General features: G+C 42.3%; 11 protein-coding genes and 1 long non-coding RNA gene across 20 annotated transcripts in view; 6 read left to right on the top strand and 6 right to left on the bottom strand.

Annotated features, from left to right (window-relative positions):
- The first annotated feature begins 26,815 nt into the window (after nt 1–26,815).
- trib2 (tribbles pseudokinase 2) lies at nt 26,816–34,617 on the top strand. Its single transcript, XM_010882177.3, has 3 exons — nt 26,816–28,146; nt 29,871–30,163; nt 32,298–34,617. Exons 1-3 carry the CDS (start codon nt 27,877–27,879, stop codon nt 32,767–32,769), a joined length of 1,035 nt encoding a protein of 344 aa, XP_010880479.1. The 5' UTR covers nt 26,816–27,876; the 3' UTR covers nt 32,770–34,617.
- A 26,697-nt stretch (nt 34,618–61,314) lies between these two features.
- On the top strand, nt 61,315–320,735 carry LOC105017509 (kelch-like protein 29). Of its 2 annotated transcripts, none has more exons than XM_010882176.5 (15): nt 61,315–61,753; nt 75,978–76,051; nt 148,833–149,156; nt 196,354–196,516; nt 206,663–207,217; nt 239,323–239,461; nt 247,709–247,905; nt 250,200–250,312; nt 250,488–250,634; nt 263,235–263,433; nt 280,577–280,759; nt 282,714–282,894; nt 307,611–307,804; nt 317,499–317,643; nt 319,302–320,735. In XM_010882176.5, exons 3-15 carry the CDS (start codon nt 148,875–148,877, stop codon nt 319,483–319,485), a joined length of 2,682 nt encoding a protein of 893 aa, XP_010880478.1. In that variant the 5' UTR covers nt 61,315–61,753; nt 75,978–76,051; nt 148,833–148,874; the 3' UTR covers nt 319,486–320,735. The 2 variants fall into 2 exon arrangements, with proteins under 2 accessions (XP_010880478.1, XP_010880477.1); XM_010882175.5 differs by having other exon boundaries at nt 61,316–61,753; nt 75,978–76,046.
- On the bottom strand, nt 240,664–243,330 carry LOC109616885. The gene is made up of 3 exons (XR_002198189.2): nt 243,263–243,330; nt 240,877–240,993; nt 240,664–240,752 (listed from the first exon to the last, which is right to left on the bottom strand). It is a non-coding gene; the product is annotated as an uncharacterized LOC109616885 (long non-coding RNA).
- Nucleotides 320,736–321,763: 1,028 nt separating the features above from the next.
- Nucleotides 321,764–392,734, bottom strand: atad2b (ATPase family AAA domain containing 2B). 2 transcript variants are annotated; one of them, XM_010882174.4, is made up of 28 exons: nt 392,418–392,734; nt 386,378–386,520; nt 386,184–386,215; nt 385,927–386,059; nt 385,680–385,776; nt 385,428–385,554; nt 385,134–385,286; nt 384,455–384,530; nt 384,250–384,351; nt 383,902–384,129; nt 383,583–383,757; nt 380,971–381,059; nt 380,687–380,846; nt 380,110–380,200; nt 379,748–379,859; nt 379,366–379,565; nt 378,736–378,880; nt 378,214–378,400; nt 377,865–378,050; nt 367,810–367,945; nt 366,145–366,341; nt 365,331–365,490; nt 362,338–362,460; nt 360,345–360,473; nt 341,567–342,418; nt 336,387–336,508; nt 327,537–327,665; nt 321,764–325,590 (listed from the first exon to the last, which is right to left on the bottom strand). In XM_010882174.4, exons 1-28 carry the CDS (start codon nt 392,517–392,519, stop codon nt 325,549–325,551), a joined length of 4,428 nt encoding a protein of 1,475 aa, XP_010880476.2. In that variant the 5' UTR covers nt 392,520–392,734; the 3' UTR covers nt 321,764–325,548. The 2 variants fall into 2 exon arrangements, with proteins under 2 accessions (XP_010880476.2, XP_010880475.2); XM_010882173.3 differs by having other exon boundaries at nt 386,378–386,523.
- A 210-nt stretch (nt 392,735–392,944) lies between these two features.
- ubxn2a (UBX domain protein 2A) lies at nt 392,945–404,104 on the top strand. Of its 2 annotated transcripts, none has more exons than XM_010882172.4 (7): nt 392,945–393,136; nt 393,933–394,001; nt 394,084–394,198; nt 394,344–394,453; nt 394,633–394,770; nt 402,000–402,161; nt 402,963–404,104. In XM_010882172.4, exons 2-7 carry the CDS (start codon nt 393,958–393,960, stop codon nt 403,144–403,146), a joined length of 753 nt encoding a protein of 250 aa, XP_010880474.1. In that variant the 5' UTR covers nt 392,945–393,136; nt 393,933–393,957; the 3' UTR covers nt 403,147–404,104. The 2 variants fall into 2 exon arrangements, with proteins under 2 accessions (XP_010880474.1, XP_010880473.1); XM_010882171.3 differs by having other exon boundaries at nt 392,950–393,224.
- Nucleotides 404,105–407,980: 3,876 nt separating this feature from the next.
- Nucleotides 407,981–431,548, top strand: mfsd2b (major facilitator superfamily domain containing 2B). 2 transcript variants are annotated; one of them, XM_010882167.4, is made up of 15 exons: nt 407,981–408,144; nt 408,651–409,223; nt 414,693–414,818; nt 415,325–415,449; nt 418,192–418,315; nt 419,757–419,835; nt 419,932–420,125; nt 421,760–421,850; nt 422,409–422,530; nt 424,408–424,491; nt 428,058–428,141; nt 428,263–428,372; nt 429,129–429,272; nt 429,442–429,618; nt 430,619–431,548. In XM_010882167.4, the coding sequence occupies exons 2-15, from the start codon at nt 409,137–409,139 to the stop codon at nt 430,668–430,670; spliced, it is 1,599 nt and encodes a 532-aa protein (XP_010880469.1). In that variant the 5' UTR covers nt 407,981–408,144; nt 408,651–409,136; the 3' UTR covers nt 430,671–431,548. The 2 variants fall into 2 exon arrangements, with proteins under 2 accessions (XP_010880469.1, XP_019911828.1); XM_020056269.3 differs by lacking the exon at nt 407,981–408,144 and having other exon boundaries at nt 408,200–409,223.
- wdcp (WD repeat and coiled coil containing) lies at nt 431,257–439,217 on the bottom strand. Of its 2 annotated transcripts, none has more exons than XM_010882168.4 (4): nt 439,077–439,217; nt 433,804–435,770; nt 433,255–433,375; nt 431,257–432,048 (listed from the first exon to the last, which is right to left on the bottom strand). In XM_010882168.4, exons 2-4 carry the CDS (start codon nt 435,745–435,747, stop codon nt 431,843–431,845), a joined length of 2,271 nt encoding a protein of 756 aa, XP_010880470.2. In that variant the 5' UTR covers nt 435,748–435,770; nt 439,077–439,217; the 3' UTR covers nt 431,257–431,842. The 2 variants fall into 2 exon arrangements, with proteins under 2 accessions (XP_010880470.2, XP_010880471.2); XM_010882169.3 differs by lacking the exon at nt 439,077–439,217 and adding an exon at nt 435,888–436,013.
- A 182-nt stretch (nt 439,218–439,399) lies between these two features.
- On the top strand, nt 439,400–455,216 carry fkbp1b (FKBP prolyl isomerase 1B). 3 transcript variants are annotated; one of them, XM_010882166.5, is made up of 4 exons: nt 439,401–439,649; nt 440,487–440,534; nt 453,045–453,157; nt 453,268–455,216. In XM_010882166.5, exons 1-4 carry the CDS (start codon nt 439,613–439,615, stop codon nt 453,394–453,396), a joined length of 327 nt encoding a protein of 108 aa, XP_010880468.1. In that variant the 5' UTR covers nt 439,401–439,612; the 3' UTR covers nt 453,397–455,216. The 3 variants fall into 3 exon arrangements, with proteins under 3 accessions (XP_034143617.1, XP_010880468.1, XP_019911829.1); XM_034287726.1 differs by lacking the exon at nt 440,487–440,534 and having other exon boundaries at nt 439,400–439,649; XM_020056270.3 differs by lacking the exons at nt 439,401–439,649; nt 440,487–440,534 and adding an exon at nt 450,936–451,825.
- Nucleotides 455,217–456,042: 826 nt separating this feature from the next.
- Nucleotides 456,043–486,737, top strand: mut (methylmalonyl CoA mutase). 2 transcript variants are annotated; one of them, XM_010882165.4, is made up of 13 exons: nt 456,043–456,146; nt 456,718–457,119; nt 457,751–458,118; nt 458,899–459,056; nt 462,652–462,823; nt 463,273–463,521; nt 465,639–465,750; nt 467,244–467,359; nt 471,191–471,306; nt 471,714–471,845; nt 475,019–475,166; nt 481,007–481,174; nt 485,347–485,475. In XM_010882165.4, exons 2-13 carry the CDS (start codon nt 456,726–456,728, stop codon nt 485,473–485,475), a joined length of 2,262 nt encoding a protein of 753 aa, XP_010880467.2. In that variant the 5' UTR covers nt 456,043–456,146; nt 456,718–456,725. The 2 variants fall into 2 exon arrangements, with proteins under 2 accessions (XP_010880467.2, XP_034143689.1); XM_034287798.1 differs by lacking the exon at nt 456,043–456,146 and having other exon boundaries at nt 456,726–457,119; nt 485,347–486,737.
- A 10,028-nt stretch (nt 486,738–496,765) lies between these two features.
- opn8b (opsin 8, group member b) lies at nt 496,766–516,125 on the bottom strand. Its single transcript, XM_010882164.3, has 4 exons — nt 515,830–516,125; nt 503,932–504,225; nt 500,042–500,367; nt 496,766–498,204 (listed from the first exon to the last, which is right to left on the bottom strand). Exons 1-4 carry the CDS (start codon nt 515,897–515,899, stop codon nt 497,845–497,847), a joined length of 1,050 nt encoding a protein of 349 aa, XP_010880466.2. The 5' UTR covers nt 515,900–516,125; the 3' UTR covers nt 496,766–497,844.
- Nucleotides 516,126–535,291: 19,166 nt separating this feature from the next.
- On the bottom strand, nt 535,292–555,202 carry opn8a (opsin 8, group member a). Its single transcript, XM_010882163.3, has 5 exons — nt 554,913–555,202; nt 554,551–554,681; nt 544,281–544,574; nt 541,199–541,524; nt 535,292–536,031 (listed from the first exon to the last, which is right to left on the bottom strand). The coding sequence occupies exons 2-5, from the start codon at nt 554,642–554,644 to the stop codon at nt 535,651–535,653; spliced, it is 1,095 nt and encodes a 364-aa protein (XP_010880465.2). The 5' UTR covers nt 554,645–554,681; nt 554,913–555,202; the 3' UTR covers nt 535,292–535,650.
- Nucleotides 555,203–571,468: 16,266 nt separating this feature from the next.
- LOC105017524 (potassium channel subfamily K member 13) overlaps nt 571,469–576,716 on the bottom strand; it is a 25,013-nt gene continuing 19,765 nt past the window's right edge. Inside the window, exons 2-7 of the mRNA XM_034287972.1 lie at nt 574,412–574,893; nt 573,509–573,736; nt 572,729–573,396; nt 572,382–572,604; nt 572,108–572,264; nt 571,469–571,944 (exon numbers count right to left, since the gene is read on the bottom strand). Coding sequence (XP_034143863.1) covers nt 573,349–573,396; nt 573,509–573,736; nt 574,412–574,893 — 758 coding nt within the window. The 3' untranslated portion in view covers nt 571,469–571,944; nt 572,108–572,264; nt 572,382–572,604; nt 572,729–573,348. The remainder of the gene's footprint in view (nt 571,945–572,107; nt 572,265–572,381; nt 572,605–572,728; nt 573,397–573,508; nt 573,737–574,411; nt 574,894–576,716) is intronic.

The following is a 576,716-nucleotide window of genomic DNA, read 5'->3' on the forward strand; positions in this document are numbered from 1 at the left end:
AGCAGTCTTCCCCATGATTGTTTAGCCCACAGAACTAGACTGGGAGACCATTTAAAGGCCTTTGCAGGTATTTTGAGTTAATTAGATTATTAGAGTGTGGCACCAGGTGTCTTCAATATTGAACCTTTTCACAATATTCAAATTTTCTGAGATACTGAATTTGGGGTTTTCATTAGTTGTCAGTTATAATCATCAAAATTAAAAGAAATAAACACTTGAAATATATCAGTCTGTGTGGAATGAATGAATACATTATACAAGTTTCACTCTTTGAATGGAATTACTGAAATAAATCAACTTTTTGATGATATTCAAATTTTATGACCAGCACCTGTACTGTACCAGTCGAAAGTTTGGGCACACTGCCATTCACTTGAATGGGAACGGATGTCCAAACATTTGACTGGTACAGTACATAACATACATGAACATACATGTGTACATAAGAAACAATATTTACAAATCTCCACATAGATTTGTCATTGTTGTTCAAACATATGAAAAAAAAAACATCTCTAAATTTACACATCTACTTTAAATGTGTGTTTTCCTATCCAAAGTGTGTTGTCAATCTTCTACTAATGCTAGCATTTTAATCAGATCCACATCTTCCATGTATTGGGGAGAATAACTGTATGCTATACAAATATTTGACGACATATGGTATCTAGTAATTCAATGGTCAAACAATGTGAAAAGACAAAGCCGTAACGTTAATATCCACTGCGGTTAATATGCAATGTTTCTTTTCATTTCACCTGCTTTTATCTTTGGTTTGTTTCTCTGCATTGAGATTATATCACTGCGATATTGGTTCTGCGAGCATCTCTCAATCCCCTCACTGTTATTACATCAGTAGTCAGGGGGTTAGCTCAGACAGATATTGCACAAATGGAGTGTTCTAGAAACCATCTGTTAGGCTCCTCATTTTGGACGTTGCGCTGCTGCAATCGCAAAGTCAAAACACATAACAAATATCCTCCACAGAGAAGAATCATTGTGGTTGACCACACACAGCTACTCTCTCATACATAACAGTTTAGAATATCTCACCTATAGCAAATACCATTGGTGTATTCCATTACAAGGTAAAAAACCTGCAAAATGTTTTTTAAAAAGTGGACCAAAATGGACCCAGCATCATCTTTGACATCATAAACTCTGTCCTTTGGGTGAGAAATTCAGTCAAATCCAGACTTGGTTGAATTGTTATTCGATCCCATGCGGTACTTAAGTATAAGTGGTTGCTGTAGTTGCCAACGTATGCTGCGTATTGTACCGTGCTCCCTCAGTAGTCCACTTGCCAGGTGAGGTGAAGAGCAGCTGTGGAATGTGCACGGGTCATGTTCGTTTAGTCTACTCCTGACCACTGTGAAGGAGATACTATGTTATTTTCCTGGCAGAGACTGAGGTTACTTTTGGACCATTGACAGATGTGTGTGTCTGTGTGTCAGCATGTATGGTTGTGTGGCTGTGTTTATGTTTATCCGCAGTGGCAGTGCTGGAACTAAATAGAAATAGAATATTGTGTGAATCTATTTCTCTGGGCAGTTGGTGTCTATTTGAACACCATATAACATTACACAAAAGGCATGTAAACCTGAGCACAATTACAAGTAACAAGAATGTTTTCTGTTATCCAAAATGTTGTTGCTATCTTGTGAGAAGTATATATCCTAAAGAAATTCAACAAACTGTGCAGGTCACAAACAGAAAACACACTGGACACTCCAAAATTCTGTCTACATCTGATGATCAGTACCTAATGGTCACTTTCTTGAGGGACACAAGGACATTTTGTCAAGTACTTGCTCAGCACCTGGCAGAGTAATTTGACACTGAAGTACACTCTTTGACAGTGAGAAGTCTTACAAGTTGCCATCTTTGATTGACAGTCGAACATGTTTTCTTTCACACTCAGTAACCATGATGAAGACCTCCGGGTATTTTGAAGCAGAATTCTGCCGAAGGAACACAATGTTAGATTGGCCTCCTCAGCACTCAGACTAGCCAAAAGAAAATGCATGGTAAATCCTGCAAGAAGCTTGGAAGACTGCTACAGGACTACTTAAAATACACAACTGCCTTAATTCTACATGGCATTGATTCAACAAGGTGCTGAAAGTATTCTTTAGAAATGTTGGCCCATATTGATAGAATAGTATCTTGCAGTTGATGGAGATTTGTGGGATGCACATCCAGGGCACAAAGCTCCCGTTCCACCACATCCCAAAATGCTCTATTGGGTTGAGATCTGGTGACTGTGGGGGCCATTTCAGTACAGTGAACTCATTGTCATGTTCAAGAAACCAATTTGAAATGATTCGAGCTTTGTGACATGGTGCATTATCCTGCTGGAAGTAGCCATCAGAGGATGGGTACATGGTGGTCATAAAGGGGTGGACATGGTCAGAAACAATGTTCAGGTAGGCCATGGCATTTAAACGATGCCCAATTGGCACTAAGGGGCCTAAAGTGTGCCAAGAAAACATCCCCCACACAATTACACCACCACCACCAGCCTGCACAGTGGTAACAAGGCATGATGGATCCATGTTCTCATTCTGTTTACGCCAAATTCTGACTCTACCATCTGAATGGTGAGCTTGTGCAAATTGTAGCCTCTTTTTCCTATTTGTAGTGGAGATGAGTGGTACCTGGTGGGGTCTTCTGCTGTTGTAGCCCATCCGCCTCAAGGTTGTGCGTGTTGTGGCTTCACAAATGCTTTGCTGCATACCTCGGTTGTAACGAGTGGTTTTTTCAGTCAAAGTTGCTCTTCTTTTAGCTTGAATCACTCGGCCCATTCTCCTCTGACCTCTAGCATCAACAAGGCATTTTCGCCCACAGGACTGCCGCATACTGGATGTTTTTCCCTTTTCACACCATTCTTTGTAAACCCTAGAAATGGTTGTGCGTGAAAATCCCAGTAACTGAGCAGATTGTGAAATACTCACCCGTCTGGCACCAACAACCATGCCACGCTCAAAATTGCTTAAATCACCTTTCTTTCCCATTCTGACATTCAGTTTGGAGTTCAGGAGATTGTCTTGACCAGGACCACACCCCTAAATGCATTGAAGCAACAGCCATGTGATTGGTTGATTAGATAATTGCATTAATGAGAAATTGAACAGGTGTTCCTAATAATCCTTTAGGTGAGTATATGTACCAAAGCAAATGGTTTTAGTTTTGCATTCTAAGGAAGGACACACGAACTACTGACTTATTTGAAAACACAATGTTTTTGTTACTTTTCATTCTATTACTATTCATTTCAGGGCCCTGCATACAGTTTACATTTTTCTAAGGGGCCCAGCATATAGTATGCATTTTTCTAGGGGGCCCGGCACAGGCTGTATTTTTCTAGGGGGCCTGAGCAAATCTTGACTTTTAGTCCCTATTGGCTTTAAGTCAAGGTGGTGAACTCCAGTGTACTTGTACTTCCTGGACCGTCTGGCTGTACATTTCTGCCTCTACATCCTTAACGCCTCAATGTTGACTTTGTATGTGTCAAAGGGCCCGTTACAGGGTATGAGAACACAAGGAGAATTGTTCCCTAGACAGACAGAAGTGATTCGTCTCTGCTACTCTCTGTAAACTACTGCTGTTAATCCCATCACAACGAGCTCATTAAGCTGCTCCTCTGCCTCCCAAAGTAACCGCATTAGTCCCAGTCTGATTTTATTCAGTTTTCTTTTAAAGGGATTGCGTCTCCAGAGAAGTTGAAGGATACGTTTTGAATAAATGATGAATCCATTGACAACAATGTACCAGATCACTGTGTAATTTTGTGGCAGTGTAATTAGGTTGAAACTGAGAAAGGTGGACATGGCGAGCAGACAACAATGGAGGCCGTGTGACCTTATCTGACTGCAACACCGATGACAGTTTTGTTTATGTTGACAGATTCTCAGTGGCATAAAGTGAGTTGTCACTTCCAGAGCTCCAAGCTATGGCTTATGTTACTGCTAGCTGACACAGTACACAGGTGACACACACATACACACAGCATCTTTGTTGACTATACACACAAAAGTTCAGCCACGGTGTGACAGGGCAACGACTTCAGCTGTCCCTCAACCACAAAGGATGTTGTTCAAGTCAGCAGAAATGGTCGGTTTGAGTCCATGAGAATGTACAGTGGTGTTTGTTCTCAGCCATCCCGACCTAACTGTGCGACGACTCTTCTGTAGACGGAACAAAAGATGAAAGATACAATTCCTGAGATCGTATCAAAGAGCAAGAATCTTACTGACATCTGATGAATAGCATGCAGGGGAGAGTAGTTAAGTAGATCTTATCATGAGGCGAAAATCATTCAAATCTCTCTACCGACAGTAAAATGCATGAGGCACACTCAGCGAGCTGTTCCTTGCTGATCTAGTGACAAACACCCAATGTCAAATTTGTTCTCACCTCTAAGAGATCTTACAGAGTGATTGGCATGTTACAGCCATGCCATTCTAAACTCAGTTCTTTTAAACACAAACACGCACGTGTATACACATACACTTTCAAACACGCACACACACGAGCACACACGCACACACACGAGCACGCACACTCTGCTCTGTGACCGACCCTTCAGGCAGAATACGGCAGTGTTCTCCACCCCGGCCGCGAATCCATTTCTATGAACCGTAATGTCCTAGTCGTAGAAAAACAGAGACAAAGAGACATTCTTTTGTAATGGTTTTCCATTCGTGTCGGTATGCCTGCGGTAGCTAGCGTTCCAGTCATTTGTGCTGTAATGGAATGCTAACTGCTGGGGCCTCATGACCTGTACTGTACACCGGAGGCATGTTCAGTTTAACATGTTGTCTTCTGTTAGCTGGGTGTCGCGGCAATATATTATTACTCTCAATGGAGATACAGTGCACTCCTACGGTGACTGAGATGAGACTGTAATTGTAGATGCTGACATATGCTCCTTCCTTCCTTCCTTCCACACTTTTCCCCTTTCCTTCCTCCTCCCAATTTTTTCCTTTGCTATCCTCAACTTTCTGAGGTAAGCAGAGTTTTAAAATGCTTCTAAAAGGCTTCTAGTGTGTTTGATTTTCTGAAAAAAAGTCTCACCCCATACAAAATAACATAATTTCATTATAAGAAATAGAGTGTAACAATTCACATTTCCTGTTACTGGAGCATAATTTTCATACCGTGTGAAACTGACATCAATTAAAATATTGAATTTGTAGTGCAAAGCAGGTCAGTGGAAGAGAGAGATCTAGGATTCCCACCTGCTGAAGCAGATTGTGTCGTTTGCCTGCCAACAACAGATCAAGCTTTTGTATCCAAAAGCACTTAATCTGACTGCTGGACTTATAATACTGTAAATCCTGTCCCCCTTGAATCTCTGGGGGTGCAGTAGGGTTAGGGGTTACTAGGGCTAATCCCAGAACTGGGGTTGTAAACAAGATTTTGTGAATGAGTTCTCATGAGCAATTCTCAGCAAGGGGTGAAGTCAATAAGGTATGCAAAGGCTGTTTGGCATGGTCCAGGCAATTCCACAAAAGACTACTGGCAGTCGCTACAAGCTGCCAAATGACAAACTGACAGATAACCTTGAATTGAGGACACAGGGCGATACCACCTAGATCCTAGAGTTGGGCAGGGTTGTCTGTTTTGTTACAAGTCTGAAACTAATCGAAGTGTCCAAGACTAGATTTTTTTTTGCCAAACAGCTAGTTGATGTGGGAGGTGTTTTTTCCAGGCTACTCATTCTAGTACAACCCCATTTCCAAAAAAGTTGGGATGGTGTGTAAAATGTAAATAAAAACACAATGCAATGATGTGCAAATCATTTAAACCCCATATTCAATAGAAAATAGTACAAAGACAACATATCCAATGCTGAAACTGAAATTATATTGTTTCTTTAAAAATATATGCCCACATTGACTTTAATGCCAGTAACACATTTCAAAAAAGTTGGGACAGAGGCAACAAAAGACTGGAAAAGGTGTGTAATGCTAAAAAACTAAACCTGGTGGAATATCACACCGCTAATTAGGTCAATTTGCAACAGGTTAGTAACAAGATTAGGATATTAAACGATCATTCCAGAGAGGATGGGTCTGTCAGATGTGAGGATGGGGAGTGGTTCACCACTCTGTTAAAGCCCGCGCAGGCAGTTTCTCAGCGTAACATTTCGAATAGTTTGGAACATATTATCATAACAGATTCAGAGAAATCTCTGTACGTCAGGGACAAGGCCAAAAACCAATATTGGATGGCCGTGATCTTTTTGGCCCTCAGGCGGCACTGCATTAAAAACAGATATGATTCTGTAGGAAATCACAGCATGGGCTCAGGAACACTTCCGAAAACCATTGTCTGTGAACAAAACAGCCCTGACCCATCGAGGCATGGACTCCACTAGACCTCTGAAGGTGTGCTGTGGTATCTCACACCAAGACATTAGCAGCAGATCCTTAAAGTCCTGTAAATTCCTGGGGAATTTGATGGCCAACTCAACACCTTGAACTCATTGTTGTGTTCCTCAAACCAGTCGTGGACCATTTTTGCTTTATGGCCGGGTGCATGATCCTGCTGAAAGAGGCCAATGCCATCAGGGAATACCGTTTCCATGAAAGACTGCACATGTTCTGCAACAATGCTCAGGTAGGTGGTACTTATCAAAGTAACATCCACATGAATGGCAGGACCCAAGGTTTCCCAGCAGAACATTGCCCAAAGCATCATACTGCCTCTGCCGGCTTGCCTTCTTCCCATAGTGCATCCTGGTGCCATGTGTTCTCCAGGTAAGTGACGCACACGCACCTGGCCATCCATGTGATGTAAAAGAAAATGTGATTTATCAGACCAGGCCACCTTCTTCCATTGCTCCGTGGTCCAGTTCTGATTCTCACATGCCCATTGTAGGTGCTTTCGGTAGTGGACAGGTGTCAGCATGGGCACCCTGACTGGTCTGCGGCTATGCAGCCCCATATGCAACAAACTATGATGCACTGTGTGTTCTGACACCTTTCTATAATACTAGCATTAACTTTTTCAGCAATGTGAGCTACAGTAGCTCATCTGTTGGATCGGACCACACGGGCCAGCCTTCGCTCCCCACGTGCATCAGTGAGCCTTGGCCGCCCATGACCCTGTCACTGGTTCACCACTTTTCCTTCCTTGGACCACTTTTGATAGGTATTGACCACGGCAGACCGGAACACCCCACAAGGGCTGCAGTTTTAGAGATGCTCTGACCCAATCATCTAGCCATCACAATTTGCGAGATAATCAGTGTTACACATTTCACCTGTCAGTGGTCATAATGTTATGGCTCATCCGTGTATACAGGGGCAACATATGCTGCCATCCAGATGATGTCTTTTTCAGGGAAAGCCTTGCTTATTTCAGCAAGACAATGCCAAACCACATTCTGCATGTATTACAACAGTATGGCTCCATAGTAAAAGAGTCAGTGCGTTAAACTGGGCTGCTTGCAGTCCAGACCTGTCACCCACTGAAAACATTCGGCACCTTATGAAATGAAAAATCTGACTCAGTTCCCAAATGCTTATTGAGTATTGTTAAAAGAAGAGGTGATCCAACACTCTGGTAAACATGCCCCTGTCCCAACCTTTTTGAAACGAGTTAATGGCATCAAATTATAAATGGACATGTATTTTTCCAAAAAACAATAACATTTCTCTGTTTCAACATTTGATATGTAGTCTTTTCAATTAAATACCAGGATACATTATTTGCACATCATTGCATTCTGTTTTTATTTGCATTTTACACAGTGTCCCAACGTTTTTGGAAAAAGCGTTGTATATTAAACACATGACTGTCTTCAAAATATTTCATCTAAACATTGGAACTTTTCCTATACACGACAGTGGAATAAAATCTAGGACAATGTTTACAGGAGTGTGCAGTTCCTGAGATATCCAGCCCTGAAAGTCATGAGAGGAGGACCTGATGGTTCACAGTGTCGAATACATTGGATAGTAGGACAGTGTCAGAGGATGAAGTCAGCTGTTGCCGTGCGGTGAGCCTGTATGACACAGGAGAACACTCTGTGAGAGATATACACAGTCTGTCAGTGACAGATGTTTTGGAAGAAAAGACTGTGGCTACTGCTTGTCAGGTGGTACTTCCTTTGCCTGCCTCAATATCCTGTCCACAGTGGGTTTGTGTGTGTGTCCTTGTTTTACTGTTTGTGAGTTAAATAAGATTAGTTTTTTATTAACCTAAAACAGGATTTTGTTTTTGGGAGGTTTCCTCATCGACACCTACAAAAAGTCAACAGAGATAAAAATTGCCTTGTTTCTTAACCTTTATGGGGACATTTTGGTTTTCACCTAGCTGCTAAATGTGAACAAACACACACACATAAAAGCCTTTGAAGTCTCACCACAGTGTCAACATTGTTGGTTATGACATTGCAGGTGGCAAGCAGTCTCATCATGATTGGAGAGCAGAAGCACAGTTCAAAGAAATCAAACTACCCACCCCTGTTTGGATGTTGGTTTTAAACATGCATCAAACAACTAGAAGTACTCCATTTTCACGAGATGTTCATAAAATAAGTAGGTGTCTTGTTTGGGTTTTCTAGCTTACTGATCTTGTTCTTCAGAAGAGAAATCAGGGTCACGTCTTGTCTAGTGTAGTCCAAATGATTTCAGAACTGAAGTGGGTGGACTCCACATTTAAATGGGTTCCCCAGTCCTCAAGGTCAGATAAAGGGCATGGAACAATTGCATGTTTGGGTAGATGATTTCTTCCTTTTGAAAAAAAACGATGGGGGAAAGTTAGCCATGTGGATTGAACCACAGGTTGTGTTGGTATACTGGTACAATAAAAAAGCCCACATCAGAGAGATACAGAGATTAAATGGGGTGAAGGAAGGAGAGAATTTCGAAATCCCTTTCATTTGGTCAAGACCACAGTAAGACTCAAGAACATCAACATTCAACCCTCAGACTGCCCTTGAGAGTATCAGCCTGGAAGAGAAAAAAACTTTAAGAGGGTTTAAAAAGACAAAATCAGATTTTATCGTGAACCATGCCCCTCCTGAAAGCCCTGTGTGTGGATTAAGAGCCTAAATGTAGGCAGCATATTTCACTTTCAGCCCAGCAGCCATTTAGCCCTGAAGCATGCCCACCACATCCACAGACCCCAGTCCCTGTATACAGGTCTTCCAGGAGTCTAGCTTGGCTAGCTGTTACAGCAACTGTCCCTGTAGTGTCACAGCCTGTGAAGGTCAGGGGCCTGAACACGAGTCAGAATAGTAAGACAAGTAAGAATTCAATGATAAGAATAAAAAAAAATGTATTTACCATTTTAGTGTTGTCAAAATATAAATGTGGAAGGAGAGCAGGAGGCAGTCAACATGCTGAAATTTAGACTTGTTCATCCACCAAAGCATGGAAGAATAGAAGTCAATGATCAAATGAGTAAGCTATTCCAATTTTGCGGTTGCTGTGCCATCAATTAAATTAAATTGGTGTTATTGTCGTACGACTGCTGAGACAACAGTGATTCAATTTTAGAACGATTTTGGATTGTCAATATTCTGTTGATTTTGCTATAGAGCTCTACGTCAGCTATTGTGGAAAAACGTATCTCAATTTGTATTTTGCTTCGTACCAATGCATGTCATGAGCTTGTCTATGCTCCCCTGTGATTAGATGCTGTGTTTCTGCTTGGTGGTCCTGATAAGGATTTATCTGGTTAATCACTGTGTGGGAAGACTGATCGCCACGCTTCTGAATGGATGGCAACGGGCATTCAGATTGGCTGCTACTGTCGGTTCTCCCTTTTTTACACTCACCAACAAAACAGCTTACATTTCAGTTATGGAAATGTAGTTAGGCGAGCTATAAGGTGTAGAATACGTTTTAGATTTGTATTCTACACTGTTTGTGTAACGATTTCCATTGTGAGGCATGCTGCCGAAACAGGTGCGCTTGTGATCCTGAAACAAGCGTGATGTGCTACTCAGATATCTGTACATAAGTTCAGCAGGACCATCCCTCAAAACTGTCCCTGAATACACTTTTTCGCGGTCTTCAAGAATCAGTGATATCCTTGAAGTACACCCTTGTGGGCATTTTTTTCTTAGTACCCCTGATTGGGAATCACGGTTCTAGGTGTCTAGCTGTGACTGAAAGTTATGGATGACTACTGTCCAGGGCAAGTTAATACTGTATGTATGTTACTTGCCTTTCATTGCCACAGAAGTTAAATGTCCTGATTTGATACATAAATGTGCATCAAAATACACTAAATGGACAAGAAATATCTGTTGAAATTTATCTTTTTGGCTTGTCATATTGGCATCAACAAATTAGTTAAACCATGACTTTTATATAAGACATACATGTTTTTGGATTTAAATGATTTTTTAAGGTATCATCTTAGTATACAGCTGAAAGATAATACTTAAATTTACCGTTTCCAAAGTTGGGACGCTGTGTGAAATGCAATGATGTGCAAATCATTTATCCCTGCATTTAATTGCAAATAGTACAAAGACAACATTAAATGAAACCAAAAAAATTGGTTTTTGGAAAAATAAATGCCCATTTCTGATTTGATGCCAACAACCCATTTCAAAAAAGTTGGGAAAGGACTGTGTTGCATCACCTCTTCTTTTAACAATACTCTGTAAGTGTTTGGAAACTGAGCAGACCAATAGCTGTAGATTTGAAAGTGAAATGTTTTCCTATTCTTGCTTGGTTTAGGATTGCAGCAGCTCAACATTTCAGGGTCTCCTTTGTTGTATTTTTTGTTTCATAATGTGCCAAATGTTTTCAATAGGGGACAGGTCTGGACTGCAAGCAGGCCAGTTTAGCACCTGGACTCTTTTACTACTATTCTGTTGTGATACATGCATAATGTGGTTTGGCATTGTCTTGTCGAAATAAGCGAGGCCTTCCCTGAAAAGATGTCATCTGGATGGCAGCATATGTTGCTCCAAACCTGTATATTGTTCAGCATTAATGGTGCCTTCACAGATTTTAAGTCACCCATGCCATGTGCACTAATGCAACCCTATACCATAACGGATGCTGGCTTTCAAACTGTGAGCTGATAACAAGCAGGATGGTCCCTCTCCTCTTTAGTCCAGAGGACGTGGCACCCATGACTCTCAAAAATGATTTCCTATTTTGATTCGTCAGACCACAGGACAGTATTCCATTTTGCCTCAGTCCATCTTAAATGAGCTTGGGCCCAGAGAAGGCAGTGGCGGTTCTGTATCTTGTTCGTATATGGTTTCTTCTTTGCATGATAGAGTTTTAATTAACATTTGTGAATGCAGTGACAAACTGTGTTCACAGAAAATGGTTTCCGGAAGGGTTCCTGAGCCCAAGCAACTATTTCCACTACAGAATCGTGTCTGTTTTTAATGCAGTGCTGCCTGAGGGCCCGAAGATCACAGCCATCCAATTTTGGTTTTCGGCCTTATCCCTTGCACAAAGAAATTTCTCCGGACTCTCTGAATCTTGATATTTTGATATTTTGTATTTATGCAATTTTACGTTGAGAAACGTTATTCTTAAATTGTTGCACTATTTGCCTGCGCAGTCATTCATAGAGTGGTGAACCCCTCCCCATCCTCACTTCTGACAGACCCATCCTCTCTGGAATAATATTTTTATACCCTATCATGTTGCTGACCTGTTGCCAATTGACATAATTAGTTGTGGGTTATTCCACTGGGTTTAGTTTTTTTAGAATTGCACAACTTCTGTCTTCTGGCCAAGAAACATGTTATTGACATCAAATTAAATTTTTTCAAGAAACAATAAAATGTCTCAGTTTCAACATTTGATATGTTGTCTTTGTACTATTCTCCAGTGAATATAGGATTTAAATGATTTGCACATCATTGCATTCTGTGCCACCTTAACGTGGTGGAGGGGTTTGAGTACCCGAGTGACCCTAAGAGCTATGTTGTCTGGGGCTATATGCCCCTGGTAGGGTCTCCCAAGGCAAACAGGTCCTGGGCAACGGGTCAGACTAAGAGCGGTTCAAAAACCCTTTAATGATGGAAACCATTTTGAGGACGGTGACATCGCCCGGTATGGCGCAGCCAGGGCCCCACTCTGGAGCCAGGCCTGGGGTTGGGGCTCGTATGCAAGCGCCTGGTGGCCGGGCCTTTCCCCACGAAGGAGCCCGAAGGAGCCCGAAGGAGCTACGTGGGGCCACCTTCCCGCGGGCTCACCACCTGCAGGAGGGACCATAAGGGGTCGGTGCGTAGAGGATTGGGCGGCAGTCGAAGGCGGGGGCCTCGACAACCCGATCCCTGGACACGGAAACTAGTTCTAGGGACATGGAACGTCACCTCGCTGGCGGGGAAGGAGCCTGAGATTGTGCGTGAAGTTGAAAGGTTTCGACTAGAGATAGTCGGGATCACCTCTATGCACGGCTTGGGCTCTGGAACCACATTCCTTGAGAGAAGATGGACTCTTCACCACTCTGGAGTTGCCCATGGTGAGAGGCGGCGGGCTGGTGTGGGTTTGCTTATAGCCCCCCAGCTCTGCCGCCATGTGTTGGAGTTTACCCCGGTGAATGAGAGGGTCGTTTCCCTGCACCTACGGGTCGGGGAAAGGTCTCTCACTGTTGTTTGTGCCTACGGGCCGAACGGCAGTGCAGAGTACCCGACTTTCTTGGAGTCTCTGGGAGGGGTGCTGGAAAGTTCTTCGACTGGGGACTCCATCGTTCTACTGGGGGACTTTAACGTCCACGTGGGCAACAACAGTGACACCTGGAGGGCCGTGATTGGGAGGAACGGCCCCCCTGATCTGAACCCGAGCGGTGTTCAGTTATTGGACTTCTGTGCTAGTCACAGTTTGTCCATAACGAACACCATGTTCAAGCATAAGGGTGTCCATCAGTGCACGTTGCACCAGGACACCCTAGGCCGCAGGTTGATGATCGACTTTGTTGTCGTTTCATCTGACCTGCGGCCGTATGTCTTGCACACTCGGGTAAAGAGAGGGGCGGAGCTGTCAACTGATCACTACCTGGTGGTGAGTTGGATCCGATGGCGGGGGAGGAAGCTGGACAGACTCGGCAGACCCAAGCGTACTGTAAGGGTCTGCTGGGAACGTCTGGCCGAGTCTCCTGTCAGAGAGATCTTTAACTCCTACCTCCGGCAGAGCTTCGACTGGATCACGAGGGAGGCTGGAGATATTGAGTCCGAGTGGACCATGTTCTCCACCTCCATTGTCGAAGCGGCCACTCTGAGCTGTGGCCGTAAGGTCTCCGGTGCCTGTCGAGGTGGCAATCCCCGAACCCGGTGGTGGACACCGGAAGTAAGGGATGCCGTCAAGCTGAAGAAGGAGTCCTATCAGGCCTGTGGGACTCCTGAGGCAGCTGACGGGTACCGGCAGGCCAAGCGGACTGCAGCCCGGGTGGTTGTGGAGGCAAAAACCCGGGCCCGGGAGGAGTTCGGTGAGGCCATGGAGAAGGACTATCGGCTGGCCTCGAAGAGATTCTGGCAAACCGTCCGGCGCCTCAGGAGAGGGAAACAGTGCCCTACCAATGCTCTTTACAGTGGAGGTGGGCAGCTGTTGACCTCAACTGGGGATGTCGTCGGGCGGTGGAAAGAGTACTTCAAGGATCTCCTCAATCCCGCCGTCACCTCTTCCATTGAGGAAGCAGAGACTGAGGGCTCAGAGGTGGACTCGTCCATCACCCGGGCTGAAGTCACTGAGGGAGTCAAGAAACTCATCGGTGGCAAGGCACCGGGGGTGGATGAGATCCGCCCTGAGTACCTCAAGTCTCTGGATGTTGTGGGGCTGTCTTGGTTGACATGCCTCTGCAGCATCGCATGGCGGTCGGGGACAGTGCCCCTGGGATGGCAGACCGGGGTGGTGGTCCCTCTTTTTAAGAAGGGGTACCGGAGGGTGTTTTCCAACTACAGGGGGATCACACTTCTCAGCCTCCCTGAAAAGTCTATGCCAGGGTACTGGAGAGGAGAATACGGCCGATAGTAGAACCTCGGATTCAGGAGGAACAGTGTGGTTTTCGTCCGGGCCGTGGAACACTGGACCAGCTCTATACCCTCTACAGGGTGATGGAGGGTTCATGGGAGTTTGCCCAACCAATCCACATGTGTTTTGTGGATTTGGAGAAGGCATTCGACTGTGTCCCTCGCGGCATCCTGTGGAGGGTGCTATGGGAGTATGGGTTCCTGGGTCCTTTGCTAAGGGCTGTCAGGTCCCTGCACGACCGAAGCAGGAGCTTGGTTCGCATTGCCGGCAGTAAGTCAGATATGTTCCCAGTGCATGTTGGACTCTGGCAGGGCTGCCCTTTGTCGCCGGTTCTGTTCGTAATTTTTATGGACAGAATTTCTAGGCGCAGCCAGGGGCCGGAGGGTGTCAGGTTTGGGGACCACAATTTCGTCTCTGCTCTTTGTGGATGATGTTGTCGTGTTGGCCCCTTCAAATCAGGACCTTCAGCATGCACTGGGATGGTTTGCAGCCGAGTGTGAAGCGGTTGGGATGAAAATCAGTACCTCCAAATCCAAGGCCATGGTCCTCAGTCGGAAAAGGGTGGCTTGCCCACTTCAGGTTGGTGGAGAGTTCTTGCCTCAAGTGGAGGAGGGGTCTTGTTCACGAGTGAGGGAAGGATGGAACGGGAGATTGACAGGCGGATCGGTGCAGCTTCTGCAGTAATGCGGTCGATGTATCGGTCTGTTGTGGTGAAGAAAGAGCTGAGTCGCAAGGCGAAGCTCTCGATTAACCAGTCAATCTACGTTCCTACTCTCACTTATGGTCATGAGCTTTGGGTCATGACCGAAAGGACAAGATCCCGGATACAGGCGGCTGAAATGAGCTTTCTCCACAGGGTGGCTGGGCGATCCCTTAGAGATAGGGTGAGAAGCTCGGTCACCCGGGAGGAGCTCAGAGTAGAGGGCTGCTCCTCCACATTGAGAGGGGTCAGCTGAGGTGGCTTGGGCATCTGTTCCGGATGCCTCCTGAACGCTTTCCCGGGAAGGTGTTCCGGGCCCGTCCCACCGGGAGGAGACCCCGGGGAAGACCTAGGACATGCTGGAGGGACTATGTCTCCCGGCTGGCCTGGGAACGCCTCGATGTCCCCCTGGAAGAGCTAGAGGAAATGTCTAGGGATAGGGAAGTCTGGGCATCTCTGCTTAGACTGCTGCCCCCGCGACCAGGCCCCGGATAAGCGGAAGACGATGAATGAATGAATGCATTCTGTTTTATTTACATATTAGGCACCATCCCTTTTTGGAAACAGGGTTGTATTTAGTGCACCACCCGGAGTATTTAGCACACCACCCCAACATTTCCGTGTAGGTATAGTTGTCTTTTGTAATTTACATTTGAGCACACAGATATTATCCAATTTAACAAATCACACACATTTTCCTTTTACTTTGAAACCATTTATGCAATTAAAATGCACAGGATGCCTTTTCCCTATGCAGAAAATTTTGAATGCCCCAAATTTCACATCAAATTTGAAACATTTGAATCAGGTGTAAATGATTATTAAATCACTAGCGAGTAACTTGGGAGGGTCCAGCTTTCGGTTTGGTTTTAACACATCATTCCAAGATCAGAAGACCTATCCAAAGGCTCTGAAGGTGCTCTAAAATGTGCCTGGGAGGCACTGCTGCCTTGCATGCAGATGTCCAAGAAAATCCACCCAGGTTAAGCAACCCCGCCCATTCTTCTGATTCAGCCAATCAAATTCAAATATGAAATAAACATACAACCTTCTTTACTGGTTAATTATCAGGTGACTAACCAGTAAGGTAGCAGACAAGCAGCAGGTAGCGTTATGGTCATGGCCTCTGACTTTTAACCACCCTCTGCTCTCCAAAAAAAAATATGAACACACATAATTTGCCAGACAACACCTGGGTAAGACCAAAAGTACTGGAACAATGTTCTCTGGACAGACGAGTCAAAGGTGGAGTTGTTTGGTCGCAATGCCAGACGCAATGTTGGGCAAAAATGAAATACTGCCTTGGAACAGAAGAACCTCATACCAGCCATAAAGCATCCACATTGTACCAGAGAATTCTTTAAGAGAATTTGAGGCCATCTGTTAAAAAGCAAAAGCTGAACCAAACATGGATCTTACTATAAGACAATGATCCATAATACACAACATTTTACCGTTTAAACACTCCAAGGCACCAAAACTCTTGCTGGTCATTATATCAAATTGCTTCTTTTTTACTAACCAGACTAAGGTCCTGTTAGTATTCCCAGTTTATGGTTCATTCCTTTATCTGTTTCAATTCATCATTCAACATTTACTTTCAACAATGTTTATTGACAAATGTCAAAACACAGACGGGAGACTGTGATGAAAGATTGTCCAACATCTCATTTTTAAGATGGACACACTCACTGTAAGTGGCTCTGGATTTCTGCTAAATGATTCAAATGTCAAATGTAAATACACTAGCTATTCGTGCAGTGGGATCTCGCATTCTTTTTCACTGACTTAATGTTGTCATCAGACAGTTACAATATGGAGACCATTTCACTTAATGGTTTAAAGTAGTTCATGATAATGGATAACTGATGGGTACACTAACCTGCATCTAAAAATGCTGTCATGACATCTCATAAATGTTCCCAAAGGCATGGCTAAGAAAGCGGTGATAATGCAGAATGCTGTTGTTTAGCACTGATCAGTGTTACCAGTCATCTCTCCCCTGTGTTAGTGAAGTGCGCGTTTCATTGCAAAACCATGCCACACATAGATGGTGGATGTGCTGTGCACGTTCAGACCCATGGAATTTGAATTGGGCATCATAAATGCACTCGGTTAACTTGCTCGTTGTTGTCTGAAAGCCCAAGGCACAAACACACAGACACCTTTTAGACACGTTACAGCATTTATACATGGAGCGAAGAGAGTTGTTTTCAGTTTGTGCATTTGTTTTTGTGTATGTGTCTCTGTGTGTTTATGGTCCTGCATGTTATGTTCCCTGGGGGATGGGGACAGGGTTGCCATGGTAGCAGCTTGAATGTTCACAGCAGTACGTGCGTGCGTGCGTGCGTGTGTGTGTGTGTGCATGTATGCGATAGTGTTTGATGGAGGGGCCAGACAGGGACAGTGTGTCTGCCATCATTTCACAGCCTTTCATACTCGCTACAGAACATAGAGGTCAACCAGCAATTGGAACTGGACAGAATGCCTATAAAACACAATGTGTTATATAACATAACCATAGTTACAGTAAACTGATAATCCTATACTATCATATACTAATAATCATAATTACATGGCATAATAATCATAATTACATAATATACTAATAATCGTAATTACATTACATATATAATAAGTAGCCTATAATTAATGACATGTGTAGTACAAAACCATCATAACATTAAATGTATATTACTTAACCTTAATTGCATATAGGCCTTTAGTTTATTACATAAACATAAAGTATTGGTAACCCTGGTTAACCCTTGGGAATTCCAAAAGATAGACGGACAGTGATTTTGGATAAAAATGACAATTCCTTAGCCTTGTGGAACCAACTTGATCTCCTGTCTGCTTGATCAGGCTAATGTTCATTGGGCAAGACTAGCAATGTAGGGAAAATATTACTCATGCCAAACTGCAAGTTCTCGTAGCCCTCCAGAGCATTTCGGCTGGTCTTTCTCTTAGTTAATGCCATTTAGACCATCTACCAAAAGACAGTGGACTTTCCTTGTCACCTCCAGTCAAGCCTTGTCATACAGTAGACAAACCAGTCCCTGTGGATCAACTCAAATCACTCGGTTTGAACCGGCTGGTTCAATATGGCATGTTGGATCATATGAATTTGTCTCTGAGTGTTGAATACCTAATTACTGCCCTACAGTCCTGTTGCTAAATTCAAATGTACATGTTAGCAGGATAATCCACTTGGTGATGTTCTGGGATTTGAACCAACCACAGCTCTCTGCTGAGCCATGATATCTATTGGAAGTGATTTTGACCCAAGATAGAGAATAACAATTAATGAAACGCCTGTAGAGTAATGGCAAAAGCAATCTAGACCTATTGCACTTACTGAACACTGCAGTGTATTCTAAACACTATGCTCTCAGGCTTTTATGGTAAGTTATTATATGACACAGTTATTTCACTCATACTTAATTAAATACACTGGCAGAACAGGGCACAAGTGTATCTTTTCTTTGTAGCCGGCCCATGTACAAGGCTTAAGCCTCCAGCCACTGTTGAATATTTTCATTTGTTTGGCTTTTCTGCGTTATTATCGTTAATCTCTCTTGACTTATGAGTGAGTCATTCAGTGAGCTGACAGAGCCCCCACAAGGCCTGTTTCTGCTGTCTGGCTCGATGAGACGAGGGAGAGATCCAAGCCACTGACGCCCATGATGATGGCTCCTCCAAGCTAAGAGCGATTACTTTCTACGCAGAACCGCTCCTCTGTGGTACCCACTGCTGTACATTGTCACAATTACTAAGACACACAGTCACACGCATGCATGCGTACACATACACACACAATCTCACACACACACACACACACACACAGAGTAGATTCACTGCACAGGCCGCAACCAATTCAAAAAGACTACTCAAAACACTGTGACGTACTGTACCAAAACAACATTTCTATTTTGACTCACCTTCTGTCTTGAAGGGACTTTGGGCTGAGGCCAACACGTCACATTAGGTTCAGTGGAGATGCCATTGTTTATTTGATTGGAGATGTTGTCCTGCGGAGTTTCATTGCCCCTATGCTGACTTGTGAGTTTCCCTCAGAATTTGGCAAAGTTGTCATCATTTTCAACCTCCAACATTTGGCGGCAGAGTTCTAAGTAAATAAGATGCTTAGGATGTTATAAAGTTGCAATGTGCTGAGATAGGATGAAAACTTGCACATAGTTGTGTTAGATGCTCCGAAGCAGTATTTATGGTCGATATCTTGCTATAATAAACTCTGAGATCATCCTAAAAGTGTGCAGTTTCCTAATAAATTTCTCTCTTAAAATTCTGCTCTTTGGCTTGTATTGTATTGTCTAGGGGACAGCATATGGTACACAAACCATTCATAACACCCATACAGGCACTGAAGAAAATGTGCTGCATCCATAATACATTGTTTTTGCCTTGATATGGCCGGACACTGTGATTACAATTGGTCTGTGGTGTTCCTCTTTGCACTGTTGAACCCTTATAACCTCAATACTATGCTGTGAGTCAAACGCTCAGTGTCATGTTAAGCTTACAGACATGGAGTCATTAGCATTGGTCTGTGGGATGCTGTCAGATGGTTGATTTGTTTTAAAATCTTGCGCCATCTGCCGAAGGGCGAAAGACAGGAAGTAAGACGCCTCATACTAAATTTAAGATCTAAGGAGAAGTCTGTATGCACGTCTACAGTGGTTGTTGCGGACCTAGTCTTCCAGAAGTCATAGTCACAATGTGGTTTAAAGTGGAGCTTCAAACTGGAAGGATGTTAGTGTGACATATGGAGTCATGTCACAGTGGAGGGGTGCTTCGGGGCCACCAGATGGAGGCAAAGCTGCTGGCCACCGGATCTGCTGGCCTCTGAAGGAGAGTAATGTGGCCGTCCACCTGAAATGTTAACCAGGGAGCAGTTCCACAGACGCTAGCCCCCACAGGATCTCCTACACATCGAGAGGCGAGGCTGTTTCCGCTGCCATGAGCCAGGCCCCCTGTCAGGACAATGTCCCAAACTAGATGAGCCCATGGCGACTGAGGGATCGCATGCTTGGGGAAAGAAACCTAGCAACCTGCTGACCAGCTGCTTAGGAGAACAGGTCAACCCAGCCATAATGGTAACAGCCCAGGTTGATGGGAAACTAATCAAGGCTAAGCTAAACACAGGTAGCATGGTCACGCTAGCCTGCCCAAAGAAAAATTGGGGTCTACACCAAAGAATACCCCAGCACCACGATGATGATCTCTACCGAGAATGGACAGTGTTAAATGCAAGTGATACTACACTGCAAAATGTCTTAATTAATTTTATTTACTATATTTTAGCAGGTATTTGCTTGAAATTTGTTAAATAATCTGCCAGTTGATTATTCATGGCATATTTTCTAAAACCAAGAGATATTACCAAGCGATAATACAATGTTAACTTGTAAAGAAAAATTTACCTTATTTTAAGGATGGTTATATATTTAACCTGAATACAAGATAGATATACTTGATAAGATACTAAATTAGATTGAACCTGCCACCCCGCTGCAGAAGACCTATAACAGGAGTGCCCATCCCTATGATTTTCAACCAGGGACAGAGTCCTGGTACTGGTACTTTCCGCCTAGAATAAGTTCCTGGCCTCCTTGCAAGATCCCTACAAGTTGATGAAGAAGGTTGGACTACTAAATTATAAAGTCAATCAGCTGGGGTGGAAGAAACCAACCAATGTAAACCTGTTGAAGACATGGCATGAAAGGGAAGCCCTGGGTAGTTTTCTACCCCGACTAACAGAAAACGAGGAAGCCCTCCAAGACATTGTCCTGCAGGGACCAAAACTCCAGGGTTGACACGGGCTACAGGATCAACTGCAATGCAGGTGTGTTCTCCATGAGAACGAGATACACACTGTTCCAGATTGTTGGTTGTCAACCAGAAACCCTGATCCTTGAGGCTCAAAACCAAGCTGTAGATGACAAGCCAAGTCAAATATGAGGACTAGACATTGTTGAACAATCCCACAGTGCCTTGTCGAGTCAAAGTATTGGTACCAAATCCAGATGGCTTGGTAAGCTTCTGTTATGACTTCTGAAACTAAAATGCCAAATGTGCTGCCTATCCCATGTCATGAATTGATGAAATTACTGACCAAATTCGGAAAGTGTGAATAATGGTCAGAGTGCTCCACCCACACTGCCTAACCCCACTGCCAACCTGGATGATATGGTGATACATAGAGATCCATCTGAACCAGGTACAGGCAGTGTTGGATGTGCCCCGAGAAGCATAGTTAACTGCAAACCCAAAGAAATGTAAACTGGGTTGGACCGAGACTGAGTACTTTGGGTATACGGTTTGGGCAGGAAAATGTTAAATCCCAACTCAAGAAAATCCAGAAGACGATCCAGCCACAATAGCCTGTCCCCTTGCAGATTTAACCAGAAAACCCTACCCGTTCATGGGCTTGATAGCCCCCCTCCGTTCCCAACTGGTGCAGGTCACCCTGGACTTCTTCAAGGAGATGCTAGTCCAGACAGACGGCTCAGAAACAGGTTTGGGGTGCGTCCTATCCCAGGTTGTAGCATAGGAGAAACACCCAGTCTTAAGCCACAAACTGAAGCCACAGGAACAACAATATTCAACTGTGGAAAAGAAGTGTTTAGATATAAAATGGGCATTTGAGAGCCTGGATGGCCCGCAACAAAAACAGGAAGAGCTGGATTACTAGGTGGCTTTTGACACTGCAATCATTATGTTTTTCTGTTGTTCACAGACCTTGCGCCCATCACCAGAATTCTGACACCCTCTCGCAATGACAGGACCTCTGGGCTGCCTGCGCCCCAAACTAGAAGTCATGGCTGAGTGGGGAGATATGTCACATATGGAAACAGGTCACAGTGAAGGGGCACTACGTGCCCTGGATCTGCTGGCCATCTTTCCCCCTCCCCAGGCAAACACACCTGTGACTGATCAGCCGCCGTACACCTGCAGGTTGTTGCCTACTTGGCCAGGGCCCTAGATCAGCAACTTGGAAGCACTCAAAGGGGAGAGAAGGACGTTAGCGGAATGCTAAGCATGTCAGCGTTGCTGATGAAGTGTTGACTTACATTTGGACTTTTGTTATGCACCCTATGCAGAGGTTTTCTGTTACATCTTAAAGGCTTGATTTGTTTTATCCCAGAAAAAGGATCCCATTTGTTCTTTCCAATAAAACGTTGTGCTTCAGCATATCCCGGATATTTGACTGAGGTTTCTAACTGCACTGTAACAAACACCTACATTCCCATGGTGATATTGTTAAAACAGTCATGTGGAAAAGTAAGTACACCCCCTGGAAAGTATTTGGACAAATCAATATATAATCTTCACTTCAACACAGATAAACGTAAGTTATTTAAAAATAAATAACATTATACTGTGCAATCATTTCTTAATGAGAAATACACAGAAGTAGCAGTTTCTTGTAACTGTCTATGAGTCTCTTACATTGACTGGATGTTTCTGCCCCATCTCCTTTACAATACTGCTTCCACTGTGTCATGTTGAAGGGCTTTCTTGCATTTATGGCCCACTTCAAGTTCCCCCATTGGATTTCTATAGGACTGAGACCTGGGCTTGGACTCAACCATTCCACAACCCTCTATTTCTTCTTTTGGAGCTGTTTTGTTGTAGCTTTGATTGTATGTTTTGGATCACTGTCCTGTTGCAAGAACCATGTTCACTTTAGTCTCAGCTTTTTGACAGATGGCCTCACATTCTTCATAAGAATGCTGTGGTACAATATTGAATTTATGGTTGACTCAATGATGGGAAGTGGTCAGGACCTGAGGCAGTGAAGGAGCCCCAAACCAAATTGCCACAGCATCCATGCTTTACTGTTAGTAGGTTCTTCTGTTGAAAGGCACTGTTTTGTTTTCACCAAACTTTTTCACATGGCTTTAGCTAGTCTATTGCTACTATAGTTGTGCTCATAAGTTTGCAACCCTGGCAGACATAGTGACATTTTGGCATTGATTTTGAAAATATGATTGATCATGCAAAAGAACTGTCTTTTATTTAAGGATAGTGATCATATGAAGCCATTTATTATCACATAGTTGTTTGGCTCCTTTTTAAATCATAATAAAGACAGAAATCACCCAAATGGCCCTGATCAAAAGTTTAGCCTTGAATATTTGGCCTTGTTACAGACACACAAGGAGACATACACAGGTGATAATGGAAATTAAAGGTGAATTCCCCACACCTGTTGCTTTTTAAATTGCAATTAATGTCTGTGTATGAATAGTCAATCAGTTTGTTAGCTCTCACGTAGATGCACTGGGCAGGATAGATACTGACCCATAGGGAGCCGAAAAGAGGGGTGACCAGTCCTTTTCTGGCTGTGCCGGGTGAGATATTAAGTCCAATTGGAATAATTAATAAATGCATGTGGGCTAAATCCAGAGTCTATTTAAAATTAGACCAGGTCAGAAGCATGACCAGATGGACAAGGACAGGGACAACACAGGGGAGGGAGGAGGTGTCAGCACAGTGGCAGCTGAAAAGACAGTGTGGTTGTTTCAAGGAGCACAATACGACGATACTTGAACAAAAATGAGCTGCATGGTTCAGTTGCCAGAAAGAAGCCTTTACTGCGCCAATGCCACAAAAAAGCCTGATTACAATTTGCCTGACAACGCCAGCTTCTGGCACACATTTGGAGTGACGAGACCAAAATAGGGCTTTATGGTCACAACCATAAGTGCTATGTTTGGAGAGGGGTCAACAAGGCCTATAGTGAATAGAATACCATCCCCACGGTGAACCATGTTGGTGGCTCATTGATGTTTTGGGGGTGTGTGAGCTATAAAGTCACAGGGAATCTTGTGAAAATTGATAGGATGATGAATGCAGCATGTTATCAGAAAATACTGGCATTCAATTTGCATTCTTCTGCAAGAAAGCTACGCATGGGACGCTCTTGGACTTTCCAGCACAGCAATTACCCTAAGCAAAAGGCGAGGTTGACCCTCCCATGGTTACAGCAGAAAAAGGTGAATGTTCTGGATTGGTCATCACAGTCCCCTGACCTTAATATCATCAAGCCACTCAGGGGAGATCGCAAACGTGCGGTTCATGCAAGACAACCGAAGACTTTGCATGACCTGGAGGCATTTTGCCAAGACGAATGGGCAGCTATACCACCTGCATGATTTCGGGGCCCCATAGACAACTATTACAAAAGGAGTGTGAGAGCGATAACACCAAATTTAACACACCTACTGCCCATTCACACCTGAGACCTTGTTATACTAACGAGTCACATGACACCGGGGAGGGAAAATGGCTAATTGGGCCCAATTTGGATATTTTCACTTAGGGGTGTACTCACTTTTATTGCCAGCGGTTTAGACATTAATGGCTGTGTGTTGTGTTAGTTTGAGGGAACAGGAAATGTGCACTATTATACAAGCTGTACACTCACTACTTTAAATTGTAGCAAAGTGTCATTTCTTCAGTGTTGTCACATGAAAAGATATAATCAAATAATTACATAAATGCGAGGGGTGTACTGCCTTTTGTGAGATACTGTATGACAATAACTAAGTGCACAAGAGCACACCAGGACGATGGGTTCAGAAACAGGATAATCACTCTCTGCGTTCTCAATTAGCAGATTGTTATTGACATGTGAAAGACAGTGTCTGTGGGCAACAGGCACATATCTGATTACACACCAATATCCTATGGCCTAACAGAGCATGTGACATGTCAGTGTTTGAGTCTGTCAGTGTTGTAATTCAATGTGACCGACCTCGGTCATTAGCAGGCCACAGAAGAGAGAAAGGAAGGGAAATATGAGCAGCTTCATATCATTGAGGTAACATCATCCACACCTCTCTACCCTCCCCTCCGAACCTTGTCCTCTCAGGTGAAAGCTTGCTGTCCTTCAGTGGTGGTATGTTATGAAGCTTGGGCCAGAATGTGGCACACATACACACCGATCCCTAAAATAACCTATTTTCCACTGTGTTAAAAAGGAGAGCTGTCGCTGCCTGCTCTGCCTAATAGACTGGTTTACTTCTGGGAAACGTCAGCTAAAACATATGGGTTACAGCAAGGTCTGAATCATCAGTGTTCTAGATTTCAAAATAAACCATGGATGACTTCTGAGGGTTGATTTGATACAATTGGAGTTGTGCAAGGGATAAAAAAGTGGATGGGGGAGTGAGGAAGTATATTTCTTTTCAAAACGACAACAGAGAATGCTTTTGTTGGAATTCAGAAAAATGTGATAAAAGCACCCAATGTAGCTTGCTGTATGTTTGTGAAAAGCTTTAGTGTCATTTTTTACTGGACGGTTTTATAGTTCAAACCATCTGCTCTTTCACAGACTGATGAAACATGTTGAATGTCTCATTGCCCTCCTTAATGACAAGAATGTGACACCTTGAATGATAAACACCTCCATGTCTTTTTAGATGGAGGCTGGCTGACTGACATACAGCTTTTGTCTTTTTCCTCCCTAGAGATAAAGTAAATTAGTTTGGTCTCACTGGCAGCATTGGGACAGATCTAGGGTCAGTTTACTATCACACTTAATCCTTGTGTTAACCATTATGGTAGAAAACTGGTCCAGGGGCTAGGGGCAACTTCCCATTATTCCCAGTGTGGTGACAGAGTAGTGAATAAAAGCCCTCCCGGGATTTGATTCAGAATCGACTCATTCTCACTGACCTTTGTGATCTTTGAGGACAGGTTTCACACACAAACTCACACACACACATATAGACAGGCTCTGAGGTGCTGTGTAGACCTGCAATTTCCCCTCAGTACAAACGTGTTGATAGAACTAATGTGCTTTAATGTTGTTTTCCCCCACCCTACCCAATTCTCTTCTCTGGAAGAGTAGATCAAACCGCAGAGGAACTGGTCAAAGTATTTGGGGATTTTGTTTTCTATTTCACACACAGCTGCTCAGTTTTTATGGCTTAACAGAACTTAGGGTGGAATCCTGCCGGCCGTGTGGAGGTTTGGTCATTGCACGGATGTTTGACGTCGGAGTAGGTGGTATATTCCAAGACAATTAGTTTAGTGATAACATAAACTCCCATGATATTTAAAACCAAAACGTGCACAGTATGATCTACACGCATCAGACATTAATGTGGTCTCTTTGATGTCTGTAAAGGACAAACAAAGCCTTTGATTGTGACAGAAGCGGGTGGGTAGAAGTACTGGTTAGCAGTGGATATTGGAGAACACACACAGAAAGAGACCATATGATATGATAGCATGTGGGTGCCTTGCATTCAGCAGCTGTGACCCACCACCACTAATAGAAGAAGCCTGTCTCTGTGTGAAAAATACCTAACTTTGTGGCGTGGGTTAAGGCAGGCATGGCTGATGCAAACCAATAAGAAATGGACAATATCCCTCCTCAGAATAATGTGTGGCATCCTACTGCAGTTCAACTGCCAACGGGCACTGAAAGATAGGAAGAAAATTAGCACTTTTTTGTCTCCTTCCCATGCAGCTGCAGGAATTCCTTCAGACACCCCACATTCCTACATGGAATTGCTCAATCTTGTTAAAACCTTTCCTGATAGTTCTATCAGTATAGGGAGCTTAGGTAATGCATGTAGGCTTATGTCAAGCTCAGACCATAACCCCCATAGGCTAGTTTGGACTGATAATCAGTAATGCTATTGTTATAGCCATCAAATGATGTATTACCATAGCTTTACTAATGCATTATTATTAATTGTATGCATTACCTGACAATCAGCCTATATCTCAAATGATCAAATAGGCTACCATTGTTGTATTCCAAAGCCTTGATTATACAAAAATGTTTCCACATAGTTCTATTAAAGGCAAATCAACAGTCAAATGTATATGCAGCATTTAGTACAGTAGCTTGCATGTCCACACTCCCATTTCCCTTCCAGACGATATACATTAAAGCCATACCAGCCCCTGGTAGTTTACATTTAAATTTCTAGGGTGGAGGCTATACATGCAGCTCACAAGAATGCTGCATATTAGTAATTTTGTCAGCATCGGAAGGAAAACCAATGGGGTTCCTTTCAGTATGTGTGTGTGTGTGTGTGTGTGACGTAAGGGAGGCGGGTCGGAGGCAGGTCTGAGTTTATGTGTGTGAGCGAATGTGTGTGTGTGGAAGCCTATCCGCCAAGCAGTCGGCACTGAGGCACGGTGTGTGTTGCACGGCTGACCTCGCACTGAATGGACTACATTTTTTCCCAGCCACGTAAGTACACAACACCGCCGGAGAGGATGTCTTGCTGATTCAAGGGAAAGGCCTGGGAAAGTCGGCCATCCCTTAATTCCAGCAGTTGAAACAGTCGACGACAGTTCTTTAGGATTGAAAACGCATTAGTTGCAAAGGACATCCACTTCCGAAAACAACAAAGGGATCCGAATTCTGGATAGTTTTATCTCCATGTTTTGATCGATGGTAATCCCCGAAGCTCGATGCATGGACATGATTTTTGGAACGAACAAGGCCCGTATGACACTGACCTGGTAGCTGTAATGCAATAGCATTGCTTTTGCTATCAAGAATTCATGTTGATTTAAAAATACTGTAGCTTGCAACCTCGGTGCGATTCAAAGCGGTTACTTTGGATCGTCTAAGTTTAAGCTATTAGACAAATACATTGTTTCTATTTTCCGAAACGTGTCAATTTAATGAATCTGCAAGGTTAGCTGGCTTTATCTAGCAGTCAATCGTCATTACAAAGCTGACATTCGATGGGATTTGAGTGTTTCCTTTGTAACAAATCGGCATAGCTCTCTTGCACTCTGGAAAAGCGTTTATGCTCAAATTCGGCACAGTTTCTTCTGCATAGTGCTGCCGTGCGTCACGGTGCAGTGAACAATGCTTTTGTTTTAGTCATACAGCAGGGTAGATGAAGGACATAAATTGCCAACATTGTCTTATAATTGCCTCTGTCTTTGCATGTAGCCTATAGCATATGAGCCCTCCAGCAGTACCTTCAGATATAGCTAGCCTGGGCCTTATTACCGTGTAATAGGTGTACTTTCAATATAGCACAAATTATAATATAGCTTTATATTTCTAAACTGCATCTACAAAGTATAGGACTATTAAAAACATTATATCAGTCCAAGTTTACAACCCAAAGAAGTGCTGCTACACCTCCCTGCCGTCGAAGTGAAGAAGACCCGGATAGTTTGGAAGTATTTCAGGAAATCCTGATGAACATACAGAGATCAAATCCCATCAACATCTCGCGGTATGGGAGATCACGACACAAAGCGACCGAATTTGAGGAGTTAACTTGCCTGAGGACTACAGAATCCATCCAGAGTTTCAGCCCTAACCTAGGATCCCCTAGCCCCCCTGAAACACCAGATTCCTCCCACTGTATATCCTGCATCGGGAACTACCTGCTCCTTGAGCCTTTGGAAGGGGACCACGTTTTCAGGGCCGCCCACCTGCACACAGGGGAAGAGCTCGTATGTAAGGTGGGTCTTTGAGCTATAGGTTTTATGGGCACTATAGTTCATTATCAGACGCATTAGTCATAAGAGTGCTGCAGATATATGCTTACATTGTAGCGAACGTTACATCATGCAAAGTCTCTTCACACTAGTGTAATCATAAAACACCATATTTGGTCAATCCACCAGTCCACCAGGTCGTACGAAAGAGGAATGTGGAATAGAAGCCCTTCAGTAAACACAAACTTGCTCATAATGCAACCGCCTTGGTTGAGTAGTTATGTCTAAAGGTTTAGGCCTATATGGTTGCAAATTGCGGACAGGTCTGACAAACAGAGCTTAAATAACAAATACACTGAACTAAATAATTCAGTGTATGGAATTACCTCGTGTTTCCTCAAAATGTGTGTTATGCATAAATTGGAAATAGAGACATGTCAAAGAGTAATGGAAAAAGTAAATGGAGTGCAAAGCACGCAGCCTAGCACGCGCGTGTCTCCGGAGCTGTGTAGGTCGGATTGCATGATGTAACGTCGACAAAGGAGTGAGTATCCACGCACCATGCCCGTTTTCTGCTCCCAAAGTCATAGCCCCTAAGGCACTAGCTAAAGCCTTTGTTCCTCGCTGTAGAAAAATAAATAATAATATGACGTGTCCCTCGTTCTCCTGCGCATAGCACATGACCCACTATTTCACCCTGTAAATGGATATATCATATTGTTTAAGATTTTCTAGTGCTGTATGAATATGAATGTTCTGCCTATCATTGTGTAGTTAAACATGCAACTTTGCATGTTGTTTTTCACCAAGCACACACGTCCCCTTGGGGTCCGAAAGATTTATTAGACATCTGGTTTATTGGATAGGACCTCAATATATGCATAGGACACACATTGAGGTCAACATTTTGGCCTTTGTTTCCACCCTACTAAGGCCTGAGCCATACAGTATTGACTAAACTGTATACACTGATTATTGGAGCATTGGATACATGTACCCTTTGATACATTCAAACGTTATGAACCCTAAACAGGGTCGTAAACCTGGTCTGGTATAAAAAACCAAGCTAGGCTGAAAGCACGCCAGCCCTGTAGGAGCACAGTCATAGAGTATGACACTAATCTGTTACAGTGATAAGAGTATGGCCTTTGGCACTGCTACTGCCAGCAAGCTATATTTATACACCTGACTCCCATTTTACTGCATGTTACCAAGCAACATCAAAGACCAATTTGTAATCTCAGAATTTACGGTTTAGCGCTACAGTGTATTAGTAGGTCTCCAGTACAACTAGGTGTCGAGAAGCACTCGTGCGAAAACACAAACACTGCAGAGTTAGCCAGAGATGGCTGCTTTTGAACCGTTTATCGACTTGGAGCTGAGAGGCTGGCTCACCTGAGCTGCCCTAGCTGAAAGTCATTCAGCAGAACTGAGGGAAAGAGGTTACTATGGAAACTGGGGAGACTGCAGCCCAGTGGCCTGCGCAGGGGACAGCCACGACGTTACAGAATGTTCACATTCGGATAGAAACGTACGAATGCCGAACGCGGAGCAGCCTCGTGGCACGTCTACGTTTCGTACCTTTCCGATCCGCAGCAAAACGTCACAAACGTTTCACGGAACTGAGAGCTTACGAGACTTCTCGTTTTATCCGGCAACAGGCTGCCTGTCTTTTCTAGTCCGCAAAAAATATGCCGAATGAAGACTGTCCTGTCAGTTCCACCGCTAACCTCCCCTCCCCCCACCAGGAGTTTGACATCGGCCGGTACCAGGAGGCCCTGGCGGCCTATTTCGCTCTTGGCAGACATGACCACATCAATCAGGTGGTGGAGATACTGCTGGGAGAGCAGAGGGCCTACGTCTTCTTCGAGAGGAGCCACGGGGACATGCACTCCTTCGTGCGCACCTGCAAGAAGCTGCGCGAGGATGAGGCCGCCCGGCTCTTCCGGCAGATAGCCTCGGCAGTGGCACACTGCCACGACAATGGCGTGGTCCTCCGGGACCTCAAGCTTAGGAAGTTTGTCTTCAGGAATGAGGACAGGTGAGTGAGAGGAACGGGTGGTCGCTTTCAGCTCTTTTATGAAAACGTGTTTGTGTGAATACCCCTACTTCAAATCTTTAAATAAAGTGACATTTCGTGGTAACCCGTAACAATATTTTTAAGACCTAAGTGTCTAAAACACATCGTATCAGTTTTTATTTAGATCAAAGGTCACTGTATTGGAGGCACCCAATATAAATACGACCACACACACACACACACACACACACACACACACACACACACACACACACACACACACACACACACACACACACATATGTGCTGGTTTAGGGCCCTTGCCAGCTAGTTGCCTACTAGAAAAGATGCCAGGAGTATCTTTGTCTGTCAGATGTTTCAATTACGTCGGGATTTACCATGTAAGACTCGGGCAGAGTAATGAATCGATTCTAGTGTTATCAGCTAGAGCAAGACTGTAGTATGTAGTGACCCCTGGTGGTCGTATGTATTTATTGCAGCCTTCAAATGCAAACAAATCAATATAATTGTTTAAGATATTAGGCTATTTGGAGATAAAAGTGAATGTCTCAAACCAAATGGTTTGATCCACATTTATTGTTATTGTGATGCAAATATACAGGTATCATTACCTGACACTGCTTTTGTAATTGAACCTGTCAAAGCACATTTTAACATCCTGGCCATGACCAAATACCCCAGCCTAAATACCACTGATCTTGAGTCAGTTTCAAGTTTTCTCCTCCAATGGATACAGTTAAAGCTGGACAAAGTGTGCACTGGTTGTAGATCAGTTCTGGACCTTCAGTGGCAGTTTTCCAACCTGGCCACAGAGTAGATACCTTCTATGTTTTTAAATGTGGCTACGTCACCCCCTGGCTCCACTGGTGGAAAATGAAAGCTGAGACTGGCTGGCTCATCTAATAGCAGCCTAACGACCTTGTCTGCCACCGACGTGACCATCCAGGGTGGTATGTCTAACCCCTCCACTGAATGATTCATAGGGGCAGAGTTCAGGGGGAGTGCATCTACATTCAAGTTTCCTGTCCTTGAATAAAAACATTTTCAGAAATTAAAAAATCCACATAGTCCAGTCAGTGTAAACAAAGGAAACGAGGAGGCTTCAAATGAAGCCACGGCTGAGAGTCCCCTCGCCAAAACCCGAGCCCCAAAGCGTTAACGAGTGTCAGGCCAGACAGGGAACAGATAGACAGAGAGAGAGATAGCTGACATGGTAAGGTGATATGGAAGTTATCTGCACTGTGTGGCGACAGACTGCTTACGTAATCATGGCTGAATTGACCAATCACGGTAAAGGTTTTAGGTCACAGATCCTACTTGTTGGGAATCCACTGCAGCGAACGCCATGGGAGAGCTACAGCCCCGGTGACCACGATCGGCCTCCCTACTTCCAGACAGTGTTCTAACCCTACGATGTGTCCACGTGCATTTGGGAGGAGGGTAGATTTAGTTCATATGTAACCCGAGGTGCTTTGTAAGCAAAAGTAATACATGTTTATGTGTTTGATGATATGTGTAGTATGTTGCAGGTGGCGACGTTCACGCAATTTTGTAACAAGTCTGCTTATTATGGTAGTGTATTGATTGCGTCCCCTCATCTGTCTGGACGAAAACCTAAAACAAGAGATCTGAAGAGGTAAAGCGCACGGCGCAAAATCATCTTAGCGCACGTGGGCTCCAGGGCCGTTGGGCTGAAGTCATCCGTTACGGTGGTTCTTTGTTGTGCGGGAGAGACCTATTGAATCATCTGAGCTATAAATAGGCTGATGCATACCGGCTGACTGGGTTTGCTACTCTTATCTCTGTGAATGGAAATGTCAGACGTAAGCTGCAAGCATTATGTGCTAGACTTCATTGAATGTCCAACACTATGGACCCAGAAAATATAGATGCTATCCATTACAGGAAATGAAACCACGCTCCCATTAGTAGAGGCCAACTGCTTACAGTGATCAAGAACATTGCTGCAGAGGCCTTTGCCATACCTGCAGTGTTCTTTTGATTTGGAGGACTGACTCAATTAAAATGTGAGCGTACATTACCAGATTGTTTTCATTAATAGATTTTGTATTTATCCTCCTATGGAGAACAAGTATTCATATCTGTTTGTTTTCGGGTTCTTGTCTTTTTCCAGGAGCCTTGTGAAGCTCGAGAGCCTTGAAGATACCTACATCCTGGACGGCCTAGACGACTCCCTGTCAGACAAACATGGATGCCCCGCCTACGTCAGCCCCGAGATACTCAACGCCAGCGGCAGCTACTCAGGCAAGGCGGCCGACGTGTGGTCCCTGGGGGTCATGCTGTACACCATCCTGGTGGGCCGCTACCCGTTCCACGACGTAGAACCTGGCTCCCTGTTCAGTAAGATTCGCCGGGGACACTTCAGCATCCCGGAGACCCTGACACCCAAGGCCAAGTGTTTGATCCGGAGCATCCTTCGTCGGGAGCCCGCAGAGCGCCTCACGTCCCGGGAGATCCTGGATCACCCCTGGTTTTCCTCCGGGGCAGCAGGTGGCGCTGTGGTCCAGGGGAGGGCAGAGCGGGAGCTGGAGCAGACTGTGCCTGAGGTGAACATGGAGGAGGAGCTGGATCAGTTCTTCAGCTGAGCTGACAGGAAACAGGAAGCACAAAGGGAGGACTACACCATAACGCGGGGAAAACCAACCGCGATGCGCTCGCTATGAGCCTAACGGTAGATTAGTTGTTTAGCAGGTGAAACATTGTCACTCACAGAAAAAGGTGTTTCCATCTTTATTTCTTTCCATTCCATGGAAAATAGACCTAGTGGTGGAGCCAGGTGGCAAATGGCGTAGAAACATCACCGAGGCGGCGATTCTGCTAAGAGGAGTTTTCGCCACTTGACATACGATTCGCAAACGATGTAGCAAAACGTTCCGTTTTTTTCTCTTGTTGTTGGTGCTTTTAAAAGTAGAGACAGACATTTACCACGTTGTTACGCTACGGAAAGCACTAAGGGACACGAGACCTCAGCCAAGGAGAACAAGACACATGTCAAACTGCGACAACACTCCTCTATCGTTTTTCACACGACCAGGTATAATTTGCCCCTAACCGCCGTGCTATGATCAGATTAACCAACCCTCAATCCTAGACTGAACTGTTTGGAGGATAACAACATCTGATGCTAGACCAGTGATTGGGGACAACTTCTGCCTACTCTGTTCTAACAATCATCAGGACAGTTGACCTCATATTTGTTTTGTCACTTAGTGTTTTGTTTTGTCACCTGTCTCACATTTCCCCACATGACCTTTGACCCTAGGTTATAAAGCTCTTTCACTGACATAGAAGACAGATTCTCACTAAGTTATTGTATGTACCCATCGTCAGAATTTTGTGTGCTTTATCTTTTTCTATGTAGCCTTATTCCTCCCCCCTCACCATTGTGTATGTTTCTTGAAAAACCCAATGTTCCACCACCACTTATTTATCATTTAGTAATAAGGCTGTGTTTTAAGTCTGACATCACCTTGTTGTATTAAGCTATTACATTAAATTGTTACTGCTGCTTTGATATCTTCTCCTAACCTTAATTTGTAATCTTGCTTTCTCACTCTCGTTAAGCCCCCACCAGTGGCATGATGCACTTGATTAGTTTAGGTTAGGTGAAAGATCAATTTCACCTCTCTAGACTCGCTTTCTCTATTTAAGTTTAGCTTTTCATTTGGAGGAACGGAAAACTTTACATTTTATTTAAATTGTAACAACTATATAAATATATATATATTTAAAAAAAAAAAAACATTGCAGGGTTTTTCTTTTCTTTTTCAGAGATTCCTTCATGTATATTGTAGGCAATATTTTGGACACAGGACAGGTATGACGGGAAAAAGAAAGGCTGTCCGAAGACGATAACATTTTTGTGCCAGTATTTCTGTGCCCCCACCACCATGCGGACATTAGTCACCCTTAATATCTTTTGAACTTGACACCAGTAATTAAACAATACTATTACAGTAACATGGTTAGCAGTAACCCATGTTGATTTTCTACTGCCTGCGTAGGTCCTGTGAAACAAGCCTGTTCTGAATAGGTTAACAGTGGTTCTGTCGTATCTCAATGTTACTTGAATTTGTGTTTTTCTTAACTAGTCCTAGGCATGTGCCCTATGAATGCTATCGCCTGCCTAGCAGGGTGAAACAAAACAAGTTTGTTTTATAATAAAAGTAAAAACACAAGTGAACATTTTCTCAAAAATTTGCTATTTTAAGTTGCTTTTAAAACTGACTATTGCTTTCATTTAGTTTTGTAGAATGAGCTGCCCATTTTTTTTTTGCGTTGGTGCTGATTTGGTGCTAATGTAAGGAGTCCTTATGTTTTGTTTTGGAGGGGAGTGGTGCATGGTGGGAATTCTGCCTCGGATGTTCTGATTGTAAAATGTAACAGATTTTGGTGTTGTCCAAATTTATTCAGTAAATAAATTGTGAACTGCACTTTGGGGTTGATTCTTCTCTTAGCACATCCTGGGTATTGTGTTTTATAATATCAAGCAAGCCCTCTGTTGGTTATTGATTTATATAAGGAATTGCATCATGTCTACAATTTTGTTCAGGCCACAGTGATGTAACAGTTACATTTTTCTGGTGTACATTACAATGTAACCACTTAGGACCTCTTTGGCTGAGATGCTCTTCTAAACACACTTTAGAATATCTCAGTGGTGACATGCTGAGCTTACAGTGCTGAAGAAACAGATCTAAGACTATCGCAATTTAGAGTAGTGTATTTGACCACACAATATTGAGGTTTTCCTCCAGTAAGACAGTCATCTAGTTTATAATGCTGATCTATTACTGACAGACTTGTACCATTTCAGGAAGATTTCATACCAAAGAACATATATTACATTGACAAAATATTCAGGCAACTGCTTTCACTCTAAATAAAAAAAAAATCCTCAAAGTTGCCAGGAGAGCCATGTGTGTACACTTAGGTGCATTTTTGGTACTACTAAGTACCAAAACCATATAAAAACTCAATTTTGAGTTCAAGTTCAAATAAGCTTTATGTCATTTGATACTGTCAGACGTCTGCTTATCTTGCAAAGACAGATTTTGGCCAGAGTTAATCCTCTCAATTTGTATCCTTCCTGTCGTATAGAACAACCAGTGTCCTCTACTGACAGAGTGTAGTGAATTCTCTCAGGCTGTCATTGAAGAAGACAAACAAAATACTATCAATAAAATGTCCTATTTTCCTATAAGTCCTACAGCACAGACAGAAGGAATAATTACAGAGGCGGCTACATTTGGCTGAAGCCTGTCGTTGGTTAATCCAACAGATATAGATTTAAAAGCTTATCGTGCTGGGCTCATTTTGTTGAGTTCTCAAAGTAGAAAATACAGATAGGACAGGAACAATTTATCCTAGAATAACATTACAGCTGTAGTTTCAAGTGTAAGGATCTGAGCGGCTTTGACAAGGGCCTCATTTTGATGGGTCAGAGCATCTCTAAAACTGTAGCCCTTGTGGGGTGTTCCCGGTCTGCAGTGGTCAGTACCTATCAAAAGTGGTCCAAGGAAGGAAAAGTGGTGAACCGTCGACAATGTAATGGGCAGTCAAGGCTCACTGATGCACGTGGGGATCGAAGGCTGGCCCGTGTGGTCCGATCCAACAGATGAGCTACAGTAGCTCAAATTGCTGAAAAAGTAAATGCTGGTACTTATAGAAAGGTGTCAGAACACACAGAGCATCACAGTTTGTTGCGTATGAGGCTGCATAGCCGCAGACCAGTCAGGGTGCCCATGCTGACCCCTGTCCAGTGCCGAAAGCGCCTACAATGGGCATGTGAGCATCAGAACTGGACCATGGAGCAATGGAAGAAGGTTGCCTGGTCTGATGAATCACGTTTCCTTTTACATCACCTGGAGAACACATGGCGACCAGGATGCACTATGGGAAGGAGGCAAGCCGGCAGAGGATGTCTGATGCTTTGGGCAATGTTCTGCTGGGAAACCTTGGGTCCTGCCATTCATGTGGATGTTACTTTGACAGGTACCACCTACCTAGGCATTGTTGCAGACCATGTGCACTCTTTCAACAGTATTTCCTGATGCCACTGGCCTCTTTCCACAGAATAATACACCCTGCCACAAAGCAAATATGGTTCAGGAATGGTTTGAGGAACACAACAACATGTTCAAGGAGTTGACTTGGCCTCCAAATTACCCAGGTCTTAGTCCAATTGAGCATCTGTGGGATGTGCTGGACAAACAAGTCAAATATATAGAGGCCCTACCTCGCAACTTACAGAACTTAAAGGATCTGCTGCTAACGTCTTGGTGCCAGATACCACAGCACACCTTTAGAGGTCTAGTGGAGTCCATGCCTCGACAGGTTTTAGCTGTATAAGGGAGACCTGCACAATATTAGGCAAGTGGGCATTATGTTATGGCACCTAATTTCAAAGTCAGGAAATACATATTTTTTAAATATTCTGAATCAAAAACAAATCTAACTATTACCTCTAAAATATGCATTTTCTGAAGTATTTTGCTTATCGAGCTGCTTCTGCCAGGCAGCAGCATTAGAAAGGCCCTTGAGGAAAGTATGCTTTTGACATTGTCACTTCAACAAACGATCCATTTGAGCTGTGCTATCAGGTATGCATGAAATATAAAAAGGTCACAACTCTCTTGTGTGTGGAAAAAGACAGAAAGGATTTTCATTTTCATCTCTTAACCTTTCCTCAACCTTTGAGAAAATAGAAAACCAATCACACAATCATGTGAAAAGCTCTTCACAATTTTCTGGGCTTACTATTCTCTCACAAGAGATTCTAAAATACAGTACTGTGCCAAAGTTTTAGGCAGGTGTGAAAAAATGCTATAAAGGAAGTATGCTTTAAAAAATATTTGTTAATAGTTTATATTTATCAGTTAACAAAATGCAAAGTGAATGAACAGAAGAAAAATCTAAATCAAATTGATATTTGGTGTGACCACCCTTTGCTTTCAAAACAGCATCAATTCTTGTAAGTACACTTGCATACAGTTTTTCAAGGAACTTGGCATGTAGGGTGGCCCAAACATCTTAGAGAGCTAACCAAAGTTCTTCTCTGGATTTAGGCCTCATTTGCTTCTCTCTCTTCATGTAATCCCAGACAGATTCAATAATGTTGAGATCAGGGCTCTGTGGGGGCCATAGCATCACTTCCAGGACTCCTTGTTCTTCTTTATGCTGAAGATAGTTCTTAATATTTTTGCTGTATGTTGTCATGCTGCAGAATACATTTTGGGCCAATCAGATGCCTCCCTGATGGTATTGCACAATAGATAAGTATCTGCTTGTACTTCTCAGCACTGAGGAAACCATTAATTCTGACCAAAACCCAAATTCCATTTGCAGAAATGCAGCCCCAAACTTGCAAGGTACCTCCACCATGCTTCACTGCTGCCAACAGACACCACCTCTTTCCAGCCCTTTGGCGAAAACCAACTTCCTTCTGCTAAAGACAAATATTTCAAATTTTGACTCATCATTCCAGAGCACCTGCTGCCATCTTTCTGCACCCCATTCCCTGTGTTTTCATGAACAGTTGAATCGCTTGGCCTTGTTTCCACATTGGAGGTATGGCTTTTTGGCCACAAGTCTTCCATGAAGGCCACTTCTGACCAGACCTCTCTGGAGAGTAGATTGGGTGTACCAGGGTCCCACTGTTTTCTGCCAGTTCTGAGCTGATGACACTGCTGGACATCTTCCGATTGTGAAGGAAGTGCCTAGAAATGTGCCTTCACAAAATCCTCAACTTTGTGAAGGGTGCCTAGAAATGATTCCAAAGGGTGGTCACACCAAATATTGGTTTAGATTTTTCTTCTGCTCATTGACTTTGCATTTTGTTAATTGAAGACTATAATCTATTAACATGTCTATATTTGAACGCATTCTCACTTAACAGCATTTTTTTCACACCTGCATTAAACCTTTGCACATTACTGCATGTGTTTTGTCATTTTTGCCATGGCAATGTTTTTTTCAGTGTTTACGCAATGCCTCTCCCCACTCATTCGACTGACCTCCCTCCTGTTACTGAAACCCACTGCAGGAAGGCGGTTCACATCTCATTCGTTCATTCTAGTACACATCATCTTCTATTGGCGGTGCACCTGTTATGTTCGTGCCGTATAATCCTGATTAATGTTATGTCCATCGGATAAGAGAAAAGCTTGGCAGCTGCCATAGTGAATGTGCTGATACAGGATGCCTAACCAGATTAAATGCTCACAGAAAAATGACTGATTGGGAATACTGACAGCCTCTCAATCACACTTCCTCACCATCTTTCTTTATCCTGAATATATATTTTTTTCTTCCCTTTTTCCATTGTCAACATGGAAAACATAGAGACGTCCGTAACCTTTTCAGTTGTGCGCTGTATGGTGGGTTGCAGACGTATCTGTCTCTTATAATTGATCACCGGGCAAGGTTGGAATCCTGTTTCTGCAAATGCAGGTACTGATTACCCGTAAGGATGTGCCTCTCCTTCATCCCTCCATCCCATGTTTGTCCATAGGTGTTTTAGCCAATGACAAGTGTCAGTATACATTTACACCTATTTAACATTTTGGAATTCTGACTGGTAATAGAGGCACAAACTTCCAAACACAGAAGCGCTTTCCAATATGGCAGCCAAACAACAAAATGGGTTCTACCTGTGGATCTAAGCTCTTCAGTGATAAAGTGGGCTATAATTTGTTATGTATTGACAATGTTTTCATAGCGTAAAATCCCTTCGGGAAAAAGAATCGGGTATCAGAGTTTAAATGAGTAAATGACAACCGACAGAGAACTGTGTTTGCTGCACTGCTATCCAACTCTTGCCACATCAACCTACAAAAAAGACACTATCATACCAAGCATGACGGCCCATATTGGAGGGTCTGACTCATAGCCAATAGCACATTAATAAAGGTCAACATATGCTACTCTGCTCCCTGGTGGTGACTATAGAAATAAAAAAAGATATAATCCATGTGTTAAATGTTGCCCACAGAACCAGAAGCCTGATATGAATTTCTGAGAAAGCTGCAGCAAGACTCGCCTCCATGTCAAATTGTCAACCGTAGCCAACACGTTGTGGGGTGGACTCTATATTCAGATGATGCAACAAAATAAGTAATTGACTCAGGGTTTTAGAGTAAGAAGAATTACACAAACGCACATTGCCATGGCAACAACCCAAGATCAATCAATCAAATGTATTTAATAAGTATTTTATATATTCTGCCAGTGTAGATTATAAGAGCATATTTGCTTTAAAGTCACATCAATACTTTTGCATGTTTAGGTGACCGGGCCAATAAATGCAGGAGGGCTGTGGCCTTAGGCAGAATCAAGATTAGCCCCACAACCAGATGGTCAAGGGTGTGTGTAACACTTATCAATTCATAGATCCAATTAATATCAGTCAAGGACAAGGATGACCGGGTGCATTTTTGTTCATTTTAATTGCATAAATGGTTTCAAAGTTGAATTTATTTTCTGAGTAAAATTGGGTTACTTGTATCAGTGAACATGGATATCCATGTGTCCAAAAATGTAAAAACAAAGACAGCTTTACTGTATAGGGAAAATAAAAATGGTCCCAAAACAGAGCCTTGTGCAATACCAAAGAGTACATTTGATTTCTCTGAGAACCGACCGTCTACAGGTGATATTTTGCTAATAGATAAGATCTGAACCATGAGAAAAACGTGTGTGTGTAGACCAATATTGCTTTCCAAGCTCTCCAAAACATGGGAGTGATCAGTGGTGTTGAAGGCAGCCCTAAGGTCAACAAGCATGAGGACTCTAGGTCTGACGCAAATAAAAGGTAATGTTACACATTCACAGGGTTGGGTAGGTGACATTTTAAATGTAATGCGTTACAGTTACAAGAGACCTGTCCACATTTGTAATCAGTAACGTAACTTTTTGATTACTCAAACTTAGTAACGTAATCCGATTACTTTGAATACTTTTAGATTACTTTAATATTAAGAGGCATTAGACAACAAATAGGAATAGCCTGTCCAATTGAACACCCTTTGCGGGATCAATCAATGTTAGTTTACATAGCTGACCCAAAACGGAATTTGCATACACTTGCGTACACTAAATATGAGGTACTATGATGTTTTGCTGCACAACCACAAACGTTGTCAAAACGTTGCCCGTGCACGCGAATGCACGTTTGCAATCGTGAACACCCGCACACAAATACATTTTACACGCGTGAACGTAATCTGATTATTAGGGCCACCAGCGATGGATTTTGAAATAAACAAACTGTGATACACCTGCCCTCTTAGCTTAAATTATATGCGGTCAGCAGCCAATGATAACCACAATTTTCTGAGATGCAAAGCAAAAGCAGGATCACATGGCCTACCTGTATGGACGAAGTTGAGGTGGCTGTGTCAAACGCAAATCATCATCCTTCGGCAAAGTGCTTCACAACACATTTTCTCCTCAAATGTCGTGATCAATTCCTTATCATGTTTTACCTTGAAGGTAGCGCATGTTACAGCTAACGAATAATTGCCTAATCTTCGAAACTCTTCCTGGCTGTGTTGTTCGGTGCGTTTGACAAACACCCTTGAAGTGGATAACTAAATCACATTTTAAATGCGTAGGCTTATATTATCGTAGATACACTCTGATTTTACCAATAAAACTAACGCTTTATCGGTCACTAAACTGGTTATGTGCGTTCACATTTACGCGCATGATGATCACACACAACGAGGTGCTCAATTATTATTTTGGTTCAAATAATGATGTTTTTAAAACATATACAAAATCAAACATGCAACGTGTCATAATAAGTTCGCGCAACTAATCATTTTTCAATTGATGTAATCCAAAAGTAATCATATATATTTTTTAAAGTCTGTAATTCAATTACAGTATTTTAGTTGGTAACGTAAGGGATTACAGTTACTGTTTTCTTGTAATCTTTTACATGTAATGGATTACTTGTAATCCGTTACTCCCCAACTCTGATTATTCTGTATTAACCATTTCAGAAAACAAAATGTAGCTTGGCAGATAGTCTAGCCAGCTATAGCATCTAAACTTCCAATATAGGCAAATCTTACCCATCACTCTGGATTTAGCCCAGAGAAATGTATTTATTATTCCAATTGGACTCTTAATATCTCACCCGGCACAGCCAGAAGAGGACTGGTCACCCCTCTGAGCCTGGGTCCTCTCTAGGTTTCTTCCTAAAATTCGACCTTCTTAGGGAGTTTTTCCTAGCCACTGAAATTCAACACTACTGTTGTTTGCTCCTTGGGGTTTAAGGCCGGGTGTCTCTGTAAAGCACTTTGTGACAACTGCTGTTGTAAAAAGGGCTTTATAAATAAATTTGATTGATTGATTGACTTTTACCTTTTTACATTCACCCAAACACCCAAACAGACACACATTCACACACACCCATCCCAATAGCCATAATAACATCAATGATTTCTCTGCTCTTTATGTAGCCTAGCCTTCTCAATTAAAAAAACTCACATTAAGGCATTATCGTGCTGTCACACAGATGTTATATAATGATATACAGACATTCTGAAAGCCTGTTTGAAGTCATTGTACAAAACAGAGAGAAAAACATTTTAAAGTTGTGACTCAATTGATGGCACAGGATATAGGGTTCTTTGCTAGGTGGTCTCCAGTCTACTGCAAGAGAACACGTTCTTCCATTCATCCCAGATGATTATTCTATTTAGGGGCTGCAGGTTAACCCCTTTTGCTCACAGTGGACTTTTCATACTGACTTACATGTTAGTTGAACCAACAAACCTTTCCCTACCCCTAGCTTGACTTCTGTGACTTCAGATGCTAATACTTAATAAAATGCTAATAACACCTATAAAGAACACATCCGATATTTCAGTTATCATTACTAAAGTGTTGTTAATCATTCTTTAGCATCAGTGTACTCAAGTGTACTGTATACTGTTAGTGATGTTGGCAAATCAAACATTATCTACAGCTTAGGCAAACTGCTACTTAATGTGTAAATACATGCTCCAACTAAAATAATCTGTTATTCTACAGTATAATTGAATTGGTGGTTATCTGAAGACGTTTTCCAAAAGGTTTTCAGAGGTTGTTTCTCTTGGATGAAGCACAGCACTTACTGAGCATTCTGCAACATCTGGGCTCACGGTCAGGTCTCCTCACTATAAACCTGCCATTATGGTTGACAGATCTGGCCTCCTGTCTATTTTCATTTCTTTACTTGTAATTCCTGAAAAAGAAGTGACCATAACCGGCTTAGAATACAGCCCAACAATAACAGTATTTTTTTAAATCCCTAGTTTTACAGCACTCTCTGTGCTCATTCTATCTCAATCTCTTGCTCTCCTTCTCTCTCTACCCCTGTATTCTCCTTACATTCTACTTCTCAATTCAATTAACTTGTGGAGTTTAAGTTCAATTTTGCTTGGCACAGGGGAACAACTATGAATTTCTTTACAATAGATTTCATTTTTTTATTCTAGTTAACTCTTCAAAGCTATTCTAATTAACGTCAGTATCTCTGAATTGGTGTTGCTCCATTCACACAATGAGATTCTTTCCCAACACAGCTTAATAATTGCTGTTGCTGGTTGGTAGAACACTGACATTTCTCGGATGAGCAATAGTGTGCTTCTGTGTGTGGGTCCCCTGGCGCAGCTCCATGTGTAGGCCCCCATGGCTCCTCTGGCCAAGGTCCTTGTGGCAGGGCACCAAGGCAAACACACAGGCAACAGATGGGCTCTGTTGAGCTCCTCCCATCCATAGAGCAGAGGCTGGCTCTGAGCTGAGGCCCAGAGGGAGAGAGAAAGGGGGGGGCTCACAAACTCATAGGTGAAGTGGTTTGCTGACATACAGCCCAGTAGAGTATTCTTTCTTTTTTTTTGTTTATGTACTTTTTATGATTGATGTTTATATATAAACACATTAGCATATAGTGCAGGATACTGAACATTTCCACAATATTTTTAGCCTCTCCAATTCATGACTTCACTCTCAAAATTATAACAAATCCCTCTTGCACTTCTAAGACAACATAACAAATTAAAGGTTAAACATGAAACACAACTGTTAGTAATAGACAATGATTCCTGGTATTCCTGGTAAATAGCATTAATGGAAAATCTGTTGAGGTTTCCTGCTGTAGTACACAAATCACACATTAGATGGCGCTCACTAATAGAAATTGAATGGAGAGGACAGCATCTGTTTCCGTGACTGTAAAAATTCCATCTTGACCAGAATCATGTCATTTGGAACATTTTGAGGAGTTAGCCAATAATATTTAGCCAGCTGATTTCAAATAGTAGAAATGTGGTATTTTCTTTATTTGCGAACGTTAAACTAAATATGCCTGCCATTTGGGTATGGTTACAAAGTAGGTTACAAAGCAATGAAAAGTTATGTATTCACATTCAAAGTTGTTGTTTGTTAAATATGGAATAGGATTAGACTGGTGCCGCAAAAAGAATATCAAATACAGTTCAAGCTGGATATAAAAATTATAAATACCTTATTCTGACTGACATTTATTGGTATTCTTGGGGGGATTGGAACCATAAATCGGCCCTGGCATTTTTAATACACGGGCCATTTGTTTCCCATGATGCTACCACAGCTGTAAATGTTTTACTCAAAGACTGTGTGGCAGCAAACATTTCAACCTTAGAGTCACCAATTATTGTTCAGATAATAAAAATGTTGAGCAAAAAAGAAATAAAACCTACATTTGGGCCAGTCTATCTTGCATTTCAGGGCATAGTCCGCCAAAGCTGGTATTTATTGCTAAAACAGCCTTTGAGTATTGTTTTACAGGCCAAAGAGAGGTGTTATAGATTGTGTTAAAACCACATTGTATCACAACATGGCAGTACTCAAGGCCAACATTTAACAACTGCATCCACCCACCCGGGGCTGTTCTTATATGCTCTAACAAAAACCACTTACAAATGGAGATGCATGAAAATTGATGTTTCATTATGTTATGCAATGCACGCTACGTTTGACGCTCCATCGAAGAGTGTAAGCGTTATTTTTGTTAAGGATTGGCCAATTATCTGGTCAGTACGCTGCACAGTATAATCAGAGCCTCAAGATGACAAAGCAAATTGGAAAGAGGTAGACCTTGTTTTCCGTTTCTCTCTTCTTTCCTCGCACCCTTTTCGTCAATACCCAATTATTCTCTCTGTTGCACTTCCCTGATAGCGGCGCCCCTAAAATAGCTTTCTGAGGCATTGTTTTCTAATTGTAGCAATCTGGAGTCACTTGAAGTATTGATCAAACATTAGAGGCTTTATACGGTAGGGTGCGTGGGCAAGGTGGTGTGGAAAAGAAGAGAGAGGCAAAGAGGATTGCAGCTTGCCTGACTACTAGGTGTTTTGAAATGGTGTTTGAGCAATTTCAGAGGGTGGTGCACTATTGTCTCGCTTTTCTTGTTGATTTCCTCAAATGCGTGTCAGTTGATTATAGTGCAGTATTGTCAAACGTATTTTACCCCAGGGTCCGTGTTAAGTCTTCAGTGAGGTCTGAGAACAGAAAAATCACAGAGAATCTTTTCTGTTTTTACAACACCAACCCAATTCAGATATTTCTTCCTTCACTAATCATTTGACCGATTAATTTAGCTTGGATTAATCTCTGAAGCGATTGGTCAAAAGACACATTTGTGAAAAGAATATCAACATTGGTGTCACTGTGTAAAAGTAATTAATTAGTATTTCATAAATGGAAAACAATATATACCCTGCAAAAAAAAATTAAGGGAACACAATCATTACAGTAAATCACCAAGTCAATAAAATTTCTGGGATATCAATCTGTTCAGTTAGGAAGCATAAGTGATTGTGAATACATTTCACCTGGTTTAGAGCAAATGAACAGAAAACAGGGCACTGGAGAGGCAATAGCAAGACAACCCCCAAAAAGGGAATGGTTTTGCAGGTGGTAGCCACAGTCAATTTCTCTCTCCTTATTCTACTGATTCTTCTCTAGTTTAGCATTTTGCTAGTGTCCTTGTCACTACTGGTTGCATGAGGCGGTACCTGCAGCCTATTCAATTTGCAGAGGTAGTCCAGCTCCTCCAAGATGGCGCATCCATACGTGCTGTCACAAGAAGGTTTGCTGTGTCTCCAAGTAAATGAGATGAGAGCAGGTTCACACTGAGTATGTGTGACAAATGTGAAAGAGTCTGGATACGCCGTGGTGAACGTTATGCTGCCTGCAACATCATCCAGCATGACCGGTTTGGCAGTGGGTCAGTGATGGTCTGTGGAGGCATTTACTTGGAGGGTCACACAGACCTCCATGTGCTAGCCAACGGTACCCTGACTGCTGTTAGATACCCAGAAGAAATCCTCAGACCCATCATCAGACCGTACGCTGGTGCAGTGGGACCTGGGTTCCTCCTGGTGCAGGACAATGCCTGGCCTCATGTGGCCAGAGTGTGTGGGCAGTTGCTGGATGACAAAGACATTGATGCCATTGACTGGCCCTCATGTTTCCCACACCTGAATACAATTGAGAAACTGTGGGACGTTATCTATCAGTGCATCCGACAACGCCAAGACTGTCCAGGAGCTCACTGATACCCTGATGTCTTCAGAAGTCGACATGTGAATATGAAGTCATCATGTGAACACTGCAGGAGTGCCGTGCCTGTGAGATCCAACACCCTCACTCCCTCATTTTGCCTAATCAACACTTGACCCAATTCAGATATTTTCCTCTTTTGACCAATGACATTTAACATCTATTTTACATCAGAGATGTTCTAATTAGTCAAAAGTAAATCAAATCTACATTAACTCAGCCTTTTCAACCTATTTATGTAAATGTCAGTCTTAAGATACTGTATTTTGGCCTATAATTAAAGTGTAGAGAACAAGTATTTGATACACTGACGACTTTGCAGGTTTTCCCACTTACAAAGCATGTCGAATTCTCTAATTTTTATTATAGGTACTCTTCAACTGTGAGTGACGGAATCTAAAACAAAAATCCAGAAAATCACAATGTATGATTTTCAAGTAATGAATTTGCATTTTATTGCATGACATACGTACAGTGGGGAAAACGTTTTTTTAGTCATCCACCAATTGTGCACGTACTCCCACTTAAAAAGATAAGAGAGACCTGTAATTTTCATCATAGATACACTTCAACTATGAGAGACAAAATGGTGGACAATAAGTGATCAATAACAAAAGTTAATCTCAATACTTTGTTATATACCCTTTGTTGGCAATGACAGAGGTCAAACGTTTTCTGTAAGTCTTCACAAGGTTTTCACACACTGTTGCTGGTATTTTGGCCCATTCCTCCATGCAGATCTCCTCTAGAGCAGTGATGTTTTGGGGCTGTCGCTGGGCAACACAGACTTTCAACTCCTTCCCAAGATTTTCTATGGGGTTGAGATCTGGTGACTGGCTAGGCCACTCCAGGACCTTGAAATGCTTCTTATGAAGCCACTCCTTCGATGCCCAGGCGGTGTGTTTGGGATCATTGTCATGCTGAAAGACCCAGCCACGTTTCATCTTCAGTGCCCTTGCTGATGGAAGGAGGTTTTCACTCAAAACCTCACGATACATGGCCCCATTCATTCTTTCCTTTACACGTATCAGTCGTCCTGGTCCCTTTGCAGAAAAACAGCCCTAAAGCATGATGCTTCCACCCCCATGCTTCACAGTAGGTATGGTGTTCTTTTGATGCAATTCAGCATTCTTTCTCCTCCAAACACGACGTGTTTTTACCAAAAGTTCTATTTTGGTTTCATCTGACCATATGACATTCTCCCAATCCTTATCTGGACCATCCAAATGCTCTCTAGCAAACCTCAGACGGGCCTAGACATGGCTTAAGCAGGGGGACACGTCTGGCACTGCAGGATTTGTGTCCCTGGCGGCGTAGTGTGTTACTGATGGTAGCCTTTGTTACTTTGGTCCCAGCTCTCTGCAGGTCATTCACTAGGTCCCCCCGTGTGGTTCTGGGATTTTTGCTCACCGTTCTTGTGATCATTTTGACCCCACTGGGTGAGATCTTGTGTGGAGTCCCGGATCAAGGGAGATTATCAGTGGTCTTGTATGTCTTCCATTTTCTTATAATTGCTCCCACAGTTGATTCCATCACACCAAGCTGCTTACCTATTGCAGATTCAGTCTTCCCAGCCTGGTGCAGGTCTACAATTTTGTTTCTGGTGTCGTTTGACAGCTCTTTGGTCTTGGCCATAGTGGAGTTTGGAGTGTGACTGTTTGAGGTTGTGGACAGGTGTCTTTTATACTGATAACAAGTTCAAACAGGTGCCATTAATACAGGTAACGAGTGGAGGACAGAGGAGCCTCTTAAAGAAGAAGTTACAGGTCTGTGAGAGCCAGAAATCTTGCCTGTTTGTAGGTGACAAAATACTTATTTTACTGAGGAATTTACCAATAAAGTCATAAAAAATCCTACAATGTGATTTTCTGGAATTTTTTTTCTTATTTTGTCTCTCATAGTTGAATTGTACATATGATGAAAATTATAGGCCTCTCTCATCTTTTTAAGTGGGAGAACTTGCACAATTGGTGGCTGACTAAATACTTTTTTGCCCCACTATATTTGATACATCAGAAAAGCAGAACATAATATTTGGTACAGGAACCTTTGTTTGCAATTACAGAGATCATACGTTTCCTGTAGTTCTTGACCAGGTTTGCAGACACTGCAGCAGGGATTTTGGGCCACTCCTCCATACAGACCTTCTCCAGATCCTTCAGGTTTCTGGGCTGTCACTGGGCAATATGGACTTTCAGATTTCTCCAAAGATTTTCTATTGGGTTCAGGTCTGGAGACTGGCTAGGCCACTCCAGGACCTTGAGATGCTTCTCACGGAGCCACTCCTTAGTTGCCCTGGCTGTGTGTTTTGGGTCGTTGTCATGCTGGAAGACCCAGCCACGACCCATCTTCAATGCTCTTACTGAGGGAAAGAGGTTGTTGGCCAAGATCTCGCGATACATGGCCCCATCCATCCTCCCCTCAACACGGTGCAGTCATTCTGTCCCCTTTGCAGAAAAGCATCCCCAAAGAAAGATGTTTCCACCTCCATGCTTCATGGTTGGGATGGTGTTCTTGGGGTTGTACTGATCCTTCTTCTTCCTCCAAATACGGCGAGTGGAGTTTAGACCAAAAAGCTCTATTTTTGTCTCTTCAGACCACATGACCTTCTCCCATTCCTCCTTTGGATCATCCATATGGTCATTGGCAAACTTCAGACGGGCCTGGACATGCGCTGGCTTGAGCAGGGGGACCTTGCGTGCGCTGCAGGATTTTAATCCATGATGGCATAGTGTGTTACTAATGGTTTTCTTTGAGACTGTGGTCCCAGCTCTCTTCAGGTCATTGACCAGGTCCTGCCGTTTAGTTCTGGGCTGATTCCTCACCTTCCTCATGATTATTGATGCCCCACAAGGTGAGATCTTGCATGGAGCCCCAGACCGAGGGAGATTGACCGTCATCTTGAACTTCCATTTTCTAATAATTGCGCAAACAGTTATTGCCTTCTCACCAAGCTGCTTGCCTATTGTCCTGTGGCCCATCCCATCCTTGTGCAGGTCTACAATTGTATCCCTGATGTCCTTACACAGCTCTTTGGTCTTGGCCATTGTGTAGAGGTTGGAGTCTGTTTGATTGAGTGAGTGGACAGGTGTCTTTTATACAGGTAACAAGTTCAAACAGGTGCAGTTAATACAGGTAATGAGTGGAGAACCGAAGGGCTTCTTAAAGAAAAATGTACTGGTCTGTGAGAGCCGGAATTCTTACTGGTTGGTAGGTGATCAAATACTTATGTCATGCAATAAAATGCAAATTAATTATAGAAAAATCATACAATGTGATTTTATGGATTTTTGTTTTAGATTCCGTTTCTCACAGTTGAAGTGTACCTATAATAAAAATTACAGACCTCTACATGCTTTGTAAGTAGGAATACCTGCAAAATCAGCAGTGTTTCAAATACTTGTTCTCCCCACGTTTCACTACAGTAGAAATATCAGGTTACTATCTAAAATCCATTTGTCATTTATTACCATAGGGAAAGACAAATTAATAAAGATAACATTTGTTTTTACTTTTCTACAATAAAGTGATGATATCCAATTCTAATCCAAGTGGCCTGGGAGGGACGATGTCAAGTTATGTGTCTTCTGATGCACATCCAATGCTTATCTGGTTCCTATCTCATACTCACCAGACTTCTACCTTGATGCCAAGGTAGAAGTCTTACAGGTGCCAAGGCTGCCACAAAGAGTCATTAGAGTGTGACAAGGAACACCCCTTGTTGCCTTACACTTTTGCAATTAATATTTTATATTCAATATTCATAATTATTTTAGAACCATTTCTAGATAAAATTTTTGACTTTGACATTATTGACATTTTGTGTGGATCCAAGGCAAAACATTTTTTTTTTTACAGCATTATCCAAAACGATAATACAATATTTTTTATTCAGGATGTCACACAATGAAATGTGTCCATGGGGGATGAATACTTCGGAAAAGTACTGAGTTGACAATGAGTATTAAGTTTGGAAAGCAAATAGATTACATTTTCGTTTGCCCTTTAAATTTTGTTCAGGAGAAAAACCATTGTGTCCTGATAAAACAGACAATTCTGATAATGTCAAGTATCTCACCTTCCACCCTCATTCGCCCTCCCTGTTGCTCACTCAAATCATACTCTCATACAAAACGCAGAGACGGGGAAGAGATTTCCCAATTACACTCATTCAGCCTAGGTGTCATGCCTGCGTGCATGCCAGACATTAATGCCTGTTTAGTCACGACTCATTTTGAATGCAGTATTATAATGTCCTACCAAGCGGATTTGGTAAAAAAATGTTTTTACTGACATTACTTAGATCATTGAAAGTAACTGCCTAATGTTTCCTGATTTCTGTTAAGTGTGAACGGAAATTATTTACAATGTATGTAAAATAATTCTCCCACATTTGTTTTATTAAGTATGTTAAAAAGGAGCTATTCTGTGTAGGAATAGTGTATAGGAACACCTGATATACTGATCATAAAAAAGTATGAATTTGAATAGACAGCTGATTGGCCAACTTAAGCTCCTAATATTATTCTCCATATTGTCTATTTAGGTTGGTGGTTGGGATTTTGAAGTGTTTTACCTAAAATGTCAACTTTGGCCACAAACACAAGCATTGGACAGGTCAAAAATATTAAGTATGACTCAACAGAATATCCATTTTAAATGGTTCAATGTTTACTGGGCAGCTAATTCAAATACAGACAGAAACCAATATACAGACAAATACCAATATACAGACAGAAACCAATATACAGACACTGCTCAAATGCACCCATTAACTTTTAACTGTCAATGGTCATGTCAGCGGCCAGGGGCCAAAGGCCATGTCAGTGGCCGGGGGCCAAAGGCCATGTCAGTGGCCAGGGGCCAAAGGTAATGTCAGCCGCCAGGGGCCAAAGGTCATGTCAGCGACCAAGGGCCAAAGGCAATTTCAGTGGCCGGGGGCCAAAGGTCATTTCAATGGCCGGTTTCAATGTGAATAGAAAATAATATAGAACGACAACATTTCTGGAGGTCTGCCCATATCTCATTTGCATGAATAATAAGATAATGTGCAGTTTTATTGCAGTACTAATCAAACTTTTTTTAAAGGAGGATGTGTCCCTATGCAAATTCTGTAACGGAAGTCCAGCACTAATATTAGGGGATTGGTTCACATAAAATGTATATAAGAAAATCCCATTAAAAAAATCCAATGTGATTAGTTTCTAGAAAAATCCTATATGTAAAGCCCAGTGAGAAACCTGCTGGTTGGTTCTAAATTATTATACAAAATCCTGAAGATTTGTGCTATTGGAATTCTAAAGGATTCTTTGATTATTAGGGGCAGCAAACCATCCAAACCACTGTAGACAGCTGGATGTTAGACACCTCGGCCTAGTTCCAGGACTCCATGTGGTGATCCTGGAAGAATGGACTGTGGCATTTGTTGCAAAGCGAATTCAGTACTGCCACTACCTTGTTCTCAAACAAAACCATGGAGCCAATTGAAGTAGAAAAGACTCAAGAACTCTTTTCTTAGCCACTGCCTCAAACGCTTTGTCACTGTAGCCAGTCATTTGAATCCTGGTTGTGGCATGTCGTGTGAATGGAGATCCCGCAGAGTGCGTTCCAAACTGGCTCAGAGACTGGGGTGTAAAGGTGGAGGTAGGGCACCTGCAAGCTCATTGACGGCTGGTGCCCAAGGAATGTGTTCTCCTCCAGCATATATGCACCGCCGAATACCTCCCGGTTAAACAATTTTCGTCTCTCCCAAACATGAAGGGGAGGCCTCCAAATTCGAGACAACAGAAATGGCATGGGAGAAAAACAGGGTTAAAGAAACAAACAAAAAACACGTCTTTATTGACTATGCTTGTTTAAGAGCACTGGGAATGCTGGCCTTGTTGTTTGTAATGTTTCACTTTGGAGGGATGTATCTGGCGCAGATCAACATAGGCTCAACCACCTGCAGTAATTATAATACATATACACAGCTCTCTGAAAAGCCCTTAAGGAAGAGTGTAGGCGTTGAATCTTGCAGAGAGGGAGATGTTTGTGTTAATTACCCCCTAGAGTTATTTTAGTCTTTTTTCCCCCTCATACTTGTTGCATAGCTAATAACCCCCTATTCATCTAACTAGTTGTTGTTCTGAATGGGCTTCCATACAATTTTGCTACCCCTCAAAGATATTCACTTCATCTTCATTTGTCGCCTTTAGTGTCTTTGATATATGAGGCACACATACCAGATAAAACCTTTTCTTATATGGCACTTATGGAAAGAGCAGTACCATGCATTCCAGAAAGCTCTTAACAGCTATTTTTCAAATCCATTATCCTCCAAAGCTAATGGCGTAAAAGGAAAGTTCTTACTAGATGGCATGTTGGTAGTTATTTTTCTTTCCTCTGTTGTCTATGGTGAATTGTCAGACACAGAAAGCTGCATTTACAACATAGCATGTTTTAGGTTTTGGTTTATTCAAATATATCAGTACATTTACAGAAACATAAACAGAATGTAATACAATATAAAAGTGAAAAATTTAATCAGCCCATGGACAAGATGTGAAAAATAAAGGCATCCTTTTTACATCTGGACCACAGATATTTCTGACAACTACAGGTAATGTTAATCCTTGAGATTCTGGACCGTTTCTTTACTTTTCTTCATGGACTTATTTTCCTCTTTCACAAACATTCATACATTAGTTTGTTGTCTTATTGCTTGAGTCCATTGTTGTGGTTCCCTTGGCATGAAGTTCCCGGGCTGTTCTTTTCTCTGAGCTGGAGTCTCCTGTACTTCTTTTCTATTTCTCTAGGAGAAAGTGAAGACACTCTTGAGGCTCCTCTTCACTTTTTGGCCACCATCACTCATCTATGCTTCCAACACATTTAACAAGATGGAAGACGATTAACAAATGATGAACAAGATGGAGCACCATTAGCCCATATGAAAACCAGATGGAGGAAAATGTGTCTGTTTTCATATGACCAGCAAGCCTTATGAAAACAAGATGGAATATCACAAGCTCAGGATAAAAAAGCCATTATCCTAAAAAAAATACCATTATCCTATGTTCAACAAGATTGAGGACTAGCCAATATAAAAACAACATGGAGGACCATTATCCCATATGAAACTAGACCATAGGAAAACAACATGTAGGAATATTAGCCCATACAAACAACATGGAGGACCAACTGGGCATGTAAAAACAACATGGAGGACCATTAACCCAAGACGTATGACAAAGATGAATGGCCATATAGCCAATATGAAACAAGATGTAGGATCATTAGCTAGTACTTGCTGAAATAATGGGGTAGAGCACAATTACCAGCTAACAACTGGAGGCTAACCGGAAAATGGATTCAGCAGAAAGTATTATCAGTGTCTTTACATATTCACTGAACTCAGCACCTGATCAATGGTGACTCAGTACAGTGACAACTTCCTGTATATTTCTACAACTTGGAAACAACAGCAAATGTTAGACAGCCATCGCTACGTAGATAGCCTTCATAATCAACAACACCTTAAGTAGCCACAATGATGCTGTCCCTGTTGTAATTATAAAGTTAAAATGTGTGCATGTACTTTCTGGTCCAGTGCATTGATTGAGATGTTCATTGACTGAGAGGCTGAGGAATCTGTGTGTGTGTGATAATAAGCTGTGTTTAAATAATCTGACCATTTTTTTCTGAGCAGTTCTGATCGGTCAAAAGACCAATTAGTAAAATAAAAATGGGTTTGCTCATCTGAAAAAGGATTTCAATGTCACAACTGTATAAGGAATGTGCTTTAATAACCACCTGTGTGGATGCCAGGTCTGGAAAAGAGCGCGGCAATAACCTGGGTTTGAAAACCAAGCATTTACCACCAGAACAACAATGTCTGGTAATACAAGGGGTAAGTAAAATCAGCAACCACTTTTCCATCGAGTTCTTATATAATGTCATGTAATATAAAAGAAAACTTCAACAGGTGTAATGGAAGCAACTAGATGTTGGTTCGATATTGTTCACGACAGACAATTTGGCACCATGTTGGGAAACACTAACTCCTATTCATTGTCAATGATAGGAAAGCACTGAGAGACAGGAAGGGCAGAGGAGTGTTGGGCAAGCAAGAGGGTGAGACGAAAATTAAGCTTTGCTCAATTTATGCAAATGCTAAGCGAAAGTCACATTGCGAGTCACCAGTCGAAGATTGGCATAGCTCAGCACCTCTATTGGAATTACATACATGCAAAGGGAAAACATTAAACTAGATAAGTCTATTTTGCTCTCCTTGTTACCCTTTGTAATTAATGGATCCAACTGTATTTTGGCCTCATGCACAGTGGGGAAAATGGTTGGAGGGGTACAAGAACTATATGGTTTGAGAATTGCACAAGTTGATTGAATCTTATGTTCAAAAGTCTCCAAAACTACAATTAAACAGCATCTACATACCAACAAGGTATTTGGATGTCTTGTCCGAAAAAAATCCTTTACTTTCATCACAACATTAAAGTCAGAACCTATAGTGTTTGAGAGATGTTTTTGTTAGCACAAATGTGATCAGAAATAGATATGCTTTAAAACTGCTTCACAAGCGATGATTACTGGTATTTTAAACATCATCATGATTGTAGTTCTAGCCAATGCAGAAACAGATATTTCTGCCTCCCTCTGCAACAACAGAAAGCATACAGATTACTTGAGTACAGATGGAAGCCACAGGATAAATAAAATATTATGAACCCTGCTTAAAAGCGCGCAGGGATGGTCTTGAAGCTCCTTTCTAATAAATATGTAGATATGTGCCCCCTTAAAACTGAGGTTTTATATATCCAACAGAGTTTTCAGCTGTGTCTAAATGCTTCTACTTCCTGTTTTATATTGCCATTGATATTTTGATTTAGATTAAACTCTTTCTCTCGTGCTCTCTCTCTCCCTCTATCTTTCTGGCTGTCTCAAGAGTTCTCCGCCCTGAATGATTGCAAACCAGTAGAACTCACACGTTGCCATAGAAAAGTTGAAGTGCCTGGTCCCGTCCCTTCTCAAAACCATCAATGACCCCTCCCTCAGCGCACATTAGTTTGCCGACAGTCACACTGACAATCAAAGTATGGAAAAGTATTTTCAGGTAAAAGAAAAAACAGAAAGAAACTTCTTAAAATGCAGGATCGCCGTTGATCATTTCTGTTTTACTCAGCACGGAGAACCAGTCAAAAACTATATCATCATGGAAGTTCTGAAGTCACATTGTTGCTTTTACCTAGTCTAACACTCCATTTATTACACTGGATTTTGAATTGCATTTCTAGAAGATTTCTAATCATTAAACAGAATGCAATTCTTACATGAAAGGTCATTACTGGTCACATTACAATGTATACACAAGTCATAAAGAAGGCAGTCAAAGTTATACATGGGTATAATCTGTTTTTTACTCCATGTCCATCTGGATGTGTCTGTTACTTCCTGCTGCAGGGGTTAACTGAAAACGCACGTTTTACAGAAAGGGTCAACTGCTGTCTGCTGCACTCCATCGAGGTCCTACATCACTTCGGGGTTAGGACGTATGCAGGCAAGATCATTCATGACCCCTACCACCCTAGTCAACCACCATTAAAAAATACATCCTCTGGCAGGAGGAAGGAAAGCAGGCAGTAGAGATCTATATTATTTCTCTTACTCTCATATGTCCTTCCACTGATATGATTAAGACAGCCTGTCTCTATCTCTTTGCCTCCATGTCTTTCTGTTTGCCTATTTTTGTCTTTCTGTCTCTCTTTCCTTCTTGATTTCCTTCCAAAATGGTTAATTCGACACTCACTCTTGTCGCTGTTTTATGATTTTCTCTCATTTAGAAGATTACCATAACTGAATACAGAACAGTGCATTAACTGTTAATGATGTCGAGTGTGGGGTTTTGGCTTCTGGTGGCGATTTTTAACATGTGGTAGCCCTTTAGGTTCTTATATAAAGATGGTAATGACTAACGGTGAAACAAGAGTGAAAATAATATCTTCCTCTAGTATTCTATGTTGTCTTTATAGAAAAAAGACTTAAAGCTGCACAAGACTAACTATATGGACACAGGATAAGACACATTCAGGGAGTCCTTAAACATACAAACATCTATCATGTCGTTTTTTGTTTCTCCCAGTGATCCTGATGGGGAGTTCATTCAAATGCACTACGACATACTTTTCCTCATGTAGGAGATACTTTAAATTTTCTCTGATTGTTTATTTGGGGATATTTCTTTGTCTTGATTTTTGTTGTTTATTATCTTACCTTCATGTAGAAAGGTAGGTCATTGAGGACATATCCTCTCTTTTAGTTATTTGAAATACAGTACCTCAGAGGATATTTGGAGGCGCTAATGGATCAGCTACAAGAGGATAAACAAAGATGGCTACAGAAGAGGTGGTGGTGGGTTACTTCACTACCCCCATGGGCCCAATTACTTCTGTTTATCGCCTGGAGATTCTGTTTCCTATGTGGAATGCAAAAGGTCAGCAATTCTATCTCGATACACACTGTGCATGTCCTCTTTTTTAGTTACACTAAAGTAAAAAAAAGTTTTTATATGGTTCATCTTCAGTTCTTAAATGAGAATTTTACTATATGATGTTTGATGCTTTCTCACTGCAGAGGTAATCTATTGACTGAGAGAAACTGTAGTATATTGTTCCAGTTCTTTAAACAGCCCTTATTCAGTTGGGTTTAGGCACTGCTAGATAAACATTTATGGAAATAATTATGGCTTTTGTTTCTAAAAACTAATTCACCTAAAATGTATTCCACATTTGGTACATAGACCTATATAGACAATACGTCAAATTATTTACATTTTTTTTCTATCTGTATTATCTGGAGACCCGATCATTCAGTAAATGTCATTCAAGCAATCATCGTGAAGACTTCACTAACGTCATAAATGAACAATCCGGTTTCAGAGATGAGGTGGTATAATTTGGATGATGGACGGTTTATCTCCACACTTTACTCTTTGCAAAACAGAAAATAATTGATTGTATAAGTATTCCCCCCCTTAGCTATGACACACACAGAAGTCACGTAAATGGTAATGTGAAGAGTCCACCTGTGAGCAGTTGAGGTGTTTCACATGATCTCAGGTTAAATATACCAGTCTCTGGGACGACATCATGAAGACAAGTGGACATTCAAAACAAAACCGGAATAAAGTTCTTCAAAATTACCAATCGGATTGGATATAAAAGCATTCGCAAGGTATTGAATATCCCTCATATACAGTATCCTTTATAACAAACTGAGAGAATATGGAGCAACTGTGAATTTGACTAGAACATGATGCCCTCAAAAATGGAGTTTCCTGGTGAGAATTGCACTAGTCAGGGGGACCTCCAAGAGACCTATGGCATCTCTAAAAAAGCTACAGTCTTCCATGGCTGAGTTAGGAGTGCATAGTGTGATAATCAAAGTGGACTTTATTGGACAGTGGGAAAAAGAAAGCCAGTGTTGAAGAAAAAAAACATGCTAAACAAAAAACATCTTGTCTGCAGTTTGACAGAAGTTATATTGGAGACTCTAAGAACAAGAGGAAGAAGATTCTTTGGTCTGCTCTTTGACACATCCTTGCCTATGTCCAGTTGGACTAAGGAGTTTTATTTTGATCATCCACTATGTTGGTCTTGGTCTAATGTTTTTTGGCATGGCTGAACTCACCAGTGCTTCCTTTCATCATCTCAATGTACAGTTACATCATCTTAAAGACATGCCTTACATTATTGCTACATCTCTGATCGATTAATAAAAAATACATGGCTCATGATGGCCAGCTTGACTGGGATTGATACTTATTTGGTTCCAATGTTGTCAGACATCAGCATCAGACTCCAAATGCAAATGCAAAGCCTAGAATCAAGATTAGATGTAAGCTTTTTGGGCATGCACTAACGATTCAATGAAACACCTGCCTAATCAGAAACAGCTGTGAAGCAAATTGCCCAAATACTTTCGATAAACTGAATGGGGGCACGAAGTACAAAACATGGTGTAATTTTTAAATAGTTAATCCGTTGCAAATGGAAATACTCTAAATTGAAGCTGACAGTCTGTACTTTAAGCCAAAATGAAGCCCATTGGTTCAATTCACAAATGGGACCAGTATACAGCTCCATTTGAAAAGTAAGGTCTGAGTGAGGTACAGAAGGGTTAAAATTTTTAGACCACTGCAAATTGAACGCTTCTGTTCCTTACTCAAAACTTTCCATTTCTGGAAAGAAAAGAAAAAGATGCAGTGGTCTCTTAAATTTTTCCGGAGCTGTATAATAGAGTCTGGTAAATGTATAAGGCGCAAGTTTTCCCAACATATGGATGAAACACTCTCCAAGCTCTTGAGTACAGTGAGTCTCTAAGAAGAAAACACATGTACACCTATGGGGATTTATTAAGGCAGTCTAGTCTTAAATCTTAGTCTTTCAAACATTGGCTGTCATTTTGAATGCAGGTTGCAGGTGAAGAACATTTTGGATATACCAGCTTTGGCTGCATTCCAATGAGAAATACACATCACTGCAAGCTAGCATAATGTGACCTGCATGACAGATGTGGCCTTTAAACTACAATTATTTGGGTGAAACAAGGCAGACAAAATAAGGCCTTATGAAATATGTCTTTTCTTGAAATTGTTTATTTTAATGACCAAATTCATTTATAATGAATCGGATTTACTATACCGTGTCTTTCTACCAATGGTGATGCAAAAGGGCACTTATCCCCCGCCAATGTGTAGATCCCACCTGTGGGATTCCATCGACCAATTAGTGCCAGAAAGCTCACCACACATCAGCAAAAAATGTGGATTAAGACTCTTTTTAGGCTTGGTTTTATTTCAATGAAATAAGTATTGGACTGTTTACTTTTTCATAGCGTAATTGTTCCCTGCCACCTTCCAAACTGGCATGGGCTACTTCCCCCACAACGCCTCCCTTTGGTTACTGAGGTCTACACTGGAATGTATTGCTCATTTACATTTTTTACAATTGAGTGGTGATGCTGGAGGTAAAAAGATGTTTCTCGTGGAAGCAGATGAAGGACACCCTGATGAAGGTGAAAGATGAAACGCATGGCATATTTTAATTATGATCAAGCCAACACAATAAAGGTGTATTAACTTGAAAAATCCACATGACCACCTGGGTACATTTTTTATACTATTCAGTCTATTTTTTCTTTGCTTCTGTATGATTATCTCCCTTCCAAGAGTGCCTATGGTAGTTTGACAACTTTGGACATCCTGAAGCGCTCCTGCTACCACATATTCTGCAAAGGATGTTCCCTGTTGTTGGTGAAGTAGCATATATAATAATTAAGAGGAGGCTAACTCTCTGTGACACAAACAAATTGCTTTATTAAGTTGTAATAATACTCCCCCCAAATTATTGAATATCAGTCTGCTTGCCTCTCAGCATGACTCCTCAACAGTAGCTCCTTTTGATCAGCTGTGTACATTGTAGCCACTGGTGGTAGGAGAATTTGCAAAAACAAATGTTAACTAACTGAGCAACTGCTCATTAACTAACTAGCTTTTGGCGTAACATATTCAATGTCATGTGCTGCAGTGGTTTTCCCCAAACCTGTTGCCTTTTGTTTCATGTTAGGTTGGCCTGGCTGGCTCAGCTACATTGTTAGCATGCTACTATCCATGACTGAAAAATTCTGACGGTTGGTGCGTAAAAAAACTATGTTTTTTTTCTTTAGGTCTTTGTTAACACTACTTGACATATCAAATTTAACCAATTGTGTGTGAATATTAAGTGAGATTATTTTTGCTTGGTACCAGCCTGAAAACCATCAAACTGCAGTAATTTTGTATATTCTTAGGATTTATTTGAATCCATGTGACTGTATTCTCTTGATGTTCTCTTGAGATCAAAATTCAGTTCATGAAAATAACAAATGGAACAAGCAAACTAGCCAACTATCTAACCATGTTGCCCTAAAGCAACAGCTAATATTTTGTCAGTGCAAGGCCCTGCGTGCTTGTGTTTTTAAATTATTGCCAAGCTTTGTGTGTGCCACATGTTTTCATTGAACACAGACAGTCCGAGCCCTCAGGGGTTGCTTAACCTGTTTGGAGGTTTTACCTACTAACCTACAAACAGCCCATGGACAGCCACAGCACCAAACGGCACAAATTTGGATAATGAATATCCTACCCATTACAAGTTTTTTCTTGTCCTTCCACCTGAGAAGTCCTTGATTATTCTACTATACGATGATACAATGGAGGACAGCTGTTTCTTTCAAGGGGCCTCAGCATTAAATTATTTAGTCTTTGTGTTACTGATCCCAGCTTATTTTAACAAAAGCTTTTAAAAAGACTGCTCCTTACTTGATCGGTCAATTGCAAGCAAAGAATACCCATAATGCAATGTTAACTGTAAATTCATTGACGTTCTTAGGCGGAAATGTGAGTGTTTCTGTTTTGACAAGATTCTTGTCCCTTTTAAGCCAATTGTGTTCTGTGTCATCAATTTAACCCAACAGCACAGAGTGGTCCTTCTCACTTACAGCAGCCGACACAACAGTTTTGTCGCTGCAAAAATAGCTACAAGTACCAATCACTTATTAGAATTCCAAATAACTGACAGTGAGTTGCTGTGAGGATTGATTAGTGATTTTTTTCTATATACATTATATTCTACTTAAATTAATGAAATATACACTACAGTAATTCATTCAAATAGATTATAATATTATGAATTGTGTAAAGGTCAAAAATGTGTATCAAAGTTTAGTTATAGAGTGGAGAAAGAACACTGCAATATAACACTGCCATGGTATTTTCAAATTTGATTGGGATTTTCATTAATTTAACATTTTAGAACAAAGAATTATGATCAAACGAATTTAAGTATGTAATGTATGATAACTTGGTACAGAACATTACGGACTGATACATGACGGCTAACTGAAATAGCCTATCAATCGAATATGCAAAAACAGCTACGTATTTTCGTCTGCAATGGGCCCTATAATGTTTGCAGGCAGCAGAAGCTTTAAGCATACATTAGTAGATATGAGGCACATAAACTCCATTGTGGGTCAGATGTAGAAACACGTTCTGGTCAGTTGAAACAGCGACCGAACATATGCCATTGCGCATACATATACATACCATAGACCACCTTTTGTTGACACACACAATCCTGGAAATGAAACATAATTTCTAAAATGTTTCACGGGGCTATGTCTTTGCAACACACGTGTTCTTTAATTATTGATTTTTGCTAAAAGAAAATTAAGATGTTTTAGACTTTTCACAAAATATTACACATATATATTACACATATATATTTTAATAATATGATATGTGTCATTATTACTGTATTACAACAACATTATTGGGACTTTGTTAAATCTTCCGTGTTGCGCATTGTTTTCTGACCATATACGGACTTTGAGGTGACGCTCAACCCCACACCCTTTCAGGCAACGAATGTTTCTCTTTTTACTGAACATCACTGATACCTAACAGCAGATAATCGTCTACTGTACAGCTCTTTCCAAGATGTAGGCCTAAGTTTATGCAGTTCCATACACAGACAAGTGAGAGGCGCTGCAGGGCTCCGTAGAAAGCCAAAGTAAAAGGGGAGGAGCGGTATCGGGAAGTAGCCACACGGTGTGTCTGTGTGACCAGGCATTCGTTCATATCTGAGAACCAACCGACGCTGAGCAGGGAGCGGATAAAGACGCGTTCTGTGGCATCTGCCAACTCCCGAGTCCCGACCACTCCGCTCCCAATTGGCAACGGAGAGACAGTAGCCAACAGTACAACGCAAACAGCGGACACCTGACAGGGAGAAACAGAAGGGTTTAGACAAGAGGCAACTAACACATTTAGCCGTAAAATGCAACAACGGTCTTTGCTGGATTAAAACAGCATTCACACATAAGCGTAATAGACAGCGAAACAAGGACGAACGCCGGTGCTGAAGCTCAGCCGCGACTAGGGAGGTAAGGAGAAACTGCGTGTCAGTGCATGAAAGACTACTACTTTATGCATTTTTTATGTTCTGTGTGTCAGGGTAAGTTTACGCTTTACGTCCGGGCCTGTCTCATGAAGAGAAAATACCGTGCTTTGCCCCAATGTGTGTCAGAAGCAGGAGACAGGTTCATCTGTGCCACCCCTTACAGAGCACCATCATAACCAAATGGGGTGTGCGGTTCTCATGTTGTGCGCAAGCGCCTCTGCCAGGACCAGAGAAAAAACTTCCTGCTAAGGTTTATAGCTGGTGTCAGTTTGACATTTCTGGTAACAGTGACAGTACCTGGATGTCAATAAATAAAATGTTCTCTCCTAGGTTTTTCAGGATAACACAAACCTCAAGATGCATTTATGTCGCAGTGGTAGATCATGTTCTGATCCCTATTCTGGTTCTGTGAATGGACGCACAAGTCTTTTGTTCTATACTGTATATTGTTTATTTTTGCCATGCTCGTGCGCTCTTTTGTTAGTTGCAGTCACACAAGTATGCTTCCTATGTAGCAAAGCCATGCACTACAATACGGACTGAGATACTGAATATATATATATAAGCCACAAACATTATGTAAGCAATGCTAATCTTTCTTTTCAATATGCAGTGAGTCAATGTGTATAATTCCGTATGTTAAGTGGATAAATTGATATACGTTTTACGTCGTCAGCATCATTGTGGATATTGATGTTTGACAGCAATGGTTGTAGGCTAATGCGTACACAATCTCTGCACCGCACACCGTGCCAGCCGCCTAATTTAGTAGCCTGAATGTCACATGGAACTTAAAAAAAACATGTGACACAATATGACGGAGGGACATTTTGGACTGCCATTTGTGTTTGTAAAATTGACGAGAAAATTATGTACCGTAAAATGATGTACAGTGTTTGCTGTTAACGTGTGTAGTTTGCGTGACACTGACTCTTGCAACTCAACTTTACTGTATTAGTTTATATTTCACTCAATAAGCTATCACATTGGTGACATAAATACTCGAGGAACACTAATGCATATTGGCAACATAATAATCTAAAAAATAACATAGTTTAGTGGTTGGAGGTTTGGCAAGGCTGTATCATAAAATACATTAGTTTTAAAGGGATAGTTCACCCAAATAACAAAACTATATTGGTGTCCCTAACCTGACAGCAATCCATGCTTTTGCTTTATTTCCCATACATAGTTTCCAAATGCTAATGTTTTTGTACATGGGGCACATCCTATTCAAGACCTGGTAGTCATGTAAAACATTTCCCCAAATTATGTCAAAATCCTTATCAGTTTGACTGTGAACTGTAACAATGTCACCTATAAATAATATGAACATTACAGTGTGAAAAATGGTAATATTGGTACCAAGATTTGAATACTATTTGTTCCCCAAATGCTGAAGTCTTTGTAGTTTTGTTCATATCATGTGCTTTTGAGCTTCACAATACATTTTAGATACTCCAGAGGAATTGAATATGATGTGTGAAAAATACTTATGCCAAAACATTAGCATTTTGAAACAGTGCCTCAGGAATAAAACTAAAGTATAGATTACTTTCAGCTATTGTCTCTTGATAGGCAAAAAATCAGGTAAGGACTCAACTATGTTCTTATTTTTTACTCAGGGGGAAATATCCCTTTAATGACTTAAAGATATACAAATAAATATGTCCACCTGGTGTTTATTACTTTACAGTATGCTGGGTATTACGGTACAATACCCAACATTGCATTGATATAGCTAGCAGGTAGTGTGAATCAAGCATGGGATTAAGGGCTTTGGTAGCAGTCATACCAGAACAGGCAGGAGGATCTACAGTTGATGAGGTGAGACAATACGTTTTTCTCCAAGCTGGGTTCATTGAACCAAGGCATCTCATCTCAGCTTTATATGTGTGCAGAGTTGACATTGCATATTTGCAATTAGGCTACTAGTATTTCTGAAGGGTTAGGGCTGTGGGTTAGTGGCTGTGATGAAAGGTGTCTGTCTGTATTGGAGTCCTTTAAGGTTTTTTTCAGTATTAAGGGCATCGTGGATGCTATCTTTCCCTCTGTAGGGATAAACATGCAGACCATGCCTCCCCATAAGGGAATTATTAAAGTGTGTTGAGGGCAGAAGGGAAGGCTTAGTTTAGATGTATGATATCCCATTCGGAGAGGCTTTGCACGCCTCTGTTTGTTAACTGGGTGAACTTCTGTAGGACGTTCGCCCAGACTAGTTTATGCAGGCAAGTGGGCAATGTGTTTGTTTTTGTAATTCGTTACGGCCCTGTACACTTGGAGTTGCACTAGGTCAAATTTTTTAAGTCTAGTGTTTGTAGTTCTGGCCGGTGCTAAGACAGCAATGGTGTCAAACTTGCATTAGTCGATTTCAGATTGCAAAGACAGGTGGTCAGACACTTTCAACCCTCTGGGCCAGGTTTGGTATTTCATGTGCTTACTGTAACATCAGCTCTCTTGAGCTGAGGTGGAGTGGGTGTGTTTGAGGTACTTGAAAACAAGTGCAAAAGTGAAGAGTTCATATCAGAAGACTGAAGACCAAGTAAAAGCAGGCCTTAGTGTTGAGGCGGTAGGTTATGGCATGAATTTTGTGAGTGGAAGCTTAACCTATCTAGCAACGATGCACAGAGCCCTTGGAGTAAGAGACAATATGTTTCTGGTTCTGTTAACTTAAAAAAAAAGGTTTAATTTGATTTTAAACCAGTTTAGCGTAGCATAACCTAGCCAAAGTAACCTCCATTGCATTGAGTTGTTTTTGTATTGTAACATCGTTCCGCATAGTATGTTTGTCCAGTGTGAAGTTATGCACCTTCATAATACAATCATTTGAAATACAATCACAAGCATTTCCTTATTTTTCTGTTGAACAAAAACATTGGTCATTTCTCAATTTCATACTCATGTCCAAACCCAAGAGGGAAAAAAGGAATGTTTGCCGTATTACTTCACAGAACTATAAAAAAAAGGAGGTTCAGTAAACAGACCGGGGCAAACACAGGTACAACCTATAATGGTTATAACAAAACATTTATAAATAGTAAACTGAAGAGGTTTTGATGTGTTTGTTAGTTTGTCCTGTAGGCATCCCCCTAACACATGAACTGTAGTTGGGGTGGAAGTCCCCTTGGCTGGGAAACAAGGGTCAACTACATTGGTGCTTAAAGCAAGGAACTGTTACAGGAAGGTAATTTATAAGTTAAGAATAACTTCTCAAGGGTCGCTAGCATGATCTTTCCTCTCATTTAATGATGTGCACATGGACCGGGGCTTTTGTGATTGTCCATTTACCGTTTTTCCACCGCCAAACTTGATCTTTTAATTAATAAAGCTCTGAGATTTAAGATTTCTTTCCAAGCGGTTTTCTGAGCCAAACCCTTTGTTGATTGGCTTGGCTGTTTGGCAAACTCATTGAGCAGGGCGTTGAAGGGAGGGGTAACCAGGGGACTACAACCCCCACTACACTACATGGAGCCAAGGGCCTGTAGGCGAGATAGAGATCTAACAACGCAGTCGTTACCAGTCCATATTTTTAAATACACATGAAATTTCTCAGTCGCTAAAAGAAATGGACCTACTCATTCCCTACTGATTCCCCAAGAATTGGGACATGGCTATTTGAGCATTGATCATTTTATTATCATGCTTCTGGACCCTAACCCAAACCATTTTTTTTATTCACTGTCCTGGCTTGGTAATGGAATTCAATTTTGCTCATTGAATGAAAGATGGCCATCACTGTAAACCTTAGAAACACCTTTTATTTTAAGAAGACACATCTTATGGTGTGCAAAGTATCAAACTATCAAGCTCAGGTTAAATAATACATCTTTCTGTTTTTGGACCAAGAATCATGGGATTTCTTGTTGCTGTATGTATTGCTTCATCCACACTGCAGATGTGGTGTGCCTGTTTGTTAAGCCTGAGCAGATCTTCACTTTGCAAAGTCACTATGAGAACCATATTAATAACGAAAGTAGGCTAATCTTATTATAACATTTGGTAGCATGTCCATGGCATTTTGAAATGCAAATGCAGTGTAGGATAGTATTTCTCAGTTGAAGCCGATGGCTATGTTCAAGAGGAGCAAAACCACAATATATAATCTGTAAATTGTGACTGAATGTCTGGTCTACAAATAATATTGAGTTATTATTTCTGATTCAAGGTGATTTGTAGATCAGTCAGTCAGCAGTTGCCTGCAGTCTTGTTGGTCCTCGCAAACACGGCCAATTACTTTTTGTAAAAACTGAATAATCCTACATGTTTATTATAGCCTAGGGTAATTGTATATCCTACTATTTAATGAATAAACTATCTTCAGTTGATAGGATTAACAGCCATGTCCTCCTGCAGTATTGGTGCTGATGACAATGCAATGCATAAAAGACCCTAAACACACAATTTGAAGAAACTGAAAATATCAGGACATGTATTGGATATTCCTCAGAACCGATATTGATACCGCCATGAGCCATCACATGCTATTGCCGCCCGTTTTGTATGACGTATTACTTTCAAACTGTTTCTCCATTCGTCATTTGGACCCCAGGAAGAGTAGCTGCTGCCTAGGTAACATCTGTGGGTATCCTTAACAAAACAGGTATTCAAATACACCTGGTATTAGGCGTGTCAGAGACATAAGACGGGAAGGATTTGAGCCGGCTTGTTGGATTTGCTTATTGATTTGCAGGTGTAAGAGCTATGTTGAGATGGATGTAGAGGGAAGTGACACGAAAGGTCGGTGGCATCCTTGTGCCTGGTTCTCAATTATAACTCACTCTCTTTTTGAAAATGTCTTGAAGGAACTACCTCCACACATTGATGCATTTAGATCAGTTTTAGACGACGTCTCCAGTTTATTGCTTGCTAGTGAGCAAGTGAAATGTCAGTACTGGAAGAATCCCTTTCCTTGACATTGTCCTAATCCCCTCTGCCTTTTTTTTATTAAAAAAATAAAGGATCCTCTTGTCTTTGCCCCGCGGCAGTGAGAAGCACTGCTGTTTTTCGGACTGGGTAGTCCAGCAACCATGCCAGGCTTAGGCTGTACATGGTCTTACAAAGCAAGAGGATTTCTACTGCTGTAACAACACAGTCAGATAAACATGTTGGGAAAGCTCTGAGGCTTTATATGACTGCCAGTGTTTAAACGAGATTGTACGGACAGGCGTTAGAACAACAGGCTACAAAAGGCCAAATTGCACAGAGAAGATCTCTCTCCAGAAATAAAATTGGTAATGTGTATTTAATTTAAAGGCTTACTTTCGCTATGTCTTGATCCCCAGATATCTCACATTGATTCTTCAACTCCCTCATTTCAGCTGTGATGATTATTCACTTTGGATCAGTACATTTAATATTTACCTAGCAGTGGAGGCTATTGCAAAAGTTAGTATAATAGCTAATGTAGACAGGGTGAAAGGCCACAAGCGAGCTGCACGGTTTCCCGAGCCTCTTTAGAGGCCAGTGAACTATGAAAGGCAGTCTCTTTCTGTTCAGCTGCCCTCTCCTACACATGAGCTCTGGGGGCTGTGGCTCTGGTATCATAGCACTAAAAGCTTGCTGTTAGACTGCACAGAGACTGGAATGGTCTCGGAGCGACACAAAACCCGGAATGCTCAACAATCACAGATTGAAGCAGAGGCGCTCGCTCTCCTGCAAGGAGGCAGTCCCTGCAGTTTCTTTTTGTTTTCATTGTTTTCCTCTATTAAAAAACTGTGTCTTTAGGAAGTCGTGAATCATATAGATTCAAGGCAATAAAAAAAAAAAAATATATATATATATTTTTTAATTATGTATTGTTTTTATACATGGTGTAAAAAATATTTATGACAATTTGCATTTAGTTGTGGTATTGCTGAGCAGGTGATTCGTTTTTATGAAGCTAAATCAAGCCCAACACTTTCCAGTGATATGACATGACAGAGAAAATACCAAACCCTATTTCGAACTTGAGCCCTTTAAACCATAATATTATACTCTGTTTATTAACGATGGCTTGGAAAATATCCATGTGTATCATTTATGATTATTTTATAAACTTGTAAGGGTTGATACTTCTATTTGGGCTTAGACCTCCAGGTCATTGGGCTTGTACAGCTTGGAATTGTATTATATGATTTATATGTTAGGAACAATGCAATGGACACAAAGCAAAACCTGTTTCATTCTTTGGGCCATAAAGGCTGTCGACAGCCTCTAGATATTATTTTTGCACTGCCTCACTCTTGTGTGCTATTGTCAAACTCACTGTCACTGTGAGGTTTTTCAGATTGCCAGGGTGTTTTGTAGGCCTTCCAGTAAATGGCACCATATCTACCCGTTCCCCACTACACGCCTTGGTTTCATTTACCTCTGAGCAAACAAGGCCTACACTGTTTATCAACCAATTCCAAACCAACCTCTGGCTGCATCCCCCTACGCTCTTCACTTCATGTAGATTTGATGTGATGGGTGGAATCTGGCGAACATGGCAGAAATTCTGTGTAGCTACTCCGTTCTAAACCTTTTTATTCATTTACTTCCACACATGGTCTGGCTGCTATAGTCAGAGGAGCAAACTCAAGCACTTGAGGATACATATATGGGACCAGACTCATGCAGTAAATGGCTTATTCCTAACCAAACCTTCCAAACCCATATATGAAGCCTAGAGGGAAGGGGGAGAAACTAAGGATTTGGTTTGGAACTGGGCCTGTAAGCCATCCCCTCCGGTCCCCTGGAGGGCTTGAACCCTACTGTGCGGTTAGTGGTCTCAGCAGGGGGCAGGCTAAACCCATTAGCTTCACTTGATGACACACAGCAGACCAGGTCCACACAGGAGGGAAGCAAGCTGAGGACATGGGTACGCTGCCCGGTGTCGCCGTCAAATTCTGAAATCTGCTGCTACCTTCTGGCTCGTCCTGGCTAGATTTTGTTGATTTATAGACCCCCATTAAGGCACGCAGACATTGGTAGCGTTTGGCGGCAGAGGGTACTTAGCACCTCTGAACAGAGTGCTGGCCATAATTACAGTGCAAAGCAGCCGTATCTCGCCAAACGAGTACATGTAGAAATCGATGAAAATGTCTTCAGTCAGTCAAAATACAACCTTACCAAAACAACAGCACACCTGTTTTCTCCCCTTTTAGACCACAGTCTGTAATAATTCCACAGTAATTGACTCATTAGCTGGAGGAGATTTCTTTCTAAATACTTTTTTAGATCATAAAATGTGTATGTACATAGAAAATTAGAATTGGATGCACTGACTCATGTTGTTGCTGACTCTGAGGTGTTTCAGAATGTCTTTCAGCTGGGCTACGTGGATAGCTGCTAGCCTGTGACTGCGACTGTGCTGCCCCCCTGGGATCTCTTTAATAGACCACACCGTCTCTTTAATGAGGTGCCTTTTTATTAGGTTGTTGCTGCTTCAGAATAAACATTGTCCATAATGAAATATAAAATGCAGTATGTTCAGGGATGGTATCTGCTGTGTTGGGGCTTTCAGATGGAGCAGAATAAGTCAGACCTTGTTTTAGAGGAGAGGCAGAGAGTGACTGCTGGTTAGCCCTTCAGGGTGCTAGCTGGCCCTACAGTGTTTTATGTAATAATTTATCAAAAATTGAATAATTTAATCTGCCTTCAGGAGTTGCTGTGTGGGAGCTAGGCAAGAGGGAGAGAGATGACAGGGGCCTGGCGAATCAATCCTGAGGTGGGATGAAGTGTCATTCTCATCCAGCCTCTACTACTTCCTGCAGCCGGCCCTGACCCGATATTAGCCCAATCGAAACCATCACACATCCTTTACCAGTCTCCGGAAAGTCACTCATTTCAATCAAACAAATCCCATTTCCCTGACTAATGAATCTTCTCCCCATGAATATACAGTGTGTGAGGCTAGTGTTTTGATGACTAGACAGTACTTGAGGCTAGACAGAGCCATGGCCTACTTGTGCGATCATGACCGTCCAATTTCACTGTGATTTCCTTTAGTAGAAGAACAACCAATTCGGTTTATCCGGAAAAACAGTTCAGTGTTTTCCCTGGGACTTTGTTCAGCAGGGGTGGCAAAGTCTATTTTAAAAAAATCTTTGGTGGTTATTTCCTGCACATTCTGCAAGGGCATGTGCCATGTTCTAATATTATTTAAAAACTTGTACCTATGAGTAGTGCATGAAGTTAGGATGCCAACCAATACATTCTAAGGGGTTTGACTAGGGCTTTGTTTTACACTGTTTAATAATTCTACTGTTTAATAATTCTACTAATTATATGTGTTAGCATTCTCTTGTGTTATTTGTCATTTACACACTAACAATCTTTTTTTCACTTTGTATGCCTTGATATTGTGAAAATGTAACTTTTCCCTTTTTTTTAATAATGTATTCAATTTGTTTGTCTCAAGGGAAATGGTGCAGATTTCTAGGTTGTTTTTGGCACCAGGTCTGCCTCAAAGGCAAAGTTCATGACAAAACATTACACATGCACACAACGCCCCTTGCTAGCAAATTGCTAGTTCAATTAAAAATGCATAGAAAGTAACTCCAGTAGTAACTTCATAATGTGATTTTAGTATTTTCAATTTAAATGTGCCTACTTAATTAATATAGGGGAAGCACTGCAGTTGATTGGTTGGATTAAATAGTCAACAAAAACATTGAATATGATGTTTGCTGCTGTTTCTGATACAAGACTATCTTGATCCTTAATCCTTGCATCAAGGCTTCAACCAGTACTACTGCTAAGTATTATTGTACCGCTACTACTACTGCTACTACTGCTTCTACTGCTAAGTATTATTGTACCACTACTACTACTACTGCTACTACTTCTACCACTACTACTGCTAAGTATTATTATACCGCTACTACTACTACTACTACTACTGCTAAGTATTATTGTACTGCTACTACTACTACTACTGCTACTACTGCTACTACTGCTACTACTGCTAAGTATTATTGTACCAATACGACTACTACTAGTACTACTGCTTCTACTACTGCTAAGTATTATTGTACCGCTACTACTACTACTACTGCTACTACTGCTACTACTGCTAAGTATTATTGTACCACTACTAATAATACTAGTACTGCTACTACTTCTACTACTACTACTACTGCTAAGTATTATTGTACTCCTACTACTACTTCTACTACTACTACTGCTAAGTATTATTGTACTGCTACTACTACTTCTACTACTACTACTTTTACTACTACTACTAAGTATTATTGTACCGCTACTACTACTACTACTACTACTACTACTACTACTACTACTACTGCTGCTAAGTATTATTGTACCGCTACTACTACTACTACTCAAAGCAAGGATATCCTTGTTAAATTCTACTATTTGCAGGTTTTTTATAATCTTTGCTTTTGTTCTGGTGGACAGGTGAAAATTCATATGTTTTAAATAACAGGCAAAGAAAAATGCTTGGCTCAGTCTTCCATGTTAATACTGACAGAATCATGTAAATTAAAGGAGAAACCCTTTGAAGAATGTGAGGCAAATCTGTTCAGTACAGATGGAGAGTGAAAGTCCAACCACCATCGATCCTTATGGGAGTAAGGTCAAACTGAGACAAAGGCTGATATTCAAGCTTCCAATGGAAGGACATGCATATATTGTTTCTATGCCATCTTTTCGATAATTGTGTCATCGATGTTCCTTTCAAAATTTATGTCCCTCTCATTTACCTATTCCTAACCACATTGAAATGTGTTCATTATGACGCTTCCATATTTTACCTAATTACAGTATATCTACATGTATGCGTTATCATTCTTAAAGTATTTAGTTAATGTAAAATTGCATGCATTATCATGCTTAACACATAATGCACATCACATAGTGTTTGAATGTGTGTTTTATCATTCTTCAATTTAACCAGGGGCATTGTGTACATTTGTATAGATAAATGCATTTGTAAGTAGTTTACGTTTATTGGAAGTATATTTAACATTGACTTGCAGCAACGTATTTCCATACCCATGCAGGGTAGGAGTTGAAAGGTGACTCTTGAGTTAAGAGGATACATAAATCATGGATCCATGGATGTGTGTGATTAGAATCTCTAATACTACGTATGTGTGTACTGTTTGTATTGTACTGCGCATCTTTTAGCAACGGATTAAAATATCAAATTGGCCATAACAGCACAGGCGACTAGTGTTGTGATGCATGCGTTTATTCATTTGGAATTTGTCCAACGAGCGCTGTGCTGCCAATGCTGGATAGTCAACATATCTAGACAACAACAATGCTCTTCATTAATTGTTTTGACTAACGACAGTGTGTACTAAATAAATGGAAAATGTGAGACAAGATGGTTTACTGAAATATTTTATTCTGGACTTAAATGCACTGTGACTGCCCATGTGAAAGTCTCTCTCGAGCGGCTCTGTGACATTGAATCACTATAACAACAGTGCTGTGGAGAAAATGACATGTTGCCACATTAGTTTAAAACATGTAGCCGGCAGGCTGCACAATTATTTATGTGAAAATGGAAGAAATGTCTATTGATATTAGTCGCTGTGCGTTGTGGTGATGGATTATTTTTGTGTTGGAGTGGCGATATTGCAGTTTCTGAAAATAACACGCACAAGCATGCACTCGCGCTAATATTCACCAACCTTCAGAAGCGGCTGGTTAACACGGTGTAGCGACTCGAAAGGCAGATAATTTGGTGCTTGCATGTAAACTAAAACAATTTAACGCTAGAAGTCCTAGCTAGGAGATTATTCTGCGGAATCCCTGTGAATTGCTAGGTTTGTGGTCCACTGTATATTCAAAGCCCTGTATGTGTAACCCTTGTGAACAGAAATACTGCAGTCATAGAAATGACCCTGGTTTTAATTGAAGTCAGCTGAGCATAGCCACCGCTATCTCTGGTCATTTCTCTGATGCCGGTTGGTCTTTGGTGTGTAATTTTATAGCCCTCCTAAGTAAGGCATTTCTATTTCCACCACATAACTAGGGTATTGATTCCTCTATCTACACAAATTCATTGGCTTTTGCAAGAGTATCCTTTTGATGTGAGTAGGAAAATATTCTCTGCTGTCCCTAAGGTTTCAATGCAAGACACTTTTGGTTCAGAGGGGTTAATGCAGAGCATTTACTGTCCTTTCGCAGTCTGTTGTTATGCATAAGAATCAATATTAATGACACCCGTGTAGAAATGGTTCCACTACAGCTTTAAGTTCTTTGTTTTAATATGAGTGAGAAGGTTCAGCAGACCTAAAACCTTTGGTAGATTAATATCATCTGAAGCACTTGAAAGTCAACCTCAGCAGCTTTTCTGAAATGGAGTCAATGTTGTGCTAGCCAAGTTGGATTATTAATGGTGAGTTTCTATCTTTTAATCCCTAATTGGTCTCCTGTGATCACAGAGCTTTCTGATTAAGAAAGGCCATTAAAGTTGATGTATTATGCCTGTCAGTCAGATAGCCATTTTAATCAACTGACAATTACGTGCATACAAGATTCATAGCTTGAGTTCCTGTTGACAACCCTGTAATTGGTTACGTGGAGAGTGTTGGGCTGTACTGTTTGAATGACATGGATGTGACTTGACATCTTGCAAAATCAAGTTCAGACAATTGGTAGAACGATTTTAATTTGACCTCTTTTTATTTAAAAAGCAGAAGGCACGGGTAGTTTTTGTCAACCCCAAAAGAAGACTTGCTCTGTATAGTTTCTCAGTTAAATTTAGGCCTAAATCATATCCATGGATCAAGGATAGACTGTGGTCTGTTTTTGTCTTAATTTAAATGTTTTTGTAATTTCCCCTCGCAATCTGAGTTACGTTTTTTGTCTTTATTACTGTCATCCACGGGTGACTTTTGACACAAAGTGTGTCTTATCCATTAAGGAAATGCTAATGTATGCTCGGAGCAAGAGGAGCCTCTATGTAAATCTATAAGGAGAAGTCAATGAGCTAGTTAATGATCTTGTGACGAGTAATGGAAAAACATCCCTAATTTCATGGCAAAGTAAACATCTTTCCTACAGGCTTTTTCTAATAAAAGAGAATTTATGAATAGAGGCAAAATAGTGTCAGTTACATTAGGTATTTATTATTTTAGTTAAACTACTAATTTTGACTTAACTTTTTGTAGTTATAGTTAACTTTTTGTCTTAAGCATTACAGCATAAAGAACATTGAACAAATGTTTTACCCTTTTGGATGCACAATGTTAAGACATGGACAAATGCATGTTTAAAAACCGAAGATACACATACTAGCAATAGCAAGATAAATATTATAACTGCAAGAAATTATTTTAGCCTTATTATAAACTGCTTAATAATGTCATCAGTAACATGACATTGATATTTTACTGAAATACTGTTAGACAGCTAAACAGCAATATGCATCTGCAGAAATACCCCAATGAAATATGACTACCGTGAATCTCTTCACACTACCAATCAAATCCCTGTTCTTCAATATTCACTCAAGCAAAATGTGCAGCATTTTGATAGGTGTTTCAAATCTTGCACAATCATCATAATGTAAATCAGCCCGCCAGGGTTTTCTGTGAGGCAAATGAAATGTTCTCTGTTTCATTTTCTAACAGTTGGATGAATAATAAAAAAGCCCTTTAGAAAAGAATTGGATAATTTCTCTGTTGAGCTGGGGGTCATTTCTTCCTATGCTTTGCTTGCCAGATCTCCAACATCAACACCTTCAGTTTGGCTGAGCCTTCTCTAACCTCTCCAACTGGGCTTTGAACGGCAGATGGGGACATAAGACACCCCGTTAGTACAATGATGTCCTTGTGTTTGGACAAATGGCCATTTAGAAAGTCAGACTGTCCACTGTTCCCATAGAATATCAGTTAGCATTTTTGGAAAATACTATTCCTAACAAACCTTGCTTACTGAGTTTTTGTAAGCATTTCCGTAATGCTTACACTAACAAGTTAGGATTGCAGGTTGGTGTGTTTGTAATTGTTAGCCAGCCATAAGATGTCCAACTTACCACACTGCTTGCCATCACCGTGTCTCTGGAATGAATAGCATCATGAGATCATAAGATCATGGATCACGTTGTGGTGTCACTGTAGTCCAGTCAGACACTCTTAGTTACCAAACAACAGAAGCCTTGTTGACGTTCGTTCCACGACCGAGACCTTTGAAGTGCCATCACCCATACAGAATGGTAGCTTTGTTATCAGCTGATTCAAAGACAAGCTTTGAGTCAGTTCTGAATGGAATATCAAAGACCTGTCCTTCACTCCTAAATGCAATATAAAACACTGGTCATTTAGTTCTGACTTTAATATAAAAAACAAGTGTTAATCTCTCGTGGATAAGAATTCGTAGCTTAGAGCTGTTGTAAAACAACAAGTTTGCGTAAAATAATGAACAGAGTTAATTCCGGGGGCCTTGGACAAATTCAGAATTTCCAGGTGTTATCGTTCTTCGATTACTGAAGGGGAGGAGAGACTTGACCCATGGACTTGTTAATATTTAAAGGTCTCCTCCTGTTTACCTAGCTTTCTAAATTGGGACACCAAAGTTCACTGGCTTTTAGAGAGTCCTAATGTTATTAGTGCTAACACTAAATCTTACACTTTAACCATAATCAGCAATACCTAACCCTAACACTGACCCTGATTGTAACCATAAATTTAAGTGTAACCTTTTTCATAATGTGATCAGGAATGTCCTCATTAATTAACTTTCTGATTTAACCACTGTTTGGGGACGTATCATATTTCTTGCCCGTTAATTACTTTAGTGAGAAAAATGAACACAGACACACACACTAACAAACATACGGTACATACATATTTACCTAAAAGTAACCCCAATTCTAACACCTAAGCCGCAAATTGCATTTACCCTCGTGGGGACCTTCCAAAAACGACCAGTTAAATTCACATGTACACACAAACATGAAGCACGAACAAACAAGGACAGAACCAAAGACAGACTGAGAGAGTGAGATGCTCCGACAGTTAATAGGCATCAGGTTTAACTGTAATACTGTGTATCACACATTGGACAGAATTTTGTCTCCACTGCACAATAGACATTACCACAGAAATGTGTTTCTGATGGAATTTTCCACTCAGTTTGAGTGAACGGTCATATTTGACACAAAGCCTGCTGCTTTGGATGGATGCTAGGGGGCCTGAGAAGGATGCTAATGATCAGTGTGTGTGCTTTATCCTTCTCTTGCCAATGCTGTGTCGTTCTTTTCGCAGGTGTAGACCGCAATACTCAAAAGATCCAATTTGCCTGTAATGAGAATCGCCATCCACAAGAGACCCAAGGTATGGTAAGATATCCAACACTCATTATATGTACCAATAAACAATTCATCTCGCCATGAGAAAAAACAATCCATGCAAGGTTAGCCAGTACGAGATGACTGGGTAATCTGATGCACACTGTTTTCTAAGCAAACATCAAAACACTCATGTTGATTTCTCTGTAACTGTTTCAAAGACTGATTGTAATTTCTTAGCTCTTACTCAGTGTTTGAGGATACTTTGAAAAACTGGGATACTTATTACTGTTTATTACGTATTTATACCCCTTTTGTGAGCATCTGAAGTTGTGCTTTGAAGGTTTGAAGTAGTTTGTTCACGGTCAGATCCATTTGAAATGACAAACTAATTTCCAATGCTATATCTAACACCAGTGTTGTTGGAGCAGAATTTATGCCTCTTGGAATTGGAACAGCAAGAAGCAGCGTAATGATTTCGGCTGTAAATATTAGTTCAGTTTACGCCTAAAGTAACTGCCTAGTAAAACCCTCACTTTTAAAAGTTGATAATGTTGTTGACACATTCTAAATTTGTTTGTAGCCAAAACCCAATTTGGAGAAAAATAAATTAACAACTTCAACCAGAGTTTGCATCTCCTACAAACCAGTTAAAGAAAATTGTGAAGTAGGATGTAACACCCCTGAGGTGGATGAGCTAGCCAATTAGAGGTTTAGAGAAGAATGAGCTGGCCAATCAGCCATCTACTTGCATTCATAATCATTATGAATCATACACACCATTGTATTGCTGGTGTACACCCACATCATTCCAACACAGAAAAGCTGCTTTTTAAACAATTGTTATGGAAAGAAACTATTTTACACATATTTTTTGTAATGTTGTAAAATAATTTCGCCTTTGATCTTGATCTTTCGCCTTTGCCTTTACAAGTGGTTGGGGTTTAGTGGTAGTGTAAGGAGGGGCTCACCTAGGTTGGTCTCTGTCTACTCTCAGACCAGACCTCGCAATTCTGTCCAAAAGCAAAAAAAACAAACTGCATCCTGGCACCAAGCAATTATGGGTTTAGTGTCCGGTCTCAGGTCATTAAGAGATAGGATTACTGCTGGGCCGAAGGACCCCGGGAATCTGTCCTTCCCTCTGGTGGCCCGACTCACCGCTGATGAAATGGAATTGAATTAATGGGGCTGCCCACTGTGCTGCCTGATTAAAACGACACACGCGTCTTTGATCCCAGAGCGAGGTGACCAGGCTGGCCCCCCTGAGGGGCATAGGTATGGTGAAGGGGGAAAGGGGGTGGGTTTGTGTGTATGTGTGTGTGTAGGGGGGGGGTGTGGGTGTGTGTGTAACACTGCGGTTCATTGGTTCGGGTCAGGCCAGCCCTGATTTAACACTTCTCATTATGTGTGCTGGGATCTACCGCATGAACCTCTCTCGTGCAGAACTGCTTGTCTGGTTTCAAGGGTGGATGGGTTGAAAAAGCCTGCCAAGATAGCAGCCGTAGATACAAGATGGCCGCCTCAAGATGTCAAGTAGAAATACAACCAAACACTATAAAATTCAGTCATTGTTTTGACTTGGCCATGCTCCTTTGACCATAAGTTTTACATCATCTCTCTATATTTTATTCTCTGAGACTGCACTGTAGAGAAGAGCCGAACAAGTGAAACCACCTGTTTTTCTCTGTTTGTGGGGTGGTTGGGTTGCGGCATGTGTGTTTCTCATGTCGTTGCATAGCCACATGTTAACATTGTCGCCTGCTTTCCACACACTCCAGCTAGTCACCGCTGGTCCCGTCATAGTCTTCAATTGTAAAGGTCTGCGTAGACTTGGGACCATTTGTTTCTGTACGCAGCCCACACCGGGCAGAAGAAGTTGAAAAGGTCTGCTGTCCTCTAAAAAGACTTTTGCTTGATTAAGGTTAGTGAGGGAACTGGCATGGACAGAGAAACCACAAGGGCGGTCTGTTGCAAAGTTGTCTGCTAAGCAGAAACTCTAACGATCCTAATGATATGACCTCTGACATGGATGACATGCACTGCATGTGGGATATGGTATGCCTGTAACAGCATGGTGTGTGTGCGTGCGTGCATGCGCAAGGTCATGTTTTCCATCAGCCCTTTGGAGATATGAATAAAACTGCCTCTCTTTCCCTGTCTGCACATCCATTGTCATAATAAAAAGGGAGCTTTGCACTAATTTGAAGCCGGAGCTCAGCCTCACACTGTCCGCGGGCTGCAGTGCGAGCGTGTGCACAGACACACACGCACAGACACACACACACAGACACACACACACAGACACACATGCACTGCCGATTCCCTAACATAAACATTCGCTCTCATCTGAGCGGTAAAGACATCAGGCTCAGTGGGGGGTTCGGGCAGGGGGGGGGGGGGGTAGCGCTATGGGGTGCGGAGGCCCCTGGGGGACAGCGCCCACAGCAGGGGGCCCAGCGTGACCCTTACCACACACACACAGCCTCACAAACGCACTCACACACCCCAGACCTCTGAGGTTGCCTCACAGCAGGGGTCACAACATGACATCTCGTCCTGGAACGTTGAGCTTAATATCTGTGAAGGCTTTGCTGGAAGAGAAAGACACACACACACACACACAAGCACTCCCGCAAACAATCGTGTAATCACCCTCCGCCATCCGCCTCTTCACCATTAATTCGCGGCCGGGCTTTAGCATTAGCACCATGCAGAAGTAATTTTAAGTGAACTCAATACACTGTTCAGTAATATTACTCTATATGTTGTGGCATAACAATGTTGCCTGGGGTGTTTCGTCATCTTCTTAAGTGTACTTCAGTGGGTGGCTGAGGTAAAAAAGAGAATGTGTATTATTGCAGCGGGGGGAAGAACTGACATAGAGAAACCTCAATTCACTTGACACCTAGATGTGTGAATGTATTGCTGTGTAGTGTTAAGAGCTGGATTGCTGAGTGGCTATTGTCTCTCTCTCTGTTTCTCTCTGTCTCTCTCTTGGTCTCCCTCAGTTTACTTCAACACCCTTCGTATTTTAAAAAGAGTTATTACTGTTCTGGGATTAAATATTAGTATAACACCATATTGTTCTTTGTAATAGCAATCAAATGAATGTTCCCACATCTTCTGAGGCCATTGCAGGTGTACTGTACTGTTTGTTTCAGTGAATACCTAGCCTTGGTACTGTTGCTGGAGGGAGTCCTCTTGACTAGTCTGATTCTGTGTGTAGTTGCAGTTGTGAGGAGGGGGATATGCTGCAAGTCCTCTGCTCCAAAATGGCGGTGGCGCAAGTGCAAGCGGCTGTACTGTATGCTTAACAGACCAGAGCGAAGTAGCTTGTGTGGTTGCCTGCTTTGTGCATGAGTACTACTCATCAATGATAATGGGCTTGATTTATTTAGCGCTTTTCCAAGTGCTCTAAGTGCTATATATCAGCAGTGTAGTCGTTTAATTGAGCACTTAAATCACCGACCACCGCGCTATTGAGCACTACCGCTGGTTTCTGTTGTTTTGTGGTGACTCTGCTGTGGTTGGTTTCCGATGGAAGAGACATTTTTCCAAAAGGTGATGCTACATTTTCATAAACCTCAGGATCAATTAGGAGCGAAGACAGATGGTGAAAGTACAGGCTGTGTCCTGAAATTGAACTCTTTTCCCTACAAGTGCATGACTTGAGAGCTGCTATGTAATCCAGGCCCAGGTTGTCCCCTGGTTTTAGGGTGGAGATCTTGTAAAAATGATTGCACTTATAAGGAAATATTGTGGCACTTCATATTCAACTACCCAAACGTTTTGGTGTGGCCAAAACTCGTGCCCGCAGACTTTTGTTCTCTGTGCTCTTAGTCTGGATCATATTGATTCTCTGATTGCTGGAGACAACTTAACAAACTTTTTTTTTTTCATCAGACCCATCATATTTGGCCCAAACAACATTAACGGTGGGGCGATCTCAGACTGAAGTGTGTCATGAATGAAATAGCTTCTCAAGAATTCTGTTTGAGCGGTCAGGCAAGTTTCAAATGAAACCATAGTATCTCTCTCAACAGTGATAACAGGTTGCCCTGTCATCACAGTGCTATTGGCCCAGAGCCTTGTGCCACTCAGCATCTCCTGTGAGGACTAGCTTTCCTGGCTGTCGTTGACAGGTAGCATTACGCTCAAACACTCTCACACGCGCGCGCACATCAGAAAACCCTTGGCTGCCAGTCAGCCTGTCGGAGACCACATCCGCCCATCCTTCCATTCCTCCTGTCATCCAGTGTTCTCTCTATAGACAAGTCTCCCTCTGTGGAGATGTAATCCTTAATATCCAGTGGTGTGCCTTTCAAAAAGGATCGTATGTCTCCCTTCTGAAAACTTGATCTTCTCCCTATGCGTCCGGAGGGAAGTCTTTGCGCTTTTGGGATTCGCATCTGGCTTGTGTCTGTGGGAAAGCATTATGATTTTCATATATGATTGGTGTATGATTTGTCCAACCATATGCTTATTGCGCTAGTGGTCCTGGGTCAATCCCTGACATTGGTAGATGCCTATCAAAGTAGATAATGCGTATTGTTTACTTTAGGCAACACAACATTGGGCCATGGAAATTGTCTCCTGAGAGCACTGTACAATATTTTATTCTATTAGGTTCTATTATATATTTTTCTTGGAACACAGAGCCTACCTGATTCTATTCTGTGACAAATACGTTGGCATCAATTCATTGCTATGGTACAGTGGATATAAAAAGTCTACACACCCCTGTTAAAATGCCAGGTTTGTGTGATGTAAAAGAATGAGACAAAGATAAATCATGTCAGAACTTTTTTGTGGCTGTGTTCAGAATTAACCAATCACATTCAAACTCATGTTAAATAGAAATCATTACACACCTGCCATCATTTAAAGTGACTCTGATTAATCGTAAATAATGTTCAGCTGTTTTAGTAGGATTTTCCTGACATTTTCTTAATTGCATCTCAGAGCAAAAGCCATGGTCCGCAGAGAGCTTCCAAAGCATCAGAGGGATCTCATTGTTGAAAGATATCAGTCTGGAGAAGGGTACAAAATTATTTCCAAAGCATTATATATACCATGGAACACAGTGAAGACAGTCATCATCAAGTGGAGAAAATATGGCACAACAGAGACATTACCAGGAACTGGACGTCCCTCCAAAATGGATGAAAAGACAAGAAGAAAACTGGTCAGGGAGATTTCCAAGAGGCTTACAACAACAATAAACTGCAGGAATTTCTGGCTGTGTGCTACATGTGACAAAAATGTCCTGTATTCTTCATATGAATGGGCTATGGGGTAGGGTGGCAAGACGGAAGCCTTTTCTTACAAAAAAACATCCAAGCCCGGCTGAAGTTTGCAAAAAAAAACATCAAGTCCCCTAAAAGCATGTGGGAAAATGTGTTATGGTCTGATGAAACCAAGGTTAAACATTTTGGCCATAATTCCAAAAGGTATTTTTGGTGCAAAAACAACACTGCACATCACCCAAAGAACACCATACCCACAGTGAAGCAAGGTGGTGGCAGCATCATGCTTTGAGGGCTGTTTTTCTTTAGCTGGAACCGGGGCCTAGTCAGGGTGGAAGGAAATTATGAATAGTTCCAAATACCAGGCAATTTTTACACAAAACCTTCAGGTGTCCGTTAGAAAGCTGAAGATGAAGTTTACCTTTCAGCACAACAACGACCCAAAGCACACATCCAAATCCACGTTTTGGAATGGCCCAGCCAGAGCCCAGACCTGAATCCAATTGAACATCTGTGGGGTGATCTGAAGAGGGTGGTGCACAGGAAATGTCCTTGCAATCTGACAGATTTGGAGCGCTTTTGCAAAGAAGAGTGGGCAAATATTGCCCTGTCAAGATGTGCCATGCTAATAGAGTCCTACCCAAAAAGACTGAGTGCTGTAATAAAATCAGAAGGTGCTTCAACCAAGTATTAGTTTAAGGGTGTGCACACTTATGCAACCAGGTTATTTTAAGGTGGGTTTTTTTCCTCAAAGAATTAAGTTTGTTTTTCAATTGAGTTGTTCACGTTATAGGTCACATTAAATGTGGAAAAAGTTCTGACATGATTTATCTTTGTCTCATTCTTTTACATCACAAGAATCTGGCATTTTAACAGGGGTGTGTAAACCTTTTATATCCACTGTACCTCTGAATAAGGCGGTGTCATTAGGGGTGTGTGTCTAAGCAGTACATTGCAGATATCAGTAAGAAAAAAAAAAGAATAATGTCCCCTGCTCTGGACGGTCTTGCCTCTAAATGTTCATTACATGTCTCGTCTATGTCCATGAGTTAAATGAATGCCCGTTACAGAGGAACCTCTAATCTAAAAATAATACAAATATTCTGTTTTATCATTCACGGTCAACTGGCCAAGTGGGTGAAATCGGACTCTGAAACAATCCAATATGAGCTGGCTCGGTGTGCCGAATGATAGGCAAGGGTTTTTTCTTGGATCTCCTTATGTAGACAGATTTTAAAGGCCAGCTGCAGAGTGCAACTCATTAAGGCGCACATATCACTATCCTGCATATAAGGTGGAACAATTGTGATGTTTTATGGTATTTTTCCGCTGCTGTTGGGCAAGGCGAGTCTGTAAGTGAAGTTGAAACGGGGAGGCAGGCTGTTTAGGGCCCCTGCACGAGGCGTGAATGGAAAACAACTCTCCAGCTTCCTCACAAACCAGAGAAAGCTCTGCCAATAATTTGTTCAGACATATATGGCAATACTGTGGCTTTCTATCTTCATTTAGTTTTTTTGTTTTTGCCTGGTGCCTGACACTCCAGTGGACAAAATGCTTATTTGAATGAGGTTTGGGTGAAGCTGACAGAGGGCCTGTATGTATCATAAGGTTAGATCTTACCCCCCTAGGAAATTATTTTCAAATTTAATATGCTGAAACAAAATCAGAATTATTATTTCAATAGCGATACGCAGGCAATCACTATGGGCCACAGATCCATGAATTGCAGACGGAATTAATTGAATTCCATCCATCAGACCCTCCATAAATACCTTCTATTTATTATGTTCCTACTGATACAGTAGATGGGTAAAGGCAATACCCCAGACTCTGTAATCATTCTTCTGGATCCACGGGCTGTCCATGTGCTGCCCGTGTAGAACCATTTAAACAGATCCGCGCGCAGATTTATGGATGGGACACATGTGTCGTACAGATGTCAAGACAATGTTTTATGGGGAAAAAGGAGTTGCCTCAATGCAGACAATCTGGCAGACTGGCATGCCTACCACAATATGGCGTTCAGACACACTAGTTGGGATTTCAGAGCAGTGCTACAAATTCTTGGTCCGTTTTAACCCCTTCCTCCCCTGGCACGAGATCATTTTTATATGCGGGCACAGCTGCCGGAACGTCTCCCCCAGCCATGTCTCTTTCTCTCCGAGCTGTAAACTGAGGAATGACAGCGCGGGTTGTAAAGTTGTTTTTGAAAGGGATGAAAATTGTCAGCCGTTTTCAGTTTTTCCAGAAGGCTGATTTTAAATGGAACCATGGAACTTATAGACTTGGCTGTTGTTTTGTTGGAACATTTTAATGGGGAAAACGCCGCTTGTGGTTTTGAGATTGAGACAAAGCTTATTCTTTTCTTTTTCTTTTTAAAACATTACAATGGATTAGTGTGACTTGTTTAGAGAAATGTGCAATGTTGAGTATTGGTACTGGTAAACCGGAAACGTGGGCGGTGATGTTGTTTTTCAGATTGAAGCCTAGCTTTTTCAAATGGAGACTTTAAAACATAGGATCTTTTTCTTTCCAGCAGCCATTCAATAAGCCAGCGAGCAGTCGGATATCTAGAACCGTCCATGTGTGCCGAGAAGAGACAAGAGTTCATGTTACCTGGAGTACCCCTCAGATATCGGCAGGCAGGTATAGCAGGTGCACTCAGCTTTTCAGGGAAGACAGACTGCAGTTATAAAAAGGAACACTTAAATCGGCAGATACCCCGGCCTTCAGCTGTCAGGAGGGTAAAAAGAAAACAATAAGGATCACAGAGCAAGAATGGACGAATACACGATACCTGAAATACCACAAGCTCCCTTGATGTTTGTTGTGCTGGCTTTTATGTATATATTTAGAATTAAGGGTCATGCTGACAGTGCTCTTCAAATACTGTTCACATTTCCACAATACTAATGAACGCAGCATCGAAAGTTTCCATTTTTAGCTCATGGTTGCGTTCGATTTCCTTATGCACACATACAACCCTGTTTCCAAAAAAGTTGTGAAGCTGCTTAAAATGCAAATGAAAACAGTATGCAATGTTGTGCAAATCATTTAATCCCTATATTTCATTGAAAATAGTACAAAGACAGTATATCAAATGTTGAACCAGAGAAATGTTATTGTTTTTTGGAAAATATATGACCATTTTGAATGTGATGCCAGCAACACATTTCAAAAAAGCTGGGACAGGGGCATGTTTATTACTGTGTTGCATCTCCTCTTCTTTTAACAACACTCAGGAAGCATTTGAGAACTGAGGAAACCAAGTGCTGTAGTTTTGAAAGTGAATTTCTTTCCCATTTTTGCTTGATAGTGGATTTCAATTGCCTAACATTTTGGGGTCTCAACAGTTCATAATGCAACAAATATTTTCATTGGGTGTCAGGTTTGGCCTGCAGGCAGGACAGTTTAGCACATGGACTCTTTTACTACGGAGACATGCTGGTCTAATACATACAGAATGCGGTTTAGCATTATCTTGCTGAAATAAGCAAGGTCTTCCCTGAAAAAGTTCCAGAGAATGCGGTGGTGTTTTTGGATTTTATTTATAAACCGATCAGCCATAACATTATGACCACTGACAGGTGAAGTGAATAACATTGATAATTTCGTTATCATGGCACCTGTCAGTGGGTGGGATATATTAGGAAGCAAGTGAAAATTCTCTCCTCAAAGTTGGTGTGTTAGAAGCAGGAAAAAGGGGCAAGTGTAAGGATCTGAGCGACTTTGATAAGGGCCAAATTGTGATGGCTAAACGACTGGGTCAGAGCATCTCCAAAACTGCTGCCCTTATGGAGTTTTCCCGGTCTGCAGTGGTCAGTATCTATCAAAAGTGGTCCAATGAAGGAAAAGCGGTGAACTGGCGACAAGGTCATGGGCGGCCAAGACTCATTGGTGAGTGAAGGCTGGCCCATGTTGTTCGATCCAACAGACGAGCTACTGTAGCTCAAATTGCAGAAAAAGTTAATGATGGTACTGAAAAAAGTGTCAGAACACACAGTGCATTGCCAGTTTGTTGCATCGCTTACCTGGAGAACACAAGGCACCAGGATGCACTATGTGAAGAAGGCAAGCCGGTGGAGGTAGGGTGATGCTTTGGGCAATGTTCTGCTGGGAAACCTTGGGTCCTGTCATTCATGTGGATGTTACTTTGACATGTACCACCTACCTAAACATTGTTGTAGACCATGTGCACCGTTTCATGTCAACTGTATTCCCTGATGGCATTGGCCTCTTTCAGCAGGATAATGCGCCCTGCCACAAAGCAAAAATGATACAGGAATGGTTTGAGAAACACAATGAGTTCAAGAATTTGCCTCCAAATTTCCCAGATCTCAATCTAATCGAGCATCTGTGGGATGTGCTGGACAAACAGGTCCGATCCATGGAGGCCCCACATCACAACTTACAGGGCTTAAAGGATCTGCTGCTAACGTCTTGGTGCCAGATAACACAGCACACCTTCAGAGGTCTAATGGAGTCCATGCCTCGATCGGTCAGGGCTGTTTTGGCGGCAAAAGGGGGACCTATACAATATTAGGCAGGTGGTCATGATGTTATGGCTGATCGGTGCATCTTGGTTCTTCTTTGCATGGTCCATGGCTTTTTAATTTGCATTTGCAGATGCAGTGACAAACTGTGTTCACAGACAATGGTTTTCTGAAGTTTCCCCATGAAGTGATGTCCACTACAGAATTGTGTCTGTTTTTAATACAGTGCCATCTCAGGCCCTAATGATCATGGCCTTTAATTTTATTATGTACCGTAGACGATGAGATTTGCAATTTTATGTTGACAAACGTTATTCTTAAATTGTTGCACTATTTGCCTACACAGTCTTTCACAGAGTGGTGAACCTTTCCACATATTTACTTCTGAAAGACTCACCCTCTTTGGGATGCTCTTTTTATACACCCAATCATGTTACTGACCGGTTCCTCAAGGTTTTTTTTTTTTTTGCATTACACAGCTTTTCCAGTCTTTTGTTGCCTCTGTTCCAGCTTTAGAGTTCTCCCCAACCTGTATTTCAGTGCCAAATTCTTCCTCCTGTTTAACTTTGAAAGATTCTGTGCGGGAAGTGTTGACTGACTTAAATATGTCATATTGATGAGGTATACTGTATGTTCTCAAGATTTTTGGCAAATTGTGAAACTTCCTTTTAACATGGAGGGTCTTGCAGTTTTAGAAATGACAGGTGTTTATTCTTCACTTTCAGTGTCTTAGTATTTGCCCCGTCAAATTGTAATCAATGGAATAATTAGATCTTCACCAACACCTTATTCTAGATAAAAGGGAAGGTTCCTGTGTGTACCTGAGTGCAAGCAACTTCAGTCTGATGGCAAGGCAAGTGTATCGAGCAGGGCTGGCCAAAATCAGGCCTGATTATTTACCAATGTATTGAAACACCTGATGCTAATAATCCCTTTCATTGTATTGAGTCAACTGGGGGAGGAAGGTGGGCAATACATTTTTCAAACCTGATTGGATGATTGGATTTTACCTAGATTACCTAGAGACCCAAACAATTTAAAAAAGCATCTTGCTTGGTTGTATGTTTTTTCAAAAACAACATATTTGGTAAGAATATGAGTCATTCTGCATTGGTTAATTTGCAAAGAGTTCTCACGTGGATGCACTGAGCTGACTAGATACTGAGCCATGAGGAGCAGAAAATAACTGTCAAAAGACCTGCGTAACAAGGTAATGGAACTTTATAAAGGAAAAGGATATAAAAAGATATCCAAAGCCTTGTACATGCCTTGTACAAGTGGAACATTCTGGGATCTCTTGATACCAAGCCAAGGTCAGGTAGACCAAGAAAGATTTCAGCCAAAACTGCCAGAAGAACTGTTTGGGATACAAAGAAAAAGCCACAGGCAACCTCAGGAGACATACAGAATGCTCTGGAAAAAGACGGTGTGGTTGTTTCAAGAGGAACAATACGACAATACTTGAACAAAAATGAGCTGCATGGTTGAGTTGCCAGAAAGAAGCCTTTACTGTGCCAATGCCACAAAAAAGCCCTGTTACTATATGCCCGACAACACCTTGACACGCCTCACAGCTTCTGGCACACTGTAATTTGGAGTGAAAAGACCAAAATAGATCTTTATGGTCACAACCATAAGCGCTATGTTTGGAGAGGGGTCAACAAGACTTATAGTGAACAGAATACCATCCCCACTGTGATGCATGGTGGTGGCTCACTGATGTTTTGATGGTGTGTGAGCTCTAAAGGCATTGGCAGTCTTGTGAAAATTGATGGCAAGATAAATGCAGCATGTTATCAGAAAATACGGGCAGTCAATTTGCATTCTTCTGCACGAAAGCTGCGCATGGGACGCTCTTGGACTTTCCAGCACGACAATTACCCTAAGCACAAGGCCAAGGTGACCCTCCATTGGTTACAGCAGAAAAAGGTGAAGGTTCTGGAGTGGCCATCACAGTCTCCTGACCTTAATATCATCGAGCCACTCTGGGGAGATCTCAACTATGTGGTTCATGCAAGACGACCAAAGATGTTGCATGACCTGGAGGCATTTTGCCAAGATGAATGGGCAGCTATAACACCTGCAAGAACCTGCTCACTCATGTTTTCTTTACAAATGGTACATATATTACCAATTCTCCAAGGGTATGCAAACCTTTGTGCACAAATGTATTACTCAACCATGGCTCTGTACAGTTTCTTCTAACTTTTTTCAACAGAAAAATATAAAGACTTTTCTTTTAAATGAATAGCAAGGAAGGTTAGCTTTGTCTTCAGTCCACTGATACTTGATTTTTTCTGAGTAAACCTTAAGTGGGAGATTCTCTAACCAAGAATAGTCCTTTATCTCCAAAGGAATTAGTTCATTCTAATTCCTATTGATTCTATAGTCAAAGAAAGTACTACAAATATTGATCAAGTTCAGAATTGATAAGACCTGATTGAGAGTAAATTACATCGAGAGAATGTCTTCTGCCATTTTATTTAGGGTGTCTTCTGCATTATAATCATGTGTTTATACATTTGATCTATGGTTTGAGTAGAGTATCTACAACGATATGGAACTCTTTCTTGTTCCTCTATGGAGGTTAAATCGAGGCAAGAGTGATTGGTTGGTAAGTAACCTTGGGCTGGGCTCTCACATTTGGTTCCATTTAATTAACCTATATAGAGACGCCTAACATTGAAGAGCAAGTTTAGGTTCCTGGGTGAAGCCGGTCTGATCTGAATGTAATCGTTTTTCCACCAACGAGCTGAGCCTGTTGACCAGTTTCCTTTTTTTAAATCTCCAGTTTCTGTCATCTGTGCATCACTCCACTCACATCTTATCAGGAAGGCTTCAGACAGGTCAAATGGTGGCAACAACAGCAATCAGCCGGACCTCCTTGTGACCCCGGGATGCAAAATGCTTATTGGTTTGAATCCGAACGGTACACGCCCTGGTTGTGCAGTGTGGCTGGTGGGATGATTGAAGCGATGCTGTCTCTTTTATAATTACCACATCTGATTCGGCCCTACTATTCATGGTCTGCTAGAACTCAGACAAGCTGTAATATGATTTTGAGATTTGGCCCATAATCTTTTTTTCTTTTTTTGCCTTCTGATTGTTGTTGCACATCTGTCATTCCATCTCTGGTCTGTTTCATTTCATTTGCGTGTCTTGGTGGTTGTCATGTCTTTACAGAGAGGATTATTACCAGATCGAATGACGCAGTCCTGCACTTCTCAGCCCTGTCACTTTTACTCCCTCTTCCAGTGCCAAATAATCCAAATACATTTAAAAGAAACAACTAATGAACAAATAATAGCTATTATAATTTGGTTGGGGTGGTAATAGACTTGATTTGTTTTTAATACATTCATTCCTTAATTTATGTGCTGTTTGCACAGATGAGTTTGGCCAGGAATATGACGTTGAGCTCATTTGAATTCAGCTAATTAGCAAAGCGAAGTCTGAAACCGTATAAATACACCGCAGTTCAAGTTTCATCCTTTTCGAATTGTTGTTTTAATCCTTTATACTACCCACACATTTTGGTTCTGACAGCAAACCACCGCAGCAAAAATGAAATGAATTCTGCCATATAGAGCCTTTCACCCCTGTCCTTCTGACTGTGTTGATCCCCTGCTCTGAGTGTATCAGAAACATTATCCCTCCGAGTGATGCAGCAAGGTTAGTAACAGCCCAACCCTTGGACCATGGCAGATCTCCGGCGCACATGAAACCATTCTTTCTATCTATCACTTTTTTTTCTTCTTTCTTCAAGATTTATTTAAGAGAGCTTTTTTCGGACCCAGGGCGCAGAGATGTGGAAGGCTCAGCTTGAAAGGTGGAGTTGAGGATTGAAAACCAGGCTCCTTTAGGAAGCTGTTTTTAGACATAGAGACCAAGGCACATTAACCATAGAAAACAGTCTCTGCGCCTTCTGTATATCATTCTTTAATTTTCAGTGTCACACCCAGCTGAAGGCGGGTGTAAGTCGCTGCGGATTAGAGCGCCCACTAAATGACTGAAATGTAAACATTTAATATAAAAATCGTTTCTCCTTTTACTAATTTGGTGGCGGCCACTTCTGAGTCGGCGAGAAGAGCTCTTGTTTTGGCAGTTTAAATCAATAACCATTACTGCGCTATCTCTGTCAGGTCTGGCCCTGCGCCTAACGGCCTGCCCAGCCTGACGGCTGTCATCTCACTTAATTGCTTCGCTAATGTCATCCGCTACTCTGACTGGAACTGGGTCAGCAAAGCCCGTTTGGAGCGGGCCTGTATATAGGACCGTCACTCTATTTATTTTATTATGGGACCCCGTTTCTTACTTTACCCCATTCCCTACTCATTATGCTCGGCTTTGCTCAAGTGAAACAGAAACCTTCAAATCTTAAACGAGTCATTATTCCTATGTCACAGAGACACTTGGCTTTGAATCCGTGAATTAAGGATTTCTGTGAGAAACAAGATTTCTTTAAAGGTTTATTTACAGTGGTCTTAACTATTTCAGCTTGAAACATTTTTGGGGGAGCTGGAGCGTATTTTAAAACGATTAATGTAAATTCAGGTGCATCTCGCGGTTGTTGTTGGTCCAAGACTGAAGACAGAACTTTGTGGTCTGTAGAAACAAAGTAATGGGTTTTTACCAGCCTGTCCTTATCTATCTTCTTGTGTTGTTAAATGGTTTGTTAGAATGTCCTTTTCAGCAATGTCAAAAAATATTAAGATCTTCACTTTTTCAATCCAGGTGCATTTGATTTGCACAATCGTCAAGTCCACTTATTGCAAACAACATTGCAATCTGACATGTTGGATTTACAGTAATTGAGAAAAAACATTGGTGTTCCACTTTAAAACTTTTGTCATCCATTTGTCTGAAGCCCAAGATCTTTCCTCTGCAGCGTTGCTCCCTGTTGGTTTTCATTCTCAGCATTGGCTACAGGCGGCCATTTTCCTAGTTACAGTGTCGACAGGAGACAGGGTTAGTATTCCTGTCGTTCTTAAAGCCAATGGCAAAGAACTGTCTTGGCTGCACTCCGGGAGAACACAAAAATACCTCCGCAGGCTTCAGACCGGAGAAGACCCCTTGTGGTCAAGACAATGCTATTGAACTATTAGTGAATCTAAACAATATGCTGGTGTTTTTCCACCCTATGGTGTTTTGTTGGACATGTGTACACGGTTATCGTTCTGAAGGGACATTAACTATATAGCCACAGGCCAACAGTTGAACCAGCCTAGTGTAGGCCTAGACGTGGACAAGGGGTTAATAGTCCTGTCGAAGGCAGTGGGTGGCGGGGCTCCGGGGCCAGGAACCATCACATCTTCAAACCTTCCCTAGCTCCTTGTTTAACGGACCGTGCGGAGAGCCAAAGTGTACTTGCTGCGGTTTGATACCCTGGTTGTTGAGTCAAAATGGCCTCTTTTCTTCCTCCCCGCGATAGGCACTGTGGAACAATAAGGTGGAGCAGCTGGACAAGCAATTAGAGTAGAAAGGGCTTCCTGCGGGTTACACCGCTGTTCCAAACTCTCCGCCACTCTGTCCAGCACATGCTCTCCCCCTCACCGCCCAAAGTGTCTTCGTGAAGTACACACCAACCCAGCTCAGGTGTGTGTGTGTGTGTGGGGGGGTGTAATAGTGTGTTAATCAGACCATACCGTAAGCTTTTAGGGTATTTGGCTTCATCCCAGACATGCCAAAGAGACCAGATCAGAAGATTTTCCCCATTCTCCCAGCACCCCCCCCCCACCCAAACCGGCCTAATCTTGTGTATTTTGGCCTGCGCCACTCGTGGATTCCAAAGAAAATCTGAGTGAAGCTCCTCTCAGTGGTGGAAAGTGAAGGCCCAGCTGTCGCCTCCACAGTGTGTTCCCTCTGGAAGGCTCTGGGGGCTGAACAGAAGCCGTTGTGGGTTAAAAGCTGCCACCAGGCTGGGTTGTTTTTGAACAATTTGTCACGGGAACCCAGCCCAGATCCATACTCTGTATCTTAGTTAAGAATTATGGATAATGTAAAATAAGTCTTCTATGTTCTCTGGTGTCTGTTACTCGGAATGAGTCATTTAGTAATTTGCTGTATTTCCCTCTTTCTTAAGCAACCATAAAATGTAGTATTTCTAAAGCTTTTATCCTTAACCCTTTCTCTCCCAGAATTGTATAGTTTTGGTGAACTGCAACAAGAAGCCAACAAAAGATTTCTTATTGGTCTCTCCATATATACACACACTCACATACGTGGGCAGGCACACACACACCCCTGCGCCTCTTTATTTGGGTCTCTTATGCTGATTACCCACAGCCTTTCTGGTGGCTGAACTCTCTATACACTTCAGCATTGGTCGAAGCACCATCTGCACAGCGCTGCTCTCTTTGTAACACTGTTTGCGTTGCTTTCCAGATCCTATTCAGACTCGAATGCCAAAGCAATCAGATGGGGACATAGACATGTGCACCCGGAGGTTGCATTTGCGGTTTAACCCCCCCTGCCTTTCTGGCTTGCCGGTAAACAGATTTTTGAAGATGAATTTGTCAAGTGGTTCCTTTTCACCCTGTGACAAGGGCCGCGCTCTCGTTCCTGTTCGGGAACGGAGGAGGAAGAAAGATGTATTGGACGGCGGTGGAGATGGTGACAACTCTTCCATTAGGATGATCTTTTCACCGCCTTCCGGAATAGCTTCATTTATTTTTGTGTCGGTTGGTATTTTATATTCATGTGTGTACTGCTGTATGCCTTTGTTCGCCCATGTCCTCTCTTGACAATGGCAATTGACTCCATCAGTTACACCGTAGGCTGGTCAGTGGCAGTTGGTTCTACTTAGAAACTGGAAGGAAATAAATGAAAAAGGACAAACCATTCCGAGGAAAGTCAACGAGGCGTGGCATCTCAGGGATTTGTACCTCCTTTGAGGCAATTTTGAAAGTTCCCCCAGATTATATCAAACTAGCATTTCCCACTGTGATGGCCTTGCAGATCCTTGATGGGAGGCGCAATGGAATTGATCCAATCTATCTTTAATCATTCTGGGATGTCGGCCTGCGGGGAGGAAAAGAACAGCCAGAAAAGCAGTCCACAAACACGTAATAACCTCATATAAACATCAGCGCTTTACTTTTCTGTCCCGGCTCTTTATTGTTATCAAAGAATACATTGAGGTTATTAAGCCACAGTCTTCCTACAATGATAACATCCATGGGATTGTTTTAGAGTCCTAAATGGCACTTCCTCATACAGTGCAGTGCATTGCGTTCAGCTTTTCAACTATGCCTATGCCTGTACGTAATAGGGTGCCAGAACAAGGCAACATGAAACCTATCTGAGGTAAGACAGTATGATACCAGATTATATTGTACCAATTGGATATATTTCATCGAGAAGCTTCAAAACTGTATTGGAGTCAGGATCAACTCTCTTCAATTATTCTGATGACCTGTCTGTCCTACACTATTGGATTGTTAGAATTACATCAAACTACACAAAATAGGATATTTACTATCACTAAATGGTTATGGAGACCATTGAAATGGTTATTATTTGCTCAATAGAATACTGACAGAATTGTATGGGTTCATATTATTGCCAAACAAAATTCAAGCAAGCTGTTCCTTTTAGTGTATTTGTAACTATGCATGAATGTAGGTTTACTTCCCGACTCACTTGTAATGTTGTCTGGAGTTTAATCTGGGTCAACAAATGATTGACATTGATTAGTTTTATCCATGTCTGTCAGCCGTAATATTCAGGGTTCTATAGCTACTGGTCCAGATAAATGTTAGTTAAATGTTAGTTAAAGGCCCAATGTGTATTGTATTTTACAAAGGGGTGGCAGGTGGCCTAGTGGTTAGAGCATCTGACCAATAACCAGAATGTTGCTTGATCAAATCCCTCAGCTGGCAAGGTGAAAAACAATCTGTTATTTTGCCCCTGAGCAATGCAGTTAACCTTAATTGCTTCCCGGGCGCTCATTGTGGCAACCCCCGGCACCTCTCCAAATCACAGGGGTTGGGTTAAATGTGAATGCCAAATCTCTGCTGGACCTTGGGTGGAAACGGACAAATATCCTTTTTCTCTTCACAACAGCTGGTGAGAAAATGCAATCCGTATTATTTCCACTGGACCTTCTGACCAGCCGGTTTTCTATGGGTGTTTTGGCTTGTACGCCAATATCACCAGGCGCTTGTTGTTTTAATGGTCAAATAACAGATATTTCAAAACGGCTCTGCCAATAATAGCTAGTTTTCAGATTTTCCCACCCCACTCAGTACACGCTAACACACCTATCAATGGTAAATTATTGCTGTAAGGTACAAAATTGTTACCTAGAAAGGATTTTACATTTAGCTGCATTAGGCCTACAAGTGAATACCCTCAGTGTTTATTTCAAGTTGTAGCACTGGAGTTTCAGAACGTTCAAGTCCTCAAATCTGAGGTCAAGTTTGATAGTGAGTGTCCTAAACTGTGTTTTATGATTGGTCTAATTGGAGTGACCAGTCATTTACCTTGTTTTATGACTCAAGCAGTCTAACAGTAGACCCGTTTACGATTGCCTCGGAGCCAGGACATCCACATCGGGTAGAAGGACATGACAAGGTGAGACAGCGTTATAAGGATACAAGGTTTCAGCTACATCCGTCCTTCATTACTGTGGGGCCCCAGACATTTTCTCCATAACTTAATTTCCCCTCTTATCCACGGACAAAACAAGCTCCAAATTACGTTTTCAATGTCTTTGTTGTGTGCTTTATGAAGATGCCTGGAGTTTTAGATGGATTACATTTCCGCCTTCTGACAATGAAGTCTTGAGGTTACCTTTTCAGTCACAAGTCAGCATGTGAGGACGTAATTGACTTACATTTCGGTTTGTAAAGACTTTGTTGGGACTGTGGAATACAGTGTGTCCGAGGTGCAGTATTATAGGCCTACTCATGCAGTACTTCAACAGGTATATCAGCTCTAAATGTTATTAGACATCAAATAGAGTCTCCCGGTGAAGATATTATTCACTAACCAATTTAGTGTTTATTACTGCGGTGTCCAGTCTGTCCCTGATATGATTAAGACAGAGGCAATGGTCAGATGTAATGCCCTAAACCATCCCTCTCCCTCTCTGTCTCTCTCTGTCTCTCTCTGTCTCTCTCTGTACCCATTGCAACCCATTGCAACCCACTCTCTGTACCCATTGTAATGATAACCATTGCAACCCAGCACTGCAGGAATTACGTTCAAATACAACTCATTTGTAAACTGCGAATGAGCATATATTGGTGGAACTACGTTCGCTATCAACATATCCCCAGTGCTTCTGGTCCTTAATGGCTCACGCTTACACTCAGTGTCAACACAATAGAGGTGCCATTTACCTACCATTGGACATGGGCTGTCAGAGGTAGTTATAAACATACTCATAGTTAAATAGGGTGGCTGTGTGCTAGGATGTTGTGTTTGGAGATGGTGGGTGTAACTTACTTTTAGTCGGATGGTAGTGAGTTCCAGTCCAGCAAGAGGCGAAGAAAAAGTTTTGTTGGGGATTTGTGTTGTTCAGGCAGACATTTTCTTTGTCAGTCACTCACTCAGTTAACCTTCGTCCTAACCTTAGTTCTCTGATGCCTAACCTTAACCGTAACCTAACCCTAACCATGTTCCTAACCCTAACATCAGTTCTGTAATGACTAACCTTAACCCTAAGTTAACCTTAACCGTTAACAATAAAGGTTTTTCGTAACAAGGCGTATTTCAATTTCAATCCATCATGTTAAGGACCAGTATAATAGCGACATTTTAATGAGCAACGTAATAGCGAGTTGTTCGGAAAACAATAGCACTCGGGATGTGTTGATAGCGAATGTAATTCAACAGATTTATGTTCATACTGAATGTAATTGAGGTTTTTAAATTAGTTGTATATGAGATACAGTTGAACCATTGTCGTGGCACCATGTGAGGCCTACTTTACTGTTAACAAAATGTCATAGGAGTAGCCAATTGTCCACAATAATTAAAAATATTATATTTCAGAAAAATCCTGTACCCCAGCAGGGTGCTCAAATCGTTTACTACAATATGTCATATACTTGACCACTTTGCCTAATGTTGGCATCGCTATCACAGGCCTCGAAGGTGTGCTAATCAAAATTATTTATAAACCAGAAAAGGCAAGTCTAGTTCAGCTGGCCCGCAATTAAAAGTGATAATTGTTGGTGCTCTCACAGGATTCGAACCCAGATCTCCCATGTGAGTTGCTGTGTCTTTAACGAATAGACCACAGTAATATATGTTTGCCCAGTGTTGGTATAGTTTCTCAACGTTACATAATTTTGTCACACATTAACATCACGCCAAGTTGGAATATTTCACTAAATACCATTAAGCATTGTGTGAAACTGACTAACATTTCTTATTAAGTTTACCTTTACCACAAGTAGCATCTGTGAAATGTATGGCTTTTGCCACTGGCCGTTTTTACGGCATATTAGCCAGAAATAGGCTTACTAGTATCTAACTTACTACATGGAATAGTCATAAGAATTGAGAAATTTCTAGCGATTCTGAATATGAACTTAACACAGTCAAAGCTATTTCATGGCCCAAATGTTTTAGTTTTTCTTTCATTTGTGAGTGACATTAATACAGTAACTATCAATATTGCTGACGATAACTGACTTTTTCGTCTAGTGAAAAGACTGCCCAAAGGGTTTTACTCCTCAAAGGGGTTTTGATCTAGCCTATATTACCCCAAAAATCATGTATGGATGTGTACTTCAGAAATCCACCAGAAATAGTGGCAATATAAACAGTTTTATTTTAGGCTTACTATAATGCATCTACTGAAGGTTGTAGCCAGGAAAGTTTTTGTCTATCCGGAACAAATCCTAATGCATAATTTGCTTTGACTAGATTCGAACACGGGACCTATTGGTTGTAGGTCTGTGTCTCTAACCACAACACTATTTAACAAGGGGCACTCAGTCACTCACTCAGTCACTCAGTAAGAGACATTAGCTCTTCTTAGCCGTCTCCGCTTACGCGGTCTGGTAAAAATATGAGCGTTATGAACTATTTGACAATGGAAACCTAAATACAAAGGTGTGTATCATTATATATTTTATTTGAATCCTCCACACTGCGTTCCTGCACACAACAAAAATATTATGGGACTATTAGCTTGTGACTGTGACAACCCGGTTCAGTTTGGATCTTGAGGTAAAACCAATTGGTTACCACAGTTTGTAAAGTATCCCTGGTGGCACCAGCTGGCTGGAGTTTGCGGCAAACATGTGGCGGCGCTATAAAGGGAAATCATCTGCACCGATACCATCGGACATTCTCTATTACCCCCTAAGCCACTTATACACAGTCATATATTTTTCATTTCTCCTAACAGTCAAGGTTACGGATGGGGGTTTGGGTAATCTGATGCTAGATTTGTGGTGAAGGGAACTGTGTGTGGGTGTGTATGTGCGTGTGTGAGAGAGGAAAGCTAGGGGTCAGCCTGTGAGGTCCAAACCCAATTTCCCCTGAAAGATTGAGGCTGGCTGATGTAGGTCTTTCGGGCTAAATCGCTCTGGGCAACGAGTTGAACTTCCTTAGAATTGCATCAATTTTTCAAAAAAAAAATTCATGAACCTAACTCAGGCCTTTTAACCTTTAATGAAAGTACTGGTGGTGGGAGTGGTGGTGGTGGTAGGGTGGAGGTAGGGTTGACTTTGACAGATTGAGCTACGGTGACCCCACCCCCCTCTCCAGTCGGGGCAATAAGCCTACTATACACAGTACCTGAATAATCAATGTATTCACTGTCAATTGATCTATGTCAGTTCTTATGTTCACCTTGACCAGTCAGGCTATTTCTAATAAAGACAATTACTCATTTTCATTAGATGGAAAATAATCAAGTATCTCTTGTTTACACAGTGCCATAGCAACAGTATAGGATGAACAGTAGCTGTACAGCCAGTGTGTTCAACCTGTGTGTTCGGGGAGGTTTTTGAAGCATTAATCCTGACAGGTGGAAGTGTAATACCCCATGTCTGTCTGTGACACAGATAAAACGTCTGGAATCAATAAGGATTCACCAAACCTCTCGGACCACACACACACAGATGCACATAAGGTCAGACACCGCCACCCAGTCTATAAACTTCCTTCGATTGACCCATCTAACTTCTCGGGCTGCCGTGTGTCTAAAGCTCTACTGATTGACGCTCTCCATTTCTCTCTGCGTTGCTCTGTCTCCTCCTATCTGTGTTTGTCTTTGATGACCTCAGAGATATTTAGCCTGTGGTAAGATGAATGGCACAGCTGTCCTTGATAGACAGACTATAGACTTTAAATCGTTGCTTGACGTTTGATGCTGAGTCATTTTTATGGGAGATTTTTTTGGGGTCCTTTGTTGTTGAGCTGGAAATTCTTCTTTAAAGGACTGTTATGTCAAGTATTCTTATTTTGACTTGAGAGATGGTGACTGCATTGTTACTTTGATGTGTATTGATGTGTTCAAAGGACTGATATGTCCAATTCGCACCGCAACAGTCCACAAGTCCAGAACAGAGGCCGAAACCACAAGGTGGGACCACGTCAATGGTTTTGAAATTGTATACATGTGTCATTTCAAAAATAGTATATATATATATATATACATATACACATACAGTGGGGAGAACAAGTATTTGATACACTGCCGATGTTGCAGGTTTTCCCACTCACAAAGCATGTAGAAATCTGTAATTTTGTAATCATATCACATTGTATGATTTTTAAGTAATTTATTAGCATTTTATTGCATGACATAAGTATTTGATACATCATCAAGCATAACTTAATATTTGGTACAGAAACCTTTGTTTGCAATTACAGTGATCAAACTTTTCCTGTTGTTCTTGACCAGGTTTGCACACACTGCAGCAGGGATTTTGGCCCACTCCTCCATACAGACCTTCTCCAGATCCTTCAGGTTTCGGGGCTGCCGCTGGGCAATACGGACTTTCAGCTCCCTCCAAAGATTTTCTATTGGGTTCAGGTCTGGAGACTGGCTAGGCCACTCCAGGACCGTGAGATGCTTCTTACGGAGCCACTCCTTAGTTGCCCTGGCTGTGTGATTCGGGTCGTTGTCATGCTGGAAGACCCAGCCACGACCCATCTTCAATGCTCTTACTGAGGGAAGGTCTCGCGATACATGGCTCCATCCTCCCCTCAATACGGTGCAGTCATCCTGTCCCCTTTGCAGAAAAGCATCCCCAAAGAATGATGTTTCCACCTCCATGCTTAACATGTTGGGATGGTGTTCGTGGGGTTGAACTCATCTTTCTTCTTCCTCCAAACACGGCGAGTTTAGACCTAAAAGCTCTGGGCTGATAGTTCTGGGCTGATCCCTCACCTTCCTCATGATCATTGATGCCCAACGAGCCCCAGACCGAGCCTCCTGAACCTCTTCCATTTTCTAATAATTGCGCCAATAATTGTTGCCTTCTCACCCTTGCTGCTTGCCCATTGTCCTGTGGCCCATCCCAGCCTTGTGCAGGTCTACAATTTTATCCCTGATGTCCTTACACAGCTCTCTGGTCTTGGCCATTGTGGAGAGGTTGGAGTCTGTTTGATTGAGTGTGTGGACAGGTGCCTTTTATACAGGAGTTCAAACAGGTGCAGTTAATACAGGTAATGAGTGGAGAACAGGAGGGCTTCTTAAAGAAAGGTCTGTGAGAGCCGGAATTCTTACTGGTTGGTAGGTAATCAAATACTTATGTCATGCAATAAAATGCAAATTAATTATAAAAAATCATACAATGTGATTTTATGGATTTTTGCTTTAGATTCCGTGTTTCACAGTTGATGTGTACTTATGATAAGAATTACAGACCTCTATATACTTTGTAAGTAAGAAAACCTGCAAAATCAGCAGTGTATCAAATACTTGTTCTCATCCCTTTATATATATGTACATATACACTCACCTAAAGGATTATTAGGAACACCTGTTCAATTTCTCATTAATGCAATTATCTAATCAACCAATCACATGGCAGTTGCTTCAATGCAATTTAGGGGTGTGGTCCTGGTCAAGACAATCTCCTGAACTCCAAACTGAATGTCAGAATGGGAAAGAAAGGTGATTTAAGCAATTTTGAGCGTGGCATGGTTGTTGGTGCCAGACGGGTCGGTCTGAGTATTTCACAATCTGCTCAGTTACTGGGATTTTCACGCACAACCATTTCTAGGGTTTACAAAGAATGGTGTGAAAAGGGAAAAACATCCAGTATGCGGCAGTCCTGTGGGTGAAAATGCCTTGTTGATGCTAGAGGTCAGAGGAGAATGGGCCGACTGATTCAAGCTGATAGAAGAGCAACTTTGACTGAAATAACCACTCGTTACAACCGAGGTATGCAGCAAAGCATTTGTGAAGCAACAACACGGGCAACTTTGAGGTGGATGGGCTACAACAGCAGAAGACCCCACCGGGTACCACTCATCTCCACTACAAATAGGAAAAAAAGGCTACAATTTGCACGAGCTCACCAAAATTGGACAGTTGAAGACTGGAAGAATGTTGCCTGGTCTAATGAGTCTCGATTTCTGTTGAGACATTCAGATGGTAGAGTCAGAATTTGGCGTGAACAGAATGAGAACATGGATCCATCATGCCTTGTTACCACTGTGCAGGCTGGTGGTGGTGGTGTAATGGTGTGGGGGATATTTTCTTGGCACACTTTAGGCCCCTTAGTGCCAATTGGGCATTGTTTAAATGCCACAGCCTACCTGAGCATTGTTTCTGACCATGTTTCCTCCCTTTATGACCACCATGTACACATCTTCTGATGGCTTCTTCCAGCAGGATAATGTACCATGTCACAAAGCTCGAATCATTTCAAATTGGTTTCTTGAACATGACAATGAGTTCACTGTACTGAAATGGCCCCAACAGTCACCAGATCTCAACCCAATAGAGCATCTTTGGGATGTGGTGGAACAAGAGCTTCGTGCCCTGGATGTGCATCCCACAGATCTCCATCAACTGCAAGATGCTATCCTATCAATATGGGCCAACATTTCTAAAGAATGCTTTCAGCACCTTGTTGAATCAATGCCACGTAGAATTAAGGCAGTTCTGAAGGCGAAAGGGGGTCAAACATAGTATTAGTATGGTGTTCCTAATAATCCTTTAGGTGAGTGTATATATATTAAAAAAATGTATAGATATTGACTGCTTAGCATATTCCAATGATTTAAGAACAATATAAACAGTTATGTTTTATGTTTGCAACTGGATGTTGCGGTTCTCACACGCATGGGAAGGGCAGTTATGCTTTGTGTCAGCTTCCCTCGTCTACTTTTCCGTTCATCTTTGCTTACAGAAACCAAACGTACGGTGCATATGTTTATGTTCAAATAGAAAAGGAAATACCCACCGTGTTTTTACTAGCGTATTATAGTATCTCTTCCTGATTTAGGGTCTTGTGGACACAACATTTTTGACTCTACGTAGCGCTTTACAAATTTCATGATCTAGCTAGCCTACTGTGGCACGTGTTACTGGGCAAATCCATTCCAGGGCACATATTTCTTCCGGTGTGCTCTTTTACTGTCCATTCCGCCCACCTAGATTGTTTCAGTTTATAGTAGGAATTTCAGTTTGTTTCAGGAATAGTAAGCTAATGAACCTAATAAATAAAATACACTTATACAATTGTTTATGATTTAGAAAGCTATGTTCTGTGGTAACTGGTAGCACAATAGCATTCTTATTGTCCTGTTATTGGCAACAAGAAAGGCCCAGGCTTGGTATTTGTGTAAATTCAATATTCTAATGTTCGAGTCTAAATATCCCCATATGCACAGATGCTGTAATCCACCTCTACACGAACCGTAGACTTCTGCCTTTGCCAAATCTCCAAGACATTGATATAAGCTTTTGACTCGCCGAATAAATAGTGGCCGGCAGACAGACATGGTAGAGTGCTTCCATGGTTATTGAACGATTAGAGGAAAGAATGGAAGAATAGACATCCCATGGACATTGACCTTGGACTTGTGAGGGCCATTGTACTGTATGTGAAGAGCACAGCTCTGGAAACAATCCTGCCTGCCTGCTTTCCCATCAAACACACACACACACTTACACTACATCCCACTAATGACTGCCGAAGCTAGGAGAAAGCGGGACAGAGGGAGACTAGACAGAAGTGTTAGACATGTTATTATTCAATGAAAATGGAAGAGGGAGAGAGACAATGAGGACGAGAGATAGTCAGAAAGAGACAGTGAGAGAGCGAGAGAGAGACGAATAGTATGAATGACAGAGAAGTATGTGCTAGTAAGGGCAATCAATCTTTTTGTTGTTTTCCCTTTTTTTCTGAACACATCGAATATCATTTTCTCAACACATCTGAGAGCCCTAGAGAGTTCACCAGATGCTTGAAGGGTTCACACATCAAAATGGCCGCCATATGATGGTTCAATAATCTCCCCATCTACATCACCATACAACTCCCACTAAAATGGTTGTTTGTTTACAATAACAAGCTGCAACTCAAACCCGTACAGAAGTGTCTACACACACACACACACACACACACACACACACACACACACACACACAAACACACACAGCCTAATGTGATCAGTGATTGGTTCTAAGGGGGGAAAATGAATGTGAATGACAGCAAATCTACAGAAAAGCCTCTTGTTGGTTGAAAAAGAGCCTTTTTCACTGCTCAGCTGCCTTATGAAACACTCCTGTTAATGCCATTGTGAACGAGAGAGAATCACCGATCAGTGTCTAGTCAGCAATCATCAGCAGTCACCTTCTACGATCCCAGTCTTTATCAGGGAAGCTTATCGATGTTCATTTCACTGAGTCGTGCCCATCAGTGAAGCACCGAAAGGCTCCTCAGTGTCTTGGGATTAGGGCCTGTTGGGTGGGAATATAGATGTCATAGAGATTTGTGGAAGTAAACACACATGTCTATGCACCCACGTACACACACACACACACACACACAGTTACTGTGGAATCTCGCGGGACATTCAGCACCCAGAAAGTGTTTGAGACCTATTCAGTCACTCACTTGTGCACCCACATATTCAATTAACTGGCTCCTCTAGATATCCCTGACATAGACAGCTGCCATGAAGGATATTTCCCCAAATATTCTTGTGTCATCACAGCTATCTGTATCACTATGTGATTCTATCATATTACAATGTCCCCTGTAGCTCTGCTGGTCGAGCTTCGTGCTTGCAATTCAAGGTGTGGGTCTGATTTATTAGCATACTTGCTAAAGGCTAATATTATGTAGAAAACAACATTGCAATCATCATATAATCAATTGTGCTTCGACAGATTGCAGTGTTGTCATTAGCTAACCAAGTCTGTTAAAAATACCTAGCAATCCTAACATTAGCAAGCTAAAATTCGGTGGACTCCCCTCAATCTTATATAGTTAGTTAACATACTGTACCCTATCTCAAATCAATTTGGGCACATCCAATTATTTGATTCCTTTGGGGATGTTGTTATGTTTTTTGCCTTTGTAATGCACTCTTGACCAAATTTTCTTAAACTTCCATTAAGAAGGCATTTAATAGTATGCATAGTTTGACATTAACCCCAAAACAAACTACAATACTGTTGTGAATGTCCTTTTTGGGCTGTCCAAGTGAGAATTCTGCTCAGAATTCTACTTAATGGTAGCTGATGATGATTTGGCCTAAAGTGCAATACTAAAACTTGAAAACACAATACAATCTAGTAGCTAAACATTTTACCATATTAATATCACCAAATTGATTTTAGATTCAGTGAAACATTATTAGCTAGTTAATATTCAGGGGAGTCTACTAAATTGTAGCTAGCCAATGTTAGCATTGCTAGCTATCTTGACAGACTTTGACTGATGGCAATGTTATCATTGGTTAACAAAGTAGTTCATATTTGATACTTGATGATTGCAATGTTGTTTGCTAATAAAAATGTGCCTACTTTAGCAATGTATTTTTTTCAAAATATCAAAAAGCCAAATTGCAACTAATATTAACCCTACTTCTTTTTTTCTTATAATTTGAACTATCCTTTTAGAGATTTCTGGTCCTCACAAGTATGGTAAATGCACACACACGCACTCTGCCCAGCCTTTCATCCCCTTGGCGCCATACCTTGCTCTGCTTATCCCTGCTAATTAGCCCATGGTCTCTCTAATCACGATGATGATGTCTATGGAGAATCGGACCGACTGACAGACCTGATGATGGGCAAGCTACAGAGGTAGATAGATGTGCCGGCCCTGTCCTAGTGCTCCCAGGCTCATTTAGAGCTAAATGAAAACCTGTCAGCATGTCTCCGTAGAGAGCGAGAGTGTGTGTGGGTGTGTAAATTGTTTGGTGAAAGGTGTGTGTGTGTGTGTGTGTGTTTGTGTGTGTGGGCTCTGACCGCTAGGGGAATATCTTATGTGCTGGGGTGTACTAGCGTCAGTACGCGTGAGAGTCCAGGGAAGGTTCTTTACAAACCGTGCGGTGGACGCCTCTAAATGCAATCATCTCCTGCTTCCTCTCCCTCTCTCTCCGTTCGCCCCCATGCTCTCCTCTCCCCCGACGGCTTCCAGGACAGCCGAGTCAGCTCTGTGCATGGAGAGCGACTCCCTCAAGCGAGACTTTATTGATTTGCTCTGTTTGTAACGGGGAAATGTTTCCAAACCTCTCCAGCACGTTCTCGACACCGCATGCGCCTGTGCAGCACAGATTCCAATGGAACGGTGTGAACTGATGATCTGGCTCTCGCTCTACGGGGCACTGGTCATGGTGAACTCATCCGCGGAGTGCTTTTCAATATCAGCGATCAGTTGCTTGATTAAAAATGGAACAGGTGTGCCTGCCGTCTAAATAACCCTTGTCCTGTTTTCTCTAATAGAGTAACATCCGCTTTGTTGACACGTGTGTGTGTGTGTGTGTGTGTGTGTGAAAAGACATCATTACAGGCCGCGGTTCAGTGTCTCCGGAGTCATCATTTAAGAATTTCCAGGGGAAAAAAATGACTCAATTAATAGTCGCTGTTCATGACACGCTTCATATTTCCTCTGCCGATCGAAGTTCATTAGGAGTGTTTTGTTCTGTAATTGCGGGACGGGCTACCGCTGTGCAACAAAGAGATGAACTTACCATTACCAGGCGGGTTTGCTACCATGGTTACAGAGAAACATGTATGCGCACACAAACAACACACACACACACGCGCACACACATACACACAAATAGGCAAAAGGCATGTGTGCGCACACAGCAGTCCACACAAATGGATACACACACAAACACACACACAGCGGATCAGTGAGCTACATCATTGCTGCATTTCGATCTCCAGCACTGTGAAGTCATTTGTCTACATCTACAGAGTTTGTGTGTGTGTGTGTGTGTGTGTCTCTGTGTGTGTCTGTCTGGGTGTCTGTCTAAACTCAGGGCAGGAGTCACACACAGAGGACAGAGTAAATTCTGAACGCTATTTCGGTTTGTACACTTGGAAAACATTTAGCATCCGTGATGTTCAAAAAATGGAGTCCCTTTGTCTGACCTTATGTTGAACTAGAGGTGTTTTATAAAGACCTGCAGTCCAACCCTCTCCCTGTCGTTGGGTTCACCTACTCTGCAGCGTTTTTATCAGGCTGAACGGGGGACATGCCACACCATGCCAGAAGGCAGACCATGTTTGCATGGAAATGTCAAGCAGATTTAAGCAACTGCAAAATTCATGACTTGGCATTTCTCCGCTATCTCCTGCTCCATGTGCTCCTATAAGGTCCACAGGTTCTTCAAAACTTAGCCGAAAAGCAACTGTCCCTGTGTGTGCTTGGTGCCTGGTAGAATAACTGATGATATCTCAATAGACCTGAAGCCTGGCTTGGACTCAGCAAAGTGCACACACACACACATACACACACTCAGACACACACACACACACACCTCTGTGTTCTCATCTCCTATCTGTCGGTTGTCCGTGGATGAGTGACTGCTTTCTGTGTCTGTGTATCCGTGGTTACGCCCGGGGGGCTGAGTCCTAGGACTCCGACCTGTCAGCACTCTTGGAATCCTGAAATCAGAGATGGGAGGGTGGACGCGCGCACACACACACACACACACACACACACACACACACACTCACAGACAGACAGATAGACACACAGACAGACAGAAACAGGACAGACACACACCCACACACACAGACAGAAACAGACAGACACACACACGCCCACACAGACAGACACAGAGAGAGAGACACCAGGCTAGCCTTTAGCCCCACATCCCTGTCAGCACTAGCAAAACACAAGCATAATCAAATACACTATCACAAGATTTCTGAATTGCTGGTTTGCTTGTGTTTATGTGTGTGTGTGTAAGAAAGAGAGAGATGTTGATGGGGCAATTGGTTCTGAGATGTTTCTGACAGCAACACATAATTCTCAGGTGTCGCCTGGACCCAGGAGGAGGGATGGAGTTGGTTTAAAATGTGTGTGGGTGCCTGTGCACGTGTTTGTCTTTCTTCACGGGACTAAGAATTCCCTCCAAGATAAAAAATAAATCTGTGGATTTGTCTCAATAAGGGATAGTTCAAATAAAAGTTACAGTTAGGGACATTTTAGATGAGAATAATGTTGGCAGTCCACACAAGGAAATTCATGCTGTGTGTGATTCTAAACTATATTCTGAGTGCAAACATTTCCACAAACTCTGGGCGAAATGTTTGGCACGTGTTAGGTTTGGGGCAAAACTTACAATTAGGGGTGGAGTTAGAATTATTGTTAGAAATTCCTGGGTAAATAATTGAGTTAAAGGGCGGCGGACAGCTGGTCAACTATCAGGTATCCCGTCTGCTGTGACAGCCTTGTGTGACAGCTCACTGTCCAGCTTGCCGTCACCTCTCACATCCCTCCATTCCTCTTCCCCTCAGTGTGCCGATGGAGCGGTGGTAGAATAAAGCAAAAAGGGGAGTGGTCCGCCTTTGCTTTTTGGGCTCAGATGAGTGTTTGCGCGTGTGTGCGTGTCTGTGATCCCTCAACCGCCTAATGAGAGCATTTAACTTTCGCTGAGTCCATGTTGTGTTCAACTCATTCATCACTCCGCTGATTTAGTCTTCTAGGGGGGGCCGGACTATGTGTTGACTGTGCAAGTTGCCTCCCTGCCTCCCTGCCTGGAGGACGGGCCATGCAGTTTGTCGGTGCAGAAAGCAGTTCTGGGTAATGGGGATCATGAGGTGTGGAACGGAAATGTTGGCACTGCAAAAAGGGAATTGTGGAGGTTTCTGAGGATTGGACTTTTTAAATACAGGAAGTATTAGATAGAAAACTTCATGGGCAAAGTACTACGGGTAATGTTACTGTATCTCTGTATCAATTAATAATAATAATAATAATAATAATACCTTTCATTGTGTTAAACTGTCAACTTATTCCACAGACCCCATGACTCTCTGCAGTAATCAATTAATACTTTTTTATGGAATCTCTTTATTTACCACTGGCTTGGGCCACTAGGCTTTGCTGATTCCACTGTTCAATAAAGTGACTGGATGTTTGTTTGCTTGCTTTATATGACAAGCCCTGTCATGTGACTCATTATAGGAATAACCCATTAACTTATCACTATAAACCTGCTGGGGAACCTAATAAACTGGTCGCTGGCTGAATGTTATTGTACGGATTAGAAGTAGTTGTACTTGCTGCTTTTCATGGAATTCAGCTGCGTCTTTAAGTGGGCTGTGTCTTTTGATTGTTCACTTACAGTAAGCCTAATAACAATAGATTGCTTTTTAGTTCAGGTGTCCTTATTTAATTGGCTATGGATCACAATTACACCTGCCTTGAACAAACTGCACATACAATCAGTCCAAAGAAAATGACGCAGTAGTTACTATTAATTATAAGTACACTTTTGTTAACAATCTATTTTGATATCAGCCTATTGTGTTATGGTTTGCATATATCCCCAAGTACTAGTGCAGTGAGATGTTAGTTTCAGGCGTATTAGCAAAGCACGGCACCTAAGCAGAAGACGGAAGCTTATGAATCTTCAATTTTAAGTGTACTGTACAGACATTGTTTGCTAACATTAATTAACAAGTTCAAAATTTCTTCATGTTGTGTTGAGTTATTCAAAAGCTGCGGCCTGAGTTGGAGCTCATGTGAAGCGGCCCGGCCTCTCGGTGCCAGGGTGTGTCCTATAATGAGGAAGTGGAAGAGGCGAATGGCAATGTCTCTGGGGGCGTGATCTGGGCTCAGCCTATCACTGACAACACGTGAGACGCATTTGACACAAGTACTCAAATGGCTTCAAATCTTGTGCCAATAAGTTTTATTCTTTATTATCAAAAGAAGTACTGTATTCCGGTTATATTCTGCAGCCCTGCATTCACCAGCCAGACATTTTAAACCAGTCCTCCATGAAGGTGTTGATTGGCGGCATTTTTTTGTTTTCTGGAGTTTTTTATGACCTATTCTTCACATTCGTAGCACAGTTTTGTGTTAAAGAGTTTGCGGAAATGTATTTGTAAAAACTACCACGGCAATAAGGCACTTTGATTAAATAGAACAAACTAATCTGGGAAAACCCAGTGGGTAGCTTCATCATATCAGGTTATCCACAGCCACTAGTCAGGTTATCCCATAAAGAACATCCTCCCTCGTCCTGCCTCTACTCCGTCGTCCTTCCTCTACTCCATCGTCCTCCCTCTACTCCTGCTGTCCTTCCTCTACCCTGTCCCTTTTCCCCCGGCCGGGAATATACTGTGACCGTCACACGCTTCAACCCCTTAAAGGGCCAAACCCTCTGCAGGGGTTTTGCTTTTAGGGAGCATAAAACAGGAACACCCCACCATGAGGTCAGCACTCAGAGAGAGGGGTCGTCCCTTTCATGTCCCAACGGTTACTGACCTTCACGCTGCTTGTCACACACAAACACACATGCTTGCATGCACACATACAGGTCCCTACACAGAAACAGCAGTCGGCTTGCTCATAAGAGGCCGTTTGTGTTTTTGATTTTGTCTTTGAACCGCTCAGTGACCGTGATTTGACCGTGGTGCTCAGAGGACGGTGGTCTGGCCAGTATAGCTGAAATATCATGGCTTATTATCCTCGTTTTGTTCTTTTTTTTTTACTGTACTTCTGTTGACAGTATTTTGTGTTTTATGGTAATTAGTCACGGGTGTTTTTATAAAATTTATATATTTACAATCAAACTGTTTGATTAAAACCGAGGAGGGGAAAATTTCAACAATATAAATAATAATAACCCTTCCCATTTAATACATTTGTCCAGTACAAGGTCAAAACACATGCTGTGTGCTCGCAGATACCTTTGTTGTTAATTAAGTTTTAAATGTTTTAGAAGAAAAACCAAGCAAAGGAGCTCAGCAAATGTGGTAGAAAAAGCTTTTCGACTGTATAATCATTCAGAAAATGTGGTTTGTTATTTGCATTAACTTCTTTGTTGTTGCAATAATCCTAAAGAATGTGTTTGTTCCACCAGAAATTCAGTTTTAAATGTCAATGTAGTGTATTTCAAACAGTCAGCAATTAATATAATTATAATCTAACTAATTCACGGCGTATGACATTATACCTAGGCTAAGTATATGTTTTCCAAAATCAAAAGACTCACTAATAATTAAAAGTATTTGATGAAAATGGTTTAACCTAACCTTTTTGCAATAATAACATCTTCCTTTCAAGTCTTTATATGGAAATGCCTCAAATGTAAGCAGAATTACAATCCACTTATAATGACCAATCCTTTGTAGCAGCCTAGCGGGCAAATGAATGATGGAAACAAATGCAGGTCTTATAAACAATCCTTCAAACATAAACCCACATGCTAGGAGCCTGCTAATGTTTGCATTTAAAGTTTAGCTAACTTCATAACAAGGTCAATTATTTGATCCATTATGAACCAACTCAAGTGGCCAAATCCACCATTCTGAACAGAATACTAACATACTCATTTTGTTTGAATCAAATCAAGTGGCCTAATTAAATTAGAGGAGGCAAATTTTTCACAATTAGAACATGTTGCAAATTTCCTTTTTAAGTGTTGGGTAGGATCACTGCAAATTATGCTAGCTTTGAGCTGTGCGTGGACATTAACTGAGCATTAACTTGTTCAGACTGGAACTCATATTTTTAGCAGGGCATACTCCGTGTTGAATCTGGTGGGTGCGTGTGTTTATGAATTTGTCTGGGCTGAGGTGGATGTGCATTGACAGTGAACTTGCCCAGTAACCAAGGGGTACCCTGCCCTTTCACTGAACCCCCTTACAGTACACACACACACACACACACACACACACACGTGCACAGAGACAGACACGTTGCACTTTCCTTGACCCTGTACGTTATGAGCACAGGGCATCCACTGAGCCGTATTCATCCACATCTCTGCAGCCCACCAGTAGAGTACAGTAGAGGAGGGGCTTTACTATTTAATGACCTCGAGCAGTGGGCCACAGGGGTCCTCTTCAGCCACTTTCCCCGGATAGAGAGAGGAGTTTAATATAGCTCCGAGTGGGTGCATCTAAGGCCCTAAAACAAACAGACGGACGGATGATGGTGAGTGTGGAAGACCTCTACAAAGGCTGCCCCCCTAAATCCGTTTGTTGTGGGCTTTCTGTTAAACGGGAGCTCGGTGTCACACGGTGGGTTTCCTTCCTGCTTGGAAACTCTGGTTTTTCATCTAACTGATGTTAGAGGCGAGCGTAGGAGCAAACCCCCGTTGCTCAGAAAAGAAACGGCAACTCCAGATGACCTAAGCTGGCTTCCATTTTTAATGAATTGTAACAGTGAAAACAGATCCATTTTTAAAAAGGTCCGCATGATTAACGAACAGCCTTTCTATTTTTACGTGAGTGTCCGTGCCTCATGGGGGATTTGTCAGTCTGTCTGTAATGATGTGACTTATAAAGGTCCTTCTACGCCATGCACTCACCGCTGCTCGCCGTCTCAGACCTATTCTGCTCAAATCTGACAAGTCTGTCTTTTTCTAAGACACTGTAATTCATCAGCACTTGAGGCAGCTTTGGCTGATTGCATTTTCGACAGAGCAATCTCCAGACTGTCTTAGAGGCTTTGGCTCTTGTGCAAAGGCATAACTGTCGTTTCTAAAATGAGAGGGCGAGATTATTCACCTATGGGAAATTTATGTGGTACAGATTGGATACAGATCTGTATTGTCAGATACTGTTGGTTATTTGTATTTACAATTAGAACAAAAGACATCAGATAACATAACGGTTAGATTATCGACCAAGTAACCAAAAGATTGCTGGATTGAATCCCTGAAAATATGTAATTGAAAAACAGTTATCACAATTGCTCCTTTAATTGTCTCTGGATAAGAGAGTTTGCAAAATTACTAAAATGTAATTCATACAACACAATGGCCACCCTTCCCTGACGTCTATTTTTAAAGCCTTTTAGCATTTCTGTTACCAGTCGTGTGTCCATTACATACAGCCTCTGGCTCACAACACCTGATATGTCTGAAAACTAAACTGCAGGTTACAAACTAAACCTGCCACGTCACACAAAGTGGACCTGGAACATTCAAATGCAGATTTGTTAAGTCGATTAAATAATTTAATTGAAATGTTTTTCTGAAGGTGGGATAACATCCCAATAAGCCACAAAAAAGTGTTTTACACAAATGTAAAAGGGATGTTAATATGAGAAAACATGGAAATATGCTAGTATTCTTTTCTTTGGCATGTTGATAAGATGCATGCAAGTTCAACCATGTTACATTTTTGAGCGTCTCAATTTGTCTGAGTCTTTACACATAATGTGTCAGATCATTATACACTTCAACGTGTAATGACATGCTTTATTAGATTGTGTGTCAAGACCTTGTTGTTCTTCAGATTGGGCTATTTGCTATGTATTTGAAACTGCGGGGTCGTGTTTGCATATTACTCTCCTTGATAAAGTAATTTCCTCGTGTGTATGTCCATGCGTTACATCCATTTGAACAGTTATTTGTGTGACAGGCGTTTGTAGTGATCGTTTCAGTTAACCTGTCCCCTGCAAACAGGAGTCAATAGGACGCCCTCTGTTTGCTTGATAACTGCTTCAGTGAAATTTTCCCTACTCAAAAACCGAAGCCAGCCCTCGCCATTGTACTATCAAGTGTCATATTCAGCCCTATCAAACACAACAATGACAACTGACGAGGATCAACTAGCTTGAGAGGCTTCAACAACACTGCACAGTTGGCTGTTTAACCAGTTCAGTCCAGCCTACCATTTCCACAACAATACCTTCTATTGAAAAGAACTGGAGGATGATGTGGTTAGCCTGAAAGGCTATGTTGACCAGTCCCAATGGTAAAACAATCACGCCGACTTTGTGCTCGATGTTTGTGGTATTTGTTTTGACGGCCCCCTCTCACAAGGAGCTTCATCGTTAAGTTACAGAATGCTACTATGAGATGGATTTGGAGGCTTGAGACTTTGCGTGTAAGCCATTAAACCCTCATCTGGCATCTGAAAACCGGTATTAATGTGTTGTGTTCTGTTTCAAGTGGAAAATCCCTTGACGTCGTGAGTATCTCAGCTCATCTGCTATCCAGTGTAGCCCATGTGTGCAGCCCGCGCCCGCCCGCTTGAAATTAGGATCTGCGCCACGTAATGATAGAGAACTCTGGGTCCACTGTCGAAGACGAGGTTCAAACACATGGTCACAGCACGGTCAGGATCAACGCATTCCAACAGTCATTATGACAGCTGGTTCTGGTTGACACAACTGTCAGTCCACGGTGGAAAACGCTAACAGATGGTTTGTCAATGCCAGGAGAATCAGCCAGTAGGTTTCATGTAGCTTTTTTTTCTTTGTCACACTTGATTTATTCGAAGGTACAGATTTAAGCATAATATTGACAAATTTAAAATGTTGTCCTTCTACCCCATGGATTTTTACCCAGCATGTGTTTATTAAGTATGCCTTCTCTACTGTAGCATCAATGGACGTTGGGTGTGCATGCTGTGGCTTTGATTCCAGGTACAGCGGGACCACATTAAAGCTCCACAGAGTCTCATGGCAGATTGTGTGGCAGTGATGCTGGGCAAATGAGCAATACAGAAGTTTGCTAGGGAGGAATTACAGTGCGTTGTACAGTATTAACCCCCCAAGGACTTCAATAAGGGTGGTACAGTCTAGAATTTAATTGGGATTCTCTTCATGTGATTAACAGTATGTCAACAATACTTTGAAGGTGCAAATGGTGTCTTAATGTGGTAAATATTGTAATTGGACATACAACCCTGTTTCCAGAATAGTTGGGACACTGCATAAAATTCACAAAAAAACTGAATGCAGTGATGTGTAAATAATTTATCCCTATATTTAATTGAAAATAGTACACACAACATATTAAATGTTGAAACTTTGAAATGTTCTTGTTTTTGGAAAAATACATGCCCATTTTGAATTTTATGCCAGCAGCATGTGTCAAAAATAGTTGGGACAGGGGCATGTTTATTACTGTGTTGCATCACCTTTTCTTTTAACAACACTCTGTAAGCATTTGGGAACTGAGGAGACCAGTTGCTGTAGTTTTGAAAGTGGAATGCAGATTGCAGCTGCTCAACAGTTCAGGGTCTCTTTTGCTGTATTTGTCATTTTATAATGAGCCAAATATTTTCAATAGTGGACAGGTCTGGATTGCAGGCAGGCCAGTTTAACAGCCAGACTCTTACTACGGAAACATACTGTTGTGATACATGCAGAATGTTGTTTGGCATTGTCTATATTTTGTGCTGTAGCTTTATTACTTAATTTGAATAAACTGTATTTCTTTGGAATTTAGATTACTATGGAACCTCTCGTTCATCTTCACACTCGAGCTCGTTAGGCTACTGATAATCACACACATACATAAGTCCAAGTGACCAGACATGACATCCTTAAGTTCTGGGTCTCTGAACAGTCTGGGAGGTCTCAGGGACACATGCCATTGTGGGCATCCCTGAGTTCTGGGTCTCTGACCAGGCTGGATAGATCCAGAAACACGTAATTTTAATATTAGGCTTGTGTCGAGAGGTGTAGCTAACCTTTACTTAGGACTTCCAACATATGGTCATTTATGATAACATTTATCTACTTACAATATGAAGCCAGATTATATATTTATTTATCACTAAGGTTACATTCCATTGCACTAATTTCCCTAGCTGTCCCCTGGTAACCTTCTAAGTTGAAAACCTTTCGAACCACTCTCTCTCACCCCTCACTACACCTTCACCGAAGTGCAAGTCACCCATGCCATATGCACTATTGCACCTCCATACCATCACAGATTGTGCACTGTGCACTGATAAGACGCCGGGGGATCCCGCTCCTCTTTATCCTGGACGATGCAGTGTCCATGATTCCCGGAAATCATTTTTCATTTTAGCTCATCAGACCGAAGGACAGATTTCCACTTTGCCTCTGCCCTTTTTAAATGAGCTCAGGCCCAGAGAAGGCGGTGGTGTTTCTGGATGTTGTTTATGTATGGTTTCTTCTTTTCATAGTAGATTTTTAACTTGCATTTGTGAATGCAGCCACATACTGTGTTCACCAACAATAGTTTTCAGAAGTGTTCCTGAGCCCATGCAGTGATTTCCACTAAAGAATAGTGTCTGTTTTTAATGCAGGGAGTACCCGATGATCATGGCCATCCAATATTGTTTTTTGTCCTTGTCCTTTGCATACAGAGATTTCTCCAGCTTCTCAGAATCTTTTAATGATATTATGCACCCTAGATGATGACATCCCTAGACGCTATTTTATGTTGTGATCAATTATTCTTGAATTGTGGCACTATTTCCCGTACAGTCTTTCACAGAGCAATGAGCCCCTCCCCATCCTCACTTCTGATAAAACCATCCTCTCTGGAATGATCTTTTAATATCCAATCATGTAACTGACCTCTTGCCAACTGACCTGATGAGTTTTGTGATATTCCACCAGGTTTAGTTTTTTTAACATTGCACAACTTTTCCAGTCTTTTGTGGCCCTATCCCAGCTTTTTTTTTTTAATATTTTGCTGGCATCAAAATGAAAGTGAGCATGTATTTTCCAAGAAACAATAACATTTCTCACTTTCAACATTTGATATGTTGTTTTGGTACTATTTTCTATTGAACACAGTGTTTAAATGATTTGCGCGTCATTGCATTCTGTTTTTCTTCACATTTTACACAGCGTCCCAACGTTTTTGGAAACAGGGTTGTACATTGTGCAGAGATATAAATGGAACATCGGTCATGCTCTCTGCCACCTGGGCAGTGCAGTCGTATTTCTGCAGTGTGCCGATGGCCATCACTGAGATGCTTTTGGACAGAGAGGGAAAGAAATGACTACAGTTCCAGCCTGTTTAGGTGGAGCTATTGGGTGTGGTTGGCTTCGTCATTAGACCTGTCACTTCATCTGGGTAAGAAGATGGGCTCTGGACCTTTCCATTAACGGTTGTGGCTATATATGAAAATATCTACGCATTTTCCTCACCGGCATAATCGGGCAGTTTAAATACCCTATAAGGATTGTATTCATTAAATATGCACACACAGTGATTTATTAGACATGGTGATGATTTAAAAATTAAATTAAAAAGACTGCAAGTAAGCTTTCAAGGGGTAAAGTCATAAAAAAGTATCTCTGTTCATTAAAACACCTCGACCATAGAGACAAAGCTGACCTTTAGAGCTTTCACCCAGAAGCCATCACATTTATAGACAAAAAGGTACTGAACCATCTTAAATGATAGGAAATGAATTGCAGCCATATAGAGAGTTAGTCAACGTTTTTACATTTACATTAAATGTATTTAGCTGATGCTCTTATCCAGAGCAGCTTACAGTAATGAATACATACATTTCAATAGTTTTGTACTGGCCTTCGAAAAGGAATCAAACCAACAACCCTCATGTAACCATCCCCACACTACTAACAACAGGGAACAGATGGACATATAATAATTTTCAGAAGAAAAAAACAGTCTGATCCTGTCTCCTGTTTACTCATTGAGGATGGCTCATGGGCAAAACTTTGTCATTCCCATCTCCGCCTCACTTTTGATGGGAGAGTTTATGTGGCGCATATTTTAATATTTTAACACAGTTCCGTGATTGTACCGGGCGTTTATACAAATATACTGAATAAGACTGAAAAGATAACGCTTTCAATGTCTTTATGTAAATTAATGTTCATTTTTTTGTGGCGTGAGGTGAAAGCTGCTGCTTCTTTTGGAATTATTCAGACAATCTCTGACCATTTGGATTGCTTCCTATTGGTAAAAGGAAGCCCAAAATGCTGAATCCCACCTTTTCTTAGAAGCACACTCAGTTGAGATTTCCAAATTTACAGGGCCAACAGTTTTAGTCCCTTGGCAGTGAACTGCTTTAACTCACAGAAAGATAAAAACAACAACTTCTGCTTTCATTGGAGAATCATACCTTTTTATACTTACATTCTTAAGGAACGGCCTTACCTTGAACTGTAAAGCCATGACTGGAACCACTGCATAGCGTGCCGCCACTTTCCCTGGAAAATCAATAAAAGTGTGAGGGAGATGGAGACTGGGGAAGAGACGAGAGAGGAGGAGGGAGGAGGATGAGGGAGGAGGATGAGGGAGATTCCTGGCATATCTAGTTATTGGCCGGGGACTGGTCAATCAGTGGTCTGGTTCGTAGTTTCACCTGAGAGGAAAGGGATGAGCCTGGATCACAAGGACACTGCCTCACAGGGATGCAGGCCGGGCCTGGTGCGGAACCGGGTGACACGCAGTCACACACACTAGAAAGGCTTTGCGCGCCAGATCGCCTCGTTACATAGCATGACGACGTACCGGGCAGGGGCTGTGCAGACTTCCAAGTGTGCCGTCCTGCATTCTGTGTGCAGGCTTGTCTTTCTACAGGGGGGAGTGACACCCCCTAGTGCAGAGGACAGGTGGAGCCAAAAGGGGGTCGCTACAGAAATACCTCCATCACCAACCAATGCTACTAGTTTACAGTAGCAAGGACTGGCTGCTTGCCAAAACAGATAGAAACACTTGGTGGGTGTGTGTGTGTGTGTGTGTGAGGTCAGGTAGAGTGCAACACAAACACTCTGTCAATGAGTTACCCAGCGGTCTCCTCTGGTATCCTCGCCAGGCAGCGCTGGAGACACCGATGCAGGTGACAAACGAACCCAGCCAAAACCCCAATAACACACGCGCCCCAGCGTCTTTTACAATACACACAGTACTATTGTTTAATTTATAGAGCTTATTTTCCATGCTCAGGTTGCACAAGGTACTCGAAAAGCCAACGACAACGATGCATTAAATAAAAATATGGACAGGCATAACACGCTAGTGTAAATACTGCCTTAGTAAAACAAAGCTCAAATGGCACCCTGTGTCATTACAGAAGTAGATAATATGCTTTTTGAAAATATGTCAGTGTTGTTTGTGTACTGCAGTGACATAGAGCAAACACACACACACACACACATCGCAGACGGAGAGGAAAGATGAGAGAGAGAACTTCATCCCCAACTGATCTGTCTGACTGAGAGTTTTGGGCCATGTTTCTGACAGGCGCCCACGCTGAGACACACACACTGTATGTGTTTGTGTGTCTGTGGGCTGGGCCAGTGTGTGTGTGTGTGTGTGTGTGGGTGTGTGTGCGTGTGTCTGTGGGCTGGGCCGGTGTGTGTGTGTGTGTCTCTGTGGGCTGTGCCGGTGTGTGTGTGTCTGTGGGCTGGCCCGGTGAGTGTGTGTGTGTGTGTGTCTGTGGGCTGTGCCGGTGTGTGTGTGTCTGTGGGCTGGCCCGGTGAGTGTGTGTGTGTGTGTGTGTGTGTCTGTGGGCTGGGCCGGTGTTTGTGTGTGTGTGTGGACTGGGGCAATGCGTGTGTTTGTTTTCATTTCCCGGACCGAAATTTTCACTAAACATCCTCACAAAAATATACCCTCGTTAGGACCTTTTGTCCTTCCTCACAAGAAAAAGCCTGTTCACATCTTTAGGGTCAACTTTACAAATAGGGTTAGTGTTAGGATTGGAATTTAGTTAATTTACGTTTAATTTAGGTTTTTATTACATTTTAGGTTAAGGATTAGGTTATTACATTAGGATTAGGTTCTGTTTAGGCAGGAATGGGTTATGGAGCTTAAGGATAGGTTATTGAGCTTAAGGTTATGTTTCAGGTTAAGGTTAGTGAAAAAAAATTCTACTCCCCAGAAAGATAGAAAAACAGGTGTGTTTGTATGTTTGTGTGTGTTTGTGTGTGTGTATGGACTCTGCTCTATATGTTGTATTGTTTACAAGTGCTCTTGCTCTCCTTGGCGCCTTTAAATGGCTTGTTATAAAGAGAGAATTGATTTCTTGGTTTCAGCCAAGGAGGCCCTTCATGTGGTGCAAAAAGCTTTGCATTTGTATTTCCTGTCTGTGTGTTGGTCTGTCTGTCAGTGTGTGTTGGTCTGTCTGTCAGTGTGTGTGTGTGTGTGTTGGTCTGTGACTGTGTGTGTTTGTTTGTTCTCTCTGGATCCATAAAGGCTCTGACAGCATTTCTGCCTAGTTGGAAGAGGAGTCAGATCTCACCAGGTTGACGTATATATTAGATGTTTGTCTAGGTGGGTAAACATATGAATAGTCTGGTGGTTTTGTGGAAATGCGTTAAACTTTAAGTTAACCAGGTAGCCCGGGTTGGTCCAGTGGGCTGTTGCAGGTTCAAATCCCTGAGTCGTGGTTATCTTCTCATCCTATGTAGAGGCCATACTGTGAACATTTGCTTTTAATTCACCCAGAGACATTTGTATATTCCTCTTAACTATTCTTCCTAGGAGTTTGTTTTCAACTCAACTATAGGTTCTTATCTCTCCTTGGGCAAATATTGAATGCTGCTGTTAGGCTAAGATATTTTTTGCAAAAAGTGGTCCAGAAAACTTTATGTTTACAAATGACAAAGAATCATTGCACACACACACACGTAGTGTAATGAGAAATGTATTTTGAGAAAGAGTGGAAATGTATTCGCCGAAGAGCAGCATCTGGCCCCACCGAGTCTCCAACCGGTGATGTTAATCAAGGGTGCTTCTCTAAAGATCTGGAACACCAGGTGTGGGCCATCAGCCCCACCCTCCTGAACTCACCTGGAGAGGTGTGAAACTCTGAGCAAACTGGAATGTAATTACATGCATGGTATTGTGGACATGTATCTGTAGTATTTCCCCTGTTTCCCATAAAGGGCCGAATAGTCTGATTTGCTTTATTGTACTGTACGGGTTATGAATCAAACTTTACAAGAACATTGTAGAATGTCTGCATGACTGACAACAACTGGCAGCAACGCCTTGTCTATTCTGTAATTTTGCATCAGTTATGTGGGACTGTTCCTGTCCTTTGTGTTGTATTCCTTTGAAATACAGTATAGATTACGACGGCATTCCTTGTTCATCTTCATACTTGTGTTCGTAAGGCTTCTGATAATTACACACACACAAATAAGTCAATGCGACCAGACTTGGCATCCGTGAGTCCTGGATTTCGAAGCAGTCTGGTTAGGCACAGGAATGCATACCACTGACTTGTCATCCCTGAGTCATGGGTTTCATAACATTCTGTTTAGCCCCAGGAACACATGCCATTTTACCATGGAGTTTGTGTTAAACTACCTACACTTCGAGTGCTTATAACAACTGTTATAAGCACACACACGTAAGTTGCAGGTAGCAGACTGGTCATCCCTGAGTTCCTGGGTTGCTACACAATCAATGGACTTCTGTACTTGACTAATGAGAAGCATTGGGGATTTGCGTAGGCCTTGAAACACATGACCTTTTGGCTTGTGACGAAAGAGTAGCTACCTTTACTAAGAACTGCCGGAATATTATGGTAATTTAAGATTACGTATATTTACAGACAATGTGGAGTCACATTATATATACAGGTGCATCTCAAACATCGTGGAAAAGTTAACTTTTTTTTTCAAATTAAAAGTGACACTTTCATATATCCCTGATTCATTACGCATAGAGTTAAAAATGTCAAGGCTTTTTTGTTGATTGCTGATTACGGCTTACAGCTCATAGAAATCAAAAATGCAGTATCACAAAATATAAAAAAATTTACAATACAGAAATGTCGACCTGAGAAGAGCTCTAATCAGCTAATTAACTCACTGAGCCTTCAGTACACACAACCACAATCATGGGGAAGACTGCTGACTTGACAGTTGTCCAGAAGACCCTCATTGACACCCTCCACGAGGAGGGTAAGCCATAGAATGTTACTGCTGAAATGCCTGGCTGTTCGCCGAGTGCTGTGTCAAAGCATATTCATGGAAAGTTGACTGGAAGGGAAAAGTGTGGTAGGAAACAGAGATGACTGCAGCCTTGAGAGGATTGTCAAGCAAAGCCGATTCAAGAACTTGGGGGAGCTTCACAAGGAGTGGACTGAGGCTGGATTCAATGTATCAAGCGCCACCACGCACAGACGTGTCCAGGAAATGGGCAACAAGTGTCGCAGTCCTAGTGTCAAGCCACTTCTGAACCAGAGACAACATCAGAAGAGTCTTACCTGGGCGAAGAGGAAACATAACTATACCGTCACTCAGTGGTTCAAAGTCCACTCTTCAGATGAAAGTACATTTTGCATTTCATTTGGAAATCAAGGTCCCAGAGTCTGGAGGATGAGTGGAGAGGCACAGAATCCATGTTGCTTGAAGTCCACTGTGAAGTTTCCACAGTCAGTGATGATTTGAGGTGCCATGTCATCTGCTGGTGCTGGTCCACTGTGGTTTTTCAAGTTCAGAGTTAATGCGGTTGTCTACCAGTAGATCACTTCATGCTTCCATCTGCTGATAACCTTTATGGAGATGCTGATTTCCTTTTCCAGCAGGATTTGGCACCTGCCCACAATGCCAAAACAACTGTTAACTGGTTTGCTGCCCATGGTATTACTGTGTTTGATTGGCCAGCCAACTCACCTGACCTAAACTCCATAGAGAATACATGGGGTAATCTCAAGAGGAAAATTAGATACACCAGACACAACAACACAGATGAGCTGAAGGCCGCTATCAAAGCAATCTGGGCTTCCATAACACCTCAGTAGTACCACAGGCTGATTGCCTGCTTGCCACGCCGCATTGATGCAGTAATTCATGCAAAAGGAGACCTGATCAAATTTAATGCATACAAATTAACATACTTAAGAAACCTTTGCAGTAGTTTGGAGTTAATTAGCTGATTAGAGCTCTTCTGAGGTCAACATTTCTGTATTATAATTTTTTTATTCTAATATTTTGAGATACTGGATTTTTGATTTCCATAAGCTGTAAGCCGTAATCATCAAGATTGAAACCAAATAGGCTTGAAATATTTGAGTTTGTGTAATCAATCTAGAATATAGGAAGGTGTAACTTTTTGATTTGAATTATGGGAAAAAAAATACTTTTCCACGATATTCAAATTTTTTAATATATGTATACATATATATAAAATAATATCTTTGTGATAATTAAATATATATATATATATATATATATATATATATATATTTATCACAAAGATATTGTTTCCTTTCAATAATGTTCCATGCTGTCCGCCCACATCAGTGGTAGACATTCAACCACCACTACCACACACACACATATTAATGTTTGTGATGACCAACAATTGATTACATTATGTATCACAAATTTAGTTCCTCTGTAGTAAGTGTTATTTTGTAATTGCTTATGCCTAAAAAGTATAGAAAATGGAAAATTTTTCCAGGACAGTGATATTTTGAAATGTACCTATTCCCAATGAAAAAATTGGTAAATCCAAATTAGCGTGTATTTATACAAAGTAGTACAAAATTAGTTATTTTTTATGATTATACCAATTTTATACCAATTTATGAGATTTATGATTATACTGTAAATCACTTTCACAAATCAGCCCCCAAATGTAGTCCCCCATCATGTTCTTGTTATACTGTGTTTGGTAGCGGCTTTCAAAGTCCAGTATATCCAGGTGGAAGCGCTCGACTTGCTCATCCGAGTACACTCCCATGTTCTTTTTGAATTTATCAAGATGAGCATCAAGGATGTGGACTTTGAGGGACATCCTACAGCCCATTGTGCCATAGTTCTTCACCAGAGTCTCAAACAGATCCACATAGTTTTCTGCCTTGTGATTGCCCATGAAGCCCCGAACCACTGTGACAAAGCCGTTCCAAGCCACGTTCTCCTTACTAGTGAGCTTCTTGGGGAATTCATTGCACTCCAGGATCTTCTTTATCTGTGGTCTGATGAAGACACCGGCTTTGACCTTTGTCTCAGACAGCTTAGGGAAGAAGTCTTGAAGGTAATTGAAGGCTGCCGACTCCTTATCTAAAGCTCTGACAAATTGTTTCATAAGACCCAATTTGATGTGCAGTGCTGGCATCAGTACCTTCTGAGGGTCCAGCAGTGGCTCCCACTTGACATGGTTCCTCCCCACAGAGAACTCGGTCCACTGTGGCCAGTCCCACCTGTGGTAGTACACCTTGGTGTCCCTGCTGTCCCAAAGGTGAAGTTAGCAGGGAAACGTGATAAAACCACCTTGGAGACCACCATTTTTAAGTCTCCTATGACCTCCCAGCCGTACTCATTATATCAATCCACGTATGCAGCTGGATCTAAATTGAACGGGTGGGCTTAAGGCCCCTTGTATTTATATTTCTGGAAAATTCTAGAAGTTACTCTAGGTATACTCAGCACTGAATCTATCTGGAATGGTCTGGAAAATAGGTACATTTCCAAATATCACTGTCCTGGTCACAAAAGCAAAGTTTGTGGAGAATATTAGCCATGTTCTATACTTTTGAGGCATAAGCAATTAGGAAATAACACTTACTACTGAGGAACAAACAAAAATTGTTAACAAACATAATGTTTTCCTCAACTAAACCCCAAAACCCTATTCCATACATTAAATCTAAACTTTACCTTAACTCCTTACTCTAACCGTAATTCTGCTTCTGATTCTAACATTAACCGTCACTCCAAGCCTGAAATAGCCTCCTCTGTTTTATAGCAGCCAAATATCATCAGTTCAAGTTTACTCTAGGTTCTTTCTGGTCCCCACAATAATATATGGTAATATGTACATACACATACTCAAATTATAATTTCACCACAGATTTACTTTTACTTTTCCCTTTAAATTAGGGGCCAAATTGAACAAGGTTATCTTAGTCACAACCTAACTATTGACATCACAATTTGTTTTGGGACAAAATCCTATATAGAATTTTTTTTATGCTAAGTTGATGTTAAATGCAGAATTTATATTAGAAAAAGTAACAACGTTCCCCACCATCATTGTAAAAAATATCATATTCCAGAAATAATGTTGGCAAGACCACTCAGTTGTCAACACAACATCTGCTAAATGAGTTTCTCAAACTTTTGTGCCAGGGATAGGCAAAACATGGCCTTTTTTTTTTTTTTTTTTACAATTTCAAAATCTGATATCTACTTCTCTAACACAATTGTTTTAACATATTCATATTGGTCCATCAAGCAATCGATATTTTAGGACACATTGGGGCTATTTAAAAAATGTTGATTACATAAAAAAGTTTATTTAGCCTTTAAAGTAGGCTACTCCCATAATAATTAACCAATTAAATCAAATGTATTTTATGAAGCCTTTTTTTTTATATCAGCAGTCGCAAAATATTTATACTGATATCCAGCCTAAAACCCCAAGAGCAAGCAACAACAAGATTGAGGCACAGTGGCTAGGATAAACTCCCTAGTGGGGTCAGAACCTGGGGCTTAATAATAAACACACCTAAATAACACCCCTTTTGTAAAGGTTTGTAAACCAAATTGAAATCTGAAGATTTTAGGTCTACGGTTTGTAGTTACTGAGATTCATCAAAATGGTGTTACGAGGATAATAAAAATGTTAGGGAAGATTACCAAGCTATCATACAGTGTAGAACAGAATACATGAATTGCTTTCAGTTGCGATTTTGTACTTAAGAGTCACACTTCTAATTTAAGGGTGATAATAGCTGATATCTCAAATCATTCAAAGGCTAGAGATACATTTGTAAAAGTGATGTTGAAAGCCAACATCCAAATAGTGGACATTGCGGTGGATACACGCATAACTCCAGTTTCATGAAGGAAGTGCCAATGGGCCTTTTGTGCTGGAAAGGCACAGACCAGCAGGCATTCCTTCATTGTCCTGTGCCGGGCTGTGGACCGGGGTTTGTTTAATACTGCTAAATAGAACTGCTAAATATTGTTTTCAGGTAATTAAATTATATAAACATTTATGTTTTATCACTTTGTACGAGGATGTTGTTCAGACTGGAGTATTTTTTTAATGAACACGACATCAGTGAACCAGATCTCCTTTCGGATTGCTACCCACCTGTTGAGAACTACTACCTATCCCATTACCTGTTGAGAACCACTGCCTATCCCATTACCTGTTGAGAACCACTGCCTATCCCATTATCTGTTGAGAACCACTGCCTATCCCATTATCTGTTGAGAACCACTGCCTATCCCATTATCTGTTGAGAACCACTGCCTATCCCATTATCTGTTTGAGAACCACTGCCTATCCCATTACATGTTGAGAACCACTGCCTATCCCATTATATGTTTGAGAACCACTGCCTATCCCATTATCTGTTGAGAACCACTGCCTATCCCATTATCTGTTGAGAACCACTGCCTATCCCATTATCTGTTGAGAACCACTGCCTATCCCATTATCTGTTGAGAACCACTGCCTATCCCATTATCTGTTTGAGAACCACTGCCTATCCCATTACATGTTGAGAACCACTGCCTATCCCATCATCTGTTTGAGAACCACTGCCTATCCCATTACATGTTTGAGAACCACTGCCTATCCCATTATCTGTTGAGAACCACTGCCTATCCCATTATCTGTTGAGAACCACTGCCTATCCCATTATCTGTTGAGAACCACTGCCTATCCCATTATCTGTTTGAGAACCACTGCCTATCCCATTACATGTTGAGAACCACTGCCTATCCCATTATATGTTTGAGAACCACTGCCTATCCCATTATCTGTTGAGAACCACTGCCTATCCCATTATCTGTTGAGAACCACTGCCTATCCCATTATCTGTTGAGAACCACTGCCTATCCCATTATCTGTTGAGAACCACTGCCTATCCCATTATCTGTTTGAGAACCACTGCCTATCCCATTACATGTTGAGAACCACTGCCTATCCCATTATATGTTTGAGAACCACTGCCTATCCCATTATCTGTTGAGAACCACTGCCTATCCCATTATCTGTTGAGAACCACTGCCTATCCCATTATCTGTTGAGAACCACTGCCTATCCCATTACATGTTGAGAACCACTGCCTATCCCATTATATGTTTGAGAACCACTGCCTATCCCATTATCTGTTGAGAACCACTGCCTATCCCATTATCTGTTGAGAACCACTGCCTATCCCATTATCTGTTGAGAACCACTGCCTATCCCATTATCTGTTGAGAACCACTGCCTATCCCATTACATGTTGAGAACCACTGCCTATCCCATTATCTGTTGAGAACCACTGCCTATCCCATTATCTGTTGAGAACCACTGCCTATCCCATTATCTGTTGAGAACCACTGCCTATCCCATTATCTGTTGAGAACCACTGCCTATCCCATTATCTGTTTGAGAACCACTGCCTATCCCATTACATGTTGAGAACCACTGCCTATCCCATTATATGTTTGAGAACCACTGCCTATCCCATTATCTGTTGAGAACCACTGCCAATCCCATTATCTGTTGAGAACCACTGCCTATCCCATTATCTGTTGAGAACCACTGCATATCCCATTATCTGTTGAGAACCACTGCCTATCCCATTATCTGTTAAGAACCACTGCCTATCCCATTATCTGTTGAGAACCACTGCCTATCCCATTACATGTTGAGAACCACTGCCTATCCCATTATATGTTTGAGAACCACTGCCTATCCCATTATCTGTTGAGAACCACTGCCTATCCCATTATATGTTGAGAACCACTGCCTATCCCATTATCTGTTGAGAACCACTGCCTATCCCATTATCTGTTGAGAACCACTGCCTATCCCATTATCTGCATTATATCCTGGTTTCCTTTTTACTTTCTGCTCTAGTCTGTATTGAATCTCCCTTGAAACACACTGAAATTGTTATTACACTCCCCTCCTTTCACTCAATCTTTTCACTCTGTCCCTAATGACGTTGACATTTCTTCATTTAGGCTTTATCTCATTCTCTTCATTTTCCGAATTTTGTGGTTGGAGCTGATCATTTCAAATACTGGGATGTTGTCATGAGTTTCTTCACTCCATTTCTCTCTCTCTCTCTACCTCTGTTGCTACACTCTTCTCTCTCTACTGCTCTCCTTAAGTCTCTCGTTCTTCCTTTCAGAAGAGATAATGAAATCAGAACTCAGCTCCTTCATTTGCATTAGCTCAGCCGGATGAGCAACAGCCTGATGGTTCGGCGTGTGGGTGTGTGTTTGGCATGGCCGGCCTTGTGTCTGTGTGTGTGTGTGTGGAGGACAGATGTGAGCTCTAGCAGGCTAGTTGAGCTCTGAGGTACCTCATTGACAGCTTGTACAGGATGAACTATTGAAACACACAGTCACAGTGCTCCAGAGCCCATCATGATCCGCCCTCCCGAGCCGCCATGACTGCGCCCATACAGGTGTTGCATTAACCTTGTCCTGATACACAGACTCTCCCGGCATCTCCGGCGCCGTCGCCGTGATTAGCTCTAAACTAGACAGCCTCCACTACGGGTCTCCAGGCAATCGACGCTAGCAGCCGCTACACCTTCTCTCCCTCTCCCCGGCCCGTTTCCCATTATAATGTAGGTTAAGCTCTTTTGTTGAGGAGCACAGAGGACTTGGCCATGCCTTTCACTGCGGATAAGCAGCCATGTAAAGGGCCGGCGTAGGGCAGAGTGACACGTTGTCTTACTGCCTACTCTTCTAATGAAGAGACGCGATCCAGGTGTCCGGGGAGGGGGGGGGGGGGGGGGCGACACAAGTGCATGTGCGCACAGTCAGAAGGAGAGCGATGGAAAGGGGGGGGGGGGGTGTCGTTGGGGGGGGACTCCTGATTCAGGGTGTAAGCACCACCGGTGCTCGTAATGTCGGCCCTGTCTCCACGGGGTTAGTCATCCGCAACGGCGTGTCACGCTCCATAAAGCGGGAGCGCCGGAGGGAGGGTCATCTGGAGAGTGACAGGGTTGCCAGATTGTCTGGAGAGAAAGGGAAAGGTGGGAAGAAATGCCTGGTGGGAGGGAGAAGGTGAAAGGGAGGGGATACAGCGGGATGGGGAGGGAGAACGTGGGAGGGTGGGGCGAGTGAGAGTTGGGAGAGCATGTGGGAAGGGAGGCGAGGGCCTGGGGAGAGAGAGTGGGAGAGGGGGAAAGGTTGAGTGGGGGGTGGGGGGGCATAAGGGAGGTGGGGAAAAGTTCCAGGCGAGACAGAAAGGTGGAAGAAAGCCTGGAGGTATGCAACCTTATCAAAGTGACGTGGCCCTGAGGGGAAGCATTAATGACAACCATTGTTGGGCCTTCTAGCTCTGGGACACGCTTGGCTTGGGGCACACCAGGGCTGCAGGAGAACGTGGGTCTAAAAACCACAGAAGATGGTGTGTAAAACAGGAAAACGTTTTAGTTAAGAGATTGACACGTAAATGTTTGATTAGCCTATTGTTTCAAAAGGAATAGTTGAGGATTTTCACTCTCTCAGTCATACGGACTCCCTGGAGTGGACTTTAGTTTTTTTTCTTTGTGTTTGAATTTTAAATTTTTACAGTTTTCTCTCCTGCTCATTTTTTACTTGCTTGTAATTTATCCTTTTGTTATCAAACCCCCGCACAAGAGCTCTCCTTCCACACAGAGCTCTATCTATCTCTCTCTGTCCACCGCTGCCTCTGCATCCTCTATCATCTCTCTCTGTCCACCGCTGCCTCTCCATCCTCTATCATCTCTCCCTCTCTCCTCCTTCATTTAGTGATGTGGTTTTCCTATTAGCCCTGTAAGGTTTCCAGCCTCCCCTGCAATGTATTTTTTACCTTGTTTTTTATCTTTACTGTTTGTCTTTCAATTGCCTTTTTTGTGCAATACATCAAACTAAAACAAAATGCAAATCTCTCTGTATCCATCCCCCTCCCCATTTCTCTCATTCACTCCACCTCTCGCTACCACTGTCCCTCTTCATCTCTCCCTCTACCTCTCCCTCTTTCTCTCATTCACTCCACCTCTCGCTACCACTGTCCCTCTTCATCTCTCCCTCTACCTCTCCCTCTTTCTCTCCTTCACTCCACCTCTCGCTACCACTGTCCCTCTTCATCTCTCCCTCTACCTCTCCCTCTTTCTCTCTTTCCGCCCCTGACTGCATTTGCCAACTGCTTGACAGCCTGGAGGCTAGGGTGATTAGTACTGTTTCTCACAAACTGCAGCAGCAACCCTGAAAATTAGTTGTTCTTGAGTTCAAGTGTTGAGGCGAGGCTGGCCTGTATTTTAGATCTAGAAAGATATTTCTGTCTAACATTCAATAATCAATGAATGGCATTCCATTTTTACACCATGCGATCACTTATCAGTTCAACACTTTCTTTCTGTTGCCTTATGAACAGTTGCTGCCATTGAGACAGCATTCCCTGCTGTTGAACTAATTGCGGCAAGCGGGTCAAAACTAACGACTGAAACGAATGAGTCACTCTGGAAAAACTAGTAATAAGAAGATAAGAATCACCTTCATTCTCCCATCAAAAATTACACATACACAAAGTTGTACTAGGTGCAATGGTGCTGTTAGTTGAAATAAAACGTATATTTTATGGCACGGAATGCATAAAATATACGCAAATGTGACACAGATTTAAATGTAATAGGTGGTGAGCATGCTGTATAAGATCTGTTGTACAGTTCCAACACTCTAGATGTAGGCAGATGAGCTTTGGCTGCAGTATATTGCGGCTACAGTATATTGTTAAAAGTTGGATGTGGTGAGCATAGTCTTGTTAGTTTCTAGGGGGCAGATAGCCAATTGCAGAGGGCCACGGCAATGTGAAAGACTGGAAAACTGTTCAGATGGCTGGATTTGTGTGGGTCGTGATGACTCTCAAGTCAGTAAAAATAGTTGTTTGAAAATAAGTATTCTTTTGCGAACAGAGTCACTGTTCTGTTCAGAGTGTTGGAACAAGCCTGGCGTGTTCTCTGGGCAAGGGAGTGCACAGTCAGTGCGGTGGCTTTTTGGAAGTGATTTATTGGACAATCAATTGAAAACATCGACTGGTTGTGCTTGTGTCTGTGCCAAATAAAAGGTTATTTATTTTTTCAATAAAAAAAAATAAAGTTTTTGCTATTATTTAAGCCCATACCAACATAGTAATGGAGACTAACCCTCCTCCTCCCCACCCGCCTGGCAAATGTCATGGTTTAATCTGCTTTCTCTATGCATCTCTCTTCATTCCTGGCTCTGAACTTAGCACATCAAGCCATATTAAACTATGAACACCAATGGACAAAGTCTGCACAACCTGTTTTTTTTGTGTGATCAAACAGTTTTGAACAGTCTCATACAGTTCTCATATGTATGACAACTCCTTGCAATAACCGCAGGGCACAATTGTAAAAGCTGGTGTGTTATTTGCAACACACCTTCTCTAATTTACTATTCAGTCCATTATCCTGGCGACGTGCCGCCATGCCTGTCTTTGTGTGAATACATCCCTGACCCATAAATCCTATCCATTTCTCCCTTTTCATAACTTTTACACCAGCTCTGCTGAGTGGGATGAATATTATATACCTATGTGTTATAGCTATCCCTCTGTAGCGAACACACGTAAACTCACAGAGGTCAGAATGTCATAGTAGCGTCCTGGCTGACTGTCTTCGTTCCGTTGGCATTGATTTCAAATTCTGTCCAGGAACATTTTAGTAGTTGACCCACACTTGCGCTGTTTGGACGCATTTAGGCTTTAGTTACCTCAAACAGTTACGATTCAACCACATTTGTCCTTTTGATTTTGGTTGTGGCTCTTTGGAGAAGCAGTGTATCATCACACAACATAGTTAACATATATTACGCGAATGCCTGGTCCACACTTCAGGCGTGTTTTTGGAGAGTCATTGTTACTACAATGTACAGTGGATATAAAAAGTCTACACACCCCTGTTAATATGCCAGGTTCTTTTGATGTAAAAGAATGAGACAAAGATAAATCATGTCAGAACTTTTTCCACCTTTAATGTGACCTATAACATGAACAACTCAATTGAAAAACAAACTGAAATCTTTGAGGGGGAAAATAAAAAATAAAAAACTCACAATAACCTGGTTGCATAAGTGTGCACACCCTTAAACTAATACTTTGTTGAAGCACCTTTTGATATTATTACAGCACTCAGTCTTTTTGGGTAGGAGTCTATTAGCATGGAACATCTTGACGTGGCAATATTTGCCCACTCTTCTTTCACCCCACAGATGTTCAACTGGATTCAGGTCTGGGCTCTGGCTGGGCCATTCCAAAACGTTAATATTCTCCTGGTGAAGCCATGCTTTTGTGGATTTGGTTGTGTGCTTTGGGTCGTTGTTGTGCTGAAAGGTGAACTTCTTCATCTTCAGCTTTCTAACGGACGCCTGAAGGTTTTGTGCCAAAATTGCCTGGTATTTGGAACTGTTCACAATTCCCTTCACCCTGACTAAGGCTGAAGAAAAAACAGCCTCAAAGCATGATGCTGCCACCACCATGCTTCATGGTGGGTATGGTGTTCTTTGGGTGATGTGCAGTGTTGTTTTTGCGCCAAACATACCTTTTGGAATGATGGCCAAAAAGTTAAACCTTGGTTTCATCAGATAATAACACATTTTCCCACGTGCTTTTGGGGGACTTGATGTTTTTGCAAACTTCTGCCGGGCTTGGATGTTTTTCTTTGTAAGAAAAGGCTTCCATCTTGCCACCCTACCCCATATGAAGAATACGGGAGATTGTTGTCACATGTAGCACACAGAAATGTTTGCAGTTCTTTTAATGTTGCTGTAGGCCTCTTGGAAACCTCCCTGAACAGTTTTCCTCTCGTCTTTTCATCAATTTTGGAGGGACGTCCAGTTCTTGGTAATGTCTCTGTTGTGCCATATTTTCTCCACTGTGTTCCATGGTATATCTAATACTTTGGAAATTATTTTGTATCCTTCTCCTGACTGATATCTTTCAACAATGAGATCCCTCTGATTCTTTGGAAGCTCTCAGCGGACAATGGCTTTTGCTCTGAGATGCAACTAAGAAAATCCTACTAGCTGAACTTTATTTGTGATTAATCAGAGTCACTTTAAATGATGGCAGGTGTGTAAGTATAAGGTTAAGGTTAGTGTTAGTAGCTAGTTAATTGAAATATTATTGATAGTCTGTAGAACTGTAGGGTTATGGTTAGTAGGTACTTAATTGAACAATTTTTGATAGTCTGTAGGATTGTAAAGCATCTACAGATTTTAACAGAACAGTGATTATACTGCTGAAGTCCCCACAAAGCCTCTTTAGACAGTCATTTGCGTCAAGATGAAATTCCAGTGATAAAAGCTTCTCTAATGTGACATTGACAGAATGTAGTCATGACTGATTAATTCCTTGGAGAAAAGTGTTCGGTCCGTTTTAAAACACTCTATATTACAAACACGTCCACGTGGAAATGAAGGACGTCCCCAGAAGAGCCATGCCAGAGATCAGGGTGTTGGTAACATGGTCGAGATTTTGTGTTTGTGAGTGTGTGACAGAGAGAGAGTATGAGGGACAGAGTGTTACTGATTTAATGTGTGTGATCGAGAGAGGTAGAAAAGGAAAGTGGAAGTGCATGTGTGGAAGTGTTCTATTGTTGAGTAATTAAGGCCAAGCGAGTATAGTGTGCGTGCGAATACGTTCGCTCGCTCACGTGTGTGTGTGTGTGTGTCAGAGGTTAAGATGCGTTCAAAGGCTCAAAGAGAACAGAAGAGAACATAGAAGACATTAGAGCCCTTCTCTGTCACTGTTAACGAGCGACTTGTCAAGTCTCTGCCGTGACTCTGTTAGTCTGAAGACAGATTAGACACATTTTACCGATATGCTACACTATACCTGGGATCAAATGCTAGTCGAGTCATTTTAAGAAGCCAATCTACACTTGATTGAACTGGCCCGGTGCAATGGAACCAACCTAAAATTATTGAAAGTAAAACTGCCACCCACTTCGCCTTCTGCACGTTCTAAAACAAATATTATGTATTTAAGAGATTTCATTGAGGATTTGAACCCGGATGTTAAATCTGCTGTGAAGCGCACAGAAAACCATTCCCTCCACAGCCCACATAGATTACAGAGTTGACACATTATGGGCACTCCTGATGATTCTGTGTGTCCTTGTGCAGTTCTATGTCGTGACGGCCGGGGCTTTGATTTCTCTCTTAAAAATTCAAGCCAAACCAAAATCAATTACTGCAAAATGAATACAGCTTTATGCGCAAGAACATGTTTTAGCCATTTCCATAGCTGTTTTTCTTTTATAATGAAGACATAAAAACACATGAAAAGTGATTCTGATACTAAACTGCCTCTGCCCTGTTAAAGTGCATAGAATTTTGTAATGTTTTTGTTGCATGGTAATCGTCAAGTAGTCTTTGTGCTTTGCTTTTATTCCAGTGATAATCAATGTTTAGGAAAATGCACAAAAATACAAAAGATATTACATTTTCTGTGTTGTGATATGTCATGCTTTTTCCATGGAATGTTCTCCTACAGCAGCAATATGTCACAACATTGCCCCTAGTGGTATGTTCTCAAATAGACATTTTCACTACCGGGACAAACGTCGCCTCTTTTAGTCAATCTGAGGTGATGTCTCTTCTCCCTGTGCCCTTTTTAAGTGTCTCATCAGGTATGTGTTATGACACGAACAATGTGCCAAAATACATTATACATCAGAGCAGGCTTATGTATAATACAAGATGTTCCATGTAACTCTGTTGGGAGAGAATTGCTTCTGCGACGCCAGCGTTCCGGGTTCAATTCCCACCTGTACAAAAAAATAGGGAATTGTATGCCCTCGCTAAAAGTAAGGTGTTCTGGATAGGGGCGTCTTCTAAATGACTTAAACATAAATGCTGGTGAGCGGATGGATCATATGAATGGTAAAAATTGTAGTGAAAGAATTACGCCTTACCTAATTTGTCACTGGTGAGAACAAGTGTAAATTGTGATCTCAGCGTTCCCAGTTGTGTTTCTAGTATCCTAACTGAAGTCTTCTGCTATGCTGATCCCTTAAAACTACAGATCTTTAAATGGACGCTATTTAGAATCCTGCCTCTAAAAAATAACACGACTAGTCTCCTCCCGTCTTCCCTTACCCATTGAAATTGGTTAAGTACTCGTTAGTCCAGTGTGGTTTATTTTGGGAAGGATTGTACTGCGGGTATATGGAGAAAATGGAGATTACAATTCATTGTAAACTGATAGACTGACCGGAGAGAAATGTTAATGGGGAATTAATCAGTCACTCTGACAAATTTTGTAGAAAACAAGTTTTGAAACAAGAACTTAAAGCATTAACTGCAGATGTCTACTGGTAATTTTTGCTAGTTTTTATGCTAGTAGAACAGTAAAAATCTTACATATTCCCCCATACACATAACAAAAACTCTTAGACAATCTGTCGGAGGTTTCTTACAAAGAAAAACATCCAAGGAAGTTTGCAAAAACAAGTCTCCCAAAAGCACATGGGAAAATGTTAAACTTTTTGGCCATAATTCCAAAAGGTATGTTTGCCGCAAAAACAACACTGCACATCACCCAAAGAACACCATACCCACAGTGAAGCATGGTGGTGGAAGCATCATGCTTTTTCTTCAGCTGGAACCAGGGCTTTTGTCAGGGTGGAGGGAATTATGAACAGTTCCAAATACCAGGAAATGTTGACACAAACCCTTCAAGCGTCCGTTAGAAAGCTGAAGATGAAGTTCACCTTCCAAATTCAAAAATACTTTTGTTTTGCGGAGCCTGGTACATTATTATTTTTGCAGTGTACTGCAAAATCTCAGTCGTTAAACACAATCCCATCCTGCCCATTTAGGCCTTTCCGGCTCAACAAACAGTGAACATCTTCTGGATGTTCACAGGATCAGGTCATAATCTTAAAAACTTCCAGGAAATTACCAAGTCCTCTGATTTGATCAATTATTTTAAATGTATACTTTAATTTCATTTCAGGAATAAAATGGCACGTATATCTATACATTGCCAAGTGGACAGTCGTTAGAACAACGTTTCAACTGCTTGGGGCTCGGTGAGGTCAGAACCTCCGGCATTCCGTTTGATTCATCTACCCTCAACCATATGTTCCGGTGGGTTCCAGCCTGACGTGGTGATTACCTGAGTTGACCTCCAGCCAGCATATCTGAAGGGCAGGGAAGTACGGTTGCAGTTTAATCTGCTGGCCCCACTCTTCTCCCCTCCTGTCTTCAGATACCGTGACTAATCATTCACCTCCCTCACCTTCAGTGTACTTAAAATCACTGTGGTGACTAGACAACACATATATATGTATATATATATATATATATATATATATATATATATATATATATATATATATAATATATACACACGCACGCGTATACACACCCACGTGCACACACAGAACAGAGTTTTTTTTTACCCTGGAATGAGTTTTCTCCTGTGCAAAAGCCAATCTGTTTTGAGGAAAGGTAGCAAAGGCAGGTTTTGATACATTGAGTGGACATGAGAGTAGACACAACACCAACCCTAATCCTCCTTAGGAATCAGCTCTTCCTACTGCAGTCCAGCTGTAGAACTTCACAGCCCACACACATACACACACAGTCCGTCTCAAAAAAACGATGTGTAACTCCCTTAATTCTAGCCAACTGCAACTCTGCTCTTACTCACCCACTGTCTCGCTCTCTCTATTTCCCGCTTGCCCTCTGTCACGACGGGTCTCTCTTGCGCTGTCTTTCTCCTCCCCTACTGGTATCTCATTCTGTCTTTGTCTCTCGTCTCACTGTCCGCCTTTACGATGTGTCTTGGTCATTCAGGCCGTTGTATTTCAGTGGGAGAGGATGGCTGCATTTGTTAGAGCCAGGGGAAGTGATCTACCCCTACAGCAGACACACACAGCCGGCATGATTAAAGAGGCCCGGTCTTTCTCGCCTTCGCTCGCTGTCTCCTGGCTCCGCTCTGCTCTTTCACGTTTACACTGCCTGACTGGCACTGCACTTATCTCGCTCTCAATTTCCATTCAATTTAAAGGCTTTATTGGCATGGGAAACATTTTGTTTGCATTGCCAAATCAAGTGGAAAATAAGGAAGATAATAAAAATAAAAATAACAAATAACCAAAGTGGGAGAAACAAAAGCAATTTGAAATTCTAAGTAAACATTATGCACAAAAGTGCAGTGCTGTCTCTCTTTCTCTGTCTATTTATCCCATTCTGTCTCTTTCTCCCTCTCTCGTTGCCTCTCTCTCAGTTTCTTTCTCTCTGAGTCTTTCTCTGTCTCAGTCTTACTCTTTCTCTGTCTCTCAATCGCTCCTACGGTCACTCATGCATTGACTTATGTGACCTCATCCCTCACATACACAAAAACACACAGACACACTCAGACCCATGTCTGCCTGGCTTTTCTCCTAGTATGACATCTCTGATTCTACCAGTCTAGACTTTTCCTTGAGCCAGATTACAATCGGTGTCTTTTCTCCGGCCTGTCTTTTTCACGTCAGAGGTTTCTCTAGTGTACAGTCTCTAGCCAGAGTTCTCCTGCTTCACCATTTTCTCTATGTTATCCAGGTTTATGTATGTTCCCACACTTTCCCACACATAGATATTTCAGATAAATGTGAATAGGTTTGCCAGTTTAACAAACAACACAAAAACAGCAACTTTGATATAATTTATGCAATTAAAATAATAATAATATATGTAATTTCCTCATGCAGACAAAGTTGCCCTGCCTTTTACCATAACATAATATTTCTAAAATTTTAACCCATCAAAATGGGTGCAAATTATTAAAATATCTACAAAACTTGATTTGGGACAACCCAGTTTTCCATAAAACATTGTTTGGATTTAACCATCTCAGTTTGTGGGAACACATCATGCGGTAACACATTGTCAAGATCAAAATTCCTCTCAGAGGCCCTCAGATGCCCATGAGTCTGGGAAAGTTTACAAAGACATTTCCAAGACAGAGCATAGGACAGGTCATCTCACCAAACTGAGCCCAAGAGCTGACGGAAAGATGCTAATCAAAGTCTCTAAGAACCACATGGTAACAAAGGATCTACAGGCCTCTCTTACCACAATCAGTGTCAAAGTCGTCCATGAGTCAACTGTCAGAAAGAGACTGCACAAACTTGGCCTACATGGGAAGTCGTGAAGGAAGTAGCCTCTGCTCTCAAAAATGGGAAAGAATTATTAAAGTTCATGTTAGGGTTAGGTGTAAGGGTTAATGGATAAGGAACATGGACTCCTTGGGTTTCGGATCCCACGAGGATAGCAAAACAAACTGTGTGTTTGGCATTCATAGAGCATGACCAGAAAAGCTGGTGTTGGGAAATGATCATCTGGGGGAAGGGAAGGGTCAAAGCAGATTTACTTTGTAATCAGAGAGATAACCTTGTTGTCAAGTGCGTGTGAGCGTACCGTTTTGGACTTCTCTATTAAAGTGTGTTATGTGAGAGAGTTCCTGGTGTAGCTAATATCCTACTATACTCAGAGCAGGTGGGAGTGTTTCTTCTTAAAGACTGAGTGCAAATACACTTTAAAACACACACACACACAAAGGGAATCTCCATGGTAATGATGATCTCATGGCACCGGCTTTGGACTCTCCTCTCCTCATCTAGGTATGCAAACATTAAACTGGAAAGGCCACTCAGCAGGGTAACATCTCTCATGTGTCTCTTTACCCCTTTTATTCTCACTCCCCTTGTCTATCTCCTGCCACCCTCCCTCTCTCTATCCCTCTCTCTCGCTTCCTCTGACCTTCTCTCGCATCTCTCTTCTCTGTCAAACTCTCACTGACCCCCCCCCCTTTTTTTTATTCTCTCTCCCCAACAGTTGCGACTGTGACAAAAGACCCTTTCAGAGCTATTATTTCAGTGTACCTTTTAGATAATGGAGTAACTGGACGTGTTTTTTTTTTTTTTTTTCCAAGTCCTCGCGTTTTTTGAAGGTTTAACGCGGGGTGCTGCCGCTCTCCCCTGTGATCAGCGTCTGGAAATATGCTGCTGTCTCAAAAACAGATAGCAGGCGGAAGTTGTCTGCATGAGGACGATAGCTACGGTAGCTGTAGCCCGCGGGGCCTCCACATTGTACCGTCTCGGTCTTTTGATTATGCAGCGTTTTGTGGAAACCGTGTTTTAATTAACACTGAAGCTGGGGTGGGAATCATCCCCTGCCTCTGTTCTCATCCCTCTTCATCCCCCCCCATCCAACCCCTACTGTTCCTCCCTCTCTCGCTTGGTTTCTTCCTCTCTTCCTCTCGTCTCTAGCTCATGACACGGTCTAACAATACAGTTTTCTCTCTCTTTCCCCTCTCAGTTGACTGTATGAACTTGGAGAGCGGGGTTTCCTGGATTATCAAAGTAAACATGAAATAGGTTGTCAGACACATGGTTGTGAGGAAATTGTAATTACATTAATGGTTTTCATAATATTATCAGCTGCCACATTAAGAAAAGTAAAAAAAAAAAGTACATCGGAGTATGCCATATTGGATATAACAAACTTATAAGGACAACATCATAAACTAAACAAAATGCCATTTTGGCCTTCGACTGAAATCTTTACATTTTCATCGGCTGTCTCTCCAGTTGTGGCAGGAGACCACATATTTGCTGCCAGAACAACACAGGGTTTTCTTTTCATCCAAGACACTTTTGACCTTTCCTTTATGGTTTCAAATTCTTTGTACTAGTGACTGATACTTTTTGAAATGAAAGCATCTCTCTTGGTATTAGTCACAGTGTAATAGGAAAAGCAACTCTATCTCCATCTCTCACTAGGAGCAGAGTGAGCACAGCCTGTCCTCTCTGGAAACTAGCATGGCCTGTTATGACCAGTCTGTATGGACAGGCTGTGCTCACTGAGTCAGTACACTGTCAATTTCTTACTCTGTTTTCTGTCAGTCACATTGACCAGATAGTCTTTCACTGTCTACTGTATATTTTGAGACAAATATCATTCAAAGTTTACTTTGAGATGTCAGTGTTTTTCCAATATTTTTGTTTGAACTTTTATCCCTTTTTCCTCCCCAATTTTGTGTTATCCAATATATTCCCTGCTAACCGAAACAGTTGATGATGAGATGCGTGTCCTCCGAAAGAAATCCAGCGCTGTTCTGGTTCTTATTATGTTGCTCGCTGGAGTCTGGACCTGAATACTGACTTTCATGCGTTCTACCTTGATTGAGGTCATGAGGCAAGGCGCTGCAAGGCGCTGCAAGGCGATCGCATGAGATCATTAACCCACCAAACCCAAACGGTGCAGGCCAGTTGCCTTTGTGGAACCCCTGGGATAATTAACAAGGAGCGTTTTTCCTATTAGTTAACACCATTTTCTATTTTGTTTAGTTATAATTTTTCTGGTCCACATTGTCTGTTTTGAGTTGGGTTGGCTGGATGAGGGGACTTTTCTTTATAATCATTTATTTGCTTTGCATTGGTTGAAGTGGGAGCGTTTTGTTCCGCATAGAGGATTTCAACCAGATATTTTTGAAAAATCATGATTGGTTACTGGACCCCACACTTCAATTCCATATAGAGCAATAGGTTCAGTTGTAGATCTTAATATTTTCAGCCATGTTTAAATTGGTATGTCAATTTGGATTTGCCTTTGAAGGAGTAAAATGCCTCCCACCCCTCTCTCTTCGCATACACTCTCACACACACAGTCACTAACACTTTCACACACTCTCTAACACCATCACACACTCTCTCAAACACTCTTTATTTTGAGTTTACTCATGTGGCCTTGTTCTCCTTATCTCTGTAAAAGATCAGGAAGTGGGACTGTCTGTCTGTCTGTCTGGCTTTATGCCATTGACTAGTGTCACATCCATCATGATGTCATCATTGTGTCAGTGTAATAATGTTTTCACTATCCAACCTGTCACCAGACATCCCCCTTTCCTCCCTTTATGGATCTCCCCATGGACAGGATAGATAGGGGTGTGTCCCAAATCACATTAGGTCAAAAGTAGTGCACTCCATTGGAAAAGTTGCCATTTGGGATTTCTAAAAGGGATGAATAGGATCAACTCTACAATGAAGACAGGACACCCATATCATTTTATACAAATTGTTTTTTCTGCAGACAAGAATACAGATTATGAAGTCCGAAAAAAGGAAGTCTGTGGTCCGTGACCGCATTTGAATCGTAAATAAATTAGTGGATGCTAAGTCTTACGCCAGACCAGATCCGCCAATTGTGTTGTGAATGCTGATTTTGTACGTTTTCCCACTGACAAAGAAATGATCCGTCTATAATTTTAATGGTATGTTAAATTTTAACTGTGAGAGACAGAATAATAAAAACAAAAATCCAGAAAAATGCATGGCAGAAATGTCATATATTGATTTGCATTTTGATGAGTGAAATAAGTATTTGACCCCTCTGCAAAACATGACTTAGTACTTGGTGGCAAAACCCTTGTTGGGAATCACAGCGGTCAGACGTTTCTTGTAGTTGGCCACCAGGTTTGCACACATCTCAGGAGGATTAGGATTTCGAGGCTGGCGTTTGGCAACTCGACCCTTCACCTCCCTCCACAGATTTTCTATGGGATTAAGGTCTGGCGACTGGCTAGGCCATTCCAGGACCTTAATGTGCTTCTTCTTGAGCTACTCCTTTGTTGCCTTGGCCGTGTGTTTTGGGTCATTGTCATCCTGGAATACCCATCCACGACCCATTTTCAATGCCCTAGCTGAGGGAAGGAGGTTCTCACTCAAGATTTGACAGTACATCGTCCCTTTGATGCAGTGAAGTTGTCCTGTCCCCTTAGCGGAAAAACACCCCCAAAGCATAATGTTTCCACCTCCATGTTTGATGGTGGGAATGGTGTTCTTGGGGTCATAGGCAGCATTCCTCTTCCTCCAAACACAGCGAGTTGAGTTGATGACAAAGAGCTCGATTTTGGTATAATCTGACCACAACACTTTCACCCAGTTCCCCTCTGAATCATTCAGATGTTCATTGGCAAACTTCAGACGGGCCTGTACATGTGCTTTCTTGAGCAGGGGGACATTGTGGGCGCTGCAGGATTTCAGTCCTTCAATGTGTAGTGTGTTACCAATTGTTTTCTTGGTGACTATGGTCCAAGCTGCCTTGAGATTATTGACAGGATCCTCCCGTGTAGTTCTGGGCTGTTCTCATGATCATTGCAACTCCACAAGATGAGATCTTGCAGAGGGAGATTGACAGTTATTTTGTGTTTCTTCCATTTGCGAATAATCGCACCAACTGCTGTCACCTTCTAACCAAGCTGCTTGGCGATGGTCTCGTAGCCCATTCCAGCCTTGTGTAGGTCTACAATCTTGTCCCTGACATCCTTGGACAGCTCTTTGGTTTTGGCCATGGTGGAGAGTTTGGAATCTGATTGACTTCTTCTGTGGACAGGTGTCTTTCATACATGTAACAAACTGAGATTAGGAGCACTCCCTCTAAAAGTGTGCTCCTAATCTCAACTCGTTACCTGTATAAAAGACACCTGGGAGCCAGAAATCTTTCTGATTAAGGGGGATCAAATACATATTTCACTCATTAAAATGCAAATCAATTGATTACATTTTGACATGCACTTTTCTGGATTTTTTTGTTGTTATTCTGTCTCTCACTGTTCAAATAAACTTACGATATAATTATAATTTCTTTGTCAGTGGGCAAACGTACAAAATCAGCAGGGGATAAAATAATTTTCCCTCACTGAATATTCATCATATATTCTACATACATTTTGCATTGAAAAAATACATGTATTTTCCATATGGGATGCAACACCCCGAACGCAATGCATCTGCAAAGGCTATGCATAGTGCTGCATGTCTTTGCATCATAACGTACATGTTAATTGCAATTGACTGAACTTACATTGTTATGGATATGCATGATGGATTTAGTCTGGCCAAGGCGTTAGCCTTGCAGGTATTGCGTTGCATTCTCGTCGTCACTGTGTCCAATGCAGTAGAACGGGTTACAACACTGAGAAGAGCAAGAGCTTTCCCTTCTATCCCTGCCTATTTGATCAGGGACATTTGTGTCTAGTGTTGGATGATACCTGGTCATTTAATGTGAAATAATTGAATGGAAAGTGGAAGCTATGTGTTCTATTTTTGAGATTGTTACATTTTTGCAGTTGGCTAGCTATCTGGCTTGACTTAGACAATTCGTTTTCGAGTTATTACTTAAAATATGGAGCAGATAATCAAATGTATGTTGTTAACATAGCGGTAGTGGTTCTGGAGATGCTGCAGACTCCCCGTCCTAACCCTCGGTACCCCGTGACGAGATTCTCAAATTCACTTGTAGTTTTAGTCCGCCCCCATTATGTCCGATGCTTAAAACGCAACAACATCGCCGATTGGCATGCATCCATTTATTATTACTTCTCGTCAACCATTATCAGCACAGCTTTTCAACTAGCTATAGCTGTAGCCTGTGTTCTATCGGTCGAAGCTAGCTGTAGCCTGTCTTATATAGGTCAACTAGCTAGCTGTAGCCTGGTTCTGTCGGTTAACTAGCTTGCTGTGGCCTGTCTTCAACTTTCGATTGTACTGTATCATCACAAGGTAGAACTACAAATAAGTTGAAAATATTAAATGCAGGGGTACTGCCAATGCACAGCAGCCTAGCTCAGCAACGCAAACATACCTTTGCGTACTGATCCGCTGACAACGAATTACTTTCGCCGTAACGCATGTGACATTTGGTAGACATCAAGCGTTAAAACGATTCTAAGTTGTCTTGTTGTGACGTCGTGCGCCAGTGACTTATTGTTTATGTGAACCCCAGGGAAACGCTAATATGTCGTTTGAATCCCGGCGACTCACTAATTCACACAAGGATATCCGATTAACCAACCCACTCTATTCCCTTTGCGTACATATAAGACAGGTTTACACTTCACAATTTCGTGCTATGCATACGCCTAAGTACTTTTTTGCGTGCAGTTCAGACGCGATCTCCTCCAATAGCACGACATTGTGTAAACCTGTGTTATATGTACGCAAAGGGAAGAGAGTGGGTTGGATTAACAGGTCCGTGGGTGTGGCAGACGCTTAGAACCGTTGTAGAGTGATCTGCTTGTCCATACGGTCACATGAGGCCTCCCATCAGGGTGTACCGCTGACGACTAGAGGCCCTGTCCTCTCTCTACTTCGACTGTCTCTTCTCTCTTCTTTTTCATCTTCCATCTGTCCATGCGTCCTTCGCTCCATCTCTCTGTTCTTTCGCGGTGCAGCGCCAGCCGTCCCTCTGCTGTCTTGTCTTTTTGTGTTTTAGATTTCTTCTGGCACAATTCAGTTTCTTCTGTCTTCTGGCCTTTAGAGGGATCACTAAATATAGCTCACTAGCCTCAGTCCTGTGTGACTTGGCAGCTGTACAGCGCGCGTGTGTGTGTGTGTGTGCGTGCGCGCGCGGCTGTTCTATCAGCCTTCCAACCAATATATTTTATCAATACATCTTTCTGTGTGTGTAGGCAAGATGGGTGAGGACAAATTAAAACGGATATTTCTTAACGTGTGTGTGTGTGTCTGGCTGTGCACGTGCATGCGTCTGTATGTGCGTGTGTTTGTATCCCTGGGCTATTTTCTGTATGAACAGTTTCCACCGTTATTTAAATCTCAGTCTGAATACCTCCTGGTTGTCCTGGAGGAACTGTCAGCACATTTACCACTGTGTGTCGCGCACAAGCTTAACTGTGTCCCACATGGGCCCCACTTCCAGGAAAGTCTTGTCTTTTTAATGTTGCTGGACTAATATCCGCTCCCTCCAAATCACATTCGCTTAAATGAAGAAATCCCCAAGATCTGCGGGAACCAGTTATCTTTATGCATTTGGACTGATCATTGAATCCTAGCTTCAGACTCAGGGTTGCTGCCTGTCTGTACTTGTTCTGTACCAGCGGGTCAGGTGGAGGGAAGGGTATTGCCAGAACTCTGAAGTGGACTGGTCCCTCTGGATCAATAGCAGGCAACACACAACCTGCCACACATTGGAAATTGAGCCTATTCTCAGGGGAAACGTCTTCAGACTGTGTGTGTGTGTGCCTAATGCCTATACGATGTCTCGTCGTGCTGAGATGGTAAATATCACACCCCAGAACAGCAGTATCACAGTCCTGCATGTCTTCCTAGTTCGGCCTTGGCCATGTTCTGTCCATCTGTCATGCTTCGTCTTTCAGCGCGTCTTTTCGTGGTTCTGTATTCCCTAATGGCTTTGTTAACTGTAGCCAAGTGCATACCTTGCGCGCACACAAACACACACATCCTTGTGGGGACCTGAAAGTCAGAAATTCATGTTCCTTATCCCCTCCCCTTCAACCTAACCTTAACTTAACCTAACCTTAACCTCAATAACCATTATGCCTAAACCTATACCTCGCCCTAAATTTTAATCTAACCCTTAATGCATAAAAAAGTGTCCCCAGTTCTAACACAATGACCAACTGAGTTTGAACCTGAACCTGAACCTAAACCTAACCCGCTGGCTAGAAATCAAATTTTCACTAGCAGGGATCGCTTTGTCAGCTGTGGGGTACTTTCGTTGCTGTCATTTACACAGACCACGGATCACGCAACATAGTCGGTATTCAGTATTGTGGCAGATTATAGTTGGTTTATTGGTCTGTCTTGCATCTGCCCCTGCGAGAGACCTTTTGTTTAAACCTATCACAGTCCTGCCACTCAATTCTCACTCCAGTTGTCTCCACACACACACACACACACACACACACCATCCTCGCTCGCTCTCTCGCAACTGCAGACGTAGGCTACACGGGTACAATTAAGATTGTGTCAAATCAGCAGCGTGAGAAAGCCTTTCCAAACCAAACAGAGTCAGAAACGCCCAACAGACTGCTTTACTTCTTCCGACTCTGTTTGAAATCACCACTACTTGCCACAGTCAGTCAAATCAGTCATTTTGTGCCTTGTACTATCTCTCTGTCTCTGCGAAGAATTAGCGAAGCAGAATTCCAGTTGGTCAGACTGTTGTAGATCTGTGGGCTAGATTCCCACATTATCGGCTACCTTTAAATTCCCTTTTGGTGATATGTATTTTTCAAAAACATTGATCTCTCAAGCTCAGGTAAGGTAAATGTTACTCAAATGTGTATGTTCAGTGGATGAAACAAGTTGTCCTCCGTATCGGGATATAAATGGCTTTGCTTTGCTCATTTCAGTTAGCGTAACATGCATCCTTGGCTGAAACTGCAAGACTCACTTTAAAATGGAAATGCTAATACTTTTATTTGGCTTGCGTCGGACTTGTTTCAGCGAAGAGTTATCTGAAGCTGCGCACAAAACTAATAACTAATAGATGTTCTTTTCAGTAGCCTACAGCAGTTTTGGCCAATAGTGAAGGCGAAAGCAATATTTGGAAAAGGTATTTACACAGTTCTACAATTTCCATCCCGAGCGACGTACAGTATGAGTGCATGTACTTTCCAAAACCTTTCGTACTGGTCCTTCATGGGAAATGAACCCACAGCCTTGAGTCGCATTCTCTCAATCGAACTACACAAGTCTCCATTTCATCTCACCCATGTACTTATTTTGGAGGGCTGCGTGAATGTACCCAATTTGAGTTGTGTGTTTTTGTGTAACTGCAGTGTTGTGATTCGGCGGCACACGCACTATCTGTGACCAGCACCTCATTGATTTGTGTGTTAGCTAGCGGTTTTTTCCGGTCCACAGGTGCGTTTCCTTTTCAGCACCGTTAGGCTCGAGGCAGGAACATCTAATGTCTCTGCACTAATCTTTTTCCCACATCAGATGTCACAAACATGGCTCTGTGGATCAAGTCATGCTGTCATAGAGCTGCCACACACAAACACACACGCGCGCGCACACACACTATCGGTGTTGTGATCGAGACTGAGTATGATAGGATCAGACTGCTGCCGTGACATTAGCTGAGACTTTATGGGAGTAGCAGCAGACTTACTGGAAGATTAGCTTTTAGCCCAGCCACCTACCTTAGACAATGAGGGGCCCTTTGATATCACCATTGAGTTCACAGGTTGAAAATCTTATTGGTAAGAACAATGTATTTTCCAATACATATTTCTATGTGTGATGGATCAAGAAATTTAAAAATGAAATGAAAATAACATAGAATGGTTCATTGGAGGAACGATTGTTGACATATATTTGACATTTGGATCCAAAATAAAATTATTGAGAAATAATGTATCCCAAAATATTGTCTGGCTTTAAGACTTTGCATGCTTCAAAGCAACACTTGAAGCAACACTTGTCATATGAAGCTCTGTAGTTAAGAAAATTATTTTTATTTCAATACGCTATTTTACATAAACACGTTAATATTTGAAAATACAAGTGTGGATATTGCAAAAAAATGCTTTTGGATTTGGCGCATTTTGGTATGTATTGTTTACTGTAATATACTCCGCGCCTACAGGCATATCAATATTCCAGAGTGGGATCTCTTCTACTTTTCGAAATCCGTTGGCTATTAGTCAACTGAAGTGCTGTGTGGAACCGACAGAGAATATTACAAGTGCCATTACTCAGACACACCAGTGGGCCGCTGGAATAACTGCTTATGTTTGGGAGATAATATGCTATGCTTATGTTGACATTGTGAAAGAGCTAACTGCAGGAAAATGGTGTCCTACTGCTCCTTCTGTACTTCACACTTGATTGTTCTATCTGCGGTGTGTTTGTACAGGTGTGTGTGTGTGGGTATGCGTGGGTGTGTGTGTATGTTTGGCTGATTGTGCAGTTGTCCCCCAGTGGCCGTGTTTACGTCTCTCACACACACACATACCCCCACCCACCACATTCACGCACACACAGACACACACCGCTTCCGTGTATCTGACACTCCGATCTCAGGCCGGCCGTGTCACTGGCTCTATATGCGGTATGTATGTTTGGCAGCCACACTGAGTGGACCTAATCTCACTGGCAGCCATTGACTGATGACAATAGCCATGCTGGGAGACGGCGGCCACTGAGAGCTCTGTTCTGGAATATATGGAATTATTCAGCAGACAAAAAGAGAGTGTTTGGCTGCCGGAGGAGATTGAACATTTCTGTGGTCAGGGAGTTCATTCTGCCACCTAATGATGCTTAGTTAGCGGCTACGTTACTGTAGCGTTGTTTAGGCTTAGTGGGGGGTGGGGGGTTGGGGGAGTGGTCCTTTTAAAACTGTATAATGTTTATTTCTGAGTGTTTATTTAAATTTAGTCAATTATAAATTGTATTCATTCTCCTTTTTTCACTTTTCTTTGGCAATTTGAAGAAATGTTTCCCCTGCCAGTAAAGCCCCTTCGTATTGAATTGAGACAGTGGGTGAGAGGAGGAAGCAGAGGTGAGGCAGGGGGAGAGGAAAAAGACCAACAGAAATGTGATGGTAAAAGGGCGAGGTGGGGGTGAGAGGTGAGGAGAGCTGATGAGAAGGCCAGTGGGGTCAAATGAAAAAGAACTGATTTGAAATTGTGAAGTGTTTGAGGAAAATGAGCGTTGGTCAAACTGCCTGGCTAGTGTCTACCCAAACATTTTGCTCACGCTTAATGCTACACCAATCCCACACACGTTGGTTTCAATGAGACGGAATGGGATTTAAGTTACCTCCAGATGAATTGAGGAACGCAGGGACAATCAAACCTTTATCCTTGGTTTCACACGGCGATATATCGGTTGAGCTAGAGTAAGCAGCATTAAACTTTACTTTGATTGGATAGAGATCCAATCGCTGATGGTTTGGTCACTTTAATGATATAATTCTCAGACTGAAGTATGTGTTAAATTTAGTTATCCTATACGGTATATCAGCAAAATAAAAGTTAGTCATCATCTCAACCTAGTGTTTTTCTATCTTCTTTATGTGAAAATTATTTTTTACAGAGTTTGATTGAAAACATTGAGCTATAGGAGAGAATAAGTCAATGTAAGACTGCACTAAACCTTTTCAGATAACCAGTTCTGAGTTAGGGCAAAGATCGGAGAGATTGAAGTCGTATTAAGAGCTTATTGGTTACGTTGTCAATGAGCCACGCTGTGCTTTATGTTACAGTACTTTAAGGTGTGAATGTGAGAAACCCTAATTTTAATTTTCTAAATCCAACTCAACCTTAAACCTGATTCGGAACATAACCTCACAAGGCCATACCTCCCAATCTCATCACACTTCCTGTACTAAGAGGCTACCCAAATCACAACCCGTAAGCCTAGAAAACCTCTTGTGTCCTAGCTTCACCAAATTTCCTGTGGTTGACTAATACTTTACTGTTCTCACATGTATAGTAAAACAAGCACACTCACACCTCATGGCATTCCTTCCTCTGAGAGGTTTGACAGACCAGTGTGCAGAATATTCTAATTTGAAGACCGGGGATTTCATGGAGTTTTCTTGACTGTTTGTTTCTGTGTATTGTTTGTTTACTGTATATTTAATCGGAAACCGAAGACCTGAGGCCGGGGCGACAGCTAGTTCTCCTGGCGTCCGACACACTGTGGAAAATACTTTACAGGCAAACCAAACTTTTCGGGTTTACACACATTCAATAAAACCACATACATGTACACATTACAGATATGAGTGTGAGAGAGCCGGCGAGAGCGAGAGATGGAGAGATTGATTTAACTGTTCTTATCAAGGTCCTGAAAGGCACATCATTCCTTTGGTGGGGAGTAGAATCCACCGCAGACCCCTTGGCGATGCCTTTTACTTCACAGGCCAGATACGACTTTGATTTACGATCTCATATAGAAAGACACACCAGCCTATGCTGGAGAATAGTGTTTTACTCCCTCGCCAATGTCATTGCAGCCTACAGCAGACTCGGCCTATCCATCACGCTCTGTCATCAACATAAAAGAGGAAACTAGTTCTGTTATTCAAAGGTATTACTGTTGAGTTAGCGAGCTTACAGCGGCTTGGCATTGCGGAGAGCACTGTGAGCCGTGGTGCGCTTTAAAGGCGCAGGACTATTCGCTGTCGATCTGGGGGTCAAGCTGGAGCCGTATCTCCAGACGATACAGAAATTATAATGGATTGTCCTGCTCTGGCCGACCTCCGTATTGTTTTAATTTTTATATTAAATATCCCATGATAACCAAAGCCAATGACTCCATTAGGATTGTGTTCTATTGCTGCTCTTGCTAGGTCCTGTTCTAGTGACACCCTCTTGAATAAATCCTGTAGGATACTGTAGTAGCAGCAGCAGTTAAAGTACCTGGCATATTATAGTATCACAAGATTTTTTTACGGTAGTTTACTGTAGTATTTACTTTAGTAATTATGCAGTACACTGTTGTATTCATAGTAAAAAAAATGGGCAGACATTAAACTGGTAATGTATAATTTACTCTAGTCATTTTGTCTAAATCTTCAGTTTGGTGTTCTTTTTATTGTCTTTTGGGCTTTATAATTTACTGGATCTACAAGTACCAGTACTAAATGAAGTAAGACTGCAGACTGAAGGGATAGTTCCCAGCTTTGGCTGTCTTCTATAACCTGAATTGAATGTGACAGTATGCTCATAATAATAATGTGCAGTGTATTATTATGGTCTATGCTTTGCATTGCCTCACACAGTAGGAGAACATGGAGGAGGGTAATGGGCTGGGCACAGTAAATATGACCTGTTCCCCAGAATGTGCAGTATAGTCTTCTAAAGTATACTAATAAACTCCATATTGAGCACTGAGTGCTACTATGGTATGTATAATATTCAATGGTATGAGGATATTGGCAACTGACTGATCATCCAAATTGCCATATTATTATTTGTTGAAATTAATAGTACTAATAGTACTGTTCTAACAATTCTTCTTTTTCTCTCCAGGCGTGCCCCCATCATTGTCTCCTCTGAGAGGAAGAGGAAGTGATGTCACGTCACCATAACCGCTTCGAGAGGGAGTACCGGGTGACTCCATGGGAGAGGCGGGACATCCTCCGCCCGGCTGGCCTCCTCAACGGGACCGTGGCCAATAACAGCTGCTCCGCTGCCGTAGTCAATGGAAACAACCGACCGGGACTCCTCCCACTGCCCGTCATCCCTTCTCTCCTACCCACCCCGGTTACGGTCACCGTGACAACGGCGAGTGGCGGTGACATGGTGGTAAAGCGCCAAAGCGGGGTCACAGTCACGGCAGCCAGTTCTGCCAAGGTAGGAACACACCACTGCTCTCACTCTTTCCATCTACGCCAAATAATTTACTCTCTCTTGATCGCAGTCTCTGTCTTCTCTCTCCAACTTCTAACGTTCTCTCCACGCAAATCTCTCTCTTCCCCTCCTTTTCCCCCTCCACTTTCAAACGCTTGTCATCTTCGTTCTGCCAATAACCTGTCTTCTCTCCTTCCTCCCTCTCATCCCTCTTTCATCCAGCTCTCTCTCTCAGCCAAATGGCCGGCTCGTCCCCTCTTTCCTCCTCTTCTCAAATGTTCTCCTCTCATTATGTAAATTACCTGAGGCAGAAGTTGAGATGTGTCCAGGATGTAGGTGCTTACCAAGCTCTCGGCTTGGATGGCGATGACAGGCAGGTGCTTTCCCGTGTATGGAATGCTTATTATAAATCTACATGATGATTAACGTCTTTGGATAAACAAACAGGAACTTTTTAGTTTGTTTATTGTGTTTTTTTTCCGCTAATGGGGTTTTTGCTGCTAGCTCTTTCTCACTGTTTTTCTGAACTCCCTACTCAGAACTGTGGAATCTCTGAAAGTTTTATGAATTAACTGTATGCAAACTTTTAACATGTGAGTTTCTGGGAGCTTCTCCTTCAGTCAACTTTTTTTTCTGGCTAGCTGCGAGGGAGGAGTTTCAACCAAACCAAATTAGAAAACCCAGTGAATTCACCCATTCCTTTTCCTGGCTGCGCTAGTTCATCATCATCTTTCAACACTTCTCCTCAATATCACATCAATTTTCTTTCATTTAATTCCACCGTGCTTCTCCTCACCTCTGTCACCCCGACAACGCCCCGTGACTATCAGATTGCCTTTCTGCCTTTCTCCTCCGCTTCTCCTACCCATTCTGTTTCTCTCTCCCTCCTCTATCAAACAGTATCGGTAAACAAGGCTGCAGTAATGTAGCCGCTAAGTAAGCATCATTAGGTGGCTGAATGAACTCCCTGACCACAGAAATGTTCAATCTCCTCCGGCAGCCAAGCGCTCTCTTTTTGTCTGCTGAATAATTCCATATATTCCAGAACAGAGCTCTCAGTGGCCGCCGTCTCCCAGCATGGCTATTGTCATCAGTCAATGGCTGCCAGTGAGATTAGGTCCACTCAGTGTGGCTGCCAAACATACATACCGCATATAGAGCCAGTGACACGGCCGGCCTGAGATCGGAGTGTCAGATACACGGAAGCGGTGTGTGTGTGTGGGTGTGTGTGCGCGTCCACCAGATGCCCGCCTGTCTGCTAGTGTTAGTCAGGGTTTTATCTCTCTCTTGTGTTCTGGAAACACCTGGAGGCTTAAACTGTTGTTTTAATAGTGGCCTAATGGAAAAACCACACACCACATACACACTCTCTCAGACACACAGCACATACATACTCTCCCGGACGCATAGCACATACGTACTCTCCCGGGCGCACAGCACATACGTACTCTCCCGGACGCACAGCACATAAGTACTCTCCCGGACGCACAGCACATACGTACTCTCCCGGACGCACAGCACATACACACAGCACATACGCACTCTCCCGGACGCACAGCACATATGCATTCTCCCGGACGCACACCACATAAACACTCTCCTAGGGACTCACCACACACCACATACACACTCCCAGGGACTCACAACACACACCACATACACACTCCCAGGGACTCAACAGACACACCACATACACACTCCCTTTAGAGCCTCCTGATGCAAAAGGAGCCTCTCTCGCTGTCATCTGCCTTGTGAGCGTGAGTGTGTGTGAATATGTGTTTGTGTGTGTGAGTGTGTGTGTTTGTATAGGTGTCAGACAGTGGGATGGGGTTGGTTTTCTTTGCCAGTGCAAGTCCATCTCTCCGGCTGACAGGCTGTATTCATGTTTTCTGTGAGGACTCATCTTATCTGCTGCGTGCGTGTGCGTGCGTGTGCGTGCGTGTGCGTGCGTGTGCGTGCGCGTGCGTGTGCGTGCGTGTGCGTGCGTGTGCGTGCGTGTGCGTGCGTGCGTGCGAGTGCGTGTGCGTGCGTGTGCGTGCGTGCGAGTGCGTGTTCTTGTTTGCAGGTGTGTGTGTGGGCGTGTGTGCGCATGTGTGTGTGTGTGTGTCAATTGATGTGCTCTGTGAGGACACATCTTGGCTGCTCTGGGTATGTATTTGTGTGTGTTCTGTGTCTCGGCAACTAATAACTGACCTGCAACTCTTTTTGAATCCCTGACATTGTCGACAGCTACTTCACTGAATACTGTACACTTGCAGTTACAAAGTTTAATGTCTGTCTCACTCTGAGCGTCTGCTAAATGACTGAAATGTGTCCTGTTAGTATGTTACAGTGACTCCTCCGAGGCAACATCAGGATGTCTACACGGGCCTGCGTGTCTGGAGTGTGTGTGTGTGTGTGGCCCGACGGGCTTTGCTCTTGTGTTATTTGTGACCGTGCAGTTTGCTGCGAGGGCTTTCATGTGTGTTTGGTATTTCCCGGCTTGTTGGAACGGTCTCTCGTCAGCTATGAGAAAGCGCCCGGCGTGTCGACTTCCCGCGTCGATGTGCACGTTAGTGAGGCGTGATGGAGCGCTGTGCGCTTAGACTGGAAGAGGACCATCTGGCCGTGACTTCCGTTATGATGTACAGCTAGCCACATGCCACATCGCACCACGCTTCATTTAGATGTGCTTCCCCATCCTATCCGCCTTATTTATCAAACTTGTTCTTTTTTTATTTTCTTTTACGTACATTTTTATGTGTTATCACTTGTTTCCAGCGCCTGCTTCTGTTTATACAGATAAATCTTTGTCTGTTCACGCCACCACACTGCTATTTCTGTTTTCAGGTGATGAATAGTAAGTGGAGGCACTTGCTTGGTATTTGTGGTTTCAGTCAAAGAGAAAACAGCATGGCAATCAGGGTTTATTTGGGTCAGGGAACTGACTAATACAGGACATTTGCTTACATATATTCATCAAGTAATTATAGCCACAACAGGAGAGGACGATTTAACCTGCTTTGTAGAAGAGGTATTGGCCTGTGGCTAGATAGAATATTTATGGACTAGATATCTGCCTTTTTATTTATATTTTCTTCATAAAATGTTATTGGGTTGGTTATTTTGGTAACCTATTTCATTTTGGTAACCTATTTCATTTTGGTATTTGGTTTCAGAATGTAGTTTGGTATTTTTTTCCAAATGTTATTTCATGTCATAATGTGTTATAAGGTTTATGGCCATGCTTGATGGATCCTTTTTATCCGCCAGTGCAAAAATTAATATTCCAGAGAAATGTTCCCATGGTTGGTTGATCTCACATTATGTTGTTTATTTCAGGATTTAGAGCTCTCTGCCCCTAGATTCACAGGCCAAATCCCTGTCCCTTGATTAATATGTTTAACCTCTTCAGCGCCACAATAGAAAATAGTTTGCTGTTTTAACGCAACTATAAGGCCTACCGAGTTCACCCCGTATAAATAAATGTAGAACTGTGTGCGATAAACAAATTAAAATCACCTTTTGTGTCCTTCCAGTTTACACTACAGTACACTCTTCATGAAATGGACTGTCAAATCGGTGTTGGTAACGTTGACATCCAGGGAAGTGTTGCTCTACAAACAAGGGTTAAGGTTAGGGGAAATATTAGACAAGGTTAGGCGACACTCCAGTGTTTACGGTTAGGGGTAATGTTAGACAAGGTTAGGCGACACTCCAGTGTTTACGGTTAGGGGTAATGTTAGACAAGGTTAGGCGACACTCCAGTGTTTACGGTTAGGGGTAATGTTAGACAAGGTTAGGCGACACTCCAGTGTTTACAGTTAGGGGTAATGTTAGACAAGGTTAGGTGACACTAGTGTTTACGGTTAGGGGTAATGTTAGACAAGGTTAGGCGACACTCTAGTGTTTACGGTTAGGGGTAATGTTAGACAAGGTTAGGCGACACTCTAGTGTTTACGGTTAGGGGTAATGTTAGACAAGGTTAGGCGACACTCCAGTGTGGTTAAGTTTGATAGTCTAAAATACAGTTCCTACCCACAAGAAAATTATTTCTCTCTTTCAAATATACAGTATGCAATTATTGGAAGTTTGTGAACAAATGTTTTCACATAGAAAATTATTATGAATCAGTCCCATCAGTATTAGACCTCTTATATCATAATTTTACCAGTTATACCATCAGTATTAGACCTCCTGTATCATAATTTTAGAAGTTATACCATCAGTATTAGACCTCCTGTATCATAATTTTACCAGTTATAGCATCAGTATTAGACCTCCTGTATCATAATTTTACCAGTTATACCATCAGTATTAGATCTCCTGAATCATAATTGTTGTAGTTATACCCTCGGTATTAGACCTCCTGTATCATAATTTTAGAAGTTATACCATCAGTATTAGACCTCCTGTATCATAATTTTACCAGTTATAGCATCAGTATTAGACTTCCTGTATCATAATTTTAGTAGTTATACCATCAGTATTAGATCTCCTGAATCATAATTTTAGTAGTTATACCATCAGAATTCGACCTAAAGTTATACCAAGTGTCTGCACATTTTCATGCGGCTTACATTTGAGGCTTAAAGAAATTGTGTAATCACCTAATGTTTTCTTGACCTTTAATTATCTCATCTTTTACCACTATAGCATAACCCCACAATTTATTTTCTTAAATGTTCTGGGTTCATTTCACCCCTGTTTTTCAGTAAAAGAAACATGACCACTTTAGAATGCCGTACAGCTACTGACAATGTGAGTCCCCTAATTGGCCTCGCGTCCTTGGTTCCTCCACACGCACCGCTAGAATAGGGAAAGCTGCTCTTGTCTGTCATTGATTGGCGGTAACCGTGCAGGTTGGGTACTTTAGCGCTGCCGGGAGCACCAGGCCCTCTCCTGTTTATGACGCTACATGCTATCTGCAACTCAGCAGGAGGCTAGCTTCTGCCTCACCCTGACAGCGCTCGTCAACAAGGAGAGAAAGTCGGTTCTCCTCCGTAATGACTTGCCGGCTGCACTAATACATTTCCACATATCTGTTGGAGCAGGCCTTAAATAGGCTTCCGCCCTGGAAGAGATGTCTGTTTAAAAAGCATCAGAGCATGAGGTGCGTTAGCGACAGTGAACTCCACAGGGAACAGGGTCCGAATTCAGTCTATTGCAGAATGGACATGTGGATTAGGTCGGAAGAAGAAAGTAAATACACAGTATAACACAATATGTTTAAAAGCTGTGCTACTCTGCCAACATGGGATGTCCTGAGGACCCTGAACTCATTTGAGCTTGCAGGGTGGTTTCTCTGAGTAAAATCAAAACAGGACCGTGTTCCACCTTTCGACGTGAACACATCAGGGGTCAATCTATTCTCTGGCATCTTGATGTAGCCACGCGTCCTCAACTGTGCCCGGCAGGGGCGTTATAATAGAAACCATGCCTGTGTCGCTATACAATGGTAAGAAAACACACTGAGGAGATTCGGCCAATAAAAAATATATGAATGATGAAATCACAGTGTCTTTATTAAGATTATAGCAAGAGCAGGACCAAAAAAAAAGTGTGATATCCTTGCTGCAAGGTTGCAGTGAAATGTATTGAAAGTGAGATGATTAAAGTTTAAAAAGACGCCCACCAGGGAAGCTGGCGGAATGAGGGTGAGGGAGACGTATAGACACAGAGAGAGGGGGGGGGAGAAGGGGGAGAGAGACTAGGGTGACGGGTGAGAATAGCTTCTAAATTAGGCTGGGATATATTAAAAAAAAAAGGAACCCTCTAGAATATTTCTATCATGAGATGGAAGATTTTGCACTGATAAGATGAAACTTTTACGTTTCCAAAGCAGACAGGCTCAACATGAAATGGTTAAAGAGAATGGAAACTGCCAACAGCTGAACAACCATTCCACAGAGGAAGATGTATTGATTCACCGCATGCATAAATATGATTATACAGCTCCTGCCTCTCTCACACGCAGCTTTGATAAAACATCATTTAGTATCACACTGTTTCTCATTGGGTTGGATGTTTGAGCTGTAATTAGTGATTCGTTTGTGGTCATATTATGATATTCTGTTGATTTATCACTGTCTTCATTATTAGTCTTGACACATCGTTATTTATGTCCTTAAAGGTAGCCAAATGACGACGCCATGAACAGCACTGCAGATATAAACATGAGCCAAAAGTCTCACACAGCATATATGCATGCGCAAGGGTTTGCTTCAGGCCATTGCCACGTGGTAGCCACTCAACCAAAACAGAGGTGAAGTTCTGGTTGGCGGTTTCGGAATGCCTAGTTGCTGCCGGAGTTAACCCACAATGCTGTTTACTTTTTTGGATCTTCAACATTTTGCCGGATCCCCTTTAAAAAGAGCATTTTATATTAAAAAAGACCATTCTATTGGAGAATATTGGAATATTCCATCCCTCTTGCAAAAGCCGTGCTTTTCCAGAACCAAGCAGTTTACAGATGTGTTCACACTAACCTCATACCTTTTACATTTGTAAATACCTATAAATAATTAATTTGTAATCTGGGGCAATGCTTTTCCCGGCCTGAAATAAATAAACACACACAAAAAAACATGTTGAAAGCATAATGTATCAGGTAGGTCTGAGGGCTTTGACTACAAAGCTAAATGTGCAGCGTGCCAATACAACAGTCTTCATATTCCCTGAGGTGTTATCTTATCCCTGCTCCTGTCGCAGATCGTCTTTGGCAATAGATATTCTCACACTTTTCATACTTGTCTTGAATTTAATTGTGCTGTTTTTGACAGGACACAGCATGACCATTTTCTGAAATGTAGCCTAGGGCCGCTTATTCTCTGCAGTAAAATACACTTTGCCCTCTGGAGTACAGTACTGCATGGATGTTTGATTAAGCAGGCCCTGAACCTTGTCAGCTCATCAGCCCCGTCGCTGACATTTAGATCTGCAACGTGCGAAAGACAGGGAAATCCAAGGGTTCTCTTTCTGTCTGTGTTTTTCGCTTTCTCTCTCATGCATCGGAAGTGCTCGGGATCAAATATTAATGGTTGGAGAAGAACACTATTAGCGTTTTAATGTTGGACGCCTTAAAGCTTTACGGTGTTTACTATTCATGTGTTGGTCGCGTGGATCCTGAAGGTATTTCAGAAGGTCAGAGTCTGGGCTTGGTTGTTATCCCTCCCTTGCTTTTCTTTCGCGGGTTTACAACTAATTGTTTTCTCTAATGGAGGCAAAATCCATGTGATGGAGCTTCTAGCCGTTGCTTTGTTTGTGGGAATGGCCAATCAGATCCGTTATGGTACGGAGCTGAACGTCCTCTCTTCTATGCTGTCCATATTATCAATATGAGTGTTGTGAATGATGACCTCTTCCAGAGCAGGACGACTTCAAATCCCAATGTGCAATATTTATATCGCAAGAGGATACAGTGTTCAGAAACACATCTCAGCCATGTGTAATGTCTTTTTTTGTAGTTTACTACATTTTTCTTCTCTTGCGCCTGCTTCCCTCACACACCAAGCTCTGCCCCCTGTCACTTGGGCAGTGCAGTTCCTTCTCACTCTTCGATTCACTATCATATCTGTATATGGTTCTGTTAGGGCAAAGACGTTGAGCTGATTGTTAGAAAACAACAATGATGCTGTTTGCCACTTTGATTTTCAATCAGTCATTCCATTTATATTTCTTATCCAACATTTCTCCCCCGCTATATCTCCACCCTGATCTATCTCACACCATGAATCACAATATTTGGCCTAACAATTGCAGTTTGATTTTTTTTTTTTTTATCGTGCAGCCCTACTCCAGAGGACTGAACGTGCGGGGAATCGTATCCCTCGATGAATAGCTTAGCAACACACTTGTTATAGAGGTTTTGCATCTATCATTCAAAGCCAACCCCCCCCCCCCCCCCCCCCCCATTAACAAACATGTTAATGTAATTAAAATGTAAGTAATTTGAATGTCTTTTCAAGGTCCTCGTGACTGACTTAATATCAGGGCAACATCTTTAAATAACTGTACATTAAAAAATCGTTAACAGAGCTACTTTTTTGATTGCATGGCTTTTAAGTGACACCATTTTTTTTTTTTAAGTGTCTTTTGAGTTGTGCAGGTTATCGTGAAACCATATGTTTTTTCCTGCTAATGATGAATCTTTTGTTTCTTTGGGGAACTCGCTTATGAATTTGATAGGGATTGGACCTGACCGTAACATTTCATTATGAAACCCAGACAATTCCTCTCCATTTGCGGTGCAGTGGAGCCGCCGTAATCTTTCATGAACACAAACATCATCATAAGCGCGCTGTTTATCCTCAGATATCCTCTCTGATGCTCTCCCAGGCATCCAGAACAGGAAAATAACAGCCCTAGGAAATCCCGGGTCTTTAGTTGGTTGAATGAAGACGTTGGTTTGGAGGAATCAGGGAAAGGGTTGAATCAGAGTATTGGAACGGACCAGCGATAGCTGTGTTTACACTGCAATGCTGTCTGTGTAAAACGACAGAAGCTGCACTTTAGTTTGAAGGAGGTTATTCAGGATAGGGCAGCAGATGGCCTAGTGCTTTGAGTGTCAGGCCAGTAACTGAGAGGGTGCTGGTTTGAATCCCCATGCAGAGAAAGTGAAAATCTGTTGTTGTACCCTTGAACAAGACACCTAAGAGAAATGGCTCCTGAAAGACTCACTGGATAAGATCCTTTGCCAAATTACTGAAATATAAATGTTATAGTATAATATGTGCTTCTATTCAAATCTTTAGACAATTACAGATTTGAAGAATGGGATTACATTTGGTTATCTAATGTGTGTTTAATCCAACTTGCTGACCTTGGTGGTGGGAATAGATTAGGGGAAAAAGGAGAAAGAAAATACTCTGATTAAATGCAGAGCAAGGTCAAGATGAAGAAATCTTCGTTTCATTACTGTGTTCTCTGTTCCTTGGATGTACACTGTTCCTGTCTTCCTGCCTGTGAATATGGACTTATCCAAATTAACTTTCTGTGCCTAGGACAAACGTCTGTCTGTCTGGTTTAGTATCTTTATGACTGTTCGTTTGTTTGCTGGCCTGCCTGTCTGTCTGCTTGTCTGTCTGCCTGTCTGTCTGCTGGCCTGCCTATCTGTCTGCCTGTCTGTCTGCTGGCCTGTCTGCCTGTCTTTCTGCTGGCCTGTCTGTCTGCCTGTCTGTCTGTCTGCCTGTCTATCTGGATGTGTTTCGATTCCCACAGTAAGCAGTCTGATTTTAATCTGCCCTGAAGTAGAGCTCCTCCTTCTCTTTCCAGAAACATCTTTTCTCCTGTAATGAAACGCAGCCAGGGTTCTAAGGGCTGGGTGTTATGGTGCTGGCAGAAGAGAGGAGGGGAGTGGAGGGAAGAGGAGGAAAGGAGGGTTGACACGAGAAGAAAGGAGAGGAGAGAGGTGGGTTAAGATGAGGAGAACAATTAGAGGGTAGAGGAGGGTTGGGGAACGAGGAGAGGGTAGAGGAGAGTTGAGACTGGTATAAGGAGGAGAGGGAAGTGGAGGGTAGAGACGATGAGAAAGACGAGGGGAGAGGAGGGTTCAGACAAGGAGAAAGAGGAGAGCAGCAGAGAAGGGTTGAGATTAAGAGAAGGAGAGTGGTGAGTGCAAAGAATAGTTTAGACGAGTAGAGGGGTGTCTGAAATGTGAGGGTCTAGATGGGGACCAGACCTTGTAACTCACCGTCTATGCCCAGCGGGACTGGCTTCTAAAAGGGCTTTAGTGGTCAGCTCTAATTACCAGTCATATGATATGACATTGCAGTATCTCTTAGGAAAAATAATAGGGCTTGGTTTTAATGGCCACAAAAGCTGGGCATTTTCAGTTGGCGGCATGGAAAGGGCAGAGTAAATGTTGTCATTCAATACTGTACACGTTGTGTTCCCTGTACAAGTGAAGGGCCTTTGTTGCCTTGGGGACCCGGTTGAATGGAGACCAACGCATGGGATATGTCGCTAGATAAACAAAAGGTGTATTTACAAGGCACGGACAACATCAGACACATGCTCTCTCTCGCTTTCCCTCGCTCTCTCGCCTTCCCCTCACTCGCTCGTTGGCTCTGCGGTGCACTTCAATCAAACGGCCTGTACAGACGGTCTTGAGAAGCAGAACTCGAGAGGTCCGGTGTGATGAAGGATGTGTCTGTGGGCTCCCCTCCATCGTTGCAGAGGTACAGCTCACAGCACTCCACTGTAATGCAGTGATAGAAACCACTTCTCCTCTTTTTCTGGCTCTCCTTAAAACATGTTTTCTGTTGTAGTCTACATCCACGTCGGCGTTGTCCTCGTGGCAACCCCCCCCCCCCCTCCCTTTCCCGAGTGTGTGTGTGAAATAGGATTGCTGATGGGTTGTTGCTGAGTGGCAGAGATGTAATATGGGATAGCGTGGTTGGCGAGCGGCGACTGCGACGGCGGAAAGACAGCCGCTGAGTTTGGGACGCTCTCGTCGGGGGATCGCGGACGCCGACGCCCGAGTTCCTCGAGTCATTTCCTCCAAAGCCAGGGACGCGTTGGGCTCAGATCTCAAATGAGGATCGACAAAGTGCCGGGGCGAATCTGAAATGTAGGATGAAAGGATTGCCTCCTGATATTCCCTGGATACCCGAGCACACACACGTACACACACACACACAAACATACGTGCATGCGCACAAACACACAACTTATCCTCAATATAACATGCCGCTTTGTGTTGAAGCCCCTGTGAGTTGCTGAATAGGACTATGGGGAGTGTAGTCAGTAAAGACTGTCAATACTACAAAACCTTATCCTCTGTGTTTCTGGCTGTCATTGTTAATGACAGAGCTCAGCTTTACTTTACAATTAGAGGAGTACCCTTCTCTGTACCACAGAACCTGAATCTGATGAATACCTTTAATCCTAACCTTATCAATTACACACTAAGTTAACAACATATCCATGATCAGTTTTCCCTGGCTTTAACCATTGGGAGGATGAAGAAATAACTAACCCTGAATCAGTGGCCACTTATCATGTGTCTCTAAATTGAATTAGGTAGGGTGATGATTAAGGTTGAGGCCAGACATTATTTTAACTCTACTTCTGAAAATAGTTATGTTCTCAAGTTTTTGCCAGAAGTACATTTTGTTATTTGATTCCTTGATCCATTTTTTTTTCTAATTATTGGAGGCCAGGTTTTCTCTGCAGTATAAACATGATGTACTGCCTCTACAGCCAGAAATATTGGCACTGTTGTTCATTCAAATAATGCTCCATTACTTTCAGAAAACTGTTAAAATTTTTATAAAAATGGTTGATCTACAAAACTACTTATTTGGTGTGCAGTTGAATAGAACCAACATATCTAAATCTTTGCTTGTTCCACAAAGAAATCCTAAAATGACCCAGTCAATATCTTTGACACCTTCTAGAGGCGGTTAGAAGTTATTACATTTCAAGCAGGTGATTGTTCTTTACTTTGGAATTTAAGTTGAATAGAGAAAATGACTCATTCTCCTGTTTTGTGTCAGTTTGTACACTGCAATGAGCTTGAAGAAAATCTTGAAAAACCAGTGAATGGCCTGAGGTCAGACGTAAAACCGTATCCAAGCACAGACAAGCTCAAGGCTACAAGTCTATCTCCAGAGACCTTGATGTTCCAGTTCCTACTGTACATACTGTTGCCAAGACATTTATGGCCGATGCTGCTGCAGACTTCCTTCCTAGACGTGGCTGCGAGTGAAAAATGTATGGAATATTGCAGCAAGGGATTGTTTGAATGGTAAAGAAATCAACTCGGTCAACTGCCCTAAAGATTTAAGCAGAACTTTAGACACAAGTTGTGACAGTTTCAACTTGTACTGCAGAGAGAGAGAGAGAGAGAGAGAGAGAGAGAGAGAGAGACAAAATAATGCTTGTCTGCAATTTGTTAAAACACACCCAAACATGCCATAAATCTTCTGGGAGAATGTCCTTTGGACAGATGATACACATTAGAGCTTTTTGGTAAAGCACATCATATATTTACAGAAAACTGAAAAGAAAAGATTATCTACACCACATTCAAGCATGTGTGAGGTTTTGGAGTTGCTATCCTGCATCTGGCAGTGTGTCTCTTGAAAGTGTGCATGACATCAGAAGAATACCAAGGCATTCTGGAGAGCAGTGTTGAACCTGTGTCAGAAAGCTGGGTTTCTGTTGAATGTTATGGGGTTCCAGGAAGAAAACACTCCTGGAAGACCTGAGTTTTTTTTTCAAGAACAAACATTGGACATTTCTGAAGTGGCCAGCAATGAGTCCAAATCTAAATCCCATTGAAAACCTGTGGAGATCTGTTGGAAGAAGGCACATTTTAAAATCTAGGAGAACCAGAGCAGTTTGGGCAAGACGAGTGGGAAAAACTGCCAGTTCAGAGATACAGTACATGCCTATAGGTTGCAACCGGACAATGAAAGTACAGAAAAGCTACAACAAAACGTCTCAAAAATAAAAAATGTTTAGGGTAATGGAATTGCAGAGTTAAAGCCCAGACCTCAATCCTATTGAAATGCTGTGGGGGGGACTTGAAGAGCATGCACGAAAGCCCTCAAACATGACACTGTTGAAGCAGTACTGTAAGGAATATTCATCAGAAATTCCTCCCAGTCAATGTAAGAGACTGATAGATAGTTACAAGAAACTGCTACAATAAGTTATTTCAGGCAAAGGGGCCAAAACCAGCTATTGAACCTAGGGGTGTATTTACTTGAGAGCACAATGAAATTGCATTTCTGTAGATTGATTGGGTGGGGTGAAATGCTATCTACAGGTGTCCCCACAGATTTTCAATAGGGTTCTAGCCTGATCGATGGGGTGCTGCAAAAATGGTTGTCCTCCTGACAGGTTCGGCATATCTTGCAGACAGTTTTTTCCAGCTCTTTATCAGATTTTGTAAAACCAGAACCAGTTCCATATTACAGAAGTGGTAGATCCCCTCTTGGTGACAATTTCTTGGTCTGTAGAAACTTCTCCAATATTTGCCATAGCGGACTCCTTCACTAGTAGCCCTGGTCCGAACCACATTACATAGCTCTGTCTAAAAAATATTAGATGAGCCACAAATGGGTGTGAATCTGGTCAGATTGGATCTGGTCAAATGCAATATCCCAATATAAAAGATAACATTATCTTCATTATTGAATTATATCATATAATATAAATAAATAACTATATCAACTTATCTCCCACCCCTACTGCGTCTACATCAATATTACCATGGTATACTGCATCTACATCAATATTACCATGGTATACTGCATCTACATCAATATTACCATGGTATACTGCATCTATATCAGTACAACCCTCACTAACCAACCTCTCCTCTTCTCCCCTCCCATCCATTGCCATTCATTCATCGATGTAACTGAGCGAATGCATTGCAAATATGTGGATCGGCTTCTGGGCCCTTTAAGGCCCGCATTTACACCTGATATTGACCCCCCCGGCAAGTGTAAAAGGAACCCCTGCGGGGCTGAGCTCCGTCCAGCTGACTTCATGTCATATGGTTCTCAGTCTGGAAAAAACCTCTCTGACCTCTTATCTCTGCCCCCCTTCTCCCCTAACCGCCCCCCCCCCCCCCCAATCCAGCCCCACTGTCTTCCCTCTCTCTTTGTCTCTCCGGTTTCATGGGGGTATACAGGAGACCGTTGGCATTTCTAAAAGGTCTGTGTGGAAAAGGTTGACATTCAGAGCACCTCCTCCTCTTTAAGGTTAAGTCCGGCCGAAAGCTGATTGCGAATTCACCGATTAAAAAAACAAAACAAATATCAGTCATGTTGCTCGAAAATAGCTTTTCAGATACAATTCCTCAGACGCTCAGTTTGATGACAGACTTAAAAGTCTGAATGAAAGCTGTGTCGTACATATTGATTATGGAAGTGTCTCTTTGATTTTATATAACCGCCAAGACCTTGTGTTCCTTTGAAAAATATTTGGGTTGACTTGGCCGCGTTTCCGTGCGAGCGCCCAAAAACCGACTTCACCCAAAGCTTCAGAGAAGTTTCTTTGTGAACATTCGGCGAGACAGAATCAATATCCAATTGACAGTGCGCATTATTCCCCCTGAGCTGGTATCTGTTGTCTGTGATGGACCTGGGCCTGTTGTTTGATCAGCTCGCCCCAGTGTGCTCCAATGCGGAACGGAACACAGAACCCACACAACACGGAACACATGACATGTTTGTACAGAACAGTTGAACACTAGATGTTCTGCGGTTAAGGGCTGGGGAATGTTGGATTCGATCGTCCTGTTATTCCAAAAGCCATTAAACCAGTGTTAATGAAAGAGCTGTGTGGTTATCTGTGCGTGGAATGGGGAGAAACCATTTCCACGTGGTAATGAATGCTTGGTTTACAATCCCCACGGTGGACGGAATGGAACGGCGATTTATGAAATGCAGTGCTGGGTCATTAGACAGGCTCTTGTTATTGGATTTACAGCGGGATGCAAATGGGCTGTTTATTTGTGTTTACCTTCCCATAAGGTTACACGGTCTGTCACTGCCCTCCGAATGGGATTATGAGGAATGTAGTGTGTCAGGGAAGAATAGGATTATGGGGAATGTAGTGTTTCAGGGTAGAATGGGATTATGGGGATTGTAGTGTTCTGGAGTAGAATGGGATTATAGGAAATGTAGGCTGCAGTCCAAATGCTAAGCAGGCTACTCTTGGCCCTACACCCTCAGGCCTTGAATGACGTTTCACATCTCTTCTGAAGTGTGGCTTACTCGGGAGTGTTGCCCAAGCAAGGGAGAGTAATGATCAGGTCTTGTCTACACTCTAAAAAGTTTCTTCATTTAAACTTCGTTAGAAAACCAAAAAGTATTTTTAATGGGGAAGTGTAAACAGATATTTCAAATAACTCCTTTTAATGGTTCCTCAAACAACGTTTTAATGAAGAACTCTCCTCAAAAGTCAACCCTAAAGGGTTCTTCAAACGTTTCTTTGAAGAACCATTATAAAGGGGTTCTTTAACTATTCTGAAGTTGTGTTGATCAGGTATGACACTTCCCAGCCACTGGCGCCGCACACATGACTGCTGTTTGTATTGAAATGCAGTCATTGAGTGATATCAACCCTGCAAGTGAGAAAAGTTGTTCTCTCGTCCCCTCAAGCTATATCTAGGGCAGAGGGTGAGGCTTCTGTGAATTGGACCAGCACTTCAGCTGCTTCTGAATTCAACAGGGATTCCCCTGAATGAAAATTAGTATGGCGATCACTTAAAGGATAAAGATAGGTGATTGGACTGCAGCCATAGTGTTACTGTGGAGAAGGAACTGCTATTACAAAAGGATAGTTAGGAGCTGATACTTATAGTCATCCTTCTTCTTCCTCCAAACCCGGTGAGTGGAGTTTAGACCAAAAAGCTCTATTTTTGTCTCATCAGACCACATGACCTTCTCCCATTCCTCCTCTGGATCATCCAGATGGTCATTGGCAAACTTCAGACGGGCCTGGACATGCACTGCAGGATTTTAATCCATGACGGCTTAGTGTGTTACTAATGGTTCTTAGAGACTGTGATCCCAGCTGTTTTCAGGTCGTTGACCAGGTCCTGCCGTGTAGTTCTGGGCTGATCCCTCATCTTCCTCATGATCATTGATGCCCCACGAGGTGAGATCTTGCATGGAGCCCCAGACCGAGGGAGATTGAACTTCTTCCATTTTCTAATAATTGCGCCAACAGTTGTTGTCTTCTCACCAAGCTGCTTGCCTTTTGTCCTGTAGCCCATCCCAGACTTGTGCAGGTCTACAATTTTATCCCTGATGTCCTTACACAGCTCTCTGGTCTTGGCCATTGTGGAGAGGTTGGAGTCTTTTTGATTGAGTGTGTGGACAGGTGTCTTTTATACAGGTAACAAGTTCAAACAGGTGCAGTTAATACAGGTAATGAGTGGAAAATAGGAGGGCTTCTTAAAGAAAAACTAACAGGTCTCTGAGAGCTGGAATTCTTACTGGTTGGTAGGTGATCAAATACTTATGTCATGCAATAAAAAGCAAATTTAGTATTTAAAAATCATACAATGAGATTTTCTGGATTTTAGTTTTAGATTCCGTCACTCACAGTTGAAGTGTACCTATGATAAAAATGACTGACCTCTACATGCTTTGTAAGTAGGAAAACCTGCAAAATCGGCAGTGTATCAAATACTTGTTCTCAACACTGTACGAGGCAACCACACAAGGAGATTCTTTCTTCCAGGTTCCTGCTCATAAACACTATAGAAATGTTCATGGCTGTCAAATTAGTTTTGACAAGCGCTTTTTGTCTTTTTTTCTTTCAAAATCTTAGCTCTCTTGCTCTCTGTCCATCTCCCTTCTTTCTCTGTCCTTCTCTCTGTCCTTATGTTTCTTTCTCTAACTGTGTTTCTCTCTCTCAGTCTCCCTCTCTCTGCCAACCCCTCTCTGTCCTTCTCTCGCTATGTCCCCTCTTCCTCCCTCTGTGTTAGTTCTGCCCGCTCCATTCTGCCCCTATGTTGTGCTCAGGGGAATCTTTCCACCCGTCTGCCATTTGAATAATATGCACATAAATAAATAATAGATATTTTAAAATGCTAATTCAAATGGGCACATTGGGGGTGACTCAATCATCCTGTGGTTTAGGATTTGACCTTAACTCCTGCTTACAAATGACTGACCGCTCAGTGTTTCTCATTATGAACACTAAAGGGGCATCACAAACCAACTGCTGTATAGCCCAGCTCAGCCCAGCACCCCGCTGCCTAAGCCACTGTATACGCCATAAATAAATGTTACTGTGACATGTTTTACCATATATTAATAATAATGGAACTAATGGGATTTCTGTGCTTTAGATTTATATTCTTAGAACAGGTCTTACTGTTGAATAGTAAGTGTGATTGCTCCAATTAGTTCTGTTTAAAACATTTTTTTTCATGCAGTCCCATCTTTTTAGGCATTATCTCATTTTAACCGTTTACTGACCGTAATGATTAGTATGTGAGTTGACTGCAGTAGCCTAAGGTATACAATTCATCAACAGCTACCAATAGCAGCACGTACACCATTAGGGCACAAAAGTAATTTGTGAGGTTGTCAGGCCTGTTTGATTCCCTTCTGGGTGATAGTTATGTCTGCCTCTGTTTTTCGCATAGCCCAGAAGACTGTCTTTCTGCTCTGCTCCATCTCCACATACCAGCAGGTAACAGCTGTCTGAGACAGGAAGGCAGGCAGTGAGAGGCAGGGAGAGGCAGGCAGGGAGAGTGAGAGGTAGGCAGGGAGAGAGAGGAAGAAGGAGGCAGGGAGATGGAGAGTCAGGCAGAGGGAGAGGGAGGGAGGAAAAAGGAGTGAGAGGGATAAGAAGGGAAGGATTTGGAGAAAGGGAGGAAAGAGAGGGAATGGGAGAAAGGGAGGGAGAGAGAGAGAGGGAGGAATTGATGGAAGAGCTGGTAGGTGAAAAGGCAGGGTTTTAGAGCATGATGAGTCCGCCACATCCACCTCAACCCAAACATCCACTTGTGCTCATTTGATCAATCACTGCTGGTGTGGTATTACTGGCAGCCATAAATGTCAGCCAAGTTTGTGAGTCATAATTCAGTTGTGCTCTAAAAACAACAAACACCCTGCAGTCAGTGGTTCATGCAACACACACACACACACACACACACGACTGTGCAGTAGGTGGGTGTCACAACAAAGCAGGCCAGTTGTGTGTATGTGTGTTTTATTTTTTGGGTGTGTTGTGCCATGCTCAACATATCAGCCACGGCTTTTAAGAAGACAGACAACGTTGATTTGTGGCGACATTATCCGCTGTTTGCCATCTCGCTTGTCTCGTTATGAGGTGTTGTCGTCGGGACAGAGAGCCTAAAGAGAACACTTTCAAGGTCAGAGTAAAATTGGATCCATTTCATCATGACGAGACAGTCATGACGGAGAGTGCATGAGTTAGACCAAGAGAGGAAGATGGGGTGGGTGGGGTATGGTGGGGTGGGTGGGGTATGGTGGGGTGGGTGTGGTATGGTGGGGTGGGTGTGGTGGGTGGGGTGGCTGGGGTACGGTGGGGTGGGTGGGGTGGGTGGGGTACGGTGGGGTGGGTGAGGTGGGTGGGGTACGGTGAGGTGGGTGGGGTACGGTGGGGTGGGTGAGGTGGGTGGGGTACGGTGGGGTGGGTGGGGTACGGTGGGGGAAAGAGTGTAATAGAAGACGGGGAGGGAGTAGAAGAGGGACAGATGGAGAAGACAAAGCGGGAAGAAGATGGAGGGAGGTGAGGGAGGAAGGGCTAGCGGAAGAGGTCTAGCAGGGTGGGGGGGGTGGAAGGGGGGAAGGGGGAGGGAGAAAGAGAGAAAGTTACAGAGAGAAAGAGGAGTGGAGGAACAGAGAGGGAGGAGGAGTGGGGGGACCTAGGGGCTGGACGTATAATCAAACACAACCGGAGCACAATCAGTATTCACTTGCCCACATGTGTTATTTTTAGGTGCACGATTTCTTGGCAACGGTGGGCTTTAAATGGTAACAGTCGCGGATCTACCGCCTGGGCCTCTACGGTGAGCTGTGTATTTCATCTAGTACACTGGGACTGCCTGGCCGGGCTCTGGCATTTGAATTGTCGCAAGAACGGTATGCGTTGGGGGAAACGTGTTTGCGTGGCATTTGTTAAGGGTTAAAATGGTCAATTACGAGGCAATGGGATGGCCTTAATTGAAAATCGAATTTCTTGTTCAAACGGAGGAAACTGCTCTCTGCAGTTCTGAGCCACATTATGTTAAAGGCGTCTTTAGTGGAGATGACACACAGGGTAGGTTGTTTTTTCTTTGGTTGCTACATTGCTCCGGTGGAGGTAAACACAAAGGGATATTTTTTATTGTTATTATGTGTATGTATAGATAGATAGAGAGATAGATATATAGATAGAGAGAGAGACAGTGAATGAGTGAGCAAGAGATAATTACAAACATGATTTCAACCTAGAGCTATTGTATGCCAGAAAGTAGGCATTGTCAGAAGGAGCACAAAGACCTATCACTTTGACAGAGACGCACAGTGCTCATTAAATTGGTTGGTAAAAGGTCTTTACAGCATCTAGATGGAAGCCTCGCTACTGTGGTTCTTCGTCGTGGCCAAGTACAGGCTGTACAACATCAAATCCTAAAAAAAATAAAAGTGGAACAATAAGATTGTGAATGTCACCCTCGTCCTTTGTGAAATACAATGAACAACACTTTCTTCAGCATTTATTTACTGTCATTTAGAGACAGGAAATTCCGTCATGCCTGTGTTGTCTGGCTCTTTTGTCGGGTGAAGAAATGCAGGCCCATGGAGCGTGGAACAGGAGAAAGTGAGAGCGCGGATACTGACGGAGGAAAGAAAGACACAGAGAAAGAGATTGTGTGGGAGTTTGTGGATTTTTTGAACATGATGAGATTGTCAAGGTTAAGGAGGGACGTGTTTAAAACCTGTTTAGATTCTCCACTCAGTCTGAATTAGATGGGGAAAGACTAGAACGTTAGATCTTGGGGTAAATTTGACGACAGCTGTCAAGGCCATCAAGTTAACTTAAAAGCTTGTTCCCTAAACATTACCCCCACACATGCAAAGAAGTGCTTAGAAAATCTGTTGATTTACAGTATCTCACAAAAGTGAGTACACCCCTGACATTTCTGCAAATATTTGATTATATCTGTTCATGTGACAGCACGTAAGACACTTTGCTACAATGTAAAGTAGTGAGTGTACAGCTTGTATAAAAGTGTAAATTGGCTGTCCCCTCAAAATAACTCAACACACACCCATTAATGTCTAAACCGCTGGCAACAAAAGTGAGTACACCCCTAAGTGAAAATGTCCAAATTGGGCCCAATTAGCCATTTTCCCTCCCCGGTGTCATGTGACTTGTTAGTGTTACAAGGTCTCAGGTGTGAATGGGGAGAAGGTGTTAAATTTGGTGTCATCACTCTCACACTCCCTCATACTGGTCACTGGAAGTTCAACATAGCACCTCATGGCAAAGAACTCTCTGAGGATCTGAAAAAAAGAATTGTTGCTCTACATAAAGATAGCCTAGGCAATTAGAAGATTGCCAAGACCATGAAACTGAGCTGCAGCACGGTGGCCAAGATCATACATCGGTTTAACGGGACAGGTTCCACTCAGAACAGGCCTCGCCATGGTAGACCAAATAAGTTGAGTGCATGTGCTCAGCGTCATATCCAGAGGTTGTCTTTGGGAAATAGACAAATGAGTGCTGCCAGCATTGTTGCAGAGGTTGAAGGGGTGGGGGGTCAGCCTGTCAGTGCTCAGACCATACACTGCACCCTGCATCAAATTGGTCTGCATGGCTGTCCTCCCAGAAGGAAGCCTCTTCTAATGATGATGCACAAGAAAACCCACAAATAGTTTGCTGAAGACAAGCAGACTAAGGACATGGATTACTGGAACCATGTCCTGTGGTGGGAGTGTCATGGTCTGGGGCTGCATGAGTGTTGTGGCAACCTTTGAAGCTTTGGTGAACTCCATGCCCAAAAGGGTTAAGACAGTGCTGGAAAATGATGATGGCCACACAAAATATTGACACTTTGGGCTCAATTTGGACATTTTCACTTAGGGGTGTGCTCACTTTTATTGCCAGCGGTTTAGACATTAATGGCTGTGTTTTGTGTTAGTTTGAGGGGACAGCAAATTTACACTGTTATACAAGCTGAATGGCTTTACATTGTAGCAAAGTGTCATTTCTTCTGTGTTGTCACATTAACAGATATAATCAAGTATTTACAAAAACGTGAGGGGTGTACTCCCTTTTGTGAGATACTGTATCTCTTTGTTGGAAGGACACATGGGAAGAAAGAAATTACATTATTCATCAGTGAAAAATGTTTCTTTTAAGTAACTGCCCAGTGTTTCCAGATTTATATTAAATATGACGTATACTCACTTAGAATATTAATTTAATTGTCTGACTTGCAAAAGGTTGTAAGTTATCTGCTATATGCTGTGTTTCCTGTGTAGAAATGGTGTGTGTAAGTAGACTCCTGATTGGCTAGCTCATCCTTCTCAAAAATGCTGATTGAATTTAAAAATAATCAGACATTTTTGTTGTCCTTTTTTTTTTACTTTAGCCGCCTGGGACTATAGGACAACTCAATGCCATTATTTGTAGAAGTTAAAACAACATGAACTTTTGGGAGTGGTTTTTGACTGGGCATTTCCAATCAGTAGCAGTGATCCCCTGTGGAAGAAGTGTACTGTAGGACAGGAGAATGGTATCGAGCTCTGAATCCTCTTAACATTACATTTGAGTTATTTCACAAACACATATTCAGAGCAACCTTTTTTCACACTGCGACTAAGGAACCTCTGTACTCGCCCAACACTCTTAACCACAATCGGCTGTAGTATATCGATACGCAGACCAGGGTCTGACAGAAATGTTGGTTATTAAAGCCATGATGAACCTTGTGGTCTGTGACCAATATACCCCATGTAAGGCTATATCCAGGCACGCTGTCTTATGGTGGTCATATACCACACCCGCCTGTGCCTTCGTAACTATTGAAAATTATACTTTTGAAGAAATGTTCACTATGACAACCGTACTTTCCTTTCATTGTAAATCCTACTCTGTGCTGTCCCTTTGCAGTTTCTTGTAGCTATGCCACTAACTATATTCGCTCTGTTATTTTGGTTTCAAGACCCAGGTGCCCTTCATACACAAGTTCCGATATCATTAGTGGATAATGTTTTTATATCTCCTCGCTTTAAGGGAGCTGACTTTTGATTTATTCCAAAGAAAATGCATTCATATGTATTCCATGGAAACCGAAAGGGCTAAGAAAAAAGGCATTTAGCAGTTTTTATTCGAATCATTTAAATTTGTATTAACGTGCGGTACAGAAATGTGACCAGAAATTTGTATATGTGACCTGCATATTTTCCCATTCAATGAGACATGGTAAATGACTTGCCGTGGGTGAGAATGGATCTGTTCAGACACACACACACACCCGCGCACACATACAGACATACCCGCACACACATACAGACAGAGACGGATACAAATACAAAAAGATCTACACACACACACACATACACACAGTCAGACACACAGACAGATACACATGCACAGAACCACACACACTGTTACGATCATCACAGATAACCTAGCCTGAGGGCCAGGGACCTAATTTAAGGGCCTATTTACCATTTGTCTCCCAGACATTCTGTTGGACCGGTTCTCCACTACTTGTCTTCTGCAAAAAATCAGGTTCAACTGTAAATCTTTTACACAAAAAAATCACAACTCCCCAACGAACGCCGTACATATTTATGCACTAAGGTTGAGATGATACTATGATTTTATTAATAATTCATCATTTCTACTTTATATCCACCACATTCAAATTTTTCATATTTTTTTCCAGGCCAGTTTTTACATCTCTATCTACAGCAATGAAAATCGACAGGCAGCACACAAAGCACTGAGAACTTACAGAATGAGTAATATTCAGAATGTTGTGCAGTAACATAAACACACACTACCTTGCCAGATCAGTCCTGGTGAAGTGGTCTCTAATCAAACCATAATACGGAAAGATGTTTTAACATTTATTCTCTGGGACCTACTAGTCATTATAAAAAATATTTTTTTAATTGTTTTGTAGTTGTTACAATATCAATTGTTACTACTACTATTTTGTCAGTTTTACTAGTATAATTTGATTAGATGATAGTAATTATTCTTACTAGTATTGAAATTGTTACTAGTTGTGATTTCATTTTTACTTGTAAAAATTGCATTCCAAATGAAGATATGTAATATGTACTAGCAACCAGGACAAGTTTTGATATCTATCACTACATAGGGTACTAATCATCTACTAATTATTTAATATGTTCTGCTACTGGTTGGATAGTCTGTAGTGCATCGAGGAGACCCTGTCTCTCATCAGAGATCGCATACATTTTTTAATATAGCAAAGTACGATTTGCATTCAACCGAGGAGACATATACTTTATCTGAACATAGTAATGCATGTTACTTGCCTACTTTTTTGATAAACTTGAATCTGTAACTGTGTTGAAAGTAAAGCTAGCATTGAAAGAAGCTAGACTGCTAACTTCTGGTTGTATTAATGGACTTAACTAGAAATTAAGGTCCACAGAATAAATGTTATACCGGCTTTCCAAATGACCTATTATTTAGTTACTATTCCAATTGCTACAAGTAACGTTTTCATTTTACTAGTAAAAGTTGATGCTAGTACTTATTCTTTAGTTGCTATTACAGTTACAGTTATTTCTAGTCAGTACTTACAGTAATAGGGTCTAATGACATTTAATGATTTACTTGTTTCTGTTGTATTTGAATTGAATCAAAATTGTATTCAGACTAGGCTAGACCTTAAATGGCATTTTTTACAAGTTATTTTTCCGAAGAATAATTGTTAAAACAAGTAAGTGCCAACGAAAGAATGTTAAAACAGCTTAAATCATAATCCTTGGGGAGAGTGTGGGATCGAGAGGAGGAGAGGGAGAGGGAGAGAAGTTGAGGGACGAAGGGAGAGAGGGGAAGGAGGGAGGGAGGGGATCACCCAGCTTCCAGTAGCCGTCACAATGTGCTTAACAGTGAGCTCCCTCTCTCCCTTAGTTGCTTCCTCTCACTATCTTTTTTCCAAACTTTCTTTAACTGTCTCCACCGCTGATATGTACGTATACACTCCCAACAAAATGGTACCCCACACACAAGTGTTTGTTTAGTAACACACTGCAGGAAGGTTTGCTCGCTCTATCTCTCTCTCTCCCTCTTTCTTCTTCTGTCTCCTTCTTTCTCTAAAAGCCTTGTCAAGTAAAATGACAGTTTATTTTGCACTGTGCCTGAGGAGGATTGCACGGTGTTGTGATTGGCCTTGTATTTTTGTAGACCGCTCTTCTTTCTCCCTCTTATCACATCTCAAGTCACACTCGACTCCTTCTCTGCTTTTCTGACAATGGTTATCCATACATTTTCCTCCTTCGGTAAACTCCAGAAGTTTTTGAAAAGGAACACATTTTATTTGCAGTGTGTTCCAGCATGTTTTATTCAAAATAGGGGTGACTACTGGGTAAAGGTGCAATCAGTCAGCCTTAATTTGAATGTATTTCCATCCGTGTCGGATGAGCCATCGGGACTTTAGGCTATCATTGCAAGGATATGCGGCAAAGTACTAAACATGAGCATTTTATTGTACGTAATACATTTGGCACCCTGAAATAGGGGAAATATGTTCAAAACATGCTGTAATTTCTAAATGGTTAGTCCAGAAGGAATGTAATACAGACTGTCACTTTCCAATTACCTTTGGAGTTCAGTGACAAATTAGTAATACCTTTTTGCTGTTTGTGTGGTAGCAGGAATGTGGTGATCTTTATCAATCTAAACATGGATGACGAATTTAAGGAAAACACTTTTTAATGAGGGGCTTATGAACTGCAACTCTACAATAATATCCCTCTCTGTGTTGTTCTCCACAAACTGGCCTTGCTGACACTGCCTGATCACGTCCTGCATTGACATTCTCTGTCATCTGGGAAAGAGTTGCTCTTCTGTTTTTATGGCGCAGAAATGCACAAGCATCACCGTCATCAAATGTGGGCTTTTGACCATCATTTCCGACCCCATTTACTGATGACCTAAATGCACATTTTACTGTTATTATTGAAATACTATCCAGTTGAGCATTCTTTGTAACTTAAGCTCCTGCGTCCGTGCCCCATAATGAACCCTCTTTCAAAGTCACATAGATCCTTTCCTCGTGCCATCTTGATCAAAGTCGAGGTCAACTGGGCCCGCTCAGTATTTTATACATGCCACAGAGCATGATAGGATGTTAGTTGCTGAATTGTATCATTCAGTACACCTGTATGGAAGCATCTGCATCCATTGTGTTGCTCCACTCCTTTATTCAGTTGTTTCCTTTAATTTCTTACCGTCTAAGTGTTAATTACCAGCATTGTACGAGGGGTCGTTTTTAAACCACAGTTTGTTAAAGGGATAGTTGGGATTTTCGATTTTCGATCTTTGTTGACATAATGTTTATGTCTCTGTGTTCTGTATGTAGGAAGTCAGATCGTTTTGTGAGTCAATGTTAACTTTGTAACTAGGCCATTAGACAGAACTGACAATGTGGTGGGTATAGATTCTGACCTAAAAATTATGAAATAATCAAACCCAATTGACATAAATGCCAAGCCTAATTTCAAGTAAGGGCAACATATTACATTGTTACACTTTTATTTATACAAATAATAACAGGATTAGAACTCCCATCCAGATGCCTTAAAGTGTATTGGTTTTTGTGTACTAGTTACCAGTCAACTCCATAATTCTCAAAAGTTACTTCTAAACCAGTGAATGCTAGCATTGGCTTGGTGAGCTAACTATTCTATCTGTCGAAATGCAAGTTAGCATGCTAATAGCGCACCTTGCTTACTAAAATATATTTTAGTGGTTTGTAGTAGGTTGATAATGATATTGCCAAAATATATAAAACATATCTTGGCATAGGTCCCACCAATATTTTCAGCTAATTAGAAAACTGTCATGGGATGTAACTTAATTGAATTAACAAGATTTAACAAAGCATTTTTGTGGATCATTTGAAAAGGTGCCATGAGAAATGTCTACGTCCATACCTTAGTAGAGGGGTGTGGCAGTTATCCTGTGAGGATTTATGGTTTTATAAAACTTCTCTAATTGGTGAAGAGCTGTAGCCTTTGGTGTCACAGACTTTCACTGCTCACCTCCAGATTAACTTCACTTCAAGTTAAATTACTTCAGCTTAAAGCAGACAACAACTGCAGCCCGATTACTGTGTTCTTCAGGCTTTATATGATTAACATCAGCATGCAATGACTTTGTAATGGTGACTATTGCAACTTTTAACCTTTGATGTGACAGGGATGTACGTGGCTGTGAACTATTTCACATGGTAGACTTTACCCCCACCCAAATGCCTCTCTTGGGCTCCTACACTCCTCAGCCAGAGTTACGACACACTTGACTCTCTCACTCACACACTGTTAACAATGAGGAATAGAGTTGACTCCTGCCTTTGTTTCTGCACTCCAATATACAGCCTCGTTTCATCAGCTTAACGACCTAATTTTAACAGGCCTAATGACTCTTCCTAATGTCCGGACGTAGAGAGCGAGATTGGGGCTATTCTCACTAGTAATGTCTTCTACATGCTTATTGTACATCTCCATTATGAGAGCTAGTTTCCCAGGAGAGAACAAACCTATTTACAGTACTGTACTCCAGCAACACTGCAGATTACCAACAATTACGTGTGGCGCTTCTGTGTCACCAACTAGACCTAGCCTTTCGGTGGCGGTGGCTGTATTACATTTTGAGTTGTGGAAATATATTTTTTAAGGTGTCATGAGGTGTCTATACAAGGTAATATAGTACAAATTAAATGCAAGGATGTTTGAACAAGGAGGCACTCCGATTTTCTTATTTTTTTTCAGGACAATAAGGCCACCATTTTATTTTCAGCCAGGCAGGCTAATGTGTTTCGACAGTTGTGCCTTCATCAGAGCGGGCGTAAGCGGCAAGGCACCCTGCTATCAAATTGGGACAGCGCACCTGTGTTGCCAATTTAAACTACTGAACATCCTCTCAGCGTGCTATTTTGTATCCTTTTCAAAAGCAGAGATATGACTGACTGTGCGTTCTAACATAATTGCCATTGATCATTGTCCTCATGTTTCATCATTATTCCTCAGCTTGTCTCTGGTCAAATCAATGCTTTCCTGCTACTCTTGTCTGTGTGTTAATGCTATAGACCTCAGACCTGACGACTAAAATGTTATAGAAAGGCAAAAATCCATTTGACAATCGGGTTTAAGAAAGAGAACATATACAGTTCATCTGCGTTTTGGAAAGGCTGTGCTTCTATAAACACTCACACAAAGAGATAATGTAGGACCATTAATGGTCTAGAAACCAGCTCCCTCACTCACCCCATGATGCCTCATACTGGTGCCAATGTGTCTCCTTCCACTGTTGAGTGTGAAAGTAGTTCCCTTTTACAAGATGGTGCTATGAAAATGAAACCCCATCCCGTTTGTCTCCTTCAACCAAGAGGACTAAGCAAAGGATCTATTTAAATGCAGAACAATTCCCTGCCGCATCAAAACAAATCAATATTTGGACACTGGTCTTCCTGGTGTTGTTACTAACTTTTATGGTTGGCGTGCCGTTACGGGAAGCGTGGCATGTTAAACGTAGAATGTAAGCAGCACATCCGCAGTCGGTTTATGTGACAGGAAATCAATGAGCTCTGATAGGGACTCAAAGTTGACAGCTCAATAAGCTTTGGTGGCAGGATATTCCCTCCTCTCTGTAACATCACATTTCTACAAGGGACTTAGCGGCTATACTGGACCTTCTTCAGATTACAGTTGTGGCAAAGTGTATACAGGCGGGGAAATGTACTGGATGTGTGTGTCGGTGTGTCTTTGAATTGCAGCGTGTCTGTTTTACTGGCAGGACGTAACATAGCGATCTCTGTTTAATGGCTTTAGTTCTTCAAATAGTCTCCTATGTGGTATAATAATATTTGAATCATATGTGCTAGGAATGTCACTGCATCATGTGCTATTGGTGTCACCCCTTTGTCACATTGTGTGTGTGTGTGTGTGTGTGGGGGGGGGGGGGGGGGGCAGTGAGTGTCATGGAAAAGAGCACAGGGTGAATGAGAGAGGAAGGGAAGATGCTCAAGGCCTTAGAAAACTGAGTGTTTGGTAAAGGGATGGTTGGGAGAGATTGTACAGGGAGGGAGATATCGGAGTGCAAAATGTCACTGTAACCTCTCAATTTTTCTGTTCTATTTTTGATAAGCCAAACATTATTTATGAGGGGCAGCCCTTTCAAAGCACTAACGTTTTAGCTATAATGCTCTGGGCTCCCAAACTACTACTACAGATTTTAAGGTGGTAATCAGTTATCTCCGTGAAGGGACCAATGCGGGTACCAATATAAATTAATTATCCCGCATTTGATTTTGATTCATATTTCTTTTTTGAAAGGGGAAATTAATGTATTTCTCTTTGACGAAGATTTGAACCCATTTAGGCAGTTTTCAAAGAAGTTTAGATTTAGAATGCTTTTGTTGCCTCTCAATTATATCTTCAACTGATTGCTTCCTCTTAATTTCAACTCCGATAATTGAAATCTAATTGGTAGAGCTCTGGAAACAGTTAGCGGTCGAGTGTGTTTTTCAGGTATACCAGAACAAAGGAAAAACACTGAATCATCAATCGGAAGCACCTTTCCCAGTGTTCCAATGTGAAAAAAAAAGATCCTATGTATCTGCACAAGAGCCACGACTCTGTCAGCGAACATGATGTTCAGGCAGAGAGTTGACTGCTGGCACAGGGCATGCTGGGAGGGACACCGTTACCAGAGAGATCTGTGATTGCCAGTTTGTAGATGAATGGGAAACCGAAAAGATGCCAGTAAACTGACGTTTGATTCCCTTGCCATTGCCTCCATCTAGACCTTAATAACTGAGTGACGATATTAAGTGAGTTGCCAGGACAATGAAAGTTTATTTAAATAAACTTTTAGGTGGCCTGGGGGGTTCCAGCGATCTAAACCCCTCCCTCTGCACTGATGCAGCGTGGGTTTGGGTCTGACGACAGTGCTTTCAGGTAAAACTCTTTCACAACTGTCTGTGTCAAATATGACCTAAAATGCAAATAAAGATGGTTGAACTGTGTCTTCTTCAGAGTAATTCATACTTCACCTGTTAGCAGTTGCTCTGGAGCCTAATCACAGCAGACAGATGACAGGGCTAGGTTGCAAGATGGCCGACAAGCAAAGGCAGAGTGAGCATGTGGAAAAACTCACAGGCTTTTATTTTACAGACACATCACATTGATTTTAACGCTTTTATATTACCTGTATTCAAAGTCTAGTAACAATAATGTTTCAGGGTTCCTTCATGTTCATTTTCATGGTGTTGACCCTGTGAATTTTCTGTCTTTTGCACGTCTTGATAATTGATATTTATGGATTTCCTTTCAATGGCAGGATTCCCGTATTATGTTCTGCTGACATTAGGCTATTTTGCTCAAGGAATAAGTTGCAAAGGCAGCAAAATGGCGACCATCAAAAAAGCAGATTACGAATATAAAGGATATTAGCTTTGTCAAGCATAGCGTAATGTAATTTGCAAAATGAGAAAATAAGCGGTGAGCTAAGAAAAATAGATGGTGTCTGCAAGTTTGTCTTTACATTTTCCTGAGGCCCTTTCAGCAGAAGATAAAGCCTACCCTCATTCAGCTGGCTTTTCCACAGACCTGCGCACACAAATGTGTTTTTTAGGTCAAGGTAAATGGGGCCAATTACATTATTATAAAGCTGTGTATGAACGTCTTTATTTTACCTGTACGTCAATAGCCTCTCCGTACAGTATGTGAAGCCTGAAATGAGTTCTGCCATCTGGATAAGACTGAATTAGCATTTGAAAAAGCAAAACGCTGGGCCTAAGTAGCAGAAACCAAATTCAGGGGCAAATGAAAGACACACACACACACACACCACACACACAGACTAAACACTCTTCCTTAGTTGTCAGTTAGAATATCTCCCCAAATAAACCCGTGGTCTGTTTTACCACTTGAGAACCTCCAAACCAAGCACTGAGTTTCCGTTTGAGTAGAAATTGTTTAATGATGTGATTTGTTCCTTCAGTATACTCGTGTGTGTGTGTGTGTGTGTGTAACGTCCGTCAATGTGCTAGCAGGCCAGGCTACGGAGATGTACTGTTGTTCCACAGCCCTACAATGAAAGGCTGCGTAGCTCTGACTACGATGCGGTCCCTAAAGTGTTTGGTTTGACGCTGCCAAGACGATTATTTTTAGATGTCGTCTGAGGATTTCGCATGAGTCCTCCTTATATTTGGGCGGTAATTTTATCTGTGGGGAATGGGCTTGGTGGACGCAGTGAGATGCTGCAGAATTCTGTCTGGCATACTCAAACAGTATTGACAAATGTCTGACATAAGATATCAGGGCTTCTTATTTTCCCGTTTGAATTCCCAGCTAATTTCACCTTTTTCATTGACCTGTTTTACCGGGAATATGACATCACCATTCTAAACATTAGACGGTTTGCCTACTGCTTCCGGCTCCTAGTTCCTACTGGTCATTAATGGTCAAAGACCACCTTCTCATTCTCTAGTACTTTCTCTTTCTCATACTATCATACTTCCTAGTTTTTCTTTCTTTATCTTTCTTACAGACTATCTTTCACACTCTTTCTCTCAGTCCTTCCGCTCCACCTTTTCTCACCTCCCCTCCTCTTGCTTTCTCTTGCTCTCTCGCTCTCTCTGACAGTAAAATGGATCACAGTTTGAACAAGGTTACTGAGGCTTGTACCCAAGTAATCTGCATGCTCTTTTCAAACACTGATTCATAATCTGTGACTCAGTCACGACTCCCCCAAAATTAATTTGCTTGATTAAACCCTCCTTTGTAGTTTCCTTAATGAATTGTCTGTAGTCAGTGGCTGTGGGGCTGTGTATTGTCATCCCCAGCTGTGCCCAGCATTCTGAACAGGGGTAAGGAGTGTTCAGAATGGTTTGAAATGGCATGCAGATTGAATGCCATATAAACCTGCCACGTCACCCACTGGAAATGAATTTCAACCCCCCCCACTGTTTTTAATGCCCTCAAATTATTGATCGAAATGAACATAATGCGACTGATAAAATGCCGTTTGGCTAATGACTCAATTAAGATAATGCTTAGCCAACCATCTGTGAGGAATGTGCGCTCGAAAGCTGATTCCAACGTTTGCCATTTTTGGTGGTCAGTGGTCCAGATATTGGAGAAAGTTCGACGTGCGCATGCTTCAACACTAGCTAGATGGGCCCGGACTCACCTTGTCTCTTACGCCCACCATTTCAAGGGAGTGCCTGGCCCCCCTCTTAGTGTAAATGATGTGCGGTTGAAACAAACGCGCTCTCTGGCCTGGACTTACCCTTTCGTAGTGAAGCAGGAACACAATAGCCCGGCCCATGACAGGCAACCATTCCCGAAAACGCTCGCCGCACTTCAGCTGAGGTGGTTGGTAGCCGGTCGTGGGTTGGCCACGGTTTCTATCTGGGCCGCACAAGGAGGAACAAAACAGAACTACCCCCCCCCCCCCTGCTTTCCTCAAGGACGTGTTGTCACAACATCGGGACGTCCCCCCAGCCCCTCCGGTCAATGCTAATGTTCCTGGGACTCACGGCCAACGCCCGCCGTACAGTAGCTGCTTCTGTCATCGTCTCCATCAGTCAAAAGCAACCGCTGCGATTTTTACTGCGAGCTAGCTCAGCTGGCGTAGTCACAGTGGTTGGTCACATTTGGCCTGTCAGAGACGTCACTGTGAGCTGTTTACCGTCTCTGTACTTATCGAGGTTAATTTGTTTCCTGACTTTGTGCGAACTCGGTTGTTCCCGATACCAAGCCAATCTGTCGGACATGAGATCCAAGGTGTTTTTTTCTTCCCTTGAATGCGAGGATGTTGTGAAGGCTCATTCTGGTTTCTAACATGGCTGGTTTTGAAGCAGTGGCTGAGGTAAAGATAGCTGGGGAGGAGGTTGGCGAAAAAATGAAGGGTCATAGGTGCGACGAGCATGAAGGACGAGCTCCAGTTCCTCCGGGCACTCATGGGATATTAACCAGGGTTTGATTTCTGGGCTCGCATCCTTTCTCGCTGAACCCTGACGGCCTTGCCCCGGTGTCCACACCCCCTGTTTTTTCCTGAACCTGTGCACCGAGCCGGGAGCGCCAAGCTGTCGGAATGTCTTAGCCTTCCAGGAATCTCAATGGAAACCGAGTTGGTTTTCCTTCAGCTGTTAGCCTGGGGCTGAGAATTAAGAGCGTAAGTTCGGAGCCCCCTGGACGCATGGTACCCCTAGTGTGAAATAATACCCCATGCCCCCCTCCAACAGAGTTTTTATATTTATTGTGTCTGTCAAGTCTTCTCCAGGTTGGCAGCTGGAGGGTTGGGGGTTATTAGTTGGTTTACAGAGGTTATCTGTGCTGGGGCCAATGGGTTTGGCCTTTGGTACCGTTCCCGTTTTTTGATAGAGGCTTGAAACACAAACACACCACCATGTCTCCGTAACATGGACGTCTGACCCCTTTCATTAGCTGTTAGGTCCAACCGTAAACTCCTCTGGTTACGTTCAGATGTGGGTAAACCTGACACTACTGTAGGTTACATCGGCATAGTACAATTACAATTAGTAATTGGGAGTGCATTCTCATGAATCTGTTAACACTACCACCAGAGAGGTGATTAGCAAGTCATTGAATTTCCAGGGCTCCTAATGAGATTACCGCATAAACACACTGTTGATATGGTAACTGATTTCCACCATTGAGAGCCTTATCGGGAGACATTATCAACATCTCTCTTCATATAGTTAGAGTATATTCACCTGTTTCTCTTGTCTCTGTGTAACCCTTTAGAAAATGCTTCTGTGCGCAGACCTTAATCGTAATCTGCGTTCAAATTTAATCGGCGGTGAAACAGAAGCTGATAAGAAAACAACCGCTCAGATTTCGTTCACCATCCACCATTTACAGTGGCTGTGATACAGAGTACTGTCTCTCTGAAATGCACTGTGCTACATCGTCGTACCAGACACCCCTGCATTTAAAATGGCTTCCAAGATGGCGGAATGCGGTCTTTGTTTACCGGTGAGTCATTGCGATTTGCTACATTGTAATAGGAGATTAGACACAGCGTCGGGCCAAGGCTTCGCCCATTCACTGGCCGTGGCGGCGTGATGAATACAGAACCAAACCACCATACATTCAGGTGTCACACCGTCCTCGGGATATTCTTGTTCCCACTGACAGGCGACGGCTGTGTAGGTGAACGGCGCCAAGCAGGCAGTGGGTGAGACGGGCTAAAAAGACGGGGCAGGCTCGTCCTTCTCTACTGGGTTTTTTCCCTCACCGTCGCGAGTCCAACTTCTCTAAGGGCGTCGAGGATAACGCGTGTGGCTCTTCTCTGTGACCGGCGGAAAATGATGTGTCAGAGGGAATGATACGAGCTGGCGTGATCGATGGGTCTCGCCCCCTCTGTCGCTCAGTCTCTCTCCCCCTCAGACGTTCTCTCCTTCTCCCCCTACGCAAAGACTTACCTCCATCACTCTCCGCACAGCAGTCGTCTTCTGTCTTTCTCCCTTCTGGCCATAGGGTATGGTAGAAAAAGCCATTTCTGTGTCCGTGCATGTGTTGCGCGTGCACGTGGGGTTCAGCTGCTTTTGAATAGCCTTTTCCTGTCTGGGCCAAAGAAAAGTGGCCTGATTAGGTGGGTACCACATGAACCTCCACACACACACACACACACACACAGAAAGGAAACTTCCTCAAATGCAACAATAATGGCCGCTACAAATCAGTGCACCTCCACAAGGTTTCAACATTTTGCCCGTCTGCCTGGCCATTCGTTAATTAATAAACCTGTCGCAATGAAGAAAAAGATAAGGACGCCAGATCAACGCTGCGGTTCCATTACCATACAGCCAAAGGACATTACCCTGAGATCAGCCTGGCTTCCGCTTCCCGCCTGCAGACACTTCTTTTATTTCTATGAAGTGTCACACGCACACACGCACACTCCTATCTCATTGTGTCTGTCAGCCCTCTAATAACATTCCCTCAGATTAGCCTCTCACAATGTCATTGTTGCTGAGGGTGTATGTGTGTGTGTGTGTGTGTGTGTGCGTGCGTGCGTGCGTGTGTGTGTGTGTGAGTGCATGTGCAAGGGTACGCATGTGCTCGTGGGGGTGGCATACATCCTCTTTCTCTTGGTCTTCTCTCTCGTTCTTTCTATATTCCATCTGACCTGTTATTAAATCTCCCAGCAGTTTGTTGATTTGATCAGTGGGTGCTGTAAAGTTGATGCATCGTGGACCACTGTCTCCTCCTCCTCATCATGCTTTCTCTCTCTCTCTATCTCTCTTTCTCTCTCTCACGCAGCCTTTCTCTGTCTCTCAACTCTACTCTCTCGATCCCTTTGACTTCAGATTTTCTTCTCTCTCTTCATCGCTGCTCCTCTTCCTCCTCCCTGCCTCTCCATCTCTCTCTCCTCCTGCACTCTCTGTCTAGTTATAAACTAATTTCTCAAGGGAGGCCAGAACCCATCTCATGATACTAAGGCTTTGTACTCCGGGCCTTAAGTTATATGCCAGCCCTCTATTTTAGCCTGTGTGTGTGTGGGGTGGGGGTGGTTGAAGACAAAGACATTGGGAAAGAATGAAGCCTGTACAAAATGAAAAACAAAACCATGACAAAACCAAAACATGTGGTGTGTGTGCCTGAGAGGTGCATGTGTATGAGGCACGTGTGTGTGTGTGTGTGTGTGTGCGTGTGTGTCTGAGAGGTGCATGTGTATGAGTATGAGGCGTGTGTGTGTGTGTGAAGTGTGTGTGTGTGTGTATGCCGGTGAGCTAGCAGAGTCAAAGAGATGCACAACAGCCTGGCTCCGAGGGAGATGGGTAACCATAGCGACATGTATTTTATTTTCCATAGCCCCACTGTGGACAGTATTAGGTTTTCACTGCTCTGTGTGTGTGTGTGTGGATTCAGCCTGAACGTATTCAAGAAATAACAATTACCTAACCTAAGTGACCACCCTCACTGGGTTTTACTCTGCTTTTCCTTTAACTGTAAACCTGTGGTTCCTCTTCCTCGTAGTCGACGTCAGTGGTGGTTTTATTCAGTTGCACGCCGACACAGCAGGTGATTTAAATAGAACTGTTGTAGGCTTATAGAACCGTTGATAAACGGTGACAGATTCAGCCACTTGATTCTGCATGATCACAGACGATGACTGGCTGTTTCGCCGAGCTGGCCTGAGGGTGTGTCCGGTGGTTTGGTCCGAAATTACCTCATGTTCTGCATGCGCATATCAGCGCCTCAGTTTGTGCAGATGACGCTAAACCGAACAGACTTTTTTGGTTTTTTGAGTCTGTGTGTGTGTGTGTGTGTGTGTGTGTGTGTGTGTGCATGTGTGAGCGTGTGTGCGTGCGTGTGTGTGCGTTTGCCTGGTCTGTGATGTTTGCTGAGGCCTTCAGTGTACTGGAGAAAAGTCCCCAGCCAGCCAAACAACAAACACAATTTCATCGCATAGTCAGCAGCTTGCCACCAAAAAGAAACCAAAACTTTTTTTTGCCCTCACCATTCATCTCCTCCATCTCTCCTTCCTCTCATCCCGCTTTTCTCAGCCTGCCTGTCGACCGAAGCTCTGTTTGTGTTGAGTCCAACAAACATCTCTTTCCTTTCGTTTTTCTCTTTCTCTTTTATTCTCCTTACTTTTTCTGTGTCGCTTTCTTTCTCCCTCTATTTCTGTTACTTTCTCTGTATTTTTCTACTCTCTCTCTCTCTCTCTCTCTCTCTCTCTCTCCTTTTCGCTTGTTTTCTAAATCAGACTAGAACCATCTGGCACGCAATGACAATGGGTCGCTAGGGAGTAGAAAACCAGCAAACCGATGACAAACAGAAAAAGAGAGAGAGAGCGCTGAATGCTTCGCTACCCTACCTGTCTGTCCGTCTGCCAGCCACATTCTGCCATCTTAATAAACCGTGTGTGTGTGTGTGTGTGTGTGTGTGTGTGTGTGTGTGTGTGTGCGTGTGTTGCATCACGCCCTTCACATCATGTTGTTGTTTGTCATCTTAGACCGTCTGCGTACAATTGATATGTGGGCTTGCTTTTGTCGTGAATTGTGTTTTCAATGCATTTCTGCCTGTACAAATCACATATTTCGAGTCCGCACTCTGACATTGCTCGTTCTGATGTTAGACGTTCTGATGTTTCCCATTTTCGCAGTTTTCACTTTTTGTGTTTCGATCCACCTACTATAACTGCCAATCTCTGTACACCACCAATAAACATTGATTCATTGTTACGTAATGACGACAAAAAGCAAAGTGACAGTAGCCTTTCTCTCCGTCTCTCTCTCTACCTGTCTTTTCTCTATGAGAAATTATCTCTTCTTTGCCTGTCTTTGCTACTCAAAAGGCATGAAGCTCTACTGATTCATCGCTTCTAAACTCTTTCTAAAATGTCACATTCTTCTGCCTGAACTGGACAGGCTCTGAGTTTGTCTGACTGTCGCCATCAATCCGTGGGCCCTTGGTGTCCTTCTTGCTTTGGACTTCTTTACCAACGACCTCTTTGTGTTAAACCCACAGACGTCTGATAGCAGTCTGACATCTCATTGCCTTCTATCTGCCTCAGATCAGGCTTGTCAGATTACTATGAAGACTATGAATAAATCAAGCGTTTAGATTCTTTATTGCGGTTGTCTGCTCTTAATGTACATTTAGTACAGACGCATCGATACTATCAGCAGTGATTTGGCAGTGTCTAGCATCTCCAACCCCCCGCCCCAACACACACACACACACTGTGCACACACACTCTGCACACACAGCACTCTGACACCTCTTGTGAAGCGCGGTGGGTGATAAAGCCGTCTTTAAGCAGGGAGGAAATTTGCAAGAGATCGATCAGATACGTAAATCCACACATGAATTCCTGTCAAAGTCGGTTCTTGCGGTTGTGCACGGCGGCAGGCGTGGCTGGAGTCCTTCTTGGAATGAAAGGCCTGTCTGTGGGAGAGCTGGGAGTGTCACCAGTGCATGGTGGAAGAGTTGAAAAAGTGCGTCTGGGGTCGTTGTGGTGGGGGGGGGGGGTAAGGGGAAGGGATGTAGAGTTCGGTCAAGGATGAGGTCGAGAAGCTGCCCTGTGGTAGATTTCATTCTGGACAGCTGACAAAGTGAGCGTCGCGGGTGCGTGCGTGTCACAGAGGGGTGTCGAGCAGGTCTTTTCCATTAACTCAGGAGTCAGGCAGTGGTGAGCTGGAAAATCAGGGTATACTCTTGCCTATCCAGCCTAGCTCTTAAACCTCCATGCCCAGCTGGAGATAGCGAGGGGCCAATACTTATTCGGGGGGCGCGTGTTGACCCAGAGTTTCAATCAGGCTGTGTTGTTCTGATAACGTTTCTCACTGTGGTAGAACGAAATGTACACGGAAGCAGGAGGTTGTCGCTTCGATTTATTGTTTGTTGGAAGTGGTACATAATTCTTTACTTGCCGAAGAGATGCTGCTATTGGTGGACAGCATATAGGGACGGTTCACACAACAGAGGCAGATTACATGACCTCAAGTTGACAGGGTTTTAGTACATTGCCTCCGTTTCATTTGCAGTTAGCGTTTCTGCTGTTAGCGTCTTGATGTGAGTGCCACGGCCATTTTTGTGAGGCAGCTGGCTGGTTACTGAGGGCTCGATTTATAGGTTCCGATGGTCCCATACCAACAACCTGCCAGAGAGTCTAGAACAGACCTGGGCAAGATAAGGCCGGATCCAGCCCGTTGAGTCATTCTATCCGACCCACTATACATCCACGCGCGGAAGTTATCATTTGTACGTACTATACGCAATTGATGGCTAGTGATCTCTGGAAATGAGCCTAAGAAAAGCTGATAACGAAAGCAGGGTATTTAAAAAACTACTGACAGGAAAATATTTATTTGCAGATGTCGCTGGTAAAGCAACTTGCTTAATATGTTTAAGCTAACGTCACAGTTTTTAAAGAGTACAATTTGCAGAGGCACTTCCAGAGCAAGCATGCAGCGAAATACAAAAACTGTCACCCGATGCTACAATTCAATTCAAAAGTCCAAGCGCAGATGCAGCCTCACTGATGAACATCTTGCAGAAGTACCGCACATTGCTTCAACAGAACCACACACTACTTCAACAGTACCGCACACTGCTTCACCAGAACCGCACACTGCTTCAACAGTACCGCACACTGCTTCAATAGAAATGACTCCTGACTTCACCTCACTTGTCAACGCCCATACGAGGCTCCCCTGTTCATATTGAGTGAATAGCCCTAAAAGTTGATTTCTTGGGTCTGGGCTGCTGAAATCGCTGTCGTTAAAAGCACGTAATACAAAAATATACTATATGAAGTTAGATGACAGCAATTATACCAATATTTGCTTTGAGTGAAAATCTTCAGAAGTGATTTCATAGACTTATGTCTGCCCTAATAACTATTATACCTATATAACAGTTATACACTATACCAAATGTAATGTAGCTTACTCTGTTGAGTTGAAAGTAATAACCCTAAAAAGGGATTTTTTTAGGCCTTTGCCTGCCATAATAACAGTTAACAGAAAATAATAAATAAAAAAAACATTGTTAAAGTAAATTAAGTTCAATTATGAAAATGGTGTTGCATGGAAAATAAATATGCATAAATATAATATGCAAATTAACAGAGTTAGCTATGTTGTGTGTTTTTTAGGCATGTTGGTTAAAAAAGTAATCTGGCCCACGATGCTCTCTGGCATTTTCAATGTGGCCCCCCAGTGAAAAATATTGCCCACCCCTGGTCTAGAAGGGTCTCACTTGCGTGCTTTCAGTTTATAATTTTCTCAAAGATTTTCAAAAAACACTCTACAGCCTTTCATGAACAAACATATGTTTTTATTAATTTATTCATATTTTTAGCACTGATTTTGCTGATGGCTGCTTTATTGAGCAAAATGCACTGACCTTTTACTGTGATTTTATTCTACCCAGTTATCTTAAGATGGATGTGGTTAAGGGTCTGCTATATGACTGTGCTTTAATGCTCGGTGTGGTGACACCAATAAAAAAATAGAAAAAGTGTTGTCTTGGACAAAATGTAAAAATAATTGGTAAAGCACGAAGCAGGTAACATTTGTGTGAAGTAAAGTTCTTTTTATCTACGTTTATTGAATTGGTAGTAAAACAAATGGTATAATATGACCAACTCAAACGCACAACTGCAAGAAATATATTCATAAATGTTTGATTGTCCATTTGGAGTTAATTCACTTTCTTTATAATGTCACACCCTTTAGACAGATTCAAGGCACTAATGCATGAAATGGGTTCAATAAATTGAACATAAACATTCTAGTTTAATGTGGCTATATAAACTTTTGAGTTGTTTAGAGATAATTTATTAACCACTAAGTTTTTCTTTACATTTGTTTTTTTTCTGGCCAAATTGCAACTACCAGTATAGTCAGCAACCTAGATTTATTTTACTCTGAAAACTCAGATGCAAGTACCCCGCTCCAGCATTTAGTTTGTGCCTGCGACGTTGGCTTACATTCTGCTTTACCATTTTTTACAGTCAATTATGCTCCGTGATTAATAACAGCTCGACACAATTTTAATGTGCTCCCGTGTCTTGACCCGGAAAAATGTGAAACCATACAAACTTTAATTGCCTTTAATTGCATACTGAAAGCTATAATTGAGTGGAATAGTTGACTGAATAGTGGAATAGGTGTGTGGGCTCGTGCAGTGTTGGTGAAGAAAGTGATGAGGCTGTGCATTTTGATCTCCTCCATTATGAGGCTGTGAGCAGCGTGGCTCACCAGCTGGCACAGCTACTCCTCGTAACTCCTTCACACTATACCCCAGTTCAGTGTTTCCAAATGATAGTAGTTTCTTCTTTTTAAAATATGATGTTATTTCACGTTTAGTTTTTTGAGACTTTTGGTCATGGTCAAACTATTTATTTAACATGTCGCCGGCTGCACTTGCAAACGTCTCGACTGGCCGGAGGCAAGTGTGATTAATCAGATATTGATCAAGAAATACATCAACTGCTCGGAATGATTTGTTGAAGTTTCTGGTTATCCAGAAAATCACATGGTATGATTTTTAAGTAATTCATTTGCATTTTATTGCATGACACAGTATTTGATACATCAGAAAAGCAGATCATATGTTTCCTGTAGTTCTTAACCAGGTTTGCACACACTGCAGCAGGGATTTTGGCCCACTCCTCCATATAGACCTTCTCCAGATCCTTCAGGTTTTGGGGCTGTCGCTGGGCAATACAGACTTTCAGCTCCCTCCAAAGATTTTCTATTGGGTTCAGGTCTGGAAACTGGCTAGGCCACTCCAGGACCTTGAGATGCTTGTTACGGAGCCACTCCTTAGTTGCCCTGGATGTGTGTTTTTGTCATGCTGGAAGACTCAGCCAAGACCCATCTTCAATGCTTTTACTGAGGGAAGGAGGTTGTTGGCCAAGATCTCGCGATACATGGCCCCATCCATCCTCCCCTCAATACGGTGCCGTCGTCCTGTCCCCTTTGCAGAAAAGCATCCCCAAAGAATGATGTTTCCACCTTCATGCTTCATGGTTGGGATGGTGTTCTTGGGGTTGTACTCATCCTTCTTCTTCCTCCAAACACGGCGAGTGGAGTTTAGACCAAAAAGCTCTATTTTTGCCTCATCAGACCACATGACCTTCTCCCATTCCTCCTCTGGATCATCGAGATGGTCATTGGTAAACTTCAGATGGGCCTGGACATGCGCTGGCTTGAGCAGGGGGACCTTGCGTGCGCTGCAGGATTTTAATCCATGATGGCATAGTGTGTTACTAATGGTTTTCTTTGAGAATGTGGTCCCAGCTTTCTTCTGGTCATTGACCAGGTCCTGCCGTGGGCTGATCCCTCACCTTCTTCATGATCATTGATGCCCCACGAGGTGAGATCTTGCATGGAGCCCCAGACCGAGGGAGATTGAGTGTCATTTTGAACTTCTTCCATTTTGTAATAATTGCGCCAACAGTTGTTGCCTTCTCACCAAGCTGCTTGCCTATTGTCCTGTAGCCCATCCCAACCTTGTGCAGGTTTCAGTTTTATCCCTGATGTCCTTACACAGCTCTCTGTCTTGGCCATTGTGGAGAGGTTGGAGTCTGTTAGATTGAGTTTGTGCACAGGTGTCTTTTATACAGGTAACAAGTTCAAACAGGTGCAGTTAATACAGGTAATAAAGTGGAGAACAGGAGGGCTTCTTAAAGAAAAACTAACAGGTCTGTGAGAGCCAGAATTCTTACTGGTTGGTAGGTGATCAAATACTTATGTCATGCAATAAAATGCAAATTATTTATTGAAAAATCATACAATGTGATTTTCTGGATTTTGTTTTAGAATTCCGTCTCTTACAGTTGAAGTGTACCTATGATAAAAATTACAGACCTGTACATGCTGTCGATTTTTCAGTTTATCAATATTTGTTCTCCCCACTGTAGGTTGGTTTTGCTGCCTATGTTTTGGTTCTAAAAGCTGTGTCCGTCGGGATAATTCAACCATTAATAATTGGATTCATTCTTGCACAATATGGGATCAGTTACCAGTTGTCAACGTATTTGTCTTCTATATGCCGGTGTTGGCTCTAAAACGCTGGTGGTGGTGTGCAAATGAATCCGGTTTCAGTGATAATTGCGGCCAGTGGGTCAAAAGTATGACTGAAATGAACACGCTTGTAAAAAACGACTAGGAGTCGAAAATCATTACAAAGAGTTGTTCTAAAGGAATGAGTTGTTCTCGAAATGTAACTGTTGAGGTTTGAAGTCTGGGAATGACCACAATGGGCGGACCGTGTAAATGCTGACATGTTTTTAGGAGTGGACATCCATAGGTAGAGTGGATATCAAAAGTCTTCACATCTTTATTCAAAATGCAGCTTTTGTCGATGTAAAGGCTGCAATAAAGAAAATCACATCTCACCTATTTCATTTAACTATCGTATGTCTGACCAGAGGCACTGTCCCCAACAGATAAGCAGCCCCATAACACAATGCCCCCATGCTTGATGGTAGGTGCTATGTATCTTCTGGAATTAAGACCAAAAACCTCTGCCATGGTCTCATCTGCCCTCTTGGTAGCCACTATGAACAGCTTTTTTTAAGGTGAGAAAAGGTCTGGCCTTTACGTCAAAAAAAGCGGCTTTTCAGTAAGGATGTGTAAACTTCTGTTGTCCACTGAAACAGGCCTTCTAATGTGTTTTGTTTGACAATCAGACTAATATTTAATGACTGCGTGTGTTCATGACACAGTGAAATATCTACAGACGTAACTGTTAAAAGGCCTTTTCCCCACCCCCTGTGTGGTAAAGTGGTTTTAGTTACTGTCTCACAGTACAGCGGCATCATCATCACACAAGTTTGAATCCTGGTCGTGGCCCACCAACAGTGCTCGGAAGATCTCCTGAGGCCAGTGCAAATTGGCTTACATTCTGGGGTGAATGTTGGACAGGGTTGCCTTGTCACGTCACCCACTAGCAAATCCTTGTAGGTAGGTTGGGATTTAGCTTTTAAATAGGTTCAAATACAAGAAATGAATAAAAATTACAATAAAAGAGACACTTTCCACACACCATACACTTTAGGTGACAAATGCGTGCTGGCAGATGATCACAAAAAATTTGGGGAAAAGGGTTACTTGTGTCAAAATATTCTGAAAATGTATTCAACCCACCTGCCCTTCTCCCATACATTACTTCATGACCCTGAAACCGACCAGCCCTCGGACATAACGTCAGAGACAGTGTTATGAGTCAACCTGTGCATCACTACCGCCCCTGTGTGTGTGTGTGTGTGTGTGTGTGTGTGCATGTCTGTGTGTGTGTGCATGCACGTGTGATGTAGAACAATCTCAAAAAATCAGCCTTGACCACACTTTCAGACTTAGACTAGTTGATGTGCCATTTATTTGAAGGAAAATTAATCCATGTTGTTTCATCTAAAGCTGCCTGACAAAAAAGTAAAGTGAGCGTTTTCAGCACAGTTTGGTAAGCACAGTCATAGAGGAGAAAAAGCTATTTCTGTACCTATGAATTTATATGTGGGCCACATCTGTCCCACCAAAATAAATCTTATTTAATGTATATTTGTGGAAATGCCAATTCCTTAAACTTAAAAAAAACAAAAAAGAATGATATTGAAAGGGAATTGTTTTGTATTTTTTTTACCTTTTAGTGAAAGTTGGTGATTAAGCCATTTCAAAGGTGTTACCGGTCTACTTACAGTTGTGCTCATAAGTTTGCATATCCTGGCAGAAATTGTGAAATGTTGGCATTGATTTTTTAAATATGACTGATCATGCAAAACAAATGTATTTTATTTAAGGTTAGTGATAATATGAAGCCATTTATTATCACAGTTGTTTGGCTCTTTTTTAAATCATATTGATAACAGAAATGACCCAAATTACCCTGATCAAAAGTTTACATACCCTTGAATGTTTGGCCTTGTTACAGACACACAAGATGACACAGTCAGGTGAAATTAAAGGTGAATTTCCCAAACCTGTGGCTTTTTAAATTGCAATTAGTGTCTGTGTATAAATAGTCTGAGTTTGTTAAGCTCTCACGTAGATGCACTGAGCAGGCTAGATACTGAGCCATGGGGTGCAGAAAAGAACTGTCACAAAGACCTGCGTAACAAAGTCATGGAACTTTATAAAGATGGAAAAGGATATAAAAAAATATCCAAAGCCTTGAAAATGCCAGTCAGTACTGTTCAATCACTTATTAAGAAGTGGACAATTCAGGGATCACTTGATACCAAGCCAAGGTCAGGTAGACCAAGAAAGGTTTTAGCCAAAACTGCCTGAAAAATATATGTGATACAAAGAAAAACCCACAGGCAACCTCAGGAGAAATGCATGCTCTCCACCAGTCTGTCACACGCTGTTGGGTGACTATGCCTCTCCTGGCACAAACATTTAAGTAGCTTGGCTTTGTTTGATGGCTTGTGACCATCTTCCTTTTGATCAAATTCCAGAGGTTTTCATTGGGGTTCAGACACCTTGATTGAACTGGCTGTGTGGCATGGAGCGTTGTCCTGCTTGAAAAACCAGTTCTCAGAGTTTGGGAACATTGTCAGAGCAGAAGGATGCAGGTATTTTTCCTGGATAACATTGTACTTGGCTTGATTAATGCGTCCTTCACAAAGATAAATCTGCCCGATTCCAGTCTTGCTGAAGCATCCCCAGATCATCACCTATCCTTCACCAAATTTCACAGTGGCTGTGAGACACTGAGGCTTAGGCCTCTCCAGGTCTGTCTAACCAATAGATGACCAGGTGCTTGGCAAAGCTGAACATTTTACTCGTCAGAGAAGATGACCTTACTCCATTCCTCTATGGTCCGATCCTTATGGTCTTCAGCCTGGCAAACTTCAGCCTGGCTTTTATTTGGTTAATTGATAAAAGGCTTTTTTTGCACGACCTCAGCCCTGCCCCTAGAAGCCTGTTTCGAACTGTCCTCGCCGTGCACTTCACCCCAGCTGCTGTTTGCCATTCTTTTTGTAGGTCACTTGATGTCATCCTATGGTTGTTGAGTGACATTCGAAAGAGTGTCCGTCAGTGGACAGTGGTTTTTACCCTCTGTCAGTCTGTAGCTTTGTTGTCCCCAATGTCTGTTGCTTGACCTTGTTCTTATGAACTGTTCTTATGGAAGCAACCTGCCAGTAAAGCCAGAATTGAACCCTTCTTTTCCTCACTCAAAACTTTTCTTTTCAACTCTTTTGTCATTCTGAATAGTTATTTCTTTTATTCAAATTTCCTTTGAGATACTACTTGTACTGTTTTTGCCATCCAGCTGGTCCTATTGCAAGAGGGTAATGATGACCACAGCAGCAGTTTTTATACTTTTCCTCGTTAAATTCGATTTGGTTCAGGTCATCACCTAATCAGTACCTCATTAAGTAAAATTATGTGTGCCTGTGTTGGAATTTAACAGACACTGGAATGGAATGGCTGCATACATGTAGAGATGCTGATTTAAGAAAAAATTTTGTGTTGTGTCTTTATTTTTTCCAGAGCTGTATACTACCAATTCTCCAAGGGTATGCAAACTTTTGAGCACTGCATATGGGAAATGGAAGGCGTTCAATTATGAAATATAATTTTAATTAACATTTCTTTTATCAAAAATGTATTTCTCATTAATATTATATTTCAATTAACAATTGTTGCACCCCTGAAATAACTTTCTACCCTGTTTTTAATAATTCGTCTTTCATTTCAGCAACTGAAATTACGCCATGACATTACATTCTGGGAATTTACTCATTTTCTAGGTGGGAAAACAACAGGTTATAGCTAAGTAACTAGTTCATCTTGGTTAAATATATTTTTGAGTGATTCATGGTGGTAGTCTCTGTCTCACTCATACATTACCAGTCTGTTCGGCTATATTATGCATAACATTTCTCAGCTTTCATATTTCATAAATATGTTTGATAGAAAATTCAAATTTTGGTCCAGTGTTCATCATACTTTTTGACACAGTACTGCTCACTCGCAGAGCTATTGTTAAATTAGCTTTTGTGCTTCCATCCTGTTAGGAATATGCACTTACTGAGCGGATCATGGCCCTAAATTGTTGGCTGCCAGTTTATGGGTCTCGATATAATTGGCTTTTATCTAAGTCTACCTGATGTTCCACCACTAAAGGTTAGGTTGAAATCTAGCTCCTTTAGTTGCAGTCGAAGCTACTGCTTGCCCATTACTCACCGAGCAAGACGGCTGTAGCTGAGCTGTCACACAAGTTAACATTATACTGCATTTAAAATCCGTTTGGGGACATGAAAATGATGGAAAAACGTACTTAGCCTTCTTTAGAGATTGTTGCATGTTTTCAAGACATTGCACTTTAAACCATATCTTCATCAGCTCCTTTTGAGGATGCTGTTATATAAAATGCCCAGTACATCAGCTTAACAGTGTTGTGACAAAATATGCAATCCATTAATTGTTATTCAGCCTTATAAAAACAATAGAGTGCAAATATTATTGGTTCTGAAAATAACACACATTTCATTAAATCATTCGTTTTTTCATTATTTGGAAAAAAAAAAAGGTGATGGAATAACATTGATGTCTTTGTGGAACTAGATAAATATATGTATTGTTAACAGTTTCAGGTACTTATGTTTATGTACCTAATCGGATGGAATTATCTCATGATATCATTTGAAAAATCTGCCTACATATATTAGGATATAAGTGCCTGAGTTTTACCATTTCTGACAGTCAGACATGAACTTTTTCTAATTGCATATAAGAAGAACATTTAACATATTTTTCCAAAAAACATTTCAAGATGCTCAAATGGCAGAGTAGGAAGTGCAAGGTTGTTTATCTCTAGCTCTCCCCCAGCCCCACCCCGATCTCTACCTCTCCCCCAGCCACACCCTGATCTCTACCTCTCCCCCAGCCCCACCCCATCTCTACCTCTCCCCCAGCCACACCCCGATATCTACCTCTCCCCAGCCCCACCCCGATCTCTACCTCTCCCCCAGCCCCACCCCGATCTCTACCTCTCCCCCAGCCACACCCTGATCTCTACCTCTCCCCCAGCCCCACCCCATCTCTACCTCTCCCCCAGCCCCACCCCGATCTCTACCTCTCCCCCAGCCACACCCTGATCTCTACCTCTCCCCCAGCCCCACCCTGATCTCTACCTCTCCCCCAGCCCCACCCCGATCTCTACCTCTCCCCCAGCCACACCCTGATCTCTACCTCTCCCCCAGCCCCACCCCCATCTCTAGCTCTCCCCCATTCCCACCCCCATCTCTAGCTCTCCCTCTTTCTCTCCCTCTTGTCTATCCTCACTGAGTCTGTACATACAATAGTCCTCTCTCGTCCCCGTCCCCCATCCCCATCTCTCTTTCACATTTAAATTCTAAATGCTCTATTGGCATGGAATTCAATTTGTATATATTGCCGAAGCAGTATAGTTCTAAAGCATTTCAGTCAATACAGTCCAATTCAATCTGGATGATGAAATAAAGTACATTTTTGCTGTAATCGTAGTCGTAATTATGGTAACAAGCACAAAACTATTGCTCTTCTATTGTGTAATCTTCACTAAACTAATCGAATTACCTAAAAATAAAGCACGTTGTTTTTTCTTTAAGACAAAAATGTACATACATTTTGGCTACACTACATAAAACTACAAAATTACATACACTGAATGTTCTTCATGTCATGAGATCATGAAATCTCCCTCAGGCTATGACAATCAGACATCTCCAGCAGAAATATCTGCCATTTCTCCCTCACCCGGAATAATTCCCAGCTTTATGCCATCACTGAATCTACACTTCCCCCACTTCGAGTCTGGCACATCCTCTCCTCCTACCACCATCTTCTCTCTCTTTCTCTCGCTGCCTCACTGTCTGTCTCTCACCTGTCGCCCTCCCTCTCATTTTCATTCTCCGTCTCTCTCCCTGTCTCTCTCTCCCTCTGCGTGTCTCACGTGTTACCCCAGGTGTCAGAGCTGGTTTGTTCCTAGCTTGTTGTTTCTAATGTGTTGTCGTGTCTCCTCCCCTCGCTCTGTCCCAGGCGTCGGGTGCCTCTCCTGGGGAGAGGGAGCTTCAGAGCCAGGCTCCGGGTCTGCTTCTAGCTCCGGGGGTGAGGTGGGGACAGACGCCCATCAATCAGCTCACACCCTGGGAGACTGACGAGCCCCCTGCCAAGCAGCAGCACAGAGACACGGAACCGACAGGTACTAACACACTTTCACACACACGGACGCACGCGGGCAAACACATCCACACACCGATAACATGTGCCCAACTCAAAGCAGCACTAGTTACAGCTATAAAAGCCTGCGCAGTTGAAATACATCCCGTTCTAAGTGGCTGTTTCCTGAATACGAACGAGAACTTCAAACATTAAAAGGGAAGTGCAAATAATGGGTTAAGTTTAGCAGCTGTAGAAGTCGAGCTGCCGTAGTAATGAAGTGAACCCAGAACGGCTGTGCCCTGGAGCAGTCAATTTCGCTTCCGATACGTCGCTCCCCTGGCCTCTGCCTCACGCTCAGGGAGAATGGGTCTAATTTAAGAACAATTCACCATCATATAGCTACTACTCTTGCTCCATTGGAACCTCTCATAAGATGTATGCATACACTGAGGCATGTATACAATAGCTAATGCCAAATACCTCCATAGAAAACATTTCATTTCTACACTTCTTAGTATTGTAGCTTTGAATGCTGTCAGCAATCCTCATTATTTGCCACACTTTTAAATGCATCTAGAAAAAGGACCATAATTGTATGTTATTACAGTAATGCCATTAAAATTGTATACTTACTGAGCCGTTAGTATTCCAGGTCTGTCCTATGGTAGCTCTACGTGACTAACTTGAATAATGATCTGCTAAATGTAATTGACACAGTCTCAATAAAGACTTAATTAGATTAGTTGATTGATAATTAACCTGTCACAGCTAGGACACTGATTACATAGACGCAGTCAGAAGCAGAGAAGTAATACATTTTCTATGGAGAAGAAGTCAGCCTAGACTAGCAGTGGATGTGTCGACCCCGCTAAATACCTCATTTCTCAGAAACATAACAAACACTTTGCAAAGGGAAATATGTTTTCAGCTCTCGTCTAATTGGGATACGCCTCCGCCACTTCAAAATGTCTTGTTATTAAAACGCACTCCGTTTCGATGCAGATACTGTTTCTTCTCTCAGCTCTTGCTTGTTTCAGAGTCATTGACCAAAGCTTGTGCGCTACGCAAAGTCTATTATGCTCGACTCATTTCTGAGGACGCGGTTCCTTTTATGTTCCTCTCATGGAGGTGGGCTCGTGGGGAGCTTGCGCTCTCCGCCGCTGTGGACCCTGCGTGCTGCAGGGTAGGATTGGAGAGCGACACACACACAGGGACCGTGCTGTATGTGGTATAGAGGTGGCTGAATGGTCCATAACACTGTGTTACAGGGGTGTGACCTTACCCACAAGCCCCCAACCCAAAGAACAAAATAGCACACACACAATCTTGAGGTGGACAAAGACGCGCTCCAGCCCCAACCACAGAGAGAGTTTTCACCCATCCGAATTGCTGTTGAGAATTACCTCGAGTGATATGTCAAAGTGTGTGTATGCGCGTGCACGCGCGTGCATTTCTAAAGAGCGTGTGTGCCTACGGCTGGTATCAGTAATGAAACCAGCGCCACAACACTTCACTGAACTGACACGTGAGAAACTTCCCTGCCAATTCTGCCATAATTAATCAATGCTTTGAATTAGAATGTCTCTGCAGTAGGTGGTTTGAAGCAAGTTTGTCTGGAAAAGTTCACTTTTGGCTCATGAGAAAGAATAAGGGGGCATGATTTCTTAAGTTTTGATACTGATTTAACGTATTTGCAATTGAATCAAAATGAGACCTCACCTGGTGACAATTAGGGGTTGATTGAGCAATTCAAAAAATTAAAATAGAATTTGTATAAAAGGACAAAAGAGCTCTAACGAAACAACCAACATTTCATCCTCGCTTATTTTAATTGTGGGGTATGGGGTTAGCAATCAAGAGAAGCGATCCATTTAATTATGATGCGATTACTTTTTCCTTCTTGAAGTCCCGCTTTAAATGAAGTTTAGATTTTAAATGCTAAATAATGCGTATTATAAATAGTACATACATTTGTTTAAAATAATCTTTAATTGTGTCATGTGCTTTATAAAGGGTTTATAAATATGACAAATGTGACAGATTACTATATCATTAGCCCACTGTTTCAAATATAAGCACTCCTTGCTTAGTAAAGGCTTTATAGATCATCCTCAGCTAAGACTTAGGCATGAGGCATGCATATGTTAGCCAGTACTTAGGCATGAGGCATGCATATGTTGGCCTCTCCTTAGGCATGAGGCATGCATATGTTGGCCTCTCATTAGGCATGAGGCATGCATACGTTAGCCAGTACTTAGGCATGAGGCATACATACTTGTCCTTAGGCATGAGGCATGCATACTTGTCCTTAGGCATGAGGCATGCATATGTTAGCCTGTCCTTAGGCATGAGGCATGCATATGTTGTACTGCAGGAGGGATCGCTGGTGTTAGAACATTGTAAGCCAATTATAATGGCCCTCAATGTATTTCTGCTGGCTTTCTACTGGAACCAAATGTTCCTCGATACAAAAAACATGAGCATTATATAATAGAACTTGAAAACGTAACGGTAACCTTAAATATAAATATAAATAGGACAAATGTGACAGATTACTATATCATTAGACCACTGTTTCAAATATAAGCACTCCTTGCTTAGTAAAGGCTTTATAGATCATCCTCAGCTAAGACTTAGGCATGAGGCATGCATATGTTGGCCTCTCATTAGGCATGAGGCATGCATACGTTAGCCAGTACTTAGGCATGAGGCATGCATATGTTGGCCTCTCCTTAGGCATGATGCATGCATATGTTGGCCTCTCATTAGGCATGAGGCATGCATACTTGTCCTTAGGCATGAGGCATGCATACTTGTCCTTAGGCATGAGGCATGCATATGTTAGCCTGTCCTTAGGCATGAGGCATGCATATGTTGTACTGCAGGAAGGATCGCTGGTGTTAGAACATTGTAAACCAATTATAATGGCCCTCAATGTATTTCTGCTGGCTTTCTACTGGAACCAAATGTTCCTCGATACAAAAAACATGAGCATTATATAATAGAACTTGAAAACGTAACGGTAACCTTTAACCTTGAAACAACAGCCTGTATGGACACTTTCAGTAGATTCTTGGGATAATTTATTACGCATTCGTAAAGACTAAATGAAATGATGGGGCACTTACTCTACTACTGTATGTGACCCCACTGGGCATTAATAAAGCATACATAAATATATTATGTCAGTTGACGCTATACTTAATCTAAAGTGTCGCCCCTTCGTCATCAATCATTAAACATACATTCCCTATGACACTGTACATACTATAAACTCAGGGAAAAAAGGTAATTCAACACATACCTAAGGATGTAACCACAAATAAACACACATTTATCACTTAATGTAACAACCAAGTTAAATAAATAATGTATTAACTATGTCCTTTTATTTATATTTTGTATTAGAATCCACATGAAATAAGTTTCAGGAAATTCAGCTATGTGATTATTTTGAACATTACACAGGGTTTTGCATGGTTCTGCAATTTTGCTTGTCCCTGATATCAAAGAGGAATGATTCTTGCCATTTTGAGAAAGTGCATGTTGGTTTTCAAACAAAAGCTTAACCGGCTAACTACTGTAACTAATTTGCTATATTTCATATTGGCTAAATAGCTAGTGCTTCTTTAGGAAGCTATCCAGGGTAAACAGCTTCAGCTCGCTCGCTAACTTGCTTAATCAGTACAATGGGTTGAGATACAATGCGTACACAATTATTAGTATTCTGATCGTATTATTATTTCAATGCAAATTTTCCAACTCCAAACCATATAAACTTGAATGCTCATTGGATTGAATCATTTTCAGGTGATATGTATTGGTGTAATGAGGGAGGGTGTGGCAACAGTGAATAACACCTTATATCAAGGTGTGCATAATTATTAGGCAGTTTCATGACCTCAGGTAAAATGGGCCAAAAGAGTGATTTAATTGACACTGAAAAATACCCTTCAGACAGATGCAACACTTTTGAAATAGCTAAACTATTGAGGCGTGACCATCGGACACTCAAACGTTTTGTTGCGAATAGTTAACTGGGGTGCAAAAAATTTATGGAGAAGAAAAGACGCAAATAAACTGCAAAAGACTTGAGAAGAATTAAATGTGAAGCAACCAGGAACCCATTATCCTCCAGTGCCACCATATTCCAGGACTGCAACCTACCTGGAGTGTCCAGAAGTGCAAGGTGTCAAGTGCTCAGAGATATGGCCAAGGTCAAGAAGGCTGAAAGAAGACCACCACTGAATAAGATTCACATGTTGAAGCGTATAAATTGGGCAAAGAAATACCCGAATACAGATTTTACAAAGATTTTATGAACAGATGGAATGAGAGTGACTCTTGATGGAGCCGGATGGGCCTGTGGTAATCACTGATGGACACAGGGCACCACTTCAAGTCAGGCGCCAGTTAGGTGGAGGAGGGGTACTGGAATGGGCTGCAATCATTAAGGATGAGGTAGTTGGACCTTTTCGCGTTGAAAAGGTCCAAAAAAGGTTCAACTCAACTCCCATACTTGCCAGTTTCTGGAAGATACTTTCTTCAAGCAGGCCATGAGGAAGTCCTCAGCATTCAAGAAGGCCATGTTCTTCATGCAGGACAATGCTGCATCACATGCATCCAAGTACTCCACTGCTTGGCTAGCAAGCAAGGGCCTGGAGATGCCCGAATAATGACCTGGCCCCTTCCTTACCTGACTTAAATCCTATTGAGAACTTGTGGACCCTTCTCAAACGTGAGATTTACAGTCAGGGAAGTCAAAACACCTCTTTGAACAGCATTTGGGAGACGTTGCTGCTTCAGCGAAAGTTGATCATGAACAGATCAAGAAACTGACAGACTCCATAGATGGAAGGCTCATGGCAGTTATTGAAAAGAAGGGAGGCTATATTGGTCACTGAATATTTTTGAAAGGCCATAAATGTTTTGTGTCACTTATTTGTTGCACTTACTCTAAATATTTAGAATAAACAAGTGATTTGGAGAAATTATTTTTGTAAATTAGTTACCTAATAATTCTGCATACTAATTGTTGCCTAATAATCGTGCACACTTATGTATTCCCCTGAGAAAGATCAAAACAAATGTTTCCTTTGTTAAACATTCAGGTTTGAGGTTCAATTATATTTTGGATTGACTGAGAGCATTGTAAAATTAATCTGGAGGAATATAATATGGCTAATTGTGCACGCAGTGTATATTAAACAGCATCCCTTCCACAATCAATATTTTCAATACTTTCATGACTAAAGCAGTTGCTAATTGTCTAATTCTGTTTATCTAAGCTTGTTAGCTACCTAATGTTAACTAGTTGAAAGGGCAGGGAAATTATTGCACAATAGAAACAACATATTAAGTAATGAATATGTTATGATTGCCAGCTTGTGTACATTCAGCATTTTTAAAGGGATAGTTCATCAAAAATTCATATTTTTCTTAAAGTCCACTTAGCAAGAGATAATCCTGAAGGCACACTGACAGGTGAAGTGAATAACACTGATAATCTCGTTATCATGGCAGTGGTTGAGATATATTAGGCAGCAAGTGAACTTTCTGTCCTCAAAGTTGATGTATTAGAAGCAGGAAAAATGGGTAAGCGTCAGGATCTGAGCAACTTTGACAAGGATAAAATTGTGATGACTAGATGTCTGGGTCAGAGCATCTCCAAAACTGCAGCCCTTGTGGGGTGTTCCCAGTCTGCAGTGGTCAGTACCTATCAAAAGTGGTCCAAGGAAGGAAAAGCGGTGAACCGGCGACATGGTCATGGGCAGCCAAGGCTCATTGATGCATGTGGGGTGCGAAGGCTGGCCTGTGTGTTGCAATCTGATAGACAGCTCAAACTGCTGTAAAAGTTCATGCTTGTACTTATAGAAAGCTGTCAGAACACACATTGCATTGTAGTTTGTTGTGTATGGGGCTGCGTAGCCGCAGAACAGTCAAAGTGCCCATGCTGACCCCTGTCCACTGACAAAAGCGCCTACAATGGGCACGTGAGCATCAGAACTGGACCATGGAGAAATGAAGGTGGCCTGGTCTGATTAATCACATTTTCTTTTACATTATTGGATGGCCATGTGCGTTTGTGTCACTTAAAGGATCTGCTGCTAATGTCTTGGTGCCAGATACCAAAGCACACCTTCAGAGGTCTAGTGGAGTCCATGCCTCGACGGGTCAGGGCTGTTTTGGCGGCAAATGGAAAACCTACAAAATATTATGGAGGTTTTAATAATGTTATGGCTGATCAGTGTATAAAGCAAAAATATTGAAAAAATCCAAAATACAAGGGTGCATGTCAAAAAAGCTCAAATGAAGGTACAGACTAGGATAATCAAAATCGTAAACACGGAAGGCAGGCTAGAATCAAAGAGTGTTATGATGTATAAACTTTCTCTTCCCAAAAGAACGTGTGGATTGATACAATTGTGAACAAAACTGACTGGGGAACACAGGAAGTACCCATTTATTGGAAAATGAGAATTATATTGCGAAAATTTTAACTATATTTAGAGGAATACAACATTGTCATTTTCTTTGAGTTAACAACACCACTAGTCTTAGTTTTCTGCTTGCAATGCAGCTTTGTGATTGCAGTACAAACTGTTTCTATTACAGTAATCCATAACAGCAATGGCAGACTGGGACAGAGCTGAATAATGGATTGTTTGAAAAAATTACTCTCTGTGCCTTCAGGAATACCTCTTGGTAATTGGGCTTTTAGATAAATATGAATTTTGGACAAACTATCCCTTTAAGTATTTAAGGTTGGGATAGCTAAACATTGGTTTGGCCCCTCTAACTTGGACAGTTTTGAATATACTGATTTAAGGTTAAATAAAAATTAGTTAAGTTAATCAATATAGTCATAGTCATTGAAGAGTTTTTTAGTTGGGTTAGACACAAATTATGTAAATGTAGCTAATGCTGTTATAGTTGATAAGCATTTTCAGCTGGTAGAGCCTAAACATGTGAGACAAGTTGGTTTCAGCTTACAAGTTTGACTGTTTCAAAATGTACTGTTTTAGACTTAATGACCACTAATAATGCTAAGAATGTTTAGGAATTTTATGTGGGGATAGTCTAAAATTGTGAATCAAAATTGGATTAGTCTCTCCTGCTAAAGAGTTCAAGGGATTCTGTTTTACGATTTGCTAAACCTGATTATAAAAATGTGTCCAATTAACATAGACATCGTCCTTTGAACATTTTGGAATTTCAAGTTGGGCTAACCTTAGTCTCTCGAGGCCACACAGTCTCGTCTGGCCTCCTTGGAGGTCTGGAAACCTGCCTGTTAAAAAAAGTTACGATTTCTATTGGAAATCCACTCAAAGGCTTGTTGAAGGCGGGCTTTGCGTGGTTTCACTATTTCTTCAAACTGGATAGTTTGGAGGCGTTAGCCTAAGCGATGAATTTGATTGCGTTAATGTGTTTTGAGATGTAACTGACAAAAACCTTTTTCCCACCCCTTTGCAACAAGAATCCTATAGGTATTCCTCAGGCCTAATGGCATTCTAGGCCTGGTTTAAGAGGCTAGGGTAACCTAAACATGTGAAACACATTTGGTTTAATCTCTAGCTTGGAACAGAGATACTCTTCCAGGGTTAATTAAGGCTAATAACCCAAATTAGGCTAATTAATACAGCCATAGTAGATAAGAGTTTGAGTATTTTGAGTTGGGATAGCATAAACATTAAAACTTGGTTTGGCCTTCTTGATTAAACGGTTCAAGAGATAAAGTTTTAGGGTTAATTACCACTATGCAAGTTATACTAATTAAATTAGTCTGTCGCTTATAAACATTCACTAGAAAGGTAGTACAGCCTTAAAGCTTTGAAGTTTGTATTTTAGCTTGAATAAACCATTTTGGGCTTGATGTGTTGTTTATATGTGCATAATTTATAAGTCAAATCACTATTATAAGTGCTGTATTCCAAGTTTGAAAGGAAATGGTTTTGATTATGCAGGGAACATATGGGCATATACAGCTCCGGAAAACATTAAGAGACCACTGCACCTTTTTCCTTCTCTTCCAAAAAATTCTAAAAGGAAGGTTTTGTGTGTGGAACAGAAGGGTTAAAATTAAGAGACCACTGCAAATTGAACGCTTCTGTTCCTCACTCAAAACTTCCTTTTCAACCTTTTTGGAAAGGAAAGATAAAGGTGCAGTGGTCTCTTCCATTTTTCCAGAGCTAAATGTGACATAGTACATACAGTAGTACTGACATAGTATTGTTATGTACAGGCTTTATAGCAATAGTGTTATAACCTGTTTCCAAACAATCCTAGAATTCAAAATAATGATTTTTCAACATCACTATTAAGTGCTCAACTTGTAGGGGCTGACTACCAACAGAAAGTGACCTCAAAATCATAGCTAACAGGCTGCATCAGGCCTGAAAGTCGATTTCCAACACTTACTGGTAATTTCCCCAGACTTCCTGGTAGAAGGTTTCCAGATTTTCTGTTATTTCCTCCATTTTCTAGTTGTCTCCCACCTGGGATATCTGGAAATCCTGGGAAGGTTTGCAGTGTTTCCATTCAGCAACCTTATTGCAAGTCACATCATGCTGGTTTATATTTAAATTCAAACTAGTTAGAATATGCAACCGTTGGAATTTTCACTTCCCCAATCTGCAATCAGAATCATCGACATGGATAGAAAACATAGACATCAAATACCAAAACCAGTTAGACTCAGTACAATAAATATAACTAGCTGAATGGATTACTATAAAATGTGTGTTACTGATCCTTGTGTGGCGTAATCTTAAATATGCTAATAATTTAGTTTACTGAATAACTTTTTTTTAAATCCACGGACCGTAGTTATTTGGACACTATTGAGTGTTATTTGTACACATGAATCAACACTTGAAATGATACATGAAATATCCACCCGTTTTGTTTTTACGTCATGATAGATTCTAACCAAAAGGTGGAGAGCAGTCCAAAAAAAACTATGTAATAAGTCCAGATGACAGAAGAGAGATGTTTATGTAGCTGTAATCAGTTATGTCGCCTCATTGAAATTGTGGTAATCAGGGGAGAATGATATGAATATAATAAGACAATCAGATTTTTCGTACTCTGAGTGGTTTGAGCGTCGTTGAGAAGTGCAGTGATGAGTTAGTTAGCCTGAGAATGGATGGTCGTGATGCACCAGAAAGCCCTCGGCTTCCAGTCTGGAAAATTCTCTTCTCACACCATCCTTTTCTCTCTCTGTCCGTCTCCTTCTCTCCTTCTCTCTTTCCCCAGACTATGCTGCATGGAGGTTGAGGCAAATGTCATAAATAATGTGTTTTAATCTTTGTCTTTTCTGCAGTGTGGTGTGATTCAGACTTATTGTGGGGCAGGCTATTTCGGTTGATGGGTTAGTGTTGGAGGGAGGGAAGATGGTGGGGGGGGGGGGGGGGGGGGAGGGGGGGGGGGGAAGGAAAGCGAGGCAAGAAACGAGACCAGGAGCCTGATTTAGTTTCCCTCTTTTATAATGCCAATATGTCCACTTATTCACTCTTCCTAGAGATTTTAAAAAGTTTTAAATAATTGTCAGGTAGGAAAGAATAATGGGGGTTCCATCCTGTCTGTCCCTTTTAAATCTGTATTGGGGAGTGTACTGATGCATACAGGGAGGAGTGGAAACAGAATTTATTAGGGAGCGAGGGGAAGAGATAGGAAAGCAGGGAAAGATTGAATGAGAGGGCCAAGGTGACGTATGCCGGTTTGGAGCAGTTTGTGAGCAAAAGCGATGGAGGCAGGGCTATATGTTGATGAATTTAATCACTGTGATGAGGCTGGTCTCTGCTCTGCCGGTTCTCACACTTCCCTCCATCTCTCGCCTCGGGGTAGAAACCACTGACGGGTTCACGGTGAATACATACACTTAGCCAAGCACATGGTAAACAGCTCTCATCATTGATACCACAGTCTGAAAGCATTCCCTGTGGGCTGCACGGTCAGTATGTTTACTGTATTGACTCAGTCAATATGAGAAGTCATTTGTCGTGCAGTTTGTTTCGCCTAGCTAAAAAAAACAACATTATTTGACGAGCTAATGTAATAATGTTAAAACAGTTTCTCTCTCGCTTTCTCTGTCTCTCTCTCTCCCCCTTGTTGTCTCTTTCTTTTTTATGGTTTCTGCTGTTCTTCCTTTCTTTCTTTAAAAAAAAAATGTCCTCTCTCTCCCCAGGTCCTCCATGGGTCCCTCCTGTAGCACCAGTCACTCAGTCCAGCCTCCTCCCCCACTCCTATTCCCTCCAGCCCCCCTCCTTCAGCCACAGTGTCACAGTCCAGTCCCCTATCATCGGTGTGACCCCCTCCATCCAGTCGCCCATGCCCCCTCACCCGCACCCGCTTTTGACTGCTCACTTCCAGCTGCCCCCGCACTCCACCGCCCACCAACCCCCCTCCATGGTGCTGAACATGCCCTCCCAACCCCCCTACCCGTCGGCCCAGCCGCCTGTCGCCTCCTCACCCCTCTCCACGCCTTCTGGGCGTCCCGTGGGGGCACACCCAAGCCAACACAACCACAGTGTGATCGGGAACGGTCACCTGACACCTCACCCGACTCACCCTATCATACAGCCCCCCGCCTTGCCTCTGACCAACGGGCAGTCGGCCCGGCCGGTCCCGCCCATTCCGGTGGTGTCCAATCAGGATGGTCCTAGAGGTCCCAACGGGCTGCAGATGCTGAGGACGGTGGGGATGGGGAAATACGAGTTCACCGACCCGGGTCATCCTAAAGGTACGACTGACTCACTCCCTGTCATGTTACACAACACACTCAAAAACATACACATTCTCAGACACACTGTGTACACGGAACAGTTTAACTCTGGGTAATGTGCGGTTTATGCACAGATGTTTTTTTACTTTGTTAAATCTGTTTTGCACAGGGAACATTTCATCTCTGGGTAGGTAAAGTGTGGTTTGTACAGGGAAGAGTTTTTTCTGTAGGTTAAGTGTGTTTTTCACAGGGAACGGCCTTTCTCTGGTTAAAGTATGGTTTGTCTTGGAAACGTTTTTTCTGTTAGTAAAGTGGGTAGTTTTTTTAACAGGGAACTTGTTTTTATCCAAGTAAAGTCTGGTTCATACAGGGTACAGTTCTTTCGTTTTTATCTGGGTAGCTTGTGTTGCCAGTAGTCCATAAACAACACTACAAACTCGTTCTAACAGGAGGCAGTTAAAACACTATCTGAAACCCATGCCAAATCTCTACAAAGCTGCACCAAGGTCACAGATTGCACCCACGCTAGCGCTCACATACACACAGACACACAGACACACACACACAGTCATAAGCACTTTATTCTGTTGTTACAATTCTCCTGCCACGCCTACAGTCATACCTATAGGTAAGCTTCTTTAAAGCTTGGCAAACTCTTGTGTTGTCTGTGAGTGGCAGAGGGTGGCAATCCTTGCTGCCTCTGTCGTGTCACAAATTGCTGTTTGTTAACCTTGGAGTTTGTGATTCAGTGCCAGAGACAGATGTTTTATATTCCCTAACCAATTTTCACATTTAATGAAGCTTTTAATCTGGAGTTTAGATTGGCTCCTTTTTCCAACTCATTTGATTTTTTTTTTTTTTATCAGTAGATCAATAGAACGTGTGCAAATGAGTTTCCAGATTGATGTAGAAAGCAATTGTGGCGGTCGGAGCAGGGGCTACCTGAGAATCATTTGAATGAGACCACAAGTGGAATGGAGAGACGAATAGTGATGGTGAGCTTGAGTCCAGCAGCTGAGGTTCCTCTTCTGTTTTGTCTCCTGTCTGCTTAGATACCATCTGAGGATTGTGTCAGTTACATTGTAGTTACTTCAGGTCTTACGCTAATATTGTTTTGTTATATATAAAATGTTTCATAATGGGCTGTATATACTTTAATATTGTTTTTAGGCCAATAGCCAAAGCTAATCACAACCTGAGTTTTCCATCCTGAAGTACTAATGAATATTCTACTTTGTAAACAAATGGGTAGGTGGTTGCATATAACAATAAGACGTGATAGGAGTGAAAAGTAGTCTATGAAATATTCATCAGTTGAAATCAGCATTGCATACGCCACAGTGGTAAATGTCCCGGAGTAGAGGTGTGTCATTCAAAGCTGGGCCAGGAGCAGGTGTCAAAACACAGCAGAGTGTTTTTGAAAAGCCTTGTTAGCGCACTGGGTCGAGTGAACGCTTTTGGCGCACGTGTGACTCCGCGGTTCTTACCTGTTTCCTATTAGCTTTTTTGTGTGTGTATAGTCCACTGTTTTGAGCATTTCGGCGTAGTGCTTGAGCTGTCGATAAGGACACACCGTCTGAGTCACTGACTGTCCCCGAAAGCGTTTTGCAGTAAGAGCTAGCCAGCCGTTGTGTTCGCGCGCTACTGTAGTCTTGACAACCTCCTCTCGCCCTCAGAGTGGAGGAGTGAGGGCCCCCCCCCCCCCCCCCCCCCCCCCCCCCCCCCCGCCCCATTTGATTGCTGCACTGATAGACAGCCAGCAGAGCACCGCGAATAAGTCTCATGTGCAGTTCCTGAGTTCCTTATCGCCCCGCCCTGCGCTCTCGTTCTCATCGTAATGATTTCTTTCTGTCCTTTTCAGTGTGTCTGTCTGAAGGTGATAGAGGCAGCACCATAGGCCCAGTATGTGTGTAGTGCATGTGTATCTGTTGGGTTTTGATGAGCCTGGTCTTTGTGCTGCTGTTTGTCAAACCTTCTCTGTACTATCGATGCCACATTTGTTTGGTGGGTTTTGGCAGCCCTCCGTTGACTACATTGTGCTCCCTCTCTTTGCCAAGAATTACACCACCGTCTTTTCCTGTAATGTTTGATGCGTTGGGAGAACATGGCGAGGGATCTGAGACCATTCATCCAGGCAGAGTCTCTCTAAATCCTTCAGAGTCCTCGATCCTCGCTTGAGGACTCTCCTCTTCTGCTCAACCTTCAGGTTTTCTGTGGGGTTTGGGTCGAGGCGTGTAATGGTTATTGTAAAATTTGCTCAGTGAGAAATGTTTGTATTGATCTGGAGGAAAACTTCGGATTATTGTCCTTTTTTTGTTGTTTTACCTAATTTTAAGATTAGTTTAGTCTCATATTTTGAGTGTAATTTCAAGCTGATTAACAAGAAAGACATTATTTTGAATATTTATCCGCACATTTTTACCAACTGGGCCAGTAATTCTGGAGGGCCCTGTATATTGTTGCACAGCTACCAGACACACACACACACACACATAGTGTGTCACTTCACTAACAGGTATGGATGTTCTTGCTTCAAAAACTGAATGAATTATCTACTTGGCCCTGTGACTACTAAATCAGCTAAGTGAGGTTTAAGCAGCAACTTTGGCACTGGTCTCTTGGTTTCAGCAGCGCTCACCAACGTGCACATCCTTTGTGTTCATTCAGGGTTACAGGGATATTGACAGACAGTGTTTCTGGCAGGACTCCTTTATGATGGTTTTCCTCCAGCTCTGAGGAAAGATTTATTTCGGTTTTGAATTCACAGTAAAAAGAGTAGGCTGATTTGGCTCACGGAAGCATCTAGAAAGAGGTGTTATGCCCTGTGTGCGCCTTGTGTAAGCGAGCAGAAATTCCTTCTATATTACAACTGTGTGTGTGTGGTAGAGATACCTCAGCCCAGTCCATACCTAATATCATGGTGTTATACTGTCACTGATCTGACCCACGACTCATCTAACTGAACAACCATTTCAGACCATATGGCCTTTCACTGGCCTTCTCCACAACTGGCTCACTCAGCCGTCTTTATTCCCCCCATCTTTCTCAGTAGGAGAGATAGAGAAAGTGAAATAAAGAAAACAAGGGAACGAGCGTGATAAAGACAACCTGGGAAAGAGAGGGAAGGGGGGGTTGAGTTAGAACGAGAGACCCATGCGAGGTGAGACCGTGACAGACGGAGAAGGACGCCGAAAAAGGAGCGTCCTCATCCAAATCCTCCAGGTGCGTCCCTTCAGGATGAGTGATGGCTGTGCGTGGCTAAGCTGATGACTGGGGCGTTACCTGGCTGTCACCTTCCTGTGTTTGTTGTAACCCGGCCGACATGGGTCTGAATGGCAAGCAGAGATGAGCGCCTGTCCCCTGACGGACGCAGCTATTCAGACAGCCATGGATTTCAGATAAACAGCTGAGCACGCACACTTAGGAGGCTAAAACTGAGCATATCCTTCTGGCACGCGGACACGCTTGCTCGCTCACACACATACAGACGTACAGACACTGAGGAAAGTATAATCCCCTTCATGGTTTGGTTTGAGTGTGCTTTATGAAAACATAACAAGGCCAAGTCGACGTTTGATTGGACGGCGCTATTTAGCAGTCAGTCCAGCTGTCACATGCAATGAGCAATCTGCCCTTATGTTCCCCTCTTCCACACACTTGGTGTCTCGCTTTCGCTGTCTCTCTCGTTCGCGCTCACTCTCACACGTTCTCACACGTTCTCTCTCTCCCCGACTAATCCGATCTTCCTCCAGATTTCCCCTGCCCATCTAATCGCGGTGTTTGCGGCTGAGAACAGGTCCTTAAAAGACTGACTTACAGCGCTGGCCCTGGCGGAGAGCATAGAGGAGGAGTGGGAGAGGAGGTGACAGGTGCAGTGACGGAGGAGTAGCAAAAGAAGGAGAACACCAGAGGGCGGGTGACAGACGGACAGAAAAGAATAGCACCCGGTGGAGTGGGAGAACGGGTGAGGAGAGGAGTGTAAACGGTGGGGGGCGGAGGAAGAGGGAAGAATGTGAAGAAAGAGTGGAGGATGGAGTGGGTGGGAGGCATGGTACAGTGTAGGAGGACCGGAGTGATGGAGAGGAGAGTGAGGAGAATGAGAGCGAGGACGACATCTGGCAGGTAGCCAGGCAGGGAGGTAGGGAGTCTAGCTGCATCTCTAGCCGGCGGGTGTTATCAGTGCCCTATCGCCTGTCAGTCTAGGCCTCTCTGCCCCCCTCCCTATCTCTTCCTCCTCCTCTCTCTCTCTTTGTCATGACGGCTTCTCTGTCTCTCTTCCTAGATCTCTCCTCTCTGTATCTCTCTCACCTTCTCTCTTTACCGTGACGGCTTCTTTGTCTGTCTTCCTCCATCACCCTCTCTCTCTCTCCCTCCCTCTTTACCATGTGACTGCTTGTGTCTGTCTCTCCCTCCCTCCTGCTCTCCCTCCATACCTCTCCCCCCATTCCTCCCTCCGCATTCTGCACTCTAAGACTGGCCGTTGTGACTGCTCCTGCTGAGCGTTATCTTGAAAGCTGTGCGTGTGATTAATGAACGCTGCGCAGCGTCGCTGTGCGAGGTGAAAGATGGCGAGGGCCATGGTAACTGCGGAACGGGATAATGTATGGAACTCACGGTGAGGTGTCTCCCATTTAAAACACCCTAACGAGGGAGAAAAGAGCATGGGGCGGGCGGTGAATGGAGAGACAGAAGAGTTGCATACGTTACCCTGGTACTCTCCAGAGACAGGAGAGTTGGAGTTGAACCTCAGGCACCTGTCGGTCGCTAGCTCGGTCTGGTTGGGGGTGGTGGGGCTCAGCCCTGACACGGGGTTGGCGTTTCCTGCAAGGGATCCTAAATGAGCCGCTCGATTCGATATCATGAATATCTGCCCGCTGCGTGGATTTGTGTGCCAAGGTTGCTCAAGAGAACTCTACCTTATTATCGCCCAGGCTTATTTTTCACTTGGCAGAGGCAGTTTGTGAACATAATTGGGTTTTCTAGTACATGGGTTGTGCATGATTAGCTGCCTGTACAGGCCATTACACTGGTCTAACTAGCTGGCTGGCTACATCCCGCATGGCCCCGGTCCATGAATAGCGGCTGAGGGGCGGGCTAGCAATTGTTCTTCAAAATAGTTTGTGTTTTTGTCAACCTTTAACATCGTCAACCTTTAACGTTACCAGAAAACTCCAGCAAAACTTTCTGCTGAGGTCATGGAAGGGATTTTTGAAGACGCTCGCAAGGCATGGCTGAGGTGACAAGAACCTGTGGGGGAACCAAGAACCTGGTACTTAGAAACTTAGCACTGAAATGTGTTGGTGATGAACTGGACAGGAAATCAGATGTTAAATCAGGAAGAAAGAATGTCATCAACAATGATTTTACATTCAACACAGATGATCAGGTAAAACGTTTGCCCGATAGTCGTCTTCCTTTATGTTTCTCAAACTTTCCAAAGTTCAGATTTATTCAACAATTTTGTCAGACTGTAATAGCTCGAAATAAGTGAGAAAACATTAGCGTTGAATATATTGTTGAAGAGAATGAAAATGAATGTCTTCTCAGTCCTACTTAACTGGTAAAATGTTGAAAGTAAATGTAATACAGTGGGGTTTTATATTTTGAAAAAGTATGTTTGGTAACCACTGTAATAGATTAATTACTGTTTATCTGGGTTAGTGGGTGAGCCATAAACCATTCTATCTGTGACAGATACTGTATGTTAATATCTTCAAATTTGTTTGTTAATGCCCCCATGATAAGATTATGTTTTAAAACTCTATTTATGGGAGAATTTTTATGATATAGTATTTGGCCTTGAAGTGGCAAAAAGTATCCGAAAGTGTCCCTTTCAGATTTCTCAGGGAAGATACTGTACCTTTTCCTCTGAGTTGATGTGACAATTATTTTCAGATTACTTGGCCTGAGTTTTATTAAAATGTCACCAGCTACCAGACTGGCAATGCCTTGTTAAAATGTTACCACTTCCATCTGAGTCCTAAGTAACAGCTGAACAGCTTTTTACCTACTTGTCAAAATTAAATAGGAAGCAAGTTATCCTAATCTATAGGATTATTTGTAAAGTTTTTGTAAGTAAGTTTTGGTGGTATTTTTATTATTTTAATGTCATATTTTAATGACAGGACGGTAGGAAGTAGCGGCATGGAAGACAGGTATTTCTCCCAAGGGTACAAACGTCTGAGTCATGGCACAAAGCCCCTCGTTGTGTGTGTGATCTATAGCCTGGAGGTCAGACCGCTTCATCAGACCCCAGCAAATTATTTGTACAGTTTAATGTATTTATGAGCTTGTCTGCATGTACTTTTTGAATATATGTTCTGTCAAATTCTGTGACATGATGAACAAAACCCCTGTTTTGTCCCAAAATGAATGGTTCATCCACTAATGTAAAATGCTAATTACACTGAACAAAATTATAAACACAACACTTTTGTTTTTGCCACCATTTATCATGAGCTGAACTCAAAGATCTAAGACTTTGCTCTGTGTACACAAAATGACTATTTCTCTCAAATATTGTTTTTTCTTATAGAGAAAGTCTTTGATCTTTGAGTTAAGCTCATGATAAATGGTGGCAAAAACAAAAGTGTTGCGTTTATAATTTTGTTCAGTGTAGTTTTACATGTCCGTGTTACAAAAATGTACTCCAAATGTCTTAATACAACTTTCCGTTACTTTACATTTCTGTTGTGTGTTCGCATCTGTGATTAGGCACTATATTATGCATTAATATAGCTAGCTCTCTGAAATGACAACATAGAGAAAGAGACTCCTCTCAATGTGGACATAAAACGCTACACAAATGTTTTGAGACACTTTAGCATTCAAGGAAGGAATCATATCAGAACAGGGCTGGGATAGTCAACTTTAAATAAGCACACACAGTGATTTATCTTCTACACGGTGGTGATGTAAAAATGTCTTACCCCCCCCCCCCAAATTAATCCTGAAATGGCTATCTTAAAATAATCTCCCATTTCTGTACAACCCACAAGCATTTTAATTAATTTTCCCGTTTCCGCTACTGCTTATTTCACAGATGTTGATCAACTCAGCCAGTAAAAGAAAAGAACCCAGGCCACTGCCAAATGCTCCCAGTACTTCAATATAAGCTAGAGATGCATAATTTGTTATGTAGGATACAGCACTCTGCCTCAGCTCTACACTCAGTCAACTGAGACAGAGTGAGAGAAACTCTAATGAATCTGCTTTGCATGATTAATCGTTTGAGCGTGGCGATCCCAGATAGGGTGTTTGTGTGTGTCTGTGTGTGTGTGTGTGTGTGTTCGTTCGTTCGTGAGCTTTCACGCGTAAGCGACAAGGACAGTCTGTCATTCCGCGCGCCAGTAGAACTGCTGTGGTGAAATCGCAAACTATTGTTGTCTCATCTGAGAGCTCAGGAAGGGAACTTGTTCGAATAGGTGGCCTTAACAGAGACAGTGCACCACACTTGTTCTGCCGTTTCCACACGGCCTGTTCTGTAGCATCTGTGGAACTGGCTGGTCAGTCTTTATCCCGAATCAATGGATAGTAAACCTCAGAAAATGAATCTATATATTTGAACATGCATACATTTTCTGAAGCAAATAAGGTCTTATAAGCCCATGTGGGCGGGGCATATTTAAAATGCATTCAAATAGAGTAAAAATATTGAAAGCAGCTGTAAATCATATTACCTACAATACATACCGTCTGTGCTTCTGTATTTTGAATGTATCATAACATTTTGGGACTTCAGGGATGGATCTGTAACAAATACCAGTGATTGTTTTTATTGTAAACAAACACTTATAGGGCATTCGTCTTAAGATGGTCAGGTGAGACAACCAAAAATCAGGCTAGGGAGGAACTAGTAAATACATGTTTCCTCAGTAAACAAAACACACACTTTTTTCTTGGATGGCTTCTCAGTTCAAGCACTATGGTCTTGTAGCGGATGGGAGCTTTGATTGGAAGCCAGCGGAGTGTGTGGTGGAGTGAGGTGACATGGGAGAACTTGGGAAGGTTGAATGCCAGGCGGGCTGTGGCGTTCTGGATAAACTGCAGCGGTTTGATTTCACAAATTGGGAGCCCAGCCAACAGACCTTTCCATTTTTTACATTTCAGTCATTTAGCAGATGCATTTATCCAGAGCAATTGCCTCAGCAATTCGGATTTAGCACTGTGCTCAAAGTGTGCAAGGACAGGCTTTTTTAACTTGTCGGATCAGGGATTGCAACTAGCTACCTTTTTGTTACTTACCCTAATCTCTAACAACTCAGCTATCTGTTTGTCAAGCAGTTCATGCAACAGAGGGATCTATTCGTGTTTGCTACAGACATAGAATCTGCTATCTTGGGATCTTAATATAATCTTTAAAGTACCTCGATTAGGACCTGCATCACTTCCTGCGTTTGGTAAGGTGGTTCTCCACAGATGTTGTAGAGCAAGAACCTGCAAGAGCAAGTCCCGCTTTGATGTGTGCAGGAATCACAAATACCAAACTACTCCTTTTAACTTCGAAGTGTTTCTAGGTGAGCCTTTCCTTTAAATAAACAACATTAGCAAACACGACTTGTTCATGTAAACATTGACCTTCTCTGACATCCAGAGATAATAAGTAAACTCAAAAAATGAATACAGAATTCAAGTCAAACAACATTACTGCAAAGTCAATATGTCTGTCTCACGCAGATAAATATGCAATTAGGTTTTTATTAACACGTTATATGAACACTGTTTGAATAACGATGATAGCTCTGATTAAATCAGCAGAGGTTGGAGTGAGACGGTCTCATTTAAGGGGGGTCAGACCTGAGCCGAGCCCTGTCAGAACCGGGTTCTGTCAGATCGGAGCAGGGCGAGAGGAGAGATGAGGAAATAAGAGGGGGATGGAGGAGGATGAGAAGATTCGTGAAGAGCTGTATTGGAGGTCTCTGTCTCATGGCTGGCTGTGGTGGAGCCCAGTCAAACCGGGGCTAACTTGGCTGGGCATCTTGATTGTCTCAGTGTCTCCCCGAACGAGAACTGATGTGCGTTGACTGGAAGATGACCTTCCTAGACATGGTGGGATAACAGGGTGGTGGGGTGGTGTGTGTGTGTGTGGGGGGGGTATTGAAGTGTGTGTCTGTTTGTGTTGAATTGCTTGCTTAGGGCGAGTGAAGCGGACAGAAGCGTTAAGCCGGTGTTTGACATGAGAGGATACGAGACCGGATCGTCGTCTGGGGAGGCAGGTGGAGGAATACGGCTCTGTGGGTCTGTGTGTGTCAGTCTGTGTGTGTCCTTTGTGGGGAGACTTAATTTCATGACTGTTACAACACTTCTACAGGATTTTGCAGATCCTCTCTCCTCTCCCCACTGTATTCTGTATTCCTCCCAATTCCTCCCGAACGATAAGCCTGAAGAACAATATCACAAAACCATTTCTAAACCATCAGACTTGTCTTTCAGTGGAACGGCTAAGATTTCCCTGCAAGAAATTGGCCCGCATGTGAGAATCTACGGTTTAGGAAGCCGCCTATTGATTCTGCATTTTGACTAGCAGAATCTTTTTGAAATATCACCTCGCCTCTTGTCGGAAAGTGTCGGAAAAGGGTTTCAGCGTCCTAAGTTGGGCAGTATTCATCAAGGTATCCACTTCGCTGACTCGAAATGCAGTGATCAGGATCGTGTCTGGAGCATCTTGGTCCTGTTTCAGCTGCGTTCGTTCAACAGGAGCCAATTGTGGAGTCGGTGTGTTCCCATGACCTTGACCGTACCCTTCCCCTGAAGTCCTGTCATGGCTTATTGTGGATAGAGACTCGCATATGCAAACAAACATCTGTTGTTACAGGATCCTGTCAGTCATTCTGAATCATCCGATCCAAGCCTTGGGACAGCCAGGCCTGTCTCCGGACAGGAGAGGAGGGATGGAGCTGAGGAGACGGGGGATGTTTATTTCAGGGCTCGTCAAATGTCGGCGGAGCTCCCGTTGTGTGAAACTGTCCCCTAGCTGGCATCTGTCCCTGACGCAGGCCCGGGGTGAATTCATCCCGTTGAAGCCGTCGGCCAAAAAGTGGAACGTGTTGTGCCCAGGATTTCCGTTAGCGCCTCGGCTCTGCGTTCTGAGCTGCGAGGCATGCACGCCCAGTCATACCCGGTGAGAGCTCACCTCCCGCCAGCTGCCCGGCGAGGTGCGACGACACGGTCGGAGGGAAATAAAGCGCAGCCTTATCCCCGTTCACTCAGCTGTGAACCTCAAGTGCTCAGAGGGGAACCGCCTGGAGTGTCACGCCGGCATTTACCCACGTGAAATGTCCTCTCATTGAAAATACTCACCACACGCCCACCCCCCTCAACCCCCGATGGGTTTCTAGAACAGCCGTCGCTGTTGCCAGAGAGGCCATTTGATAGGACGAGATGACTTGGCAGGAGTCAGATGTTGATGTGTTCTATTGCTCATCAGACATGAAATAGGTAGTCATGGGTTATCTATAAAGGATAGGTTTACCAGTGTTAAACGTAGAGAGGAGCTGCGGTAGGCATGCAGTCAATAGCTGACGACAAGTCAGGCTAATTCAAGTTGAGAGGGAACTAGGCTGGACTTAACAGCATGCAGATGTAAGAACAGCAGAAATCGTGAGAAGACCGAAGGGAAAAAACAATTGCTTGTTATTAACTTTTAACAAAATGGAAAACATCTTTGACAAGTCCAAAAGCTCACTAATCAGTGTTATTAGATGGAAAATAGGTTAGAAATAAACTTTTCCCAGAACTTTTTCACAAGTCTGATAATGCATTGAGGGTGTCTCATAAATGCTAATAATGAAACTAGACTGTAGACTTTAATTGGACTGGACATTAATTGGATTAGATCAACTTCTCTCTCTGCGCTCTGAATTCTCAATTTTTTCCCTCTAGATAGGAACAGTCTACCTTATTTTTTCTTAATGAATCCTTGGGCCACATTTTTATTCTTCGCAATTTCATTTATAATTTTCACTGCCCTCATTTATTAGCTTCACATTAATGTGTTTTACCCTTTCCTTTCAGGACAACCAGGGCTACAAATTGCCGTAAGCAGTTTCATTTGATGAGTTTATCGACAAATGTCAAAATCAACTAAATTGGTCCGCATGACCTGATAATGAATTTTAAAAACACATTTTAAAAAAGTACACAAATTGTTTGCTCAGCCTCAAATTAATCTCCAGCTAGTCAGTGACAACTGTTTGGAGTTTTTAACAGCAACTGTTTGAGCTGGTGTCCGCAGATGCAAAATAAATAGGTTTATCCAATGCTACCAGAGGTCTGTAGCATGAACATGATGTGTGAACAGGCTTTTAAGTCCAGGACACGCCACACGTCGACCGTGACAAACGCGTACAAGGTGGGGATCAAACATATTTGAACAATGATCGATGAAAATGCATGAGATAAGATGGGTTTACTATCCCTGTGGAGACACAGACAGAACAACATAAACAAGTAGATATAGATGAGCTCAGTTATTCATATTTAAGCTGGACTATGTTCATCTGCACAGTCAGGACAGTCCTTACTGTGTTGTCTGTAGGCCAACCAGCTGGTCCTACCGGTGGTGGGTTTAAAACATTTCGAACCTGTACTGCCTCTGGGACAAAGAACAACACGGCTCTATCTTTGTACCTTGCTAACCTATGGCAGATTCAAACTACTGATGAAACAAGCTGTCTGGTGTCCATCTGTATTTTGTGGGCCTTCAAAGTGGGCTATATTCCTGTCAATTGTCTACAGACTCCTTCTGCATGATCCCCCAGGAGATTAAAAGATGACAATATTTTTATGCGTATTTCTCAGAGAGACATTAGCATTTCCATACCAACATGCCGGACGTTAAGATGCTTACGATGGAGGACTTCATTAGAACAGTGCCATTAAAATGCCATTAATAAAAGAGCGTAGCTTCCTCAGAGCCTTTGTTTTCTTCTGTTCTAGATCTATTCAGCTTTTCCTCCTCACCCTGGTGTAGACTGACCAGTGCTGTGTCATCAACAAAATAAATCATGTGCCTGCCTGTGTTGGAGCATTTACAGTCACTAGGATGTTCTGCAGAGAAGTCACACAGCCTTGGGAGGAACCAGTCGTAGTGGTCCCACCTTGCACTGCTGGGTCCTGTTGCTCGAGAAATCCTGGAACCTCGGCGCCGGTTCTTATCCAACGCGAAATTTTAAAGTCTTGGGAGCCAAGGTGGTGGGCTGATTCTTTTGAACGATGAAGAAAAATTGACAAATAAGACCTTGGAATGGCATTTGGCTTCCTCAAGGTGTTTGTAGATAAGGTCCAGTAACAGGAGGGCATCACCACCCCCCCACCCACATAGGTAAATAGACAGATGGCATCATCACCCCTTAAGCCAGCCTCATAGGTAAACAGAAAGAGGGAATCATCACCCCCCAAGCCAGCCTCATAGGTAAACAGAAAGAGGGAATCATCACCCCCCAAGCCAGCCTCATAGGTAAACAGAAAGAGGGCATCATCTCCCCCCAAGCCAGCCTCATAGGTAAACAGAAAGAGGGCATCATCACCCCCCAAGCCAGCCTCATAGGTAAACAGAAAGAGGGAATCATCACCCCCCAAGCCAGCCTCATAGGTAAACAGAAAGAGGGCATCATCACCCCCCAAGCCAGCCTCATAGGTAAACAGAAAGAGGGCATCATCTCCCCCCAAGCCAGCCTCATAGGTAAACAGAAAGAGGGCATCATCACCCCCCAAGCCAGCCTCATAGGTAAACAGAAAGAGGGCATCATTACCCCCCAAGCCAGCCTCATAGGTCAACAGAAAGGGGATCAAGACGCTTCTAGGTAGATTGTTTTTGACAATCTTTTCAAAGCATTTAATAACCAGGAGCATTAAAAGCCCAGTGCATTGAAAAAAAAATAAAAAATGGTTTCATATTTCCAGACTAAGAGGTTGAATTAATACTCATACAGTTTGGAAATGAGGATAACGCCCTTAAGGGATGTGGGAAAATAATTTCTGAAATGTCAGTCTGTTCAGGTGGAAGGAACTTTTGGCCTATTCGCTGATATGATCTTATTATATCAGTTCAGCTGGGTAATGGTAGGTCTAGCCATCCTACCAGCCAATCAGGACTATACATGGAAATATCTTAATTGTTTCTAACGTCTATACAATTGGAATGAGCATTTCAAAGACCATACGAGGGTGAAGGAAATAAATTAGTAAACGTATCAGACTTTTGTTTTTATTACATGAATACAAAATTTTTGGCAATTTCTAAGTAGAATTTAGAAATTCAAAGACCGCTTTAGAGCTTTAATGATACCTGTGTATAATTACTTAGTACAGATGGGTTTGTTCATTTGTGGTTCACCAACTATAGTAGAGCTTTTCCATCACACTGGTACGTGTTGCTGATCCAAAGAGGACAGAAAAATAAGGGGAAAATGACAGCCAGCTGCTCTTCAGTGTTTTACAACAGGACCACAGATGTTGTCAGCATCTGGGCTTTTGTATGCGTTGCAACTTTTTTAATGGTTTTCATGATACCTGGTGACTGACAGCGATCCTGTGTGTCACTTCCTGTGGAGCTTTAAGCTGGTGGGTCTCAGACCATAAGGAAACAAAGCTGTGAGCAAACACCATTAAGTAAATTGGCAATTTTAATTCCATCTGCTCCCCACAGAGTAGTCCTTGTGGAGGCCATGGTCTTCTCCACTTTGAGTGTGTAAGCGTCTTTATCCATCTGAATCTTATTTAGCACCACTTTCAGTATCTCAGACACACATTGTTTATGGTCATTGAGCACTACTAAATCGATGCAATAGTAGTAAAAGCCTGACACATAGACATTGGCTATGATGTTGAAGTGCAGACTGTCAGCTTTAATTTCAGTGTATTTTCATCCATTTAGGACAGTTTAGAAATGACAGGACTTTTAGCACTAGTTTTCCCCTAGTTTTATGGAACGCAAAGTGTTTTACAGTTTTCTACAATTTGTGTGTTAAAGTAGTAAAATGTATTTGGTGCAGTATTCCTCACGTAGAATGACCACTTCAAGTTTGTGATAAGACAAACAGCATTTGCCATTGAATTTGGTTGACAGATAGAGAATACTATCTGAAATAAATTCTGGGAACCCACATTTTTTAGGTTGAATTTCTTGCATTCCCAATCCAAATGTAATGTTAGTCAGTCTAATTATTAATTATATTTTCATATTGTTTAAAAAAAACTAAGCAATGATTAAATGTGCCCTGTATTTTTATTATTTTTATTTTAAAAACCATTGTGTATTGTCCCATACAACAATTACATTTTAATAATTTAGCTGACTATAATACTGTACATTATTGACCGAAAAATTATAGCATTTTCTGCAGGTGGGAGGAGAGGGAATGAATAAGCGAATTGGAAGATGGTAATGATTAAGTGGCAAGGATGACATGAGGGCCAGATTGGAAATGATCACTCTTCATTTTAAACTCAACTTTTTTGGCCCCATTGGAGTTCTGCTGTAGCAACCTTAACTTTGAGTATCAAGTAATTTGAACATATAATCTTTCTCTGCCATTCAAATCTGCTGATACTTCTCTTTGAGGAACCGTGGCGATGGCTTTCTTCCTAACATTTTAACTTTTTAAAAGCGATTATCATTTCTGACCATAAGTTAGAAAAATAAAGAAGTCTTCCTATATTTACTTACCATTCAAATGTAAAACCAGAATGTTTCTTCCACTACCGTAAAAAGTCCTACAACTATTTACTAAATAAAGCAAGTCCCACAACTATTTGTTGAATTTCTGTTGTCCGCAGTACACCTTTTTGCTCTTGCCTCAGATAAGTACACCTAATTCAAGTACATCTATTCCACTAAGCATATTTCCCTTGACTCTTAGATGTACTTTACTTCTCAGTTCTTACTTGAGCTATACTACTCCAATGTTTCATAGTCAGACCACGTCTCACAATTTGCATGTGGCTGATCAACCTTGCTTCAAGTTTCCAATAAAGTATTTTATTGATTAGTGGATTATCTGCAATCATTTTTACTGCATGAGGACACCATCCTATACTGTTAGAACTGTTAGATTGTCTCAATGAAAATGTTGGAGTTTTATTCAAGACTGACTTTTCATATGTTTATGGCTGTAATATTCCATTATCCTCTACTAAAAGCTTTCAGAATGCTTTTAATTGCTGCGAGGCAAAGAGATTTGTATGCATTAATGATGATTATAATGATTATTATATTCCATTCCCCAAAACCCCAAAAATACAGGCAAATTCTCACCGCGAGTGAGTTTATAATGCCACTGTTATTTCAGATTATTATTGATGAGACACAGTGCTAGGTGATCAGATGCTATCTATAGGAACCACAGTAAGTGACAGACCTCTTACAATTTCCACAGAGACGGTTCCTCCTCATGCCTTGGGCTGTAAATGTAGTAGTCTACGCTTTCACTCATGGAACATTCATTGCTAGAGGCATACTAAGGACCTTGGGTTGAATTGGGCAATCACTTACTGCCGTCGGAGGAACAAACAGACCCACGGTTCCAGTTGAGTACACTCTTAAAGTGTATTTAAAAGTCTCTCAGACAGCCGGTACATTTCAGAAACAGTTCAGTCACCTTCATAATCCTTCTTTAATGCCCGCTGAAAGTGTGCCGGATCCGTGGTTGTTGGAACGGCAGGCTAACCAGTCAGATGTGTATTGGCTCGGAGACGTTTAATCTACAACTTTGTACGCTCCACTGAGAGAGCGGCCAGACAAACCCGTACCACCTCACCCCAATATTGACCTTCCTGCCAGTACACACATAAACACACGCTTAAAGAACACGAACACGCTAGCCTTTTTGCTTGGACATTGGCTGTTCTTTCACCCTCTCAAACACACATACGCCCCTGTTGCATCACCTTCCACACCTTCATCCTCCAGTCACCTGGGGGCCTCGGCTGTTACGGCACGCTCCTCAGCGCTGGGCGGCAAACACTAGGAGGGGTGAAGGTGGGAGTGGGCGTGGGTGACAGGAAGGCTGTTGCCTCGGTCCCCGTTAAGGTCTTACAGTCTGTTTGATGCTGTTAGTGTCCTGTTTCAGTACGCTTGCTTAAAAAAAAAAATATGATTTTGGTGTAGCACTGCTGGTGTGTTGCTGCTAGCCTGGAATCAACTAGTTAACAGTGTTAGTTCCATGGTTGGAGGTGTCTACATTTCACATGTTGGGCTTTTTACCTGTCACTGTCATTGTAGTGTTTGCTGCTCCTAACAGAGACAGAGACTGACAGAGAGACAGAGTGATAAATACAGGAATAGAAAGAAAGAGAGAGACCGGTGGAGAGGGAGACAGACAGAGAGGTTGACTGACAGGGAGACAGAGTGATAAATACAGGAATAGAAAGAAAGAGAGAGACCGGTGGAGAGGGAGACAGACAGAGAGGTTGACTGATAGGGAGACAGACAGAATGGGGGAGAGAGAGAGAGACAGAAGGGGGGAGGGAGAGACTGTCAGGGAGGAAGAGAGAGAGGTGGGAGAACGACAAAAGGGGGAGAGAGAGACAGAAGGGGGAGAGAGAGACAGACAGGGGGAGAGAGAGACACAAAGATTACTAAACTATACCTTTACCATCCACTCAAATGGTAATACTCAGTGTTTGATGTAAAATGCCAGTACAGAGAAGGTTATAATCGTGACTCCAATCCCAATTTCTATGCCATGATGTTATAGTGTTACTAAATAACATGATCCCCACACTTTGAAAGTATGAACATTCTAGCTTCCGCCAGGCTTCAAGCTATTTCCTAAGAATAGGTCTAATTAAAGAAGCATTATTCAGTATTATGAATAAAGGAGTTCATCTATGACAAATCTATCTTTGTCTACATTATGTATTAATCTGTGTATTAATGGTGGCCAGTGTTTTTAATTGAAAGTTCATACAATTTTCTATGTGCTAACAGCTTCTAAATTGAAATGGTCAAGCCAAGTCTTTTTTATTGAATGTGTTCTGCCATTTTATTCTTCTTATTATTATTTGTGTATGTGTGTGTGTGTGTGTATGTGTGTGTGTATGTGTGTGTGTGTGTGTGTGTGAGACACGGTAAGTTAATGTTTTAATTGAACCAGAGAATTATAGTGTTTCAGACCCTGTACTCTAATCGCTGTCTCCCCAAACATGGTTATCTGCATTAGGCTGCACTCATTGTTGTCCTATTGTTAGGGATTCTGTGCGTGTCTGTGCACGTTTCGAGCGCGCACTCGCATGTGCATGTCTGACAATGACATTGCAGAGTGCGAACCATTCGCCCTCCAGAGTGGTGGACAACACCAGATCCTTCAATAACACTTAATAATCTGTAGCAGGCGTAGTTCATTCCCGCCTAGGAGTTGTCCTTGGTTTCAGCCATGTTGCTCTGTTGTTACGGAGGGGAGAGGACACCAGGCCTTTTTGGATATTCTCTCTCTCTCTCACTGTCTTTGATGTTACTCGGAAGGGATGGCAGCTCCTGTTCCCTTCCTGGCCCTTACTGTCCCTCAGACCTGCTAATGAGCGGTGGAATACTGTGACACATTGACCTGTTGGGCAGATCGTACATCGGTCATCCAGATTGCCGGTCACGATACCCTCAGCTCTCTATTCCACTCTCCCTAGCACAAAAACAAGGCTAATGATATCTTGCCCTGCTGTCTCTGTACAGCTCCCTATAACGTCCTGCACCACCTTAAAGTTCCTCACCCTGTCCTGAAGTTCCTTCCACCATCCTGAACCTCCCTATACCTCCTTAAATCCTGCACATTCCCAATGCTCCATAACATCCCACCAACCATAGACCTCCGAGAAGCTCCCTTTCACCTCCCTACACCTTCCCACACACCTCCTGCTTCCTACAGATCCCTAGACCTCCTTACACCTTCCCACACACCTCCTGCTCCTTACAAATCCCTAGACCTCCCTACAGCTCCCTATGCCTCTCTACACCTTACAGCTTCCTACAGCTCCCTGAAGCTCTGTTTGTTTGTGTTGTTGGGTTTATTATATAGTTTGTCTGACTGCTTTACTGCTGCCCTGTTCACTCTGCAGTATATCTGTCTCTGGTCCCCCAAGGGTATGATATAAGACAGATAGGGAAGTGGCTGACGGTCTGACGTAGTTGACTAGTGGAAGCCGTTGTGCCCCACCTGGACAGCGACATAAATGTACACTTTTGGGGGCTTCTCAATTGAGAAACGCGGGGCAGTTGCGTGTGGTGCCGCATAATGTACACAAAGCCCACTCAGTCTCTGTCTGTCGGTTGGGCAAGGGAACAATGGCCCCACAGCGAGTCCCATTTCACAGCACCCGGGAGACATGGCCCTCTGTCTGTTTCTCTCTCTCTCTCTCTCTCGCTTCTCCCTCTCGCTTCTTTCTTTTCGTCCCCTACTCAGTCCGGGGACAAGACCGCTGAGGATTAGCCGTTAGCCCCGGCAGAGCTGAGGAGAATAAAATGTCCTCATCATGGACTATTCTGTAAGGCAATATTGCCACTGGAACCAGCACTACCATGAATTCCTGGACTTTCAAGGATCTCCGCACTGGCGCCGGATTATTGGCCTTGAGTAGGTATGAGTCCAATGACAAGATGTCTACGAACGAATGCACTAAAGATAATGAAAGGGTTTTATACTAGTAGCAACACTGACTTGAATTGACAACGTTCCCGCCACCATGAAGTGGACGTAACTTTCTAAAAGAAATAGAATTTGTCACCCGTACGGTTGTGTTATGTCTTGTCGATCAGCCTTAATGTATGTGGACATGCACTCTAATCTGAATGAATACATATTAACTTTCATTCGCCAGTAGAATGGAACACCTGGGCCATTGTGTTTAGTTAGATTTAGGATGCGAATGCTGTAGGCTCTCAAGAACCTAACTCATGTTTTTCCTCCAAGGGGCTTTTTCACTTATTCCTTGCATTCGTAGTTGTGCCGGAAACACACCAACTGCCTGATATGATGGATGTTGTTTTACTGGGATTGGCTATAGGTCTGTCATCTATATTTGACAAGATGGGCAAGGGCTTTTCCCAGGATGGTTGGTTAGAGTCTGTTCAGGGCTGCTGTGAGCCCTGTGGGTGCCATCTGGGTGTTGTTGTGAGTCACCTTCAAACCAGGGTCGATTGAACCCGTCTTTTTGAATGAAGAACATTAATTCATTCAAGAACATCCTATCCACTCTCTCTGAACAGCCAGCCAGTAGAGATGTTTGAGTGTTTTAAATATTTGGGGACACAAATTGACAACAAGCTGAAATTTATAGGGAATACAGGCTGTATTTTTTTAAAAGCAAGCCAGCGACTGTTTTTAATCAGGAAACAAAATGCTGTCTGGTATGGAAACCTGGGCATCAAAGTCAAAATCAAACTGAACATAGTAGTCAACACAGCCAGAAAAATAATTGGACGACCACAACCTACCTTGAGTAGCCTTTTTCAAAAGAAAAGCATTAGCTGACTTTAACGACCCCACCCATCCACAATACCCCTAGTTTGAAGAGCTATACCTTTTGTTGTGGGACTACTGAACACATCTCAACTATTTAAATGTATATTCCTAGCTTCTATTTATTTATCAATGTAGGATAGGGTTGTGGTTGGCTCTGAATGAATATATTTATGTCCTTTAGGGCTTAGATAGTTTTTTTCTAATATATTTATAGTCTTATGTTTTAACTGAATTATATGGTTTTGTTTAATGAGGAACTGATAGTTTTAATGTGTGAGAATTTTTGGGATGTGCTTGTGATGTCAATGTGTGGTGGTGCCAAAGAAAAATGTCCATCCTGGATGTTGTATTCAATTCTCTATTCTGAACTATGGTTCTTCATTCCCCAGCTTGCAATGAGCTTTATAGTAGTCCATTGGACACGGCGTATCACACTTTGAAACACTGGCGTCTACATTGCAGTACTGGCGATGTCTAAACAGCCATTGTGAGCATTTCTTCAAAACCCTCTGTTTTAATTCCTTATTGATCGCTACACTAACTGTCACAAGGTGACGGCGTGGGTTGTCAAGTCAAATCGCAAGTGTTGTTGGTTAATCTGGTGTTTTCGGTTGTTGGGCTGAATTCGTAAGTTATTCTTCTGTTAGCTAGCTAAATCCTTATAGTATTTATAGCTTATCTGTTTTTGAAATTTAGTTCAATACCCAATGCCTTTTTTCAAATGTCCACATTTCCCCCAGATATTGGCCATTGTGCTTCCCGTTAAATCCCCCTCACTCTACGCCAGAGCCTTTTTATCCATATTTTCTGCATGCACAAAGAGCTTTTGGGTGAGGTCCAGATTGGGAAAGCTTTGTGTTGTGTAAAAAGGTCTTTGTGTGCATTTACAGTGACCTCTCTCCCTTCTTTCTGCCTGCCCTGCTGAGAATTTGTCTTTGAGAACTTATTTGAGATTGCCCTGTCTATTGATGCATTTTCTGGCCTTTTGTGCCAGAAAAGAGCCATTTTGACAAGTCTTTTGTTCGGCCCTTGCCTTGTCAGTTTTTCTAAATATATTGGAAATGCAATTGTTATTGAGGTTGTTTTTTCTCCCCATTTGGCTGGAAGATGTGTTGGTGTTGTTGTTTAAGAGTCCTCATTTGACCGGAAATGCAAACCTTTCCATAATTCTATACTGATTAATATTAATATTTTTCTGTAATAAAAATTATTATCATTATTAATGTTGTTGTTTTTTTTGTTGTAAAATACAGTTTTTGTATCGTTGGCCAAGTAATTACATGTTGAAAATATTGCTGCTGAATAACATGTCTGTCAACAAAGTTTCACAGAATTTAAAGTTGCTAGCTTTTGCTAATTTGTCTGGAAAGGATCTTTGCTGGTAGAATTGGAGCAAAATGGATAGCTGGAATTAAGAGTTAACACACTGGTCGAAAAACATTGAGTTGTACCCAGCCTAATTTGCCAACTTAGCCTACAAGCTGGAAGTCCAGCAAGCAGTACTCCAGCCTAGTATTTCACTCAATACTAGTAATATATATATATAATTGTTGCAATTATGTTTTAGACTTGTTTCTACTTTAACAAAACAAATGTATCAAACGGTGTTGCTGTTGATCATTTTTTACATATTTCTCTCATTCATTTAAAATGTAAAATGTCTATATTACTTTATGTAAGGGGGCACATTTGTCCTTTGTATTATATAAAAATTGCAATATACAATTAATGTGCTATTTGACCATCCATTCTATTTATTATATTTATGTATTTTAAATGTTAAAGTGCTGCTGGACCTTTTATGAGTTTAAAATAATGTATAGGTATCCTTCTATGATTATTCATGTGCCTTCCATATTTTACACATATATATTTATAGAAGAAACAAGATTTCTATGAAAAATGTAATGTAAAAATAATGAGGGGATAGATTTGTGAAATGTAATTTTATGAATGGATTTGGAAATGTATGAAGCATACCTGCTAACTAACAGCCAATTTTCTTTATTTCCACATTTTTTAAATACATTTTATTTAATAAAACCTATTCTATAAAGTTCTGTATTTTGATATCTAATTGGTATCATTGGACATTTTAAGGGAGTTAAATTCTTTGAAAATATATTGTAATCAAACAAATATTATTAAATCTATTAATCACATTAGTAGTATCACAATTTTGTTACTGACAAACATTCTCATTTCCATTTTAACAAGCAGCGCGTTGAGGTGATAGCATATGTGCTGAGATAGAAACTGAACATGTTCTATATCAGAATGTTGTTAATGGCATTTTCACCATCAAAAAACACAAAAGTTCCCAATGTTAAAGTAGGCCTGCTCCCTCTTATGAATGTCAATATGAAAAAGAACTGCCTCTTTGGATGCAAAGAACAAGGACCTTTTAAACTTTTCCAAGAATGTTGTGGAAACACCAATCATCTTTACTGTTCTTCACAGACATAGGCCTTCCTCCCACACCCTCTCTGTTTCACTCCCTTATCTAACTCAGATGTCTTTCATTATCTTATTTGAGATCTTTCTGTGCCGTCCGCATACGCATAAAACGGTCATTGTTCCAATGATCAACTTCTTAACTAACTAGTTATAACTAGCTAAATATTGTTGTTTGTTTTTCTAAACATTTAGGCATCTGAGCAACTAAAACTGCCCGCAACATTAAAACTAACAAACACTCAAAATATTATTACCGAATAATAAGTCATAGCTCAAGGGGGTATGAGCGATGTAAAGGCACAACCATTGACTGTCAGTAGCCGTTTGTGTAAAAAAGCAATGGTCAAACAAGGGGTGCTTATTTTATTAAATAGTTGTACAACTGTGTTTATGTGAAATTGAAGTTTTTTTAATTTGTTGTAATTCTCCCTGCAATCATACACTGGGCTCAAACCAGTGATCGTCTGATCGCAAACACACCACCCTCCTTAAAAGAAGTGCTGATATTTGATGGTATTAAAATAGACGCAAACAAGACATTGTTATAGAATTACATTTGTAAACCTTCTCTAACATTCTCTCACTTTGGAATTGGGTTGTACAGATATTTTTTCAACATTCTGCAGAACATGCTCATTCAAATTATAGGATAAACGCTCCATAGTTTAAGAAACATTATTGAAAAATTAAACACTTGCATAACAAGAATTCACAGTTTCACACCAATACATATTAAAAACTTCTTTAGCAATGATTATAGCTTTAATTCCATATGTGTATTTTTCTCTGAAAGCTTTGCCAACCTGGATTCACCAGTTTTTGGATGATGGCTAGTCGGCAATTTTCAAGTCCAGATCTTATATCACCTATCAGGATGCAGCCACCGCCATATTTGAAAAGGAGGCAATTACTCTGTGATGTGTTATTTTGGACTTTACTTCAGGACAAACATTTCTTCTTTTCACTGTGCATTTAAGAGTTTTGTGAAGAGTCACTACAATATTTTTGATAATCAGATTTTTGCCATCACAGCATTTGAAGTCAAGGGCAATTTTAGCCAATGGAAGCCTCATGGAAGGTGTTTCCTTCCTATCCTGCAGCTTATATAGTGCAGTGTGTTAATATTAACTTAATACATAAAGATAATTGTATTTTTGGATTTACCTTCACTCCCATTTTTCGCAAGGCTTTTAAAACGCTCCATGGTCTTTGTAGTTGGATCTGTGCTTTTAGGTAAATACCTTACAGTTGTTGTAGGCACGGGGGACAGATGAAGGTGTAGTCAGTTAAAAATAAGTGTGAATCCATGTAACTTATTTCATACAGAAACAAAAATAAATATATTTCAGTTAATCCTTTATTTTATTATTTTGCAATAACATGTATAATTTTGTTTTCACCTTAATATTATGAACTATTGTTTGGATCAGTCACAGAAAAATTTGATTGTGAGCTACCGAATAGCTACAGAAAACAGACAGGAACCAAGCAGCCATGCTGTGTATATCAATATAACAACAGCAACACTTAAATGCATTAGATTGCTTGACTTGCTACGTGAAAGTTCATCATTTTGCTCCTGAGACATTAGCCAGGGGTTTAATAGCCTAAAATTGGTAAAGACTCTGGGATATTCCAAATACTAAAATCTTTATTAATACAGTCTTACAAAAGGTATGGAGATAAATAGTTAGTGTGGTAGATCATATGAAGTTACATTTACTTTATGGATAACATGCTTTCCAAATGCTACAGTGTTTTTCCAAAATTGTCATCATTCATATTATTTAAAACGATCTGCTGGTATCTTACCATGTTGTGTACGATAAATTCACTAGACTTACTTATTTTAATTTATTTTACATTTATTCCCAGGAAGGCTATTTTGTAGTTCCTTTCGTCGCATGCTTTCTTTATTCATATGATTCCTATAGATATAATTTCTGAACTAGAGACTGTTTGCAGGCCATAGAGCTTTGTTAAACCTTACATATCTGCTGGGCACAGGTGTTAGTTATCAGGTTCAATTACCTCTGTCTGTAGTAAGCATTTTTCAGATTGTTACATTCAACCGCATGCTGCCATTCATTTGGTTTTGACCTACTTTATCTACTATAAATGTAATTGTCATCTGTGCATTTGTATTGATTACTCTACACTTGTTTGACTACTATGCATTTGTTTGGCTGTTACAGTCTGGATTTCGGTGTGCATTAGTAAAGCTTGAATGAAATGTTTTCACTCCAGATGTAGAAAGTATGTCAAATTTCAGTACAAAATGGCAGATGTTCAGAGACCCATAGAATAAAACGATACAACCCTAAAATGGCTCCTGGTTTTGGCAGCCAGTGGCATGCTCCACCATCTCTTCCCACTAGCCAATCACAGACGAGATGTATAATGAGGCCTAGTCTACAGTGCAGAGTACACAGAGCACTACTGTGAAGGTACGTGTGCACAGCATTGGCTGGTTTACCCGTGGCAATGTTATGGTAGTGTAGGGTAACTAGGGTGAGCAGCAGAACTGGCACATTGTTTATGTATTTCCAAGTAGCTCCTAGAAATATAATGAGCCATCTTTTAGTATCGTCGGGACAACAAACAGCCACTGTGGTTGGTAAAACTCTGGGAGGATCTGAAGTGTGCGTGGGTAGTCTCCTTTCCTCTCACGTCATATCGTAGGGTTACAGCATTGAGATCTGTTCGATCTGTCTGTGAGAGCTCTTTGTTACCGTATCCGTGCTCTTATAGAGTAATTCTCAGGGCATTTCTTCCTTATCTGATATCCTAACCAGGTAAAACTCTGGACCTGCTGTTGACGTGACTGGACAAGGTTTACACAGGCTATGGGTCTTTTTTAATACTCAGCTTACATGATATTTTGGAAGTGCATTAACCTCCTTAATAAAAATAACATTTGAAAGAGAGACTAACAGGGGAGCTTTTCTGTATACAGAGAAGCATGATTGGACAATATGTGCAGTAACTGTAATACAATGTTCATTTGGCTAGTTCTGTTTAGGCCTAGTCAGTTTTGCCTATTGATTCATTCCAGTCAATAATTTTGCAAGGAAAATGTCTAGCAAGAATAGTCGGTCTAAATTAGAATGTAAACAACTTTTATCCTGTTTTCTCTCAAAATATAAAATGTCTCTAAAGTATGCAGCTCTTCATCCTAATAGCTTTATGTTGATCAGACTGAAAAAAAAGGTTTAGCTTCTCTGAAATACATTAGTCAGCTCACCAGTGTTTATGTGTATGCGACAACATTTCTAAAGAAATAATTGTTTGCTTGTGTCTCTCAGGAGCAGTGAGGAACTGTCTGGGCCTTCCATGTATTATGTATTATTTAATAACTTTTTTTATTGATTTCATTTTTAATTTTAAAGGTCTTCCTATTAAAAATAATTAGTTAATGTTGGAAAGAATTTGGATTTGGTTGTTTCTGAGTAGACAAAATTTAGATAGGCATTCAGGATTTAGATAAGTGATTAAATGATTACTATTGTACTTGCAATGGTTGGGACTGTGTTAAAGGAGGCAAATGAGGCCTTATGCCTTCTCAGATGTTCAGAGACACATTGACTGAGAGCGAATAGTTAGCATTTGCCTTGTTTGTGCAAGGGGCTGCTCCAGCAGGTGTTTACATTTTTTTTTTTTACTAATTGCTCCTGCAGGTTTTTTGAAAAATAATGTTGGCTAAACCTCTGTCTTTTAGAAGATTAAAAAGATTATGATTAGGTTTGTGATTGGGCCTTTCTGGCCTATAACATCCTGTGAATAGAACAGAATGCTTTTTTTATTTTACTGTTTATTTACTCATTCTTTTTATTGGCACGGCAGAGCTGTTTTAGAAAATGTCCCTAGGTGATATGTGGAATGTTTTCACTGTGTTTGTGGGACTCTAGCTGTCACGTCTTTGTGTCCTAGACTCTTGTGGTTGTCAACGTTAGAGCAGGTGTACCGATGGTTGTGGGTCACAATATTCAGTGCTGGTTGGCTACCGTCGCCTTGCTGCCCAAAGCACAGGCCACAGTGAGAGAAGGTAAACTGTCTCCCTCTCAACACTCACTGAGCGGCCCTGTCCTGCAGGCAGTCAACGTACATTTCCGTGCTCTGCTGACAATCTTTCAGGGCTTGCTCCATATTTGATCCATGCGTAAAAATATGAAACTAAAATAAATGAACAAACACCGCAACTTTGGTCATTTTTCCTCTCTTACCAAATCATGCCGGCCCCACTCCAGATCCACTGCACTCATACTCTAGCTCAAGCATTGATTATTTTGCTTCAGACATTTGATGCAGTGCGCATAAAATAAACGAGTGATTCTGTCATTTGTGATTTCTGTTGATTATTCAGTTCAGTACAATGCTTTCAAGGACCCCCCCCCCCCCACCCACACACACACACACGGCCTGTGTCCAATAGCTCTGGTTTGCCACTGATCAGGAGTGATGTGTTATCGCTCTTACTAAATAAATACCTGGGAAAAGTGGATCACCTCGACCTTGCCTGCACCATGCCTGGATGACCCAGCCAATGGTTGAGACCAAGCCTGTAGCATAACACACTTCATTGGAAAACAGCGAAACTGGGAAGGAGCTGACAAACCACAAGGCAACTTCCTAGTACTTTTCACCTCTTTTTTTCCCACATCAATCCCATAGATTTTTGTGAACTAAATCAAACTACCAAACCTAATTTAGAAAGGGCCGGGGCAATTGCCGTCATGTTTTCCGGTGGCCCTGGAAAAAGGAATGTCTCGATATGGCGTGCACAAATGTATTCGGGTCTGTGGGTGATGGCGGATCAGAACCACAGGCACCTAAGCAGCTCTGTTCTCCACTAGCGTCCTGAAACAGCGTGACGGCCTCCTTTGCGGACCTCTGGGGTCGCATGGCGTCTGGCTCCCCTCCCCCCTGCACTCCCCGGGTCCACCGAGGAGAGAGGAGATGCTGTGTAGTGTTTCACGCTCCCCCATGTGATGGGTTGTTCTTGGGGGCACGCGGGGCGCCCGTCCACCCACACAAATGCACTGTAATTAGCTTTTCCATCAGCCATTCAGGTGCGTCCGTCGTGCAACTCACAGGGGGCAGCCATTGTTTGCTGACAACCGTAGTTATCTCATTCGTTCTCTCTCCCCTTCCCTTTTTCTCGTCCAAGTCTGAGTGCCGTGGGTTAATGGGTGCCCGTACGCTCTGCTAGATTGAAGGTGAGAGGCATATCGGTCACTGGAGACACAATGCAAACTCCAATTACCATGTATTTACTATTCACAGTGGCCGCGCGCGGGCAGCACAGTAATCAGATAGCTGCCCAACTGCCAAAGGGCCAAGCGGCGCCGGAGCGCCATGCGGAGTAGGAGAGCGCCGGAGAACGTTGAAGGGCACGGCTAATGTTAAGCATCAGCAGTGTGTAGCGTGTGCGTGCCTACCGTAGGTGCTGAAATCATCTCAAGTGTCTATTTGCGGCTGTTGAAGGTGATAACTGTAACATTGCTCTTATCAGCCCTACACTCCCCCCCCTTCTTTTTCAATTGGTCTCTATCTTTCCGTCTCTGTCTCACTGACTCATTACGTGAGCCTGGAAGTAATGTAGAGTCGACTGTCTCCAAAGATTAAATGAAAACTGTGGATCCGTCTCGATTCATACTTGCAAAATGTTTAATGCTGCATCTCCTGTGTGATCTGAGACCACACTGGCCTAATTTTGACTGTATTTAGGTGAGTAATGGGTCTTGGCAAACTGATCGGTTTCGATACAAAATGGATCTCGATTTGCGCCGTTGGGCAGATATTGTCACTATTCAAGATAGTAATGTCCCCGTTACTCTAGAAACCGTCCCTTGACCCAGACATACTTTCAAACTACAGGCCTATTTCCAAACTCCATTCTTATCTAAAGTACTAGAGAAGATTTTGGCAAATCAACTTTACTGACATCTCAGTGCTAATCAGCTTTATGAGGTTTTCCAATCTGGCTTCATGTCAATGCATAGTGCTGAGACTGCATTTGTGGCGGTTGTTAATGATCTGCTCATGGCTGCAGATACAGGATCCCCCTGCATTTTGATTATTCTGGACCTCAGCGCTGCTTTTGATAAAGTAGATCACACCTTTCTACTCCAGAGAACACACTACCATCTCTGGGACTGCCTTAAACTGGTTCATCTCTTACCTCTCTAACATCTCTCGGTGAGGCAAGATCAGAAGAGTTCACATTAACATGTGGGGTCCCACAAGGGTCGGTGCCAGGACCTATTCTCTTTCTGCTATACATGCTCCCACAGATCTTCAGACATCACAGTGTTCAATACACACAGGTGTACATTAAAGCCAAACCGGACACATCATCTGCCATGTCAACCCCATCCAAGGGTAGAACTTTAGATGCAGAACAACTTGCTCCAACTCAATACCAGCCAGACAGTGGCAATACTTATAGGCACCCCACAGGAAATCACCAACTCCTACAGCATCTGCCCTGCCTTTGACAGCCACATCATTTTAATAAATCTGCCCACATCACACCTATCCTGGCTGACCTTCATTGGCTACCTCAAATAATTGACTTAATTGAATTATCCGTTTAGTCTATAAAGGTATCAATGGCATCTGACCTGCTTTCCCCCTATGAACCTCCACGTTCCCTACAGACCAGCTATGCCAGTCTGCTCAATGAACCATGAACTTGGCTCTGGAAAAATGGGAGACTGCTCCTTTTCTTTCATTGGACCTGACCTGTGGAACTCCGTTTCTGACAGCCTCAGGTCTTCAACTCACTGCAATCTCATCAGGCATTTTTTTTGCACTTCCCCAATATTGAACCGTGACCCTCAAACCACAATATTTAACATATTGCGCATTCTTTGCACTCTTACATTTTTCACAACATAAAAACTAAATTTAGTCTCAAAATGTTTATTGATAACATATTTGCACATTGGCCTCTTGTTGTCCTTCAAATACATTGTTTTTGGTATTGGTTAGCTAGCTATTGAATGTCATTGTCGTTGTTGCCATAGCTATGTGAGCATTCAGAATCACATGTCGTCATAAGGCCAGTGGCTGTGTGTCAATCGCAAAGAACACCTTGCTTATTGTCATATTGTTTCTTACAATAACAACCCAAAGGCGGTTCATATCCCCTGTCTTTGTCCAATAACAGGCTCTAGCATTGCATTCAGTGTGGTTAATGGTCAGGAACAAGCCATTTCAGTCAGTTTATTCCTTGATGTGATAAATCTGACAGGGAGCCTCTGCTTAAATAGGGTTTTCCACATGCAGCCACCCAATGGCTCCGTCTTGAATCGTTCTTATTTGTCATACGGCTTAATGCTGTATAATTTAGTCTGCTGAATTAATTTGCCAGTGCGCTGCTTGTGTCAGTCAAGAGAAAGGAGAAGCTAAATGAGGGAATATTTCCAGCCTAACAGTGGGGCTAATGTCACAGCAGGTTAATTGAATCCTGGGTGTTTAAGTCTGAGGTGAGCTTACACTAGAGACTGGCTGAGCGCTATACGCCAACAAACTTTGTTACGTTTATATTATGTCTACGTTGCGATTGCTTATCTGACCAGTCACAGATAAATTAGTTATGAGACATTCCTACAAACATGCCCCCCTTACGCACACACACAAAACATTTTGAAGCACATTTGAGACCTGTCACAAGCGTGTATTGGGTGGTAGCAGACATCTGGTCCATGACTAAGCCGTGAGTGTTTGGATGTTAGCTGGTACTGTAGTATCAGGGCCAAGTTCACTTTAACTCTTATTACGTGTCTCCAGATCGCGGTGAGAGGTCATCGGCCCATTACAGAATCACGGCTGTCCACGGCTGACAGTTTGGCAGCTTTTGCAGATACCACATTGTGAATTTGAATGCAGCAATCAAGAAGAGTTGTCGCCCTGAGCAACGCCGCCAGTTGAAGTTTGAAAAGCTCTTTTGAAATCCGTATACAGTCAGCCGAAGAGTGGATCAGTGTAGGCTAGATGTTGCCCACCTATCGCGTCTAGGATCCACTCAACCCAACTGCACATAACCTTTACAATCCTTCTTGTAAAGGTTGTGTGCTTGTGTGGTTGATGGTTTCTTGCTGTGTAGACTATTAAAGGTACAGTGTGGTTGATGGTTTCTTGCTGTGTAGACTATTAAAGGTACAGTGTGGTTGATGGTTTCTTGCTGTGTAGACTATTAAAGGTACAGTGTGGTTGATGGTTTCTTGCTGTGTAGACTATTAAAGGTACAGTGTGGTTGATGGTTTCTTGCTGTGTAGACTATTAAAAGTACAGTGTGGTTGATGGTTTCTTGCTGTGTAGACTATTAAAGGTACAGTGTGGTTGATGGTTTCTTGCTGTGTAGACTATTAAAGGTAAAGTGTGGTTGATGGTTTCTTGCTGTGTAGACTATTAAAGGTACAGTGTGGTTGATGGTTTCTTGCTGTGTAGACTATTAAAAGTACAGTGTGGTTGATGGTTTCTTGCTGTGTAGACTATTAAAGGTACAGTGTGGTTGATGGTTTCTTGCTGTGTAGACTATTAAAGGTAAAGTGTGGTTGATGGTTTCTTGCTGTGTAGACTATTAAAGGTACAGTGTGTTTGATGGTTTCTTGCTGTGTAGACTATTAAAGGTAAAGTGTGGTTGATGGTTTCTTGCTGTGTAGACTATTAAAGGTACAGTGTGGTTGATGGTTTCTTGCTGTGTAGACTGTTAAAGGTACAGTGTGGTTGATGGTTTCTTGCTGTGTAGACTGTTAAAGGTACAGTGTGGTTGATGGTTTCTTGCTGTGTAGACTATTAAAGGTACAGTGTGGTTGATGGTTTCTTGCTGTGTAGACTATTAAAAGTACAGTGTGGTTGATGGTTTCTTGCTGTGTAGACTATTCAAGGTACAGTGTGGTTGATGGTTTCTTGCTGTGTAGACTATTAAAGGTACAGTGTGGTTGATGGTTTCTTGCTGTGTAGACTATTAAAGGTACAGTGTGGTTTATGGTTTCTTGCTGTGTAGACTATTAATGGTAAAGTGTGGTTGATGGTTTCTTGCTGTGTAGACTATTAAAGGTACAGTGTGGTTGATTTTTTCTTGCTGTGTAGACTATTAAAGGTACAGTGTGGTTGATGGTTTCTTGCTGTGTAGACCAGTGTTTCCCAATCCTGGTCCTCGGGTCCCAAAGGGGTGCACGTTTTTGTTTTTGCCTTAGCACTCACACCAGTTTGAAATGTTACCAAACTCCTTACACACTTGATTGATGTAATCAATCTATCATCAAGTCTTTCATTTGAATCTGGTATATGAGTGTTAAGGCAAAAACAAAAACTTGCACCCCTTTTGCGTCCCCAGGACCAGGATTGCGAGACACTGGTGTAGACTATTAAAGTTACAGTGTGGTTGAAGCGTCTTTGGTGTGTCTTCAAAGCAATACAGAATCCTGCCCCTCTGACTCCCGTTTTCATACATACATTTTCACACCGGCTTCACCAAACAGCTCAACAGTAGGCCTGGTTTGCTACGTGCATATATTACTAGATTTCCTGTTGCCAAGAGATATTTATGAGATTTGTTTTTCTTTAGAGAGGCTGAGAAATGTGTAGATGTTGTTTCTTCTTTTGTTTTTCTGTCTTGGACATTGTTGTTTTACTCTGGGAGGTTCTGTGGGTTAACTTGTACCCTGGGTAGAATGTACAGCAGGATGCGGCTGGGAAAATGCCAAAGAATTCTGACTACTGATGAATAATGCATTAATTCAAGTATCTCATGTTTTGAACGCCAGTCTCATTTAGTTGGTTATCCATTTTATTTAGTTCTTCTAGTTGAATTCATAGTGATGTAAATTTACCCGAGCCAAATGTAGTCAAACAAGTGTCTTGTCTTTCATGTTAATCCTAACCTTTGATATGAGCTGCATTCACTATTATTATTTGTGTACTATTTAGACTGTTCTGCTTAAAAACACACCACTTCAATAAATACACACATTTACTGCCTATAATAATGACATAATTATGAAACTGTGTTTTTTCTGTTGAACATAATGAAAGCTATTGTATTATTACGTTTGGCCAGTATTATGTTTTCATAATGTGCAAATTTCTATTCTTGTTTCTCTGCTTTTCTGTTCTGCTGCCATAATAAATATCTGTGATCATGTTTGCATAAAGCGAGAGAATTCTAATTCTAAAGCGGAATGTTTCTTCTTTATTCTACAGAAATGTTGAAGGAGTTGAACCAACAGCGCAGGGCGAAAGAGTTTACAGACCTGAAAATAATTGTTGAAGGCAAAGAGTTTGAAGTCCACCAAAATGTTCTAGCTTCCTGCAGCCTTTATTTCAAGGACCTGGTGAAAAGGTTTGCCTTCCCTTCCCTCCCTCACCGGCCGTTGATCCAGTCTGTTCTTTTCGTAGGGCGCATTTGTGTCGCTTTTTTTTCCCTCCCCACCCTTTTTTCTCTCTTGCAGGTGTGTGAAGACTTTGGTTCCTATCACAGGGCCAGCAGCCTCCTACTCCTTTGCTCCTTTTCCTCTGGCTCCAAATGAATGTACCTCTAAAATTCTGCCACAGAAAAGGTCACCCTATGTTAAGTCTGTACCTTTTCCTCCCCCATGTAGAGACAATTAACCACATTTACATTTTGATGAGCAGAGAAAAGGTTCCATGACTGGGGGGGTGGGTTGTCTTTTAAAGACTCACTCCTATTGGGGCTTTTAACTAACTGAACTGTAACACTGTGCACTTTGGAGATGAAGTAATTACACAAAAAAACAACAACTGATGTATCATATGGAATAGCAGGCATACATTTTTTCTTCTAAACTACCTTATTTCTGTGTCTGTATCTGGGACGTTTGAGGAGAAAACATCCTTTCAAATGTAAATGCTAATGGTGGAGGTTACCGGTAGTGCCTTGAAAGGATGTGGGAGCTTTAGTGTTACAAACAAAGGACAGAACAGACTGAGGCGCATCTCTCTCCACCACGCTGTGCTTTACCCCACCACTACTTTCACAGGTTAATGCCACTCTCCATTAATGTAATCTTTTGAAGTGGATCTGAGTATTTCACCATTAATCTATCCCTCATACGTCTTTGAGCCATTTTGATAATGTGTGTGTGTGTGTGTGTGCGCGCGTGCGTTTGCCAGTTTAACTGCAGTGGCTAGTGTGCATTGCTTGGTTTTTGTTGTGTGTGTGTGTGTGTGAAAGAGAGAGAGAGTAGTGGGATGTGATTATTTCCTTTTCGCCAAAGTAAAGCCGTTTTCTAGCACCCTCAACCTGACTTGAGATCGTCGCAGGTGTTGGTCGACTTAATATAAAGAATCCCAGAACCAAAGTGCCCTCCGCCCATTTCCGTGTGTTTTCCCTTCTAGACACACGATCAGACAGGCATGCAGACACACTTTAGACTGGAAAGAGACAGACAGACTTATGGAGACTGCACAGGGCGCGAAGAAGCTGTGTTATAAAACCAGAGGGAGGTTGCCAGCTAGTTGCCCTGCAGTCATGTTGGATGTGGCCTGAGATCATTAGAGGGCGCCGCACTGCTTATCAGATGTGGAGGGGAGCCATGCAGCTAGAGCCTCAGCTACCACGTGCGTCCTTTATCAGTCATACCAGTCTGCATGATGCTCAGGCCAGAAGAGCACTAAAACACACACAGACACACACCAGCATTGCTGAATATGATAATATAATAACAAAATGTTCAGCTTCTGTAGACTGTGGATTTGTGCTGTGCGTATCAACCCCAGCCCACTCATCTACTTTACCTTCACTTTACGTCGTGTTCGCACAAAGCCTCACAATCTTCACTTTTCCACAGACAGACGTTTTGTTGGTGGAGCTGTCCATGTCCTTTTTCTCTTTCTCCCTGGCAGAGTTAGATTCTGCATAGGTAATGAAGGGAGTGGGGGATTTGTACAGAGATAATGCATTAAGTTAGATTCTGAATAAAAATACTGGACTGAGTTAGGTTCTACATGACATACTGATGCGAGTTGGGTTCTTTGTAGTGATACTGTACTGAGACTACACAGTTTAATATAAATTACAATAACTTAACATGTAAATACAATTTCTGATACACACTAGCAACGAGATCTCTGGCTGCGCAGTCAGGTGAAATAAATACTTTTGCCAGACCTCTGACCTGAAAGGCAAATTAACTCACTGAGAGTGTTGTTTAACTGATAACTATCTAGGCAGTCTCCTTAGCACAAGATTGACCAGATTTTTTGAGCAGGAAATTCGAAAATGTAAATAAACAGTGTTAAGAAGTTAAGAAATATTTTTAAACCTCAAATGAATAATGTCAAATACAAAGTTAGCATTTATTGTTTTTTAGGAACTCTTCTGCAACAACAAGTTGATCAGATTAACATCTCACATCTGCTTGGACCTGGTTAGGAACATGTCCCACAAAGACAACAGCTGCCCGTCTATTCTGATATTGAGCATGTTTAATTTAGCTGCTTGATACAGCAAATTCTCATTAAGTGTATAATTAATTGTAAAACCAACTTAATTTGTCATCCTAACGCAGGCCTTTCTCATCTTGATTAAATCAAAAATAGAATTTCTCATTTAACAGTAGTCAGTGGAATATTTTATGAATATGTTATGCTAATTGTTTAAATTGTGCCTAATTATTAATCATATACATTGTCAACCTTTTGACATGATAAAGTTGTAGCAATTTATCATGGCAAATACGGACCAGTACAAATAGAGCATGAAATAACTGCCACTGAATTTTTAAGGCTTGTGGCACCTTTCCGTTTTATTGGCTTCTTAACTGCCGATCATAAAACCAAGTTGGAGGTAGTGAGAAAATAAAAAATGTGTTAATTATTATTTACATTTTAACTTTCTTCTTTTCCACTGTTTTGGTAGTGTAAACAAATGTTTCCCATGCCAATAAAGATTGAGTCTGAGGGGGAGAGGGGGAGGGAGAACCATGCAGGTTTAGCCCTGGCCCTCTTAACTGGAGTGTGGGGCCGTCAGGGAAAGATTCACTGGGTTCTTTAAAAGACAAGAGAGGGAGGGAGTGAGGGAGGGAGGGAGGAGGAGAGAGAGAGAGAGAGGGAGGGAGGACTAGAGAGAGGGGAGAGGACGAGAGATGGAGAAAAAGCCCGACCCAGCTGATGGTCCTGTCTTTGAGTTACTGCCTCGGTGCCATTCAGGTCACTCTCCCAGCGCCTGTGGAATTCTGCTGATGCCACACAGCATCCAGATTTTTAGGAGGTTGAACGGGAGAGAAATGCCCCCCTAGCTCTGCCCACTGCCCCCACACCACAGGGGTAGTCACTGCTGTCCAGTCTCCCTGTCAGCTCCTCATAAACTACTACTGCTGCACGTGTGTGTGTGTGTGTGTGTCTGTGAGACATATACTGTACTTGTGTGTATGTGTGTGAGGGTAGTTCTAGACCTATAACTCTGCTGTTTTACTGGCAGCCTTCAAGACCGAAGCAGGGAGGGGAGGGATGTAATATCAGAGGGTTACACTGCTTATTCGCGCTGACCCACACACAAACACACACACACACACACATGCGCGTCCTTAAGAAATTCTAAATTGACACAAATATCCCAGCTAGTGCGTGAAGTGTCAAAGTAATGATGCAGATTCTGGTTTACACCGAGGAAAGTCATTTTCATTTAGTAGGTTATGGTGTTTACTTTTAAGCAGTGGATTAGTAAATTGCAGAGCAATATGGGACCACTCTTCAGAAAATGGTTTGGAAATGTTTATTTAATTTTATATTGGTATCATTAAAGTAACATCGTGTAAGTTTGACTTAGATTCGGATCATTTTCTGGATTTAGGGGCTAGATATTTTCTGTTAACAGTGTTTTAAAATATTCATAGTATTTAGAATGTTTATTTATTTATGTTAAAAAAAGCTAATTTATAGTCAGTTCCCTGACAGGATCAGTGAAATTACATGATGATAGATGAACAGCAATAAATGATTATGCAGAATAGCAGCTAATGCCAGGAAAGATTAAACCACGACAGATGTTAAATATGTCCATACTGTTTAACTGCTGATATCCGCATCTCATACATTTTATGCAAATGAACCCCCCCTTTTTTAATGTTACATTTCCGTCTCTTGTAGACTAGAATATTGTATTTCGATAAAATCTCCTCACCTGTTTTTCTCTCTCCCCATCTCCTCTCTGTAGTAGAAGCCTGCAGAGTTAATGTATCTTCCTCCTGCTATTTTTACATTAAACTTGTCAAAATTGGCTATTGTTGGGACCCTGCTACCTGAAGGGTGTAATAATGCTCCAAAATGTTCCAGACCCACCACTCGCTACACCAAAACAATTACCTCCCTGCCCATCCCAGAAAGACACACACACACTTATGATCACCACCCCCAGTAATTCAGTTTTCCCCCTCTTCATTTATGTGCACAGCGCATCTGCTGCTGTTCAATGTAAAAGCCTCTCTGAACAGGCTTGACACACCAGGGCTTTGTTCCATTTGTTGCCTTGTCTCTCTCTCTCTCTCTCTCTCTCTCAGTGTGTGTGTTTATATGATTCTGACTCACCCAGGGAAGAGTCTGTTATGAGTAGGAGAGGAGACAAGGGGAGAGGGTGGTACCACAGCGTTTTCCTGCTTCCTTGTCAACATGCGCTCGGAGGGAGGCAGAAACCTCCAGCAGAGATTCTAGTGACCTCCCACTGTTTCCTTAAAGCTCTCCTGTCCCGGGCCCTATGTGTCGCCGAGCAGACGGCCGGTGAAATCCGTCGAAACAACGTCCCGGTAGTGCGTTCCCGAGCTCGAAGCAGTCACATCTACCAGCTGGGTGTGGTGCTGCGTGTTGCATGTCAGGCCGTATGGTCACAGCAGTGGTGAACTCTGTCACACCCACGCTTCGCTCCCATAGAACCTCAGGTGGAGAGCTCCTTTGTGTGTAGACCGATCTGAACACAAACTCTACTCTCGACATCTATCTCCCTATAGAAAGATAACACACCTGGGCCTCAAAAGATTGAAGTGGGCTCGTTTTTCTCTCATCATCTGCTGTAATGTAAAAACTTACAAGGCAGGGGAGAGAAATATAGTGGATGGCTGAATGCTGGGTTAACTTCCAGGAAAATAGACGTGGAGAGGAAGACACTTTAGATAATCGACAGTAGACAACAACGTTTCTTTAGACTATTGAGTTGAAGGACAGTAGACATCGAGATGAAGTTTCTTTAGACTATTGAGATGAAGGAAAGGGGACATGGAGATAAAGCTTCTTTAGACTATTGAGATGAAAGAAAGGGGACATGGAGAGAAAGATGCAGTAGCAGTAGTCTATAGAGATGTGGTGCTAGGCCCATTAATGTCACAGTGCATTTCCATTTAAGGAATTGAGACGCTCTTAACAAGAGCAACTTACTGTTGAGGTTGCATCCATTTTTATTCTTTGTTGTACTGGCTCCCTTGGGAATCGAACCCCCAACAATAGCTTTACAAGCATCATTCTCTAACAGCTGAGCTACCGGACAGTGTGCAGACCTGGGTGGGTTTGAAAAAAGACAGTAGCTAACCCATCTCTGCCTTGGTTATGTAAGTAGCCTCAAATGCTTCATTACAAGCAAACAGGAACAGACTTAACTGGTAACATTGAAACAATTTGATTTATGTGTGGTAGGACAGAATAAGTAAACAAGCAACCTTTAGTTTTCTTCCAAAAAAGTGGTTCTTTTGGATAAGCTAGGATTCCTTTGAGCCCACAGAGTAAGATGGCTGCGGGAATCAGGGCACATCTCATGCTAAAATTGCATTTTTCGAAAACATGGCGAATGTGGTCTCGCAAGATAGTCATTTTACAGAAGGACACATTAGAAACCCATTTATGACGCATCCGCACTTTCTGCTCCTCTTTTCTGACGGTCCATGCTGAATTTAAAGAGTCTTTCCCTAAAAAAGAGAGTGCTGTGTTTTTCGTAAACAAATTCCTCTCTCAATTTCTTCCCCTGTCTGACTCTCTTTTTTGACTCTCCCTTCTCTCTCCCTTTCTCTACGTATTTTACACCCCCCCCCCCACCCCCCAAATAAAAAGTCTGCAATCAGATGCAGCCACATAAACAGCCACCTCTGTGAGATGAGGCGAAAAGAACATTCCATAACAAAAACCCTCGGACCAAACAAATTGCCACTCGAGCTGATTCCCATTGCACTAATTGACCTGGTTGATGAGCATGCTCTTGTTTTATTTCAATTTTTTTAATCTATTCTATTTTTGTTTCATTTCCTTTTTTTCTTCTTCCTCTTCTCTTCCCCACCATGGCTTAACCCTGGACAACACCGCCCACCCTCCATCCTCCACCCACTTTTTGTATCTACCTTTAGTACTGCCCCTGCGTTGGGCAGGAGGGCGACCAGATAACAACTCCATGGCTCTTTGCTTTGCAGGAGGAAAAGAGGAGCGTTTTCATACCCGCCTTGGTCTTTCCAGCCTCTCTTCGTCCGCCCATGCCGAGACAGCTCCTCGTTGTCTTATTATGACTCTTTTTGTTTTTTTTGGCGTTCTCCTTCTCTCCTCTTCTCACCTCCCGAGACGGTTCAGTGACCACTAATGTCTACAACATTCACATGCAGGCAAACAGGCTACTGGTGAAAATGGCAGCAAGCGGGTGGTGGGGGCGAGCAGGTGGTGGAGGCTTTGGGATTTTGGGTTTAGGTGTGCGTGTGGGCGTGGGGGGGAGGGATCTCTTATTTAAAAGACCCAGGAACAGTCATGGAACACGGAACCCCCCCCCCCACAAGACCCCCAACCCCCCCCCCCCCCACTCCCCCCTCTGAAGGATGGCTGCTGGTCCCTGTGGAAGACCCAACCCTCTTCCTCCCCTCTCTCCCTCTCTCTCTCTCTCCCTCTCTCCCTCTCTCTTCCTCTCTCTCCTGCCCCTGTCTTCACTAACCATTCTGTCCATATGTCTGTCTCTCTGTATCCGTCTGTCTTGCGTCTCGCATCACAAACTGTGACTGACTGTGTGCGCTGTAAAAACGTCTTATTGATTCTCACACTAACCCAGCAGGGGACAGTAACACTTGAAACAGACAGACTCAGAGCATTATGCAGTGCAGCCAGTCGCTGTGAAAAGCAGAAGGACAACACACCCCATCCATCTCAATCCCTGGTCGTTTTCATATTGTTTATGTCCACAGCCCTCAGGGGAAGGACACAGTATCTCACACCGCATTCTGGGACATTGATTCTGTTTATTTTGCCCTTGACTAGATTATGTTGTGTCACATGGGATGTTAAATGCACTCGCCAAGGCGCTGTGCTTCTAGGACCTCCCCGGAGAGTCGGAACCCATCAACTAATTGCTGGTCCCGATGATGTCACAATACAGGCAGGGGCAAGGCCAATCTCCATGAGGCGGCGGCAGACTAGATATCCCACCAGTGTAGTACCATGGCTACATGAGTAATATTTGTACCATACAGCATGCAGGATATCATGCAATAATAAGAATTATACATATTTGAATTGTACTATTCAAATTCATATTTACTTTATATGATGCTTTTCATTACAAAACAGAACCTCGCTTTAAAATCTCCAAAAAGTTAACGCATTTAAGGGCCAGGCAGATTCATGGCAGATTTGCTTTAAGATTGCATTGGGCACTTCAGTACACTCTACAAAGAAATGGGTCTTGGAGGATCCTTTCAGGGTTCTTCGTTGAAAATGTGTGGGAACCCCTAGAAGTTCTTTAAAGGGTAAATGTAAACCAATATTTCAAAACGACTTTTAATGGTTCTTCAAATATCATTTTGATGAAGCATCCCCCTCAAGGGTAAACCCCAAAGGGTTCTTCAAAAGTTTTTTGAGAAACCATTAAGAAGGGGTGATTTAAAGAATCCTTAAATGTATTCCTCTGAGAACTTTTAGTGGTGCCCCCATAGTTTCAATTTGAAAACCCCCAAAAGGTCCTCCAGGAACTTTTTCTTTTTATAGTGTAGGCTACCAGTCGTACATATAACGGCAAAACTAGCATTGCATTGAAACATTGCTGGCATCATGGTGAACCAAAGCTAGCACTGCAATTTAGCTAGCATAGGATTGATACAAAGCTAGCATTGAAACAGATAGCTTGGATATATACAGGTCCATATAAATCCGTTTATCAGTGCATGCATGTTTTTTCACCGGTCCCCTCTCCCACTATCACATATGCATCTCCTATACATACATAAGAACGCACACATCAAAGAATGCATTTGGCAATGCTTTTTCTCTTTTAATTTGCAATGATAAAGACCACCCAATTACCTGTGCATTCCTAATCCTTGTTTGGAAAGAAACCGTTTTGTTTCAGATGGAGCCCAAACAAACACACCATTGCACTGTCACAACCCTTTAGCTGCTTAAAGGCCCAACTCTCTTCTTTCTACTATGTATTTTTTTGTATTGATTCTGTTATTTATCCTTTCTTTTGTTATGACCCAGGTTGTGTGCGTGCGTGTGCGTGTGTGTGTGTGTGTGTGCGTGCATCTGTTCAGGTGTGTGTGCCTGTGCACACTTGTCATAGCCCTGGTCCTCTTTCTGCTGTCTAACTGCCGTCTCCCCACCGCGATTGGTTGGTCAGGTCGTCTGGGGAGACAAGGAGCGGGGAGAAGCTGGAGCTTCAGATGAGCAACATCGGAGCTGAGGTGCTGGAGCAGCTGCTGGAGTTCGTCTACACGGGCTCCCTGGTCATAGACTCAGCCAACGCCAAGACGCTGCTGGAGGCCGCCAACAAGTTCCAGTTCAACACCTTCTGCAAAGTCTGTGTGTCCTTCCTAGGTATGTGTGGGGGCGTGAATAAGGCACGGGCGGAGGTCTCGTCATGCTAAGCCCGACTTCCGTCTTTGGGGGGGGGATGTTGCTAACACACCCAGTGTTTGGCTCTACATCTCTCTCTCCCCCTTTCTCTTTTTTGTTCTCTCCTTCTACCTCTCCTTTTCTCTCTCTCTCTTTCTCTCTCCTCTTGGCCCTTCAGGGAGGCGCCAAGACAGATTCATAAAAAGGTCAGGGAACAATTGTCAGCTAAATGTCAAATCTTCTAGCACAAGCTAAGATAGAGCCCACAGATATTCAGGGCTATCGATTGCCAGACAGCGAGAGTGAGAGAGGGAGGGGATATGGGTTTTGGGAGAGAAGATTCATGAGGGGGGTTACTGGGGGAGGTAGTGGGGGGGTGGTGGGTGTTGGGGGGGTGAGCCCGGAGGTCAACCGAGGAGCAAACACGTCGTCACGGGTTTAGGAGGTCAAGGGACTTGGAGCCGGTAAATGTCAGCCTATACCTGTCGTTTAATAGACTGTTGGAGATACAGAGCGAGAGACCGGAAGGAGTGTGATGTCTGGCAATGAGATGGAAAAGGTCAAAGCCATGGACAGGAGGGAGAAGAAATAGAACCATTTAATATCGATTTGTTTTTCCCGTTATGTCCAACGATATGTATTTGGGAAAAATGGGGAACCCATTAGTAGTGCAGTCATCTCCATCAGAATGTCAGTCTGTTCCACAGGAACATGATTCATGGCATGTGATCGTGTTAGTAGGGAGAAATTGCACTATTACAGTTCATAAACAAAGAAATTGATGTCATGCCAGATATATAGATATTTCCGGCAAATGTACTGAAAAGTTTAAGATATTCACTTGACCATCATGTTTTGTGGGTCACAAAAATACATAAGACACTTAAATAAAAACAATTCTAAATCATATTATTTGGTCCTACATGGTAGAACTTCATTAAGTCAGTCAGGCAGTTATACAACATGTCTTCAAAGTAAATACACATGGATAGAGTGCTTTATTGATAATGCTTTATTTTCATGGGGGAGTCATTCAAAATTAACTGTAAGCCATACAACTGAAATGACTCTAATTGTCTTTCTAAGAGTCTGACCTTCAACGTTAGTGCAAAGTTGTGTGTTTCAACCACCAGTTATGGAACCTTCCAGAGGCTGGTATAAAAGTCCTTATTCATTCTGCTAACTGCTTCACTGAGTTTTTGAAATATGACACACCATGCAAGACACACACACACACACACTCACATATGAATAATGATGGATGGATGGACACAGTATAAACTGTACCCACATTCACACAAATGAACCTGAATGAACGGCACCTGTGGAATCAATACAAATCTAACCAAATAAGAATGGCACGCATTTATTTCAATGTTGTTAAATATTGATTAGACAGTGACATCTCTGTGAGGGAATTTATTGGCCTAGCTCTAGTTATAACACGTTCTCCCAGTCTCTCCTCCTCTCTCCTCCTCTCTCCTTCTCTCTCCTTCTCTCTGTCTCTGGTTTAATTCATTTTAGCAGGCCATTTTTAATCTTTTTTTCCATTCAACTTCAGCACACCAAGTTGACTTTAGCGCACACTGTGTTGTCACATTAACCTTCTTATCATAGTTTTTTTGGTCTTGCCTTTCTGTTGTACTGGCAAACTGCTGTACCGTCTTTCCTGGTGATATTTGTTTAGGCAGCAGGCACCCACATAGACACACACCCACCGAGACACACACCCACATAGACACACACACACATAGACACACACCCACATAGACACACACCCACATAGACACACACCCACATAGACACACACCCACCGAGACACTGGACGCTCTGTGTTTTGTAGATGGGAGTTGGGGTGCTGGTCTCATTTAATCAGGCCCCTCGCTGTGCCTCCAGCCCCGGGGCTGTGCGTGTGCGCGTGCTAGCGGTCTTTACCTGCAATACTAATCCCTGCTATGCCTTCACAGTCTCCTGCCCGGTTCTGCTCAGCGGGCTGCTGGCGATCGATTCCCCTTGTTGTTTGTCCCTAGAGCTGTTTGAGTTATTAGCCTCTCTCTCTTAGGCCCCAGATACACACTCCGATAGACCTCCAGCTCTTCTCATTCTTTCTCCATTTTCTTTTTTCCTCCCACCTTCTTGTTTTTTTTTTAAACGGGTTGGTGAATGACAATCTCTCTCTCTCTATCTCTTTCATTTTTTCTCTGCCGTTCTCTCTCTCTCTGTCTCTCTCTCACTGCCGTTTTCTCTCTTTCCTGTTTCTCCCTCTTTCTCCGCAGAGAAACAGTTAACAGCGGGGAATTGTCTAGGTGTGCTGGCCATGGCTGAGGCTATGAGATGTACAGAGTTGCACAACATGGCCAAAGCCTTCGCACTGCAGAACTTCCCTGAGGTAAGCGGGTCCATCGAAGGAACCGGTAGGCGGTTAGGTGTTGAGCTGAGTGATTCTGACGGCGAGCCGAGTAATGCCCAGATAAAATTATGAATTGGTGCAAAATAAGAGAGTGCCACCTACCAGCACATATGACGAAATTAAAGGCACACTCATCTCAGGTCTTTCTTCCCAGGTGGCTGGCCAGGAGGAGATTCTGAGCGTGTCCAAGGAGGACCTGGTGGCTTACTTGTCCAACGACAGCCTCAACACCAAGGCAGAGGAGCTGGTCTACGAGACCGCCATCAAGTGGATCAAACGAGACCCCACCGTCAGAGTGCAAGTAAGCCGTGCGAGAGAAGAGGGGGATGGGAAACGTGGGAAGGGAGGAGAAGGGAAGAGGGTGGGAGGGTTTGAATTGGTACTAGTCCATATTCAGTCTTCCATCAGCGTTAATAAGTAATATGTTGGCCTGGTTTGTTGTTGGGAGTGTCATGTACAACCTGCTGTGATTCAACCTGGTTAATCAGGACTTCATGCTGTTCTGACCAATCCTCACACACACACTTGCATGCATATATACACACACACACGTTTTTCCATCCTTGTGAGGTCCGTAAACCCAGAGATACATGTTTCCTATCCCCTAAACCTAACTGTGTAAGTTTCACCCCAAGCACATCCTATTAGGGAAAGGCCTCAACACCCTTTGTGGAGCGTTTAGTCATATTTTACCACGTTTGTGTGGACATCTGGTCCCCAAATGTCCACACAGATCAGGATCTCACACACACACACACACACACAACAAACCATCACCTCTTACAATACAGCATGTCTTTTTCATTGTACTGCATCAGATTTCTGTTTTTCACCAGACTCGCTCATAATGATCCTTGAAACGAGCAGAGAAAGGGACAAATAAAGCAAGAGAGCTCCTTGAAGAATGCCGTCGCGCTCCAGTCTATTTTAAGTCCCTGTGGCTATATTTGTCAGCCGCTACAGTACCCTCTCAGCACGCCTGGGCCTCTCAGTTGCCCTCTCCACCCTCACCTAAATACTACCTTGTCTTGCTCTCCTGTGTAAAAAGGAGACGGCTCTAAAATTACGCCATTCCCCGCTACAGGGAATCCGCTTGCTTATGGTATGTTTCACAGTGACTACCTGTGATGAATCGCCAGTGTTGTTTGCAAACTTCACCGTTCGGGACCGCATCTCGTTGCTGGCTTTAAAAGAGTCGGCGATGCAAGCTGATCACGTCATATCCCCGAGTTATGTGGCGACCCAGGAGTGTTCAACGAACAAGAAGGTTGTTCGATACTTCTCAATGTCAAATGTTCACGTCCACATGTGGGAGGAAGGGCTTGTTGGTACGGCTGTGGTGGAACGTGAGTATCACAAGGTCTCTGTGTGTTTGGCGCTTTCGTTCGCCGCAGGGTCACCGCTAATTAGAAGCCTTCCTCCCCTCGTCAGCCTCCTCTGATCACGTCAACTTTGGAGGCTGGTGAGGTCAGCCTAACAGAGCGTCAGGGGAAAACTCTGCGCAGGGCTGCGGGAAGGCCTCCAGTGTCTCAGCCCCCTGTCCTATGGTCTGTTCATACCACTTCCTGTTAGCGAACCACGATGGTTCAGGAGCACCACAACTGGGACTAAGAGACGGGAGAAAGACGGGTTAACTAATTGTCCATCCGACCAGCATGTCAATCGACACCTTAGAGCTCTATTGCACGCACACACACACACACACAATAATTCACACTCTATCTCATTCCTGACTGCTTGGACTAATATGTACTCATTACAACCCCTTGTTTGATGATGGAATACATGATTTCATCGAATACATGGTTTAGGGCTCAAGACGGAAACATTTCGCTACACGTACAACAACATGTTGTATGTGTGCGTCCAATACAAACGTAAAACTACCCAACCTCTATGAATGTGGAAAATGAGAGCATGGAGAGGAGCGATCACTAGACCTCGGTAGATCCAATACTGAGGCAGCATTCTCACTAATGCTGAAGTAAGGCACTATATAAGTTATAGGATGCCATTTTGAAGGGATGAATAAAGAAACCATGGCCAGAAGACCCTCGCTATTAACTCATTTACTCCTGTTTAAAAATGGAACTGAGGTAACAACTGGCTGTATTAAACCAGTTCATCACTGGGAAATAATGTCAGATTGAATAATCATCCAAACTACTTGGCCCTCGTTATATTCTATAGCCATGTATCTATGTATTGACCAGATTAAATGCCAGTAAGAAGTACTTTCCTTAAGCTTAGGCTAATGGTGTTTGCTACTGGAAGAGTCATTTGTCTGTTTGTCGACCACATAAGGGCAGTTCCAAGAGGGAGTTTTGGCAAAATGAGTTCAGACTAAGTGTTTTTGACCGAAACTTTGTCTCTCGGTCTTTGACGTGTTTGACATTATCAAATTGTCATTAGCAACAGTGGAGCTGTGAAGCACTGCCATGTGCGGTGAGTGTTTTTAGAAGGATGTCTTTTTAAAGCGCCGGGGGAAAGGACATCTAGTCATCCTAGGAGCAGTAGAGTCATTACAAGGGGATGTCAGTAATGGGCAGAGTTAAAAGGTTCAAAGTGAACCGTCTGAGGTAGAATCATTGCATTGATGTTAGTGTGAGTCCTGGACAAAACTTGGGGTGTGTGTGTGTTTTCGGCCAGTTTCACACACACACCCACACACGGACCTCTGTTCTTGTGAGGATCAAATTCAGTCAGAAAGGCTTCGAACAGTTCCATTCCGTTAAGCGCAACTCTGCAGTAATCTCACAGCCTATTGGACGGGAGAGAACAGCCAATCAGACCGTGGCAGGGGGAACGATGGGAAAAGAGGCCATTTCACCTGCCTTTCACTCGACTTCCTCCTCCTCTTTTCTCCTTGTGGCTAAGTTGGAGATAAAACTAATCCCTTATAGCAGTCGGGTGTCTCTGAAATGGACTGGTGAGGACCTACTGGTGGGTTGCTGATCATTCAGTTTTGCGGCTGATTCCTTTTGGGTCGCAGCTTAAGTCTCGGGTCTCGGGTTTTGTTTACTCACAAGAACACACTACCAAAGGTGACATTCAGAGAGATAGAGAGAAGGTGAGAGTCGGAGGAGATGTGATGATTGGAAAGGGCAGAGAGGAGAGGCCCCGGCGTACCTGAGCTCACCAGGAATCTGCTGTTCGACAGCGTTCCTCTCTGCTGTGCGCCAGACATTAAAGAAACGGGTCTGTGACGGAGCTCCAGGCGAGTCTCAAATCTCCCGACCTTGTCTGACAGATAGGCACACGGGTGGGGGGGGGGGTGGGGGTCGGAAAGAATGAAGAACGGGGGTGGGTGAAGGTGGGAGGAGAACCCTGACCCCGGTCCAGGGAACGTGTTGTTTGGTTGACACGCTCCGCTCGCCACCAGCTCATTTTCACCCTCTCTCGCCATTTGGAGGAGAAGAACGAAGTGGAAATCGCTCCGCCGGAACCTGTGACCTTTTTTAATGACACGTCAGGACCGATTGTCACAGGGCTGAGGCGGTACAATAACACCAAACACTCGAAGGCTGCATAGGGGCTGAATAAATAATGTGAATCGTCCCTTTTGTGATGTGGTGTCTAACATCGCCTATAACAAGGAAACCGAAACAGGGCAGGGAACACACACATTCAGACACACGCACGCACTCCCAGAAATTAATCGCGCGCATCCAATGCGAGCTGAGAGAACGGAAGTCCTGACATTGTAGTCTCAGTCTCAGAGTTTCTAAGATTCCAGCCTGAACACTGAGATTGCAAAATGCAGCCAAATATGTGTGCCGATATTGTCAAGTTTTTTTTCTTACTGGGATTTACAGGGCGACAGTCGAGCTGTTCAGCTTAGAGGGGCTTATGTTGTTCACTAGTGTTGGTTGTCCACGGGTTTGTGTGTGGTTGAGCGGAATCGAGACATCTGTCTAGAATCAGTCAACGTTATGATTTAGTCCAAAACTAAAGAACATGTCCCCATCCTTCAACTGCTTAGTGAGAGATCTTGAAAACGTGTGTGTGTGTGTGCGCGCGCGTGTGTGGTTGGGTGGGTGGGTGTATGTGTGTGGGTGCGTGTGTTGTGGGGTGGGTGTCTGGGTGGGTAGGCGGGTGGATTTGTAAACCTCAGTAACCACCTCATTATGCTTTAATTGAACATATTTCATAGGGATCCTATCTGGCCTAATAGAACCGGCCAACAAAGGAAGGTGATTAATTGGCTCTTTGAGAAGGGAGAGAGAAGGAGAGAGGGAGGGGCAAATAGAACGAGGAACAGCAAGAGAAAGAGGAAAAAGAGAGTAGGAAGCCTAATGTGATTAAAAGGCCATTTAATGGTGGATTTGGGAGATAAAAAAGGCCAGACATTCGTTACACTATGGGAAAAGACCGCAAAGTTCACACATCAAAAAAATTTACAATGGACGTCTGACGTTTGCCATTTCAGAACCCACACGCTTTTTTTTTACTGAATGGAGAAGACGGTAACCACTGGTGAACAACATTTTATTAATAGCGGTAGTGTTTATTTATTTATTTCTTTTTGAGAAGGTCATTCAAATGTGTTTGAAGTAGGCGTGGAGGAAGGAAAGCTTAGCGGCTGTCATGTTCAAGAGTTTTGAACGGACGGATCCTGGCAAAATAGAAAGAATGCAGGTTTACAAGTGCGACCAGAGTAGCGAGCTGCACTTAAATGGAGTGTGCACTTATGTTGTAGTGCCCTTGATACAGAAGTCAAGATAGAATACACACATTGATGTCATCGGACTGAGGAAACCACCTTGTCAGACATCTTTCAGTGATAGGGTAGTACATTTGAAATAAACAAAAAAATATATTTGTCCTTCACAAGAAAAGAAGTCTTCTGCCTGGCTGTCCTTGCTGTACAGGTGCATAGTGCTAAAGGATATCATTGTGTTCTGCAGATACACCCCATCAAAGTCAGATCAATACATCCAGACCCTGAAATCCTCGCTATGGGAAAAATGTGCATTTCCAATAGTCTTTTAGAGAAAGCAGATTCCTGTGGCTGAGCAAGCTAGCATGTTATTGACTGAAGTCTAGCTGGATCCCCCTCCCATTTTATGTGTGTGTGTCTGTGTGTGTCACATGCGCGTTAACTGCTGAGCACAGTAGCAGCCTAAGCTCCGGCATTCATCCATATTCTCCAGCCCTCTGCTCTCCTGTCTTTATCCCTCTATCACACGCACATTGCAAACCTGAAGGCTAGTGAAACTCACACACATTCACATTGCTAACCTGAAGGCTAGTGTAATTTTCCTTTTGTTCTTTCTTGAATTAAATTGTGAACCGAGGGGAGGTTTGAGAACCACTGGGCTACAACACACGGCGTGTCTGCACATTTTCATTTGGTCAACGTCTCTCGTACACAAATTGTCCAAACTCGACAGAAATCACAGAGGTTAGATACATGGCTGTTGGCAGATATTTTGAGCAGGGGGTGTTTGAATGGATATCAAGCACATGTGAGACGTGTGCCTGTCGGCCATAATAACTGACAGCAACCTCAAGCGTGTACAGACGATGCATTTCCATTGTCCAAAAAGACATGTCTCACCCACTAACATATTGATTATCGGAATCTCATCAGGGGGTGCTGAGGCCTCATCAGGGGGGCTGCAGCAACAAAAGCACCTCTACTTCCCACAGCTAAGAGTAGATATTATCTATACTTTTATAACTCCCGCAGCTGGGTTGCCTATCTTTCCAATTTTTTTGTTTGTTTGCATTCAAGCCACAGCTTCTGTGATTTGCATTTTGGTACCACGTGGAATTTGTGCATAACATCTTACAGTTTCAAGTCAGTATTACACTTTGTCCAGGCAATGATGGTATCCTCTTTGGGATCAAGTCTGTCTAGTAATATTCTCAAGGGGACACAGTGAACTATCCAGAATAAGCTGCTTGCGCATCCAATGGTGTGCTAGCTGTCTCTACCCTAGCCACTATTGAGAAATAAACCTAACCCATAACATTGCCATTGACCAAATTGTAACATTGTTCCTGAACAAAAACATAAAACAGTTCTTACCCTTGTGGGGACCAGCAGATGTTATCAAATTGTACTTGTTTTCATACCCAGTTAGGATTTGCACCACATGCAGTTGAACATTGTTAACGTGTGTTGAGTGTTGTGTGTCTCAGGTCTGTCAGGATGGGTGGTGAGAGGTGGGCTTCCCTCCACAACCCTGCAAAGGGGACTACGACAGACCAAACTCTCAGACTCCAAACCTTTTCCTTATATGCAGAGTAACATTACATTGTTTACAGGTGTGTGTGTGTACGTGTGTGGGTGTGTGTGGGTGTGTGTGGGTGTGTGTGCGTGTATGTGTGTGGGTGTGTGTGGCATAGAATGCATTGGTGTGTGGCTCCACATTTCATAAAAACATCCTCTCCTCTACAAAAGGTTGTGTGTGTTTGTAAGTGAGATTGGATGCTGAGGCGGTCCTGAGTGTTGAAGTGCTGTGCGGGGTGCATATTGAATGGGCTTGGGGATGTCTCCATCTGGGTTTGGTGTGTTGGGGATCTGCTAGTGGTAAATTGGGGGAAAAGGAATGTTTCACAGGGGTAGATTCATACCTAGCTGTTCCAAATATGCTCCTGGGTTGGCTTTGGAGAGATAGCAGAAAGGCAGAGTGAGATAGAGACATCAGCGTGAGACCGACAGATAGGCAGGGGGAGATATGGAGAGAGGCAGAGGGAGAGAAACATTTCTGTTTTCTTTGCTGTGGAGGTGTATCATTTTCGCTCTGTGTTATGACTGCTCATGTTCAAGCATGCCCAGTTCACAGGGTTCACCTCGCTCTGTCTCACAGGGACACTCAGGTTTTACCCCAACGACTACTACCCCAACCTACTTACCCTAAACCTCCCGACCCTAATTATAACCCTAACCCGGGTTGTATGTTTTTGGGGTCAAAGATCTCTTGTTTACTCTCCTATCTGCACATGTGGTTTAGTAAAGGTAAAACTGGTGCACATGCAAACAAACACATACAGTGAGGGAAAACTATTACAAACCTGATTCCAAAAAAGTTGGGACACTGTATAATTGTGAATAAAAACAGAATGCAATGATGTGGATTCAATATTTTATTCAGAATACAACATAGATGACATATCAAATGTTTAAACTGAGAAAAGTTATGACTTTAAGGGAAAAATAAGTTGATTTTAAATTTCATGGCATCAACACATCTCAGAAAAGTTGGGACAAGGCCATGTTTACCACTGTGTGGCATCCCCTCTTCTTTTTATAACAGACTACAAATGTCTGGGGACTGAGGAGACAAGTTGTTCAAGTTTATGAATAGGAATGTTGTCCCATTTTTGTCTAATACAGGCTTTTAGTTGCTCAACTGTCTTAGGTCTTCTTTGTCGCACCTTCCTGGCTGGCCATTTCAGTACCCGGATCCTTCTTCTATGCAGCCATGACATTGTAATTGATGCAGTATGTGGTCTGGCATTGTCATGTTGGAAAATGCAAGGTCTTCCCTGAAAGAGACGACATCTGGATGGGAGCATATGTTGTTCTAGAACTTGGATATAACTGTCACCATTGATGGTGCCTTCCCAGATGTGTAGGCTGCCCATGCCACATGTACTCATGCAACCCCATACCATCAGAGATGCAGGCTTCTGAACTGAGCGCTGATTACAACTTGGGTTGTCCTTGTCCTCTTTAGTCCGGATGACATGGCGTCCCAGTTTTCCAAAATGAACTTCAAATTTTGATTTGTCTGACCCCAGAACACTTTTCCACTTTGCCACAGTCCATTTTAAATGATTCTTGATGTGATGCAGTGCCGTCTGAGGGCCCGAAGATCACGAGCACAGAGATTGTTCCAGATTCTCTGAATCTTTGGATGATATTATGCAATGTAGATGATGATAACTTCAAACTCTTTGCAATTTTTCTCTGAGAAACTCCTTTCTGATATTGCTCTACTATTTTTCGCCGCAGCATTGGGGGAATTGGTGATCCTCTGCCCATCTTGACTTCTGAGAGACACTGCCTCTCTGAGAGGCTCTTTTTATACCCAATCATGTTGTCAATTGACATAATAAGTTGCAAATTGGTCCTCCAGCTGTTCCTTATCTGTACATTTAACTTATTGCTACCTGTCCCAACTTTTTTGGAATGTGTAGCTCTCATGAAATCCAAAATGAGCCAATATTTGGCATGACATTACAAAATGTCTCACTTTCAACATTCGATATGTTATCTATATTCTATTGTGAATTAAATATCCCCTACTGATTTTGTACGTTTGCCCACTGAAAAATAAGTGATCAGTCTATCATTTTAATTGTAGGTTTATTTGAACAGAGAGAGAATAACAACAAAATATTCCAGAAAAACGCATGTCAAATGTTATAAATTTAAATGGAATAGGCTACATACCATGGCCAAGCAGCTTGGTGAGAAGGTGACAACAGTTGGTGTGATTATTCGCAAATGGAAAAAAAACAAAAGAACTGTCAATCTCCCTCGGTCTGGGACTCCATGCAAGATCTCAACTCGTGGAGTTGCAATGATCATGAGAAGGGTGAGAAATCAGCTCAGAATTACACAGGAGGATCTTGTCAATGATCTCAAGGCAGCTGGGACCATTGTCACCAAGAAAACAATTGGTAACACACTATGCCGTGAAGGACTGAAATCCTGCAGCGCCCGCAAGGTCCCACTGCTCAAGAAAACACATGTATAGGCCCATCTGAAGTTTGCCAATGAACATCTGAATGCTTCAGAGGAGAACTGGGTGAAACTGTTGTGGTCAGATGAGACCAAAATCAAGCTCTTTGTCATCAACTCAACTCGCTGTGTTTGGAGGAAGAGGAAGGCTGCCTAGAACACCATCACCACCGTCAATCATGGAGGTGGAAACATTATGCTTTGGGGGTGTTTTTCTCCTAAGGGGACAGGACAACTTCACCGCATCAAAGGGACGATGGACAGGGCCATGTACCGTCAAATCTTGGGTGAGAACCTCCTTCCCTTAGCCAGGGCATTGAAAATGTGTCATGGATTGGTATTCCAGCATGACAATGACCCAAAACACACGGCCAAGGCAACAAGGGAGTGTTTCAAGAAGAAGCACATTAAGGTCCTGGAGTGGCCTAGCAAGTCTCCAGACCTTAATCCCATAGAAAATCTGTGGAGGGAGCTGAAGGTTCATGTTGCCAAACGTCAGCATAGAAACCTTAATGACTTGTAAAGATCTGCAAAGAGGACTGGGACAAAATCCCTCCTGAGATGTGTGCAAACCTGGTCGCCAACTACAAGAAACATCTGACCTTTGTGACTGCCAACAAGGGTTTTGCCACCAAGTACTAAATCATGTTTTGCAGAGGGGTCGAATACTTATTTCACTCATTAAAATGCAAATCAAGTTGGTCTGTTTTTGTTTGTTGTTATTCAGTCTCTCACTGTTCAAATAAACCTACCATTAAAACTATAGACTGATCATTTCTTTGTCAGTGGGCAAACATACAAAATCATCAGGGGATCAAATACTTTTTTCCCTCAATGTATTTTACAAATCTCTATCCTTGTGAGAACACAAAAACCTCTAAACTTCACTTAACCTCAGCTCCAAAAACATTAACCTTAACCAAATTCTAACTCTTAAACCCAAGTATAGTTTCTTGCCTTAAAGGCAGCTATTTTGGCTTAAATGTTGGATTTAGGGCAAAATCTGCAAATGGGGTTAGAATTAAGGTTAGACATTCCCAGTTAGGTTTAGGATTAGACATTTGGACAAGGTTCATTTTAGGCATAAATGTAATTGAGATTAGATTGAGGTTAGGCTTGTGGTAAGGTTTAGGATTAGTAAAAGTAGGATTTCTTTAAGGACAATCAACTTAGGTGTGACTATTTAGATAAGTAAACGTGTGTGTGTGTGTCAGACCAATAGTTCCATTTTAGTTCCATTTTCTAGACTCCATGCAGATTTCTGTACATCCTGAATAATATGAAATGGTTTATAGATGTATGTAAGTGTGCGTTAGAAAATGCATTGGAATGTGGCTTCCTATGTTTCCTCCTCTGTGAATTAAAGAGAGAGAGAGAGAGATGGAGAAATACATGAAAATATTATTTATGCTGTGTTTCTCTTGCGTGTCATGTGTGTTGGTTTATATTGCTGTTTCATATACACTTTGGGGGAGAGGGGGGAGGTTTAGGCGGGTGGGGGAAAGGGGGGAGATGGAGATTGAGGGGGAGATGGGGGAGGAGGGGATGATGGGGAGGGGGATATGGGGGAGGGGGAGAGAGAGAGAGAGAGTTCTGCTATCTCCGCTGTGTAGGTGTATCATTCTTTGCTCCGTGTCATGAGTGCTCATACACACACACTCTCTCACACACGCACACACTCTCTCTCACACACACACGCACGCACACACACACACGCGCACACAGATACACACATACACTCTCACGCACGCACACACACACACGCGGACACAGATACACACACACACAGCTGTTCCGCAGCCATTTAGCCATGCTGTTAGTCACTTAGATGATTTTATACACCTCCGCCACGCAGACACACATCCCTCTTCACTTAGTCACTGCACTCAGCCCAACACATGCAGTATGACAGAGGAGCCTCCACAGCCTGCAGACTGTCTCCATGTGGCCACATCTCTCATTTCCCCATTACCCTCCATCATCCACCATCGCACTGCACATAATGTAGGATCAAAGGATAAAGGATGTCTCTGAGCCAATAAACACCTCCGTCCTCTCAGGAGATAACCTCCCCGCCGTCTTCCTTCCACCGGGAGACCTGTCCGGACATACAGGAGGCAGTGGCGCTGTTTCATTAGCCGTGCCCCAGGAGGGCAGTGCCACACCGTCGGCTTGGTGACACAGGTGGTGATGTAGAGGTGACGCACCAGTGCTCCTGGAATCAGGCTGCCCGAACCCTGGGGAGGCGAGAGAGAGGAGGGGAGCAGGAGAGGAGAGAGGAGGGCAGGGGAGGCGAGAGAGAGGAGGGGAGAGAGGAGGGCATGGGAGGGAAGAGAGAGAAGGGAGAGGGAGAGAGACACAGAGACTGATGATGCAAGGGAGATGATCTATCAGGGACATTAAAACGCCTCATAATACGTCTTCTGTGCTCTGCCATAGATGTCCTATTAAGGCTCTATTATTGTCAGTTATAATTTGTCTGGCCTGACACTGTAGGTGTGAAATGTGGAGCGAGAAGTTTGATATGCTCTCATCTACATGCGGATATGCTTGTGTGTGGGAGGAAGAGAGATGAACTCGGAGAGGACAGAGATGGAGGTGCAGATGTAAACCTTTTCTCCATCGCCACGCATGCGCACACACACACAGAAAGAGAGAGAGACACGTATAGGCTATGTTAGTGTGTTATTGTGTGTTAGGCTGTGTTAAGTCTTGTATGTTTGATACAGGGAAGAGTGGAAGATTACATATGTCACCATTCTGCATCAACATACAGAAGTGGCCCAAGCCATTTGTTGTGATACAAAACTGTTTCCGCTGCTCCCAAAACCTGTCACACTCCTGTACTCGAAGAGGCTGATATTGATTATTTACTAATCAGTGCCATTTAATAAGAGGTATTTCTACCAGCAGAGGGATAATTTGAATTTGATTGATTTGAGCTGAGTAAAAAGATCCTTTCAGAGCAGTCACACATCTCTGAGCAATGACTTATTTCTAGGTCTGCTTTTGTTTTGCTTGTGTTGGTCTTTAACACGGTTTGGGTGGTTAGGGTAAGTGTTTTGGTTGAGTGCCAGTATAGAAAATAACCAGTTACTAAAATGTTGCTGGAATTGAATCCCTTTGTCGGCAAGGTAAACAGCTTGTCATTCTGTCCTTGAGCAAGGCAGTAGGCCCACGCTGTTATTGAAAATGACAGCCTACTGCCTTGATCAAGGACAGAATGACAAGCTGTTTTGAGAAGAGGTTGAGGAAAGAGGAGGTAAAGGCCTGTCTTTATACGTCTCTTCTTGTTTCTCCTCTTCTCGCCTACCGACATTCATGACATTAAATCTGTTGATGACGGAGTTTAAAGATCCTTCCAGAGTGGCCACACATGTCAGAGCGAGAGGTCAATATCCATGCACGCCGGTTTGCACGGACACGTTGCCTCGGCTATTTACAGCGTTTAGCGCTGACAGAGTCCCGCTGGGGAAGCGGACCTGACACCGGCGTATGAACACGGACACTCGCTTGTGCATCGCGTTCACCATGGCAACTGATGTCAGAGCGGACCCTCCGGCTCCACTGCCAGATGCACACAGAAGCGCGCGGGCACGCACACACACGCACACACGAACGTACGCACGCGTGCACATCCGTAGGCGGTGTTCCATCTGAGAGCCAGCAACCTCTGTCATCAACCTCTCACTCGTTCTCTCTCTCTAAACCCACCCCCACTCTCCGCCCGTAACATCCCTCCCCCTCTCTCTCGCTTCTTCTCTCTCTACCACCTTACCCTCCTACAACTGATCCCAAGTGTACTGCCAAGTTAGTTACGCTCTTGTTCCCTTCCTTTTATTTATCTTCCTTCAGCCATGTTATTCCCTTGAATATTAGCTAAATACACGATTTGAACAGTAAATATGAAGTATTTTAATGAGTCGTGTGTGTTTATCTTTGCCTCCGTGGTCGTGGCGATGTTGTCTAAGATGGACATGAAAGCAGTTGTCTGCGGCTGCCAGCACAGCTGTTCTGATTCTCCACTGTAATATCTGCGCTTGTTTCTTTGTTATAAATCTAAGGCTTTTTTGAGGCTTCCAGGAATTCTACTGCTTATAATTAGTCCTGTCTACAAATAGTACATTGACATGTTTTTCACTCTTCCTCCATCTCCATTCTGCTCTCTCGCACTCTCCTTCTCCCCTTTCCCTCTTTCTGTAGCACGTATCAGAGCTGTTAGCGGTAGTCCGTCTGCCCTTCATCCACCCGTCCTACCTGCTGAACGTCGTGGACAACGAGGAGTTGATCAAGACGTCGGAGGCGTGTCGGGACCTGGTCAACGAGGCCAAGAGATATCACATGTTACCTCACGCCAGACAGGAGATGCAGACTCCTAGGACGCGACCGCGGCTATCTGCAGGTTGGTGTGCACGCACGTACGCACGTACACACATGGTACGCAATGGAATAGGCGCAATTCTGATTAACTTAACTTAGCCTTCAGATTAAACGGTTTGGATTGCATGAAAAAAAACATGATTGGTGACCAAAACCAATATCAAACAAACGATTTGGGTTTGTTTGTGGGCCAGACCCAGAACCTGTTACTATAAGAGCTTCCTGATGACCAATCAAGTGTGTCCCTGGGGTGTCTGGGCTGAGGAACTCTGTGTGTTTTTACAGTAGGCCTGCAAGATAAACATCTCCCAGTTCCTCCTAAACACCAGCTGCTTTCAGCACAGACAGCCTGGGCATTTCTCTTATTCCAGACAGCCGGCCAACTATTCACTTCAATTCCAACCAGCCGTTCACTCTCCAACCAGCCGTTCACTCTCCAACCAGTCGGGCAGTCTCCAACCAGTCGGGCAGTCGCGTCCTGTTTGTTTACATAATTAAGGCAGATATTTATGGAAATAAGTAGCCCTAGACAGACAAATGTAAATTGCTTTTGGTCGTTAGATTTTCCTGCTTCCCGGCCAAGTCTCTTTCCGGTCCCCCCTCAATAAAGAGCTATCTAATTAGTGTGTGTGTTTGTATGTGTGTTTGTGTGTGTGTGTTTGCGTGCATCTGTGCTAAACCAAAACCGAGCATAACATATTTTCTGCTTGGTAGGATTAAGGTAATTGCTTAACAAATGTCATTTTATGATGTGGACAGTTTACAGGCCTGCAGACCCTGTTCTGCTCAGTGCTCTCTCTCTATCGCCCTCTCTCTCTTCCTCATCTGTAAACATACTGAGTTAATGGCGGTAGTCTAACAGTTTGTGTGTTTCATTGTTTAATTGCAACGTGTTTAATTGTTTAATTACTTTTTATTGGTTTGTGGCTTTAGTTTTAGGGAATTAGGGGAGGGTCTCGAACAGATGTTTCAAAACAGTATTTGCATTACGATACTATGGGCTGGTAATTGGGGAAAGACATTTATCCAATTAAAGATCGCAATGTTATTTTAATAGGGTATGATAGATTGATAGTGTGTCTTGAAAAAAATATATAACAAAAAATATAAAATTATGCAACAAATATTCCTACTCTAGCCTTTTGGGGGCCCTAAGCAAGATTTAAGTTAGGGCCCCCTCTCACTTATCAGTTGGGGGCTCCCTAGCAGTCAGAGGCCTGCTAGCAGTCGGGTCCCTAAGTGTCCACATATGTCACTTATGCCTTGAGCCGGCCCTGCAAATATTATTTGTGAACCCCCGTTAGCATTTTTATTTCTGTAACTTATCAGATCTATTCTTCTCCTAGATTTTTTTGTCCTTCTGCAGAAGATATATGGTGAGCAATATGTTTGGACCATTAAATTGCAGTAAATTCACAGTTTATAATCACAATACATATCAAATAGAAACTTTAGTATTATGATTTATGTGTATCCTTATCAAATCCCAGTCTAATTATAACCCCATTTCCAGAAAAGTTGGGACGCTGCGTAACATGCAAATAAAAACGAAATGCAATGATGTGCATTTCATCACTTATCCCTTAATACAGCTCCGGAAAAAATGAAAGAAAAAGGTGCAGTGGTCTCTCTATTTTTTCCAGAGCTGTATTATTGAAAATAGTACTAACACAACATTTCAAATTTGAAACTGATTGATGTTACTGTTTTTGGAAGAATACATGCCATTTAGAATTTCAAGCCAGCAACACGTTTCAAAATAAGTTGGGACAGGAGCATATTTACGACTGTGTTGCATCACCTCTTCTTTTAACAATACTCTGTAAGCATTTGGGAACTGAGGAGACCAGTTGCTTTAGTTTTGAAAGTGAAATGTTTTCCCATTCTTGCTTGATATAGGATTTCAGCTGCTCAACAGTTCAGGGTCTCCTTTGTTGTATTTTTTGTTTGATAATGCGCCAAATGTTTTCATTCGGTGACAGGTCTGGACTGCAGGCACGCCAGTTTAGCATCCAGACTCTTTTACTATGGAGCCATGCTGTTGTAATATGTTCAGAATGTGGTTTGGCATTGTCTTGCTGAAATAAGCAAGGTCTTCCCTGAAAAAGACATGCCACCATATGTTGCTCCAGAAGCTGTACATATTGTTCAGCATTAATGGGCCTTCACCGATGTGCACTAATACACCCCCATACCATCACGGATGCTGGCTTTTGAACTGTGCACAGATTTCCTCTTTAGTCCGGAGGACGCGGCATTCATGATTCCCAAAAATAATTTCAAATTTTGATTAGTCAGACCACAGGACAGTTTTCCACTTTGCCTCAGTCCATCTTAATTGTCTTTGGACCCAGAGAAGGCGTCGGCTGTTCTGGATCTGTGGTTTATTCTTTGCATGGTAGACTTTTAACTTGCATTTTGTGATTTCCACTACAGAATCATATCTGTTTTTAATGTAGTGCCGCCTGAGGGCCTGAAGATCACGGCCATCCATTATTGGTTTTCGGGATTTTGTCCCATGCATACAGACATTTCTCTGGATTCTCTGAATATTGTAATGATATTATGTACTGTAGATGATGAGATCCCCAAACTCTTTGCAATTTTACGCAGAGAACATTTTGAAGTTGTTGCATTATTTGCCCGCACTGTCTTTCAGTGGTGAACCCATCCTCACTTCTGGCAGAGCAATCCTCTCTGGAATGATGTTTTATACCCAATCATGGTACTGACCTGTTGCCAATTGACCTAATTAGTGGTGTGATATTCCACCAGGTTTTGTTTTTCAGCAACCATTTACAACTTTTCCAGTCTTTTGTTGCCTCTGTTCCAACTTGAAATGTGTTGCTGGCATCAAAATCAAAGTGGGCATATATTTTTCAAGAAACAATAAAATGTCTCAGTTTCAACATTTGAAATGTTGTCTTTGTACTATGTTCTATTGAATAAAGGGTTTAAATGATTTGCGCATCATTGAATTTTGTTTTTATTTCCATTTCATGCAGCGTCCCAACTTTTCTGGAAGTGGGGGTTGTATTTTAATATACTAGTAGCTTATTGATGGTGTTAACATTTTCATCCAGTCTGCCTCTCTCTCTCTCACTCTCTCTCTCACTCTATCTCTCACTCTCACTCTCACTCTCTCTCTGATCCTCCACCTCCTTTCATTCAGGGTTCCAAGGCAGGCTTGGTCTTTGGCTAGTTTCTAAGGGATTGAGTGTTGTACTAGGCTGGCCAGCTGGTCCTGGGTCGGTCTGGTTCTGAGGTACACAGCAGGACAGGTCAGAAGGACATGGGGGCTGAGAGAGGGGACTCTTAAAAAATGATCAGTTACTTCCATCTGGCGACCAGCACTGACCTGTGTCAGGAGCAGAGCAAGAGAGAGAGATGGAGGAGATGAGACATCAAAAGAACAGTTGGAAATTAGGGAAATGTTGTTTGTTTGTGTGTGTAGATAGGGTACCACCTGACCAGGGTCTTAAGTGGATACAGAAATCCTATCGCCCTCCTCCCAGATGTAATTGTAGCCAGTTCTTCCAAGTTGACAAGGTCATGTTTAAGGTTTGGGATCGGGGGTTAATGAGAACAAGTGGCCAGCACTGCACGCAAACCTGTAGCCCTCTGAGCTTCATTTTTTCCCATCCACAACGCCCTGGGAAGCCCCTAGCCTACCAGATGGTGAAACGTGCTCACGCAGCCAACATGCTCACACATGCCAACCTCCCAGGGATGTGGTCAAACATCTGAAACTGAAGTGTATCTAATGGGAGCTGTAAGCGTAAAGTATTGGTGTATCTACTGCATTGTGTAGGAATGCCCAAGCCTATGTTGTGTATATATAGTGTTTAGCAAAGTGTGTGTGCAGAAGACTTGTATAATGAACCATTCACACATCTCTGGGGATTCTCCTTGCAGCTAATTGGCGAATAAGAGACCGTATAATGGCAGTGATTATCTGTTATTAGGTATTCTGAGGAACTTGGGGATTACATTCTGAATTATATTTGAAATCTTCAAAACAGTTACACACAAGAATACAATTGTTCCTGTCTGTCTCCTGGATGTATACTCAGTATTTATCCAAAGGAGTAGTTTCTCCCTTGGATGGTAGTGCCAAACTATTGGAGCTTGTTGAAGTTTGTTCTGTTTCGGTCGGGGGGCTCGCATGGTCAAGCGTGTTGGGTCAAGGCAAAACTGATGACTTAGCTCAGCCAATTGGGCTAATTGTGAGGAGCATCTGTTGTGTCTCTCTCTGTGCGCTGATTCATTTTTCACAAGCCGCAAATTAGCAAACCGTACCATCTGTGGGTTAGCCCGGTGATCTGGGTTTCTCAAGGAAATGACGTGACTTCTTCTTTAGGATATTAAGAAGGTGGCCCTCAATTTTGAACCCTCCTCGATTGGTTGGACTGTGCCGAAGTGAACCTCCTGTTGTTTCCATACCAGGTTCCAGGATGATTTTTTTAAACATCCGCTGTGCCAGGTTAACCACTCACTCTTAATCACATGCAGTACCAGGAGAGACTACAGGGCAAAAACACCACACGGCCGTCGGTCAAAAGTAGCCAAGCGCTGACTTCCATCATTGTTTAGTGTCACACAGCGACCTGGTTTGAAGATTCCAGTGTTCGGCCTGACAGCTTTCAACATCATCTGAACTTGCAGGTATGAACAAGGCTCAAGTTGATGAATCAGTCGCTCTTACAAAACACACAGACACTCTCTGGAGTATTTAAACAGGAAAAAGGGTGAAAACAAGCAAGCGGTTCGGGGCAAAACATTTTCTGTGTTTTTTTTTTCCCAGCTCTGCTATAAAATACCTCATTCTGCTGCTCAACAGGGTACTGGATATCAGGTGTGTTAGTGCAGGGTAAAATTGAAGTCAGCAACCTTCTGGGTTGACAGATCACTTCTGCCAGATTTCCAACCTGGAAAGTAGGATTCGAAACAGCAACCGTCCACACTGTGGCTATATTCTCTATACCTTCAGAGAAATGACTGACCACTTAGTGAAGATGATTGGAAGGACTTTATGAATATGTTACAATAAGACTCTAGTGGCTCAGACATACAAGAGTGAGTCTGTGGGGTGTAAGTCCTACATTTGGACTGGTGGTATCTTGTTCACACATCTTGTGCACCTCGGCCCTCTGGGAAAAATAAGTGAGGGAGACCGCTGAGGCAGAAATGAGATCTCCACACCCCGGACTCGCACCTGAACAGTGAACAGATCAGATCATTATGATACATCATCCTGTTCGGCCTGTCTGTCGCCTCTCGTCTGGAGTATGGGACCTAATTCCCACACCGGCTTCCCATTCGCCTGGCTCTGAGAGGAGCATTGTTTCAGCCAATAATCCAAATGTATTTCGAAGTTCTTTTTATGTCAACGCCTCCGCCAGCCGTTGGCTCGGGAGATGGGTCTTGAAATGTGCGAATTTGGTTGGCAATTACAGGGTTTGTCATTTGGAGTGGCTGCTAGCAGCAAACGGACATGCGTGTCTGTGTGCATTCATTGGCGCGTGCTAGAGTGTGTCCATGTGTGTTAGTGTCCAGCGCCTGGTTTGAGTGATTTTTCATACTGGTTTGTTTTAAGGAGCCAATGTAGCGTGAGATTACTCTGTGTTATTCTCTAAAGAGAAAAGTGACGCGTTCCGCACCGCTCGAAAAATGGCTGAGTCACACACACAAACACAAACTACGAAGCCGAAGCCTCTGAAATGTCTTCTGCATATCATAGTAAAATCTAATCTCTCGCCATGTGGAAATATGTATTCTGGGACGTGAGTTGACTAGAAGATTATAGTGGAGATAGATGTTGACGTTTCTGGGCTTTATTGGTGAAATCTTGAGCAAAATACAGCCTTTTTGTGCATTTAATAGAACTGCTAGTATGTACTGGTACTGGGTCCGCCCGTCCGAATTTGTGCTGTGAATATCAACCCCTCTGCTATCTGCGTGACCACGCCACGATGTGACCGCCGACAAGAGGATCAACTCCTGGCTGACTGACTTGGCTCAGTTTTTGGTGGGAGAGAGGCTCTGCAGTGCGCACATTCAAACGCACGCACGTACAAACGCATGCATGCACGCACAGAAAAAGACCTAATCCGCACATGCAATGATTTTCACATAAGCAGGCTGGGTGACTGTTATGAATATTGTATGAGGCTGAAGCTGTAGGTCAAATAGTCACATTTGGCATGGAGTGTGGGTGTGTGTGTGGGTGTGTGTGTGTGTGTGCATGCGTGAAGGTGTGTGGTTGTGTGTACGTGTGAGTACTTGTGTCCCTGTCCAATTGTCTCTCACTGGCAGCCGTTGTCAAAACGAAAGGTCAGAAGTACAGTTCTGATAAATGTAACAGCTGCCTAATGGAGTGTAATGTTGAACTCTTATGAAATATTCCACTATATTGCCCGTAAACCATTTACTCAATGAAAGACAGAAATTCTACAGCAGGACGTCAGGTAGTCAGTTGAATTTTAAGTTTTTTGATTTGAAAGGATGCATGACAAAGTGTTTTACGTTTATAGAATAATTATTTTAGGAAGTATCTGATTTGCTTTTGGATGAGATTCCTATCTATCCAACCAGCTTCAATGTGGACTAACCAGATCAACCGCCACCTGTATTAGTTGTCAAAATTCACCATGTTTTTTCCCCAAATACATGTTTTACTCCAAAAAGAGGTAATCTGCATTGATCAGAAAACCTGTCAGAATCTGCAGTGACACATCTCAATCACATAAGAGGTCAGGCTGTTGATTTTGTCCTGTGGAATTATGTCTCACTCTATGTATTGTCAGGAACTGAATCCCTGTTGTAGCTGTCAGCAGTTGTACATCTCAGTCCAGAAAATCCCAAACAGGCTCAATGGGTGACATGTCAGGTGAGTATGCAGGAGAAGAACTAGGACATTTTTAGATTCCTGAAGTTGTTTAAAGGTCCATTATCATGCTGAAACATGAGGTGATGGTGGTGGATGAACTGCAGAACAATGGGCCTCCAGACCTTATTATGGTCTGTCTGTGCATTGAAATTGTCATGGATAAAATGCAATTGCGTTGACACCAGCAAACCGCTAACCCACGCAACGCCACCCACTCTGTCAGCCATCTGCCGGGTACAGTTGAAAACTGGACTCACCCGTGAAGGGAACACAGTTTGTCCAGTGTGCCAGTGGTCATCGAAGGTGAGCATTTGGCCACTCAGGTCAGTTACAACGCCAAACTACAGTCAGGGGAAAGAGCCTGCTGAGAATGACAAGCATGTAGAACAGTCCCTGACAGTTTCTTGTCAGTTTGTGCTGAAATCATTCGGTTGTACAAACTCAAGAGCTTCATCTGCTGTCCGGGTCCCACGGTTAAAGAAGCATGATGTTCAAGTCCTCGGCTGGTGTGGTTACACAGTGTCTGCGGTTGTGAAGCTGGTGTTCAGTATCTTTAAAAAGGACTTTGGAAGCAGCATTGAAATAAACAGTCAGTTTTCTGGCAAAAGATGTGGCGGACATTCCTGCAGTCAAAATGGACAGTTGTGTACAGTAGAGTGGCCTTTTGTTGTCCTCAGCACAAGGTGCATCTGTGTGATGATCATGCTGCTAAATCAGTTTCTCAATGTGCCACACGTGTCAAAGTGGACAGATCAGGAGAAATGCTCACTAACACGAATGTAAAGAAAATGTGAGAAATAAGCTTTATGTGAGTATAGAAAATTACAGCACTATTTTATTTCACCTCACAATTAATATTTATTTCTCATTAGAAGAACAATAGAAACTGCACAAGATTTTCTGAGATGGATTTCTGTGAGTCATCTAATCACACAAAAATGCTATCCTATAAGGGTGAACAACTGTAACATCTCAAACATACCAAAACACATGCCTGTGGCCTTCTGATCTTCCCCATACCAAATTACCTCCCTGAGGCCGAGCACAAGGGAAGGGGAGGTGCAGAGTAACTAACACAGTTTGGGAAAGGCTTAAAACAAACTAAAGGAAAACGGATAGCGAGAGCAAGGTTGAACTGTGGATTCAAGAAAGGGAGCAAGGAGAGAGAGAGAGAGAGAGGAAAATAAAAGGAGGCAGAGCCCAGCTGAGAAAAGAGAAGGCGTTTGCCGATAGCAGGGACATAGCAGGGGGGGGGCACAGGGAGGAACAAGGAGAACTCAAACTGCCAGTGCGTGCGTGCGCAACGAGCGTGATTTTGTCAGGGATAGGAGTCATTAGGAGAGAGCAGGGGTAGGAACAAAGAGACGTGCGGTGTGTGTGTGTGTGTGTTTGTGTTTGTGACACTGATGCTATGCTCAGCAGGTGGCCAGTTCACCTGTCAGAGTTCCCCCTCCCGCCTCTGTTCTCCTTTCCTCTCATGGTCACGACACGGGAGAGAAAACACAAGCTGTCAGCATCTCAGTTATCCTTCCGTCCCGCCCTCCATCTTTCCATCCTCTCCTCCCTCGCCACATTCAGTTCGCCTGCTGACTGACAGCCGCCTGCTGAGTGGGTCTGTGCATAGAACCAGAGACACGTGTCCCTGGAGCAGATCCGCCCCTGACGGGGGCCACCGCTGGATTCACCTTATTCACCCTGCCTAACAACTCCCAGAGGACATTTTATCTCCTTTGTTGAGTGTACTGCAAAGGAACAGTGTCCAGTTTTGCTAGCAGCAGGGCAGGGAACGTGGGAGAGACTGGGAGAGAGATTGACAGAGCGGGGGAACGAAAGAGCGAGAGAGACAAGGCCGTCTAACAGAGACAGTTTTATTATTTTCTTCTCTTTTTTTTTCCTCTTTTTTTTTTGTTGCAGCCTTGTTTTCCACTTCCCTAACGAGCTGGGGAAAGTCTCCCGGCGTGACCTCAGAAAGCGGGAAACAGAGGTCACAGGTCAAGAGGCATCCCGTCTGCCATCCAGATGCCAATATCACAACATTCTGCATACAAAAATAAGTCGCTTGTCTGAGCAGTTGCAAATCTCTGTTCTGTCCATCAGACTTCTGGTTGTTATAACACATCTCTGTTCTATCTGTCAGTCTTCTGGATGTTATAACCCAGGTTTAAGGAGACAGAGTGAGGATTTAAACCAACATATGTTCAACCATTCAATGACATATTCCCCATACGTTCCTTGTGCGTGTTCCACGTGGACGTTCTGCATTTTCCTTCGAGCTGAGAACTACACCATCAGCAGTCCTGTCAGCTGAATTGATGATCAGAATATGTTCATTCAACATGCCTTTTCCAGATATTACTGGGGGAAACACGGTTGGCATTTACCTCAAGACTGAGAATCACAGATTCAACAATAGCGGTTATATAGTGGAATGTCTTCTGGATGTATGCCCATAATTAGTATCTGGTGGTTGTGCAGTTGTCACTCTGAATACCTGAGCCCTGCTCTCAGCAGTAATGTGCATCTACGTTCACACTCCACTCATCTTCCTTCCAACATCAATCCTACTTAGCATGTACAACAAATGCTTGTCAAGGTGCGTTACATGAAACAATAACCAGCAGGAAACATAAAATAGGCTTTTCTGTGCAAATGCAGATATCAAGGTAGACATGAATAAAAAAAAAAAAAGGTAAACACAAAATAATTGGAATGATGTTGCAAAAAAAAAAGACTGTTAGTCACATGCTGGTTAATCACTACTGAATGATTTGTGTCTTGCTCACTTTGTGGCTTTAATAAGCAGACAGTTTTCATTCGTCTGTATCTGTTTTGTTGTAACACATTTATATAATTTGGTGCATAAATAAAGCTTTGGTGCATTTGCAATTCGGGTCCCAACCCCGTAATCTTTGAAAGGAGAAAAATCAGTGCGTGTTTCCTGGCGCCCAACCCCAGTAAGCTACATGTCAGTGATATATTATGTGAGGCGGGCCTGTGTCTAAAGTAACGTTTACCTCTCCTCACTCGGCTCATCCTGCTAAAGCCTGATGTTCTGCTTTTTCATCAAAATCAAAAGCTCTCTCTGTATCCTAACGGCCCTGGAGAAAGACAGGTAAAGGAAAAGAAAGAGAAAGTGCAGCTTTGGAAAGAAAAAAGTGATGACAGGATTGTTTAAAGGGAAGGAGGGATGGCGAGGGAAAGGACCCATGGATTGGAGGTTGTCAGGGGAACGAGTGAGGAGAAGTATTGATCCAGGAATATGAGCCAGCTTCTAGAATGCTAGTTTTGGAATGCCATATATCCTCCTATTTACCCTTCTCCTCTCCTTCTGTCTGGTTCTGCCACCCTCCTTGCCTCCCCTCCCTCTCTCTCTGTCTCACGTCTCTCCTTCTATCCCCCACTCTTTCTGTCCGTGTCACATGGTCTCTCCCACCCCTGTCTCTTACGTTGTCTCTCCTTCTATCCCCCACTCTTTCTGTCCGTGTCACATGGTCTCTCCTACCCCCTGTCTCTTATGTTGTCTCTCCTTCTATCCCCCACTCTTTCTGTCCGTGTCACATGGTCTCTCCTACCCCCTGTCTCTTATGTTGTCTGTCCTTCTATCCTCCCTCTCTCTGTCTCTCTCACGTTGTCTCTCGTTCTCTGGGTTTACCGGCTGTGGAAGCCTAAAAGGCCTGGAGAAAAACATGTGGCATCCAGCCTGTGTGTGTGTGTGTTTTGGATCACTGGTGTTTTTGTACAGTGCAGGATGAAACACACGCGGGTGAATGGATGTATAGTGTGTGTGAGTGTGTCTGTGTAGAGATTAGGGGTCGGTAATTGGCCGAACACGAGAGTGCACTGAACGTGAAGAGATCACAATACTCACTGAGAAATCTTCCTGATCAAAACAGACACACTATATATACTATACTATACACATTCACCCTTACACAAACTGTCCATCTCGCTTGCCCACTCACTCACTCTCACACACACAAGGCTGGGTGGATGTGCTGCGCTGAATGTCTACTCCTTGAGATTTGACCCTGTATTAAAATAATTTGTTTGTAGCCCTGCTGTACTTCAATACTCCGCATACAGCATTTTGATTTGGTGAGGGATTGAGGCCAGGCTTGGGGTTTCACTAGTAGAGCTAGCGAAGAGCTGTGCCGTCTATGGAAACTGAGGAGAGAGAGAGCGAGCAATAGCAAGATGGAGAAAAGTGTTATCTGAGGGGATTGAGATGCTAGAGACAGACAGAGACACAGCGTCATTGATGACCCAAAACAAAACCTCTCCTGCTTTGGAGACTCAATTTGACATGAAGGCATTTTATTCAAATAAAGTGAATGTGGTACAGGGTTGAAATATACACTCACCTAAAGGATTATTAGGAACACCTGTTCAATTTCTCATTAATGCAATTATCTAATCAACCAATCACATAGCAGTTGCTTCAATGCATTTAGGGGTGTGGTCCTAGTCAAGACAATCTCCTGAACTCCAAACTGAATGTCAGAATGGGAAAGAAAGGTGATTTAAGCAATTTTGAGCGTGGCATGGTTGTTGGTGCCAGACAGGCCAGTCTGAGTATTTCACAATCTGCTCAGTTACTGGGATTTTAACACACAACCATTTCTAGGGTTTACAAAGAATGGCGTGAAAAGGGAAAAACATCCAGTATGCGGCATTCCTGTGGGCGAAAATGCCTTGTTGATGCTAGAGGTCAGAGGAGAATGGGCCGACTGATTCAAGCTGATAGAAGAGCAACTTTGACTGAAATAACCACTCATTCCAACCAAGGTATGCAGCAAATTATTAGAGTCAGAATTTGGCGTAAACAGAATGAGAACATGGATCCATCATGCCTTGTTACCACTGTGCAGGCTGGTGGTGGTGGTGTAATGGTGTGGGGGATGTTTTCTTGGCACACTTTAGGCCCCTTAGTGCCAATTGGGCATCGATTAAATGCCACGGCCTACCTGAGCATTGTTTCTGACCATGTCCATCCCTTTATGACCACCATGTACCCATCCTCTGATGGCTACCTCCAGGAGGATAATGCACCATGTCACAAAGCTTGAATCATTTCAAATTGGTTTCTTGAACATGACAATGAGTTCACTGTACTAAAATGGCCCCCACAGTCACCAGATCTCAACCCAATAGAGCATCTTTGGGATGTGGTGGAACGGGAGCTTCGTGCCCTGGATGTGCATCCCACAAATCTCCCTCAACTGCAAGATGCTATCCTATCAATATGGGCCAACATTTCTAAAGAATCCTTTCAGCACCTTGTTGAATCAATGCCATGTAGAATTAAGGCAGTTCTGAAGGCGAAAGGGGGTCAAACACAGTATTAGTATGGTGTTCCTAATAATCCTTTAGTGTATCATGTCATCAACTTGGCGTAGACAAATAACTTATCTGCCAGGAATTTCAGATCAACCTACAAGATTTCTTTCCCAAGGGTGTGGAGCACTCTTGCCCTTCAAAATTGTGATGCTAAACTGTTAGCCAAATGCATAGCATAATGTACAGCAATAAAAAACATTGACTAGGAATTGTGGCTACGGATCGGATAAGCTTTGAAGGGACAACACCTTATTGACATTATATGACAACTACTACAAAATTACTTAAGGAGTTATTTCCTGTGCTAGGTCAGCCAATGCTGAACATAATAAATTGCTCCCTTTCCTCCGGATGCGTACCAAACTCACTAAAAATTGCGGAAATTAAGCCTCTTCTAAAAAAATCTAATCTAGATCCCGACATATTAAACAATTATAGGCCAATATCGAACCTCCCGTTCCTCTCAAAAATCTTAGAAAAATGTGTTTCCCAACAACTGAATGCCTTCCTAAAGACAAAAAACATTTATGAAATATTCCAGTCCGGTTTTAGATCCCATCATAGTACTGAGACTGCACTTGTGAAGGTAACAAATGACCTTCTAATGGCCTCAGACAAAGGTTCCGCATCCGTCCTGTTGCTTCTTGATCTTAGTGCTGCTTTTGACACTATTGATCACTCCCTTCTCTTAGAGAGACTGGAAACCAATATTGGGCTACGTGGACGTGGTTTAAATCTTATTTATCTGAAAGATATCAGTTCGTTAGTGTGGATGGCATATCCTCTGACAAGTCAAAGGTATGCTTTGGAGTTCCTCAAGGCTCGGTTCTGGGCCCATTATTGTTCTCACTATACATGCTCCCTCTGGGCGATGTAATCCGAAATCACAATATTAACTTTCACTGTTATGCTGATGACACACAGTTATATATTTCAATGAAGCATGGAGAAGCCCCTAAATTAGCTATTTTGGAAGCATGCGTTTCAGATATTAGGAAGTGGATGACAGAGAATTTCTTGCTCTTAAACTCAAATAAAACAGAAATACTCCTTTTAGGACCCAAAAAACAAAGAGCGTTGTTAGCAGATCTCCCTGTGAACCTCGACGGCTGCATGGTCGTATCCCAAAAAACTGTAAAAAAACCTTGGTGTTACCCTTGACCCTGACCTCTCCTTTGAGGAACATATAAAATATGTCTCAAGAGTTGCTTATTTTCATCTTCGAAACATCGCAAAAATTAGAAACTTTCTATCAAAAACTGATGCAGAAAAATGTATCCACGCTCTCGTTACTTCTAGATTAGATTACTGCAATGCTCTTCTCTCTGGTTATCCAGACAAATTAATAAATAAACTTCAATTAGTGCTGCACACAGCTGCTAGAATCCTAACTAGAACAAAAAAAATTATTTGAACACATTACTCCTGTCCTAGCGTCCTTACATTGGCTGCCTGTTAGGGTTAGGGCTGATTTTAAGGTTTTACTCTTAACCTATAAATCAATACATGGACTTGCTCCTACTTACCTGGCTGAAATGATCCAGCCATACATACCTACACGTAACCTTAGATCGCAAGATGCAGGCCTTTTAATTGTACCTAGAATTTCTAAACAAACAGTTGGCGGCAGGGCCTTTTCTCATAGAGCTCCACTCCTGTGGAATGATCTGCCAATTAAGGTTAGAAATGCAAACTCAATGCAAACTTTCAAGTGTCTACTAAAAACTCATCTCTACAGCACGGTTTATAATTAGGTGTAGCCTGGCCCGGGGGCGTGAAGGTGACCAGTAGGCTTGATACTGTCCACCCTTGCTGTCTTGCCAGGTGGGCTCTCGCAGGGACCTTGTTGTTGCTTTACACTCTCTGTACTACTGGTCATTGCTTTGCAAAGTCTGATAAGGACAATTTAAATTGGTACATGTACATGTCTACATCAGGAACCTCATTGCTGCTATCCCTGCATTTCAGTTGCACATGCTAGCTTGCACCTTCAGTTTGCCTTTGTTACACATTTAGAATCGCCATTTGTACTTGCGTTTGCCTTCATAGCAAATTTTTACATCGCACTTATAACATACATTGGTCTTAAATTTTTTGCAATCTTCTGTTTGCATTTCTGGTTAGACGCTAACTGCATTTCATTGTACTTTACTTTAAATAAAAGTACAGTTGAATCTAATCTAATTTCTATTATTTTATATTTGGGTCAAAATGACCCCGATTGGTTTCACCATATAAATAGTATGCAAATACTGTTTCTTGAAATTCATGGTAGTTTATTATATTTTAATATAATTTATACTTGGGGTCCCCAGGGACCCCAGTTGGCAGTCATTGTATGTTAAATATGTTGGTAGGATGAGGGTTAACAAAACCCCAAGATGCTGGAGAAGATGCTTCAAGCCTGGCTAACGGACAAATACGACATAGTAACACTTCACAATCTATGATAAGCTACATTCTCTTTGGCATGCAAATAATGTTACAATACATCACTGACACGCGATCGATGTTACGCTGCCATGATTAAATTAATTAATTTATGATCAAGATGCCCCCCCTCTTGGTATTTGCTTTGACAACTTGGTTAAAACTACGCAAAGAAAGATTTTTGCAGATTTACATCCAAAGCAAGCTGCAATAACAACTTCGCAGGTTTAGCAGGTATAATGAAACAACAATACTTTGGAGAGTGAATGGACTGAAACAGAAACACGGAGCTGTTAGTAACGCTGCGCGTCAAGAGCTTATGTAAATTAAGTGAAAGGGAACGTTTTGTGATTGGACAATAAATGTTCTATGGTTTTGTTCCTGACCCCGTTTCACACTGGTTATTTTGTCACTGTGTTTATGGGGCAAGCCCTGAAAATTCGGTGCTAACCCTGCTCAAGAGCAGGGCCAGCTAGCCCTAGGCTAAGGGCGGTGCTAGCCTTTTAATTTAAGGACCAGGATGTTGACAGCTGTGCCATTTAGATGGCAAGGTTTCTGGGAATACATTTTGATTTACAGATTCCATGGCATAAGCTGATATTTAAGATGACACAATATTCAAAACATGCATTTCAGCTGAAAGTCACAATCAATGCTAACAACTTCATTGTAAATATATGGATCATAAAACCTCAGAATCTCTGCTCTGCAGATTTGGCTGGATAGATGTAGAATCATTGTCCTCAGGTAGCCAGCTTTTCGTCTGAGTTAGGACTGTTTCATGAAGCTATCATGGCGCTTTCGAAATGTCTGTTTGAAACAGAAAAGAGAAGGAAAGTATATCACCTATTGAAAAGAGGCCATAAAGCAGTCTTAAATGCTATTGGGAACTAAAAGACAGGACACAGTGACAAACTATCTGAACACCATGAATGCTAGAAAACTATGTTTATGCACTATGCCCCACCTGTTCATAGAAACCATCCGCCACTAGCAGATCTGCCTACCTAGAGAAAACAGGCTGTGTTCTCTCTACCTTTAGAGAAAGGTCGAGTCAGACTTGCGTTTTCACATACAGCTGGGAGAACTATGCATTTCCACAAAAGCAAGTAGAATAACCCTTTTGTGCCATATTAACTGCGAAAAAAACCATTTTGTCAGTGGAACGACCAACCAGGAAAAGAATAATTCTACATGTGCCCCCAGGATTTCATTATTGTCCTTGTGTTACTGTATTGTCTTGCTAATTGTTCTTCCTCATTTTATATGTTTTGTCCTATTATCTGTCATCATTGGGTTAATATATGTCTAGTTTGCCATGGCAATGAATGTGGTACCACTTTTCATTGCAGTGAAAAAGTATTTTGAATTGAATAGAGAGAAAGCTGGAGAGAGATGGAGAGAGTGATATGTGTTATCTGTTAGAATAAAGAGAGAATAGTTACTGTATCTGTAGAGAGAGAAATTGAGTGTTACTGTTTTGAGAGAGAGATGGGGTGTTATTTTATCTATAGAGAGAGAAAGAGGGAGAGAGTATGTGTGTTATCTGTAGAAGAGTAGAGATAGTGAATAGTGTGCTGCTACAGCTGGCAGATGGCAGAGAGATCAGTCTAGATAATTGAGTTATACTTCCCTCTTTACACACTGCACTTCCCTGCGCTAAGAGAAAACTTTGGCAGTTTGCATTTTAGTTTTGCATTTCCCTGTGAGACTATTGAATTGGAAATAACAATAAACAAGTCCTGCAGTCTGCTGAATTGAAAAGTAGCTGAAGCCAAGTTTGGTGCAAATGCTGTTAAAGCCTTGTCCATCACCCAAAGGGCAAACCATCGTTAAGGTGGACAGCCTTCAAACATCCGGTCTCATGCGAGAAGCCTGGGGGTTTTAAGGCTATAACAATACTTTGGAAAAGCGTTTGTGACAACGTACCTTTGAGCTATTATGTGTCACATAGAGCATTCCCTTCCATTTCCCTTCACCAGGCACATGCCCAGGTAAGGCTCAACCTGTACAGAGTACATGTCCCTTTCCAGGTGACTTGCACCCATCTGCCTTGGTGTCGCGTGTCACTCACTCTGACGGGCATGCGTCGTCCGTTTAATTTTTTCGCGCGTCACTCTCCAACACATCGTCCGTCTGTGTGAGCCGACAACTCTGCCCACTTTCTCAGATTCAGCACATGCACATGAAGGGAAGGTCTGTGCACGGTACTGCCATTCACATTTGACTTTTACCTGCTTTGTCACTACTAATAGCTATCACTAGTTCCCAACTAAGCTACCACTAGTAGCTATGCTATCACTTGTCTCTATCTATGCATTTCCTTGTAAATAAATATTGCCTATTCTTGCACCTGAACTTTTGAAACTGCTGAAGCCCCAACTAACCAAAGAACCTGCCAGGGCCCCATTTCTTAACAGAAATACAACTGTAACTCACTCAGGAACGTGGTCCTCTCAACCTGTTCTTCCATCCTCCACCCTCACAACCTTTCCGTCTGTCTCTCCAGGGGTGGCCGAGGTGATCGTTTTAATAGGCGGTCGTCAGGCCGTGGGTATGAGCCAGCGCTCTCTGACGGCGGTGACGTGTTTCAACCCGCAGAACAGTAAGTGGTACCCGCTGGCCAGCCTGCCCTTCTATGACCGAGAGTTCTTCAGCGTCATCTCAGCCGGGGACAACATCTACCTATCAGGTGGGCTGAGTGCACTGTCTGCTGCAAACAAGCACACGTAGAATATATGTGTAGATACCTACCTACCTAAATACAAACATTTGTGCATGCATACGTATATACATACATACATGCATGCATGCATATGCAGAAAGGTGTTAATGTTGATACTGGTGTTGTGATTGCACTTACATACAGTATACTCCATCCTCCTTTGACATTGGACTACTAGGAATGGTCCTGCCACATGTTCCCCTCCACCTCATTTCATATAAATGTAAATGTGTGTTGGGCTGGTGGTGCTGGCCTGCGTGGGCCTGTGGGGAGGGAGGCAGTCAGTGGGGAAATCAGCGGTGTACAGTTGCACTAACCACGGCTGAGAAGTGTGTGTCCCTGCAGAGAACGGATGAAATGTCCTCTTTGTTTGCTGCTTTCAGACCGAGCTTGTGTAGCTTATGCTTGTAGAAGTAAGGGGGGGGGTCATGGTAATTCGATGGTACCTTGTCACATTTGCACCCAGGTTAGAAGTTACTTTTTTGAAAGAAGTGTGTGTGTGTGTGTATATTTGTGGAATGCAGTCTGAAGTCTGATGCCCTGACTAGTTGGTGTGTGTGTGTTTGTGTGTGTGTGTGTTATGTCACTGTATAAGTTGGGACAGAGTCTGGTGAGATGGTAGCTGGTGTGATGGTAGATGGTGTGTGTGTGTGTGTGTGTGTGTATTTGTGTTGTGTCTGTGTTTTAGGTGGGACAGAGTCTGGCGTGACGGTAGCTGACGTGTGTGTTGTGTGTTTTCTGTGTTTAAAGTGGGACAGAGTCTGGCGTGACGGTAGCTGACGTGTGTGTTGTATCTGTGTTTAAGGTGGGACAGAGTCTGGCGTGACGGTAGCTGACGTGTGTGTTGTCTGTGTTTAAGGAGGGACAGAGTCTAGTTTGACAGTAGCTGACGTGTGTGTTGTATCTGTGTTTAAGGTGGGACAGAGTCTGGCGTGACGGTAGCTGACGTGTGTGTTGTATCTGTGTTTAAGGTGGGACAGAGTCTGGCGTGACGGTAGCTGACGTGTGTGTTGTATCTGTGTTTAAGGTATGACAGAGTCTGGCGTGACGGTAGCTGACGTGTGTGTTGTATCTGTGTTTAAGGTGGGACAGAGTCTGGCGTGACGGTAGCTGACGTGTGTGTTGTATCTGTGTTTAAGGTGGGACAGAGTCTGGCGTGACGGTAGCTGACGTGTGTGTTGTATCTGTGTTTAAGGTGGGACAGAGTCTGGCGTGACGGTAGCTGACGTGTGTGTTGTATCTGTGTTTAAGGTATGACAGAGTCTGGCGTGACGGTAGCTGACGTGTGTGTTGTATCTGTGTTTAAGGTGGGACAGAGTCTGGTGTGACGGTAGCTGACATGTGTGTTGTATCTGTGTTTAAGGTGGGACAGAGTCTGGCGTGACGGTAGCTGACGTGTGTGTTGTATCTGTGTTTAAGGTGGGACAGAGTCTGGCGTGACGGTAGCTGACGTGTGTGTTGTATCTGTGTTTAATGTATGACAGAGTCTGGCGTGACGGTAGCTGACGTGTGTGTTGTATCTGTGTTTAAGGTGGGACAGAGTCTGGCGTGACGGTAGCTGACGTGTGTGTTGTATCTGTGTTTAAGGTGGGACAGAGTCTGGCGTGACGGTAGCTGACGTATGTGTTGTATCTGTGTTTAAGGTGGGACAGAGTCTGGCGTGACGGTAGCTGACGTGTGTGTTGTATCTGTGTTTAAGGGGGACAGAGTCTGGCGTGACGGTAGCTGACGTGTGTGTTGTATCTGTGTTTAAGGTGGGACAGAGTCTGGCGTGACGGTAGCTGACGTGTGTGTTGTATCTGTGTTTAAGGTGGGACAGAGTCTGGCGTGACGGTAGCTGACGTGTGTGTTGTATCTGTGTTTAAGGGGGACAGAGTCTGGCGTGACGGTAGCTGACGTGTGTGTTGTATCTGTGTTTAAGGTGGGACAGAGTCTGGCGTGACGGTAGCTGACGTGTGGTGCTACATGTCGTTATTGGACAACTGGAACCTGGTGTCCCGTATGACGGTGCCTCGCTGCAGACACAACAGTCTAGTGTACGACGGGAAACTCTATACCATCGGGGGACTGGGCGTGTCAGGAAACCTGGACCACGTGGAGAGGTGAGCAACCCGGACTCACCCGTACACATTTGTACATGCTGCTATAATGCATCCACATACATAGAGAAAGGAAATGAGCGTTAAAAGCTGCCCGCCATTGCCTAAGTGGAAACCATTCTATGCTAAAGAAAAACAGGTTTTAAGTGCTAGGGTTTGGGGACTGAGGGAAAAAGAAAGGAAATGGCAAAAGGAGATTTTATGTGGCCTATATTTATAGAGAAGTTATTTTCTGTATGTTGTTACAAGGTTACATCGACTTTAACTTTTTCAGTAGAGCTTGGTCAGCGTCTGTGTCCTTGGGCAGGATGATTGATACTGGATAACACGTTCTGTGTGTTTACCAACCGTGAGCCGTGGAAAGTGTCCCCTTGAAGGACAGTCAACGTCAAACTTTATTATTGATTAGTGGTTGTGATCAGAGATCAAAAAATGGGCCCATGAATGGTACCATGGCAAAGTGAATTCATTGCTTTTAGCTGTGTTATTGTGAGACCAGGGTCCCAGTCATTCTTGCGGATTGGCTCGGGGGTCTCGAGGAGAGCTGGTCATTTGGCACCTCCTGATTTGGGGGGGGGTTAGTGATGGAATGTAGTCGCCTTGACTCGTCGATCTGGAGCGACTCTTTGTGGTGACCTGGGTGCCTGTGAGCTTAATGGAGGTGAAAGGCCAGAGGGTCTGCTGGGAGTTGATGCAATGAAGCAAGGCTTTTATCACCAATTGGATATTATGAAGTTGTGGAGAAAAGAAAGAGAAAAAAATACACATCTATTTTTAGTAACAGCACCTTTATACATGGGAACCATGATGTTGGAGGCTTACGTGTTGGGAGCGACTTGCCTCCTCATGTATCAACGCTACGGCGCAATGTCGTTGTTCGCCGAGGTTCAGGGAACGAGACTAACAAATGGCAGTGAAGTGATTTCATCTCTGACCGTTTCACACAGACACAGCTGAGGTTGAGGGTCTTCATATTTAGCTGTCCTCGGCCGGGGTAGGGAGATTAAACCCAGCAATCAAAAGAACATTACAGAATGTAATAGAACAGACTGCCGCTCCGCAGCCTCTCAACGCAACAGTACACACACACACACACACACACACACTGAAGCCGTTCTCACCGCGTAGCAGCGGTCCCTCAGATGGAACCTTCTAATTCGATATGTCCCCATAAGGCCTCCATGCTGTGTCATTAAAACCGTGTCTGGCCGGAACACTGATCCTTGTAATGGATACACATTTGATTCCTCTGCTTCGACTTGCCGCTTGGTAATTGCAGACCTTGCGGTGCGAGGCGCTCACAGCCAAACAAAGCGTCGGAGAGGGCACGCCGTATTATGTGGCGCGCACGAGAGCCTGTGCGTGTTTTTAATGATGATACTCGAAGACCCTCAGCCGATCTCATTATCCACAACCTTGTGCCGGCCTGAAACTGTCAAACAGTTGTGTTGGTAGTTATTGGAGCAGACAGTGGTGGGGGGCCAGTTAAATGTGAGGGGGTGGAACAGTGTGCGGTTGTGAACCTCTAATGGGTCTACAGAACCAGAGGGTGACTTGTCTGGAGCGTGCAGTGTCGCAGGCTCGAGGAACCGTCCGGAGCTGATTCCTCGTCGCCGGGTCTCGTCGCGCCGGATCGGATGGCACGTTGGCGGTCGAAGCTTCTGACCGTTTGACTCGGAAAAACGCGTACGGCACGTAATGGAGAGTGTCGCCATGTTGGTTTTCACAGCGTGTGGACTGAAGTGTGTTTGTGTCTGTCCATACTGCTGCATGGCTTACTGGTTCTGATAAGGCCTAATTGCTCCCCCAGGTAGCCAAGAGCTCCTCGTCTGAGGGATATTTATACTATTTATACTTCTACCTTCCGCACCACACAAAACCATGTGCGTGCGAATGCATGCACACCCGACGAACACACCCACACACAAAACTAAGACACACAACACAGGCACAAAACACAGGCACTCATCGTCATTAAGCCCTTTCTTGTCATTTCCTTCCAATACGGCTGGACAAGTTAGGCACATGGGTTTCTCGTCAGAACAACATTACGACGGTGTTTTGAAAGCTGCGCTAGCGTTTCCGTCGAGTTATTGTCTGTGGTCTCTCCGTCCCTCTGTCTTTCTGTCTGCGTGTCTGTCCGTCTGTCCGTCTCATTGGGAATTTGAATGTGTGTTTTGATATGTTGATGTGGGAGTGTTTGGTTTAGTATGCCGTGTGCCCTGGCTACCCTAGCATCAGTCTGACTGGGCCTCTGCCCTGTTGATCTGCAGCCAGTGTTGATTTGCTCCACTCAGACACTGATTGGCACGCCTGATTGAGGTTTGTTTACAGGGTTGTCTCTGTGTGTGTGTGTGTGTGTGTGTGTGTGTGTTTACCAGTCTTCATTTCTCAGTCAAGGCCTTAACCCCAGTCTCGGTGCCTCAGTTCTGCCCTGCCCCTCTAATTTGTGGCCCGGCCGTCCATCTTGCTCTTGGTTTCACAGCTCCTAACCGTGAAATTCTCCTACATTCGCGATAATTATGTCCTCAATCAGTCTGTCTCATGGCTGCAGCCTGGCGCCTTTCTGTTGCAGCTCAGCAGGAGACCAGAGCAACAGTCTGTAAAGAGCTGTCTCTACCTCACTCATATAACATTATGCTAAACACCTCTCTCAATAGGATAGGAAGCACTAAGGTTGCAAAGTCACTGTTCATTTACCAAAGACACTTTCTTGGTTATTCAGAGAGTATCCGTCAATCTGTGCAAACTGTATTGTGTGTATTCGGGAACGTATTCAGACTCCTTCACTTTCCCCACATTTTGTTGTGTTATAGGCTTACAGGCTACAAATATATATACATATAGCTTTTTTTGGCATCAATCTGCACCATAATGACAAAGGGAAAACACGTTGTTAGGTCAAAATTGTATTGTGCCTTTTTCATTTGACAACCTGAATTGAATCGTTGAACATATCAACACTAGACTTATCATGAATTAACTCTGCAACTCTTCCAACCACTGACTTTTTTCAGTGCCACCATTTAAACATTGACAGTAAAGACATACTGATTTAGTAAAGTAAAAGAACATCTTAAATACCAATGGTAATCACTAAGTGGGTGCTTCATATCAGGGGTATACAAATCTCACCTTACGAGGACCAGAACCTGCTGGTTTTCTGTTCTACCTCACCATTAATTGAATTTAAATAAGTCCCTGATTAGAGGGTTGCAATGAAAAAATGGAGTGGAACTGGCTTCCAGGGCCAGATTATATTTAAGTTTTGTTATTCCTTCTGAGTTAATTTTCATGTGCCTCAAAGTCAAAGCACATCCCAATCCCTGCAGATCATACCCCAGATGTATCCAGGGCTGGATTAAGAAACCATCGGCCCAAGGGCTTGGTTTTTTCAATATAATTCAAGAAAAATCCCTTTATATTAAAGCCATAATAACATTTGCATAGTGCAATTGCCTACAGTTGAGCACAGGCATCTTTTGAATTTCTGCACATGGTTTCAGCTTTCAAAAGTACATTTCATGCAATTCATTTTTACATTTACATTGAGTCATTTGACAGAGACTTTTATCCGGAGTTACAGTAGAGAGTAAATACATATTTGTACTTTTTCTCAACTGGTGCCCCTGGGAATTGAACCCAAAACCGTGGTGTTACAAGTGCAATGCTATTTCCCATTAAGTTACATGGGAAGTCTACATGGCAGAAGACATCAACAGAATCTTTTTTAATAGCACACAAATTACCTAAATGATTGGCTACTCTGACAATGACAAACTGAGATCAATAAACCAGCCTGGTCTTGAATATAAACAGTAGCCCAGGTCAATGAAGAGACACAGACTGGACAGTATTATGAAGACATCTATATAATAGGCTACAGTAGGTTACATAGACCTTTCAGTCTGAACAGCTACAGCTATGATTATTGATGCTTTTGGCTAAATTGTGTTATGTTTTATTTATTTCTAAAGATAGTCTTCTTCTCTTTTCAGTAGTAGACATTTTCTTTCTAGTTTCTGCCTGGAATAGTGTTCTGAAATTTGTGAGAAACAAACTGACAGCCTCAGCCAACCATAAATAAAATGCCTATATGGTCCTTTAATGGCATTCCACATTGAGGTCAGTAGATTATCTCCATTGATTGTGGACCAGTGGATAAGTTGTATTGGATTCACAACACTTCTATGAACTATATTGTGCATCTTTGGTGACATAAACAGGTTAACTTATTAGTCAGTAGTGTTGGGCCAGTAAACAAAAGGTTTTCAGTTCTAATCCCCAAGCCGACATGGTTCTAATCCCTGTAGGTCTGTTCCTGAGAAAAGCAGTTAACTCCAATTTGGAAATATGGGTATGTAATGTTCACTTCAACACCCTTGACCAATAAAGGTAACCTAGTTTAACAAATAATACTGAAAGATTATACTTTTAAATAATTTATGAATCAACAAAAATACAATTTCATAGTGCAGAATAAGTAAAAACACTCCTATCATCAATAGTTGTTGTTGCCCCCTTTGCCTGAATTAACTTCATGCAACTGTTTCTTGTAACTGTCTATCAGTCTCTTACGTCCACTGGGAGGATTTTTCCGTACTCTTTTACAGTACTGCTTCAACTGTTTCATTTTAGAGGGTTTTCTTGCATTCACTGCCTGCTTTTTGATTGAGATCATATCATCAGTGGAGATCATAGCATTTTTATATATTTGAGATCTAGGTTTTTACTTTGTATTACAGTAGATTTGCTGGTGTGTTTTGGATCCCTGTCCTTTTTCAAAGTCTATACTCAGTTAATCTTCAACGTTTTGACAGATGGTCTCACATTCTCCTCAAGAATCCTCTGGTACATAATGGGATTCATGGTTGACTCAATGATGACAAGTTTGCCAGGCCTTAAAGCAGCAAAACTTTCACAAACCATAATGCCACCGCCTCCGTGCTTTATGGTTAGGATGACGTTCTTCAGTTCGAAGGCAGTTTTGTTTTTGCCAGAAATGGTGTCTGGCATTGCGGTCAAACAACTCCATCTTCAACTCATCTGTCCAGGCCACATTGGTTCAGTGGTTTTAATCATTACACTGGTGTTTTCTGGCAAGTGTAAGTTGTCTTGATATTCTTTTTTGAGAGCATAGGCTTCTTCCTTCCTGACCTCTTATACAGGTCAGGTTTGTAGAGTATGTTTCTGACAGTTGACTTATGCACTTCAACATTGATTGTGGCAAGAAAGAAGTGTAGCTCCCTTGATGTTACTATGGATTTCTTGGAGACTTCAGTCAGATCTTGCGTTGAATTAAGTGGGACAACCTATCCTATGAAAATTGCAAGTGGTCTGGAATTTTCTCTATTTGTAGATTATTTCCTGGCTAGTGAAAATATAAAATTTTAATTGCTTGGAAATGGCTTTGTAACCCCTCCCAGACTATTGGGCATCAATAAGTTTTCTTCTGACGGCCTCAGATAGATCTTTTGATCTTCGAATGGTGTTTTCCCATGCACCATATGGTTAGGACCAAACCAGACCAAGTTTCTAATTTCTATGAAAACCTGGACCCTTCTAAGTTACTCTCTGATGATTTGATAATCATTCACACATTATTCTAATTTAACCATTTTATATGAAGATAGGGGTGCACTTTTGTTGAATAGGGTTACCTTCATTAATCAATGTGTTTGGAATTCTGCCCCTTGGACTGCATACCAGTTAGGGCCCAAGGGATCAGCCCTGTTAAATTCCTGTGTTTATCATCCCTTGGATGAATGACAGAGAGTATTCAGTACATAGTATAACCTTACTGCCCTTGTAACTCACAATCAGGTGTATGTGTACACAAGCTGCTTGCCAAGCTTATTGCATTTGAATCATTTAATAATTCATCAGGATTTAATGAAGTGTCAGTCACCGATGTTTTTGTTTTACTTAGTGAGCACTATGTACAGACAGGCAGGCGCTTGTGCTAGGCACGTTCCATTACCATTTAATATTTCATGAATGTTGTTAGCTGCCGACATAAGCGGGATAGGCAGATGTACTGTATACAACCACAAAATAGTCTCCACCGTAACATCAGGAGGCAATGAAAGTCAGGTCACTTGGCTTTGGTCTGCTTGGAGATGAATCATTCAGTTACCAAATTACATTTCCAGACTGGGATCTCAACATGTTTTACAGTTATGGACTTTTTTCTACTGAGAAATTGGCATAGTAACCAATGTAACCATTTTACAACCCTCTTTCCACTTCTATCATTGACCCCCTTGCAAATCAGTACAGAAGAGGGCGACCATCTTGAAATGCGATCATAACTCTTTGCAGTCTGTAAGAATTTGGACAATGACACTTGTTTTGTTGTGTCTCTTATTAGGTGTGTTTGCTTGCATCGTTAGTGCATGCACAAGAAAGACAAGAGTCTTGATTTAATGCTTTGCGTTTGCATTTGGAGTCAGTGGCTGGTGTCTGACCAAATTTAAATGCAAGTTAAACGGACTACAAATACAGGTTATCTCAACAGTGGCAAATGATCTTGCAACACCACATCAAACCTCTACATTGGATGACAGAAGATGCTGCCCTGCAAGGTGCAGAAGTGGTCATTGGATGGTCCTTCACCCTGCAGCTGGACAGTGACCCTAAACATACTTCAAAAACAACCAAGAACTTTTTCAGGGCCTAAAGTTTAATTTTGTTGGCTGGCCGAGTCAATCCATCAATGGACTTGAATCAATGTCAGCATGCGTCTCATTAACTGAAGACCAGACAGAGGGCATAAACAGCCAGAAAAAACAACAGAAAGTGAATCTGGCAGCAGTACAGGCCTGGCACTGTATCACTAGGAACCATACCCAGTGTTTGGTGATGTTTATGGGGTCACAGATTTCAGTCAGTTGTCGAATGCAAAGGATTTGCAATCGCGTACCAAATATAACAAGATTATGTTAATTAGTAAATTTACTTTTAGTAGCCAAAAATGGGGGGACTGTATATAAAAATGGCTGTAATTCCTTCATGGTTCACAGTTTATAGACATAAATATGCTCAAATTCTTGCTACAAGTATGCAAATAAGTATGCAATTGAACCTTTTAGTAATTATTTCATTTCAAATGTGCTGGGGTACAGAGCTAATAAAACAAATGAGCATAGCCAGTGCAGACAGAAAACCTGAGTGGTCATTGGCACAGCAGTGTGTCAGCTGATATTGGATTGCTCCTATCACATAATCAGACTTCATACTGACTATTTAATAATCAGGTTACTCACTCTGTAGTTCCTCCAGAAGAAACATTATTGAGGCTTAAGACCTAGATACAGCCACAATTTAATAACTATTACAGCTTTGTTGCATGATTTCTTAACTGTATTGTTGATACCAATATCAAATATATACATATATACACATATATCAACTATTTCTCCTCAAAAAGGGTCAATTCTATGAGTAAATGGCTTGGAAATCCAACATATCTTGTATTTATTTGTCTGGCTTTTGCGTGTATCTGGCGGGTGAGCATCCACTTGCTTTGCCTCTTCCTCTGGTATTGTTTGCAGACCAACTAACAAATCCTAAATATGGTGGGAAGTTTATCAAGTCTAGAACTTTCATCTTTAGGTTTAATATTCTTTAGTCTAATCTTCAGAAATGACCAGTCTACTTGTCCATTAGCCCCTGCTTGCTTTTCCTGAGCTGAATCATGTTTTCTGTCTAGAACAACTCTGTTTAACATCCCTAAGGAACCAACAGTCTAGTATTGAAAGGGTTGTTTTTGGCAGAGAACTGTATTACAGAAAGTTCCTTCTTGTAAAGTTTTGGAATGTGTTTGTTTTTGTTTTTCATTGCTGTGAGTTTTCATTCCATTGTAATAAGGTGAACTTTACTTTTCTCAGAGTAGTTTTTCAGCTGATGTAGTTGCGCAGAGGTGTACATTTAATTTTAGATTTCCACTATAGAGAGAAAATCTGTTAGTGTTTTCAGTACCGACAAGACAACTTGCAAAAAACATATTTGAATTTGTCACAGAAACCAGTGGTTTGAATACCTTTTAGACGTCTGAGATCTTTGACGTATCATTTTGGCATTGTTACATTACCCAGTTTTGAAGAGAATTAGCAGTCCAAAACACCTTTATTATATGTTCCATCGTTCTTTGACCAATGAGATACATATCACCTCCTTTTTCTAACATCTCTGGTAATGCTGCGTTTTCAATTGGTCATTGGCTTCAACACTAATTGGTAACAACCTTATCACCTTAAAACAGCTTCCAAGCCTCAAAGTATGTAGCTGGTGGAGTGCAGTAAAAAAAAATGTGGGGTTGAGTTGTCGGGCAACTTGGCCTTGGCAGTCTTGGGTTTCTCGAACACATCGCTAAGCGGTAATTGTTGCAGAGTGGTCAACCTTGGCCCCGTCTGGCATTTTGTCTGACTTTGTCATAAAAAATTAACTATACTTTGGCACAGAAAGACAGTTTTTCTAAACTTGTACAGTTGGTGTTTCTTTTCAGGCCATTCTCCAATGTGGGCGAAAGTGTGGTGTGTATTGTATAGTGATCGATATGTTGCATCAGTGTGGGGCATTTCCTTTAGACTAGGTGTACATTTGTAATATTTTCCCTATTCCATTCAAACTCTCTCTCCCGTTCCCTCTTTCTCAATCTCTAGCTACTTCTCTCTCAATCTATCCTCAATCCTCCGTCTACTATTTATTCCTCAGAGAAGAGTGCAGTACAGTTCATTGCTCTATTATGGCTCTGTACAGTGGCTCAGTGAGATCATCGCATTCAGTTAGCCACAAACACACACACACACGGGCGGCTAGCTGAACTGGTTGGGAATGCATTCCGGGCATTCAGCTGCCAGTCAGACGTAGAGAAAGGACATTGTGTGTGTGTGTGTGTGTGTGTGTATGTGTGTGTGTTTGCTTCCAACCGTCCATTGAGGAGTAGAGTGTCACGCCTGTCCTCCTGTGCAGAAGGCCTGGTCTGCACTCATTGTGGCTGTATAGGAGCTCACTACTCAGCATGCCTCCAGAGAGTGCTTCTGACAGTTATCTTCTCTGTTGTCGGCCAGCTAGAAGAAGCTGTCAAGTCACAGTGGGGGAGACGGCCCCTTTGATTGAACCCATTCTTCACACACACATCTCTAGGCACACATCTGCCCTGTACGCGTGCACACAATATTTTATACAGGTATGCACAACAGATGAACATAATCTTAACGTACTCCATGCTCATGCACGCATGCGCTCACACACACACAGCATTCATACACGTAAACCGGTCCCTTTTAGCGTCTCTCCTCCTTCTACCGGTGCTGCCCATCGATGAGCTGTTGGCCCGGGCCAGTGTCTCAGCCTGGAGCTGGGAGAGGAGAACGGGCTGTCCAGGCCCCGTCAGCCTCCAGGCAGTGCTCCGTGGTGAGCTAAAAGCAGACTCTAAAAACCTCCTGCTGTGGGACCCCCAACCCAGCTGAGCTAATCCTCAACTCCCCGGCAATAACAACTTCACAACGCTGTCCCCTACTGAGCTTCCAAGGACCCGGTTCCATCCGCTCTTCCCCTAATTTTAAACTCCTCCTTCCCTCTCAGCCTCGCTCTCTCTTCCACTTGTCCAGTCTTTCTCACTCTCAATCCCCCTATACCTTCTGTCGCCTTTCTCCTTTGCCCCCTCCTCTCCTTCCCTCTCTCCTTTGCCCCCTCCTCTCCTTCCCTCTCTCCTTTGCCCCCTCCTCTCCTTCCCTCTCTCCTTTGCCCCCTCCTCTCCTTCCCTCTCTCCTTTGCCCCCTCCTCTCCTTCCCTCTCTCCTTTACCCCCTCCTCTCCTTCCCTCTCTCCTTTGCCCCCTCCTCTCCTTCCCTCTCTCCTTTGCCCCCTCCTCTCCTTCCCTCTCTCCTTTGCCCCCTCCTCTCCTTCACTCTCTCCTTTGCCCCCTCCTCTCCTTCCCTCTCTCGTTTGCCCCCTCCTCTCCTTCCCTCTCTAATTTGTCCTCTCCTTCCCTCTCTCCTTTGCCCCCTCCTCTCCTTCCCTCTCTCCTTTGCCCCCTCCTCTCCTTCCCCTCTCGTTTGTCCTCTCCTTCCCTCTCTCATTTGTCCTCTCTCTGCTGGGTTAATGGGAATGAAGGCTGAATCAGCCGAACCACCTTTCACCCCTTCACTAATGATGAACCTGTACTCTGTCGGTCAGTTTCTCCTCTATCCCAGACACTTCTGTGTGTGGTGTGTTTCTGTTTACTATTATTATACCTGGGACAGCCAGATGGTCTCACTAGTACTGTCAACTCCAGATATATTGGCACCCCTCAAGAAAGTGAGCAATTACATTAATATAATAAGAATAATACATGTAATGAATAAAATTTTCCTCAAATGTTTGGAGAAATTGCTGACTTATTTTAATAAAAACAGTCTTGCAAAAGTGCTGTTTTATCTTCTGAAAAGTTTATTCTGTCAAAAACATGTGGGGAAATTATTGGCACCCTTGAAGAATACTATAAATAAAACCAAAAGAATTTGCGTCTTTGGGGAATAATCTTTCTTGATATTGCTTTTAGTATCTAGAAACTTTCTTGTTGTCTATGTTTCAGGTATAAATATGAGGTAACACACAAGAAAAATCCTGTCTGGTACGTCATCATCCATCAGTATGAATAAAAACAAAGAGCTATGATTTCAAAAGAGAAGAAAAGCTGTTGAGCTGCATAAATTGGGGAATACAAAAAATAGGTATTCAGTTGAAATTACCAACAAGCACAATCTGAACTTTGGAGTTACACCTGAACTTTGGAGTTACACCTGGAATCGTGTTGTGGTCAGTTGGGCTGTTTTGCTGCCAGTGTTCCAGGGGTTCTTGTCAATGCCATAATGATTTTTGTCAATGGCATAATGAATTCCATTCGGTACCAGAACATTTCAGCACAAAATCTTGTATCATCTGCCAAAGGCTGAAACTGGGCTGCATTTGGGTTTTTGTGTTGCAGCAACACAGCACAATCAAGGTTTTGCGATGGCTCTCTAAGTCTCCAGACTAGAACCCAATTGAAAATGTTTTGTCTTAATTAAAGATGGCATTTCACAAGAGAAAATGGAAGAATCTCAATGAATTGGAAATGTTCTGCATGAAAGAGTGGTCCAAGATCCCTCCACAAGTGTTCTCCAACCTTGTTAAACAAAGAGGCTGAGTGCTGTCATTCTCACCAGAGGAAGCTCCACCAAGTACTGACAATAGGTGTGCCAATATTTTTGGAATCCTCATTTTCACAAATTATTTGAAAATTCAACCCCGTTTCCAAAAAAGTTTCCAAAAATACAATATTATCAAATGTTGAAACTGAAAATTTTTATTTATTGTTTTTGGAAAAATACATGCACATTTAGAATTTTGTGTTCTATTAAATATAGTGTTTAAAAGATTTTCTTATTATTGCATTCTCTTTTTCTTTCCATTTTACACAGCGTCCCAACAATTGGAAACTGGATTGTAAAAGCATGAGTCTTACCAATTTGTTTAAGCCCAAAATATCACTCATTGCATGTGTGGTTCTTTTTATATATTAATTTTAGCTCATTTTCATGAAGGGTGCCAATAATTCTGAAATTGACTGTATATAGAAGTCTTAACAAGTGATTACATTTTGTGAGTCCTTACTTTTATAAATAGATTTTTTTAGGCTTGAGGTTATGGTAAGAGGTTATAATGGGGTTTATGGTTAAGGTCAAGGGTTGTTTTTAAGGTAAGGCTTAGGGGTTAGAGGAAATTGCTTTTTTAATGATAGTACAGTAGGGCCCCGACAAAGTTCTAGAAAGTATAGTAAAACAACCTTGTGTGTTAGTGTGTTTGACCCTAGGTTATTCTCCGTTAGCTCTGCAGGGGGGCTATGTGCGTCTCTCGGATTTAGTCTCTGGTGCCAGGAGGGATGAAGTGGGTCAAAAAAAGTCAATGATTCATCTTTTTAATCTAATTTCCTCACCTTGCTGTCTCTCCTCTTTTTTTTCCATCTTTCCATTTATTTGTTTTACTCTCTTTTAATGCCCTTTCCTCCATGTCTGTCCATCTCTCTCTCCCCTCTCCTCCCATGTCGCTTATATAGAATTGCTGTGCTATAACGGATGGCTATATTAAGGCTAGATCATCAGAGTTATCCCTGACACCCCAGCTTCGTTCTCTGTCACTGGGAGAACCCGAAGGTGCTTGTGCATGCGTGCCTGTGTGGGCCCGAGGTTGGTGAGGGAGAGAATGATGGAGCAGAGATGTCTGAGGAGGAGGCCTGCACAGTTCCTCACAGAGCCGCGGGTCCCAGGGGACAGCCAGGGAGGCAGGTGTAGAGGAGAAGGGTGGGCGGGCGGGTTAGGCCCCGTCCCGGGGAGAGAACTGGTGGGGAGGCAGAAAGGGGAAGGGTTGCTAATAGATGTGAAGTCGGGAGGCATTCCGCGCGCGCGCCTTATTCCTGGCTGATAAACGAGCAGCTGACGGTTGTGGGCGATCTCCATCCCCCGCCGCTACATCAGTCACTCCACCCCCACTCTCCAACAGAGAACTTTAGGGATTATCTGAGTCGTTGTCTCAGGGATGTGACGTCCAAAAGACTGGGCGGACGAAGCCCACGTGAAGAAAGGGTGACAGAGGGTTTAAGATGCGACTGCCGCAGAAGATCACTGCCTGTTGAATGTGTAACGACACTCGGATCAGGTCTACAGTAGCGAGGTTTGCTTGTGTGCATCTTGTGAAAAGATTAGGTGAGGATATCTCCCTAATTCTGTCTCTCATCCCGAAAGACACCGTCCGGGTTGGAAATGATGTGTGTTTGTGTGTGTGTGTGTCCTCTGAGTGAGGATCAGTAATTGGTGTGTGACCTACAGTGATTTTGCACGTCCTACAGTACTTGATGCCCCATCCAATTAAACTGGGATACCATCAGACACACACACACAAACACACACACTCTGTCTCCAGTCCTCTCTTGACAGTGTTTCAAGGTGCCCTCTCAACAGTTTTAAATGAGTGTTATTGTTGGCGGAGGAAGCTGAGAAGCAGCAAGGATCTCAAGTGCGATCTCTCATCCACACGCAAGCACACACACACTGAGACAGACAGCAGTGTGTACAGGGCAGTGTGTAAATGAGTTTATTCACATGGATTATTGGTAAATCTTTGAGGCCCGGTGAGGATGGTCTGGCATAAAAGGAAGGTGAAAGTAAGGTGTGTGTGTGTGAGTGAGAGAGAGAGATGCTGGGGGACTTAGCTGTCGTAATGAAGTTGGTTCCGTGCACCATAGTAAATAGCCTTGGCTGATTCTTGCAGGATTGGGCTTGAACACCTGTTAGACAGGATGCTAGAATCCCCCCAGTCTGTCTCCTTTAAGCAGAGTTTGACTCAGCCTGGGATCCAGCCTTTCAAGCTCAGGACACACTCTTTAAACCCAAGGCCACTGAGTCCATTTTGTTACAACATGTAGTTTACCTAGGGTGGTCCAATGGGCTAAGGGCCAAACTGGACCCAAGGAGTGTAATTACCCATTTACCCACAATTACCCATTGTTGCAGATATGGTGGAAGAGTAAATACTTCCTTGCTCACCTGAATATTGTCATAAATCAATAAAATGAATGCTTCTTGTCGACATCTACACTACTGTCACCTATGTCCTTGTTTTTAAAGAAAAGCTCATTTGTTGTCCATTACATTAAAATCAGAAATGCAGTGGGGACATTGTTAATGTTGGAAATGACTATTGTAGCTGGAAATGGCTGGTTTTTAATGCAATGTCTACATTGGCATACATAGACCCATCAGCAGCAACCATCTTGTGTTCTAATGGCACGTTTTGCTAATCCAAGGCTAAAAAAGGCTAAAACCCTTTTCCAATTATGTTAGCACAGCTGAATACTGTTGCGCTGATTAAGATACAATATAACTGACCTTCTTTAGACTAGTTAAGTATCTGGAGCATCAGCAATTGTGGGTTAAATTACAGGCACAAAATGTCCAGAAACAAATAATTTTCTTCTGAAACTCAGCAGTATATTCTTGTTCTTAGAAATGAAGGCTATTCCCGGCATGAAATTGCCAAGAAACGGAAAGATCTTGTACAACGCTGTGTACTACTCCCTTCCAGCGCAAACTGTCTCTAATCAGAATAGAAAGGGGAGTGGGAGGCCACGATACACAACTGAGCAAGAGGACCAATATATTAGAGGGTCTAGTTTGAGAAACAGATGCCTCACAGTTTCTCAGCTGGCAGCTTCATTAAATAGTACCCGCACAACACCAGTCTCAATGTCAACAGTGAAGGCAAAGAAAAAGCCATATGTCAGACTGGCCAATAAAAATAAAAGATTAAAGTGGGAAAAAGAACATGGACACTGGACAGAGGAAGTTTGGAAAAAACAGTTTGAGGTGTTCAGATCACAAAGAATAACATTTGTGAGATGCAGACCAAATGAAAAGATGCTGGAGGAGTGCTTGATGCCATCAAATGTGATGGTCTGGAGGTGCTTTGGTGGTGGTAAAGTGGGAGTTTTGTACAGGGTAAAAGGGATTTTGAAGACAGAAGGCTATCACTCTATTTGGCAATGCCATGCCATATTCTGTTGGCAGTGCTTGATTGGAGCCAATTTCCTCCTACAACAGGACAATGATCCAAACCATAGCTCCATACTATGCAAGAACTATTTAGGGAAGAAGCAGTCAGCTGGTATTCTGTCTATAATGGAGTGGCCAGCACAGTCAATGGATCTCAACCCTATTGAGCTGTTGTGAGAACAGCTTGACCCTATGGTACGTAAGAAGTGCTCATCAAGCCAATCCAGCTTGTCTGAGGTGCTTCAGGAAGCATGGGGTGAAATCTCTTCAGATTCCAGGTGCTGGTCATAAAATTTGAATATCATCAAAAAGTTGATTTATTTCAGTAATTCCATTCAAAAGGTGAAACTTGTATATTATATTCATTCATTACACACAGACTGATATATTTCAAATGTTTATTTTTTACTTTTAATTGTGACCAGCACCTGTAATTTTATGACCAGCACCTGTACCTCCACAAAATGTCTACTACAATGCCAAAGCTCTGCAAGGCTGTATTTGTTGCAAATGGGGGATTATTTGACAAAAGCAAAGTTTAAAGGACACAATTATTATTTAAATTATTATATTTATATATTATATTTCAACTACCCTTGTCAATTACTTTATTTCCTATTAATTTTGCTATATTTCCTATTCAATCTAATTTTATTAACATTTTCATGGAAAACAAGGACATTTCTAAGTGACCCCAAACTTCTGAACGGTACTGTACATGTTTAATTGCTAATTGACATCATCTTTGATTTATTTCATCTCTGCTCCGGTGAAGCCAAGCAGTTTAGGAACGTCCGCAATAAAGGAAATTAACCAAAGGACAAAAACTTTTTAAAGGTCCCGGTATGCATTACCGTGAACTGTATATTCTTTGGCATAGGTAGTTAGAGCTATCAAGACTTGAAACATCTAATGCTTTCCTACCCAATCCGTCTTCAGTGAGTTGCATCACATAAACAGCTGTTTAGAGATATGCACTCTGTCTGATAGTTTGTAGATCTCTGTCTCTTTCTTGTATATACAGTATCTCACAGAAGTGAGTACACCCCTCACATTTTTGCAAATATTTGATTATATTTTGTCATGTGACAACACTGAGGAAATGACACTTTGCTACAATGTAAAGTAGTGAGTGTTCAGCTTGTATAACAGTGTACATTTTCTGTCCCCTCAAAATAACTCAACACACAGCAATTAATGTCTAAACCGCTGGCAACAAAAGTGAGGACACCCATAAGAGAAAATGTCTCCTTCTGTGGGGCATCCTCAAATGGAAGGTGGAGGAGTGCAAGGTCTCTAACATCCACCAGCTCTGTGATGTCGTCATGGAGGAGTGGAAGAGGACTCCAGTGGCAACCTGTGAAGCTCTGGTGAACAAAATATTGGGCCCAATTTGGACATTTTCACTTAGGGGTGTTGTCATTTTTGTTGCCAGCGGTTTAGACATTAATGGCTGTGTGTTGTGTTATTTTGAGGGGACAGCAAAATAACTAAGTTTTAAGTTATAAAAGCTGTACACTCACTACTTTACATTGTAGCAAAGTGTCATTTCTTCACATGAAAAGATATACTCAAATATTTAAAAAAATAGTACTTATAGTGGAAAAAGGGGTGTGGTAAGATGCTGCCCATCTGTCTTGTTGTCACATAGGTTTTACCCAAAGGGTATCCTTCCTGCCATAATGTTTACTGTTGTTTTTACCTAAAGGGGCCAACTGACCTTACTTCCCCTCAAGGACCACATTCCTAAGAAACAAAGGACTGGCACCCTTCTTGGTCTAGGCAGGAGAACAGATGGTCAAAGTAACTTGTGATGCTCTGATATTACACAGACATGTGTGTCACAATCAAAGTAAATATTTTACATACCAGGCAATAGAAAGACAGACATTTCTCAAATGTACCTTAGTTCAAAATTTCCATAACATCTCCTAAATATTTCCAGATCTGTATATATATATATATATATATATATATATATATATATATATATATATATATATACACTCGCCTAAAGGATTATTAGGAACACCTGTTCAATTTCTCATTAATGCAATTATCTAATCAACCAATCACATGGCAGTTGCTTCAATGCATTGAGGGGTGTGGTTCTGGTCAAGACAATCTACTGAACTCCAAACTGAATATCTGAATGGGAAAGAAAGGTGATTTAAGCAATTTTGAGCGTGGCATGATTGTTGGTGGCAGACGGGCCGGTCTGAGTATTTCACAATCTGCTCAGTTACTGGGATTTTCACGCACAGCCATTTCTAGGGTTTACAAAGAATAGTGTGAAAAGGGAAAAACATCCAGTATGCGACAGTCCTGTGGGCGAAAATGCCTTGTTGATTCTAGAGGTCAGAGGAGAATGGGCTGACTGATTCAAGCTGATAGAAGAGCAACTTTGACTGAAATAACCACTCGTTACAACCGAGGTATGCAGCAAAGCCTTTGTGAAGCCACAACACACACAACCTTGAGGCAAATGGGCTACAACAGCAGAATACCCCACCGGGTACCACTCATCTCCACTACAAATAGGAAAAAGAGGCTACAATTTGCACAAGCTCACCAAAATTGGACAGTTGAGGACTGGAAGAATGTTGCGTGGTCTGATGAGTCTCCATTTCTGTTGAGACATTCAGATGGTAGAGCCAGAATTTGGCGTAAACAGAATGAGAACATGGATCCATCATGCCTTGTTACCACTGTGCAGGCTGGTGGTGTAATGGTGTGGGGGATGTTTTCTTGGCACACTTTAGGCCCCTTAGTGCCAATTGGGCATCGTTTAAATGCCACGGCCTACCTGAGCATTGTTTCTGACCATGTCCATCCCTTTATGACCACCATGTACCCATCCTCTGATGGCTACTTCCAGCAGGATAATGCACCATGTCACAAAGCTCGAATCATTTCAAATTGGTTTCTTGAACATGACAATGAGTTCACTGTACTAAAATGGCCCCCACAGTCACCAGATCTCAACCCAATAGAGCATCTTTGGGATGTGGTGGAACGGGAGCTTCGTGCCCTGGATGTGCATCCCACAAATCTCCATCAACTGCAAGATGCCACGTAGAATTAAGGCAGTTCTGAAGGCAAAGGGGGTCAAACACAGTATTAGTATGGTGTTCCTAATAATCCTTTAGGTGAGTGTATATACACAGTGGGGAGAACACGTAGAGTGGGGAGAACAAGTATTTGAAACACTGCCGATTTTGCAGGTTTTCCTACTTACAAAGCATGTAGAGGTCTGTATCATAGGTACACATCAACTGTGAGAGACGGAATCTAAAACAAAAATCCTGAAAATCACATTGTGTGATTTTTAAATAATAAATGTTTCATGTTTTATTGCATGACATAAGTATTTGATCATCTACCAACCAGTAAGAATTCCGGCTCTCACAGACCTGTTAGTTTTTCTTTAAGAAGCCCTCCTATTCTCCACTCATTACCTGTATTAACTGCACCTGTTTGAACTTGTTATCTGTATAAAAGACACCTGTCCACACATACAATCAAACAGACTCTCCACAATGGCCAAGACCAGAGAACGAACATCAGGAATACAATTGTAGATCTGCACAAGGCTGGGATGGGCTACAGGACAATAGGCAAGCAGCTTGGTGAGAAGGCAACTGTTGGCGCAATTATTAGAAAAATGGAAGAAGTTCAAGATGACGGTCAATCTCCCTTGGTCTTGGTCTGAGGCTCCATGCAAGATCTCACCTCGTGGGGCATCAATGATCATGAGGAAGGTGAGGGATCCGCCCAGTACTACACGGCAGGACCTGGTCAATGACCTGAAGAGAGGTGGGACCACCATTAGTAACACACTACGCCGTCATGGATTAAAATCCTGCAGCGCACGCAAGGTCTCCCTGCTCAAGCCAGCGCTTGTCCAGGCCTGTCTGAAGTTTGCCAATGACCATCTGGATGATCCAGAGGAGGAATGGGAGAAGGTCATGTGGTCTGATGAGACAAAAATAGAGCTTTCCCAACTGTGAAACATGGAGGTGGAAGCATCATTCTTTGGGGATGCTTTTCTGCAAAGGGGACAGGACGACTGCACCGTATTGAGGGGAGGATGGATGGGGCCATGTATTGTGAGATCTTGGCCAACAACCTCCTTCCCTCAGTAAGAGCATTGAAGATGGGTCGTGGCTGAATCTTCCACGACCCAAAACACACAGCAAGGGCAACTAAGGAGTGGCTCCGTGAGAAGCATGTCAAGGTCCTGGAGTGGCCCAGCCAGTCTCCAGACCTGAACCCAATAGAAAATCTTTGGAGGGAGCTGAAAGTCCTTATTGCCCAGCGACAGTTTTGAGTGAGGAACAGAATCAATCAATCAATCAAATGTATTTAGAAAGCCCTTTTTACTACAGCAGTTGTCACAAAGTGCTTTTACAGAGACACCCTGCCTTAAACCCCAAGGAGCAAACAACAGTAGTGTTGAATTTCAGTGGCTAGGAAAAACTCCCTAAGAAGGCCAAATTTTAGGAAGAAACCTAGAGAGGACCCAGGCTCAGAGGGGTGACCAGTCCTCTTCTGGTTGTGCCGGGTGAGAGATTAAGAGTCCAATTGGAATAATTAATACATTTATCTGGGCTAAATCCAGAGTCTATTTAAATTTAGACTAGGTCAGAAGTATGACCAGATGGACAAGGACAGGGACAGCAATGGGCCCCCAAAACCAGGTACTCTGCAGGTGTGGACCAGGACCTCATGTCCTCCTAAAGTTTAAAACTGGAAGAGACTGGGAAAATTCAGAAAGTGCATTCCTCATATCAACAATGATTTATAGTGGAGAAGGAGAACTTAGTGCAGAAGGAGAACTGACCCAATCCCCCAGCACAATAGTATAGCAGCGTAAGACCTTGGAACTGAGACGGGGGGGTCCGGCGACACTGTGGCCCTACCCGGGGGAGGCCCCGGACAGGGCCCAACAGGCAGGAAATCAATCCACCCACATTGCCAGGCATCAACCAAAAGGACACCCACCAACCGCAACCACCCTGAATGAGGGCCGAGTATTGCCAGCACAGTACAGCCCAACTCCACAAGTGCGCAACAGAGAGACAACAACTCTTCCCCCGAAAGGCATTAGAGATTAGTTTTTAGTAGACACTTGAAAGTTTGCACTGAGTTTGCATTTCTAACCTTAATTGGCAGATCATTCCACAGTAGTGGAGCTCTATGAGAAAAGGCCCTGCCTCCGGCTGTTTGTTTAGAAGAATTTAATTTGCAGTGGTGTCTTAATTTTTTCCGGAGCTGTATATGTTTGTGAATTGTGTACAATGAAAACCTCTGCAACTGTTTCACTGATGTTTGTAGCTGTCCATCTCCTCATGTTTCCTTTACGACAACAACTGTGGTACGCACTCGCTATGTCTATTGTCTCGTTTCGGCATAAGCTCTGCCTGTGGTGCACAAAAAAATACTAAGTGACCATTAATGTCTTTGATTCAAATCAGAAACCTGAGCCAAACAATAAAAGCCAAATCAGATGAAATGCTGATGTTTCTTTCCAATACAATCAACCAAGAAGAATAGGACTGTATTTCACCATCATGGCTGTTCTTTCTCCTCAAGTCAAGTCATTATGATGAGTCAGAAACATGGCTAGTTAGCCTTTTGAGTCCCCGGCTGAAGTTGGAGCCGCCTTAACACCAACGTAAGGAAACGTCTGGATTCCCTCTTCACATGGTGTTGATGCGACTGGAACACCGGAGCACAGACACACCATCACTTGTGTCGGGTTGACTGCTAGTTGTGATTAGAAGCTGTCGGTATCACAAACACACGCAGACGCACACAGTTGTCTGCCTGCTTCTAGTGTCTTTTTAGTGGAATCACAGGGGGCTAACCACTGCCTTAACTATGCCTCAGCGTGGGACAAACCACGAGTGAAGGTGTAAAGAGAGAATTTCGATGAGATGGGAGGCACTGGGGGAACAAAACTGTCCATGAAAACATCTCTTTTTCTCTCTGCCCCACCACCATCCATCCGTCATATCCTTTACTCTCTTCTCTCTCTCTCCGCCTTTGACAGTGCCCTTCAGTGTGTGAATAAACAGGTCTGGGTCCAAGCAGATCACTGTTGTTTTTCCTCAGGACATATCGCATGCTATCTTGTCATCTCTGCTGTAACTGAGACTGTCATTATCTGGAGCTTAGCGCTGCATCTCTGCGCTACCACTACACGCGTGCACATACAAGCGTAGACAACGCAAGAACACACACACACACACACTCCATTATTGGCAAGCTAACCTCTATTAAACCCCATTCACCATGGCCTTATTCTCTGTTAGGCTGTCTAGGCTTCTATTGTTATGGTGAATAACTTTACATGCAGAAGGCTTAACACTGGCTACGTGTTAAACCGAAAAGAGACTGAACAGACTTTATTCTATCATTCATTTGCTTGCTGGAGGCATGGTGCGATTTACCTGCCAGCAACGATGACTCTTGCCGAGTAACTACAGAAGATTAATGCAGATTGAAGATTTAGGCCTGTAGAGATGTGCCAATCAAAGCATGAGTGGGGAGCCTATTGGATGGCCATCAAGAATAAAAAAGTACTTCTACCTCGGAACCCAACAGATAACCCTACCTCCAGACCCAACACATACTGACCTAACACTTAACCCTACCTCCAGACACAACACCAACTGACCTAACACTTAACCCTACCTCCAGACCCAACACCTACTGACCTAACACTTAACCCTACCTCCAGACACAACACCTACTGACCTAACACTTAAGCCTACCTCCAGACCCAACACCTACTGACCTAACACTTAACCCTACCTCCAGACCCAACACCTACTGACCTAAAACTTAACCCTACCTCCAGACCCAACACCTACTGACCTAACACTTAACCCTACCTCCAGACCCAACACCTACTGACCTAACACTTAACCCTACCTCCAGACCCAACACCTACTGACCTAAAACTTAACCCTACCTCCAGACCCAACACCTACTGAACTTACAATTAACCCTACCTCCAGACACAACACCTACTGACCTAACACTTAACCCTACCTCCAGACCCAACACCTACTTAACCCTACTCTAGCCCCAACCTTTAACCCTACCTCCAGATCTAACACATGCTGACCTAACACTTAACCCTACATCCAGACCAAACATTTAACCCTACTCTAGCCCCAACCCTTTACCCAACACTTTTGACAGTAGCTCTCTGCTAGACTTGTCCAAAGTCCAAAACAGCCTGACACAACTTCCTCCAGGGAAGAAGAGTTGAAAACCAGAGATGGACATCTGAGTCGTGCTGATGACCTACTTCCATACATACTTTACTATGTTACGCACACTTAAACACTGCCTTGGACATTCTATCTTCCTGTCTGTCTTTCTGTCCCTCTCTCTCTCTCTTTATCTTTCTCTGTCTTTCTGTCCCTCTCTCTCTCTCTTTATCTTTCTCTGTCTTTCTGTCTGTCTTTTAGGGACATAGCACCCTGTGCATCTGTACTTTTAATCTTTTGGATGAAAGTCGAAATATGGTCACATCTGGCTGTCTGGAGCAAGCTAAGGCTAGGCTTGGTTAGTCATCCATGTCCCTCTTTATACACACACACGCACACATAAGCATGCACTCTGGGATAAAAGTTAACGTTATTGTCTAGTGCTTCCGGACTGAATGAATAGTATGGGAATGCTGTCGTAAAACAAAATGAGCCTATCAAAATAATATCCCCAAAAGCCAAGTCAAAGCAATTACACAATTGCTAGAAGTCTAATTTGCTAATTGACATGCAAAGGACCAATACATAGAACAGTCTCCAAAAAGGGTTGTGAGTAGTTAAGAATGCTATGGGCGGTGCCAAGTTCCCAATACCAAGATATGGGCATACAGCACGCGATGCGTCAATTCAAGGTACAAGAACAAATATCACAACACCTTTTATTCTTTCTTTTTTTAGCAAATGTCTCTTTCCCATTGAGAATGATGGTTCAGGGTTCATTGTGGAGTTGCTCGTTTTATTTTTGTGAGTGGACAAAACGTGTGCGGATATTGTCAACAACAGGGCCTTTTGAAGTTTTTCCTTTTTTTGATGAAAACATGATTACTGTTTGTGTTTAGGTCTCACTAGGTTATACAGGATCAAATTTAGGACCACGTTTAATAGGTCCTCTTGGCCCACAGATATCATACTATTAACAGCTGTTCTGTCTGTAATTCTGGGATTAGACCCATAATGCGTTCTCAGACATTGTAAATCCCGTTCCCGTAAGAAAGGAATGTACTAAATATTTATGCTAAGACTCACTTTGAAGATGAGTCCACATTTCATTTTTGTCTGCAAACCAAACTAGTAATTAATAGGAAAACCAGACAAGCCCATTGTGGAATATTTCATCTGTTTACCTAGTCCGCTAGTTGTTATGCTGTCTGGCCTATTATAAAAAATAAATACAAAATATATTCCTGTCATGGTGCATTTGCATTCTAGGGGGGGAAATGTGTATTCTGACAAGCAGGAATCCAGTAAAATTGTTTGGGGATAACATTTTGACATGTTTTGGGTGAGGGGGGGTGAGCATGATACCACAGGGAGAGATTTTCCCCAGACACTATTTTGCAGGCCTATAACACATTCACTGTGTTTATGAACGCTTTCTTTTTTTAGATGCCGATGGGCAGATACATATGGTATCTTTTGATTAGCCCAGTAGGCTAAATGCAGATGGGCAATCCCATGCCTGAGCTATTTATTCATGCCCACAACGGAGTGTCAGTTAGGCAATGGGTGATAACTCTCATTGCTAATAGTCTACCTGACATTTAATATTTGCAATTGTGTCAGCATTATTTTAAGATATTTTCAAATGGCTCCTCCTTTTACAAACTCGCCAGAACTGAGCTTCTCCGCACTGCATGCAAATACTCCCATGGTCCCACCCGTTTTTTAATCTTGCCTCTTTTCCCGTTGACGAGTTGCTTAGCGGCTAAAGCGTTTGGGCAGAAACTGAAAGGTGACTGGTTTGAATCCCGGGGCGGGTATACCAAACACCATATTGACAGGGTAAAATAATTCCTTTCTACAATAAAAAGCTACATTTGGCCTGATTACTTCTTGGTGTCCATGTTTTTTGGGCAGACACCTGACTGACCATCACTAAGCACACAATTGACTTGTAATCACTCTAATGCTATCTGACAAATGATTGTTACCCCTCCAACCAATTCCTCTGTAATGTACTTCATTCAAACCCACACCAACACACACACGCAGAAACAAACATGGGACATGTTGTGCCAACAGACATCCTGTGAACCCTTGCCATCATTGTGTGTGTGTGTGTGTGTGTGTGTGTGGTGGGGGGGGGGGTCCGGAAGGGACAGTGATTTCTTGTGCGATGTCCAAACTGGGTCATAGCTCAGAAGTGACATATGTTACTATGGTTTCATCTCTATAGATGCTATCATTGTGTGGGCTAGTTGTTTGATCATGGTTGCCTCTCCCTTTGTTTGGCAGTCAGTATCTCTGGACATATGTTACTTGGTGTCTTTAACTTAAGTTTCATCATGTCTGGCTCCCTGGACTCAGTATTGACTCTATTCTCAAAATAGTGCTGTATTCCCTACCAATCAGAAAACGAATAAAATACATGGAAAACATTCCAAGTTCAGAAATCTGTTGAGCTAAATCTACAATGACAAGTTCACTTGGAGGTAATTGAAAGTGCGCTCTCAAATATTGTATTTTGAAAAATCTTTAAAGTAAAGCTCAGGGAGCAAATTCAAATCCCTGAAAGTGAACTTGATGAAATGTTTTAATCATTTGACAGCCCTAATAATAACATAGAAACTCTGCGAAAAAAGGTTGGAGCTCTTAGTCTGTCTGTGTTGGATAACACCAAAAGATAATTTTGCTTCAGGTAGAATCATTTCTGTTTCCCTGAAAAACCCTTTCCATAGAGATTCATAAAAGTTTCTGCCCTTTCTAAAGAGTTTCTGTCTTAAACCTAAAAAGGTTCTTCAATAGTGGTTCTCCTATAGGGACAGGCGAAGATCCTCTTTGGAACCCGTTTTCCAGAGAGTGAATGTTAGGGTGTGTTGCGAACCCTCACTGACCGCACCTTGTTCCTCTCCTCTTCACAGGTACGATACAATCACCAACCAGTGGGAGACGGTATCTCCGCTCCCCAAGCCGGTGCACTCTGCGGCGGCCACGGTGTGCGGGGGGAAGGTCTACGTGTTCGGGGGGGTGAACGAGGCAGGCCGCTCGGCCGGAGTGCTGCAGTCATACATCCCTCAGACCAACTCCTGGAGCTTCATCGAGTCGCCCATGATAGGTAGGAGTCGGTGCGCCGACCTCGACTCTGTGGTGAACTGGACTTGGGTCGCTGGGGAACCGCAGGGGGGTGAAATGAGAACAGGGATGAGAGCACAGTTCACACTACCTCCCTCCCCAGCCAACACGTTCATATTTCAAACACACACACACACACACACACACATACACAGCCTTATCTAGCCAAGCAGTACCCACCAGGTCTAGGCATGCAATTTTAAAGTCTGAAATGCATCCGCAGCAGAGAGTGCAAGAGGAGGAGGGAGAGTGAGTGAGTGAGGGAGAGAGGGAGAGAGTGTAAGAAAGAGAAGGAGGTAGAGATAGGGAGAGATTGGAGAGGGAAAGCGAGAGAGCGAGAGACAGGGGGAAAAGAAAGGGGAGAGAGAGAGGGAGATGGAGGGAGGGAGGGGAGTATGATGTAACTGACATAAGAGGAGGAGGACATAGGAGGAGGAGGACATAGGAGGAGGTATACAGCTGTTAGGAAGAGAAGCAGAGATACTCAGAGTGGAGGGGAGAGGAGGACTAGAGTAGGACAGGATAGCTGCCTACATACCAGGACGACTACGTTTGGGTCTCAGGCCAATTTCTTTTCCAAGCCAATAGTCTGTGTGCCAGAACTTAATTACAATCATTTCAACCCAATGTATAGGTCCTCACTTCAAATTTCAACTTCGTTTGTAACACATCTGGTCAATATTTAATCAATGCAGAGACTATAAAAATAATTTGGATATGATTACAGGGATAAAATCACAGAGGTCTCTTTTTAATTTTGATTTCCCTCTTTGTTGATTGAAGAATAAACTGCTTACAATCAAAAGAAATGAATAATGTCGCTCGACAAGCCTCTAAAGGTGGTCATTGAACATGGCTTCATTGTAAAAACTCAGACCGGGACGTGCACTGTGAGGAGAGCGCATTGCCAGCCAAGAACCAGGATTGTCAAGGAATCAAGTCAAGAAACCAGTCAAGGAAGTGTTGTCTGACATCCACATGTCCACCCTACACTGCCAATTCGACCCCTACTGGACTTCTTTGGCACAGTCCGTGCTGTTTTTGTCAAATCCTTGTCTTGTTTGCATCAGAACTTTATGAATAGACAAGATCCTCAGACTTCTGCACCTGCAGAAAGACTCTTGTTTTCAAGTACGGACAGAAAGGTCGCAAAATTTGACATAAGGGATTAGACTTTATCGAATGGTGACAGGGTTGTAGGATTCGGCTAGCAACAAATTGATGGATAGCCATTATCTGTCCTACAGGTAGGTTGACCTTTCATTTTCTAAATGGGTAGAAACGGGCCCCAACAAAGCCCCCTTGATGTTCACGAAGTAAATTGTTTAAATGAATTAGCCCTCCTCAAATTCTAATCAGCTCCATTTGCTGTTAGTCTCCGTTTGATTATACTGTGGTCGCGGCTATCCGTTTTTAGCACTACAAAGCAGTCCGTCTCTCGCCTCAGGCTAATAGACTCCTGCACTCTCTTTTCGCAGGGATTGAAGTTCAAATGTAACCTCTGCATTATTCAGTTGGGGTATCTAACCAACTTTCAACTGAACACGGGTGGCTTTCTGGGGGCCAAAGATAATGTAGGTTTTGGGCAGCGGGCCACCTTTTACAGATGATGACATCACAGGTGTAACTAGACAATGTGATTGTCCCATTTCATTGTTATCAACTCTATCTTTTCTTGCTGTCACATGCAGTAACACATACACACACATTTTCCTTCGCTCATCCTCTCAAGCTCTTTCAGATTGCATGTGAATGTTGGTGAACAGCAGTCTTCAGGTATCCCCACAGATGTTCAATGGGGTTCAAGTTCTGGCTTTGGCTGTCCCACTTACAGATATTTACAGACTTATCCAGAAGCCACTAAAGTGACAATGACCCAAAGCACAGCTCCAAACCATGCAAGAACTATTTAAGGAAGAAGCAGTCAGCTGGTATTCTGTCTATAATGGAGTGGCCAGCACAGCCACCGGATCTAAACTGTTGTGGGAGCAACTTGACCATATGGTTGGATTGCCCCATCAAGCCAATCCAACTTGTGGGAGGTGCTTCTGGAAGCATGGGTTGAAATCTCTTCAGATTACTTCAACAAATTTTCAACTAGAATGCCAAAGGTTTCTTTGAATTCTTTGACGAAAGCAAAGTTTGATGGACACAATTATTATTTCAATTAAAAATCTTTATTTCTAACCTTGTTAATGACTGTATTTCCTATTCATTTTGCAATATTTCCTATTCAAATTTATTTCATGCATGTCTTCAAGGAAACCAAGGCCATTTTTAAGTGACCCAAAACTTTTAAATGGCAGTGTATGTACATACAGCTCTGGAATAAATGAAGAGACCACTGCACATTTTTCCTTCCCTTCCAAAAAAGTCTAAAAAGAAGGTTTTGAGTGAGGAACAGAAGGGTTAAAATTAAGACACCACTGCAAATTGAACACTTCTGTTCCTCACTCAACTTTTTTGGAAAGGAAAGATAAAGGTGCAGTGGTCTCTTCCTTTTTTCCGGAGCTGAATGTGACGTAGTACATACAGTAGTACTGACATAGTACTGTTATGTACAGGCTTTATAGCAATAGTGTTATAACCTGTTTCCAAACAATCCTAGAATTCTAAATAATGATTTTTCAACATCACTATTAAGTGCTCAACTCATAGGGGCTGACTACCAACACACACACACACACACTATCTCTGCCAGAAGCCACACACACACTCATTCCCAAACTGTGAACAGTAATCTCAGGCAGTCACTAATCTGAGTCCATAACTCCTGCAAAAAGAGAGCGAAACCGAGAGACAACGGGAGAGCATGGGAGAGAGCATGCAACACAGTGGACAATAAAAAGACAGCAAGAGATGGAAAAATGAGAGAAAGAAAGATAATGATCGAGAGCTAGGTAGGGAGTGCAAGAGAAAGCTAGAAACATAGGGAGAGAAGGAGAAGTATGAGTGGGAGAGTGAGAAAGAGAGTAGCAATATTGGCCAAGGATTCCTACATCAGAGTATTAATCAATGATTATTTAGCAAATTATAAAGCAGTAGTAGAGAGAGAATTTGGAGACCCTCTGACCGTGACTTCCACTGATACTGGCACCCTTGGTAAATATGAGCAAAATGTGCTGTGAAAACAAAATGTTTTTGTTTATCCTCTTGATCATTCATTCAAAATATTTACAGCCCAGTTTTTGCTTCCTGGCAGAGACAGTCAAGTTTTGATTTAATATCTGCTGGTACATGATGGGGTCCATGATATTTATGCTGGAATACCCATCCACGACCCATTTTCAATGCCCTGGCTGAGCGAAGGAGGTTCTCACCCACGATTTGATGGTACATGGCCCTGTCCATCGTCCCTTTGATGCGGTGAAGTTGTCCTGTCCCCTTAGCAGAAAAACACCCCCAAAGTATAATGTTTCCACCTCCATGTTTGACGGTGGGGATGGTGTTCTAGGCAGCATTCCTCCTCCTCCAAACACGGCGAGTTGAGTTGATGACTAAGAGCTCGGTTTTGGTCTCATCTGACCACAACAGTTTCACCCAGTCCTCCTCTGAAGCATTCAGATGTTCATTGGCAAACTTCAGACGGGCCTGTACATGTGCTTTCTTGAGCAGGGGGACCTTGTGGGCGCTGCAGGATTTCAGTCCTTCACAGCGTAGTGTGTTACCAATTGTTTTCTTGGTGACTATGGTCCCAGCTGCCTTGAGATCATTGACAAGATCCTCCCGTGTAGTTCTGGGCTGATTCCTCACTGTTCTCATGATTATTGCAACTCCACAAGGTGTGATCTTGCAGGGAGCCCCAGACCGAGGGAGATTGACAGTTCTTCTGTGTATTTCTTCCATTTGCGAATAATCGCACCAACTGTTGTCACCTTCTCACCAAGCTGCTTGGCGATGGTCTTGTAGCTAATTCCAGCCTTGTGTAGGTCTACAATCTTGTCCCTGACATCCTTGGACAGCTCTTTGGTCTTGGCCATGGTGGAGAGTTTGGAATCTGATTGATTGATTGCTTCTGTGGACAGGTGTCTTTTATACAGGTAACAAGATGAGATTAGGAGCACTCCCTTTAAGAGTGTGCTCCTAATCTCAGCTCGTTACCTGTATTAAAGACACCTGGGAGCCAGAAATCTTTCTGATTGAGAGGGGATCAAATTATTATTTCACTCATTAGACTCATTAGACTCATGGTAGACTCAAACGAAAAGATAAGTTAACCTCCAAATTCTGCAGGCTATGGTGGAAAATGGGCTATTAGTCTTTGTGGCGAATGAATGCACAAATCTCTTTTCAAATTCAGCCTAGTCAAATGAGAGTTTCACGGGGCATCAACTGGTGGAGAATTCATAAAACGTAACAAAACATGATAAATGCTGTAAAAGATCAGGACGGTCTGTAGCCAAGCAGTTACACCATCCCACTAATAAACTAAATTATTGTAGATCGAAGCCCCTAACCCAACAAGGAGAAAACTCTGTTCCTGTGTAAGGCCGTTACCATAATTGCTACCAGGTCATTGCTAAAAATGAGAATCTGTTCTTATTTCTTACCTGGTAAAATAAGGATAGAAAATGCATTGTGTTAAGGGATGAGTTGGCTGTGTTGATAACTGACAAATAACAGACAAAGTAGCAGTAGCATATTTGAAGAATGGTCAATCTGTGTGTGTGTGTGTTGGGGGGCTCAAACCACACTGTTTGTGCGTCGGCATTCACCTTTGTAGTCGCCCTGACTTCTGTCACCTGTGATGGAAAATCTCAGTCAAAATGGAGGACATCAGTCCTCTTTATCAGAGGGATGCAGCTCCGGCAACTCTGAACTGCTGGAGAAATTCACACTGACCTTAGTCTGCAGGGGAAACTCACTGTTCTAGACTGACCTTAGTCTGCAGGGGAAACTCACTGTTCTAGACTGACCTTAGTCTGCAGGGGAAACTCACTGTTCTAGACTGACCTTAGTCTGCAGGGGAAACTCACTGTTCTAGACTGACCTTAGTCTGCAGGGGAACCTCACTGTTCTAGACTGACCTTAGTCTGCAGGGGAACCTCACTGTTCTGGACTGACCTTAGTCTGCAGGGGAAATTCTCTGGTCTGGGTTGTATTGTCCACTCATTTCTTTCTCATTCTATTAATTAGAATGCTGCTATAAGCAAGGATGTTCTGTCCTTATTGTTACAGCGAGGTTGTAGGTTCTACCAACAAAGTAGAATCTGGTACCCTGTAAACCATGATCCAAAGTTGGTTTGACATTGATGATGGTGTGTTCTCTGCTATCACAATTACACCGGATAATGTTCTGGAGGAGGCCAGGGGCAGGTGCTTGTTGAGCAGTCGCCTGCTCCCTTGACCTCTATATAAATCAGGCCTTTTCAGACAAGGTACTGAAATATCAGCTGGAATCATGCCTGTGCAGGCTATTCACTGCGGATATGCTTTGTCGGATGCATTGTCCACATACATTGGCTGCCTGTACATGGCCTTCAGATTGCAGGCCAGCATTAGAAAAAGAAGAGCCTGGCAAGGTGTTGCTTAGCACTTAGCGGCTTAGCGGCTTAGCAGTCGTGGGCAACCTTGCTGTGTGAATCAGGTAATTTTTTTATCCAAGATACATTGGTTACAAATGCACATAACTTGCATCTGGATAAGAAAATATATAGAGCTTTCACATATGATTTGCAATGTTTTATCTACAAAACAAATTGGCCAATGTTTATTAACCAGTTTTTTTCCCCCAACAGCCACTTATTAACTCTTTAGGGCCATTTCAATGGGATTACGAGAGAGAGGCTATATAAAGGTATATCAAGTAGCCAAGCACCAAAAAGCCATTCAAAGCTAAAACAGTATTTGCCGTTTTCTTGCTTTCTTCCACCGCCTCAATGAATACTAACTGTCACACGTGGGAAGGTTCTCATCCATCCCCCATTAGATCCCCCTGCCGCTATTACCCAGTCCATTCTCATGGGTCTGGCGATATGCAGGTAAGCATACTTCATTTACATTTTCCACCAACCACGGAAATTATCGACTTAGGCCATATTCTTATTTATCAACAACTACATGTTGTTGATTCATGTTACTCGTCACACTGTGATACCTTGGAAGGTGGCAGCTCAATAGAACAATAAAACTTTATTTGCAGGTATACCACTTTCATACAAGTCAGTGTGTGGCTGTTAAAATTGAGAGGGTTTGTGGGTGACTGCTAAAACACGGGGGCTGTTCGCAGTTCAATTTGAGATGTTTAAAAAATGGGGGTGTTAACTAGTTTACCTGCAGAACAGCGGAAAACCACTAATTTATAGGTAAAGTTGGGTTACATGACTTGCAGGAATCCTGACAAGGTTTAAGGTTGTCTTTGTCCTAACCATTTCCAATAGAACAAGTAGCTGGTATAAAACAAGGGGGACTTTTGCCATCACAGACCCAGTCAACCACCCACTGACAGCGGTTCCACTTCGGCACGTGTCAACATTCGCTTGGTTCTTTTAGAGATTTAAGGCCTACGATCACATCCCTGCCCTTAACAAGGTCTACAGCCAGCGAGAACAGAACAATGAATCCTCAGTCTACTCAGCCGTGGGACAAGATAAGATCCAATCAAAGGAATTATCTGTTAACAAGGCCAATTATTCCCATGTTGTTTCCTCTTGCCGTTGCCTGATGCCTCATCCTGAATTTAATTTCGCAGCTCCATCGATCGGTTTGGGGGGGAGGGACTATAGTGGCCGTGATGTTCAGCCAGATCGCAGCAGATGGCTAGTTAACAAAAGTTGGGTAACAAGGGGATAATAGAAACAGGTTGTAAATAAGGCTTTTCTAGAAGGTGAGGTGTACTTGTGTCACTGGTTCAAAGCTCGATGTCTTGGTGATATGTTATAATCTCTGTTTCAAGATGTCTGTTTCTCAGTCCATTTGAAGTCTAATCATGCTCCAATCTTATCGGGCTTCGGGCGGGGGTATGAGCTCACTTTGGTAGTGACAAAGATGCCATTATATACTTCAGATGTTTTTGGAATGTAGAAAAAGAAACCACAGCAACATTTTAAGTTGGATCTCTCAGAGAATACATGGTCCCACATTAAAATACACTTGTTTTCACGTTAGACAGATACTTCCTGTAGATACTCCCTTCCTGTCCAGGCAGTGTCAGAAAAATGCATTAAAAATAGTGAATAACCCCAGCCAGCCAAGCCACAGAGTGTTCTCTATAGTACTGCATGGCATCTGAAGCATGTAACTGACAGGACCCAGTACAGCTTCTACCCTCAAGACCCAGTACAGCCTCTACCCTTAGAAGTCATAAGACTTCTAAACATGACTTATAAATTATCAAATGGCTACCTGGCTATCAGTCTTTGTTCCCCTTTTGTTTGATATTCCTTAAGTATTGACTTTATGCACATTAACTAAACCACCCCACACACACACAGACATTTCTCACACATTACATACATTTCTGTTGCTATTTTGTGACCTGTTTGATGCTAACCTAGACAGACATACACCTAAATGGTTCCCTGCCCATCGAGTTGGTACAGGTTCTCATTAAATATTGTTACATAAATTATGGATTTCTACCTTGTTTGTTTGATTCCTGTGTTTAATGTAGTATTCCTCTGGTTACTTTCTCCTATCGTCACTCTAGTCTGTGTTAGTCCATGGCAGTTGTTAACAAAGCACATGACCAATGCAATTTCATTGGATTTGATTTGAAAGACCCAAACGTCACAATTGGGGTCCGATGAAAAACCAGAAAGCGTGAGTGCTGAAAAGAGAAGCCCGTTCTGCTCCATACGGCTCTGTTCATTACCATTGGTAGTGTTGAGGCTCCTTATGTACATAGGGCCATATGTATATAAGGCACGTTTCACTTAGAGAGAGGGGAATCGGAAAGGGTAACACGTGAGAGGGACGCGCTCAACTGAGGCAGGGAAAGACAGTGCGTTTCTATTGTTAAAGCAGAACTGTAGAGCATCAGTCCCCAGGGAAGGGCTTTGTATTCTGTCTCAGGAGATGGTTGATACAAACCTTCTGTGACTGTCATACATGCACACGCACACATGCACACGCGCGCATGCACACGCTCGCATTCAAACATGCATGCACACAGAGACATGACAGCCCTGTTGTGTCACTGTTAGTGACAGGGCTAGGGTTCTGTGTGCCACTGTGAGAGAGGGACAGAGAGAGATGGAGAAAGGGATGAGAGCGAAAGCGGGAGATGGAGAGGTGGAGAAAGGGATGAGAGCGAAAGCGGGAGATGGAGAGGTGGAGAGAGGGGGAGACAGTTGAACAGCTGTCGTCACTCACGCCTGGCGAAATGGCATTTTAATTAAACACATCTTGCTTTATAGGCACTGAAGGGGATGTGGCTTGTTTCTCTCTCTCTCAGTGTGTGTGTGTGTGTGTGGACATTGTGGATGGAGGTGAAAAACAAAACTCTACACAGGGCTGTGTCTGCATTATTCATGATGTCTTAAATTGGCCAGCTGTAATCATTTAGGAGACAATTGCTCTGTCAGAGTTGGAGGTAAATTGATAGGTTGTAAGCGTGCTTGTGCGTGCTTGTGTATGCGTGGGGGGGTCGGAGGTAAAGGTCAGCACAAAGTTTTCCAAGCACACTAGAACACAGATTTTTGATTTTGTTTTTTAGTTTTAAACTTTATCTGCAGTGTAGGTTTCCGGGTTCAATTTGCTGTATACATGATTTCTTCCATAGTAACACTGTAGAAAAGTCGGTTTCGCTCCAGTCTGCTTTTTCTCATTTTCTCAATGCAGTAGCAGATTACATCATATGCAATATCCCCATCTATTGCTCATTTTCAGTCCAGGCACAGCGCTTTTACCTGTACAGGAATGCCATCAGGCGTTATCCAATAGTACATTGTTGAGTTAACTCCTTTATATTTGGACTTGGTATAAACACATTCGGAGCACAAAATAATATTGCTAAGCTGATTCATGAATTCTGCTGTTTTAAGTTATCTTTTCACTGAAAATGTCCCATTTCCCAAAAACATAAAGCATTTCTTCAAGGAATGTAGCAGTGATTTTGCATAGTAGACCAAAGCAGAAATGAAAAACAAAATGCCATTATAGCTAAGGAGATTCTGCACTGAGGAGAATCCAATCGAAGCAATAACGTCTTTCCCTTTTGTTCTGTTTTTTATTACTCATCTGTATTTTCAACTTCAAATCTCTCCCTGGCTTTTTTTCTATTCCACGTTCTGTCTGTTTATTCTTGTTCTGTCTCTTTAGTTTTGTATCTCCCTTTGTAAGAACACCTCAAACTAAATATTATCTGCCAATCTTTAAATGTCTTCTTTAACATGTGTAAGGGTGGCCTAGTTGTGACAAGAATCCCCCCCCCAATTAAAAAAAAAATGACATGTAATTCTGTCCATTAGCAAGACAGTTAACCCTAAATGCTCCCAATGTGTTAATGTAAATAAAAAAATATGTTCTTAGCATTTTACTAGTTTAAATATTAATTCTGTTCTAGAATATAAACAAGTTCGGAAATGTCTTCCGCAGCATATCCATTTTAGATTATAAACTGTCTCCGCCAATCTTATGTCTACCTTAACATTTCTGTTTTCAATCGGATTTAAATCTTTTAGCTCTGTCTCAGCCTTCCTAAGATCTCTCTGTGTATCTTTCTGTTTGTTCTTCAGATAATAAATATGCCCCAGCGGTCACTCTGAATGGGTACATCTTTATTCTGGGAGGAGCCTATGCTCGAGCCACCACTATCTACGACCCAGACAAAGGAAACATTAAAGCCGGACCCAATATGAACCACTCTCGACAGTTTTGTAGGTAAGAAACCATATCAACCAATATAAACAACTCACCACAGTTCCACAGAACAACACGGTCAAACCGATATGAAACAATCAACGCATTTCTACAGGTTATATTTCATGCACACTTGTATGAACCACTGCCACTCATGATTGCTCTGTAGGTAAGGGGTTATCATGAACCAGTAAGAACTGTTGGAGTGTCTGTATGACGCTCCAGGAAGTCAGATGCAGAAGTGCCATTGAATCTGAGATTCTACGTAGCAAATGTACAACAGAAATCATGCAGTCAAATGTATTGACAACCTTCATTCTGTTTAACCATGTTTGGCTTCTCACTATTTCTGAGTCAGACTAGGACTAGTTTGCACACTCACACAAACACACTGTGTCACAGTCAGCCCTACGCAACAGCAGTCATTATGAACTAAAGCGGACACTTCATCTTTCCTTTTCTCTGTCCTTGTGGGTGAGTCCTGGGCTGTTTATCTAAAACGATGTCCCTTTGGGATCAGCTGGGCTTTTTGCTTCCGACTGAGTTTCTTCTTTATGTAATAGTCTCATAGGTCCCATCAGTGTGTGTGTGTTTGCAGTTGGTATGTTTGTTTTTTTACGGGCTGTGTGCGACTATCTTATGTAAATACAGATTCCTCCAGCCCCCTATAGGGTTACAAAACTGTAATCAGCTTACATCAACATTTTAATCTTTCTCACACACTGGCTGTTCTGTTTCGGTTCCTCACATCAAATGAGCATATTTCTAAGATATTTTTCATTGTTTCCTTTTCTTCCGCAAAGGCACTTTTTAATGAGTATCTCTCTTGGAAAGTGATGTTGTCATGTCGAGAGAATGTGACAATGTAATTGTCCCTCACAGCGACATGCTCAGTGATCTGACTCTCCATTGTTCTCTGTTTCTCGATCTTCATCTTCGTTTCTCTGATGTTTAATTAATATTTCAACCATGAACAAGTTGTTTGCTTTATGAAAACTCATTTTCTAGGAAGATGTCACTTTTTGGTTAATTACCTTACATGGAACAGTACCTAAAACCCCCATAACAAGAAATCTAACTATTCATTGCTGTAAACTTTCAAGATCTTTGGCAACATCAACAAAGTTACTTTTTTTTTATTAAACAAATTAAAATACAGGTATTATGTATGATATTTGTTTTGTAAATGTATTTTATAGTAATACATTACTCCATACAAAATCATTCAAAACTTTTGACAACTAATTCCACTTATTTACTGCCGTCTAGGAAACACAACCTCTTGTCAACCATCCACAGGTGTCAATGGCCAAAGACCTCTATTTTCATGTCATCTGGCCAATGCAAAAGTTGCAATGACGTCTTGCAGTCTACAATCATTTGCAATTGTTGGATGACATGAATGAAAAGCATGTGAATAAAATAACCCTGTACCTAACATAAAATAGGCTGTTGTATTTTTAATGATATAGGGGCACTCTTTGCATATTTCTTATGCATACAAATGACCTCAGTATTTGAATTATGTATATTTTTGTTCATTTACCAAGAATGCTTTGTTACTCCACGGTATATGCAGTTGGCATGGAAAATAGCTAACACATCTCAGTGGATTCATGTTTCTCCAAATGTTTGATCAGGAATAACTTTGGGTCTTTGTGTGCTTCTTCCCTGTGCAGCGCCGTGATCCTGGACGGTAGGATCTACGCGACGGGTGGAATTGTAAGCAGCGAGGGCCCAGCGCTTGGCAACATGGAGGCCTTCGACCCAAACTCCAACAACTGGACGCTGCTCCAGTCACTCCCCTGCCCACTGTTTAGACATGGCTGTGTTGTCATCAAGAAGTACATTCAGAGCGGCTGAGATTTGTAGCCAAATGTGTCACCCCTTCTTCTTTTCTGGACAACCCAGACCCACAGCCGTTCACAGAGGGGCAGAGCGCATCATTTGGCGAATTTCACCCGCCAAACTATCAAACGTAGATTTTGCAGTTATCGTTACTCTCGCCGCGGCGGGGCTGGTTTGTCGAGAGAAAGAAAGGGTCATGTTAGCTACGAGGCTTCCGGGAGACTCCCTGGACTGCTTCGATCTGGTCATGACACTCTCCAGAGTAGCCTTTGGTGGTCGATCGCTCATCGCTGCTTGGATTATCGAACTACAGCCCCCACCCTCCCCTGGGACTTGATGCCAGCATTGTTGTCTTAACTCCCCATCCACATGTCCACCTCCCTGTGCAGAGAGTAGAGATATCTTCCCCTGTGAGTTCCTGGTGCCCAAGCTGTCATACAGAGAGTAGAGATATATTTCCATGTGAGTTCCTGGTGTTGAACCTGTCATACAGAGAGTAGAGATATCTTCCCTCGTGAGTTCCTGGTGCCCAAGCTGTCATACAGAGAGTAGAGATATCTTCCCTCGTGAGTTCCTGGTGCCGAAGCTGTGAAACAGCGTAGCTTAATCTCAACATAATAACACCACTCCAGACTTAAGTCCTTGGTTTGATGTCCCCATGCCTCTTGCAAACTCCTCTTAGGTTTGATACTTTAGTTCAATCCCCTCAGTTAAACTTCTGTCTTTAAGCGAAGTATTGTGTTACTCCTCCAGTGGTTTGTGCTAGTAGAGGGACTGCAAGTAATCTGTCCTTAAGGGAGGGGTTGCTGTGCTTCGATAACATTCAGTAGTGGCATTAGGATAGAAGAAGGAGGTGGACATCTTTAAAGGGACAGTGGAGTGACAAGGGTACAAGGGGAATGAATGGGTCTGCAGGGTTTTTGAAACATCCGGACACTGCCAGGACGAGAATGAGCAGCTGATGACGGGCAAGGAGTCTCATTTTTGTGAAATTAACCCCCCCCCAACCGCCCCCTAAGGTTCTAAGGACACGTTGGATACTTGCAGCCTCTTTCTGGACCCGAAAGGGCATTTGAAGAATTATCACGACATCACCTTGACTCCCAACAGGGCATATGTCCTCCACACAGCCAAAGCACAATAATCACCTGTGGCCCCGAGGAATAGACAGTTTTCACAAGAATTCTGTTTTTCTCAATCGTTTTGTTCCATCCTGTTTTATATTTGTATATCATTGCAACCCATGAGTTGGGTGGGTGTGGTGTGTATGGGGGTTGGGGGGGGGGGGGGGGTCGGTATTCTGTAAATATTGGAAGGAAATATGTATATTTTAAAACCTGATGGTGATTCTGTATAAATGTTTTTAGAAAAAAAAAGAAAAAAAAAACTTGATAGGTTGGACTAAAAATTATGTCTGTAAATCTGTTCCCAAAAGAAAAAAAAACATACTATTGAAACGCAATACATATACCAGAATATGATAAAGCTGTCGACTCATAATTTCTGTTGGAATTAAATATGCATTTTGGACAAAGCAAAGCAGGATCTCCAGGTTGGTCATATAGACTAGAGCCCTTAAAACCTGACCCTGAACCTGTCAGTTCAACTCTGCCTTTTTCATTGTAACCCTCTAATCAGGGACTCATACCTGGTGACATTAATGGTAAGGTGGAGGAGAAAACCAGCAGGCTCGGGACCTCATAGGGTAAGAGTTGAAGACCCCCTGGGCAGGGCCATTACCAGGAATCCTGGGCCCCCTCACTTACGACCCCTGAAACATTTCCACCTTTCCCATTGTTAGCAACGGCCCTGCCCCTGGGCTAAATGTAGCATAGTTCACAAATCTGGGACATTATGGTGTGACACAATCACTACACAAGGACGATGTTGGGATTATTGCATTTAAATTGATTGGTGGTTTGCCAAGTTGTTGTAGATGGGTGACAAAGCTACAGACTGTCTATATTGGTTCAGTTTAAATCCATGGAAAGACTTAAGTGCCAGCCCCTTGCCTTAGAATTAATATTTTTTGTAAATTCATAAGACAAAAATACACTTGCAGTTTTATACAATGTAATATCTACCCCAGAGACCACTTTGGGATGTCAAAAGCATTCAACAAACCCTTATTCAAAGCCATATTCAGTGAATATGCATAAAAACTTTATAACCTTGGTGTAAAAGGAATCAGTTACAAAGCCAAATGGATTACGTTCAGTTGTTTGACAGGTGGGTGTGCTGCCATATTGGAGTCATCCAGTACTAATGAAATTAAAGAAAGTGCGACAAAAAGTACAATTTTCACCTTTATTCAAGTATATCACAGCAGTTTTTTAGAAATACAGTAAATGTTTCATTTCAAATAACTTACACTAAAGTAACACTCGAACGGGGTAGAGGATATTCAATGCACCATAACCTCAAAATGAGAAATCATTAAATGGCAATGCTACGAGAAACAAAACCTACTAAATGAATCCCATTTGAAAGAGGAAAATTCAGTATTTAAGTAATTTGTGAAAACAAAATGTTGTGCTGGAAAATTGCGCTCAGCCTGCATACTGGACTAAATCATCTTTAACTACCAGACAAAAATTGGTTGTTTGTCCAAACTGACTCAAATATATAAACAAGAATAATAAGCGAGAGGCTGACAAAAATGTATGACATTTCAAAACCCAAATCTTTATTCCCGAATTCTTTTTAAAATATTTGGCAAAGAAAAAATACCCTGCCCCCAAACAATTGCTCACAAAATTTGATATTACTTTCCTTCCAAAAAAGTAATAAGATGGTTGCCGAATTGATAGTGAGCAACGCAAATAAGAACTACACAATAAGCTACTGAATTTTCTGACATTAAAATTCCAATAAGTCAACGTTTATCCAGTATGTAACAGAAAAAAAACACAATAGAACGAAATCAACACAATGGAATATTAAAGTTGATCGGTAATGTGAAGAAACCTGAGACAACTGTAAACTCTTTATTCCCCGAAACACGCTAAAACCTGCTACACAAGCGCTACCTCACCTCAGCACTAAGCTCAAAAAAACTGAGTAACAACTTGAAAAAAAAAAAATCTACAAATTCAAAAATGTACAAAAACTGTTTTAATGGATATTAGGTGGGGAAAGAAAAACGTGTCTAATAATGCTGTTAATAAATAAAAAAGAAACTAGAACAAAGGAAAAGAGATGAAAATCTGCAAACAAGTTCAGAAGAAAGATGGTGGCTATGGACAGAAGACTAGCGATAGCTATGAAATGTCTGAAGCAATGTCTGTGGGACAGAAATGCACCGTTAGACATTTCCTTGAAATTAAATGCTGTATGCTGCAGCTTGGCTCAAATGGGATAGACAAACGAGAAAAACAGAAAAGGTGAGAGCCAACCCCCAAAAAACATGTTGGGTTAGCGTGGTAGCCACATAACTTTGTGCTGGTGATCCAGTACCTCACTGTGACAAGTTTCAAACATGGCAAAAAGCTGTCTGCACCCAGTAAACAGTTTGTCTTATTGGCATTCAAATAAATTAAGCTGAGGTAGCTGTGTTACTCTATCTCTGCAGTAGTCCAATGCTTAAGCCTCAATGCTAGTTTGCATATGCTCTTAATGATACTTTTTATTAAATCTTCACCCTGCGTTCCGAGAGAAGGCAGAATGGAATTGGGGTGGACAGCACCGGAGGTTGGAGTTTGGATCAGAATGAAGCAGGTTTTCAGTACAGGAGAGCTAGGTGAGCAGGATTTATTCCAGCCCAAATAGTTTCCACACTGAAGACATTTGTTGTTGATTATTAAAAACAAAAATGGCGTTGAGGTTGGAATAAAAGCCTGCCCGCCGAGCAGTTGTTGATTTGAAAAACCCTAGATTGATGTTAACGACCCCAGCCACAATCTAGTCAAAACATGGACTCATCTGTGTTAATGGAAAGGCAAGAAAAAGGAAGCTGACAAGCAAAACTGCATACATCTTATCCACAAGGTGAACATTGATCTAGTCATAGCTGTTTAAACCCGGTTCACTTTCAGACATAAGCCATCAAAAAAAAGAAATATTGAAAAAAAAGTATCCAACAAATTTGAACAACAATGCGCTTTTTTAACCCCAGCAACCAGACCCAAAATAGAATGGCCTTGCAGTGTCCATCAACAGAAGCTCCCCAATCAATGCAAATGTTCATCCAAACATTGTTTTTAACAAACAGGAAAAATATTTCGGAAAACAAACGTTTAAAAAAAATATATATATCTCAAACAAATGCCAAACATAATCCACATAACTAAGTTATTTTATGTTCATCTTAATAAGGTAGCTATTTAGTTTCCTGTGAATGTCAACTCAGTGTTGACTGAAAACAGCCCCATTGAATCTCATCACCTAATTAGCTGACATTTTTGGGTGGGGGAAATTGGCACATAAATTTTTAACTACTGTGACATCGGTCCACATAAAATGAATATTATTAACTTATCTTTAGTGGGCAGGGGAAAAAATTACAACAGTTCTTCCTACGGAGACCTTTGCAGCGTTTGGTACTGGAAAAGTAACCTATTACTATTGACCCCCAGTCATACGTTGTTTCAAGGTTCAAGTTAGGATTGTGAGTGGGGTAGTATGTCAAACCCTTTGTATTACATGAAATAAAAGCAGTTGGTTACACTAACGGCTGTTCTTCCAGAAAGTGATTCATTTGGGGTTAAATAAGGCACATGCCAGGTAGTGCAAACTACAAGATGTGTCCAATTGAATTTGAAATGCTTCCAGTTATTTCGTTTAGATTTGGATGGATTGTCGAAAATAATCTAGTGGGACGCAGTGTGTGAGAAAAAAAACAAAAAAAAAACACAGCATGCCACAGATTTAGACTCGCTGCCACACACAGCAGACGTCAATCTGTTCGTTGTAACTGCGAAAAAAACACACACATACAAAAAATTACTAGAACGCATCTATGAATGTTTCATATTCACAGCCAACTTGGAGCAATTGCTTCCTCAGCTCCATTTGATGCGTTTTGGTAACACTTTTTTCTTAAAGGGGATATTTTGTTGTTTATGTAATCGGTTTGCCTGCTGGCAATGGATTCGCGCTGGAGTCGTATCTCAATCTCGTGTACAGCATTTGATTCTAGCCCTGCAGCTGAAACATGAACCTACTTCAGGATCACGTTAAGAAATAGTTAACGTACATCGGACAGTAGTGTTCTGGGTGAGAATCGCAGCAACCGTTGTCTCGAAGCTGATGTCATCGTCGCGTACAGTGCCAGCGTCTCCCCGAGCCTTGGCGGGCGGAATCGACGGCGTCTCCAACACAAGACAACGGGGTTCCCGTTAGAGCCGTAACAATCGCAAGCGACACATTTCCGATTCAGATGCTAATCAAACCAGGGCTGTTTGAGTGGCTGTGAGGAGGATCTGCAGGCGGTTGTGTTCATGAGAAGGCCGATGGTGACTCGGTACTGAGAGATGAAATGGACTCTGCCATAGCGAACAAGACAGGAGACTGGATCAACCTTCAGGCTGATTGGGAAACACTCACACTGCTGGTGGCAATCTGCATGGGATTACTGTGTGTGTGTGTGTGTGTGAACACATGCATATGACTGATGTATTTGCATGTGTGTAAGCACCCATGTAGTTTTAAGTGTGTGTAGCCAGTTCAAAAGTAGGCTGTTGTCTAGATATGACATCACCGCATTTTTTTCTTCTTGGTTGGTTGGATTCCGAGTTACTCCCAAGAGCAGCATGGATTAGGATAGCACCTGAATAGCACCAGAAACTCCTGTTTAACCGCTCACGTGTTCAGGAGTCTGTTTGGTTGTAGACTGGGTCTGGGGTCCGACCAGGTTCCCTGAGACTAATAGCACCATAAAAAGTGGCTCCTCTTCCTATCCGTTGTCTTTTTCCTTGTTCTGTTGTTCACGTTAAGACCAGGGTTCTGCATTGGTTCTGTGTATAAGGACTTGGCTCAAAAGCTGGTCTTTGTCCCTCGTTGTGTGTGCACGTGTGTGTGTGTGTGTGTGTTTGTGTCCAAAGTCTAATCAGGTTCAACCTGACCTCTTTTGCTGGGACCTCACAGGAATGTAATGAAATTCTGGACTTTCCTTTCCATCTCCTGAAAAACAAAACCATCAAAACAAACGGGTGAAAACCAGGTCTTAACGCAACCACACACATTGCATCTGTTCACTGTTCCTTTAAGATTAGCACTAAGGCATAAAAACAAGCTTACAGGTGCTCAGTAAACGCACCATGGGACCAACCTCTCTCTCTACCCCCCCCCCCCCCCCCCAAAAAAAAAGAAATGTTTAACAGGGTGATCTGAGTGTTATTTTCGGTGTCATGGAGATTGGGAGTTCTACACAAGTGGATGAAGGTGAGTGATCCTTATACACTGCAAAGCACTTAGAGACACGGTGAAAAGGTTCCAGAGTAACCCGTTCACTTAACACCGCCTCTGAGAACAGACAGTCCCAGAAAGCTTTATTTAGACATAGGCGGACATCCCTGCTTTTAAGGCGCGTCTGTGTGACCCATCTTTCTTCCCTGCTTTTAACACCTATCGGCCCATAGCGGTTGGAGTGACAGCCGGCTCCTCTCAGCTCAGCGCTACGCAGCTTAATGCTCCCACACCATGTTGCCGCGATTGGGCGCGTCGCTCGCTAGCGGAGACACACAGGCGCAGAGAGGTGGGGCCCCACCAATGAAGGCCTTCTCACTAGCCGTGAACCCAGGGTAGCAGAGGCATTGGATTGTTTTCGGGCTCCAGAGTTACTGTGGCGCCGTAGTGGCAGCCTAATCATGGAGCTGCTACACACTGTTTAAATAACTCTTTCGTCTGAAAATGTCATTCCATATATCTGATGCTTTTGAGACACAGGTTTGGCAGATACACCAAACGTTTTACAGTGGCTAGTTAGAGTAAGCTAGGTGGCTATTGTTATTGGTCGAAATCATATCTGGAGATGGTAGCAGCTTTTGTTTCCTTTGGCCGACAGTGCCCTATTTAACATTATAGTCGCTGGACATAGAACAGGGCGCAGAGGAATAAATCAGTGCGAAGGGGGAGACTGCTTATAGGGAGGATAACTGGACTTCTAGATTCTATGAAAAGCATTACAAAAGTTAAATGTGTCATTATACATCTCATTTAGCTGATGCTCCTACACAGATCGACTTGTATCCCATCAATAATGTGTACATTTAGTCCCTATATTACTTCACCCCTCTCATTTTTATTTAAACATGGAGATGTAAGTGAGTTAGATTCTGTGGTTGATTTGGTGCCCTTGATGATGTGGGCCAGATTGGAAATGTAGCCCGGATCAAGGAAAACACCTCTTCACCAATGATAAGTGCCATGGGTGCTGACGGCAAAAGGTCAGGCTAACATACTCTGGACAATGTCCCCTTCACTGCCCTGGGGTAATGGGAGGTAAGACGAGCGCAAACTGGTCGCGAGCGTGCCATAGCCTTAAGAGAATATTCCAGTAGTTCAGGAAGTAGTCTGACTACTGCAGGAAATACAAAAACGTACGCTGTGTGTGTCCATCCACCATAACATGCCTTAGAAAGACTCTTAAAAATACCAGCTCCACAGCCGGGAGAAACTAACGCACTGGCAAACATTGGTCCAGTCTTCAGCACTCAAGCCAGCCTTTCCACGGCGACGCCACGGTTCTCCTCTGACACCTCACTGGAGATATCGCTATACCTTCTTGCTCACGGCCCTTCACTTGTGATGCAGTGGCCTAATTTATACCCGGGCATGTTCCCAACTCACAATGCCTCCTTTGATTGTCTTGTGACAATCTAAAAATGTGGCCAGGTTCAGGACAGAGGTCCACGTTAGAACCAGGTTTTAGCAGGGCTAATGACGCTGAAGGCTTCATGGTGGGTGCTACAGTCCTAAACCCATTCGCACCTGTAGAAGCCTTTAAACTCCCCATTAGCTTTCAGACAAGGCATGCTCTCTGACTAAGCCTGTATCTCCCCTCAGGCTAGCGTTTAAAGGGCTAAAGAAGCTTTTAATCTGTGTGTGTGTGAGTGTTTCTAACCAACCTCCAGTAGCCGCGTCTTGTCGTAGTCCTGGCGGTGTTGGTAGATGCACTGACTGAGCAGAGAGTATAGTCTCTCCAGGCGCTCCACGCTGTAGCCTTCGCTGCTTCGTATTACTGTCTCCAGGAGGACCTGGGAACGGACACACATACATACACGTTACTGAATTCTCAATGTTAGATCATTTCTTCCATTTTGGGAAAAGGGCACGCTGGGAAGCTATTGGTTTTTGTCGACACAGCTTACAGATGCACAGGGCTAATGGATGCTGATTAGATGAGAAACAAGAGGCTCCCCCTGGAAGCCACGTGTTCGAGCCATCGACAGGGTGACGTGTGATCGCACGCCAGCGGAAAAACGGGCACGACCCTTGAACCAGCCGGGAACTTGCACACTGTGCACTGACGCCACATATTCAAATCTCCTTTGCATGCACACACACACAGAAATCAGCTACATTCAGAAGCAATTAGGATCAGAGGGACAGCTAATTAAGACTAATCATAATTACTTCAGTGTTTACATTTGTCTGCTACTTTAATTAAAACACTCTGGACAGTCAGAGACCCTTCCAATTGACCGGCTCTGTCAGCTTGCCATTGCGTGTTTGTCTGTGTGCGCGCACACACACACACATTCTGATTAACATGCAAAGGCTGAAACTGCCATCACAGAGCAACTATATTAAGTCATTAAACACTAGGCAAACAGAGAATCCCTGACAGCAAATGAGGTGTGTTGGTAGGTGTGCGCTGCCCTATGAAATGTCAGGATTATTCTTGGAATGCAGAACAGCAGTGCAGCGTTGTTCTGGCAGGACTGGGAAAAAGGTCTGGCGCTCGCTTATCCATCTTGCTACTGATTCAGGGAATAACCTTTTTGTACTTCTCTTGGCATGTAGGTCTAGTTCTTTCCCTCTAGACTTTGTCCTCAGAGCAGAGCGGTCAGGAATCCCAGTCATTGGTCACAGAGTGGTCAATGTGCACCAGCAAAATAAATAGTAACAACAGCCTCCACTACAACAGGAAAACAGACATCCCATATCTGTTGAGATCTTGAAGCCCATCTACTTTCGTGGTTGTGTAGCATTTCGTAGGCTCCGCCCCAAAAGGAAAGAACTGATGGAGGAGAGAGCGACGTTCAGAGCAGGGTTGGCCAGGGCTCGTGACGAAGTGGAGCGGGACAGATGGAGCCCAGTCCCACATTTCTAAGGCCCCGTCCGCGCTCCACTCCAGCTCCGTTCACACGCTCCACCGGCTGAGCCATACAAGACGCCCCCTCTCTCTCCGCGTTAGCCGGCTGATTTAATCAGCACCTTTGTCCACAAGCACTTGCCAACAGTGGTGGGTGGGGGGGTTGTGTGTGTTTTGGCCAGTATACCCCCCGAGGTTGGAAGCTCCTTGCACACAAAAGGAGCAGTAATCTAGCCTGTTAAAAGGGCTGTGACACAGACCATTGAAGTCCCTCTTTCCAATCATGGGACATCTTTATCTCCTCTCTCTTTCCTACAAAGGGTGAGAGGGCGGGGTGGCAGACAGAGAGGGGAAAAGACGGGAAACATTTACAAGCGAGGGAAAACACGAGCGCAAACGAGGTGTCGCAGCCGCGGTTCGTAACCCCCGACCTTTCGGCTGAGACACCGCACGGACAACCTTCCCAGAGCCCTGCACGCACACACGCACACACACACACACACGTCTCTGTCTGAACACAGGGCGCGAATCGGATCCACGCGCACCGCCGTTAACAGGGATGCATTCCCGGCATGTTTCACCCCGTGTAGGGCAGCTAACGAGGCCACTGACAGACCCCCTGTGATTCGGACAATGTTAGGCGTGAACACGAGGCTTTGGGATTAAGACGGACATCTCGATTTCAGGAACACCCACCTGGCACTCCTGGAGGCCAGGCTTGAGCCCTGTGAATTTCTGAAATAGCGACCCCCGGGGCGACCGCTTGGGACGGCGGGTACAGAAATAGGCTCAGCCGATGCTGGAGCGGGAGAGCTGATCGCTTGGATTCCTGTTAACAGTTAGTGTTACATGGTCGTATAAATGTCTCACCCCGCCGGGATGGTGGTTATTAGTGTATAAATGTTAGCGTTGACACACAACTCCTGGCCTTGATCAGCCACAATCCCTTATTGGGAAGGAAGATTTCACACCGAATGGCCGAGACAAATCTCAACACGGTCAGAATGCCTCTGAAAAGGGGTTAGCGACCACGTCATGGACAAGTACTGAAACTAGAAGATCACTGGGTGAGATCACTAGGGTGTACACTTATTTTTTATATTTTCAGCAAATGCAGTTGCACCTCGATGCATCATTAGAAATGCATCAATTTACCCAGTAAAAAAAAGGTACGCTCAGGCCAGGGGATCGACTTCAGGCAAAGAGAGCAAATAAGGCCATTGCGCTTTTGATGTAGTACCTATCTGGCCATTAGCAGGTGCAATGAATGGCCCTTTTGCAGCATAAAATGGAAGACTGCAGCACTACGTTGATCGCTGCATTTGGAGCCATCTGGAACAGACGGTACAGATAGTGGCTTTGTTAAGGACCAAGCAAACCTACTCAAAAATAACACTTGAAACCAGCTAGTGGCTTTGTTAAGGACCAAGCAAACCTACTCAAAAATAACACTTGAAACCAGCTAGTGGCTTTGTTAAGGACCAGGCAAACCTACTCAAAAATAACACTTGAAACCAGCTAGTGGCTTTGTTAAGGACCAGGCAAACCTACTCAAAAATAACACTTGAAACCAGCTAGTGGCTTTGTTAAGGACCAAGCAAACCTACTCAAAAATAACACTTAAAACTAGCTATCAGCATTGGGGCCTTGATGAGAACCAAAAATATAGGCAGGGGGGAGGTTCACTTCTCAACTGTTCAACCTATCTAGGAATTGTAGTTGGCATGATGACTTATTAACATCCAAAAGAGGTAGTCTGGAAAACGAACTTGAGATCGTCAGGGATGGTGTGATCCTGTAAATGAGAGCATGACAACTTCCTGATATTCTGGCCATGTCTTAATGACTCATCTGAGTTTGCAGGGGAGGGCTGAAGAGACGTATTCTGGCTTGTAGAAACACACAGATGAGCATGTCGCTCTGGCCCCAGATTTAAGTGCAGAAATTGAAAGGGGGAGGAAAAGAGTAGAAGAGAAGCAGACAGTGAGAGAGACAGAGAGACTAGATCCATCCAGAAGTATCTCTCACCACCAGGGATGTTATTAAGCTCTTAAAATCTGCTTTAAAAAAATAAAAAATAAATAAAAAAAGAGCGCAATTCAAGCCGCTCTTTTCCCTTTTAGTTTTAATGTAAGCTTTTCTCGGCCGCGCTGAAATATTCATGCGTTAAGAAGAGAGAACATCTACTGAGTTTAAATGAATGGAGAGCGAAGGGAAAGGAAGGACAGAGGGAGGGAGGTGAAGCAGGCGGCAGGTGATTTGCAACTGTCGCTGGCAACACGAGTTCCAATCTCCAGAAATGAGTGAGACGCCCTGGGGGAGGAACTGCCAAGTCACGGGGATGGGGAGTGAGAGAAGGACACACGGTTGCGTAATGTGACACAGATACGGTAGAACTATTAGAACTGTGACGGAGGAATCAAAATTCTGCAGAGCAGTCACTCACTGTACCCTACACAGACAGACACCCGCTTGTTTTACAACACTGTCCCAAGTGGATTCAGGTTAAAAAGAATACTAACCCTAAAACAAACCCAAAACTTAACGCCAAATCTCAGAGTCAATCCCCAAACGTAATTATAACCCTAACCACAAGCCTAAAACAAGAGTGAGAACCGACAGAAAACCCTTTGTGTCGGGCTGGACACACTACTATTAAAGACTTCACACACAGAGAGACAAGTCTTTCATCCCAAGCAGACGAGACAAGTTAAAGGCCTTCGCCAGGCCTTTCCTACTCTTAGTGATGAGTGTATAAATGCCGAGGCGTCGCTCCTGGTGTTGGACACCACGGAGTGTGATGCCGGCGTTATTGTGACCAGCAGGTGTTACCAGGGACGTGGCTGGCAGAGGTGTCTAGCTGCAGACTCTGTGCCCGAGTCACGGCAAATTAAAGACTGCGATGGAAAGCTGTAATGGAGATGGTGGAGTGGGGGGTGTAGCCACGTGGCCCGGACTTGATAAACAGGTGTTAGAATCTTGTTTGGACTAAGCTCACGTCATGACTTGGCTGGGTCATGGGGATGGTATAGGGAGAAGGCGGGTTACATCTTCGGCGACCTTCATCTACAGTCCTGCACAGGTTTTATTTTTATAAACGGGTCGACATTAGTTCCGAGCTCCACCCAATACCAGACGTCAGGGCATTTCTCAACGCAAGTCAATCCATATAGAACTGTTCTCAGGAATGATATATTTCCGTCCAAAATGTTTCATGACTCCAGGGGAGAAGACTATTTTCCCGTCCCTGACTTAATTTGTTGGCATGTCTATTTAACATCTGGACACCATGCCACTCATTTTCCCCATGTGTGCTACGCTGACAACTGAAACTGCTTTAAAACAACCCTGTAATTAGCTTCCTTACCTAATTGGAAGTCCATAGCCAACATAACGACATCTTCTCTTTCCATATTATTTGAACTATCAAAGTTGTATTAGGTTTGACCATTTTTCCCTCCTTTTTCCTTGTTGTGATGTCCAATTATTAGTTAGGACCTTCTACGACTGTCTGGAGAGTTAAACATCGGGACCTGCAACCTCCAAGACTTGCCAGGTCTATCTCAACCAGGATGTTCTCTGGGAACCACACACTCGTAGGTGATGGCTTCTTTGGCTAACGTTCACAATTAGCTCGCAGGCGCCCGATATGTCTGAGGGTGTCTCTAGAGCGTCCATAGCCAATCAATGGTAAATTGTTCAAGGGGTACTTCAGGGGTATTCCAGACTGCCCAAATTTATCTGGTGGTACAGTAATCAAAAAAGGTTTGGAATCATTGTTCTAAATGCCTGGATGAATCTACAAAGGCCTATTTGACTACTTAACACCTAGACCAAAGTCATTTGTAAAGAAAGTCCATTCATCTCTTGAATGCACACCAGAAATAGCCAACAAATAAGCCCACCTTGAGCGTGGAGCATCTGCCTGTCTCTCGGTTGTCGTGAACAAGTACACACTTGAATTCCAATAGGCTGCGTATTCATCTACATATCAAAAATCAAAGAGACCTTTAAACATGGCAAAAAAATGTAATAGAAAACATGTTGCAGGTGCACTTTCTTCTTCTTCGGGTATCTTAAACAGAAGAGAAACCTGTGTCTCTCCAGCTTGGAGGTCAAATTCTTCCATTAGCTTTAGTGCAATATTGACTCCAGCCGTGCTCAGTGAGATTGTACTCAACAGCAAAGTGCTTCGGCGGCTTCCATGTGCTGGAGTCTGGGGCTGATCAAGAGAGGGCTGATGGAGAGAGCTGATAAAGGAACAGCGCGAGTAGACAGAGACTGCCTGCTCCAGTTGTTCTCTGCTCTTAATGCCACAAAAACACATTTAGAAGTGGACAAGGTCAGCAATTGTCTATATCCATTGGTTATCTGAGAAAACATTTTGACTCTGATCTGTTTTCCTTTAATGCTTCTCTCTTCACCCACAACTTGTGCTCATCTGCTTCCCTCACTTTCCTTTTCATTCTTGCTGCCCTTTCCCTCAATCTCTCTGTTCCTCTCCTTTCTCTTCCTCTTTAGTCTACCTCCCATCTCACCTCCAGTCTTTTGTCAAAAGCAAACAGCCTTAGGCAGTTAGGCCCAATCTGACAGCTTGGACATGAATGAACACATTATGCCACTCAGAAACTCACTTTCACACAGAAACGCTTTTGGCACTGCGGATTAAAGTGTTGTTGTTGTGGGGGGGGGGGGGGGTGACACACACACAGCAGTCAGAGATTGGTTTTGGACATAAGGAGCAGCTGACTGGTGTGTTTGTGCATGTTTCCGCCCGTGTGTTTTCATAATGCGCTGACGTAGCTCGCTGCCCGACACGGATGGAAGTCTTCAAAGCGACAGGGCTCCAAACGTAACGCTGTTATCACATGCAAATGGACGCTCTGTCAAGACCATCAGCGGGAATGAATAAAAATGAAAAAGGAAGCACTCCAAAAGTTATTTACTTTCACTGACAGTCAGAATGCTTCACCCTGCCACCGGCCATTAAGCAGTTCTCCTCCGCTATAAGAGTGTTAGGAACGGCCGGATACCTCCGTCACCTCCCTCTCCCCTCCCCCACTCCGAACAGATGGTCCCCGCTGCCCGTGTTGGAAATGGGCTGAGATGACAAACTGAAAATGGGTCTATTTCTGTGGACGGACGACTCTGAAATGGGAAATCTTGATAGGCTGTAATAGTCAGGCATCAGGGAAGAGAGGACTTTTGAGTATGACAGCCAATATATTCACACTGGGCATTTGTAGCTGCGTAAAACAAATCGGAGGAAAATTGCCTGGCCCTGTCTTGATGGGGGGGGGGGGGGGGGGGGGGGGAGACAAGATATGATTAGCTGATAAATGATGATCATGAATCTGCCAGGAAACTGATGAGGTCCTTTCGTTATATTTCATTCCATTTAATGGTTTCTCAAAAGAACCCTTCTAAAGGGTTCTTCAGAAACGAACTATTCTTCAAATAGGGCGTAAGTGTATCCTTACGGTCAAGAGTATTGGGCCTAAAAACGAAAGGTCGTTGGTTCTAATCCCCAAGCAGGCAAGGGGACTGATTTGTAGTTCTCTACCTGAGCAAGGCAGTTAACCTCCCTGGCTCCAAGGTGGTTGCTGAAATTAAGAATGTGTGCTTAGTCATACTCCCTGTTCCAAAAAAAAAAGGACCCCATTTAAAAGATTATTCAAAGGAATTTACAGGGGTCCCCCCAACAATGGGAAGTACCCCTGAGAGACCCTGCAGGCATCTCTTTTCTCCCAGTGCGGGGAGATGCGAAACAGTTCTCATCTCATAAACTACACCAGGGACGTGAACAAACAAGCAGAGTTTCAGCTTTGGTTCGTTCCAAAACGGTTTCCCGGGGTATGGCCTTCCAATGTAAACGTTAGACGGTAATTACACTTTTTCATTCAAATCCGTTGATTGAAGGAGACGGAGAAGAGCGACTGAACGGGCCACTCCACTCCTAATACACATCGGGCACAGTGCCAGCCCGGCCCGACCACCGTGGAGATATCAGCCGTAAACGCAGACTCTCACCCTGCTTACCGGAAATTGAATTTGTTCCGTAAGCCGGGTGGATGAAAAAGCAATTATTCACCCGTGCCCTCTTTTCTGGCGATCTGTTTCTTAAAGATATCTCCTCTCCTTTCCGACGCCTAACTAATAAGCCTCCAGATTAGCGCAGCGTGCGCACGCTGACGCGGACGGTCCCCATGGTTGGCCCGGCGGCGACCGGATTGAAGGAATCGGACCTGCCGATCACTTTGAGAGACGCCGCCGACTGGGAGAGGTAGCGACTGCGCGCCCCCTCAATCTTGCCCCGCCCCCCCGGAGAGAGGCTAACCATGGAGAGATAATGGTTTGATAGCAGGGGAAGGAGGGATGTCGCGGTCGGATAGAGGCAGAGAACGGCGGGGTGGAGCGCACATCGGAGAGGCGCCAATTAGACTACGCCCATGCTGCTTCAGCCTGTTATTACTAAGGCTTTTGGGTGACCGGTCACGGAGCGGAGCAAAAGGGAGTTGAAGAAGAGCCCTGCTGCCAATTTACACCGGGGTATTAGGCAAAACCTAAGCGTGACCGCACAAAGTGCCCGGGAGCCCATTTCATATATTCACTTCCTTATCCTGTCAATCAATTTCGGGAGGCCAAATCGGTGAGGCGGCGCAGAGTGGAGACCGCCGGGCCTCATGTTTCAGTCATGTCTTGGCGGCGTTCTTAAAATGGCCCTGTGGAAGGAACAACACCTGTTGATTGAGCGGAGACGGGCAGATGCATCGGAGACGCCCAGCAGCCTGCCACTTAAATCCGGCCCGTTGACAGGGATGTGGACGGACTATGGTCACCGGCAGAGCGCGGACAGGAGACGATGATATGAGCCTGGCAAATCAGAAGCGTCCATCTGAGAAGGGGAAGAGTGACACCAGCAGCCTCAGGGAGGGCCTGAAAACCCTGGGGGGGGTTGTATTAGGGGCCAGTCTCCCGTGATTGAGTCTTCCATTCTCCACAACCCATCCTCCACCCCGCAATAACTCTCTCCTTCCTCCCCTTTATTGCTCCTAATCCTCATCAGCTGCTCGACAGCATTGACTAGGGCACATTAAAACGGCAAGTGAATTTCTCCCGTCTGAGAGAGAAAAAAAATTGTTCTGTTATTCAGAGTGCAGTGTGTTCTGGGATCGGGAGCGACAGGAAAGAGGGATGAAGGCAGCATGAGAGGAAGCGGTGGATTAAAACGATGTGCAGAGACAGTGGATAGGAGTGCGCGTGTGTGATTAGGAAAGGAACATTACCAGTTATAATGTGGATAGGAAATGACTGGAGGATGACTCCGCTTAAATGGCCTCATTGAAGATAAAATTAATGGATGAATGGCGTTCACTCAATACAGTAAGCTATGGAAGGGCACTGCGCTTAAACTCCTGACACAACTGCGGTTAAGCGTGTCATTATTTTCGGGGGTCGGGTTGGGCATTAACTAGGAAGTAATTAGAATGGCAAGAACACACATTCAAACGCGGCGGCACATTGTGTGCAGTCTTACGTTGCCGGACCCAAGGTTTCACCTAACCCTGTGTGCAAATAATCACACAAAGTTTTACTGACTTTTAAACTGTAGCCATTCCAAGAGTGTGGAAGTAGCCGCCTGGCTCGGGAGACTACTCACCGTGAGTCGCTGGTGATCAACCACCAGTGGGGGGGGTGGGGGGATCTGTAGAGGCTCCTCCTCTGTCCGGTCACATAATACCGTTGACGACTCCGATTGGCTCTTCCTCTCCTTGGAACCGGCTGGAACAGGAAGAGAGAGCAGATTACCACACAAGACTGCCTTCAATGACCTTTGACATAGAATCGGTACAGGTTGTCAGAACATATCAAATCACCAGGCCAGACCATCAACGTGGAGAATAAAATCAGTCCCATACAGAGCCTGTGCTCTGCTGGCTTCTAGTTAAACATTACATTGGTATTACATTGTATGTAGGAACTAAAAGAACAAAGCTGAAATCTCCCCTGGGCATCATCACTACTACTACTACAACGACTAGCAGCTTCCTGAATCAACCAGCAGCTCTGGGCTTCCAGCTGGCCCCTGATAATCCACAGCTCTGAGTCGTTAATCAGACACACAGACCTATTGGCGGGACCCAGACACTGCAGGCACATGCACACACAGGCTGACTGGCTGGTGTCCCAGACATGATCAAACACACACGGGCTGATTGGCTTGTCCCAAACACTAAATCAATGACCAGGGCCAAAGGGAAAATATAACAGGGGAGAAATTGAGGTCAACTGTGAAATTTTTTGACCAGTTTTTTTTGTTTTTGTTTAGATGGATAAATCTGGCTGGTGGTTTTGGAGAGTGTACAAATGCGCATGACCTCCGAGGCTTTAAAGCGTTTAATTCTAATATGACATCTGTGTAATATAAAATATAGTATTTAAACCTAAACATGCCCTGTCTGGGATAATCCCTGTACTGGAGGTTGACAAGCCAACTGTTTCCATGACATGGTGGATGTGAATAAACAAGTTTATTTCAGTAAGGTTGGGTGAAGTTTGGTTAGCTTTTGTTTACATCTGTCTAGAGCCCTTCTCTTGGCAACACCAGAACGCAACATAAAAGGGACGTTGATTCAGTCAGACTTTCATTCAAGCCTTCATTATAGAATTTCTGGGAATGAACTCCAAATCATATACACATACTGCGTCTTCCAATAATATTCAGACCCCTTTCCACTTCGTCACATTACAGCCTTATTCTAAAATTTATAAAATGTATTTATTTCCTCCATCTACAAACAATACTCCCCAATGACAAAACAAAAACAGTATTTTACAACTTCTTGCAAACGTACTAAAAGTTAAAGAAAACTATTGGGTATAGAAAGTCACCACCCCTTTAAACAACTTTTTTTTGCTACAGCCTGAAATGAAAAAACAAAATCTGACTTTTTCCAGCTTTATTTACACACTGTAACCCACAATATCCCCCCAAAAAATTTATTAAAAAATATAAATAATAATAATAAACTCTGATAGGTCACTGAAAGGGCTCTTGAGATTCTCAGCCGATGGGAGAACCTGCCAGAAGAACAACCATCTCTGCAGCAATCCAATCAGACCTATTGTAGAGTTGCAAGAAGGAAGTCGCTCATGAGTAAGAGGCATATGACATGCCGTCTGAAGGGCTCAGAGCATGAGGAAAAAGATTCTCCAGTCTGTTGAGAACAAAATCCAAATATTAGGTCTGAATGTCAGGGGCTACGTTTAGTGAAAAAAATATACCACTCATCACATTGAATAATGGTGGTGGGAGGGCCATGCTATAGGGATGCATCTCACAGCAAAAGATGGGTTAGGACTGAGGGTTAGGACTGAGGGTTAGGACTGAGGGCTAGGACTGAGAGCAAAAAACAGGTCCTTGCATACAAGAGATCTAGAGTGCACAGGTCCCAGGCCAGGACAAAAATGTATCTTTCATCACAACAACAACCTGAAGTCTGCAAATGTCCTGGAGTGACCGAGTCAAAGCACAGTTTGAACCCCATTGGACAAATGTGGGGAGACCCAAACACTGGTTTACTGACACTGCCTTTCCAATCTTACAGAGCTTGAGAGGATCTACAAACTGTCCAAAGCCAGGAGTGGAAAGCTGATAGCCAAGATGACACAAAGGTGTCATCGCTGCCAAAGGCGCGTCTACAAAGTACTGAATAAAGTGTCTTATCTAGAATGGATATTTAAAAAAAGCCTACACACCCCTGTGAAAATGCCAGGTTTTTGTAAAGTAAAAGAATGAGACAAAGATGAATCATGTCAGAAATGTTTCCACTTTTAATGTGACCTATAATGTGAACAATTCAATTGAAAAATAAAATTCGCACAGGGGGAAAAACGAAAACCTTACAATAACCTGGTTGCATAAGTGCATACCCTCTTATAACTGGGGATGTGGCTGTGTTCAGAATTAACCAATCACATTCAAACTCAGGTTAAATAGAAGTCATTACACACCTGCTATCATTTAAAGTGACTGATTAATCCCAAATAAAGTTCAGCTGTTTCCTGACATTTTCTTAGTTGCATCTCAGAGCAAAAGCCATGGTCCGCAGAGAGCTTCCAAAGCATCAGAGGGATCTCATTGTTGAAAGATATCAGTCAGGAGAAGGATACAAAAGAATTTCCAAAGCATTAGATACACCATGGAACACAGTGAAGACAGTCATCATCAAGTGGAGAAAATATGGCACAACAGGGACATTACCAAGAACTGGACGTCCCTCCAAAATGTATGAAAAGACAAAAAGAAAACTGGTCAGTGAGGCTTCCAAGAGGCCTACAGCAACATTAAAGGAACTGCAGGAATTTCTGGCAAGTACTGGCTGTGTTCTACGTGACAACAATCTCCCATATTCTTCATATGAATGGGGTAGGGTGGCAAGACGGAAGCCTTTTCTTACAAAGAAAAACATCTTGCAAAAAAAAAAAAGTCCCCCAAAAGCACATGGGGAAATGTGTTATGGTCTGATGAAACCAAGGTTGAACTTTTTGGCCATAATTCCAAAAGATATGTTTGGTTCAAAAATCACCGAAAAAAACACCATACCCACAGTGAAACATGGTGGTGGCAGCATCTTGCTTTGGGGCTGTTTTCTTCAGCTGGAACCAGGGCCTTAGTCAGGGTGTAGAGAATTATGAACAGTTCCAAATACCACGCAATTTTGGCGCAGAACCTTCAGGTGTCCGTTAGAAAGCTGAAGATTAAGTTCACCTTTCAGTACGACAACGACCCAAAGCACAAATCCAAATCCACAAAAGCATGGCTTCACCAGAAGATTAACATTTTTGAATGTCCCAGCCAGAGCCCAGACCTGAATCCATTTGAACATCTGTGGGGTGATCTGTAGAGGGCTATGCACAGGAGATGTCCTCGCAATCTGACAGATTTGGAGCACATTTTTTATTTTCCCCCCTCTACGATTTCAGTTTGTTTTTCAATTGAATTGTTCACGTTATAGGTCACATAAAAAGGTGCAAAAAGTTCTGATATGATTTATCGTTGTCTCATTGTTTTACATCACAAGAACCTCCACAGTATTGGCACACATTTCTTGCTTGTCATTATGCAGTATTTGTGTGTGTGTAGATTGACAGCACAATGTGAGGAAAGTGGGGACTGAATACTTTGCCAAAAGTTTGTTATTGGTTCCCAATAAGTACATTTAAAGGGGCTATATGTAAGATTTTAACAATACTACAAACACCAATAGAAGCATAAAAGACCAGAAGACACCTGCAGTTAATGTTTGAAGTTAATGTTTAAAATGCAGTGTGTGCCTGAGATATTCCCCATTTAAACTCTCTCACCGGTCTGTCGATCAGCTTGCATTGACGTGTAATCTCCTCATATGCAATTTAGACGCTTGCAGTAGTATCCCCCGCACCCTAAACCACCCTGGACTAGCAAATACTATTCAGGTCTCATTCGGAAAGTGAAGAGGAGACAAGGTGTTATTGTTTAAATTCAGTCTTTTAAACATTAGAGGAAGGATTCTACACAGTGCCCCTTTAAATACATTCGGAACATTTGTGCCAATTTCCTGGGTCTTAGCGGCAAATACAATTTTCAGCTAACAACATAAGTATTAAGGAAATTTGGTTTATAAATCTAGCATGTATGAAATGCAAAAGTTGCACAATGTCATATCCATAACAGAGAATACCAAACCCAAAATAGTTGTTTTTTCTTTCAAGTAAATACCAAAATATTTTCATAAATGTTGATTTTGTATGCAGGCAACCCATCCTTTGAAAGTGGCTATTAATATTGACCTCAAGAATGCACGTTTCTTAGATTTTTATCATTGTTTCTGTAGGTCTGCTAACAAAGTGGGATAACTTACAATTGGGTACTTCTGAGCAGACACTTCCTCTGTAGGGTTCCACAAATGTATACATAAAAATATTTATCTATCCTTGATAATTAAATTCTGTGAGGCAATTAATTTCAGATTGTGTGAAAATGTCACTTGCCCTTTTCTAAAAGAATTACATTTTCCCGCATCATCATTTGCAATGACTACAGCATACTATGAATATGCTACAACTTTTTAAAACGATCCAGACCAAACCTACTATAGAAACTGTTTAAGGGATCACCTACAAGAGTGCAACTAATGCCCCATGTAAAAATTGATAAAAAATGAGCCAATGATATATCTAGGGCAGTGAGGGAATTAGTGATTCTACAGTGTATTTAGCCAGAAAAATATAAACTTTCTATCTGAGAACAAAGACCAGAATGTGAAAACATCTCCCCATCTCTCAGCCAGGGGCAAGCAGCCAAAGTGAGATTTGATCAAGTCTACGTAGAGTACAACATTTTTGTTTATGAGAAAACAAGCTCGTAATAGTGCAGAAGTCTCTGTGCCATCGAAACTACACTGAAATACTAATTCAATAATAAACAAAACAGTATATTTGAAATGAAGGTTAAACCGAAAGAAAAATCTCAAGGGTGAATAGTTCTGCATTAAATGTTGCTGCAATTCACGTACCTTCCTCAAGGTTTAGACATTTTATATGAAGCCCTTTTAACCAATTGACATTATTTTATCTACACATGGGTCTGAGTTACACATGCAATGTTCAAGTCACAAGTTAACCATTTAACTTAAACATTTAAACACTGCTCCTCTGAATGCACAATATGGCAGCCCTCACACCTCTCCAGCATGGTTCAAATTTCAGTTGGGCCTTGAGTGCAATTGACTGTAGAATAACACAGCAATTTAACAATGTGCTTATGAAGAGAGTTAACCCTGGATAACCTCTCAGTACCTTCCAAGTCGTGCTCCTCCTTTCCCATCTCTGTGTCACCAGTCCTCTCTTCTGCCACTTCCTGTTTCCCGTCGGACCCTTCACCTCCGACCTCTGTAGGTCCCTCCTCTGCCTCTGAACTCTTGAGGGCTTGGGAATCAAGGCTGTCCATGGACTCGTCCCCATTCAGGAACTTCTCCTGAGGGACAGGGGGCACTGTGGAGCCAGACGACCGCAGCTCTGCACCGACATGGACTTCGCCTGAAGGCCGGGCCTCGTTCAGATCTACAGGCTTGGAACCTCCCTGCTCATGCATGGGAATGTCAGGCTGGTTTTGGGGTTCTTCGCCTGCTTGGGAACTTTCATGTTTAGGTTGGACCTCACCTATAGGATTGGCATCCATGTCCTGGGTTGGAGGCCCCTTGTCTTTACAGTGAGACTCATCCTGTTTAGATGGGGAGGACTCACTTTCAGACTGTATATCTGTGGTTGTTGATTTGGGCTTGTCGTCCGTAGCGGATGTGACTTCCGCCGTAGCGCCGGTACCAGCCTCGCTCTCCGCCTGGGTCTCTGGGTTTTGGCCCTCAGTGGTGTCAGGGGACCCGTTGGAGCTCTCCTCCTCCGTAGAGATGCCGTGCGTGGCGGGGTGGGTCAGAGGGTGTGCGTGGTGTCCGTTGGGCCGAGGCCCCATGGTATCACAAGATGACTCTTCGTCGTGGGTCAGGCAGGAGTCGCTGGGGCCCGCCGTTTCCGGCTCAGGCTCGGCTCCTTCGTCCTCGTACTCCTCCTCCGCGCCCTTCTTGTAGCTCTTCTTCTTTCGGATGATGCCCCGCCCCCAAGATGGCCGCCGCCGCACTTTCCTCTTGATGTGATCTTGAGGCGGAGAGAGGAAAAAAGGAAGATACTCCATTAGTTCAGAACATTGTACGGAAACCACGCCAGACCAAAATGCAAAAGGGGTTTGAGGACAGGGTTGCAGGTTTTTGTTCCAGACCTGCTCGAAAACGCTTGTTTAAATTCTAGTGGTCTAAATGGAAAACATTATTTAGCTGATGTTAAGACAGACAGAAACAGGGTCCTTAGAAAAAAATGAGTGATAAAGAGTCTGCAGACTGAACCTACGTGCACCCTGGCTGCTCGCTCAACTTGCCAATCCTGAATTGTCCGGATGGAAACCACAGTGGCTCATAATCACACAGTTTTCTGTGGGCCTCAACACGTTTTTTGCAGTTTAATCTGCCAGTGAGAGATTAACTCTGTGACGTCAGTCGCGCATTAAGTCCCATAGCAAGCCCATTACATTATAGTCAAGGTCCATTGGAGTGATCTAGCGGCTCAGCTTGGGAATCTCACGCAGAATCAATACAGAACTGCGCCGGGCTCGTCCTCACCGGGGTCAATTATTACAGCAGGATTACTCTATTTACCACTTCTCATATACCTCGGTGCGGAAAGTTACCGGCTCTGTCCCAACACTATAGATATGCAGGGAGCGGGTTGCGGCGAGGGCGGCAGGGTCCGTTGGCGCCTTATCATGTGTTTGTCTCTATTGATTCATCATGATCGATTCCGTGTTGAGCCCCAGGAGGAAGTGTTCCTATTCCGCCCTCCCCCAGGACATATCCTGGGAACCACGATAAGCCACACCAGGTCTCTCACATCCTCGCTAAACTCTGGCTTCCTTTCATTCACATCCCTTCTCATATTTCATTCACTGGTTAGATACTGTAACACGTTATTTTCTCAGTGAGAGTCAAACACAAACCCCTGTGTTGTTAAGAGTCGTTTGCCAAATGTGTGGAAGGCATATGAACTAACCATATAGCAAATGAAAGACATACTGAAAAAGATACCAAACTGAATCAAATCCCTTTTCCCCCACCAAATGCACTCAAGAGTTAAAATTCATGAAATTAGACTGTCGCAACACTAGATTCGCTTTTTTCGCTCAAATAGCGAGACTAAGACTTTAGCAAATGGAAAACCCATTGACACCCAACTAGATCCTGAATTTTCAGCTAAATGAGAGCAGGATTTCCATAGAGCAATTCCGACATTGTGCATTCAATGCCACCGTGTGCTCAAGCAACCAAACAATGAGGGGTATTTCTTCAGAAAACAAAATCTACTTAACACCAGAGCCAGATAACAAATGCAACAGGAGGAATTGGTTGGAACACCAATTGATCGGTCACAACTTTGTTTGCCGCAGGTTAAAATCACATTCGGGGGAAAGGATACAAGGTGAACATGGCAGGTAACCGATGGAGTGTGTTTTAATGAAGTCCCATGGAGCGTGTTGAATATGTGATGTGTTTGTTTTCTGCTAAAACAGACCGTGGGGAGGGAGAAGGAGGAGGAGGAGGATCACTTCTGTAGGTCACATTTTTCTGATCATTAGAAAAGTCTGCGAAAGAGGGATGGACAGGGAAAGACAGAGAGGGAGAGAAAAAAGCCGGTGAATAGCCAAGCGGTTTCAACGTTGGGCGGGTAACTGAAAGGCTGCTGGTTTAAATCCCAGAACCATCAAGGGGTTGAGCATGGCACCTAACCCTGCAGGGTTGCTGTCGAATGATGGCCAAGCCCCGGCTGTGACTACACTCTCTGAGGGTCTCAGTGGAGGCTGGGATATGTATCAAAAACGAAAATTAAAAAGCATTTCATATCTACCCACACAGCTACCCGACACAGAGTGGAACTGGACAAATGGGTAATCATTAGTTTGAGAATTCAGTTGCTTAGGCCACACAGTCTTGAAATTCCCAGCTTGCCAAGGCAGCACAGCCGACCGTAAAAAGACCAGATATCCTTATTTAGACCACCGCTTTGACCGTCCGTCAACCTGCCTGGCTGTCTAAGCAAGCAATCTCACTGTTGCCAGCGCAATAACACATAGGAACTCAGTAAACACGGTCTGTCACAATTCCCCATCCACGAGAAAGGCTTCTCCATCACAATGACCATCCACCTTGGAAGCGCTTCTTCCGCACTTTCAACATTATTGATTGAGGCAGACAACACGATTGTATAACAAGTGACCTGTATCGCGAGCCCTGAATGCATATGGAACATGCTTATTGCAAAAGACTGAGGCAACACGAGGCCATCTCAAGTGGGTTGTCCTCAGGAAGACTGGAGCATTAGGGATCCGTCCTTCTAGATGTGGTTCTGCTGGCGGATAAGTTCTGGCTAATATAGTAATCCACCAGACTAGGCACGCCGTGCTTGAAGTTAGTGTGAAAGCAATATTATGGTAGGTAGTTTGCGAAGCGCAACACCCAGTTTATGAAAATGGATCACTCACTACAATGAGTCATGTTGCAATGCATTCTACAGAAAGCAGAAAGATGGCGGTCAAGGAATTCAGAATTAACATTAGAATTAACAGAATGAGTGACCTGTGCTCATCAGGATCCTTAGTGCCCAGATAAACATCCCTGTGGATTGTTTCTGCCTCCAGAAATTCAGAATGTTCTGGAGGTCTGGCACAGTACTAGATAGGGGAACCTAATAAACTGTCTACTGAATGGATATTTCACAGCAAATTGCTGATTTAGTGCCATGGTGCTACATCAGTATATACATTTATTATGATAATATATCTAAATAACAGATTAATGTATGTAGTCCTAAATTTTACATTTTCACAGCCATTTTATTGCCAATTTCATTTGAGCCTTGAATTTTTTGTCTGGTGTGACATTACAGTTATTACACTTGAAATATCTAAACGCTTGCTCCACTTCCTGGTTGAGGAAGGATCCTCAAAATTAAAAGGATCCTGATACTAGCCTCAATGAAATGTTACTGTCTCACTTGTGGACCTCATTTTGTCAGAACAGATGAAATTGAACTATGGCTGTAAAATATAATTCCCAAATAACATCTGCATTAACATGCTACATGTCAGAGAGGGGGATACAATAATTCTATTTTTTGTTACATTTTCTGAAAACTGCCTGGGGCAGTGACAGCCGACAACCACACTAAAATGTTTATTAATTGCAGACAATCCAAACAAAAGTATGATTTAAACCTGCAATTAATGATTTGATCATTGATGAATGATAATACTTTTGAAACATAATCCCCCTATTTTAGGGAATTAAGTGTTGGGACAATGAGTTTGAAAGGGGTTTCTGGTTAATAATTATTCCTCGACAACAGCAGTCATAAGAGAGCTGTCAATATCTAGGCTTTTCTTGTTTGAAAACACAAAGACCAATTATTTTCTGCTTTGTATATGTAATTAAGAAAAAAAAAAATCAGAATTTAGTCTTCACTTTGACATTGTCAACTTTTTGTCAGTGGCAAGAATTCCTAATTAAATCCATTCTGATTTCTTGTTGTTACTCAAAATATGGAAAAGACCTAGGGGGTGAATAATTTCAAGAGGCACAGTAGAAAGTCTGCATTTTAGGATAACCATTTGTATGTCATCATTTTACCTAACAGTTGGCCCCAAAACATTTCACTGTTCATTCCACTATTACCTCAGACATTTCCAGAAACGACATGGCATGTCAACCACCCACGTATGAAGTGTGTGAGCGTGCGCAGACTAAAGTCATCTCCACTTATCTCACCAAAACCAGCCACAGTACCACCAACCTATCAGGCCGTCCGAATACCCGCCACTTGGGGAGGGGGGTGAGATGAAATCTAGTGTGGCTAGGATTAAATTAGTCCAGATGAGCAGGAGGAACAGAAGCGGGGGAGAAGAGAGAAGAGGAAGATATGAGGTGAAGTGGGGTTCTATGTCAGACCAGCCTTGCTGGGTGACCGTGTCCCGCCCAAGCAAAGGCGGTTGACCGCTGGCCCCGGTGATGAGGTTGAGGTGGGGTGCGACCACCTCCCGCCCACTGGGAAAACACACCAATCCAGACCAGGCAGGGCAGTAGGGTAGAGGACAGGCGAAAGTCACCCTACGCGTGTCGCTGGAACACAGCGCCAACTTCAACTCTGGCGGACAAGAGACGAAGAGGCGGAAAGGAAGTTGGAGGATTAAGGAAGACTGATGAGTGGAGAGAGATAGGGACGATGGAGCGGCAGTGAGAAGGATAGAGGAGAAGCAGGACTGGGGGGGAGAGACGGTACAGAACGAAAACTAAAGAGAGAAAGCGAGAGTGGATAAGAACACAATGCAAAGAAGCAAAATCTGCCATTAGCCCATCCGTCCAGGACTGTTTATCGGAGGCAGTCTGATCACTAATTCGTATTTGCCCCTCGGAATTTGTATTTCATTTGGAAATGTCAACGGCCTTTAGAGGAATGATTAGTCACAGTGCAGACTTCCAGTACAGTCAAGTAACCTTTAAGCTCACCCACCGAAACACGGGCGAACGGGTGCACATGCACACAAACATCCCAAATCACACTTCCTGCCTATGGTGCGGTGAGAGCCAAAACAAATAGAAATGACCAAGTGACCCCTAGTGACCCCTCCTATTTCCCACAGACGCATGAGTCCATTATGTCACCAAGCATCTCACTCCCACGCGGTTTGGGACCGGTTAAGAGTGCCACGGTCTTGGGGTGGTCAGCTCTATTGAAGCCATTTCCCGAGGGGGGGAAAAGGTGAGACGGAGCGAGCATGTGTCTGTGATGGGAAAAGGTGAGACAGAATGGCAGCAAATGAGTTGTCATCTGCAGCTCTTAAATAATGCATGGGAATTGTTGGAGCGTGAACGCTCAGCCACCGACGGTCGGAACAAGGGATCCAGGAAGAGGGAAGGATGGAGGGATGAAGGATTCTCTGCTTTGAATAGCACAGCACTTTGTAATAATTAAAGGCACCAATGCATGCATGATTTATACGGCGCCAGAAAAACTTCTGAGCCACCGACTGTCTGTACCTGACAAAATACCCCACACTCATCCCTCAGCCGGTGTCATCCTCCAAGGACGTGCGGCTCAGACGACGGAAAATGGATTGGATTTAATAACCTTTATCTCTTACAAGACGGGTGAATAGAGCACAGCGTCTTTTAAAACATCGGCGAGATCGAATACGACGAAATAATCTAAATGAAATCTATTTCTCCGTCATCCTCGGTTCCACACAGCAGGACTGGGCGCTACTATTCCCCATCGGCTAACAGTCCCCCTACACAACTGGACAAAAGAACTGACACCCCCACCCCCCCCCCAAAAACAATCGATTTTAAAATGTATTATTCTATAGGTTTGACACGAGTGTTCACTCTCACTCAAGGTGGAGTCCAGATCCTGTCCCCGTTCCGGCCCTGACACGGACCCTCCCATGCACTCACCATGCTCTCCTAGCATCAATGGGGAGCGGGAAAGAACGAGAACTAAATAGAGAGAAGAATGAGAGAAATTAGAAATAAAATGAGAGAAAGAATTACAGAACTAGAATGAGAGAAAGAGAGAAAAAATTAGAGAATAAGAAAGGGAGAGGCAGCCATCTGTGGCTGACACTTCATAAAACAAGCCCATCCATAAATGGCCCCATTCTTTGCTCCTGGAAACCAGTGTCGCCCCTCTCTCCCTCTCCAGCCCTGTGTCCACACAGGCAAACGAAACACTCCTGGAAGGCCCACCTTTACCTGCATGGCATCAATTAATGGGCCTGATCCTCCCGAAGGAAAACTTCTGCCACTGATCAACAGAGAGTGGAAGAGCGAGTGTGTTTCTTCCCAGTCAGAGTATGATTGAGTGTATAAGCTTGCGTCTGCCTGTGTGTGTGCACAATTTCACACACAGGCACACACACACAAACCCAGAGTACGGAGACAAATGATGACAGGAAAGCAGTGGACAGCCGGGGTGATCGATGGAGGCTGGCAGGAAGAGGAGCTGGGCAGAGTGGCACCCAGCTGCTATGGACAGACTGAGGGACTGACCATCCATCCGGTCTGGGCTGACGTAGCAGTTGGGCGCCACGCTGTCCAGCTCCTCTTCCTGCCATCCTCCCTGACCCTCGGGAGGCAACCCACTGAACCCTGGAATCCTCTTTATGGCACAACAGCCCATGAAGCAGCACGCACAGAGAGCAACTGCATCAGTAGACTTAGGTTACACAGACACCCTCCCCCCACATAGACACCCTATACCCCCCCCCCCCCCGCACACACCTCACCCACCCACCACACCTTCCCTAAAGGAATGCTTAACCCAAACCATTAATTCCTAACCCTACTTTTGTCGCAAACCTAACATCAATCCAAATGGGTTTGGAGAGTGTATGTCCCCATTATATAAAAAAAAAAAAAAAACACACCCGCCCACACAATTGAGATTCCATAGGCCAAATTGTGAGCCAAACTCCAATGCTGTGGGAAAACGATTCCTTTAGTGTTTGCCATGTAGCCTTGTAATTTAGTGCTGTTGATGTCAAGGCTGGAGACCTCTACCCTCCGTTTGCTGCACATTAATGTCATAAGCACATTAGAGGAACACAGTTGTAAGTACAAAGAGCAGCAGGAATCAGCTGTATTGCGCAGAGGGACCTCCTGATATTCCATTAATCCCATTCCGTTTGCCTCACATACGATCCTCTCAGGGAAGTTGTGCGATGAGAAAGGCCGCTGTGATCCGTTTGGGTTGCCTACATTTGTACGATCCGCCTGAAACACAACAAGCTCTCCTTCTCAGCAAACCGTTGTACTCAGTGTGGCTCCACAGCAAGGCACTGGGAGTTAAATATTGTGGAACAAATGGGGATTTTCACAGCACACCATTCCCAGCGTGTCTCGGGATGATAGACTGTAGTATGACATTCCAAGAAAGTTGTCCTGCTAATTCCAGATAGGAATTTTCCAAACAGGCGATTTTTTAGAAAGGGGAAAAACTGCAAAAGGGTGAAGGAGAGACTTGAACATCAAGGGGAGATTGGTAAAAGCCATTAAATGTTAGTGGCATCCTAGAAGATGCTTTCCGGGGCATCTGATGTCCATTGGACAGACTGTAACGGAAATAGTTTCCTAACGTCTGTCAAACGACTCTAGGGTGCAATGACATTCGAGGCCCAAGTTCTCTGTCACTTCTTTGTTTAGAAGTAACAGGATTGGGGGAAGACCGTGCCTGAAGTGAGGGCGGGGATTTCCAGATCATTTCTATCTCCGGAAGAAGGTGGGTGGGTGTTAGAAGAGATGAATGAGGATCTAAAGCAGTTTCTCCAATTGGCATCATGTAGTCTAACACCAAGTCCTAACTCCAACACGACTCTCCCGTCATCAAGCAGCATTTCTAATGAGGAGACTTGTCATTCCTTTGATAACAGTGTTTGGATATAATGTTCGTCTAACGACAATCAAAGCGAAAATCTGTCGGCTTGATCTTGAATAACTAAGATACACCAGCCTTTAAAGGATGACATGGCAGATTACTAACACACCAGGTCCAACCTGTTGGGCTTCTCACTGGCTAGATGTCGATATCTGTAAAGACACGTCACTTAGAAGAAAGCATGCTGCAACCCAAGGGCATATCGGAACAGAACCATTGCCCCGTGACTCCAGGTTCAGGAGGTCAGAGCCAATCCAGTTTCAAATTTCTCTTGGGACGAAGTGGTAAACGGACGTTGAATGCCATGAACTGTCTCCGCTACTTCGAGGAGCAAACGCAGCACACCCTAATGAAAGTATTAAAAACGCCAACATAGAAACACTGCATGCTTGCAAGAAAGACCACTGTATCCTGCTGAGTCACTCTGGTGAATTTACAGGGAGGAAGCAGTGAAGCGGATCACATGGCCACAAACGGAGGGATGGAGACAGACGCGAGACAGCGATACACCATGTCTAGTCCAAGACCCAGAGATGACTTGTGCAATGACTGGTTAGGTGGGAAATGTATCTCTCTCCCTCGCTAATGGAGATCTGGCATGTAGCTTTGTTGAGTGCAGCTCCAGCAGTCACTTAACATCATTAGAAAAATCCCTGTTACAACAACCATGGATGCAAGTATTTCTGTGTGCGCGCCCAGTCAAGAAAGTTAATATTCTTGGTGGAATGCGGATACATTAGCTACTTCATTAATGACTGGGAAAATGAGGAGCGACACTCCATACAGCCTCATTGATAACAACACTAACGCTTATGACAATAATAAGCCTTATGTTGTGAAGTGTATTTGAGAGGCTTCGAGCTGCTCACAGAAGCTGAAGAACGGAAACCAAAACGGCACCACTGATCAGATGGGGTGGATAGGAATATGATTACACATTAACACCCCAACTGGACTACGCGGATTGGGCATCAGGCATTGCTGTCAGCCATAGACGAAACACGTCCTTCGAAAAGCGACAAAAGCTGCTGTATGATCAGAGCTGTGCCCTATGGCAGTGTCCAAGCTCACAAATTGAACTCTCGGAAGCTGACGATGGCATTCATTCAATCGTGTGAATTGAAATAATGAGGAGGGAGGGGACTTGATTAGACCTGGTTCCGGGTGAAGCAAGAACATTGTGTTTTATCTAAATTTCAGTAAATAAATCAGCCCTCTTACTTTATGAATAGAAAGTTTGTCGCAGGAGTTGCCTAGTTAGGAAAATACTGATTGATTTCCAATTCAAACAGAAAAGGCTCTTCAATCAACTGTTCAATTTTCTGGTGCCTCCCAGCTGAGGTGAGATGCACCGTCTCACCCTCACTTATATAGCTGGTGACTTTCTTGGTTCATATTGCTTAACAGAATATACCAGTTCTTTCCTTAATTCTTATATCCGATTCCTTTTTATTTTATATACTATGTTCATTACTTTGAATAGTCTTACACAAGCCACGGGAGGATTCGACTCATGAAGTACTACAGCACTAGAAAGATGAATCGTTATTGAACAGCCGTGTCAGTGCGCTGCTGACCAGGGCAGCCCTGGAATGTCATTCGGGGTATTTGAGATTTCCCCCGAATGCACAAACACTCCCCGAACAACAAACCATTTAAAACCGGCTGTCCACACAGCCGCTTTGATTGATCCGATAGGCTGAAGAAATTAAAACAGAGTGGAGAGTATAGGTTGTAAATTGCACACGTTTTTTATCTGTCAAGTGCCATGGGTATCAATAGGTTTCAAATAGCATAGCACAACTATGGAAGTCAAACCTAACATCTATTCAGTTGAGTGTTATTCATCAAAACTGAAGGGTAAATTCTACAACTCTTGGATATCAGCATCGGCTCAATGACCAAAAACAGAAGTGCACTTTTTATTGCTACAACCAAGGCCCCCCAATCCCAAATTCAACTGCTAGGTCGATCGAAGTCTGAAAACAACAACACTACCATCTGACTCATCGTCCAAGCAAGCGGGCATCAACCAGAGATGCTCAATCATCCAAACTCAACTCCTTCAGGCCTGTTCCAAACATAAAGGCTAGTAAGTCATTTACTAGGACATCCATCTGCAGTCATTTGCATGGCACGTCAACAACCCAGCCAAGATAACGACCAACTCTGGCAGCGTCGGGAGTGTACACTTAACATATGTCCGGAAGACAAACGAGTGGGGTTGGGTGATGTGGGCTGAATTAAAACAGAAAAACAGAAAACACAAGGCACACACACCACCAGAGAGAGAGCGAGCGAGAGACACACACAACACCAGAGAGAGACGGGCACACACACGCACACCACCAGGGACGGACACGCGCGCAAAACCACAGAGAGACACGCACAACAAAACCCCAGAAAGAGAGACCAGCAAACACAACCCCAGAGAGACGTATCATTGAGAGAGACAAGAGACACCACCAGAAAGAGAGACACCACCAGAGAGAGAGACACCTAACAGAAGACAACATGAGCAAGAGGGAGAACACAAGATGGAGACATGCTATTCCTCAGAGAGCTATTTACACTTGTCAGCTCATCTGCACTCTAAAACAATAAAGAGACGAGAAAAGGCATTATGGTTGATTTTACATTCATTTCACGCTTGGTGCCACAATGTTCCAGAAGGCATCTGGGCCCACAAAATGGCAGCTTAGGCTGAGAGCTCATCGCTGGATGGTTTGGAGGGATTTCATTAGCTAGCACCACAGGGTCGCTATGTGTGCGTGTGTATCTTTTTGTGAGTGTGTCTTCAATTGGGGACGCAGCTGTGAGTGAATCTGCAGGTCCAGTTCTTACAACTAATAATAACATTAAGAGTCACAGCAGTTTCGGATGGGGCCAGATGCTCTTTGTATCCGGCCAGCGACTCCCTTTTCTATTAATAAAAGGGATATATGTACTGATATTGGCCTGTTCTAGTTTCACCACAGAAAGGTCGACCTTACTCTACTCAGTCTTTCAAAGCAAAACTATACAAAAGATGCATAACGCAAATCTAAAAAAAGTAAAGATGACATCAGTCAGTGCATTTCATTAAGTATTTCTTTGATATCAAGTTTAGTGTATATTCTACATTTATATTTTCACTCTTTAGTATTTCTTTAAACAAATTTAACAGCTGTCTGATATTGCTAACAGATGGACCATCCATATTGCTGCACAAACAAGAACAAAACCTTTCAGTTTCTTCTAATTAAAAAATATTCTCCCCACTAGTAATCTCTGTTATGCTTATATGCCCCAGCCTCTGATTTAGAGCTATAATAATACATTTCCCCATGTCTTATGCAGGGATTCTTAAGTCTGAACCTGGGGACCCAGAATACTGCTGGCTTTCTATTCTACCTAGTAAGTAATTGCATTGGCTCAGCGTCTGAGGTCTAAAATCAGGGGCCTGATTAGAGGGCTAGAGGGTAAACCAGCATCACTCGGGATCCTGACGCCTGGAGTTGAGAACCAACGGTCTCAAGTGCTGACTGGAAAACACCCCTCTGCTCTCCAACATTCGGGCTGGCATTTTCCACAGAGGATGAAAATGTGGAAAGGGCCTGATCATTATCTTCCAGTCCAGGGCCGCTCCTTTGTTCCACTGAAGAATGGATCTATTCTAATTTTCTACGGTACAGTACTTTACCCAATCACAGTTAACGCTCCTCTGGAAGGGGAATGTTAAAAAGGTCAGGACTGACCTTGGGAATGAATCGTTGGTGTCTCACAGCTTTACCTGGATCCTAACAAGTGTATAGTGGAAACACACCACCCCATACAAACGAAGCTACATGTGTTCTCCTTAAGTGAAGACAGTGCTGTGCGTGTGTTTTCCCAGGAGAGGCTTGTCGGTCTCGTGTCTCAGGATGAAGCAGCGAGGATATAGCAATGCCGGACGGATGAGTAGACACACCACCTGTGTGTCCATGTGGATGTAGACACACGCGCATCTGCAGCTCTCCAGTGAGGTAAGGAGGACACTTCACTGGTCTGCACCACCGGTGCTTTCACTAGAGAACACCCCCCCCCGGGATTGTTTTGGGAACATATGCACACTTGAGGTCAACTATAGAGTGTAGGTAAAGCATGTTGGATAAGGTCAACAACAGAGTAGGTAAAGCACGCCGGATGACGACTGTAGTTCCACTGAAACTGAGCAGCAAGGCACATAAAAAGAAAAAGTAAATCTGTGCAACACTGAATGGATTGGCTAGCCGGGAAACTACACTGTGGAGAAACGACGAGAAAGGGGTGGACACTGCAGGCCGTTGCCTCGGACTCCACATTGGGAGGACACGCGTAGCGGACACCTACCTGTTCGCGTCCATTTTCTACACACACTCGGCCTCTCAGAGGAATGCCAGGTTCCTTTGGGTAAATCACATTGGAATGTTATGCCCTTGAATCGTGCCAGAGTTATGTGCCTGCTTGCTCATATAAAAAGACGACCGCTTCTATACCTGATGGAGAGAAGAACAAAAAAAGTCCACTCGTCGCGAGGGAGAATTCACCGCAGAGGAAAGTGGAATGTGAAATGGCGAGCCGGCTCGCTTCTACAACCTTCTGAAGGAATTATCGCACTCAGTTTTGCAACATGCCCGTTTAAAATGAGAAAACACCTGCAGGTAGTGAGAGCCCTATTGAATGATACAGGAAGTGTTCTCCTTGTGTCATATTTGAGTTCCTAGAACACTGCTCAAATGGGGGGGGGGGGGGTCTGATGGGCTCTCCAATCATGGGCTGAATGCAAAGCTCTACAAATATAAGCCTAGAGCTAGGCTAATGCAAGACATTAACAAGAACACAATAATGAGAATATAACTGAGTAAACAACGCTACGGTAAATTGTATTCCCATGCAGGCATCACAAGGCACTTAGAGGGGAAAACGTCCCAAGTATTCCCAAGTCAAAACCAGTCAGCTCACATGGCTACTGGCAACATGAGGCGTGTGAATGAGAACACAGGAGTGTAAATTATGGATAAAGGGATGGCACACTGGGTGAACTCTGCTCCATATCCTGGCGGCAAGAACCTCGCCATGAACCCAGAACGGCCCTGGGCTGTCAGCCTAAACTGCCATGGAATGGTCGCAAATAACTTCGATCCCCACAGAGTTATTTGTGCCAATAACCTGGCCGTCCTAAACAGGTAAGGCCTGGACTGGAGTCCAGATGTCTTCGGTAAGACTTGTACAGTCGACGGTAGGACTTTTACATGTTGAACAGGGCTGCTATTGGGGATACTCGGCCGTGGGCCTTGGGTTAAAGGTCACCCCAATCCTCTGGTTGATGCTCAGCCAGCCGCGACCCGTGCCGAAGAAGCCTCCCCCAGAAAATTGATCCAAGGTCGGTGTTGGCTCCCCCACCCCCCCGGCTAACAGTGAAGGTTCAGATTATTAGAGCGTCTCGAAGCAACTTCATCAGCATTTCTCTCTCTGGGGAAGTCCTGGGGGTTGGTGGGGGGGGGGGGGCAGTATCGTGCGGAAGATTCTGTCATATCTATCAACACGTAATTGATTTCCCCCTATCAATTAATTAAATGTCACCAAAGTGCTCCGGGTGAGAATTGGATGCCAATGATGACTTTCTCTCAAATAATTAATTAGGGAAGCTAATTAAGTAAGTTCTGTGGTGTGGTGATAAGTTCTGGGACGCGGTGATAACCTGAAGTCCCCGTGGCGGAGGAATTAGTGACCAGCGTGTGGAATGCTGTGGCTCCTGAGATAAAGGCAGGGGGAACGCTAATGGAAGAGGCCGCTGTACGCCGATTCAACCACCTCGGTTTGATCAGACCGGGAAACGAGGCGAGGCCAACTAATCCACTACTCCTGCCCTTCATAATCGCAAATGCTTACAGCCAATTTGGGTCATTAATATTATGTTTTACCATGTAAACTCTTGGTGAATAGCCAGAGGTCAGGTGTGGTCATAATGGACTGTGGTAAAATAAAGAGTATGTTTTACCTTTTACTCGAACAACGCCAAACTGCTGCACACAATAAGCCAATCACATGACAGCTCGCAAGGATAGTCTGACGGGGCTAAAAATGGATGATCCATCGCACGTGAAGCTGGCTGTAGCCAAACTATGTTCTGTTACTTACAGGTTTTAAGTTACATGCACATGAAAATAATTACTTAAACACATCAATTGAAGGCCACAATGTTGACTTTGGATCGATAGAAGGCCAAAGTGCTGCACATTAAATCTAGCATTGCTACTTAGCTCCTACACCCATACAGATAATTAACAGTGAGCAAGTCACACACACGCACGCACGCACGCACGCACGCACGCACGCAAAAATATTCTCATTGCAAAGCTTGCATCTCCCTAGGCCTAAAGTCTGCTTTACAGAGCCAGCTGGAGACCTAGTACGGGAGTCTCCTGAGAGAGAAGCGCCATCCTGTGTCAGTCCCGAGTGTTGCAGGGCAGCAAGATCTACTTCAGCCCTACAAATGGTGTATTTGGGTTGGGCATTTCGGTTCGTTAGTGCTCCATGCAAGTACATCCTTTTCAGACAATACATCAAGGCAAATCTGAGGGGCCGAAGCGGTGGGAGGGATATCATTTATTCACTATCATTCAGACATTCGTCGTTTAGACAGGTAAAAAACCTCAGGTATACTCCAAGACCCCTCCGTGTTTTCAATCGTACAAAAATGGACGGCGCCTGTCTGTCTGTCGGGCTGCTCCTAAATTCAAATCACAGTCTGCAAGCTAATATATGCTGGGGTGACTGCATGTGACATTGTGTCCCTGGGGGGTGTGGATGATTGAGCATGTGCATGGCGAGTCCATGTCCAGGAGAGCAGTCAGTTTCCCTTGATGGCGCTGACCTAACCACACTCCATAGAACCATACAATATCAGGGTGTTCCATTTGAGGGTCCTGACCTGCCACTGCTGCCTTCAGCATGCTATCGGATATTAACACAGTTTCCACATCCTTTATTTCTGGGACGTGTTCACCTGGCATCTATGCCAGGATTCTAACCTCCTGCCTGCAGACCAGAGCTATTCAACTGGCGGCGCGCAGTCCAGATCCGACCCATTTATCAACGTACATCGGCCCTTTGATCGAACGTGAATATTAATAAAACTTTTGACAAAATCCCCAGCCAAAATATTACATTAACTACAAACATAAGCCCTCGGCCAATATTCGCCAATGAGAGACTTTTCTGGTAGTCCATTACGTGAGGTTCATTAATACAAGTTTAAGCCCACCAGAACAGTTTCATTAGCTCGCATATTAGGTCTGGCAGCGGAGATGAACCATGATACACTGTTGACCTGTCACGGGTATCATTAAGTGTTATCTGATCAACATTTAGCTTGCAGCGTCGCTTATTTTGTAGTCTACAGGAAAACACGTCGGCTGAGCATCATGATCTACCTGTATGTAATGATGTTCAGGGGCATCGCAAGGGCAAGAAAGCAGCCAATGTGCACACAATACTCATAATTGGTTTTCTCCAGGACTGCCGCCACAATGTATCTATCAAAGACAGGTTTTGTCGAGTTTGCAGCAGAGGTTAGTTTGAGTGACAGTCAACAGAGTGGATTTAATTGGCACTACTGGGGAGGGATTAGCGATGACAAGAAACAGGAATTTGTCGTTCAATTTATTTTGTTTTACTCTCGTTTTAACAGGCAAGTACCCTAAGAACACATTATTTACACCAACGACCTGGGAGCAATTAAGGTTGAACCTCTTCCTCAGTGACAGAGCAGGGCTTTTTAATTTGTTGGCTTGGGGATTAGAACCAGCGACCATTCATTTATTTATTGGCATATCACCACTAGGCTACCCTGCCACCCCAGTTGACTGTCCTTTCATCCAATCAATTGGTTGACATTTTATGTTTTAACAAAAGGCAAGGGACCTGGATAGCTTTCAAAAGTCTGCATATTCACAAAAGTCCAAACCATGCTCTAGAATGCAGGAAAACGGAACGCAGCAAAACAGGCTTGGGAAAGAACTTCAGATGCTTGTTTCTTTACACGACGTACATTATAAGGTCAAAGATGAGTCCAAACCAGACTTCTACCAATGGTGGATTCTAATGTGAAGCTTGTTGGGCAAAGTTACATCACTCACACCCTCTCCTGGCACCGCTGCAGATAGGCACACAGAGAGAGAGAGCGTATGGATGAGGCGTTTCGGGTAATTGGATTTTTAAATATGAAAATGCGGAACTAGAAAATGAATGTCACGGTCAAAAGCCTAGCACACACTTGCGTTTTCATAATGCAAAGCAATTTTTCCCACCCAACAGGTATCTCGTGCACAAAGGAGACGAGGGGGGGGGAAATACTAGCCGACCGACAGCTATTGACATGATTTAAAAACAGACCGCTTTTCCAAATCAATTGGTTATGTTCTTCTTAGATTTTTGCCCAAACAAAATGGTCCATTTCCCACCACCGCAAAAATATAGTCAGTCATTAGCACAGATCACCCCAGTGAAGTCAATTTTTAGATGAACTGAAAGATATTCGATATGACATTTGAGTTGTTTAATATTCCTACAAATGGAGTTAAGAACCAGTTTTGTTTTGACGAGGACATTTCTCAACAAAACCGAGGCTGAGACTCGAAAACCCCCCGTATAGGTTGACTTTTGCGTGAAACTAACAGGACCTTGCTGAGATGTGCCAACGTTAAACTGTTACCTGTGCGCAAATTAAAAACAAACATTGTATGGAAAACAGACAGAAAAGCAATGACGAATGAATTTTATGCAGAACAAGGGTTTTATGTAAAAAAAATATTTCATTATTTACATGGACCACATTGTACAATAGTGCTCTAGGTTATGATTGCGGTTGCGGATTGTTTTCTGTGACGCTGACCTCATGAAGAAATGTTAAATGGTCACCACCCCAAAGGTCAGCTCATCAGGGAGTCAATGATCCAGTTCTACTGGGTCCAGCCCCAGGTCTCTTAAGGTCATTAGGCTGTTGAAAGCCAAACACTATGCAGCACTATAGGGTCAACTCTTTGGTGCCGCTAACTGCTGAGAAGGTTGGAAGCTGCATGGGCGAAGCTGATTGGCCAGGGCACATGCAAAGCTAATTCAGGTTGTCAGCCAAGTGAGCGTGCCCTCATCTGGTCGGAAGAGCATTTTGGGGGTAAAACGTAATAGCTCAGCACAGATTCTTTGGACGAAAGCTTGACCATCTTCGTAAAAAATGTCATGATAATCCAAGTGTGTGATACAGGATAGTAGTCATTTAATTAATTCATGTTTGGATGCTGGAACGATGGTTGGAGATCAAGTAGGCAGGGACAACCGATTGGGAAACGGAGGTCTTGAATAGGACTGTAAACCTTCCTGTTAGATATGTTGTTAACATGCTTGAAAGTCCTACTCACAATGTCCACAGGGAACCTGAACACACTTGCCATAGTCTTGGATAATTTACTTTGAAGCTTGCAAAGGTTTCAAGCTAGCCGCAAACAGATTTCCCTTTATAAACCTTTATTGTCCCGGCCACATTCACCAAATTCCCAGCGCATTGACCTGTGACTTAATATTGACCTTTGGCCTCTTTGAATCCTTCTTGGAAGACATAGCTGACCTACGTGCACTCAGTCCAGGGGCATACATTTCTTGGGCATGCTGAAAGTTTTTTACTTGAATGTAGTGACGAACAGAGTGGCCAGAGATGCCATAGGAGCAAGGCAGGATGTAGCATTTCTGAACAGGGAGTATACCAGTAATTGAGTGTTTTCTCTGCATGTGAGGCACAGGAGATGGCAGAAAGAGCCATGTTCGTATTCCCGTTGTTAGAGTATCCATCCCAAAAACAGAGTTCCCGCCTGGTTTCCAGTTTCTTCTGAGTTCTGGATAATACCTCAAGTGCCAGCTTAGTATCAGCTTAGGGAGGGAGGTACGAGACAGAATGATTGATGAGGATTCCCACGGAACGTAATAGGGCCTAGACTCGATTACGAGGTAATCCAGGTTGGGACAGCAAATTGTTCTGAGTATATTTCGGTAGTCACCAACGGTCATTAACCATGAAACATCCTCCACCGGCTTTTCTTGTTCACCCGGCCCTCAGAAGGGACCCTAGAATCACGGGACGACTGGGGATTGATCGGACGGGAAAAGAAAAAGGAAAAAAAAAGAAAAATCCCTAACAACGGTTTAAATGGAGATCCTTAACCCTGGGATGATCTCAGCTCCCTGCATGCACCTATCTGGGGCGGCAGGAGCTCGTGTAATTGCTCTTTGGCATGGTAGCGCTCAGCAGAGTGCTTGGAAGACAACGCAAGGAGAGGAGAAGAAAAAGAAGCGTTTCTAATGAGGCGGCCCACTGGGCCTTTTCTCAAATGTGGAGTGAGTCACAGCGGGAAGCACCGGCGTATGTGTGTCTGTGTGTGTGTGTGTGTGTGTGTGTGTGTGTGTGTGTACACAAGTATTTAAGGAGTCCAATTGTGTTGCTCCTATGTGACGCAGCTACCACTAGTAGGTCTGGATTATTGTGCATGTTACTCACTACTGCTGCAGTGCTGCTTCTCCACAGCCTCTCCCTGAGAGCCGCCCCCGGTGTTCTCCTCTCCAGCCGGCCTCCTAGGGGTTACCACGGCAGCCAGGGAGACAGGCGGCAAGGCCGGAGTCTGGAGGTCTGCGGACAACACACGGGATCAATTAACATACACACAAACAGGAGTAGAAAGAGCAGAGAGAATTCATTGATTTCTTCAAGTACTTTGGAGTGTGCGCGCGCACGTGCGTGAGAGTATTTGTCAGAGTCCCTGGGGGTTCCCGGGCCGTCTGAGAATGACAGGGTTGAATGGGGGGCTGGGTACCACGGGGAAGAGACATGTACACCACTTTCTGCCAGATGCATTCTCCAGGCCAACGTGCACACGTTGCCCACTCCAGGGGAGAACCAGATCAGCCCAGATTAGGTTTTGCTGACGCAACCCAACGCCGGGCAATCTAACCATACAAATTGATACCTTCAGCACCTCCACTGCCCCATGAAATATTCACAGCTGTATTCCCTTTCCACCCCTTGACTAAAATATTCATTTGCGAAAAGGCTGTGTTGTTTGTGTGTGTGAACGGGTTTGTGTGTGAGCCCGCCCGCGCCTTGTCCACCTTGAAAGGGATCGACTCAGATGTGATGTATGAGACCCCAGAAAATCAGCTTGGGTGATATACCGTGTGACATGGCTAGTCTAAAGTTGTTGTCTTTTTCCCCAATACCTTCAATTTTGCTGCGGTGCAAATGGCTGCAGTCACCGTGCGCAATACGGTTGGAGTCAAAGTGGATCAGGTTCATCATTGCACCCACCCGGTTCGCATTAGTGCCTGCCCACTCACACTACTGCTGCAAGCACACCACGACAAGGCAAACGACACGAAAGGCCCCGTCAGGTGGTGTAGCTACAGTATGGAATTCACAACTCAAGTTTTGCCAGCTAGGTACATAATAAACAGTAATTTTGAGATGTCCAGAGCGTGTCTGTGTGTACACAAATAAGTGGTTAACCGTAAGTGGTTACCAAGTAGCTCCAACTACTCTTCAGCGTGGGGATTGTACGCCCTACGGCCTGCGCCCCTTCTACGGTCAAAATCATGCGGCGAGGAGACGATTTGTTTGTTTGTAGTTTGCAACTGAGAATAACCAACGTCTGAGTGGGAGAATACACATGAATGCTTTTTGAGAGCTCAGAGAAGTAACGTTAGGTTTGGACAACGCTTGAAATGGCGGCGTTTGGGGTGAAAGAAAAAAGATTGTTTATCAAGGTCGTACTCATTAGCGCAGGTGATTGTGATGTTAAAGGATACTTCGCGGTTTACTTTTGTGTAACTGAGGTAATGTTATCCTTCTGGCAAGCTAGCCTTAACGTTACTTAATTGTAAATACCATTGCCTATTTGTCGTCATCATGTGAATGCTCTCAACTAAAACTTCTAGAATCGATAAAAATTATGAGGGAGGAGTAAATGTAATTTCAAGGATTAAAACATGATAAATTAACTTTTTATGTGGAAAAACCATATATCAGTTACAATAAGTGATTATTCAAAGTATGATATTAAAAAAGTGAATAATGTATGTTGTCATGTGTGTGGTTCTTATCAGCAACTCAAGTTGTTTATTTATAAGCTCCAAATCCTCCTATTTCACTCAATGGGCTTGTGGCCAATGTGCCCTAATTTTTGTGACACTGAAAGCCAAATGGCCTTCCCCCTAAAATAATGAAATTCCAAGTATTAGTCTGCTACTAATACTGAACCTGCTATGCTCCATATTCAAGTAGATTAATATGTGATCGCCTCTGACTAAACACGTTGACATAAATAAATCAGAGCGGGGTTCTGATTTAATTACAGACACGGTATGTAGCTGTGAACATGCTGAACCCGAGTGGAACATAACGATTCTTAGTACAGACCTTAGGGTAATGGCATCCTTGCTGGTAACGCCACATGCCAGGAACGTACGTATGTGGGCTTGTGTGTGAGCGCGCGACTCACCCCTCTTCCTGCGCGACTCCTTGATGTCCTCGCACATACGGTCGAACTCAGGGTCCAGTTCGGACGCTACCATGGCGTGGGCCGTGTCTTTCAGGCTGCATGCTCTGTGGCGGATAATCTTATCTGGATGGAGAGAAAAGGCAGGCGTTAACAGACAAACGCAGCCATTTATTTGACTTTGGCGGGACATGACCAGTTGTTATTTCCATCGTTTCGTTCACTCTGGGACTACAAGATCAGTCTACACCCTTCCTCAATCTTTCTCCTGGCCCTCCCCTCCCTCAACTGGCCACGGTACAAAGGGCTGAATACGTTCATGTCTGGCTTCCAAGGCTGGGAGCAAAGGGTTACCGTGCTCTCGCTGCCTGGATGGAGACAAGAGAGGTGCTTCTGATGGCGAATGTTTCGAAAAATAAACCCCAGGAGACAAAACTCCCCGTCAACCTTGTTCTGCTGCTCTCACACAAGACTCACACACGCCATATCAAACACAACCATGCACATCCCTTCCCTTCAACATCAAATATTTGTTTCTCCCAAAAGCTGGTTGTCATTGAGGGGAAATAACAGAAGTCTAAGTGGGGTGTGTGTGTCAGTAGGTTCAGAAGGAGCAGCAGAGAGATCACTATTGACAGCAGTTAACCACTAATCACAAGACAGGCCTAATTACAGCAGTGTGTGTGTGTGATGCATGCGTTATTTTGTCTGTCTGTCAGAGCCTCGAGTGAACGTCTGCACAGAGAGGCAGATCTGAGTGTAGGTCGGCTCCCTTATTGAACCTGTGTCACCTCCATCGCGTGCTGACAAGGACTTTGTGCTACCGCGGTATCGGGTGTAAACAGAGTTGTGTACCAAGCGAGTCGAAGACGTCTGTTTGCCTGTTTTTCCTCCAGAGTAGAGGAGTAGGGTTTGTTTGTGAACGCGTGGCCGACAGTGTTGACCGGGCGGACCCGGTTCCCCCGACACAACGGGGCGAGATAGAACACGGGGTCGGGGGCGGGACCTGCCTACAACGCGGCCAAATACGACATCCGCATTAAACGCTAACTGGAGACTGCGGGAGATAAGCAGAGGCTGGGGGTGGGGAGTGAAGGCTGCAAGCCAAAAGACAGAAGACTCACTTTTAGAACACAGAAAAGGGACGGAACGCAAAGCGCCTCCCAGAGTTAACGACGGGAGGCGGACGTTAAAGGATCGTCAAAAAGTCTGTGAGGAGACTCCGCAATGAACAGCGGAAGGTCCTCATTCCCTGGCCCACTGGAATACGGACTCCGCTGAAGAGGCTTCTGGATTAAACCCCTTAATTGCATTTCTTTCTTTCTTTTCGCTTTAAATGAATCGTTGGTGCCCACTGTGCTTCCACAAATGATCCGAACCCTCAGTATGTCTGGAAACCCACAGATAAGATTTATAAATCTGTGCGCGTGCACGTGTATAAAGCTGCTTTCAAAAGCGCAATAAGCAGAGAGAAAGTAAACTAGTTCGGTTTGGTTGGCTCACGGACAGACAGTATCCCAGGGAGCACGAGAAAGGAACAAAGGCAACCCAAGAAATACAAGGTCCGTTTTAATTGAACGGTTGTCGGGGGGACAAGTCACTCAGCTTCCATCTATTGGGCTTCCAGTTAAACACTAGTATTGTTTTTCAATTTTGACAGATACAGACACTACCTGATTTTTTATTACGCCGTTTCCCCGCGCTATGTTGGCTTCCACGGCTGGTGAATTATTCATAAGCCAGAATCCATAGATTCATGCATGCATGCATACTTATACCCCAACATTTCACCATTCAAATAAACACAGAGCCAGCCTGTGCATTTCAATAATGCATGTTATTCTAATTGATTTGATAAGACATTTCGCTGGTAACGACCCCTGCAGTCTTCGCTAGCGTGCCAGTGTGGCATTGTGGGAGTGTGCGCGCACGCATGTAAGGCCCACGCTGCGAGGGGATTCTCGGGGTGTGTGGCTAGTAATGTAGTGTAGCAACTGAATGTGTGTGTTTTTCTGACTACACTGGCTGAGGAAGCCGTGCAGAGAGCGAGGTTGGGCAAAAAAGTAAAAAGAAAAGAGGGAAAAAAACATGTGGAAGCAGGTGACTAAAATAATGAATTTTCTGTGCAGATGCAGCATCGCAGGGAAAAACGACAGCGACGTTACACGGATGCGATGCTAGTTGAGGGCTTCACGCTTTTAGGGGCTCCCGTCGACGCGTACACTCGATTTGAATTTCAAATTGAGGCAAGAAAGGAAAAACCAATTCCAAGTCTTGAGTCAATGCCTTGGAGACACTTTCATAAATCATAATGAATAAGACTGTAATAACTGCTAGATCTAATTGGATTTATCACACAGCCTGACGTACCGGAGCGGAACCGACAGACACCCGGGGTTTCAGCACTCCGGTGTCATCGTATACCTGAAGTGCTAAGTGCATTCCAAAGTTTAGACGTAGCGTTGGATGGCTGATAACGGCGGGAATTTGACTGTTACTAAACAATGTTTTCGGTTGGTTAAACAAGACGGTTCCATCGCTAGGGGTGCTTAACGTTACAAAGAAGGACGGAACCTGGCGGTACTTTGTCAAAATGTTTCGTAAAAGAACGGCTTTGTTTGGCGTATTAACACTGAAGAGCTGCCACAGTTCATTGCCACAATGTCATAATGTGGTATGAGAAACTGATTCAGAATCACTCGTCATTGACTAATGACTCCCTTCAGGAAGAAAACCAAATTTCAGTTTGAAATGTTCCTCATTAAAATAACATTGTGCTTCCAATGTAATTTCTGAAATGAGCGTGACCTAAATGGATTTGAGCCCAAACCCAGGAGAGTATTAATTCGGTCAAATCCGACGCTTTAGTCAAACAGAACAATACGGGTAGGGGCATACCTGAATTAGTCTGTTGAGAAAACAAGTCAAACGCAGGGGAATGAATGCAGCCCTGACTATAGGTGAGCGTTTCTCCGTCAGCGGTACAGCTTGTGTACCTGAAGGGTCCTTGTCGGGGTTGTACTCCAGGGCGTTGCTGCAGATGAGGTCTATGTCAACCAGGAAGTCCTTGGCAGTCAGGTATTTCTGGGTGTCGATCTTGGTCATGACTGTAGAGAGATCCATAGGCTGACGAATCACCTCCAGGTAGTCAGACACCTGGATGGGGAGAGTCAATATAAACAGGCGCCATCAGATCCATTTACCAAGAAATCCGCTCAAGAGTCAATTTACACTGGTCCTATCCACTCCATTTACAAAGAAATCAGGTTGAGAGGAATAAGTTCTGCAAAGTGGATTTAAACTGGTGCAATTAACTATTTTTAAGACGAAATCATGGCAAGAGTCAACGCAAAGTTGCACACCAGTCCCATTCAATTTCCAAGATCCTCCAAAAACCTCCCCCTGTACATACCACCAATCCCCTTCTCCATGAGGTTCAGGTGGGAGGGGGGTGTACTGCTCCCTGTTATAATAGGCTAGAATCAGTTCTCACTTTGATTTGAGACCAGAGTGATTCTTCAATAGTATTATAAACTCAATATAAATACAAATCAGTTCAGATGAGTCCATTTAAACTGGTGCCATCAACCCCATTTCATACTAATCTGTTCAGGAGAGAGAATTCACAGAAATCAGTACAAAACAAAGACGGCAATGGCCGGGGAAGGAGGACTCAAAACCAATCGAGAGTAATTCTTCCTGCAACCTTCTAACGGTGTAACGACCCTTCTTTTTGAACTCAGACTCGGGAGCTGTAGTGCCGTATCTACTATGTACATCTCCTGACCAATCACTGCATCCGTCGCCCACCTCCTCAATGTCCACAGGTTTGCTGAAGATGCTGAAGCGTTTGTCCACGGCGAGGCGCTTGGTGATGTCCCGGAGGAACAGGCGCAGCTCTCTCAACGTGTTCTCCTCCTGGTCGGCGAGACGCCGCTGCTCCTCGGGAGATAGGAGTCGCGGTCCCGGGGCCTGTGCCACCGGTAGCACCTCCTCACACCGCAGAGCTAAAACCAACAGGAGAAGGAGAGTGGGTGAGTGTGGGAAGAGACGTCTCGGATACATTAACCCTCCAATACGGGTAGGACCTAAAACCCTGAAGGACCAGGTCTCCGGCCCACAGACTGATCGGCTTGCTGAGGTGCTATATAACCCCTGGCTAGTCTAGTCAAGCCAAAATGACCGGACGGAGGGGGGTTAAGGTTACTGAACATTTCAAATACAAAATGTCTTTGTGGGCTAAGTTGAGGTCAATTCATAGTGTGCAAATGACTGCTTTGAAAAACCGTTCACAGCGGGCTTATCTCTCCCCCATGCATCGTCCCTGCCCCTCCTCAAACCTCCTCCCCCTGTACAAGCGGCCCATGATGGAAGTAAGGCTGCTGTTTTATTCACAGGGAACCCCTGAAGAGATAAAAGAGAATGGGGACCCCTGCCTAGCATCAACAAGGCGATGCAAGCTGTGTGTGTGTCTGTGTGCGCGCGTGTGTGTGTGTGTGTGTAACAAGATACATGTGCCAAGGACCCCTGCCGGGCATCAGAGGTGGTGCTGCGCTCAGTGATGCTTACGGTATTTCCATTTGAAAGCCTTGTGCCATCAGGGAAGACCCAGTGGAAAGGAGAAGGGCGATAGACGAAGAGAATAAGGTGTACGGTAGACTCGAGCGGACTACCTTACATCCCGTATCCCAGGGCAGCATTAATGCAATTCTAGCCATTTCTTTGAAGGATTTATTTTAGAGTTCAGTAAATACAACTATTGTGCACATTTTGCCAGTAAGATGTCTTTTTGTGTTTGTTGGTAATACTACATCTTGAGGGAGAACCCCGAGATGACGATATGAAAACCCAGACAACGCCCAAGCCTGGTCAGTGAATGAGAGCAATGCAGGAACTAAGGAGGGGTCAGGGAATGGGAAGCCCAGGAACTGCTTGGCATCGGGGAAACCCTGTCGCTTTCAACAGAGAACATAGTTGCGCTTTCCTAAAGGGTGTCCGCTGAATCTGGTGATATTTAACACACAACCATACAGCTTACGGTGGGCAGTCTCGCTTTCAATGAGCAATACGGAAGAAGAACAGGGACTTATGCCTTCAGGCACAGAACTGTAGAGTAGTTCAGGAAGCCATGTGTCTGTCCTACTGTGTCGGTCCCCTTTGTTCCTACTGTGTCGGTTCCTCTTATCCTCCACAGACTAAAAACCTGGAGTGTGTGTGTGTGTGTGTGTGGGGGGGGGGGGGGGGGGGGGGGGGGGGGGGTCTAAGCGAATTGAGCATGTGTCAGGGAGGGAAACAAAGACGAGATGAAATACATTTCTCCGGGCACCCCGCTGAGAACGGTGTCAGCACTGTAATGTAAACGCCTGGGTAGAATGCAATATAGTAACACGGTTGTTGGTGTGTGTGATTGTATATGCCTATTTCCTGTGTGTATACAGTGGGCATTACCAGTCTGTATATGGGGGTGTATGGTACCTGTGGTTCTCCTTTGGGGTGGGGCCCTAGCAGCTTGTACCAGGAGCAGGTTAGAGAAGAACCTCCTCCTGTCCTCCTCCTGGGGCGGAGACAGACTGACCACCTCGCCATAGGCGCTCTGGAACATCGACTTCACCTGGGAAAGACAACAGCTAATTTACACATCTAATAGATATCTTTAAGAGTATTTGTAAAGACTGTGGTAAAACCGTTACGCAAAAACTCAGGGAAGGTAACATGAAGACTGCTGCTTTTAAAAAGTACATTTCGAGAAAACAAGAATGTAGCGCATAGCGCCGTCTGGTTGCTGTGGGAACAGGGCTGTGGAATGTAAAGAAATGTAAAACAACCTGCCCAGGTGGTCAAAACAACATTTGGGAAAAGGTACCGTGTGAACAGCAAATTCTGGGTTCTCCTCCACCTGGGAAAAAGCATGCATCCCCCGCTTCAACTCGTCGGCTTAGTACGGCAGAGTCATTCACATTCCATAACTTTACTTTTAAAAGCTCAGAGATTAAGTTAGCCGTTCTCACTGGAGCCACACAAAGCCAAGACGGGTGAAATATCAATATTCTGAGGCGATGAGGAATGCAGAATATCAGATGAAGGATAAATACACAACGGGAGGGAATTGATGGGGGTTTTGACATTGACCGCCCATGTTTGTTTGTCCATGTCTAGCGGCTAGGGCTAGACCGCTGGCTATGTGGAACAGGGGCTTATCTCTGCACATGTGCAACATGTTGAAATTTAACTTCACTGTACAACAGAATAGGCTACTGCAAACATTCATTATTTCGCCAATCCAAAGGCTTGCCTGTGATTTGGTGGGAATGAAACTGTAATTATGTACATATCATGGAGGCAGTCCATGGAAAAAACAAACAATGTTTCGTTTTCTCACACACACACACACCTCCATTTGACTGAACATTTCTGTTACGTAGCTAGCTAAACGTTGTTTGATAGAGTTATAAAGCAGTCCAGGATATGATTTATCTACCTTTTTCAGACAGTTGTATACTGAACCGGCATTTCTGTGGTTTGAAGCACATCCATCACTAGAATACCAGTGCTGTCAATCAAATAATCCCAAGCTAAATGTTCACAGCGTGCATGCCAGCCCTCTGGGTGCAGGCCACTTTATACTAAAAACATGCAGTTTATTAATACCGTAACCTCAATATATTTAGTTTAAATAAAATCAAAAATTTAAGTATAAAATGCGTGTGAATCAGAACTACATGAAGTACCTCAGGCATTAGGTTTAAATAGAAAGATGGCTATTGGCTAAGGACACAAGGTTTTCAGTGAAGCTGTGTTTTTTAGGTAATAGGGACTGAGTGACAATGTATACCGCTGGCTTGGTCATTTAGGCAGATGGCTGGCCGTTCACACGTAATATGCTAGGTCACAGGTATTCAAAGACATGACCCCAACCGGAAATGCTGTCTGGTACATTATAGATTATTCTAGTTTTTGTACAAAATGATTTATGGGACTATCAACCTCGTATTGACAGATCTTTCAATTTACTTTTACATCATCAAAATATATTATTTTCATTTAAAGATTAACTTTCACAGTCATAATATCCAACAATATATAGCCTTGTCTGATTTTCTTTGCTTTATGAGTAACAAATTTCGCAGAGCTAAACGCTGCCAGCAATGAACGTTTAGAGGGCCAACCCGCTGTCCAGATGGGAAAGAAAATTAAACAGAAAAAAGGTATTTGCTGGACCGCGTAAGAGGAGCCGGCCTAGAAAAGTCAATGTCTCTTACTGACTGACTGCCTGCCTGACTCAGTCGGTGACTGCCTGCCTGACTCAGTCGGTGACTGCCTGCCTGACTCAGTCGGTGACTGCCTGCCTGACTCAGTCGGTGACTGCCTGCCTGACTCAGTCGGTGACTGCCTGCCTGACTCAGTCGGTGACTGCCTGCCTGACTCAGTCGGTGACTGCCTGCCTGACTGACTGCCTGACTGACTGACTGACTCAGTGACTGACTGACTGACTGACTGACTGACTCAGTGACTGACTGACTGACTGACTGACTGACTCAGTGACTGACTGACTGACTGACTGACTGACTCAGTGACTGACTGACTGACTGACTGACTGACTCAGTGACTGACTGACTGACTGACTGACTGACTCAGTGACTGCCTGACTGACTGACTGACTCAGTGACTGCCTGACTGACTGACTGACTCAGTGACTGCCTGACTGACTCAGTGACTGACTCAGTGACTGACTCAGTGACTGACTCAGTGACTGACTCAGTGACTGACTCAGTGACTGACTCAGTGACTGACTCAGTGACTGACTCAGTGACTGACTCAGTGACTGACTCAGTGACTGACTCAGTGACTGACTGACTGACTCAGTGACTGACTGACTGACTCAGTGACTGACTTTGCTGGCTAAAACCATCGGTATCTGCATTATAGTAAGCCTGAAATAAAACAGTTTATGGTTATATTGTGACTGCTTCTGAAGTACGCATCCATGCATGCATTTTGGGTCAGGATAGACAAACACATTTGCTGGCTACAACATACAGTAGTTACATTATAGTGAGCCTTAACTCTATACGGTTATATTGCAACCGTTTCTGGCATGGGAAAGTTCATCTTCAGTCTCACTAGCAATTACTCAATTCTTATGATTATTCCTAGGAAGTTAGTAGACACTAGTAAGCCTTTACTGGGTAATAAGCTGTTAAAACGGTCAGTGGCAAAACCAATACAGTTCATAGATGCTATGGTAGAAGTAAACTTAATAAGAAACGATAGTCAGTTTAAAACAATCCTCAATGGAGTCTAGCGACTGCTGAAATGTGTAATGTCGTGATGTAGTGATAAAAGACAGTTTGAATCTATTGAGAGAAACTACATTTATTAATAATTTCTGGTAGATACCATGATTCTCTCATCTTTTCACTTGATGAAAAAGTTAGTTATCGTCGTCATTAATAGTTATTGTGTAAATGTCATTCACAAATGAAAAATTTTAATTAAAAGAAATCATGGAAAAACAATGTTCTTATGCCATGAAATAAAATAGTTTTGGCAGACTCTCCAGCAATTGCTCAATTATTATGACTATTACAGTAAGTTAGTAGATACCAGTAAAGCTTATTACTGACTAATACGCTGTTAAAACAGCCAATGGCAAATACCATACATAGACGCCATTTGTGGTGGAGGTAAACTTACTCGTTACTCAGTTTAACTGTATCAATGTCATTCATGAATAGCCAATTAACTGTTAAAACAGTTTCTATTGCGGGCCAGCTGAACTAGGCGTGCCTGGTTTCTTGTTTTATATCAGACACAGATATGAGATGTAGTCAGGCATTGTGGTCACGGATCTCGGATTAGATGCGAATCGCATTTTGTTGTACTGTACTTGTACTGATCAATGACAAAGTTCAATCTAAAGCCTGAAAACTCACTGGTAATGCCTTAGCTGTCAACATATTTCTGATAGGTAGGCCCATATACAGGTGCATCCGGGGGGAAAAAATAATGTTGTGGAAATGTGAAAAGTTTTCTAGATTCATTACACACCTTTCAAGCCTTTTTTGTTTCAATCTTGATGAAAAAAATATTAGTATCTAGTATCTCAAAATCTAAGAATAAGAAATTTACAATGCAGATATTTCAACCAGAGATGATCTCAAATTAGCTAATTAACTCAATACACTGCAAAGGTTTACTAGGTATGTTAATTTATGCACTCAATACTTGGTTGGGGCTCTTTTGCATGAATTACTGCATTAATGCTGTGTGGCATGGAGTCAATCAGCTTGGGGCACTGCTGAGGTGTTATGGAAGCTCAGGTTGCTTTGATGGCGGCCTTCAGCTTGCCTGTGTTGTTGGGTCTGGTGTCTTATATTTCTCTTGACAACACAGGTCAGGCAAGTTGGCTGACCAATCAAGCGCAGTAATACCATGCGCAGCAAACAAGTTACTAGTCTTTTTGGCACTATGGCTGCCAAGTCCTGCTGGAAAAGGAAATCAGCATCTCCATAAAGCTTGTTAGCAGATGGAATAGTGAAGTGCTCTAAAATCTCCTGGTAGACGGCTGAATTGACTCTGGACTTGATAAAACACAGTGGACCACGATCAGAAGATGACATGGTACCCAAAATCATCACTGACTGTGGAAACCTCACACTGGACTTCAAGCAACTTGTGTCTCTCCATTCGTCCTCCAGACTCTGGGACCTTGATCTCCAAATGAAAGCCAAAATGTACTTTCATCTGAAGAGATGACTTTGGACCACTGAGCAACGGTCCAGTTCTTTTTCTTCTTTGCCTAGGTAAGACTCTTCTGACATTGTGTCTGGTTCAGAAGTGGAATGACACTAGGAATGTGACACTTGTAGACCATTTCCTGGACACGTCTGTGCGTGGTGGCTCTTGATGCAGTGACTCCACCCTCAGTCCACTCCTTGTGAAGCTCCCCCAAATTCTTGAATCAGCTTTGCTTGACAATCCTCTCAAGGCTGCGGTCACCCCTGTTGCTTGGGCAACTTTTCCTACCACACTTTTCCCTTCCAGTCAACTTTCCATGAATATGCTTTGATACAGCACTCTGCGAACAGCCAGCCCTTTCAGCAAAGACCTTCTGTGGCTTCCCCTCCTCGTGGAGGGTGTTAGTGAGCGTCGTCTGGACAACTGTCAAGTCAGAAGTCTTCCCCATGATTGTGGTTGTGTTCTGAAGGCTCAGGGAGTTCATTTGCTGATTAGAGCTCTTCTGAGGTCAACATTTCTGTATTGTGAGACACAGGATTTATTTCCATGAACTGTAAGCCGTAATCATCAAGACTGAAACAAAAAAGGCTTGAAATGTTTCACTTTGTGTAATAAGTCTAGAATATATGACGGTGTCACTTTTTGATTTTAATTACAGAGGGGGGGGGGGGGTTAACTCTTCCATGATATTGGAATTTTTGAGATACACCTGTACACATTTAGGATGTGTTATATTTCTCACTGATCTTGAACAGTTCCCATCTCCTGTGTCCAAACAAAGCCTTTTTGTTCTTATCTACAGTGAGGTACAAAGCCACAGTCTATCCAACTTTGTTGACCAAGCCCACTGTTCCTCCACAGATAAGCAGAGACTAAAAAGCCTGTCAGGGTGGGCTGGGGGGGGGGGTCGTTGAATGCACTTAAACCTATTCATCCTTAATACAACGAAAATGACTTGCCGTGATTAGTCCACAGTACCAATAATTTACAGCTTCAAATTGTAACATCAGTCTATTAAACTTCACAAAGTTCATAAACCGCTCTTATCCTTCACCCTTGGATTTATATAGGGGATGATATTCACAATCTAAAATGAACTTCCATACAACACCGATTTAACTCCCATTGTTTAAACATCTGAAATTAGAAAATGTTATTCCAAGGGCTCAATGAGGTGATAATTGTATGAAATTCTGCTATAAATGATCAGGAGCTCAAAATTTAATTTACATTGTTTCAGATTCAAATGAAACAAGATGATTTCTTGGCAGAAGAATGAGAAAATGTAATTCACAGCACAGAACCCGGGGCAATAAACATAGAATAACAGTTTATATCACCAGGTTGGATTGTGAACGCCATCCGACATCTTCCTGAAAGTCCATAGGATCACGTAGAAAGCACCTCAATACGCATGTTTATAGCAGCGGTTTTGAAGGCAGGTTCAAAGTGAACAGCGTCTTAATCTGCTAATTCTCCCCCCGTTGGCATCCCATATGGTGAGTGGGTTTGCGCGCGCATACACCTCAGAACTCAGAGGGGCTCTCACAGCTCCTACTCCGCTCAGCCCCACTGCTTCCTTACAGCAACGCATTCTTCTGGCCCTCGCATTCCTCCTTGACGAGTTGGTTTGCGTTTGCCTTCTCCGTCCCCCAGCTGGTTCCCGGCCCATCCCGAGGCAGCGTTCTCCAGGTGGAAGAGGAGAGAGGGCGAGGGGACCGGAGCGGCGGATCTTCCGTCAGGAGCACACCCCGGGTTAGGATTTCACTCCTGCCCCATCAAAGCCGTGGGGTAGGCAGGGCGGCAGCGAGGGAGTGAGACGGCGCACGGAGGACAGTGGGATGAAGGTGGGGGTTGGGGGCGGGGGGTGTCTCTGGCTGAGGATCAGTGAAGCACAGCAGCAGCAAAGCCAAGCAGAGCCTCTGCCGCTCTGGAAGAATATCAAATCCTCCTGTCCCTGTCCTCCTTTTTTCCTCTAACTTTCCTTCCTTCCTTCCGCCCCTCCCTCCCTCCCCCCACCCGGAGAGAGGGCTGCTGCTCAAAGAGAGCAACTTGAATGGATCTACACGCGCATTGAGACACGGGACCAACGCCGTACTGTGGCGTGCGTGCGTGCGTGCGCGCGCTGTCAGCCGCTTTCAACGGTTCGGTTGAGTGGGAGTTTTTGGCCGCCGCGTGGAAAGAAAAGCACAACAATCCACCTCACCGTATTGCAGAGGTCCTTCATTGTTCTTCGAAGAACCCAAAGCGGACTCTGAATGTCACCCATCAGACCCTGCGTGCTGGAGCACTGGGGGGACTAAAACGCAGCGCCATTGTTTCCTGCGACAGCTGGGATCTGTGTGCGCCTCCCAGGCCATGAAAACAGACAGATGCATGTCGTACTTGAGCCACTGCCAGTGGTCATTGATTGGTTCATCGATCGTAGATGAACTAATCCATGGTCTCGCCGCCATACTCGGCTGGCTTTAATCTCTTCACAATGGAATAACACGAATGAGGTGAAGAGGCTGTGCTTGCTATCGATGTGTCACACACACACACACACACACACACACACAGGGTGGAGACAATGTGTGGGTGTGTTGGGGAGAGTAGCAACCCTGCTGGCAGACCTCCAAAGCACACTGAGACTCGTACCGTGGCTCTGAACCAGGTATGAGTCACTCTGATCGGGGCACGAAGAAGCCCACCAGGCCCCTTTCAACCACCGACGTCCATACATGTAGCCCCCTCCCTCCGTATCAACCCACTTTCAGCACAGCGTGAAGGCACTGATCGGCTTTACAGCCCCCCTACCAGCGATGAAACCCCATCTAACTACCGTCCCTCCAAGTCCAGCTACCGCACCCCAACTCCTGGCCAAAGCCCAGCCCAGATGCTGTTTACATGGGCTTGGAACCCAGATCTGTGCCGGCGAGAGACCGGCTGCTGGGAGTGCCCGACTTGTCTCTTTTTGTCCCTCCCCCTTTCCGAGGCTGGCCCTGTAAGACTGACGGTAGTGGTGTGTTTTCTGCGAAGGCAGGACAACCCCTGCTGAGGAGCGGTGCAGAGAGAACAGCTGTCACCAGGGTGTGCCACAACAACACGACCCACTCCGAGACCATCAGAACCCAACGCCAGAACACACCCCATGTAGGCAGCCAGATGGAGAGACTGGGGGGGAGGGAGGCATGTTCAATTCCAGAACCTCCTTCGGACCCAACTTACAAGGGTTGTTTGGATCCAGATTGCAATCTCTTCACAGCTCCAAAACTGTAAAACGTAATTTTTTTTTTAAACATTCCAAACCCTGAACCAAAAGGCTATCAATATTTTTTTTATTCTTTTTATTAACTCCCTAGCAAGTTGCTATGATGCCAGGTATGCCAAGCCGCCCAGGTCTTAACACAACGCACGCTTCACCCGGAGGCATTTATTGACACACATTCAATGGGAGGAGAGTGTAAAGAAAACCCGAAAATAGAAACTGCATATTAAAGTAACAGTTTAAGTATGGTTCTCTTTTTGCCAGCTCCCTGTTTTATAATGGACACGCATTATCGATTGGGACCCCGAGAAAGCAGATCTCCTGCCCAGAGAATGTGTGCTTGTGAGAGAGACTTACAGAGAGCCGGCCCCCACAGCTCCTGGAGAGAAGGAAATTCTCTCCAGGAGCTTCATTGCAATAAGTTTCATCAGTAGGATTATGGTTGCAAAGCTACTGGTATATTTACAAAGATAAAGTTTTTATGGTCAAACTGAAAATCTATGGCAATCATTTTACATTTAAATGACTCATTTAGCAGACTCTCTTATCCTAAGAGACTAATCCCAAACTCCGCCAAACCATTTTTGAAAGGTTTCCAAAAGGCTTGCCGGCTATAAAGCAGAAAAATCCATTTCTAGCCAACAACCTTGAGACACTTTTTTGCCTCCACCTTAGTATGACCGCTAAGGTACAGATGCACCACGATCACTTTCGGTAAACCAATCACAAAGAATCACAGAAAAAATTGACACATCCAGCTAGTGTGATTTCTTTACCGTTTAACTAGTGATGGCCATTCGAGGCTTCATTAGCATTATTTTAGCAGCAGAAAATTATGCAGGAAGCATTCAGATTTTCTTTATCACAATAAAAGCCATGATTGCAATGAGGCAATATAGTTAATCTAGTCTGTGAAAAAGAACAGACAAGATTAACATTGGAACAGACATCAAACATAAAATGTATAAAAAATGTATTTATTATTCCAATTGGACTCTTAATATCTCACCCGGCACAGCCAGAAGAGGACTGGTCACCCCTCTGAGCCTGGATCCTCTCTAGGTTTCTTCCTAAAATTCGACCTTCTTAGGGAGTTTTTCCTAGCCACTGAAATTCAACACTGCTGTTGTTTGCTCCTTGGGGTTTAAGGCCGGGTGTCTCTGTAAAGCACTTTGTGACAACTGCTGTTGTAAAAAGCGCATTATAAATAAATTTTGATTGATTGATGTACAGACTAGATTAACTATTTTGCCTTACATATTTCAATGACAGCTTTTATTTTGAAAATCTGAGTTAGCGCTGCAAACATAATATCTTGCTACAAGAAGAATGGCAATGATGCCTCGAATAGCCATCACTACACCCAACTATCATTAGCTAACTAAAAATGGTAGCTGACCTACAAGCCAATATAGGTGTAACGTTAAAGGTTAGGTTTGGGTTTATAGGAATGCAAATAATGGCCAAACAAGACTTCCTGTTATGTATAGATGCCAGTCTAATCAAAAGGGAGGAATAGGCACTTGACTAAGCCAGTGGAATCTTGTGTCAGTAGAATATTGTGGGAACCCCCACCTGCTCTGAACCATGACTGTCATTGTCAGGTCAGAGAGTAGATACTACGAGCTTGTCATCATATGTGAATTACACTGTGTTAAGGGGGAATTCAATGATTGCTTCAACATTTAGCTAGCCAGTTATCAAGAAAGCTGTATAGTCTTCTAGCTGGTACCACAATTTCTTGATGTCTAGCTAGTAATATTAGCAATACTGTCATTGTTCGCCAGCTAGAATGAGAATATGGAAATTTGGGCCAGCCCAACCTGGTTTGCATTTAAAGTTACAAACTGTTCTTCCCCGCTAATGATCTTATTAGGGATCTTCCTGATCGACTCTGGTCACGATTTCAGGTAAGGAAATGCAGATTACGGACTTATCCAGAACAATGAAACACCTGAGGAAAGATCTCTAACCTTAAAGGGATGCTAAAAAACAAAACATCCATTTAAGCAGAATGAAGTTCCAACATAGTATTGGCCTTTATAATTAACGTTACTGGCTTGGAGAGCATGAAAGTGAAAGACCAGGGAGAGATACATAAGGGAAAAGTAGAAAATGAAATAACAGGTTCTGGTAATGAGTACACGAGAGAGATGTCTGTCACGAAAAACCAATCCACTCAACTCTCTGTTTTGCTCCAGACGAAGAGAAGGAATGTATGTGTGGCCCACTGCAAAGACCTCTAGATATCATGTCTGGAGGGAGGGGGCGTTATTGGCTGCTAACCGCCCAGATGTGATTACATTTCCTCCTGTTTGACCGGCTAGACGACCCCTCTCTCCTCTCAGTGTCATTCCAGGTTTCTTCCACCCCATGTCTCAGTCCCCCACTCTTTTCAATAAGGTGACTAACTCAGTGCAGGCCCTCTGCATATATGGGTTGGGAGGGGGTAGAGAGAGGGCAGGAAGAGACTCCCAGCTGGCGAGAGGAGAGGCAAGGAGAAGGGAGCGGTGATGTTCGTGCGTGTGGTGTCTGGGCCTACCTCCTGGGGGAGCTCTGGGTAGCAGGTCTCCGTGGTGGCGAGGATGAGGAGGGGGGTGAAAGAGGGCACGTCCTGGAGCAGGGAGAGGAAGGTGTTCTTCACCGTGTCGCTGACCGAGTCCCACCAGTCGCAGATGTGGGGCATGAACACCACGCTGGGCACGCTCCGACGAGCCTCGCGGAACACCTGGCAGGCACACACACAGACACACGACAGACACACGACAGACACACGACAGACACACGACAGACAAAGAATGAACACATTCTGTCTCCGAAGGCACACCGCGGCGACGTGCACGTGTCTGTACAACGCAGTGCCTCCGTTATACGGGGCCTTTCCGCATTACCTGAGCGCAGGACTCCTCGGGCGTCTTGGCACTGACGGAGTAGAGCGTGGGCAGGTCCAGGAGGTGAACTGATAGCTTGTCTAGGTGGTGCAGCACAGCCGGGGCCAGGTGTGAACTCTGCCCCGATCCGGAGGGGCCTGCCAGCAGCAGGCGAGGCCGGTACGAGGTGGGCTGGTGAAGGGCTGACCTGAAGGGGGGGAGGGTGTCAGCTTCCATCTTTCAGACGGTTCTTTACATCACCAATTAGGCAACCAGTCGCCAGCTGAATGATGTTTGATAAAAACTGGTGGAGGACTGGAATCGCATTTAATCATCTCTGACCGTATTAGCCGTCTGTTTGAGATAAAGTGCCTTTTACATTGATGCGATTCTAATAGAGAACATTAGTCTTTTTTTTTTTTTGGTCCTACATCGATGACAGGGCTGAAGGATGACTAATGGTCCCGCGATTCACTTCATTTCCAGATGTAACCACAAGGTGGCGTTAAAACCCAGAGGCTACGGCAGCGCAGTCAGACTCACATGGTGAAGTGAAGGAAGGGCGTGCGCTCCGTAGAGGAGGGGTCCACGTGCGTCTTCGGGGAGCCCGGCGGGTGCTGGTATATGGAGGCCGTGGCCCCGTCAGCCTCCTCTTCACTGAACTCCTCCTCCAGATGATTGTCATCGTCTAGCAGGCGGAGAGGACAGGAGTCAAAACCAGGGAGCCACGGGTGTCACTTTCGATCTCAGATCTACACAGCAGTTCTATACAGAATGACGTGCGTGTCTCCTAGAGATATAAGCATGTGGAGAGAGGATTGTGTGCAGCAGATCACAAGGCATAATATGTATCGGCCTGCCCTGATATCACCCCGACTTGACGCGGAGAAACTATTTCCAGGAGCTGAAATATGCTCAGTCGTTCCGATTTCAAAGAACTTCGATTAACGGTCCTGTGAGCGGAACGTGCCGCAGCAACAGGGAAAAGCTCAACTCTTATTAGCAAGACATGTCATGGTTTATTAGAGAGACGGAGAGGATGCCGGACCGGTAAATGGAAGTCATTAAAGAAGCAGGAGACAGTCCATCCAGCAGACACAGTGGAAGAACAACTAAGAGAGGCACCCAAAGTGAATGAGACAAAGAAAGAAGAGGGGGAATGCAATCCATTACCTCCTCTACTCTCCTTATTCTGCGTTTCTGCATGGGGGAAGACTCGGAACAGAACCTCCAGAACCGTGGCCAGCGTGTGGGCCAGCAGGGGGCGTATGTTGGGGGGCAGGGCCCGGCCTGGTGGTGCCAGGGCTCTCTGGGAGGCTGGGACGATGTTCCGTAGGGCGCGGCTGAAGTCACAAGGCCCCAGCACGATGGTGCTGTCGGAACGACACAGATTGAAAGATCAACACTACACCCCAAAAGGGAAGTCAAGAGTCGGACGCTTATACAGTTTATTCAAACAGGCACTCCAAAGTGAGGAGGTGCCAAACAGACAAAAGGCCCAGGACGGTAAGTGGCCCATATGAAGTCCAGTACCCTGCTTCCTCGCCTTGGTTACCTGACGTCCAGCTGTAGTTTCACACTGCTGCCGTAGATCTGTGGGTAGCGGCGTCGCAAAGCCATCAGGGCCGCCTCTGTGCAAAGTGCTTTGATGTCCGCGCCACAATAACCTGCAGCCAACGAGTGGGTGGGGGGTGGAGGTTTAGCTGGAAGGGCTTTTTGTACAATTTCAGCAACTAGCTTTAAAAGCAGCCCACCCAAACCAAATCAAAATGCTCAGCCAAACACATTGTATTCCGTTTTGTATCAAGATGAATGCTACTTTTTGTACCACAGTTGTTGTTGCTTAAGATCCTGGAGCTCATCTTCAAACATACATTCTAGTTGGAAATGTTAAGGTTAAGTATAGGGCTCTCATACCGACACATTTCTCCGCCAGCTCATCCACAAACTGTTCAGCCAGCCTGGGGTTCCAGTCACGAGTGTGGATCTCAAGGATTTGCCTTCGGGCCTTGGGACAGAGAGACAAACAAAAAGAGACACGCAGACAAAATGTGTGTTTTAAAAATCTGCCACCCAGACTCAGCACAGCAGGTTTCTGATCGGGAAACGTCTTTGCCCAGCACTACCGGCTCTGCCTGTCTATCTGTGTCTGCTGACAGAAGCATACAGTGGGCTTTGGCTACCCAGAATCCCACAGCGAGGACAAACAATGGCCAATTAGTCAGCTCGATGGGGATTGCTAAGCACCGCTGCAATGGGACATCACACAACACTGACACACACACACACACAGACACAAGCTGGAACATGTTTGGAATGGATAAAACAACCAAAACATACAACGTGAGTCAGACTTCGACACGACAGGATTTGGGCACCAATGCAAAACAAGCACCTATAACACTCATGGTTGAGTATCCATTGGTCCCTGCTACTGCACGTGATTGATATCAGCCGGAGGTCTGAGCTGACCCCGACCCGTCCCCCGCCTCACCTTCTTGTCAGGCAGGTTGAAGAGGAACTCCCGGTCAAAGCGGCCAGGCCTCCGTAGCGCCGGGTCTATGGAGTCCAGCCGGTTAGTAGCACCAATGACCACGATCTCCCCTCGGCTGTCCAGCCCGTCCATCAATGCCAGCAGAGTGGACACTATAGAGCTGGTGTGGAGGAAGCATATGGTCAAACTGGGGGTGGGGGGGGGGGCAGATACCTCTCATTCAGGGGCTGATTGTGAGAGCCGACAAATGGAGATTCCCCAAACGTGGGCTCTGGCTTCATTACCTGTGGATCTGGTCCTGTCTGCTGGATCGCACCGGGGCCAGCCCGTCGATTTCATCAAAGAAGATGATGGAGGGCCTCATCAGGTATGCCTAGAAGAGACACACAACACATTTGACAGATGCTTGTATTCAGAGAGAGTTAGTGCTTTGCTCAAGGGCACAATGACAAACGTGCCGCTGTTATCTCTGGCATTGAAACCCACATGCTGTCAGTTAATGGCCCCAAGCTCAACTTAATAAGATGTCGGCCAAATTCAGAACAGTCTCCATCAAGCTGGTCTAAAACAGTGTTTCTGATGCCAACTGAAACAAGCATATTTTACTCTTTAAAATTGCTGCTAGTTTACATTATGAATAATATTGCTATATATACAGCTCTGGGGAAAATTAAGAGACCACTGCAAAATTCAGGTTCTCTGGCTTTATTATTCATATGTATTTGAGTAAAATGAATAGTTTGTTTTAATCTATAAACAATTGGTAAATATTACTCCCAAATTCCAAATAAAGAGATTGTCAATTAGAGTATTTATTTGTAGAAAACAACAACTGGCCAAAATATCCAACAAAATATGCTTTGTTTTCAGACCTCAAATAATGCAAATAAAAAATTTCATATTCACTTTTCAACCACAAAATATTAATGTATTAACGTAGGAAGAGTACAGAAATCAGTATTTGGTGGAATAACCCTGATTTTAATCACATGTCTTGGCATGCTCTCCACCTGTCTGTCACATTGCTGTTGGGTGACTTTATGCCACTCCTGGCACATAAATGTAAGTAGCTTGGCTTTGTTTGCTTGTGACCATCCATCTTCCTCTTGATCAAAATCCAGAGGTTTTGAATGGGGTTCAGGTCTGGAGATTGGGCTGGCCATGACAGGGTCTTGATCTGGTGGTCCTCCATCCACACCTTGATTTACCTGGCTGTGTGGCATGAAGCATTGTCCTGCTGGAAAAAACTATTCTCAGAGCAGAAGGAAGCAGGTGTTCTTCCAGGATAACATTGTACTTGGCTTGATTCATGTGTCCTTCAAGACAAACCTGCCTGATTCCAGCCTTGCTGAAGCATCCCCAGATCATCACCTATCCTCCACCAAATTTAACAGTGGATGCGAGATGCTGTGGCTTGTAGGCCTCTCCAGGTCTCAGTCTAACCATTAGACAACAAGGTGTTGGGCAAAGCTGAAAATTTGACTCGTCAGAGAAGATGACCTTACTCCATTCCTCTACGGCCCAATGCTTATGGTCTTTTGCAAACTTCAGCCTGGCTCTTCTTTGCTTCTCATTGTTGAACGTCTTTTATCTAGTTTTGCATGACATCAGTTTCGAACCGTCGTCGCCATGCACATCACCCCAGCTGCTGTTTGCCATTCTTTTTGTAGGTCACTTGATCTCATCCTACGGTTGTTGAGTGACATTCGAATGTCATCTCAGTCAGTGGAGTCGTTTTCACCCTCTGCCAGTCTGTAGCTTTGTTGTCCCCAATGTCTGTTGCTTGACCTTGTTCTTTGAAATTTTCAGGATGGAAGCAACCTGACGCTCACTGTATCCCTCTGCCAGTAAAGCCAGAATTGAACCCTTCTTTTCCTCACTCAAAGCATTTCTTTTCAACTCTTTTGTCATGCTGAAGTAATTTTTTTATTCAAATTTCCTTTGAGGTACTACTTGCAGTGTTTTTGCCATCCAGCTGGTCCTATTGCAAGAGGATAATGATGACCACAGCAGTGGTTTTTATACTTTTCCTCATGAAATTAGATTTGGTTCAGGTAATCCCCTAATCAGTACCTCATTAAGTAAAGAGATCTGGGGAATTTGGAGGCCAAGTCAACACCTTGGACTCGTTGTGTTCCTCAAACCATTTCTGTACCATTTTTGCTTTGTGGCATGGTACATGATCCTGCTGAAAGAGGCCAATGCCATCAGGGAATACCGTTGCCACGAAAGAGTGCACATGGACTGCAACAATGCTTAGGCAGGTGGTACGTGTCAAAGTAACATCCACATGAATGGCAGGACCCAAGGTTTCCCAGCAGAACATTGCCCAAAGCATCACACTGACTCTGCCAGCTTTCCTTCTAGTGCATCCTGGTGCCATGTGTGCTCCAAGTAAGCAATGCACATGTAAAAGGAAATGTGATTCATCAGACGAGCCCACCTTTTTCCATTGCTCTGTGGTCCACTTTTGATGCTCACATACCCATTGTAGGCGCTGTCAGCAGTGGACAGGGGTCACACACACTTCCACATATTTCCTGCTTCTAACACATCAACTTTGAGGACAGAATGTTCAATTGCTGCCTAATATATCCCACCCACTGACAGGTGCCATGATAAGGAGATTATCAGAGTTATTCACATCACCTGTCAGTGGTCATAATGTTATGGCTGATGTGTGCGTGTGTATATATATATATATCTCTCAATTCTTACTACGTAGATTGTCTGTGCCATGTCACAAGAATTTCATTGTGCAGGACGATGCTGTGTTATTCAGTGCATATGATGAATAAACTTTGAATGTGAACAAGCACGAAAAACAAGCACACGTGGAATCAAGAAAGGAAATTCCCCAGTGCCATCCAAGCGACGAGGCTTCCTTCGCTGTCACCTGGTCAAAGAGGAGCCGTAGCTGTCGTTCCGATTCGCCGACCCACTTGCTGAGGCAGTCTGCGCCCTTCCTCATGAAGAAAGACACCTTCTTGTCTCCTTGACTGCACTCGTTGGCCAACGCCCGCGCTACCAGGGTCTTCCCCGTACCCGGCGGCCCGTAGAAAAGACACCCTCTGAGAGACAAGAGAACGACGGGGACCAATCAGTCTAAAGCCGAAACAACGACCATGTAACTAAACACTGCAAAAACTGAACACGCAGTACACCGTGACGAGTTTTAAATATGAACAAAAGCCCAAAGGTTCTGGGCCCTTCACCTGGGTGGCTGGATCTTGAACCTCTCGAAGACCTCCGGGTAGAGCAGCGGGAAGACCACCATCTCCTTCAGGGACTGGATGTGATTGGAAAGCCCCCCCACGCTGTCGAACTTCACCGACGAGTCCAGGGTCATGGGGTCCACGTCGGCCAGGCTGGCACCCACCTTGGCCCGGTCCCTCAGCACCCCGCTGGACAGGTCCTCCGCACGCAGGTTCATCGGTAGACACCTTCACAAACAAGAGGAGGGTCAGCGGCGTGATTCCGGCGGTGGCGTCACCACGGTTCGGGTGAAGAGACTGGGCCGAATACATCCCTGAACAAACTCCAGTTGGTGTCGAGGTACTCACCTGTTCCTGGCCCGGGTCATGCTTTTGCTTTTCCTCCTTTCGAATCTCTCCTCATCAGACGAGGAGGTGGTGTCACTGCTGTGGATGGCATGCTTCTTCACTCTGAGTAGAGGAGTGGAAGACAAAGCACTTGCTGTAAGGCTATGATTCAACACAGACAGGCAGTGTGTTCTTCAGTCATTTCTGGGCACGGTACAACACTAACCGTATATGACTTCTCCTTGCTGGGGATATGTGTGTGTCAAACAGAGTGGGGTTGGACTGCTTCCTGTTGACAGGCTCTGGAATGCAATCAGAATGAGACAATGTTTATATCCAATGTATAATACCAAGAGTAGTTTATCTAAGGTTTTTAGGCAATAATAAACATTTTAGGCAATTTTGTAGCTCCCCCTGACTGTGTATCATAAGAATTGAGTAATCGCTAGCGAGACTGAAGATGAACTTTCCCATGCCAGAAACAGTCGCAATATAACCGTATACAGTTAAGGCTCACTATAATGTAACTACTGTATGTTGTTACCAGCAAATGTGTTTGTCTATCCTGACCCAAAACACATGCACGGATGCATACATCGAAGATCCACCAGAAACAGTCGCAATATAACCGTACACTTATATTTCAGGCTTACTATAATATAGATACTAACGGTTTTAGCCAGCTAAGTTTTTGTCTATACAGAATAATTCATAATGTGTACTTCGCTTCGCCTGCGAGGAGATACGAACTCGGGACCTATAGTTCACAAGTCCGCTTCTCTAACCACTACGCTATTTAACAAGGGGGAGTCAGTCAGACAGTAAGAGACATTTGCTCTTCTTGGCTGGCTCCGCTTACGCAGTCCGGCAAAAAAGGCATTATATAGTCAATGCATTTTCTTTACCAATAGGTGGCGCCTCATATCTTTGTACTGTCTTGCGCTGTCTCAGGTTGTAACGTCTGTCGTTATCCTCTCCAGCCTCTTCGGCCTCATCTCTTTCATCATCCTCATCCTCATCATCCTCCGCTTCATCATCCTCTTCCTCCCCATGAGATTCTAAATTAGAGGTGACCAGTTAAGAAGTATGTAAATTACCTCTTTTAAATGTAGTGTGAACAGCAAAGCAGAACAGCAAGCTTGCAGCTATGGCGTACATATTCCAAAACCCCCAGACAAGCATTCCCAACAAAGACACACCCTCAGTCCCCTCTTCATCCTCCTCTTCCTCTTTCTTGCTCATTGCTTTATGGTGCATCTGCATGCCAAAGGTATTCCTGCGCATTGACTTCCTCCTCTTCACACGCGAATACATGTCCATGTTTTCCTAGAGAACGGGGAGAACAGGACGTGATGGTTTAGCTAGGGGGCGAGCAGTCATAACCTCCGTCACTGGTGTGGGTCACAACAGACGTGCTTGGTCGTGGTCATGGTACAGACTAAGATACTTACCACCTCGGTGTTGGTCCACATGCGAAGCCTCTCCACCTCCCGGTTTTGTCTGATGCTGCTGATGTTGTCCATCTCCTGGAGCACCGCCTCCGCCGTGCTGCCAAAAACACACAGTCATCAGAATGGATGTCATACGGATCACAAGTGTCATCCAACAGTGAGAGTGTGACTGAGTAAATGTGTGTAACTAAACTTCCTCTGGGTACACACACAGACAGGGAGCACCGTCTTAGTGTTTGTGTTTTACCTATTGACCAGCTGGTCAAACAGCAGGCTCTGATTGAGGTGTTCAAACTGGCTCTTCCTCACACGGCAGCTCCTCTTCAGGCCAACATGGCCGTTCATATGAGAGTGGTCTCCTGTCCCTTCTTCTTTATGAGCTACAGGGTCAGAGGTAAAAAGGCAAAACAAAGAGGTGTCAGCTAAGTACTCCGACTTCTATTGGGACCCGCATGACAATCAAATTGCCATCATACTCAGAATTTTGTAGTATTTTTTTTTTACCATGTCCATTTTGCAGGGCACCAGAGGACAACCTGAAAAACACATTGAGATGTGTAAATATAAAGACACTGCAGGAACAGGTCCTCTTCTCTGAGACCGGGAAGAGATAGTGGCCTCAATGCACGGCGCACACAACCGGTTGAGGACCGGAGGCCAGACCTGTCGGCCAGACCGGTTATCTTTGCCCCGCTCACCTGGTGCGGTAGGTGGGCATGACCCAGGAGACCCGCTGGCCCTTCGCCTGGGGGGAGGGGGAGGTGTCGCTGGAGCTGGTCAGTCTACGGGTCCGCTTTGAGGGAGGGGACAGTCGAGAGCTGCTGGCATCACTACCGGGATCCTTCTGGGGGGGATGAAAGTTGTTAGAGAGGTAGACACAGGGAGAGAAACTGACCGAAAAAGAAGCCCTGATCATACTTGAATGCATGCATCATAAGATCTAAACACATGAATGGACTAGATCCTCACATCTTTTATTACTTTGAAGATGTAACTAAATAAAGCTAGATTTCTTGCACACAATTTTTTTATATTAGGTAAAACAAACACAAATTAAAAAATATAATAATACAACAGACTTACATTTTCCATTTTAGGCTAAGTATCGTGGCCTGCATTTCCAAACCACTATTTTTAGGTCTATATGTTGTGTGACACGCTCACTAGAAGAACATTTCTCTTTTCAAAACTATAAAAAATAAAAGCAAAAAATTCCCTTGGTCTCTAATAAGGCTTTTCATAACATCATATTCTAAATTAACATTGAAAGAAAAGTCTAAAAGCCATGAAATACAGTATGGTTGACTGAAATGCCTTGCCAGCTAGTCAACTACGGACAGAATTCATGCAGTTTTGTACAGAGACTAGGAAAATAATGTCCACACTGGACTATATAAGGAGAATTATCATTTGAATAGTCCATGAAGAGGTGTCAGGTCCTCTGTGCTTGTCTTTCCTCTAGAGGAAAGATGCAAAGTGCATGCGCAACAGCAATTCTTCATTCGAATCATGCCTGGGAAAGACCAGCAAAATCAAAGCAGCTAGGAGCTACAGCTCTGGAGCTAAAGATAACCAGTGAACACCTGCATTCCCTGATTTCAGGACCGCTTGTCAGTGAGACACAGCCAGCGTGAGGCCCCAAAAGAGGCACACCGGACCCTTGACACCATAAACGCCTGGGCATGCAGCAGCATATTTGTTGCTGAATTTGTTTACAACTTCTGAAAACAACTGTGTTGGAGTACATACTTCCTCAAACTGCATTCAATCGAGAACCAGGAAAAACAAGGGAAACGGCAATAATGCTCGCTGGGAGTAGAGGGCGGCGGGTTGAAATGCGATCTACCAACCCAATCCCAAAGAAGAACCGGTAGTAGCCAAACAATCAGGGAGAAACACCAAACAAGGAAATGCAAATAAGAAAGCTATCTGCTATGGAGAGCTGTTTGGGTCTGAGTTTCAAAATGTGAAAAAGTGAAAATAACGGAATTTAAAGGGTAAAATGTTTATTGACTAATCGGCTTAACTTAAATCCACATTGTCAATTCTTTAACGTGTACATTCTCTTTTTAAGTAGTGGTCACACTATCACTTGTACTGCATATGACACAGGTACCAATGCTATCATGCAGGAATGCTGACTCTCACAAAAAAACAACAAAAAAAACTAAACAACTAGTGGATGTAGTTAGGTCCAGGACATCACCTGTTTAGCCAGGAAAGCAGACCAGAAAAACAAGTTAGCTGATGGATGCAAACAATGTTCCCTTACAAACAAAAACATTCAAGCGACAATTTCAGTTAGACTACATAACTGGCAAGGTGCTATCATGTCAACCTTTCTATACTGCTAATTTGTAAGAACGTTTTCTTTGGAGGTCATGTTTGCGTCCATTCCATTCAAGTATTGCACAAGAGGCCAGCTGCAACAACAACCTAAGTTGGCTCTAGGGCAACAAAAGAGCTAGCATGCTACCTTGTTTTGTTCATATGTATAAAGCTATCCTGAAGTTGAAACTGTTTAAATAAATTAATATTGTCACATGAATCAAAACCATTGCTAAGAAAATTGAAAAGGACTGCATTCACAAGAGGTCGTTTTCCCGATAGTCCCACCAAGTGTTTCTTATTTGACTTGGCAAAGTGTTTACAACATGGTCATTTCTGAGACGCAAAAACCCAAATAGCGTTTCATAATTAGCATATACGTTTAATTATTGAATTCAATGTTTACTTTTTATACCAGGAGGAAGAAAATCAGCTAACTACCAAAGTTGACCAATCACTGATAAAAGGGCCTAGACCTGTGACACATCTATGCAGACGCTGCTAGTTGGCGTACACAAATGAGGGGGTGTAAGGGAAGGTGGTCCAATAACTCCAACAACTCAAAAAACGCAATGGGCACTGTGCAAACTTGGGAATCACCAAATGCAGACCAGGGGGATGGACAGGTGGGATACAGATATGCTAGGCCAAATTCAAGGACAAAAACAACACTGTCTATAAGAGTCACCTCAGGCATCATCCAATTTGTTAATGGCTTGAATGGAGCGCCACCCACTGTGAAAAACACAAAAAGTTGTGTGCATTGCCACAATTCCCACATGGAAAAAATTCCAACATAGCATGCTTGAGAAGGCTGCCAGATATTATAAATTGTAGAAAAAGTATGTCCTGTTCCAAAACATTTGCAGCATATCCAGCACATCTGCAACCAAGCTATGGAGTGCAGGGACACCTATACACACATAGAGGAACCTCAGACGTTCTGGGTACATTCTCGGTCCAGGAGATCAGCCCGCTCAGGGGCAAGACCCCCCAGTCTGAACCGGCATACTGCTTGGCATGCGCCAGTATCAGGAGAGTGGGCACTGGGAGCACAAACTTGGGCCTGGCATCACCTGACAGTAATAGCCACGCAGGGGACGGACGCAGACCTCACACCCAGGCCCGAAGACGCAGAAAACCTCAGGCCAAGGCCCAAGAGGGAGACACGCCCAGGGGCCAGATCCAACCTTAGACTCGGGACAGCCCGACATATCCCATGGAGCTCCACAGAGCAGACAGGCACACTACAGAAAACACAGCTCCTTACACCAACAGGGAGCCACGGAAACAGACAGACTGAGTGAGTGAACTCGGTCCAGACACGATTTATAGGTGGGTATCCTTGGCCACTGAAGCGCACATACATTCCCTGGAAAGGCAAAGAGATTGACGTGGGCCTTGCCAAAGATCTGCATAATAACAGAGGGGAGAAGCCTCCATTACAAAGACAAAGAGGCTTCTCTCAAGAGAACATTCTGGGACTGTAGGGTCAAGCTTGATTGAGAATCAAACATAACACAGGGGTCACTCCACTAAAAAAAGTGAACTCCAAAAGGGAATCAACCATAGATAGCCAAGCCTATCCCCTCTACCCGGATCAACAGAAGTGAACAGAACCAACAAAACAAGCAAAGGAAGCCCATGACGGACTACGAAAAGAGGAGAAAAACAACCCAACGATGAAAAGCTAGGTGCAGCCAGCTATAGGAATCTAATCAAAATGGACTAGTACAGCAGAAGCACGGCCTCAGCCAAGCACAACCCAAAGGGATTGTTCAATGCATGGCAGAACTTGTATGAGCAAAGACAAAAGAGGAGAATGACAACAACACCAAGCACAGAGACGTGGCTCTGGAATACAGAACGCAATCTTGACCAAACAAACTACAAACAACACCAGCCAGGGGGAATGTGACCCAAAACATACAGTTAGTAGTGGCCACCAAGGAGCCCAGAGAGAGAAAGGTAAAAAAAAAATAAAAAAAAAAAGGTATAAAAAAAAAATACACGAGACAAATTAGTTCTAAATATTAGAAAAAGCCTAAGGGAGACCAGCTGGGCTTCTCCTGAAGTCCACTATCATCTCCACTGTCTCAACACCCTAAAGACAGTGGAGATGATAGTGGACTTCAGGAGAAGCTCAGCTACCCTTCCCCCCCCATTGCCCTGGGTGGCTCCCCAGTCCACTCTGTGGAGTCCTTTCACTTCCCGGGCACCACCATCACCCAGGACCTCAAGTGGGAGCTGAACATCACCTCCCTTCCAAAGAAAGATCAGGGGGGATCTACTTCCTGCAGCAGCTGAAAAAAATCCTACCTGCCAAAGACTTTGATGGTGCATTTCTACAATGCCATCATAGAGTCTATCCTGACCTATGCCATCACCTTCTTGTAGAGAAGGGCAGGCTGCCAAACATCATCCGCTCTGCAGAGAAGGTGACTGGACATACACACCTCCAGGAGGCGAGCGGCAATGATTGGGGCTGATCCCTCACCATCACTATTTAGAGCATTCCCCTCTGGCAGAAGGCTGAGGGCTATCAGGATCAAAACCACTCGCCACAAGAAGAGCTTCTTTCTTAAAGCAGTAGGCCTCATGAACTTGACTATAGCCCGCTCCCCACATACACACAAAACCCTCAACTGGAAAAATGTATTACCCCTCCCCATACACAACCCTCAACTGGACAAAATAGTTCACCTTAAATATACTTTATTTTTTGGTAATTTATTAATGCAGTCTACTATGTCTATGCTCAGCTCACCGTTCTTACTTGTTTTTATTTCCCTTATTCCCTTTGTACAAATGATTGCATCAACAGCCAGAACAAATTATTTGTTTGTTGTGAAAGTTACTTGGCAAAAAACGTTCTGATTCTGATTGTTTATTTGAGATACAGCCTATGAATTGGATCAAATTAACTTTGGCTAGTTATAGCTCTTCTCCTAAAGTTGTTGCCTTTTTCCCCAGATCTCTTTCCCTGGAAAGCACTGGAGCCCCAAAATTAAAATTCCACGTTTCACGGCAAAAACATGTATTTGGAAAGGCTACCATGAGAGAGCTGTGGAGATCTCTACAATGTAGAGATGTAGAGCCTGATTGCATAGAGCGAAACTCAACTCTGCTGCCTACAGGCTAAGCAAACGAATTTAAACAACAGCTGTTATCAGTGACTACGATTTCAATGAGATGGAGTCATTTGATTTAACCTCCTAAGCTTTGGTGCAGGACGCCTAAAATGTACACACGTGGACACCGGGTCTCAGGATGTTAAAAAGACAGTCCCAGATATTTTTTTCTTCCTTTTTGTTGGCAATTTGCATGAGTTGATACAAATCAGAAATAATCTACTGCATTTCATGTTCAAAGACAAACTGTAAAGTTTAGATTTTTACTTATCCTAAACTTAGGCTAAGCGCAGCTGTAAAACTGCACTGTAGTTACACATACCTGTTGCACATTCCATTTTCATGACAGTACAGACAGTATATATCGACTAAGGCTAGCAATCTAAGCTAATAATAGTCACACATTCTTACATTTAAACCACTCAAGAGGGTAACAACCAATGTTTTTCATATTTTTGTGCGACGTGTATTTGGCTCAACAAAAGCTTGTTAGAATTTAACGTTTCATCTTTGTGAAGCTTGATACATTCTTGGATTGTTATTGATATATGACTGGGGTGGGGAGAAACACTTCACGCAAAAAAAAAAAAAATATGCTACTACTAGACCGAATTTGTAGCCATCAAGCGACTATCATTAGACTTTTAAATTGCAAATTGTGTTAAAATTAACTAGTGAAGTATTCTGTTTTTGTCAAACTCAAACGTTTACAGTTTAACTTAGTAATATTTTGCCAAATATTGACGCGCCAGCCAACTCTTGTGTTGTGAACCTCAGCGGGTTCATTGAGTTCCCTTCCCCCACAACTAGCTAGCTAGCACTACTAGCCAGGTATTTCTTGCCAGATGTAAACATGGTTGTCAATACTTCTTGCGTACTGAAAACCTCGACAGTTAACGGCACCGTGTGTATGTGTTTTGGGCTGTCGAGAGTGACATACCAAGTTGAGACAGACTAGTTTGGTACAGGCTAAACTACATCTTGCCGGTACCACTGTACTGGTAGGCATAGAAGGGCAACACAAAGAGAACTCCACTTGGAGCTAACAGATGGCTAGGAAGCTAACCTACAATCTATTAGTCATGCAATCGTGTCGGCTTTCATTGCAAGCTTTTTTTAACCAATGCATGCTAATCCACTGTTATTCGTGAAATCAACTCAGTTGGTGTCAAATACTGTAGGCGGTTTAATGACAAAAAAAACATCAAAAACCGACTGGAGGCCAAAGCTAGGTAGTTAGCATAGCCAATCTGGTAGTGAAGAAAATAACCCGGCTTACATGTTCTTCAGAGTTGGGTGTATTCCTGGCGGAAGATCGGGTCCTTGACGAGATGAAGGGACTGTTCTGCTCACGCCGGGAGTTCTTTCTTGTATTCACCATGGTTCTTCGGTTTATTTGCCTTTGCTTAATCTGTCTGTCCGTCTGTAACGTTACACTGCCTCAGAGAGCACGGCATAGAGGCGCCATTTCTCTTTCTCTTTAGCTAACGTTAGCTAACTAGCTCTTTTTTTGGCTGGTTCTCCTGTCAGCAGGCAAATATCGTACGCGGACCACTTCCGCTTTGCAATTGAATGGTCATTGGCCAAGCGCTCTGGCAAGGCATCATAGAATATCAGCAGTACTGTAGAGTACACTATATTCTAAACGTTTTACATTTAATCGTGAAATTGATGAGCTAAATAGTTATTTTGTAAATATGTGATTAGTGGTCAATAATAACCTAAATCTAACGATCTGTTTTCGCCTTCATTCAAATATCACAATTAATTTAATACGATCATCAAAACTACCCTACTGCACAGCAACGGTTGTAGTGTATACAATATACTATGGTACAATACAATATACAATGGTGTACTTCAGTCCGAAACTGTGTACCAAAACAAAGAACTACCTGCTGAGCTCAGCACCACAGCTGCCAAGCATGCACATGATAATATTACGCTGCAGCTGGAGAGCCTAAACCGCGCTGACGTCAAAGAAATTGTTCAGCAGATGTGAGTAGCGGCCACAGCTTGTCAGAAATGTAGCAGTAGCCGTGCGGCTAACTTGACCGGCTCATGATTAAGAAGAGAACACGAACTGGTAAAATACAATATTATTTTTGTGCAAACGTTAATATTTACTCACTTCTCGAAGAGCAATACATTTCCGTTGGCCTGGTGGGAGTGTTGCGAAATAGGCCGCGCATGGTTTTTCTAGCTAGCTGCCAGGAGAGCCTTATGTAATTCTGTCGCACTGTTAGAAACTGTGCATGAATCCATTTGATATTTGATTAATGTGTGCTTAAAAACTTGCTAAACACAAGTACTTTGATGTATTTTATCCAGGCAGGAACTGGTTAAGAGTGTAGCCTACAAAGTTGATGCGCCTACATTCTCGATAGATCCATTACTTGTATTCAAGCCAATGGCATGGCTAAATCACGGCATATCAAAACAGTAAATACCCCTACGTGGCCACGCAGCTTCTGTATATTACCCAGGCAGGAACTGGTTAAGAGTGTAGCCTACAAAGTTGATGCGCCTACATTCTCGATTGATCCATTACTTGTATTCAAGCCAATGGCATGGCTAAATCACGGCATATCAAAACAGTAAATACCCCTACGTGGCCACGCAGCTTCTGTATATAGTGCATTGCTTTCTTAGCAATCATGGAATTATATCATAATGTCCCAAACACAAATAATGATGTCGAAATATTATGTCCCAAACAAACATCACAAATGTTATTCCATTTTTATTTTTTTTTTCATAACAACTTGTTGTCTTCCCTGTTGTGTCTTGTCAGATGGACAACAGCAGAATAAAACATAATGAAAGACATTGATACAAGAGGGAATGACAAAGATGATACCTGGTGAGTGATATCTGAAAGGACCTCTTACTTACACATTTGAAAGTCACATTTATCACTTGTTATCACTTCTTACTTGTTCCAGGTGTGATGGGACAGAGAATGAGGAAGATGAGGTTCCCATCAGAAGAAGTTTCTCTGTGGAGGATCTTCTGGATGAAGTGGAGAAGATAAGCAATGTTGCCTCGGGAGGGTCAAAGGTCTGCAATATGAATATGTCATGTCTTTATATTTTTGCTGAATAGGATCTAGCTCTATTTACCCAATATAATAAAACATTTATACTTAAGTGCTTTGATTACTATAACATTCACCCTGTTTGTGGCCATGTGGTGGTTGATCTAGGTTGAGGTTGTGGTGAGGCTGTGGAAGGATGGTTTCACACTGAACAATGATGAATTCAGGAGTTACTCTGTCCAGGAGAACCAGGACTTCCTCGAAGCCATCAAACGGGGGTATTGCAACTATTCTTTCTATTTTATTCCAGGTTAGTTGATCAATTATCCTGCCTGTTCGCTTTTTCTCTTGATTCTACGTCAACCCTCTACTTTTTCCATGGTGTTTTAAACTATCCGTTTTTTGTAATCTTTCTCATGTCAAATGATTGATTGGTTCACTGCCTTGCCTGTTCTAGTGAACTTCCTGTGGAGTTAGAGAGCCGGGCTGAAGAGGAGGAACTTGAGGTGAATGTGGAAGATCTGACAGAGGAGATGTACGTCCCCAAGAAGAAGACCTTCCACCCCTTCAGTGGGCGAGGTTACAGGCTTGGGAGGTGAGATGTGCTGAAAGAGAATGAGAGGAGAATGAAAGAAAGCGGGAGGATGAGAGAGACTGGGCATGAAAAGGTCCCAACAGTTATCAAAGATTGTTTAGTATAGGGTGTGCAGTTATGGTTATATTTCTTTGATGTAATGCAAAGGTTTTCCATTAATTACTAAATCACTTTAACAAAGGTCAAATATAACAAATGCACATAAGCCTAATATACAGTTGACTACATCTTAATTGGTTTAAATTAACTATATTGTGCCCCTAAATGTTATGTCTTGGTCCTTACTTTTTAAAGTCATGAGAACAAGTGCTACCAATGAAACATTTAAATTGGAAGTTCACCCATTTGTACATTATGGCCTTAAATCATTTTGTTTGAATGTCAGTGATGCAGTGGATATAAAAAGTATACACACCCCTGTTAAAATGCCAGGGTTTTGTGATTTAAAAGAATGAGACAAAGATAAATCATGTCAGAACTTTTTCAATTTGTAATGTGAACTATAATGTGAACAATTCAATTGAAAAACAAACTGAAATCTTTGTAAGGTTTTTATTTTTCATGTTTGCCCCTCAATAACCTGGTTGCATAAGTGTGCACACCCTCTTATAACTGGGGATGTGGCTGTCTTCACAATTAACCAATCACATTCAAACTCATGTTAAATAGATGTCATTACACACCAGCCATCATTCTGTATATAGTGCTTAGCTGATTAATCACAAAGTTCAGCTGTTCTAGTAGGATCCTGACATTTTCTTAGTTGCATCTCAGAGCAAAAGCCGTGGTCTGCAAAGAGCTTTCAAAGCATCAGAGGGATCTCATTGTTGAAAGATATCAGTCAAGAGAAGGGTGCAAAATAATTTCCAAAGAATTATATATACCAAGGAACACAGTGAAGACAATCATCTTCAAGTGTTGAAAATATGGCACAACAGAGACATTACCAAGAACTGGACGTCCCTCCAAAATTGATGGAGATTGCAGATTGTTGACGTGCTGTACGCTGCCTGCTGTTACCTACCTGGCTACCTGCCAAACTTTTTTTGAATTTACTCTATATAAACTAATTGGTCAAAATTCTATTTTAAGAGTTTTACCAACGCAATATTTTTATCTGTTGACCTCTTACCCAACTTTACTACACCGGGACTCTTTTTGGACATATTTAACGGAACTACTCACCACTGAACACCCGAGGCTAAGTATCATTACAATGCCTTATCACTGTAATTGTTGTAGCAACAACACGGAGGAGAACTATCGTCTTCAGTTAAAGATAGCAGAGTTAGAGGCTCGGCTTCTGACGCAAATGTCAGGCAAGGATTATGCTAGTGTAGGAATAGAAAAAACTGCATCAGTGCCACCAGGAAGTAACAATAGTTTTGTTAGCCCCCCGGCACAGCTCCTGCAGCCGGGCAAGAACTTTCTCTTGGTCACTGGGAAGAAATGCTGTCGACCAGTTAAACCTGAATCGTTGCTAAATCCAACTGAGATTTTCAACAGGTTTTCCCCACTGGAGTCGGAGTCAAGGCCAGAGCCGTCTTCGGAGGGGAATGATTGGCAGGCATTTTCTACCGGTGGCCTTGAAAAACTGAACTTTAGTCATTGGCGATTCCATTACCCGCAGTATTAGACTAAAGAATCAGCCAGCGATCGTACACTGTTTACCAGGGCACAGAGCCACCGACGTAGCCGCAAATCTGGAGTTGGTGCTAGTTGGTGCTTGTGAAGGTAACAAATGACCTTCTAATGGCCTCAGACAAAGGGACCGCATCCGTCCTGTTGCTTCTTGATCTTAGTGCTGGTTTTGACACTATTGATCACTCCCTTCTATTAGAGAGACTGGAAACCCATATTGGGCTACGTGGACATGTTCTAGCCTGGTTTAAATCTTTTTTATCAGAAATATATCAGTTTGTTAGTGTGGATGGCATATCCTCTGACAAGTCAAAGGTATGCTTTGGTGTTCCTCAAGGCTCGGTTCTGGGCCCATTATTGTTCTCACTGTATATGCTCCCTCTGGGCGATGTAATCCGAAATCATAATGTACATTTTCACTGTTACGCTGATGACGCACAGTAATGTATTTCAATGAAGCATGGAGAAGCCCCTAAATTAGCTACATTGGAAGCATGCGTTTCAGATATTAGGAAGTGGATAACAGAGAATTTCTTGCTCTTAAACTCAAGGAAAACAGAAATGCTCGTTTTAGGACCCAAGAAACAAAGAGCGTTGTCAGCAGATCTCACTGTGAACCTCGACGGCTGCATGGTCGTATCCCAAAAAACTGTAACAAATCTTGGCATTACCCTTGACCCTGACTTCTCCTTTGAAGAACATATAAAATATGTCTCGAGTTGCTTATTTTCATCTCCGAAACATTGCAAAGATCTGAAATTTTCTATCAAAAACTGATGCAGAAAAATGTATCCATGCTTTTGTTATTTCTAGACTAGATTACTGCAATGCTCTTCTCTCTGGTTATCCAGACAAATTAATAAATAAACTTCAATTAGTGCTGCACACGGCTGCTGGAATCCTAACTAGAACAAAAAAATTTGAACACATTACTCCTGTCCTAGCGTCCTTACACTGGCTTCCTGTTATGGTTAGGGCTGATTTTAAGGTTTTACTCTTAACCTATAAATCAATACATGGACTTGCTCCTACTTGCTGAAATGATCCAGCCATACATACCTACACGTAACCTACGATCGCAAGATGCAGGCCTTTTAATTGTACCTAGAATTTCTAAACAAATAGCTGGCGGCAGGGCCTTTTCTCATAGAGCTCCACTACTGTGGAATGACTGTGCAAACTTTCAAGTGTCTCCTAAAAACTCATCTCTACAGCACAGTTTATAATTAGGTGTAGCCTGGCCCGGGGGCCAGTAGGCTTGATACTGTCCACCCTTGCTGTCTTGCCAGGTGGGCTCTCGTCGCCACTGGGATGCCCTCCCTCCAATGCCTTTTGGGGGAAGAGTCACTGGCTTGTTGTTGACTCTCTGTTGCACACTTGTACAATTGGGCTGTATGCTGTATACTCGGCCCTCATTCAGTGGGGTTGCGGTTGGTGGGTGTCCCTTTGGTTGATGCCTGGCAATGTGGGTGGTTTGATTTCCTGCCTGTTGGGCCCTGTCCGGGGCCTCCCCCGGGTAGGGCCACAGTGTCGCCGGACCCCCCCATCTCAGTTCCAAGGTGTTACGCTGCTATATTATTGTGCTGGGGGATATGAGGAATGCACTTTCTAACTTTTCTCAATCTCCTCCAGTTTAAAATTTTAGGAGGAGATGAGGTCCTGGTCCACACCTGCGGAGTACCTGGTTTGGGGGGCCCGTTGCTGTCCTTGTCCACCTGGTCATACTTTTGACCTAGTCTATAATCAAATAGACTCTGGATTTAGCCCAGAGAAATGTTTTTATTATTCCAATTGGACTCTTAATAAAGACGGAAGCTTCTTCTTACAAATAAAAACATCCAAGACCGGCTGAAGTTTGCAAAAACAAACACCAAGTCCCCCAAAAGCATGTGGGAAAATGTTAGGGTCTGATGAAACCAAGGTTGAACTTTTTGGCCATAATTCCAAAAGGTATGTTTGGTGCAAAAACAACACTGCACAAAGAACAAAATATCCACAGTGAAGCATGGTGGTGGCAGCATCATGCTTTGGGGCTGTTTTTCTTCAGCTGGAACCAGGGCCTTAGTCAGGGTGGTGGGAATTATGAAAAGTTCTAAATATCAGGCAGTTTTGGCACAAAACCTTTAAGTGTCCATTAGAAAGATGAAGATGAAGAGGAAGTTCACTTTTCAGCACGACAATCACCCAAAGCACACATCCAAATCCACAAAAGCATGGCTTCACCAGAAGCCACGTTTTGGAATGGCCCAGCCAGAGCCCAGACCTGAATCCAATTGAACATCTGTGGGGTGATCTGAAGAGGGCTATGCACAGGAGAAATCTGACAGATTTGGAGCGCTTTTGCAAAGAAGAGTGGGCAAATATTGCCACGTCAAGATGTGCCATGCTAATAGACTCCTACCCAAAAAGACTGAGTGCTGTAATAAAATCAAAAGGTACTTCAACAATGTATCAGTTTAAAAGTGTGCACATTTATTCAACCATGTTATTGTGATACTTTTTCTTCTCCAAGTGAATTTCAGTTTGTTGTTCAATTGAATTGTTCACGTAATAGGTCACATTAAAGGTGAAAAAAGTTTTTACATGATTCATATTTGTCTCATTCTTTTCCATCACAAGAACCTGTCATTTTAACAGGGGTGTGTAGACTTTTTATATCCACTGTATGTAATTATTTTCACCTGCAAGCAGATTTTTCTTGAAGCAGATAGTTGCAGGGGCCTGAATGTAATTTTAACTATAACAAAACTAAATGTTATTGTCCAATGAAGCAAACTGACTAACATATACAGTAGTTTTGTTAGGCTACTTCTATGTGGAATATAAGAATGTCATACCTCTTTTGAATTGAGACAGTAAAGTAAAGTCTCCTTTTTGTGGGAATACTTGGGAACTAAACTCCTAAATATTTAGTTTTTTCTGAATTCCTCAGATTTTATTTTGTCTTTTGAGATTCGTAGTCTAGTCATGTGACTAGGACCTCATTCAAACTCTGGTTAAAATCTGATCCAGACCTTAAACAGAATTCAGTAATTTTGACAGATCGTACTGTACTTAGTAAGAAATCAACTTAAAGTTGCAATATGCAAGTTTGCACCTATCAGCAGTTTGATATCTAGTGAAATGGCAATCTAGCAGTAACTTACACTTTCCTTGTCTAGCTAGCTAAATTCGGTATCTAATGTTACCCTACCTGTCCAGTAGAAAGGTGGCCAACTCTGCATTACTCTTTATAAATGTTTCAAACTTCAGCTGTCGCCATCTAATAATTGCCAAACCCAGATGTACCATCCATGCTTTGTCTAATTCTCGCTTTGCCTCTGTACATTTTAATTTCTTATTAATTTTGAAATATCCTCTGCTGACAGGGCCTACATTGGCCATTACTTCTTCGGATATTATTGAGGCTGGTCACTGGCCCTCACACACCTTTATGGAAGTACACTCCTGCAAATGGCCCGACCTTCTACATTCAGTCCTGACACTCAGACTTTTAAAAAAACCTTAACTGATGATATCTGAGGGTTATTATCGGATATTTTGTGTGTGGTGCACAAGCCTCTACACTTTGTGAAACCACATCTCAAGTAATTGTCAAGTACAATGTAGTTTATGCTTACCTTGCAGAATTATATAGTGATTAGTTGCCTCAATTAATATGTCCTTTATTTTGTTAACTCTCACATGAACTCCACAGAAAGAACACTAACCAAGCCACTACACCCATACCTCAGTTTTGGTCTCCTGATGTGGTTTAAAGAGAAAAATAAATTAGAAAAATCTGAGACCTAGAAAAAGACAACAGAGAACTTAATCTGGGGAATGATTTTGTGATCAGGCTTAACAAAAGACAGACAGCCATACCCCCATGGACCCCATCATGCATCCAGGGAGCAGGAAAACAACATCACTCAAATTTAATTGGACACATCTTGATGTCACACAAACTTTAGCTGTCAACGCTTGTTTGTGAGATCAAAGAGGAGTTAAATTAGGCTGTGATCATGGCATGATTTGATTAATCTATGAGGAGAACAAGAGCTTGCACACTCATATGCTCCACCAAAGTACTTTTATAAAAAATATGTGGACAGGCCTGACGAATATCCCAGAGGACGTTGTTACTTTGGTGCAGCGTGCCAGCTCTATGTTTCCTTTACATTGAAATGTGTTAAGCCCTGCACCTCCAGACGTATCTGCGTTGGACTTTATCTTTTGAATGATCTGATTATTTCCATAAATATTGGCCTTCAGTATTGCTTACTATGTGGTCATGAAAGCAAATTCTGCATTTAGAGAAACACGTGAGTCCAAAATCACCAGTGCAGTTGCAAAGAAAATCTGATTCTCTTAGAGAGGGTCAACAATTAAAGGGGAAGTGTGTAGAATCCTGACTCTAACATTTACAAGTCTAAATTCAAACATTGACACGACTTGTATCCTTTTCTTCCCTAGCCAACTGAAACCGAAATAGGCTTGGGGGGTAGTACTGGGAGTGTCTAATGCGAGTATGAGGAGGCGAAGCATCAATACAAACTAATTGACGGACCGGCTAGAAAGCTCTAATGGGGAATATCGGATCTGGTCTCTTCTGGTCATTTATGCTTGTATTTATGCTGGTAGTACTGTAAAGCCAGTTAGCTTGCTAAAATGAGGCAATGTTCTCAAACCTACTAGGTAGTGTTATCATGCATGTCATTGAAATTGTATTTAAACACTCCATAAGGCCAAAAATTAGGGACATGACTTTACCTGAGTTGAGGAACTTGGGTCTTTACTTGAGACTTGTCCATTAGGGGGTTTGAGTTGAGACTTGTCCATCAGGGGGTTTGAGTTGAGACTTGAGACTAGGTAAGGACTTCCAACTCTGGCATATTATAAAACATTCTATAACACTCCAAACCAAGTGCTGTTTTATCAGAATTTTATACTGTTGGCATTGGGTGGTCCATCTGTCTAAGCTGTTGCTTCTGGTGCACATATACTGCAGTGGTACAGGTTAGAATCAGGCCCACTGCTCTTTCAACAAAACACTAGCTTTCCCCAATGTCTCTGTTAATGCATAGAAATACCCCCAAAATATCTTACAAAAATATAAATATCTGTGCAAATTGTTTAAAAACAACAACATATGCATGTTTAAAAGAGGCCATTAACAAAAAATGTAAATTTTGTTATATGGGAAATTTAAAAAAGTATCTCCAAAACAATGCATTGTAGAAAGTCATTAGTCAGAGTGATGTACAATTTTCAAGTGTTTTTGGGCATTTTCTAGGTATTTTCATTATGAATTTTAGCAAGTTATTATGAATTTGACTCAATTTATTTATCGCTAATTGTTTCTATAATTAAAGAAATATTGGGGAAAAAATTAAGAAAAAAGCTTTTGGGGAAAAAAAAGAATGTGATGAATGTCGTACAAAATCACACCAGTAGGTGCTGCTCTAACTCTATGCCTCTATGTATTATTAGGACTTGCATAGGGCCACATGCCATTTTTGGTGGGTACCAACCTGGGATAAATAACAAAATATTTTTATTCTTTTGGAAACCAACTTGTGTTGTGTGCGTTTCTTTCCCCTTTCCAGTGTTGCTCCCAGAGTAGTGGTCCGGTCTCCATCGGTACATGAAGAGGGGGAGTTTCCCCCAATCCCCATGGTAACACTAGACCATGGCCTCCCTGTCACATCTCTGCAAATATGGTTGGCTGATGGCAGGAGGCTGGTGCAGAGATTCAACCTATCACACAGGTGGATATTACACGGTCCTAACCACCCAACCTGATACTCCTAACTTTAAAGAGATGTACTATATAGGAATGTGACTCTCCTTTCCCAGAGTACCGACTTAAAGCATCTTCACCAGCATGACTCTTACAAGCCCAGTACATCAAATAAGCCACAACTTATAACATTATCCTTCTGACCATTAAAAGATCAAGCAGAGGTGCTGAAGTTGACATAAGCATTTGTCATCCTATGCTATCATTTTTTAGAGTGCTCCTTGAGCCAGGTTACCCTGTATTATGGGGGTCATGTTACATCATAGAAATAGAATGCCCAAAACAGATTCCCGTCAGAGGTCCATAATGGCTGTGAAGGGAAGTTCAACCTGTATGTGCATCCCTTTTATGTCAATTTGTGGCTACCTGCGCTGGTGCCTGCTTAGTGGAGAAAGCTTTCTGTGAGGAGCTGCTTGGCGTCATCGTAGATCTATAAAATCCCCAGAGAGGGATTGCATAACTCCGATGCAGTGTATATATTATGTAACCGGGTTAGAGGACAGAGAGGTGAGAGAATACAGCCCAGAGCTTGAAGTATGAATGGAGTGTATTGGGCTTCTTATTAACACTTAATTACCCTATTTGTATAATCAAACACCCACCGAATGTTAAGAAGTGATCATCCTCTGGTTTTTGCTTTTGCAGAATTCTTAGCAAAGATTCCCAATTTTGTGCATGTGTTTGTGAGGCTTCGCCAGTCCCTTTATGCATTTGTATGCGGCTGCGTGAGTGCGTGAGCTCAACCCTCAGCCTGTCATGTTCTCCCCAGGATCTGTGACGTTCACAGCTACGTCCAGCGCTGTCAGAGGAACAGCTCGCCCTTCATCCTGACCACGTCCCTTCCCTTCCGAGAGCTCCTGGAAGAGGGGCTAAGTCTGCAGGAGGCGGACCTAACCAACGCTGTCATCGTCCAGAGACCTCTCAACACGGAGGCGCCGTTCGGACGCTCCTGACCAATAAGGACAGCGAACATAAACCTTGAAATCCCAGCCATTGGTCTAGAGCAGTTTTAGGCAACTCAGGGTCCTGGAGGGACAGAATACTTTGGGTTTTCATCCTCTCCTAATCAGGGACTGATTTCAACCTGGGGAAGCCAGGTGAGTGCAATTAACTACCAGGTAGAAAAATAGATTACTGAAGTGTTTTGTCCCTCCAAGAGCGAAGGTTCTTACCTCTGTTCTATACCAATAACAGCCCTTCACATAGACATTTTTCCTTGCAGAAACCTTGATTCCAACCTAAAGTTAAAGGCAATACTCACATACAGTTGTTAACCTTTTTGTCTGTTCATGGAAATGTTGCTCCTACTCCAAGTCCCACAGATCCTAATGCATTAATCGAAACCTACTACTCCTTCATGCCCTCTTAAACAGCTGATGTTTGAGCATCATACTGCTTTAGCATCAGATGCCTCCACGTAGCAATGGGATGAAATCCCAATGTAGCCAATTCAGCGCTATCTTCCTATGTGTGTGTTTGTGCATGTGTGTGTGTGTGTGTGTGTTAGGGGCTGTTTCCTGTCCTAACTTGTCTTCCTATTCTGTAGCTAACTATTACCAAGGATATGAAACACTGTGAATGTTATTCCCTATTGTAAAGTGCATTATGTTAACACTGAGTTGGCAATTGGAGATTATTAAGCTGCTATAGTCTAGTGCACATAAAGGAAATTCTTAATCGTCACCATTCCTTCTTCATGGAAAAGTTGCAATAACATTTAAGTCACAAGTTCCATATTGCTACATATTTTTCCGGATCATGTTACTTGAATAACGTGAATATGAAGGTATGAAGGTATGTAATGACTAACGACTGAAGGTATGAAGGTATGTAACGACTGACTTCCATACATTATATGTACAGTATAATATTCATAAGCTTACGTCTTGCCCAATAAATCAATATAATGTATCTGTCTTGTGATTTTATTGCCAGACATCAACTTAAAGTAAAGGTATTTGTTGTACAGAAGCATTAGGATGGGAATCCTTAGCTTAAATACTAAGAGCTTTACATAAAATATTTTGAGAATAGGTGAATGAGCAGTTCATTTAATGAAGACCCAGGTTTGACTTGTCATCCCTGTGTTGGTGCTCTAGGGTGATCCCATGGTCTAAACCGTTGCCTCCAGGGCATATGTACTTCTGCCACTTGGTTTTGAGTGCCCTGCTGATTATAAAGCATATAATGCCTGAGGAAATCTCTTAAAAAACAGACATTTAACTATGTGCTATCTACAGTATATTGGTTATCCAGTTTTCATCCTAAGTGAGGTAATTATGTTTCTGTGTGTGTTTTACAAGTAGTAACGCATGACTAATTGAAGACATTTTGCCTCGCTGGTTTTTTTAGGCTTGAAGTTAAGGTAAGGGTTAGTATTCTACTGAGGTTTGGGGCACATAGATAGTACAACCTGAAAAATCTGTCCGAACAAGGTTTTTGTCAGGTTCGCACCAGGGAAGATGTGATTTCCGGCTCATGCTAGGTTTAGGGAAATAAATACAATATGTCCAATTGTTTGAATTGGGGATACATGTAGGTTGGAGGCATTTACAGTTAGGGTTACACGTTAGAGCTAGGTGAAGTTTAGTTATGAAAGTTAGGTTATTGAGGTCAGGGTTTTGAATAGAGAGCATGGATTTCTGGGTCACGGTTTCGATTTTAGGTCCCCATAAGGATAGCAAGACAAACGTGTCTCTCCCCAGGCTCTTCATCTGCTCATGACAAGATGAATGCCATTATCCATCTTCAATATTTAAAACCGCAAGGAGGAAACATGAGATAGGAGAGCAAGGAGGATAAAAGGGGAGTCGATGTTAGAGCTATACTACACAGCTGGAAACTCTTGGACCAGACATCCTAATGTCAATATATTAAACATTATTAGGGCTAACACCGAGGGGTAGAAGCTAGACATCCATTTTCTTTAGGCTACTCAACTTGGTGTGCTAGCCGTGGGATCCGAAACATTTAATAACACTAAGCACGCATGAAAATACGTCCCATATTTCCTTTCCTCAGTTGCCTTTTTACCTGAGACCTTTCATTGCACATTCCTCTTCACGCATTCATTTTTAATTATCTGAAACATGAACTGATAATGTTTGGAATGTGAGAGGAAGTCTGGAGGGTTTGGCAGGGTTTTCTTCAGGTTTCTGAGCTTTGGCCTCTGGCAGCATATCTGAGAGAAAGCAGGTTAGTTGACTTCTCTGCAGTAACTGGCTTGGGGCTCTAAAGATGCTTTGAAGAGGCTAAGGGAGAAAAGACAGTTTTTCTTGTACAGGACATGTGCTTTAAAGGAATACCTGGACAAAAACAGGTGAGTGAGATGAACCCTTTAAAAATGTAAAGACATGAGATATATTTAGGTTGGTGTGAGATTGTTTTATTTTGGTGTTGGGTGCACCTGTAAAGGTAGCCTTTTTGGGGGGTATAACTAATGATTAAACGTGTCAAAATCTACAACCTCTATATAAGTGTGTGTGTGTCAGTCACACGGTTGCTGGTGTTGTGTTAGTCATATGATCTCTGTTGTGTATGTCTATGTTTTGTACATCTTGTTTTGCCTAAGGTATGTTGAAGACTTAGTTAAAGAGCTATTTGAAATCCAGAGCATTCAAGCTGTCCCTGTTGTCACATACTGGTAGACTGCCCTTGTGCCACAGGAATCTGATTATATTGCAATTTAAGCCTGCATTACATCCACATAAGCTTATTGATTATCCCATAAATAAAAATGAGCTGTATGTATTATGAATTATGGCTTTTTAATGATACAGTTGGTAGCTTATTACTTAAAAATTATTTTTTAAAATTTTTTGATATCCCAAAATCGCATCCATATATTATTAATTACATTATCGAAGAGCCTCAAAATTGATTTTACACAAATAATGAGGTAGTGATTTTATACTAATATTTGAAAGATTTTGAAATATCTTTTAAAAATGTTGAGATATTCATCCCAAATCGCATCAGTGTATTTTTCATTTCATTATCTAAGAGCCTCAACTTTGAGTTTTCACAAATAATGAGGTACAGATTTTTTCCTAATATTTTCACAAATAATGAAGCATATTGTATTTGCTAATATTTAGAAGTTTCCTTTTGAAATAGCATTTTCAAATGTTGACATATTCATCCCAAATCGCATCCTTTCATTATTCATTACATTATCTAATAGCCTCAACTTAGATTTTTCACAAATAATGAAGCATTAGAGTATCAATCAAGAGTAGGATGATATGATTTCGGATGAAGATCTCAAGATTGGAAAAGGCTATTTCAAAAGGGAACTATAAAATATTAGTAAAAAATCTATTATTGATAATTTGTGACATTTTATATTTTAGGTTCATAGACAATGTAATATAAACTATAGTGAAGTGATTTGCGAATGAAAACTAATAATAGTATATTATTCATTAGATAATGTAATGAATAACATACAGATGCAATTTCAGATTTATATCTCAAATTTGAAAAGTCTATATCAAAAGGAAACTTTAGAATATTCACAAAACTTTGTGGTTCATTATTTGTGAAAAATCTAATTTGAGGCACTTAGATAATTCCATGAAGTATACACTGCTGTGATTTGGGATGAATATTTCAACATTTTAAATAGTTATTTTAAAAAGAAACTTCGTTAAAAATATATGGTTGATATTTTGTGATAAATCAAACTTGAGGCTATTAGATAATGTTATGGAGAATATATTGCAGTGATATCTCGACTTTTGAAATAAGTTATAAGTTACAAACTGTATCATTAAAAGCCTTCGTTCTTAGGACTGCAATTTTACCCGGGTCCCTAAGTATTCATCACCCCTGCAGAAAAACCCTAACCCTAACACTACCCCCCCCCCCCCCCACGCGTGAACGCGCACTCTCTCGATTTTCATTGCTGCGACTTGTTTGCTTGTTGAGAGTACAGCCTACACATTTCACTTATCATCGTAGCAAAAAGGATTAATTTAATTGGGTACATCAAGGCAGCAATCGATAACCACGTTAGGCTGTGTTTCATTCGATTTTTTAAGACTGAATGACCGCGTGGGAATGCACTGTCTGCAGTTTTCGTTTGGCTATTTGTTTCAAGTGTATTACTATAACAAATCGTTGGCAAAATTGGTCATATCCCATTTCGTATTCGACTAGTGTTTTCTAAGGTGTAAGGATAATAATTTCAGCCACCATTGCTCTTATAAAATATATTTAATTTTATAAATTATATTTATAATGTGCTCCTATTGTAACTATTGAGGCAAACCGCGTCACGGAGTCCCGCAGAAACGTCATATTTCGTATATAACACGTATGTTCCAGCAACCTGTCAATGACATTTGGTGTCACTGATTCGAGTTTGGTCAGTTGCCAAACTCGAAACGGAAGAGGTCACGCAATTTGACAGAATAACATTCACTATGGGAGGAATTATGATAAACCTGTTACGTTAGTCATGCAAACTGTCACCACCAGACAGCAATGATGTTTTATGTGCAATACATCAATAATCAAAGATAATTAATTATGTATTTTAATTTAGATTTTTTAGAAAACTGGGAAAGTGAGCGTGTGTGCGCATCAATGCGTGCGTGTCTTTAAGAGCAGCATCGATTTTTCTAGGTGCCTGGAACTATGAACAGTAACAACCTCTGCTTCATTATAGAGGCCTACTGCTGCAGTTTTAATATCTGCACAGTGTCACTCGATTACTCTAATGTAAATAACGCCTCCAGTGAATGTGTTACCCCGGTTGACCACTGGATGACGCATGTCCCGCTGTGAGTCGCGTTGACTGAAGTAGAGCGTGGAAAGGCAGTGTCAAACACTGCAGTCTCCTCTGCTGCTGGAATCTGCCTGCCCTGCGACTCTCCCCCTCTCTCTCTCTGAACCTTCCGATTCACTGACTGCCTGACCTCCTCTGCTCTTCTCCCAGCATCATTCAGGTAAACACAGTAGTCTATTCTGTCTGATGTTTTTGCATGCAATTTACAATGGATGTGTTTCAGATAATGATAGGGATTCAAGGTTTAAGGGGTGTGTTCACTTATTAAAAAACTGTCACGATAGGGTGACTGTTTAGTTGGATTATTTTTATTGTGTATATTCTGTATATTGTGGCAGCACAGTTTCTCCAGGTCAGTTCCTGGTACCTGCATATTCTGATTCGGACATAGCATTACACACACCCAGAGTAGTTGTGAGCATTTTGTCAATGTTGACCGATCTGGAGCATCACATCTTGTTTACCTTGCTTAAATAATGAGAGGCTACATCTCTTCTCTGACTCTTGTAATCCGGGGCTGCTGGATGACATTATGTACATGTTAAATAGTGTTTAGGGTGAGAACTACGGGAGAGCTCTGAACGGAACTGCTGTCAATGGCAGGATTATGAGTGTGTGTGAGTGTGTGACCGCCTGTCTAACTGTGCCCTTCCTTCTTGGGTGCAGTTCCAACTTAGTAGCACTGAGCCCAGGACAGCATGTACAGGCAGCAGAACTGAGCTCAAAACAGCATGTACAGGCAGCAGAACTGAGTCCAGGACAGCATGTACAGGCAGCAGAACTGAGCCCAAAACAGCATGTACAGGCACCAGAACTGAGCCCAGGACAGCATGTACAGTCAGCAGAACTGAGCCCAAAACAGCATGTACAGGCATCAGAACTGAGCCCAAAACAGCATGTACAGGCAGCAGAACTAAGCCCAGGACAGCATTTACAGGCAGCAGAACTGAGCCGACTCACGTCATCTCATCAGAGGAATTTCATCTAATCCCGGTCTATCACCTTGAATCACACACGCCTATATATATATATACACACAGAAACACACCCACATAAACACACCCACACACACACACACAGTTTCAGTATCGGAGAGACACTCACATCTGTACTGAAACGCTCAGACACTCGTAGTGACACTTGGAGCCAGCAATGGCAAAGGGAGAGAGGACACCTGACACCTCGGCGGGGAAGCTCCTCAAGCCCCCAGTGCCGGCGTTTACCAAGCCTCCCCAGCAGGTAAGAAAACACTGCTTTGATTTCACTCATTGTAAACCAATCGGTTTGTTTACCATCGGTCTGACTGACAGCTTTGTTGCGTTCATGTTTCTTTGGTTTGAGTTTCTGGCACACTGCCGTCCCATGTCAAAGATGCCTTTGAGATTAAGGGTTGGGAGTTTGATAATTAATGGAAAATCTGTTTGATTGTGTTTCTACTGCTCACAGCTTAAGACGTTTTTCTTTCACATCCTGCGTTAGACATTGAAACCAATTGTGTTTTTTGTTTTCTGCTTGTTTTGTTTCCAACCAATACACTTTCAGGGAAATTTGACCTGAGCTGGAGGTTAATCGTCTTTCTATCACGCAGATACAGACATTTCTCCAATGTCACACTCTAGTGATTATACATCAGTAAGGATTCCTTGTGATCACTTCTGATTCTTGTTCATTAAGGCAATCAGTAATTTTATTGAATGTATGACATTGCTGTAAGCTCACCCTAAGTGCCTTCTGATACCTGTATGGTTTCATTCCTGACTGTTCAGAAGACATTCCTGTGAAAGAACAGGGTGTGTGTGTTTTTCTGGAAGTATGTGAAGCTGTGTACTCAGAGTGTAAGTGGAATGCTTACTTATTGATGATTTTCCTGCGCACATGCCCAGGGGCGCTTTAGAGGAGGCAATAGTGGAGAACGAGCCAAACCTTTTCTAAAACACCACTAGTTCATTATTCCATAGTCACTTGGTCGTTGTCTTTCACTAAATATCCAAGTCACTGATACAGTCCCAGAGTAAAGGAAATATTACACTGTCCTCCAATGAGTAAAGTCATACGAGCTTATTTAGTGCTGTGACAGATCCGCCATGTGTTTTAAAACGACAGAATATTTCAGGGATTCGATGGGAGGTGATGCAATATTCACACTCTTTTTTTTCTTCTGGAAGCATGTATGTTGCGTGACCTTGAGCTGTGTGTATGCATGCGTGTGTACATAAGTGCGTGCATGTGGTGCGTGTGGTGAATGTGGAGCATTTGTGTGTGCATGGCCCTTAAGGTGGTGCGTGTGTGTATGCACTCCCGAGGTTAATTAGGATAATTTTACATGTTAAAGCAGAGACTGAGACAGAGGACGCAAATGTACTCACTCACTTCTGTAAGTCCCTTTGGATAAGACCTTCTGCTAAAATGACAAAGAAAATGGACAACTGAAGTGACTAGTGCCCTAATGTGCCATCCGTCCCAGCCAGGCGATTTGGCCAGCTCAGGTCAGCTCAGGTGAATATAGGGATTTGTCAGTTGACTTTTGTGTGTTCAAAGGATTTCCAAATGACCATAAACAAGTATGTTAAATGATGAAATTCCATAGGAGTTGAAGTCTGCATGCTGAATCCGTGTCCAGTCAATCTTTTTTACGTCGCCAGTTGTCACAACGAGCCAATACAGACCCCAGTCATTGGTGCCATAGAGGCCAGAAATTCACAATGGTTACCACACACGTGCTTTGATACACAGATTCTGGATGAAATCCTACATGTTGTAAACCAGTTTAATTTCTTCATCCCACCAGCTTTATCTACAGTATAGTGTGCTAACTTGCGGTACACGGTCAATCTGCTGGGAATGCGGACAGCAGCGTGAAAAGCAATCACATTTATTACTCCCTAGTCATCCCCTGTGCGTCACATAATGCAAATCCTCTTTAAAAACTAATAATAAAGGAATGAAGTCTGAGTTGCATTTGTGTCCGACTTTATCATCATTAACAAAGTAATTAACTAGGAATTAGCCTCATTTTCTGGTCCAGTTTGCTGACGCTTTGTTCCCTCTGGGCGGCTGTGTTGTTTGGTGTGTGTGTGTGTGTGTGTACTGTTATCGAAAGCTAGATAAGGTTTCTATATAGTGGAGAGATATCCTGTTTACATCTACAGTGATAAGACCTCAGTAAATAAAAGACTGTGGTCACATTCTAGTCAGTCTCTCTCTCTGTCTCTCTTTTTTACTCTCTCAGTTTTTCTCTTTCTTTCTTTCTTTCTGTCTCTCCATCGCTGTCTTTGTCTCTGTCTCTCTCTCTCTCTCTTTGGCTCTGTCCCTCTCTGTGTGTGCGTGGGTAGAAATAGGCAAGCACAATTATTGAATGTTATCAGGCCCTGAATATATGGAATTAAGTTAAGAAAGAAAGATCATTGTTTGATGACCTTTGGACTATTTAAAACCATTGTACAAAGAGAGAACCTACGCACTGAGATCTAAGATATTACTTGTTCAGGCCTTGGGCATCAATATTTTTCAGGGGGCTGTCTCTGTAATGCTAATGTTATTTTTTTTATATGCTCATTTCCTGTTTTACTTGCAGGAAGTGAAGGCTATTAACAACTGGGATTAAGGAAGGAATCAAGTCTAACCCTTTACAAAAGGAAACTCTCAGTCCAAACCCCTCTCTACTGCAAATGTAATCTGTGTTTTAATAATTTTTCTCACACTATAGCCAATTTTCACATTGTGGCTATGGAATCTAGTGAAATCGTCCTCATACAGGTGTAACGTCACTGTGCCATTTGGTTGTCTGCCCACCACCCCAAGCTTAACCTTGACAAGATTGAGCTAGGCTACTTTTGCAGCAAAGCCTGTCCACTCCATGACATGTCCATCATGGTTGACTAGTGCACAGTGTCCTCCTCCAAGAGAGCAAAGAACCTTGGCATAATCCTCGACAACACGCTTCTCTGCTAACATAAAGGCTGTGACTCCTTCCTGCAGGTTCATGCTCTACAACAATCATAGAGCACGACCTTACCTCATTAAGGAAGCAGCCCATGTACTTGTCCAGGCACTTGTCATCTCACATCTGGATTCCTGCAACACACTTCTGGTGGGGCTCCCTCCATGTGCAACCAAACCCCTGCAATTCACTAAGAATATGGAATGTTTAGCCTTCCCCCAAGTTCTCCCATGTCACATTTCTTCACACTCTACACTGGTGTCAAGTTGAAACTCGAATCTGCTTCAAGTCAAGGGTCCTTGCCTACGAAACAACCAGAGGAGCTTCTCCCTCCTAACTTGAGGCAATGCTCAAACCCTTGAATCCCCAATCAGGCTCTTGGTTCAGCCACCTCTGGGTTCCTGGCTGTCCTGCCCCTTCGGGCAGTTACTGACCCACACAGTCAAAACCCTTCTCTGTTCTGGCACCTCAGCGGTTGAACCAGCTTCCCTTGGAGGCTACAGCAGAATAGCAGGATAGCTTCTATTAATCTTCCAAAAAACACCTAAAACTCACCTTTTCTTGCAGTACTTAAAATACTGCAAGACCCTCTGTCTGTTTTATTTATTTTATGCATGCACTTACTGTACGTTGCTGTGGATAAGAGCATCTGCTAAATTACTAAAATGTAAATGAGAAAAGCTTAAAATTAGGAATCGTAGATTCTCGTAATGACTTGAATCTCCCTGGGCCTTGGACACATTGCTTCCATATCATATATGTCTGTAAGATTCTTTCAGAAAGATTAGTTGTAAGTTGGTAACAAGACAGTGACCGCAATTGTGAGTAAAGTTTCTGGTACAACTAATGTTGAACTGCAAGATGTCACTGATCTGACATAGACCTTGAGAATAGAAGGACAGGGACTTACCCATTATTAGTTTACCAGTATTTCCTAAGTCTTATCTCCACATTTAGAGCTAATTGCAGTGAAGGAGGATGCGTGGAGAGAGTCAAGCCTGAGCTGTAAGTAGAGACTGGGAGTTCTGAAGTTGATCCACACGCTACCCTTTCTTTACAGAAACCCGCATGTCTTGCTGTGTTTCAGTAATCACACAGCTCCCTCCTGGTAATTGTCATCCTGGAAACCGTAAATGTTTTTCATGAGGAGAAAAAAGGGGAAGAGAAATAGAAAGTCAGCCAGATAATGACAGTGTGTTTTGAAGGGCTTTGCCGTGTGGTTGGTCTGGTTGTTTTGGTAACTTTAATAAAGGCTGTGAGTCCTTTAGCTGCGGGCGGCGGGGTAACCGGGCCATGACCAAACTGCGTCGAAACAACAAAGGCTAGAGAGAGAGAGAAAGAGAAAGACAGAGATGCAGGAAGAGAAAAACTGGAGGGAGCGAGAGAAGACAGGAAATCAGGCATCTAATCAAAAGCTTATGTATTTCGGTCCTTGCAGTGTTTGTTTCTGGTCGGACTCTTGAGATGTTCGCAGCGCTTGTAAATATTGGGCTTTCCAGGAGGATGGCGGTCTGTCTGCTGTTTCTATGATGGCAGCATCTCAGACACAAATACATGCGTGTATATCACACGCACGTTTTTAGCTGGGATCGGGATACAGCTGAAGCGGCGGAAACCCTCTCCCGGAACCCTGGCTGTCTGTCTCTGCGGTGTCCTGTAGATGTGTCTGTAAGGGGAACAAGCTGGGCTGTGTGCCTTGCTGTCTCCTCACATTACCACAGCCTAAACACCAGGGAGGGCTGCTCCGTGTGATCTTCTATCCCTCACATCTACTGAGACCCACACCATAGGGGATCATTAGATACCGTCAGAAGGGGGAGATGAATTAGGGGCAATAGATGATTGGAAAGAGAGGGATCTAGATTGAGTGGTGGAGGGAGTGGGCTTACAGAGATCTCAGTTGAGAAACTAGACTATTTCATCGATACCACCCCGAATCCCTTGCCTCTGAAGCTAAGCGGGGCTTCCTGGGGGGTTTCTGGGTGGAGACCTTGCTGGAAGTTGTATTTGGTGGCCACCAGAAGTTTGTCTCTTTCGTCTGTTGTAAACCAACACCCTGATGCCTCGGGCAGTGGTTGGGGACATTGTCCTGTTGAGGATTGGAACTTTAAGCGAATTGCCTGACACTCTGCGGTAACCTAATATCCCATGGCACTGATGATAAAATTAGAGGTGTTATGCTTGGCTTCCTGGCAAAATCTGGCCCTCGTAGCAACATGGCGACATGGCAACATGGTCCTTAACTACCAATTGGCTCATTTATCCCTCCTTCTCTTTGTACCTATTCCCCAGGTCGTTGCTTCAAATTGGAGTGTGTTTTCAGTCAGCTCACCTGGTGAGGTTTAAATAAAATAAGTTGGTTCATGACTTGAGGTCACACATCCGTATTGACTCTAATGTGAATGACAGGTACGTGTGATTCAATCACTTTGACATCACAAAGGACAACAATAAAGTTCTAAAATTAGGATTCTAAAGATACATTTCTCTCTTTAGTTCAGTATCTTTAGGCATACAAATGCAAGCCTCCCGCTGTTAAGATCCACACAAAAGATATCTTCCATCTAAGATTAGTTTCTGTCTTATCTAAGGCTGAAATGTATTCATGGCTAACCAGCATAATTCTTGTTTTTACAGGGTAATGAAATTGATGTCAGCCAGTTATATAGGCTTTGCAGATTATGAACTTGCCTATTTCTCAGATAATGTGAAACCTTTGATTGTCTTGTCATCTTTTTATTTAATTTTCCCCATATGCACGTCAATAGACTGAGCTGGATCAGAAGCTGTCTGTCTGCAGTAAGCTGTGTTTCGCCATCGGAGGTGTACCCAATCAGGTGGCTGGTAGTGCCACAGCGTTCTTCCTCCAGATCTACCTGCTGGATGTAGCTCAGGTAAAACATAACTGTGTTTGTCCCTTCCTTTCATTTCTGTTCCCTCTTTCTTTTTTCAGAGAAGCTTCTCCATGCCCTTATAAACTCCTTAAGGTCGGACTGTAACTACTTTGCTGGTTTGTATGGAAGTGATCTCCGGTTACTTTTCAAATGTGGAGTATCACTTGCCACCATCATCTAACCCCCGTCGTGGCTGCCCTGCAGTAACTCCTTCTCTTGTTCAGCATCAATTTCAAAATGGTCCTGATGACTTTCCACATCTAAAAAGAGCTGATTTAATTCCTTAATTCCTATCGACTCCTCCATGCTCGTAAGACCAAGCTCTGCTCTATGGGGCATCGGGGATTCTGCTAGACCGTCCCCGTCGTCTGGAACACCCTCTGACCTCCTCAAAGCACCTCGGACCCTAGGAAGGCTCTCTGCTGAGAACTGCTATCCCTGCTGTGACCTTTCTCTATGAAAACCATTAGGATGAACACTCATCCCTCCTTTCTTGACCCCCTCAGATCAACCCGTTCCAGGCCTCCATGGTTCTGTTCATAGGGAAGGCGTGGGGAGCCGTGACCGACCCGGTCGTTGGCTTCTTCATCACCAAGAGCAGGTGGACCAAGATCGGCAGACTCATGCCCTGGTGAGACTCAACTCACATCAGACCCTGAAGGCACAGGCCTCACCCGGCTGCTAATGTTTTAATTTAATAGTGTTGGCTGTAGGGCCACGTCTGTGTTTGTGGGTGTATGCTGAGGAATGCTACCGGTGTATAGGAACTGTGAATATTACACGCAAATGCTACAGCTGAATGCACGAGGCTTCGTTTGTCCTGAGACCCACGGTTGAATTCTTAAGACTACAGATCTGCAGGGAGTGTTTACCAAAAGCACCAGATCAAAGTCAACTGGAACCCTCAGTGTGTGTGTGTGTGTGTGTGTGTGTGTGTGTGTGTGTGAAGGCTGCGTAAACGCATTGCAGTGACATGAGTGACTAACAGTAATTACTGGTTAAGTACTTTGTGCTGATTGTAATGTGACTGGGTGAGCGATTCACAGGCCATTCTGTCAGCCTGGAGAAAGTCCAGATCACAGCATTACTGAATCGATTACCATTATTTGTGTGTGTGTGTGTTTTACATTTTTTAAGGGGACTCATTTTTGGGTCCCAACAAAAATAGTAAGATGTTGGTTTGTTTGTGATGATTAGCACTGTGAGAAGTCCAGACCCACCCTTTAGGTTATTGTAGAAGGAAAGCCTCACACAGGAAGTCCCTTGGCCCTGGGCTGTGACATCATCAGAGAGACAGGAAGTGATCCGTATCTGTGTCCTGAGCATTTTGTGGTGAAACACCGGAGCCATACTTGCTTTTGTGAGTGTCTCCTCCTAAGCGTTTTTGGCTGTTCCCAGTTGGTACCCGAGGGTTTTTGGTTTGTTAGGTGTGTTTGTTGTGTTAGCAGAGGGGAACGTTGAGATAAAACTGGGAAATTATTCTCAAAACCTCAAAAGATTGTCTGAAAGACCCGCTTTCCTTCAGTCTCGGTGTCTTTGCATGTCTGACAATGTGTGTGCGTGCATTTTGCCTTATCTTCTGTTGAGCACTCCTGTTGGAACTTTCCACTACCCATCCTGCCGGCCATCTTACAGAACATTCTAACATTCTACCAGGCTATTCTGACATTCTACCAGGCTATTCTAACCGTTCCATTCAATCTCTGTGCCTTTTCAACCCTCCCATAGCCAGTCTTTACAGAAGCAGGACCAGCCCTAGCGCTAGGCAACCCAGTCACTCTCATTGTGTGGCTGAACAAACACTAAGGACAGGCCTCTGTTTAACAGGGAGAGCTGGACTGTACCAGAACGCACCACTCTCTACCTCCCTCCAACTCTTTCTCTCATTTTCTCTCTGTTTTCCCCATGTCTCCCTTTCTCTGGGTTCTTCGTTTAACTAAATGACAGAGTGACACAGGTCAGTAGATAGGCCAGCGAGAGCTGGGGGTGGTGGGGTTTGGTATTATGCAGACGAGGATGGGCTCAAGCCCCTTAGGGTCCCATCAGGTCAAAGGTTGGAGTTCCAGTCCATTGTGTAAATGTTTGTCATCCCCAAAACAATGTGACCGTGGTTATCTGGGGTTGGTGGTGGTAACAGGGGGAGGGGTATGATAGCTGGGTGTCCTACATGGCAGCTGCATTGGCTAGCTTGGGTCACGTCGGTGAGGATGTTATGCACTGGCTAGCTTGGATCACGTCAATGAGGACATTGTAAGTGGGAATTCTACAATGACCCACATTCTGGGGTCCCATCATCAGCTCCCACTGTTGCTTTCGTGGAAAATAATTAATGCATATTCGTGTATAATTCAGTGGCCATTGAGGAGCGGAAGAAAGTCAACAACCTCCTTTCTCTCTCTCCCCCTCTCTCTCTTTCCCCCCCCCCCCTCTCTTTCTCTCTCTCCTCTTCTCTCTTTCTCTCTCCCCCCCTCTCTTTCTCTCTCCCCCCTCTCTTTCTCTCTCCCCCCCTCTCTTTCTCTCTCTCCTCTTCTCTCTTTCTCTCTCTCCCCCCCTCTCTTTCTTCCCCCCCCCTCTCTTTCTCTCTCTCCTCTTCTCTCTTTCTCTCTCCCCCCCCTCTCTTTCTCTCTCTCCTCTTCTCTCTTTCTCTCCCCCATCCCTCTCTTTCTCTCTCTCCTCTTCTCTCTTTCTCTCCCCCCCCTCTCTTTCTCTCTCTCCTCTTCTCTCTTTCTCTCCCCACAGTGAAACACACAGCCACCCCATAATGATGGGTAGCAGTTGATGCTGGATTAATTATACACAGACAACACCACTTTCCAAATCCTCAATTTGCACATTAAAGCAGTGTGTGTGTGTGTGTGTGTGTCTGTGTGTCTGAATAAAGTTCATGTTCATGCTGGTTAGCAAACCTGTGGCGTATTCCCACCATTCCCACCCCACTAACCCACCCAGGACAGACCCCTTTACATTCACCAACACACACGTCCATCTCCCCAGACACCCCACACACACACACACACGCACGCATGCAAATGCACACACACGCACGCACACACACACACACACCATCAATCTAACGCTGGCCGGCAGGTTTTAAGGCTTTTGTACATAGTAGCAGAGTTCACAACCATTTCGATCTCAGACCAATTTGACAGTACCCGAAAATATATAATTTTCTCCCCACTGCTTCTTCACTGCTCTTTAATGAATGAGAATTTGTATTATCCACTACTAACCGACATGCTGAGAACCTGTATTGCCTTCAATTGCACATACGCTGAGTGAGGAAAAACCATTGAAGATCCACTTACATTCTTTCTCAAACTATTGTTTTTGAGGTATGAACCGTAACACTGTCCTCTCTCTCTTCCTGTAGGATGGTAGGCTGCACACCGTTTGTGGTCGTCTCCTACTTCTACCTGTGGTTTGTTCCTCCCTTCACAAACGGACGATTCATCTGGTATCTGGGCTTCTACTGCCTCTACCAGACACTCATCACTGTACGTTTACTTGGATACCCATTGGCTGTAGCCATGGCGGCCGCTAATCAATCAAATGGAATTCCACAATTTACATCTGACCCAGGGGTACTGTGGGGGGAAGTGCAATTGGCCAGCACTGTCTGGGTTTGTGGTTTAGTTTACCCAGTATTATTGCCTCGCCTTGTGGTGCTCTAGCGATTCCTACTACTACTAATATTGCAACTACTTCTAATATTACTACTACTACTAATATTGCACCTACTACTAATATTACTACTAATATTGCAACAACTACTAATATTGCAACTACTACTAATATTACTACTACTAATAATATTGCAACTACTACTAATATTGCAACTACTACTAATATTACTACTACTACTAATATTGCAACTACTTCTAATATTACTACAACTACTAATATTGCAACTACTACTAATATTACTACTAATATTGCAACAACTACTAATATTGCAACTATTACTAATACTACTACTAATAATAGTATTGCAACTACTACTAATATTACTACTACTACTAATATTACTACTACTACTAATATTGCAACTACTACTAATATTGCAACTACTACTAATATTACTACTAATATTGCAACTACGACTAATATTGCAACTACTACTAATATTGCAACTACTACTAATATTACTACTACTACTAATATTGCAACTACTTCTAATATTACTACTACTACTAATATTGCAATTACTACTTATATTACTAAGACTACTCTCTCTCTAACCTTTCTAACATGTGCTCTGCCCAATGTCCATGGCAGCCACATTGCAGTGCCCTATAATGACATGTCATTCTAACTACTTGTTAAGTATACACTTGGCCCTGCCAGAGACCGCTGGGTGGGTAAGTGCTGGTTGCCCCTTTTAGCTGCCATTCATTGTCTTAGTGTGTGTGAGAATGAGAACGGACAGCTGCTTCCCTCTCACTGTAAGCCCCTGCAGTAGTTCTAAATAAAAACAATCATTAATAAAATATGGTTGTCACTGTCTAGTGTAATCATAATATCAATCATATCATCAATTCTATTACATACTCTGGTCAAATTGGGTTCCATAAATAGTTTTTCCAAACAAGGCCCAAAAAAGAACATCCTTGGCCATCCTTCTATCTCTCTTTCCCTCTGTCTTGCCCTGGGCCGAAGGGAAGGGACAGTTTTTCTGGCAGGTGTATTTCTGTCATCTCTGGACATGCAGTGGGTTGCTCGATCGGTCCACAATGCTGACAGAGTGGGAGAAAGGCTTGGGTTGAAGGCAAAGGGTCGACAACTGATCCCCTGGGCAGCTTGAGATTTAAAAGAAATAAAAGAGCTGAGGTTTACAGAGAAGGAAAACCTCCAATTTACTTTTAGATGTAATTTCTCAATTTCCACAGTGTTTCCTTCTACCTGACAGCATGCAATCCTATCCTTTGTGTTTTCCAGTGTTTCCACGTTCCTTACTCGGCCCTCACCATGTTCCTCAGCACCGACCAGAAGGAGAGGGACTCTGCCACAGCTTATCGTAGGTCACTAGAACATACAGCTTAGGTTGTGATCCATCTCAAGCACTTGCTCTGTCGTGCTCAACACTTAACACTGCTCACTTGTTACCCTGCAGGTATGACCCTGGAGGTCCTGGGTACTCTAGTCGGCGCTGCCATCCAAGGACAGATCGTGGCTGGCGCCCACACCCTGAAGCACTGCCCGCAACACAACAACAACACAACCGTGTCCACGGGTCACCTAGGAAACGGCAGTGGGGCGGAGATCGTCAAGAGAATCGTTCACTCCCAGGACTTCCTGTCAGACGCTGTAAGTGTCACGGCGACAGCAAACTACCTGACCTGAGGTTTTGCCATAGCGATTTTCTTATGGGAATAACTGCTGCTGACAGTCAGTGTCCTCAACTAACACTGGGCTGAACCTGTGGTCATCTGTTCCTTCTGCTTAAAAATGTTCCTCTCGTTTTAAAGCATCCGAGTCGACAAGCAACAAACTGGAAGCGAGTTGAAGGTCAACAAGTAAAAATAGGGATCTCTTGGAAAGTGGAACATGATGAATGTGAAGGTTGTGTTGTTGTCTGCCTGGTGGCGTGATCTAGTCATACCGTAGCCAACTTAAAGAAGGCATCATACATTTCATATCATCCCCTGTTTGAAGTGAAAGACCACAGAATGAATCTGAACCTCTGCCCCAGCCCCATCCTCTCACCTGCCAGTGACCACACAAAGGGGGTTTCTCCCTGGCATCAATACCGTTTCTGACATCAGAGAGCCCTGCCTACACTGAAGGTGGCAACCACAGTCTGGTGTCATTAAGCCTATTTTTATCACATTCAAAAACAAATACATCCCACACTGCAAACTGAAAATATTTTTGGTCGGGGACCAAAGATGTAACACACATTTGTTGGCCAAACCCAGCCAGGCCTAGACCGGAACGTTCCATTTTAATTTTACTTTATTGCGTAAAACTGAACGCATGAAAACATCACCGACACAACCCAGAGACCCTGCTGTGAATCTTCTGAATGTGAAGGTGGTTTCCAGGTGATCTAGCTCATGCGGTTCTGTGTCGGATTCGGGTCCGCCACAGCTATTCAGGGACCCGAGTGGTGCCGTTGCAAATGACTCTGGGTAAACCCAGATGCCCTCTCACCACGCAAGGCCTTCTGTATCCGCGCCATGCACACAGACACATACACTCTGTGAGCACTGTCACCACTAGATTCCTCCGTGGTCGATGGTGAGGGCGGCTAATTCGTCTGGGCGCGTTCTCCAGTCTCTTGGAATCGGTGCAACGTTTGATGTGAATAAATAATAATAAACCGCTTTGCTGCGACGCGTTGAAAAATAGCAAACAAGCCCAGAGTTGTTTAGGGCAGTGCAGTTCCTGCTGAGGTTGAAACGTCACATCTTCCAGACTGCAGTGTTTTGTAAGTGTATTTACGGATCCAAACGAACATTCAGAATCTTTCCTGTTTATGCTTTTATTTGATCTGTAGGGTGGATCAAGTAATCTGTTATCTGCTAGAGCAATGTTGTTGGTCGTTTATTTATTTTCGATCCCCATTAGCTTTTGCCCGGAGCAGCTACTCATCCTGGGGTCCAAAGAAAACAAGAAAACTAAAAAGGGAAAAAATACGGATAGACAAGGAGAGTAACACACATTTACAGGACAACAAAATACCAAACAAAACATAATGTGTGTCAGTGTAGCAGTTCCCTGACAGGGTCAACAAACCCATTGATATGGATTAATGTGAAGCATTTGGTTGGGTGGTGGACCCCAGGACAAGTATGGCAAGGCAATACTTAATGGAGAGCCAAATTAACAAATATGTTCACACACAATATATTTCCTCTCATTTTTGTCAACTGGAGATGTGCCTTGTCTCTGTTGTCCATGAATACGGTGTACATTTCTCTACTTCCTTCCTCTTGCAGAAGGAGTTGTATATGATCGCAGCTGGCGTTATAGGTGGAGTGTTTCTCATCTGCACCGTGGTAATGTTCCTGGGAGTCAAAGAAAGAGAAGGTGAGTGAGTGAATGTGTGTTTTTGTGCATGTACGCGCATACTCTTTTCCAGAAAGTGGCGGGCTGTCTCTCCCCTCTCACATTTCACTCTAACCTCATTTGCAACACACCAGTAGCACTTAGTGGCATTGCTTTTTGCCTTATATCTAGCTCCAGTCTTGTGAAATTATTATCTATTTCGGGGAAAACAAGGTGATCAAGTATTATATGGGAAAGGACAGAATCAACTCTCCATGTCTCTGTAATCCTAAAATGAAAGAGCTGCCTGTCTCAATGGGACTCAGTTTCACTGCTAACCGTCCCATAACTGAACCAACCTGTCAGTTTGGGTTTTCTGAAGTGAAAACTCCATGTGGAATGGATGGAGCATAACCATACTGCAATGCAACTGCCGTTTAGGGTTGCCAGTTTGGAGGGGAAATCGCCTGTGTGCTACTCACTAATGTCATCTCTAATCATTGGCACTTCATGTGCTAGATTTACCTAAAAGTGGGATAAAAGCCAGACCCTGTGTCTTTTGACATTTTCAGTTCATACTGCTTCATGTTCCTCGCACAGATCCGTACATTTCGAAAACGGAGAAGCAGATCCCGTTCCACAAGGGCTTCTTCCTGGTAATGCGGCACGGCCCATATCTCACCCTGACGACAGCCTTTCTCTTCATCTCTGTTGCTATTCAGGTAGACACAACATCCAGAGAAAGAATTCAATATAAATTGTTGTTTGTTATGCGCTTAAGAACCTAAATAAAATGTTAAAAGAAACACTTATCCATTAAATAACAACTTAACACAGTGAATAGTAATGGGTGCAAATGTGATATTGTTGTTGGGCCCCCCGACCTCCCTAAGAATAGCTCCAGATGTAGCCTTCCTGCTATTAAATGTTGGTTTGGTCTATAGACATAATCAAATTCAACTTTATATACAGGGCAGAGAGAAGTCCAGCTGCAGACCTCATGTCTCAGATTCCTTTCTATGGTCTCCCCACCTCAGACAACTCACCAACCTTTCAAGCAAAATACAATAAACCAATATTCAGGCTATCCTAACTTCCAGTTATTTTTGTTAACACACTATAACTATATATAGTAAATCTGCATTTTTCTAGCATAATTCATCAATAGTAACTATTGAAACATTCAAGCAAAGACCTCAAACTTTCATGCCTGGCAAAAAAGCTGTGTTGAATCCAGTCTGCCTTCACACGTCAATATTGGAATGACATTTACAAATAAACAGTGGTGAACAGATCCAAATGTATACAGTTGTTTAAGACAAGTTTCAAAGGTGTGGTACAGCCTTTTTAATTTCACTTGATTTAAAACCAAAAAGGTATAGCAGGGGCAGACAAACTAGCTTGTGGTTTAAGTAAAGAAACTAAATGAGGAGTTGAGCAATCCTTCACAGTTACTGTAGATAGAAATTATGTACTTATGTATGCCCTGGCTGTGACCCTGTACTTCACAGTGCCACAGTGGGACTTGAAAAAAAAATATATATAGAAATTCACACACATATCAATACACCTTTAACATGTGTGAAATAATTAAAATATTTGACCCATCTAATTATTCATATTATCATAACTATATAAATAATGTAGAAATGATAGTTAACTTATGTGATGCTCAAAGCAATACTTTTACACAACTTTGACCTGTGGTATAATCAAACTGGTCATTTTTTCAATATTACATATTTTCAAATCAACTATAAAGGAGTCAATGTATACCCTGTTACCGACAATGTGGGACAGTTTTAATTATGAGTTTTTAAGATATATTAACATGAAAGACAAAAGGACTTTTCACATTGCATTATTCTTAGCCCCGGGAAAAGACTGGCCTTGGGCTTGCTTAGCCTGTGTTCTCAAACAAGTTTGTTAACGCTTGACTAAGGATTAAACTGGTATACCTTAACCCTGGGTTTATGGAAAAATACGACGGTATACACTCCCATGATACAATTAATTACTTTCTGACACTGGTTGATCAAGCCCACACTGTCAGCATTTGCTTTGATAAAAATACACAAAGACAAATAAAATCAACAATGTGGAAATATGAAAATGAGGCAGAAAATGTGAATAGTTGGACCTTAGATCTGGGCTTTAGTCTAGCTTAAACACTGCACTGTAGTGGAATTTCGGAAGAGAACATTAAATCCTACTAATTTGAACAGAACTAGGTGTAAGTTAAAGAGAAGGGGTAGCAGTTAATATTACAATAATGTTATCATTCAAAGATTTCTCCCTGTATTCATCAGCACCTCAGTTCAGTGATGCACACAGTGATGACATGGTTGGTTTGAGTCTATTCTTCATAGTTTGATAGATTCCACTTCAAACCTTTAGGCCGCTGTAGCTCCAAAAAGCTTTTTTTTTACTTAGCTCATCAGAAAAGGATCATATATCATTCAATAGGAGGGATGAAACTCTGCCACTTCAGACATTAGTCAGCAGCTTCTTCAGTGACTTGGCACAGTGGGCAGTATGAACAGGACAGGGCTGAATATGCTAAGTCATCCCATGTGTGTGTTTGATATTTGATTTCCAGCTGGTGCAGAGCAACTTTGTCCTGTTCTGTACGTATGCAGTGGACCTGCGAGACCACTTTCAGAACATCGTGCTAACCATACTGGTGAGTTCCTGTTCAGCCACACCCATTACTCACGGTGCATAAAGTCCAGCATATAGCCATGAAATCTCCATAGACAAACGTTTGCAGTACAATGGGTTCTACTGAAGAGTGACTTCGGGTTCTACTCAGTGACTTTAAACACTCTGGACTCTGGAGCAGTGGTAACGTGTTCTCTGGAGTGATGAAACACATTCATTATCTGGCAATCTGATGGATGAATCTGGGTGTGGCAGATGCCAGGAGAAAACTATGCATAGTGCTTACTGTAAAGTTTGGTGGAGGAGGGATATTGGTCTGGGGCTGTGTTTCAGGGTTTGAGCTAGGCCCCATAGTTCCAGTGAAGGTTCATCTTAATGCTATAGGATACAAAGACATTTTAGACAATTGGGTGCTTCCAACTTTGTGGCAGCATTTGGGGGAAGGCCCTTTCCTGTTTCAGCATGTGCACAAAGCAGGGTCCAAATAGACATCATTTGATGAGGTTGGGGTAGAGAAAATGGCCTGCACAGAGCCCTGACCTCAACCCCATACAAATTCCCACAGACACTCCAAAATCTTGTGGAAAGCCTTCCCAGAAGAGTGGCGGCTGTTATAGCTGCAAAGGGGGGGGGGGGGGGGTCAACTCCATATTAACGCCCATGGTTTTGGAATCGGATGTCCATAAAGCTTACATAGGTGTGATGATCAGGTGTCCATATACAAACCCGATTCCAAAAAAGTTGGGACACTGTACAATTGTGAATAAAAATAGAATGCAATGATGTGTAAGTTTCAAATTTCAATATTTTATTCAGAATACAACATAGATGACAAATCAAATGTTTAAACTGAGAAAATGTAGACAAGTTGCTCAAGTTTATGAATAGGAATGTTGTCCCATTCTTGTCTAATACAGGCTTCTAGTTGCTCAACTGTCTTAGGTCTTCTTTGTTGCACCTTCCTGGCTGGCCATTTCAGTACCCGGATCCTTCTTTTATGCAGCCATGACATTGTAATTGATGCAGTATGTGGTCTGGCATTGTCATGTTGGAAAATGCAAGGTCTTCCCTGAAAGAGACGACGTCTGGATGGGAGCATATGTTGTTCTAGAACTTGGATATAACTGTCAGCATTGATGGTGCCTTTCCAGATGTGTAGGCTGCCCATGCCACATGCACTCATGCAATCTCATACCATCAGAAATGCAGGCTTCTGAACTGAGCGCTGATAACAACTTGGGTTGTCCTTGTCCTCTTTAGTCCGGATGACATGGCGTCCCAGTTTTCCAAAATGAACTTCAAATTTTGATTTGTCTGACCCCAGAACACTTTTCCACTTTGCCACAGTCCATTTTAAATGATCCTTGGCCCAGAGAAAATGCCTGCGCTTCTGGATCCTGTTTAGATACGGCTTCTTTTTTGACCTATAGAGTTTTAGCCGGCAACGGCGAATGGCACGGTGGATTGTGTTCACCAACAATGCTTTCTGGAAGTATTCCTGAGCCCTGTTGTGATTTCCATTACAGTATCATTCCTGTATGTGATGCAGTGCCGTCTGAGGGCCCGAAGATCACAGGCATCCAGTATGGTTATCCGGCCTTGACCCTTACGCACAGAGATTGTTCCAGATTCTCTGAATCTTTGGATGATATTATGCACTGTAGATGATGATAACTTCAAACTCTTTGCAATTTTTCTCGGAGAAACTCCTTTCTGATATTGCGCCACAATCTTTTGCCGCAGCATTGGGGGAATTGGTGATCCTCTGCCCATCTTGACTTCTGAGAGACACTGCCACTCTGAGAGGCTCTTTTTATACCCAATCATGTTGCCAATTCAATTTGCAAATTGGTCCTCCAGCTGTTCCTTATCTGTACATTTAACTTTTCCGGCCTCTTATTGCTACCTGTCCCAATTTTTTTGGAATGTGTAGCTCTCATGAAATGACATTACAAAATGTCTCACTTTCAACATTCGATATGTTGTCTATATTCTATTGTGAATTAAATATAAGTTTATGAGATTTGTAAATTATTCCATTCCTTTTTCACTAACAATTTGTACAGTGTCCCAACTTTTTTGGAATTGGGTTTGTAGTATATCTCACGGAAAGACTAGCCTACACTACATAATCGACCATCTGACTAAATTATGATTCACTGTTAGCCGAGATTAATGTCCTTGTATAAGGGCTAAATGTGCTCAGCTCTGTCCACGGTGGATGGGTGGATGCCAGCCGGACAGGGGTGCCTTATCTCTGCTTATCGACTGCTTGTGGTGTGTCTGGAGCCTTCGGCCTCAGTTGTGGTGGCTGTGCTGGGGAGTCCCGATAGCACAGTGTTGATAGCTGGATGGGCTGGCGAGATGTGTATCGAGGGAAACATCTTGAGTTTTAACTGTCCCGAACCTGCTGTGGAGTTTTTGCGACGACTCAAGGCCATGACATCATAAAATTAGGAAGGGTGAAAAAGCTTTAAAAATTCAAATATTGTTATATTTTTGAAAGAAAATAAGAACTCCTAATAGAATACAGACACGAGTCTCATTACTATCATGTCTAATGTCATACAAACATGTAAACAGTCCAATCTCTTTTGCTTCAGGACTGTGACATGCTAAACCAGAAAGTCACTGGGAACTAATATGCTGGGATTAGCTCGCTTCCTTGCTGCATGCAACTACTACTAGCTTGTAAGCACCAGAACTGTGACATAGCAAGGCACCTGTAGCCGACCATCCTTAACCCCAACCCAGAAAAGTGCTGAGATTTGCACCATACTTTGCAGCAGGACCACAGGCGTATATTGTTGCGGGGCTAGGCCTGAGGAAAAATGACTGTCAATATTTTCCAACAAAAATACTTGAACATATTTATGTTAAAATGTGGGCAATCACATAGTGTCATTTATTTACACAACAGTGTGACACAGAAAGCAGCAAACCCCAGCAAGAAGAATAATTTTAAGAGGATCTGGTAAAGCGCAGGCCTTTCATACATTTCAATGAATTCTATGACACTGCGAGAAAAGCTAAGCTCACACTGCCAATTGAAATGACCCTGTCGAGGACTTGGAATACAAAAAGGGGAGAGACATATTATATAATGTCATGTCCATCAAAAGTGGCATATTGTACAGAATTTCTCACCCAATGATATGACTCACCAGGATGTGTACGTCCTTCTCTACTGTGCCAAGATTAGTCCTAGTGTGTCCTACAATGCAATGTGCAAAGGTACACTTTTTCAATGTATACTGTATTTTACTTAAAACTGTGAAGTACTGAGTGTGCCCTTGGACTATTTTAGATGCCTCTCCCTAACAGCTACAAATAGACTCTCAGCTATTTCATATTTTTGAATAATTTCTGCACTGCCTTTGAAATAGCCTACATCTACGTTTGTGATTTACAATATTTTAGCCATATAACCACTTAGATTCCGGGAACCAGCTACTACATTTGCTACATTTCTGATTAGTCAACAAGTAACATCATTTTGTATGACACTTTGTGTAAACTCATAATTAACACAAATAGCGTTACGGACTAGAGTGCATATTCATCAGAATGATTTATCTTTTCTCTTAGGTTTCTGCAGTTGTGAGCATCCCTCTGTGGCAGTGGTTTCTGGAAAGGTTTGGCAAGAAGACAGCAGCCTTCTGTGGCATCACTGTAAGTGTCTGGGACAAAATGCTCTTGGTACTTTTGATGTTGATAAGAATATGCCACCTTGTGGAGAAACAGATTATTATGTCTTGGGAAACTGAACTCCTCTCTCTCGCTTTCTGTGCAGTGGATGATGCCGTTCACAATGATGTTGGTATTCATCCCTAACCTGGTTGTTGCCTACGTAGTGGCTGTCTCTTCAGGACTCAGTGTGGCCGCATCACTACTCCTACCATGGTATGACCAACCGAATTGGGCATTCACAAATGTCCTCCGGAAATGAAGCCTTGTTGTCGTAGCACTAGCCAGTGGTTGTAGCTACGGTAGCGGCAGTAACAAATACTGGTGTAGTAAAATAGCTACAGTCTTTGTGCAATTAGTAACCTAGTAGTTTCAAGTAGTCATAACAGTGCCAGTAATATCCTTGTCTCTTTGTCCAAGCGGTCATGCCTGGCTCTGATGTCATGTGTTTTAATGGGATGTGTATAAACCTTAAGTTCACTTTTTGCTATTACTATATATTACCTACTATTGTTTTAAAGCACATTATCCTCACGTCTGCCCCTCCCCCTTTTCCTACTCATCCTTCTTTACCCTGCACTCTCCCTTTTCCCTCCTTTCTTCTTCTCCCCCCCCAATCCTCCCCTTCTTTAAATGACAGGGTATATCCCATGGGGTCATCGTGATGTGTATTTCTGTCTGTTTGTTTATCTGGTGATTCCCATCTGTGGTCTGAGAAATGCGGCTAGCGGCCAGCTAGCTTCATCATCTAATCATGTTATTAGTTCAAGTCCTTTCACTGGGCCCTTTTATCTTGGCTCTTTAAGCATTATTATAGCCATTTCATTCACTTGCAGCTATAAGTAGATTGCTCTTCATCAGACAGATGGGGCCAGTTGTATAACATGATTACGGGGTAGGCCTATAAGTTCATGATGAGAGATGTTTTGATGTAGTATCGATGTGTGTGTGTGTCTGTGTGTTTCGTTTCAGGTCGATGCTGCCAGACGTGGTGGATGACTTCCGTCTTGCGAATCCCCACTGTAAAGGCTACGAGGCTATCTTCTACTCCTTCTATGTGTTCTTCACCAAGTTCGCCGCCGGGATTTCCCTGGGAGTGTCCACTCTGTGCCTCGAGTGAGTGAGACAGATGACATAACACAAGAGTACTGCACCACTAACAGAAAGCCATTATAACTCAAATGTGAGATGTATACCGGACAACAAGGTGGCGTGCAGCGCTGGGGTCGATGCAGATGTACCTCTACGGGTTTACTGCGTTTGACACAGCTGTATGTATCTGCAGGTTTGCGGGTTATGACACAGGGGCCTGCAGGCAGCCAGCTCAAGTAGCGTACACTTTGAAGTTGCTCATTGGCGCCGCCCCTGTGGCCTTCATTGTAACCGGCTTGTTGATATTGCTGCTCTACCCCATCAGCGAGGACGTCCGGCTCAGGAACAAACTGTGTCTAGAGGAGCTACGGTGAGGAACCATGCACCTTGTTAGCAGGATAACAGTGCGGAAATACAGTGACTTTGGAAAGTATCCATACCCCTTTGCATTCTCTACATTTTGTGTTATAGACTTTTTTTAAATAATTGATTATTCATTTTTTACCATCAATCAAAACCGAATATCCCATAATGACAAAACAAAAGCATGTTTTAGAAAGAAAAAAACTGAAGTATCTCATGTACATAAGTATTCAGACCCTTAGCCACGACATTCAAATTGAGTTCAGATTCGTCCTGAGTCCTGACCATTCTTAAGATGTCTCTAGAACTTGACTGGAGTCCACCTGTCGCAAGTGATCAGAAATGATTTAGAAAAGCACACACCTGTCTATATAAGGGTCCACATTTCACAGTGCATGTCAAAGCAAAAACCAAGTCATGAAGTGCAAGAAACTCTCCATTGACCTCAGAGAATTCTGTCGAGACTCAAACTCCGTTGAATATCTGTGGGAGACCTGAAGACTGCAGTTCACTGTCACCCCTCCAATTTGACAGAGCTTCAAAAGGATCTGCAAGGAATTGAATGTGAGAAACTGCCAAAATCCTGGTGTGCAAAGCCAGTGGAGGCATACCCAAGAAGACTCAAAGCTGTGTTCGCCACTAAAGGTGATTCTACAGTAATGAATACAGGGTCATGATACTTATATAAATGAGATTTCTTTGTTTTAATTTTTATTAAATTGGCACACATTTCTACATTCTAAAATAAATAATAAATTAAGTCTATAACACAACAAATCACTGTAAATGCAGTGTAGAGGATATTTCTGTTTATGAAACGTAAGAGAATGAATAATCCTAATGCTGCATACTTAATAGTTAACAGTATTTTGAATACACAACTACTGTTGTAACTGTACTTGTTATCTTGCCTGTCACTCCATCATGTTGACTCAAATTACGTCCAGAAATGGCTCAAATACCAAGAAACGGGTTATGTTAAAGTTTACATTGTCCATTCTCTATAGGAAACAAGGCACCGTCACCTCCAGAACATTGGAGGATCTGAGTAACGGGTGACCTGGAGTGGAACAGACAGGAGAGCTTCCGTGTGTGACGAATTCCAGTTCCACCACTGGAATATGACTTCCATTAGTGTATATTACACTGAGAAATATGAGTTGTTTTCATGTAAACATTTAAGTTTGTTTCTGTGTTTTCACATGAACATGTAATGTATAGCCATCTTGAATATACCAACAAGATTACCTTATTTATATAAATGAATGTATATCACTATTTGCTGTGCTTAGCCGGACAATGCTGCTAGGCAGCTATTTATTATGGATGGTATCAGAGTATGCTAGTTTGGCAACAATAGACGGGCTTAATAAGTGCTGTTGACATTGGTTGATAGAACCATAAACATGGGGGTTACTGCTAATTGCTAAAGGTTCTATTTTAGGTGATGTTGAGTTTTAGGTCAACAGACTGAAAAAGAAGGGCCCAGTTTCCCATGTATAAACCATGTAGTTCTTATTGAAAAGGTAGGTATGATTTTTTTGTCCAGTGCTTCCCCCTGGTGGTACTATAACATCAGTTATAACTGGCTAAACCACAAGCATAATATAATCAGTCATAATAAGCGAGGAAACTATCCATTTTAAACATTTGAGGGTTTTAATAATATACATTCATTTAAAACACAAACAAAAATCTTTCTGAGATGTGGTGGCAGCTACCCCGAACTAGGCCAGCCAAAACACTGCACTATAGCACTTCATTTAGAAAAAAGAAAATAACTTCATTTTGAACCAGATGGCCATACAGCACAATCTCCCAACTATGCCCTATATGTAAACATTTAATTTAAAACATGCTTCTTTCAAAAGTGCAAAAACATTCCTAAAACCAAAATTCCACTCGTTATTTTCCAATAAAAACTTGATGACAGGGTTGACTTGTGTTTGTTTAGTTTTTAGATATCCACCATTATGAATGTTTTATTGGATATGCCTTTGTCTTGTATGTGTGCTAATCTCTTGCTCTGTGATTTCACCTATGCTCACACCTCTGGCCATGTACAAAAGCAATCCTGGTTAAATTGCGACAGACAGATCAAAAAAATTATGGAGTGGTTATTTAAAATGCAGGCGATTTGTAGATCAGTCTCAACTTTCTGACTCAGCTGCAATCTCAAATGAACCCACTGTGTTTTGGGCAAGATTCTTTTTGGGCTTCTGTCTTTTGAGTTAGGCTGTGTTCATGTCTCTGTTAGGGTTAGATTTGAGAGGGCTTGAGGGAGTTTTGACAGGGCTTGAGGGGCTGGATTCAGGACTCCCAGGGGTTTTGATGGGAGATTTCCTTTTGCCGTTCCTCACTGTAAACTCTTCTTTGGGTTTGAATGTCAGGGGCACAAAGCCCTCTGCATCAGCCACCAAGACAATCCACAAAGGACCTGAAACACAAAGGAGGCCAGTGTTTCAATTTTAAAGAGAAAACATTTGGAGGCTTTAATTCAATTAGTATTTTTTCATAGTTGCACTTCAGACTATTTAACATTTAACTATTTAAGCCATGATGCGCATGGGGGTGTGGCATAAGGTCAATATACCAAGTCTATATTGAGCATGAACCACAAACCCCCTGAAGTGCCTTATTGATATTCTAAACTTTTACTAGTTAGTAATTGCATTAATCCAATAAGAAAAGTAATGTGTCAGGCAATACTCCAAAGCACAGTGTTGGTGGAGCATACTGCATTTAAACACAACTAACTCAGGAAGGGCGTGGTGGGCCTGTAAGCTGCTTCTGTTTTAAACCTCCTAATCCACACTAACCCTATAATCAGGCCCATATTTAGCTCTCCGCCCATTAACTGAAGCACTACATGGAACTCCAATAACTGTTGTTTAAATTGCATTCATGTATGTCTGTTTATGTGGAGGGAAACTGAGCTGATTTTGATAACACACCCATATCCAGTTGGTTGAGAGAAGCTAAGTGTTCGGGTAACTCCTATTATGGGCCAGGATATAGGTTATAAGTCGGTTCTTATATGTATGGATCCCTGGAAAACTGAGGGGAAACCCTGAGGGCAAAGGTAACTGCACTTTAACTTTTGGTAACAAGTGTTTTCACCAGTTGTGCTGTCCACAGAGCTAACACAAATGAATAACGGCATTCAGGTATGCACAGGCCGCCAACATGGCTCAGACCAAATTACACAATTTGCTTTTGAGGCCTGCCCACACTGGGGAAAGCCATTGCTCCTAGGCTCTGGAACTCCCTGCCTGCAAACCATCCGGGATTCCGAGTCAATCACCACCTTCCAGCACCGAGTCAAGCCCCATCTGTTCCAAATTGCATCTCTCTTGCCCCGCCTCCGTCCCCTCCTCTGTCTCTTGTTGAAATATCCCCTATTGTGTTATAACATGCATTCCGTGTCTTTTGTTCTTTGTATCTGTGTCTCCTAAGTTTTGTAAAGCAACTTTGGGTCCCAGAAAAGCAATATATAACAATATTGTATTGTTTTTAATGACCTTCAATCTCAAATAACTGTTTGAATGAAGCCTGGAATATATTCAATACACATTGTATAAACAAAGAATGTCAAGCCAACAACCAGGTGTTACCACTCATATGGAAAAGGCCAAATACATACCATACATCATTTCCACTATGCTGAGGTTAAACAGCTCCTGAAGAACCTTCAGACACAGCTTCCCATCACAAAGCAACACTGGCCTTCTCTCATCTATGAACACATTCTCCGACAGCTGCTTCTGCATTGAAACGGAGTAGTTAGTACTATTTTGACATACAAAAATGCACACAGTTATTGATGGACGCCTATTCCTGAGTCATTAACCAAATCACAACTGTATCGTTCTGCTAGAAAAGCCATATTCCTGTCTTTGTGCAGCCATTGTAAGTCAATGGTGGATGGATTACTCTAACCCCAGGAATACACATTCGTCCTTCCTCACATGTAAACAAAGCCCACCATGGATAACATCAGTATCTTATTATCCCGGCATCAGATTAATGTTAAGGTATTCATTTTGTATGCGGTTTACCTGCAGGGTGTCCTTTGTTATTTGGCTGCTTCAAACACGACTTTGTAAATTTGTTCACAGCTGTGGTCTTAATTTAATGTGAGGTCTTTCAATAAACATGTATCTGTTCTTTAAGTATTACCTTCAACTCTTACCTGACAAGTAATGTTAACATATGGAGGTTCACTGGCATTAGGGTAACTAGTCACCAGACCCTTTTTCCCATTGTGAGTGAAGTCCCTGATCTCTGTCAGACACTGTTGCACCTCATAGAAGCGAGAGAAGAGCCTCTCCATGTTCTGAGACAGCTGCTCCAAGTTCCTCTCCCTCTCTTGGTGAGCCAGTGGGGTGGTCTTGGGCAGTGTGGGGAGCTCCGAGTGGGGCTTATCCCTAGGATTATAGTATGGGGAGCAAGCTCGACTGGACTCCCTGCTAGCTTGTCCAGCTGAAGAAAGATTTGATGTCCGGTTGGCGTGCTCCATGTTAAAGTTCTCGATAGTGAGGGAATCAGCACTGGAATGGGTTTGGCTGGATGGATGACCGAGGTCCGAGTAGGGGAAGTCAACGGAGCTTGGTTCCGGGCTCCTCAGTTCTTCCACCAGCCTCCTCCTGCTGCTCCCCGGAGAATGGCACTGGATTACACCTCCTCCGGGAAGCACCAGCTCCTTGATCCCCACACGTTCCTGCTGCTCCGTCTTAGAAAAGACATGCTCCGAGTGGCGCCTAATCTCTGGGTAAAAATTGACAGGGGATTCCTGGTTTGCGGAGGGAGACGCTGGGGTTTCTCCATCGTAGACAATCTCCTTGGGGGTGAGGCGCAGGCTGTACTTGTCGGTGTTGGAGGAGGGGAGGAAGATGGGATCGTTAGACTTCTGTTTGCCGATCATGAGGAGCAATGTCTTGTCACTGAGGAAACAGACGCCTTTGGGCCTCTCATTCTTCTGTAAGGAGATCTGCTGGACATTGGGCATGGCGGAGGACGTGATGCAGTAGACCAATACCATGCTACACGTGTTGGAGGCCACTGCCACCGTAGAGCCCCTGGAATCAAAGGCCACTATATCTGGCACCAGGATCCCAGGAATGCTGACCTTACTCGTTGTGGTAACTTTCCGCTCATACGTTACAAGGATAAGGTGAGACGAATCCTGTCCGGAGCCAGTCACGTGGTCTTTGCGGCGCAGGTGTATTAGTGGACTCGGGTCCGAGCTCCGGTGCTTGGCCAGCAGGTGGGTAAGGTCCATGGGACCGCCAGAGGAGGAACAGGAAAGGTAGGATCTCTCTGAGTCGAAGGACCTCCGGCGGGCATCTATACAGCCTTCCTCGTCCAACATCGCCATTGGAGAAGAATGTCCGGGTAGAGAGGAATCGGAATCACACTGAACGTCAAACGCTATGCCTGCGTTCAGCCCACAGATCCTATCCAGAGGTAACTCTGTGGCCACAGCGACCTGGGCCTCGCCTGTTGACTCCATGGCGCAGATGTAACCTCCCACGTCGAAGATAGGGCAGAAGCTGCATGCTAAAAGACTCTTCTGAACATCGTTGTAGATGTATGAGTGAAGGGCGCTTCCGATGGCCACAACCAGCCGGACTCCATCTTTGGTCCAGCAGGCACAGTGGATGAGTCCACTTCCTTTGATATCAGCCTTCACCCTGCGGTTGTCCAAGCGGACACAGAACAGCACGGATGCATCTTTCTTGGTGAGGACAGAGAGGATGTCCAGCTTGGGGTGCCAAACACATCCCTGGGAAAGCAGGGGGAAGGGTTCGCTCATCTCACACGTTTGGGTGCAGAGCAGCTTGTTCTGTTCCAGAGAGCTGAGCTGCAGCTGCCACACGGTGACATGTTTCTTGTGCTGGACAGCCAACAGGGCCGCTGACCCAGAACAGCACAGTGGGCCCCAGTAGAGACCAAACACATGCTCGAACTGACCAATGACATTGGTGTCACCGAATTTCACCTCACCGTTGGCGTAGTAAAGGGAGGTGAGGCAGACCTGCTTCCCGTCCGTCCATGCGATCCCATGAATGGGGTGGATGGCTTGGTGCAGCGTGTTCAGGCCTGTCCTCAGCAACTTGGCTTTGCCCAGGTCCATACTGACAGTCAAGCAAGTACAAACTAATCCAAAGAGGGAAAGAAACAATCACTTATTTAAGAGTGACACTGATGAATGACAAAGATATTACCATTTTGACAGCATTTATGAGTCCAGAGTCGATCTGCCATGGGGTGTACCTGGCCGTGCAGAAGACTAGTTCCAGCCGCCTTGACTGACACTCTAAGCTGTACCTGTCATGCGTCTCATGTGAAATCCCTAATCTCCTCAGCCTGAGTTACATCCCAGGGCCAGAGTTGAGCTGATTAGTGTGAATGACCTTAGCCATGCAGATCAGGTGAACAACAATCCTCGAGGCACTACAAATGAACTGTTATCAGCGTTGTGTCATGCAATGTCAAACTATATTAGGCTATCCCTCTTTGGATTTTTCCACTAACTCAAACTATTTGAGGAGTAAATACACAAAATTTTAACCAAATGTGAAGTAGTAAGCAAATGGTAACCTTACATAACAGTCTACAAATTGTTGTACTAGCTAGAATAACGTGCACTGTCATTGCTATAATCACATCAAATGGATGTTAAACCATGAAAGTCAAGAAATGATGCTTGAGTGAGAATCAGCAGTTGAAACCACAGATATAAAGCATTGTTCAATTATCTATGGTTTAAATGATAACAAAGAATCTCACTACCCTTGTTTCAGTAAAACGTAGTGTTCGGAAGAGATGTAACCACCCTGAAATTCACAGGCCGGCTTATGTATGTAAGAAATGTTCAGCCACATATCATTTACATCATGGTGCCTGGTCGTCATTGTAAATGAATATTGGTTGTCAATCGGCTAAGTTGCTTAAATTAAGGTGAAACAAAAATAATAATAATTATAAGCTATACTGTAGTGTTTTTGCCGGACCACGTAAGAGGAGCCGGCCAAGAGCAAATGTCTCTTACTGAGTGACTGGCTGGCTGACTGAGTGAGTGACTATTCACCCTCGGATCAATAGTGTAGTGGTTAGAGACGCAGCCTTTCACGCAGGTGACCGGTATTCACATCTCGCCACAGATAACTAATTATGCATTAGGATTTGTTCAGCATAGACAAAAGCTGTGCTGAATACAACCATAAGTAGCTATGTTATAGTAAGCCTAAAATTGTATTCTTTGCGATATTGAAACTTTTTTTTTTAAATACACATCCATGCATGCTTTTTGCAGTAATAGCCAATAAATCACAAGCCCTTGCGCAGTAACACAGGAGGGGTTTCCATGATTCTCTCTTTTCACTTGACTAAATAGTTACCTTCACTTATATTGATAGTTATTGTATCAATGTCATCCACGAATGAATGAAAAATGAACGTTGTGCCATGAAATGAAATAGCTTTGACAGTGTAAAGTTCATCTTCAGTCTCGCTAACATTTGCTCAATTCAAATGACTATTCCAAATAGTAAGTAGATACTAGTAGGCCTATTACTGGCTAATAAAAGCCATACAGTTCATAGATGATATTTGTGATGGAAGTAAACTTAACGCAATGATTAATGGTGTCTAACTAAAACTTCAAACTGGGCGTTATGTTAACGCGAGACAAAATTATCTAATGTTGAGATGCAGTTTTCTGATGAGGTAGTATGTCCCCTCGTAGTTCACATAGCGTAGTGGTCAGCTATTCAACTGTTACTGTATGGATGACCATCTACAGTAATCTTTGTACAAAAAAGTACACTTTAGTTCCGTAAATAAACGTTCTTTTGCCCACGTTATTCCTACAAAAATGTACTGGCTTGGATAAAAGTGGCATTTGGAGACAATACGGATGTGAACTATTTACCTGCAAACTTTGTGGTCTTGCAGGATTATCACTGACTTACAATGTTTTGACCCCGGTTCGATTCCCCTCTTAGATGTTTAAATTTTTATCTCTCAGATATATTCGGTACGTTTCAGCCATCGCACAACAATATACACTCACCTAAAGGATTATTAGAAACACCATACTAATACTGTGTTTAAACCCCTTTCGGCTTCAGAACTGCCTTAATTCTATGTGGCATTGACTCAACAAGGTGCTGAAAGCATTCTTTAGAAATGTTGTCCCATATTGATAAGATAGCATCTTGCAGTTGATGGAGATTTGTGGGATGCACATCCAGGGCACGAAGCTCCCGTTCCACCACATCCCAAAGATGCTCTATTGGGTTGAGATCTGGTGACTGTGGGGGCCATTTCAGTACAGTGAACTCATTGTCATGTTCAAGAAACCAATTTGAAATGATTCCAGCTTTGTGACATGGTGCATTATCCTGCTGGAAGTAGCCATCAGAGGATGGGTACATGGTGGTCATAAAGGGATGGACATGGTCAGAAACAATGCTCAGGTAGGCCATGGCATTTAAACGATGCCCAATTGGCACTAAGGGGCCTAAAGTGTGCCAAGAAAACATCCCCCACACCATTACACCACCACCACCAGACTCAGACCGGCCCATCTGGCACCAACAACCATGCCACGATCAAAATTGCTTAAATCACCTTTCTTTCCCAAAAACACCCCTAAATGCACTGAAGCAACTGCCATGTGATTGGTTGATTAGATAATTGCATTAATGAGAAATTGAACAGGTGTTCCGAATAATCCTTTAGGTGAGTGTATACCCAGTCTGTAATACCATGAATTGCATCTGTTTTGTTCCCTTATAGTTTATTCTCCCAAACCTAATCATCATCATCCACATACCATTTCTTCCCCAACGTTTTCATTTTTGTGTCCGCAGGTAGACAATATTCTTGGGGGGGGGGGCAGTTATCCCATGTAGGGGGTCAAGTTATCCCATCTTACCCGACACTTTAGCTCAATAAATAAACGTTTTGTTGTCCATGTTATTTCAGTAAAAATGTAATGGCTTAGATAAAAGTTGCATTCCAGCCGTTTAAATAGCGTAATGGTTACAGACACAATCTACCACATAGGAAACCGCGGATCAAAACAAGCCAGGAAGAACAACATTCACCCTTTCTAATCGCGGGCCGGGTTCCTTTCCTGGTTTTAACAACTGGAGTTAGACAATTTGTTAATAGTTTCTGATTGGGTATTGTATAGTATTTAAACTAGGTTAATATGGAATTTATAGATTCTTCAACAAGGGTCATTGGACATGCACCTAAGCACTGTGCAGTATAATAGGTACAAACATTGGTGTACTGTCCCACCACGCTTAGCTAGACACTCGACAATAGAATTAGAAAATAACTTGCCTAGTGGCTGACTGGTTACCTAGTTAGCTAGCAGCCAATTATAATTTTAGACTGGCATGCTCATACACTACAAATATAACAGTAAGCATTTCACTTTTCACTCACTTGTGAAGCAGTGTCATACGATCGTGCCGAAATTATATGCACGATTGTACATTCTTCAACTGTGGTGCCGAACATAACAGCATGACGCTACTCGTGATCATACTTCCCACGTTTATTTCACTTTTCCCGGGGTGAAAGTTGATCATAAACCGGAATTAAATACAAAGGCATCATGGGACATGACGTTTATGCCTAGCGAGGATACTGTGTCAAGATAGCCGACTCAGGCCGTAACGTCAAAAATCTGTAAAGCGATAGGAAAATAAACAAGGAGCCAGCCGTGTGTAAACAAGTGTTTGCCACTTGGGGGCATTGTCGTCCACAGTAAAAATATTGCTCAAACTGCTACTGAGGACGAGATTTGAGATTAGGTTATGTCTCAATGCTGAGTTGTTTTTTTTGCGCTCTTGTAACACAATCTAGCATTTCTCAGACTTCAGTGCGGAGTGGATCAGTGGTCGGGCATTGCTGAAATATACTAGACCTCAAACCTGATTTATTTGATGCTTTAGCATTCACCTTCTACTTTCATCATAATGGGTGTGGAAATCGAAACAATATCGCCAGGAGATGGTAGGTCGGTTTGCTACGTTGTCACGTCTGTTTTTGTTTTGTATGCTTGTTCTGAATGTATTTATTTTGCTATTACGAAATGGTGGTAAATGCAGTATGGTGTTATGTGGGAACGTTGAACAGATTTATAGCCAGTGCGAAGTAGTAAGTTATGTTTATCACGCACTGCACCACGTCTGGGAGGTTATTTCTCAAGCCTCTGCGAAATGTCCGTTGCTCTCACAGATCAGCACTGATTAGTACACACACCAATCCCGTTCTAGAACTCTCGGCATTATCGGCTGCTGGCGTTCTTTACTGACCAGTTTGTAGTCTGATTTCTGTAACTTTTTTGGTGTAGTCTACATTCTTCCGATATTTTGTCGTGCAGAACACGACATAGCTAGCTACGTGTGTATGCTGTTAGCAAAAGGAACAAGATAATGTTTCATCAAATTAATTACAGTAACAACATTCTACAGAGTGCATGTCATGCCTAAACAATATCTGCCATACCACCAATATCCTAATTACATTTTCCATAGGAAACCACTTGGACCTTCTATAATTATAGACACATTCCATACTCTCACAGATGTTCATGTATGTGGAACTATATCATAAGCAGTTTATTGATATAGGCTGGTTAATATAATTATTACATCTGAATAGGTTGGGGCTCAGACAGAGCCCCAGACAGAGCCCCAGCAAACAGACAGAATTAATCTAGCCTGGCATTGTTAATCTGTTAGCTTTATATGGTACCAGTTTGCAGGGTGTACAAGAACTTGCGTAAACATACTACACACGCAGGGTAACACACAATACATTCTACTGACTATTGTTTGTTTTCAACAGCAAGGACTTTTCCAAAGAAGGGCCAGACGTGTGTCGTCCATTACACAGGTAAAGAGTGTTTGACAGAAGAGCATTTGGTTGGGAAATTAAAGTTTTGTTTTCCCCATAGGTAGGGAATTCCACAGATAATCAAGTCAGACAGGAAGGAAACACATTTATTACATTTTAATAACATGTAGGCCTATATAACAGGTTGTGTGTGGGTGTTTGTGTGTGTCTATATGTGCTAGTTTATGTGCCACTTGTCACTTTAAAGATCTGGCTGGAACTCTCCTCATAAAGTTTAATATGCATTTAATGTTTGTTTGTTTGTTAAAATGGTGCTATATTTTAAGCTCAACACTTAATCACTATGTTAAGGGATTGATTGCCATTTGGTTTATTGTTGCCCAGAAGGCAGAGTGAGATTCTAGTAATGAAGATTTGGTTCTTCTGCGAAGATTATTGTGTGGGTCAGAGTTTAGAAGGGAGTGGAAGGGGAGCCACAGAAAGTGAGAGATTGATATAAATGTTGACTGGCTGGATAAATTGGGAAGGAGAGATAAATTAAGGGCTTGGTAAATTGTTTTCTGATTCAGTTAGACATTTTGCGGCTATATATTTTGTAAATTTTATCTTTAGGTAAAAAAAAAATCCAGTCTTGCTTTCAGTATATATAGACATTGCAAATGTTTTTAGACCCCTGAACAATTCATATTACTGAATTACAAATGGCACATTGACATTTTGTTCTGTTTGATATTTTATTATAACGCACTGAAACTCTAAATCAATTGTTGGTTTTACATTGGGGAACTTTTTTGTAAAAAAAACCCTACGCAATGGACGAACCCATTTTACACAAATTAATTTCCCTAACGCAGACACAATAACGTTACTGTTGGTCTACAACTGGGAAACATTAAAGTTCCTGTCATATTTTCTGGATTATAACCCACTATAAGGATTGTTGGTCAGGCTGTGAATCTGAAGAAAAATTAATATCAAAGAGCATTCTACCAAACCTAAAGTAATACAAATGCATAGATTAGGGAATGGGTAAAAAATTCTATTCCAGTCTTTAGACATCCTGGTGAGCACAGTTGGATCAATAATCAGGAATGTGAAGTTGCATTATTCCACCCAGACACTGCCAAAAGTATTTCTCTCAAAACACAGCGCTGAAACAAGGACACTTGTGAGAGCATCCACAAAGAGAACCAGAAGCACTTTAAAAGAAGCTACAAAGTTCAGTGGCTGGTGAAGTGAAGTTTGGCGGTGGCAGCAGCATGCTGTAGGGATACTTCTCACCAGCAGCAACTGGGAGTCTTGTTAACATTGGTCGAACGTAGATGGTGCAGCAAAATACAGAAAGAAAACCTGCTTCAGTCTAAAATGAAAGCTTGGAAGGAAATGCACATAGGACTTTGGTAATAACTGTTTTGATAATTGATATTGATTAATCTGTAGATTAATATTTCAATTCATTAATTAATCTGATAAAAAATAAAATAAATCCAGGATTAAATAACATTTTTGTACAACTCTCTCTTTAAAATAACTTAAAATGGCAATAATAACATTGAAAATATGTGCAAAATAAAGGGTTTTATGAACTACATACACATGTATTCAAATCAGTTTTTTCTCTTTGGTTTGAATGGTTTTGCTCTAAACTGTTTTTATAAATAATGAATCAAAAAGAAAATGACAAAATTGTATGCTAAAATGTTCACAAAATAGTATATTTTATACTTTATTTAAATTATTATTTTAACATGTTGGAAGTTGCAAGTAAGGAGGGATAAGGAAAGGTGAGACATTGCTGAGAATCTGATAGCAGGTAGATTACAAATTGAAATTTGAAATCTATCCTGAAGTCTAATTTGTGGTTATCGTATTGCCTAATTGTATTAATCTTGTAGTAGGCTGTGGGCAGTCAAAGATTGACATACGTGTCCTCTGAAACACATTTCGCCAAGCCGATCTGCTTTTTATTGTACTGTTTGCATACCAAGGAAGTACTCACCAACACCTGCACTCTTCGAGGAGAATGCATTCACCAGCCAACAACCAAGTTTAAACTTGCATGCACATAACCTAACACAAGGAGTTCCTGCAGCCTGACGAATTAAGGCAATCGCATCCGACCCTAACCCTGGGTGGTACAATTTGCTCCATATGTAAGGCCACAGGTATTGTCGCTATAACTCAAACAGAATTTGCACAAGAGTAATTTAATAAAATGCCAATACATTTTATTCCTTTGGATTTTGGGATTCCATACCCATTTTCCACATTTCAGATTTGAATGGGCTGCTTTGCTCAAGCCCTTTTCTCTTCCATTACTCTATATTAAGGCCTTTGGTACTGCTGTGTTGGTATCTGCAGGGGAGTTGACCTTATTACTGATGCACGAATGCAAGTCTGCATTCTCTCGCTCTGTCTTTCATTTTCAGATGTCCGAATTGGTTTCTATGTGGGCTCAGGAAGTAAACTGAACATTTTGGGAAGTTGAAAAGTCAAATTTTCCAGACATATTTTATTTTTTCTGGTGGATAATACAATTTCTTTACCAGACTTAGAAATACCAGTTTTTTTTATATTGAAGTAAAGCATTGTTTGGAAAAGTAGTCAATGGAAAATTGTAATAAGAGTAAAACTAAATATATGTCCAAAAGATTTTAAACTGCCAGCAATGGTATTTATAGTAGTTGAATATACAGAATTCACCAACATTCCTTATAATATACTGCGATAACATGCTCTTTTAGAAAAACTATTTCTGATGTTTTGTTGTTAGGACTGTTATGAGTAGTGTACAGTACTGTCCAATCTTATTCAAAATAGTAGAGTACAATACATCCAGTCACTTAAGTACAACACATATGGGGTATGTGCGTTGAAAGTGTCTGCTACCGGAACGTATTAATCAGTCATACAATACAAATGAGGGCTGGAAAGGACAGGCTTTTGACCTTGGTGTTTTAACAATTGGTTTTCTTTGTGAGCTTAACTGGATGCATACATTTTCTTGCTTTAATTACAGCTGAAACTTGTTGTCACTTATTGGCAAACATGCTGAAACTTGTTGCTTCCAACATAAGATTCACATGGAGTGTTTCAGTTTGCATGATGCATCTGTTACCCTTGTCCATTTAATTTCTAGCCAGGTCCACCTATGGGGTATTGTTCTAATATCTATAAACTAAAGTTTTACTGTACAGTATACAGTATAGTTTTACTGTATTAAAATGCAGGTGTTTTTCGAGTCCTGAATGCTAATTGGCTGAAAGCTGTTCAGGTTTATAATAGCCATAAGGGACCTCATGGGTTTGTGGTATATGGCAAATAAAACAAACAACCTCATGCCTTTTAGCTTAACATTATTGTCTGGTTTCGCAGTTGTTTAGATTCCATCCACTCCAGACCGGACCTCTGTGAAAGGTGCAATCATGGCTAGCCTAAACTAAGGCTGCCCAATGAATTGGGCTGTACAATGAATCAAATTAACTTTCAAGTGGCAGTATTTAAATCTGTAACATTTATATCGCGAGATAAAAATGCATTATTTTAAAAACACAACTCAGTCCTGTATAATGTTATTTCCTCTTGTCCTATAATGTTATTTCCTCTGCTCTGTTCACACTAAGCCCTTCCTGTTGTCTCTTAAGCAGTGCAGTTCTTTTTTGTCTCTGTGTTAGATTCTCAATAGTTTTGCATGCTATTCCCACACAGAAAACCCATGCCAAACATACAGTTGTGCTCATAAGTTTGCATAACGCTCCCTTTTAAATCATAATGATAACAGAAATCACTCAACTGGCCCTGATCAAAGGTTTACATACCCTTTAATGTTTGGCCTTGTTACAGACACACAAGGTGACACACACAGGTGAAAATGTAAATTAAAGGTGAATTTCCCACACAAGTGTTGAGCTTTTTAAATTGCAATTCGTGTCTGTGTATAAATTGTCAATGAGTTTGTTAGCTCTCACATGGATGCACTGAGCAGCCTAGATACTGAACAATGGGGAGCAGAAAAGAACTGTCAAAAGACCTGCGTAACAAGGTAATGGAACAATATAAAGATGGAAAAGGATATAAAAAGATATCAAAAGCCTTGTAAATGCCAGTCAGTACTGTTCAATCACTTATTAAGAAGTGGAAAATTCTGGGATCTATTGACGCCAAGCCATGGTCAGGTAGACCAAGAAAGATTTCAGCCTAAACTGCCAGAAGAATTGTTCGGGATACAAAGAAAAACCCACAGGTAATCTCAGGAGAAATACAGGCTGGTCTGGAAAAAGACTGTTTGTTTGAAGGAGCACAATATGACGATACTTGAACAAAAATGAGCTGCATGGTCGAGTTGCCTCGAAGAAGCCTTTATGGCGCCAATGACACAAAAAAGCCTGGTTACAATATGCCCTACAACACCTTGACATGCCTCACAGCTTCTGGCACACTAATTTGGAGTGACGAGACCAAAATAAAGCTTCATGTTTACAACCGTAAGCACAATGTATGGAAAGGGGTCAACAAGGCCTATTGTGAACAGAATACTATCCCCACTGTGAAGCATGGTGGTGGCTCACTGATGATTTGGGGTGCGTGAGCTCTAAAGGCACAGGGAATCTTGTGAGAATTGATGGCAAGATGAATGCAACATGTTATCAGAAAATACTGGCAGACAATTTGCATCCTTCTGCACAAAAGCTTCGCATGGGACGCTCTTTATAGAGTTAGACGTGTCTTAATATTTGTAAATATACAGTAGATATATAAAGTCTACACACCCCTGTGAAAATGTCAGGTTTTTGTGATGTAAAAAAATTAGACAAAGATAAATCACTTTTAATGTGACCTATAATGTGAACAATTCAATTGAAAAACAAACAGAAGTCTTCGAGGGGGTTAAAATGAAAAATAAAAACCTTACAATAACCTGGTTGCATAAGTGTGCACACCCTGTTATAACTGGGGATGTGGCTGTGTTCAGAATTAACCAATCATATTTAAACTCATGTTAAATAGAAGTAATTACACACCTGCCATCATTTAATGTGACTCTGATTAATCACAAATAAAGTTCAGCTGTTCTAGTTAGGATTTTTCTTAGTTCCGCAAAGAGTTTCCAAAGAATCAGAGGGATCTAATTGTTGAAAGAGATCAGTCAGGAGAAGGGTACAAAATAATTTCCAAAGCATAAGATATACCATGGAACACAGTGAAGACAGTCATCAAGGGAAGAAAATATGGCACAACAGAGACATTACCAAGAACTGGACATCCATCCAAAATTGTTGAAAAGACAAGAAGAAAACTGGTCAGGGAGGCTTCCAAGAGGCCTACAGCAACATTAAAGGAACTGCAGGAATTTGTGGGGAGTACTGGCTGTGTGCTACATGTGACAACAATCTCCTGTATTCATATGAATGGGCTATGGTGGCAAGATGGAAGCCTTTTCTTACAAAGAAAAACATCCAAGCCCGGCTGAAGTTTGCAAAAACAAATATAAAGTCCCCCAAAAGCATGTGGGAAATGGTGTAATTTTCTGATATGGCCATAATTCCTAAAGGTTTGTTTGGCGCAAAAACAACACTGCACATCACCCAAAGAACACCATACCCACAGTGAAGCATGTTGGTTGCAGCACCATGCTTTGGGGCTGTTTTTCTTCAACTGGCTTTAGTCATGGTGGAGGGAATTATGAACAGTTCCAAATAACCGGCAATTTTGGCACAAAACCTTCAGGTGTCCGTTAGAAAGATGAAGAAGTTTACCTTTCAGCACAACAACGACCCAAAGCACACATCCAAATCCACAAAAGCATGACTTTACCAGAAGAAGATTAACGTTTTGGAATGGCCCAGCCAGAGCCCAGACCTGAATCCAATTGAACATCTGTGGGCTTATCTGAAGAGGGCTGTGCACAGGAGATGTATTCGCAATCTGACAGATCTGGAGCGCTTTTGCAAAGAAGAGTGGGCAAATATTGCCACGTCAAGATGTGCCATCCTAATAGACTCCTACCCAAAAAGACTGAGTGCTGTAATAAAATCAAAAGGTGCTTCAACAAAGTATTAGTTTAAGGGTGTGCAACCAGGTTATTGTGAGATTTGTATTTCTTTTTTTCCCCCCTCAAAGATCTTAGTTAGTTTTTTCAGTTGAATTGTTCACGTTATAGGTCACATTAAAGGTGGAAAAGTTCGGACATTATTTATCTTTGTCTCATTCTTTTACATCACAAGAACCTGCCATTATATTTATGAATATTGAGACACATCTAACTCCACAGCTCTTGGACTTTCCAGTACGACAATGACCGTAAGCAGAAGGCCAAGTTAAACCTCCAGTGGTTACAGCAGAAAAAGGTGAAGGTTCTGGAGTGGCCATCAAAGTCTCCTGACCTTAATATCATTAAACCACTCTGGGGAGATCTCAAATGTGCGGTTCATGTAAGACGACCAAAGACTTTGCATGAAAGATTTTGCCAAGACGAATGGGCAGCTATAACGCCTGCAAGAATTCGGGGCCTCATAAAAAACTATTACAAAAGACTCCACACTGTATGTAGACTTTTAAACAGGGGTCAGTTAATTTTTTTTCTTTGTTGCCATGTTTTGTTTTATGATTGTGCCATTCTGTAATGACCTACAGTTGAATATGAATCCCACAAGACATAAAAGACATGTTTTCTTTACAACTTTTACAGATATTACCAATTATCCAAGGGTTTGCAAACTTTTGAGCACAACTGTATATGCACATTTGTAGGGAATTTCTTATGTTTACATATGTGCCCTGAATATGTTCATGAAATATATAAATTGTGCATAATACAATGCATGTCATATATTTAAACGTTGGATATTATGTGTTAAAATAATGAAATATATGAATATGCAGTACTTGAAGCATTCATCATCAACACATCATGGAATTAACCTTCAAAACGTTATTTTCCAGAGAATCTCCTTGTTATAGTGAGTTTAACTAATTATTGTTGGCAAAATGGGGAGCAAATCAACATAACCACCAGTCTAGGCCATATTGCATTACATTAATTAATGTGAAAAGACAATTATTATCTTTTACAAACGAGGCAATTTGTAAATTGTTTCTACCAATCAATCAAAGGTATTTATAAAGCCCTTTTTACAACAGCAGTTGTCACAAAGTGCTTTACAGATACACCCGGCCTTAAAACCCCAAGGAGTTTTAGGAAGAAACCTAGAGAGGACCCAGGATCAGAGGGGTGACCAGTCCTCTTCTGGCTGTGCCGGGTGAGATATTAAGAGTCCAATTGGAATAATTTATGAATTTCTCTGGGCTAAATCCAGAATCTATTTGATTTTAGACCAGGTCAAATGTATGACCAGGTGGACAAGGACAGGGACAGCAACGGGCCCCCCAAACCAAGTACTCTGCAGCTGTGGACCAGGACCTCATCTCCTCCTAAAATTTTAAAACTGAAAGAGACTGAGAAAAGTTAGAAAGTACCATAATTTCTATTAAATACATTGTAAATACAAGTATAGAAACAACTGGTTAGAGTCAGTCATCTTAATTTAATAAGGTCCTTTATTCACAATATCATACAACTGCCCTTGTGTCATAATATAATGATAAATGTTTAGTAAATACACAAGTTTTGACTTTAGTCACTGTCAAGCAGCATATAGCACCCTTTTCAGTTTTAATATAATGAACCACTTAGTACTCCAAGTTGACATTTCAAAAGAGACATGTTATGCAAACAATATACATATAACTCCGGTAAAAAGTAAGAGACCACTGCACCTTTTCTGTCCTTTCCAAAAAAGTTGAAAAGGAAAGTTTTGAGTGAGGAACAGTCAATTTGCAGTACTCTCTTAATTTTAACCATTCTTTTCCTCACTCAAAACGTTCCTTTTCAACTTTATTGGAAAGGAAAGAAAACAGTCCAGAGCTGTATAATACTTCCGTGTGGATTCTATTAAGATAAATAGACTAAATTGATTGTTCCAAACAAGAAATGTGGTTATTAATATAAGTAATTCTGTTTCTGTGATTCCAACAGTTTTTTGAATCAATCACTATATTTTGTAGAAAATGTTGTACATTTTGTGCCGCTCCAGTCCAGACCATGCCAAAAACCACTGGTAAAGACAGGAACAAATAAAGATGTCCAAAAGACATTGGCATGGGAACGTGTTCCCTGGGTTAGGTTAGCTTAATTAGAAGACAGAGAGAAAGATCACTAAGTAGTGTATTTTTATTTCGACAGTATATAAGGGAAGTTTTGAGAATAGAATAGAATAGTCTGAACAAAATGTGAATTTATGTAAATGGTTTGATAAATGAAAGCGTACGTTATTAATACTATGTTTGCTTCCTGTCAGTTGTTCTCGTGTCAGCTACTGCATAACTTAACGGTCCAAAACAAAAATAAAGCCAGTGAATCGGCTTTCATTACAGACAACTTCAGAAAAGTGATAACGAAGGATTGAGCACAAAAAACGCTGAGACAAACAAACACAAAGAAACAACAAGAGATGGCTCTTCCACTACTGGGACACTACTGCCTCATCCCTTTCATTCAGTTTATCATGTCTCCATGTCCCAGTCCACAGCCTTATCTCTAGTGTTCACTATCACCCCTGAGGTCCACATGCCACACACACAAGCACACACACACGTTGCTAAAGGAATTGGTGGGTTCCGCTGAAGTAATGTTGCGCTCTGAGGTTGCTTTGGTGCATGACAGACTTCTGTCTCCCTGAAGCCCGTCTCTAACCTTTGACCCTGGGCCAGTACGTTCTGGGAATGGTCACAGATAGCATTGTGGGTGTCCCTTCCGTTTCTACGGAGACAGGGTTAAGAGCAGTGCGGCTCGGGTTCCATGGCTGTGATGTCACATCTATATGGGGTTGTTATGGTATCTCTGGCGCTTTTCAAGAGACTCCACCAATTAGAAGACTAGTTTGGAGCACTCATGGAAATAAAAACGTAGGGCACAAATTATATTACTATTAATTCAAAACAATTATCATCCCAATATGTAAGTATTTATTTTTTTACACCATCACTACCAGTGACTGAGTAATAGGAAAGAGGCCATCATGGTCCAGGTCACATTGATTTTGGATTTGGATTGACGCAGTCCTCTCACACGCGCGCACACAGACACACACAGGCCTTAATATGTGGAGAGATGGAGTAGTCTCAAATCTGGTCTGTCCAACAGAAAGCCCAGCAGGATTTGAGATTGCCTCCATGACCATTCCGTGGTACCCATAAAAAATGTCAAGACGGGTCCTGTGGAAATAAAAGAAACAAGTCAATCCAGTACTTATTTTCAACTCAAAGTAACAAATTCTAGTGTAATTGGTACAAAACATAAAGTCTTGCATAGGGTGCTAGAACATAAACAGGTCTGTTCCTTCTTAACTCAGAATGACAAACACCAGCACAAGGCTTAATTATGCAGGTCTATTACGGCTGACTGGAGAGTGGATTTTATAGAGCTATTTCCATTAACAGCGATTCTCTAAGAACATCCAAAAGGGGAAAACGGCTAAGGGCGGGGGCTGCTGTTGGGTCTTAAACTCCTTCTGGACACAGAACTGCCGCAAAATGTCCTGACTATATACGTTCACTACTGTACATATGGCTGTTGTACAGAACCCTTAAACAGTCAAAGTGAGTCAAGGAGACTATAAACCCACAGAGCACCTGCTGTGATGTTCATGTGACTCCCACACTGAACGCTTCTTTTTCATTCCTTTAAATAATTAGGTCTATGAACGGATGCAGATGTAGGATTGAGGCAGCAGGCTGTGTGCTAATTAGTGCTATGCAAAGCTACCGCCAAAACATTAAGACCATATATCCAAGGTGCCTTGTTATTATACATATTCTGGTAACAAGGATCCTACCGTTAAACGAACCACAGATATTTTCCATTGACACGTACTGTACATGTCCACGGCGCTGTGACATGCCAACATGGCTGTAAGAGCACCTTACAGGCAGACAGCCCCTGTGTGCTATCTTTTTACATATCTGGCACCAGTGGACAAGGGGCCTGTGTTACCGTGTGTGTATTTGTGTGTGCGTGACGTGTGGCCCGAGACAGATACAGTAAAGATAGTATAAATAGCCTAGCAAGGATAGCCTTGGATTTGGTCCCATTAAGCTTGGAGATGCCACACTACTCAAGAGGGTCTGAGGGGGCAAAATGAAAAGTGCCCTACACTCTATATCAGGGGTGTCAAAACATTTGGCTCTGCAGGTTTTCAGCAAGTTTTGGACTGTAGTCTATTTTTTTGATTGCGCACGGAGCTGGGAGCACTACCACTTGGGTTGTTTTAACACAAAAAGTAGTACACATGTACATTTACTCAAACCACAATGTATTTGACACCCATGTAGTGATTAATAGTTAGCAGTAACACCGGGCAACCCTAAGTTGTTCTGGAATAAACTACATTAGAAAGAGGGTGTTATTTTTGGGATCACATGGGTCTTCCCTAGGTATTTTCACACTCAGCCCAAGCTGAGAACCAGGGATACGGTCTGCCCAGTTTCCCATGCTTTCTACACTGTGGGATAATGACTTATTACCTGTCAGATCTAAGGGGGCCTGGGACTGTCCTACAGGAAAAGGCTGGACAGAGCCTTTGTTATTTTCATGCAACCCCACCCTGACTCAACCAAGATAGTGTGGGCTAATGGAATTTCATTGTCAGATGGTTAAGGATCTACAGTTGGTCTTGGATGCAGGAAGCGAAATAGCCTGGCTTTATTAGATTGTTTGAAACAACCCCACCCTAAATCTGGAGGGAATAGTATGTAGACGTTCCTGGATAAGTTGGGCTTTACAAACTACTCGTATTCGACCTTGTAGACAGGTTAATTAGTGTTTTTTAATCATGGCCACCGCTTCACCCATGTAGGACATCAGTCTTAATAGTGTTATAGTAAGGACTAATTCACTGTATAACTGGTCATATTATTACTGCTTGATAGTAAAGATCCCCTTAAATAAACATCCTAATCTTGTTTCACTGTGAGATTTATTTGAAATATGAGACTTCAAGTTCAATTCTTCAAGTGCACTGTACTGTGCCTGTAACTCCTGTTTTGCCAGGGGAAAAACAGCAATGTTCTATGGACCCATCGACTCCGGGCTTGGACCTCTGCCTAGTGGCCTCAGAGGAAGGCAGACAGACTGATATCTGGGTGTCAGGGATTCTTGGAGGCCTGCGGTCCAACTAAGTTTAGTTGGGAGTGAAAGAGGAGAAGGAGCCTGTACTGTACAAGACTCACATCACTCTAGGTGACCCGTCTCCTGACTGAGTGGGGTTAGCATGGTAGGCTGGTTTTATTGCCAACAATTTACTCTGATGTTATGGCTGTCCACTGTGGTGGTGGTAGAAGAAATGAATCATGGGGTTATTTTATTACTTGGAATTGATGGTTACGCACATTAGCGATTATGTTACGATAGGCGACGAAATTAACATGCTGAACTGTCATGGGTTTTGTTGCAGATTTATTTTTTAATTTGGCTAGATTTTCCATGTGCCGCATCTAGGTTCTAGGTTCCTGTTCGCTGGGTCATTTAATACAGTAGGACAGGTGAAGGAGTTAACCGTGGCTTCTTCTGGGAGAGTCTTGTCTGCTTGTGCAACATTATTATAGTCACACATATCTGCCTAAAGTTAAGATATTTTTGTTACCATTTACTCATTTTAGTGCTAAGAAAGAACATTAACTGTACTAGCTAAATGTCAGATTTCGACAGGGTTTAGGCTTTCCCATGAGTGACATTTTCGCGTTCATGTAACCATTTGGCCTGGATTGTCATTAGGATTTTGTCTCTGTTATAGTCGTGTGTCACTACAATACCCAGGCCTATGAAAGGTAAACGGTTAATTATGTTATGCACACACACAGTGGCTCTGTCTCAGTGCTTTTGGTGTGTGTTCAATGGAACTCACCTTTGTAGCATGCTTGAATGGTCAGATTTTGATTAATATTTGTGCCACTACTGTTTCTGTCTGTCTTGTCAGTCTGTCTGTCTGTGTTTTCCCTGAGGTCTAGAGACAGGCTAGACATGGCCTAGTTAACAGTCAGAAGTAATCCACAGGAATAATCAGGCCCTGCCTCATATTTCACATTCCATTTGTTCGTTGAAATGAGCCCATGATCTGGATAAGGAAGCCCAGTGGAATTACTCTTGTTTTTGTGCCAGCCCTGTTATATTGGAATCTGCCTTTCCTCTGGCCTTTCATGTTGGTATTTGAAATGCTATGATTCCAAATTATTCCAGACAGAATTCCTTCCAACTGAGGTGAAGGATTGCCTCACCTTGTTTAAAATGGTGCATTGTTTGGGTCTTGTTCATTTTCATTGCGAATTTTGGAATGATTTCAAGGGTGCAGATTGTTGCAGGATGAAATGCATTTGTAGGTGTTGTTTTGTCTTGAAATGATTCTACAAGCACAGTCACAAGTACCTAGTACTCATCAAGCATACATCACTCAGAAGATCATTGATTTTAGTGTTACTGGGATTTCTTTCTGCCAGGTATGCTGCAGAATGGCAAGAAGTTTGACTCTTCTCGAGACAGAAACAAGCCCTTCAAGTTCAAGATTGGACGACAGGAAGTCATCAAGGGTTGGGAGGAAGGAATTGCACAGGTGAGACCCCATTATCCTAATTCCGAAATCACCACTTATTGCCCTCACGTTAGTATTGCACCACATGATGAGCAATTATGAATCATCTCTGTCATCTCCGTATTCCCCAGATGAGCGTTGGCCAGCGGGCGAAGATCACCTGTACACCAGACATGGCCTACGGAGCCACAGGCCACCCCGGAGTCATCCCTCCTAACGCCACCCTCATCTTTGATGTAGAGCTCCTTAAACTAGAGTGAGCCACACTCTCTTTCTGAGGTCAGGGATGAAAGGTCAAACAGGGCCCGAATGGTCCCTCGCCACATCATCCTTTGAGGGGGAGGCACTATTGAGCAACCAACCCACCCCCGTCTGCTCCTTTTTGTTTTTTAGCATCCTCAACTTCTCATCTCTTAAAACGTGCTGTTATGTTGCCAACATTGTGTCACTCTAGATGGATTCTTCTTGCCACTAAACCAATTCGAGACATTTTAATCACTGATACAATAGTTTGGCTTCCTCTTCATGTTTTAAATTTTTTATTATGTCCATGAGCCTTGTTTTTTCCTAATTTTTTCCCTTTGACTTTAGGTTGTACATTTTATTGACTCTGGGTACACAGAAACATAGAACCATCAGATGAATACCATGATATGTTGCTATAAATAGTCACTGCCTTCCGGTTGTTTATAGCTCAAAGTGTAACATTACCACATCTCAGGGTTCCTCAACTCTGGTTCTGGAGAGCTACCTGGAGCGGCAAGTGGATTAAGTCTTTTGTTTCAGCCCAGGACCAATGCAGATAGTAGTGCTGGTCTGGTTTGAAAACCCCAGACACTCCATGTAGGTCTCCAGCACAGGAGATGGAGAACCCTGTCATATCACGACTGGGCATTACCACCCACTGTCTACACTGCCTCTTTTGATGTCTTTCCTGCTGAAAGCTTTAAGGGTCAGGAGTTTTCCTTGACCCTAAGATCTGATCTGGGAATGCCAGGTAACACTACAGGTGAATGACAAATCACCCACTTGGCCCCTCTTAACTTTATTTGCGCATTCCCGATTTGCAAAAGTACCCTGAAGAAGTGTCCTAACACTAAGGGAGAGAAAAGTATTCAGGGTCTTTGGGCCCATTTGAAGCTCCATTGGCCCCTTCAACCAAATCTGTGACACAGCGCACTTCATAGGAATCCCATAAGGTGCTGCGTTATTTTACAGTTTCTGCAATTTCACACAAACTAATAACAAGTGTGTCCTGAAGTTTATGGGTTTATTGACCCCATCATCACACTCTGTAAGTCACTTTAGGAGTTCAGTCAAAAACATGAGAGACAATATAGCCCTTCAAGAAAGATTGTACAGGGTGGTTTATGATTCACATGTAATACTATGGCTATAACTAGGCCCTTTGAGTTGGTCAGGTAGAAATTATGAAAAAATTATGAGGTAATTATAATTGATTTCCTGTGTTTAGTACATTTTGTATCCCTTGTAAAGAGTTACTTTAAGAACACCACAGATATGCACAAATGAAGGAAATCAGGAACACAAATCAGTACTGTACATTACTATAACCTGTGAGTATTATGACAGTTTAATTAATGAACTCTTAATAAAGATTGTGAGAATGGTGTTTATTTATAATCTGTGAATGTTTGTTATGAAGTTAAAGCATTTTATCCCTTAATTTAACAGAGTAAATTGACTTTTTGAACAGTCATCAACGGAACAAATTCATAATAGACAATTCTAAAACCTTCCCTTGAAGAAAACCAATCACACACAAAATAACCCCACCGAAGAGACATTGCCATCTTGTGGTGGCAAAGCAGAAATCAACATATTATACACTTGGGACGAACATATATATTCAGAGTGAGTCATACGTCTCTACCCGGTTTGGCCACTACCATTTTACATGTATTTGATCGCAGGCAAATCTTTCTTGCAAAACCTTCTCAAACGCTATAAATGGAAATTCATTGAAACAGACGTTATTCTTAATTCTAGGGAAGAGACATGTTTGTCTACATAATATTGTATCTGAACGTTCCAGAAAATAAAAACAAATTGAACTCAACTGAAGCGTAGTTTACTCCTTTTTTACTTCCTTTGTCATATGCAGAGTTCATCCAACAACGCCAGCTTGTGATTGGAGTAGCGTCCAAATATCACAAATGAATAGTGATAGGTCCTTAGTGTTGTTGAATGCCGCTATGAAAGTGTTTAATAATAATAATATTGAGATGTATTTGTGGCTTTCCTGGAAAATAGTTAAGGACCTCCATTTAAACATAGTTTTTTCTGTATGAGGCAATATATATCCCATGTACAGTATATTACAGCGTTTTGCCTTGGGGGCTGAAGAGGATGTGGAAAATATTGCCCATCCAAAACTCATTTTATTTGTTTTGTAGACACTCCTGAACATTTCCTACAATACATTCACTGCGGCGTATAGAATAGTATAGGGCAATATGAACATGTACAGCCTATAATAGTGTTTTGCATTGGGTTGCTAAAGAGGGTGTGGAAAATATTGTGTTGCTAAATGTAACACACCATTCCCCATGATTAGACAGGTTTGACTTACTATACACACTCATCTGAACATTTCCTACCTTGCTTTCTCTTTGGAACATTCAATCGTTTTTGAGTTATGAGTATGTATATGTATTCCATTCGCATTGTCAGAATTTTGACCTTGGAAAGTATTTTAATACCTATTTTTTATTGAAATAACTATTAAATATGATCAAATGTGAATTGTTGTCAGTGTTTTGAGAGGTGCATTTTCTTGACAATGAATAAATTCAATTTAAATCAGTTTTGAAGTAATTCTTTGCCCTCTTTGAAATGTTCCACATGTCCGTGACCCGGAAGTTCTTTTTTATGCTGCACTTTTATGCTGCTGATTGTGATAGGTCAGCTAACAATGTTATGAAATACCATTGGCTGTGATCGACACGCCTTGACAGCAACTCAATTGAGAACACAACAAAACACCAAGGTCAGAATTTGTACTAAAATAATGTATTGCATTTAAAATAGTCAAAATAATTTTACAGACTGTCTTGCCTATTTAACATTTGCATGTTTTCAAATTTGCCTGTTCATGCTACTGTAGTTGCCTAGCTAGCTAAATGGCTATACTGGTAGCTTGCTAGATAGTGTATAACAAATGTGTCTTTCGTACTGCTACTAGCCCCTGAAATTACAGTCTTACTACTGTATTGGGGAGTGATGTTGGTGTGACAGCAGTCGGGGCAGTTCAGTTGGGCTCTCAAGAAACCTTTACCGTATCGTACTCTGACTGTGTCTGTCTTGTAACGTTTTTATTCAACAGTTGGCTAGTTAGCGAATTTACCTTAACGCGGATACTAGATATCAAATTATATTACACATTTAGCAATTGGGCAGCGAATCGTTCCCAGCTCGACAACTTTTAATTTGATTGATATCCATTCGGTGCCTTATGCTAATATAGTTACAATAACATTACAGAGCCAATAAACCATGCCTTTTTTTGTGTGCCTTCTCTTTCATTCCCTTCCCATTTGTCTCATGTGGCACTGATCCAGGCCCACCAATGCTGACCGCACATAGGACATGTGCAGCTCAGGCTGCACGCAGACTTCTAGGATCTTCCTGCTCCTCACAGACACACTCTCGACAGTTTCGCACAGCAGTGTCCTGTCAGGATGAGGTGGCTCTCCATAAGGAGTGGGCCAGCCTGGCCAAGAAACAACTGAAGGGGAAGAATCCGGAAGACCTGATCTGGCGCACACCGGAGGGTCTCAACATCAAACCAGTCTACACTAAAGCGGACTCTGCCCTGAAACCTGATGAGCTGCCGGGGGTCTTCCCCTACACTAGGGGGCCCTACCCCACTATGTACACATTCAGGCCTTGGACCATCAGGCAGTATGCTGGCTTCAGCACTGTGGAGGAGAGCAACAAGTTCTACCGGGATAACATCAAAGGTACTCGACACTCACACTGGCATGTTGGGACAAATTGCAGTGATGTCATTATTTACATACATCGTTTAACTCCCGTCCTCCAATTCTATGTGCCATGAATACATTTTGCTATTGTGGTTTGCCTGGAAACACGTCCTGTGGTTTTGTAACAGTGGTTTTGTGGATATTTTGAGATACTTATTTTTGGCCAAACCTTGTTAGGAGTTACCTCCTGCCATTCTAGTAAATGTAACTTATCCCTCTCCCCTGGCCTCTCTTCACTCTCCCCCCTGGCCTCTCTTCACTCTCCCCCCTGGCCTCTCTTCACTCTCCCCCCTGGCCTCTCTTCACTCTCTCCCCTGGCCTCTCTTCACTCTCTCCCCTGGCCTCTCTTCACTCTCCCCCCTGGCCTCTCTTCACTCTCCCCCCTGGCCTCTCTTCACTCTCCCCCCTGGCCTCTCTTCACTCTCCCCCCTGGCCTCTCTTCACTCTCCCCCCTGGCCTCTCTTCACTCTCTCCCCTGGCCTCTCTTCACTCTCTCCCCTGGCCTCTCTTCACTCTCCCCCCTGGCCTCTCTTCACTCTCCCCCCTGGCCTCTCTTCACTCTCTCCCCTGGCCTCTCTTCACTCTCTCCCCTGGCCTCTCTCTCCAGCGGGTCAACAGGGTCTCTCAGTCGCCTTTGACCTCCCGACTCACCGTGGCTACGACTCCGACAATCCCCGTGTCCATGGCGACGTCGGAATGGCGGGGGTTGCTATAGACACGGTGGAGGACACCAAGATGCTGTTTGACGGCATCCCTCTGGAGAAGATGTCAGTGTCTATGACAATGAACGGAGCAGTGATCCCCGTGCTGGCAATGTTCATCGTGACGGGGGAGGAGCAGGGGGTACCCAAGGAGAAACTGACAGGAACTATCCAGAATGACATTCTTAAGGAGTTCATGGTGCGCAACACCTATATCTTCCCGCCGGAACCTTCCATGCACGCAATCGCTGATATCTTTGCGTACACATCCAAGGTAAGGGCATAACAGGACACTTTGAAAGGCTCAGTCCCAACTATCCCCCACTGCTCATCCCCTAGTTTTCAGGTTAGTTAGTGAGCCATTAGTGAGTGCTATCCATACACACAGAGAAACCACGCAGCTAGACATCCGTAACATACAGTTTGTTTACGCTGCTCTATACAAGAGGTGGCTACTTCTATTTGGCCTGAATTGGCAAGTGATTTCATCCGATAAAGTTACCTTACTGCAATGAAGAACAAGAACGACTGAATGAGTATAAATGAGTTGGGCTAAACCCCCACATTTTTCTATTAACATAAAAAAGGCTAAAGCATACACAAATGCCATGAGACTAAAGGTTGTTGACATTTGAAGATCAATCAATGACTATAAAACAATAGCTACATGCCTGAAAATATAATCACCACTATTATGGCAATATGATGCCTCGAGGATACCTGCAGGCATTGGATTGGGCTCTAGTTCCTGAAGGCGAAAAACATTGAATACATTTTACCAGCCCTCTGGGTTACAGTTTTCCAATAGTGTTTTCCTGTTACTGAATGCACTTCTATAATCAGGTGTTTGATTAAGTCTTAGTTGGAATATAAATTACATTTTATTTAAAACATTTTCAAGGAGTGCCAGTGATTGTGACAAAAATAATTATGTTTTATTATAAAATAATCTCTTGATAATGATTTTCACTAACTCAAAGTTTAGTCTTTTTTTTATCCATCATGACAGATTTATTATTGTTATTAATATTTGACTGGTTTGTTCCCTTGGCAGCACATGCCCAAGTTCAACTCCATCTCCATCAGTGGCTACCATCTCCAGGAGGCCGGGGCAGACGCCATCTTGGAGGTTGCCTACACCATCGCCAACGGGCTGGAGTACTGCCGCACTGGGCTGAAAGCTGGCCTGACCATCGATGAGTTCGCCCCTAGGTACGTGTACCCACACATTGCGCACACACACACACCCACTACAAACAAAGACTAAGTTGATATACGTGTGTGTTATCACAGAATACCTCATGTGTATCAGTGCCAGCTGCGGTTTGTTTCAGGAGTGCATCTATAGATGTCTGACCTGGAAGAAGTCAGCTTATATGGATGGCTAATACCATTTAACATTTAATAGTTGTCATTTTGACTGAGTAGTAAACATAACTGCAGTGTACATACACTTGCAGGTGATTTTATCAGGATTAATCTGTCTAAATATTGTAATATGGATTTTGGTCCAGCTTTATTTTTCTATATGATTTCCCTTTGTCATTCCCACTATTTCAATGAATTCCATCTCAACGGACATTAGCCCCCTCTCCAATAGACAGTTTCTGAGAGACTGTTCTTTCTGGCTCACTGCTTCAGTCACATTTTCTTTTAGGAGGTAATGTAATTGGCAGCGAGATCAAAGGACATGCACTCTAAATTACTCTCTATGGCGAATGACTGACTGGTGATTGATTTGTGATTGTTCAAAGGAAGTCTTTTTAAGTTGCTGGGAATTGACTCTTTACATTTAGTCATGGCTGCGTTTAATCTATCGTTCATTTCGCATGTCACTCTGACATCTATAATAATGCAGGTCCCTTCTAACATAATTGTACATTGATCTCTACATTTCAAATCTTTTTATGTCAGTCAAATAGACAGAGTTGTTAGAGTGTTGTTGGTCTTGCAGACATGCGTTCGTGCACGCACATGCTCATACCCCCAAAGCAGGGCTTCCATTAGCTGGTGTAGGCTGGCTTTTAGCCACTAAAATGCATTTAAAGCCTATTAACTATTTCTGTAGTCAGCTAAATGCCAATTGCACAGGCAATTAGACTGCCATTCAGACACCAAGTTTCTGCGATATGTTCTCCAAACTCATGTCAGTATTCAATGTTTTTCCAGGGCAAGTTAAACGTCTATGGATGAAGTGAAAGATAACATATACAGGTGATTTGAAGGAAGAGAATAATAGCATTTCTAGGGTTGTAATCTGATGTAGCAGGCGCTCAAATAATTGCTTGAAACTAGACCCCCACCCCCCCATGGAATGGTTTTGACAAGAAGGAGTAAAATAGTGTTGAACACATCCGGTATATGTGGAGTAGGAATACACCGATTTGTTGTAAAATTCAAAATGTCTTCATTTTTGTTTATGCACTTGGTCTCAAATAAAGTCCAATTAAAAGTAAAATTGTCACCATATGTGACGTTTCACTTTAACCCTGCTCTTCTGTACTTCTAAAATACATTTGATTACATGATGATAATGGAAATGTTGTTTCCTAATAAACATCACCTACTTTATCAATGTCATTGTATTTATGATGCAATTATGATAAAACAATAGTTTTTATTTCAGCCCCTGTTCTACCCGCTCTGTTGAACAATTTGATATTGATATTACACTGTCCTCCTCAGTTCACCCCACAGGTTTTCAAAGGGATTTAGGGGACTGTGCTGGCCATTGCAAACGCTTGATTCTTTGTTCTGTGAAACTTAACGGTTTGGAGGTATGCTTTGAATGGTAGATCCATGATACAATCCAGATTCAATGACAACCCAGCTTTCAACTAATCTAAATAATGTTTAGTACATGTGTCCGCTTCCAGAAAGTTTCATCACAGCTCCAGGTGTTCCACATTTTATGGCCCTAATAGTGGAGATGGGTATTTTCAGACATGTTGCTATATTTTCATAGCCCTTCCTTTCTATATCGCTACTTGATTTACGACGCATCTATAGTATAAATAGAGGAGAGGATGATATGTGCGGTCGCCGGGAATCCTGCCCTTTTCGGTTTGTCAGACGATATTTAAGAGACAAATAATGCATGGAGGAAGATTTAATCCGATACCAGGTCAGTTACTTTCACTTGTTGGCTATACAAAAGTTCTGAACGTTTTGTTGTGCTAGCAACATTTGAGGGTTGACCTGGTAGCTACAAACTGTTCTAGCTACTGTTGAAGTCTAACACTTCCCCAAGTTGGTTTGTTGGAAAGGAGAATAAAACACCAGGAGTCAGGTCAATTACCGTATCATATGTCCATTTATTACAGAAGCTTCTGGAGACACGTGTCGCCGCACAATGTCTAAGGATCAACAGTCAAAACATCATTTTATACTTCAACTACGCCAAAAAGATAGAGTCGTTAAGTTCACAAAGCAAGTGTGCTATTGGTCCAGTTCCAGTTCTATTCCTTATAAGGATAAATGCAAGTAACCCCTTGCCCCCCTTGTGGTTTCTGTGATGTCTGTCCGACTATGTGTGTGTGTCTCTGACCTGTGACCTGTTTCTCAAAAGACAGACATACCAAATCTTTCTCTCCCCCGGCAACCGCTTGAACAGGGTTTCCTATTCTCCTACTTGCTCCTTCAGGTTCAGCTCATATTACAAACATTTAATATTTTGTTTAATTGGTTACAACAGCTTACAACAGTTCACTAACTTATACAATCAATACATCTACATTGGTTACAACAGCTTACAACAGTTCACTAACTTATACAATCAATACATCTACATTGGTTACAACAGCTTACAACAGTTCACTAACTTATACAATCAATACATCTACACTACAGAAGCTGTAAAGGTAGTTTGAGTGTGTATTTGGCAGCTTTTTGTTAGTTTTAGTCATTGTAATTATGTGAGCCATACTTTTTACAAATAATATTTTATATATTTACAAATGTTTTTAAGGAAATGTAATTAATCACAATTCTTCAACCAGAAAGTATTCAGTTTTGTGATGATTTAGCCTACAGCAGTCAACCTGTTGAATAAAATATGAATCAAACGACAGAAATACTTTGAAAAAGAAACCTGAGAAACCTTGGGTCCTGCCATTCATGTGGATGTTACTTTGACACGTACCACCTACCTGAGCATTGTTGCAGACCATGTGCACCCTTTCATGACAACGGTATTCCCTGATGGAATTGGCTTCTTTCAGCAGGATAATGTACCCTGCCACAAAGCAAAAATGGTTCAGGAATGGTTTGAGGAACCCAACAAGTTCAAATTCCCCGGATCTCAAAAGTGTAGTTTGTTTTATGTTTCTGAATATTATGTAATGCTCTTATTCACTTTTACATTTCAGTCATTAGGCAATCTTATCCAGAGCAACTTACATGCACAATTTTGGATAAGCAAAGACACACAAAAGATCAGGGATTAGTCACCTTTAAGTTACTGGCACAGTGTCCTGACACTCTAACCACTGGGCCATTAGAACCAGTCACCTTTAAGTTACTGGCACAGTGTCCTGACACTCTAACCACTGGGCCATTAGAACCAGTCACCTTTAAGTTACTGGCACAGTGTCCTGACACTCTAACCACTGGGCCATTTGCTGCCCTGTTTTGTTGCTGTGTAAAGTCTACAACCAAAGCAGTCCAGTTTGTAGATCTTCACATTTAATAAAATAATGTCACAGACAGTATAGTACAGTAAAAATATTTGAATTTATACCAGTTACCACAATACACCGCCAAGCCTTATTTTACAGCTAAACTCTAACCTTTTTTCTCCCCTCTCCAGGTTGTCGTTCTTCTGGGGTATTGGTATGAACTTCTACATGGAGATAGCCAAGCTTAGGGCAGGCAGGAGGCTGTGGGCCACGCTCATCAAGGACAAGTTCAAACCCAAACTGGACAAGTCTCTGCTCCTCAGGACCCACTGTCAGACTTCTGGTTGGTCCCTCACTGAACAGGTGGGGTGAGAAAATCCACAATAACTTTGGGTTAAAAGTTCATTTTTCATTTTTACTAAAATATCTCTAGTGATAGACAATATGGAGACAAAATTTGGATTGTATTTTAAATGTAATTATTTCTGTGTGATTTCAAATTGTTGGAATAAATGTGAGCCCTATTAGAGCTAATATTATCTTAGCCCTAGCAAGTGAATTTAGCTAAAGCCACTTATTCCTCTGGTTGTACCTGCTAGGAGTTTACATTAAGTTTATCCATAGAAAACAACATTTTGCCATCTGCTACTTACATCTTGGCCATTTATAGCCTTCATTCATAACTTTAAAAACACTGGGTCATTAGGTCTTAATTAGGAACCTCCTTAATCTGGGGAACACAGGGCTGTACTTTTACTTAATACCTGTCTGTTAATTAATCTGTTCCCTGTTGTGTATTCTGTTGTCTCCAGGACCCATACAACAATGTGGTCCGTACAGTGATTGAGGCTATGGCTGCTGTGTTCGGGGGGACTCAATCTCTACACACCAACTCTTTTGACGAGGCTCTGGGTCTCCCCACTGTAAAGAGCGCCCGCATCGCCCGCAACACCCAAATCATCATCCAAGAGGAGTCTGGGATACCCAAGGTCGCCGACCCCTGGGGAGGGTCACATATGATGGAGTCTCTGACTGACGACGTCTACAACACTGCTCTGAAGGTGAAGGGGTTAAGAGCGAGATGAGACAATAACCCAAGAAGAATCAACACCGAACATAGCACAGGAGTTGTGCTAATAGTGATCTATATTCAATCAATCAAATGTATTAATTGTCACAAAGTGCTTTTAAAAAACACCCAGCCTGAAACCCCAAATAGCAAGCAACAACAGTGGATAGGAAACGTGCTTGATGCACAGTGGCTAGGAAAACTCAAAACCTAAGAAACAAAGAGAGGAACCAGGCTCTGAAGGGTGGCCAGTCCTCTTCTGGAAGTACTTGGTGAACATTTTAAGAGTACACATTGAAATAATTAATACATGCATGTGGGCAGTGTCCAGAGTCTGTAAAACATAATCAGTCAGCAGCATTACCAGATGGACAAGGACAGGACAATCGGGGGGTGGAATGGTCAGCGGAGTGGCAGCTGGAATTGTCAGGTATTATAAGCTACTTAATCTGCAACACAACCAGGGGGACTTTGGACAGGGACAGCTACAAGTCTTTTGGGCCTGGTAGTCCTTAGTTGTGGTTCAAGGGTTCATGTCCTTCTAAGATTAAATGGAGCAGGATACAAGGAAAATGTAGAGTGCATTCTTTAGATTTACTTTAGAGAACTGACCCTACTGCCCCGGCACAATAATATTGCTGTGTAAGACCTTTGTGTGGAGACATAAAGTAGCCTATGTTAGACATAGGAACTTTGAAATGAAATGGGCTTGCTATTTGACAGTTGACAGCTACAACGCTATATAGGACAGTTGACCGCTACAACGGTATATAGGACAGTTGACCGCTACAACGGTATATAGGACAGTTGACCGCTACAACGCTATATAGGACAGTTGACCGCTACAACGCTATATAGGACAGTTGACCGCTACAACGATTGATTTCCTGCCTGTTGGGCCCTGTCCGGGGCCTCCCCCGGGTAGGGCCACAGTGTCACCGGACCCCCCCTCTCAGTTCCAAGGTGTTATGCTGCTTTATTATTGTGCTGGGGGATATGAGGGATGTACTACAAATATTTCTCCATGAGTTTCTGGTCCACACCTGCGGATTACCTGGTTTGGGGGGCCCGTTGCTGTCCCTGTCCTTGTCCACCTGGTCATACTTCTGACCTAGTCTAAAATCAAATAGCCTCTGGATTTAACCCAGATAAATGTATTTATTATTCCAATTGGACTCTTAATATCTCACCCGGCACAGCCAGAAGAGGACTGGTCACCCCTCTGAGCCTGGGTCCTCTCTAGGTTTCTTCCTAAAAAACTTCCTAGGGAGTTTTTCCTAGCCACTGAAATTCAACACTACTGTTGTTTGCTCCTTGGGGTTTAAGGCCGGGTGTCTCTGTAAAGCACTTTGTGACAACTGCTGTTGTAAAAAGAGCTTTATAAATACATTTGATTGATTGATTGGTTTAGGGCTCTCCTGTCTAAAAATGAGTAGATTGGCATTTTGAAAAATGTATTTCTTTCATGTAACTCACACCCTATGTTTAAATGAAATCAACTATATGCACTGGGTGTGCATAATATATACACGCTCACAGTCCACACAGTAGACAAACTAAAAAAAATTGGTGCTGAAATTAAGCCACTTTTGACCCCTTTTTCTCTTTTTATGCACACAGCAATGCTAATGACTCGCCAAAATGTTGTGGTACTAAACAAACACCTGACGAAAATCGTTCAGTGTCACTGTTGTGAATGACCACCATCCGGTACACTGCTTTAATAATATTGACAGGAATTAGACAGGTATCTCAGAAGAAATAAATCATTTAAATGTAAATTGTGTCAGTACTACAATAGTTGTATAAAAAGCATTACTGCTATAATGCATTATTCTATTTATCATTATAACATGCATTTAAGGCAATATTTTGCAATGTAAATATTTATAACCTGAGTCCCTACTTTGAAGTCAGGATTATAGTTCAGGGGTCACTCACATTTCAGTGTGTCAAGATACCAAGGGGTCTAAGGTGCTCTTCATGTAATATGTTCAGAATGCCTACATTTTGGTTCTAGCATGTTCTATTATTTTTAATGGTTGTTTGTATTGATTGTTTCTGTGTTTAAACATGTTACATGTTTATCCCATGGTTGTCCCCCTGTAGTTTATCAATGAGATTGAGGAAATGGGAGGCATGGCCAGAGCTGTGGCCGAAGGCATCCCTAAACTACGCATTGAGGAGTGTGCTGCTCGCAGACAAGCTCGCATAGACTCCGGTACTTCAGCAATACACGCGCACACACACAGACTTGCGCAGAGCAGACCAACTTGCAGCCAAGTCCTTCTCTCCACTTCCCTGTCTGCTCCTCATCCATCCATCATCTCTCCATCTCTACTTTCATAATCTCTCGCCCATCATTTTACATTAACATGTTTCCACGTTAGTCATTTGCTGATGTTGTTATCCAGAGTGACTATAGTTAGGTTAATTTAAAGCTAGGTGGTGCATCTACACAACCCAGTGGTAGTAGGTACTGAATGACGTATCTATCAGCAGTGACAGTGACTGAAGGCTGCTAAATGGACGGGGACTCTGCTGACCTTGCTTTCAGGGGAAGTTGGTTCCATCACTGGTATTCAAGAACCGAGAGGAACTTTGACTGTCGTTAGTGGTAGCTGTTCTGCCGTTGGAGTGGGACGGCTAAGGTCATACTCTATGAATGTTAAGGAAAGCGGACATGCCTTAACCCAAAGGAAAAGCATCTCCATCTTGTTGAGGTTGTGCATTAGTTCAGATCAAGATAGCGGTTTTATAGTCTAACTTCAGTCAGAACCATGACCTGTTGTATTTGATGTCTTAGGTCTTTTTAACAGTTCGTTTCTACTTCAGACAACATGTCTCAATGAATGGTGTCCCGAGACCATAGCAAAGTCTTTGGCTCATATTCTTTAGTATTCAAGATAAACTAAGAACATGGAACACATGCGATTCCCGTGTCTTCCACAAGGGGTCATGGTTATGTTGGTCTACGGAGACGTGCCAGAACAGCGGTGCTAGAAACCATGCATCAAACAAGTAACCATGCCGAGGATATGAACTGTCCCACAATGTAGCTGAAAGCATTGTGGAGTGAGCCAGTAGCTGGGGTTGGCTTTCATCTGTCCGTTCCTGTAATCTTAACACAGGTGGAGATGAGACCTCTGTGTTCTCCAGATCAGCAGCCTGGAATGAAAGCTTTGTGTGCCTGCTATATCGACTGGAGTGACAGAACGTACACCCCACAAGGCCATGGTTAACAGATGACTATCTAACTTGTTTCACTTTTGCATCTGTCCGATGGCCGCCCAGGCCGAGTGGGGTCAACGTAGTGAGGTTGCAGGGCTACTGGTGTGTGTTTGTGAACGGGTTCTGCCCCTCTGGCGAGCAAGGAAGCCCAGGCGAACGCTACGTCTTTGTTATGCGCTATGAGGGTGGGAGAGGAAGGATGATGGATTAATGGTGTAGAGATGATGCCGCTCAGGTAGGACTTACTGAGGTGGAAACCGAACACCGAAGTGCAATTTGCAGGGGGGGGGCATGGTCGTTAGTGAGGTGAAAAGAGAAAGCTAATGTGGAAATCGAGCTGAAAAAGAATGTGTGTCTCTTGACCTATTTAAGCAGCAGCCAGCCAGGCAAGGGTACGTTCTAGAAGAGATTTTTGTGGGTGTAATGGGTGTGTGTTTGCTTCTGTCTCCTCTCTGAGAGCGTGTGTCTCTGGTTGAATCCCAGGTTCTGAGGTGATTGTTGGGGTGAATAAGTACCGCCTGGAGAAAGAGGAGTCGGTGGATGTGCTGGCTATTGATAACACTGATGTACGCAACAAGCAGATCGAAAAACTGAAGAAGGTCAGTGACCCAGTAGCACCTAGAATCAATACATAATTAAAACGCTGCACTCTGCCATTTTGCCCTGCTGCTGCTTTGTCCTGGAAGGCAAACCTCCCCAACACACACACCCACACACACTCAAACCGCATTTCGGTCGACAGGGTTAAAATGATCCAAAGGTCAGAAATATCTAGACACTCATGGCTGCTGGACACTATTCTTTTTACTGCTAGGCTGCCCATGGCCGCCAACACAGACACACGCTGCTTAGTTGCTTTGCCCTTAAACCCCTCAAATCGTCCTGTGGGCATTACTGTGATGCTTTGGGAAATCCCAATGTCTGTACAAGACGTATTTTGTGATGAATGTATTCACTGTTGATGAATGCTGCCCCTGGTAAGTATATTTCTCATAAGATGTTTGGATTCAATGTTTCCATTCATCGTATCTAAGGCAGTTATTCTTGACCTTGCAAGGGTTTACTTATCTCACTCATTGAAATGCAAATCAATTTATACATTTTTTTACATGTGTTTTTCTGGATTTTTTTGTTATTCTGTCCCTCACTGTTCAAATAAACCTACCATTAAAATTATAAACTGATAATTTCTTTGTCAATGGGCAAACATACAAAATCAGCAGGGGATCAAACATTTTTTTCCCTAACTGTATGTTGTTCATATTATTGTGAATACATAGGTCATCAATCTTTAGATAATCTCCAGAGATGTGAAAGGTTTTTTATGTAAAATCAGATTTTCCGTCCTTTCCAATGGGGTATGCTTATTTTTTCACATGACTATAAGTCATGAGACTGGAGGTCAGCAGAACCTTTGCAATAAAGGATTTCATAACCATGGCATGACATTAAATTACAAATGAGACCATGATACAAAACAAATCCTTATTGTCTCAGTATCTTCTCCTGATGCCTTTATGCCCATGCAAATTATAGTAATAGTCTATTGTAACCTCCTGGATCCAAGACCTAGATTTTATTGGCTGCCCAATTGTTTTTTTCTTTTCTTTGGACCAATCACATCAGCTCAGAAAAAGACTTGATGTCAAAAGGCCAATTAGTAATTGATACAGCTTCTCAGTCTTAGCTTGATGGAAATGGGCAGAGGAATAGCAGGCTTTTGACATCTAGGAACATTTTATAGAAAGTGCCTGAGAGAGTGTAAATGGGGTTCATGCCCATGGTGGAGTGTTACCATGGTGAGCTCCAGGACATGACCACTATGGTGCCACCAGTATATGAACCTAGGCCGCAATACATCTGAATATTAGTCCAACCTGAAAATAAAACATTTAAATGAATTCAGTACAGAGAGCCCACCATTTTGGCATTCACTTTTTTTACTTGTAATGTTTGAATTATAATAATAATTTGGTATAAATATTTTGCACCAGTGACACCTCAAGGTCTGTTCTGAAAAATATTGTTCTGTTCAACATTTTGAAAAGTCACCTCTAGGGCATTCCAGTAATAGTGATATCTAGAGTGTAATAGTATGAGTGGATAATCGAAGTAGATCTTTACTGACAAGAAGACGTTTGTGTACATAGTGATGTGGGCCACAGTGTAATTACCTCCATCTGCTTCCATGAATGTCACTTGGCATTGAAACAGAGAGACATGGCTGATCAGGCATGAAGAAACCGTCAAAAAGGTTAATGTCTATAAGAAAAAGTTCTGTCTATTTGGAGTGATCCCTTCAGGCTTTAGGCATTAGCCTCAGAACCAATCCTATACTTGACAATAGGTCTATTTCCTAGAATGATGGGTGAGGGAGAAAGGAATCTTAGGAGCAGAGGTCATGTAGGTGGTGCAGTGGTCTGCGGCACTATTTCATAGCCCCAAGCCCAACAGAAGAGAACTTTTGTCAACCAGAAATTTCTTTGGCCGTATTGCATTCCAGCAACTCCGGTACCTGCAATGCTTACTGAGGTTGCCGGGGTAACAATTTAATAAACATTTGCAGGTATTGAGTTTGAACATTGATTGTTGGTATCTGAAATGGTGCATTTTACATAAAGCAATTTTTGGTGAGGGGTGTTATGCCAGGGCGTCTTGATCGGTACATCTGACTCACAGACATTGAGTGTGAAGCATTTTTAGTATGAAGCATTGTGTGTTGAAATGTCTTGACTGGTGTATGTACTCTTTGGGGTAACTAAGAAATGTCTTTGGTCATTGACAAGGTGAGGACCTGTGGCGCATCTGGACAGTGTATTTGTCCTCTTTCTCAGTTGTGCACAGGGGCCTCCCTCAACTCTTTCTATTCTGGTTAGAGCCGGTTTGTATTGTTCTGTGATGGGAGTAGTTACTGTTGTATGAGATCTTCAGTTTCTTTGCAATTTCTTGCATGAAATAGCCTTCATTTCTCAGAACTTTTCTCAGAACAAGTATGCACTGATGAGTTTCAGAAGAAAGTTATTTGTTTCTGGCCATTTTTAGCCTGTAATTGAACCCTCAATTGCTGATGCTCCAGAAACTCAACTAGTCTGAAGAAGGCTTTTTTTTTTGCTTTTTTTAATCAGCACAACAGTTTCCAGCAGTGCTAACATAATTGCAAAGTTGCTTTCTAATGGTCAATTAGCCTTTTAAAATGAGGAGCTTGGATTAGCAAGCCTTTTAAAATGATTAACTTGGATTGGCAAACACAATGTGCCAGTGGAACACAGTAGTGATGGTTGCTGTTAATGGGCCTCTGTACACCTATGTCGATATTCCATTGAAAATCTGCCATTTCCAGCTACAATACTAATTTACAACATTAAAAATGTCAACTTTGTATTTCTGATCAATTAGATTTTGTTTTAATGGACAAAGGATGTGCTTTTCTTTCAGAAACTAAGACCTTTCTAAGTGAACCCAAACTTTTGAACGGTAGTGGACATGGGGGTGTGTTTGCACTGCCCTAACCTTGAGGCCCCGTGTCAGTTAACACTTTGACTTACTAGCATTAGGAACCAATTATTTTCTTGCGAAGTCCATATCTTGGAAGCTGCAGTCTTTGATTGGAAACCCATCATTAAGTTGTTAATGTACTTTGAAGAGTGTGTCGGGGGATAAATTCAGGGTTTTTAATAGAAACTGGGTGGGGTCCCTTAGAAGGTTTTTTAGAGGGAAAATGTAAACTGATATTTAAAATCACTCATTTTAATAGTTCTTTCAGGATCCCACAATTGAATCATGTATTTGACCAATTAGGCTTCAGAGTTCACCAAGATCACCATTATATTGGAAGGTATTGTTTTTTCTTTAAAATGTTGTTTTACAAGATTCATTATGACTGAAATATGACCGGGATATCAAATTCCATAAAGTAGGAAGAATATACTGTGTGCATGTATATTGACCCACCTAATCTGGAGCAGGTCAGATTTGCTAATTAATCTGTCAGTCCGGCACAGTAGATTTGTCACTCCGATAGATAAACAACAAGACATATTTTGTTGCTTTTCTTTAAAGTTCATAAAAGGTTAAGTAGTAGTCCCCAGGCCACTGGTTGATATATGGTCATGTATGGTTTTGCGCTGCTTTGGGAGGCCTTGGTTCAGGTTAATTCCAACATGGACTGTACAAGAAGCCTGAATAGTGTTTCCCAAAAGAGAGGGGAAGCTATTTACTGCAAATAATTAAACCCCATTAAAATCCTAATGACATAAACAGTCCCTGGAGTGAATTGGCAGCAGAACCTGAGCATAACTTTATTGATGTACCACCCAAGGCATATCCCATGTCTGTTTTTATTTAGAAAGAGGCAGAGTTACAATTCGTCATGTCCCAAGTTAGCCCCAAATATATTTTTTGATACGTAAATCTAAGAGTCTCTGCTCCAGGTGAGAGCAAGTCGTGACACTGAGGAGGCGAAGAAGTGTCTGTCGGCCATAGAGGAGTGTGCTCGTACCAGGGAGGGGAACCTACTGGAGCTGGCTGTGGCAGCTGCTCGAGCCAGGTGAGAAACGTAAAGGGACTTTACCAGTAGGATATTTATGAGTAAGCTAAAAATGTAATAGTATACCAGGTAGATATTGTCGAAAACAGCTATCGTGCTGCTACATGATCACACTGGAAATGAACTTGGTTTACACAAGTATGCAGTGTCCTAGGAGGCTATGATAATTGAAAGACTAGAGACTTTAGATTTTGGTCCCTGCAGATTGATGGGTAACCACAAAGCATAATTAGCCGATTCAGGTGTACTGGTTTTAGATTAGCTCAAGCAGTATGAGCTGCCAACTCCTGGTTATATGGAGTATTGAAGCTGAACTGGCAGGCAGTATTGAATGATAGCCAAGGGAAGCCCGCCTGTTCTATGTGATTAGAAATGTTATTGAGGTTATTTTGTTGTGTAATCCCCAGATGTTCGGTAGGGGAGATCACCAATGCCATGAAGGCTGTGTTTGGGGAACACAAAGCCAGTACCAGGATGGTGAGTGGAGCTTACCTCAGTGAGTTTGGAGAACATGAGGAGATCTCCACAGCACACAACCGGTAAGAGCCCGAAAGACAATAGCACCCTGAGACCACAAAAAATACACAAACATAGTATTTGAAAAGCTCAGGATGTGTTAAAAAGCAGTTTTTGTTTTTTTTAAGCAGAAATAATTTTGTCTGTGGTTAGGCAGGTCAAATGCTAAAGAAAATGTATTTCTTCAAATATCTTTTTATCAACAGTAGCCGGAAAATAACTTCCAGTGCAAGTGAGACAAATAAGATGAAAGCCTTTGATAACAAAGGCTTTCATGAACTTTGTTAGGAGTTGATAATGAAATGACTGACAGAAAGCCATGACTCTGCTCTGTGGAACTAGAACAACAGGAATAAAAAAAAAAAGAAACATCTGCAATTTCTTTCAGAATAAAGGTCATGTGCTTATTAAAATGCATCTCTCTGTTTGCTCATTAGGAGTAGGGTGTCAGAATGGCGTGCTAACACCGCAGATGATAGCAAAACAAAGACTGTCACTAGAGCTGGGCGATAGGATGACACAATCGTTTATGTCAAAAACAATGTTGAACAATATTTGAACTTGACTTGCGCTACCGGGTCAGCGTGCACATTAGAACCAATCAGATAACAATGGTCTCTCTGTTTCCCTTTTTAACATAGGCCATGTTCTTCATGTTCAAAAACATACTGTATGTAGTAGGTGGAATATTTTCCAAATGCATGAGTACAATGAAGGTTGTAGAAAGAGCAAGGGAGGATGTCTGATTGGGAATCCGTTTTTCCTCCTCTTCCCTTTCATGATCAACCAGCTAATGGAATTTCTAATGGATGTCCATTGTAGAAAGTATTTCTTGCAAAGTTTTATTGAGAGAGAGAATAGCAAAACAACTGCAAAATGGACTTTCCACATAGGGAAGTCCAGTGTTTCAGCTTCTTTTTTTCCCGACGCCGGGGGGGGGGGGTTGCGGGCAAACCCCCTGGTGTCAACAACACAGAATGTTCAATGCCTGAAATGCTAAAACGTCCTCTCTGTACACCATTCAACTTTATTTTCTGAACATTATTTGACAATACTGTCTTAACATAATTCCCTAATAATAACCTAAGTACTCACTCTTACCCATTCTCTAAAACTGTTCATGAATCGCCTCCCAGACTCCTGGTAAAAGCCACTAGCTACTAAATAATGAGGCAATGTAAATTCCATGTACAGTATAGTATGTTGCATTGGGGAGGTGTTGCAAAGAGGGAGTAGTAAATATAGTTTTACTGGATGTAGCACACAGTGCCCCATGATTTCACATTATATTTGTAACTTTAAAAACTCTCCTGATTTATTTCATACAATGAATTCACTGCGGCACTGAATACTTTATTCTCAAAAAGTATCCCTTGTACATTACAGTGCGGGGATTGAAAACATAGTGTGGTTGGATTTATGACACCATCCCTTTCCAAAGCTAATGAGCACAGGCAAATTAACAACAGTAACATTAAAATATGATTTTTATATTAGATATGTTCTTTGCGTTACCTTACATAAGCTCTAACCATTTATCAGTGTGCTTCATCTTATATTCTTTAACTTATGTGAAGTATTATTTAAATGGTCATTTTGTTTCATTTATATTTCTCCCACATATTCTTTTTCCTTTTTTTTTTTTTTAAGACAAAATACGAAAACCGGAGCCAGTTACGTTTCTCTGACCTCACTTACTAGCTTGTTGCTCCAAACGTCATGTACCAGACGCTGTTGCCCTACTCTGATGCTCATGTCATATTAAACTGTGCGCAGTGGTAAACTGCGCTCAGGATGTAATTTTTTTAAACATTTCATATATTATTCTCTTTCTGTGGCGCAGCACAATTGAGTAGTGGTGAGCCGCTGCTGTTATTGCAATAAGAGGGAGACACTGAACGTCTATAGAATAATGAAGCTACTGTTGGAAATCTCTACTTGAACCAGTGGCAGCCTGTCCATTAGGGCGTTAGGGGCGGAGCCTCACCTTGGATGATGTTACAAACTTGGATAAGTCTCAGAAATGCGTTTACATTTTGCTACTGAAATACATATTGTTTAAAACAAGCCGCTATATGGCAATGAGTCATCAGCCTACCCGAGGTTGGGCCTCCTCTGGCAGACCAGGAAGCTGTACCATTTTTGCTATCTTGGTTGTTGTCAAATGTGTTAGTTTTTTGTCATCGTTTTTTGAGATGACATCCTGGCTGTAGCTTACTAGCAAAGCAACCACGGCAACAATGTTGTAGAAGGGATTGTTAGATTAGTCTTTTAAATACCTTCATATGTTCATATGTTAACCTTCAAATGTTAACTAGAAATAATAAATACATTATTATTTCTAGTTAACCGAGACATCTCTCTCTTATTTCTTCAAACAAGTTGTAAGAATAAGAATCTCTAACTGTTTAGTTAATGTTCTTGTTATTGATCTAGTTATATTTTATATTAACCTTTCTTTTTTCTTCTTCTCTACAGTGCAGACTGCTGCATTATTTGCGATCAATATTCCATTGTTAATGTCTGTCTGGTTGTCTCACAAACAACTTCATTTACTAGAGCTAAAAAAAATATTATACCAAAACAAAATGCTGTCTATGTTACAAATGTTAAAAGAGGGAGGGGTTCCATGCATCCCTTGTTTTGAGCTTTCATGCTGTCAGATAGCACTATAGATAGCACTATATAAAAATAGTTTTTGTGGAAATGTTTGTTTGATTTCAATACGTCCATTCTGCAGTGTTAATAGATATTAATCTATTTGGTTTAATTCCAATTACATTGTCTGGGGGAAAGTCTGTAAACAAGAAAATCAGTGTGAAGATATTTGCTAGTGAGGTTTGAAGAAAAACTCATCTCTATTGGAAGCAATATTGTAATACTTTGCATTTATTTAGTATTATTTAGTATTATTTAGTAGCATCTTTTCATCTTAATGATGAAGCAAGGAGGCCTATTTTTGCCAGTCTGGCCACTACACATCATGGTTGCAAGCATTGGGACACAACCTAGAATATTTTTGTACAAAAGAGAACCAAAAACATGTCTCTCTTCAATTCACCTGACTCCTTCCTGTTTCATTCATCTTTGTGATCTGTTTCGAATTAATGTAACCCAGCTATCACCACATTCCGTAATATGACCTCTGCTACCCTGTCTGTCACTGTTTCTAAGGTGGTTGTGTATCTTCTTACAGTGTGGTGAGTTTTAAAAAGCATGAGGGCAGGAACCCTCGTCTGCTGGTTGCCAAGATGGGCCAGGACGGCCATGACAGGGGGGCAAAAGTTATCGCTACGGGATTTGCTGATCTGGGATTTGATGTCGACATTGGGCCTCTCTTCCAGGTGAGGAAAGAAACTAGCTGCTGGACATGAGATATTAATACTACTTTAACAGAAAAGAATGACCTCAGTTCAGTTTGGGTGAAGATCATCTGAAATCCAGCACTACTGTTGTTTGCTCCTTGGGGTTTAAGGCCAGGTGTCTCTGTAAAGCACTTTGTGACCACTGCTGTTGTAAAAAGGGGTTTATAAATAAATTTGATTGATTGACATAAATTGATTGAGATAGGAATTTGAAGAAACTCAGATAAAAATTGAAGGATTTGTATTTGAGCTTTATAAAGTGGATATAAAAAGTCTACACAGCCCTGTTAAAATGCCATTTGTTTGAGATGTAAAAGAATGAGACAAAGATAAATCATGTCAGAACCTTTTCCACTTTTAATGTGACCTATTATGTGAACAATTCAATTGAAAAACAAATCTTCAAGGGGGAAAAAATTACAAATAAAAACCTTACAATAACCTGATTGCATAAGTGTGCACAACCTCTTATAACTGGGGATGTGGCTGTGTTCAGAATTAACCAATCACATTCAAACTCTGAGATGCAACATTTTCTTAGTTGCATCTCAGAGCAAAAGCCATGGACTGCAGAGAGCTTCCAAAGCATCAGAGGGATCTCATTGTTGAAAGATATCAGTCAGGAGAAGGGTACAAAATAATTTCCAAAGCATTAGATATACCATGGAACACAGTGAAGACAGTCATCATCAAGTGGAGAAAATATGGCACAACAGAGACATTACCAGTAACTGGACATCCCTCCAGAATTGATGAAAAGACTAGAGGAAAACTGGTCAGGGAGGCTTCTAAGAGGCTTACAGCAACATAAAAGGAGCTGCAGGAATTTCTGGCAAGTAATGGCTGTGTGCTACATGTGACAACAATCTCCCGTATTCTTCATATGAATGGGCTATGGGGTAGGGTGGCAAGACGGACTCCCAAAAGCATTTGGGAAAATGTGTTATGGTCTGATGGAACCTAAGTTGAACTTTTTGACCGTAATTCCAAAAAATATGTTTGGGGCAAAAACAACACTGCACATCACTCAAAGAACTCCATACCAGGTTATTGTGAGTTTTTTATTTGTAGTTTTTCCACCTCGAAGATTTCAAGTTGTTTTTCAATTGAATTATTCACATTATAGGTCACATTAAAAGTGGAGAAAATTCAGACATGATTTAAATTTGTCTCATTCTTTTACATCACAAAAACCTGTCATTTTAACAGGGGTGTGTAGACTTTTTATATCCACTGTAGTATATGAATGTGATCTCTGTGTACGTCTGGAAAATGGACAAAATCGATGTCTTTGAGCAGGTCGTTAATTTGAGTCAAGTTTAGTCCTGGCATCAAAGTTGTTTTATTCACAACGCAGCTAATTGTAAATGGTCAAGGCAGTTATTCACATAAAAGCACTGGATGGAAGATAGTATGCCAGCCACAGAACTGCAGTGTGGCATTTGGAACTCTGCATGTCAACGTCAAAAATGAAAATCATATATGGTGTGTGTCATCTTGATCAAGACTCCTTTTTAATGCCGGAACTCATCTCTGTCTGTGAGTGTGATTCATCCATCTGGTGAACTCTTTATAAATCCTTTGAAACAGGAAAAACTCCCAACATAGGGCTGGTGAACTTCAAAGCTGCATAGTCTCTGTTTCACCACAGTTTTCACAACCACACTAATTTCTGTCTTAGGTTCTGTTATTACTGCTCAAGTAGCCATTTCCCCTGTATTACCGTTAGTCCACCGTATCATTAGCAGGCAGCAGTCACAACATTTCCCATTTCGCTCCTCTTGCCCCTCTCACCGTCCTTCATGTCCAATCTACTTAAGCTTCCCTCATCCGCTCAGCATCTCTCCACTGCAGGATCAACAGCCCTACAGGGATAGGTCGAGGGGGATGCCTTTCATGCTGTGAATCAGTCATGTCATTAAACACAAACGCTGCAGGCTACATTGCCTCTGTTGCTTACCCCTGAGCCCTTGTTAAAACTTTCCAGTCAGTCCCTGAATCCAAAGAATAAATTTCAGTATTCTCCCTTATCTCAAATATTTTGATGTAGTTCTGTCTGCTAGGATATACTAATAAATTGGTTTGAGGAGTTAATGAGAAATTTGGTCAAATGAAAGTGTATATGGATGAACGCATAATGGTAAAGGTAGCAAAACTTTTTTGCCAGATACTTTTCTATTAAAAAGGATTTATAGTCAAGAATATCTTCTGAAATACCACAAGACTACAAATATGATCACAAGTGGGTTCCATCCAGGTCTTGATTGTCAGGTAAGGTTTATAGAAAATCAGAAATACTACAACTGTACAGTGTACAATGTATAGTTCTAGTATTTTTAGAGTTATACTGCTTTGGGGTAAGTTATTTTGTGTTGTTTTATTTGTTCATTCAATTGAGCAATTACATCAATCTAGCAGTTTGGTTGCTTAGTCTCCCAAGTTGCTAGTTCTTTCTTTTCAAATACAGCCATGGCCTAAATAGTGGCACCCAAGTATAATACACAATATCTTCTAGAAAGCTGTTGAAATTGTAGAATATTTTGGTATACACATTGTCACCTTGTTGTACAGCAGGATGTGACAAATTCAAAGGTAGGTTTTTGGTTTTCTTTCATAGTTCGAACAAATGAAAAAGTACACTGACAAAGATTATGCCCGACAAAGTGAAGTATTGCTTAAGCCATTCAACAACAATATTACAGTACAGGATGACAGGTTATACTGGGAGTTCCTAGTCAGTGCTCTCAATCAGCCTAAAGTAACATAAGCTCTTCATAATCACTGTTTTAAGTCATGTTTTGAGGACATTTGTTCTTCAAAAAGGGGGAGCAAGTCTTCCATGTTTATGAGGTTAACCATTTTTGCCAGCCATCTTCCAGCAATGTGGTCTGTGATTTCCAGTCCGTGAGAATAATTCAGAAAATGTTAACTAGGAGGCAGTGCAAAAATAGGTGGGCTAACCAACCGTTTGGTTTTGCATCTGTCACACTATGGAGAGACTTTGGTTTTAGATTAAGGTAGTCTGCATTACTTTGTATTGTATCAGTTGATGTCTGGCTTGAGCTTTGTTTGAGCGTAGTTTTATTCAAGTCAGGTTGAGGGTCTGTGTAATCGGGCTATAATATGGTACATTATTTGGAATTGAGTGCTTTTGGTATCAATTTAGAATCTGTTTTGTGGACATGAGAGAAGATTTGTGGATATAAGAGTAGAATGAGTAATTTGTAGTCACCAAATGTCCACTACATTCCAGGATTTGATTAAATTACACAAAACTTTGTTAGAAGTAATATTTGGTGTTGTGCATTCAGACAGGTTATCAAGATATAGATCAAGATAACAATTCAAGTCACCAGATATAATTACACCGATCAAAAAAGTTAAGGGAAAACCCAAATCACACATCGGGTCTCGATAAACGAAATATACTAAAGATCAAACTTAACTGTACATTGTGAAATTCATTGAGAATAAAATGATGTAACAACAGTCAATGGAAACCAAAATTGCCAACCTATTGAGGGCTGGATTCAAACTCACACCGAAAATCAATTGAAATTACAGGCTGTTCCAACTTGCGTGAATTTCATCACGGCAACTCATAATGTGACTCAGTAGTGTGTATGACCCCCTCATGCCTGTATGCACAATCAACATCATCTGGGCATGCTCCTGATGAGATGACTGATGGTGTCCTGGGACATCTCCCAGATCAGGGCATCAGTGAGCTCCTGGACAATCTCTGGCTCTACTTGGAGGTGATGGTTGAACTGATACATAACGTCTCAGAGGTTCTCAATTGAATTCAGGTCTGGGGAATGTGAGGGCCAATCAATGGCATCAATTACACCAGTACAGTCTCCATGCTCAGTCTCTGACATGAGGACCATATATATATATATTTTATATATATATATATATATATATGAGATTTCAAGTGCTTGAATATCATACCACTGTTGTGTGCTTGCCCGAGTGCCCAAGAACACAAACGTTCCCCATTACTAATTAGACATGTTTTATTCAAAAAACGAATTAGTACTTTACCATCTGTGTATAAACATAAGCCACAACTTATGCATACAAGTCTGACCTATTCCCCATGGGAATTGAACCTAGAACCTCTGGCGTTCCAAATTTTTCTCTGTCAAAGGGAATGGGTTTTCACGCAGACAATGACCCCAAACACAAAAAGAACCCAAGATTGGTTAAAGTAAAAATGCTTGAGTGTTCTGAAGTCACCAGCAATTAGTCAAAATGTAGGATTTTCTAGGTGAAACAGTGAAAATAGATAATTGTGAACACCAGGCACAGACATTTATCCCCAGCTTTTCAGTTTCTTTCAGATTACCACAGGTTACCATATTGAAATTACCTGTCTTCAATATACCTTTTGCAGCTAATCCATAACTATGTGTTTTCATTCCACCACCCAAGCAAGTTGGATTTAGCTTCTTGACTCCTGTTTCTGCAGATGCACAAATGGCCAGTGACTTTCATCATGGGTTTCTTCCTGTCAGTGTACAGCTCACATCATGCAGGATATTGATCATTTGTTCAAAGAAGCATTGGAAATGCCCAGTGAAGAGAGAATTAAGGGGGTGGGGTTTGTTACCAGGTTACTTTCTTCCAGATCATTTACCAGGCTGTAGGAATGGTTGCATTCCTTATCTTGTTTCATCCTGCTTGCAAGGATGAAAACCATGCTTTCCCTGTGCCAGGGCAGAAAAAAGCTTGACCTGTTTCTCTCGCACCATTTGGTGGATACCGTTTTCTAGGCCTACAGATGCATGCTAGTGCCTGAAAGCATAGGTGCCCATTCTACCAGGAGCGTGGCCACATTCTGGGCACCACTGAAAATTCGTTCTGACATTTGTGCGGCTGCCACATGGTCCTTTGCCCTGCGTTATTTGCAAGGTATTCTGAAGGTATTGTGAGCTGAGACATAATGAGATATAATGAGCCTATTTACTATGTTGGATTTCTTGTGTGTTATGGGTGGGTTATTACAGCGGGTGACTCCTGATTCTGAAAGTGGCTGTCTTTCCATTGTTCTGCTTTTGTCGAGTAGCACACGCGCACACTAATAACTAGTGTCTATATGCATGGCAACTTTGATCACTTCATTATGTTCGCTTCACTGTGGTTTAATCTGTATCACTGCACTTCCAAAGAGCTTCATTCTCTATCATTCCCCACTGTCTGTTTTAGTAAGTTGTACATGCCTGAATAAATATTTAAATGACACCATTTTTTCTGTCACCTCCTGATCTGATGGACAAGTGGCTGAAACAGCTTGATGCCAATTTGGCCAATATCTGCTAGAATTATGTATAATGTATTTTGTCCTTAGGTTTTTGTTGTAGGACACCCTGGTAGGCCTGCTTTGTGAAATAGCCAGAGAAGCATAAGTTAAAACAGTGATCACTGTATCTATGTGTCTATTTTTAATAAAGCGTGAATATTGCCAAAAAATTTCATTCCTTAGGGATGATCTCCAAAATTGTCTTGTGACTGTCTCTTCTCTGCCTTGTGTTTTGCTTTACATGTACCAGACCCCATTAAAATGGGTAATATTAGACTTTACAATTGGAAGGCATTAGGGCATTAAACAGCAGTTAATGTTGTTACATGAAATAATTCTGTGTTTTGCCCTTGTTATTGCAATTTAATAGACATTTACTTGACTGATTCTGACAGTAATAAGATGTAATAAGGATAGAATTTGGAATGATGAATCTTGTGTTTAAGTAAAACTGTGTGATTAAAATGAGAACTGTTTTAATACTGCTTTATTTCCCTCCTTTCTTCCTCAACAGACCCCCCTGGAGGTGGCCCAGCAGGCAGTGGATGCGGACGTCCATTGTGTTGGTGTCAGCACGTTGGCCGCAGGACATAAGACCCTGGTCCCAGAGCTCATCAAGGAGCTGCGCAACCTCAAACGACCTGACATCCTGGTCATCTGTGGAGGGGTCATCCCACCTCAGGTAACCTCTAACCCTTACCCAACCACAATTCGCCATCGCAACTCCGTTTCGCTAAATGTTTTGCTTGTAGAGAGATACGCCCTAAGAATCTTTCTTACTATTGCTCAGTTTATCTCTTCCTTGTTTATCTGTTCCTTGTTCCTTGATTACCAATAATCGCCCCCCTTGCTTTAACTGGGGATTTGGATGGGCCTCTCAAGAGTGTTGCATTTTTGTCTTTCTAGCAGTTTATCCCATTGCTGCGAAGAAACTCTGAAGCTCTGTTAGTGGCTATTAGGTTTTTAGTTACCTCCCTAACCAAGGCCATTCTTGCCTGGTTACTTTAGTTTGCCTGAACAGCCAGCTCAAGGATGAGTCTTGGGGGCTCTGAACTTCTTACATTTCACAATGATGGATCCCACTGTCCTCCTGGGAACAAACAATGTTGCACATTTTTTGTGTAACCTTCCCTTTTATACAAATCTGTTGATCTATTTCTCAACAGAATTCAATCTACAAGGTTATATTCTACACTCACCTAAAGGATTATTAGGAACACCTGTTACATTTCTCATTCATGCAATTATCTAATCAGTCAATCACATGGCGGTTGCTTCAATGCATTTAGGGGTGTGGTCCTGGTCAAGACAATCTCCTGAACTCCAAACTGAATGTCAGAATGGGAAAGAAAGGTGATTCAAGCAATTTTGAGCGTGGCATGGCTGTTGGTGCCAGACGGGCCGGTCTGAGTATTTCACAATCTGCTCAGTTACTGGGATTTTCACGCACAACCATTTCTAGGGTTTACAAAGAATGGTGTGAAAAGGGAAAAACATCCAGTATGTGGCTGTCCTGTGGGCAAAAATACCTTGTTGATGCTAGAGGTCAGAGGAGAATGGGCCGACTGATTCAAGCTGATAGAAGAGCAACATTGACTGAAATAACCACTCGTTACAACCGAGGTATGCAGCAAAGCATTTGTGAAGCCACAACACGCACAACCTTGAGGTGGATGGGGTACAACAGCAGAAGACCCCACCGGGAACCACTCATCTCCACTACAAATAGGAAAAAGCGGCTACTATTTGCACGAGCTCACCAAAATTGGACAGTTGAAGACTGGAAGAATGTTGCCTGGTCTGATGAGTCTCCATTTCTGTTGAGACATTCAGATGGTAGAGTCAGAATATGGCGTAAACAGAATGAGAACATGGATCCATCATGCCTTGTTACCACTGTGCAGGCTGGTGGTGGTGGTGTAATGGTGTGGGGGATGTTTTCTTGGCACACTTTAGGCCCCTTAGTGCCAATTGGGCATCGTTTAAATGCCACGGCCTACCTAAGCATTGTTTCTGACCATGTCCATCCCTTCATGACCATCATTTACCCATCCTCTGATGGCTATTTCCAGCAGGATAATGCACCATGTCACAAAGCTCGAATCATTTCAAATTGGTTTCTTGAACATGACAATGAGTTCACTGTACTGAAATGGCCCCCACAGTCACCAGATCTCAACCCAATAGAGCATCTTTGGGATGTGGTGGAACGGGAGCTTCGTGCCCTGGATGGGCATCCCACAAATCTCCATCAACTGCAAGATGCTATCTTATCAATATGGGCCAACATTTCTAAAGAATGCTTTCAGCACCTTGTTGAGTCAATGCCACATAGAATTAAGGCAGTTCTGAAGGCGAAAGGGGGTCAAACATAATATCAGTATGGTGTTCCTAATAATCCTTTAGGTGAGTGTATATCGGAGTGTTTTTTTCCTCTGACATGCACTGTGAAGCGTGTAACCTTATAGACACGTGTGCATTCCTAAATTATTTCAAAGATGATCAAAGGACACAGGATGCATCTGAGCTCAATCTTGGAGTGCCATGGCAAAGGGCACTCGAAAATCCAATGTACATGAGGTTTTAGATTTTTTCATTTCAATACATTTTGTCAAATTCTTTATATAGTATTATATTCTAAAAACGTATCATAAGATGAACGGGACTGAACATTTACAACAGCCTTCCACTCTTTTAAACTCCCTTTCTATTATCTGGCATTGTGTAAAACCAGAACAGTGTTAACTATACAAACAATCTTTCACCCTTCAAATTGGAAAGCAAACAGGTTTAGTCTCTCTTCTTCACAGAGGAGCAGAACGTTCTAGAAATTGTAAAACACAGTCAGCTTGTGGGGAACTACAAACCAACAGGTGTTTTTGAAGCCATGGTTATTCTTTGCTTCATTGCTGTTATCCCAGCATTTCTGTTGTACATGCTACCTTATACCTTCAATTTGCCTCGATTGCACAGTTAGAATTGCCATTGCTACTTGCATTTGCCCTATCGCACAACTATTAGTTTCTCACTTGTAACATATATTATACTTACATTATAATTTACTTAATTATATTATAATTTCCTGCCCTCTTCAATTTGCACTTCTGGTTAGATGCTAATTACATTTCGTTGTACTGTACTGTTGTATCTAATCTTTCACACAGAAAAGTGAGCTGCTTTCCTTTACATTGTAGCTTTCCACTTAAATATTCTCAAAGTCATTTCTTCGATCGAATGTCTACTTGGTTTGGTGTACACTGAAAATATAAATGAATGAATTGCTGTTCTGCACAACTTTCAAAAGCACATGTTTGTTCAAGGCGTACAGCCATTCGCGGTCCATCTACAGTTATGGAACATATTGTTTGTACCGCCGTTTGAACAAGGGTTCCTTGTGTCTGTCAAGCCATACTGTCTTGTATGCCATGTAATCAGACTGCTACGCTGAATTAATGAGCAGCATGAGGAAAACCTGTAGTGTCTTTCTTCAGAATAAAGGCCTGGGGCAAACCGTTGTCTCTTCTCAGTAGTGAACCCAGATTTAAGGCTTTGGGTTTCCACTCAGCTTTAATTAAAGGCTTTAGCAGTATGTCGCTATATAGATTTTTTTTTCTTCATCCCAGCTTGACAAAGGGTACATGAAGGGATACTGTCTATTTTATTGCATGTATTAAGTAAATTAGCCCAGTGGCCTTTACATAGTGGCTTCCCAAGGGACCTGGTGGCTCATTCATCAACATGTACTGGGACATACAAGTGTGAGACCTTTTAGAAACAGGTGTGGGCCTTTTTAAATCATGTCCAATCAACTAAATTTGCCTTAGGTAGACTCCACGTTAAATAGGCATCTCAATTTTAATGCATTTGAAGTATCGCTGCAAAGGGTCTGAATACGTATGTATGATAAATATTTAAGATTTTCATTTTCAGTAAATCGGCACAAACCTCTAAAAATGTGTTTTTACTTTGTTATTATGGGATATTGTATGTAGTTTGATGGCAAAAATATATGTTTTAATCAATTATAAATGAAGTCAGTAACACCAAAAATATGTGAAGGGGTCTGAATACATTCCCAGAGTATTTCACTTCATTTGATGCTCTATAAACAAGTTTGACACATTATTGTCTCACACAGACACACACACACACACACACACACAGAATGGTGCTCACCTAGGTCAATTACTGCCAGGCCTGTAGAGCGAAATAAGGAGTGCTTCAGCCTGACCTCTAATTATAGTGACTGTCTTATTATGCACTTGCACATGTCTGGTTGAGTCTTGTAGTTAACACCTCGCTGGGGGTCTGCAGGGTGCCAGTGGATGCCATTATGGAGAAGTGAGAGATGTGAGGTGTCCAAACAGTGCAGATTGGAATTGACATAAAAATCTATAGCTCCCCCCTTGACGCGCACAAACAAACACACAAGGCGCATGCAGGCATGTCCTGTGAGAGAGGGGATTCCATTCCTTTATGTATTCAGAGACAGCTCATCTGGAAACCTTGTTTGTGCATTTAAATGCCAACAACAAGGATGAGAAACTGGCACTTTCGTTTCTAGCAATGATTGACACTGATCTCATTTAACTTGTAGTCAAGCCTTACAGTATCTGAAGCCATTCTAGTGTATAGATATAAGCCAAACATAGCAAATATTGTATAAATGATCTGTTATATATTGTATAAATTTTTTTGGGTGCACTCACCCATTGGCTATATGCTGGTTATAAGGAAGATCTAGTTTGGGTAAATGTTTAACTGTCCCTGCATGATATATTCAAAAATAAAATTACACTCAAACCTCACTACTCTTTGGTCCTTCTGTAGTATATAACTTTGTTTTTTTCTCAGGACTATGAGTTCCTGTACCAGAGTGGTGTGTGCTGTATCTTTGGCCCCGGGACCAGAATCCCTCAGGCTGCTGTAGAGGTTATCGACAGCATTGAGAAGAGCTTGGAAAAGAACCTCCAGAACATGTAGACCGACGCCTGACAATGTAACTGCGTGTACACAATGGGATCTTTCTAAGAGATGTACTGAAAGACAGATAAAACCATGAAAGACATCATAGTGATATCCCTGCAAAGGTTATCCCAGAAAAAGGAGATTGGACTTTTTGAAGGGGATCGTATCATCCGAGGTCGCTGAACTATTACTCTGGGATTTGTTTGATGGAACAGCTTGAGATTTTTCAGAACATATGTTCAGTCTAATCAATTAGATAAAAATGTTTAACAAGATGTATCTTGATCACTTATTGATTCTGCTGGCTGTTCTGAACTTCATATTCTTGCTGAACACTTGCACTGTAGTCTCGTGAAGAAACCTTTTTAAATGTATTTATCCAGGTAGGTTATATAAGACTTTGGCATTACACATACTCTTTAACAACCTGGCAATGTGTATGTCATTTGGTCGATACGTCGATGCTCACAATTGAACCTTTTAAATCCTGAACTTGCGTTCTGGCAAATAGTAATTACTAATTTCAATGCATGGATTAATTACACCAGTGCAAGTCCTAACTTGAAATGTGCAAGACCAGCTTTGACCCAAAATGTAATTTACTCGTTATTTTGCAGTGGGTTTGAGATTTGCCTGTTTCTGATTATGTCATAGAACAGATCAGACATAATACTACATACATACTACATTCTTGATACATGGTGGGCTATCACATTCTCTTTTGCCTTATGTGGAATCTTTGTATTAAAAAAAGAAAAGATATCTAGCTATCTATCTAGCTAGCTATCTAGCTATCTATCTAGCTATCTATCTATCAGCAAGACCTTCCAACGATTTGTCTGGGAATAAGAGTTGAATACTGTGGAGCAGTGTTTCATATCCAGCTGCCCCGTTCTTATCTCTGCTCTCAACAAAAGAAAGCTCAACAGCTCTTTCTTTCTCATTGTCCTTACATACCTATCCACAGTCAAAGCCATCCAGAAACAAAACCTAGCCTTAAGGATTCCTTCAGCCGTCTCCAACCACTTTGGGCACAAGATCTACCTAAATAATTAGACTTTTCCCTAGGTCCTTAGTGTACAAGACCAAATACTGAATTTGACAACATTGCTGTTACAATACAGATTTACAACCACGTTTAAGAGGGCCCTATAAAATGTTAGGTTTTCCAGAATTCTGTTTAAAGGATTTTTTAATTATGTTGTAAGTTTTCTGTTCTACAAAATAAAATGTGATGTTGTACGTCCATGTCAATTATTAAATGACATTAGAAGACCTTTCCAACCCTAAATTATAGTGAAATTAATTTGTTGAGGTTTTGAAGTGTAAAGAACTCTTTTAAAAGCACATCTGACCCTTTAACTACCCATCTACCAAAAGAGGAATGTGCCATTTTAGATACATCTGTAATCTACTGCTTCTCCTGTGTCATACAAATAACAGAGAGAAATTATGTACATACTTTTGCCAGGTAAGCATACTATGTCGTTTTGAGAGTGTTTGGGAAAATATCATTACATTTTTTGTGAACCCTCAAGATGCAGTATATAGACAAACAGGGACAACATTGGAGAAATTAAGTACCAGATATTTTGTTAGGTTAAGCTTTTTAAGGAAAGAGTTACTAAACATTGGTGGAATGTAAATAGTGCATTAATTAGATTATAGTGTTGTACCTGCTTAGACTGCTGCCCCCACGACCCGGCCCCGGATAAGCGGAAGATGATGTTGATGATGATGGTGTTGTCCATGTTTTTGTCTATAACGCTAAGTCCTGTTGGGAGTCAGTTTATCAAAGAGAAGTGTGATTTTTCTACATGTGATTTTGCCCTGAGCCTCACAGAATCTGGGAATGGATGAAATTAGAAGTGTCTAACTAAAATGAGGATCTCTTATCTGTCTCTCTTCACTCTCACCCACACATGCACACATTCTCTCTAATTTTATCAGATGCATGTTGTGAGCGTGTTTTCAAGGGAGCCTGCAGAAAGTGTAAAACATGACATTAGTGTGCTCTAGAAAATGGCATCTAACAACAAAGTGGCAGCTGCATTCATTAGGAAACCTTTCAACCTAAAACAGTCAATTATCCTAATACCATGTATTTGATGCCACCCTTTTAGATGCTGACTTAGTATTGATCTGGCTTCACATGATAAATCTGGCTCTTCTAGGTGGCTGGCTGACTGGGAAGGTGAGACATGAGCAATGAAGATGCTTAAAGGACATAATAACTAGGGACAAATTCACCACTTGAAAAGCCAGAGATGTAGCCTGGCTGAAAATTGCAGACTGTAAATACGTAAGGCAATGGTCATTTCAATATCTAATTGACCATGCTGACACACAGGTGATTAGTAATAGTGCTTTCACTTAAGCAGAACATTGTCTTTGATTTTATGGCTATGTATGGCGATAAGCACCCAAGGAGCCAGAACACTGAAATGAAAGAGTGCTTCATACTGGGATTTTGAAGCTACAGTAGTACATGTCTCCTTGGGTGGAATAGCATGGGGGTGGAAACAAGAGAAGGTTAATTGGAAAAATGGTTGTGGGAGGGGTAAGGGCTAGTGCTGGGCATAGAAGGCGCAAGAGTTGGTTGAGTCAATAAATAGTTGAGTGGTGCAAATAGACCCTTGTTCTACGATCACTGCTTTAGTCACGATACAATGATCACCTAACGTGAGACCGGGGTGTTGTCTCAGCATGCTTTCCATTCTATTGAATCGTCAGGGTCTGAGAGGAGATGAGCACAGAGGGCGATCTGGTCATAAGGTGAAGGGTTTTTAATAGTTCAACTCATCATGACCCAGTTGCTGCATCTCCACAACTGATTTCTCTTCATGTGGATTGTTTGCTTCCCTTTACAGGTCAAGCATTGCCTGGATTACCATTCTGCCATAAAAAGCAGATGTATAATTGTGCTTTGTTTTCTGTGAAGATGACACTAAAAACTCCCACACTTCACAAGCTTGTGATGAAAAGCTCCAGATAAACCCAATTTCCCCACATATGTGTTGTGCAATGTTGTACATTTCAGATTGAGATGACACATTTAAGTGGTCTAAAAGGCTCATGTGGATATGGCTAGCGAGAGAAAAGTGACAGTTCCCAAACTGACAGGTGGAAAGGGTGGCAGTTGTGGTCCTCTGGGTGAATATAAAATGCCCTTCTCTCACTGCCCATCCAGCGGTGTCAAACACTGCTGTCATTGCTCAGACACATCCAGGTCACTAAATAATAGATGATAATGCTGTCAACAAGCCAAGATGCTCTCAGACACTTTTTATTGGCCTGCCTCGATATAGGAGGTAACAAGGTAGTAAAGTTCCCAGGAACGGTAATGCTGGTACGATGTGAGGAGGATCTCCCGCTCCAAAGACTGAAACACTGTATGTCCCCCATCTTTTAGATTCTGTGTATGTGTAAAGAGCTCTTTTCCACCTCCTGCCATGGTTGTTTTGTTTAGTTCCTGTCTGTTAGCGCCATCTAACATCAGCAGAAATTCCTGATTAAATTAACAAGCTTTTCACCTTTAACAATGCAGATTAATTAACAATGCTGATTATCACACACCAATTAGCACTGTCTTATAACAAGTGCCATACATTTTGTTTTGCTTCCAGTCACATGCTTGCTGTGAAAATGGCCTCAATAATTTGTGAACTGTCATTTTTTTTTTAAATTATTACAGTGTGGTCTCTGACTCAACCAATGCAAAGAGGATGTGGATGGTGATATGGGCACGTTCATCATGTCACCAATTTTAATTATTACAATTTCATAATTATGAATTTAAAATTATACAAGTAAAAAAATATGCATTTAAAATTGCTGTTGATTTTTTTTTATTTACTCTGGTAATAATGGACATCATTGTAGCGCTACCAAAGTTCCCTCAATTTAGAATCAGTCAAATCAGAAAAACAGATTGAAATAAAGTCTTGTTTCTGCAATTTCAAAATTCTTACATTATACTGCTAGATGTAGTTCGAATCATTGACTTTGTCTTATGGCTGTCTCTATTATGTAACAATATGTGATAGTATTGGATATGCAGTAAAGAACCCAAACTAGTTATGGAAGAGCCAATCATCAACTTGTAATTTTACTCTATCCTTCTCTCTTTTTAGTCCATCTGTGTAGGAGCATCTGGTCATTCTGTGCAGTGCCATTTGGACCTTAAAATTCATCCAAAATATTTTAAATGTTTCAGATATGCCCTCAGTAAAACGTAATGAGCTGTCAGAAAAATATATGAATCAAACTCAAGCCCTTAAATCCTAATAAATGTAGGGTGGATTGTTCACAGAGACCCTGAGATATTTCTCCCCGTTAAGGACATACACATGATCTGGAAGCATTAACAATGTACAGTGGGGAAAACAAGTATTTGAAACACTGCCGGTTTTGCAGGTTTTCCCACTTACAAAGCATGTAGAAGTCTGTAATTTTTATCATAGGTACTATTCAATTGTGAGAGACAGAAACTAAAACAAAAATCCAGAAAATCACATTGTATGATTTTTCTATAATTAATTTGCATTTTATTGCATGACATAAGTATTTGATCACCTACCGACCAGTAAGAATTCCATCTCTCACAGACCTGTTAGTTTTTCTTTAAGAAGCCCTTTTGTTCTCCACTCATTACCTGTATTAACTGCACCTGTTTGAACTTGTTACCTGTATAAAAGACACCTGTCCACACACTCAGTCAAACAGACTCCAACCTCTCTACAATGGCCAAGACCAGAGAGCTGTGTAAAGAAATCAGGAATAAAATTGTAGACCTGCACAAGGCTGGGATGGGTTACAGGACAATAGGCAAGCAGCTGGGTGAGAAGGCAACAACTGTTGGCGCAATTATTAGAAAATGGAAGAAGTCCAAGATGACTGTCAATCTCCCTCGGCCTGGGGCTCCATGCAAGATCTCACCTCGTGGGGCATCAATGATCATGAGGAAGGTGAGGGATCAGCCCAGAACTACTTGGAAGGACCTGGTCAATGACCAGAAGAGAGCTGGGACCACAGCCTCAAAGAAAACCATTAGTAACAAACTACGCCGTCATGGATTAAAATCCTGCAGTGCACACAAGGTCCCCCTGCTCAAGCCAGCGCATGTCCAGCCCCATCTGAAGTTTGCCAATGACCATATGGATGATCCAGAGGAGGAATGGGAGAAGGTCATGTGGTCTGATGAGACAAAAAATTATATTTTTGGTCTAAAATCCACTCGCCGTGTTTGGAGGAAGAAGAAGGATCAGTACAACCCCAAGAACACCATCCCAACCGTGAAGCATGGAGGTGGAAACATAATTCTTTGGGGATGCTTTTCTGCAAAGGGGACAGGACGACGGCACCGTATTGAGGGGAGGATGGATGGGGCCATGTATCGCGAGATCTTGGCCAACAACCACCTACCCTCAGTAAAAGCATTGAAGATGGGTCATGGCTGGGTCTTCCAGCATGACAACAACCTGAAACACACAGCCATGGCAACTACGGAGTGGCTCCGTAAGAAGCATCTCAAATTCCTGGAGTGGCCTAGCCAGTCTCCAGACCTGAACCCAATAGATAAATCTTTGGAGGGAGCTGAAAGTCCGTATTGCCCCGCAACAGCCCAGAAACCTGAAGGATCTGGAGAAGGTCTGCATGGAGGAGTGGGCCAAAATCCCTGCTGCAGTGTGTGCAAACCTGGTCAAGAACTACAGGAAACGTATGATCTCTGTAATTGCAAACAAAGGTTTCTGTACCAAATATTAAGTTCTGCTTTTCTGATGTATCAAATACTTATGTCATGCAATAAAATGCTAATTAATTACAAATTATTACAGGTAATGAGCGGAGAACAGGAGGGCTTCTTAATGAAAAACTAACAGGTCTGTGAGAGCTGGAATTCTTACTGGTCAGTAGGTGATCAAATACTTATGTCATGCAATAAAATGCAAGTTAATTATTTAAAAATCATACAATGTGATTTTTCGGATTTTTGTTTTTGATTCCGTCACTCACAGTTGAAGAGTACCTATGATAAAAAATGACAGACTTCTACATGCTTTGTAAGTGGGAAAACCTGCAAAATCGGCAGTGTTTCAAATACTTGTTCTCCCCACTGTATGTATTTGTCTAGATTAGCATTTTTAACACTTCAAATGTCCTTTATTCAATCTAATCTTTTCCCCTTTAAATAATTACTTAACTGTCATTATTGTGTATTTTCAGAATCAGCATTTTATTTGCAAAGTAAAATTTTTAATAATGTGAATAACAACTGAATTTGGTCAACATTTCTATGTTTAGTTGAACCACTCCATCTCTACAAGTTAACACAAAAATATAATATAAGATTTGATGGTACTGATAAATTATGATTTGAAAATACCAGCCTAACACGGTGGGAAACAATACCAAAAATTGCAATTCCACATAAAATCCAGTTCTTGGTAATGTCTCTGTGGTGCCATATTTTTCCCACTTGATGTTGACTGTCTTCACTGTGTTCCATGGTATATCTAATGCTTTGGAAATTATTTTGTACCCTTCTCCTGACTGATCACATTAAAAGTGAAAAAATTCTGACATGATTTATCTTTGTCTCATTCTTTTACATCTCAAAAACCTGGCATTTTAACAGGGGTGTGTAGACTTTTTATATCCACTGTAGGTTTGTCATTCAAAAGCATCTCTGATAAGCCATTCCTCAGTGAATCAAGGAATCATTTCAAATGCCAAAATGCTGTGGAACATTGTGAAAATCCATAAAAAATGTATTAGCTACCTTTAGTACTCAACTGTGAGAACATAACTTTTACTGACAGGTAAAATTGTTCAGTGCTACAGCAGTCACTTTGTCAGGGCTGGCCGTACATTTCAGTATGCCTTGCCTATTTTGGGTGCCAGTACTACTGACCCTACCCCCTGTCGAGATCTCCCTCAGAGCATCCTCTAAGGTTACCTGCCCCTACGCAACCTACATTCCTCACAGCACAGGTAGAGATGTGACTCACTGCTCTGGGAAGGTAATTACATTATTTGCTCAGAAAATGTGTTTTGATTGGTTCTTACTAACAAGCTATTTGTATACTGTACGCAACACCACATGCACTATGCCTTAATGAGGGACAAAATTAGCTAATAACAAACCGCTAGCTAGCTAGCTAGGATATAGAAGAGAACTAATAGTAATTACTGATAACTAAGTGAGGAAGCTTTCAGACAAGGAAATATAGGTTGCCCTGCCGTTAATGTCGGACTTGGGCAGTGAATTGAGAAAAGAGCAAAATCAAGTATTTTGAGCCTTTGTGAGAGGAAATATGTTTTGTTCTAATATCTCAATGCAATCTGTACATTACACAATTTCCTGGGGCGGGGCATTAGTAAAACATAATTCAAATTGGAGATATCCAACCAGCGGAAGACACCAAGTGTGCCACACCCCCTTCATTATCAACACCTCTTGTCAACAACATCAAAGCACCCTAACCAGACAAACCTAGAATCTACAGTACACTACAGTATTGAGTGTTTCAGTGTTGCCATCAGTCTTCTGCTGTTAAGGAATGCCCTTTTAAGTAAATGACAGTTGCTACACTACTCGTGTAGTCAGGAGGACTTTGAAGGCTAGAACGAGGTGTGGAAGGAGTTCCTTAGTCCGCAAGCTTTCAATTTAGCTGGGCATAATCAGGCTTTTTTTTCTGAGGCTGTCTACCTTTATTATCTCAGCCCCTATCACCTCCCTGTTAAACCTTTCATTACAAACAGCAGTATTCCCAGAGGATTGGAAAGCTGCTGTCATTCCTCTCTGCAAGCTAGACCCCAGATGGTATAGGCTTTTCTCTATCTTGACCCCACCAGCCTCTGCAACATCATCATCATCATCATCTTCTTCCGCTTATCCGGGGCCGGGTCGCGGGGGCAGCAGTCTAAGCAGGGATGCCCAGACTTCCCTCTCCCCAGACACTTCCTCCAGCTCTTCCGGGGGGACACCGAGGCGTTCCCAGGCCAGCCGGGAGACATAGTCCCTCCAGCGTGTCCTAGGTCTTCCCCGGGGTCTCCTCCCGGTGGGACGGGACCGGAACACCTTCCCAGGAAGGCGTTCCGGAGGCATCCGAAAAAGATGCCCAAGCCACCTCAGCTGACCCCTCTCGATGTAGAGGAGCAGTGGCTCTACTCTGAGCTCCTCCCGGGTGACCGAGCTTCTCACCCTATCTCTAAGGGATCGTCCGGCCACCCTGCGGAGAAAGCTCATTTCGGCCACCTGTATCCGGGATCTTGTCCTTTCGGTCATGACCCAAAGCTCATGACCATAGGTGAGAGTAGGAACGTAGATTGACTGGTAAATCGAGAGCTTCGCCTTGCGGCTCAGCTCTTTCTTCACCACGACAGACCGATACATCGACTGCATTACTGCAGAAGCTGCACCGATCCGTCTGTCAATCTCCTGTTCCATCCTTCCCTCACTCGTGAACAAGACCCCTAGATACTTAAACTCCTCCACTTGAGGCAGGCACTCTCCACCAACCTGAAGTGGGCAAGCCACCCTTTTCCGACTGAGGACCATGGCCTCGGATTTGGAGGTACTGATTTTCATCCCCACCGCTTCACACTCGGCTGCAAACCGTCCCAGTGCATGCTGAAGGTCCTGGTTAGAAGGGGCCAACACGACAACATCATCTGCAAAGAGCAGAGACGAAATTGTGTGGTCCCCAAACCTGACACCCTCCGGCCCCTGGCTGCGCCTAGAAATTCTGTCCATAAAAATTATGAACAGAACCGGTGACAAAGGGCAGCCCTGCCGGAGTCCAACATGCACTGGGAAAAAGTCTGACTTACTGCCGGCAATGCGGACCAAGCTCCTGCTTCGGTTGTACAGGGACCTGACAGCCCTTAGCAAAGGACCCAGGACCCCATATTCCCCAAGCACCCTCCACAAGATGCCGCGAAGGACACAGTCGAATGCCTTCTCCAAATCCACAAAACACATGTGGATTGGTTGGGCAAACTCCCATGAACCCTCCAACACCCCGTAGAGGGTATAGAGCTGGTCCAGTGTTCCACGGCCCGGACGAAAACCACACTGTTCCTCCTGAATCCGAGGTTCTACTATCGGCCGTATTATCCTCTCCAGAACCCTGGCATAGACTTTCCCGGGGAGGCTGAGAAGTGTGATCCCCCTATAGTTGGAACACACCCTCCGGTCCCCCTTCTTAAAAAGAGGGACCACCACCCCGGTCTGCCATCCCAGAGGCACTGTCCCCGACCGCCACGTGATGTTGCACAGGCGTGTCAACCAAGACAGCCCCACAACATCCAGAGACTTGAGGTACTCAGGGCGGATCTCATCCACCCCCGGTGCCTTGCCACTGAGGAGTTTCTTGACCACCTCAGTGACTTCAGCCCGGGTGATGGACGAGTCCACCTCTGAGCCCTCATCCTCTGCTTCTTCAATGGAAGAAGTGACAGCGGGATTGAGGAGATCCTCGAAGTATTCCTTCCACCGCCCGATGACATCCTCAGTTGAGGTCAACAGCTGCCCACCTCTACTGTAAACAGCGTTGGTAGGGCACTGTTTCCCTCTCCTGAGGCACCGGATGGTTTGCCAGAATCTCTTCGAGGCCAGCCGATAGTCCTTCTCCATGGCCTCACCAAACTCCTCCCAGGCCCGAGTTTTTGCCTCCACAACCACCCGGGCTGCAGCCCGCTTGGCCTGTCGGTACCCGTCAGCTGCGTCAGGAGTCCCACAAGCCAACCAGGCCTGATAGGACTCCTTCTTCAGCTTGACGGCATCCCTTACTTCCGGTGTCCACCACCAGGTTCGGGGATTGCCGCCTCGACAGGCACCGGAGACCTTACGGCCACAGCTCTGAGCGGCCACTTCGACAATGGCGGTGGAGAACATGGTCCACTCGGATTCAATATCTCCAGCCTCCCTCGGGATCCAGTCGAAGCTCTGCCGGAGGTGGGAGTTAAAGATCTCTCTGACAGGAGACTCGGCCAGACGTTCCCAGCAGACCCTTACAGTATGCTTGGGCCTGCCGAGTCTGTCCAGCTTCCTCCTCCGCCATCGGATCCAACTCACCACCAGGTGGTGATCAGTTGACAGCTCCTCCCCTCTCTTCACCCGAGTGTCCAAGACATACGGCCGCAGGTCAGATGAAACGACAACAAAGTCGATCATCGACCTGCGGCCTAGGGTGTCCTGGTGCCATGTGCACTGATGGACACCCTTATGCTTGAACATGGTGTTTGTTATGGACAAACTGTGACTAGCACAGAAGTCCAATAACTGAACACCACTCGGGTTCAGATCAGGGGGGCCGTTCCTCCCAATCACACCCATCCAGGTGTCACTATCGTTGCCCACGTGGGCGTTGAAGTCCCCCAGTAGAACGATAGGGTCCCCAGTCGGAGCACTTTCCAGCACCCCTCCCAGAGACTCCAAGAAGGTTGGGTACTCTGCACTGCGGTTCGGCCCGTAGGCACAAACAACAGTGAGAGACCTATCCCCGACCCGTAGGCGCAGGGAAACGACCCTCTCGTTCACCGGGGTAAACTCCAACACATGGCGGCAGAGCTGGGGAGCTATAAGCAAACCCACACCAGCCCGCCGCCTCTCACCATGGGCAACTCCAGAGTGGTGAAGAGTCCATCCTCTCTCAAGGAGTGTGGTTCCAGAGCCCAAGCCGTGCGTAGAGGTGATCCCGACTACCTCTAGTTGGAACCTCTCAACCTCACGCACTAACTCAGGCTCCTTCCCCGCCAGCGAGGTGACATTCCACGTCCCTAGAGCTAGTTTCCGTGTCCAGAGATCGGGTTGTCTAGGCCCCTGCCTTCGACTGCCGCCCGATCCTCTTCGCACCGGCCCCACGTCGCCAGTTCGGGCTGAGCCCGGCCGGGCCCCATGGGGGAAGGCCCGGCCACCAGGCGCTCGCATACGACCTCTGCAACATTATAAATCAACTAATATGGAATCTTAATGACAGTTAACTCCGTGGACAGGGACTCTGTCTGGGTATCAAATAACAGCTTGTGTTGTCTGATCAGTTTGCTTCTTAACTTGCAGTAAATTACCTTTCCTCAATATGAGCACCACTAAAGAATTAACACATGGAGCTGGGTGCCCAATAACTCATTCTAACCAACTTTGGGTCCTTGAAAAGTACTACATGAATCTCATGTTTTATTATTAAAGCCAGTGACAATTTTTTTTTCCTGCCTTCTCCATTCACAATTTACAAATATCAGTTGTTGTGAATATCAAAATACATGTAAGAAGTCATAAAATTAAATTAAATTAGTTGTGCAAAACATTTTATTTCTACAACAATAAGTAGGATATACCCTTTTTTCACATTTTTCTTTAACTAAACAAAACCTCATTAAAAGGGGCATGCCAGATTTCAAAACTCTTCCATGGAAGGACACATGAGAATCCTTGATGAAAGTCAATTATTTTGCAGAGGAGAACACCATTCCCATTACCTACTTAATGAATTGGCCTGTAGATCACATATTGGTTTTCAGGTCACAGGGGAGGACAGAGAGAGAATTTAAGATACATTTTGACAGAATGACAAAACAAACTTTCATCAGTATAATCTTTTCCAAACATCATTGTTAGAATCACTATTAAAGAAGTACACAATCCAATGCAATGGTGAGTTTAAAATCATAATAATGTTTTGTTTCTTGGCCTACAACGTAAAAAAACAACATTAGGTCTCAATTTAATATAATACCAGTATAATGTAGGCTATTGTATTACAAAGGGCCATGGGGACAGAGTATCCGAGCACAAAAACATTGATTGTTAGCGATGTACCATGAAGGCCAAACCATTAGATTAGTGCTGTCTTTTTTTCACTTTTGTTTTCTGTCCACCCAACGTGAGCAACAAATCCTAAACTGAAGTTCCCAGTCTCTTAACAGAAATTTTGAGACTGGCTGGCAAGTAAAAATGTGATCACAAACTGTCATTTCTAAGAAACCACCCTGCCAACAATCCTGCAACTGTGGATAAAAACAACAAAATTATATCTAATCAAAACTCAATTACACAAATGTATAAATATAAAACATCCAAAATCTACACATCTCTCTCAAAACCTGGTTGACTGCCCATGCTACAGTAGCATCTTATAAACACAATTTATTATATTGCATTAAATTGAAGAAATCAAAGCCTGAACAAGTACCTGACATTGAGTTTTTGAATACACATGACCTTGGTTCAGTGACATGGGAAAGTGGATTTTGAAACAGGATATATACTGTAAGCAGGTACCAGATAAATCTGTTAGATTTTTTACCATTATTAGCATTCCAGTGCCTTTTCTAATGGCTATTGAAGTTCTGGAGTTCTTTCTTAATCTTCTGACTCTTCTAAAAGGATGATTTGTCTTCCTGTGCCCTTTCTACCTCTTTGTCACTGACCTTCTCCGTCTTGTCCAAACGACTACCATCACACACTAGGTAAATGACATTTTCCGAGATGTTGTTCGCTGGGTTGGAGGCATGGCAGGCATTGGCTCTACCACACAGCTGTTTCACCTCTCTTTTGAAAGTATTGCTGAAGATGTAGTAGATAAGGGGGTTATAGACTGTAGATGATTTTGCGAACAGACAGGGCAGCATGGACACCTCTGGGGGGATCAATTCACTGCTCCTGAAGACGGACCACAGGCTCACCATGGCGTAAGGTGACCATGCCACGATGAATCCCAGGCTAATCAGGACTGCTATCTGAAATGCAGAGATGACTGTGAGAAAGGGGAGCCAGAAAAACAGACTGAAAAATCCCTGTGCAAACCAGCTAAACATACAATACCATGGAGTCAAACTATTTTATTAATTAACAAAAGAAACAGAAGTTAAAAACAGCAAGCATTGAGCGGTTTGTTGTTCTCTTTTTATAATAAAATATGAATCTTTTTTTAAGTCCGAGCTGCACTCTTAGAATAATTGTTGAATTGAGTAAACCCGTAGACTGTCCAAAAAACCCACTGCTAATCAACAATTCATATTTGCACTTTTGGATAGTTGAGAGGTTCTTGAAGCAATCATGTAGCAAAGGGATTTTGAACTCTACTAGAGGTATGACTTAGTATACACATTCAGATTTATTTTTGGCAACGTGGGGCAGTCAGTGATATCATTCCTGTTCTGCTGCATTGTCATTAACTTCAAGGTTTTATACTAGTTTCAGTAAGGCTTGAGTCTAATATGTAATCAGATATTATTAAATTGTTTTGTATAATACAATTCTCAGTATGGTGAGGAATGTAAAAAGTCTGAAAAAACATTTCAAACCTGTATTTGTTCACTATTTGCATAATGACTCAATTATTCACAGCAATCAAGGTATTGTTTTGTTTCCATGGCAGTGGTTGGCACATTTCCAAATGATCCACTTTTTATCATGTGTGACACAAATCCCAACTCATGGGAGTGATGTTAAATATTTTATGGGACATCATGTTCAGTTATGTATAAGTACATTTGTTGAACTTCAATCAATTCTAGATACTTCTGAATTATTTGGAAATGATGTGCAAAAGTACTATCTTGTCCCATGACTTGACACATGACAGGGTTTTAACTTGGGTGACCTATTTCATTAATGTAACTTTCAGGTTATGCCTTTTCTGTATGTGGTATTCTTTGGTCAGACAACATTTAGCTCGATTGGTAGAGTGTTCAGCTTATATGTTTGATTCTTACTGGGGACCAGTGCGAGATGTATACACTCATTAATGAACGTTGCACTTTTTACCCACAATAACTGAATACTTTCCAAAGCACTATAATTAGCATACTTCTGACCTAGTCTAAAATCAAATAGACTCTGGATTTAGCCCAGAGAAATGTATTTATTATTCCAAATGGACTCTTAATATCTCACCCGGCACAGCCAGAAGAGGACTGGTCACCCCTCTGAGCCTGGGTCCTCTCTAGGTTTCTTCCTAAAATTCGACCTTCTTAGGGAGTTTTTCCTAGTCACTGAAATGTAACACTACTGTTGTTTGCTCCTTGGGGTTTAAGGCCGGGTGTCTCTGTAAAGCACTTTGTGACAACTGCTGTTGTAAAAAGGGCTTTATAAAAAAAAAAAAAATTATTGATAGCTTTTAAATACAGTACTGTCATGTAACCTTGTACATTGTGGGTATATACTGTCTTAAAATATGATTCTATTATATTGTTTTTTATACACGTCTCATTTGTGTTGACACCTTTTTCACCGATTTGGTTGTATTTTTTGTTTAAAAGAAACATGTTTTATGACATATTTACAATATGAAACTATTTTATTTAGCTTTAAAATTAACCCACTGAAACCACATTTAATGACATAAAAAGAGAAATGTGCACTAGTCCCTGTCAGCATATCATTCTTTAATTGAGATGTAGTGAATTATTTAGTTTTATTCAATAAAGTTATGATAATGTATTGAACGAAACGTCCAAACATGTTAATAGGCCTGGTAAATGTTCACACTGTAGTCCTTACATTTTTTTAAAAATAATTCAAACTAAGTTACCACTTATTATGAATTGAGCTCTGAGTCACCAAACCACTTACAGTGAGTAGGCGGCGGTGCATCTTGATGATGTTGGAGACCTGTTGGTTGTTATCCAGGGACCTGTAGGAAATGTAAAGCTTCACCACCAGTCCAAAGTAGCAAAAGAGGATAACAATGGAGGGTCCCAAGAAGTTGAAGGTGAAGAGGGAGATGACAAAGTAGAATCCTTCTTCCTTCATCTCTCCCCAGGCCAAGGTACAAGATATCCCAAAGGGCTCTGGACCATATCTGCCCCACCCTAGAAGAGGGAAACTGGCCCAGAGCAATGCGCAAAGCCATGTCCACAAACATAGTAGTTTTACAGATCTCCGGCTGATCTTCTCCTCTGAAGATAAACACACAGACAGGTATTGACTGAAAGGTTATAGTCCAAGAAAGAACAGAACAACCTGTATGTCGCAATTGGTAAAAACATGTTACCAGCAACTGCAATGCCTTTAGCTTCTATCCTACACCCACAAAAATTGTAAACCCTCACTTTATGTTGCTTTGGATATACACCGAAAAGCCATACCATTATGATCACCTGCCTAATATTGTGTAGGTCACCCTTTTGCCACCAAAACCGCCCTGACCTGTCGAGTCATGGACTCAACTAGACCTCTGAAGGTGTGTGTTACGCATGCAGGTATCCTGTATGTGTGTTTGTGTTTTTCCACAGGTGTCCTTTATGTTCCTGATTGTGCTCGTTTCCCACCTGGCAGTCATGAGTGCATCGCCTGACTGCGGCGGTGGACCAATCAGTGGACACCCCTCCTATTTGCACCACCTGTTCCTTATTCCATCACCCAATCGCATCACACATCCCTGGTTTAAAAACCCAGTCAGTTGGTTCTCCCAGAGAGACTCTTTTGCTTTACCCCACATGGACATAGACACTCTTGAGATACACACCCTTTTGGATAGACAGACACTTTGTTCATTCATACATCAGCACATACATCTCACTTTGTCCTGTTTCATGTGAGTATGTATTGCTATGGTGTTTTGTTTGGTGCTGTCTAGTCAATTGTTTGCTGTTTGCTGTTCAGTCCCTGTTCAACCAGTGTGTTTTGGTTGTCCCTGGGAAAAGTTTTTTTTGCAAGTCACCCATGGGCATACATAACCCCACTGTGTCTTTACACTACACTAATTTGCATGAGTTTTATGTTACGGGTCTCTGTGCCATCCACCCTAGACTGCTAGAGCCACAGGGTTTGTAACATAACGTGGGGGCTCATCCGGGATATCCCATTGATACCCATGCCACTCATGCAAATTGGTTTAATTGTCTAGTTCAGTGTTGAACTCTGCAGCCTGGACTGTGTGATCGGCTGGTTTAGTGTTCGGTATTTGTTGGCTCGTGTTGCTGGCTCATGATGGCTACTTTTGTTTTGATGCCTTTTTGACTAACCCCACATAGAAGGATTTTGATAGATGCCGTAAAGTGGATCTACATGCTCTGGCTGACCATTTTTCCATTCTCATACCGAAGATTTTAGTTAAAGCGGAGGTCAGAAAGGTTGTTAGATGTTCTGTTGGAGGAGCAGGTGCTTGTGTTGCCGCTGCCTGAGCCTGCTACTCCTGTTCAGGATGTGGCTGCTGCTCCTGTAAGCCCGTCCATGTCTGAGGACGAGGGCGAGGCCAAGGCTCCAGCCACATTGCCCTGTTTTGACCCACTCTCCCCGCTGTCAGGCAGTGTCGCCAGAAGGGATGTCCGTTCAACAAGGCTCCAAGTGGAGGCGGAAGAGAGAGCACAGATCAGGTGAGAGACTCTCCAGTTCGAGATGTGTAAACACGAACTCGAGGCCGAACAGGAGACATTTTGCTGTCTCTTCTGTCTAGTCTGGGTCATTTAACCGACAGACAGGGAGATGCAATTGAAAGGCTGTTACACAGTTTTCCTTGTTTTTTTGGTGATGTTCCTACATGCACAAATGTGTTAGAGCATGACATTAACGTTGGAACAGCTACCCCTATCAAGCAACACGCATACCAGGTCAACGCTTCCAAATGGAAGATAATGAAGGACGAAGTACATTAGTTGCTGGAGAATGACCTGGCTATGCCAAGTTCAATGCCAAGTCCAAGATCAAGTCCATGGAATTCTCTGTGCATTTTGGTTCCCAAACCTGATGGCACATCTAGGTTATGTAGGGATTATCGAAAGGTGAATGCTGTCACAGTGCCTGACTTGTGCCTGACTGGACGACTGTATTGACACTGTTGGTGCTGCTACTCATGTAACCAAGCTAGACATCTCACCCTTTTGTGACCCCAGACAACTTCCTGCAATACTCTGTCATGGCTTTTGGGATGCGAAATGCACCAGCCACCTTCCAACAGCTGGTTAACTCAGTGTTAGCTGGAGTCCCTAACTGTAGTGCCAACATTGATGACCTGATGGTCTGTTCAACAGAGTGGACAGATCATGTCCGTACAATCAGGATAGTGTGTGAATGTCTAGCAGCCGCTTCTCTTACCCTGAACTTGGTTTGAGTTTGGGAAAGCCACTGTTACATATCTTGGCAAACAGGTTGGCCAGGGTCAAGTGTGCCCTGTTGATGCCAAGGCCTCAGCTATTACTACCTTCACCGCACCTACTACCAGACGAGAGCTACTCCGTTTTTTAGGAATGGTTGGCTACTACCATAGTTTCTGCAAGAACTTCTCGGCTGTAGTTGCTCCGCTCATGGATTTGCTCAGTCCGACGAGAACTGAGCTGTGGTGTGGTATCTGGCACCAAGATCCTTTAAGTCCTGTAAATTGCAAGGTGGGGCCTCAACGTATCAGACCTTTTTGTCCAGCACATCACACAGATGCTCGATTGGATTGAGATCTGGGGAATTTGGAGGCCAAGTCAACAACTTGAACTCGTTCTTGTGTTCCTCAAACCAGTCCTGGACCATTTTTGCTTTGTGGCATGTCGCATTATCCTGCTGAAAGACGCCAATGACATCTGGGAATACCGCTGCCATGAAAGGGTGCATATGGTCTACAACAATGCTCAGCTAGGTGGTACGTGTCAAAGTAACATCCACATGAATGGCAGGACCCAAGGTTTCCCAGCAGAACATTGCCCAAAGCATCACACTGCTTCCGCCAGCATGCCTTCATCCCATAATGCATCCTGGTGCCATGTGTTCTCCAGGTAAGCAACACACATGCAGAAAATGTGATTCACCAGACCAGGCCACCTTCTTCCATTGCTCTGTGGTCCAGTTCTGATGCTCACATGCCCATTGTAAGCGCTTTTGGCAGTGGTCAGGGGTCAGCATGGGCACCCTGACTGGTCTAGCGGCTACGCAGCCCTATATGCAACAAACTGCAATGCACTGTGAGCTCTGACACCTTTCTATCAGTACCAGCATTAACTTTTTCAGCAATTTGAGCTACAGTAGCTCGTCTGTTGGATCGGACCACACGGGCCAGCCTTCGCTTCCCATGTACATCAATGAGCCTTGGCCCGCCCATGATCCTGTCGCCGGTTCACTGCTTTTCCTTCCTTGGACCACTTTCGATGGGTACTGACCACTACAGACAAGGAACACCCCACAAGGGCTGCAGTTTTGGAGATGCTCTGACCCAGTCATCTTGCCATCACAATTTGTCCCTTGTCAAAGTCGCTCAGATCCTTACGCTTGTCCATTTTTCAACTTTGAGGACAGAATGTTTACTTGCTGCCTAAAATATCCCACCCTATGACAGGTGCCACAGTTATTCACTTCACCTGTCAGTGGTCATAATGTTATGGCTGATCGGTGTGTCAGCTAACAAATTATTTGCAAACTACTATTTTTTGCATATTTTCCCAATACCTTCAAATTTAAAAGATTCACAAACATCCATACATTCTAATGATCCCCTCATGGATTCCTGTAGTACAACTAAATTTTCCCCACACACTCACTTGGAGAATGGAGACTGAGAGAGACTATGAAGCGAACAACGGCCATCATGGTCAGGGTCATCATGCTGGCCACGCCAAAGAAGAAGCCCACCAGACCGTAGTATTTGCATGTGCTGTCTCCTCCCAGCCAGCGATGGCTCCAGGCTGAGGCCACTGACAGAGGGTACATGAAAACAGCAGCTCCCAGGTCCGTTACCGCCAGGTTAACACTCAGCAGCTCTGGTGGCTTCATTTGAGACGACCTCTTAAAGGCCATGATCAGCACCAGCAGGTTTCCCACAATGGACAATACGGCTGTAGAGAGAGGGGAGGGAAAGAGATATGAGTAGGGAACAAGAAAGGGTGAGGAAGGAAAACATAAAGAGTATACTGAGAGAGGGAGAAAGAAAGACAGTAGAAGGGAGAAACTGAGAGAAAATAATTAGATACTGTATAGATGAGAGGGACTTCTCTGTAAATCCGTAATTTTTTCACTCTTTCGTTAACGGCAAAAACCTGGAAGCAATTATGGTTGACACTACTTTGTTCAGGGATGGAGCAATGTTTCACCATGTCAGTTCAGTTATTCAATATAACAAACTTCAGTTACTGATCAGCTGCTCTAGCCACTATGTTACTTTGCCATCCAAATCTCTCCCTGTTAATAATTTATTTAATTCACACCATTGAAACATGTCAAATATGAAATTATTCTTTTTGGTGAGCCAGCTCTTTTGGTTATTTTCACTTGAATGAACTGGTTCATTTGGTTCCTGAACGGCTTTTCATTTAAAATGCTTAAAGGTCTGGTAAACTTTCCTGGTTCTGTCCTTAAAGAGGCATTTCACTGTGGCGAGACCTTCTGTGCTATGTATCACGCCCAGAAGATTTCCAGGGTACCAAAAACCCCATAGTATTACATCACAATGTGGATTGAACGGCGAACAAAATCTGAAAAATAAATGTAATCATGTTTTGTTTAATGTTGCTAACCCTACATGTTAGTACACGCGGCTGAAATGGGTTTTCTCAGAAGGGTGGCAGGCTTCTCCCTTAGGGATAGGGTGAGAAGCTCAGCCATCCGAGAGGAACTCAGAGTAGAGTCGCTGCACCTTTGCGTCAAAAGGAGCCAGTTGAGGTGGTTCGGGCATCTGGTAAGGATGCCCCCAGGACGTCTCCCTAGGGAGGTGTTCCAGGCACGTCCAGCTGGGAGGAGACCTCGGGGTAGGCCCAGGACTAGGTGGAGAGATTATATTTTGACACTGGCCTGGGAACGCCTCAGGATCCCCCAGTCAGAGCTGGCAAATGTGGCTCGGGAAAGGGAAGTTTGGGGTCCCCTGCTGGAGCTGCTGCCCCCGCGACCTGATACCAGATAAGCGGATGAAGATGAGATGAGATGAACCCTACATGTGTTTGGGTCAATGTTGTTAACACATAGACTGAGTTTGGCTTTTTCATAGAGAAAGAAGCAGAAGGTTGCAATTTCCAGCAGGTGGAAGGAAATGTAATGTGCAAGTTAATGAAATAATGTTCAACAAACGCACTTAAGGTTAACCTGTACTTGTTTGTATCCTATTTTTACTCTGTCATATTCAAAGTAATATAGCCTATTGTCACATAAAAGGTAAAACCACACATAAATATCACTGCACCTACATACTGGAAGAAACAGCTAATCAGTGAAACATTAGCTAGTAGACTAATAATTTGTTTTAGTTAACTACATGTTGAATGTAAGACTCTTTCTGTAACTGAAAAAATATATATACAATAGTTTAAAAAAGTGTCCCCACCAATTTCCAAACCAAACCTATGCCCTTGGACAGACCCAAGACATCTGAATCTTGATAATCAGGGTTTTTGAATCGGAGTTCTCTCTCAGGCTGACATTAATTTAGCATTTTTTGGCCTTGCATTTTTTATTTCTGTGAGAGTATAGGAGGATCAAGTAATTTGTAAAAAACATTTATGTAATTCAAAATTCTCTGTGTTTTAAAGTTATTATCTTCATTTGTGTCAGATCCTGCATGCATCCCCTATTTTCTAAGATAGGTTATTCAAGTTGGGCAGGCCAGGGCTTATGGTATGGACCACATTGTGCTGACACTGCGGCCCAAAATAAAATGTCTAGATGGCCCAAAATACTAGGATGTTTAGTTGGGGGTGGGTGATTTATTGTAGCTATTGTCAGGTAAAATAGTGAGGATCTGTTCACACTACTGGTGTCCACTAGGGTTCTGGTCTAGCACCTCGTTATTCGCTTCCATATAGACATGGTTTGATGAGGTTGGTGTAGAGGAACTCAAGTGGCCTGCACACAGCCCTGACCTCAACCCAACTGAACACCCTTGGGATTAATTGCAACGGCAATTGCAAGCCAGACCTTTTTGTCCAACATCAGTGCCTGACCTCACGGTTGTCATAACTACAAATGAGGGGCTAACTCCATATTAAGGCCCATGGTTTTGGAATGGGTGTTCACATACGTTTGGCCATATAGTGGATCTGCTTGGACGTCAGCCCGCCACCGTAGTCTCAGCTTTTACAAGACAAAGCTGCTCTTCGAGAGGGGAAAGCAGTATCTGAAGGTTTATGCTCCACAACACTCGTAGAGTACAAATAACTTCTGCAATAATTGTTGGTAGGGCTCTTTGCTTGTGCGATTACCTCCTAAACCGTATCCAGAATGCAGCAGCCCTCATGGTGTTCAACCTGTCCAAGTTCTCCTAAGTCATCCCACTCCACTGACTACTACACTGGTATCTAGTTGAAACTGTCATCCTCTTCAGCACCATGCAGTTTGCCTATGGATCAGTAAAGAGAACATCGCTGCTCTACATTCAGACATTTCTCAAGCCTTATATCACCCCCAAGCCCTTCGGTCTTCCAACTCTGGGCTCTTGGTTTTCCCACACCTACGGGACAGCAGCTCCCCATCTGCCCAGTCAAAACTCTTCTCTGTCATTACACCCCTTAATAAAACACTAAGGCTTGTGAGTCATTGCTGTATAATGATTGGCTTGTTCATTAGCCACCAACATCCAAACAACCAGTTTTATTAATTAATATCTGCTTTATGGGTCATATGAGAGCTCAAAAATCATTAAGTTATTATTTCTATGACCTTTACTGTAAAGACTCCTGGCCAGGTTGAAACAGTGCATACAGTTATTTAATATTTGTCGCGTGTATCAAAGTGCTGTATATATGAGCATGGACATACACTGTGATACCCAGAGAGAAGGGAGAGAGAGGAGGTGGACGGACGTGGCTTGAAGAGCCTGAGGTGGTGCTTCCAGCTCAAGTTCTTCTGTAAACCTGAGGTAATCGTATTCCATGAGGATGAGGAAAATGTACTGGACAGTCACCTCCGGGAGAAGTGTGTGTGTGTGTGTGTGTGTGCATGATATTTCTGTGGATATACAATCTCACATGTCGAGTCAATATTTTCATGTTTATTTTCCAGGGAGTGAAATTAAAAATAGTTGTATTTGAAGTGAAAATGCAAAAAAAGTCTTAGTAAGTAATCTAGCATTGATCTTGTTAAACTGTACACTGACCAAACAGCCGGCGGAATTTGCAAACTGGCACAAGTGAACTATTTCCTATAGCCACCATACACAGCTTCTGTCCTTCGGCAATTATGTCATCATGGTGGGAATGAACTTTAACCTCCAGAAGCAACGTAAGGGTGAAATCCCGATGATCAACCACACATCTTGGAACGTCAGGGTCATTCATCAGGGTCATTCATCAGGGTCATTCATCAGGGTCATTCATCAGGGTCATTCATCAGGGTCATTCATCAGGGTCATTCATCAGGGTCATTCATGCTCTCCAACATTGGAATCAATAGTTCCCACTCGTTGCAACAAAAGCATTCTGTTTGGGTTGGTTTTAGATTGCACGATCCACAGCTACACCACCGTCCTCTGGACTTTCTGGGCAAGGGTTGGGATTAACTGGTTCACTATCTTCCCCATTGACCACTGCAGTGCTAGCCTCTATTTTGGTCAATTCATCCTCTGTGTATTCTCGTTCGCACAAGTAAGGTCCTATCCCCCGGAAAAAGTGTTCCTTCTGGTCGTACTCAGAGTCAGATATGATACATATGTATTTTCCTTTGTCTCTCAAGCAAATAAACTTTGACCGTCCTTTGGAGAATATCAACGGCGAAATAGGTAACTTGTTTTCTGGTTAGCAAATACTAACTTTTGTTTACTGTGACGTATACACATCCTCTTCCCGAAAGAATGCGCGGATTGATGCAATTCTGAACAAAACTGACTGGTTAACACAGGAAGAACCTGTTTATTTGAAATGACAATTATATGGTGAAACGTACAAATGATTTCGCCAGACTAGCTAGGAACAGGAGGAGGAAGGAAGGTGGCTGTTCACAGTCCCTCAGGAGCAGAATTTGTTTAGGCACGCACAATCCTCCATGCACACATCATTTTGGATAAAGAAACAACAACAATGTTGTCCCTCAAAGGCATGTGCCAACCTCCAGATTCAGCCCCATAGACTATAACATATTTATGAGACATGAGTTAAAGGGACAAAATTGGCTATTTTTTTTAAATATAATAAAATATAACCAATGTCTCTTCAGCTCATGTGCATCCCTCAGCATACAGACACATTCAATACGTGTTCATTTGACATCTATATTCTTAGAAAAAAATCTGAACAGATACCCAAATGTATACTTTATAAAATGTCCATGTTTAATTTATATGCGATTGGATACCAGTGAGAATACCTTTGAGGAGATTTTGGGGAAATTCAGTTGAAATTGTGTTAAAGGGACATTTAACCCAGAGGCATTATGTTTGAGAGATTTCGAGATCAATGAGATTTGTTTCACACATAACTGGCCAGAATGAGCTCAGAAATGGGATAGGCTAATGAAGATAATTTGAGAGACAGTGAAAACAACACTTCTCCTGCCAATAATTTTGGGAAAAGCATTGAAATACTGATTGAAGAATGTATTTACTAATTGCATATCCCAAAGATTTTATCAGAACTAAGACGGCAAATAAGTAAATTCTATTGATTGGTGCCTTGCTTATTGTAAAAAAAAAAGCCGCTGTAGGAATTGACATACAGCTTATTTTGGGTACTGCAGGTTTAGAATACTTACTGTACAACACTTACTATAGGTTTAAGCTAAGTATTGAGATCTGCGGCTGGCAATCATTACACAAAACACAGAGTAGCAACTTTTTTTTAAAGTAGATATAGCTACTGTTGTTAGCTACTGCAAGTATACTACAACACTGGAGCCTAATCGTGCTTGATAGGATCTGTTTACTGTATAGTGTACAGGACATGAGCAGAATTATTTTTATTGGCCTTTAAACAGCTTAAACAAACACAAATTCGACTACTTTAATGTAATTCTGATTTGTTACTGAAAAGAAGTAGAACAACAAATGACGTTGTTCAAAGAACTCATGACAGAGCATGATTTGACTTGTAAAAATGAAATTATAATTGGAGAAGAATGTAAAAGTTGTTTCTACAGGTAAACGTGATATTGTGTTTTTGCTTTAGCACAACTTAGATAACAAAAAGCACAACATAAGAAATATTTTCTAAGATCTGTTATATGAAAATTGTCCATTAATATATTGTATAATTTAGGAATTCTGACATTATACACCGATCAGTCATAACATGATGACCACTGACAGGTGAAGTGAATAACTCTGATAATCTCCTTTTCATGGCACCTGTCAGTGGGTGGGATATATTAGGTAGCAAGTGAACATTCTGTCCTCAAAGTTGATGTGTTAGAAGCAGGAAAAATGGGTAAGCATAAGGATCTGAGCTACTTTGACAAGGGCCAAATTGTGATGGCTAGATGACTGGGTCAGAGCATCTCCAGAACAGCAGCTCTTGTGGGGTGCTCCCTGTCTGCAGTGGTCAGTACCTATCCAAAGTGGACCAAGGAAAGAAAAGCGGTGAACCGGCGACAGGGTCATGGGCTCACTGATGCATGTGGGGAGCAAAGGCTGGCCTGTGTGGTCCAATCCAACAGATGAGCTATTGTAGCTCAAATTGCTGAAAAGGTTAATGCTGACTGCAGACCAGTCAGGGTACCCATGCTGACCCTTGACCACTGCCAAAAACGCTTACAATGGGCATGTTAGCATCTTCAGAGGTCTAGTGGAGTCCATGCCCCGATGGGTCAGGGTTGTTTTGGTGGCAAAAGGGGGACCTACACAATATTAGGCAGGTGGTCATAATGTTATGGCTGATCAGTGTACATAAACAGAAAAAAACATACCTTAAGTAATGAATAAGTGATTATTAGTAAACTCATGACCAAACAAGACTACATGAATGTGACTGGTTGAAAAACCTGCTGGAGTGTTTAGTGTACCCTCATAAACCAGTGACTATTAAGCCAGGCAAGATGGGCTCTAACATAAAGGTAGTTACAGATGCTACATGTTCACCACAAATGTCATATTTTTCAATACTAGGATAGGATGTTTAGGTCATCTTTGTAATACGTGGGACAATGTTTAATTTGAGAGATTTTACCGACACTTTGTGCAGGAAGCAGAAACAGACGGACCCAGTTCCTTACCCTCATGCCATCTCTTAAAACAGGGGTCTCCAAACCATTCCACGGAGGGCCATGTGTCTGCTGGTTTTTGGTTTTTCCTATAAATTGGTTCCCAGTTCACACTTAAGAAACCAGGTGAGGGTAGAAACTAACCAATTAGTAACCTAATTAGTCAATCTAATACAAGGAGAGAGCGAAAACCTGCAGACACTCGGCCCTCCGTGGAATAGTTTGGAGACCCCTGTCTTAAAACATTGTCTAACAGACTCTGTTAGACAGAGGGGTTTCAGGCTGGGTGTTTTGTAAAAGCACTTTATGACAACAGCTGATGTAATAAGGGCTTTATAAATAAATTTGTTTGACTGATTGATTGTCAAAGAAAAAAACACCTCTAAATTACATTAGGGACAGAAGTATAACGGTGCCTGACTTCAGTTGGGGCCGAGCTGCCAAAGACCTATGAATGAGAGAAGTGAAGAGGGCTTGTCTCCACCACATGCCCAAGAGGAAATGTAAAATGCAAAGAACAAAAGCCCTTTTTCTGCTTACCCAAACGATATTCCCCTGATTTAAACATTCTATCATGGATATATGGACTCTATTAGACTTCCTTCCCAAATATGCATCTAGACTGACTGAAAGGTAACAATCTCACTGTGACATGGACAGTCACACACAAATAAACATACACTCACCTAAAGGATTATTAGGAACACCTGTTCAATTTCTCATTAATGCAATCATCTCATCAACCAATCACATGGCAGTTGCTTAAATGCATTTAGGGGTGTGGTCCTGGTGAAGACAATCTCCTGAACTCCAAACTGAATGTCAGAATGGGAAAGAAAGGTGATTTAAGCAATTTAGAGCGTGGCATGGTTGTTGGTGCCAGACGGGCCGGTCTGAGTATTTCACAATCTGCTCAATTACTGGGATTTTCACGCACAACCATTTCTAGGGTTTACAAAGAATGGTGTGAAAAGGGAAAAACATCCAGTATGCGGCAGTCCTGTGGGCAAAAATGCCTTGTTGATGCTAGAGGTCAGAGGAGAATGGGCCGAGTGATTCAAGCTGATAGAAGAGCAACATTGACTGAAATAACCCCTCATTACAACCAAGGTATGCAGCAAAGCATTTGTGAAGCCACAACACGCACAACCTTGAGGCGGATGGGCTACAACAGCAGAAGACCCCACCGGGTACCACTCATCTCCACTACAAATAGGAAAAAGAGGCTACAATTTGCACAAGCTCACTAAAATTGGACAGTTGAAGACTGGAAGAATGTTGCCTGGTCTGATGAGTCTCAATTTCTGTTGAGACATTCAGATGGTAGAGTCAGAATTTGGCGTAAACAGAATGAGAACATGGATCCATCATGCCTTGTTACCACTGTGCAGGCTGGTGGTGGTGGTGTAATGGTGTGGGGGATGTTTTCTTGGCACACTTTAGGCCCATTAGTGCCAATTGGGCATTGTTTAAATGCCACGGCCTACCTGAGCATTGTTTCTGACCATGTCCATCCCTTTATGACCAACATGTACCCAACCTCTGATGGCTACTTCCAGCAGGATAATGCACCATGTCACAAAGCTGGAATCATTTCAAATTGGTTTCTTGAACATGACAATGAGTTCACTGTACTGAAATGGCCCCCACAGTCACCAGATCTCAACCCAATAGAGCATCTTTGGGATGTGGTGAAACGGGAGCTTCGTGCCCTGGATGTGCATCCCACAAATCTCCATCAACTGCAAGATGCTATCCTATCAATATGGGCCAACATTTCAAAAGAATGCTTTCAGCACCTTGTTGAATCAATGCCACGTAGAATTAAGGCAGTTCTGAAGGCGAAAGGGGGTCATTAGTATGGTGTTCCTAATAATCCTTTAGGTGAGTGTACATTAATTTTCAGACTGATTTCTACTTGTGATTCCTGTGCAGATGTCCAAGGTCCTGTCAGCGTTCTCATTCTCCATTCTCTCTTTCTTTCCATCTTCCTCATCCTAGCCAGACATGTTCTTGTTCTTTTGAACAGCATGCAGACAGGTGGAATTGCGCACACCCACACAGACACACATATTACAAATCTAGTGAAGTATGAACACACACATTTCCACTATTTTAAAGCCAAATTGGGTTACATTGAAAACATGTTCTAGAGGAAATATAACTGTGCTTTTAAATTGCTGTGTGCGGCCACCATTGCATTGCTCTTGAAACAACTATATGAATGTTATATGAATTGTTACTGTTATACGTTAAGGCTGTCCGTGAGTGAGACAGACTAGGGGTTTAACAGATGCATCAACTTCAGAAAACACTTGTGACTTCAATGATGCAATTCATGGTCCAATTTTAATTAATACAAATCAAATATACAAATCCCTCCATACCTTTCAAAAAAAAATAAGTACTATTGAACATGTCATGCAAGCGGTATTTGTTTTGTATTTGTATTGTGTCTTGACATCAGACATAAACAAATGCATGTGTCCTAACTATTGTTTTATGTGATATTGCACATTATGTGTGGTGCATTATGGACTTCCTTTGCTAGCGTAGACTGCATCATTGCCAACTTGCTGGAAAAGACCCCTGGAGGGTCTAATTAGCCCCTACACCTTTGATAATTTTTGCTCCCTCCCTCAATGTTGGGACACTTGGAAATGGTGGAGCCAAGCATGATCAGGCTGAAGGATGCAGAAGATGGTGTGGAGTTAAAGAAGCTCCAATTTGGAAATTAGCAAATGAGTCATTGAGTCAGTGATTCAGTAAGTGATCTGAATGGGTCAGTCCGTGAAATTCAAACCAACCACTATACCATGTGCACGGAATGCCGTCCATGGTCACGTGCTGCTGATAAAACTCACAGGGTGACTTCTAAGTGGAGTGGATAGGAGTTTATTAAAGGGGTTATTCTGAGTGGATAGGAGTTTATTAAAGGGGTTATTCTGAGTGGATAGGAGTTTGTTAAAGTGGATATTCTGAGTGGATAGGAGTTTATTAAAGGTGTTATTCTGAGTGGATAGGAGTTTATTAAAGTGGTTATTCTGAGTGGATAGGAGTTTGTTAAAGTGGATATTCTGAGTGGATAGGAGTTTATTAAAGTGGATATTCTGAGTGGATAGGAGTTTATTAAAGTGGATATTCTGAGTGGATAGGAGTTTATTAAAGTGGTTATTCTGAGTGGATAGAAGTTTATTAAAGTAGATATTCTGAGGGGATAGGAGTTTATTAAAGTGGATATTCTGAGGGGATAGGAGTTTACTAAAGTGGATATTCTGAGTGGATAGAAGTTTATTAAAGTGGATATTCTGAGTGGATAGGAGTTTATTAAAGTGGATATTCTGAGTGGATAGGAGTTTGTTAAAGTGGATATTCTGAGTGGATAGGAGTTTAATAAACACATGATCTTTGATACATGCTGGTGACGTGAATGCACAGCCTAGTTCAGATTTAATGAATATAAAGCACATTTATAAATTCCTTCAATACTTTTAGAAGCCATTAACCTCATTAACAACTGAGTGACTATTTTAGGAGGTATTTTGTTTGTATATGTTTCAAGTCTGAAAAGCAGAAGTAAACAGATGCACGTGTCATATAAATTGCAAAACCTCAAACATGACATAGCGCCTGATGGGATTCCACACGAGGTGGCTGTGTTATTGAACTCAAGCAGGAAAAAACCACAGGAGGGTCTAATTAGCCTCTAAACCCTTGATCATTTTCTCTGTAATTGGGAAAGTAGTGCAAATGGCAGAGGTGCACATGAATGCACCAGCGGGGGCAGAGGGTGGTGTGGAGGAATAAGGGGTTCATTTAGCATTCAGAAAGTGATTGAGTCAGTGAGTGTGTGAGTGAGTTAAGCAGACTTGTAGGAATATGTTTAGAGTGTTGTAGGCATATCAAGCAGCTGAGGAACAATGTGAGAAAGAATCATTATTCAATGGCCAGCATGCACACACCTCATGACAACTGACACATAATTATCAATTGTGCACATTTTGTGCATGTTTAGACTAGTTTTCAGGCATTGTGGGCAAAGTTGAGCAAGTGACCAGTGAACATCCTATACAGAAAAAATATAAGCTTTTTAAAAAGTTATACTGATCATGTGTGTGAAAAATACCTTTTCAAACAAAACCTTTCATAAGGTATTGGGTGACATTTAACAGAAATCCAGAAACTCAGGGCAACCTAGCAACCTAGAAATTAAAGATAAAAAGTATCTTTAATTTCTAACCATAAATTTCATTTTAAACTGTAGACGTTTTCAAGTTTACCCTACCTAGCTATAGAAATCCATCACATCTGGACGAATACTGACGTTGTAGCCAATCAATGACGTTGTAACAAGCAATTTTCATGCACAGTCGTGCGCGCCCGCCGAACGTACTCACCCACAAAAGGCGAAACACTAGGTCTGGCAAGGATTTCTGCCTTAAAGCCGTGTACACTGATATGTGTCTGTATTTATTTGCTTGTTTGTGAAGTAGAGAATATTACAGTGTGTGCTACAATATAAACGTAAGTAATGAGACAGTATAAAGAGTATAACACTTAAAAGAATAATAGACATGTTTCTCAATCGTATGATCCTATATAAGAATACTGTAGACTACTCTAAGTCATGGCAACTTGAATGATAATAATATGCAGAAAACATCTCCATAAAAACTTAGTAGCCTAATAATCACGTTTTTCAGTTGATTAGCAGAGTACGCTAAAACAAATTGATGGATTAACGCGTTCTGTTAAAAGGGATGTCCAGGACACATTTTACAATAATTTACACTCAATTAATAATGTTGTCCACTGACCCCCATGAGATACAAAAATCTCTCAAACATGGTTTTCACAGTGTTTGTTTGAAATAGACTACAATTCACAGTTATTCGTACATTTTAAAAATACAGGTAAAATGTATTTTTACCCAAACAGGTTAATGTTAATAAAGGGAAATTGTGTAAACGTCAGCCTTTAATTCACTTTTTTTTGTCGTTGCTTTTTCAGGCAGGAATATTTCAGCTATGTCAAATTAGAAAAGTATTTCCTTATTTGGTTTCTGATGGAATAAGATGGTGGAACTAAATTCAATATGCATTTAAGTCTGATTATGCTTGAATAATCAAACCAACATTTATTGTAGGCTTACACCAATACCAGATTGTCCCTATTGGCAAAATAAGGTATAGGTTAATTTAGATGATCTGCTCCTTATAAACTATTAACTATAATCTTATCAACATATAAACTATTAATAAAACATGATAGGTATGTTTTTGAACCGCAGCCAATTAAAAGTTAGTGACTGAATAAAACGCGCTTACCTATTACTAACAGCAATGCACCGGCTACAAAATCCACCGCAGGTGATAGCTTAGACGAGTAAATATCCATCTGGGAGATTAAGTTATAGATTTTAAGCCGCAAATCCAACCAACAGCTCAAAGGAATAAAAAAAATGCGTTTTCAAGCTTTGCTAACATTGGGATGTAAAGACGCAGAGACACACGCAAATATATTGTGGATTACTTTCAAAACCATCTGACTTCAAGTATCCTGACTAAAATCCTGTTAACTATAGATGCGCGGTGAGAGCGCGGAGTAGCGCGTTTAGGTGAAGTTGACACCACTCCCAACCAAGTCAGTGAGCGACTGTGTTGAAATGGGTGGGCTCGGTTTTTGAACACCTCTGCTGCCCATGTGTAAATCAAACGCTGGTTTCTTGCTTGTGGAGCGTTGCTGCATAGTAAACATCTCACATAACAAAACTCACATACCACTGTGCAGATGATAAAATTATGCGTGTATTGGAGGTATAGAGGCCCATGAAGCAAAGTGCATTAAAGATAGTTAGTCACATTCATAGTTTACCCAAAACTGCCAGGGTCAAACAAAGACAATACATTTTGCAAGGCATTAAAAACGTCAGCCCACATCAATCCAAACAATGCAAATTCACCCCCCCAACCCCTCTCATCACCAGGCTGGCCACCATTAATACACACCCCATCCCCACACACTACCCTGACCCTACACACCTATAGTCATGTGAAAAAGACAGGACACACCATGACAACCGTTGTCTTTTCCAACATATTAAAAAACATATGGACATTTGAACTTCATTTTAACAATTCTGAGAGATGGAGGTAGTATAAGGACAATAAAACTGAAAGAATGTATTGTATAATTTTCAGAAAATTGAAGCTGAAGTGGATGTTGACCATGCAACATGACAATGACCAAGAACATTCTAATAAATCCACCAAAGAATGGCTAAAAAGAAAGAAATGGAGTGTTCTGGAATGGTCAACTCAAAGCCTGGATCTTTCGAGTTGCTGTGGGGGGATTTGAAACGGGCTGTGCACAGGGTTCAAATTACGGGGGGTTGACCTCCCTAATTAAGACTTGGGCCTCCCCAAAATAGGCAAAAACAACAAGTCAGTGGAGTCTAATTTTATATCTTTCTTAGTTGTTATCGTACATTTTACAATATATTTACCATATTCATGCCTGGAAGAATGTTATACCAATTACAGACACCCCTAAAGTGGTCCATTCCATTTCTTAACCTAGAAGTTAGTTGAACGTCTCCTCTGACTGCCAAACTCCCAACGTCGCAGTGTTTTCTTTTGATGAAAGCCCACCCTACTACTGATGGTATGTTTGACTCTTTCTACTGACTTGGATCTTGTCGAGTCATTCAGTAAAAAGTTTGAATCTTTAGAGTCATTTTGTTTATTTGAGTCAGTAATGCATAATCAACTACTACTTCAATGCAAAAATCAACTACGACATAATTTTTTAAATTAAAATTGCTAACATGCTCCTGAGTATTGCCAAGGGTTATGGTCAAAATGTATGTTAATTCTGTCAAATCTGTTGGAGATTTCCCCTCATTTGTATATTTTCTGACTCACTGTGTGCCTACGGCTTGGCATGTCAGCCTAGGAGAGTCAACCCAAACTTTTGGTCAATTATTTAGGGTAAGACTGATTTGATGGGATCTTTGGCATTAGGCTACTTTTGAAGACTGAAACATTAGCCAATAATCTAAATTTGCATTTGGCTACTTTGAAGACAGAAACAAGGCATAGACCACCCAAAAATCAATTAAATTTGTCAGCTATTTTCTTACCTTCAAAATAGTCTAATAGTCAGCTGACAAATTTAGAATTATTGGGTGGCCTATGTCATTAATGTTAGTCTGGCACTGGCCTATATTCTGCATGGTAGTAACATCTTTGGCATATTGACAGTGTCTTTGGTTCTGGTATTGTGTGGTTCTGTGTTTGAGCAGATATGATGGTCTGCTGTTGTAGTGTGTGTGGGTCTGACTTGCTTCCACTTTTGCTCTACGATACTTTGTTGGTGAACCCTGACTACGAAGGTTGTTGTGTGGTTCGAGCACCATGAGCTGGTGTAATTGATTGGATTTATCATCATCTACAGACTGCAGACATTAAGTTAAACAAGCAGGATACTGTAAGGATTGTAAGGCTTCAGTTCAGTGAAGCACGTGCCTGCGCTGTACTGTGTTCCCTTTAGGCCCTGGAGAAAAGTTGACCCCCCCCGATTGTAATTGTATATTTCACACTCTGACTGTGCATGCAAGAAACCCATCAAACATCACACAGCTGAAACAAGTCTGCATGGAGGAGTGGGAAAAACAATAACAGATATTAGGGGAAAGGGTGATCTACAGAGGTGTCCCTAGGATCACAATACATTCAGGGCTTAGCCCACCCCCCGCCCCGCCAGGGACAGAAAGTATATGGTTTTGAATGTACCTGCGGAACATTTCGATGTACACGCTAGCGGCCTACACTTCTACATTGTCATAATGTGCGATCGGAATTATAGATTAATAGATCTATAGGCTATTTTTATATATATTTTAAAAATATTCGGGGACAATTTGAGATCCGGGGGCAATTTGAGCTCCGGGGGAATTCTTAAAAGATCCGGGTTTATAGCCCGGGCCTAACGTCGTCACTGGTGATCTATCTTTTTCCTCAGCAGGAATTGGCATCTTGGTTCATTTTGTTGTTGAATAAATGACAACACAATTACATTTTCATTGTTTCTGTTTCAATTACATCACGTGTATCTATAGCTATGGTCTGAAGGAAGATTGAAGATCCATATTCAAAAATCAAGAAATGTTTCATGCAGTGTCCTAATTTTTTCACATGACTGTATATGTACAAATAATGTAAAGAACTAAACTTTTGATGTTTTATTCAGGTAGTCTGAATACTGTCAGTAGTTAGGTAGCAAACCTTATTAGATTAGAATCAACTTTGTCATTGAACAAGTACAAGTACAGTACAATGAAATGCAGTTAGCATCTAACCAGAAGTGCAAAGAGGGCACAAAGAAGAGGAATATTGTCATATCAAAGGCAGGTTTACAGTACAGCAGCCTACTGTCAGGTCCTGGATGGGTTGCCTCTAGGCATCTCTGTGAGCCTGGAGGCCACAGTCAAGGCCTGACTGCAGAGATGCCTCGTGGCACCTCTATGTGCATTGTGGGTTAATTATCCCCAATTAGAGGCAGCTGCTCCCTGTTGCCTCTGATTGGGGATCCTATTTAAGTTGCCCTGTTGTTCCCTTGGTGATTGGTCATTGTTTGGAGGAAGTGTGTTGTTATGCTGTGCTTCAGTTTACAGTCTGTATGGCTCCTTTTGTTGGTTTCCATTGTACAATTAAAATGATGTTTACTACCTCTGTGCCTTGTGTACATTCAGTTGTGACACCTACAAGAAATATAGCTAGAAAGGGGAATTCTTCCTGCTAATGCTTACAGTAAATCAGCTCGTATTGTGCATCACATAGCAAGTCAGCTAACCAACTAGCTAGTTGTACCCATTAATCAATTATAAAGTGTGCAAAGATATTAATACCGCAAATACTGTGCAGGCTATAAATCTGATATTAGCTAACATTATTTCCACAACCCTTTAATATTAAACCTGGTAATGTAGCTAGCACTCCATAGCATATGGAGTAATTGATAAGATATGTTGGATCAGTAGCCAGCCCGATAAAGCCACATAGCAAGACAGATTTGGTGTCAACAACAAGCAAATCTGGTTAATTGGGTAACTATAGCTAGCTAACGTTACAAACGTCAGCTAATAATATGCTTGTTTAGCTAATGTTAAAAATTCAAAAAATAGAATGAGAAATGAATTCTTAAAATCACATGCAAGGATAATTTGCGGGTTTGATTTGCAATCTTTGGTCTTTAGGAGTTAACAAAGAAATGTCTGCCACATTCTGGTCTGGGGGACTTTTCTTTACAGTTGTGCTTCAACTTTGTGATGATTGGTTGCTTCTACAACATTTTGATAGGATTAAGATCTGAGCTTTAACTCCATAACACCATTCCATAATCCAATTTTTTTTTTATATATTTTTTTTTAATTCTATTGTAGCTTGGATTGTGTGTTCTGTATCATTGTCTTTCAGCTTTTTGACAGATGGCTTCACATTCTCAAGAATTATCTGGTACTGGTTATCTGGTTATCTGGAACTGATGGTTGATCCAAAGATGGCAAGTAAGCCAGGCCCTGAGGTGGCAAATTTGCCCGAAACCATAATAGCATCTTTTATTTCTTCATATATCTTCATTGATGAGGTCACAATGGGATGTATAGTGGCGAGGCTAGGGAAGTTTCTAGAACCTGCCAGCTTTATTTTTTGGGGGTGTTGGCGCAACACTGATGCAGCAGTGCGTTCACATCACAATACATTAGCCACAAAAGTTGCCTGTCTGCAAAGAAACAGCAGGTGTACCCTTTGTGCCATGATTAAATTAGTAAATGAATGAATCCTCATTATTCTATGCATGTTAACATTTCAATGGCATTCTAGCTACCAATCTTAGGGAACTTAGTGTGATTGCTGTTTAAATGTCACATAATAAGACATAAATATAAAGAAATGAATCTGGTGTTTAAGCCAGCACAGTAAATATGATAACCGTCTTCTCCCCCTACCCCACACTTCCCGTCCTATCCTCTCACTGTCTTTGGTGTCTGAGTGGGTCCATGTGTCTGTGTGTGTTTCTACTTGTGTGAATGTGTGTTCATGTATGGGTGCATGTATATCTGTGTTTGTACAATTGCTTGTGTGTTCTTCTGCCTTGTGTTGCGTCAGTCTTCAGGTCACACGGCAATGTGATTAGAATAATGAAAGTAAAGCTTTAACCATGGTGTAGCAGCTGACTAGAAGATCCATTTAGAAAGGGATCAAAATACACCTCTATACGCTCTATACGCTTCCTATTGGACACAAATACAGTTCAGGGGCTGAGCAGGAATGTACATTTATTGAAAACATCATTGGATTATGTGTATACACTAATGAGTTGAAACATTATGACCACCTGCCTAATATGCTGTAGGTCCTCTGCGTGCTGCCAAAACAATGCCGACCCCGCCAAGGCATAGACTCTACAAGACCCCAGAAGATGTCCTGTGGTATCTGGCACCAAAACCTTAACAGCAGATCCTTCAAGTCCTGTAAGTTGCCAAGTGGAACTGCTGTGAATGGGACTTGTTGGTCCGGCACATCCCACAGAGGCTCAATCTGAGATCTGGGGAATTTGGATAACTGGGCAACAACTTGAACTCTTCATCATATTCCAGTCCCTGACAATGTGTGTAGTGTGCTCTAGCGCATTATCACACTGAAAGAGGCCACTGCCAACAGGGAATACCATGTTAACAGGGAATACCATGTTAACAGGGAATACAATGTCATGAATGGGTGTACTTGGTCTGAAAGGATGTTTAGGTAGGTGGTAAGTTTAGGTAGGTGGCCATTCCACAAGTCGACTAGGAGAACAGATTGTTCACTTACTATCTAATCTACCCAGATCTGGACATGTGCCCTTGTTAGGAGATGATCGACAATATTCGCTTCACATGTGAATGTTTGTGTGTCATTAAGATCTAACAATAGAGATGTCACAAAGATAAAATCTGACAAATTGGTCCCAAGAATTCCCTACTAGAAAAAAGGCTTTTGGTTTGTATTTAGGGCAAAAACAAAGGTTAGTGTTTGTGTGTATGGTGTGACTTGTGGGTCAACAAATGTGTGTATGTGTGACTGGTGGAAACTGATGTGTCACAAATTGCATGGATTTGAACACTTGCAGAGTTTTAAAACACATACTTGTGATATATTTTGAAACATTATGTTGTGCTGTAACATATTTCTTTACATATTTCTTTAATTAAGGTACATCAATTAAATTTGCTTATAAATCAGCAATGTGAAAAAAGGTAAATTACAAGACTATTAAAAAAAAATCGTCCACTCCTCTGCTCCAATCTCTTGCTTGGAATTTTTACATTCTAAAACTGTATTTGCCTCTATCACTTAGTGTAAAATTGTCAAAATCAGTTGTCTCATCACTGAACGTAGTCTTGGAATGGCTTTGACTTTCAATTTCATCATGACCATGGTTGTCAAAGTCAATGTAATGTTTGCAATTATTTTCAATTAAATGCTTAACACCCTTATTTTGTTTGTTGCAGATAATGCATTTTTCCTTTGAGCTTCAGAACGATCCATAGTGCAAATGGGAACCGATTCGTCCAGATAAGTGTATGTTGCATCTTGTTACTTTTCAGGGGTGCAAATTGAGCAAGAGCGAACATGTACTTGTCACTCAAACAAATGTCTGGGTTTCTGTCTGTTGAGATTTGAGTCATGAAAGCTACAGTGGGGCCAAAAAGTATTTAGTCAGCCACCAAATGTGCATGTTCTCCCACTAAAAGAGTGGCCTGAGAGAGGCCTGTAATTTTCATCATATGTACACTTCAACTATGAGAGACAAAATGAGAAAAAGAAATCCAGAAAATCACATTGTAGGATTTCTTATGAATTTATTGGTAAATTCCTCGGTAAAATAAGTATTTGGTCACCTACAAACAAGCAAGATTTCTGGTTCTCACAGGCTCCCCTGTCCTCCAATCGTTACATGTATTAATGGCACCTGTTTGAACTTGTTATCCGTATAAAAGACACCTGTCCAAAACCTCAAACAGTCGCACTCCAAACTCCACTATGGCCAAGACCAAAGAGCTGTCAAAGGACACCAGAAACCAAATTGTAGACATGTACCAGGCTGGGAAGACTGAATCTGCAAAAGGTAGGCAGCTTGGTGTGAAGAAATCAACTGTGGGAGCAATTATAAGAAAATGGAAGACATACAAGACCACTGATAATCTCCCTCGATCCAGGGCTCCACGCAAGATCTAACCCTGTGGGGTCAAAATGATCACAAGAATGGTGAGCAAAAATCCCAGAACCACATGGGGGGACCTAGTGAATGACCTGAAGAGAGCTGGGACCAAAGTAACAAAGGCTACCATCAGTAAAACACTATGCCGCCAGGGACTCAAATCCTGAAGTGCCAGACGTGTCCCCCTGCTTAAGCCAGTGCATGTCCAGGCCCGTCTGAGGTTTGCTAGAGAGCTTTTGGATGATCCAGAAGAGGATTGGGAGAATGTCATATGGTCAGATGAAACCAAAATATAACTTTTTGGTAAAAACTCAACTTGTCATGTTTGGAGGAGAAAGAATGCTGAGTTGCATCCAAAGAACACCATACCTACTGTGAAGCATGGGGGTGGAAACATCATGCTTTGGGGCTGTTTTTCTGCAAAGGGACCAGGACGACTGATCTGTGTAAAGGAAAGCATGAATGGGGCCATGTATCGTGAGATTTTGAGTGAAAACCTCCTTCCATCAGCAAGGGCATTGAAGATGAAACGTGGCTGTGTCTTTCAGCATGACAATGATCCCAAACACACCGTCCGGGCAACGAAGGAGTGGCTTCCTAAGAAACATTTCAAGTTCCTGGAGTGGCCTAGCCAGTCACCAGATCTCAACCCCATAGAAAATCTTTGGAGGGAGTTGAAAGTCTGTGTTGCCCAGCAACAGCCTCAAAACATCACTGCTCTAGATGAGGTCTGCATGGAGGAATGGGCCAAAATACCAGCTACAGTGTGTGAATACGTTTCACGTCTGTCATTGCCAACAAAGGGTATATAACAAAGTATTGAGATTAACTTTTGTTATTGACCAAATACTTAATTTCCACCATCATTTACCAATAAATTCATAAAAAATCCTACAATGTTATTTTCTGGATTTTGTTTTAAAAAAAATTCTTACATAGTTGAAGTGTACCTATGATGAAAATTACAGACCTCTCTCATCTTTTTAAGTGGGAGAACTTGCACAATTGGTGGCTGACTAAATACTTTTTTGCCCCACTGTATTGTTCAGCATTTATGGTGCCAAGTGCACTAATTCACACACATATGTGGATGCTGGCTTTTGCACTGTGCGCTGATAAGCCAGATTGTCCCTTTCCGCTTTAACCTGGAGGATATGGTGTTCATGATTCCAGAAAATGATCTCAGATTTTGATTAGAGAGAAGGTGGGCCCACAGAAGACGACATTGTTTGTGCATGGTCTCTTCTTTGCATGGTAGAGTTTTGACTTGCATTTGTGGATTGTTTTTGGAAGTGTTCCTGAACCCATGCAGTAACATCTACTACAACATTGTGTCTGTATTTAATGCAGAGTCGCCTGAGGGCCTCAAAAATCACGGCCATCCAATATTGGTTTTCAGCCTTGTCCCTTGCATATAGAGATTATACTCCAGATTCTCAATCTTTTAATGATATTCTGTACCATAGATGATGAGATCCCCAAACTCATTGCAATTTTACATTATTCTGAATTGTGTCTCTCAGTGGTGAATCTCTCCCCATCCTCGCTTCTGACAGGCCCATCTTCTCTGGAATGATATATTTTTTTACCCAATCATGTTACTAACCTATTACCAATTGATCTAATTTATTGTGTTATTCCACCAGGTTTCGTTTTTTAGCATTACACAACGTTTCCTGTCTTTTGGTGCCTCTGTCCCTGCTTTTTTTTTTTACGTGTTGCTGTTATCAAATTCGAAGTGAGCATAAAGTAGGTTACTCAATTATTTTTCAATATTCGAATTTGGGCGATTTCAATATTCACATGGAAAAGTCCAATGACCATCTCTAAAAGGCCTTTGAAGCCATAACTGACTCAATGGGTTTTGGTCTACATGTCTCAGGACACATTAGTACAATCATGCCTCAGACTCAGTGTAATCCTGTTGAATCTATATTGTACATTTCATAATTATTCCTCATAATCCTGAAATATTGGACCACCACCTAATTGTTTAGCGTCATAACAACAAGTTTTTCCTATTCACTGTGCATTAACTCTTGTTTCTTGCTCTTTGGGGTGTCAAGCTGGATATCTGTAAAATCACTTTGTGACAACTGCTTATGTAAAAAGGGCTTTATCAAATAATTGTGATTGATTGACTGAACCTTTTAACAAAAGGTGAGCCTCTGAATCCTAACAAAATATTTACATTACAAAAAGGCCTTTGGGCAATGGAGCCATCTCCAAAGTTAGATGTGGTCATAGCCCACCTTTTTACATATCCGGTTGTCAACCAAATGTTTCTGGGTAAAACATAATTCATAAATATTGTCTGTATTTTCACAATATATAACACAGCATGTCTAAAAGAAATTAACCGTATTTTAAACAGAATTAAATGCAAAATATATACATGTTTTTATTGTATTTTATTACTGATCTTAATCATACAATAATACTTACAAAGATGCAAATGCATGCGTGTACAGTACATACAGTATGTGTGGGGGCTACTGTTTACTATACTTTGTGTAATGTCACAAGGGCAGGTGGGATTATTTGTTATGCAGCAAGATACAGAAAAAAGGAACCTGAACGTGTGAACCCGGGCCTGTTCCGCAGAATGCGGCAGAACCAAAAGGTCGTCTAAATAGGCCAGAACTCTGACCCCTTGACACCTCAGCGGTCCCAACGTCACCTCCCAACGGGCCAATGCGTATCTGAACCGAATCTGCGTGTACTCGTACGCTTGGCCCTGAAAGGCAAACCACAGGAACTTCCTGTGGCGAGGCAGTATTGGAACATGGAAGTAACCGTCCTTTAAGTCAATGCTGACCCAAAAATCCCTGGGGTGCACTCACTCCAAGAGACGTTTCGTAGTGAGCATGTAAAACGGCCTATTCGACACGCATTTGTTCAAATCGTGCAGGTCGCGAATTGGCCTCATGCCTCCCATTTTCTTGTGCACCAGGAAGTAAGGGGAGTATAGCCCCCTCTCCCTCTGCCTCCTCCTCTAGAAGGTCCGCAATCTCCTCCACTGCATGGTCGAGATGCCAGAAAGAAGCCTTTACTGTGCTAATGCCACAAAAAAGCCTTGTTACAATTTGCCCGACAACACCTTGACATGCCTCACAGCCTCTGGCACACAGTAATTTGGAGTGACGAGACCAAAATAGAGCTTTATGGTCACAACCACAACCTTTGAAGCTAAAGTGGGCAATACTCAGTAATAAGAATTAAGGGTATGCAGACTTCTGAACAGGGGTCAGTAAATTTTTTCCTTTGTTGGCATGTTTTATTTTATGATTGTTCCATTCTGTTATAACCTACAGTTGAAAATTAATCCCATAAGAAATTAAAAGACGTGTTTCACTCATGTTTTCTCTACAAACGGTACATATATTATCAATTCTCCAAGGGTATTCAAACATTTGAGCATAACTGTATCGAAGATACAGACAAAAGAAGGCAGCATGCCTACATATAGAAGATACAGACAGAAGTAGGCAGCATGCCTACATATAGAAGATACAGACAGAAGAAGGCAGCATGCCTACATATAGAAGATACAGACAGAAGAAGGCTGCATGCCTACATATAGAAGATACAGACAAACAAAGGCAGCATGCCTACATATAGAAGATACAGACAAACGAAGACAGCATGCCTACATATAGAAGATACAACAATTATGCCTATGACATCAAATAAGACTAGAGGTTATGGTAATGCATTTATAAACTGCTTTGATCACTACTGCAGGTGAATTTACATTGCACTGGATTAGTATCTACATTATCACCTCATAAACAGAAAAAAAGCTGTTTACATGAATCATTAACGGGTCAACTAGCAAATATATGGAGAGGCTGTTTGTTTCTCCCTTTTCCCCCTAGGCCAAAGTTCATCTGGGTATGTCTAGGGGACCGTGTCTGCCTTGGGAGTTGCACTATTTTTAGACTACAGGGGAACAGGGAGCCCTTTGTCACACAGATTTGATTATGACAAGCAGTCTTCAAATAATCTCAACAGTATTCCTCATGGACAATTGCAGTGGAAGTGTATTCTGTGCATGATAATATAAATGTTCCATTATTTGTTAGCCTGTTCTTAGATCTGGCTCTTGCAGAGTCCATTCATGTTTGACTTTGCAATAAGAGATGTTAAGTAGCACACATAGGATAGCACACATGCTAATTTTTTTTATTCAAAAGTATTGGAGAGGATAAATAACTTTATTAAGGGCATTGACCTTAGATAATTTACATACAAACTACATGAATGCAACATGAACTGTCCATTGACAAAGTGCATCGTCTTCATTAATCTGCATCCTTCTACCAATTAAAAAAAAGCTTTTTTATAGTTACTGAGTATGCTTGCTGTATTTTCTTTGCATCAATGCGGTGAGCAGCAGAAGAGAGGAACAAGCAGCAGCAGAAGAATGAAGGCATAGAGAGGAACTGTAAACAAGGGGTTTTTAATCAGCAGAACGTAAGTGTCGTGTGTAATTAAAGAAGTGACAAACGTTGACTGATGTGAGTCCTGTGATGTGAAGGGAGGTGCCTTTGTATTTCAATACCTCCCCAGGCAGGCACTCTATCCAAACAGACAGGGAGAGCGTGAGATGGACGGAGAGAGTGTGTCTGTGTGGGTGAGGAAATAATAGAGAGGGTTATGAAAAGGTACTGGCAATCATGGGAGAACAGAGACGTTCTTTCTCTGAGACAACAAAACAGAAGAAATAGCCCAGTTAAATGTTCTGTTCTCAAGGTTGCACATTTAACCCTATTACAATTAAAGTACGTCCATAAACATGTTTTCTGTTCAACAATTGTTGTACACAAATAAGTCAAAATGAATTGAAACTGTTTGAAAGAAATTCCTTGCATTTCAGTCTGTCCAAGTAGGATGGAACATTAGGGCAAATTTGTCAACAACAAGGTCAAGGTCAACAAGAACAAGAGATTTGACTAAAGAAGAATGCAGTGAACTACATAAATGAAAAAAGTGAATGAAAGAAAGGAACACAATGTGCAGCTGACTCGGGCAAAATCATAGACGACATCATGACTGTGAATGGATGGATCCAGCCACACAACTCCCTCATCCCAAAAAGTGGACTCAGTTACGTAAGGATCAGAACTGGAATCACAATCGATGGTAAGTAATCAGACATAATGGTTCATGTCTCTGGGACTCATAATCACGTTGTTTTCCTGTTTTTCGCTGTAAATGAAGAGACAGTTCACCTACATATTAATATTGTAAGCATGGGTTACAGTTACAAAGTACCTTGTCTATAGACAAGAAACCAGTGTGTTATTTTGGAATTCGGGTGGCATATACTTTTAACCCCAATAATGGCAGCATAGATCACGCATGGTCACCCTAAGGATAAACAGATTGGACCAGAGAGTAATATGAATTTTAGACCTGTGTTGTGAGTTTTAAACAACCACATTGCCCTGTAGCCTACATTACATTACTACTGGCTGGGCATGTTACTAAACAGCAGACTGACCAACAATGGTATTTTCTCATGGTTGTGATATGTATTGAACCACCTGATGAGCATACAGCAATGTAGTCTCTGTAGACAAACATTGTCAGTAGAAAGGGCCGTATTGAATTGCTCAGTGATATTTTATGTGTAAATTCGTTATATCCAAGTATAGATGCCTGCCTGTCACACACAAATAAGTTTCACTACCTGGGTTGCAAAAAGGTAGAATTTTTTTTTTTTGTAATTCACATAGAAATGAGGAGACCATTAATAGGATGTAATGGAGTAAATTGACCTGTTGAGAAAGAGGAGTGGCCCCAGAATCTTGCTATGGGAGAACTAATAGTGACAAACTATGGAGAAGATTCGGTCTTGAAACTTGACTGGTTATGATGGAGAAAATTGTTCTCTACAAAAACAATACCTGTTGCACACCCTTGTTGTTGGCTGTGTTCCTTGTTGTAACATTTCTCTATTAGTGTTTACCTTTTTAAAAAGGCTTTATCTATTCTTTTTTGTACAGTATATCATTTAAAAACAACTTGAGATGGAATTGTGAAGACACTGTTGCGCCCATGGTGCAATTGGGCTGTACTCTGCTGTCAATACTTGGCCCTCACTTCAGGATGGTTGCAGTTGGTGGGTGTCCCTTTGGTTGATGCTTGGCAATGTGGGTGGGTTGATTTCCTGCCTGTTGGGGCCTCCCCTGGATAGGGCCACTGTATCACTGGACCCCCGTGTCTCAGCCCCAAAGACTTACACTGCTATATTATTGTGCCGGGGGAGTAGGGTCAAGTCTCCTTCTCCTTCTTCTGTAAATCCATATAGGTCTAAGGAATGCACTTTCCAAATGTTCCTTGTCTCCTGCTCTGTTTAAACCTAGGAGGACATGAGGTCTTGCCCCACACCTCCGGAGTACCAGGCTTGAAAGACTGTCCCTGTCCAAAGTCCTCCTGGTTGTGTTGCAGATCAAGATGATACCTGACGATTTCAGCTGCCTGTCCTTCCGACCTGGACTAGGTTTAATAGACCCTGGACTCATATGAATTTATTAATCATTACAACTCTTAAAATGTTCACCGGCACAGTCTGAAGAGGACTGATGTCCCGTCTGAGCCTGGTTCCTCTCTAGGTTTCTTCCTAAATTTCAGCCTTCTTAGGGAGTTTTTGCTAGCCACTGAAATTCAACACTGTTGTTCTTTGCTCCTTGGGGTTTCAGGCTGGGTGTTTTGTAAAAGCACTTTGTGACATCTGCTGTTGTAAAAAGGGCTTTATAAATCAATTTGATTGATTGATTAAAAACAAGACAGGAAATGAAGGAGAGATTGTGAGTCTTAGGGGCAGTCGGAATTATGCTGACTACAGTGTTCATTCAGGGTGTGGGATTTCAATGGCTGGACCTCACAGAACTGCTTTGTTTCCATGCAGGAGAGCCTGGCATTTAGGCCAGGAAAGAGTGACTGTATTGTCAACACCAGGGGTTTATGGGAATAAAACTGACTTACACATAATTCATGTAGTTCAGGAATTTGGAAATCTTCGAGTAAAATATTCTCACTTTGCTACAGTAGCTCCACCAATAACTTTGATCTCTAGGTTCAGAAAGTATTGTTTCTGGTTCAATGGTCCCTTTTTCTATTTGAGTGTCTCATTGACTGTTATGCAGTACCTGTTCAAATCTTCCAAGAAATAGAAGGGAAGATATTTGATGAAAATTGATTGTCTTCTGTAGCATGATTCTGAAAGTCCATTTGTTGTATGAATGAGAGTTCTTTCAGTGAGTACAATAATATACTGCTCATTGGTTCGGTTTCACAATACTGTCATTCAAAAATGTCATTCTTTAAAATGTCAGTAGTGATGTGCACACCAGTTATCAGAAGACATGTTCTTCCCCCATCCGTATTTAGCTTTATTAATTATTTATATTTTTTATTATTATATATATTTTTATTTATACAGGGAAAAAACTGCTGAGACCAAGGTCTTATTTACAGTGGTGTCCTGTATTACAACAACAAACAATAAAAACATGAATAAGAAAAGGTTTTAAAACTGATATAAAACAATTAAAAGTACAATACACTGTAAAATTTTCAGTCAGACAATTTTTCAAATGTGCTATGGACAAAGTATCCTTCAGCCTAAGGTCATCCTGCAGGTCATTCCAGGTTTGAGGGGCACAGAAGGAGAATGATGTTGGACCTGTCTTAGACTTGATCCGGGGTGCCTCCAGAACTATCCAATCTTGTGATCGTGTCTAATAAGAGCTTTTTTTCAATATCATCATTTGGAAGTTTCTGCAGGACAGCCTTAAAAAAAACAATAAAAAGTGTCTCGCCCTCCTGGATTGCAAGGAATCCCAACCAACAGCAATACATAAAAGACAGTGGAGTGTATAAAAGCTTGCCCAAGTAATAAAGCGTAAAGCTGCATGAGTCCAGGCTTTTTAAAACAGAAATTGAGGCATGCATGTATAGTATATCACCATAATCTAACACCGACATAAAAGAGGCCTGAACAATTTCATTTTTATGTCGAGATGACAAGCATGCTTTATTTCTATAAAATAATTCTGATCTAAAAAACTATTATCAAGACAGTAATGTTGGTTTTTAAAGAGAGTTTGTTATCTAACCAAATACCAAAATATTCTAAAACCGAATTGTCTAATGTGGTCATTTTCAAAGTATCCGCACCTGTTTTTCTGGACCTTGAAAAAACCATATTATTGGTTTTACTTGCATTGTAAACCAAACGATGATCTATAAGGGAATTTTGTAAAGCTTGGAAGACAGACTGCAAGTGCAAATTTGCTTGTGCAAGAAAAGGAGCTGCCACATACAATACTGTAATACTGCATTACTGCAATACTGTGTAATCTGCATAAAGGTCACAAATATAATTTATATATACAGTGGGGAGAACAAGTATTTGATACACTGCCAATTTTGCAGGTTTTCCCACTTACAAAGCATGTAGAGGTCTGTAATTTTTATCATAGGAACTCTTCAACTGTGAGTGACGAAATCTAAAACAAAAATCCAGAAAATCACATTGTATGATTTGTAAGTAATTAGTTTGCATTTTATTGCATGACATAAGTATTTGATCACCTACCAACCAGTAAGAATTCCGGCTCTCACAGACCTGTTCGTTTTTCTTAAAGAAGCCCTCCTGTTCTCCACTCATTACCTGTATTAACTGTACCTCTTTTAACTTGTTACCTGTATAAAAGACACCTGTCCACACACTCAATCAAACAGACTCTCCACAATGGCCAAGACCAGAGAGCGGACATCAGGGATAAAATTGTAGATCTGCACAAGGGTGGGATGGGCTACAGGACAATAGGCAAGCAGCTTGGTGAGAAGGCAACAACTGTTGGCGCAATTATTAGAAAATGGAAGAAGTCCAAGATGACTGTCAATCTCCCTCGGCCTGGGGCTCCATGCAAGATCTCACCTCGTGGGGCATCAATGATCATGAGGAAGGTGAGGGATCAGCCCAGAACTACACGGCAGGACCTGGTCAATGACCTGAAGAGAGCTGGGACCACAGTCTCAAAGAAAACCATTAGTAACACACTACGCCGTCATGGATTAAAATCCTGCAGCGTCCCCCTGCTCAAGCCAGCGCATGTCCAGGCCCATCTGAAGTTTGCTAATGACCATCTGGATGATCCAGAGGAGGAATGGGAGAAGGTCATGTGGTCTGATGAGACAAAAATAGATATTTCTCGTCTAAAATCCACTCGCAGTGTTTGGAGGAAGAAGAAGGATACAACCCCAAGAACACCATCCCAACATCATTCTTTGGGGATGCTTTTGTGCAAAGGGGACAGGACGACTGCACAGTATTGAGGGGAGGATGGGTGGGGCCATGTATTGCGAGATCTTGGCCAACAACAGCTTCCCTCAGTAAGAGCATTGAAGATGTGTCGTGGCTGGGTCTTCCAGCATGACAACGACCCAAAACCCACAGCCAGGGCAACTATGGAGTGGCTCCGTAAGAAGCATCTCAAGGTCCTGGAGTGGCCTAGCCAGTCTCCAGACCTGAACCCAATAGAAAATCTATGGAGGGAGCTGAAAGTCTGTATTGCCCAGCGACAGCCCCGAAACCTAAAGGATCTGGAGAAGGTCTGTATGGAGGAGTGGGCCAAAATCCCTGCTGCAGTGTGTGCAAACCTGGTCAAGAAAATATTTATTTTCGGCTTAATGTAGCTGCTGAAGGTTGTAGCCATCAAAGTTTTTGTCTATCCTGACCCAAAAAGAATGCACGGATGCGTACATCAAAAATCCACCATTTTAGGCTTACTATAACACAGCTACTGAAGGTTGTGCGCTAATGAGAATTTTATCTATCCAGAACAAATCCTAATGCATAATTTGCTTTGACTGTAATGAGATTTGAACACAGGACCTTTTGGTTGCAGGTCTGTGTCTCTAACCACTACCCTATTTAACAGGGTTCAGTCCCTCGGTCGGTCAGTCATTCACTCAGAGACATTCGCTCGTCTTGGCCAGCTCTGCTTACCTGGTCCGGCAAAAACGTATTAGCCAATTTACCACCCCATTGGAGTGTCAACTAAGTAAAGTGCTGTAGAGTGGAGGAAATATGGAGGAAATGCACATCTTATTACAGGCTAATAAGTAGCTTAATTTACAAAGACTGTCTCAGTATTCCGTTACAAATCTGTATGCCTCTGCATTTCGGACTACTAGGAGAACTTGACTGTTGTCTGATTATTGGCTAATCTTCAATTAATCTTGGTGAAGACCTTTGATTTAACAGGAACTTAAAGACACTAGTCAGGCCAAGGGCAAATCAGGCACTCCAGAAATTCTGAGGTCATGACTCGCACCCCTTCCCCATTACAGCAAAAATATAATCAGTTTCAAAGTATGTTGAATGCATGATCTCTTGATGAAACATTATCTTTAATGATTTATAGCCTGTATGATTTAAATGATACATTTACACACTTAAAGAACTGCTAATGCTAATTGCTCATTTGAATTATTACTAAATTATTATTTTAATCTACTTTCCACATGTAAAAACAAAACACCAAGAAAGAATATAGAGAACTTCATCTTGCATCATCAATTGTAGATATCGGCCTGAGTGGGGCACTAGTGAACCAGCCTGCAGATACTGATTTAGAAGATCAGCAACTCTGTTAGTAACTTAATCGCGGTTCATAGTTGTAGAAAATAACCAGCCCACAAAGGTTGCATCTTGTGTGAGTTTGTATAAAATGTTATTAAAATAACAGCTATTATGTAATCCATTGAACCAGCATTCTTTCTGTGAAGGTTTAATTACCATACAGAAATAGTGACTAAATGTATTCACTGCAATTTTAATGAATTAATGAATAAACTTTATCATCAAATTCACTGAGGGGAGATGGGGTTTATCAGCCTTCATATTGCATGGGATTAGTGCAAGTTAGTTAGGTTAATTATTACAGAATATCAGTTATTATTTGGTCTTTCATATCACTTGCACTTCTAAAGCCACTAACAAAGTTCTGCAAGGTGATCAATTCAGGGTAAAACATATCAAAGGACATTGCAAATACAAAGCAGTACCATTTAAAATACAACACCTATTTAACTACCCACAACATTTTCCCAAATCCACCATCATTTACAGTATACTGCATTAAATTACTCCCCAGTATTTAGTACATTATTACTCACTTGGCTTTGGTTTCACTTCAGACTTTACAGTTTTTCTCAGTCGCTTTGGTACATTTCTCGAATCGTACTTGAGCAAACCAGTAAGTGCATTTCTTGAAACAATTTGTACAAACAGCAGCACACAATGGATCACTTGCTAAAGCCTGGAACTTAGTCCATCTCTCAAAGGTAAATATTTATGTCAGGGAACATATCAGTGCCATAAGAAAGATCTTGTGTCATTGTTCACAAACAAGATAGTCAAAATGCTTAGCCATGTTGTCAATATAACAGTGATCTGTGCAAGTATTTTCTGGTGTAAACTTTGCCTATGGTATTGATGACAATGATTGGAAATGCACAAGGCTTCACAATGTCAACAGTACAAAGTTACATATTACTCTATGTGGGATATTGAGTACAACAGATTGGACTGGATTCACATTTATGATTTTTCTGTTGGTCTGTCAACAAATTACAGTACAATGTCATTGCGAAACAGAAAAGAAAAAGACAAGATTATTTTATAGCAAAAAGGAAAACCATAATTAGCAAGTTCAGCTTAGGAAACACCCCCTAGGCAGAACCGTACATGCAGCGCTGTATGGGGCGCTGTCTTTCTACATCTCCTGATGTCCCGGTCTGTTGGGCCACAGATTCTCATCCACATCACAACAGATATCTTCCCTTGCAGCACGGAAATGATCTCTTCCAGTGTCTTATCCAGCATCTGCAGGCATCTACTATGATGTCCTCACATACTGCATCCATGGCAGCTAGGAGGGTTATCTAACTATTGGCTGAGTACAGAAAATGTGATTGACTGAATGAAAGGCTGCCCAGTAGCCTGCTACTGCTACAATATCCAACTCAAAATAAGAAGAATGGCCATAGTAACCAATGCTACAGTGATTCACAACAAAATAGTGAACTTATAGTTACATAGTAACACTGAAAGGATTATCATACTATAATTTTGCATTGTAGTTTTAGGCAGTGGCTTTAATAAACCTGCAGTAATAGTTTCACAAAATGTCTTTACCAAAAACTATTATTTTAGGCTCACACAAAGCCAATTCATCTCCTGTCCACAAATTGGAAGGCTGCACCTCTCCTCTATCTGGATAAAAGTACCATGGCAAAAATTACCTTTCGATTACCAGGTGGCTAAAATTACCTTTTCAGTTTATTCCGGTAATTATTGTTTGTTTTATATTTGTAATTCAACAATTTGCTGATTTTATTTATCATTTTGACAGTATAGACTTCTTTTGTTGATCAAAGTCAAAAACTTGTAATTACATTTATTTTGATTTCATGTTGTAACACAATAAAATGTGGAAAAGTTCAACTGAGGTGAATACCTTTGGAGAGGCACGGTATATTTATTTTATTTATAATGCCTTATTACAATTATTATAATATGTGATGTCTGTAAGTAGCAATCATTTAACAGTTAGCTTTTAGTCAAAAGATACTGATACATTTTATAATTCTTCATGTCTGCATCCCAGAAGACTTCCGCAACTTCACTAGGGGTGTTGTCAGGTTGAGTCTAGAACTTAGCAGCTATGGTAGAATTAACAAGTATGACAGTGAAAATACATGGTTGAACAACTCGCACTGCAAGTGTGCATGCTGAGATGCATACACTCATACATGGAACCCAGTTGCAGCCATGTTCCAAAACATTGTTAACAGGAGCTTGACAGCTAATTCTCAGACGGTCTGTCCAGTGCCGCAGTTCCCAATCTAATCACCAGCGACACGCCACTCTTGTCATCCGTCAAGCTCTGACGAACGTCAGACCTTACACTCTGCCTGCCCTCCTCTAGAGTATCCCCACGCGAAGGTGAATCTGGTTGAGCAGAGCAGCAGATTATCCCCTTGAGCTGGCGAACCTCACTTCTGAAGGAGCGTCTGAAGATGTAATAGATAAAGGGGTTGTAGGCGGTGGAGCCCTTTGCAAACAGGCAAGGCAGCATGGAAACTATGGGGGCCAGGCTGTCCTTGGTATGGAACATTCTCCAGAAGCTGAGCACCACGTAGGGAGACCATGCCACAACAAATCCAGAGCTTATGAACACCGCCATCTGGGATGAAGTGAAAAGAGGAGAGAAACAAATAGCTTATGGGACATTCTACCAGAAATGTTCATTACCTATCCTGGAATTGTTAGTGAATAAAACTTGTAAAATCAAAATGTCTAAAATTGATTAGATGGTTGATTCCTGTGAGTTCTGTAAAGGAATGTGTCATTCATTAAGTTCTCAGTTGTTTTTTACTTTGTTTAAAACACTTCAAATAATTGCAAAATGGCCTGTCCTCAGCCAATTTAGAGCTATATCTTTCAGTATTAAGTATTAATGTATGTTACAAGTGGGATAAATAGGTATGCGGGTACAAATGCAATTCTAAATTTGTGGAGTAAGATAGCATGTGCAACTGAAATGCAGCAGGGCCTCCAAACCACACTGTGGCGCAGTTGCTCTCAATTGTGCAGCGGTAAAGGTTCACAAGGATCTTCAGCCTCCTAAAAAAAACTGACCAGGGCTGTGATTGCAGCCTTTAGACTTCCTGTAATCCACAATGAGCTCTTTGGTTTACTTTGCATTGAGGGCCAGGTTGTTGTCAGCGTACCATGCCAACGGGAACTTGACCTCCTCCCTGCAAGCTGACTCATCATTGTCACTGATCAGCCTAGCACCGCAATGTCGTCTGCAAACTTGACGATGATGTTGGAGCTGTGTACAGGAACGCAGTCGTGGGTGAAGGAGGAGTACTGGAGGGGGCTCAGCATGCAGCCTTGTGGAACACCAGTGTTCAGGGTGGAGGAGGTGAAGTTGTCTAACCTGACAGACTGTTGGTGAGGAAGTTCAAAGTCTATTTGCAGAGAGAGGGGCTGATCCATAGGTCATGGAGTTTGTTGACCAGCCTAGAGGGGATGACAGTGTTGAATGCTGAGCTAAAGTCTATGAACAGCATTCTCACATTTGTCCAGTTGGGTCCCTGCCACATGTGTTGGGATCTGAGTTTTTGTTGATTGCTCCTCAATCCGTGGGTTGGGAGGTTGTCGGAAACAATTATTTCTCTCCTATAAGTGGTTTGGTTAAACATACAAACTTGCAAGATGCCAAGCAGTAACTTCAATAGTTTTGTAGGAGAAGACTTCAAGTTTAAAATGATGCCCTACAGGTATGTGTGCTTCTGGCTATTGTTAGAATTGTCAATTTCAATAATCCAGAGGCAGGCAATTAACATTTATATGAAAAGGATACTGGCTATGTCATTGAACAGGACACATGCTAATGTAATCTCAAAATAGTTAGAGAATTGCTCAGTACCAGGGGCGATTCTAGGGTCAGAGCTGAGCACCCAATGAGACCCACTGCCACCATCCACCCTCTTTTCACACAAAAACCAAAAAATTGGTTCAACAAACTCCAAAATGCAGATTTATTTTTTATTTTTTTGAGACCTTTTCAAAGCACCAGCTTAATTGTGAGAGTTCACACAGACAGCCCCCTGTAACAAACACAAAACCCTCTTCAGGTTTTCCTGACCGTTAACTCCATGTGTTTCCTTTTGTATCAACACTTAAACTTTCTTTTATTGTCTAGTTTGATAGTCAGCCACAACTGAAAAATAACAGATATAAATCTAGGAATGAATAACAATTCATTTAAAAAGCCACAGTGAGTGTTTTCACAGATACTGGTATACAGTGATGTTTGTTTTCACCCTGGTCCAAACGCCAGGGCTTCATGTTTCCATGACGACTGACCAGAAAAGTCGCACGTCATGTCATGTTTACATGAGAATCAAATGAACGATAAACTTTAAACAACATAGACACACATACGTAATACACTGGTAAGCAGTTTATTTTTGTTTCATGCTCTAGCAGTTAATAAACAGAACTGCATACATTTAAAATTAATTGGCTGAATCAGTACCTAGCCAAACCATCTTCTATCTGGAATGTTATTCCTGAACTTGTTTTTTCACAACTTGGTGGCATTCATTTTCTCTTATTGTGTAATTATGATGTATCCAAACTCCCTATCAAACTCTCCAACTTTCATCGTCAGGTTCTCTTAGCATGGGCACTAATTTATAAACATAACTTTTCACCACAGAGATGTTTTATTTGGAACAATAAGCACATTTTATTCAAGAATAAGTCTCTATTTTATGACACTTGGTTCAGTAATGGTTTATTTTTGGTAGAGCAGTTGTTTAATAAACAAGGTCTTTTGTTCAGATATTCTGAATTTCTTTCAGAATACCACATACCAATAACCCCAAAATAATTTCATACTGTAATGGGTGTTATTCCTTCGGGCTTATGTATGCTTTTTAAAAACTGTAAATACTCCTCCCCAGTATCTACTATATCCTTTCCTAAACCTTGTGATACTCCTGTGGGTCAAACTTGTTTTTCTCAGTTGAAAGCTAAAAACTATAAAATAAGATCTTTATTTCTTAAGAAAAAATGTCTGTTCCTCCTGTTATTTCCTTTTGGAATAATCTGTTTGTTAACCTTAATTGGAAAAATAATCTGGTCTTTACAGCAGAAATTCTTTCTCACAAATGAAGTGAAAGAAATTTCATACACAAGTTCTATCCTGCTAGGAAATGTATACAAAGATTTAAGTCGGATATTGAGCTAACATGCTCTTTTTGTTTGAAGTCTGATGAAACAGTGGTTCATTTTGGTCATGTCACTACACTCAGATGCTTTGGAATGATATTGATGCATTTGTTAAGTGTAAGATTTGGCCAGGCTTCTCAATACATATGAGAAACATTATATTTGGGTACTTTGACTCAGACCCCACAAAAGAAAATATCTGTTTTGTTATTAATTTAATTATTTTCCTAAGCAAAGATGTATACTTTCTTCTTTGTTATAATTTAAAAAAATAAACAGAACAGCATGCGTCTTGCGGAAGAACATTGTAACCGGCGCTACTTCTCTCCGTTTGTGACTATCACCCAGGTCCTGTGCAACTCCACAGCGGCCGCGACCCGCTGGACTAAAATAGTCAGAAAATAAACACTTATTATAGGTGTACCGTGATTCAGGATACTGACTCCAGTACTCACCGATATGGTTTCGGTATCGGAACAACTCTAGGTAAAAGGAAAGAAGTGTGAGACACAACTTTGGAGCAACTAGTTGATTCACAACACTACATAACGGGTTCTCACTCAGCGTGTGTTTCGCGCTGGATGACGGTCGTGCTGAGCGGTGCAGGGACAGAGGAGAAGTAGAAGAAGAGGATGACACCATTTGCTAAGCGGGGATGTTTTCATTTTCATGCTTAACACATACACTTTAAACAAAAACTACGGAGTATGTTTTGGACATTATTTAACCTTGTCAAAGACGAACAAAAATGTTAGAATAACAACATTTCTTACTCCAAGTTTTAGGGGCTAGCCTCGCCCATGCTCAGTACATGTGCAAATGTGTTATGGCTTTCACTTCACTCTGAATAAGGAGTAGACTTCTTGGATTATATTTTAATTTAGTACATTGTTTTATTTAAAGGCTGTTTATCAGTTTTAAAGACAGCATTGTTGAAAAAATGGCGGCATGCTCATTAGAGCGGTGTTACTTGTGATAAATATCTGTTAATCAACTATCTGACAGGATGGCCAGATTTGCACAAAAGAGCTTTTGAGCTGGTATTTAACTGACAAAACCTGTTTGTTTTGTGGTATGTGAAAAATCTAATTATGATTGACCAATTCGAAAAGGCTTATCCAAAATGAGCTCCTGGGTTCTTGCCACAAAGTTAAATAACTATTCAGTGTTTTGAGAAATGTTTGGTGGAGAAATAAGCTGAATAGAGTGTCACGAACATACATATATGTCTGAAACTGAACTTGTCATGATGTATTGTAACCAATGTCACCAAAGCAAAAACAAAGCAATGTATTTTCAGTCAATAATCACTGTGAAGCTGTATGTCAGAGACAGAAACAGAGTGAGTGAGTTGTGAAGCTGTCTTTTGTTATTTCATCACTACACTGTTAGCTGTGTATGCAAAACGTTAAAGAGATTAAAACGTTACAGCCCAAATAAAGCACTAGATCTGACTTCCTTTGGACAGGAGTTAAGTGTCACTGCCAGCTGGTTTTGGATCTGACTCAAATAAATGTTCTGCTTCTATAGCTACAAAGCAGGAAACTAAAAGAGGCCTAGCTAGCTGCTCCTGAAGGAAAGAATAGAAAAAATGCAAACATCCCACTGAGCTAAATCATTTGCAAGATGTCTTCTCAACTCTTGATATGACTCATACTGTCGAGTGGAGTTTGGATCGATACACACACTGTTGGCACAGTAGCGTCTAATGCGGAACAGGCACATTTTTGACAAATCGCTGGGCTCTGTTTACAGGGAAGGCCAATGTGTGAAACGTTGAGAGGTGACCGACAGATGACACTGTACGTTCTGTCAACCACTAGACAGACTCATCCGAGGGATAAAACTAATACGTTTACAGTGGTAACCTTGAAGGGGCCAATCATGTCCAAAAACTATAGAGTGTTGATGCCTACAAGAATAGTAAAGTAACATAGCATCCGAGTTGAATAAGCAGCTTGAAATGGTATTACAGGATTAGTCTTGCAGCTTGTGGAGATCCATGTATGCTATGAAACACACATGCACACAGACACATGGGTGCCAATGATTTGCAAAGGTGACAGGAAGAATTCCACATTGCTCTAGAGCTTCGCTCGACAAATCAATCTGTGGTGGTTTTTGTAGGTACACTACATAAAAACTCTGTCATGTTTTAAAACAGATTTCTATTATCATTTAAAGCAGAAAGGAAAAGACAGACTGAGGATTAACATGAGCCTGGAGGTATTCAGTAAACAAAGATTAATGAATTATTAACGTTAAACCCAGCAACCCATAAAAAATACAATAATCAAAGCTGGGCTTAAACTGCTAGATCCATTTGGGCTTTTTCCGTTAATTTACTGCTGCTGGGTCCCTGAACTGTGTTAATTCTTTGTGTCTTACCCTGTTACTGTAGCTAAAATACTTTGAAGAACTACTTAATTATTTGTTTTTGGTTTACTAGTTGTTTTGGGGAATCTGTACTTGATATAATTATGATATTTTGAATTACTATTCACTAAATTCCTAAAGTAAAGTATGTAGTTTCTACCAAAATACACCTGCGAAAATTGTTTAAAGCTATTCATCTGGGCAGTAAGTTAGTTTATATTCATTCTCACCAGAGTGACCTTCCTATCGATGTGTCCACAGTTGAGGTCGCTGCTCTGGATGGACTGGTAGGCCTTGTGAAGTTTCCAGGCTATGCCAGAATAGGAGAAGAGGATGATGAGGCAGGGAATAAAGGTGCAGAGTATAGACAAAGACATGATGAAGGTAGAGCGGTTCAGAGAGTCCTGGTAGCTGGCCCAGTCCACAGAGCAGGCCACCCCGAAGGGCTCCGGTCCATAGCCACCCCAGCCCATTAGCGGGAAAACAGCCCACAGCACGGAGTATAGCCAAATTCCACTGATGATCATGGTGATGGTATGCCGTTGGAACTTGTTGCCTGGTGGAATGGTAGAGACGGGTAGGATGGAGTGTACATTTAGTTAGCCTAGGGATGGTTCTTTAGGACACTTACAGATGCCGTATCTTTCTTTGAGACAATCTCACAGTGCAGGAAAAGAATCCTGCAACAATAAAAAAATGTAAGTCGTCATATGGATTAAATTAAGGTCACTTTTTGTAGGATTTGGCTGCTACCTTTTTCATTAGCGCAGATTAAGTCTGACATTTTAAACTAGAAACTTTAAAGCCATAGTAGCCATTTTGAAACCTTTTGCATTTTCTGCTCTACAGAATATTTCTTTCAACAACAGCATAATCACATTAAGATACTAAGTCCACTACAGTCTATTACAATAATTTACTAATTAAAAATGTCTGACAGCAAGATTATTGTTTTTAAAAATTTTGTTAGAGCATTTGGGCCAGGAATTCATTGGTGGCAGCCTTCTAGAAATCTCAAGCTACTCCCAGACTTCCTTAGAGTGCATGTACAGACACAAAAGTCCTCCTTGGAAACAGGTGGGTAAGACATCGATGCAGAGATTCTCACAGTGGGACTGATGCGTTCATCCTAGCGCAAGGATTGAGATATCAGGGTGGAAAGTCCCCCTGGAGAGTAGTTAGAGAATTGTAACACTTCTTTATTCAATTGCATTTATTATATTTTTATTTTCATTGTAAAGCACTTTGAATTGCTTTTTTTAATAAATTGTGCTATATAAATAAATGTGCTTGCTTGCTTACTAGAGAAAACGATCCATGAGGATATGCACGTACATTACACCAAACAATAACAATTCATTAACATTTACATTCAACAGATAACATAACATAACATAGATGTTCTTATCCAGAGAAACATGCAGAACTAATGAGGGTCAAGTGCCTGGCTTTCAGATTTTAAACACTAAAGCATTGATTATAAATTGGTTTTAACTAGTTGCCACTGACTCAGCTGCCATTCGACCAACCACGGCTGCAGTTCAATGAACCCATGGAGTACCACAGATTTAGATTCCAACAACAGAACTTGAGTCTTTTAATACAATAGGTCTGGTTCTGAGCCCACAGTTTGGAACAGATCGAAATAAGCATGAAATACATACAGAGAGGATTTAAGGAAAACAGCACTTTGGAATATTTTTTGCTGGAATGGGAGTGGATTTAAACCCATGTTTGAGCAATACATTCCCATCAGAGGCAGGAGCTTAGACTGCTGAACTTGGGCCACAAACTTTGGTATTTGATACAATGGCTATGGGCTTTAAACTGCAGCCTGTTAGCTTTAGTAGGAGCGTATTTTCATCCCTATTGGAGGAACCATTTAGACATTTTAACACGTTTTGTACATGGTTGTCCCCTTTATGTGTGCCAAACATTTATTGGAAAATTCAGTTCCCAAAGTGTGAAAATGTAACCCTGACTACAAGTCCCTCTGGATAACAACATCCACTGAAGTATCTGCAATGATACATTTGTGCACACGGCAGTTGGCAACTTCTATCCCTGGTCAAGAAACAGGCCTGGACAAAAATGAAAGGCATTTGAAAAGTGTCATTATTTTTGCCATACACCCCAGATTGCCCAATCCTTGTCTCTGCAATTTTATTACGGGTGTCAGTAGGAAAATAATTACCTGTAGACCATACATTGTTGTACGTCTCATATAGACCTGATGACAACATCAGAATTTTGCTCAAATGGCAACCATGCTGATGATGCTAGTTACCACATAGTTTGGCCTAGAATATTTTTTTTTGGAATGTACAATGGAATCCCACAATTCACAGCACCAAGGTAATTATCAAATAGCTGATTGTTATGGCTTTCAATGTGGGTGTCAATTTACAGCAGTCAGTACCTTTTGCAATTGTCACGGTTGTAGTGGTAGAACACAGGCACTGAGAAGAAAGGGTGGTAGTAATCCATGTTTAATGAAAAGAAACAAAACAATAGCAGCAACCGATGATGTTGGGCACCAAGCACAAACAAAACCAAAATTGAACACAAAGTAAAGGGGCTGAAGTCAGACTGCAAAAAATAAACCACTCACCCCTGTTGCAACAGAGACAGGGAACAATAACCGACAAGTGAAGGGAGCAGAGGAGAAACATTCAAACACATACTAATGGAATGATTGGGACCTGGTGTGAATGATTAAAGACGTGACACAAACAAGTCCGGGATGTGTTTGTGGAGTGATGGGAACTGGAGGTGTACGGGATGGTGGTGCTGATCCTCACCATACCGTGACAGCAATGTTTAAAAAGCTGTTTGGACGAGTCAGTTGAACTAGAACTTTTCTTCTATTGTTTCTTCTATCTGTCTCCAGTCTATTCCTTACCCTATGCAAAATGTACATTATATTGTTCTCAGTTAGTCAGTCTCAGAGTAGGGTATCTGGTCATTTCTGTGTTAGTATATCAAAAATGTTGTGATTGTCTTGATGTTCTCTGGAGCGAGGCCGTCTGTCTCAACTTTGAAAACCCTGTGCCTAGAGTAATGGCCTGCCAAATTACAACAAACCTTTTACCATATACTTTATGAATTATTAGGGCATTCTAAGGAAAACAATAATTATATTACAAAGGAAAACCATGGGGCCAATAAGCTCAGTAAATTAAGTATGTCTTTAAACTGACACTTTCTGTACTTTCTGTACGGTCTCTATTATTATCTCAGGGAGCCAACACAAATGGATATCAAACAATTCACCACACAGTGAACTTCTAAAATGTCAACCCCCTGTCATACCTGTTTTTGGTGGATTTCCTATCGTCAGGTATCGTATTAGGCCCATGACAGTCAAGGTAATGATGCTGGCCGTGCTAAAAATCATCCCCATCAGACCGTAGTACAGGCAAGAGGAGTCCCCTCCGATCCAGATGTGGTTGAAGAGCGAGGCGATAGACAGTGGGTACATGGTGAGCGCCATACCTATGTCCGTAACAGCCAGGTTGACAGTCAGGAGCTCTGCAGCCTTTAGGGAAGTCGGACGTAGCACTGCAGTCACCAGTACTGCAGCATTACCTATGACTGACAGCATCGCTGGACGGGAAAGGAACCAGTGAATAAGTCAGTCAATCAATGAATTGAGCGAGTAACGACTGGAATAGAGGAAAGGGATTATGAACAAAGCAATCAATGAACAAATTAAGTAATCAATCCAGCTGGAAGAAAGAGAATTAAGATTAAAGTAGATTTCCATAGGAGAGGACAGATGTAGAGTAGAAAGTGCTTTTGTTTGGTCACCCGTTCACAAACCAGAAGGTGGTGTCAAGTAAAAATCAACAGCACTTGGATACAGGGGGGGTGCATGTCTAAGAGTGTCACACACGTTGCTCCTTATCGTCACTGGACTCTGCTGTCACTGGACTCTGCTGCAGTAGCTGAGCAGTTTGTGCCATGCCTAGCCTCACTGGGTTCGGAATATGAAAGGCCCAACTACTACTGACCACTCAGTATGAATACAATATGATTTAACTGAGTCAAGCACTGTACCAACATATTAAGCAGACTTACCAAATTAATCAGCAAGTTATTCAGTGTTAAGTGTTCATTGTGGGAACTGGACGCACAATCACACACTATCTGTGACAGACGAGGCCTGCTTTGACAATGTATTGCTGGTGAAATTATATGTATTATTCCTTGAATAGTGGACAGAGGGCTGGGAAATCATTGTGCTGATTCACGTTGTGTCACTGTGTTTTAGATAATGTATTGGATAAGAGGTTGGAAAATAGAGCGAAATGAAAGACAATGGAAGATACAGAGTGATGGATAATAGAGAGATAGAGGATAGAAAATAAAGAGATAGATGATGGAGGATAGAGAGAAGATGGAGGATAGAGAGATGATGGAGGATAGAGAGATGATGGAGGATAGAGAGATGATGGAGGATAGAGAGAAGATGGAGAACAGAGAGAAGATGAGGATAGAGAGATGATGGAGGATAGAGAGATGATGGAGAATAGAGGGATGATGGAGGATAGAGATGATGGAGGATAGAGAGATGATGGAGAATAGAGGGATGATGGAGGATAGAGATGATGGAGGATAGAGAGAAGATGGAGGATAGAGAGATGATGGAGAATAGAGAGAAGATGGAGGATAAAGAGAAGATGGAGGACAGAGGGATGATGGAGGATAGAGGGATGATGGAGGATAGAGGGATGATGGAGTATAGAGAGATATGAGAAAGAAAATGTCAGGTGGAACATAAAGAGATAATATGGATAAGTAATGAATAAAGAATGAACGCAGATATAATCTCTTTCCTTTCCAAACAACTCGGAAAGGAATGTTTTGAGTGAGGAACAGAAGGGTTAAAATTAAAAGATCACTGCAAAATGAATGCTTCTGATCCTCACTCAAAACATTACTTTTCAACTTTTTGGGAAATCAAAGAAAAAGGTGCAGTGGGCTCTTAATTTATTACAGAGATGTATATTCTGTAAGTGGACATAAAAGTATAAATAATGGGGTAGCAAATTAGATAAAGAGATATGAACCACATAATTTACTGTAAATGGATGTACTTTTTCACATAAAAAGGGATTATCACAGATTAAGTGAAGTGCAGCTATTTACTTTACAGTTTGGAGATGACTCGATGTGGTGAGCATAGTTTTACTACTATCTATAGGACAGATGGTTGGAGTGTGGATGCATTTGGATTTGTAGAGACAGAGAAGGGTATGCTAATAAGGCACAACAAGCTCCACATTCTGTGTCTGAGTCCTAGTGCAGGTGTTCTCTAACATCACCTCTGGGACTGTTATCCATACCATATATTTGATCTACTCGGGGCAGGCATTTTCTGATTAAACTTGTCAGCACATTCTCAAGCTCTTCACTATAGTAATTAAATGAGTTTTAGCAATTGTGAAACATCTGGGGGTACCAGAGAAGAGGTCTGAGAACTTTGGGATATGACTATAACCTTGGTTTTCTGAAGAAGAAAGAGCTGGTCACATGACTGGAATTCAAACCAGAGGGAAACAATACACAGAGGGTAAATATTTTTTGAAGTTTAGTCAAACACATGGTTTTCCATGAGCACTGAATTTGATTCTAATATATGTTATACTTTGGTTTTAGACAAAAGATTGAGATTATATTCTCATGAAATAATGAAAAAAGGTGAAAACAGCCTATCCCTACAATACAATTAAATGTTTTATTTTGAATGCTAAATTGGGTTTGATTAATTAGGAATGTTTTCATTTGTTTGTTTTTTGTGTTTCTCTTGTGTCTCTTTGTGTTTTATAGAACAAGTTGGACACTAAAAAGTTGACTGACTAAAATAGTCTCACCCTGGGTTCAGTGAGCAGCACAGGGGGGAGGAGTGCTTGAGCCAATCCCCCCACACACTGCCCTGGGTTAGCAAGAGTAACATGGCTTACTGGGGTGGTATCCCCCCACACACTGCCCTGGGTTAGCAAGAGTAACATGGCTTACTGGGGTGGTATCCCCCCACACACTGCCCTGGGGTAGCAAGAGTAACATGGCTTACTGGGGTGGTATCCCCCCACACACTGCCCTTGGAAAGCAAGAGTAACATGGCTTACTGGGGTGGTATCCCCCCACACACTGCCCTGGGTTAGCAAGAGTAACATGGCTTACTGGGGTGGTATCCCCCCACACACTGCCCCGGGGTAGCAAGAGTAACATGGCTTACTTGGGTGGTCATGTCTGTTTTTTAGTTTAGTCAATTTTTAGTAATGTTTTGGAATGTCCACAAGAATGTTAAGTTACTGTATAGACATGAGAAGCATATTTTTACAAACTGCACACAATACTAGAGATGGGTAGGACAATAAATCTGAAGTTTCAGATAACAAAGGATGTCAGCTAAGTTGAAAGAATTACATATCTTGCTACAGACAGTCTGAGGACCATGTACAGATTTTTAATATGTGGAAACCTAAATTTCATATGCATTTTAAATAATCCATTTGGCCTTTATTTATGGCTAACCATAAGTGGGTAAAGCCAAGGGCTCCTGGAAGGGGGGCAGACACCTAGGATGACCCCAAACGACCTCTCCCATTAAATCAGGGTAGCCTATTACTAAGGGTTAAAATTGAGTGTTCAGACTGGTCTCAACTGTGGTAATTTCCTCAACATAAGCATATTCAGTTTTGGGATAAACAGACATTAAGTGAAAGCGAAATATATGTTCCTCTCAATAGCTTTAAAATTGAAATGTATGATTTTGAAACCGACTGAAGAGAGGGTAGAGACCAAAAGTCTTCCCCCATTGTTGAATATGGAGTCATTTTAATGTCAATAGAACCACTGGCAGATGTGGTCAAAATGAAAGTTGGAGAATTTTCCTTAAATGTAGAAGGTTAATCAAGACATTGTTTGTCACAAGGTAGTTTGGCTTTTGCCTGGATATTATAAATGCATGATAGCCAATTAAAGAATTTGAGAGCTGTTTAGCTCTGTAAGACAATAGTTTGTGTCAATAGTTTATATGGTTCATAATTCCTTTGCACAAGTGACTGGGTTGCACATTGATGTCTTTGATTGTGTTTGTGAATGTTTGTATTTTTAACGTTTCCACTTTGTTGTTTTGATGAATATACAGTATGAAACTCCATATCAAATGGATTCCAGATCCATCCCTACTACCAATTCTCTATTTTACGTCCCGAAATGATGGCCAGTGCAGGTTCAGGATGGCGCCTCTTGTGGCCATATTCGCTGTGATTTTGCTTTCACTAATTTTCCATTGACTTAATGAAGTGAAAGCAGGAGGGATGTATGATATGATAACTGATTATGATTAAAAAGAGTTGAGCTTAGGGCTCAAAGCAATTCAAATTGGTACTTAAAAGGAGTTACATTAACATTTAGTTTTTTTCTGTTTACATAATAATAACGGAGCATTGGCATCTATGTTTAACATCTTCCAATCTTAGGATTGGGTTTTAATTAATTTATTTGTAAATTGTTTTGTTTAATGTAAGGTCTAACATTTTAATGGTGGAAAAGCATAGATTTTTGATTTGGCTAAGCAAAGTCAAGTCTGATCAGATAAAGGAATCTCATTCTACTGCCAGGTGCAATCGGGCATTAAAATAGCACATTGAATGAAACATCAACCAAGCCAGTTCTGGATGGAAAAAGAAATTTGACATAGACTTTTATAGGAACTTGTCTGAATAGTGTGTACGCTTCACTCTAATAAGTTTTCAGGACTGATCTATTGTCTTCATTGTTGGGAGTTGACGGAACCATACCCAGTGAATGAAAGTCTGATGGACTGTTGAACCACACTAATCGTTGTTTTGCAGTTATACTTTCAACAGATCAGGACATCACGACCCCTTTTCTGATGATACATCACGTCACTGACTGGACACGGACAGCTGAGTGTGTGAGTACCAGCAACATGTTCAAGAAGAATTTATACAACCACACTGGTTGAATCTGTTCCAAATCTTTCTTACCACTCACAAGGCAGAATGATGCCAAGGTCAAATCACTTGGCTTATCACTCCATTTCTAGATTAACCATCAATTGACTGATATTTTGATGTCTTATGTATGTATGTTCATTCCTTACAAGACAGGTATAGGACTGCATATGATCAATATCCAAATCGTGGTCATTGATACTGGTTTTTTTGTGATGATGATGTTGATGCATGACTCATGACAGGACAAAGGGGGACTTTGATTGTTTAAATGGTTTATTGAGAATTAATTATGCATTTCATTAATATGTCATGTTAGGTCTGTTTCTGTTGGACACAGATTAGACTGATAGTAGCCTGGGACTTGATGTGTTTGGTAAAGATCGATCACGATGGTCATATCGACTGCAATGTCATACAGTGATATGTGTCAGGGCAAGCTGTGTCCATTGCATTTCGTTTTCATTTCATTTAAGGAATAATAAAGCCTCATAGGCCAGATAATCCTTTTTATTATTTTTCTTTGTTGTTTTTTAACAGAAGTGTTTGGAACTTTTCAGTTCATTAGGAATTGGATTATCCCTTTATTTTTCTAGTTTTATAAACATGTAATGATTATTTGTTACATGGTTGAAGGGGGTACTGAGAGGAAATGAGCATGAGAAACTTAACACAACACAGATGTGCTGACTAACTCTAGACAAAGGACAATACATAGGACGTGATGCCTGTTACTGATGGGCCCTACATTGTTATGGAAATTTTGAACTAAGGTACATTTGAGAAATGTCTGTCTTTCTATTCCCTGGTATGTAAATCTTTACTTTGATTGGGACACACGTCTGTATAATATCAGAGGATTATAAAGTACCATGTTCCTCTGCCTAGACCAAGAAGGGTGTCATTCCTTTTGTTCCCTAGGAATGTGTCCCTTGGGGGGAAGTAGGAGCAATTGGTAAACTTTAGGTAAACTTTAGGTAAAAGCAACAGTAAACATTATGGCAGGAAGGATAAGGTAGGGGGACAGCCCACCCTTTGGGAAAAACCTATGTGACACAAGACAGATGGGCAGCATCTTACCACTCCCCTTTTCACTGTAATATATACGAACTGTTCATGTACTGTATCTACTTCAGAGACTCCTTGGATGATTATTTTTGTAAACGTTTGACCCGTCTCTCTATTTGCAAATCAACTGTTAATTATGTCAAGATAATTTTGTCTCTGTACTTCCTCCTTTAAGAGTTCTGATCGATGGAATTGCCATCAAAACATCCTGTCCATACCTCTTGCTTGGAGTTGCCCATGTGACTGTCATAGGCTCTATGGATAGGCCCATTGACCATAGGTTGGAACATACCATACAAGGGTCTTTTGTAGGATAAACCTTTCTTATTGGAGGATATTGGACTGTGTATGACCACTGACCACCTCCTATGTGTCCTAGCATAAAAGACTGTGTTAACTTCATAATTATTGGAGAAAATTAAAGACCTATGTAAGGTTAACATCGTAGCCTCATGCTGAATAAAGATGTCTCTCCCCTGACTTCCAGTTGCCTTAATTGTGTTCATGGATAAAAGATGGACAGAATCTAACATGTGACTAATAATTTAATGTAATTATGGTGACACAGTGAAAAGCATTGAAAACATGCTACAGTAAAGATCCTTTCCCACTTGTCAATTTAACTTTTTTCCAATGACAATGCAACTCTCTCGTTTCTCTCTCCCGCCTGAGTGATCAGGCAAAACACGTCTTTTATTTCTTATGGGACAACTGGATGTCATAACAGAATGGCACAATCATAAACCAAAACATGGCAACAAAGAAAAAAATTAACTGATCCCTGTGCAAAAGTCTGCATACCCTTAGTTCTTAATACTGTGTATTGGCCCCTTTAGCATCAATGACAGCATGCAGTCTTTTGTAATAGTTGTCTATGAAGCCCAAAATTCTTGTAGGTGGTATAGCTGCCCATTCATCTTGGCAAAATGCCTCCAGGTCATGCAAAGTCTTTAGTCGTCTTGCATGAACCCCACGTTTGAGATCTCCCCAGAGTGGCCCAATTATATTAAGGTCAGGAGACTGTGATGGTCACTCCAGAACCTTCAACTTTTTCTGCTGTAACTACTGGAGGGTCAACTTGGTCTTGTGCTTAGGGCCATTGTCATGCTGGAAAGTCCATGTGCGTCCCATGCGCAGCTTGCTTCACGATGGGGATGGTATTCTGTTCACTATAGGCTTTGTTGTCCTCTCCCCAAACATAACGCTTATGATTGTGACCATAAAGCTCTATTTTGGTCTCGTCACTCCAAATTACAGTGTGCCAGAAGCTGTGTGAAGTGTCAAGGTGTTCTCGGGCATATTGTAACTAGGCTTTTTTGTGGCATTGGCGCAGTGAAGACTTCTTTCCGGCAACTCGACCATGCAGCTCATTTTTGTTTAAATATCGTGGTATTGTGCTCCTTGACACAACCACACCGTCTTTTTCTAGAGCAGCCTGTATTTCTCCTGAGATTACCTGTGGCTTTTTCTTTTTCCCGAACAATTTTTCTTGCAGTTTTGACTGAAATCAAAACTGACTGAAATGTCTTGGTCTACCTGACCTTGGCTTGGCATCAAGAGATCCCTGAATTTTCCATTTCCAAGTGATTGAACAGTACTGACTGGCATTTGCAAAACTTTGGATATCTTTTTGTATCTTTTTCCATCTTTATAAAGTTCCATTACCTTGTTACGCAGGTCTTTTGACAGTTCTTTTCTGCTCCCCATGGCTCAGTATCTAGCCTGCTCAGTGCATCCACGTGAGAGCTAACAAACACATTGACTATTTATACACAGACACTAATTGCAATTTAAAAAGCCATATTTGCAAAATCAGTGCCAAAATGTCTGCAAGGGTATGCAAACTGATGAGCACAACTGGAAATACAATAATAGAATATTAACAATGACATATACTGCAGCCCATGTTTCTCCCATTAATTATATTTGATTGATGTGACCTGAATCACTGTGTTCAATCTCCCTTATGTAACATCCCCCATCCACACCACAACACGTTCACTCCCCAACCCCCCAGTCACTGATTTAAGTGAAAATTATCTATTTTTCAGTTACTTAAAGGGCAGGATAAGACATTCTTCTTCAGAGACTCAACAGCATCTTGGGTACCTTGACTGACACATTAATCCAATATTATTAATGGAAATTATTTATTATGCCATGTCCTTCTGAATTAATCTACATGCATTGCTACCTGTCTCAATTAAATACACTTACTTCTTACATCTGTCAATAATACTTTTCCTTTTAAATTTTTGTGTACAAACCACAGCATGTTTCACAACATATACATTTACTATCTGAAACATGCCATATGTTCCTGGGTTGAAAATACAATCCTAGATGTAAAATTTGACATGGATGTCAATTAAGAATACTTAATTAAAATCAAGTTGTTTCATCCCAACCTCAAAACATTCAGATTATGCTGAAAACCTGCTCACAATAAATGTGCCTCAGAGCTTACTGGAAGGTGCAATCAGAACATTTCTAAAAAACAAAGTTTTTGGTTTTGCTACAGTGTGCCTCACTGAACATGACCCTAGTCTTATTGGAGGAGGTTAGGGTCGATTTTCAGAGAAATAACGTCTTCCAACTCAGTGAATCCTCCCTTACAGCACCCTGCAGCATAATGTCTTATTTAGAGAGCTGGATCTGAGCCAGGAGATGTTCTGCTCCAATGACTCTCCGATACTCGACTAAGTCTTCCTAGCCGCTGAACATCTTCGTATATCTGATCAATTTGCTCTGTGCTGTGGGTACACAGACACTTTAGACAATTTACAGAGATTTCTTTGATCTCTAATGGTTCCGGCATGAATACATATACCTTTCCCTAGGGACAGTTACCTGACTGACACAACACCCTGATAACTGGACTACTATTACATTTAGAATTTTACTACAGCTGCTATGCAGAAGGTTGGTGTTGCAGGTTGTAAAAACAAATGTTTTACTCATCAATACTATTATCCCAAAGGGGAAGGTGTTTAAATATTTTCTGCAATTGGGAACGCATGCATACTTATCTCTTATAATTTTAAATTATAGCTTATAAATATTTAACACCACAGTTAAACGAATGCCAGGTTGTTCGATGTTACAACAATGTCATGAAAACAAAGGGTTTGAAAAGTGTGGTTTACTGAAGTACAAACAAGGATTGGAGAGCTCTAGGTTCAGTATTTAGTTCTTCAACTGCTTTACTTCAGCCAGAGCAAATGAAATACAATCGCCTCCCAAGGACTTTATATCTTGGGGACAATAGGAAGGTTAGTAAGCAAGAGAGAGCAAATTAACTACTCACCTCTGTTTTTCTTTCGAAAACCATGACATTTCTAAGCAACCCCAAACTTGAATAATCACCTACACTGTAAATGTATTTCTTACTCAAAAGTTTCTACTAAGTGTAACTCAAAGTTAGATAAATGTTCCCAATAACTTAAAACGTTTATGTTTTACTGACTTTTACTAAATTGTTATACGTTTAAAATGAAAATGTTCCCAGCATGCTCTGCTTCAAGTTGATATTTTGGAAATGTTTTATTATCCTTTTTTTGCATGTACTTTGACTGATTAATTAATCTTAGCTACACAAACATCAAACAAATACATTTGTCTAAAGTAATCCAATCAAACATATATTTTGCACCCACTACTGAAATGATTGTTACAATTACATAAAATATCCATATTTGTGGCCTTTAAGGGTGGCCTTTCACTGTGGCCAGCCTAAGGCACACTTGTGCAATAATCATGCTGTCTAATCAGCATCTTGGTATGCTACACCTGTGAGGTGGATTGATTTTCTCAGCTAAGGAAAAATGCTCACTAACACAGATTTAGACAGATTTGTGAACCATATTTGAGAGAATAAGGCCTTCTGTGTACATAGAGAAAGTCTTAGACCTTTGGGTTCAGCTCATGATAAATGGGGGCAAAAACAATAGTATTGCGTTTATAATTTTGTTCAGTGTATATTTTGTATTGTTATTAAAAGCTAAGTTTACTGTTATGCTATTTCCCAATTATGTAATAGAAGTGTGCTAAAGTAATAACAAATGTCTGTTTTAAAATACTTAATTATACTAATTGCAACTAACAAAGCGATTCCAACTAATTGACTTAAGTACAATTTAAATATATGTATTCTTCAACATGCTTAATGTACAAAAGAAGTATACTGAAACCGTTTATTGCTTGGCAGGTACATATTTAGATAATTAAAAATCAAGTATATTTTTTATAGGTCATAGAAACAAATAAAGCCTAGTCCTGGTGGAAACTGCTTGCACTCAGAGTGTGTATGAAAGATGGGTTGCTACAGTATATCATCTCTAAACTCTGCCCCAACAGGAATCCAACATGCTCCTGTATCTATCTGAACTGCTGTAATCTGTCTCTTACAAATCACGAACTTCCCCACTTATGCTAAATAGATCACCACAGGGATAAAAAAGTGTTAAAGCAAAAGCAAAAGACAAAAGAAGTATTGAGACCAACAGCGGGTGCTGTAACTAACTCACCTATCACCACTAGATATGTGCCTGCCAAGTAGTCCACAAGGGGTGACAGTTTGGATGAGTATTTGTTCACCTCCTCCATGCTCCTCATCCACATATAGACCACACCAGTAGGGACCAGTGTTCACACTTCCCTAAAGGTGTCAGCAACAAAAGGATATCTTCTGAATAAGGCTTGACATTTCCACAAATAAGTTCCAATAATCATGACTATTCTCTCTGTAATGGACAGCCACACAAGCAGCTAGACGCCAGTAATAAACACGCTTACACACAAATGTACACACACACATATTCACAGATAAGTAAACATACAGTTAGAGTCACAGAGTACAGTGCAATGCTAATACAATACACACTCTTACTCTTCTCCGTATTGTGGTCTTCCTAATGACGAAATCACTGCAAGGATAGCCCCTGGCACCTTTCGTTCCAGACAAGCCGCTTCGAAGAGAAACCCCTCCAGAGCTCTTCAACCAGGTTAGTTTTTGTTCAGCACCTCGGCTATGAACATTTTAACATTTTCTTCACAATAATAACCTTCAGTCCGAAATGGCCAAACCGGACATATTGTTCAAAATGATCCCCGCTTGACAGCCTCATTTCAAGTGGTCTCCACCATTAGCATATTAATTCACAGAAAGCTGGGAGGTCATCAAAGGACTAGCTTTGAAATGTACGGGCACAGGTACAATAGTATGTTTCACAATCACTTTTCAGAATTATCAGGGGATGTACTGAACAGTAGATTATATAACAGGTACCATCCCACTGATACGCCAACCAATTTTTCTACAGGGAGGTAAATGCTCTGTTGAGGCTTTTGAGAGCTTTACAGTCCAGGCAATCAATCAGTCAGGCCAGGTATCAATCAGTCAACAATATATTGTGCTCAAAGCAGTAAATAACTCACTTGCTGTAAATAAGGGATTCATCTTTGATTCAGATGTTGAAGTTCGGCAGTGTCCCTTTAATGTTAATCTGGGCTTTTCAGGTTCTGTGGCATTGGATGAATGTGGGAAGATGGAAAAACTAGGCCGTTTTCATGTTCAGTGATAAATTCAGTGTTCCAGCTATTTAGAACCAAGGGTATGTACATTGCTCTCCACTATTATTGGCACCTCTAGTAAAGATAAGTAAAAAAAGTATAAAAAAATTCTCCTTTTATTGAATTAGCTAGAAATAATTAATAAATGTTGTTGCTCTCAATAGGTCTTCCACGTGAGAGGCCCTGTCTTTAACCACTACGCCACGGCATTACATTAAGGATCCTCCGTTGAGGATTGTTTTAAACTGACTAACGTTTCTTATTAAGTTTACCTCCACCATAGCATCTATGAACTGTATTGCTTTTGTCACTGCCCATTTTAACAGCTTATCAGCCAGTAAAGGCTTACTAGTGTCTACTAACTTCCTAGGAATAATCATAAGAATTGAGCAATTGCTAGCGAGACTGAAGATTAACTTTCCTATGCCAGAAACAGTCGCAATATAACCGTATACAGTTTCAGTTAAGGCTTACTATAACGTAACTACTGTATGTTAAGCCAACAGATGTGTTTGTCTATCCTGACCCAAAACGCATGCAAGGATGCATACATCAAAAATCCACCAGAAACAGTCGCAATATAACCGTACACTGTTCTATTTTAGGCTTACTATAATGTAGATACTAACGGTTTTAGCCAGCAAAGTTTTCGTCAATACGGAATAATTCATAAAGTGGATCCAGAAGCGCATAAACAGGATCCAGAAGCGCAGGCAATTTCTCTGGGCCAAGGATCATTTAAAATGGACTGTGGCAAAGTGGAAAAGTGTTCTGGGGTCAGACAAATCAAAATTTGAAGTTCATTTTGGAAAAATGTCATCCGGACTAAAGAGGACAAGGACAACCCAAGTTGTTATCAGCAATCAGTTCAGAAGCCTGCATCTCTGATGGTATGAGATTGCATGAGTGCGTGTGGCATGGGCAGCCTACACATCTGGAAAGGCACAATCAATGCTGACAGTTATATCCAAGTTCTAGAACAACATATGCTCCCATCCAGACGTCGTCTCTTTCAGGGTAGACCTTGCATTTTCCAAAATGACAATGCCAGACCACATACTGCATCAATTACAATGTCATGGCTGCATAGAAGAAGGATCCGGGTACTGAAATGGCCAGCCAGGAAGGTGCGACAAAGAAGACCTAAGACAGTTGAGTAACTAGAAGCCTGTATTAGACAAGAATGGGACAACATTCCTATTCATAAACTTGAGCAACTTGTCTCCTCAGTCCCCAGACATTTGTAGTCTGTTATAAAAAGAAGAGGGGATGCCAGTGGCATCATGCCACACAGTGGTAAACATGGCCTTGTCCCAACTTTTTTGAGATGTGTTGATGCCATGAAATTTAAAACGTATTTTTTTTTTCTTATGTTGAATTCTTTGAAACTTCCACATCATTGCATTCTGTTTTTATTCACAATTGTACAGTGTCCCAACTTTTCTTGAATCGGGTTTGTACTTTGCTCTGCCACTTATTCATTTTTGTATTATTATCAGGAGAGGGTCCCTAGCACTTATGTTGCTTGTGTCTGGAACTGTCCCTGATCACTGCATGTGTGTAAACATTGAACATATTAATAACACATGACAGTGTTGATTTAAAGGGTGGTCCAATCTAAATTAATATAACATGATTCCTTTCATTTGAAATAGGGTGCCACCTTAGAATCTGAGGGGACAGTATATTTAAATTTATTATTTTGGATTAACATACCATTAACATACCATTCAAGTATTTAAATAGTAATAATATACTTATTTATTGCCCTTATAGTGGAAATGAGCATTTTCAACTGATGAGCTATTTTATAATAGCCATTTCCTGACAACCTATCTTCTCACATCATTTCTGTATTCTCTGGTCTTTCTCATAGTGATGGAATTTGGTCAGTGTGACATCTCATAATCATACCCCAGTGAAACAGGAAGTCATAGCTTTCCACTTGAGTTCCTAGTTACTCAGGAAAACTTACACATTTAAAATATGAATGGGAGTATACTTCAGTTAGATTCAATTCATAAGAATTTCTAGGGGTGCCAATAATTGTGGCACACATATTTCTTTCAAAGATTTTTTCAATTACATGTATGATTTTTGTGAATATTTTGAATGAAAGATGACATTTAAGATGTTTTTTTCACAACCCGTTTTGCTCGTATTTAGAAAGGGTGCCAACATTAGTGGATGGCACAGTACATGTCTGTTTTGTTTTCCTAAAATAGTCTAGATTCCTACCAATAAACTGCACGATTATCAAGGGTATTCAGAGTTGCCCATGTCAAGGAGCAAGAAAGGCAAGTACAAAAACATTTAGGGCAGTCTCAATAAAACATTTGTAAAAACATTCAGCTTTCTAGATAAATGCAGGAAGTCCTGTATGAATTAACATGTAGATAAAATGATTGGGTAGTTATTGATCTGTGCCATGATATTTAGTTACGCTTAATTAAAACCATTTTCTGAAGGCCTGTGGAATTGTTGATTTGTCACACAAATTCAAAAGTAGCAGTTTCTTAACTTTTATTGTTATTAGGGTTGCAACAACTAATCGATAAAAATTAATAACATTGATAATCAAAATGTTTGTCAATGAATGTCATTATCAGTTTGTTAGGTCTACATGAGACAAAGCTAAAAAAAAAACATTTTGAAGGATGGCGGAGGCTACACTATCAGTGTTGCCAGATTTCCTTGACAGTAAACCGCCCAATCACCCGCATACTCTAGAAAACGCCCGAACTTCTACAACGCTATCTGTAAATCGACCTGCATATGCCAATTTTTGCCTGCACTGTCATTAAAAATAGCCCAACTGTTTAAGAGACAGAACCCTCGAAATGCAGCAGTGCCTGAGGGTGTCTCCCCATCCACCCCAAAGCACAGTGCAGATCAGCTTTCTGCTGTGCTTACTGACATCTTCAACACCTCACTGGAGACATGCAGCATCCAGGCATATTTCAAATCCTCCATCATCATCCCAGTCTCCAAGAAGCCAAGGATCACATGACTTAACAAAAACAGACCGTCGCCCAAACCTCTGTGGTTATAAAATCATTTGAGTGCCTTGTGCTGTCCCACCTCAAGACCATCACCGACCCACTACTAGATCCACTGCAGTTTGCCTACAGAACCAACAGGTCTGTGGACTTTGAGGTCAACATGGATCTTAACTTCATCTTCCAGCATCTGGACTCCCGTGAAACCTACGCCACAATCCTATTTATGGACTTCAGTTCTGAATTCAAAATAATATATCCCGCTTTGCTCCAAGACAAGCTATCCTAATTGGAAGTGCCCAAGTCCACATGCAGGTGAATCACAGCCTTTTTGTCCAACAGGAGGCAGCATGCGAGGCTGTGGAAGTACTTGTCTGTCGGATGACACCATGCTCCTAAACTTATTTCAGATGGAGACGAGTCCGCCTACAGGTGGGAGACTGACCATCTGTTGTCTTGGTGCAGTCAGAACAACTTGGAGCTCAATGCCCTAAAGACAGTGGAGATGATAGTGGACTTCAGGAGAAGCCCAGCTGCCCCCCCCCCCCCCCCGCCCATCGGCCTGGATGGCTCCCCAGTCAACTCTGTGGAGTCCTTCCGCTTTCTGGGCACCGCCATCACACAGGACCTCAAGTGGGAGCTGGAAATCACCTCTCTTATAAAGAAAGCACAGGAGAGTATCTACTTCGTGCGACAGCTGAAAAGGTTCAACCTGCCAACAAATATGATGGTGCATTTCTACACTGCCATCATAGAGTCCATCCTGACCTCCTCCATCACCTTCTGGTACTCGTAAGCCACTGCAAAGGGAAATGGCAAGCTGCAGCGCATCATCCGCACTGCAGAGAGGCTGACTGGCTGCAATCTGCTCTCTCTACACGACCTATACACCTCCAGGACGCGGAGGCGAGCAGCAAAGATTGGGGCTTATCCCTCTCACCCCGAAAATGTCCTATTCAGAGCTGTTCCCTCTGTCAGAAGGCTGAGGTCTATCAGGATCAAAACCTCTCAACACAGGAACAGTTTATTTCCTACAGCAGTAGGCCTCATGAACATGCCCCCTGGAACCAAATAGATTATACATGACACGTACACACACAACCTCAACTGGACAAATCTACAACCCTTTCCCAAATACACACACAACCCTCAACTGGACAAATCTACAACCCTTTCCCAAATATACACACAACCCTCAATTGGACAAAATCTACAACCCTTTCCCAAATACACACACAACCCTCAACTGGACAAATCTACAACCCTTTCCCAAATACACACACAACCCTCAACTGGACAAATCTACAACCCTTTCCCAAATACACACACAACCCTCAACTGGACAAATCTACAACCCTTTCCCAAATACACACACAACCCTCAACTGGACAAATCTACAACCCTTTCCCAAATATACACACAACCCTCAACTGGACAAATCTACAACCCTTTCCCAAATACACACACAACCTTCAACTGGACAAATTTACAACCCTTTCTCAAATACACACACAACCCTCAACTGGACAAAATCTTGCACCTTACATATACTTTGTAATTATTTTTTTGTAATTTATTATTGCACATTCTACTATTTTTATGCTCAGTCCACTGATCTTATTTGTTCTTATTTCCATTATTCCTTTTGAAAAATTGTTGCACCAACGGTTCCTTGTATGTCGGGAAAAATAGCAATAAAACTCTTTGTGATTCTTATTTTGATTCTGATTAACATTTACAGTATTAGTCAAACGGATTTGACAGACGGATCGGTGCAGCTTCTGCAGTAATGCAGTCGATGTATCGGTCTGTCGTGGTGAAGAAAGAGCTGAGCCGCAAGGCGAAGCTCTCGATTTACCAGTCAATCTACGTTCCTACTCTCACCTATGGTCATGAGCTTTGGGTCATGACCGAAAGGACAAGATCCCGGATACAGGCGGCCAAAATGAGCTTTCTCCGCAGGGTGGCCGGGCGATCCCTTAGAGATAGGGTGAGAAGCTCGGTCACCCGGGAGGAGCTCAGAGTAGAGCCGCTGCTCCTCCACATCGAGAGGGGTCAGCTGAGGTGGCTTGGGCATCTTTTTCGGATGCCTCCGGAACGCCTTCCTGGGAAGGTGTTCCGGTCCCGTCCCACCGGGAGGAGACCCCGGGGAAGACCTAGGACACGCTGGAGGGACTATGTCTCCCAGCTGGCCTGGGAACGCCTCGGTGTCCCCCCGGAAGAGCTAGAGGAAGTGTCTGGGGAGAGGGAAGTCTGGGCATCCCTGCTTAGACTGCTGCCCCCCGCGACCCGGCCCCGGATAAGCGGAAGAAGATGGTATGGTATGGTATTAGTCAAAAGTCTCTCAACCAGCTTCACGAAACACTAGAATGCTTGACATGAAAATTATATCATTATAACCCATTCGTTTTTGCCTGTTTTTATTTGTTTTATAACTGCTGCCAACAGTTGTTTTAATGATACCATTGAAAAAGGACGAGGAAAACACTGAAAACTTTAAAAAAAATAAAACACTAGCATTTAATTCTGGAAATTATGATTAATTGATTAATTTAAGTAGTTATCAACTAATTAGTCAATTACAAGAATAGTTGTCAGTGGCAGCCCTACATGTAATGGGTAAGGGTGGCTGAGAACATATTCTCATTTTCAGCAAAGATCTATGAACGATTACAATTGACGGCCTTTCACCTTGGCAGCTTATGGATTCTATCTAGGAACCTTTTGGTTATTGATCAGATGCTCTAACTATAGGTTATTCTGTCACCTCTAAAATGACAACTAGTAAAACAAATCTATACTATATAGAGAAGTCTACTGTTCACATGAAGAGAAATGTGAATGGTTTTCAGTTACCTTCTTTTTGCCACATGTGAAAGATACTAGCGGGAGTGTTAAATGTAGATGGGTACTTGATAAAGGGTAATTCTGTAAAATTACTAGTGCTGTCAGTCGATAAAAATATTTGATTGGCTAATCAAAGGTCATTAGTTGTTTAATTGGTATCTTAAAAGAAGTGTAACCAGGCATGGTGCTACACCAGGGCTGGGGGGGCTAAAGACACTTCACAAATCTGCATAGCCCGAGTAAAGCCCCCTCAAACATTTCAGTATTTTAAGATGCAACAAATGAGAATTTCCTTATTACTCTAAAGTCATGAAAATCAATTATTTTCTGAGCCCCTCCACATATTGGTGAAGCCCCCTTTTAGCCCCAGGAGAGAAAACAATCCTAGTGCTCTGCCTGAGTGTAAAATATGGGCTGTTTATCAATTCCAAGAATGCTAAGAACATACTTGCGTTCTTGATAGGAACATTCTTGCCAAGTGACCTTGAGGAAATGGTCTTGTAAGATCGCAAGGACAGAGAACCCATCTATCTAGATTGAGATGCATATGTGCTTGGCTATTGCGCTACACCCTGGATTTATTGTGTTTAATGTAGGCTCCTACTTAATAAAGTTAAAGAATATCTCAAAACAAGTGTTTGTAATTTCACTCATTTTATAGGATGCGTACTAAAATCTTATTAAACGTTAAAAGTTTTATGATGCCCCTGTGTGAATTGTCTTGTCTGTACCTCTATATATATAGATATAATTGTGTATCTCATATCTATGGTATTAAGCCAATCTATCCAATTGGTTGCCTGTCTTTTTCCCACTGAATTTCACTAGCAAATTAACCAGCTACCAGCAGAAAAAAGCTGAGGTAAAAGATAGTCAAGGCAACTGATTAGATATTAGAAACAGGTGCTGGTCATATAATTAGAATATCATCAAAAAGTTTATTTATTTCAGTAATTCCATTCAAAAAGTTAAACTTGTATATTATATTCATTCATTACACACAGACTGATATATTTCAAATGTTTTTTTCTTTTAATTGTGAACTGACAACTAATGAAATTCCCAAATTCAGTATCTCAGAAGATTTGAAAACTAAAAGAAATAAACACTTGAAATATATCAGTCTGTGTGGAATGAATGTATACATTATACAAGTTTCACTTCTTGAAATTTTGATGATATTCTAATTATATGACCAGCACCTGTATACAGTTGTGCTCATAAGTTTGCATACCCTAGCAGAAACTTTGACATTTTGGCATTGATTTTGAAAATATGACTGATCATGCAAAAAAAACTCTCTTTTATTTAAGGATAGTGATCATATCAAGCCATTTATTATCACATAGTTGTTTGACTCCCTTTTAAATCATAATGATAACAGAAATCACCCAAATGGCCCTGATCAAAAGTTTACATACCCTTGAATGTTTGGCCTTGTTACAGACACACAAGTTGACACACACAGGTGAACATGTCAATTAAAGGTGAATTTCATACACCTGTGGCTATTTAAATTGCAATTAGTGTCGGTGTATAAATAGTCAATGAGTTTGTTAGCTCTCACAAGAATGCACTGAGCAGGCTAAATACTGAGCCACGGGAGCAGAAAAGATTTGTCAAAAGACCTTCGTAACAAGGTAATGGAACTTTATAAAGATGGAAAAGGATATAAAAAGATGTCCAAAGCCTTGCAAATGCCAGTCAGTACTGTTCAATCATTTATTAAGAAGTGGAACATTTGGGGATCTCTTGATACCAAGCCAAGATCAGGTAGACCAAGAAAGATTTCAGCCAAAACTGCCAGAAGAATTGTTCGAAGTTACAAAGAAAAACCCACAGGTAACCTCAGGAGAAATAATGGCTGCTCTGGAAAAAAGACTGTGTGGTTGTTTCAAGGAGCACAATACGACAATACTTATACAAAAATGAGCTGCATGGTCGAGTTGCCAGAAAGAAAGACGACTAAAGACTGTGGGGAATCCAACTCTACTTGCACTGCACTTGAGTTTCAATAGATAATGACCTCCACTGGTTTCACGGCTTGTGAGTTTAAATAAACATTGACCTCAACTGGTGGACTATTGTAGTGGTATATCCAAATCAAAAGGACAAATCAGAATACAATTATCAGAAACATAGCCAAATAATTAGGTGTGCCAAAATCCACTGTTTGGTACATTATAATGAAGAAAGAAAGTCATGGTTAACTCAACAGTGGGAAAATTACCTGCAACATCAAGGAAAGCCTTGACAGTGAATGACTGAAGAATGCCAACCATAATGAAGAAAAAAACAACAAAGAATTGTTTGACCAATCAGGAAGAGTCTCTAAGGTGTGGATGTATCAGCCTCTACCATTTGCAGAGGAATTCTTCAGCGGAACTACAGAGGCTGGAAGTAAAGATGCAAAAATCCCAGTTTGCCTCAAAAACAGAATGGCATAAAATATCTAAATTAAAGCTGACAGTCTGCACATACTATCTTTTAGTATTATTGTGTAATTTCAAACACAATGGGCCGCAGTACAGAGCCCAAACAACTAAACTTGCGTCACTATCCAAATATTTATGGATTGAACTTTATGGTCAATTACCAACTAAGCAGTGATGTATTGGCCATTTACCACAAGTGGACGCTATACCACACTTAAGGCCTGGTATTATGCATGGTACAGTGTGAAATACCACAGCCTTTAGCCATGGTATTTTAGCCATATACAGTACCGCAAACTCTGAGGTTTCTTATTGCAATTTCACTTCGATTACCAACTTAAAAAAAGCAAAAAGTAATATGTTTTTTAGCCATTACTGTGGTAAACAGTCTACAATACTAGTGCTTTCATCCAATCATCTTTTAGCACTAGAATTTTTTTAATAATGAATTAAATTGAAAAAGATGCATGCAACCCAAAATGAGGGGAGTTTCAATTCCGAAAATACCTTTTTAAATATGTTATATTTCAAAGCAGGTCCTTCACCTCCACTGCTGAATATATATCTTAGGAATGTACATCTTTGGAGACAATAACAAGATTATTTATCTCTGCTGCTGTAATGAACACCGAGACCGGGGTGTGTGGTTCCGATTGCAGAAACGCAACTGTCGATTTATTGATGTACAGGGGAGCAAAAACAGCAGAGACTGGCAGTAAGGTTCAGAAACCAGGAGATCAGTCCACGTAGGCAAAGGTACAGGCAGGGATCGGCAGAGAGGAGAAACCAGAAGTCAAAATTGAAGAAAGTAGGTTTGATGTTATAAACCGTCAGGGAACATTATAAAGTGTACTAAACTTAAATCTAAATATTTTGGTAACACTTTACTTGAAGGGGTGTGCATAAGAGTGACATGACATTGTCATGATACTGTCATAGTCATGACATGAAAGATGAAGGAATCATTATGAACGTTTGTGAATGTTGTCATTAAATGTCATAGATTGTCATTTTTTATGCAAGGTTTACATAGTTTGGGATGTCTTTGTTATGACAATTTGACATTAACTAAGTCAACACAACCTGTCAATGTCTTTGTTATGACAACTTGACAATAACTAAGAATAAATATCCTGTCAATGTCTTTGTTATGAAAACTTGACATTAACTGAGACAACATCACCTGTCAATGTCTTTGTTATAACAACTTAACATTAACCACGACAACATTAGATTAGATTCAACTTTAATGCAATTGAACAAGTACAGTACAATGCAATTAAATGAGTAGGGTAGCATGTGCAACTAAAATGCAGGGATAGCAGCAATGAGGTTCCCGAGGTAGACATGTACCTGTAACAAATGAAAACTTCAGACTTTGCAAGTCAGTGTCAGTGTCCAGTAGTACAAAGGTGTGGTTAGTGATGTGTCACCTAGTTCAGCAGGGTTACAGTAGATGGAAAGAAACTGTTCCTGAACCTGCTGGTGGGGAACAAAGAGTCCTGTACTGCCTGCCTGATGGAAGGAGGGCAGTTTTTGGCATGGATGTGAAGGGTCCCTGATAATGCTGCACACCCTGTGCAGACACCGCTTGTGCTGGAGGTCTACGATGGCCGGGAGCTGGCTACCAGTGATGTGCTGGGAGGTTTCCACCACCCGTTGCAGGGCCTTCCAGTCGGCTACGGAGCGAACGCCAAACAATGCTGTGGCGCAGTTAGTCAGAAACATGTCACAGCAGGCCTGATTATTAAACTTGAAGAAACTATTTAGCTTTATGAGTTAGCATTAAATACAACTGTCATACGTGGTTGGTTTTGACATTCGTTGTCATGAGACCATTATAATTGTGTCATGAATATTTTGTTACCGAATGACACCTAATGACAACATTCATTAACATTCAAAATGATTCCTTCATGTGTCATGTCATGGTTATGACAGTATCATGACAGTGTCATGTCACTCTTATGCATTATGGAGCACTCCAGTTCCTCATCAAAGGAAAACAGTAGACAAAGCAGATTATCATGATGGCAGCCAAAAGAGCAGCCTCTCTTTTTTGGCACTCCTCTGAACTGCAGATTTTCACTCCCAATTGAGATAGCCAGACGTTACATTGCATTCAGTGTTTTCAAGCATAGATGAAATAATCAGTATGATATAGGCTATTATACACAGCTGGAGAAATCACATCCCCTCCTTGTCTGCTGATATTCTATTATTTTTACACTCTGAACAGTGCATGCTAACCTGCTAGCTTCTTATGAACTACCTGACAGACAACAGCTAAAGCTAATCAATGTTCAGTGTGCTCTTCTGTCCATATCCCTTTCATAGAGCCGCCATCACATAGCACACCCCAGTCACCTTACGTGAAAGGAACATGGTTGTCTCATTGATCACTAGGTCTGTCACAAAACCTCTCACTCTCCATTAGTAAGATTTTTTCCAGAAAACTCATGAATCTCCATCACTGTCCTTCACCATTATAGCCACCATTTGTTCTGAATAGCTGGAACACTGAACATGAAAACGGCCTAGTTTTTCCATCTTCCCACATTCATCCAATGCCACAGAACCTGAAAAGCCCGGATTAACATTAAAGGGACACTGCAGAACATTATCATCTAAATCAATGATTGGAAATAAATCCCTTATTGACTGATTGATTGCCTGGACTGTAAAGCTCTCGAAAGCCTCAATAAAGCATTTACCTCCCTGTTGAAAATTGGGTTGGAGTTTCAGTGTGATGGAAGTTGTTATATAATCTAATGTTGAATACTTCCCTTGATTATTCTGAAAAGTGATTGTGAAACATGCTATTGTACCTGTGCCCATACATTCCAAAGCTAGCCCTTGGATGACCTCCTAGTTTTCTGTGAATTAATATGCTAATGGTGGAGACCACTTGAAATAAGGCTGTCAAGCGGGGATCATTTTGAACAATATGTCCGGTTTTGTCATTTCAGTCTGTAGGTTATTATTAAGTAAGTAAATTACTATATTTTCATAGCTGAGGTGCTGAACAAACCCTAACCCAATAGAAGGGCTTTGGAAGGGTTCCTCTTCAAAGGGACTTGTCTGGAACGAAAGGTGCCAGGGGCTATCCTTGCACTGATATTGTCGTAAAGAAGACCACAATATGGAGCAGGGTAGAATATACCCAGAATAAGTGTGTATACATTGTATTTGCATTTCATTTTAAGTGCACTGTACTCTGACTGTGTTTGTACTCTACACGTCTATGGGTGTGTGTACATGCATTTGTGTGTATGTGTGTTTATTTTTGACATCTAGCTGCCTGTGTGGCTGTCCATTACAGAGAGAAGGTGATGATCATTGGAACAAAATTCTGTGTAAATGTCAAAGTCAAGGATAAGCCTTATTAAGGAGATTTACTTCGGTTGCTGGCACCTTTAGAGGAGTGTGAACACTGGTCCCTACTGGTGTGGTCAATATGTGGATGAGGAGCATGGAGGAGGTAGACAAATACTCTTCCAAACTATTTCCCCCCCCCTAGACGTCTTGGCAGGTATATATCTAGTGGGGATAGGTGAGTAAGTTATAGCAACTGAATGAACTGAGGGAAGCAAATATGGCATTACACATGAAAAGCAGGGCCTTAATCCCCTGGCCCAGGTGTCTTCAATCCCTCTGATGGCCCTCCCAGCTCCGACCACAGGTGATGCCGACAGGGGGGACAACCATGAACGTTCTCCCTGGCCCAGGCCTGGGGGGGCCCATATGGTTGGCTTAAATATAATTATTAATTAGTCAGTCAATGTTAGTACTCAGTACTATCGAGAACATTACACAGTTATTAAACAGAAGAATTGCATTTATGAAGGGATTCATGTTTTTTCTCTTTCCTGTTGTTTTTATACAGCATTATGATTCAACCTTTTTCTGTAAAAATGGTTTGTTCTACCAACAGCCAGTCAGTGATACCTTAACACCAGCGCCAATATAACTCTGTTAAAGCTGCACTAGGTAGGATTTTCTCAGTAAAGAAAAAAAAGTTCAGTGCCAGTGGCAATCCTTTATGGAGCATGCCGCTACTTCCCAGACAGTTTTGTTCCAGCAAACCCGTTCCAGCCAATTGCCTTCTGCAAGGCAGACTTTCCTCCTTGGCATATTTTGTGAATGTGCATTTTATCTGGATGATATATGTAACATAATTACACCATAGGGAGCAAAGTTTGCTTCCTGTAAGAAACCACAGTAAACTGCATTTCGTTGTGCTGTACTTGCGCTGTTCAATGACAAAGTGGCATCTAACCTAATGCAGCCAGAGACCAGGATGACAAACTGTCAATTCCTCCCTTGTCTACTACAGCATACACTACGAAAACGGTAAAGAAGCGAAAGAAGACAAAGACCAACTTTCTATAGCTAGCTATCAGAAACCCTAAGCTAACAAGGCTAAGAAGAACATCGAACTATGAGTAAGCACTTTTTTGGAAGGGAGGGATGTCACAATACGTAATCTCACACATGTGGTGTGGATGTCTGTTTGTGACATTTCATACCATAGTTCAAGCATAGTTAAAGGTAGTAGTGTCTTGTTTTGGTGATCTATTGCTGCATTAATACCAGTAAACATTAAAAATGGTCGTTAAGAAAAAAGGAAAATAATATTTTAATACACAGACTTGATTGGCTAATAGGGTGGTCAAAAGGCCATTCCTTTACCAGTATGAACAGTGGTCTATTATATTCAGATCTCTTTTATGCCCCATTCTCAGAAAAACATTTTGTATCATTTCAGTAGAGGAGCAGTTTTTCATTTCACACAACCATATGCCACTATGCATCACTTTTTCCTTTCAACATCTCTCATGGGTTCTGAGCGCTCTGGGCACTACCTAGTCAAATTAGGTCTATAAATATTCAAGAAATAGTGGAAAGACCCATTTCTCTGATGTCAATCTACCATACAATTGTGCCCTCTTCTGGACTGTAGCTATAATATCTTGTGTGTCAGTAATGTTAAGGATTGTCACCAGATACTTAAAAAGTGTCTACATCCAACTGGTATAGGCTAGTTTGATTGAATCCCTTTGATTATATATATATACACACACACACTGATGAGACAAAACATTATGACTACCCACCGGCACTGGTACCACCAATTGCTGCCCTCAGTAAGAGCATTGAAGATGGGTCGTGGCTGGGTCTTCTAGCATGACAACGACCCGAAACACACAGCCAGGGCAACTAAGGAGTGGCTCCGTAAGAAGCATCTTAAGGTCCTGAAATGGCCTAGCCAGTCTCCAGAACTGAACCCAATAAAAAATCTTTGGAGGGAGCTCAAAGTCTGTATTGCCCAGCAAACATGTATCAAATATTGAAGTCATGCAATAAAATGCAAATTAATTACTTAAAAATCATACAATGTGATTTTCTGGATTTTTGTTTTAGATTCCATCACTCACAGTTCTACCTATGATAAAAATGACAGACTTCTACATGCTTTGTAAGTGGAAAAACCGGTAAAATCAGCAGTGTATCAAATACTTGTTCTCCCCACTGTATACTGACTGGGTGTAATGCACCTTTTGTGATGGTGGTATTGCTTAATGCTGCTTTTAGGGAGGGGATTAGGGCGGAATTTTTGCAAGAATAATGACATATTCTGAAACGTCTTTTAGCTATAAAAAAGTATTATATTTAAATGAACAGAAGAGAAATGTACAGAAAAGAGGCCGCCAGTGTGATTTATGAGAGTGGACTGGTTATGTTGAAGTGAGCAAAAATGCTACGCAGCAATGTTCTTGTTATGCTCCCTTTTCGCAGCTACCCGCCCTCACAAGGGTCACTATTTGTAATACACCAACAGAAAACATGACACATTATAAAATTAGCCTCATAAATTGATCCTAATCTGCCAAGATTTTTCTCTAATCGGGTAGGAAAAAAGGCTGAGGATTTTCATTCGTCGTTCTTATCCTGCCATCTCTTGGAGGTATATTGTATCTTCATTTGGAAAACGTTTCTACAATGTCACTAAGTTTATGAACATCCTTACTAAACTGCTAATCAAAATTGTCCTATAACATATAACATTAGCCTTCACCATTTCAGAAATACACATTACTTTCCAAACACTGAACCCATCTATGTTTCCCTATGCAAAAATGTTATACATGCGGACGACGCTGTATAGCATTCAGATCTCTCAAATGTAGTTGGGCACCATTTTAATCAGGAGAACCTCCCCTTTTAAATAAGCCAAGATCTGCTGCCATAACACACTAATCAAGAAGTTCCCCCCGATGGAACTCTAAGCTCCACCCATTGGTTTCCTATGGCTGGGAGAGAGATGCTGGTCTTCAGAGGTATGATGTATATTCTCGATTTTTAAATGTCTGACACCATTTTAACCAACAGGACCTCCCCTTTAAAATAAGATATGATTGGGCTGCGCCACTCACTGTCATCATGCAAATCCCCAAAAACATTATTCCTTTAGAACTCTGAGCTCTGCCAATTGTTTTCCAATGGAGAGACATGCTGGGGAGCTGAGGCAATTATCTCAAAATGTATATTTTTCAATTTCATCAAGTGGGGCATCATTTTAATCAAGAGAATCTCCTCTTTTTAATAAAATATGGCTTGGCAGCGCCATTCACTGACTTCAAACGCTAGACTAGAAATAGTCGAAATATTTATATACTTCCACGTAACGCAAGTTTAAGTGCAATAAATACCATATAGGACCAGATGTTTACTTCCTATACCAGTTGTTATTTTTCAGTTTAGTCCTGAAATGAAGTTATAGTAGTAAAATAAAAGTGGATACCTGTTTTGGAGCCATTTTGAGAGAATGGAATTTTAAGCTTCAATCAGGTCAGAAAAGGCTCAACGAAGGTTCATTTCAATTCACTTGCTATTGGGCAGGCGCTAGCGGTCCAGCTCAGCCAGCATTCTTTTGCCGTTTTTGAGGCTAGGGTGAATTTTCATGCAATCTATTGTCCAGCCTACTGTTAGATTCTGTCCATTTTTTATTCATAAACAAAATTTGATCCATAAACAAAAGTCAGGGGAGAGACATCTTTATTCAGCATGAGGCTGCAACGTTAACCTTCCTTCTTTAATTTTGCTCTCCAATGAAAAATTATTACAACGTGAACACAGCCTTTTATGGCCCAGCACATCCCCTCCAATATCTAGCTGTCTTCCAATCACATACGTGTATTCTATATCCTAACCTTACATGGCCTAATAATGTCCCCTCTCAAGTTTCTTGGCTCCACAGCTTATCAGGTTGTGTGGGGCCCCTCAGTAGTAGATACCAACTGCTTGAGATACATTACCTCATATAGCACAAGATAACGATCCACTCCTCTAACAAGAGAATAGAACTAAAATACATGCATATCATCAGTTAAAGACAGGCTTCCTCACAATGGTATGTTCAAACATACGGTCCATGGGTCTATTCATAAAGTCTATGACAGTCACATGGAAAACTCCTATCAAGAGGTATGGACAGGATGTGTGGAACCGATCAGAAATGGGGCATCACATTTCCTACCTAGTGTCCTTCGTACAGAGATTGTTAATACTCTCATACATTGTGTCAAGCTTATTTCAGTTACTTTTCATGCCCAATATCTATCACCACTAACAGAAAGTACTAATATTAATGTATTTAAGTTATGCATTTGCAGATTGTGTGATGTATAGAGGCTATGAAACAATTTATTTCCCAAAAAGTGGATGACCTGGTATAGTAAAGTCTAGGTACAGTTTCCTAACAATTGTTAACAAAAGTAACAGTGATTATACTTGATTAGAAGCTGATAATGAACCTGGAGGTCTCCTCTTTCTCCGAGGCCTCGCCCTGTTCTTCAACATCTTCCTGGAGCGTGTCATCGTCCTTAAGTCCTGCCATGAGCCCCGCCCCTCTACTGCCTCCGCCGCCTGCCTCCGAGAAGCGCCGGCCACCATTTTGAAGTAGCAAGGCCTTGGGGAGGTGGCATCGCTCATGGCAGGGGTCTCTGGCCATAGCTTATATAAGGTGGGGTTTTGGCAGGCATCTATCTCTCTTGTGGCTCCACTCCTGTGGGTGACAGAGAGCCTTAACGTGAGATACTTGTTGAGCTAGCTACAGACCTAGGAGAATGTTTGTCAAGTGTCTAAGGTGTTAACTGATATTACTGGGCATAGACAGTGGCAAACAGCTGTCTTTGTTAGGGTTAATACATTCTACCGGTGTTCTTTACCTCTGACTCCGACTCCTGATTTAGCATCCCGCCCAGGGGTGTTACACTGGTGTCAGAAGCGCTTTTGGACCACCGCCTTGGTCGGAAGGCTAGTGTAGTCGTCAACTTGGCTAACGTTACTCTGAGTCGCGTTGAGGGAAGATACTGGGCGCAAGACCTAAGATAAAGGAAGAGCAGGCAGACATAGGGGATAGCAGGACGTCAGGCACATCGTGGTGCTCGGCAGGTGACACCAAACTGAGGGGGAGAGAGAACATCTTCATCGGTGCTTTACCCGCCAAGCTGGAGCTGACGTCACTATGGGCCGCCGCTCCGGACATGAAGGACCCAATGTGGATATCACGGCGTGACGATCTGTATCACCATGGCAATGTCAACAAAGATGGCGCAGCGCAATACCCGGTGGCTAACTGCAGCGTGAAGACACCTACGTTCTCTGGTGATGCCAACTTTGAGGCTTTCATGGCCCAGTTAGAACTTTAAGCAGACTTGGTTTGCTGGAGGGAGGAGCAGAGAGCGCTACAGTTAGCGATGTGCCTATCTGGAGAAGCCGTAGCTTGCCTGATATTGCTTAGCCATGGACAAAGACGTGACTATGGGGGCGCTAGTGGGGGCACTTACTCAGAGATACAGTCGTGACAGACATCCTGAACTCATTCTTCCGGCACTGGGCCATAGAGTGAGGTTACCGGGAGAATCGCTCAGATCGTTGGTTAATGACATTGAGGGCCTGACCCTGCAACCTTACGGTCACATGTCGCCGACCGTGCAGGATGAACTAGCCCGCGACCGTTTCATCGTGGCTTAGGCTCTTCCAGAACTGCGAGCACAGACCCAGCTGGCAGGACCACAATTCCACGGTGGTGAGAACGGCAGAACCAGGAGCGTCCACTGTACAAAGAAACAAGTCCACAGGGCTCCCTGCTCTGCCACACAGAAGCCCCAGGACAAATACAGATCCCTCTTTAGCTCTCAAACTGAAATCTGGACCTTGAGGCTAGTTCCACTTCATACCAGGCGAGGAGGAATTGGGGGGAAATGAAGTGACATTTTGAATGAAAAGCTTTTGTCAAATCTGCAGTAAAACTAGTTAGATTTATTTAGCCGTGCTGGGTCGTGTCAGCATGAATGTGTGTTTTATGAAGAAAATACAGTACATCTAATGATACAGCCTTAACGTTTCGTGGGTCGACCTGTCGAACAGGGACCCATTGTCCCAGGAACCAGAATGTGTTTTCTCTTCATGCTTTATAAAGCAGTTGATGGGGAGAATCAGTGTACCAACGTTTCTGCAAGAGAAGGATCTCTTTGAATCTGTGAACATGGCTAAATTACCACTTCTGACTTGGGAGTAAACCAGTAGCAGTGAACGAACAGATTTTCGTGTCTGTCTCACCCCACCTTATTGGCAGCCAGAAAATTTCTCATGGATATCATCTCTCCAGACATCCTCCATCCTTCTGCCTCACTCTCATTCACCATATCTGTCTCGATGGAGAGGTCCCGTCTGACCCTGAGGTGTCCGGGTACCACCACATTCCTCCGGGGTTGTCTGTGGTGTGGGTGGTGGGCCACCGGACCTGGGCAACAACATGGGTGCTCCAGGCTCCTCAACAGCCAGTTCAGCACCTAAAAGTCCCAGTATAAATGATCAATGGCAATTTAATAAGAAGTCTCACATTTAGGCTTACAATAATATTTCTAAATGCAAAACATTTATTAAACCATATGGGTATAGTACAAATTCTATTCCATTCAAGAACAACCAAATACATTCCGAACCCCAGTTAACCTTATTGGCTAACAGAACGTACTAATCTTAATGTATTTAAGTTATCAGTCTGCAGATTGTGTGGTATATAGAAGCTATGCAACAATTTTTTCCCCAAGTAGTGGATGACCTGGTATAGTGAAGTCTAAGTACAGTTTCCTTAAGATAGAGTAACACATGCACCAAATTCATATACTATTGCTCAAATTAGGTCAAATGTTGTTATAGCACCATCATTTGGCCACGTTATGCAGTAGATTGTTTTCAACCAAATGCTTTACTTTCCCACCAAGTCTTGTCTCTTGGTAATACTGTCTCAGAGCTACTGCGCTCCAGATATCACAGAATTATAACAGAATTCCAGTGCTTGGACCCTAACAATTGTTAACAAAAGTAACAGTGATTATACTAGATTAGAAGCTGATAATGAAAATCTGTAATGAGGCAGGTTTTGTTAGTGTGACTAAATTGTGAGAATCTAATAATGTACCTGTTTGACAACGATGGAGATGACATTGAATATAATAATATACCTGTTTGTTGACAATGGAGATGACGTTGAAAAAGGAAGTAGATACAGCAGACTCCATCTGGTTCTCATTTCCCTCGCTGTACGCCAACCTCTGGCTGCTCACCATGTCCCCAAAGCCAATGGTGCTGAATGCCACAAAGCAATAGTTGAGCGAGTCGAGGTACCCCCAGCCTTCGACAGCAGAGTACAAGGCGGACGCACAGCAGGAGACCAAGATGGCGGCAGCACTCAGGATCAACATCACACAGTACCACGCGGCCAGCCCCTTCCCTCTATTGCCTCCGCCGCCTGCCTCGGAGAAGCGCCAGCCGCCATTTTGAAGTAGCACGGCCTTGTGGAGGTGGCGTCGCTCATGGCAGGACTTGAGGACGAGGGTAATGACGCGCTCCAGGAAGAGGTTGAAGAAAAGGATTGTGGCGGCACAGCCGTAGAAAACGAGGAAGATCTTGCCACCGTTGGTCGCTGGCGTGGTCATTCCAAACCCTGAGGAGAATTAAAATGAAGGGAGATGTTAAAATAAAGGAAAGCTAAATAAAACTGTGTCGGTCGAACTAGAAATATTAGTTTTGGTTGAATTCATTAGCTATTATATTGGATGTCTGTGATAATTACGCGATTATGGATAGTGGAAACATTACCGTTAAACAACAACAGTGTGCCAACCAATACTGAATCACAGTGATGTCTTTTATCTTTCCAATTCCTGTTTATTTACAATTATAAACCAGTAGGTCTGAACATGTGTACTGTCAGCTTCCACAGACAGGCAGAAAAGCATGATGAGTTTGAGCAAGGCTCACGCAAGACTGGGTAATTTACCACCTAAATGAGGACTTGCAGCCAGGCAGATTTTAGTGAAATTCCCCATATTAGCCAATGGTAAACTATTGCCTCTCTATACACACAACTCTCTCACTCAAGAGCAGGGCCAAGGCCGCAGAGAGTTACATTGCTCTCCCCCCACTAAAGCAACTGGATGTTTTGATTGGGGTTCCCCGCTGTTGTGTAAAATAACTTTTTACACAGAGATAATATTCATTTTAGAGTTAAATCCATTTGCTTTGGGGATAAGCAATGTAACCTTCTGATGCAGCCTCGGCCCTCCTCTTCTTCAGTGAGTGTTTAGACAGATATTCATTATTATTCCCCTGTAACTGAGAGCAGTTGCCTGGCAACTTAAGACTAAATTCTTCCACTTTATTGTATATAACCATAGTAGAACGCACTGGTTTGGGATAACCTTAAGAACAGATTTATTCCAAGCAATTTTTCTGCATATGTGACTGTCATGGAGCTACTACTTTCAGACCACGCGAACTCTCAAAAGCACCACTAACAATTCCTTTGTTCTTAACCTTGCCAAAACGACTTCAAAATTAATCACTTTCAAATACTTAAACCACTTGTAAGAATTCTGCTAACACGCACGTGAGCCAGTGTAACTAGAATGGAATTAGCTATTAAGAGATAAAAATTTGCTAGCTAGCTAGCCAAAGTTAGCAAGCAATACCCGAGAGTGGGGGAAAGGTGGAAACAATGTGAACGAAGTTCCGTCAGAACTCTGTACTTTATCTAATCACACTTAATTGCAAAATAATGACGAATATTTGTTTGATTCTTAGCTTTTCTGATTGAGACTGTAGACATCTCATAGCTTCGTGCTCATGTCGTTTTTTCTTTTTATTAAAACGATTTGTCCGACAGTATCTTGGTTACCCTAAATGCTGAACTGCTCCCGGAAAAAGAACAGTAAAGCTACTTTAGCGCCTGGGTGCGTCATCATCAGTTTCCCACGCGCATGCTGACTACCCTGGTAATTGAGGGAGGGGTAATGGCGGGAAATTCTTTAAGAATACAGTACTTTTCAATTCATGTACTACAAAGCATAACAAGCATCTTGATAAAGACACCTACAAATCTAGCTACGATGTTAAGAGTTCTAAAATATCAAACTTCTCATCTATTTGCATGACCAGAACCAAACCCTCATGTTATATTCCTAACATATGACTGAATGAGAGAAAATTTTGAATGTGTAGCTGGTTAAAGCAAATGAACACTGTCATGGCACACATTTGTGTTTTATTTCTTAACCAATAAATAAAAATGTCAATTAAAAATAACAAGTAAAACAAAGCTGTAAAACAAGAGAGATTTGTTGAAAGCATTGAGCCATATTTGAACCTATGCTGCATCCTTATGTGTTACAGAGACAGCAGCCTAGACTGCTGGATATACCACACAACACTGATAGCTGATGAGAAATACAGTTAACACAAAAACTATTGGCACCCTTAATTTTATTG

The sequence above is a fragment of the Esox lucius genome, chromosome 18 (assembly GCF_011004845.1).
Source record: "Esox lucius isolate fEsoLuc1 chromosome 18, fEsoLuc1.pri, whole genome shotgun sequence".
NCBI classification, from domain to species: domain Eukaryota; kingdom Metazoa; phylum Chordata; class Actinopteri; order Esociformes; family Esocidae; genus Esox; species Esox lucius.

Excerpts from the sequence above, each read along its gene's own strand:
- trib2 (XM_010882177.3), top strand. The coding sequence starts at position 27,877 with ATGAACATACAGAGATCAAATCCCATCAACATCTCGCGGTATGGGAGA. Across the intron at positions 28,147-29,870 it reads GGGAAGAGCTCGTATGTAAG|GAGTTTGACATCGGCCGGTA; the intron begins GTGGGTCTTTGA and ends TCCCCCCACCAG. Across the intron at positions 30,164-32,297 it reads GTCTTCAGGAATGAGGACAG|GAGCCTTGTGAAGCTCGAGA; the intron begins GTGAGTGAGAGG and ends GTCTTTTTCCAG.
- LOC105017509 (XM_010882176.5), top strand. The coding sequence starts at position 148,875 with ATGTCACGTCACCATAACCGCTTCGAGAGGGAGTACCGGGTGACTCCA. Across the intron at positions 239,462-247,708 it reads TTCAAGGACCTGGTGAAAAG|GTCGTCTGGGGAGACAAGGA; the intron begins GTTTGCCTTCCC and ends TTGGTTGGTCAG. Across the intron at positions 317,644-319,301 it reads CACTCTCGACAGTTTTGTAG|CGCCGTGATCCTGGACGGTA; the intron begins GTAAGAAACCAT and ends TTCCCTGTGCAG.
- atad2b (XM_010882173.3), bottom strand. The coding sequence starts at position 392,519 with ATGGTGAATACAAGAAAGAACTCCCGGCGTGAGCAGAACAGTCCCTTC. Across the intron at positions 386,060-386,183 it reads TGCCCTGCAAAATGGACATG|CTCATAAAGAAGAAGGGACA; the intron begins GTAAAAAAAAAA and ends CTGACCCTGTAG. Across the intron at positions 385,287-385,427 it reads GGATGAAGAGGGGACTGAGG|AATCTCATGGGGAGGAAGAG; the intron begins GTGTGTCTTTGT and ends CCTCTAATTTAG.
- ubxn2a (XM_010882172.4), top strand. The coding sequence starts at position 393,958 with ATGAAAGACATTGATACAAGAGGGAATGACAAAGATGATACCTG. Across the intron at positions 394,002-394,083 it reads AATGACAAAGATGATACCTG|GTGTGATGGGACAGAGAATG; the intron begins GTGAGTGATATC and ends TACTTGTTCCAG. Across the intron at positions 394,199-394,343 it reads TTGCCTCGGGAGGGTCAAAG|GTTGAGGTTGTGGTGAGGCT; the intron begins GTCTGCAATATG and ends TGGTTGATCTAG.
- mfsd2b (XM_010882167.4), top strand. The coding sequence starts at position 409,137 with ATGGCAAAGGGAGAGAGGACACCTGACACCTCGGCGGGGAAGCTCCTC. Across the intron at positions 409,224-414,692 it reads TTACCAAGCCTCCCCAGCAG|ACTGAGCTGGATCAGAAGCT; the intron begins GTAAGAAAACAC and ends GCACGTCAATAG. Across the intron at positions 421,851-422,408 it reads GGGAGTCAAAGAAAGAGAAG|ATCCGTACATTTCGAAAACG; the intron begins GTGAGTGAGTGA and ends TTCCTCGCACAG.
- wdcp (XM_010882168.4), bottom strand. The coding sequence starts at position 435,747 with ATGGACCTGGGCAAAGCCAAGTTGCTGAGGACAGGCCTGAACACGCTG. Across the intron at positions 433,376-433,803 it reads ATGTTAACATTACTTGTCAG|AAGCAGCTGTCGGAGAATGT; the intron begins GTAAGAGTTGAA and ends GTTTCAATGCAG. Across the intron at positions 432,049-433,254 it reads CATAGTGGAAATGATGTATG|GTCCTTTGTGGATTGTCTTG; the intron begins GTATGTATTTGG and ends TTTGTGTTTCAG.
- fkbp1b (XM_010882166.5), top strand. The coding sequence starts at position 439,613 with ATGGGTGTGGAAATCGAAACAATATCGCCAGGAGATG. Across the intron at positions 440,535-453,044 it reads GTGTGTCGTCCATTACACAG|GTATGCTGCAGAATGGCAAG; the intron begins GTAAAGAGTGTT and ends TCTTTCTGCCAG. Across the intron at positions 453,158-453,267 it reads GGGAGGAAGGAATTGCACAG|ATGAGCGTTGGCCAGCGGGC; the intron begins GTGAGACCCCAT and ends CGTATTCCCCAG.
- mut (XM_010882165.4), top strand. The coding sequence starts at position 456,726 with ATGCTGACCGCACATAGGACATGTGCAGCTCAGGCTGCACGCAGACTT. Across the intron at positions 465,751-467,243 it reads ACAAGCTCGCATAGACTCCG|GTTCTGAGGTGATTGTTGGG; the intron begins GTACTTCAGCAA and ends GTTGAATCCCAG. Across the intron at positions 475,167-481,006 it reads ACATTGGGCCTCTCTTCCAG|ACCCCCCTGGAGGTGGCCCA; the intron begins GTGAGGAAAGAA and ends CTTCCTCAACAG.
- opn8b (XM_010882164.3), bottom strand. The coding sequence starts at position 515,899 with ATGGATATTTACTCGTCTAAGCTATCACCTGCGGTGGATTTTGTAGCC. Across the intron at positions 500,368-503,931 it reads TCTCAGTCTCCATTCTCCAA|AGGAGAAGATCAGCCGGAGA; the intron begins GTGAGTGTGTGG and ends GTTTATCTTCAG. Across the intron at positions 498,205-500,041 it reads TGCACCGCCGCCTACTCACT|ATAGCAGTCCTGATTAGCCT; the intron begins GTAAGTGGTTTG and ends TCTGCATTTCAG.
- opn8a (XM_010882163.3), bottom strand. The coding sequence starts at position 554,644 with ATGTGGATGAGGAGCATGGAGGAGGTGAACAAATACTCATCCAAACTG. Across the intron at positions 544,575-554,550 it reads CACATATCTAGTGGTGATAG|CGATGCTGTCAGTCATAGGT; the intron begins GTGAGTTAGTTA and ends TTTCCCGTCCAG. Across the intron at positions 536,032-541,198 it reads TCGATAGGAAGGTCACTCTG|ATGGCGGTGTTCATAAGCTC; the intron begins GTGAGAATGAAT and ends ACTTCATCCCAG.